This window comes from Diabrotica virgifera, chromosome 7 (genome assembly GCF_917563875.1).
Source record: "Diabrotica virgifera virgifera chromosome 7, PGI_DIABVI_V3a".
NCBI lineage: Eukaryota > Metazoa > Arthropoda > Insecta > Coleoptera > Chrysomelidae > Diabrotica > Diabrotica virgifera.
In genome coordinates, this window is record NC_065449.1 from 209985904 (window position 1) to 210539568 (window position 553665).

Consider the following 553665-nt stretch of genomic DNA (forward strand, 5'->3'; position numbering starts at 1 on the left):
TATACCTATTTATATTCCCACATGATTCCCACTAAAAAAACTTAAAATCAAGTAGCCGCTGTTAGTACTATCTGTCATTGTATGTCATTATTTTTACTTTATTGTTTAAAATTCTGTGTATTTGAAAAATCAAAAGATAAATATATCTTTATTTCTGAAAAGTACGGTCGACGGAAAAGCTTTGTAACGAACTCGTGAATTAAAATGGCCATTAACAATCTCGAACATTAACGTGCTCGCGCCGCTCACGCGCTAAAATATCTCAATTGTTAATCGCCCTTATTAATACACTTGTTGGTTAAATAACTATTATTCACTAGCTTTGGCGGAACATTAAGCACAAGCATTCCTTAACTGTGTCATGAGGTTAGCTTTGTACGTTGTCAAAATTTATCGTAAAATAACATAAACTTATCATCAATTTTCTAACTCCAATATAAAATTAGTTGTGAAAACAACTGTTGTATACTATAAAAAACTTCAAAATGCAAAAATTCGACAAAATAACAGCAAAAAATTCAACAAACTGACAGCCACAAAAGTAAACAAACCAAAACGTCAGAAATTGTACTTAAAATATGTGAAAGTGAAAACATCCCCAATAGGGCTTTTCATCGATTGTCATTTGTTTCGAGCTTGTCATTTGTCACATAACATTAATATATCTAAGTCATACGTCATCTTTGTTTTGTATCATTCTTATATAACGTATGACGTAGATATATTAATATTATGTGACACATGACAGAAGCTCGAAACAAATGACTGTGAATAAAAAGCCCTATAGTCTTTCTTTGTATTCTTTTTCTCATGAGCATCTTTCAGTGCGTCACAGTTTTTCGATTTCTTTCTAACGCATTAAATTGTATGTGACAGAAAAAAAGGCACGTCGGTGATTACAGACATTTATAACATTTATTCTAGTTGTCGATAGATGGCGGTATAATCGAAAAAAATTAATTACGAATTAAATAATATATCTACGAATATAATCTGTACAATTTATAAGACTATACAAATCAAAGAAACCATTTTATAAATGCAATAAACACAATTGATTTGTTTTTATGCCAAATTGCAAATAAAATGTGATAACTGTCAGATTTAACTAAAATGTCATGTTAGAATAAATGTTATAAATGTGTATTATCACGGACTTACCTTTTTTCTATCATTGTGACGCACTGAAAAATGCTCATGAAAAGAATTTACTTTTTCTTTTCAATGCACTGAGTCTAGACCGTTCATAAAAATAACATCTGTTTTTACTTAATAACAGACGGCAACTGGTTTGTCATTAGTTTCATGCGTGGAAGAGAATGATGCTAGATTAAAAGTATGTGTTTTATCTCGCCAGGTATAGGGCTTTTCATTCACAGTCATTTGTTTCGAGCTTCTGTCATGTGTCATCTAATATTAATATATCTACGTCATACGTTATTGGTATTCCCAATGATACAAACCAAAGACGTATGACGTAGCTTAATTAATATTATGTGACACATGGCAGAAGCTCGAAACAAATGACAGTCGATGAAAAGCCCTATTAACGACGCACGGGTAAAGACTCGTGGACTCAACTGTAGATAAATGATGTGCAATGGTATTTTAGATATACTGTACCAACCATAGATGACTATTTTTTCATAGATAATATTGCTAGAATGAAAATTTAATGTATTGATCTAATTTAGAACTGTTCCAGTTTATTAAAAATATATTGAATTAACATTAAAATATCTCAAATTTATATGTTACACATTCTATGTCAGTATAATATTAATATTTTGCATTGCCATCTTTAGGACATTTCTTGCACAAAATAAATAAAAGGTAACTACTGTGTATAACTCCATTGTTTCAAGTACTTGTAATAGATGTCGCCAGCTATTCTAAAAATCAAACTGATCAGATGGCGTTAAAAACAACATCTCCATCTCTGTCTTTAAAATCCAATTTCGCTGCCCGCTGCATTCAACATTTAACAGCCTTCGTCTAAACAGGGTGTCGGTGTTAAAAAAGAACGTGAAAAAAATCGAAAAAGCTGTCTGTCATCTCAGAAATAGTGTCAAAACCCGTCCGAAAATACAAAGAATCTCGCGGAACGATTCCTATAATGTGTTTGTTTGTGATTATTTAGTGCCCAAAGCTGTTATTAAGTCAAAATTCGCCTACAACTTTATAAGGTGAGCTCCTTACTTTTGTTTATTTTTCCACTTAGATTTTTTATCGTGGGAACGTAAATATTTGCTTGTTTGATGAGGTACTCCAAAGTGTTTATTATTTCTTAAGATGAGGATGTTTTACACTTGAAATTGAAAAGAGTACGCGTATAAAAGTAAGTGAACTTTCAATGTTTCAGATTTGGTTGGGAAGCTGAGATTTCTAAAAATACTCCGCTCTCGCTGTTCATTTGAAAAGCATGTACTTATTTTACTCTTTTCAATTTTTATGTGTCTTTGAGGTATTAAAATAGCACAGTGGTTTAAATGAAAATCGTCGAGAAAAAGTGTTCTTTTCACTGATCATTTCACTGCCGAATGGAGAGATCACAATAAGCTGACAGGTAAACAGTGCAATGCAGATCTCTTCTTTTGGTCTTCAATAGATTATTCTGTCGCGAAAATATTTTTTTAGGAATGTTAAAAACTATTGAATATGTGCTGCATATTCTGTATACCTAGATAATTAAGTTGAATTCGTAGATATAATGAGATGCCTCATTCATTACTATACAATTTTTTTTGTTTGTTGATTTTTTTTGTGATTGTTTTCAAATTAATGTTAAAAAATAAAACGGTCTTTTTAGCGCTCTATTTTTGCATATGCTAATTTAATTTGGAACCATATTAAAAACACTCATGAATGTGAAAATGGAATAAACCTTTTTATGTATATTTTTCTAGCTAATGAAAGAAATTAAAAACATTTGTTTGGAGTTGAAATAGGATTCACATAAAATAAATACTAAATAAACATAAATAAAAGTGACTACAAACAGTGCCGTTTTATCCATTGGGCGCTTGGGGCGGGCGCCCAGGGGCCAGGGCCCCGGAGGGGCCCGTAGGGACCCTTCCTTTTATTAATAACAAATTTCGAGGACCATATTTTTTTAAATAGAGAAAAATACTAGGAAATACTTGCGATTTCGATATGGTCTGATTTTAAGACTGTTAAATAAGAACTGTGACAACTTTTAAACCAAAGAGCAATTCCTTAGAAAATTGTAAAAAAATGTATGAAGCTGGAGACAAAGCTTATTATAGAAGATTAAATGAAAGCAACTCTTATAGAGTAAAACCCAATGGAGGCAAAGAAAAGTGTTAAAGCTGTTTATTGTTACCCCTGCAAATTATTTTCAATTGAAAAAAATAGTTTAACTGATTTTGGATATATTTTACCCACTGGAAATATTTGAATAGTTTACTCAAATCTCACGAAGAAAATAAATTTCATCTGAACTGTATGGTTACATTAATAACAAGAGCATCAGTTGGAGTTAGATGGATCATCAGTTAAATTGGAGTTATAGACTCTGGCTTGAAAGGGCAAGATAAACACGAAGCTGACTATTGCGTAAGGTCCTAAGATGAGTTGTTGTCACCATTAAATTACTTGCTTCTCAAGGACTAGCTTTTCGTTGATCCCATGAGAATTTAACGAGTCATCATAAGGGAAATTACTTAAGTTGTCTTGTATACTTTAACAACTTCTTAGCTCAGCATTTACAGCGGAATGCGAATAAAGAAAAAGGTTCAGTTAGCTATCTGTCTGACCAAGCTTGCTATGAATTCCTGGAGGCGATGAAAACAAAACATGTAGAAACTTTTGACACTGAAACTACGGATCCATCAAACATATTTTTCCAGTTAAGCAATAACAGAGGCAAAAAATCAGCAGTTAGAAGTGAAGCCAAGGCATTGCATAATAAAATGGATACCTTTGAGACAGGTTAACTTGGATACTCTATTGACACTGATTCGGGCAAGGATTTTAAAACAAGTGAATGCAACAAGCAAAACGTTAGAAACTGTGGACTTGAACGAGTCAATTGGAGTAGAATTAATGACATTTGAGCTTTGTTGGAGACGTAAGAATTGAATTAAGCGAAATTGAACTATAAGCCAAAAATATTTTTTTGTACAAGGCAATAATCTCAAATATATTCTATAGAATTGGCCTTCAAAAAACAAAGAAAAAACATTTTTCGATGAAGCAGTTGAAAGTGAAACAATTTTAAAGGGGCAAGAGATATTCAGAATTGAAGTACCTATTTAATGTTATATGCCACAATAGTTCTCAAGATCTTTTAAATAGAATATAATGCTACAAAGATGTTACATCAGCTGTTAGATGTTTTTTTACGCTAAATAAAGAAGAAGTCAAAAAGTGAATTAATATTTTATGCGAGGAATATAAAAAAGATGTTGATGAAACCAAAGAGAACTTTCATAATGAAATTATTGATTTTATAAAGGTGTGCCAACATTTGAAAATTTGGTGTCATCCAGGATTCAAAGGCAACTTTTGCCAATTTTTAACTTTACTGCAAGTTTATTTGATGATACCAATTTCTAATGCGTCAGGCGAGCGTTCTTTTTTGGCTTTAAAAAGAATAAAGATACATATCTCTGGCTCCTGTGAATAAGCACATAAGTCAATTTTAGTAAATTTTTCAGGAGAGTCGAAACAATGTTTACGGGATCGTGGAAATCGCAGAATAACGTTTAAACATTTAAAAGCACTTTTTTGACGAGAACAAGAGACTATTATTGGATAAAAATATAACGAGTTACATTAAATTAAATTTTAGAAGAGATTTAATGACTTATCCGGATATTCACGGTTGTACTTTAGGTGTGAATTTGAGGTAACTCAAGATATCTTAAATAGTTATATGTGTTAGGCACATTTAGGTGTGATTTATTTGCTTACATCTAAAATAATTACACAAAATTTTAATCAAAATATTTTATTATAAACCAAAGTAGCACAAAAAATATCTAAATATCAGGATCTACCTCCACTAAATCGGGGTCGATGTCAGGAACATCAGCTACCAACAACTATTGATAAAATGGCCAAAATTGTTTATCTATGAAAGGCAAAAGTTCCATAAGGTTTTTCTTCTTCTCTTTGCTTATCGGAACTGGCCCATCATGCAGCTTTAGTAGTTGAAGCTGGGTTTATTGTTTTCCCCTTCCTCTGTAGTTGACAGACGTAAATTCTTCTTCATTATTAAGTACGACTTGAAATACAGAGTTGTAAAATTATCTGCAGAATAACGTGCCCACTGCAGATCTTTCCAAAGAAACTTTTCGCCACTCTCAGTTACTTTTTTTTGTATCAAATCAGTTTTCAATAATGCTGCAAAATTATGAAAATCGTTGGATTCCATTACTTTTACTATAAAAGAATTCTTTTGTTTACAGCTTCTTATAAGTTGTACCCAATCATACGGATGGTTAATTTTCATTGTAGTTTTCTTCTTCTCCTTTTCAATAACAGAATGATCTGCATCACATTCCATATGTGTATGACCACTTACAAGAAACTTGTGATCAATATACTCTATTGTACTTTTGTTTTTCAAAACGCTCATAAACATTGCTGACAGGTGACTGTTTTTATTCTGGCCCTGGCATGTATCCGAATATAAACATACTCTTTTTATGGTTGATGGAAGATCCATAAGATGTCGGTACAAACATGAGACAATTTGATTTCCTCCTCTGGCTGAAACAGACTCATTCCAAATATAGCAAGTAGCTATACCAGTAACTAAATTGTGGACAGTTAGATTGTAGGTCCAGAGTTGCCGTTTGTAAAATGAAATGGATGTTTTCAAATACGGAGTTGGCAAACATTGTTGCAAATCAAAAGCAAATACTGCAGTTGTCGGATCATTTATGGCTAAAGTTTTATCACTTGACTTTGCGTTATACGCTTCTTGAGCTGCTACGTGACGCTTTTTCTGCTCTAAAATTAAGTTTTCTTTTTCAGTTTCTTCTGCATATGATATTTTAATTGCTAAACTATCGCATTTAGAACACATATCTTTTTGGGGATTTTTAAATTTGAGCCCTAGTTCATGGAATTTTGCAGAGTAGATTGTCATTGAAACACAATTTTTTATTTCAGTGTTCTCTTTATAAAGGCGATACATTTTGGCGATAGTCAAATCAGATTGTAAGTATAATTTAGATGTTGTTTGTCTACAATAATGACTCTCGTATGCAGGAAAGCTTCGGATATGTGCAACAACTTCATTTAAAACTTGTTCTGACCATTTATTTTTCGGTGAATTCAGACCCCTTTGATCGTCTATAACAGCGATACTCAACCTTTTTCTTTCCTGGGCCACATAGTAGCTATTGCCGCAGCTTGCGGGCCACAATCAAGATGAAGTAGTATACAGGGTGTTTCATTGGGAAACGGAAATACTTGAATAGTGAATAGAGGTAAATGAGCCGGTTCTAGACATACTAAATTTATCGATTTTGCCCATTTCTTTCTGGACCCATAACTTTAGAACCACCCTGTATATTTTTTTTGATATTTGGTACACATATGTCAGTCACATTTACAACCCAAACCACCCCACTACTAATCACAAGAAAAATCCAGGTTCGGATTAAACAAAATTATAAGTCCATTGTGACCATGAAACAACATGCTGTATATTGAAATTTTCAAAACCCGTTTGCACATTTGAAAAGAGCTTTAATGGAGCTTCCATTTTTTGCGCAGACAATTCAATGACTTTAATTTTGAAATTACATATGTCGAAATTTTTAAGAACTTGAACTTTCAAAACAAAAATTTCCATATAATTTCAAAATTAATGTCATTAAATTGTCTGTGCAAAAAATTGAAGCGAGCAATTAAACTTAGTTTTTGTGCTCTTTTCAAATGTACAGACGACTTTGTTGCGAAACACATAACGCTGATGTTATGTGTTTTTGATACTACAATTGTACAATTTTGATTGTACAATATGGATTTGAAAGCTGGACACTGAAGCAAGAACACATAAACAAGCTAGTCATTTGAAATGTGGTGTTACACAAGGATGCTTAGAATAGTGTGAACACAGAAAAAAATGACCACAGAGGTATTGCGAGAAATGAGCGAAGAATACGAAATAACAAACACAATAAAAATAAAGTTAAAATATCTGCGGCACGTAATGAGGGGACTGCGATATGAAATGCTCAGTACAAAAATGGAGAGCTTATTGATAATACAGGGAAAGATTAGACAAGGAAGGAATATAGGAATAAGGAGAGAATTTTTCGTGGTTGGAAAATTTAAGGGACTGGTTTAAATGCAGTTTAATAGAACTCTTCAGGGCAGCGCAGCGATAGATAGAGTAAAGATAGTAATGATGATATCCAATCTTCGATTGGGAGACGGTAGTTAAAGAAAAAGGAGGATGGATAGGGACACCTATATTCTTGAGAAGGCCAGGGCCCACACAGGGTTGTAAAGGTATTTGATTCTAGACGATACCTACTAGTAAATTTTCCTCAGCAATCAACATGCTATTATTTGCGAAGAAGCAGAACAAGATAAGTCCCTTTCAATGAACAAGAAATAACAAAGAATTGCATTTATAAAATACCTTGTGAATGCGAACAATTTTATTTAGGTGAAACATCAAGACCATTAAACGTTAAACCATTAAAAATAGAGAATTTGATTGATCTCAAATATGTCAAAACGCATGGGATAATGAACATAGAGTTCAGTGGAGAGATTCAAGTATAGTCCTGAAAGTTTCAGATAGTAAAAAGAGAAAAATCAAAGAAGCGGCTCTAATTATGCTAAATGAAACCAATTGTGTCGCAAATTCCTCGGTAGAATCATTGATTAACAACTACATTGGGTGTGTTTATAATCAATGGTAGAATGTAGTAGGATGTGGTTACCCATACTGAAAGAGTTAGTCAATAGAAAGAAAATACCACGATTAGTAAGTCAATAACATATCGAGTTAGTACATATTTTATATTTTAGTATTACTTATTGTATATTTATGCATTATTAATATTATTTATATTTTAAACATATTAAAGTCAGAATTTGGTATTAGTTTTTGAAAGTAAATTAAATGTAAGACCAAATACTTACGATGTCGGGATAGTATCACGAGGTTTTTTCCTGGTTTCCCTCGTGATTTACTATGGAATCTCTAACGCGACAATTTTACTGTCATCGTTGCATTTGGTTGTCTTTTTAAAAACAGATCACATGCTATGATTTTTTTGTGACGGATATTCTTGAGTTGGGATTGATTTCATGTAATCGAATGAAGTATCTTTTAGTAAAGTCGTCCCAGGAACACAACTCATAAATATTGGCAATATCATGTTAAAGTCTTCTACTTTAGAATGTATAATATACGTCTGAATTGCCAATATAAATGAGTCAGATTAAATAAATTATTAGAAGAATTTTTTTACTTACCAACAACATTTTTGTTTAATCTAGTAGTATTTTGTATTTTGAGAACGACACCCGATTTGGGCGTCGAAACGTTAATAAAATTATTTTTTCAATTTAATTGTGGCTTATTTCCAATCTAAATAGTTAATCATAAGAATGCCACAAGGAAATAGCTTCAGAACAACATTTATGCACGGTTGCACCAACAGATCTTAAGCTTAAGTCGAGAATATCATAAGAATTAATATAATGTAATGATAATATATTACAATAAGAATACCATAATCTAATAATAGATATAATTGATAATAAGGTAAGAATCTAAAATTATGGTGCAACGTAAGTGATACTCAAGGAGGCCCTATCTATATGTAGAGCTTAGCTAAGCTGGAGCTTAAGATCTGTTGGTGCAACCAGGCATTAGTCCCTTTCAGTATAGGAAAATCATTTCCCTTGCTTCGTAGGGGTACGGGTTATCTGAGTTGTTTTATGCACTTGGAATTAAGCACTAAAATTAATTACTGACTTAAAAAACGCTTCGAACAAGCCAATAAATAATAACAAAATCAATTTTGAATTTTTAAAACATGAATATTTTATATTTATGAGCAGTATATTTTTGTAGCGGACACAATAATTGTCAACTAATTAAAATATTTCGTATCGTTAAAACATTATACACTCACCGGCACAAAATTCCGCCACTAAAAATTTGATTAAGTTTGACAATTTATAACTTTATTATTTGTACTCAGATTTTCAAGATTCTTGCATCAGTTTGTAGGTACATGTATTGTTATCGTTTGTTATTCCAGCAACAAAAAAAATTGCTTAGATGGCAATTTACGGGGGTGAATGGAAGCGTTGTATCTTCTCCTAACTTTAAAAAATTCTGTGGAAAAATTGAAGGGCTGATTTTGTTTCATACTCCTTTCGTATTATCTCGGAGGCATCCCCAAGATTTTGTTTTTTGAATTATCCGAATATCTTTTTTCTTGTAGGTAAATAAAAACACTGTTTTGATGGTTTATTTAAATAAAAATATCAAATGCACTAAAATTAGCAACACAAACAAAATTAACAACAGAACAATTCAATAGCGGGTATGTCCACCTCTCGTATCAACGACTGCTCGCAATCTGTTTGGCATCGAATAAATAAGATGTGTTATTCTTGCCTGGGGAATAGCCCGATATTCCCCTACCAGGGTCAAAATTGTACCAAATTTTCTGGAGGCCTAGGATGACGTCGAATAGTTATATTTAATTTATACCATAACTGCTCGATAGGATTGAAATCTGGGCGGCATGCGGACCACTCTATTCTTATAAATCCAACCTCTATTTAAGATATTCATATTTATGAGCCAATCAGTGTTTTTATTCACAAAAAATTGTGCAACTCTTACTAGAAAAGAGATATTCGGATAATTCAAAAAACAAAATCTTAGAGATGCCTCCGGAATAATACAAACGGGCTATGAAACAAAAACAGCTCTTCAATTTTCTCACAGAATTTTTTAAAGTTAGGAGAAAATACAACGCTTCCATTCACTCCCGTATAATGCCATCTAAGCAAAAATTTTTTTTTGCCGGAATAATAACAGATGGTATCAATACATGTACCTACAAATAATAGTATGGTATAGTTAGACCCAAACCCAGACATCCAAAGTGAAAGTTATTCTCCAACACCAAATTGTTCTATATGGTCCACATAATGTTCAGAAAAAAGTCACACCATTTTGAGCGTCGGGTTTGGGGGGGGAGAAATCTGCAAATTCGTAGTTTTTTACGTTTTTCGTCAATATTTCTAAAACTAAGCGGTTTAGCATGAACAACCCTCTACACAAAATTGTTCTATATTAAATTTGAAATAAAAAAGGCCCTATGCATAACCCTTCTAAAATGAACGGTTCCAAAGTTACGGAGGTAGTATAGTATAATTGGTCCAAAAAAAGGCCTAACCCAGACATCCAAAGTAAAAGTTTTCCTTCAACACCAAATTGTTCTATATGGTCCACATATTGTTCAGTAAAAAGTTACACCATTTTGAGCCTCCGGTTTGGGGGCGAGATGGGGGAGAAGTCGGTAAATTGGTAGTTTTTTTACGTTTTTCGTCAATATTTCTAAAACTATGCTTTAGCGTAAGGAATGTTCTATAGAAAAATGTTCTACATAAAATTTAAAACAAAAAAGGTTATATACATAATTGTTATAAAATCAAGGGTTCCAGAGTTACGGAGGGTGAAAAGTGGAGGTTTTCGATACTTTTTATATTTACCGATTTCTCCCCCCTCTCCCCCCCAAACCCGACGCTCAAAATGGTGTGACTTTTTTCTGAACATTATATGGACCATATAGAACAATTTGGTGTTGGAGGATAACTTTCACTTTGGATGTCTGGGTTTTTGGTATAGTTATATCCTAAATATTGCCCAAAAAATATAAAAAGTATCGAAAACATCGACTTTTCACCCTCCGTAACTCTGGAACCGTTGATTTTATAACAATTATGTATAGAACATTTTTTGTTTTAAATTTCATGTAGAACATTTTTGTATATAACATTGTTTACGCTAAAGCATAGTTTTAGAAATATTGACGAAAAACGTAAAAAAACTACTAATTTACCGGCTTCTCTCCCATCTCCCTCCCAAACCGGACGCTCAAAATGGTGTAACTTTTTACTGAACAATATGTGGACCATATAGAACATTTTGGTGTTGGAGGAAAACTTTTACTTTGGATGTTTGGGTTAGGCCTTTTTTTTGACCAGTTATACTATACTACCTCCGTAACTTTGGAACCATTCATTTTAGAAAGATTATACATAGGGCCTTTTTTATTTCAAATTTAATGTAGAACAATTTTGTATAGAGGGTTGTTCATGCTAAACCTCATAGTTTTAGAAATATTGGCGAAAAACTTAAAAAAACTACGAATTTACCGATTTCTCCCCCTCTCCCCCCAAACCCGACGCTCAAAATGGTGTGACTTTTTTCTGGACATTGTGTGGACCATATAGAACAATTTGGTGTTGAAGGATAACTTTCACTTTGGATGTCTGGGTTATGCCATCTTTTGGATCAGCTATACTATACTATAATAAGGTTATAAATTATTGTCAAACTTAAGAGGAAACAGTAGCGATCAACAGGTAGCGAAAACGCGTTCCAAGATTGCGGCTGTAATTTTGAATATTTTTTCGAGATATTTGGCACACGTATTCGTAATATAATAAAGAATGGCGGTGCAGAGCCCAATTTGAGAAATATATTAATATGTGGAAATTACTCTGTAATTAAATACAATATTAAAAAAACGAGCCTGTACCGCCATTAAGAAGAACAAAAAAATACACTTTCTTCAAATAAACTTTTTTATCCGATGCCTAGATTTGGTGTCATTTTGGAACTACTAATGAAATAAAAAATTTTAGTAGTTCCAAAATGACACAAAATCTATACATCGGATAAAAAAGTTTATTTGAAGAAAGTGTATTTTTTTGTTCTTCTTAATGGCGGTACAGGCTCGTTTTTTTAATATTGTATTTAATTACAGAGTAATTTCCACATATTAATATATTTTTCAAATTGGGCTCTGTACCGCCATTCTTTATTATATTACGAATACGTGTGCCAAATATCTCGAAAAAATATTCAAAATTACAGCCGCAATCTTGGAACGCGTTTTGGCTACCTGTTGATCGCTACTGTATCACCTTAATCAAAAATATTTAGTGGCGGAATTTTGTGCCGGTGAGTGTATTAAGGTTTTTGTAATTACAGTGAAAAATAAATCAACATTCTTTTTAAATTAAATTTAACCTATAAAATGTACGCGGCACTTTTGACTTTCCATTAATTAATTTATATACCCACGTACTATTATAAATAATACGACTTACCTTATCATTAAAATTAACACCTACCGCCATTTGCATAACTATTAGCTTACTTCCTTTTGTTAATAACGTATTGATTTAGAAGTGCTTCATTCCACCAAGAGTCTATTTATGACTACTCTACAGGACAAATCGTATGGTTGGTGCATAATTGTATTGGTGGTTCAAATGCATAAACAAGCGAAGATATATACAAAAATATATATGTTACAGTTCAAGTTGATTATCCAGTTGGAGTTGACTTTTCCTAGTTCGAGTCGACTCAAACGGCTGATTTTAGTAAAAGTTGATTATGAATATAAAATGAAGATTTTTTTTCAACATTTACTAGTAAAAGTAGACTCCAACTAGTTAAAGTATACTCTTCCCAATGCCATTTAGTAAAAGTTGATTCACACAAACAACCGATTCTAGAAATTAAATGTTACTGTATATTATGTTCAAATCGTGATATTTATAGTCCAGGCTGTATCGTCGCCCCCGTTAGGTAAATTATTCCAGTTCGATTTTTTTGCACAAACTTACTCAAAAAGAGGTCCTTATAACGAATCCACAGGGTGTCAGGTGGTACCGTAATCGAAAAATTGTTTAAACAATTTTTTTTAAACAAATTCACAAAAAAAAATCTCTTCTGACATTTTTTTTACATCATTAATTTGGGTCATTAGGAGCAAAAGAGGTATTTTGTGATTTTTCTGTAAAATTTATTGTTCTCGAGCTATACGCGATTTAAAATTTGAAAAATGCGAAAATGACCATGTTCAAGGCTTAATAACTCAGTTAAAAATTATTATTATGAAAGTCAGAAAGTCACCAAATCAAATTTTAACGACCCCCCCCCCCCTATAAGGTACTGAAGAAATATTTGTCATTGTATTACTAAGCTGTTATTTTTAATTATTAACAATGAGCGCTAGGAGCGTATTGAGGCGGCTGTCAATGTGAGTGCGACTGAGATGCACCATTGGACGGTCGGAATGGAGGATGTTACTCGCACTCACATTGACGGCCGCCTCAATACGCTTTTAGCGTTCATTGTTGATAATTAAAAATAACAGCTTAGTAATAAAATAATGACAAAAATTTCTTCAGGATCTTGTAGGGGTGGCTTTAAACTTTGATTAGGTGACTTTCTTTCTGACTTTCATAATTATAGTTTTTAATTGAGTTATTAAGCCTTAAAAATGGTCATTTCGCATTTTTCAAATTTTAAATCGCGTATAACTCGAAAACTATCAATTTGAAAGAAAAATCACAGGAGACCTTTTTTGCTCCGAATGACCAAAATGATCTAAAAAAATTTGTCCGGAGTGAAATACTTAGTTATTTATAAAACAGTTCGTGAAGTATGCTTTTTGTGCACGCACGCGATGTTTAGAGCACGAGGGGGCCGAGTGCTATACATCGCCTAAGCGCGCAAAAAGTACTTCACGCACAGTTTCATACAATATTTTATCTACCAAAAAACAAATAAAAAACTGCAACTCTTCGTCACTGGAATACATTCCTATTTTACAATTTTTTAGAACTTTGACATTTAAAAATTCAAACTTCTGTCAAACCACAAAACTGTCAAAACTTTATGTTGCTCACTTTTTATTGCTCACATGTCATCACCATGACAAGGCGAAAGTTAAGGATATTTGATTATATGAAAGTGTGCTAAAAAACAGTGCGAAAAAGTAAATCCCATTTAAAATACATTATTACTTCAGGCACACTTTAAACCCTTCATGTACTGCTATCTATATTTACAATTTTCACACAATAACAACTTATACATAATATGAGGTAGAGTAGATAAGAATTATTTTTGTGAATTTGGTTAACAAAAATTGGTTAAACAATTTTTCGACCGCGGTACCGCTTGACACTGTGTATTTGTTATAAGGATGTATTTGTTTGACTAAGTTTGTGCAAAAAAATCGAATCAGAATAATTTACCTAACGGGGGCGACGTTACAGCCTGGACTAATAAGTAGTTGAAACGGTCAAAACAAAGAGACGCACACTCATCAAAAATGCACGTGAGATTATACTCGAATAAATTGTATAATCTACTTTTACTAACAAGAGTTAGGAAGAGTCAACTTCAACTAGTAACAGTTGATTTAAATTTTTCAAATCAACTTTTACTGCTCGTTTCAGTTGGAGTTGACTCGAACTAGGAAAAGTTAACTCTAACTGAGAATCAACTTGAACTGTAACATATACAAGGGCAACAAAATGCATGCCTGAATAGACGAACAACTGATAGAGGAATTAGACACGGGCACATGTATAAGGCAGGGAGACTCCTTAAGACCTCTACTCTTTAATCTTTATTATCATCATCATTAACGGTTTTGAGTACACTGCTAATCATAGGTCTCCCATAAATAATTCCATTGCATCCGATCTTGACCACCCTGAATCCAGTTGTGATGGATGCGTTTGATGTCGTCCGACCACCTTGGTGGAGGATGTCCCCGTTTACGATAAGCATCGTGTCTAGGTCTCCATTTTAAAATTTTCTTGGTTCATCTCCCATCTTTGAATCTGGCAACGTGTTCCGCCCAGTTCCATTTCAGCGTTATAATTCTTTTAACTGCGTCCGTAACACCAGTTTTCAACATTGACCTCTTCTTTGCTTCCGTGCCGCTTGTATTTTATTGATTATTGGTCTTGTAAGGGTTCCTGCGTAGACGCCGTATTTGTACTGAGACAAATCACAGAAAAGGCCATTGAGTACAATAAGGGAGCGTTCAAGTATTACGTAACGCAGTTTGGGGGGAGGGGGTCTTGTAAAACGTTACGGCGCGTTACATGGGGGGGGGGTTCGAACAGCGCGTTACGTAACATTCTTTTTTAACTTAAATGAAAAAAACTATGGAATTTCTTTTATGTTCTACATAGACCCCTGAATTGTATTATGTTGCACGCTCACGCTCCGCTCATGTTCCGACAACAGGACAATAGTACCTATTCAAGTGAAAAAATCTTAAAATTTGTAACACAGATGAAGCACAGTAACATGTGTTTCCAATAATTAGATGGACCTGTCTCCACAAAAAAAGATTAAAAGATACAGATGTTATTTAAGAGGTTGCAGAGGGAACTACATGTTCATAAATCATGTATGTTTTCTGTAATCGTTTTCTGCAGTAGGTATTGATTAATGTTTTAAATACGCAAATTTTCAAATTATTTAAAAATGTCTTTAAATAAAAAGTATTAAATACAAAACCCACTATTCAATTATACAATTATACAATTCACCTTGCATTATTCATAATAGACCCAACATAATACACATTTTTGAGATGAGGTTGTTAAGCAGCTTCTAAAAACAAAAATATACAGGGTGTTTAATTAAAATTAAAGATAACGGACTATGCTAGACTTGAGTGAATCACCCTGTATATTCAAATTTATGTTTAAATTAATAGTCCATAGTTGAATTTAAAAGTTGACGTATCCTAGCGTTTTTATAATTTTCTAAAATAATGACACAACAACAATTTTATTCCATAAGTGGTTTCCATACATTATAATTTTAAATGATTACCCTGTATTATTCATAAAGACCATGAAATCAGATTGTTAAGTAGCTTTTAAAAATATAAAAATATACAGGGTGTTAAAAAATAAAGCTTATGGACTACGGTAGGCTTGCATGAATCACCCTGTACATTTAAATTTATGTTTAAATAGCACACATTTTTATATATGAAAATCTACGGGTCTCAGCGTTTTTAAAATTGATTAAAACAAGGACAGAAATAATTTTATTCCATAAGTGCCTTCTTATATATACAGGGTGTTTCAGAAAAAGGTAACACGATCTCTAAGATAGGTGAAAAACTGAAAAATAATTGGGGTTTGCTTAGTATAAGATTTTTGTAACGGCATGCGTTTTCACGATACAAGGCGTTGAAGAACAAAAAGTTTTACACATTTTTTTCACTATTTTTCCGAAACTACTGGCAACATCGTATATTACTTGTTATACAAAAATTTTTACTAAGCAAAATAAAATATTGAAATAATAAATATGTTATTTTATTTTAAGTTTTTATTAAAAAAGATAAAATAGAAGAATGCATGAGAAGAACAATAAAGGATGAAGCCAAAAATGTATGTAAGGATGGGGCCAAGCAGGGAAAATGTAAATGTAAAATTAGTAATAAAAGATTATTCTAAGTTTTGGACATATTTCATGTCATGGGACATGAAATTACGATTGGCAGGGATAACCAGACACATGAACTAAAAAGAAAAATCGTTCTTGGGTGGGCAGCATTTGGAAAACTAAGAGAAACTTTTAAAAGTGAGTTGCCCACATGCCTAAAGAGAAAGGTATTTGATCAGTGCGTCCTCTCAGTCTTGACGTACGAATCAGAAACACTTACCTTACCTAAAGCCTCGGCTACCAAACTAAGAGTAACGCAGAGAAGAATGGAGCAGTCAATGTTAGGAATAACTCTGCGAGACAAAATCAAAAACGAAGAAATCAGGAGAAGAACAAAGGTGACTGACGTCATCAAAAGGATAGCCAGGTTGAAGTGGAGATGGGCAGGACACATAGCCAGAATGACAGATGGGCGATGGACAAAAAGGTTATTGGAATGGAGGCCAAGAGAAGACAAGAGAAGCGTCGGTTGACCGCCTACAAGATGGACAGACGACGTAAGAAAGCTAAATAAAAACTGGATGAGAGCGGCGCAGGATAGACGTGGTTGGAAACGAGGCGAGGAGGCCTATGTTCAGCAGTGGATTTTTGAGGCTGGATGATGATTGTAAGTTTTTATTATTACCTCAAATGCGATTAAAATAATAACAAAGTTCTTTTACCGGGTTCCCGGTACTTTTCGTAACCTAGTTTTCCATTTAGGTTCAAATGGTCACTTGGGTGTTACGTAACGTTTATGTAGGGGAGGGGGGTTACATAAAAACGTTACGGTGCGTTACATGGGGGGAGGGGGGGTCAAAAATCTTCAAAAATTGCGTTACGTAATACTTGAACGCTCCCTAAACCAGCATAGTTATCTATGTTTTATAGACCTGACAAAGGCTTTCGATCGCATCCAAGTCGAAGACGTCTTACATTTAGTGTATAGAAGAAACATACCAATCAGTATTATACAAACCATCGAAAGCATCTACATTCATAATCGGATACAGGCAAAGATAAATGGAAAACTAGTACAAAGCGGAGTCAGACAAGGTGACTCGTTAAGTCCACTGCTCTTTAATATAATAATGGACGAAATAATAGAAGCAGTACGTAAAGGTCTTCTTGTTCTTCTTCTACGGCACTACAGCCCAAATTGAGCCTTGGCCTCCTTTATTTTTTGCCTCCACCCTTGCTTGTCTGTGGCTGCTCTTCTCCATACACGGACTCCTAAAAGGTCTTGTGCGTCGCTGTTTACTGTGTCCTCCCAGCGCTTTCTTGGCTTTCCAACCGGTCTCTTTCCCTGCATTCTAGCATTCAGTGCTCTTTTTGGTAGCCTATCGTCTCCCATTCTTATCACATGTCCGGCCCATTGCAATATTTGTATTCTAATGAAGTCTGACAGGGGTGCTTCCTTATAAAGTTGATGAAGTTCGTTGTTTTATCGACTTCTGAAGATTCCGTTTTCCCTCACAGGTCCTAGTATTCTCCTCAGTACTTTCCTTTCGAATGTGTCTAGTTTGTTTTTGGATGTTTCTTTCATCCTGGTCTCCCCACGCAGGGCCGGCGATAACGGGCCTGCAACGGATGCATTGCAGGCGGGCGTCCCTGCTTGGGGGGCGCCAGAATGAGCATTTTTTTCTGCTGGTATTATGTAAAATACTAAAATAAAAAAATTCATTTTTTTAAATGTGGTTTAATTTCGTCATAATACCCTAATCTGTGTTTGTTAGTTTTGCATATCAAATAATATACAAAAATATGCAACGCCGCCCGCATAGAATTCTTACCATGTAGTAATATAATATAATTTATTGGTCAAAGATACCATACTTCAACCAAACAACTTTGCTATGAGAATGCTTTGTTTATGTTCTTCAAATTTCTTGCAAGTTGTTAGTGTTGTATCATCAGTTATGAGAGGAAATGAATAATTTCTAGTAAAGTAAACAAGATTGTGATACTGTTTTCTTGCCGCCCGCGCCTGTCTAATTAATGTACCTGATACCTATTAATCCTATTAAGTTAAGTGTTAATCTCATAAAAACATAATATTTAAAATAAAGATTTTACTTTAAATTTAGTTTAAGAGCTCTTGAGATTTAGTATTATTTCATGTGATTATAATACAGAATAGTTTGTAAGTTGTACTCTGTAGTTAAAGAATCTATTAGCATTCAATTAATATAAAATTATATTTTTTAAGTACTCAGTTATTATTAATCTACGCTTAAGTTATTATTTTTATTTAGTTAAATAAAAATGGATTCAAAAAAATTATCTAGGAATCTAGGGCACAAATCGAAAAAGAAAAAGCCGAAAAATAAAAGATGACACAAAAAAACAATGTCAGTTCTCTGCCAATTTCTTAAAAAAGTTAAAGTGAAGTTGTTGTGTCAGATGATGGGTCCAATAAAACTGTTACCGAACTTTATTTACCGGGAACATTTGCGAATAGCGGGACACCGACTTAAGTCGCTGCCCGGAACACACATTTTTAGGACACAAGTCCAAAATGAAGTCATTAATAGGGAGAAAAGCTCTTCTAGCTACCCCTAAAATCATGGGGTTTAACACATAAAGTAATACAGACGATGTTCCATTACCCAGGGCATCTCTAAGGTAACGTTCAGTACAAAGCCTCCTTATTCGTTATGTACTGCGATGGGGAGGGGTGGTGGTACAGCTTGGGGTCAGGCTACGCAGTGTAACCGGTTTGATCTTCGGACATGTGGGTCTCACTGTTCCATTTGAACACACATAATGTTCCCGAGGCTGGGGTTGTACGAGTATCTGTGTGTGGGTTGAAGGGGGGGGGGGCACCTGTGCTAGTTTTGCAGGCGGGCACCTTATACCCTAGCGCCGGCCCAGCATTCTCCTCCAAGTATCTCTGTCCCTGGCTGCTCTCCCCAGTTGTCCCCTCAATATTTCTTAGCATCGTTTCTTATTTCGTCTCTCCATCTCTTCCTTTGTCTTTCTACTGGCCGACGTCCCATCATAGTTACGCTAAGCGTTTTACTAGGAGCTCTGTCGTTATCCATTCTTATTAGGTGACCTGTCCAGCGCAATCTTTGTATTTTTGCATAATTTGGATCTCTGCTTCTATAGTCTCTAGTTATTTCTATACCTTTTACAGTGGAACCCCGATAAGTCGGCCCGATAATCCAGAAGTCCGGCTAACCCGGACCGATTTTCGTCAGACAAACATTTCAACAATAAAAATGTATGTATATAATATTTGAGAGATAATGTGTGTTTGTGTAATTTGAACTATACGATAGTAAAAATAACTCATGGCACACGGCGCCGGCAGCAGAGCGACGTTATTATCGGAAACAACAAGCACCTGTTATTCCTTTATTTATTTCAAACTGTCTTAGCATTGTTTAAAAAAGACTAAAAGAATAATAAAAAAATTATTTTTTAAACAATGGTTTTATGCTTTCACTGTTCTTAAATAACATAACATCGTTCCGATTGTGACTGTATTGTGTGTAGTACAGGCTTGTATTGTTCGCTTCCGTTTGCTTAGCTTTGTGTTTGCGTGTTTTTCGTAATTTAGATGTGTAGGTACTGTGCATATATTTCATGTTATTTCAATTATAACGGAGTTTATCTGTAAGTATACCGTATTTTAATAATTTTTACCATATTCTCCGGCTAACCCGGATCGGTCGCGGTCCCGATTAATCCGAGTTATCGAGGTTCCATTGTACTTGGTTTTTAAATGTTCTGGTGGAAATAAATGACGAATTTCTTATTGTTAATTATTTGCGGTATTACCATCCGTTAACAAAATCCCTGAACAAATAAATACACAGTACACACTGATAAGGTTACAAAGATCCACCTGCCCAGGATACGTATTTATTGTAGTCGTAGTCTAAACAGCTCATTCAGTGATTGTCGGGTCGGCTTTCGCAACAATGTTTTAAACGTGACGTAAAATAAAAAATGAACGTGCAGCCTCCAGCGTGACACCCGACACTTGACCCCGTAATTAACGCCCATGCAGCAGAGACGTAACATGAGATGCAAACAGGATTAGGTTTAAAACGAAATCTCGGAAACAATGGTTAATTGGGAAAAACTAAATTGAACACCAGAAAAAGTTATGTTGTACAGTACATAAAAGGGGTTATGTTATTATAAAGCTTTATTGAACGTTGATGATACCTGATAAATATTGAAAAAAGCCATTTATTGTCGGTAGTTCTTAGTGTTTATAGTTTCACGTTCACGCTATCCAGCTATTTTGAAAACCCAGCTTTCTGTCAAATATCTGAATACTTTTTTATTAAATTAGACGAATTATGGCGACTTTACATGTTGACTATTTTCCTGCAACTTTTCCTGCACGCTGGATTGGTTATTTTATTACCTTTTTACATCCATCACGTGCTTTAATGATCAATTTGATTTGTGTTTTAACTTGCTGATTTTTTTAAAGTTAATTTGTAAATGTTAAACGGATAATTTAGTTGTATATGATAGGTCTGGATCCCGCGTATGAATAAAAAGTTGATTAATAGCAAGCTGAAAATTTGTTAATAGCTTAAGGGTGTCTAGTCGGACAAACTTTGATATATAGGAACACTGGAACAGGGGAAGGTTAAATTGTGGAACAGGTTAAAAATTTGGAACGGTCAGACCACGAAAACGTCACATTTGTATTTTGTCCGATAGAACTTCCAATTGATTTGTTACCCTTTCATTAAAATCTCATGCAAAAATCAGGCTGCTATTTATCACCAAATGGGAATTATAATGAGTGGAACACGTAGAATATGTCAAATGACAGGAATTATGACACGTGATAAATAGCAGTCTGAGTTTTGCATGAGTTTAATGAAAGGATAACAAATCAATTGGAAGTTCTGTCGGACAAAATACATGTGACGTTTTCGTGGTCTGACCGTTCCAAATTTTTAACCTGTTCCACAATTAAAACTTCCCCTGTTCCAGTGTTCACATATATCCAAGTTTCTCGGATTAGACACCCTTAAGCTATAAATAAATTTTCACCTTGCTATTAATCAACTGTTTTTTCATACGCGGGATCCAGACCTATTATAATTTAGTAGAATGATGTAAGTGTAGTTCTATCAATTTGTTAGTTACTGTTTTTTTTTTAATTTTCGAAGTATTTCAACCGAATTGCATTTACTTTACTGTGAATGAATGATCTAAGAAACGATGCTTTAGGCCCTGGCTAGAAAATAGTAGTTCTAAAATTTTAAATGAATCAAGTGCTGGCGTCTCGGTGATATTCCTCCATAGATCTCCACTGGAAGAGCGGGTGTATGCTAAAAAAACGGAAGAAGTATTTACTTAGTTAATTTTAAATTTTCTATCAATTAACCCCACATATTGGTATTTCGAGAAGACGTTGGACATTATGTGATTTAAGAAACTTCAAACTCACGATGATTACACAAAAGAGGTAAATGAAGCAATTTTGAATTTTGGTGTAAATAAATAGAAAAGAGTTACGAAGAACCTCTTGATGCATTCAATATTGCATGCAGTATTGCAAGCATCAACGCACAGAAAGAGGCACCGTATAAACGCGACATTATTACACCATAACAAGCGTATAATTTGATGTTTGCTATTTTCTATACACATTTAATTTAATCAATTTTTTTATTATTACTCTATTTGGCCTTTGGCCTATGTCATAATGGACTAGTATCTAATACTATAGGAATATTACTGTAACCATTCATAACGATGGTATTTATGGAGAAATATACGACAAATTATCTCAGTCGTGCGTTTTATTGAGTATTTCATGGTTTAATTCTTGTAGACTGACCGTGAGACAGCCAGATTTGTATATCTCGAGATCAATTCCTTTCATTCGGTAAACCTAGTCAGGTGGATTATACTATTGCATAATGGATGATTCGTTTGATTCTTGCATACCGCTCGAATATTGTGTAAAATATTTTGCACATTTTATATTAGTTAAAGTTATCTACAATAAAACACTGAAAACGTTTATTTTTTATACTTCCACACAGACCAATTTCTATCATACAATTAATTCACTTCATAGTAATATTGAGTTTACAATAGAAACAGAACAGAATAAGTCCATAAACTTTCTAAATTTAACAATTACCAGACTACACAACAAACATGAGTTCTCTGTGTATCATAAACCTGCCCATACTGACACAACTATACACAATTCATCATCCCATCTTACACAACACAAATTAGCAGCCTACCATAGCATGATACATAGACTGACAGAAATTCCCATGACAAAAAATAACTTCGAAATAGAACTGAACATCATTAAACAAATGGCAGTAAACAATGGCTATAACGAACAAACAATTAATAAAGTTTTGAACCAAAAACTCCATAAGAAAGCCCTGAAATTAGTCTATCCACCACCACAGAAAGAACCCAGTACCTTCTGCTCTATCACATACATATACTGGCAAGATAACAACAAAAATGGCCAGATACATAAAAAAGAAAGCCCTAAAATTAGTCTATCCACCACCACAGAAAGAACCCAGTACCTTCTGCTCTATCACATATACTGGCAAGATAACAACAAAAATAGCCAGATACATAAAAAAGAAAGGAATAACACCAGCTTTCAGAACTAACAACAACTTAAGCAAATATTAAGAACAATAAGAGCCGAAAGAGAAAACAACTACAGAGTGGTGTCTACAAACTAACTTGTGGTGACTGTCCGAAAACTTACATCGGTCAAACTGGCAGAACCTTTGACAAACGGTTAGCAGAACACAAAAGGGCTTTCAACAATAGAAAAACAGACATTTCTACATACGCACTTCACCTTATAGATCATAATCATTCTTTTAATGAAGGGTTTCAAATTTTGCATATTCAAAAGGCCTTAAGCTATCTTTATTAGAATCTATAGAAATTAATAAATTAAAAAATACAGATAAATATAATTCTGAATGACCAACTCGAGACAAACAGCTCCCCACTCCTCAACCTCTTCAGTTGAAGACTTAAAAAGGCAAACACATTGTAAACTATATCACTTGAGAAAGGCACTCTGCCAAAACAGCTGTAGTCACATAGTTATAATAAATTTTGTGGAAGTATAGAAAACAAACGTTTTTAGTGTTTTATTGTTAGATAAAATGAACTTCCATCAAGTAACGGTCGAATCCATCAATTATATTAAGTTGGTAATCTCGCTCTTGTGCGCAGTTCCACTTTTCAGTATGTATTGTTATGATCTGCTTTTTATTAATTTTATATTAATTATTATTTATCTGATTAATTATTTAATTGTCGCAAATCATACATAAAAATGAATAAAAAATCTCAGGGTGCCTTTTTATACTATTAAAAAAAATCTAAATTATCTCACGTTATATTTATCTTCTCTGGTGGGTTCAGTATCTCTTAGTTGATCCTAATCGGGATAAAATAGGGAAAAGAAATAAAGCAAATTATTATAATAAACATACAGAATTGTCTTTTATTTGTCAAAATCAATACTCTAAAATCTATCAAATCTACAACCTGTGGACACAGATGTCCGAATGAAATCTTTACCACTTAAATTTATTATAGTTAAAAAAAAACAATTTATCGGTTTGTTCCCGATGACTTTGGTAAAACAAACTAAACAAAACAAATTTAGGTATTCGCAAGATTAGCTATACTTCCTATTTACTTTTAGAAATATTGGAATTTTAATTCATATGCCTTTTACTCAAAGTTTTAGTTTCCGAACATAAAAATATCTTTCACATAAGTTGACTGACCTTTTGCTTCACTCACTCTGATGTCTTCTCGTGACCCAAAACAGCTCTCCCACTTTGACTATGTTAAAGGCTACTCATCAAAGCCCTCTCCAAACTCCTACTCGATCCTCCCTACTCGATTCAAACAAAACTCCAAAAATTCTCTGCTCTCCTTCTCACAATAATACAGAATCAAAGAGGTATTTCGTCTCAATTTGATCTGTCTCTCGTTCCACTTTTCAACACTATTCTCCACTATCAAACAACCACTGGTATTTGCTAACTACTTATCCACCAAAACGTCGACCGCTCCTCAGCGCTGCCAAATAACATACTGACTTCTTTTTCAAACTCTCTCAATCATCCAATCCAGTTTTCCCCTTCCAAGTTGCCCAGAATCAGAAACATCGACTTTTCCATTCGACAAACAAACAGTCATTTTCAAAATTATTCCGACCATCCTAATTACTTTCGGGGAAACTCTACAACATTTACTCGTGTTGAACAAAGATATTAAAATTCCAAACTTTCTTTTTAAATCACTTTCCCAGAAAGTGATAATTACATCTACCTGTGGATTCTATAGTTCTCGTAATAAACAATCTATTTTCATTTTAAATCTAAATACATCGTCCTTTTCACTTTAATTATTCACAAAAGTCTTTAATAGTTCATCGGAAAGCTCATTAAAAAGAGAAATCCACTTACATCCAAACTAAATTCTAATAAATATTTACAGCTCAATATACAGGGTGTATCAAATTTATGTGCCCGCGTTATTTAAAAAAATTTAATTTAATTTTCATTTTGCCTTTGATTGATAAACTTGAAAACACAATAGTATATTCAGGAAAACTTGTACATGTAATTATTATAATTATAAATATCATTCGCTATGCTGACGATACACTCATTATCGCTGAAAGTGAGAAAGACCTGCAGGCGCTACTAAACACAATTTGTGATACTGGGGAACAGTTTGGTTTAACAAGAAACATAAAGAAAATAAAAACCACGGTTATATCAGTAAGAGGAGCAACGTCATTACAAGGATCCAGATAAAAAATGAAGATATTGAACAAGTGGACAAAATGAAATACTTAGAAGACTGGATTACGGAAGATCTAAATCCGAGATCAGAAATTCGATCAATAATAGAACAATCAAGAGCAGCCTTTTTGAAGACGAGGAAATTTCTGAGTAACCAAAGACTTAATCTACAAATCCGATATCGGATGGTAAAATGTTATCCACTCTATTTTTCTTTATGGTCTCGAAATCTGGTTTGTTAATGTTGACTTAATGAGAACGCTGGAAGCTTTTGAGATGTGTTTCTTTTTAGTAGAATTTTGAAAATACCATGGACCGATCATATTACGAACGAAATGGTATTGCACAGAATGGGTAGAGACAGATAACACCATTAAAAGGCGAAAGGCAGCATATTTGGGGCACATACTTAGAAATGGTAAGTACGAGTTGTCTGATTATTAAACGTAAATTCGAAGGAAAGAAGAGTCCTGGTAGACGACAAATATCCTGGCTGAAAAAGGTTCGCGACAGAACCGGGTTAAACATACAGACGCTTTTAAGAAAAGCAGAAGATAGAGACGAATTTGCAGTGGTTATAGCCAATCTAAGGTAGTGAACAAGATTCGCATAACTCAGAGGGCTATGGAGCGCCAGATGTTGGGTGTCTCCCTTTGGGACCGAATCCCAAACGAAGAAATACGTCGTAGGACTAAAACAACGGACGCCGTCGAAAGAATCTCGTCGCTGAAATGGAATTGGGCAGGCCACGTCGCCAGATTGTCAGACAACCGATTGACAAAACGTATTGTCGAGTGGAGGCCACGAGAAGAAGCACTACGAAACAGAGGACGACCGCCAACCAGATGGGCTGACGATCTGAAGCGTATTGTCGGTAACTGGATGAAAGCCGCATACAGCAGAGAAAGATGAAAAGAGCTTGGGGAGATGTATGTCCAGCAGTGGACGAGTACGGATTGATAATGATGATAGCCAATCTTCATTAGTGGAGTCGGTATTAGAAGAAGAAGTACATATATAATTATTTATTGTGAAAATTTCAATAATTATTATTTTATCTTACGATGGAACAGTATGGATGGAAACAGGTTTAAAAAATACTTATCCGCGTACGCTACTGAACCATTTGTTAAAAAGTAGGAAGAAGAATTATGTTTGTCATGGTATTGATATAGGTGAAACTTGTTTTGTGTTTATAAGGCATCAGCTGTTCGGATAAAAAACAACTGCATTTGTTAATGTGATGATCTCAACAGCTTAATTGGAAGAAACATGAATTTACATCGCAAGTTTGAATGATAGGAATGGTGAATTCAGTGCGATGGCCTATTTTTGAGAATTGTGAATATTATATACAAGGGGGCTACTACTTACTATGTATATATGTTACAGTTCAAGTTGATTATCCAGTTGGAGTTGACTCCAACTAGTTGGAGTCAACTCTAACGGCTGGTTTCAGTAAAAGTTGATTACAAATATAAAATGAAGATTTATATTCAACATTTACTAGTAAAAGTAGACTCCAACTAGGAAAAGTATACTCTTCCCAATGACATTTAGTAAAAGTTGATTCTGATTCACACAAACAGCCGATTCTAGAAATTAAATGTTACTGAATATGTTCAAATTAGTCTAGGCTGTATCGCCGCCCCCGTTAGGTAAATTATTCCAGTTCGATTTTTTTGCACAAACTTACTCAAAAAGAGGTCCTTAATTTTTTTAAACAAACTCACAAAAAAAATTCATTTACGACAATTTTCTTTACATCATTTGGGCCATTCGGAGCAAAAGAGGTCTTTTGTGATTTTTCTGTAAAATTTATTGTTCTCGAGTTATATGCGATTTAAAATTTGCAAAATACGAAAATGACCATCTTCAAGGCTTAATAACTCAGTTAAAAATTATTATTATGAAAGTCCGAAAGTCACCAAATAAAATTTTAACGACCCCCCTACAAGATACTGAAGAAATTTTTGTTATTATTTTACTAAGCGGTTACATATTTTTAATTATTAACAATGAGCGTATTGACGCAGCTATAAATGTGAGTTCGAGTGAGATGCATCATTGCACCATGTTGACATTTAAAAATTCAAACTTCTGTCAAACCACAAAAGTGTCAAAACTTTTTTGTAATTTATTGCTCACATGTCATCACCCATGACAAGGCGAAAGTTCTTCTTCTTGTGGTGCTTTCTCCTTTAGTGGAGGTTAGCGACTAAACTGGCAAATCTGTCTCTGTCCAATGCAGCTCTAAACAATGATGTTGAATCAAGGCCGGTCCAGTCTCTGATATTTCTAATCCATGATATCTGGCGCCTACCGGGACCCGTTTTCCTTCAATCTTACCCTGGATGATCAGTTGCGTGAGGCGGTACTTTTCGTTTCTCATTATGTGTCCCAGGTAGCTAACTTTTTCGACTTTAATGATTTTTAACAGTTCCCTATCTGTACCTATTCTCCTCAGAACATATTCGTTGGTGGTGGTGTGGGTTGTCCAAGGTATTTTCAAGTCTCTTCTATAAAGCCAGAGTTCAAAGGCGTCCAACTTGTTCATCAGTGTTGTGTTGTGTCCAGGCCTCCGTTCCATACAAAAGTATTGACCACACATAGCAATGCAGAAAACGACATCTAAGGCTGATATTAATGCTACTGTTACAAAATAAGCTTTTCATTTTGATAAACCCCTGTCGGGCTACCTCTATTCTCGCTCTTGACTTCTTGTTTATAATCAAGTTGATTGTTGAACCAGCAACCAAGATATTTGTACTGGCTTACGTATTCAAGCTGTTGGTGTTTCACATATTTATTGGAAGAGGTAAATTTTTGTTCCCTGATATTCTTATAACTTTGGTTTTCGCAGTATTGATCTTCATCCCCATTTTTTCACAACTCTCAATAACCCTATCCCACAGTATCTGCAGCCTATGGTCCGAATCAGTCATTAATACTGTGTCATCTGCATAGCGGATGTTATTTACTCTCTGACCGTTTACCCTGATTCCTTCTGAAGGGTGCGATAAAGAGTTCGCAAATATTACCTCAGAGTAGACGTTAAAAGTATGGGTGATAGCACACAACCCTGTCTAGCACCTCGTTGTATTTCAATTGGTCTTGACGTATTACCATTGGTCTTTATGATTGCTGTCTGATTCCAATAAATAGCCGCTATAATTTTAGAATCTCTTTTGTCGACTCCGATGTCGTTCAATCTTTCTATCAAGGTCTTGTGCTTCACCCTATCGAACGCTTTCTCAAAATCTATGAAACAGATAAAAAGGTCTGCTTGCTGATCTTTGTATCTTTTGTGCCAGAGTTTGAAGACAGAATATTGCTTCTCGTGTCCCCATACCTTTCCTGAAGCCAAATTGTTCTTGACCGGTGACCTCATCACATTTTTTATAATATATTCTGTTCTGTATGATACGCAAGAAAAGCTTCAGAATGTTATTTAATATACTTATAAGGCGGAAGTCCTGGCATAATTTGGCGTTCTTCTTTTTAGGCAGTGGTAGAGATGCATCAAGTCAAACTAGTTTGATTTTATTCAACAAACTTGACTTGACTTGAAAATCAAACTTTTTTTGTAAAAAAGTTTGACTTGACTTGATCTCGATATCTTTAGGTTTGACTTGAAATCAAACTTCTTCAAACAGTTTGAAGTTTGAATATCATATTGGCAACGTAATTATTTCCAATTCTAATTGAGAGCGTACGGATTTTGTTGTGACTTATTTGGATAGGTCTGAATCTGTATTCTGCTACTCCGCAAATTAGTTTGTAGTTCATATTTTTTAGACGTCCATATTTGGCTTGTTTATTACGTTCGTTTTGAAGTGTGTGGCTTTGGAAGATAATATCTGAATTTGGATATTTTTCGGTTCAGAATAAGTACCAGAACAAATTAAAGAAGAAGAAGAAGAAGAAGAAAAAGAAGAAGAAGAAGAAGAAGAAAAAGAAGAAGACAAATTGAGTCTGATATTGAAAGTATTTCCACTGCAAAAATTAAGAGAAACAATCTATAGTCGAAGCAGTATTAATTGAGAAAAATAAATATACTGATTTATTTGATGTTGTGGCAGGTGATTTCAAAGCAATGAAAATTGAAAAGTGCATACATACTTCTATTATATAAAAATAAAGAACAGCGTTATAAAATCACAAACAGTGAACTAATTATTTAAAAGGACAACGTTATGCATAACTCGATCAAGCGCCATTTCTTTAAAATCGAGATAACAGCGGATTCTGGTGACACATAGCTAAAACTATCTTGGAAAAATCCCTGTTATTGTCACGTTAACGGTTACTAAGAAAAACAAAAATAAACCAAGCGACATTCTGTATATTAAGGGATTTTAGTTTTGCATAACAAGACTATATTCATAACTGCCATTCTTAACTGCCATTCATAACTGCCATATCCATAACTGCCATTCATAACAGTTTCGCAATTGTAGACTAATATAAGCGCCCACTTTGGTCTGTTTATGCTAAACTAAGCGTTTGGCCAGAATAACAGTTTTGTCCCTATTAATGTACATTAATTTTGAAGTTTCCGTCAAAAAATGATGGAATTTTTTTAAAGTGAAAATGTTGTGTTTATTTATAATTAAATTGAAAAATACAAATAATCTATATAAAATCTTTATATTATGTCTAACGTGCTATGTACTAAGAATATAGTATAAGTCATAAAATGGACCTTTCGGGATTCTTCTATATTTTGAATTTTGAATGTTTATTAATCATTTCTGTACTAAGAGTATAAATCAATAGCCTGTTTTTCATGTATAAATATTGATTTTATTCCAACAGTACAACTTTTAATTTCAAAAGTCTGCTTTGTAGGTGCAGGTCAACTTATACTGTTAGTACCTACTGCTTTCACTTTACGCAGCTTGACTTTAGTACACACCACATGTTACGATTCTCTGTTAGATTCTGGGGCGTTAGTATTGAAAAAATGTAGATAATTCAAATTTGACCATAAAATTTCAAGGAATTAACATGCTTAAAAAGGGGTTGGTACGAAAACAGATTTTTGAGGTTCTTTGTTTTCTTGCTTTTTAACTTTCCTAAACCTTTTTTTATGACTTTCGTCCTGTCGTTGAAGACGGTGCCGGTGCGGTGTTTATTGTTATGGGTTATAAAAGCAGAAAATTATAAAAATATGTAGCTAGATCCCATTTTAACCAAAAACTGTTCATTTAGTATTTTTTTTATTTAATTTTGTTGTGCGTGCTTAAAATAATTTACTGTGAAAGCGTCAGTGTTCTATTGTACATGATTTTTAAAAATGAGTAGAGGGAAACAAATACTAAAATTATTGGAACTAAAGGATGATTTATATGGCACTCAATGTATTATTAAATTTCTTATCTTAGTTGGCAACTGACATGTCTATCTCAACAAAAAAATATATAAAAAAAATAATAAAATAGAGCTAAATACCCTTTTAAATATACCTTTGTAAAAGGTATATTTAAAAGACCCTAATAATAATTATTTTATTAATTGGACAATGAAGAAAAATGTGGTCTAGATCTTCTTCCTCTCCACACTCACAGTATGGATGTGTTTTAATGTTGATTCGATGTAAATGAGTTCCAAATATACCATGTCCTGTTCTCATTCTTATTATGTTCGTTAAGTGTCTTATATCAATATATGGAAACGTTATCACAAAACAAAACGTTTTCGGATTACCAAGTAATCCATCATCAGTGTTAAGCCAATAACATGCATGCGTGAGCCACCAAAAAGTTATGGGTAAAAACCCTTTAAAAGGTATAGTTTAGACACTATACCTTTTAATATGTGAGGTTCATACCTCTCATATCACATCCACGTGGGTTAGAGTCCTCTGTTGCCCTGGGTAATATTCAGGAATATTTGCAATATCCAACTATTTTAAACATAATATGTAGTATAATATAAGATCTTATACCTTTTAAAGGGTTTTTACCCATAACTTTTTGGTGGCTCACGCATGCATGTTATTGGCTTAACACTGATGATGGATTACTTGTTAATCCCAAAACGTTTTGTTTTGTGATGTAACCCTTATTAGGGTCTTTTAAATATACCTTTTACAAGGGATCCTGTATTTTTTGTGATTTATGGTATACAGCCATCTACAGGAATTTTATTTTCCTCGTGGATTGTTAAAAAAATATATCTACGAAATAAATTATTTTTCAAACTCTTTCAAACTAGTTTGACAAACAGTTTGAATTTTCAAACCTGTGCGATTGACCAGTTTGACTTGACTTGAATTATTTGTCAGAAGGATTGACTTGAGTTTGACTTGAAATTAAGTCAAACTCAAGTCAAGTTCAAACATTCAAGTCAAACTTGTGCAACTCTAGGCAGTGGTATGAAGACTGATCCAAGCCATATTTTAGGGATAGTCCCTGTATTGTAAACATTATTAAATAGTCCAAGAAGAAGGTCTAAGTTTTCCTCGTTGATTAACTTCAATAGCTCAGCTGGTATTTCATCTTTTCCTACAGATTTGTTGTTTTTTAGTTGATATTCCAGTTCGGACTTCAGTATTGGAAGACCTTCGTCGTTTTCGGTATTTAATGTAGGAGGTTCTCTGATGTCATAGAAGAGTTCCTTTATATAGTCTTCTCTCATGTTTATTTGTTCTTCAGGGCTTGAAATCAGTTTGCCTTTTGCTTTGATTAGATTATTTGGTCCTTGTGAGTATGTCGTGCCTGTGAATTCTTTGAGTTTCTTATACAGATGGAAGTCATCATGTTTTTTATATAAGTTTTCGATTTCTTCACATTGTTTTGTTATCCATTTTTCTTTTGCAATTTTTATTTTTTATTTAATGGTTCTATTTAATGCTTTGTACATTGCTTTGTGCTGTTTGTATTTTCTTCTTTCATCCATTAAATCCAATATTTTCTCTGTCATCCATCTTTGCTTCCGTGGTCGCTGTTTTGTGAGCATTTCAGTTGCCGTTGCAAGGGCGTGTCTGATTTCCTCCCAAAGGTGAAAGTTAAGAATGTTTAATTATATGAAAGTGTGCTAAAAAACAGTGCGAAAAAGTAAAACCCATTTAAAATACATTGTTACTTCAGACACACTTTAAACTCTTCATGTACTACTATCTATATTTACAATTTTCACACAATAAAACCTTTACATTTTACATAATATGAGATAGAGTAGATACAAATTATTTTTGTGAATTGGTTAACAAAAATTGGTTAAACAATTTTTCGACTGCGGTACCGCGTGACACCCTGTTTATTTGTTATAAGGATTGTTATACGGATGTATTTCTTTGAGTAAGTTTGTGCAAAAAATCGAATCAGAATAATTTACCTAACGGGGGCGACGTTACAGACTATACTAACAAATAATTGAAACGGTCAAAACAAAGAAACGCACACTCATCAAAAATGCACTTGAGATTCTCGTATAATCAACATTTACTGAATCGATCCAGGAAGAGTCAACTCCAACTAGTAAAAGTTGATTTAAATTTGTAAAATCAACTTTTACTGCTCGTTTCAGTTGGAGTTGACTCCAACTAGTTGGAGTCAACTCTAACTGAGAATCAACTTGAACTGTAACATATACAATGATTAAAGCACCAGCAAACATAATACGTTGTGAAATAAAAAGAGATGAAACTAGTAGAGGTGGGAAAGTATCAATAGAAATCTATAAATTTATATTATATTTATATTTTCCCACCTTTCGACATATCGGAGTAGTATGCCGACTAAAACTGTCATTGTCATTTATCATTTAGTTGTTAGTTACCTTTGACTCGCTTTGCAGCAGTTTCACACCAGTACACTTGAGCGTAGGGAGAAACGTTCAACAGCTTTTCTCTTCTATTTTGTAAATTAAGCAGGAAACCCATTATGAACGCCCGGCACAGCACGGCACGGCACAGGACAGTCCAAATTCATTTGTATAGATTTAAATGTAACGTAACCCATTATGAGCGGTCAGCTCGGTTCGTCACAGTCCAGCACGCAAACGGAACGGCCAAAATTCTCCGAGGAGAATAAAATCCGTTAAGCAAGAAACCCATTATGAACGCCCGGCACGGCACAGCCCGGCACGGCACAGCACAGGCCGGCACGTCCAAAAACCCATTTGTAACGGCCGGAACGGCACGGCACCGGAAAAATGATCATATATTTTAAAAACTATCGTAAAATAAAAGTTATTAAAAGACATAAACTACACAATTTGAATGAATATGCATCATGTTAAAAAAACGAATTCATGGTTAAAAGATACTGTACGTACCTGTCCATTGATCAAAATTTTCGGATATTTGTACCCATGTATTGTCTGTCCTTTTTCTTACTATCATGATAACTTGAGTCCGATGCATCATACAAAAATGGGTATTCTCTGACACTCTCAATGAAAAGCTCTTCCATATTATTTTATTTCAAAAGAAACAACGCGCTTTCAATTAAAAAATCAACAATATATCTGCTTATTACCAACAATTATGACGCACTGGCGCCGACTGGCCGTTCGACTTTAACGGATTTTATTCTCCTCGGAGAATTTTGGCCGTTCCGTTTGCGTGCTGGCCTGTGCCGGGCCGAGGCGGCCGCTCATAATGGGTTACGTTGCATTTAAAACTATACAAAGGATTTTGGACTGTCCTGTGCCGGGCCGGGCTGTGCCGTGCCGGTCGTTCATAATGGGTTTCTTGCTATAAAGTCGAACGGCCAGTGCGTCATAATTGTTGGTAGTAACATACAGGGTGAGTCATGAGGAACTGTACATACTCCTACCTCGTATAGAGGCCCCTATGGAGAATATCAAACGACCATTAAACAGTGTCTGCTCCCATTGTTTAATAATATACAGGGCGAGTTTCGCATTTTGACAGAAATTTATATTCGTCATAATTTTTGAACGGTCAGATCAATGTGTCTCTTATTTTGGTCAATCGTTACACTATTACCACCTAATCAACTGATTTATTCAAACTAGAAAAAAATCAGGTCCGGCTTTAAAAAATTAGTTCGTTTGGGTCTTAGAAAAAATTTGACCCTGTATACGCTCTTTGAAAACTCTAATATTAATTTTACAAATTAGACAAATAGGCAATTAAAATGACATATTTATTTTTTCCCCACACAATTACTTAATTTTTTATATAAAAAGAATCAAAGACAATGAATTAAAAATTTGGTAAAGTGAACCATAGATTTAAAAAAAATTAACTTTTATTACAAAAATTAATTTTTTTAAACAAATATTTGATTTATGTTACCACCCAACCAACTGATTTATTTAAACTAGAAAAAAATCAGATCCGACTTTAAAAAATTAGTTCATTTGGGTCTTAGAAAAAATTTCACCCTGTATACCCTTTTTGAAAACTCTGATATGAATTTTACAAATTAGACAAATAGGCAATTAAAATGGCATAGGTATTTATTTTTTCCCCACACGATTACTTAATGTTTTATTAAAGAATCAAATTTGTCAAAATCGCAATTTTACCATAAAAATAAAAAAAATTAAACAACGTTTTCTTAAAATTAAAAGTTTCACCATTTTTTTTTTCTATAACACGTCTAGATCTAAAACTCCCCATAGCACTTCTCTTTGGACTCTATAGTTTAACATAGACGTGATCAAAGAGATAAATTTTAAATTTTTTCACTTAATTTTTGCGATTTAACTTTGCAAAATTCACGAATCTGCACCTTTTATTTTTTTAAATTCATAACTTTTACGAGAAGAAGACTGAAAGTCTACAGCAATTGTCATAGTCTTCACAATGGTTGTGCTGTAAAAATTTCAGAAAAAATTTTTTTAAATGGAACGTTGTAGCGAGTTGAACCGTGATTTCATCTTTTTTTTTATTTTTAGGTTAAAATTCCGATTTTGACAAATTTGATTTTTTAATAAAAAATTAAATAATCGTATGGGGAAAAATATATATGCCATTTTAATTGCCTATTTGTCTAATTTGTAAAATTCATATTAAAGTTTTCAAAAAGCGTATACAGGGTGAAATTTTTTCTAAGACCAAAACGAAATAATTTTTTAAATCTGGGCCCGATTTTTTTCTAGTTTGAATAAATCAGTTGATTGGGTGGTAACATAAATCAAATATTTGTTAAAAAAAACTAATTTTTGTAATAAAAGTTAATTTTTTTAAATCAATGGTTTACTTTACCAAACTTTTAATGCATAGCCAAATTTGATTTTTTTATAAAAAATTAAGTAATCGTGTGGGGAAAAAAATAAATATGCCATTTTAATTGCCTATTTGTCTAATTTGTAAAATTCATATTTTTCATAGTATTTTCAAGTTTTCAAAAAGCGTATACAGGGTGAAATTTTTTCTAAGACCCAAACGAACTAATTTTTTAAAGCCGGACCTGATTTTTTTCTAGTTTGAATAAATCAGTTGATTAGGTGGTAATAGTGTAACGATTGACCAAAATAAGAGATACATCGATCTGACCGTTCAAAAATTATGACGAATATAAATTTCTGTCAAAATGCGAAACTCGCCCTGTATATTATTAAACAAGGGGAGCAGACACTTTTAATGGTCATGTGTGATTAACCATAGAAGCCTCTATACGAGGTAGGAGTATGTACAGTTCCTCATGACTCACCCTGTATAAGCATACATAAATGTTGATTTTTTAATTGAAGGCGCGTTGTTTGTTTTGAAATATGGGAATATAAAATTTGGTTTGAGGCATTCGAAAATATGTACTTGAGAAATTTTGCATCATCTTTGTGCGGGAAAAGATGATGAAAATCGCCATATTCTCTTCTTTTTTTAATATTTCGTGAACCCAAAACCGATGTTTCCATCGTAATTTTGCATTTTCGTCTGTTTCAATCTCGGCACAAATTTCACTTACTATTATAACCTCTTCTTCCGACGAGGTCTCCATGGCAAATGATCATTTTTCCGATGCCGTGCCGTGCCTGTCCTGTGCCGTGCCTGGCGTCCATAATGGGTTTCCTGCTTTACTCTGCGATTCAAAAACGTATTCCGGTGTGTATCACTTTACGAATTGACAGACAAAAACGAAGACGAAGTTGTTAAAACTTTAAAAGGCGTTTTTTTCTCAAAACTGCTTTTTTCAAAAGCGGTGGACATTGTAACTCAAAAACTGCTTGACCGATCCACCTATTTTCCATAGATTTTCTTTAGACATTTCGTGAAGTAATGCTGTCGAGATATTTTTTTGTTTTTTGCTTATTTTTTTAACAATAATAAATATGTTGATTTTCACTCTTCTTTTACAAAAAAAATCGTTATTTTGACTTCTGAGTCATACCAAAACCTCAAAAATCGTTATAAGTAAAAAAACTTACAACTTTTGTTTCACATAATCCAATAAATTATGATGTCCACCGTATAATAAATTTTTTTGAGGTGTCTGTAAAAATTTGCCACCGTTGGCTTTTGGTTTATTTTTCAATGTTTTGCCTTGAATTTTTTTAATATTCTTTGAATTTTACTGAATATGTTTATTTAATTTAAAAAATAAAATAATTCTAGGTAACATAGTTTAAAAAAATTTCACAAAAATGTGCTTGAAATATTTATATCGAACCATACTCCCTCCCCCTTAACGCATAATTTAAGATGAAAAAATTGTCGGTTAGAAAACAATTTCAAGTATGTTTATTTTTAAATCATACTTCCTTATTATTAAATTTCTATGTATACATACCTCTCATTTTATTATGCATTTATAATTATTATTCCGTGGCACCGCTGACATTGAAAAATAGTAACTATAGCCTACAACATAGTCTTTTTCTGTTTATCAAAACTGAATGAACATGTCTCGTGGGAGAGCATTGTTTCCTTTTTCAGTTACAGTAACGTAATACATATAGGCCAGTAAATGACCGTTTTTGAGTGTAATTTTCTCAGTCACGAGGGATTTTTTTGAAAGTTTGTATACTCAACAGGTTCCTCTTATACTCAGCTTCACTTTTGGACCTGAGCCCAGGATTGCTTTTACTTAGGGGGTGAAAGCCACCCCTTCTGGCTGGGAAAAAACAAGTCCCGAAATGGAGAAACTGACTAATTCTAAGCAACTTTTGTTCTATCTATTCGAATTATTTGTGAGAGAAAACGTTCATTTTTCTACAAAAAAACGTTTTTTTTTTTTAAATAAACTGTCTAGTTTCTCGCAGATATCTGAAAAAGTGAGTATTTTATGGAGAAAAATATTCTTAGCAAAATTGTAGCTTATAAAAAAAGAAAAAGATGGTATCTATGTAAAGTCTGTAGATCCAGTAGAACTAGAGTTGCAGCTCATGAAAAATTCGTCAAATTACAAATCGAATATTTCAACGTGAAATAACCAAAAAATTGAGCACTTTTAAAGTGTCTATTAAAGCTTTATTTTTGTTTTTTTTTTAAGTAAAAGCATAAATAGTCCGTTTTTTGTAAAAAAAAATCGTGAAAATCACCCTCTAACATCCCAAAGGAAATTAATCGTTACCGCTTTACAAGTTACTTTACTTACAGTCGGAAAAAAGAAAGAATACCCATGAACGAACATACATTGTTACATGTACTTGCACTGGACAATTTTCTTTGTGACACGGTGACAGGAAAATACAGCGTGTTTTATATGTTCGTTCATGGGTATTCTTTCATTTTTCCGACTGTATGTATTGTTTATATGTTCTGTAAATTTCACCGGCTTAAAGTGATTATTTTTCGAAAAATTTGGTTTTAAAGTACAAGAAATTTTTTTAAAATTTTGAAAAAGTGTGTTTTTTTCTCTAATAAAATATTAGTGATACCAAAAATCTCGAACAGTAAAAATGTAGGTTTTGCTCTTCTAAATGTTTTGCTGTTTTTCTGTTTTTATGTAACACAAAAATTGGTTAAGATATGACTGTCCACAGTTTGCATATACTCGTGATTTGTGACTCGTTCAAATTCTTTCAACTACAGCCCTTTAAAAAAAAAGCACTTTGAACCGGTGAAACTTACAGATTATAATTACATATAAGTAAAGTAAATTGTAAAGCAATAACGATTAGATCTATTTCGGATGCTAATTAGGGGATGATTTTCACAAATTTTTTTTTGAACGTAACTTAATTTTGATTCTAGAAGCTTTTATAGCAAAACAAAAATAAAGTTTTTTTTAAACACTTTAAAAATAATTTTGATGAGTTTTCCCCGAAAATACTTCATTTTTTGGTTATTTCACGTTGAAATATTCGATTTGTAATTGGGCGAATAAGAACCTATAGGTCATGAGCTATAACTCTGCTTCTACTATTAGGTATACAGACTTCATACATACACCTTTTCCGTTTTTTTATAAACTACATTTTTGCTAATATATTTTTTGATACTTTTCTTAATTTTTGCGTTATTTGCGAAAAACAGTCTAAAAACTTGTTTTTTTTTTTGTTGAAAATAGTTATTTTCCTACCTAGTGCGAAAAGACACTTTCCGCATGAGTTAGGAACAATATTTTTTCTAGGGCTGACGTTTGGAAAATAGCCACAACAAATAGGAGTTATATCCATTTTTATTTAGGAGTGAAAATACACAAATACGTTCTTTGACAAGGTTGTCAAAACCAAACTTTCAATAAAATTGGTTACCATGACGACGATATTGGTTTCCATGACGACGATTCAAAACCATTGTTATTAGGTTTGTTCCAACTCGTCACAAAAACCACTCTTGAACGGTTACGAGTATGCGCAGTAACGAAAAATGTGTTATATACTGCGCATAATTATTCGTTATTGCGCATGCGCGTAACCATTCAAGAACGGTAATATGACGGGTTGGAACAGACCTTATGTCTACTGATTGGACTTTTAAATATTATGTCAAAATAATTCTATTTAAACGAATTATCCCGTTAATTTCATTAAAACATGAACACAATAAGATAAATTTGAAATAAATTAGTAAATAATATCTAAATATTAGTTTATTGCATGTATTATATTATATTCTAAAGCCATATTACAAGGTATTCTACTTTCCCGCACCGGTGCTGAAACATTCGGAAACGAAATGCGTGCGGGAAAGTGGCTGTTTTAGCACGGCCGTAGAAAAATGAATATTTTTACTCGCAAATAACTCAAAAAGTATTGACTCTATAGTACAAATGTTGCTTAGAATTAGTCAGTTTATCCATATCCGGATTTGTTTTTTCACCCTCGAGAAGGGGTGGCTTTCCCCTCCCAAGAAAAAGCAACTAAACAGCACAAGTCCAATAGTGAACTGGAGGGAAAGAGAGACCTAAATCCAAATGTTCATGCAATTCGGTGGTGACACGGAAAATTACACGGTATCGCCGTAATTCACGTTAATTGACTGAGCTAATACTTTCGTTTGCTCAATTAGTGTTGCTTCTCAACGAGTTGTCACTTTACTTTGTTCTGGGGGCTATGATACCTAATTGGATAGGTACTTCCGAAATCACAAGGACGCTTGACATTACTCGAGAGTTTGGCGCAATATGGGTGTTTGGATTTGGAATGTTAAGACAAAAAAAAGTGAAAGTAAGTAAACAATAGACAGATGTTTTAAAGTAAATTAATATGTAAAAGTGTAGTGCCGTTTAACATACTATGTATATTGTATGTACAATGTGTGTGGCAATGTAGCATGACATGTACATGCACTTAATGTTATGTCGCTGGTACCTATGATTAATGTGATTCCTAATACATTTCCAGTGAAAATAATAACTCTTTGATAAGTGTTGGCGATACAATTCTTTTTTTATATGCGTGTCCGCGAAGATTATAACTCCCAAAATATTTATAACGAAAAGATGTAGTTCATAATAGATGCCGACGAAAACAATTATTTCCCTTTCTGTTTCTGTTTCTACCGACGAAACAATTATTTCTGAGAACTTTTTAGTAATTATAATTTTCGTGGACCCAAAAACAGAAATGATGTTTTTTGCTGATACTCCTCAAAAAATAATTTTTTTCGCTAACACTTTATTAGGGATTATAATTTTCACAATCATATAATCGTTATACTTTTCGTAGGCGGCGGCGATGTGAGCTCCACACTCTCGCCGAAGTCGATCGAGGTTCAACAAGTAAGAGAGTGTAGATGGCCACCTTGTGTAACTTTGCCTCACTTCGTTCTACTTCCATTCTCTGTTGGTCTGGCGCGTCCGAGTCAAAGGGATCTTTGTCGGTATCGTACCGCTCTTTGTCGGTATTGCACTTCCTCACGAAGTAGAACGAGTGTGTAGAGACGGTACTTCGGACTTCGGTCAACTTTGGCGAAGTAACTTCGCCGAGAGTGTGGAGCCCGCTTTACGAATATTTGAAAGTTAAACGTATAAAACGGGCTCCACACTCTCGGCGAAGTTACTTCGCCAAAGTTGACCGAAGTCCGAAGTGCCTCTCTACACACTAGTGATGTAACGAATATTCGTATTCGCATTCGCGAATATTCGCATGTTTTTGCATATTCGCATTCGCATCCGCATTCGCGAAATTTGTGCGAATGTTTTGCGAATATGAAAACCAGAAAAAAAAATAATTTTAAGATAATATTAGGTCAAATCAAAATCTATTCACATCTTTTTTTATTAAGAAAAGGTAACTTAACCTCAAACATGCAGCTACTCTCAAATGGAAATATGCAGGACACAACAGCAGACAAAGAGACGGAAGATGGAATGAAGCGATAACTCACTGGAGACCTTTGGACTACAAAAGAGGAAGGGGCAGACCACAGACGAGATGGTCGGATGACCTAAAAAGATACGCAGGGAAGGGGCCAGATCGACAGCATTAACACTGAACCGAGATGAGTGGAAAAATAAGGGGGAAGCCTACGTTCAACTTTGGACAAATGAAGGGCAATAGATAGATAGAACTTAACCTTATATAATCACATTATCAGCCTTCACTTTTTTTTATTATTTGGTATTATGTAATAAAGCTTAAGATTCAGATTGATTTACACTAAATATCAATTAACTTTTCATTATAAATTTAGGAAACATTACAAAAATAGAAACAAATTAAAAAAAACTGAATATTCGCATTCGCATCCGCATTCGCGAATATCGGTAGCAGATATTCGCATTCGTATTCGCGAATGTTCAAAAAATGACATTTGTTACATCACTACTACACACTCGTTCTACTTCGCGAGGAACACATTCAAGCGGTGCGATACCGACAAAGATCCCTTTTGACTCGGACGCGCCAGACCGACAGATTTCGGAAGTAGAACGAAGTTAGGCAAAGTTACACAAGGTGGCCGTCTACACTCTCGTACTTGTTGAACCTCGATCGACTTCGGCGAGAGTGTGGACGGCGTTTAACGATTTGTCGAATGCAGACGACAAGGGCGTGTGCCAAGGTGTGGTCGGTACTGTGGCCTTGCCTTTTCTTGTTGATGCGCCACCCTTTATGTCATTTACATCAGTAGCGCACCCAGAATTTTCCTCTGGGGGGGGGGGGAGGTTTGGCTTGGGACCGAATTTTCTTGTATTATTTGCGAAAGATAAGTTACATTTTCCTACTATTCTTTATATATTTTTTATAGGCCCTAGGAGGGGTTCTAACCCCCAAAACCCTCCCCCTGGGTACGCCACTGATTTACATACGTTTCTTTCATCTTTGTCACAAAAATTACGCTACGCAAACCCAACAAAAATTTCTTCGACGTTGTCTATGTTAATACGAGAGTGTTCCTTTCTCTTGGGAGTCTCACGCCTTGCCAACTGAATGGGATCATCTTCAATGTAGATACCTGAGAAAGAATGTCGTTAAAATATTATTCAGTTAATATTGCTTTTTAAATAAATACATGCCTTCACCATAAGGGGAGTTATGCGTTTTTATATTCACATTATAGACAAACATTCGATAATGTTTCTGTAAGCTATCTTCAGAAGAACTTTTCATACTTTAGTAAAAATAAAGATGGTGAGAAAGTCAACTGTACAATATTGAAATCTTTCACTATAAGAGTTTACACAAATCATTTATTTGTAAAAAGTTCAACAGGAGAAATGACAAGTTCGAAGAAACAGTGAGATTTTATAATTTTTTACGTGGGAAAGAAAATCAACAAAACACACCATCTGGTCCATGTTAAGAAGAGCATGCTGGCCTTACGCAGTAGTATCAGAGAACAACAAACACAATATTTCAACTATGCTTTCCGTACTTCGCTTATCCGATCTCTATTGCATCTACTCTACTCTAGACTAAAACTACATTATTACTGCGGTATTCCAATTTCTCCCCAATTTCTCTTTTAATGCGCTAAGCAATCATCCCATTCAAGAGGTTTCAACGTTTCTCGATACGAAACAACAAATAGCTCGAAGAACTTATGATACAAGCCCTAGTAAAAGCGCCATGGATGCCTTTCGGCATCATATAGATTCTGATCCTTGGACTATCCACTACTTATTCTCAAATTTTCAAGCAAATCGATCCATTCTGTACAAATTGCGAGGTGAAAAGCTTCAGATCCTGGACTATATTGTGTTTGCTTCCATTCGCTGTTATGGCACGATTTAACTACTGTTAAAGTTGTCAGACTTATTATTCTAATTTCAGTCCTACATCTCTTGATTTTTCGTTATTCTTTCTAATAATATTTACATTAGTTCTGTATATTTTTATAACTTGTGTTGTTCCTATCTTTTTATCTCTTCCTCATAAGCTATTCTATTAGGTGGTATGGTAAGTACCCTCCTTGGAAATGAAAAACATATTTTTCCAAAACATTATTTTATTTGATGTAGTATTGTTTAGCTCAATACAATGTTTCCAGCGATTTTCCTTCTTCTATACCCTCGGAGTAATAGGTACTACTCGTATTCTGGAAGCTCTGCAAGATATACGTTTGTTTCATAAACTATCTCTTCATTCAAGCTGAATTTTTTATTTGCGAGCCATCTCTTCAGATTTGGGAGCACATAATAATCGGAGGGTACTAAATCAGGAGAATAAGCCGGATGAGAACGCAATTCGAAGTCTAACTTAAGAATTTTTGAAATTAACGCTCTTATGAAAGAGTTTTGGAAAATAACATATCTCTATATCGTTAAAAAATGCACCCTTTGGAATAAAAATCGACCTGTTTCAGAATTTTCACAAAATTCAATGAATATTACCAAATATCTAAGTCTTTGGAGTGGTCAACCCTGTATACCTGTTAACCCTTGCATCTGTTTTTATTAGATAAAATTATATTCAAGGTATTAATGTATTGACTTTTTCATCTTGTCGTACTATGTTTTCTTATATTGATTGTAGTAATATTGATGAGACAGATGCATTTAATTAAAGTGAACAGAACACTTCCGGAATTAACATGTTCCCCCATAACGAACTTCCAGTGTATTCCCTGAAGATTCTATATAAAAATACTCACTCACAGGTAAACACATAAACTCTTTTTGGAAAAAAATGCAGGTCGTTCAACTGGTCGTTAAGCACAAAGTGGAGAGAGCCAGAAAAGAAGAGAGACCGATGAACATATATATCTATCTTATATGTGCGTGTCGCCAACTTGTACAGCTTTTGCATCGAAAAGTCTATTTATATCGTTTTCTACTATTAGACCTAGGAAGTCGTGTTTAAAGTGATGTGCGATCGTAAATTTAGCAATGGGACTAAACTTGAGTAAACAACATATAATAAAACTTTTATTTGGTGTATATTTGCAATGGAACAAACAATATGTCTTCCAGTAATGATGTCAGTGGTTTTAAAACACATTTCGACTGTATTTTATTGCATATATGAGTATGAAGGATGTCTTGTCCAATTTTACTACTTTTTGATTATTGTGCTTTCTCTCTTTGTATATAGCCCCATTTCAAAAATTCCAATCACTTATAATACATGGCTGCACTTGTTAACTGTACTCAGGAAATCCTCTTTTACTCCAAAAGCTTCGAAGTTTATAAAATATAAAACATTATATCCATAACCTAATTATCGTCAAAAACAAGTATGAGTTACCACAAAAGGTATAGGAAATCGCTTAAATCACAATAGGTGCCCTCTTTTATCTCTCTTTAGTCATTTCCTACCATACGAGTAGTTATCTCTTTCAATCAGCTCCTATCCTGAGATGTTCTTCTAGGCTCAGATAATATGTTGCTTTTTGCACTTGATCTGTCAGTCGAGTGCGTAAGCACTCGTAATCACTCGACTTTCTCTGCCTCTGCGACTTTCAACGGTTCCCGAAATTATTAAAGTCTTAAGATTATCACTACTTCTTGTAATATTGAAACGGTTCAAAAGAACTCAAGTTTTTTGCCTCATCCAGAAACCAAAAATCGTAAATGTATTGTAACACATTTTTGTCCCACACTGTAGACACGAGAATAAATTCAAGGAATTTATTTCTGTTCCGAAAAAACGTGAGAATTTGTAGTTTAGTCCGTTCTTCAACGGTAAAATATTGCAAAACCTCTAAATTTTAAAGAACCGCTTGGATTGACATGAAATTTGGCATACACATAGTTAACAAGTCAAAGAAAAAAAAGTGATATTGTGCCGATATGTGATTTTGCCCTGGGGGCGGTTTTCACCCCCTCTTGGGGGTGAAAAAATATTCGTCCAAAGAAAGTCAGGAAATGGATAAACTGGCTAATTTTAAGAAACTTTTGTTCTATAGAGTTTTTTCACTAAGTTAATACTTTTTGAGTTATTTGGCAGTGAAGATGTTCATTTTTTCAACAAAATAACCACACTTTTAGACGGTTTTTCGCAAATAACACAAATAGTAAGTGCTTTGTCGAAAAAACATTCAAAGCAAAAATATAGCCTGTAAAAAATTTAAAAAATGGTGTATATACCACGTCTCTACACCTAGTAGAAGCAGAGTTATAGCTAATGAAAAATAGGTTCATATTCGTCAATTTCCAAATGGAATACTTTAACGTGAAATAACCAAAAATGAAGCATATTTCGGGGAAAACTCATTACAACTTATTTAAAGTGTTTAAAATGTTTTTGTTTCATTTTTGTTTTATAAAAAAAATTTCTAGCATCAAAATTAAACAAGTTACGCTCAAAATAAAGTTAGTCCCTTTTGGTTTTGGGAAAAAAATCGAGAAAATCACCCCCTAATTAGTATCTGAAATGAACTTAATCGTTACGACTTCACAAGTTTCTTGACTCGTGTATATATTGTTTATATGATCTGTAAGTTTCATCGGTTCAAAGTCCTTATTATTGAAATGGCTGTAGTTAAAAGGGGTTGAACGAGTCACTGATCACGAATGTATGCAAATTTAGAAACACCAAATCTTAATTAATTTTTGTCTGACAGAAAAACAAAAAAAAAAAATACATGATATTGAGAAAAGCAAATCTGACTTTTTTGTTTTTCGAGATTTTTGGTATCTCTAACAATTTTTAAGTTATTTTGAAAAAAAGCATATTTTTCAAAATTTAAATTTTTAAAAATTTTACTTTAAAACCAAATTTTTTCAAAAATAAACACTTTGAATCGATGAAACTTACAGATCATATAAACACAGCATAAGTAAAATAATTTGTGGAGCGGTAACGATTAATTTCGTTTAAGTTGCTAATTAGGGGGTGATCTTCCCGATCTTTTTTTGCAAAAACAAAAGGGACCAACCTTATTTTGAGCGTAACTTCCTTAAATTTAATGCTAGAAACTTTTTGTGAAATCAGAAATAAAGCTTTTTTTAAACACTTTAAAAAAGTTATAATGTGTTTTCCCCAAAAAGTGCTTAATTTTTTGGATATTTCACGTCGAAATATTCTATTTGATATTTGGTGAATATGATTCCATTTTTCATCGGCTATAAGCCTGGTTCTACGAGATCCAGAGACCTAACGCGTCCACCATTTTTTTACTTTTTTATAGGCTATATTTTTGCTAAGAACGTTTTTTTCGACAAAATACTTACTTTTTGAATTATTTGCGAAAAACCGTCTAAAAATGTGGTTATTTTGTTGAAAAATGAACATATTCACTCGCAAATAACTCGAAAAGTGTTGACTTGGCGAAAAAGCTCTATGGAACAAAAGTTACTTAAAATTAGTCAGTTTACCCATTTCCGGACTTATTTTGGTCATATATAAAAGGGGGTGAAAGTCACCCCCAGGGCAAAAGCACACATCGGCACAATATCACTTTTTTTCTTTGACATGTAAGCTATACGTATGCCAAATTTCATGTCAATCCAAGGGGTTCTTTAAAATTTAGAGCAAAAACCGCGAAAGAATGGACTAGTTTATCCGTCTTGTTAAAAAAGACGTTATTATATTTTACAGTCATAAATATCTACATTCGAGTCCCTGTGTTTAATTTCTCGCCCGTTCAGTTTGTGATGTAAAAAAGAGTTACATTGTATTATAATGGTCTTTGGCGCCACGATTTTTGGAGTTTAGATACACATACGTCCTAATATCAGTATCAGAGAGCGCAAGTGTAGGATTGTGGACTCAGCAATATTTTTCTTGAGAACTGTGGAACTGGGAGAGGTTTGCTGACTTTGCGAACTGATTTTTGATGGTTACCTACTAAGTAGGTTGGGCTTAGAATACATTTTGTTTTTCCCTATTGGTCGATAATAAGTGTAGGAAGCTTGGTTATTTTTTTATTAGTCAATGATGAAGGAAGGAAGGATTAAACTTTTTTCTTATTGGATGATTGGATGAGTAGGGTAGAATGAGAGAAGTGGAGTGGGTTTTTGGAAGGAAGCGTTTTGGTTTGAGGAGATTAATTCAAGTTGTGAGATTAAAAATTCAAGTTTGGGCTTTCAAAGAGAGAGGTTTGGTGTAGCCTCGGCAGAAGCCACTTTTGCGGTTTTTAGAGAAAGTTAAGTTCAAAGATTAAGTTCGGACGTAGTTCTTATACAAGTTTTTTTTAAGTTCCTGAAAATGTAGAGTATTAGAAGCAGTACCTATGTAGTGTTAGAAACTGTTCTCCTTTCGTGACTTCCTAGTCACAAGTCACAAGTTAAATGCCGCTGTTAGGCAAAGAGCCAGTTTATTTTAGTGTTTTTAGTTTCTTTTTGTAAGCAGTTATGGATTAAGTGCTAAAGATAATCCTAAATACCTCAAAAGTTATTTGAAAAGTCAGTATGAGCAGATTTGAAAGTTTATTTAATTTTGCTGAAACGTTTCATGGAAATAAACATTTTTGTACTACTCTTTATCTAAATTCAGTGAAAAGTGCGTGCTTTGGACATTCACAACGTGAAGAATAAGGACAGGACTATATAACAAGGTATTGTTTGTAAATTTTTTATCGTTTTTGTGAACAGGATCTAATATTGTACATCTACAAAAGATCCATCATTTGTCTTTTTTATTTTTTTTTATCTTTATTTTCATAAAAATTTTATTCATTTTGCAATTATGTTTTTGATTGATGATATTGTTATCTGGTCCTTTTCTCTTGGTCCTAAATGATATTCAACTGAGAACACTATGGTAAGTCATGTTATAGTTATATTTATGTAAGTGTGTTTGTATCTTGGCTCCGACGCCCCTAAGGAGCATAAGGAGTTTCGAGAAAGAAGTGTTTGTATCTTATGATAACTATATATTTTTATTAACTTTTTACTTGTTATTTTTTTGAAGTATTAAGTATGTTTCGTCTTTCATTTTCTTTTAATTATGGCGCCCCGAGTATTTGAGTTTCTATTCTATTTAAAATGTATTGAGAATCCACACCCCTAGATATCTGAAGACTTAGAGCTACCGAGGTACTTCCTAAAGTTACGTAGCACCAAGTATATTTTTATGTTCGTTTAATTTGTCGAGTTACATATTTTTTTGCCTTTATTCGTGGGGCTGTTATAATATGCCCAAAAAACTTAAAATACACAAACAAAAAAAGACACATGTGAAGCAAATAATAGAGGGTTAAGCTATTGGAGGATTGAGTGATTGGTCTGTGCTCTGTCAATGAAATGCGAAGTATTCTTCTCCAGCACCACATCTCGAAGGCGTCAATTCGTTTCCTATCGCCCGGTTTCATTGTCCATGTTTCCGATTCGTTTCCTATCGCTTGGTTTCATTGTCCATGTTTCCGACCCGTAACTGAATATAGGAAAAATTACCAATTGCCGACCATTTTGGTGTTCTTCGACACAGTCATCTTTTCATAGTTTGGATGATCGACTCATAGCATTTTTGACCATTCCAATTCTCCTATGTCGGTCACGACGCCTCAGTTAGTCGATCGACAAGTTTAGTGGATTTGTGATCGACGGTTCGAGCCTCAGTCAGGTCATTTGAAATTAATAAAAGGTCAACGTCGGTAGTATAAAATTCAATAGAATCTACAACTTGGTCTGGAATAAACTGGTGTCTGATCGGCCTATGGAGGAGCGGTACGGCAAGGGATAAGGGCTTGGTGATACTCCTCCATAGATCCCTACCGAAGGGCGTTGACGCCTAATAACGGTGTGTATATATTTAAGTTGCGCAAGAGCCTGCATTACTAATGTAATATTCAGATATTCGAACTCGTTAATCATTTCAAACTGATCCAAGACTCTGGTTGGTGAGTGAATAATCGACTACTATAATTTTCATGTTTTGTTCATTGATCTTGAGACCACATCTATGGAGTTATTAGAGTTGTATGGTCTGCATATCTAAGGTTTGAGATATTTTTGTCTGCGATATTGATATCGTCATTCTATTTGTCAAGTGCTTTACTCATTATATATTACCCATAGAAGTTGAACAGACTTGGACATCCTTGACGGATTCCCCTACTGACTGTAAAAGGGTTGGACGCACTCTTTCCAATCCTTATTCTGGTTTCATTATTCTGTTATAGACTCCTCACCTGAGCTAACAGGTGGTCAGGAAGTCCCATCTCATGTAGAATTTTCCATAACTTTTTAGTTAACATAGTCAAATGCCTTCTGGAAATCCGGAAAGCAGATGATAGAAATTTTTATTTCTTGAGCTTTTTGAATGAGTGTCATATTGAGAATTTGTTTCCTTTTGCCATTACCCTTAGCGAAGCCTGCTTGTTCTTGTGGTATTTCTCTATCCATGTATGTATGTCTGCACATGACATTTGATGATTCTCAATAGAATTTTACTTAGGTGTGAAATTAGTGAGATGGCTCGGTGGATATTTTATTTTCTTTCAGTACCATCTCCGCGACGGAGGTCGGCAATCGTCGTAGCTATTCGGATTTTAGAGACGGCTGCTCCGAAAAGTTCATTTTATGTACATCCGTACCATTCTCTCAGGTTGCGCAGCCACGATATTCTGCGTCTCCCTACGCTTCTTTTTCCTTGAATCTTTCCCTGCATAATAAATTGGAGCAAGTTTTATCTCTCTCCACGTGTAATTTGTCCGAGATATTCCAATATTCTTATTTTGATGGTATTCAAGATTTCTATTTTTTATTCATCTTTCTCAGAACCTCTTTGTTTGTGACGTGTTCTGTCCACGATATTTTCAGAATTCTTCTGTACACCCACAGCTCGAATGATTCTAGTCTGTTCATTAATGCAGCATTCAAGGTCCAAGCTTCCATTCCATAAAACAAAGTCGAAAAAACGTAACACCTAGCCAACCTAACTCTTAGCTCCAACTTCAAATCTATTGTGCGGAGCATTTTTCTCATTTTGTTAAAATTTTCTCTAGTCTTTTCTATTCTGATTTTGATTTCCTATAAGTAATCACCTGTAGAGTTGATCCTGTGTCACCAACCTGTGCCATCCATACTGGTCGACTCGTTCGACATTGGATTCATTTATGAAGAGATTCTCGTTATTTCTTTACATTTTTATAGATGCTCTTATATTACATTTTTCTCGTTATTTCTTTACATTTTTATAGATGCTCCTCTCTTTTGAATTGGAGTAAATAGAGCAGTACACCAATCACAGGGCCTTTTACTGTTTCTCTATAATATTTTACTCATGTTTTGTAAAAGCTCATCTTTGATCATTGCAACAAGTTGATTTATTTTTTAAAAGGTGTTTTATGGCTTCTTCAATTTCAAACCCTGGGATATCTGGTTCTAGGTTTGTGTGATTTATTGTGCAGTGATATGATTACCCTTTCTTATACTGATGGATAAAATACAAATAATTGTCCTAACATTGGACTATCAGTAGATCTAGGAAATACTCATACAATATTACAAGCAGAATTACTTTTTTTTGCAGTTTTTTTTGCTCAAGCTTATCTGAAAAAACCTTTCAACTTGGCCAAAATATTCATTGCCGTTAACAGTCACGCTCTAAAGACTGAAGTCTACAACTTGTGAGTTCGTAACAATTTGGAACTGCAGACTGTCCTTAAACCCAACAAAGTAACTTGGATATGAGTGTCAGGACATAAAGGAATTATTGGTAATGATAATCTTGCTTAAGAAGAAGCTAGTACTCCTACCATGCTCTCATCTTACCAGAAAGCGACATCACAAAATCACTATTGCATTCAAAAATTATTGGTATCGTGGAACAGGTCTCTTTAGAACATTCTCAGGTATAACAAATTTATCATGGAAACGGATACTAGATTTGATAGAAACCTAACGTTTCTGGACTAAAACAGCTACAAAGCTACATTTGCGACGTATTTTTTGAGGATGCTTCGATGATGTTAAATCCTATATAAAAGAAAGACAACTCTGTATACCGGATAGACTAAATACTGTCTCTGTGTGTTTAACAATCTTTTATGTAACGTATAAATATTTGCACAGAAATTTGGGTCAAGATGGTAGCCGCTAGGGGAATAATGGATTAGTGTTGGAAAATGCAAAAATAAATCTTTAAGCGCCAGAGGAACAATATTAATGCACTTGTATTTCTAATTTCAAATACGTATTACGAATATCAAATAAAAATAAACATGACCGTATTGTATCACATGTTGACAAGATTATTAGTATTTTGCATGTATCTAAGTGACGTGACGGTACGGTGATTTAAGGTCAAAATTATGATCAAATTAAATTTTTTCTATACTTGCAAAATTTGTTGTCACAATTTTTTTGTTCTTTTAATTGTGTTATACACAACTACAGCGACTCGATACAAAATTTACTATTAATAAAGTATTTAAAATTAATTATGTTTTATTACTTTCAACAAAACTCAACATCTGTTATATTTGTAATATATCGAAAAACATGTTGAAAGTTGTTGTGGACTATAAAATAAAAGCAGTGTTGTATGAAATGGTCGATTTTATTAGGACTCGCAAATTATTATTATTAGTGGCAGTGGCCACCGTCTATTATACGAATAATGATTTTTCTTGTTAAATTTATATCTTTAAGCGGATAATTATATTCTTAAGGTTTAGATAATTTCTCATGATACTGATACTATAATAATGATGTTATTTGGTGTTTAAATTTAAAATTAGTGTATAAAAATAATTTTTACTTTTATGCAAAAATCGAATAGCAATATAAATATGTTGCATTCACTTCTTGGCATCTTTCTTTGCCATCAATAACAATATTTGGTTGTTTTGGGTGGGGCAAGGGTTATTTTATCGCATAACTTTTTTGTCTTTTAACTTTTAAGCATTTTGATACTGGATTATTAAGATGTGAGGTATTCTAATACTAAAAGGTACTCTTGCTTTAAGTCGGTAGGACACACCGTTTTCTAGAAAAATCGATACGAAAATTTTTCGTTTCCTGAATTTTAAAAAATATGAAATTTTTTTTCGAAAATAACCGGTATATTTTACAAACTTAAAACAAGAGTAACTTTTAGTACTAGAATACCTCATAATTTAATAATCTAGTGTCAAAAATCCTTATAAATGAAAGACAAAAATGTTATGCGATAAAATAACCGTTGACCTACCCAAAACGGACGCATATGACCAATACTAGAAATTCGTAATTAATGAAATCGATTCATCTCTGGAATATAAATAAACTTACCAGTTTTCGTTTTTCTAAATCGTTTTTTTTTTTAATTTTTTTTTTTTTGATATTCAAAAAACGAAAAATTTTCAAATCGATTTTTCTAGAAAACGGTGTATCCTATCGACTTAAAGTAAGAGTTAATACTATAATACTATAATAATATACTATACTTTAATACTATACTTTAATACTATACTATATTATATAATATACTATATAATACTATACTATAATACCCTACATTTTAATAAGCCCGACTCCGAAATGCTTAAAAAGTAAAAACAAAAAAGTTATGCGATAATATAACTGTTGCCCTACCCAAAACGGACGCCTACGACAGGTACTAGAAATTTGCAATGGATAGAATCGATTTATCTCTGGAAGATAAATATGTGTACCAATTTTCGTTTGTCTAAATAGAAGAGTTCTGGAGATATTTAAGAAAAACTAATTACCAGACGTCATCTTCAAATAGCTCTAGCTCCTTTAGGGAGCATTTTCGGACTAGATGAATTTGGTTAAATTGTCTTAAAATTATCTGAGGAATCTCCTGTCTTCGTTTGTCGGTAGAGTTTCTGGACACCCTGTATATATCGAGATCGTACAAAGAATTATAATTATCGATATGTTACAAAGTCAGTAAGAAGTAATAGTTAAAGTGTAATGACTGTTCAAGTAATCAATTAAATACCTACTATTAAATTTGCACCACCCTTTCTTCTAGTTATTTTAGTTCAAATAAAAAAAGACCAATTCCTTTGTAATACGTTTTTTTGGTAAATTCAATATGTCTGCGGAGGACATCAAAAGGTCTAATTAAGTACCAATTTCAACTATAATTTTATTCAAACTAGCGCCATCGCCACGGCCATTAACTCCATGGTATGCATGTCCTATAATTCTATTATTCTTCTGACATTAGACGAAATTATTCAGCTCGGACAATTTATTATTACTGGAACTATTAAGGTTATTAGTGTTGTTAGAAGAGCCTGCTCATTTGAAAATTAAATTAGATACGATGAGTAACGCCTTCAATTAGAGCAGCTCTGAGGTAATCGAAATTACCGATGTTTATATTCTACCATGAATTCATGTTTTAATAACAATTCAGGTAATTTGTGACTGTTTATGTTTAGAAAAGGTATGTACCCATCATCATAAACACGAATTAGTTTTAAATGCAGTTCAGTACATTACCCAATTTTTAAAATTTCAAAAATCGGCCATTTTAAAATCTGCTAAGAGTCCAGTTAGACAAGGCGAAAACGGTGGGTTCGTTGGAAAAAATATTCCCATGAGATTTTTTTTAATAGTCACATTCGTGAGACACCCCAGAATAAGGTGCAAGAAGTCGCCCACGCGAAAAGTGGTCCAAATTTGTTTAACAATTTTTTTTAATCAAATTGCAAAAATCAGTGTTTTCGGCTTGGACAATTTTTTTTTAGGTTTTAAGTTATCTTGTAATTTGTCTCTAAAGTTGATCGTTTTCGAGTTATAAGCAATTTAAAATTTGAAAAACGCGAATATTGCCATTTTTAAGACTTAAATAACTCGATTAGAAAGTGACTAAATCAAAGTTTAAAGCCCCCCCCCCTATGTGATCCTAAAGAAATTTATGTCATTAATTTATTAGTAAGCTGTTATTTTTAATTATTAACAATGAGCGGTAACATCGTATTGACGTGGCTGTAAATGTGAGTGCGAGTAAGATGCACCATTGACTGCCGGAATGGCATCTCTCTCGCCCTCCCTTTAATGGCCGCCTAATAGGTGCATGGCGCTCATTATTATTACTTAAAAATAACAGCTTAGTAATAAAATAATGACAAAAATTTCTTCAGGATCTTGTAGGGGGGCTTTAAACTGTGATTTAGTTACTTTCTAACTTTCATAATAATAACTTTTATAATAACTTCAATAAACTGAACCCCTAAGGCGGCGTTCATACTCGGACGATAGCCGATAAGCGATATTTTATCGCCACGATTTATTGCTAGGAAGGTTCAAATAGAACGGACGATAAATCGCCGGGACCATGCGATGATGATGCAAGCACAATTCATTTCAGTTAAAATTATGACCTCAAATGACGAAGACGTTGTAGTGGCCTATTGGTTTAGGCATAGAATGAGAAGAAAATGAAAATACTGGGTACATCTTTATAATCTGATCAACGCTCACGCTTACCATAGCTCAGCTGTTGTTTCCAGAGAGCTGTATCAACACGAATTATTGAAGTTCAAAGACCTGTTTCTTTTTATTTCTGATGCAATTTCCCTTCATACAGTGCTCGTCACATCTGTCTTACTGTAAGCATGAAGGGAATGGTTCCAAATGCTTCGCCTAGCTTTCACTAAATTACTGAAAAGAATCACAAAACTGTCAACGTAGAATGAAGTAAACACTTCTGTTGTATGTAGGTATATAATTTATTAAAAAATTCTTAAAATTTATCCACAAGGGAGTGGAAGTACAACAAAACGTTTTCGGTCAAACTGACCATCCTCAGTGTAAACCTGGAAATAAGTGAACCACTTAGATTGAAATGCAAAAGGGTGAAATTTTGACAGTTAAAAAAAAAGAGAAAATGTGGTTACTTACGTCCAGTGTACAAGTAATTGAAACTAGCCACTTGAATAGGTGTAAAACCTCAAAATAACATTATTGCTACATTATGAGCTGTGTAGTAATCGACAATAAGTCGATGTCTTAAGATTAAAAATATATCACATGTGGATGTATGTCATCCTTGCTCGGAATTTACACAAGGTTGTGATCAGGTGAGAGGTTAACAACCAACTGATTAGACAGATTGGTGCCTGAAAATTCATGACAAGATGTCAAAGAAGATAGGTGGATTTCTCAAATGTCAACCGGAAAATTTGACAGAGTGAATTAATATTTAACTTAATTATTAAATTGGGAATATGCCACTATTAAAAATGTTTGTTATGAATTCTAAGTTGTAAATAAAGGTTAATAAGCTGTAATAATATATTCATTAATGCACCGAAAACAAAGGCAAAATTCTACTCATATGCTGTGACGTCATAGACTGTTTGTCAACTGTATAGGACTAAGAATAATTATATTTATTTGAGTAAAGTTATAATGAATGAATATTTGAATATTATTGAAAATTATATAGAAAAAATTTTTTTTTATAGAAATTTTTTTTAAATATGACATCTTAATAGAGTAGCAGCTGTAGAGTTGGAAGAAATGCTAATAGGGAATGGTCGGTTGCATATGTTTCAGGGAACCAACGAATATAATGAGGAAATACCAATCTATAGATCTGTAATGTAAATTGTTGGAGGTATTAAAGGAAATGGTATTAAATGAGGAAGTGGAATTGAAAAAACCTATGTACATATTTTGATCAAGAAATTTTTTTAAAAATTTTTGTTATGACTGAATATAAAAAGTTTGTCGCATATAGAACTATTGAAATTCTAAACGTAGAAAAATTATTAAAACGGGTGATAAGGTAAGTTGACTATGTTCAGTGGACAAATAAATGAAATAAAATTACCGTTTTGAAAATAAATTGTGTGAATTGTTAAATGGATAAAGACTGATATTAAATTAGGAAAATTGCGCTGAAAGAAATGTACATGTTTTGATCAAAAAAAAAAAAAAAAAAAAAAAGAATATGTCACATATATTAAACTATTGAAATTCTAGATTGAATATTGTATTGACCAAAGTTGATATTAAGTAAATTTATTAAATGCTGATAGCTGAGATTTATTTTTTAATTTTAATCTAAATGAAAAAATAGAGTGAATCAATTAAAAATTTTGGAAGTGCAACAAAAATTTTTTTTTTTTGGTTATTGTCTATATTAGATTATTTCAATCTAAGTGGTTCACTTATTTCCAGGTTTACACTGAGGATGGTCAGTTTGACCGAAAACGTTTTGTTGTACTTCCACTCCCTTGTGGATAAATTTTAAGAATTTTTTAATAAATTATATACCTACATACAACAGAAGTGTTTACTTCATTCTACATTGTCTTAACAAAGGTATACAGCCAACTACAGGGTGTACCCTTTTAAAGTTTTACAAAACTGTCTTCTTTTCTTCCCGACATGTTAACAGTTTGGAATATCGTAGGCGTAACAGCGGAGATGAAAACCCTCCGAAAAATCGATGGTAAGACTCTATGAGACAGAGCATACGACGGAGATGTAAGGTGGATAACATTAATAACTGAGTAAGAAACAGAAGAATAGAATGGAATGACCACATAAGCCGAATGACAACAAATAGGGTAGTCAGGACAGCGAGAGACGGTTACCCAATAGGAAGACGATCAGTGGGCAGACCACGAAAACGATGGAACGATAACTTACTAGAGGCAGGTTAAAGGAACAGACACTCATGTCTATACAAAAGAAGAAGAAGAATATTAATCACACTGTAGAAAACTATACACGGCCATCTCTTTGTTATCATAGCATAGAGGCCGAGTAAGCAGCACACATCTTGTCTAAAATATTTTCAGTAGTAATTGCACAAGAGCTCTGAAATTATTGAATTTTTCCCGAGTGACACTTTGACAGTTTTAATTTCACGAGCCGAAGGCGAGTGTAATTATGTCAAAGTGTCACGAGAGCAAAAATTCTATATTAATTTCAGAGGTCGAGTGTAATTTATTTATGTAAGTACCATTAAACACACAGTTTTTATAAATATTTGACGATTGAAAGTCATCACTTTTATAATTTTTAAAACATTAATTGTCATTAATGTCACTGAATGTATTTTTTCGTAGCAACGAAGGGCATCTGACGTAATATACTTAACGACGGGAGATTATCAAAAATTATCGATTTAATTCAGATTTCTGTAGCTTTCTATTGGTCAGAATCTCCTATGAATGAAATAATCAGTAGTAATTGCACAAGAGCTCTGAAATTATTGAATTTTTCCCGAGTGAAATTATGTCAAAGTGTCACGAGAGCAATAATTCTATATTAATTTCAGAGGTCGAGTGCAATTTGTTGCGATTATTTCATGAATAAAACTGTTCAAAACCAAAATTTTATCGTAATTTATTTCTGTAAGTACCATTAAACACACAGTTTTTATAAATATTTGACGATTGAAAGTCATCACTTTTATAATTTTTAAAACATTAATTGTCATTAATGTCACTGAATGTATTTTTTTGTAGCAGCGAAGGGCATCTGACGTAATATACTTAACGACGGGAGATTATCAAAAATTATCGATTTAATTCAGATTTCTGTAGCTTTCTATTGGTCAGAATCTCCTATGAATGAAATCATCATTGTAATCAATCTACAGGGTGATTGATTAGTAGGGTAAAGCTCAATAGCTCCGCTATAGTAATAGATAGCAATAAAAGTTAATAACAAAAATTTTAGCCACATTTGAGCTTCACATTACAAAATTAGTTAGAATGTTACAGGGTGTTCGATAACACAGTGGCAGACCAAACTATGTTTTTTTAAATGGAACACCCTATATTTTATTTTAAATTCGAAATCCTGTTAACTTCTCCATCACAAAAATATAAAGGTTTGTTATGTTATACAGGGTGTTTACAAAGTTATAACCAATTTTATATGAAAATCATAACAAGTTCAACTCCCTGTATAAATAAAAATAAGCAAAACAACAATGGTTTATTAATGCCATATTTTTTAACGTATTGTCAAAATTTTCAAGAATGGTCGATATTGCTAATTTTCTTTATATCAAATACAGGGTGAGTCAAAACGCAAGTACATTATTTTCTCAGTAATTTTAAATGGAACACCCTGTATTTTATATCACTATTGAAAAGTACCATTACCGTACTTTAATTTTTAGATAACATTCCCTATGTCTAAATTTATTAGTTTTCGAGATATTTTCTTTATTCAATGGACCAGTAGCGTGGCCACCCAAATCACCAGAATTTAATAAACTGGACTGATTTTCCTGAATATCCTGGCTGCATAACCTGCGAAAATGGTTTAACTTAACCACTACCGGACTTTTCAGGCAGCAGTCAACAAAGTCAGAATAGCCATGTTAGTGTCCAACATCCGTAACGGATAGGCACCATAAGAAGAAGGACTGATTTTTTTGGGTTTACGTTAATAATGAAGTTTATAAAATACCTCCAACAACAAGGGATGAGATGAAAAATAGAATACAAAGTGTATTTCGATGTGTTAATTTACAAATGCTCCGTAGAGTAAGTAGCTCATTCAATGATCGTTTTTAGGCGTACATAAATGTGTTAGGAGATAATTTTGAACACCTTATGTAATTAAATATTAAAAATATTTTATTAAAAGTAGCTTCTAATTTTTTCAAACATGTTTTTTTTGCAAAATGTATTACTGAAAAATTATGTTTCGTTCTTTATTTGTTACATTGTTACATTTACATACAAAAGTAGTGTTTAATTGTCTTCACAAAATATTGTATTTTGTGTTTGTGTGTTTTTTTGTAAAATTTATTACTAATTTTCTTTGTTTATTTGTTGCATTTACATACAAAGATAGTTTTAATTGTTTCAAAAATGTTGCATGTAGTGGTTGTGTTTTTGTTTGTAAAATGTATTACTAATAAATTATTTTTATTTCTTTATTTGCTACAGTGTTACATTGATTACCGGATTGATAATCGGTAATCTTCAATTGTCAATTCAGTCATGGCTTACTTAAAATTTAGATAAATTTAAACACCTAAAATAATTTGCTCTGAAAAATGAAAATATCTCGAAAACTAATAAATTTGGGCATAGGGAATGTTATATAAAAATTACTTACTGTAATTACGTAAGTACGTTAATGTTACTTTTCAATAATGATATAAAATACAGGGTGTTCCATTTAACATTACTGAGAAAATAATGTACCTACTTGCGTTTTGACTCACCCTGTATTTGATATAAAAAAAATTAGCAATATCAATAATTCTTAAAAATTTTGACAATAAATAAAAAAATATGGCATTAATAAACCATTGCTGTTGTGCTTATTTTTATTTATACAGGGAGTTGAATTTGTTACGATTTTCATACAAAATTGGTTATAAATTTGTAAATACCCTGTATAACATTACAAACCTTTATATTTTTGTGATGGAGAAGTTAACAGGATTTCGAATATAAAATAAAATATAGGGTGTTCCATTTAAAAAACATTAGTTAGGTCTGCCACTGTGTTATCGAACACAATGTAACATTCTAACTAATTTTGTAATGTGAACTCAAAGGTGGCTGAAATTTTTATTATGAACTTTTATTGCTATCTATTACTATAGCGGAGCTATTGAGCTTTACCCTACTAATAAATCACCCTGTATTTTCATAGAAAAAAAGTCAAGAGGATATTAATATCATACTTACATGAAACGGCGCGTGTCGTAAATTTTATACAATATGCTATTAGTTTAGGAACACAACGAATCTCACAAACCTAGAAACTTGATACGCTCGACTGTGTGGTATGAGTGGGGTTACGATCACGTGCTTCTTTGGAAGGTTAATACGTATCAGACATCCCTAGTATAAAGTTTTTTAGAGTAATACTACAATACTCTTTTTCTTCTTCGTGAGTCTTCAGGATGAGAAGGTTAGCTATCCTAAAGTCAATTCTAACTATCGAAGCTGTTGCTTGGAATAATTGAATAGAACTTTACGTGTTGGTTAGTTATTCTGTCCTTTCAGAAGATCTTCAAAATCCTTCGGCACACCCAAATCTCAAATAGATGGTGAAAGTTCCCAACCTCTCATGTCAATTTTTGAATATTTTGTTTTGTTGCCCTAAAATTAAAGAGAAATATGTATTTTGACTGTTTGAAAGCTCCTATGTCGTTAATTCATGTATGGCCATCTATAAGCCAATTAATGAAATAACGACATAGGAGCTGTAAATAGCAAAAATACATATTTTTCTTTAATTTTTTGTAACAAAACAAAATAGCCAAAATAGGAGGTTGGGAACTTTCACCATCGAAATGCTTTTTTGTCGTTCACCATCTACGTCACACAAAAATACTCTAGATCGCAAATCTAGACAGTTGCTAGAGTCCATTTAGAGAAGTTACCTCATGGCCAGCAACTCACATAGTTGGGAGTACTGCGTTCAAACATCACAAATAAAAGTTCAAACATCACATAATATTAACTATAACAATGTAAGATTATAATAAGTTACACCATTTAAAGGGTTTTCATCCAGCTATTTTTCGGCTATTACGTCAGATGCCCTTCGTTGCTACGAAAAAATTAACATTCAGTAACGTTAATGAGAATTAATGTTTTACAACTTATCAAAGAGAATAAGTACCAGGAACAGGTTTAGCAAATATTCAGCCGAAGATATTATTAAAATATTAGTTGAAATGATTTAAAAAACAGTTTTATTTATGAAATAATCTTATCGAATTACACTCCAACTCTTAAAAATTATCGATTTGTTTTGCCCTCGTGACACTTTGACATAATTTCACTCTGCTTCGGGTCGTGAAATTAGAACTGTCAAAGTGACATTCGGGATACAAATCGATAATTTTAGAACTCTCGTGTAATTACTACTGATTATTTCATTCATAGGAGATTCTGACCAATAGAAAGCTACAGAAATCTAAATTAGACTGATAATTTTTGATAATTTCCCGTCGTCAAGTATATTACGTCAGATGCCCTTCGTTGCTACGAAAAAATACATTCAGTGACATTAATGACAATTTTAATGTTTTAAAAATTATAAAAGTGATGACTTTCAACCGTAAAATATTTATAACAACTGTGTGTTTAATTGTACTAATTTGTACTTACATAAATAAATTACAATAAAATTTTGGTGTTGAACAGTTTTATTCATGAAATAATCGCAACAAATTGCACTCGATCTGTAAAATTAATATAGAATGTTTGCCCTCGTGACACTTTGACATAATTTCACTCGCCTTCGGCTCGTGAAATTAAGACTGTCAAAGTGTCACTCGGGAAAAATTCAATAATTTTAGAGCTCTTGTGCAATTACCACTGATAATTTATGGTATACAGCCTACTACAGAAACTTCATTTCCTTGTGGATTTCATACGAAGAAGGCTTAGCTGGTTATTCAGTTATGACTTTTCAATTGATATAGTAGGCTATTGATTATGTACTATAGAAAGGAACTACAACGTTAACGGGGTTTTATTATTTCATATGGACAATGGACATCTATATATGAAAAAACCGCGGAGTGCTACCATTTAAAGGGGTGCGTTTTTGAGAAATGGGTGAATTAGTCCCTGGGCACAGGTTATATTAGGGTGAGTTCTATGCACTTTTGGTACAAACACTTCTACATAAAAATTGTTCCTGGTTAAATTTTCTATCTAAATATAACTTTTTAAAGTCAAAGATACTTTTTTTACAAAAATATATTCAAAAGAAAAAGCACAAAGAAACCCAAAAGAAAGAAATTTTGTTTTTTGTCCCATAACTTTTGTCCACGGGGATATAGGTATAGACATTGCTTCACAGAAAAAAAACTTTCATATTTTATCTTTAAAATGATGTTTGGTAGAGGTCATTAGGATTTACAGTTTTCGAAATATGATTTTTCAAAGTTTGCCACTCACAGCAATTTTGGGCAATTTTCCTTGTTATTTCGCAAATATTGGTCTGTAACTTTTTTCTACGTAACTTTAGACATATGCAATGGTACATGTAAGAGGAATAGAAATCAATTATCTTTAAAATGTTCTACTGCATAATGTTGTACGACTTCTTTTAAAGAGGTTATCTTTTTCGTGGGAACTCTAAGATCACTGAAGCACACTGAGGTGTCAGAGGAAGATATTGAAGCTAATGCTAACGAAGAGATGGACTTTGATTTTGAAAATTTTTTAAATGTCAACGCTTAAATAATTTTAACTAAAGTGATGTTTTCTAATACTAATGTTTATGTAATTTTTGTAAAAGAAATGTGGTAAAAAAATATCAAAGAATCACTAGGTTTCCATTACATATTTAAATATAGATGATACACCATTTTAAAGAACAGAAAGTAAGCTCTCTTTATTGAGCAATATATAGTACCTATATTCATGTAAAAGAAAAAAGTTATAATGAGAAATTTCAAAAATAATCGTAAAAAATGTAAAAAATATTTTTTTTATATTAGGTATGATATAATATATAATATATAATATTATATTATATATACTATATATAATCTAATATTATATTATATATAATATATTATATAGTATTATTTTATTTTTATTATATTATAAAAAATCGTTAAAAGTACAAAACCTTGAAAAACCATAATCTCTTTAAAAAAAGTCGTACAACGTTATACGGTAGACCATTTTAAAGGTAATTGATTTCTATTCCTATTACGTGTACCATTGCATATACCTAAAGTTACGTAGAAAAAAGTTACAGAACAATATTTGCGAAATAACAAGGAAAATTGCCCATAATTGCTGTGAGTGAAATCATATTTCGAAAACTATAAATCCTAATTACCTCTACTAAACAACATTTTAAAGAAGAAATATATAGGTTTTTTTTCTGTAAAGCAATGTCTATACCTATATCCTCGTGGACAAAAGTTATGGGACAAAAAACAAAATTTCTTTCTTTTGGGTTTCTTTGTGCTTTTTCTTTTGAATATATTTTTGTAAAAAAAAGTATCATTGACTTTAAAAAGTGATATTTAGATAGGAAATTTAACCAGGAACAATTTTCATGTAGAAGTGTTTGTACCAAAAGTGCATAGAACTCACCCTAACGTAATCTGTGCCCAGGGACTAATTCACCAATTTCTCAAAAACGCACCCCTTTAAATGGTAGCACTCCGCGGTTTTTTCATATATAGATGTTCATTGACCATATGAAATAATAAAACCCCGTTAACGTTGTAGTTCCTTTTAGCTATCTTATTTTGAATATAATCAATAGCCTATAGCTAAACATTAAACATCACAGAAAGCAAAACTAAAAAAGCGTAAGAAAAGTTAGAAAATCTAGTAGGTATGTAGTTGAAATAAAAAGAGTCCATCCGAAGCTGTTTCAAAATAATTGATAATTAAAAAAGTTAATGTAGATAAAGAAAAATAAGAGTCAACTGTAAAATATTGAAGCAATTGCATTTCTTTTGTTTACAAGCTACACGAGTTAACTTTACGGTCCTAATTTTCTCAGAAAACTCTTGATTTCGGAAACATTTTTAGGCTCTCTGCCAGACTGTATTAAAATGTCAATAAAATGCGGCCAGATTTCTTAATTTTAATGTGACCGATTTATTCAACTGTTTTGTAATTCAGAACACGAGCCTCGCGAACTTTTAACTTTCCTCGGTCAAACTATGGAGTAAATGATACTATGTACTATCATTGATGCAAGTGATAGTACAAAGTTATTAGGTATGCAAATTAATAATGTTTTCATTTTGAATTTCACTATAATACAGACATTTTAATTCTAGACTAGGACAGTAGACGAGTGAAAAGTTTGTTGTTGATATTACCTCATTTTTGTTTACTGGCATGATTGATTTTGTAGTCAGCAGACATACAGACATATTTTTATAAATAAGAAACATCAATCTATTTTAACACGGAAGTCAACAAAAACTAATAGGGCTTTTCATCGAATGTCATTTTTTTCGAGCTCCTGTCATGTGTCGTCTAATACATATTAATATATCTACGTCATACGTTATTGGTATAATATATACCAATGATACAAACCAAAGACGTATGACGTAGATATCTTAATATTATATGACACATGACAGAAGCTCGAGACAAATGACTGTGAATGAAAAGCCCTATAGGCGAGCGGTTTACCCCTAAAAAGAACACTTAGAAACGGAATACCTATGACCTATACCGACTAATTTTTTTGCATTTCTACTTCACCCAAAAGAAATAATTTTTTTCTCTTAATATTTTTTCGAAAAATACTCCTTTTTGAGTTATTTGTAATATTTTTTAATCAACTATTTTTAATAGGAAATAAGCCACAATTTTACTAAAAAATGATTTTATTAACGTTTCGACGTCCAAATCGGATGCCGTTGTTAACAACATACAAAAAATATTTTTTGTATTTTGACAACGGCATCCGATTTGGACGTCGCGGGACGACGCGTCGAAACGTTAATAAAATAATTTTTTTAGTAAAATTGTTGCTTATTTCCCATTAAAAATAGTTAATTACAAAAATGCCACAAGAAAATAGCTTCAGAACAACATTGTAATTTTTTGTTGAAAAAATGCATTAATTATTGATTTTTGGAATTTTTTTCTAAAAAACTACTAAATGAATTGCACTTCTAGAACAAGTTTTATAATCTTTAAACCTCTAAATACAAGTAAACATATTTTGACAAAGATAAGTGGTTTCTATATTAAAAATAGTTTTAAAATTAAACAAAGATTTCTATGCCCCGCGGGCATGTCTCGCCGTACCCGCTGTAAAGTGCAATGCAAATCGTGCAATGATGATTTCTGACTTTTTGGTGCCGAGATACAGGCCTAACTCCTAGTATCGTTAGGTTAGGGGCTAGGTTAACGTTTGCCCACGAAAAGGATAGGACAGAGGAAACACGCAACCCAGACTGCAGGGTTATGCCTGCTACACATACGGGTCTAAAATTGCAGAGTGCACAAATATTCATTACTCTGGTGGAAATTTAAACATTCCACTAAGAGAATAAACCTCTATATTTCAGGCAAAAATGTTTGCAATCTTGCACTGTGCAAGAGAAACATGAGAGCTTTCTGACTAAAGTGGAATAATACATGCACAGATAGACATCAAGTAGCTATGGGAGCTCTCATAAACCGTAAGGTGGACTCTAATATGTTGGTGTGGGAATGACGAGAGTAACTCGATAGGCTGGTGAAACATAACAGCGTTTAACTGGTATGGGTTCCAGGTGACTGAAGATAACACGGCAATGAAAGATCTTCTGCATTTGCCAGAAGAGCATCAGCTACAAAATACTTCGGTTCAGAGCCAACCTTGAGAGTGCCAAAAAGCATCGTCCACGACCGGAAGAAAGCCTCTCAATGGAAAAACATACCCGGTCAAACACACGGCAAAATATATATGGGACGGACATATGCTAATAGGGATGTAGTATTGTCAAAAATAAGACGAAAACGCCTCACGCGTATTACCATATGGTACAAATGTAACAGGGGCCTTAGCACCAAGACCTATGGCATATTCACCATCAGAATGTGTCTTTGATCCATTTCACTTACAAAATCTTAATAAATTTAAGTACGGTACGTATGGTAAGTATAATACTGATGATGGATGGTAAAAATTTATAACATTTAACCTTTAACTATCCGCGCATCAAGTTATAACATAACTACACGCGTGGCGTACTTTATACGCCACAAGAAAATACACTTAAAAACAGCGGATTTGTTTATTATTTTTTTGAAAAAATACACTTAGTTGTTTGTTATAAACCTTATTCGGCACCAGTGAATACTTGGAGTTCCTTCTCAGTAAGCCAATTGGGATTTATAACTGGAATCATGGAATAACTGGATTCTATGATAAATAAAATTAATAATAAAAAATTTTTTGAAATGTGATTTTTTACAGGAGAAAAAGTATTGTTTATAAAGAAAAATATATTTTGTGCCATAATGACTAAAAACCAATTGAAATATGTACTTATATTACTATGTACTTATATTAATAAGGTGACCAACTGTACTCATTTACTGAGATTTGTACTCTTTTTTCGCAAACCGTACTCTTTTCAAATCCTGTACTCTGAAAGTACTCATTTGTATAATTTTATACTCATTGTGAACCGATAGAATGGATAGTGAACTTTAGAGCATTGAATTGTTTGAAATGGACCCTTCTAAACAGTAAAATTGAATGGAAAAAATTTTCTTCAGCAGTCGAATTTGTAATGAAGGAAGTAAAAGATATTGTTATAAATGACCATTTTCTCTTTGAAGAAATTCGAAGAGTAAATTTATATTTAAATGAAGAAAAATTGAAGAAATGGAACAATGAGAAAATATAACTTGAAAAAAGATGGGCAGACATCTTTCGGCATTTTAGAGTAGAACATATCCCACATGATAATTTAAAAGTTTTAATAGAAATTTGCTTATGTTGTCCAGAGTCCAGACCCTAATTAATGCTGCTGTTGAAAGGGTATTTTCACTTATTGGAGCAGTGAGAAGTCGCAACTTTCTGTAAAAACATTATCTGCCGTCTAACAGTCAAATTTAATATGCAAAATAAAAGTTGTTGGGATGTGGCTACATTATTATAGGAACATCCTCATTTAGCAAAAAAGTGCACTCCAAACAAAAATATGTTTTTACAAGAAAATAAAGTTTCTATCCTTTATACAGCCAGTTTCATGGGACACCTAATGTACCTCGTTATAAGCAAAACCTCGTAATATCCGTGTTCGTTATAGAGAGAGTCCACTGTACTTGCAAAATGTACTCTTTTTGAACAAAAAATAGTTGGTCACCTTAATATTAATATAATCGTGGCGTATATTGTCCACCACCGGAAACAACAAATAATAAACTGTAAATTACGATCTTCCCAGAACGCCGATTATAACGAAACTAAAACCAAATTGTAAAGCACATTTCAGTGATAGGTTAGAGAGATAAACAAGGTCAAAAATTAAATTTTTAAATATATTTGCAGTAGAATTCTTATACCTGGCGTACAAAATACGCCAGAGCGTGTAGTTAAAGGTTAAGAAGTATGTATACGTAATTGAACAGGCGATCAAAAAGGTTTAAGTCAAAGATCAAGTCGCAATGTGATTTGGTAGTCGTCTTTACTATTTTTTGCCTGTTTTCACATATATTATAAAACAATAATTGTGTTGTATGTATTTTTAATACTTTTTTTATAATTTTTTTATAGGAATTATCATCTTACTTTCACATAAAACTACCAACGAAACTGAAACTTTAGATATTGCGGTGTTAATTATTTCCGTTCAAAGGTATATATTTCATGTTGAAAACGTCCTTGATTGATGTATACGTCTACCGAACACGCGATATTTACGAAATCCTGTTGAAACGGGTACATTTTGATGTGGGTAATGTAATATTTTGTTAAAAGATGTTAATTTTTATGGTATATCGATTTAATTTCGTAAAGAACAATAGTTAAATGACCACACAGCAAAAATATACAATACAGACCATATTATATTATGTAATTAACAGAGTTCCTTTTTAAATACTTAAATGCCGATGTATAGTAGGCTCGAAAATACCCTAGAAAATTTAAACCGAATATAACAAAATTCAGTTTGGCAACATTGTATGAATCCTCTGATATCAACAGAGCCGTAATTTAATCCGACGAGGGTCGCCGTGAATTCATAACAGTGGATGATGAATTTTTCAAAAATGTAACTTTTTTTAGCAGAATTTATTTGGCATTTAAAGATATATTACAAAATGAGTCCTGTAGTTAGAAATCAAATGTAGTTCTCTAAATTATGCTATTCAAAATAGAGCAAAGCCTTTGAAAATAATAAAAAGTGGAACCAAATTATACTAGAAAAGCTATGAAGAAAAAATAGAAGATCTCAAAGTATTGTCCAATGGAAAAAATGGTACAAAAAATCCAAGCAAATCAATAGTAAGTACAGGTACACAAAGTAGTCAAGGTCAAAAGGAGAATACCTTGCAGCAAGCAACCACCAATACGTCTCTACCACAAGCACAGAACAGATTTAATTGTCAAACTGATGGTAATTTTTCATCTTCTGCTATTAGTAACAATGCAAACGGAGGTTTGACCAAAATGACATCTCAACCGTCAACTTCAAACACGAATGACAAGAAGATGGCTGCGACAGCAGCGAATTTAAAACAAAAACAAACAAGAAATCCTAATAATAATAAGATCGACCCTACAGCAGTAACGATGGCACTTCTGCAGACACACCAAAATAATGTCATGCGTGAAATACAAGCGCTTGGATCAACCAACGACGATAATGTTGGCTGGGAAACAGTTAAACCCAGAAATAAACATCGGAACCGCAGATTCGTTATTGGAAGAAATGAAGTTGATACTGGTATCCAAGTAATTCCTAAGTATGTATCACTTCATGTGTCTCGATTGGCACCTAATACGAGACCTGAAGATTTGAAGCAAATGCTTATAAATGATTTTCCCGAAGTAAATTGCGAGAAACATGAGTCCAAACGACCAGAGATTTATGCATCAATGAAAGTGACAATTAATCAAGAGAATTTCAAAAAAGCATGGCGAAAACAGATATGGCCCAATGGGGCAATTGTATCACGGTTTTTAGCAAAGAAGAGGGTGCCGACAGCACTGGAGGATCCTCAGGTTTAGGTACTACTCTCATATTAAAGAATTATAATCTACAGAAGGAACTGCGTATTTATTATCAAAATGTTCGTGGTCTAAGGACAAAAACTGATACATTATACACAAGCATATTATCTGAAGACTATGATAATATTGCACTATCAGAGACTTGGTTGAATGCAGAATTTTATGACAATGAGCTGTTTGATGGTAGATATAATGTGGTAAGAAGAGATCGTGATTTGAATCGAGGCGGAGGTGTACTGATGGCACTCAAAAAAGAAATACCTTATGAAATAATTGAAGTAAGCTGTGATATTGAATGTATTATTGTCAAGATAGATTTTAGAAGAACCATATTTTATATGTCTGTTGTTTATTTTACACCTAATTGTTGTTTAGATAAGTATGAAACATTTTTAAATCTCTTTGAAGATGTTATCTTAAATCAAAATTCAAATATGTTAATAATGGGGGATTTTAACTTGCCAAGTTTTGAAAATAATAATTATGACTGTGATAAAAACATTCTTTTGCACCAGTTTCTGAATATGGGCAACTTGCAGCAATGTAATGGAGTATATAATCATATGAATAGATTGTTGGATCTCATATTGTCAAACCTTACAGTATCAGATGTTATTAGGTCAGATAGTCCACTGATTGCTGAAGACAAATATCATCCTGCTCTTACTTTCACTATCATTATAGATAAATCAGAGTCTGAAAAGCATTGTATGAAAAGCTATAAATATGATTACTCAAAAGGTGATTTTTTGATATTATATAAGCTACTTGAGCAATGTGATTGGTCTGACCTACTGACATGTGATGATGTGGACAGGTCTTTGGGTCTTTTCTATGCAAAGATGTATCATTTTATGGATGTATCAGTACCAAAATTTGAGGTTAAAATGAATAAATCAGTGGCAAAATTCCCGTCTTGGTTCTCCATTGATCTGGTTAAAAATATTAGGTTAAAAAATCGTCTGCATTGTTTAGTTAAAAAAGGTAAGGCAAATGCAGAAGAGTTGAGTATGTATTTAACACTCAGAAAAAATATAAAATTTCAAACAAAAAATGATTACAAATTATATAAACAAAATATAGAAAAGAACCTAACAAATGATCCCAGTAGTTTTTGGGGATTTTTAAAAGGAAAAGCAGGTCTTAGTGGGGTACCAAAGAAGATGGTATTTGGCACCGAGAGCTACGAGGGTTCTCAGAATATAGCTAACGCTTTTGCACAGTTTTTTCAGTCTGTATATGCAGAAACTGATGACACTGATTATAGTTCAAATAAAGAAAGCTGGGGGCTTTTTAAGTTTCCTAGAGTTGTAGATTCTGATATATTAAATAGTATTAAAAAATTAAAACCAAAAAAGTCCACAGGACCTGATGAGATACCGTCTTATATTTATAAAGGTTGTGCTGAGTTTATAATTAAGCCTTTAGTTTTTATATTTAATTTAGCAATTGAACAAAATCGATTTCCTAGCTATTTAAAAAATGCTGTGATCTCTCCTGTACATAAAAATGGTAAAAAATGTGACATTTGTAATTATAGACCAATTAGTATCTTGAATGGAGTCGCTAAAATTTTTGAAAATATTTTATATTTAAATATATATAATTTTGTAAAAGAATCAATAACAATTTCACAACATGGTTTTCTCCCAGATAAATCTACAGTTACTAATCTTTGCCTATTTTCAGAACATGCGTGTAATGCAATAGTCAATAAAAAACAGCTAGATGTCATATATACAGACTGCGCAAAAGCTTTTGATCGGGTGGACCATGGCATACTCTTAAATAAGTTGGTTGAATATGGTTTCTCTGAGAATGCATATAACTTTATGAAATCTTACCTGCTTCACAGATCACAGATAGTAAAGGTGGGAGGAACATTTTCAGGTCAGTTTAATGCCATGTCAGGTGTTCCACAGGGTAGTAATTTAGGCCCTTTACTATTCCTACTTTTTATCAACGATTTACCAGCATCAGTAACTGTTTCAACCAGCCTACTGTATGCTGATTAAACTTTTTAGAACAATCTCATGTAATGAAGACTGTCATATGTTACAGTCTGATCTAAGTCATGTGGCTGGTTGGTTTAGAGTTAATAAGATGTCACTTAATATTAGCAAATGTTCAGTTGTCACATTTACTCGTAAATTAAATTTCATCATTGAAGATTATCATATAGATGGTGTAGTTATAGACAGGAAAAATGAATTTAGGGATCTGGGGGTCAATTTTGAGCCAAACATGAGCTTTCATAAACATCTTTATAGTATTGTAAATAAGGCATATAAAATATTAGGTTTTATTATACGTAATTCTAGGGACTTTTATATTGACACAATTATAAGGCTCTACAATGCCATTGTAAGACCAAATCTAGAATATGCGTCAGTCATATGGTCCCCAACAACAGCTTTTAAAACGGATTTAATTGAAAAGGTTCAAAAGCGTTTTTTAAGATATCTTTATTTCAGAAAATATAGAGTGTACCCTTATATGATCTCATATTATTCAATGCTAAGGTATTTCAAAGTCGAAAGACTCTCTGCTAGAAGGGATCGGCAGTCTGTGATGTTCATATATAATATTGTAAATAATTTTAAGTATAAAAGCTGTGGAATGGTTAATTTTGTACATTTTAAGATACCAAAGATTAGGCTGAGAATTATAAATAGGAAACCTTTTTTTGTATGGAACAGTTTATCTCCTATCAATAATATGCTCAGAGTTTGTAATGAATTTTTAGACCAACATCCAGAACTGGATTTTTTCGATGCAAGTTGTAAAGATATTCAGAAACTTCTGGTGGGCTGGGATAATTTTCAGGTGCAATTAGAAGTTATATAACATATAGATCTATATCATATATGTGTATATATATATGTATTTTCTTTTGTTATTGTTAGTCTGTTGTTTTGTTTGTTAGTTTGTAAGTTGCCATCACCTGTGATTACCATTGTAACATTTTTTGTTTATTACTGGTGTTTGTGATGTGTACCAATAAATAAAAATAAAATAAATAAGAATGAAACCAATCGGAAAAGGAAGAAAATATAACAAATATTAAAGAAAAAATAAATTACAGGAGATCTGAGGTCAAGAAGGGAGGGTGAGTTTTTAAGGGTAAAAACAGTTTATATTAATTTCCGACAAAACATGTGTTTGCCATCATCTCTTTTCACAACCAGTTTTCTTTTAATAACTGAATAATTGCATAAGTACGGAACGAGGTTCGGTTCGTTGCTTATTTCAAGACCCCGTGCAACAACGTCGCGAACTTCTGTTGATCGCTTCGATGTTCGCGACGAGGTTCGATACGGCATACGCACAAACAAATACTACTCTGGGCTAATTAGCAAAATACAAGGAAAAGTTATTTACCAGCAATTTTATTGCTGGAATCGAATCTTATTATTGTATGCATTAATAATATAGACATGCAAAGTCCGCAGATAGTGTGCTACTTTTTTTATAAACAAAATGGCGCCCGAAAATCGTGTTTTTTTCAATTTTTGCTCTATAACTCCAAAGATTTTAACTTTAGACCAAAAACACCCAAATAAAAATTCACCGCAATTAAATTCTGCATAGAGACGTGTTTTTTCCGATTTACTTCGACGAAAACTTTCTCCGGAAAAAGCGGGTTTTTCCAACAAAATCTTAAAGTTTCAACTAAACTTTTAGATAAGTAGTTGTCAATAAATAATTAAATAACTTGGTAACGTCAAAGCCCTTTCCGTATATATTATAACTCCAGAAGTCTATGGAAATTGAATGAACAGTTTAGCAACAATTAAAATGTTAATTAAAATTTTACGGTCACTATAATAACGACAATAATTATGATGCATAAGAATAACTATGATTTTTTCATAAAAAGACACTATACCTATCTAATGTACTTTACAGAATTGAAATTGGACTGTTGAAGCGGCCTCAGGAATATTTTAAAATTATAAACAATTTTTTGGTTTATAAACAAATAGAATATCTCGGGAAATATTAAACTAAATTAAATTGTGAAAACGGTATTCGAAAGACAGCGGTAGGACGCTTCTTTTAAAAGAAAAAACGTTTAATTATGACGAGTGGTTCCTGAGATACAACCGGTCAAATTTGACCGGAATTTAAGGCAGAGATATAAACAATAGGATCATAATTTTCAAACCATCACCTTTTTATTTTTGTCCTCTTTCTCCACACCAATTTTCATATCTTTAAAATCCTCATAACATATATTATTATAATAAAAACTATCGATAATACGTGTGAAAATTGCCAAAAATAGCAAAATTCCAATCAAAAATTAGGTTGGAGAAAATGTAACCCTCAAAGTTCAAAATCGGTATACGTTAACAAAATGCATTTTCTAGGCTTCCCATGGAGCAATTTCCTTCATTCTTTTTTTGTTCCCTAATAACTCGAGTAGAGCCATCGAACTAACGCATTATTAAATGTCAAACTTGCTTTTGTTTTGTTATAATAGATTAATTTATTTATAAGAACAGAAAATTACATATTTTTTCCAGTTGTAGGCTATTTTTTAGATAAACTTACTACAAGTGTACCTTTTAACGTTAAAAACATAAATATTCTCATTTGAAAGCTGTATAATTATTTAAACAAATTAAAATATTGTGTTATAATAAATAAATTAATTTATTATAACAAAACAAAAGCAAGTTTGACATTTAATAATGCGTTAGTTCGATGGCTCTACTCGAGTTACTTGGGAACAAAAAAAGAATGAAGGAAATTGCTCCATGGGAAGCCGAGAAAATGCATTTTTTTTAACGTATACCGATTTTGAACTTTGAGGGTTACATTTTCTCCAACCTAATTTTTGATTGGAATTTTGCTATTTTTGGCAATTTTCACACGTATTATCGATAGTTTTTATTATAATAATATATGTTATGAGGATTTTAAAGATATGAAAATTGGTGTGGAGAAAGAGGACAAAAATAAAAAGGTGATGGTTTGAAAATTATGATCCTATTGTTTATATCTTTGCCGTAAATTCCGGTCAAATTTGACCGGTTGTATCTCAGGAACCACTCGTCATAATTAAACGTTTTTTCTTTTAAAAGAAGCGTCCTACCGCTGTCTTTCGAATACCGTTTTCACAATTTAATTTAGTTTAATATTTCCCGAGATATTATATTTGTTTATAAACCAAAAAATTGTTTATAATTTTAAAATATTCCTGAGGCCGCTTAAACAGTCCAATTTCAATTCTGTAAAGTACATTAGATAGGTATAGTGTCTTTTTATGAAAAAATCATAGTTATTCTTATGCATCATAATTATTGTCGTTATTATAGCGACCGTAAATTTTTCGTAGTAGCGACTTCTGGAATTATAATATACAGGGTGGTTCATCTTATTCGCCTCGGTCTCTGTACGGAAAACCACTTGATATTTTAAAAAAATTTCTTCACAGAAATATACAGGGCCTTTAATACTACAACCTAAAAATAATGTGAATTATACAGGGTGTTCCAAAAAAGAGTGGTATATCGAAGTTATATTTTTTCTTATGGAATGCCCTATATCTGATGACATTATTGAATTGACCTTAAAAAATAAGCTATACTTTCATAAGGGTTCCCTACAGGGTGTTTTGATTTATTTCGATTTTTATAAAAATGTAAGGTTTTAGAAAAAAATAAATATCTACGAATCTAAGAAGCAGTAACAAACTATTTCTTGGATCTTAATAATAGACTATTTAGCATACTTAAACAGATGCTTATTGCAACAAAATTTCTTACAGGGTGGTCAAAATATGAGATTGTTCTTTTAACAAATTCAAGCTGTAATAACTTACTTATTTTAAATGGAACACCCTGTATCTTACTAGTCTATCGCGTTGAAAATTTGCTTAGCTTTCAATTTGTATTAGGGTTTCCTATACCTATCTTTTTACAGGGTGGTCAAAATATTAGATTGTTCTATTAACAAATTCAAGCTGTAATAACTTACTTATTTTAAATGGAACACCCTGTAGCTTACTAGTCTATCGAGTAGAAAGTTTACTTAGCTTTCAATTCTTATTAGGGTTTCCTATAGCTATCTCCCTTCATTTTTTAAATATTTAAAGATTTCCTAATTTGTAAGCTTTAAAAATTAGAATTACATAAGTACCTATGTCGTGTTTATGTACAACACACCACCAACACCGGCAATATACTTAGACAAGATACTGTCATTAATAATAAAATGTTCATTGTTATCATGTAATCACACATAGTGTTGTATTATTTTAGTTGATTTTGGCCTACATTTGAAATTGAATAATATGTTTATTTTAAACTGCATACCCTATATTAGATGCCGTATTCTGGAAGATATTTAAATTATATTTCATTCCGTATAAGTATTTTCCATATCTTAACCCAACGGTTATTAAGTAAATTTAAGAACGCCACTTTTTGTTTGAATCTTTAAATCGCAATTACAAACAATTAAATGCAATGGCTACTTTGACGAAAACGAGATTATTGTACAAAAATATGTAAAAATGGGTATTTACAGAATAACATGGGAATTTATATTTACAGAATAACATGTGTATTGAGAATGTTACATGGAATTGAAGAGATTTTAAATATCTTCCATTATAAAGAATAGAATATCGAGTATGTCATTTAAAATAAGAACACTCTGTGTGATTAAATGATAAAAATGTGAATTTTATTAATGAAACTATCTTGCCTAAGATATCTAAGTATATTGCCGGTGTTGGTGATGTGTTGTACATAACCACGACATAGGTACTTAATTCTAATTTTTAAAGCTTACAAATTAGGAAATCTTTAAATATTTAAAAAATGAAGGGAGGTATAGGAAACCCTAATAAGAATTGAAAGCTAAGTAAATTTTCTACTCGATAGACTAGTAAGATACAGGGTGTTCCATTTAAAATAAGTAAGTTATTACAGCTTGAATTTGTTAATAGAACAATCTAATATTTTGACCACCCTGTAAAAAGATAGGTATAGGAAACCCTAATACAAATTGAAAGCTAAGTAAATTTTCTACGCGATAGACTAGTAAGATACAGGGTGTTCTATTTAAAATAAGTAAGTTATTACAGCTTGAATTTGTTAATAGAACAATCTCATATTTTGACCACCCTGTAAAAATTTTTGTTGCAATAAGCATCTGTTTAAGTATGCTAAATAGTCTATTATTAAGATCCAAGAAAGAATTTGTTACTGCTTGTTAGATTCGTAGATATTTATTTTTTTCTAAAACCTTACATTTCTATAAAAATCGAAATAAATCAAAACACCCTGTATTTAGGTATAGGGAACCCTTATGAAAGTATAGCTTATTTTTTAAGGTCAATTCAATAATGTCATCAGATATAGGGCATTCCATAAGAAAAAATATAACTTTGATATACCACTCTTTTTTGGAACACCCTGTATAATTCACATTATTTTTAGGTTGTAGTATTAAAGGCCCTGTATATTTCTGTGAAGAAAATTTTTTAAAATATCAAGTGGTTTTCCGTACAGAGACCGAGGCGAATAAGATGAACCACCCTGTATACGGAAAGGGCTTTTACGTTACCAAGTTATTTAATTATTTATTGACAACTACTTATCTAAAAGTTTAGTTGAAACTTAAAGATTTTGTTGGAAAACCCCGCTTTTTCCGGGGAAAGTTTTCGTCGAAGTAAATCGGAAAAAACACGTCTCTATGCAGAATTTAATTGCGGTGAATTTTTATTTGGGTGTTTTTGGTCTAAAGTTAAAATCTTTGGAGTTATAGAGCAAAAATTGAAAAAAACACGATTTTCGGGCGCCATTTTGTTTATAAAAAAAGTAGCACACTATCTGCGGACTTTGCATATCTATATTATTAATATATACAATCATAAGATTCGATTCCAGCAATAAAATTACTGGTAAATAACTTTTCCCAGAAATGGCCTATTCTCCGATAATCAGCCCAGACTATAACTTAAAATCTAAATAGTGACAATAAAAAAGGTTCACTTCCGCGCGATTGCACAACATATCGCAAGTGATATATCGTTCAAAGTGCGATTCGCCCTCGCGATTTGTGGCCTACGATTTCGAGCAATATTTTTGTCCTCTCTGTGGCGGGTCGTGTTTCTGCCGCGTGTGTCATTATTGATATGATATTTTTATTTCTCCATAGTGTCATTCGGGCAACCTGCGGCTCTGTTTGCTCCATTCACTTGATCTTCCACTTCTGTTTCGAGCCTTCCGTAGGTGATGCCTAGATATTTAAACTCCATCACTTGTTCTATTATCTGACCCTCCAGCTCCAATTTACATCTTATTGGATTTGCTGTTATGACCATGCATTTTGTCTTTTTTTGTGGAAATTATCATGTTAAATTTTCTGGCGGTTATGTTAAATTGGTGCAGCATACATTATACATTGTAAGTCATCTTAACTTTGAGATATTAGTATTGCATCGTCTGCATAGCAGATTATTTTAAGTTGTTTTTCTCCCATTTGGTATCCTTTTTAGTTCTTACTTTTTTTTATTATTTCATCCATATCAGGTTGAACAATAAAGGACTCAAGATAATAAATGGTCAGATTCTTTTAAAATAATATATTTTTGTTATGATATTTGTTTTTTTTTGTAAACAAAAATGAAAAATATTAGTTTAAAATATCACAAAAAGACGCACACAGCTTCAAAGAGGTTGAAACATTCAAATATTTGGGAGTATTAGTCAACAGAAGAAATGAAAGTGTAGATATGAAAAGAAGAATTCAAGCAGGAAACAAAGCATTCTACAGAAATAAAAAAATTTTCAAAGATAAGAAGATAAGCCGAAATACAAAAATGAAAATCTACAAAACGACCATAAGACCAATCGTGCTATATGCTTTGGAGACATTCACATTAACAGCAAGAGAAGAAGAGCAGCTGAAAGTTTTTGAGAGAAAAATTATGAGAAAAATACTGGGACCAAAGGAGGAAAACGAAGATGATACAAGGCAATGGATGAACCACGAAATACAAGAATGGATGGGTCAAGAGAACATAGTTAGAGCAATAAAAGCACAGAGAATTAGATGGTATGGACATATAATGAGAAGAGAGAAGAACAATCCGTTAAGAGTTATAACCGAATGGATACCACCAGGTACAAGAACTAGAGGCAGGGCTTAACTCAGATGGAGACAACAAGTGGAAGAAGACTTAAGAAGTCTATGGAAAATCAGAGAGAGAGAAGAATGGGGAAAGGTAGTGGAAACAGCGAAGTCACACCAGCAATTGTAAAACCAAACTCAGAATGGGATGATCCCCCACAAAAAGGATCTTCAAGTGAAAACAGCTTCAGCTTCCTCGGGAGCGTACAGATTGTATAATATATAACAATTGTCTAACAGTCTAACATGTATTTAAAGAAAACATCATTTTTTATAATAAGACGTTTAATTTAGGTACAACTAGCGCCTGCTGAAGAGAAATTAAAGAGCGCGCCTGCTGGAAGGTTAATAATAGTCATTTTACTTTTTCAAAGAACCACTTGCTATTTAAAAAAAATTTAAAACTAGTTCAATAATAAATATATAATATTCACGTCATCTTAACCTAGTAGTTTGCTATCTTGTTGCTATTTACATTAACATAAATTTCCATGCTATGTATATTTAGATAACCACAAAATAGTACATGAAAAAGAAACTAATTCGACATAAACCAGTACCAGTATGGTAAATCCATTGAAATCACTTTATTATTTTGATAATCTGAATAAGTGTCGGTAAAATAGAATTATAAAAACAGATGTAATTGATACCTCCCGCGGAACAACTGTTCACCGCCTACTAAAGATTGAGATTGGTAGTGGCTACAAAACCAACATTGCGTTTCATTTCAAATCACCAAATTTAAAATTAGAATATTTTAATGTTCGTAGAGGTAAAACAAAAGAACATCTATTAATTAATGATTGCACTATTTTTCTCTCTTGAATCGGTGTAAACAAAAACGTTCTAAGTCATTTTTTCCATTTTTGAGATTTTATAGAAAATATAATCATAGGTATATAAGTACATACATCGCGCATTCCAATCTAAACTAAACAACTCAAGATATTAAAATTTTAAAGGAGAGCGAAAACAAAATGTTTGTTTTGATTTTTGTCTAATATATTTTTTATTTTAGTTAGTATGTAATGATAATAACACTATTCAACAAATAAACAAAAAACAGTTGCGACTGATGTTCAAATGGTTGTACCGGGGAGTTTAAAGTGCCCTGGATGCGAATTCACACACTAAAATTTTCCACTACGTATATATTTTGAGTTATTTTCTTCGTAACGTGCCGTGCATTTCTGCGTAGGAGTCTGGGCGTAGGAATTTTGAGTTATAGAATGCATCACATATTGCTGTTTATAATAAAAATTCTTATATGCACTATACACATAAGTTCATAACTAGAAACAAAAACTATAGTAAGTCTTTTGTACACAATTTTGTGCATATCTCAATTTTCCCATAACACTATTTGGATTAACACCAACACACATTTTATCCTGCATAGTAAAAAACTAGGATAGCTCCTGGTTACGGTTCCTAAATATTATAAGTTGTACTGGCTAGTAAATTCCATTAAATAATCCATTATTGTAATCTAGAACCTAGAGTTAAGCATGTCCGTTGGACAAGTGAAGGTCTCAAACTAAATCATGTAATTCGGTTTGTTGGATGCAATAAGGTGCTTTTCCGTCGCTTTCGGTAAAATAAGAATCATTCTTTTTACCCCAGGCTGTGGGTGAAAAAACGTGATATAATTCAGGAATTTTTGAAACCTATCAGGTGTTGTAAAGGACGATGCCAGGAATAACTTCTACTAAAATGTAACCAAAAATATTGTGCGCTTTTTTTTTAATTGCGATTTTCATTTGTTAAATTTGCAATTTTTAATGATTTTTAATTTTGTAGCTTAGGATATTGATTTTAGAGAAAAACTTTTTAATAGAAAGTTGTAGTAAATTAAAAAACCTACAATTTAAGCTATGGTAAGTTTAATTTCGTTAATTGGTTATTGCAAAACAGCCTGCGAAAAGTCCAAAATGGCCGTTTTTTACAATTGCATTATTTATTGTACAAATAATTTTTTTATTTTTTAAAGCTTTAAATTTAAGATCTTTCAATTCCTAACATAAAAAAAAATTGTAAAACCAGATTAACGAATTTGTTGCTTAGATATTATAAATTGTTTATCCCAAGAGGTCAAATGTCGAAGGCTATAACTTTTTGCAAAAAAATCGTAGAGAGTTGGTGAAACATCCAATCTCCTTCTAAAGAGTTATATTTTCATATTCTGATGTAAATAAATGCGTAAAACATTTTTAAACCTCTAATTTTTGGGTTTGAAAATAAGGGGGCAAATCTCGTTACAAACATTTAGAGCTGAAGCGGCCCTGTACATCCTATGAGTTTTTAACTTACAGATTATTGTTGCTGAAGATGAAACGAAGATTTGTAAAAAAATAAAAAATTTAAATAAAAATTATTATAAAATATAATTACATTTAATTATTAAAAATTATTTTTTAAATCGGTGCTTTTGCAAGCGAGCGAATTTTGCAAATCGCCCGGCTGGATTCAAATCCGCGCGCTCGGAAAATTTTTACGTAACTTGTATTAAATTTTGACAGAAAACAATTTAATAATATTACCATTATAATATACAGTGTATTTACCACTGTATTTGTTTTTCTTGATAAACTTTTATATGTGAAATCCAAAAAGAATAGTCACTACAAGAAGAAAAAGTTTTACATTGTATATTATAGTAAGAAGTAACATTATTATTATTATATTTATATAACAATGAAAAAATTAAAAATATATTTCATATATATGTATCATTTTTGTAATATTATTTCTTTATAAATGAAATTTCATATATAAAAGTTTATCAAGAAAAACAAATACAGTGGTAAATAGACTGTATATTATAATGGTAACATTATTTAATTGTTTTCTGTCAAAATTTAATACAAGTTACGTAAAAATTTTCCGATCGCGCGGATTTGAAGCCAGCCGGGCGATTTGCAAAATTCGGCCGCTCGCAAAAGCACCGATTTTAAAAATAATTTTTAAGAATTAAATGTAATTAAATTTTATAATAATTTTTATTTTAAGATAATATAAGTCTTTCTTTAGTCAATGACTGTAAAATAATTTCTTAATTGTTATAAATAAAAGCACTACGACTTAAGACAAAAAAAAACAATTATCTCGGCTTCGGTTGGTTGTAGAAAATTTTTATTTTTTTATAAATATTCGTTTTGTCTTCAGCAACAATAATGTGTAAGTTAGAAACTCATAGGATGTACAGGGCCGCTTCAGCTCTAAATGTTTATAACAAAATTTGCCCCCTTATTTTCAAACCCAAAAATTATCTCGGCTTCAGTTGGTCGTAGAAATTTTTTATTTTTTTATAAATCTTCGTTTCATCTTCAGCAACAATAATCTGTAAGTTAAAAACTCATAGGATGTACAGGGCCGCTTCAGCTCTAAATGTTTATAACGAAATTTGCCCCCTTATTTTCAAACCCATAAATTAGAGGTTTAAAAATGTTTTACGCATTTATTTACATCAGAATATGAAAATATAACTTTTTAGAAGGAGATTGGATGTTTCACCAACTCTCTACGATTTTTTTTCAAAAAATTATAGCCTTCGACATTTGACCTCTTGGGATAAACAATTAATAATATCTAAGCAACGAATTCGTTAATCTGGCTTTACAATTTTTTTTATGTTTGGAATTGAAAGATCTTTATTTAAAGCTTTAAAAAATAAGGAAAAAATTATTTGTACAATAAATAATGCAATTGTAAAAAACGGCCATTTTGGACTTTTCGCAGGCTGTTTTGCAATAACAAATTAACCAAATTAAACTTACTGTACCTCAAATTGTAGGTTTTTTAATTTACTACAACTTTCTATTAAAAAGTTTTTCTCTAAAATCAATATCCTAAGCTGCAAAATTAAAAATCTTTAAAAATTGCAAATTTAACAAATGAAAATCGCAATATAAAAAAAAGCGCACAATATTTTTGGTTACATTTTAGGATAAGTTATTCCTGGCATCGTCCTTTACAACACCTGATAGGTTTCAAAAATTCCTGAATTATATCCTGAAATCGACCTATTTTTCACCCACAGCCTGGGGTATTTCTGATACATTATTGGGTTCACTTTTATCGCCATACATTTCTAAATCTTCCTCCCAATTTGGCGGGGATCCTGGAACTGGTAAATATTTTCCATGGAAAACCGATTTTCTTACTGAGATAATATCTAGATATTCAATTTTATGCTTGCACTTCCTTGAAAACCCAGACACTTTTTATCGTGCAGAAGTAACAGTCGTTAAAACGGCTTAGAACTATATAAGTTTAAATGGCTAGGTTTACTGATTAAGGATTACCTTTGGTTTATTCTTTATTTAAATGGTGTTATTCCTAGACATTAGATATCTCAGTGTTGCCAAATTATGCACAGTTTTTAGGAAAAACGTTAATTTGATAACATCACGAATATTACAAATTACTGTTTTAAACAAATTTTAGTAAAATACTCATAACTCAAAAATTGTAACTCATTTTTTTTAAATAATAACTCAAATATCTTACGTGTTAGGAACTTTTTATCATCATAATCATATTCAGAGAGCAAAAATTAACAAACAACAGTATTTTGCATTCGAGTCGCAAATTGGTTGTAAACTAGTGTAATATGATGCCTGAACTGAAGCCGGCGTTCGGAAAGTCAACCGTAGAGGATCGATGAATTTTTTTGAGTTATAACACTTTTGGGCGGTATGTGCGACATATTACTTTCTTCTTCTTCTTCTTCTTCTTCTTCTTCTTCTTATTCTTCTTCTTCTTCTTCTTCTTCTTCTTCTTCTTCTTCTTCTTCTTCTTCTTCTTCTTTAAGCAATTCTGCTTGTTCATTGGCGGATTGATACCTCTATGGAAGGTTGTCACTCCATCTTTTGCTCGGTCGGCCGATACTTCTTCTACCGATTGGTGATTTATCTCGTGCTATTTTGACCACACGTGTCTCCTCCATTCTGGTTATATGGTTGTTCCATTCTTTTTTTCTATTTAGTGTCCATTCGTTTATACACTGTACGTTACATTCTCTTCTAATATCTTCGCTACTCTTTCGATCTCTCAGTGTATTTCCTGTAATTCTTCTCAGTACTCTCATCTCTGCCGTTTCCAGTATAGTCTTTGTGTTGTGGCTGTATCGGGTCTTGTTTCTGATGCATATGTCATTATTGGTCTTACGCTGGCTTTATAAGTTCTTGACTTCATCTCAGTGTTAATATGTCGGTTTCGCCATATAGTGTTATTAAGGCATCCTGCCATCTACTTGTTTTTTGTACTTGATTTCTCACTTCTTTGTCTAGGTCTCCGTAACTTGACAATGTAATTCCAAGGTATTTTACTTCCATTACTTGTTCACTTGTTTACTGATACCATCAATTTCTATTTTGCATCTGAATTCTGGTTCTTTACTGATTACTATTGTTTTGGTTTTCTGAGATGAAATTGTCATATTGAATTCTTTTGCTCTTATGTTAAATCTGTGGACTAATCTTTGCAGACTGACTTCATCTTGGGCTCTCAATATTGCGTCGTCTGCGTAGCAGAGTATTTCTTCTTTGTTTCTCATTCTATATCCTCTTCCTTTGTTGACGTTTTTGATGATTTGAGTCTTACTCTGTCAAATGCTTTCTTTAAGTCAATCAGACAATTGACATATTACTTTGTACTGCGAAACATCAAACATTCAGTGGTGTAACCAGGATGATCCTTAGGGGGGGAGGGGGGTACAACTACTTGATGGTCTCTGCGGGGTATGGAATAGTAATGGTGTTAAGCGTATAGAGCTCAAAGTACATCCAAAAGGGGGGTTATAACCCCCAAAACCCCCCTGGTTACGCCTATGCAAACATTAGAAAATTATTGTTAGATATAATGAATTTCCATCAAGTAGCGGTCGAATCCATCAATTATCAAACATTACATCTAATACAGATTTATGCAGTGTTTTTTCCAGTTTTTCCGCAAAAATAGTTTTCATGACATTCTCGATGGATCGACAATGCTTTAGTTAGCTTCCTTCGAGATTATGATGCTAGATGAGAAAAAAATGAAGACGTAATCGCTTAGCAAAATATACAGCAAAAACACAATGCCTAAATCTATAAATAAACTTTAATGTATTGATTCTAACCAAATATCAAACAGAAGGTAATGAAATAACTAAACACTAAATCAATTTAAATGTTTAAGTTTCAAATAATTTATTATACTTGGAGCTACCTCAGTTTTACAAACAAACTCTGCATACACACACTCGAGTTTATTTTCTTGAGTCAATAATCTTAGCTATAGTCTTATATTTGAGTGTAAATTTGATTAAATCATTTAAACATAATATAACATAAATAATATTTTCGTATTGTCCTTATATGATACATTTATATTATAGATTTGTTTTTATAGCACAGACAAAAATATTTATATATACAGGGTGTAACGAAAATACAGGTCATAAATTTAATCACATATTCTGGGACCAAAAATAGTTTGATTGAACCTAACTTACCTTAGTACAAATGTGTATATAAAAAAAGTTACAACCCTTTGAAGTTACAAAATAAAAATCGATTTTTTCCAATATATCGACAACTATTAAAGATTTTTTATTGAAAATCGACATATGGCATTCTTATGACAGTAGCATCTGAAGAAAAAATTATAGTGAAATTTGGACACCCTACAACAATTTTATGGGGGTTTAGTTCCCTTAAGCCCCCCAAACGTTTGTGTACGTTCCAATTAAATTATTATTTTAGTACCATTACTTAAACAAAATATTTGTAAAACTTTTTTGGCTCTTAGTACTTTTTCGAAAAGTCAGTTTTTATCGAGATATTTTGAATATTTGTCAAATCCACCACATATTTGTATATGGTTAAGTACATTATGGAGACTTGGTAATAATATGAAAATTTATGTATGATTTACATTTTTAGGTATATTTTGAAACGTATTAAAAAAGAAGTCATATCTCGATAAAAGTTGCCTTCTCGAAAAAATACAGAGGCAAAAAAGTTTTAAAAACATTTTGTTTAACTAATGGTATCGCAGTAATAGTTTAATTGGAGCGTACACAAACATTTGGGGGGTTTAAAGGAACAAAACCCCCATACAATTTTTATGTAAACATATTAAAAAATAGGCCGCAACTCGATAAAAACTGCCTTATCGAAAAAATACTAAGAGCCAAAAAAGTTTTAAACACATTGAATTTAACTAATGGTACCACAATAATAATTTAATTGGAACGTACAGAAAAGTTTGGGGGGGTTTAAGGGAACAAAACCCCCATAAAATTTTTATGGGGAGCACAAATTTCACTATAATTTTTCTTTAATATGCTCCTGCCATAAGAATGCCACATATCCATTTTCAATAAAAAATCTCTAATAGTTTTCGATATATTCGAAAAAATCGATTTTCATTTTGTAACTTCAAAGGGCTATAACTTCTTTTGTGTGCATATTTATACTAAGGTAAGTTAGGTTCATTCGAACTATTTTTGGTCCCGGAATATGTGATTTAATTTATGACCTGTATTTTTGTTACACCCTGTATATACAGTAGAATCCCGATTATCCGTGCTCCTCGGGACCGAAGGGTGGCACGGATAATTGAAAAGCACGGATAATCCGAACATGTATTTCTTATGTATAATACATAATATGTATATGTATACACATGCATATGTACCTACCATAAAAAATAACAGAAAAAAATAAACCTTTCATTATGAGTCTCTCTTTCGTCATATAGTTTCCGTAGAGTGATTTACGATGACGTTATTTTGATAAAACCTCAAAAAAGCAACTTGAGTAATAGAAAATCATAGCACGGATAATCGGGTTCTACTGTATATGCATTTTTTTATGCAGCAATTCTGCAATTGAGTTTGGAGCTGGATTTCTTGCTCGTATACGTCGTTTTAGGATGTTCCATGCATAGTGTGACCAACTGCAATTCAGTCGAACTCGGGACAAAGCTGAAAAAAATATCTGAAATCCGGGACTTTTTAATGAAAATCGGGCCATTTTTTTAAATATAGAACTTTAATATCATCATTTTATTGATTATTTAACATTTTTATGCTGACAATTATATTTTTGTTGGGATTAAGCGACAATTGGTTGTAATGAAAACTACATTTTTCTTAGCTTTTGACGTTTCGATTCCCAATCCGGAAATCGTTCTCAAAAAAGGAAATTTATAATGTGGTACTAGTATTACAAAGAGCACTGAACGCTAAAATGTTGGGAAAAAGACCGGTTGAAAAGCCAAGAAAGCTCTGGGAAAACACAGTAAACAGCGACGCACAAGCACTTTTAGGAGCCCGTTTATGGAGAAGAGCAGCCACAGACAAACAAGTGTGGAGGCAAAAAATAAAGGAGGCCAAGGCTCAATTTGGGCTGTAGTGCCGTAGAAGAAAAAAATTAATATTACATTCTAGAAATTGTCGACCTTTTTGCGTCCCACCAATTCAATTTGATGTGAATTCTTAAAAGAATAACGTATTCAAAATTTCAAAATAAAATTTTACCAAAACGTTGAAAATTCGGATGGCCCAGAAGCCTTGTCCGGGACGCCGGGACACGACTTCGTAATTCGGGCCATGTCCCGGATTTTTCGGGCTAGTTGGTCACACTATCCATGCATGTTCTATGGGATTTGCATCATGACTCATTAGTGGCTATTCTAGTGCCTCAATCCCAACATTCTTAGTAGATTGTATGACTATAACCCCAATAAGTTTCATACGACTCTCCATGCAACTCTCTCAACTAATTATTCTTCTTTAATCATCTTCTATCGAAGATTGGAAATCATCATGGCTATGCGGACCCTGTTGACTGCCGAAATAGTTCCATTATACTATGGGGTCGCCAACTAATGCCTCCCCATAATATAATGGAACCGTCACCAAAGCTAACATTGTGTAAAAGATTACATTCTACAAAACGTTTCCCAGACCTTCTGTATACTCGACCACGTCCATTTGGCTTCCATATGTGTATCCTTGTTTCATATGTGAAAAGAACTCTTCCCATTTATGTTCATTCCAGTTACAATGGATTTTTGCACATGTCAACCGTTGGTTTTTGTACCGTGGGAAAAGCCGTGGAACTCTGGTAGACCATTTTTGATTTAAACCAACCTTTTTGACTTTTACATCTTCTCTTTTCGTCACTGTTTTGACACTTATTAACTTGCCTTGTGATCAGTAAGTTATTTTTGAAATTGGGAGCTGTAATTGGTAGTGCTGTTGAAAAAGTAACTATTCGTTACAAAGTACTCGTTACGTACGAAAACCGAAAGTAACGATTAATATACAGAGAGGCAAATCGTTACTTTGATTACTCTGATTACTTTGTAACAATCGTATTAGAGCGAGTAACGACTATTGTATCTACTTTGATTACTTCGATACTTCGTACCAATCATATCAGAGCGAGTAATGAGTATTGTATCTACTTTGATTACTTTGATTACTCTGATTACTTCGTATCAATCGTATCAGAGCGAGTAACGACTACGACTATTGTAATTGTTATATCGGAATACCTATACAAAATACCTACCTACTGAGAAATACGATTCTCGATATGATTACCGGTACTCAAATACAAAAGTAACAAAAGTAATCATAGTAATCAAATCATTTTTATCTTTTAAACAGATAGGTGAAGGTCGTTGTTATATCGGAATACCTATACAAAATACCTACTGAGAAATACGATTCTGGATATGAGTACCGGTATTCAAATACAAAAGTAATAAAAGTAATCATAGTAATCAAAGTAACGAATACTGTAAAAAATGATTACTTTATACAAAATACCTACCTACTGAGAAATACGATTCTCGATATGATTACCGGTACTCAAATACAAAAGTAACAAAAGTAATCATAGTAATCAAAGTAACGAATACTCGAAAGTAACTATAATCAACATCACTAGTAATTGGGCGATTTCGGAGAGATTGAAGTCTCAAATATTTTGTCAGTTGTTGGCGTTGAACATATTTTTCACCCTTGACCAGGTCTCCGTTTACATTCTCCACGCAATATCTTCTTGTCGGTAATCCTCATTGGCTAAAGCAACAATTTTAACAAAAACTAACTCGTTTAAATGTGGCATATAAGCACGAAAACCGCAGAATCAAAAAAGCTCTCCAACTAACATTCTAATACTAAGAAACAAAACAAGAATCATTGGAAGTCGGCAAAACACAGTTTGCGTAGTACCTATGTAAAGTTTGTTAGTTTGTGATATTATTGCTTCTTGGGCTATAAAGACTATGGAAGCATTCTTTTATCCCTAAAAATTATAATATACGTAAAACATTCCAGCAAAGCACATTCTAGATTCTAGAGTAAAAAATACATAACATTAGATACAGCTATAATTATCTTCCAATCTCCTTTACCAGCTTTTTAAAGCTGGTAAATTACATAATTTAGAAAAAGAAATGGCCAGACCAAAAATCTCACTGTTCAACTGCTAGAATTGTCGAAGATACATCGAAAAACATTTATGTGCAACTTTCCATCAAAATATTGCCTATGCTGTCCAATGAGATACCTAGGGCTTCTACGAAATTTCTTTCAATCAATCACTCGACGCAAAATCCAGATCCCGTAAAAAAATTTTTGTAATTACAGCTTCAATTTACCGTACACTTCTCGCAGACTCTGCCGATAAGGTAGAGTCGTGTTGGGGAAACCTAGTGCCTAGTTGATCGGAAGTGGTCTTTTCTAACTTCATTTAGCTTGTGGTGCAGGGCCGTGTAGTGCTATGATGCGGTGAGGCAGTCGCATCAGGCGGCATTACAAGGGGGCGGCATAATCAGTAAAATCAAAATCAGTAAATTCAATAATTAAAAAATATGTAGGACCAAGTGTCAGCCGAAAGTATAAATATTATATACATACATACAACGCTTATCTTTTTCTATAAGTTCTTTGTTATTCCGACATTGAGGTATACGATTTATGGTTTTATGTTTTTACAGCAATGTTTTGTCTAAGCGAAAAAATAATAAAAAGTTACAGACAACCTGGCTACGACCAAATGAAAATTACTTCAAACGAAATTGCAGAAAATCTTGATCTAAGTTGATGTCTTAATATAAGTTGATTACGAAAAGTCTGTGGATGAGCTCTTAACAGTGGAAGATAAATTTAAAATATATTTTTCTACGACCGTTTAATAACATGCTCATTATTCGCTATTTTTTCATAAATAATAGCACCCATTACTGTACCCGTGAGTAATAATTCATTACTCACGGGCTGAAGTTACTCACGGGTCATTACTCACGGGCTGAAGTAAGATTCAAGTGACGCATGCCACTTTTAATATTAATCGTATATAAACTACAAATAAAGTTATTTAAATTTGTTTATTTAATACAATAAGTATTGTAATTTATATCAATAATTAACTTCAAACATTTTTTAAAGGAATTTTAACTGTAACAATGTCAGTATATTTTTTACGATTAATCTTGTTTACTAAAAATTTTGACGTTTATCATTTATTTTAGTGACAGTGACATTAGCTCATTTTATTTATGTTAATTGGAATTTATAACTAATATTGTGTTTATTTTTCAAGTTATATTGTGTTAAATATGTTATAATATATTATGTATAGTTATATTATTATATTATATATAGTTAAATGTAAATATATGTACATTATAACTATTGAAATACGTCCACCGACAACAGCTATTTCCTATTTATTAGATTAATTGAGAAAAGGTACAAATTTAAACTTATAATTTTTCGGAAACGAATAGAACTTATATTGACTATTTCTAGTTGTATTTTTACAATAAATAATAATTTGGTAATAGTAGGCAACCAATTATTCAGCCACGTACTAGGGGTAAATAACATTTAGGTGTTCTTGTAAATTATTATAATTTAAATCTTGAGTAGTTGATAATTAAATTTTTTACTAATTAAAATAAAAAAAGGTCGTAGAAAAAGTATAGTATTCTACTCGCATGTAATGGCTATTACTCACTCCGATGAATTACGACACTCGCCTACGGCTCGTGTCGCAAACTTCATCATCGTGAGTAATAGCCATCATTACATGCTCGTTGAATAATATACTATTTTTCATCTATATTTTAGACATTGTCATTAATGCTTTGATTGATCGATTTTCGCTTCTAGAAACTCGAACAATTTTTTAAATTGAGGGAAATAGATGATAAAACACTTGAAAAATATTGTATGAATCTTTTTTCAATACTTTCAATAGAAAAAGATAAAGAATCGGATATAGAGGCTATATAGGTGGATATATCTTCTAGAAGAAATTCGTGATATATCCCAAATGATACCAAACTCCATGAAATCTTTAGGGGTTTTGAACTATTTGTGCCAAAATAACCTAATTTCTTTATACCTAAATGTAGTTGTTGTATCACTAAGAATTTTATTAACACTCCCTGTCTCCGTAGCTAGTGGGGAAAAAAGTTTTTCAAAATTAAAAATTATTAAAAATTATTTACGAAGCTCCATAAGACAAACAAAACTAAAAAAATTTAGCACTCATTTCAATCGAGTCTACTCACTGGCTGCTACTTTAGACCACACCAATCTGATTGACTAATTCGGCAAAATTAAAGTCAGAAGAATAAAATTGTAATTTTTGTAAATGTTATTTAATGTTAATACATATTTCATTTAATTTAAAGTATGCTTTGTTTTTAAAATAAGTTTTCGTTCATTTTGTGTAGTTTCATTTAGTAAAAATAAAAGTTAAGTTTCAATAATATTTAATGGCGTAGTCGCAACATTTCGGCTTCAATGCTTTTTAAATGCATTAAGTTTTTTTGAATCATGAGAAAACTAATAAATATTTTTAAAAAATTTAAACGCAGAATGAAAAATTACATTATTACCGAGGGCCGAAAGTCCTTTAGAATAAACAAAAAGTTTCTTTTTAATGAGATATTTCAAAATAAAAATCACACTAAATTTTCTCCTTTTTTTTCATCACTGTGACTTATTAAAATAAACATTATAGAAGTTTTCAGGAACTTTCAGCCCTCGGTAATAACGTAATCTTTCATTCTGTGTTTAAATTCTTCAAAAATATTTATTAATTTTCTCATGACACGAAAAAAATGAATACATTTAAAAAGCACTGGAGCCGAAATTTTGCGCCTACCCGTTAAGGGGCGGCATTCCGAAGACTTGCATCATATTGAAAAGATGTACCGCACGGCTCTGTTGTGGTGTCTTACAGAAAACCTAATTATGGTTGTAATTCCTCCATCTAGAAAAGCAAATTTAAAAAATAATTTTTTTCTACAACCGTGTTAAAAATGCAATTTTTAGCACTCCATACGACCGTTAAAAATGCTACTTTAAGACACTAGTGCTTTAAAATTTTTATGGCACTGCAATTCGTATTGACCGTATAGGCAATTTTGATGTAATGTAAAAAAATATAAAAATGGAATGTCAGTCAAGTTCAAGTAAAAGTTTTTGTAGATATTGTCCTGTAATTACGTTTGTAGAAAAAATATTGTATGATATGCGTGTTAAAAAGTACATTTTTAAGGCACTCATGTGAATTGCAGAACTCGCTATCGCTCATTCTGCAAACTTTCACATGCGTGCCTTAAACGTGTACTTTTAACACTTATATCATAAATAACTATTAGAGGTTAATTAAGTTATAATACAATTAAATTTTATGTTGGTGTTTTTTTTTCTTTTTATTGTTTATCGCATTTAAAATGATTGTTACAGCTGACGTCAAACTTGTGTGGTGTAATAAATGGCCCGACAATGTTTTCTATGTACCTGTCATTTTCTTTATGACAAATATCATCTATTTTTAAGAATTTCTTCGATATAACATCATGTTATACAAGGTGTTGCCTAGTTTGACTGCGCCCATATTTCGGTGTGGCGCTATTTTTAGAATAGTGATGGTCAATTATTACGTAAGGCGACCTCCGTACAAGATTATTGTTCGTACTTTATGGGTTAACAGTTTTTTATTTCATTTCGTTTCATTGTGTTGTAAATAGTGTCCCCACTAAGGAATTAGCATTGTTGAATTGCGACTGGTGTTATGGACTGCGTTGTCGTTTCGCGTTTCGTTCTCCGTTAACCATAACCTTGTGATGGTTGTTTCGGAACACGGAGTATTCATTGTATGCAAGTCTAAATTGATTTAATGTTTTCATTTCCTTCATTAGCTTGTTAAGAGAATTTTATTGTGTTTTTCTTTAAAAAATAATACGAACGTTGTAAAACATTTATACATAACTTGAAAGAAACATAGAAAGTGTCAACTTTGTATGGTCTTTTGTTATACGACTGATCAATTATTTATTATTGCCAAAAAGTGATATATACTAGTAATGTAACGAATATTCGTATTCGCATTCGCGAATATTCGCATGTTTTTGCATATTCGCATTCGCATCCGCATTCGCGAAATTTGTGTGAATGTTTTGCGAATATGAAAACCAGAAAAAAAATGTTTAAATTAATATTAGGTTAATAAAATCAAAATCTATTCACTTCTCATCTTTCTTTATTAAGAAAAGATAACTTAACCTCAAACATGCAGCTATTCTCAAATGGAAATATGCAGGACACAACAGCAGACAAAGAGACGAAAGATGGAATGAAGCGATAACTCACTGGAGTACCGGAGACCTTGGGACTACAAAAGAGGGAGGGACAGACCACAGACGAGATGGTCGGATCACCTAAAAGATACGCAGGGACCAGATCGACAGCATTAGCACTGAACCAAGAAGAGTGGAAAAATAAGGGGGAGGCCTACGCTCAACTTTGGACAAATAAAGGGCAATAGATAGATAGAACTTAACCTTGTATAATCACATTACCAGCCTTCACTTTTTTTATTATTTGGTATTATGTAATATTATGTAAGATATTATGTTTGGTATTATGTAAGATTCAGATTGATTTACACTAAATATCAATTAACTTTTCATTATAAATTTAGGAAACATTACAAAAATAGAAACAATTTAAAAAAAGACTGAACATTCGCATCCGCATTCGCGAATGTCGGTAGCAGATATTATTCGCATTCGTATTCGCGAATGTTCAAAAAATGACATTCGTTATATCACTAATATATACCAATATACCGACACAATTGGTGGAAGATTGTTAAAAAAACAAATGGCTTCTTTATTTTGATAAAGTGGAAATTCGGTATATGTATACATGGTGTCCCGAAAAGATTGGTCATAAATTATACAAGACATTCTGGAGTTAAAAATAGTTCGATTGAACCTAACTTACCTTAGTACAAATGTGCTCCTAAAAAAAGTTACAGCCCTTTGAAGTTACAAAATGAAAATCGATTTTTTTCAATATATCGAAAACTATCAGAGATTTTTTATTGAAAGTGGACATGTATCATTCTCATGGAAGGAGCATCTTAAAACAAAATTATAGTGAAATTTGTCGACCCCATAAAAATTTTATGGTTTTGTTCCCTTAAACCCTCCAAACTTTTGTGTACGTTCCAATTAATTCATTATTGTGGTACCATTAGTTAAACACAACGTTTTTAAAACTTTTTTGCCTCCTAGTATTTTTTCTATAACCGAGTTTTTATCGAGATGCGGCTTCTAATTTTATGGGGGTTTTGTTCCTTTAAACCCCCCAAATGTTTGTGTACGTTCCAATTAAACCATTATTGTGGTACCACTAGTTGAACACAGTGTTTTTAAAACTTTTTTGCCTCCTAGTCTTTTTTTGATGTCACCTTTTATCGAGATGTGGCTTCTTTTTCAAAATATACCCAAAAATGTACATTATAAATAAATTTTCAGATTATAACAGGTCTCTATAATCATACTTAACCATATACAAATATGTGGTGGATTCGACAAATATTCAAAATATCTCGATAAACACTGGCTTATCGAAAAAGTACTAAGAGGCAAAAAAGTTTTAAAAACACTGTGTTTAACTAATGGTACCACAATAATAATTTAATTGGAACGTACACAAAAGTTTGGGGGGTTTAAGGGAACAAAACCCCCATAAAATTTTTATGGGGTGCACAAATTTCACTTTAATTTTTTTTTAAGATGTTGCTACCGTAAGAATGCCACATGTCCATTTTCAATAAAAAATCTAAGAGTTTTCGATATATGAAAAAAAATCGATTTTCATTTTGTAACTTCAAATGGCTGTAACTTTTTTTGTGGGCACTATTGTATATAGGCAAGTGAGGTTCAATCAACCTATTTTTGACCCCAGAATCTGTGGTATAATTTATAACCAATCTTTTCGGGACACCCTGTATAATACAGTGAACTCTCCTTTGAACGGACAGGAGTCGTTCCTCATAAAGTGTCCGTTTAAAGGAGGTGTCCGTTGAAGAGAAAAAAAAATATGTTAACTTAATTTTTTTAAAAATAAGTGCATGTATGTATGTATATATAAAAAGAGATACTGGTTTAATATTACATGACACAAGTTGTGCATGACCACGCAGCATTGTCTATGAACATTGATTATTAAACTTTCCGATTTTCTCTCTGCATTCTTCTATCACAATATCATATTGGTACAAAATAGAATTGTGATCCTATCTTTAAAAGCCTTGCCTCCAATGCACCTTTCTCCTTTCAGGGTATAAGTTTTCTTGGGTTCTCTAAACTCTAAAAAATAATCCCGTCTCATCTGCGTTAATAATAGGTTTGTTCCAACACAACGAAATCCGTCCATGTAACGATCACCGTCCTGCGTAGTAAACAAAATAACCCATGAAACGCAGGATATACAGATACAGAATGTATTATTTTATAGTAACGTGATCGTTACATGATTGTTCTTCATTGTGTTGGAACAAACCTCAACTTCGCTTCAAATTCGCTTGCAACTTCTAATGCCTTTTCTTGAATAATTTTACCAGAAACAGGAATACTTTTAGGCCGCACTTTACAAAACCAATCGAAAACAGTTATTTATAGGTCTAATGCAGTACCATCGGTTTTCAAAAATTTTCTTTTCGCTTCCAGGTTTCCGTTCTCAGAAAACTGATTGATTAAATCACTTTTATGTTTCAAAATTTCACTGGCTTGAGGTTTTCCAATCCCAAATTTTTCAGCTAACTGTCTAACACTTAACTTATTCTTCTCTCCATGATGAACCACATCGACTTTTTCTTTCAAACTTAACAAAAATCTAATAGACACAAAATTCATTATGAAGTTTAATCCGAAAATAATTTTTTTAAGGAAACATTAATAAAAATACGACATCTATTGGAAATGCTTAATCGGATATTCCGGTTAAAATTCTTAAATCCTTGTTCCAGTCAAAACACAATTAACAATTTTCTGGTGTCTCATTTCTTTCACCGACCAACAAAAACATTAAATTTTTATTACTTATGTAGTGTTGATAACGTGAACAGTATCAGAGATATCAGGTCGTGGACATATGTATTGATTTGAAATAATAAATGTATTATATACATATAGTTTTATATTGTAAAATATTTGTTAATGTTATTTTTTTTCATTTGCTGTCCGCATTAACAAATCATTTACTGTCCGCGTCCGTTGTTGAGAGTGTCCGTCGAAGGGAGTTAAAGGGAACAGGTTCACATATGGCCGAATAATTTTTGTTTTAAAAATCGTCCGTATAGCGGAGGTGGCGAAGAGAGGTGTCCGTTAAGAGAGAGTTTACTGTAATAAAATTGAAGAAACGAGTGGAAGAAGGTGTTAAGTAGGAAAATGCAAGATTGGTATAATGAGAAAAATATAAATATTTTTATGATAAATGGGTAACTGATATAACTACAATATTTATTGTAGAAATAGGCAAAAGTAAAATAAACACCTTTGATAACACCTTCTTCTACTACCGTGACGTACACAGGATGCACGTTTGTATAAAATCAATAGTTACATTTAAGGAATACACATCGTTTTTATTAAATAAAATTGAACAAAAAAGGAACCATTGTTTTGATCTATACGCCTACACATATCACCACAAATACTTAAGAGCTTTTGATCTGTGCTCAGTTGCTGATTCTGATTATTTTCTGCAAAAGTACATAAACCGCTTAAGAAATCTCGTTGGCAGTCGATCGTGGAAGAGTGTGCTGAGAACGTAACGAAGGAAGAGGTTTGCTGAAGGAGGCCGGGCTCGAATTCGGCTGTAGAGCCATAGGATGGAGGATGGTACATACCTAACGGAAAATATATGAGGTTTCTGACCCAAATGTTTTAACACTGTATACGAAAATTGGGGGATAAAAGACTACACTATAGGACAAAAATATGAAGTTTGTCAAGAAAACCTTGTAGACCGGGCAGTATCGTCGCCCCCGCTAGCGAAATTATTCCGATTCGATTTTTTTGCACAAACTTACTCAAAAAGAAGTCCTTATAACATATCCACAGGGTGCCGGGCGGTGCCGTGGTCGAAAAATTATTTAAACAATTTTTTTTAAACAAATTCACAAAAATAATTTTTTTATTTCGAACAAAATTTTTTTAGATAAGTTGGCTTATTCTGAGCTAAGAAGGTCTCTTGTCATTTTTTTGTCGAGTTATATGCGATTAAAAATTTGAAAAATGCGAAAATGGCCATTTTCAAGGCTTAATAACTCGATTAAACATTATTATTATGAAATTCAAAAAGTCACCAAATCAAGGTTCAAATCCCTTCTTCAAGGTCCTGAAGAGATTTTTGTCATTATTTTATTAGAAAGCTGTTATTTTTAATTATTAACAATTAGCGCTATAATCCAGGATTTATCGTCGCCCCCGTTAGTGAAATTATTCCGATTCCATTGTTTTGCAGAAACTTACTCAAAATGAGGTACTTATAACATATCCACAGGGTGCCGGGCGGTGACGTGGTCGAAAAATTGTTTAAACAATTTTTTTTAAACAAATTCACAAAAATAATTTTTTCACTTCGAACAATTTTTTTTAGATAATTTGGGATATTCTGAACAAAAAATGTCTCGTGTGATTTTTTTCTAAAATTGATTGTTGTCGAATTATACGCGATTTATAATTTGAAAAATGCGAAAATGGCCATATAACTAGACAACAATCAATTTTAGAGAAAAATCACAAGAGAGCTTTTTTGCTCAGAATAACCCAAATTATCTAAAAAAAAAATCGTTCGCAATAAAGAAAATTTGTGAATTTGTTTAAAAAAAATTGTTTAAACAATTTTTCGACCACGGCACCGCCCGGCACCCTGTGGATATGTTATAAGGACCTTGTTTTGAGTAAGTTTCTGCAAAAAAATGGAATCGGAATAATTTCACTAACGGGGGCGACGGATACATCCTGGACTATAGCGCTAATTGTTAATAATTAAAAATAACAGCTTTGTAATAAAATAATCACAAAGATCTCTTCAGGACCTTGAAGAAGGGGTTTGAAACTTGATTTGGTCACTTTTTGAATTTCAGAATAATAATGTTTACTCGAGTTATTAAGCCTTGAAAATGGCCATTTTCGCATTTTTCAAATTTTTAATCGCATATAACTCGACAACAATCAATTTCAGAAAAAAATGACAAGAGACCTTTTTTGCTCAGAATAAGCCAATTTATCCAAAAAAAATTTGTTCGAAATGAAAAAATTATTTTTGTGAATTTGTTTAAAAAAATTGTTTAAACAATGTTTTGACCACGGCACCGGCCGGCACCCTGTGGATATGTTATAAGGACCTCTTTTTGAGTAAGTTTGTGCAAAAAAATCGAATCAGAATAATTTGGATAGCGAGCGCGACGATACTGCCCGGTCTATTGATAATCTCTAAAATAGCCAATTTGAGTATTTGAAATATAGTATGATGTTTTTTATAGGTATATGTAGAAATATAAGTTCGAACACCTTTTTTGAACTGACGGCCATTTTGACAACTCTCAAGTGATTTATGTTTAGTTTGGTTTGGCATTTCAGCAAGAATATACTGACTCCTGAGCAACGCTTCCAAATTGTGCAAATTTATTTTGAAAATCATGGTTATGTTCGAAATACGTATCGCGCACTACGTCTATTTTATGGTTATGGTCAACATAATCGTCCATCAGAGCAATTAATTAGATTAACCATGGAACGTTTTCGCACCACCTAAACCCTAAAAAATGATAATACGCATCCACAGAGACCTCATATACAGTGCGTACAGAAGTTGTTGCTGCTGTAGAGCGTAGCATAAAGGAATACCCAAATTAGTATATCCACCATCGTGCACACTGTGTCCATCCACTTTATGGAAGATGTTTTGCGTGCTTACAAAATCCAACTCGTGCAAGAATTGAAGCTACACAATCACCTAGAAGTAGAGTCTGTGGCCCAAAACGAGATTGCCGTTGATCCCGATTTTCACAAGCGAATCTTGTATAGATGTGATGCTCACTTTTGGTTGAATGGCTACGTCAATAAACAAAACTGCCGTATTTTGAGTGAAGATAACCCTCTGGTTGGTGGAATAATTGGTCCGTTACAATCAATGGTGACCGCTATAGCGCCATGATTACGACTTTTTCATTCCTCAATTGAACAACCCTGATGTTTGGGCCACAATTGATTTATTAACCCTCGTAAGGCGGTGCGGGGTGCAGCTGCACCCCAGACCTCGTTATTCTCATCTATCTTTTTTAATATTTTTTTTTGATTTTTGTCCATTTTTTTATTCGCATTCAATTCAATTCTAAACGCATTCCACCCATTACAGCATTTAAAACTCGTTGCGTTTACGTGTTTTTTTTTTTAGAAAAATGACTAGATTGCAAATGATGAAAATTTCATATCCTGAATTGGACGTTTCTGATGTTACACATGGAGCTAACAGAGCTAAGGAGCAAGGTCGGTGTTAATTATGTCAGAGAAAAAAGACCGAAAGTCCCGGCATAACTGTATTATGTGAAAAAACTTTAAAATGTCATGTATTTGTCTTGCAACGATAATAATTTTTTTTTAAGATGAAATGAGTACTTTTTTGTAAAATTTTGTTTCTTACTATAATAAATAAGTCCTAATTATCTTTCAAATCAATTTCCTTGACGTTCACATACAAAAAAAAGGGTTATACAGTTGGGGTGCAAATGCACCCCGCACCGTTGTTTACGTAAGAATCTAAGCACCGCCTTACGAGGGTTAAAGAAAACGTTTGGTAACCGTATAGTTTCACGTACGATTTAACACCGCTATAGACTATTTTCTGTGGCGATATGTGAAGTCCCTAGTCTAGCGCTCGTACATATGAGGGCGGTTTGCCAACGTTGACGTCGCGGTTTAGGCCTCGTACAAATGCAGGCGATTACGCCTCGATTTACCAGTTTAAACGCTGGTAAACTCGCGGTTGCATGTGTACGATGTTGAGCGGTTGCATTTGTTTTTATGTTAACTTGAACCGCGGCGGTTGGGTTTTTCAGGTAAACCGCGAAGTCGACGTTTGCAAACCGCCCTTATGTAGACAATTCCTTACCTGAAAAACCCAAATGCCGCGGTTAAGTTACCAAAGAACAAATGCAACCGCAACGTATCGTACACATGAACCGCTCAACATCGTCAAACCGCGGCGGTTATAAATTACTAGGGGAGGAATTTGACCGCCAGTCAAACGCTGTCATGTGTACGATACAAGCGTCGACTAACCGCGGCGTCAACCGCTGGCAAACCGCCCTCATATGTACGAGCGCTAAGCCTGAAACAATTAACCACTTTGAGGACAACATTCGCCGCGTTATTGTCTATATACGGCTACAAATGTTGGAAAAGTCATCGAAAATTGGACCTCCAGATTAGAGTACGTCAGAGCCATACGTGGCGGTCTTATAGTCCAGAGAAATAAGATTTTTCTCGTGACACATCCCCCTCCAGGCCGAAACCAAATTTTTTTAGTAGTATGGACATCTATATTAATAACCTTTATGTTTCCTGCAGCCGATTTTGATGATATACATAGTTATAAACAAATGAAGATCAAAAAACGGTAAATTTTCGCTTTTTTCTTCTATAACCAAAAAGTTAAGTATTTTAAACAAATTTGAGAGTAAGAAACTCATAAATCGTCTAAAAGATTTCAATATGGCGTTCGCTGAATATGTCTATCCTTATTGGTTGCTTAGAAAATTGCAAAATAAATAATAAATTTTGAGTTTTTATAAATATTCATAACTTCTGTAAAAATTAACTTAGAACCTTCTTATCTCACGAATTGCTGAGACTTCTGGTGCTTAAATTATATTTTAAATTTCAAAGTATTTGGTCAAATAGTTTAAAAGTTATTTAATTTGTTTATCCCAAATTAATTTTTTTTGCAACACTATAAGTCAGAAAATTATGAGGTTACAATAAGACTTCTGACAGTTTATGGAAGAAGAACATTTATACTATTGACTTAATTAAAAAAAATGACAAAAAGTAATTTTAAACAGTGTAAAATTATATTGCAAAAACACATTGAATTTTTTATTTACTTATAAACAATTAGAATAACTTTTTAACCGTTACCCGTAGAAAAATTATTTTTTCATATTTGGAAAGAATGAATTTTTATACACATTTAGAAAGGAAAACAATTGTCCTAGCACAATTAGGGACGAAGTTAGCCCCCCCTTTTTTTAATTTACATGTTTTTGCAAAATAATTTTACAGTATTTAGAATTATTTTTTGTCATTTTTTTTAAATTAAATTAATATTATAAATCTTCTTCTTTCATAAACTATCCAAAGTATTAGTGTAACTTCATCATTTTCTGACTTATAGCGTTGCAAAAAAAATTAATTTGGGATAAACAAATTAAATACCTTTTAAACTATTTGACTGTAAACTAGTTGGCCAAAGATGCAATAAAAAAAGGTGAGATACTAACTCACATCTTATCGACAGATGCAATAAATGACGTCAAAGTTAGAATAAATAAAATATGGAAAAAAGAATGGAAAAATATTACAAGCATGTCAAAAAATTTATATTTTTCTTTACATCAAGAACTTCCTCCGCCACCTGAATACATATTTAAATATAACCAGCCAAAGCAAGATATTTCTACTATCGTCAGATTAAAAACTCGACACGGGAAATATGAGGCACATCTGCACAAATTAGGAATAATTAATTCATCAGTATGTTTTTGTGATAATGTTTCGATTAGAGATTTAAACCATATTTTCTTGGAAGGCAAAATTAACGAGAGATATATAAATCAATTATATTACAATTTACGACAAACACAAGTTCATTTTCCAATTAGTATAGAATATCTACTAAGTTGTCATAAAATGGAAATATTTAAATTACTCATAAACTACTTGAAAGAAACAAATATAATCATTTAAGTGAAATCCGTATAAATATAACAAAACTAATAAATTGAGGTAAAAATAAAATAAAAATCTGTGGCTAACGGACTCGCATCCGGCATTTTTACATAAGTTATGAATATATATAAAAACTCAAAATTTATTATTTATTTTGCAATTTCCTAAGCAACCAATAAGGATAGACAGATTCAGCAAACGCCATATTGAAGTTTTTTATACGATTTATGAGTTTCTCACTCTCAAATTTGTTTAAAATACTTAACTTTTTGGATATAGACGAAAAAAGCGAAAATTTACCGTTTTTTGATCTTTATTTGTTTATAACTATGTATATCATCAAAATCGGCTGCAGGAAACATATAGGTTATTAATATAGACGTCTATACTACTCAAAAAATTTGGTTTCGGCCTGGAGGGGGTTGTGTCACCAACATGATATTTTTTTTCCTTATTTCTCTGAACTATTATGTTAGAAATCATATTTAAATTATAATGCTAAAAGATTATCTTTCGAATAAACTAAATTTCATGTTAATTTAAAAAAAATCATATTTGTTTTAAAAGGTAAAGTTTTGAATCCTAATAGCAACATTAATATAATTGAAAAATATTAAAAATATTACTAAAAGATTTTTAAATTGAAAACTTATTGGTTCATTTCCCTGGTAACACCTCCAAGGCTTCTAAAATTTGCAAGCCAGATGGATGCTGCAGTGACGACAAAGGGAGGGAATTCTAAAAAGTTGCAATTCACAACCCCCGTCTGCAGCTTGGTAAAGTTCCAACGGAAAATGGAACTAGTTACTCTATAGGAGTAATACTAATATAAACTAAAATAAAAATGTATACCATTTTTTATTCAGTTGCAATTCAAAGGCAAAACAGTCTTATTTTTCACTTAGAACAGGGAGTGCAGTCCAGCACTCTGAATAGACGATTTTCGACTCTTATTGGACTCATCATCGGAGGGGCGTAGGCCTGCTGCTCTCTGCTCGAAGTGACCAAACCTTGAAAGCTTATCCCCACGTTGCAACTGACGTGTATGGATTAGGTGACTAGCGTCATCTGGCAATTGAAAGGTAAAGTTTTCAATCCTAATAGCAACACTAATAATATTGAAAAATATTAAAAATATTACTAAAAGATTTTTAAATTGAAAATTTATTGGTCCATTTCCCTGGTAACATCTCCAAGGCTTCTAAAATTTGCAAGCCGCAGCATCACTGCAGCATCCATCTGGCTTGCAAATTTTAGAAGCCTTGGAAGTGTTACCAGGGAAATGAACCAATAAGTTTTCAATTTAAAAATCTTTTAGTAATATTTTTCAATATTATTAATGTTGCTATTAGGATTGAAAACTTTACCTTTCAATTGCCAGATGAAGCTAGTCACCCAATCCATACACGTCAGTTGCAATGCGGGGATAAGCTTTCAAGGTTTGGTCACTTCGAGTCGAGCAGAGAGCAGCAGGCCTACGCCTCTCCGATGATGACTCCAATAAGAGTCAAAAATCGTCGATTCACAGTGCTGGACTGCGCTCCCTGTTCTAAGTGAAAAATAAGATTGTTTTGCCTTCTCATTGCAACTGAATAAAAATGGTATACATTTTTATTTTAGCATATTTGTTTTATTCGATATAAAAGTTCTATAGTTCTAAAAAACACACTTTATAAGTAAAATTGTACTGTTCACTATGTAAAACAAGTGCATTCTTCAAGTGTGACTGCCCTGTAAGGTGCATTTGCATGCTTTCTCCGTATTCGCAGTGTTATCATCGGGCATTTGAATCAAAAATGATATATTATGATAATGTTGAAAGATAAAGTAGAAATAGCACCGTACATTGTTCGGTGCAGCTGGGTCATCAACCGGCTTTTGTCTTTGAACTTACTCATTGTAACACGATGTTTTTACGCATTCGGCAAGAATTTTGAGACGATAATTACATCAAATTGTTTATTTGAATTATTAATATTTACGAGCAACCAATTCCTTTGTTAAATTTAAGCAACATAACATACAGTAAACTGTATATACCAGGGGTGGCCAAACTGCGGCTCGCGAGTAGAGATGCATCAAGTCAACCTAGTTTGGTTTTACTCAACAAAGAAAAGAAGAAAGGTCCCAGATATAAAATTCATTATTAAAATAAAATTAAAATAACAAATGATGATTTAAATCTGAAACCTTTCTTGAAACTACTTTCTGGTAACATCCTTTATCTCTGACTTTTACAAATTTATATGCCAAGAGACGACGAATAAAGGAAGCGAAAAGGCTTCTACAATATGCAATCACATTTCGTCTTACTTGTCTTACTAGGATATTAAGTCTATTAAGACTTAATATCCACACTGTATACTCGCGATACGATATATTTTAATTTTTCTTAGCATTTTTCTCTTAAGTTAAATCAATTAAAGGGTGGTTTGTGGGTGAACGGGATGAGCTCAAAAATAGAAATTATGTCACTTCGGAAGCTCATAAATAACTTGTGATTCTGCCCCAAAGATCGATTCAATATCCTTATTTTTAAGTAGTGAGGGGGGGCTGACTCAACCCCCCCACTAAAATATTAAATTCCTGCCTAGTGTATCAAGCTGAAAATTTTTAATTTGCGGAATATGAAAGTTCATAAATCAGTGCTATTTGTTTTTTTAGTTTTTGCAAGTGGGGGGCAGCTCAACACGGGTTTGTTTTTCAATACTTTACACGTGTAAAAAATATAGTAACAATAGTTTATTTAAAAAATTTAAAAACATTTATGAACAAAAATATGTAAATAAAACCGAAAATTGTCTAGGAAAAGGTCCGAAAGATAGTTTCAGTTCTCAAAATCTGAGTAAAGATAAAGATAAAAGATAAACGGGAAGACGTCTATAAAAACAGTCTAGTCCTACTGAAGACGTCTAGTAGACAGAAACAGCTGTCTAGGATGGTGAATATTCTCTGAATCGAAAGGAAACATAAACTGTCGTTCACTTTTATCTTTTATCTTTATCTTTACTCAGATTTTGAGTATTGAAACTATCTTTCGGACCTTTTCCTAGACGAATAAAACGAAATGCGATTGCATATTGTAGAATCCTTTTCGCTTTCTTTATTCGTCGTCTCTAGGCTTATAAATTGTAAAAGTCAGAGATAAAGGATGTTACCAGAAAGTATTTCCAAGAAATGTTTCAGAATTAAATCATTATTTGTTATTTTAATTTTATTTTAATAATGAATTTTGTATCTGCGACTTTTCTTCTTTTCTCTAAGAGATGTCGCTATAGCGTCTTAAAAGTGGATTTTTAATTATTTTTGAAATTCCACTTAAATACGCAGTTTATTTTCGTCTTGGTTCAGAGGTTTTCACGTAGCCCTACTGAAGACGTCTAGATGCAGAAACAGCTGTCTAGGGATGGTGAATATCCTCTGAATCGAAAGGAAACCTAAACTGTCGTTCACTTTTATCTTTTGAGGTTTGACTTGGAATCTTCAAACATTGAAAACTTCTTCAAACAGTTTGAAGTTTGAATGTCATATTGCGCAACACGTTATTTCTAATTCGAATTGAGTTTCAAAATGAAGGTTGAATGCCATATTGCGCAACACGTTATTTCCAATTCGAATTGAGTTTCAAAACATTAACTACAATTTTAGAAGGAAAGAAAAAGACAAAGAGTCATCCCAAACTAAATGTAGTCAGTGTGTCTGATGAAGTTCCGATTTTGATCTAAACTTGTTTGAACTTTTCCAATCATCTCCAAAAACAAATAGAAACGAAAATTCATGGAGATTCGAAAACGGCAAATACGCAGCTGAAGCACGAACTGACAGTACCAAGGATGTACTAAAGTGGTGGAAACTGCACGAAATTGCCTCAGAGATCACAGAAGGGTAATAGGAACAGGTTTCTATTTGATTTCACTTATAGTATGGTATAGTTAGACCCAAACCCAGACATCCAAAGTGAAAGTTATCCTATAACACCAAATTGTTCTATATGGTCCACATAATGTTCAGAAAAAAGTCACACCATTTTGAGCGTCGGGTTTGGGGGGGGGGGGGGGGAGAGGGGGAAGAAATCTGCAAATTCGTAGTTTTTTAAGTTTTTCGTCAATATTTCTAAAACTAAGCGGTTTAGCATGAACAACCCTCTACACAAAATTGTTCTACATTAAATTTGAAATAAAAAAGGCCCTATGCATAACCCTTCTAAAATGAACGGTTCCAAAGTTACGGAGGTAGTATAGTATAATTGGTACAAAAAAAGGCCTAACCCAGACATCCAAAGTAAAAGTTTTCCTTCAACACCAAATTGTTCTATATGGTCCACATATTGTTCAGTAAAAAGTTACACCATTTTGAGAGTCCGGTTTGAGGGGGAGATGGGGGAGAAGTCGGTAAATTAGTAGTTTTTTTTTAAGTTTTTCGTCAATATTTCTAAAACTATGCTTTAGCGTAAGGAATGTTCTATAGAAAAATATTGTACATAAAATTTAAAACAAAAAAGGTTCTATACATAATTGTTATAAAATCAACGGTTCCAGAGTTACAGAGGGTGAAAAGTGGAGGTTTTCGATACTTTTTATATTTACCGATTTCTCTCCCCTCTCCTCCCCAAACCCGACGCTCAAAATGGTGTGACTTTTTTCTGAACATTATGTGGACCATATAGAACAATTTGGTGTTGGAGGATTATTTTCACTTTGGATGTCTGGGTTTTTGGTACAGTTATATCATAAATATTGCCCAAAAAATATAAAAAGTATCGAAAACTTCGACTTTTCACCCTTCTTAACTCTGGAACCGTTGATTTTATAACAATTATGTATAGAACATATTTTGTTTTAAATTTCATGTACAACATTTTTGTATATAACATTGTTTGCGGTAAAGCATAGTTTTAGAAATATTGACGAAAAACGTAAAAAAACTACTAATTTACCGGTTTCTCTCCCATCTCCCTCCCAAACCGGACGCTCAAAATGGTGTAACTTTTTACTGAACAATATGTGGACCATATAGAACATTTTGGTGTTGGAGGAAAACTTTTACTTTGAATGTTTTGGTTAGGCCTTTTTTGGACCAGTTATACCATACTACCTCCGTAACTTTGGAACCATTCATTTTAGAAAGATTATGCATAGGACCTTTTTTATTTCAAATTTAATGTACAATTTTGTATAGAGGGTTGTTCATACTAAACCGCATAGTTTTAGAAATATTGGCGAAAAACTTAAAAAACTACGAATTTACCGATTTCTCCCCCCTCTCCCCCCCAAACCCGACGCTCAAAACGGTGTGACTTTTTTCTGGACATTGTGTGGACCATATAGAACAATTTGGTGTTGAAGGATAACTTTCACTTTGGATGTCTGGGTTATGCCATCTTTTGGATCAACTATACTATACTATTAATTTGGCAGAATTTTCACGAAGGATTTTGATGTGACAAATTCGAATTATTTATTTTAAAAATGTTTAAAATAATGTATTTTATCGCCAACCGTCACTAAAGTCATTCATTATTGTACTCATTTGCCCTCATTTGCGGCAGTAAAGTAACACTTTATTGTACTGAAAGAAGAATTTTACTTTACCTGCCGCGATTAATCGAGATTGAATGTTAGTGGTCGATGGAAGTAATCGATTATTTATTTGAGTTGACTTACAATTTATTTACTTTAAAATAAAAATGTGTGTACCATTTTTATATATTCGGCTGCAATACGAAGGAAAAACAATCTTACTTTTTAATTAGAATAAGGAGTGCAGCCAGTCCCTTTAACTGCAGTTTTCTGCTCTTATTGGAGCGTCATCAGAAGGAACGTAGGCACTGTTCTCCTTAATCCAATCAAATCGCATCGAAATGTTTTTCCAAATATTGCAGCCAAAATGATGGTAATGGGTGGCTAGCGCCATCTGGCCGTAAAAATACGAAGCAAGTTTTCAATCCTAATAGCAAATAATTAATATTGAAAAATATCAAAAATTACTAAAAGATTTTTAAATTGAAAACTTACTGGTACATCCCCATGTATACGCCTCCAAGACTTCTACAATTTGCAAGTCATATGGATGCTGCAGTAAAGACGATAGGGAAGGAATTCTAAACCTTGCAATTCAAATCCCCCGTCTGCAGCTGGCTAGGAACTGAAAGATGCACCATAGTTACTCTACTGAGTAATAAGAAAATAAAATAAAAATGTGTGTACCATTTTTATATATTCGGCTGCAATACGAAGGAAAAACAATCTTACTTTTTAATTAGAATAAGGAGTGCAGCCAGTCCCTTTAACTGCAGTTTTCTGCTCTTATTGGAGCGTCATCAGAAGGAACGTAGGCACTGTTCTCCTTAATCCAATCAAATCGCATCGAAATGTTTTTCCAAATATTGCAGCCAAAATGATGGTAATGGGTGGCTAGCGCCATCTGGCCGTAAAAATACGAAGCAAGTTTTCAATCCTAATAGCAAATAATTAATATTGAAAAATATCAAAAATTACTAAAAGATTTTTAAATTGAAAACTTACTGGTACATCCCCATGTATACGCCTCCAAGACTTCTACAATTTGCAAGTCATATGGATGCTGCAGTAAAGACGATAGGGAAGGAATTCTAAACCTTGCAATTCAAATCCCCCGTCTGCAGCTGGCTAGGAACTGAAAGATGCACCATAGTTACTCTACTGAGTAATAAGAAAATAAAATAAAAATGTGTGTACCATTTTTATATATTCGGCTGCAATACGAAGGAAAAACAATCTTACTTTTTAATTAGAATAAGGAGTGCAGCCAGTCCCTTTAACTGCAGTTTTCTGCTCTTATTGGAGCGTCATCAGAAGGAACGTAGGCACTGTTCTCCTTAATCCAATCAAATCGCATCGAAATGTTTTTCCAAATATTGCAGCCAAAATGATGGTAATGGGTGGCTAGCGCCATCTGGCCGTAAAAATACGAAGCAAGTTTTCAATCCTAATAGCAAATAATTAATATTGAAAAATATCAAAAATTACTAAAAGATTTTTAAATTGAAAACTTACTGGTACATCCCCATGTATACGCCTCCAAGACTTCTACAATTTGCAAGTCATATGGATGCTGCAGTAAAGACGATAGGGAAGGAATTCTAAACCTTGCAATTCAAATCCCCCGTCTGCAGCTGGCTAGGAACTGAAAGATGCACCATAGTTACTCTACTGAGTAATAAGAAAATAAAATAAAAATGTGTGTACCATTTTTATATATTCGGCTGCAATACGAAGGAAAAACAATCTTACCTTTTAATTAGAATAAGGAGTGCAGCCAGTCCCTTTAACTGCAGTTTTCTGCTCTTATTGGAGCGTCATCAGAAGGAACGTAGGCACTGTTCTCCTTAATGGCGCTGATGGCGCTAGCCACCCATTACCATCATTTTGGCTGCAATATTTGGAAAAACATTTCGATGCGATTTGATTGGATTAAGGAGAACAGTGCCTACGTTCCTTCTGATGACGCTCCAATAAGAGCAGAAAACTGCAGTTAAAGGGACTGGCTGCACTCCTTATTCTAATTAAAAAGTAAGATTGTTTTTCCTTCGTATTGCAGCCGAATATATAAAAATGGTACACACATTTTTATTTTATTTTCTTATTACTCAGTAGAGTAACTATGGTGCATCTTTCAGTTCCTAGCCAGCTGCAGACGGGGGATTTGAATTGCAAGGTTTAGAATTCCTTCCCTATCGTCTTTACTGCAGCATCCATATGACTTGCAAATTGTAGAAGTCTTGGAGGCGTATACATGGGGATGTACCAGTAAGTTTTCAATTTAAAAATCTTTTAGTAATTTTTGATATTTTTCAATATTAATTATTTGCTATTAGGATTGAAAACTTGCTTCGTATTTTTACGGCCAGATGGCGCTAGCCACCCATTACCATCATTTTGGCTGCAATATTTGGAAAAACATTTCGATGCGATTTGATTGGATTAAGGAGAACAGTGCCTTCGTTCCTTCTGATGACGCTCCAATAAGAGCAGAAAACTGCAGTTAAAGGGACTGGCTGCACTCCTTATTCTAATTAAAAAGTAAGATTGTTTTTCCTTCGTATTGCAGCCGAATATATAAAAATGGTACACACATTTTTATTTTATTTTCTTATTACTCAGTAGAGTAACTATGGTGCATCTTTCAGTTCCTAGCCAGCTGCAGACGGGGGATTTGAATTGCAAGGTTTAGAATTCCTTCCCTATCGTCTTTACTGCAGCATCCATATGACTTGCAAATTGTAGAAGTCTTGGAGGCGTATACATGGGGATGTACCAGTAAGTTTTCAATTTAAAAATCTTTTAGTAATTTTTGATATTTTTCAATATTAATTATTTGCTATTAGGATTGAAAACTTGCTTCGTATTATTTACTTTAATTATTAAAAATATTGTACAAAATTTACGTTATTATTAATTAAATTTATGTCAAAAAGTGAAATTCTGTAGTGCTTTGTAATTATTATATTCTTATAAATTAAATCAAAACTTTACCGATGTAGTAATTATTCAATATTGATAACTATCGATTAAAAATCGAAAGCGGCCATCATGCAAAAATCATCTGTAATCACTATCATGAAATTATTATTACGTCTAACATTTAAAAAATTCTTAAATTGTAAATAATTGTAAGTAAGTGTTAAACCAATATCAAATTATTGGCGATAAAATTTTGTATGCACCACATCAGTAAAGACTCTTTATCGAACTCGTCTGTTATTCGCCTCGCTCGCTATACTCGCTTTGCTCGCTATTTAAATAAATGTATTAATTTGTTATAGGTACCTACCTACTTACTATATTTAGACCAGGGCGCATCTGTAAAAATATTAGTACATTTGGACGTTGAGAGGTGACTCAATTTTTTTTGCAGATATTGCTTGAAAATAACCCAAATAATAATATTTGAGTTATCCTCCCTCTCAAAAAGGTGCGGAACATTGTTTAAATAATCAAAATGTCAAAAAATAAAGGAAAAATTTGATTTTTTCTTCGTTTTTTGATTATAACTTTAAAAGTATTCATTTTCGAGAAAAGTTGTATTGACATAAAAGTTGTGTAATTAAATTTCCTATAATATAGAATTGGTTAAAAATTTAAAAAATAGTCACCCTTGTTGCAAAATAGCAATAATTGGGAAAAAACCATACAAAAACAAGTATTCGCATTTTACATTTTTCAACCATTTATGCTACACATAGGACCTTCATATTTCATCCAGAAAAACTTTATGATACAGTAAAACAATACTGTACATTTCATTAAGAGCGTTTCAATAGATTTTGCAAAATAAATTTTGCAATCCAGCTTTCGCAAAAAAATTCATTTTTTCAAAATGTTACAGGACTGAAAATAAAGGACAAAGCAACTTGAAATTTTTTTGCGTATAGAAGTGTACTGTACCTTTTATTTGCTATTTGCAAAATTAAAATCGATTAACTACCACGGCGTCAGGAATTTTTTTAAATAAACATTAATTATTGGTGCTACGCGCAGGACAGCGGATAGTTTGCTCTGATTTTTATTTTTATTGCATTTCGATATAAATAAATAAATTTGTTTATTGCAAAATAAAAACACATACTCTATCTTTGAAATAACACTTTTTTAGCAAAAACTTTATTTGCTCATATATTTTAACTTAGAGAATAAAAGTTTATTATTTTTAAACATATGCAATTGTTTAAACAATATTTCACAAACAATAATAAAATTAGTTTGATTTTTGTGGAATTAAAATATTAAAATACAACAAAATATAGAGTAAGAAAATAATATATTAGATAAATATTGGAAGAAAGTTTGGTGGAAATCAACTTTATGTGAATCAAACACCGCTGTCAAAAAAATTCCTGACGCCGTGGTAATTAATCGATTTTAATTTTGGAAATTGCAAATGAAAGGTACCGTACACTTCTATACGCAAAAAAAATTTCAACTTGCTATCTGCTTTATTTTCAGTCCTGTAACATTTTGAAAAAATGAATTGTTTTTGAGAAAGCTGGATTGCAAAATTTATTTTGCAAAATCTGTTGAACCGATCTTAATGAAATTTACCATATTGTTTTACTGTATCATAGAGTTTTTCTGGGTGAAATATGAAGGTCATAAGTGTAGCATAAATGGTTAAAAAACGTAAAAGGCGAATACTTGTTTTTGTATGGTTTTTTCGCAATTATTGCTATTTTGCAATATTGCTATTTTTGCATTTTTTCAATTTTTAACCAATTCTTCATTGTAGGAAATATAATTACGCAACTTTTATGTCAGTACATCTTTTCTCGGAAATGAATACTTTTAAAGTTATAATCAAAAAACGAAGAAAAATATCGAATTTTTGCTTCATTTTTTGACATTTTGATTATTTAAACAATGTTCCGGACCTTTTTGAGAGGGAGGATAACTCAAATATTATTATTTGAGTTATTTTCAAGAAATTTCTGCAAAAAAAAATTTGAGTCACCTCTCAACGTCCATCTCAAAACAGATGGGCCCTGGACTAATTTAACATAAATATTTTACCTATTTTAGGTATATCTACCAAATAAAATATTTTTCAAACTCGTTCAAACTAGTTTGACAAACAATTTTTCAAACCTATAACCATTATCCAGTTTGATTTGACTTGAATTATTTGTCAGAAGGATTGACTTGAGTTTGTCTTAATTACAAGTCAAACTTAAGTAAATTTCAAATTCAAATTAGGTTAGTCAAATATTCAAGGCAAACTTGTGCAACTCTAATATGTAATTGTATATTCCTAATGTATATTCTAATGTCTGCACCACTCGCTGTAAGTTATCTATAATATAGCTTCACAATTACAATTGCAATTACAATTTTTTGTAAATTGCCGAATACTGAGCGATCTCTCAGATAATCGAGTTGATATCTACTTTCTGTGGTATTTCATTATTTTTCTTCTAATTTTAGTTCTGTTTTTCTGATGAATGTTCTAAAATTCTGTTTTTTTTTTCTTTTGGTAATTATAGTAATTTGATGAATATAATAGACATGAACATATCGAGGGGCAAAGCAAAGTGTATGATTTTTCATAATGATCCTTTAGCGGAAATGTCCCGTGAAAATATAACACCTGCAGCTGTGTAGAGACAGTTAAGAAAAATAAATATAATATGTCAAGAGTACCTACAGAAGGTAAGGTATAAATATACAAAATATGGAACGAAGAATTTTGAAATCTATGAAGAATGGCAACATAGATAGTGGACACAACAATGTCGTTTCTGGCTCTATGTAAAATAAGAATGGAAAACAATACAGTCTGTTCCAACGAAAATTTGACCCCCGAGAAACTCAGAAACCAAAAGCTTCTTCAAAATCTAAAAAAACACGTCAATTTATAATGGGAGGGTGACGAATTTTCACGCAAAATTCATGCCCTCGAATGTGACCCCCTACTGCTCCGCATTGACCCCACTTTTTTTTAATAGAAAGTGTGGTCGAATGGTAGATCATTTGAAAGGTAATTTTTTTCTCTAAACGACACTGTATTTTTTTTTTAATTTACGTAATAAGTTTGATGACAATTTTGGACTTCACAAATTTATTATAAACTAGCTGACCCGGTGAACTTCGTTGCACCTTAGATAATGTGTCATAATTAGATAATGTGTCATAATTAGATAATGTGTCATAATTTTAATTCTAGATCAATTGGTCGAACGCAATTGCTAGAGATCAATAACTCAAAATCCACTGCTCGAAAATGAATTGCTCGAATAAAAAAGAAAATTATATGTTCAAATATTTATTCACAATAATGCAAAATTTGTAGGTATATAAGAGAGGTACATTTAATAGGACAAATTATGTGATATTCCACGTATATAATCGCAGATATTAATTTGTGGTTCATAATATGTAATTGTTTATTAAACGCAATAACCTATCAACACTATCTCTATATCTTCTATGACCATTTTGAGGTTGTTTGCCACTTTATGGATACTCGTTCTCAGAGGCATCTTTCAGTGCATCACAGTTTTTCGATTTCTTTCTAACGCATTAAGTTGGAAGTGACAGAAAAAAGGGTACGTTCGTGATCACAGTTTGTTATAACAATTATTCTAATTGTTGATAGATGGCGCTATAATCGAACAAAAAATGATTTACGAATAGAAAAAGAAAATTCCATTTTATAAATGCAATAAACACAATTGATTTGTTTTTATACCAAATTGCAAGTTAAAGGGTTAAACTGCAATACCTTTTTCATATTTGGCTGATTACGATTCTGACAACTGTCACAATTAACTTAAATGTCAGATTATAATAAATGTTATTATCACGGACCTTTTTTGCGGTCACTTGTGACATACTGAAAAATGCCTCTGAGAAGGACCACACTGTTCAATTTTTAGTTCATTTAATTTTTGTTCTTGTTCTAGAGCGGAAATAAATTTCTGCCCTTATTTTCTTATATTTCCAAAGCTCAATCATATTTAAGATTTATAATAAAGATGTTTTCAGCATAAATTAATATACGATTATACACGTGGAATATCATATAATTTGTTCTATTATACTATCTTTCTTATGTCTATATTTTCTACTATTGTGAATAAATATTTTAGATATTCTTTTTTATTCGAGCAATTGACTTCGAGTAAATGTGGCCTTTCGGCAGTTGCTTTTCTCTTTAATAATTGTATAAACTCTAAAAAACGTAGGTGTTCTACAAAATATTTTATAGAAAAATTTTTTGATCAACAATAAATAGCCTTTGATTTTATGCTTCTGTATTTTGGTAAAATTTTAAAAGCATTAAGAAGAGTAAACTGACGGACGGACCTATTGAGACAGAGAGAGAAGTGTTCTTGCGCCAGTTTTTTGCGAATGAATTTTGATTACTATACCAGAGATACGCCTCCACCAAAAGCATCCGCCAAAATTTTGATTATACCAGATATGCGCCTCCGACAAAATTTTGATTATTATACCAGAGACATGGTACTTCGGCAAAATTTTGAAATATTTTTTGTACATTAAAAATAGTAATCGAAAAATTAAAACTTCATAATTTCACGGGTGTTAGTACAATTTTCGCTCATTCTTCTCGTGTGCTTAATGTCGTCTCTCGTGCTCTCGTGTTGTTCTACGGGCTCGTTTTGTTATCTAGGAAACTAATTGAGCTAGAGAGACGATTTATATACCGTTGGATAGCGAATTCAGCAAGGAGTCTAATTGCCAAATTTCATAAAAATCGGCAAAGTAGTTTCGGAGCAGTATGACAACAAACACTGCGAAAGAGAATTTTGTATAATATATAGATGTATAAATATTTAAATGGCTATTAAAAAATAACGGTTGAAGATAAAAAAGTGAAAATTTAGGATTGTATGTACATTTTGGTTCTACATCGTATAAAATTAAGAAAAAAAAATTTGGCCAAATAAATTTAAAAAAAATTCGGGGGGGCAAGCCCCCTTTTCACTTAGGTAGACCGTACCACTTCAGAAACCATCCCGGCTTCATGCACAACAACTTTGATTAAGGTCATCATACGATCAAATGCATAGTTTGCGAGTCTATACGGAACATACATACATACATACATACATACAAACATTCATTTTTATTTATATAGAAGAGGTAATATTTAGACGGCTATTAAAAATTAACGGTTGGAGATAAAAAAGTGAAAATTTAGGATTGTGTGTATCTTTAGCTTCTTCATCATATAAAATTAAGAAAAATCGGTTTGTCGAAAAATAAAAAAAATATGTTAGGGGGGCCAAAGCCCCTTTATCACGTACGGACATGAAATATAGATAACAACCTACTCCCTGTCCAGTCGAGTCTAATTGCCAAATTTCATAAAAATCGGCAAAGTAGTTTCGGAGCAGTATGACAACAAACACTGCGAAAGAGAATTTTGTATATATAGATGTATAAATATTTAAATGGCTATTAAAAAATAACGGTTGAAGATAAAAAAGTGAAAATTTAGGATTGTATGTACATTTTGGTTCTACATCGTATAAAATTAAGAAAAAAAAATTTGGCCAAATAAATTTAAAAAAAATTCGGGGGGGCAAGCCCCCTTTTCACTTAGGTAGACCGTACCACTTCAGAAACCATCCCGGCTTCATGCACAACAACTTTGATTAAGGTCATCATACGATCAAATGCATAGTTTGCGAGTCTATACGGAACATACATACATACATACATACATACAAACATTCATTTTTATTTATATAGAAGAGGTAATATTTAGACGGCTATTAAAAATTAACGGTTGGAGATAAAAAAGTGAAAATTTAGGATTGTGTGTATCTTTAGCTTCTTCATCATATAAAATTAAGAAAAATCGGTTTGTCGAAAAATAAAAAAAATATGTTAGGGGGGCCAAAGCCCCTTTATCACGTACGGACATGAAATATAGATAACAACCTACTCCCTGTCCAGTCGAGTCTAATTGCCAAATTTCATAAAAATCGGCAAAGTAGTTTCGGAGCAGTATGACAACAAACACTGCGAAAGAGAATTTTGTATATATAGATGTATAAATATTTAAATGGCTATTAAAAAATAACGGTTGAAGATAAAAAAGTGAAAATTTAGGATTGTATGTACATTTTGGTTCTACATCGTATAAAATTAAGAAAAAAAAATTTGGCCAAATAAATTTAAAAAAAATTCGGGGGGCAAGCCCCCTTTTCACTTAGGTAGACCGTACCACTTCAGAAACCATCCCGGCTTCATGCACAACAACTTTGATTAAGGTCATCATACGATCAAATGCATAGTTTGCGAGTCTATACGGAACATACATACATACATACATACATACAAACATTCATTTTTATTTATATAGATTAGTTAAATCCAAAATTATATTTAAAGTTATTCAGCAAATTAAAAAAAAATTGAGGGTCATTTAGAGAAAAAAAAATACCTTTCATATGATGTGTCACTCGACTACACTTGCTCATTAAAAAAACTATGGGTTGATGCTGGGCAGTATGGGGTGACATTTGATGGCGTAATTTTGCATAAAAATGTCCCCCTTTCAATACAAATTGACATGTTTTTTTAAATTTTGAAGAAATCTGAGTTTCTGGGGAGGAGGTCAAATTTTCGTTGGAACACTCTGTATATTAGAGCTAAAAGTACTTCATAATTATAATACTTTATAATAAAAATTATAGATGCCCAAACAGTGTTTTTCTGATAACCTTTTACTAGACTAATACTAGAATTGGTAAGTATTTTTGGAGGACTGGGTTGAGGGGCGTCGTAAAAAATGGCAAAGTTTCAAGGGCGTCGCAGTACAAATATGTTTGGGTAGCGCTGGACTAGACCATAGATCTAAAATCTAAATGATGAAAAACTTTTTAAAAAGAAAAAAATTATAAAATACCCAACTTTACTGTTTACTCAAAATACATTTATTACTTAATATAATTTACTTCTCACTGTACGTAAAACTTATTTATAAATTCTTGATTGTTGTCGAGATGTTTAATTCTATAATAAATATTATCTGGTATGTCGGTCGTGTACTGGTTGTTTAATCTACCTACAACCTACTATGAAATCGACATCGACAACAATTCGTTATGTTCGATGTTATTTTTGGTGTTCAATGCCAAGAAGACTTGCCAAAAAATGTTTGCGGCCAAAGGGCAACGACATGTTGGTTGTAAATTCAACGGAAAAGGTGTCATTGCACAACGATATCGGCGAAAATTGATTCGATTGTTAGGCACCGCGATTATAGTTTTGAAATCACGTATGTTGTCCACTGGGTTAAAAGTTCCGTGAGGTTGCAAACGAGAAGAGAAATAAAGTTAGTTTTATAACTAAATGCCTTTTAGCTTTTAAGACTTAATATTGAGAAAATTCTAATCCAAAAGGCCTTTAGTACCAATTCCCGTAGATTTTTTGTTGACATTCCAGAACCATTCTGGAACTCGAACCAGTCCTGTAGGTACTAAATGACTGCAACTCATTTACAAAATCTCCAAATCTCCAATCACAACCATAAGATGAGATCCGCACACAGTATAATGGTTGGACGAACTAGATCTCTGAAGTATTTGAACAGCATATCACCAAAAAGTGCCATCCTGGAACATGATGTTAAGACTCCATTTGTATAACAGGAACAAATATTGATATATTGAATTATTAAAGCTTCCATTCTAGGACTTCTTCACTTGCCTTCTCTGTTTCGAAGTATGGCTATCATCATTGCTATTTCGATCTTGGATACAGCTGCACGGAAGAGTTGATTGGAGTTCCATTCAACTTTGAGTTTCCATCATCCAAACCACTCTCTTAAATTGTGCAGCCAGAGCCAAGACACCTTCATAGAAAAATCTTCATGTCTTTGTCTCTTAACTATTTTATTTTACAAAGGCCTTCCCATGAGCTCTCTCTTCTCTGATTGTCTTGTAAATTAGTGGAATAATATTATTTTCCCAATCTTTTGGGATTTTATTTTGCTTCATGATCCAGAACCAATGTATGGCTTCCTCATTTCTGGTTCTATCCCATCTTCCCCCCCCCCCCCCAGCTTTTCCGTTTTTAAGTTTTTAATTCTTTTTGTTGCTTCCATGACTTCTTCTTGATCTATACTCCATGGCTTGTTCTCTTTTTCCCATAAGCTTGATTTGTCATTTTAGTTCGTGCTTGTGTTTTCGTCTTTAAATTTACAGGTGGCATACTCTTTCCAGAATTTTACCATTTCGTGTCCGTGGTTTATATTGTATCTTGTTATTTCCATCTTTTATATCATATGTTTCTGTTACTTTTTGCCCTCTTAATGTTTTGATCTTATTCCAAAAGGATCTACTGTCATCATTATATCCTGCATTCAAGCTGTTCCCAAATTCTCCCCTTGCTTTTTGTTTCGCATCTCTTACTGCCTTTTTATAAATTTTGTTTTTATTATTGTTTAGTTCCTTGGATCTTCTGTTTGTACGTATCTTTTCTGTTTCTTTTTTCTCATTGATAGCTGCTTTTACTCGGTTTTTCCACCATTTGGTTCGTTTTGGGTTTTTCATTACTTTTCTTAATTCCACGGGATTCTTTTGGTTAGTATATTACTTTTTTTTTATTAATCTAGTGAGCCCTATTTTTTAAACCTTTTGTATTTTATTTTGGTAGATATGCCTTTATATTATCTCTCTTTTGGGCATCACCTTTACAGGTCTGTTCCTTGAGTTTTGCTGGTTTCCAAATACTGTATATTTTTATTCCTATAAATCTTCCTCTCCATTTTTGTTTAGGTTTATTGTATTGGTTATTTCCTTTACTTTGTTCTGTAGAAGTTCGATATTTTCGTTATTATTTTCTTTTATTTCATCAAATATTATATATTTACATATATTATAATATTTTATATATTCTTTTCCTTACTTCGTTTTCCCATTTTCAATTCCTTTCTCTGTGCATTCACTTCTTCATTTCTTTTCTAAAGTTGTAGATTATTATTTGATATTTGATCTAGTTTGTCTTCAACTCTGGAGCTCTTTCTTCCGTTTGTTTTAGACAATGTAGAATGTCCTCCATTTTGAGCTACCATTAGCGATAAAAGTTTTGCCCTAGGTAAACCCTTCTGAGGAATCGTGCTTCTTCCAAGGGACTCGTGTGAGTTTCTTTATTTTATTGAAGTATGTATCTGTATTTTTTAATGTAGAGTTCTCGTTTGGACTATTGATGCAATAGAAGGATAATAAGTTACTCACTGGATGTCATTAACGTAAATTTGAGATAATATTTGGTATAAAAATTGCTTCAATATCTTTGCATAGTATCTTCTTAAAAAAGCTGTAGGTTTTCAAATTCACTCATTTTGTCAGTCTTTACTAATTTTGTTAGGCAATATATATGTATGTTTATTTTTATGTTTAAATATGGAGGAAACTAGTACTTTACAAAAAATAATGTGTAATAATAATGTTATCTGTATCTATTTATATGCACCGGTATATTAGGCGTCACGCACTTCCAGTAGGATCTATAGAGAAGTATCACCAAGCCGCAAGCCCTTATCTCTTGCCCTACTGCTCGTGCAGTAATGCGGATTCGTTTAGAATTTTAAACTACTACGTTAGCCCTTTTTATTTTTCTGTACCAGGCCAGAATACAAACTGTCCAGCTAGGCAATCTGACCGACAATATATCTATCAGATTTATTTTAATAAATTATGGGTATATAAGCATTTTTCTCAAATTTTGTATAATTATTAATATTAAATACATACTAACATAGATGTTTCTTTTGCAGGCTACCTCGAAAAGCATGACAAATTTTCGTCGTGCTTCCTTAACTAAACATCGCAGTTTTCCGGTAAATTTCGGCTGAAACGGATCGGTTCGAAGTTACTAAATTGAAGATCTAATTTTAACTATAAAGTTAAATATGGCAACCACGGCTCGTAGAAGAGACCCTGATGATGATATCGCTGCCATTGCAAAACAGATTTCTGATCAGGCTGAAGCTATTTACCAAAATTGGAAGTCCAGGGGTTTGGGACCGGCTGACCTTTTGACCTGCCATGCTGCTGGAGATACCACAAAGTTGGGGTAAGTGTTCATTTTATTAAGATTTAGTAAGACAAGAAAAAAGTCATATGACAAAACAAATATTTGATGGATTTTTATCCCTTTTCTGCAGTGGAGGTGGTAGTTAGTGTCAAAGTTTTTCCTAAGACCTTCCTTAACCTAGATTGGAAAAATCTACCTTTGTTTCCAGTCGATTTGTTATCATTATTGTGAATATCTTGTAGAAGGGGTTTAACAGGTTTATGGTTCGGTAATTCTCGAGTGTTGCATAGCCCTTTTCATGTAGTAAAATGGTAAGTTCACTGTGCCATCTTGTAGATGTTTCACTGTGGTGCAGACTTAAGTTGAACAGTTCGTTTATATTCTCTAAAATGCTGCTTCCTCTAAATTCTCTGAGTTCTATAACGATATTATCTTCTCCCGGAGCTTTATTTCTTTTCCTTTTCTTCAGTGCGTTCCATTTATTATTTCTTATGTTGATATATCAGGAATCAATTCCAATCCTTTATTGACTATCTTTTTTCTGGATCTTCTAACTTTTCTGTTAGTTGCTGATCATGCTTTGGTTGACTTCTGTATAATCCTGTTAGAAATCCTCGACTACCCTTGGTAAATTCATCTCTGTTGGTGATAATATTTTCACCTTTATTCTTTAATTTCGTTATTTCTTTTTTACCATTTGTTAACTTTCTCCCTAGAACTTTGAGTCTGTTGTTATCTTGAATAGTTTGTTGAATTCATTCAATTTTATGTTTTCGGTTGCCCGTCCTAATAGATTTCTATTACTTTGCATTTTTCTCCTCTCTTCCATTAATGTTTGTGTTTAGGGGCTTATTCTTTTTTTATGTGATTTCTTTTATCAGTGTATCTTCTGACTTTCCTATATAGCTTCCCTTATAATGTCGGTCATTCAGGCTGTTGACATTTAGGTCTGTATTCTTATTACTTTTGAGAATGCTGTTTATGTACTGTCAAATGCATTTAGATTATCAGGCTCTGTCCAGGTAGATGTAGACTTCTTTTTGGTCATGCGGAATCTCTCTTTCCCAAGGTCTATTTCTATCGAGACATATCATTTTGTGGTAGCTACTTGTTGAAAACGGGTTGACTGTAACACCTTTTGTCAGTTGTTAGTGATCATAAAATCGATCTCGATCCTAGTACTGTTTACTTGAAATAGATTTTTTTCCAACAGGAAACTAAGTAGTTTTACGCTCGTTCCTGTTTCCCATAAAAGATTTCTCAGTGATGTTTCTGTATCATCTGCCTTTCTCCCTGTTTTAGCTTTAAAGTTACAACACATGGTATAGTAGGTTATTGTAGGGTTTAGGGCTAGTCTAATGGTATAATTCTTTTATTTCATAAACCGCATGACCACTTGTTGGGGCATATACTTGTACGATTTTTAAAGTATGATAGCGGTTTAGATGGGTAAACTGCTGATGCTTTGATGGAGAGATTCCCAGCATCACCCAATGGATGAATATGCCTCAGGTTCACAGTTTACTTTAATCGTTATCGACACCCACTTCATCTTTCCTCGTCGCTAAAGGCATACGTTGGTAGATTATTTAAATATATTTACCAACCATTCGGCGAGTTTTGATTCAGTTCAGTCTTCTTACAAAGCCTCTTTGATAACGGGTAAACCTAGAAACACGTGTCAAATGATGGTAAGAGACTCGAATTGAATCAAAACGAAACTGTCTAATTTTTATTTGGTTTCTCGGTATACTCGATGCAGAGTACAAAATAATAGCGGTTTAAATGGGTAAACCGCTGATGTTTTAGTGGAATAGATTCCTATCATCGCCCGATGGCATGGATATGCCTCAGATATACAGTTTACTTTAATCGTTATCGACACTTACTTCATCTCTCCTCGTTAGGGGTCGCTAAAGGCATACGTTAATAGAATATTTAAATATATTTACTAACCGGTGTGTTTTGATTCAGTTCAGTCTTCTTACAAAGCCTCTTTGATAACTGGTAAACCCAGAAACACGTGTGAGAGGATGGTAAGAGATTCGAATTGAATCAAGACGAAACCGTCTATTTTTATTTTTAAAGTACATAAAATATTATCCCTCCGAATACCTCTTACTAATTTATAAAATTATATTTATAATGGTTTGACACTTCTAGTTTATTCGTGTCAAATGTTCATTACCACTTCGTATACATACACCGGAAAACACTTTTCTGCTATTAGTTTCTTTATCATAATAATAGCAAAGAATCCTTCGTTAAACCTATACCAGTTCACTTTCCGTACGCTTTGGCTTTCGTTAGTCACCAGAAATGCATTAAAAAGATATTTCCTCAACGTCACTACTTAAAGGGCTGTAGAAAAGTATATAAACTCAATTAAGCTTTAGTTAAGGCCTGAAAAGGGTTCGTTGCTATTTCAAAAGGGTCAAAGGACCTGGGAGGGAGGTGGGTTTTCATTCCTAGAAGTAGCAAATGTGGAGTTATTAAATAACTTTCTGAACCGCAATTTTTATAGGAAACTTTGATGTAGGGGTTTTATTCACTTACACTAATTTTATCTACATATGTATACGAGATTGAAATTTTCGAATAAATTGAAAGCTAGATTTTTCTTAGTAAGTATATATACATATCTTACATATGTGTTTCTTTACGATATTTTGTGGGTTGTTGGTAAGCAGATTTAGGAACTTTGAAATGTGCTTAACATGCTCTTTGATAACTAGATTTTTCTTGTATATATGCTCATTATTATATACATTCTATGAAATTTGTTTTTGTTATCGTGTATATTTAGGCTCCATAATTTGCCGAATATTTGTCTAGCCAACTGTTAAATTTGTGCTCCCTGCTACTAACCAGTATTACTGATATCCGGTACTGCTGATAATTACTTTCGGTCTGTAGTAGTTGACTGTCTTTTATTATATTACGGTTATTTTCTTGTCAAAATGCAAGGATTGTTACATAAATGGTAACGAAGATAAGTAAAAAATCAGACTGTATTATTCAAAATCATTTTGATAAACATTTTAAATTCTCCTTCTTTTTCAAGTGCGGTTTCCATCAGTGGAGGTTAGAAATACTTTCGATGAATTATATACTGAGTGTTATACTGTTCTCAGGAATGTACTTCAATCAGTGTTGACAGACATGTTGACAGTGCTTCTCATGGTGGCATAATTTGTAAGCCGTCCACACTGGCGATAAATTCAGTTCTTTTTCTTCACCATATTTTCTTACCTTAGTAATGAAATCCACCTCTTCTTTTCAACCAGATGCTTTGGAAACCCACAGAATCTAATATCTCTCTTTCATAATAGTGTTTACACTTCGGGGCAAAGCACATTACCATTTTTACAATCATAATATAATAGTTCCTAACTTTTGCTTGGTGAATGTCACAAAAAACTAACACTATACTTAAAGCAGAAACAGCAGCGGAGGAAGCAAAATTTCAACTTTATAGAGATTAAAATAGGCTTGAGATTGGACAAATATTGGCTTTTTAACCTTTGTTTACAAAGTGATAATAACAATATGACAGTCGTGACATCACACTTAGCCTTAAAATCGCTTCGTATTTTTCTATATTTAAACTACTATTTTTATGTATATCAGACATTGTTTAACATATAGAGAATTTATAGAAAATTTCTATATTAATGTATTGATACATGAGCACAAAATTAATAGTAAAATTTTAAATAATCTCTTGTTTTTATAAATCACACTTAAAGCATACACATAAGATCGTCCTCTGCGACGTCAGAATGTACCACGTGACCTATATCATAGTTAACGCTCCCAGCGGATAGAGTCCTGGTCCTGTCCTATCACAGATGTTCTACAGTTAGTCAGTGTTCTTTAGAGCACTGCCTGCTTCCTGGTCCCTGCGGACCTCCAGTTTTCCGTCTATGATTAGTTTTGGGATATATTTGTCTAGTGTCGACAGATATGTCCTAAATATGCGGTCCTTCTCATCTTGATTAAAGTAAATATTCCTTCATTTTTCCCATTCTTCTCAAAACTTAACTTAGACGGTTCATTGTACCTACTACCAAGCCACTATTTTATACAGCATGACAGAGGACATGTATAATTTAAGCCTGGTTGTTATTCTGAGGCTGCACTCGCTTATCAAAGGCTTTATCTTGGGGAAAGTTGCTCTTGCCGTTTCTGCCTGGATCTTATCTTTAGGTGTGAGTCTAGGTTGTACATATTGGCATCCGTAGATAGTTATGGTTTTCTGTAACGATGGTCTTGCTTTTAGTCGTGTTAATTTTCAGGCTGGGATCGCCTTCTCTGGTTAGCCTGTTTAGTTGGAGTTGGAGGTCTTCTGCGTTATCTGTTAAAATCTGCTAAAACCCATTCTTATATAGGTATCGCTTTTTTGATGTATTCTGCGGAGTATGATTTTTAGGTATAATTTTCAGGTTTGGTTCACCAGATTATATTAGTATTAGACTTTGTCGGGAAAGCTATAAAAATCGATTTTAGCTAATCTTTCAGTGTCGCCCCTGCTTACATTATAATACTATTTTTACACTTTGCACTGTCGGATCCATAAAGTGCAAATATTGACTCATCAATAAAAATAATATTAGCCCAGTCGTTAATATCCCAATTGACATCATCATCCAGCCTCAAAAGTCCAGTGCTGAACATAGGCCTCCTCCCCTCGTTTCAACCCCATCTATCCTGCGCCGCTCTCATCCAGTTTTTATTTACCTTTCTTAAGTCGTCAGTCCATCTTGTAGGCGGTCGACCGACGCTTCTCTTGTCTTCTCTTGGCCTCCATTCTAATAACCTCTTCGTCCATCGCCCATCTGTCATTCTGGTTATGTGTCCTGCCCATCTCAACTTCAACCTGGCTATCCTCTCGATGACGTCAGTCACCTTTGTTCTTCTCCTGATTTCTTCGTTTCTGATTTTGTCTCGCAGAGTTATTCCCAACATTGACCGCTCCATTCTTCTCTGCGTGACTCTGTTTGGTAGCCGAGGCTTTAGTTAAGGTAAGTGTTTCTGATCCGTACGTCAAGACTGGGAGGACGCACTGGTCAAATACCTTTCTCTTTCGGCATGTGGGCAACTCACTTTTAAAAGTTTCTCTCAGTTTTCCAAATGCTGCCCATCCAAGACCTATTCTTCTCTTCAGTTCGTGAGTCTGGTTATCCCTGCCAATCGTAATTTCATGTCCCAGGTATTTATATCTATCTACGAGTTCTATTTCCTCCCCAACAATACGGATGTTCTGGTTGGGTACCAAATTTGTCATTATTTTGTTTTGTTTTTTTTTATATTTAAACCTACATTGTCTGTAGCCACAACGACTTCTTGTACCATCTCTCTTGCCATACCTAGATCCTCAGCTACTATGACTATATCATCGGAGAAGCGTAAGTTGTTTAGGTATTCTCCATCTATTTTTATTCCCTTTGTCATCCAATCCAAACTCTTGAAAGCATGTTCTAAGACCGTATTAAAAAGTTTAGGTGACATTGGGTCTCCTTGTCTAACCCCCCGTTCTATTTTTATGCGATTACTGTTATTGTCCTTTTCATGAGCATTTTTCAGTGCGTAACAAATGATAGGAAAAAGGGTTAGTCCGTGATAATACACATTTATGACATTTATTCTAACATGACATTTTAGTTAAATCTGACAGTTGTCACATTTTATTTTCAATTTGGAATAAAAACAAATCAAATGTGTTTCTTGCATTTATAAAATGGTATTTTCTTTGATTTGTATAGTCTTATAAATTATACAGATTATATTTGTAATATTATTATCTAATTAAAAAAAAATTATTTTTTTTATTATGGCGCCATCTATCGACAACTAGAATAACTAGAATAAATGTTATTAAATGTCACCGACGAAATGTAATCACCGACGTGCGTTTTTTCTGTCACATACAATTTAATGCGTTAGAAAGAAATCGAAAAACTGTGACGCACTGAAAGATGATCATGAGAAAAAGAATAGTATGTAATTTGACAGTGGTTGTTGCCTGTAAGTATATTTTGTGTAATAATTTTGTATACCTATAATCTAGCCTGCATTCTTTAAGCGCCTGTAATATTTTGTTAAGCTCTCTGTGTCAAAGGATTTATGAAAATCGATAAAAACTAGAACTAGAGGTTTATTGTATTCCACTATTTTCTCTATTAGGGTTTTTATACTTTGTAGATGGTCATTTGTTCCGTAACTTTTTTGGAATCCTGCCTGTTCTCTTGGTTGATAAGTCTCTAACTTTCTTTCCATTCTCTTAACTATTATTCGCGTAAATAACTTATATAAATGGCTGAGGAGGCTAATCGGTCTGTAATTCTCTAAATTGGCTTTGTCTCCTGCTTTGTGTATTAGAATCATAGTAGCGTTGTTCCAGTCTGTTGGAATATTGGCGTTGTGAAGGCAGGTATTGAAAAGTAGTTTAATTTTTTCAAGTAGTATATTTCCTCCAATTTTTAGTGCTTCTGATACTATTCCATCTTCGCCTGGGGTTCGATTATTTTTCATTTTCTTCAGAGCCTCTTTGATTTCTGATGTTGTTATATCGGGCATTAAATCTGATCCTTGATTTAATACCCCAGTTTTTACTGTAATTGGAGGTTGCATATTGTCATCTTTTTTTCTTGATTTGTATAACTCTGTGTAGAACTCTTCGACTATTGTTAATATTTCATCTCTGTTTGTAGTTTCTTTTCCAGTTCTGTTTCTTAGTTTGTTGATTTCTATTTTTCCTTTTTGTACGCTTTTCTTCAAAACTTTCATGTTCTTATTTTGCTCTATTTCTCGTTTTGTTTTTTTCTACATTGTAGTTTCTTATGTCTTTTCTTATTGCCTTTGTGATCTTATTTATTTGATTTAGCGCTTCTTTTCTGGAACTGGTATCTCCTTTCATCTGTCGTCTTAGTTCTATAAGTGTTTGAGTAGGTTGACTTAGTTTTTCATCTTTTTGGTTTGTTGGACAATACTTACTTAGTTTGAGCCTGTTGTATTGTGATGATTATTTGTTTATTCAATATATTAATGTCTGTGGTTCTGGTGCAAAACTTAAACGTGTTATAATCTTGTGTCTTAAACGTGTCTTAATCTGTTCTTAACCGAATTGGCACTTTACGAACCGAATATTACGGGCCACGGGCTGTGGAATAATCATTTCGCAGTTGTCTAGCTGTAACATGATATGTACGCAAAATCTGCAGATGTAAATAACGTTCATCTGCGGGGTTGGTGCACCTGCGAAGTCCTGGAACTGGTCTTGTTGCGTATCCTCCTTTTTCTCTATAACTTCTTAAAGCACCTGAAACGTTGCATTGGTGGATTCCCATAACACCAGCAAGATATTGTTGCGATCGTCCATCTCCAATTAAACCTACAATTTGGGCTGCTTATTTTGACGCTATATGACTCATTTTTATAAGAACGCACCTCTTTATTGAAAACTCAAGCAAAAAGTGTACAGATCAAATTCTCGGACACAAATGTCCAAAATAAATATTTTCCTTTAACAACGTTTTGTTTACTGTTTTTTTTTTCGGCAAAAACACGCTTCAACTTGAAATGTTATTGGTTTGTAGACACCTAAAGGAGACGATATAACATTCTGCTAAAAATTAAAAATTATTGTTAAACTTTTTTTCTCAAAAATTATGCGATACTTTTTGTGATTAGTGTATTTATCCTATTTTAGATTTTCTATAAACAACTCAAAAATTTTTGTAGTGTTTCTTATTATATACCTAAGTGATTTGAACCAAGATTTTATATCCTACGTACGACTTGATTTAACACTCGTATAAATTTATCTTTATCCCTTAGCTTTGGCCAATATTCTACCAACAACTTCCACCAAGTTCATCTACATGCACGAAAGACAAATATTTTTCGTTTACGTCTTGGAAATACATTTCCATAGTACGAAGCCAACACCCGACGTTTCATACATATGCATTTGTTTCCATTCCAGTTTTCTAGCTTTGCCCGCATACTGTTGTTTCAATTTATGCATCTGCCAACATTTATTTCCCCAAAGACGCTTAAAGCTTCTTTCTAATGTTTACCGACTTAAAATTATTCATAAAGTATCGAGAATATTCCGAATATTCTGGAGCTGTTTCTGTGACCTTAATGCAATTTAGTATTTTTGGTGGGAATAAGCCACAATTTTACTTTAAAATTAAGTTTTGATTTCCACTTCGGAAATCGTGCTCAAAATATAAAACATAATAAATTAAACAAATTTTAGTTTTGTTGCTTAGTACAAAATAATTGAAGACACAAGTGCGTGAAGGGTCTATGTGACAAATTTTTCAAAACATATTTTTTATGTTAAAAGTAAGTTGTTCGAAATTAAAAATATGTCAAACAAGCGAAACACGTTTTAAAATTAATATTTTCTAAGTTACTGGAGCGTAAAGGATCTATGTACATAGTTAATTTTAAAATGTAAGTGCATAAAGGATATATGTACACTTTTTATATATAAAAAATATATAATAAATGTTTTTTTAAGTTTTTTTTAATATTGTTTATAAATATATTAGTTGTAGGACTAGCTATCCTATAAATTTAGTCTACTTAGATCTTATATTAAAAAAGTTCTAGTATAAAAACTTTAACTTCATTTTTCTCAATATCTTGCAAATGTCACATAGACCCTCTATGCACTTGTGTCTTCAATTGTTCTTATAACTTAATTTTATCTGACTCATTTATATTGTCAATAATTCAGACATAGGTATTATAGATTTTAAAGTAGATGACTTTAAAATGATATTGCCAATGTTCACTCCTGTGGTGGATGACCGAAGTTATCTTTAACGTTTGAGTTCAAGTTAAGATAACTCTCAGGGATAACGATGCCCATAACTATTTAGGTAAGGTGTGATGTATCCGTCAGCGTCATGAGATAGTTATTTCTTAAACGTTAAAAAGAGAAATAAGATTTGAGTAACAAAGTTTGAAGTAACAAAGAGAAATGTAGAAATAGTACAAGTTGGAGTGAGTGCGAGAGATTGATCGGAACATGGCACAGGCTTGACAGGATGGGAAGATAATCATAAAAGAAGCGTTGCCAGAGTTGGTACAATTGTATCAATTTGATACCATTAACAACCAAACTTTTGATACTAAAGTATCTTACAGTAAAAACCTCAAATTTTGTGATATAAGAAATTTGCTTCAAATAACATTAAACGACGTTTTTTGTTTTTGTAGTTTTTGTACAAAATGTGTTGGTTTAGTACATTTTGTGTCACTATTTCAGTCATTCCAGTGCATTTACAAAAATTTCTCCAACACTGCATACGTTTATAAATTTCAACTTATATTCAACAATTAATCTTGATTTGATTTTTGTATGATTTTTAAAATTGTATTACCCTTCTATTCTTAAATTGTTAGCTTTACTGTTTATTGTTAATTATTATTGTTTTAAGCTTATTATTACCTACGTGCTTTTAATTGTTATTTGAGGTGTATTTTTTTGATATTTTTAATTTTGTACTGCTTTATATTTGGTATTAAATTAATAACCCGTGTTGAGCTGGCCCCCCCCCACTTGCAAAAATTAAAAAACAAATAGCCCTGATTTATGAGCTATTTATGAGCTCTCATATTCCGCAAACTAAAAATGTTGAGCTCGTTCCACTGAGCAGGAATTTAATACCCTAGTGGGGGGGGGGGCTGAGTCAGCCCCCCCCACTACTTAAAAATAGGAATATTGAATCGGTTTTTGCGGCAGAATTACGAGCTATTTATGAGCTCTTGAAATTATATAGTTTCGATTTTTGAGCTCATCCCCTTCACCCCCAAACAACCCTTTAATTGATTTAACTTAAGAGAAAGATGCTGAGAAAACTTAAAATATATCGTATTGCGAATATAATTCCTATAGCTTATATACTCTAAGCATAAACTATTAAATCAAGAGCATTTCGATTATTGAGCTACAACCCCTTCGCCAGAAAACCACCCTATCTTCCCGGCTTAAGAGAAAGTTGTATTTAAAATGCGTTAAACTAATTATTTGGCGACTACATATCATTTAATAATTTATAAGCTTCCAAATTACGCGCATTTAGATCAGTAAATTGCAATTTATTTTGTATAGTGCAGTCACTGAAGGTAAAAATCAACGATTACCTTCAATTTCGGTGAACCTTCATCGATTTTCACGAAAATTGGTCAGTGGTTAGAGGATACGTCAAGAAACAAAGGTGACATGGTACCACCTTGCGCCTTTACCCTGAGGGTGGATACCGTCCCTTCTCGGGGGTGAAAATTATTTTATAAAAAATAAATGCACAAATCAATAAAAGAACAAATTAAAAGCAAAATTTATTATATAAAGTTAATAAAATAAGTCAATACTTTTTAAGTTATTAAAGATCAAAGATTTTAATTATTTGTGAAAAAAATGCATGTTTTGAAAAGGTTTTTTGTAAATCACTGAAAAACTTTAAGTTTTTACAAAAAAGTTAATAGTAGTTTAATTCGTATAGCTTATATTCTAAGAATAAACTCTTAAATCACGCGTCTTTCGATTATAGAGCTACAACCCCTTCGCAAGAAAACGACCCCATATTCCCGGCTTAAGAGAGAGTTGTTCTTAAAATAATTTAAATTAATTATATGGCGACTACATATCGTTTAATAATTTATGAGCTTGCAAAATATACGCATCTCAATTATTGAATTGCCATTTTCTTTCTATAGTGCAGTCACTGAAGGTAAAAATCAACTAGTACCTTCGATTTCGGTAAATCTCCATTCATTTTCACGAAAATTGGTGAGCGGATTTTGATACTATCAACTTTTTCTGCATCTTATTTTTCATAGGTATTTCTAAGTACTTTGACAAGTATTTAGTACCTAAGTGTTATAAAATGCATCTCTTTCCCGTTATTTAAGCTTGAACCCTTAGATTTTAACAGTCGCGGAAAAAAATATACATTTAATTACCAATAACTTACTTTAAATTAACATTAAAGGGTTTTTCAAGTAAGCAATTTATTATATTTTTTATTAGCTTCAATTTTAGTGATGAAAACTTTTTTGTAAAAACTTACAGTTTTTGAGTCATTTATGAAAAATCGCTCTAAAGCATGCATTTTCTTTCCAAAAATTAAAATATTTGATCTTTAATAACTCAAAAAGTATTGATTTATTTTAATCACATTATATAACAAATTTTGGTTACAATTTGTCCCTCTCTCGATTTGTGGGGTTATTTTTAATAAAGTAATTATCACCCCCGAGAAGGGGTGACATATACCCCAGGCTAAAACCCCAAGTTGTTATTGTCAATTCGTGAAAATAAATGGAGATTTACCGAAATCGAAGGTACTAGTTGATTTTTACCTTCAGTGACTGCACTATAGAAAGAAAATGGCATTTCAATAATTGAGATGCGTATATTTTGCAAGCTCATAAATTATTAAACGATATGTAGTCGCCAAATAATTAATTTAAATTATTTTAAGAACAACTCTCTCTTAAGCCGGGAATATGGGGTCGTTTTCTTGCGAAGGGGTTGTAGCTCTATAATCGAAAGACGCGTGATTTAAGAGTTTATTCTTAGAATATAAGCTATACGAATTAAACTACTATTAACTTTTTTGTAAAAACTTAAAGTTTTTCAGTGATTTACAAAAAACCTTTTCAAAACATGCATTTTTTTCACAATAATTAAAATTTTTGATCTTTAATAACTTAAAAAGTATTGACTTATTTTATTAACTTTATATAATAAATTTTGCTTTTAATTTGTTCTTTTATTGATTTGTGAATTTATTTTTTATAAAATAATTTTCACCCCCGAGAAGGGGCGGTATCCACCCTCAGGGTAAAGGCGCAAGGTGGTACCATGTCACCTTTGTTTCTTGACGTATCCTCTAACTACTGACCAATTTTCGTGAAAATCGATGAAGGTTCACCGAAATTGAAGGTAATCGTTGATTTTTACCTTCAGTGACTGCATTATACAAAATAAATTGCAATCTACTGATCTAAATGCGCGTAATTTGGAAGCTTATAAATTATTAAATGATATGTAGTCGCCAAATAATTAGTTTAATGCATTTTAAGTACAACTTTCTCTTAAGCCGGGAAGATAGGGTGGTTTTCTTGCGAAGGGGTTGTAGCTCAATAATCGAAATGCTCTTGATTTAATAGTTTATTCTTAGAGTATATAAGCTATATGAATTATATCCGCAATACGATATATTTTAAGTTTTCTCAGCATCTTTCTCTTAAGTTAAATCAATTAAAGAGTTGTTTGGGGGTGAAGGGGATGAGCTCAAAAATCGAAACTATATAATTTCAAGAGCTCATAAATAGCTCGTAATTCTGCCGCAAAAACCGATTCAATATTCCAATTTTTAAGTAGTGGGGGGGGACTGACTCAGCCCCCCCCACTAGGGTATTAAATTCCTGCTCAGTGGAACGAGCTCAAAATTTTTAGTTTGCGGAATATGAGAGCTCATAAATCAGGGCTATTTGTTTTTTAATTTTTGCAAGTGGGGGGTGGCCAGCTCAACACGGGTAAATTAATAACATGTTGCACAAAATCCTAGGACAACCTGAAGCAGCGTTCTTTGTTGAATATTCACTTGATTTGGCATACAAATGGCATACAAAACATTAAAACAACATAATGTTATTCTACATACCATCAGACTGAAAACAATGGGTACGTTCTCTGGTTACACCTCCGAGGCTTCTACAATTTGCAAGCCATAACGAATGCTGAGACTAAGGAAGATGAGGGAATTTTAAAATTTATAATTTACGTCCCGTCTGCTTAGAGCGGTAAAGTTCCAACGAGAATGGTTCCCTTCGTACTCCAATCAGAGTAAACATGTAAATCAAAAATGAATAACCATTTTCAATTCCGTTCCAAAACGAAAATACAGCCGCATCATATTCTAGTCCAATCAGAGAGTGCAGCAAGCACCTCTACCGGTTTCGAAACTTAGAAATAGAAATAGAAATAGAAATATGCTTTATTGTCACTGAAAATTTTTACAATTTTATGGACAAAGCTTACATACAGTCAAAAGAAAAATAATATCAACAAGAAATAACAAATAACAACTACAATTCAATAAAATTAGATAAATCGTCAATATACAGTAAATAAGATATAAAACCAAAGACAAAAACAATTGCAAAATTTATATACATTGCAAATTGAAAGTTGAACATACTTACAACAACTAAAATACAACATTAGGAATTGACAGTTTAAGCTACTGCGTATGAAACCCAATTTTCTTAGTTATTCATTAAGAAATTCTTCTATTGAATAATATGGTCTTTCAGATAGATAGGCTTTTGTCAGTTTACGGAATTTTGGGAAAGATGTTGCAGATTTAAGTTGTAAAGGAAGATGGTTGTAAAGTTTTTTTGCGGAATATAATATAGATTTCTTTACTAACTCATTGGATGGGATCGCTAAATAAATATCAAAGATTGACTTTCTGGTGGAGTAAATATGATTGGGCCTTGCTGGAAAGACATGAAGGTGTTTACGAATTAAGCAAACCGTTTCTAGAATATATAAAGATGGAAGTGTTAAAATTCCGTGATTTCTGAAGTAACTTCTGCAATGTGTAGATCTTCTGAGGCCAAACAGATATCTTATTGCTCTTTTTTGCAATTTAAAAATAACATCAAATTGAGCAGCTGTACTAGAACCACAAAAAGGAAGACCATATCGAAGATGAGACTCGAATAATGAAAAATATGTTATTTTAGAAGATGCTAAATTGAGTTCCCTTGAGACAGATCTTATTGCAAAGCAAGCTAAGGTGAGTTTCTTACTTAACGAATCGATATGAAGGGACCATTTGAGGTTGCTGTCTAAAAAAATACCAAGAAATTTTACAGAATCAACGGTACTGATCTGACTGTTATTAAGAGGCAAAGGTTGAAGAGCTCCTTTATAGGATAATGCTACTGTTTTATCTACATTAAAAGAGAGTAAATTAGAGTCAGACCAGGTCTTTATCGTCAGTAGATCCGAAGTTATAGTTTCATGAAGAGATGCTATAGTTGAGTTGCTCCAAGTGATACTGGTATCATCAGCAAAAAGAAAAATTTTCCCATCGATTTTTAAATTAGTGATGCCATTTATAAAGATAAGGAACAGAAGAGGACCCAATACTGAACCTTGCGGTACTCCACATACAATGTTTTTGAGACTAGAGTCAGTATCATTTGCTCTAACTAGTTGTTTCCTATTATTCAAGTAGGATTGGAACCAATTCAAAGAAATACCTCTAATTCCATAGAAATTTAGTTTTTTAATCAAGATGTCGTGATTTACACAATCAAAAGCTTTGGCATAGTCACAGAAAACAGTGGCAGTATAAAAATTATTGTTTAGTGCTTGATAAACCTCATGTAGTACAGAAAACATGGCATCAGTGGTACATTTATTAGTTAAAAAGCCGAATTGATTTTAAGATAAAATGTTGTTATCAACGATAAAAGACATAAGTCGAGTTTTAATAAGTCTCTCAATAATTTTGGAGAGTACCGGTAGTAAGGCAATAGGTCTATAGTTGCAGGCATTAGATTTTTCGCCACCCTTATGAAGAGGAATAATAATGGCTGTCTTTAGGCACTCTGGAAATTGACCTTTTTCGAAGGAATCATTAATTAGTGAGACGAGGATTTCCAACACATCTTCTGTGAGATTAGAGAAAATTTTTATAGATAGTCCATCAGTACTACAGGATGATTTGCTTTTGATACTATTGATTGTTTGGGTCAGTTCAGAGTTATCGACTGGTTTTAAAAAGAATGAATTCGAGACCTTTCTTGAATTAAGGAGATAGGAAATGGGATCTTTTTGCGGCAAAATAGTTGATGTTATATTTTTACTTACATTAACGAAGTAATCGTTTAGACTCTCAGGATTTGGAAGGGAAAATGATTGAGCTGTGTGAGTTTTATTTCGAAGATCGTTTATTATAGACCAGGTTTCTTTTGCAACACTTTTAGAGCTTCCCAGACGATTTTGATAATAGGCTTTTTTAGCTGATTTGACAAGTTTTAGATATGTTGTCCTGTACTTCGTGATATATTCAGTGACAGACACATTGGTAGTAAATTTCTTGATGTATAGAAGTGAACGCATATTCTTGGCTGATATGCGGATACCTTTCGTAACCCAAGGTTTTCGATGTTTTGGCTTAATAGGAATTAAAGGAAAAGCTTTATTGAAGATGCGGATAAGCTTATCTAGAAAAACACTGAAATTATAGTCCACGTCCATAGAAGGAAACTGCCACTCAGAAGTTAAGCATAAATTTTGGAATTTACGAAAATTCTTGGCGGAAAAAATCCTACCTAAACGTCTGGGTTCTGAGGAGGGTTTGCTGAAGATGTTAAACTTCGTATACACTGCTTCATGATCAGATAGTCCCGCATTAATAACTGTAGAGCAGACATCAAGGGGTGAGAAATCTGAGACAATATAATCGATTATGGTAGATGTAGTTTTTGTAATCCTTGTAGGAGAATTAACGTGCATTGAGAGACCATACGATTCAAATATGTTGACCAGGGATACTTGGGTAGCACAAGCAGCAGCATAATTAATGTTAAAGTCACCGCATAGAATTTTTCTGCTTTTATGAGGCAGGTCATCTAACAAATTTAGCAGGTTCTGAAAAAATAGTTCCACGGCAGAGTCAGGTGATCTATAAATGCAAATAATGTAAAGATTAAGATTTTTATTATAAACTAAGGAAAACTCAAAGACGGATTCACTTAACAAAAAGTCGTATTTTGTTACCGGAGAAAAATCATTATTTCTAGAGAGAATTAGGGTGCCTTATTAGTCTCTCATCAGGAGGCACATAATGCTGCTCTCTGATCCAACCAAAACAAACCCCGGCGTGCAGTCACCGATTGCATCGAACGAAATGGCATAGATGCCCTAGCGGCAACTGCTAGCAAAAGACTAAGTTTTCAATCCAATGGCATACAAAACAACATAATGTTATTCTACATCCCATCAGACTGACAACAATGGGAACCTTCTCTGGTTACACCTACCACATTCTCTCAGCATCCGTTATGGCTTGCAAATTGTAGAAGCCTTCGGAGGTGTAACCAGAGAAGGTTCCCATTGTTTTCAGTCTGATGGGATGTAGAATAACATTGTTATTTTGTATGAGATTGGATTGAAAACTTAGTCTTTTACTAGCAGTTGCCGCTAGGGCATCTATGCCATTTCGTTGGTTGCAATCCGTGACTGCGCGCCGAGGTTTGTTTTGGTTGGATCAGAGAGAGCAGCATATCATTACAGAAGAATGGCCTTATTTTTAAAAACGTTGTGCGAGCTATCTCGTTTCTACATTTTATCTCTTTATCTGAATCTAGTTGTTCAGTAATATGGTAACCAAGATATTTAAAACTGGGTACTCTTTGAATTATATGACCATCAACATATAACCGTGAATCTTGATGGGCCAAACTCTCTTCCCACTGTGTCAATGGCATTTAAAAGGTGTTGTAATCCATTCATATCATCACTTAAAATAACTGTATCATCTGCATATCTGATTGTATTTTTCAGAACTCCATTAACTTTTACACCCCATTCCAAATTATGCAGCGCTTCCTTAAATATTATATCTGAATATAAATTGAATAACAATGGGGACAGTATACAACGCTGTCTGACACCTCTTTGTATTTTGCATATTTCTGTTGATTTTCCATTTATGCAAGCTGTCGCTGTTTGACGCCAGTATAATTTTTTTTTCGTATCTTGACTATCAACTCCTTTATCCTCTAATATTTTAATTAATTTGTGATCGTGTACTCGATCAAAGGCCTTCTCATAGTCAATAAATACAACAAAGACGTCTTTCCTTTGATCTCGGCATTTCTGCAATAATACATTTAGTGCAAAGAGTGCGTCCCGGGTTCCCAGTCCATTTCTGTAGCCAAATTGTGTTTCATCCTGGTCCCCTTCACATTTATCTCTGATTCTACTGTGGATGATACGTAGAAAGATTTTCAAAGTGTGGCTCATAAGGCTTATTCTATAATCGCTACAGTTTTTCGGACGTTGTTTTTTTGGTAGGGTTATGAATTCGGACTTAGTGTTCCCCGCGTTATAAATACATAAATATAAAATTTAAGCGGTTATAATATAAGTGCGTATATTTTCCGTACATAAAATGTCCAAGAGACGCAAATGCACCACAAAATTGTCGTCGAGCATAGGTGCTTTTGTCTTCCGCATATTTTGTTCGAATCTGTAGAAAACTACATCATTCGTCAAAAATACACACAGACTATTATTAGACGTATCTACCTATAAAACAAAAATGAAGGAATGCCAACAACTTGCTTCTCATGAATAACGTAAACCAGTGTGTGTGTTTGTGATCAAGGACACTCATCGCGATTTCAATTTACTTCCAATCTAGGTAAAATTAAATTCTTGCGAACAAAGAATTTGCGTAGATTCCCAGCGAAATTTATAAAAGTATAATAGTATCGTTCGCGGTAACGATTCCGTACTTGTCCAGGACAACTTCGCATGCGAACTTTAAAAAAGAGCGTTCTCCTTTTTAAAGTGCGCATGCGATTTTTAAAGTGCGCATGCGAAGTTGTCCTGGACAAGTACGGAATCGTTACCGCGAACGATACTAATATCGTATGGAATTTTTGCCGGGGAGATCCTTTCGGACAGTTCCGGCGCCATTTACATATTTAACCCTGTTTCAAGTAACTAGTGCCGATGTACACTAGCCCAGGGGGATCGACGGCTTTACGTGCTCTCCGAGGCACGGTGAGACGGCTCGTGTCATTGGAAATAAAAATGGTTTGTCTTTGGCAGGGCTCGAACCCACGTGCACTGGCGTATGAGACCAGCGAATATACCGTTACTCCACGGCCGCTCACATTTATGAAAGTAATACCAGTTGTATTGCTGTAAAAACAGATTTTTTAGCCTTGGGGAAAATAATTATTATAATTGTCAAAATCTCGTACATAAATCTATGGAATTAAATACTCAGAATCTCACTATAAGCAATCAGTCAGCGTTATGGTCTTTAGGGGAACCATATATTCGACTGTGACAAAATGACAAAATATTCATCATCATCATCATCGGTGACCGCTGACAGCCCATGGAGGGCCATGGTCGCCCGTTGGGGTTTCTAGGCTCTAAAGTTTTACATGGTGTGGAGGCCAGCCACACGCATAACTCCTCAAAAGTTCTAAACGATGTTTATCTAAAATATTATTTTCTTGTTTCTTTTTTTTTTTGAGGAGGTCTTTTCGGCGTTATGTGTGTTTTGCTTGTTTGACTATATTTGTCCATGTTTTTCTTTCCTTTGCTTGTTTTTCCCATTCTCGTATTCCTAGGTCTTTCAAATCCTGGTTAGTACCATCAATCCATCTCTTTCTAGGCCTACATCTCGGTCTCTTCCCATTTAATTCTTTTCTAAGTACTTTTTTGTATTTCTCTTATGATAGTCGGTAGTGTTGCCCAAAATCGGTCTTGGTCTTGCAGTCTTGGTCTTGTTCTTGCATTTTCGCAAGACCAAGACCAAGACCGCCTAATTTTAGCAAGACCAAGACCAAGACTTGCCCTGCAAGATTTGAGCAAGAACAAGACTAACCCTGCGAGACTCTTGCGTCTTGCAGTTAGAATCGAGTGTCATTTAGGTAGTATAAAGTATAATATTTCGGGTATATGCTTAGATGCATAGAGACTCTTTGAGACGCAAAAAAATAATAATATGTACCTAACAAAAATTTGTAAAATTGGACTTATGCGCACTACGAACAATACAATAAGCATACATAGCGAATCAAAATATCGATTAAAAGAACATTTGCACATTTTATACGTACTCAGAGGTCATAAGTACAATGCAAAAACAAAACATTTTGAGCATTCTGCCCCAGCAGACGATTATTTCTTCACTCTGAAATTAATTGTCCAGATTTTGATAATAGCCGCCACAACATTTTAAAAATATTATGTTATCTCAGCTTAGCTGACAAAAAATTAAAAAATATAATACATATTACAAATTTTATCGGCCTATAGACTAACATTGTTTGTGCTGAGTGTGCAATATCGGTTACACACCAAAATTTGCTGAAAATGCGCGGCTATTTTCGACTAACTATCAATAATCTATTTCTATTATATTTTAACATAATGAACAATAAACAATAAGTTTCTTTCTTTGATATGCATATCCTTCGGCGTTTATGACACCAAAACATGTCTAACAGACACATGTCTGTTAATCGCGAAACAGATTATGTTACCTATTCAGTTTTCGGTATGCTTACGGCTTACCTTTGATAAAGAAATTTAAACTCATTATTCTTTTTAATCGCGCAGCAGACTACAAACAAAAAATTAACAGTTTAAAAGGAATTTCATTGACATTTTCGCATTTTAAACTTACAGATGAAGTCTCTATTTTCATGCTTTTGTAAATTACTTTAATCATTGTAGTATTTGTTATTCAAAAGTAACGAGACAAATTAACAGATAATTCCGGCTACTCTATAAACAAAATACAGAAATATTTAAAGTATTTAACGAAATAACGGTAGGGTATTGGATTATTGGACTAGGGAAAGTAACAATATCCTACTTAGGGTATTGGATAGTAACGAGTATAAAGAATTGTCATCATCATCAATGGCCTTACAACTCTTCGTGAGTCTTTGCCGCGTTTACTATTGCCTTCCATGTTTGTCGGTCCTGTGCCACTAATTCCCATTATCGCAATCCCATTTTCTCTAGATCTTCTATAAAGAATTGTACTTTGTATTAATTCCTGGTCAAAAAAAATTAATATAAAGATAAAGTCTTAGTAACAGTAACATCAAAGCAATTGCGTACTGTTCTGTAATTTAATTTGTATTGTATTTTATTTTTTATTTAAATAAATGGCAAATTGTATGTCTTTTATTCCATCTCATATAAGGTGAGGGTCGATAAATTCCTTTCTAGAGAGATAATGGTCTTTGAAATACAATCAACATTATGCCATTAATTTGGTTTTTTGTATTTTAACCATGCTTTAGTTTTGGCACATGTAAGCTTATTAAATGCAAACGATTATTAAGAAACTGACTCCCGTGGGCCATGGATAGCTCAGTTAGTTAGAGCATTAGCACGGATCGCTTAGATCGTGCCGATCGTGGGATCACACCTTACCCAATGTCAGTTTAGACGTTTATTAATTTTATTGGTCATTACTATGGCTATGTTAATTCAAGATTAAAATGTGCCTACTCTGTTACAGTGTACAGATTCTAAAGGTGCCGGTGGGGGATGGCGTCTATGCGTATTGTTATAGTCGGTGTAAAGAGAGGGCGTATTCGAAATGATGAAATAGCAAATAATATAACATTTGTTATTTCATGATTTCGAATACGTTCTCTCTCTCTTACACCGATTATAATACTGCGAATAAACGCCATCCCCCACCGGCACTTGTAGAATCTGTGAAACGTACGTTGTAACTGCGAGACTTGCAAGACTCTTGCTGCAAGACCAAGACCAAGACCGAGAGTGCAAGACCAAGACCAATACCAGGTGTATTGGCACAAGACCAAGACCAAGACTCTCTAAGTCTCGTCTTGGTCTTGCATTTGGGCAACACTAATAGTCGGCCTGTTAAACACTCTATTTATTTCGTGGTTCATTCTTATACGCCATTCTCCATTCTCCTGTATAGGTCCATATATTTTTCTTGAGATTTTTCTTTCCCATCTAAGATGACAAAATATTTCGTCGGTCAATAAGTCCCAGTCTTAACTAGTAAAACATTTTTTTGAAAAAAGTATCCTTTATTCGTCAAAACAATATCTTATAGCGGAGATACAATCATTCCAACGCTTCTACAATCCTTCAAAATAAGCTTTAATTTCTTCGATTACTGTCTCATTAGGAGTGATATCTCTGGCCTAGGAGCATTTTTTAGACCGATGCCATCGCACCGGTTTTTAGACTGATCGCAGGTGGAGAGAACTGGACTATACTGTCAGTACGGAAGCAATTCAAAGCCCAATTTGTGCATTTGTGCCATCGTTTCGTCGATTTGTGACACTGCGAAAAAAATTCTCTTCATCAAATGTCTTTTCTTTATGACGTTGCTCTTCAAATGTCTCAATAAACCAATACAGTAGCCAATATTGATTGTTTCTCCAAGTTTCAAATAGTCAATGAAAATTATTCCGTGCGGGTCCCAGAATGCAGAAGCTATAACCTTTCTGGCGGTTTGTTGCGTCATTGGTCGCTTAAGTGCGATGGCACATTATGCGTTTTGACCGGATGCGTTTCCACCGCATCCTGTCAAAACGCTTAGTGTGACAGGTCGGTTCGGTTGCGTTGGAAACGGATGTGTTTTGAGCCATCGCGCATCGTTACGCGCTTACAGAATGTACCAGACTAAACGCGTAGTGTGACAGGTCGGTGCGGTTGCGTTGGAAACGGATGCGTTTCCACCGCATCTGGTGAAAACGCATAATGTCATATCGCACTTAGACGGCTTTCTCCGGCTACTGTCTATTAAGATTACTGCCGATTTGATTTCGGAGTGAAGTGATGGATCCATGTTTCATCCACTGCGACATAACGAAGCAAAAACTCAGACCTATTCTGATATGTCCAAGCAGCGCCGAGATTCAGCAACTATTCTTTGTTGTTATTGCTCTGGTGGGAGAAAAGACGGCACCCATTTCTAAAGCACGTTTCTCATATCCAAATTTTCGTGTATAACAGTGAAAATGCTACCTTTTGATAACTTTAGAGTGTCAGCTATTATATCTCTTGCCACTTCACTTTTCAGTTTTCATCATAATTTTCAGAGTTTTTCGATGTTTTCGGGATTCACTGCATAAATATTGTCTACATATGTAGACAATATCTGGAACATGTTATTTTAGCTATTTTTGAGCCTGATTGGGTACTGATTAGATGTGCTAAACTAACAACAAACAGGCTTTCTTATAAGTCTAATACCTGTTGGATTGAATATTATGTAGGTAAAGCAGTTACAAAAGATCTTAAAAAGAATAGCAGTGTGGAAAACTCTACGAGGCCAGTCGAGTTCTTTTCATTCTACAATCTACAGAAAAATAGAACAAAGATTTGCTCATAATACAGGGTGTAACAAAAATACAGGTCATAAATTGTACCACATATTCTGGGACCAATTATAGTTCGATTGAACCTAACTTACCTTAGTACAAATGTGCACATAAAAAAAGTTACAGCTCTTTGAAGTTACCAAATGAAAATCGATTTTTTCCAATATATCGAAAACTGTTCGAGATTTTTTTCTGAAAATGCACATGTGGTATTCTTATGGTAGAAAAATCTTTAAAAAAATTATATTGAAATTTGTGCACCCCATAAAAATTTTATGGGGTTTTGTTCCCTCAAACCCCACCCAACTTTTGTGTACGTTCCAATTAAATTAATATTGTGGTACCATTAGTTAAACACAATGTTTTTAAAACTTTTTTGCCTCTTAGTACTTTTTCGAAAAGCCAGTTTTTATCGAGATATTTTGAAAATTTGTCAAATCCACCACATTTTTGTATATGGTTACGTATATATACGACTATAGAGACCTGGTAATATGCTTCTTTTCATGAGCATTTTTCTGTGCGTCACAAATGATAGAAAAAAAGGTAAGTTCGTGATAATATACATTTATAACATTTATTCTAACATGACATTTTAGTTAAATCTGACAGTTGTCACATTTTATTTGCAACTTGGCATAAAAACAAATCAATTTTGTTTATTGCATTTATAAAATGGTATTTTCTTTTATTTGTATACCTAGTCTTATAAATTGTACAAATTATATTCGTAGATATATTATAATAATTCGTAAATATTTTTTTCGATTATAGCGCCATCTATTGACAACTAGAATAAATGTTATAAATGTTCGTAATCACAGACGTGCCTTTTTTCTGTCACATACAATTTAATGCGTTAGAAAGAAATCGAAAAACTGTGACGCACTGAAAGATGTCTATGAGAGAAAGAATAACATGAAAATTTACATTTTTAGGTATGTTTTGATTTGAACCAATTTAAGAAACAAGCCACATCTCGATAAAAGATGCCTTATTTAAAAAATAGTAAGAGGCAAAAAAGTTTTAAAAAAACTGTGTTTAACTAATGGTATCGCATCAATAGTCCAATTGGAATGTATACAAATATGTGGGGAGTTTAAAGGAACAAAACTCCCATAAGATTTTTATGTAAACATATTAAAAAAGAAGCCGCATCTCTATAAAAACTAGATTGTCGAAAAAATACTAAGAGGCAAAAAAGTTTTTAAAATATTGTGTTTAACTAATGGTACCACAATAATAATTTAATTGGAACGTACGCAAAAGTTTGGGAGGTGGGGTTTAAGGGAACAAAACCCCCATAAAATTTTTATGGAGTGCACAAATTTCACAATAATTTTTTTAAGATTTTCCTGCCATAAGAATGCCACTTTTCAATAAAAAATCTCTAAGAGTTTTCGATATATGGCAAAAAATCGATTTTCATTTTGTAACTTCAAAGGGCTGTAACTTTTTTTATGTGCACATTTGTACTAAGGCAAGTTAGTTAGCAATCTATCTATTTTTAGTCCCAGAATATGTGATTTAAATTTATGACATGCATCTTTGTTACACCCTGTATAATACCTATGTAAGGTTAATAAGTAATGAGGAGAAATTAACTATGCATTAGTCAAGATAACTTTAAAATAATTTTTTATCGCTCCTGTAAGCCCCTGTTTGGAGATAAGGAATATTAGTATTTAGTAACGGGGTCAAAATAACCAAAAAAATTTTGCAATATTTAGGCTCTTTATATTATGTCGTTATAGATATCTCTTTATAAATAAATCATAAACGTAATTTTGTTATCGTTGCGTTGACGGTGAATTCAACGATTTACTTGTATTGAGGTTACCACTGTACAATTAATATTAAATGCATGTGTGTACGAAGCAGGAAGCAGATTACAGTAACATTTCCACGGGAATTATAAATTATAATAATGGAAACTATTATATTTATAACAAAACTGATAATTCAATTGTTAGTGCTGTATTCACATGCTCAGAGTACAGCGCACAAAATTATTGGTTACCGGTTTAGTCTGTAATATTTTGTAATAAAACCATAAAACATGATAATTTCAATATTACCACGAAAAACTTAATTTTATATTTTTTCTACAGAATTTGGATTCAATATAATCAAAAAAGTTTTCGGAAATAACAAAAATGGATTTGTTCGGCAGCTAGTCCTATTTACTGCACACTGATATACTATTATTAAATCCGATTAGAAAAGAGTGTCTTCTTCTTTACATTTCATCCTCTATTGAAGCTTGGAACTCATCATGGTTTAGTTGATCCTATTGAACGCCGCTCTAATAGTTGTACACTACTGCATTCAAACCATTCCCTCAAGTTCTTAAGATAGTCTTCGTCTTCTCACATTTTGCTTTTCTCGATTTTTGCCTTGCATATTAAGTAGTAATACTGAGTAGTATTTTTGCCCCCTCATCACATGTAAGTACACAAGTTTTCATCTTTTGATAGTTAATATTATCTCCGCTTTATTTGCTATTCTTCTGTAACACTAATGGCGGCCAACTAATTTATAGGCACTTCTTTTAGTGTCCACACTTCCAAGCCATAAAGAAGATTAGAGAGCAAGTAACACTAAAGCGTCCTTATGGGTAGTTCTAACCTTATATCCCGACAACAAAGAAACTTTTTAAGTTTAATGAGTGATGCTTCTATTTCAATACGTGTCTTAATTTCTATGGTTTGGCCTGTTTTGGCCAACATAAATAAACCTATTTTGGAAACATAAATAACCTAACCCTGGTTTGGTTATTTATGTTTCTGTTGTTGATTCTATTAGACATTATTTCTTCGAGATTTTTTGTCGACTTAATCGCATTAATCGCCGAGACGGAAGCCGATCTCCAAAGATTAACACACATATTCAATACAACAGCTAAGAAATACAATATGATAATATCAGCCGAAAAAACCAAATGTATGACAACATCTAAATACCCACTACGATGTAAAATCGAAATTGATGGGAAAATAATAAAGAGGGAAGCAAGGTTTAGATATCTGGGAATAGATATAACCATTTACGGAGATGTTAAAGAGGAAGTACGACAACAAAGCTTAAAAGCAAGTAAGCGGCGGGATCTCTTAATGACACAATCTGGAAGAACAAACACCTAAGACAAGACACGAAAGCAAGAATCTAGAAAGCAGCAATTAGACCTATATTGACATACACGGCGGATACAAGACCTGACACATCTAGAACGAGACGACTACTAGAAACAACAGAGATGAAAATACTTCGACGAATATCAGGGAAAAGTCTGTTGGATAGGGAGAGAAGCGAAAACATAAGAAGATCATGCAATGTAGAAGACATAAATGGATGAGTGACAAAACGGAGACATTAGGGGCCGTCCATTAATCACGTGATGTTTTTTTTGGCATTTTTTTAACCCCCCTCCCTCTTGGTGATACATTTTGAGGTTTAAGACACCCTATATCACGTGCATTTGGACATTTCGTGATTTTTTGTGGACCCCTCCCCCCCCCCCCTTTCGAGCCTCACGTGATTAATGGACAGCCCCTTAGTGGAACGAACACATTAGTAGAATGGCAGAGGATAGGATAGTACGAATAGCACGAGATAAGTTACCAAATGGACGAAGAAGTATTGGCAGACGAAGAAAAAGATGGTGGGATAATTTAAACAATTTAGGAGGCGAATAATATTAAAAAAGAAACAGGCTTTAAAGCCTACATACAAGAAGGAAGAAGAGATTTTTTGGTCGTGTGCCATTTTTTGTATACCATAGTTTTTTTTCCCTTGATTTGGATCCTCTGTATTTCCCTCGTTGCTCGTTTGTATGCTGCGCATTCATTGTCGAGCCTGATTCATTAACTTTAAGATTCTCTCGTATGTGGCATTTGTCGTCAAGTCAGTTCTTTCAAAGTCTCTTTCATCCTTAATCTGGTGTTTTCTATTAGATCAATATCGTCTGCAAATAATGACAACAGTAAGTTTGGCCCTTCTCGATGAAATACTGTAGTCGGTTTTTCGATTCTTGCACTTTTTTTCATTTTTTATAATGGGAATATAAACGCAATGTGGGAAATAACTAAAAATTCAATTTCTCATTGAATCCGAACTTCAGCAGGAAAAAGAAAGAACGGATCGAGAAGGAAGCAGAGAAGATGGGACTCCTAATCAATGAAAGTAAAACTAAATATATGTGTACTATGAGCCGCATTAACCAAAAAAGAGATAAAGTTGGACATAGATCACCATCGATGACTTTAGCTTTGAGCGCATTAGAGAATTTAAATATCTTGGAACAACAATAACTAAAGACAATAACAGATCACAAGAAATAAACAATAGGATACAAGCCCGCAATAGATGTCTTTATGCCCTTCAAAACCTTATAAAATCGAAACAACTAACAAGACATACGACGAGATAACTGTAGAAAACAATCGACGACCCATAGTGATGTATGGTAGTGAAACGTGGACGATATCAAAGGTAAACGAAGAGAGACTACGTGTTTGAGAAAGAAAAATCCTAAGAAAGATCTTTGAGCCTGTGCTTGATAAAGCAGTACAAAGGATAAGAATTAACAACGTGAAAAACTATACACAGACGCTTCTTCTTCTTAAAGTGCCGTCTCCTTAATGGAGGTTGGCTACTACAATTGCAAACTCTTCTCTGTCTTCAGCTGTTCTTATTAGCTGTTCAAAATTGTTCAAAATTTCAAAAAAATTTTTTGTTCAAAAAATTTTTGTATACAAAGATTTTTGTATACATACACATTTTTTATACACATTTTTTTTACTAACATAATATAAGAAAATAAAGTCCAGATTAAATAAATAAAGACTTCAGTGGACAGGACACTTCATTAGACATTCTGACGAAAGAGCAGTAAGGCTGGAAGAAGATCACGTGAACCGTCTCGACTCCGGTGGCGAGATAATATAGCAGAAGACCGTAAAGCTATGGGCGTGGAGAATTGATCGAAATTGCTCAAGACATTGAGGAATGCTGTCCAGTCGGCTAAAACCTATGAAGGGTTCTAACGCCACGAAGTAACAGTAAATACGTATTGTGTTTATTGTGCTTTTAAAAGTCTCTATATTCCATATCGGAGTTGTTACCATTTTTGAAGTTATACTTCTTTAGGCGCGATTGAGATTGAGGGTGAATTTATATTGATCTGCGCGCATGCGCACACCGACAGTTTGGTATTAGTCTTTATACGGTCTCTGATTGGGTGTTGAAATGATCTGTCAATAATTGTTCAATATGGAGGTTATCGGTAAACAAAAATGTTGTATAATATATTAGTTTTTATTGTTGTGAGGACAGAAATAAAATCAAATTTATAATTATAGTGACTTTTTAAATAGTTTTGAAAAGCCACAGGTACGTAATTCTAAATGTTTCAGTTGTATTCCAATAAAAAATTATCTTCATACCTATTTGGAAAATGTAAAAAAAATAATGTACTTACCTAGTACTTGCTATGATATACCCCTAGTAGGCAATGCTTTAATTTACATAATCTGATTACGAACAAACTTTCTACAAATTTTCATCTAAGGTATCGTTTTCTTACTCTATATATTGTTGTATTTTAATTCGACAAAAATCAAACTAATAAAAATTCATATAAACAAAATGTCAAAAAGTTGTTCAGTTTGTGTATATTCCCACATGACGTATACGCGAAGGTGGTGCAGTTTGAAATCGCTTCGACTCTCGTACGGCGGGATACACGGGAAGTAGGTTCAAGCCCAATGCAAGTTATATCATTTTTTTATTTTTTTTATAGATTTTATGAGTGTAAGTATATTATTACATAATTTTTTTTAGAAAATACGTATTTAATTAAAATTTTTGGCAACAATTATTCTTCAGAAATCATTTGTGGCATTTTTCAATGTGTTTGTGTGTGTTTTATTCTTTCATTTTTTTAATTTTTGGTATTGTTTTAATAAAAATTTTTGGAAAGTAGTAGAGAAACTGTTTAAAGTATATTGATTTCGTTGAAATCATATAATAGAAGTATAACTTCTTACGTGCGTACAAAGTACACACATTCTTTTTTTTTTGTATAAACATTTTGTACCCCAATTTACATGGACTTCTGGCAAAGTGGGAAATGCAACTTCCCCTACGTGACCAGCTATAAAAATAGTCTTAAAATCAATAGAATAATAATAATACATGAAAGCATGTCGGTTTACTAAAGGAAGTTTTCTTGAAAGTGTTTTTTGAGTATTCATAAAAAGTGCTAAACTTTCATATTTCGACACAGTTACGATCAGATCGAGTTTTCAGTTTCCAAACTCGATCGTGTTGGTGCTTTTCTTGTCTGGATCGTTGGCATCTCGCCAACTTCTTACAATGTTACAGGAAAGCAGCGACGGAGATCAGGAAGGAAGTTTCTTATAAATTTAAAATTAAATATAGACTAATGGAGGTGAGGTAGGTTGTAAGTAAATATGGAAACATTTCAAAAAATAAATACCTAAGGTAGACTAAATAAAGTGGCAGTGACCCATCATAATGTTTTTTTAAGGAACAATATGACAATAAGAATAGAACAATAGAATATGACAATAAGAACAAAAAATGAACACTGGGAACAGTTTACAAAAAAGGTGGAAAGCGACTTCTACGGAACACAAAAACAAATATGGAGATTCATAAGAAACCAACGGAAAGAAATGGCAGAATTGAAGGAATACAATAAAATACCAGCAAACGAATGGAAAAGATACTTGACGGAACTGTTCAAAGGAAAAGAAAATAATAATCAAAACAATAACCTCCCTGAATTAAGACACTAAATAGAAATCAGTTTTCAGGAAAAAGAGATAGCCATAAATTCACTCAAAAACAGAAAGACACCAGGACCAGACGGAATAAACAACGAGCTTCTAAAATACGGAAGAGAAAGTATAACCCTAGAGATGACAAAACTTATACAAAAACTAATATTACACTGCAAGATACCAGACACATTGAGAAACAGCATAATGATACCAATGTTCAAGAAAGGAGACAAAGAAGACCCCAACAATTATAGAGGTATAAATTTACTGAACACCGCACTTAAGCTAACCACAAAACCAACAAAATCAATAAACTAACAACTTTATCAGATGAACAACAAGGATTCAGATCCGAAGACAAATCACAGAAAAGGCCATTGAGTACAATAAACCAGCATATCTATGTTTTATAGACCTGACAAAGGCTTTCGATCGCATCCAAGTCGAAGACGTCTTACATTTACTGTATAGATAGAAGAAACATACCAATCAATATTATACAAACCATCGAAAACATCTATTTTCATAATCGAATACAGGCAAAGATAAATGGAAAACTAACGTAGTTTATACCAGTACAAAGCGGAGTCAGACAAGGTGACTCATTAAGCCCACTACTTTTTAATATAATAATGGACGAAACAATAGAAGCAGTACGTAAAGGTCATGGTTACAGAATGGGGAATAAAGAAATCCAAATATTATGTTATGCAGACGCCGCGACGCCGCAACAAACGCCGAGACAGAAGACGATCTCCAAAGATTAAAGCACATCTTCAATACAACAGCCAAGAAATACAATATGACAATATCAGCAGAAAAAACCAAATGTATGACAACATCTAAATACCCACTACGATGTAAAATCGAAATTGATGGGAAAATAATAAAGCAAGAAGCAAGGTTTAGATATCTGGGAATAGATATAACCAGTTACGAAGATGTTGAAGAGGAAGTACGACAACAAAGCTTAAAAGCAAGTAAAGCGGCGGGGTCCCTTAATGACACAATCTGGAAGAACAAACACATAAGACAAGACACAAAAGCAAGAATCTATAAAGCAGCAATTAGACCTATATTGATATACACGGCGGAGACAAGACCGGACACATCTAAAACGAGACGACTACTAAAAACAACAGAGATGAAAATACTTCGACGAATATCAGGGAAAAGTCTGTTGGATAGGGAGAGAAGCGAAAACATAAGAAGATGTAGAAGAATGTAGACATAAATGGATGGGTGACAAAACGGAAACAGGAGTGAAACGAACACATTAGTAGAATGGCAGAGGATAGGATAGTAAGAATAGCACGAGATAAGTCACCAAATGGACGAAGAAGTATTGGCAGACCAAGAAAAAGATGGTGCGATATTTTAAACAATTTAGGAGGCTAATATTGAAGAAGAAACAGGCTTTAAAGCCTACATGCAAGAAGGAAGAAGAAGAAGGTAACAAGTTAAAAATAAAATTTATCTACCAGTATATACATAGAAAGAACAATGTAGCAACAAACATCAGGAAATATGTAGCAAAAAGCTAAGCTTGCAGCTTAAGAAACGCAGTGTCATTATTATATTGGCTCTGCCTTATGGCATGAATTTTATCAGATATTTCAGATATCAGATATCAGATTGGCAACTAAGAAAACATAAGCGTTCCCGGATTAAGAAATAGCAAACTCGGACAGCTGGTTACAGTATACAGTAAAAAGTTGGTAGTACAGCTCTGGAAAAGCTAACATTAAATATGTATTTAATATTTGATTTTCCAACGTGCTTAATTGTTATTGTATCCATCCAAGCATTTATTTTGATGACTATTGACGGTGTCGTTATTAAATGGGAGGTTTGGTTATGATCGACCTTTATAATTTAATTTAATGTACATATCTGGAATGTACAATGTACAGGATGGTACAAATTCAAGTTTTAAAATAGTGAATATACAGAAATACAAAAAGTTTCGACAATATCTATACTTTCAGGAGCATATTTTAAAAATATTTGATAAATTGGGTGGGAAAACATCAACAGAGAATTTGCGGTGAATAAAACGATATATCAAAAAATCCGTCTAAAAACCCTGATCCGTTATATTTCTCGGATCCGTCTAAATGTGAACAGTGTCATATATTATATTGTACTGCCTCTGTCATATCCATCTCTTTAGACGGATTGAGAATATAGACGACAGACGGTCTGATTGTGTGAGAATTGGCTCTTATTGCTCCACTACACTGGCTCCGCGATTGCCAGTATGAATCCAACAGTATGAGCATTTACATAAATGAGAACATTGTGTTAAGCATGTGTATTAGGAGAAAATACAGCCAGATAAATAAAAAAATACCATTGTCAAACATCACAGTGAGGATGCGAATTGCCTATACCTATGTCTTCCAATGTTGAAGAACATATTTATTATGTGTTTAAAACTTCAAAAATGTAATATATATTTTCCGCTTCTCTAGACGAAAGCACCGACATAACAGACATAGCACAGCTAATTCTGTTTGTACCATTTGATTATCATATACAAGTTATATTATAAGTAGTTTCTATGTCTGATTGACTTAAAGAAAGCATTTGACAGAGTAAGACTCAAAGATGTAATCAAATTATAACTCTTTTATTTTTAATTTGACGAAGAAAAGTTATTATTCATAAAAAGCTCTTCATGGTCTAAGATTTATGATGCAACCATCATATATAAAATTTTATTAATTTTATACGAGGTATATAAAAAATATGAATTTCGATCAAGAGTAAACTACCTTTATAGTTCATAACATTTAAATTAGAATGATATAATTGCACATTAAAACAATTTTTAATTCTAAACAACTTTTCATAATAGCAATTTTCCAAATTATGAATTAAAATACGTAAATAAACAAAGTTTTCGTTATGATAATGCTTGTTTATATCTTTTTTTTGTTATTTTTTTTGTTAATTTTTTTTGTTTCGGTTTTTTTTGTTTTTTTTTTGTTTTTTTTTTTTCATTACGGTAAGACTAAAACCCGATTCAACATCTCGGAGGTTATTCGTCTTCTTAATGGTTCATGTTTTTTTTTCTTTTTTAATACTTATTACAATGTTTTTACATTTTTTTTACAATATTTATATGCTTCTAAATACAGATAGTTGACCATAGCTACTCATATTTTCAGTTTAATATTTTTAATATGCTCACATAATAAAATGACCACTTGTGGATTATTACTTTGATTTAATAAGAACTTTAAATTAATTGGATGTATGACATCCTTTAACTTATAAATTTTGTCTAAAAAGACTTTCACTTAAGCTTGTATTAGAGAGCAATTTAATATTTGATGCTCTGTCTGCGTCTCCTATTTCTCCACAATTTCAATATGGATCGGTTTTTAAACGAATTTTAAATAGAAATTTGGGAATTCAGAATGACTTACAAAAAGGAAGAAGAAGAATAATCTCTATTCTACCATCAGTACAAAGTTATATTTAAAATATTTTTAAATAAAATTTCAAAAGTCTTTATTTGATTGGGCAATTCTTACTTTTCCTTTATGTGGTAATGTTCCTATCGATCAAATATTTCTGAAACCCGCACACTACGGGTGTGTGTCATCCCAGTGGGAGGTGGAAAACGAATAACGAGACCTTCTTGTGTTAACGATATGATAAATTGTGATGGATGATAGTGTAGATTGTCTGATTTGTCAAAAACGTCAGGTGGTATTTTCACAACGAATGTGACACAATATTCAATTTTCCTTATTGAATTATTTCTATGTTCACTCAATGCTGCCAATAATCAAAATATATGTCCTTTCCTATATAAATTGATGGTTCAATCAAATAATCGCTTTACAAATTATAAGAGACATGATTCCTAAAGTTGATAGTACTGATAACTGTTTATAGGGGAGTGCATATAGATTTTCACTTCGGAAAAAATCAAACAAGATAGAACTTTGTGTAACATCATTAAGAAATGTTTAATAAACAACATATTAAAAAGTTCTACTCGAGAAGTGGGTGCTTCATTTTTTATTAAACAAATGAACTACGAAATTAGATGTTTTTTAAATAACTGCGAAAATATTTAGAAAAAAACTGACTTGACCATTGAAAAATTCAGAAAATTTTACAAAAAAACCTTATATAAAGAATTTTCTAAAATGAAATCTGTATCTTCTATAATTTTTTATTTATAACGCTAAAGTCAGCCTTCTCACAAACATTGGCGCACTGTAAACTAACGTACGGCGAAGTGCACGGTTGAGTTATTTTAATGTAATTCTTTAACTAATTGATCAAATAAAATTTTACAAATTGATCATGAAAGAAGAATAATTAAGCTATCTTATGGTTATAATAGAAAGAAAAAAAAATGTATGGGCATAAGTACGGTGTGGGCGGAAAGTGAGCCTTACATGAATTTTGTTTAAAAATGATTTAAAAATGTGTAACTAATACAATTTTTCTTATAAAACTCTCAATTTTGTTCAACTTACCTTTCAAGCATCTTACTAAATGATGTCTCAAAAATTGTAATTTATGAAATCTTCGTAGTTTTATAGAATTACCACCACTTTAAGACGGTATTACTCAAGTTTGAACAGATCTATTAAAGTTTTATAAGTTTTTTTTAAAGCTTAGGATGTAATATTTAAAATGCACTAAATTATTTTACTTTAGAAATGAAATAAACTATTTATTTTTAAGAAAATTAAGAAATATAACAAAAATGTAATACAAAAACCGAAAATTACCAGCTAAAAAAATGTTTATACAAAGTGATCAAAACTTTTTTCTGTAAAACTTACCCAAAATACATTTAATAATAAGCTTCAACAATAATAAATGTTCAGCAAAAAAATTTTTTTAGCTCTTATACAGTATGTCTGCGTAACTTGGAACCTATTGATAACTTTTTTATTATCAGTTTTACGAAAAAAATATATTCTTTATAAAATACTCTATAATGTAAGATGCAATCATCAAATGTCAAATTTAATTAATGTTATACGAGGTATGTCAAAAAATATGAATTTCACTCAAGAGTAAAGTACCTTTATATTTCACAATATCGAAAATTGTTACTAAGAAAAGTTGTTTGGAATTAAAAAATTTGTTTTAGTTTTCAATTACATCCTTCTAATTAAAATATTGTGAATAATAAAGGCACTTAACTCTTAAGAAAAATTCATATTTTTTACATACCTCGTATAAAATTAAAAAAGTTTGATATCTGATGATTGTATCTTAGATTTTAGACAAGGGAGAGCATTTTATGAAGAATAACCTTTTTTCGTAAAAGTGATAATAAAATAGTTATCATAATTGTAATAAAATGATGATGAGTATCCGTAATTTGAGAAAAAATTGAATTTTTTTTCGGTTAGAATGATGTAATTTTATATTTAGACATAGTTTCTAATTTCAAACAACTTTTTATAATAGCGTTTTTTGATATTCTGGAATATAAAGGTACTTTACTCTTTAACGAAATTCATATTTTTGACATAACTCGAATAAAATTGATAAAATTTTATAACTGATGGTTGAGTTTTAGATTTTTGACTATCCAGAGCATTTTATTAAGAATAACTTTTTTTCGTAAAATTGATAATAAAAAAGTTTTCCATGTGGTTCCTAGCTACGCAGACACACTGTATAAGAGCTTCTATATAAGAATTTTTAAATTGCAATACCATATTCAGATTCAGCATAATCAAAAACAAAATAGAAACATATTTGATCAAAGTAAAATAATGAATTTATCGATATTTTTAAAATTATTTATACAAAACAATTGTTATTGTTTAAACAATTAATAAACAATTAGCGGCCAAATCTGCGAGTAGAACTTTTTACTTTAACATGTATATAAACTAACAAAAAAAGTTTTAGAAAAATATTAGCTTGTTTGAATTTTTCCGAAACAATGCATGTTTTCGTTCTAATTGCACTCCCCTATTAGTGATAACAGGCTCGACAGATTTAGACAACGTTATATTAAATGCTTTGCAGGTATACGTATCTATATTAAAATTTGGTAATGAAGACAAATACATAAAAATTTATGTAGACTTATCAATATTACTTCATTTGTCTAGTTTTTAGTGAAAATTATGCTTTTACATAATAATATCAGCGTTATTCAGTTGTTATTTGCAATGTTATCAGCGTATCCTAGTCGTTTTTTTTGGACAGATTTTTGAGATCATCTACCAAAGTTGCCCAAAGTAAATGTGACAGAACTCCTCCTTGTGGGCAGCTTCCACTTGCTCTTGCTTTGAAGGTTGCTTTACTCAGAATGGATATTACTGTCCTGTTCTCCATGGATGCCCTTATTTCAACGAATGATTTTAATAGTAGATGATCTGACTCGCTCTCAGCCCCTCTCCAAACAATATAGTCAATAATTATCTTTTGTGTTTTGGGTCTATGCATTGTTGTATAATTTTTTGGGGAAAAATTTAGTAAATAAATTTATATCAGAGTCCACGAAATTATAGATTTTCATCGCCCTGTATATGACCAAAAATTGTAATAGGATTATTTAGTTGGTAATAAGTGTTTTCGCGGAAAAGTGAAATCGTTAAGGTGGTTTTCTTAATGGGTTTTTGAACGAACTTAAACAATGGTGCGGTCAGATTAGACAATACCGTTTATTTCGCTTTGCAATGGACAATAAGACATTTTATAAAAAATTCGAAGAAGGTTAAGCGGTAAACAAATTTATTGAGTTTAGAATGTAAGGCTTTTTGTTTGGCAACGAAAGTAATTTGATGTCTCCGAGAATTTAACAAAATGAAAAGTTGTATACAAATTAAATTGGTTCTTGAGAAATGATAATATGGGTAGTGGGTAGAAACGATGTTTTGTGATTGGTGTAAAATGATGGATGGAAGGGATGAGAGTGTTGAGCCTGATTTTGAAGAGAAAAAAGATAGGCAATGTGTAATGAATATCTGGAGACAGTAGTCCAGTTTTTGAAAAGTGAGAAGTCAGTGTAAAGTGGTGAAGTTGGCCTTTGCGAGCACAATCAAGTTGAAACGAAATCGTTGACCGAGTTTAGAAGTTAATTTTCCTGGGACCGAGGAAGATTCCTGTTTCTGTCTAGAACGAGTAGCCGATTGGTTTCTATTTGCACAAGATATCGAGCAGAAAGAAAACTGAGTCGAGAATTCGAGCGAGTCCTGTTTGTTTGTTTGAGAAGTAGTTTGGACGAGAGGGAGCTTTCGCAACATCCTACGAGTACGTGTGGGAGAATCGAGGACGACGCAATCCGGGAAAAGAAGTAGAGAAGAAACAAAAAGGTTAGTCAAATCATTTGTGAAACGGAGATAGTTTGTTTTTATCCACACCATATTTGAATATTTTTTGTATTGAACGGTTCTATAATACAATTAGTCATTCCAAATTTTAAAGAAGAAATAAGTAATCAATTCAAAAGGAGAAAAGGAAATTTTATTAAATTTTGTAAGAATAAAAAATACCGAATTGTTTAAATAAATTTTTTTGTTAAAACAGAGGAGATATCAGAATTAAAGCTTTATTTTAGTAGATGAGAAATAGTTGCAAAAAATCTAAAATTTTAGCATATTTTAAAATGTTATGTTTATGGTATATTGGATAAATAAATAATATTTTTTAACATTTATATGACATTGAGTGTGTTTAATTTCCCTCTTTTGTCCTGGATGGAGTAAGCAACTAGAGATACCAGAAGCCACAAACCAAAGGTAAAGCATCAAAAATAAAATAGCCCTGAGAATAAAGTTTATTAGAAAATTTAATTTAAATTTGGTTTTGTTTTACATAAGCAATAATTAAAATATTTGAGTAATTAATTAAATTAAGAATTTGCTCATCAGTCTCATAAAAGAGAGAAATACAGAGCATAACAGTACATATATTTGTGTATGTCTTTATACTGGAAATAACCATTTGGGATTCTTAGCGAGTGTATCTCCTAGAGTTCTATCCATCTTGTTCTATTTAAATTGACTACGTCATCCCCATTTTATCCAATCATTTTGCTATCAAGAGCTTTATCCACTCTTCCGTTCAAGTCATCTGACAGGATTATGTTTTGTCTATGTGTCGTCCTATATATTACTCTACTATTTAATTCTTTTCCTGTTGTTTTTATGTCAACTGTTATGATGCTTTTGTCTAATAGGTTCCAGTGAGTGATATTTTTTTGACCATTTTTACTGCAACAGCTATACCATCTTTGGTCCGTTATTTGTGTTTCTACTCCTGTCCAAAAGTATATGTACTCATCCTTCTAGCTGTGTCTTTGTATTTTCTTTTCTATTTCGCTGAGTATGTCAACGTCGTATGGGTAGTGTTTCCTAAATATCTGGTTTTCTTTTGTATTTATTCCTTGTATGTTCCAGCATCTATTCGTTATCGTTGCTTTTGTCGCTTTCCATGTAATTTATCGAAATTACGAGGCTGTTGCGCGGAATGTTTAGCAATATTTCTTTTTCCACGAGGCACCGAGCCAACCTATCGACGTAATCGTCCTACTTTATCCGGGCTTGAAACCGTCACTGGAAGTTACTGAGCTGCTGGACCCACCCAGTCCCTACCAGAGGAGGAGTTCTTAATTTTGCTCTCTTTACCAGTAGTTTCTTTCATAATTATTGATGTATCTGTTCATTGGACTTTGTGTTCATTCCCCAAGCATGTTACATATCTAAAATTAATTGTGCAACAAACACATCAATATATATAATGCAGCAAGATATCTGCCGATACTGGAATAAGAAGTTACCAGTTATAATTTAATAACACTAATGCGCTAATAGCAGGTCAGAGACACATAATCTATAATCAACTATAACATAAAACAAAAGAACAGAAAGGTAAGAATTTGATATCAACCGAGGTTACGACAGCACCTCTCAAAACTTTTAACATCAAAAGTGCAATCATCACTGATACCTATAAGATCGAGGCCAAGTAAGTTAACTGTCAAATTTATATTGTTTCCAACCAGCCTTTATAAACAACATTTGGACGGGATTCTGCAGAAAGGAAACAATCCACACTTTGTTAAAACCGAGATATTAGCCAAAAACTTTACGATAAAATTTAAAATACCCTATTAAAAATAGTTAGTGTTTAACATTAGAATCCGTATAATATTAACGAATCTAATGTTAGACCATAATTATTTTAATAGAGAATTTCAAATTTTATCGTAGAGTTTTTGGCTAATATTTCAGTTTTAACAAAGCGTGGATTAGATCCTTTCTACAGAATCCCGTCATAGGTTATAAATTAATTTTCACAATTTGATTTGAGAATTTTTTGAAAACTACTTCCGGATTGGCAGTCCACACGCAAACAGAAAATAAAAACTGTAATTTTTATTTCATTTAATTGTGATTTAATTCCATCTAAAAAATATATCAGTTAGACCTGGATCCCGCGTACCAAAAAAAAGTTGGTTGATGGGAAGCTGAAAATTTGTTAAAAGCTTAACGGTGTGTTAAGCTTAAGGACAAACTTTGATGAATGGGAACACTGGAACAGTGAAAGTTTTAATTGTGGAACAGGTTACAAATTTGGAACGTCAGACTACGAAAACGTTCCATGTATTTTGTCGGACAGAACTTGAAATTGATTTGTTACCATTTCATTAAACTCTCATGCAAAAATCAGACTGGTGTTTATCACCAACTGGGCATTTTAATGAGTGGAACACGAAGAACCTGTCAAATGACAGGAATCATGTTGGTTATTAATAGCAGTCTGATTTTTGCATGAGAGTTTAATGAAAGGGTAACCAATCAATTGGTTGTTCTGTCCGACAAAATACATGGGACGTTTTCGTAATCTGACGTTCCAAATTTTTAAACTGTTCCACAATTAAAACTTCCCCTGTTCCAGTGTTCCCGTACATCAAAGTCTGTCCGACTAGACACCGTTAAGCTATGAACAAATTTTCAGCTTGCTATTAATCAACTTTTTTTTGGTACGCGGGATCCAGGCCTAAGTGTAAAACATGGCAAAAGGAAATAGTTTCAAAACCATTTTATACAAATCATTGCCTTAATTATTTATAGTCTCTTTCCAATGCAGATAGACTGCGTATAATATTTACTTTAGTATACTTTTGGCTCGTCTAACAACCAATACTCTTATGATCAACAAATGGAAATACTTCTAAATGGAAATTTTGAAGGATCGAACGATATATCACGGCTGGTTACATTCCTTAACCGCTTCTTCCAAAACATGCACGGAACATACATATATTGACATCGATATTCTCCAATATTCCAGGAATGAGTTTTATCCGAGTTTGGTGGATAGAATTTTACGGCTGGTGTGTACAAGAAATGTAAAGCTCTTTGAAGGTCAAAGTTATATCGACATCATAATCGAGGACATGCAAAGGAAAAGTGTGGGAAAGTTTGGTATTTGAACATATGATCCGGAAAAGTGTGTTTGTCATTGAGTAGGGTTTATTTGTGCATCTAAAGAATTGAATGTTTGGTATTGTTTTTTACATACTCTCTCTCAATCTCAACATCAAGTGACATATGCCAATAGAGGGCATGAGTTTGTTAGATGGATAAATTTTTTGTAAACATAGGCTGCGACAAAGAATGCATATGTGTTTTCCTTCGATTTTGCCCTGAATGATCAACCTTTCTCATCTGAACCTTTCTCATTTTTATGACGTTAATTTATGACAACTAAAGATGGTAAAGCTGTAGAGCCTGACCAGTTTTATGTAGAATTCCTATAACTTATGGATGAACAAGGAATAAAATGGATAACAACTGTATTCAACAAAATATACGTAACTGGAAAAATACCCCAAAGCTGGTTAAAGTCGACCTTCGTAACTTTACCCAAAAAAGTAAATGCCAAAACATGTGAAGACTACAGAACAATTAGCCTAATGAGCCACTTACTCAAAACGTTTCTGAAAGTGATACACGGCAGAATATATAAAAAAAAATGCGAAGAACAGGTATCATGGACGCAGTTTGGATTCCGCGATGTCTTAGGCATCCGAGAGGCTCTATTCGCTGTCCAAGTGCTTATGCAAAGACGCAGGGATGTTGACTGTGACGTGTATATTTGTTTTATCGACTACAAAAAGGCGTTTGATAGAGTGAAACATGATACACTCATAAACAGCTTGAAAGAAGCGGGAGTAGATGATAGAGACTTGAGAATCATATATAATTTGTATTACAACCAAACTGCCAATATTAAAGTGGATGACCAATTGACAGAGGCAGTCTCCATAGATAGAGGAGTGAGGCAAGTATGCATCCTGTCCCCGGTGCTGTTTAATATATACTCTGAATGTATCTTCGAGCAAGCGCTGGGAGAACTACAAAAAGGCGTATTAGTCAATGGAGTGCGTCTGAACAACATTAGATATGCCGACGACGCTGTAGTTTTTGCAAACACAGTTTTAGAGAGTCATGATGGTTTGCAAAGAATAATGTCGCGCATATCAGATATAAGTAAAGAATACGGACTTAATCTCAATACGAAAAAAACAAAGTACATGGTAGTCAGTAAGCGCGAAATATTAAATACACAGCTTTTGGTTAACCAACAACTAATTGGCAGGGTCGACAGCTACACATACCTTGGTACCAACATAAACAGCCAGTGGGACCAGTCAAGTGAAATAAAACAACGCATAGGAAAAGCGAGATCAGCGTTCATAATGATGAAGTCTCTTTTCAGAAGTCACGATTTACCTCTTGCTACCAAAATCTCTATCATCAGATGCTATGTATTTTCTACGTTATTATACGGAGTAGAGGCCTGGACACTTTCCGAGGCTTCTTTGAGAAAACTCGAGGCATTCGAGATGTGGTGTTACCAGGGCACAAAATTATCATGATATTTATATAAATATCAAAATATCGGATATATATGATATATATCCGATATATATCCAGAATGTGATATTTATATGATATTTATGATATTTTGGAAAACATTTCAATATAGAAACTAAATTGACCAAAATAAATAAGAAATATTATCTACAATAATATCTACAATATTATCTACAATAAATGTAGAATGTAACAGTATAAAAAATATATTTTTACTTAAATAAAAAATACAAAAATATAAACGTACGTATGGTAGTATGTTACATAAACGGAAAACAAAATGATACGAGTATCCAAGTAACAACTAAATTAAGTAAAAATATTGAAAACATTAATTTAAACATATAGGTATTTCTATTTTTCCAAAATAACTTTAAATTCTGAACATTTAAAAAATAAAATCGAAATTTGGAAAATTAGTTAAAATGATGGTTTAACATCGTAAGTGTCTGAATCAAAACCAGTAAAGCACAAGCCTTAATTCTGCTAAACTCTTCATTTTCCCTTCTTTCAGTTTCTTGTTCAGGCCAAATCCATTCCAAATTGTCATGTTTTTGGTATGAAGAACTGTTTAAATATTTAAACATGAATATTTAGCAGCCTTTTCGGTTCCTAAATTATTTCGTAATTTGGAATGCACAAGTCCAAAGCTTGAAAAGCACCGTTCAATGCCTGCCGTTGAGGCTACTGCTGTAAGTAATTGGTTAATTCGTTCGATAAATATGTTTTTATCAGGCCAAGCAGATTCAGCGATTGGAACAGACTTACGCCATAATAATGGAGATGTTTTTTTGAAATTTGGACCATACATGAAAGACGGAAAAGGTTGAGACTTCGAAGTTAGAGCCATTACAAACGGAACAAAATCTGTGTTGGTTGTAAAATATTCATAAGCCTGTTCTTTTTGTTCGGCAGGAAGTCTTTCTCCCAAAAAGCGATGGTCCAGTAAGTTTGCCAAAAAATGAGGCAAACCTAGAGCCATATTCCTCCTTTTGTCATAAAAGTTCTTAATTTGAATTGGTTGATCACTCAGATCTTTTTCCAGTTGAATAAAAATTTCTACGACGATAGCAATTGTCGTTTGTTTTAACCTTCTTATGTAAAAATTAGTACGAAATAAAGTACTGATATATATCACGATATAATAATATATAATTTAAATATCATGATATATATCACGATATATATCGTGATATATATCAGTGGATATATATCCTCGCTCCCTGGGTGTTACAGGCGCATTTTAAGAATTCCGTGGGTGGATCGTGTGACTAATGTTGAGGTTCTACGTAGAATAAGCAAGGAATACGAGATTATTAACACAATCAAAGAGCGCAAACTAAAATATCTTGCCCATGTTATGAGGAATGAACAGAGATGTGGCTTGTTGCAACTAATTCTTCAAGACAAGGTATTTGGAAAGAGGGGACCAGGGAGAAGAAGAATATATTGGCTTCAAAGCCTGAGAAAGTGGTTTAATACATCGACAACCGGACTATTCAGAATAGCAGCAAGCAAAGTTAGGATAGCCATGCTGATCGCCAACATCCGAAACGGATAGGCACCTTAAGAAGAAGATGACGTTAATCAATTCTCGCTCTTTGTGCATGTTCTCCAGCACACGTTCGTTGGATATGTGTGCTGTCCATGGGATTCTGAGTATGCGACGGTAACAACACAACTCTTCTAATTTGTTGAGATTCTTCACTTTTGTTGTCCAAGTTTCACATCCATAGAACAAAACGGACCAGGCGTAGCACTTCAATACTCTTAGACGTATGATCAATGACAGACTTCTACTGCACAATACAGAACGCCAGGTAATAAAACTTTTTCGTGCAAGTTCTATTCTGGTCGAAATTTTCTCATCACTTTGAACCCTGCAGTAAATCCAGCTACCCAGATATCTAAAGTGTTTTACCCTTTCCAGGATTTTGTTATCTAATTTTAGTACCGAGTCTTCGATATTAATTTTTCCGACCACCAATCCTTTGCATATCTGTTACAAATGACAAATAGTCCAGGGTAATAAGGTTTTTTCCATGACACTTGAACAGCCAGGGTACTGAAGCGTTTTTTCGACAGGTAATACCTATAAGAGCAAGTTGTAACTATTTCCTGCTTAGGATCTGGCGGCCATTTTTATTTATAAACAATTAAGTGTTAAAAATGGCATTTTTCACTTTTTTTTTCAAATCAACGGAAAACAGGGAAACCTATGGTTTTTTTAGTACAAATATCTTCGAGATTATGGAAAAAGCTTTAAAATGACGTATTACAAAGTTTGATATACTCATTTATTGTTAATATAATTGCGAAAAAAGGTCGGAATTGCAAAAAAAAAATATTTTCGCATTAAATGTTGTAAAAATTAGTGTACAACTTTGAAATTTTTGTCAAATAAGGGTTCTTTGGTGTTTAATATGTGATAAAAATTTCAAAGCGATTTATTCGATTGTTTAAATTTTATTCAAATTGTTTATCCCAGAAAGCATTTTTTGCAATAACAAGTCAGAAAAAAATGACGTTAGAACCATTCCACAGGTGTCAAATGAAAGAGCATGAGCTACATTTTCAACATGGTTTAAAAAAGTGAATAAAAAATGCATTTATTAGTAATAAATAATTATGCAAAAGTATCGTAAATCTTTCCTTATAAATTTTTTATTTTGTTATAAGAAATTATATATATATTTATTACACTTTTTTATCAATTATGATATAAATCACATTACTTGGTAGTTGTCCACTTAAAACAGGGTAAAAAAGTTACTTTTTTTGGAAAAAGTTATTCGTAAAGTTTATAATGAAAAATTGACTATACTTTTGCATAATTATTTATTACTAATAAATTTATTTTTTATTCACTTTTTTAAACCATGTTGAAAATGTAGCTCATGCTCTTTCATTTGACACCTGTGGAATGGTTCTAACGTCATTTTTTTCTGACTTATGTTATTGCAAAAAAAAAATACTTTCTGGGATAAACAATTTGAATAAAATTTAAACAATTGAATGAATCGCTTTGAAATTTTCATCACATATTAAGCACCAAAGAACTCTTAGGTCTGGATCCCGCGTATGAAAAAAAAGTTGATTAATAGCAAGCTGAAAATTTGTTAATAGCTTAAGAGTATCTAGTCATTTAAACTTTGATATATGGGAACACTAGAACAGGGGTAGTTGTAATTGTGGAACAGGTTAAAAATTTGGAACGGTCAGACCACGAAAACGGCACATTTATTTTGTCCGACAGAATAGACTTAAACTCTCCGAACAGAGATTAAATTCTCATGCAAAAATCAGACTGCTATTTATCATCTGTCATAATTCCTGTCATTTGACATATTCTACATGTTCCACTCATTAAAACGCCCATTTGGTGATAAATAGCAGTCTGATTTTTGCATGAGAGTTTAATCCCTGTTCGGAGAGTTTAAGTCTGTTCTGTCGGACAAAATACATGTGCCGTTTTCGTGGTCTGACCGTTCCAAATTTTGAAACTGTTCCACAATTAAAACTTCCCCTGTTCCAGTGTTCCCATATATCAAAATTTGTCCGACTAGACACCCTTAAGCTATTTACAAATTTTCAGCTTGCTATTAATCAACTTTTTTTTCATACGCGGGATCCAGACCTATCTCTTTTGACAAAAATTTCAAAGCTGTACACTAATGTTTACAACAATTATTGCGAAAATAATGTTTTTCGCAATTCCGACCATTTTTCGCAATTATATTAACAATAAATGAGTATATCAAACTTTGTAATACGTCATTTTAAAGCTTTTTCCATAATCTCGAAGATATTTGTACTAACAAAAACATAAGTTTCAGTGTTTTCCGTTGATTTAAAAAAGAAGGGAAAAATGCCATTTTTTGACAGTTAATTGTTTATAAATAAAAATGGCCGCCAGATCCTACGCAGGAGATAGTTACAATGTGTTCCTATAGGTATTACTTGTCGAAAAAACGCTTCAGTACCCTGGCTGCTGAAGTGTCACGAACAGGGTATATTTTTGTCTTATTACCCTGGCCTAAAAATAAAGTGGTATTCTAGACGGTTTTTTTCAGAAAAATGCTACTTAACGGAGATATTTTTAGGTTTTCAATCCAAACGTTCACACTGTAAATTGTCACTCTTCACTAACAACACAAATGTCACACTTTAAAAAAAATTGTTATCACCTGATAGAAAAATGTACAAATTTTGGTACACCGATAAATGCCAAATGAGATCATTCTTTAGAGATCAGATTGATGTAGAATAGAAAAGCCAATATCGTCCTTTTGGAATATGTCGAAAAAAATTATTACAGTTATGACATTAAAATAAAAATGCAATTTCAGCTACTTGAAATTTATGTTTTTTCAGTAGGTACTTATCTCCGGTGTCAAAATTTAACTTTTTCTGATCCACAAAAAAATTGAAGGCCGTTGAAGTGTGGCTATATAGAAGTATATACAGTCGAACCCGCTTATTAGAATACCTCTTAAAGGAATATCCCGGTTTAAGGAATATAAATTTGAGGTCCCGAAACATTTATAGTAGCAACCGATGATCGGTTATTAGAATATCCCGGTTATAGGAATATTTTTACTTGTCACAAAGGCTATTCCAATAAGCGGGTCCGACTGTACTCAGAATTCCCTGAAAGAACCGTTTATCGAATGAAGAAGTATTAAGAAGACTAGATAAAGTCTAGTGAGCCGGCAACATTGTCTCTAACAGGTGAATTACATGGTCTAAATTTTTGATTTGTTTCTTTGATTTATCTCCCAGAGTTCTGCGCCGTACAAACCCAATACTTTCTATTATTGGTTTATAAATTCTTTTTTCGTTTTCTTCTGTTATTTTATTTTTCCACAATAGTCCGTGTAACTATCTAATAGTGGCTGATCTTGCTTGGCCAATCCTGAAATGTATTTCTTCGTTACTTCCTGCTTTTGATGTTATTTGTACTCCCCAAGTATTTGGGATCAATTACAAATAACTAACAAATGTGAATCGTAAATTTAACATTTTGCGTTTCAGCTGATGATCCCATTTTATAGAACAGAAGGATCTATTATCAAAAAAATATTTATACAGGGTGTTTGGTAAAGAATGGGTCATAGCTTAACCTCAGAATCCTGAGGTTAAAGTAGGTAGATTTGAGCTAACTTACCTTAGTACAAAAGTTAATAATAAACGAAATACAGGGTGTCAAAGTTAAACTTTTATTTTATTTATTTTCGAATATTTCCTGACGGGCATGGGACAACAACACGAAATTTGGTAATAAGTGGTGCTGGTACTGTACACCCTACTAAATTATGTTAAACCAACATTCCTGGCTACTACCAGAGGCTTACGACGGGGGAACGTGAATGGTTGACCCTTCCCAAATTCTACGCCACTGGCGGAATTTCTATTTTAGTGCAATTTTTTGATTCTCCAATACTTTCTATGTAAAATATATACTCTTCATTCGTAACGATAAAGCCATTAGTTTTCGAGATATTTGAAGCTAAAAACGAAGGAGCATAATACATTAATCAAAATAAGTGTGCCTTTTCATTTTTAACTTCAAATATCTCGAAAACTAATGACTTTATCGTTTCGAATGAAGAGTATATTATTTGCATAGAAAGTATTGGAGAATCTAAAAATTATGCTAAAATAGCAGTTTCATCAGTGGAGTAAAATTTGGGAAGGGTCAACTATTCACTTTCCCCTGTCGTACGCCTCTGGTATTAATCATAAACGATTATTTAACATAATTTAGAAAGGTGTACAGTACCTACACTTTCTGCCAAGTGCCATAAGGATATGTCGAATAGTTTTATAGTACTGGGCACACATAGTTCTTAAAGTTTTAAATAAAGAATAAATTATTTAAAAAAAAAAGAATACTTTAAAATAATTTTGACATATCAGTGTGATATTTGGCGGAAAGTGTAGGAACTGTACACCCTACTAAATTATGTTAAATATTCGTTTCTGGCTACTACCAGAGGCGTACGACAGGGGAAAGTGAATGGTTGACCCTTCCCAAATTCTACGCCACTGATGAAACTGCTATTTTAACATAATTTTTAGATTCTTTAATACTTTCTATACAAATAATATACTCTTCATTCGTAACGATAAATTCATTAGTTTTCGAGATATTTGAAGTTAAAAATGAAAAACACTTATTTTGATTAATGTATTATGCTCCTTCGTTTTTAGCTTAAAATAGCTCGAAAACTAATCGCTTAAGCGTTACGAATGAAGAGTATGTTTTTTACATAGAAAGTATTGGAGAATCAAAAAATTGCACTGAAATAGCATTTCCGCCAGTGGCGTAGAATTTGGGAAGGGTCAACCATTGACGTTCCCCCGTCGTACGCCTCTGGTAGCAGCCAGAAACGTTTGTTTAATATAATTTAGTAGATTATACAATACCAGCACCACTTACCAAATTTCGTGTTGTTGTTCCATGCCTGTCAGGAGATATTCATAAATAAAATCAAAGTTTAACTTTGACACCCTGTATTTCGGTTATTATCAACTTTTGTACTTAGGTAAGTTAGCTTAAATCGACCTATTTTAACCTCAGGAATCTAAGGTTAAGCCATTCTTTACCAAACACCTGTATATGATCTATGTCTCTTCAGTGTATCTTCAATCTGGTAAATTATTCAAATGTCATGATTTATCATGAAGATTCTTCGGAAGTTTAAGAAACAGGTAGTGTTTAAGATGCCAAACGATCTGGTAGCTGGTAGACCAACAATTAGTGATGACAAAAAATTATCATAATTTGAGAAATGGTAGTGAACCACGCTTATTCAATACACCAAGTTGAGGCCATCTGTGGAATCAGGCAATGGACAGTACACTGAGTGTTAACTAAAAACAAATTTCATCCATAAAAATTTAAAATTGTGCACCAATTTTCAGATGATAATGTTCGAATGTCGAAGATTAGAATTCTGTGAAAATATGACCAATCAAATTAACCAACAGCCAGATTACATAAAAACAATTTCTTTTAGTGACGAAAGTACTTTTTCCTTCAATGGAAATGTTATACAGGGTGTCCCGAAAATATTGGTCATAAATTATACCACAGATTCTGGGGTCAAAAATAGGTTGATTGAACCTCACTTACCTATATACAATAGTGCACACAAAAAAAGTTAGAGCCCTTTGAAGTTACAAAATGAAAATCGATTTTTTTTCATATATCGAAAACTCCTAGAGTTTTTTTATTGAAAATGTACATGAGGAATTATTATCGCAGCAACATCTCAAAAAAAAATTATAGTGAAATTTGTGCACCCCATACAAATTTTATGGGGGTTTTGTTCCCTTAAACCCCCCAAACTTTTATGCACGTTCCAATTAAATTATTATTGTGGCACCATTAGTTAAACACAATATTTTTAAAACTTTTTTGCCTCTTAGTACTTTTTTGATAAGCCAGTGTTTATCGACAAATTTTGAATATTTGTCGAATCCACGACATATTTGTATATGGTTAAGTATGATTATAGAAACCTGTTAATAATCTGAAAATTTATTTATAACTTAAATTTTTTGGTATATTTTGAAAAAGAAGCCACATCTCGATAAAAGTTTACTTATCAAAAAAAGACTAAGAAGCAAAAAAGTTTTAAAAACACTGTGTTTAACTATTGGTACTACAATAATAGTTTAATTGGAACGTTCACAAACATTTGGGGTGTTTAAAGGAACAAAACCCCCATAAATTTTTTATGTAAATATAGTAAAAAAGAAGCCGCATCTCGATAAAAACTGGCTTATCGAAAAAATACTAAGAGGCAATAAAGTTTTAAAAACGTTGTGTTTAACTAATGGTACCACAATAATGAATTAATTGGAACGTACACAAAAGTTTGGGGGGTTTAAGGGAACAGAATCCCCATAAATTTTTTATGGGGAGGACAAATTTCACTATAATTTTGTTTTAAGGTTGTCCTGCCATAAGAATGATACATGCCCGTTTTCAATAAAAAATCTCTGAGAGTTTTCGATATATTGAAAAAAATCGATTTTCATTTTGTAACTTCAAAGGGCTGTAACTTTTTTTATGAGCACATTTGTACTAAGGTAAGTTAGGTTCAACCGAATTATTTTTGACCCCAGAATGTGTGGTATAATTTATGACCATTCTTTTCGGGACACCCTGTATACATACAATGTGAGGTATTGGAATGACACAAATCCTCACGTTTTTCGTGAAAACATTTCTCAATTTCCAGAAAAAGTAAATGTTTAGGCAGGTATTTTGGGAAACCACATAGTTGGGCATTTTTATTTCAATGCTAACTTAACCGGTAAAGTGTATGTGGAGATGTTACAAAACGCAATTGAGCCCTTAATTCTTGAAATTCTGGAAGATAATCCAGATGAATTCGGCAACTTCGAAATAACGTTTCAACTTGCTGGTGTTTCCGCACACCATTATGGCGCAGTAAGACATTACCTAGATGAGGAATATAGTGGTAGATGGATTGGACGACGAGGTTCGATAGAATGACCAGCTCAGTTCCTAGACCTCGCACCATTAGATTTTTTCTGTAGGGGTACTTGAAATCTAAGGTTCACGCTATAACACCCAACAGTATTGACACTTTGACATAGGTAACGAATTGTTGAAGGATGCAGGGCAATTTCCCACGACACATTTGAACGAGTACGACAAAAGATTGGCAATAGGAAGCAATTAGTTATTTTATTATGGTCAGGAAGTAGATGGAGCAGATTTTGCACACTTCATGTAAATACTGGTTCTGAAATCTTTATTAATTAAATGCGAAACGATAATTTTAGTATTTGTTTAATTTATTCATCAAACTCGGCTGAAACCCAAACAGAATTAGTATTAATTGAGTAGGTATTTTTAATAGGGTAAGGAAAGGTATATTGGTGATAAAAACGAAAAATACCAATAATATAGGAATTTGACAACTAAGCAAGAAATAAGTTTTGCTTTACTATGTTACTTATTATTTTAAGTAAATGTTTTGAAGAGTTAATGTAACCGTCTCTCACATTCAATAAGAAATAGCTTCACTGTCGACTGTCGCACAACGCAACGGTCAAAATAGTATGTTTACTAAAAGCGGGTGCGCGCATTGCAAAATCATAATAATATGTTTGTCCTGCTTACACTCGTAACAACTTACTAGCGCTGTGTCATGAATGTGCTTGCATAGGGAACTGTGTGGTAATCTGATTAAAAATGATCACCAAATTACTTGTATCACCAATGTACCTTTCCTTAGCCTATCTTTCGAACGAGATATCACTTGCTATAAAGTCTCATTTAAAATTATCGGTCACAGTAACGTCTGTAACGTCATCAGTCATCATTCACTATTACGTCACCTGTTATGACTAGCTCAGAAGCCTCCGTCCGTTTATTTGCTACCTCCAATTTCGCTATTATACATATAACCCTTCAAAATATACGAGGGGGAGGTGATTTTTGGCTAGCACTGTATACTAGGATACTATTCCTATAAAACCGTTAAAAAATAATCATCTATACACATGAATTTCACCACTGCAACAACAAATAATTCATTCAAACGCATCCGGATCTCACGCTTTGACTGACATCTATTTTTTCGAATGCTAGCCCACGTACTATTTTCATAACACTAACGATAACCCACATGTTTTATTTTAGTTCCAAACCATCCTGAATCGACGGCCTCACCGTTTCCTAGTCACGTCACCTCTTCCAGAGTACATCTTCTATCTATTCGTTACGACACGAGACAAATTTCTCTCCGCGGCGAAGTTTTCCACGGTTTTTCCGATGATTTGGTCAATTTTCCGCGATTTTTTTACCTGTTACGACGCCCGTGTCGCATGTAGAAGGAGCAATTCGGTATAAAAATAGTCTCTGGTTATTGTGGAATAAGTGTTTGACTCTTGAGAGTTAATGTGTTACTAAATTAGAAAGTGTAAGCCGGTCATAACCTCACTTTGTCAAATTGAAAGACACTGCGGATGTATTTATCCTTACCAAGGATTTAAAATGGAGAGGAAAATGGTGGGTTTTAATGTTTAATCCGTACTGATATTAGTCTGTTTCAAATTTGTAATTTAACAGCGAGCGAGAAGCAATGATCTGTTTTATTTTTGTCTCGGGAACCTATTGAACTATAAAACTATCCTACAGAGTGAACGACGAGTATTTTTCGCTTGAATTAAAATATCAGATTTGATTTTTGTCCACGAGGAAGCTGTCAGTTAATTAGAATTATGTTACACAATATAGTTTCCTGGTATTTATTTATAGCATTTCTTGCTCCATTTGGTCATTTTATTTTGATGTGAGTGTGTTTTGATTTTGCACTACTTGTTCTGTTTTCGTTTACAGTACGAACTACGAAATGATATGTTTTGTCTTCGTGAAAACATCACGTAGAACCAGAATCCAAGACAAACTGGAAAAGAGAAAGACAGATACTTAAGTAAGTATTTGTCTCTCCTAGTCTGTTTTCTATTTTGCCTCCACTGGGGCAGGTGAGTTCTCAATAAAGACGAAACATGTAATGTCTTAGTTGTGCACTCTTCTCAGAAGAGTGACAGTAATTACAGGATTTGATAAACAAAAAATGAAGACCTAAGACAGGAATTAAATATTTAATCAATCAATTAGAGAGTAAAAAATATAACAATATGAGAGCAATGTATAAACAGGAGTAACACTGTATTACATATAAGAATGTGGGGACACCATCAATTTTTTATATACAGGGTGGGCCAAAGGAGTCCCCCTCGATATTTGGCAGTAATTATTAGATTTTTAGGAGTTGCCGAAACAGGTCGATTTTTATTTTTATATTGCAATTTTTTGGTATATATTTCATACTAGTAACGTCATACATTTGAGCGTGATGACGTAATCGATGTTTTTTAATGGGAATAGGGGTCGTGTCGTAGCTTATTTGAAAGGGTGTTCAATTCCCTATTCAGTAATATAATCATTAATATCATTATGTATACAGGGTGACCAAAAAAATATTTTTTGAATTAAATTAATTGACGCAAAAAGAAGAATGTATATAATTTATGTAACTCAAAATACATTGTCATTGTACTGCTGTCAGAAAATAGAAAAAGGTTTATTTTACAAATAAACATTTCTTTTCGCTTATATTAAATCACAAGCAACCTCCCACTTACTTCTTGACAGTTGGAAGATTTAATTTAATCGAAAAGCAATGTTTATTTGCTTTATTTGTATAAATAAACATTTTTTCTCCATTTTCTGACAGCAATAGAATGTATTTTGAGTTAAATAAATTACATACATTCTTCTTTTTGCGTCAATTAATTTAATTCATAAATTATTTTTTTGCCCACCCTGTATAAATAATGCTATTATTGTTTATATTACTGAATAGATAATTGAACATCCTTTCAAAATGAGCTACTACACGACCCCTATTTCCATTTAAACAAATCATCGATTACGTCATCACGCCCAGATGGATGTCACTAGTATGAAATATATATAAAAAAATTGTAATTTAAAAATAAAAATCTACCTGTTTTGGCATTTCCTTAAAATCTAATAACTACTACCAAATATCGAGGTAGACTCTTTTCTTTGACCCACCCTGTATATTTTTTACAATTTCCTTCAACCCTCCTCTGTCGTTGTGCACCACATGCAAAGATTCATGGATGGAGCGGCTTCTGCTGCTTCCAGAATTTCACTATCTATCTCTTCCTTCCTGACCCACAACTTTTCTTCAGACCTCTTCCATGCATAGCAAGATTTACTCAGTTATGATCCTCTTTTTCTACTTTTCGATGGGAATACGTTCCTATTATTATTGTAAAGACTATTCTATTCTAAAGACCTCGCTTATAGTTCAGTCTTGTTAAATGTCCAAAGTTTGTAGCTGTCTTCCTTTCCTCATATTTATTCCTGTCTGTTCGTATTGATTTAAGTTTCCTTAGCATTGTATTAACATTTTCTTCGTGATCTGCTACATGCTATATTTTATAGGTTTTGGCTTTCCATGCAGCAGTTAATAAAAATATCTCCTAGAATTTCTAACAGTAGGTCCATGTCCGCAGACCCTGGAGCTTTACTGTTTTTTGTCTCTCTTAATTCTTTGTTAATTTCGTTTTTACTTGTTACCTGTACCTCCTTTTCGTTATTAATATTAATTTTGTAGATTTCTCCTAAAAAGTCGGTTATGTTTTTTGTCAGCAGTTGCTGACACTTTTCCTGATCGATATTCTGATATATTTCTGATTCTTATTCTGAATCACATTTATACTTCCAGTTTCTCTCCTTTGTTTTCTTATATTTTTGGTAAAATTTCCAGGATTCTATCTTCAGATTCTCGTTGCCAGAGTTTGTGTTTCTTTGTTGGTGCCATTCTTTTGGTTTTTCTTTGAGGTACATAATTTTTCCTATCTTTTGGGTCATATGTTTTTAACCAAGGCTTATATGCCATTTTCTTTCGATTAGTAGTTTCATTTCGGATTTTCTTTTCTACTTTCGTCCCAATATCCTAAAGCCTCCTCTGTTACTTGCTGACTGCATATTTTTACTAATTGATACTGTTTTTCTGCTGTTTTATCTAGAGTTCTCAACTTTACAGCCAGTCTTTTCTAACAGAGAAACAGTATAGATTTGCTCACGAGAATAAGATAATCTTATTTCCACTCTGCAGACCAATTTAGTAATTGCCGCTTTTATAAGTCTTATTTTGTGGGGGACACTAAGCTAACCGATGGCTTTATATAGTTTATATCGTAGCTTGCTAGTATACTCTCTCTCTCTCTCTCCAATGACACTACAGCTCAAATTGAGCCTTGGCCTCCTCCAAACTGTGCCTACACTTGCCGGTCCCGCGCCAATCTCCAGGTTCTGCTCTCACGTCAAGCAAAATACAAAATTTGCGCGTCCACTGCCACTTCATCATCCCACCTTCTCCATGGCCTTCCTTTTGGTCTTGCGCTCTGTATTTTACTATCTAGTACTCTTTTCGGTAATCTTTCGGTCTCCATTCCCACTACATGACCAGCCCATCGAATTTTCTGAAGTTTAATTCTCTGGAATACGTTGATTTAAAATCTACAAAATACCGGAAATTATTCTTCTTCTTCACGTGCCATATCAGAATTATCCGACGTTGACGATCACCATTGGGAAGACTTCTCAATCTTCTGCAATATGGAATAATAATTGTCCTGCATTTGATATCTGAGTCCATTCACGAATATTTTTTAACCAAGAAACTTGTTTTCTTCCTACACCTCTATGGTCCTCTATTTTGCCTTTAAGGATCAGTTGTAATATTTTGTATCGACTTCCCCTCACTATATGTCCCAGATAAGACATTTTTCGATATTTAACAGTCTTTAGCAGTTCTCTATCTTTGTTGACCCTCCTTAGTACTTCTTCATTAGTTTTTCTTGCTGTCCAGGGTATCTTCAGCATCCGTATATGAATCCACATTTCCAATGCTTCAATTCTGTTGATGATCGATACGTTTAGCGTCCACACTTCTGCACTATACAAAAGTACGGACCAAACATAGCACTTAACCATTCTTTGTCTTAGTTCTAAACCGGAAATTATTATCAATATTAAATTTGTTGACATATTAACCCCTATATGAAAAAGATTAAATAACCACAGAAAAGATATATAACTCCAAGCAAGCATAGTGATTTAACCCAGCCTGAGAGACTTGCTCACCCCTAGAGAATGACGTTCGGGTGATACAATTCATTGGGGCGAGGAGGATTAACTCCCGTAAGCAGGAATCACTTCAATGCTCCAGACCATCCACTTACCCCAGGATAGCACTCTGATGCGCTATAGGGGCTCTCAATCAGCAAAGTGCTTATCATATGGAAGTCTTGGGTACACGGACTCCCGTATGAAATCGTACCCCGATCAATGCAGGCCAGCTTGAGGCGCTCTATTCCCGCTATCTCTAGTGACTTATCTTCGATCTGTTTTGCTTGCTCGGGCGCCGAGTCCCCGCTCTGGGCTATGTCCAGTTCGGTGACTCGGCACTCGAGGATGTGGGCCCCTCATGCCCGTTTTTTGGGTTTTGTTACTAATATTTTTTTGTGGCTTTCGCCTATTGTTAATATTTTATTAATTTTTTAATGGCTGAAGCCGTTTTTAAGTTTTTTGTATATTTTTTTTGAGGGATGTCTGAAACGTATAAAAATCAACATTAATAAATATAATGAGATGCCAAAGGTGAGCAAGTTGTCTTCTTTTGATAGAGCAACGATTATCTAGCCTTTATTATATATTTACTAATATTTGCTGTTTGGGTCTCCTGTGTTTCCATCTATGATATACAGGGTGTCCCGAAAAGATTGGTCATAAATTATACCACAGATTCTGGGGTCAAAAATAGGTTGATTGAACCTCACTTACCTATATACAATAGTGCACACAAAAAAAGTTACAGCCCTTTGAAGTTACAAAATGAAAATCGATTTTTTTTCATATATCGAAAACTCTCAGAGATTTTTTATTGAAAATTGACATGTGGCATTTTTACGACAGCAATATCTTAAAAAAAAAATTAAGTAAAATTTGTGCACCCCATACAAATTTTATGGGGGTTTTGTTCCCTTAAACCCCTCCCCCCCCAAACTTTTGTGTACGTTCCAATTAAATTATTATTGTGGCACTATTAGTTAAACACATTATTTTTAAAACTTTTTTGCCTCTTAGTACTTTTTCGATAAGCCAGTGTTTATCGAGATATTTTGAATATTTGTCGAATCCACCACATATTTGTATATGGTTAAGTACGGTTATAGAGACCTGTTAATAATCTGAAAATTTATTTATAATTTACATTTTTAGGTATATTTTGAAAAAGAAGCTACATCTCGATAAAAGGTGACTTATGAACAAAAGACTAAGAGACAAAAGTTTTAAAAACACTGTGTTTAACTAATGGTACCACAATAATAGTTTAATTGGAACGTACACAAACATTAGGGGGGTTTAAAGGAACAAAACCCCCATAAAATTTTTACGTAAATATATTGAAAAAGAAGCCGCATCTCAATAAAAACTGGCTTATCGAAAAAATACTAAGAGGCAAAAAAGTTTTAAAAACGTTGTGTTTAACTAATGGTACCACAATAATGAATTAATTGGAACGTACACAAAAGTTTGGGGGGGTTTAAGGAAACATAATCCCCATAAATTTTTTATGGGGTGGACAAATTTCACTATAATTTTGTTTTAAGATGTTCCTGACATAAGAATTATACATGTCCATTTTCAATAAAAAATCTCTAATAGTTTTCGATATATTGAAAAAAATCGATTTTCATTTTGTAACTTCAAAGGGCTGTAACTTTTTTTGTGAGCACATTTGTACTAAGGTAAGTTAGGTTCAATCGAACTATTTTCGACCCCAGAATGTGTGGTATAATTTATGACCATTCTTTTCGGGACACCCTGTATAACTCCAAATATCTCTCAAGCTCGGCCAATCAAATCAATTTTATGATTGTACCTACTCCAGTTATCGAACACACCAAAAGTTAGCAACCTCTATTCATCTAGAATCTAGACCCTAGATCTAGATGAATAACTGAATAAAAAAGTCTCATGAGAGAGGTAATAATTTTTTTAATGGCGGGCCCAGGACTATTAATTTCACTTGTTGCAGTTGTTGTATTTTTGTTTCAAATGCATTTATATCTAACTTTTCGTTCCCTTTCTCGTTTTTTTTTAGATTGGTGTAATAAAGGTAGTGTTAATGTAACGAATGCCACTTGAAACCAAAATAAAATGTAAAGGTCCAAATAATTAATGACCGAAAGGTGCTATATAAATCTCCAATAAAAGAACAACTTCCGGAATAAATTAGATACTTTGTGTTTACTGGTGTGACAGGACAACTCCGTTTTTATTTCGCAGCCCGCCGAAGCCATTATACCAACCGACGACACGACGCGACGTCAAGAAGTTAAAATAGAATCAAATGTTTACACTAAGAAAAATACTTTTAGAAAATATCTTTGCTTTATACCAGTTTGATGATCTAAAATATTGCCATATAAGAGGCACAAGATCGAAACAGATGAAACATTATAAGCAGGGCCGCGCCGTCCATAAGGGCGAAGAGGGGCGGTGCCCTCCGGCGCCGTATTAAAAAGGCGCCGGTAGGTGCCGAACAAAATTTTTTTGACAATGCCGAAATTACCAGATTTTTTTTTATTACCAGAAACAATAATCAAAAGTAATGACATTGACTAAGGGGCCGTTCAACGTAACGTAGGTTGGGGGGAGAGGGGTCAAAAATCTTCAAAAATTGCGTTACGTAGTACTTGAACGCCCCCTAATAGGACAAGAAGGATTTTACCCACTGGTAAAATAAAATCAGAAATTTAGCAATATTTTATTGTAAAATTGAAAACTTACCAATCGTAGGTAAATTAAAAAAGCAGCTAGTATTAATTTTATCCCATAAGTGTACGAAACCTTATTCATCTCATTAATCTGAACTATATGTTTGTTCTCTGATACTGTAATCGTTGTTTTTTGTAAATAACGAAGAAGTGATTCAAGCACTTCAAGAATAAAGAAAGGAAAAGCAGTTGGAAAAGATAATATTTCTGGGGAATTGTGGAGAACATTACGAGAGACAGGAATAAGATGGCTAACAGGTTTATTTAATAAAATTAGAGAAGTTGGACAAATGCCAGACGAATGGAGAAACAGTATATTAGTACATGTTTACAAAAACAAGGGAGACGTGCAACAATGTACAAACTACAGGACTATAAAACTACTTAGTCACACCATGAAAATATGGGGGAGAGTAATAATTGATAGACTGATACGTGTAGAAACCGAAATATGCGATAATCAGTTTGGGTTTATGCAAGGCAGATCAACAACAGATGCAATTTTCATTATAAGGCAGCTGGTGGAAAAATACAGGAATAAAGAAACAAACGCTTATATGGTAGATCTTGAGAAAGCTATGATGATAGAATTCCTCGAAAGATTCTGTGGTGGGTATTCAATAACAAAGGAGTTCCGGATGAATATGTAAATATTGTGAGGCATATAATATGAGGGAGCAACAACTAGTGTTAAGGCAGGTGTGGAAGAGATTGATAGATTTCATATGAAAGTAGGATTGCACGTGTACCAAGACTCAGTACTTAGTCTTGTTAGTTTTGGATCAGATAACAGCGAAGCTACAGGGTAAAATTCCATGGTTCTTAATGTAATGTATGCTGTTGGTTGTAGTGTTAGTATGAAATAGTAAAAGCAACTCAATATCCAGTTGCACCAACACATAAACGATTAATTTGGATTGCCCGTTTATTTTAAAATATAATTGTCAAAAAACTGTCAAATTATAAACAGAAATTTTAACGATTCTCCCAAAAAATATTAAATTTTAACATTCGAAACAAAAGAAAAGTGTTCTGTTATTAAATTTGATGGCAAACAATTTAATATTTTTCGGGAGAATCGTTAACGTGTCTGTTTTTAATTGACAGTTTTTTGACAATTATTAAATTTTAAAATAAACGGGCAATCTAAATCAAAAAATCAATCGTTTATTTGTTGGTGCAACTGGACATTAGAACAAAAACTGGAACAGTGGAGACAAGCTCTTGAGGAAAAGGGTTTAAAACTTTTTGAAAAGTAATAGTTTTAACTACCTACGCTCGGTATTACAGAGTAATGGGGAAATATATGGAGATGCATGTATTGGAATTAGAGTCGGATGGATGATGGATGAAGTGGAATGAAGCAAGTGGTTTGTTGAGTGAGAGAATATTCTATTAAACAGCTATAAGGCCAGCTATGATGTACGGAACTGAATGTTGGAAAGTTAAAAAGAAAGAAGAACGACGAATGCATGTAGCGGAAATGAGAATGCTTAGATGGATGACTGGAGTGACAAAGAAGGATAAGATTGGGAATGAGTATATTAAGGGAAGTCTAGAGGTGACACCAATAGGTGCCAAAATGACAGAGTATAGGTTAAGATGGTTTGATCATGTTCAACGTCGAGACAAGTCACAAAATACGAAGAATTCTTGAACTGCAGGTTCCTGGAAGAAGTAGGAGAGGAAGATGAAAGAAGACCTGGGGTGAGACGCTTAGGCAGGACATGTCAGTAAAGGGGATTAATATCGATATGATCCAATACAGAAACTTATGGAGAAATGCAATTAGGGAAGCTGAGCCCGTATGGAGATCAGAGCAAAGAGAATGATGATGAAACAAATAGTTTGCAGGTTTTCGCTTTGTGCATGACTGACGCGACACCTAGCGCCTTCATCTGACATTTTTGGATCTCACAATTTGACGTTTAGCATATGATAAATAGGTAACAGTTATATACCATCTTTGACAAAACTTTTTATACAAACAATGACAATGACATTACAAAGATAGCTCCAATATTGCCATATTTAGCCACTACTCACATTGGCATCGTTTCAAGGTACCTCCACCATAGTCAAGCACGCAGCGAATATGGTATACCGATTCATTAAGTTGCAAAAAACTACTTATAAATGGAGGAGTAAAGGGGCGCCTAAAATTTCTTGCCCCTGGGCGCTTAAAAGCCTTGGCGCGGCCCTGATTATAAGAGAGATCTATGTCCAGCAGTGGGCAAGCGAAGATTGAATAATAATACCAGTTTGGTGGATCATTTTTTACAGAAAGTTTTGTTTGGAATTTACCAGAATATTTGTGAGCTTTAAACATCTTTTTTGAAGTTATACTTCTTTAGGCACGAGGGTGAATTTTTACATTCCATGACGCATGCGTACATCGACAGTATGGTATTAATAGTCGCTACGTCTTTTAAGTTATGTAGCTCAAATAAGGTGTGCGTGAAAAGAATATATTATTAGTGTTTTTAGTAAATATATGTTTATTATAATTTTTATGTCTGTGGATTTGTCTTCCTCCTAATAAGTATTACTGAAAATGTTCATTTTCAATTAATGTATCTGTCACCGTGATTGTAATTATGTCCTAGAAATGATCGACTGAATACAAAAGCGGTGGTAGCTGATCGGTAGAACATTCGCCCAGGGATCAAGAGGTCCCCTGTTCGAATCCGGACGAAGTCATAATCTTTTTTTTTATTTTTGGTATTCTTTTTGTTCTTTCTAAAATTAGTTTAATATTTAAATACAATACAAAAAAACTGTTTAAAGTAGATAGGTATATAGTATATTCTTTCACGATTTTTGCTCTAAATTTTAAAGAACCGCTTGGATTGACATGAAATTTGGCATACGTATAGCTTACATGTCAAAGAAAAAAAGTGATATTGTGCTGATGTGTGCTTTTGCCCTGGGGGTGACTTTCACCCCCTCTTGGGGGTGAAAAAATATATGTCCAAAATAAGTCCGGAAATGGGTAAACTGACTAATTTTAAGTAACTTTTATTCTATAGAGCTTTTTCGCCAAGTCAACACTTCGAGTTATTTGCGAGTGAATATGTTCATTTTTCAACAGAATAACCACATTTTTAGACGGTTTTTCGGACTACTTTTAAGTAACTTTTATTCTATAGAGCTTTTTCGCCAAGTCAACACTTCGAGTTATTTGCGAGTGAATATGTTCATTTTTCAACAGAATAACCACATTTTTAGACGGTTTTTCGCAAATAACTCAAAAAGTAAGTATTTTGTCGAAAAAAAACGTTCTAAGCAAAAATATAGCCTATAAAAAGTAAAAAAAAATGGTGTACGCGTTAGGTATCTGGATCTCGTAGAACAAGAGTTATAGCCAATGAAAAATAGATTCATATTCACCAAATTTCAATTAGAATATTTCGACGTGAAATATCCAAAAAATTAAGCACTTTTTGGGGAAACCCCATTATAACTTTTTTAAAGCGTTTTAAAAAAGCATTATTTCTGTTTTTACAGAAAGTTTCTAGCATTAAATTTAAGCAGGTTACGCTCAAAATAAAGTTGGTCCCTTTTGTTTTGGCAAAAAAAAAATCGGGAAGACCGCCCCCTAACTAGAAACTTAAATGAAATTAATCGTTAACGCTCCACAAATTATTTTACTTATGTTGTGTTTATACGATCTGTAAGTTTCATCGATTCAAAGTGCTTATTTTTGAAAAAAATTGGTTTCCAAGTAAAATTTTTAAAAATTTTAATTTTGAAAATATTCTTTTTTTCAAAATAACTTAAAAATTGTTAGAGATACCAAAAATCTCGAAAAACAAAAAAAGTCAGCATTGCTTTTCTGAATCTCATGTATTTTTTTGTTTTTCTGTTAGATAAAAATTGATTCAGATTTGGTGTTTCTAAATTTGCATACATTCGTGATCAGTGACTCGTTCAACCCCTTTTAACTACAGCCCTTTCAATAATAAGGACTTTGAACCGATGAAACTTACAGATCATATAAACAATACATACATGAGTCAAGAAACTTGTGAAGTCGTAACGATTAAGTTCATTTAAGATACTAATTAGGGGGTGATTTTCTCGATTTTTTTACCAAAACAAAAAGGGATTAACTTTATTTTGAGCGTAACTTGTTTACTTTTGATGGTAGAACATTTTCTTATAAAACAAAAATGAAGCTTTTTTAAACACTTTAAATAAGTTGTAATGAGTTTTCCCCGAAATGTGCTTCCTTTTTGGTTATTTCACGTTAAAGTATTCCATTTGGAATTTGACGAATATGAACCTATTTTTCATTAGCTATAACTCTGCTTCTACTAGGTATAGAGACGTGAAATATACAGCATTTTTTAAAAATTTTTACAGGCTATATTTTTCTTAAAAATATTTTTTCGACAAAATACTTACTATTTAAGTTATTTGCGAAAAACCGCTAAAAGCGTGTTTATTTTGTTGAAAAAATGAACATATTCACTGCCAAATAAATCGAAAAGTATTGACTTAGTGAAAAAAACTCTATAGTACAAAAGTTACTTAAAATTAGCCAGTTTAGCCATTTCCTGACTTACTTTGGACGAATATTTTTTCACCCCCAAGAGGGGGTGAAAACCACCCCCAGGGCACATATCGGCACAATATCACTTTTTTTCTTTGACTTGTTAGCTATGTGTATGCCAAATTTCATGTCAATCCAAGCGGTTCTTTAAAATTCAGAGGTTTTGCAATATTTTACCGTTAAAGAACGGACTAATATTGATTTTGTTGAAATCATAATATGAAGTTAGATTATATTATAATAGAAGTATAACTTCTTACGTGCGTACAAAGTACACACATTCTTGTTTTTTTTTGTTACATCATGAAATTAACGGATACTGAACTTGAGGATTGTACCCAAATACTTACGGTAATAGTAGTACATAAAACCTTTGATTCAATTACAAAGTTAGCAAACAGCCAAGATAGCTCAACTACTAAATAAACTACCAAAAAGTCTATATATTAGAGCATGCATTGGCACTTCTAATATTCTAATGATCGATTAGTGTGTATTGCCTGGTTGCACCAACAGATCTTAAGCTCCAGCTTAGCGCAGCTTAGCTTATACTGTAAGGCCGATGCCACATTATGCGTTTTGACCGGATGCGGTGAAAACGCATCCGTTTCCAACGCAACCGGACCGACCTGTCACACTATGCGTTTAGTCTGGTGCAGTTTGTAAGCGCGTACCGATGACTCAAAACGCATCCGTTTCCAACGCAACCGGACCGATCTGTCACACTATGTGTTTCACCGGATGCGGTGGAAACGCATCCGGTCAAAACGCATAATGTGGCATCGGCCTAAGGATTTATGCCTGGTTGCACCAACAAATCTTAAGCTCCAGCTTAGCACAGATCAGCTTATAGATAGGACCGCTTTAAGTCTCACTTACGTTGCACCATAACTTTCGATTCTTGTCTAAGCACCTCTTAACTGAGACGAAGTTTAAGATGCAATCCACGTGGTAATCCTTGTGGCAAGCTGAAATTTGATCTAAGACTCAATGGTGCAATGCGTATGTTTCGTAAGCTGAGCTTAAGGCATGTCTTCAGCTTAAGATGTGTTTTTGATATTTAAATGTTTAAATTTTGATCGTGTGTGACTATGCATATAACGAAATCGTACAATATTACCGCAGACAGACGACTGGCCTGTCTGCTTGAGTCGCCGGCTTAAGATCTGTTGGTGCAACCACGCATAGATGACTTTCAGTACCAGTTGCTTACTTAAGTTGCCGAAGTATCGTATAGAGCTTTTTTATCTAATGAGTCACATTGTTACCAATAAAAAATAAATTATCCTTTTTTATTAACTTCTAGTAACTCGGGACTAAATCTAGTATTTTTCAGTAGTTCCATTTTTTAGTATGGTATAGTTAGACCAAAACCCAGACATCCAAAGTGAAAGTTATCCTCCAACACCAAATTGTTCTATATGGTCCACATAATGTTCAGAAAAAAGTCACACCATTTTGAGCGTCGGGTTTGGGGGGAGAGGGGGGAGAAATCTGCAAATTCGTAGTTTTTTACGTTTATCGTCAATATTTCTAAAACTAAGCGGTTTAGCATGAACAACCCTCTACACAAAATTGTTCTACATTAAATTTGAAATAAAAAAGGCCCTGCATAACCCTTCTAAAATGAACGGTTCCAAAGTTACGAAGGTAGTATAGTATAATTGGTCCAAAAAAAGGCCTAACCCAGACATCCAAAGTAAAAGTTTTCCTTCAACACCAAATTGTTCTATATGGTCCACATATTGTTCAGTAAAAAGTTACACCATTTTGAGCGTCCGGTTTGGGGGGTAGATGGGACAGAAGTCGGCAAATTAGTAGTTTTTTTACGTTTTTCGTCAATATTTCTAAAACTATGCTTCAGCGTAAGGAATATTCTATAGAAAAATGTTCTACATAAAATTTAAAACAAAAAAGGTTCAATACATATTTGTTATAAAATCAACGGTTCCAGAGTTACGGAGGGAGAAAAGTGGAGGTTTTCGATACTTTTTATATTTACCGATTTCTCCCCCCTCTCCCCCCCCCCCAAACCCGACGCTCAAAAAAATGGTGTGACTTTTTTCTGAACATTATGTGGACCATATAGAACAATTTGGTGTTGGAGGATAACTTTCACTTTGGATGTCTGGGTTTTTGGTATAGTTATATCATAAATATTGCCCAAAAAATATAAAAAGTATCGATAACCTCGACTTTTCACCCTCCGTAACTCTGGAACCGTTGATTTTATAACAATTATGTATAGAACATTTTTTGTTTTAAATTTCATGTAGAACATTTTTGTATGTAACACTGTTTACGCTAAAGCATAGTTTTAGAAATATTGACGAAAAACGTAAAAAAACTACTAATTTACCGGCTTCTCTCCCATCTCCCTCCCAAACCGGACGCTCAAAATGGTGTAACTTTTTACTGAACAATATGTGGACCATATAGAATATTTTGGTTTTGGAGGATAACTTTTACTTTGGATGTTTGGGTTAGGCCTTTTTTTTGGACCAGTTATACTATACTACCTCCGTAACTTTGGAACCATTCATTTTAGAAAGATTATGCATAGAGCCTTTTTTATTTCAAATTTAATGTAGAACAATTTTGTATAGAAGGTTGTTCATGCTAAACCGCATATTTTAAGAATTATTGGCGATAAACTTAAAAAACTACGAATTTACCGATTTCTCCCGCCTCTCCCCCCCAAACCCGACGATCAAAATGGTGTGACTTTTTTCTGGACATTGTGTGGACCATATAGAACAATTTGGTGTTGAAGGATAACTTTTACTTTGGATGTTTGGGTTAGGCCTTTTTTTTGGACCAGTTATACTATACTACCTCCGTAACTTTGGAACCATTCATTTTAGAAAGATTATGCATAGAGCCTTTTTTATTTCAAAGTTAATGTAGAACAATTTTGTATAGAAGGTTGTTCATGCTAAACTGCATAGTTTTAGAAATATTGGCGAAAAACTTAAAAACCTACGAATTTACCGATTTCTCCCCCCTCTCCCCCCATACCCGACGCTCAAAATGGTGTGACTTTTTTCTGGACATTGTGTAGATCATACAGAACAATTTGGTGTTAAAGGATAACTTTCACTTTGGATGTCTGGGTTATGCCATCTTTTGGATCAACTATACTATACTATTTATGATCTTCCAGCTTCCAGCTGTTATGATGAGGTCTGTTTCTAGCATTCTTTCAGTAATATTTTGTATTTTGACAACGGCACCCGATTTGGGCGTCGAAACGTTAATGAAATTATTTTTTTCATTTTAATTGTGGCTTATTTCCCATATAAATAATTAATCTAGCATTCTTTTTGTTCTTTCTGTCAGGTTGCGTTTCTGCCAGTTTCTACCATTTCTTTTTCTATGTTTTTATTTCTTCATATTGTTTCATTCAGGCATCCTGCGGTTCTGTTTGCTTTGTTCACTTGATCATCCACTTCTGTTTCGATCTTTCCGTAGCTAGATAGTGTGATGCCTAGATATTTAAACTCCATCACTTGTTCTATTATCTGACCTTCCAGCTCCAATTTACAGGGTGCGCCAAACCTCTGGTTTTCTTTGATTACGGCTAAACTATGAGATATACAAAAAAATGTTTATAACAAAACTAATGTGTATGAAAGAGGTCTATAATTTAAAATTATTTTCAATTATACAGGGTGAGTCAGAACGACGGTATGAACCAAAGTTGTATTTTTTTAAATGGAACACCCTGTATATTAAATCATTTTTGAATATATTATTTAAAAATATGAAAAATTTGTATAAGGTCTTATAGGTTTAAAGTTAATAATTTTCGAAATATTTACATTTTTATTGAGAAAAATGGTAATATTTATAGGGTTGTGGATTATGTTTCCAAGGAAATAAAAATTTAGGTGATAGGTCAAAGTTTTTAAAATATAGTGTTATTTTTAAATAATTTAATATTTTTTACTTTTAGCCATAAAATATACAGTGTGGTCACTATTTGCAAATACAAAATTTTCTCATTTTTTTTAAATGGGACACCCTGTATATTGGTTTTGCGTTCGGTAGTAAATATTACAACCTTTCTTTTGGTATAAGGTTGTATGTACCTAGCATGTTTCGTTTTGTAGATGTTTTAAAAAAACTATAGATTTTACGTTTTTGCGGATTTTTTATTTAAAAATTTTTTTGCAAAAAAAATAATTATAATCTGGTTTTAGAAACATACACTAAAATATAAAATATGAAAATAAAAACGTAATTAAAGATTAAAATAAATCGTATGCTAGTACAATTCAATTGAATTTAATAACTTTAAATTATTTTACAAAAAATATTTTACCATATTAATGAATGCATAAATTAGTTACTAAATTAAATAAACAACCAAATTTTAAATCAACCGTAGTAATTTTTCTACTACAGCAACTTTCCTGTACCAAATTAATTGTTAGTTAAATTGTATTTAGTTAAACTTTTAATTTACCTTTTAAATTTACTTACATACATCTTGAGAATATAAAAATTATTATAAAGTATGCTTTGAAACAAATGAATGTTAAATGTATCATCCAAATTATTTATTAATATACATAGTATTTACTGGTGTCACAAAAACTGGGAATACTTTTGTAGTTGAAATTTTTGTAACAATTTTTTTTATTTTAAATTTTAATTTTTTAACCGAAACATTTTTGGATATAACATTTGTTTTGGGCGAAACCATTAGAAATTATTACCAGATTTTGTGATACGAGTAGGTACATAGATACTATTTACTTCTTAATATACTTCCATAACGTTCATTTGTTTCAAAGCATACTTTATACGTTCTCAAGATGTAGGTAAATTAAAAAGTTATTAACTGATCTTACTCGTAAATACAATATAACTAACAATTAATTTGGTATAGGAAAGTTGCTGCGGTAGAAGAATTACTACGATTGATTTAAAATTTGGTTGTTTATTTAATTTAGTAACTAATTTATGTATTCATTAATATGGCAAAATATTTTTTGTAAAATAATTTAAAGTTATTAAATTCAATTGAATTGTACTAGCATACGATTTATTTTAATCTTTAATTACGTTTTTATTTTCATTTTCATATTTTATATTTTAGTGTATGTTTCTAAAACCAGATTATAATTATTTTTTTTGCAAAAAAATTTTTAAATAAAAAATCCGCAAAAACGTAAAATCTATAGTTTTTTTAAAACATCTACAAAACGAAACATGCTAGGTACATACAACCTTATACCAAAAGAAAGGTTGTAATATTTACTACCAAACGCAAAACCAATATACAGGGTGTCCCATTTAAAAAAAATGAGAAAATTTTGTATTTGCAAATAGTGATCACACTGTATATTTTATGGCTAAAAGTAAAAAATATTAAATTATTTAAAAATAACACTATATTTTAAAAACTTTGACCTATCACCTAAATTTTTATTTCCTTGGAAATATAATCCACAACCCTATAAATATTACCATTTTTCTCAATAAAAATGTAAATATTTCGAAAATTATTAACTTTAGGCCTATAAGACCTTATACAAATTTTTCATATTTTTAAATAATATATTCAAAAATGATTTAATATACAGGGTGTTCCATTTAAAAAAATACAACTTTGGTTCATACCGTCATTCTGACTCACCCTGTATAATTGAAAATAATTTTAAATTATAGATCTCTTTGATACACATTAGTTTTGTTATAAACATTTTTTTGTATATCTCATAGTTTAGCCGTAATCAAAGAAGACCAGAGGTTTGGCGCACCCTGTATATTTTAGTAGATTTGCTGTTGTAACCATGCATTCTGTCTTTTTTGAAGAAATTAATATGTTAAATTTTTTGGCGGTTATATTAAATTAGTGCAGCCTACGTTGTAAATCATCTTTACTTTGACAGATTAGTATTGCATCGTCTGAATAGCAGATTATTTTAAGTTGTTTTTGATCAGGTTGATAAATAGAGGACTCAGCAAACACCCCCTGTCTTATCCCATTGCCAGCTGGAATTGGATCAGTTAGTTCTATTTTTACTCTTATTGTGTTGTTCTGGTAGGTATTTAGATCGTTTTTATTATTCCTAGAAGTATGTATCTCTCTTGTGGACAATAAGTGGATAACGTCCTTTAAATTTGACCCTGGCAAAGACCTTGTTGTTCATCTGCTAGTGTTGTCAGATTCTTTTATTTTTTCACTTTGGTGGTCAATTTTAAAATAATTGTATTTACAAGACTTCTGGGTTAGAAGGATTCTGCTTACATCCTGTCTTTAACATAGGCACTGCTATACTTAACCTCCATCTATTTGATTATAAGATCTGCTGGTACATACAGATTTTCCTTGGAGGTACTAATACTTAAGGCATACAATACACCATACATTAATATTTTCTATCGGCTTTTTTTTACCAATGCTATTATCATAGGATATTTCAAAATGTATTTATATTTATTATACCGTAGTTATCAATTTACAGATTTCCCTTATCATTTGTGGTCTAAACCATGAACATGAAATTGGTATTTTATTATTTTTAGTTTAGTTCGTGTCCCTTATGTTGACACTCGTCATTAAGTGAAGTGAGTAAGTGAAGTGAGATATGTACCTACTATATATAGATTTATAATTGCAATTTTTAAAATGTATGTGTGCAAAAGTGCGAATAGATTATCTAATATGTAATTGAAAACAATGTTGGATTTAGTGCGTGAGTCATCATATCAACGGGGGTTTTTTAGGCTGCAACCAACTTTTGTAAACTAGTAAACTTCATTGATTTTTAGTTTTATTACGCTTTTTAATAATTTTAAACTTAATTTTTTTTGTGATTTCAAGCTTCAAGATTTATTAAACCATTTACTTATACAGGGTGAGTCATGAGGAAGTGTACATACTCCTACCTCGTATAGAGGCTTCTATGGGGAATAACAAATGACCATTAAAAAGTGTCTGCTCCCATTGTTTAATAATATACAGGGCGAGTTTCGCATTTTGACAGAAATTTGTATTTGTCATAATTTTTGAACGGTCAGATCGATGTGTCTCTTATTTTGGTCAATCGTTACACTATTACCACTCAATCAACTGATTTATTCAAACTAGAAAAAAATCAGGTCCGGCTTTAAAAAATTAGTTCGTTTGGGTCTTACAAAAAATTTCACTCTGTATACGCTTTTTGAAAACTCTAATATGAATTTTACAAATTAGACAAATAGGCAATTAAAATGGCTTATTTATTTTTTCCCCACACGATTACTTAATTTTTTATAAAAAAAATAAAATTTGATTATAAATTAAAAGTTTGGTAAAGTGAACTATAGATTTAACAAAATTAACTTTTATTACAAAGATTTAATTTTTTTAAAACAAAAATTTAATTTATGTTACCACCCAATCAACTGATTTCAAACTAGAAAAAAATCAGGTCCGGCTTTAAAAAATTAGTTCGTTTGGGTCTTAGAAAAAATTTTACCCTGTATACGCTTTTTGAAAATTCTAATATGAATTTTACAAATTAGACAAATAGGCAATTAAAATTGCATATTTATTTTTCCCCACACGATTACTTAATTTTTTAAAAGAAAATAATCAAATTTGATTATAAATAATTAAAAGTTTGGTAAAGTAAACCATAGATTTGAAAAAATTAACTTTTATTTCAAAAATTATTTTTTTTAACAAATATTTAATTTATGTTACCACCTAATCAACTGATTTATTCAAACTAGAAAAAAATCAGGCCCGGATTTAAAAAATTAGTTTGTTTTGGTCTTAGAACAAATTTCACCCTGTATATGCTTTTTGAAAACTCTAATATGAATTTTACAAATTAGACAAATAGGCAATTAAAATGGCATACTTATTTTTTTCCCACACGATTACTTAATTTTTTAATAAAAAATCAAATTTGTCAAAATCGGAATTTTAACCTAAAAATGAAAAAAAAAATGAAATCACGGTTTTAACTCGCTACAACTCTGTTCCATTTTAATATTTTTTTTCTGAAATTTTTACAGCACATATATCTCTTACCATTGTGAAGACTATGAAAATTGTTGTAGACTTTCAGTCTTCTTCTCGTAAAACTTATGAATTTTTAAAAATAAAATGTTAAACTGTAGATTCCAAAGAGAAGTGTTATGGAGGGTTTTAGATCTAGATGTGTTATAGGAAAAAAAGGTGAAGCTTTTAATTTTAAGAATAACGTTGTTTAATTTTTTTTTGAAGTTATACTTCTTTAGGCGCGATTGAGAGTAAAATTTCATAATTCTGCGCGCATGCGCACACAAACAGTATGTACTTAGTTGCAATGAATCGTTCAGAATTAAAAAACGACTCCGAACTCTGGAGAGGAAACAGATAAGAGGTAGAGCATTGGACTAGAGATCGAGAGGTCGCGGGTTCAAATGCCGGACGATTCACGTTTTTTTTTTTAATTTTTGGTAGTTTTAATAAAAAAATTTTTGAAAGTGGTAGGTAAGAAAGCTAGTTTAATATTTAAATAAAATGCAAATATAAACAGTTAAGTATATTTATTTCGTTGAAATTATATAATAGAAGTATAACTTCTTACGTGCGTACAAAGTACACACACATTCTTTTTTATTTTTATTGTAAAATTGCGATTTTGACAAATTTGATTTTTTAATAAAAAATTTAGTAATCGTGTGGGGGAAAAAATAAATATGCCATTTTAATTGCCTATTTGTCTAATTTGTAAAATTCATATCAGAGTTTTCAAAAAGCGTATACAGGGTGAAATTTGTTCTAAGACCCAAACGAACTAATTTTTTAACCCGCCAGTGGTCGCTATATGAGATTTTCTCTCACGGTTTCAGAAAATTGCGCACAACTTTTTTTCTGGGAAATTATACGCGCTGTAGTTCCTTCTAGTCTCCTAACTATCCTCCCTCTACAATATAATAGACCCTTCCGCTCAGATAGTGACTCAGTTTTCTTAGAATCACCATATTGTTGAGTCAGTGCGCTTCATGTGAGAGATTCTCTCATCAAGCGACCACCGGCGTCACCAACTCTGTATAAAAATTAATTTCATTTTTCCCCTTAAAACCTAAAATAATATCGTTTTATGATGTAATAATAGGCGCCGTGGATGTGGTCGATGATATGAAAATCCTATATTCTATTTCACGGGTTAGTTGTAAATGGTCACTTACCATATATTTTTCAATGTTAAATATTAGCAGCATCAATAGTCACATTTTCTATAAAGATAATAATAATAAAACAGAAAAACGTCGTGTCTTTTTAAAGCTAATGGCTCTATCGTTGATGAAACCTCATCTTTTTTGTAAAATTTTGTAAAGGAAGGCAAAAGTTGGATATGTGAGAGAAAATCTCACGCGCGACCACTCGCGTAACAACCTACCTAGCGACCAATGCCGGGTTAAAGCCGGACCTGATAGTTTGAATAAATCAGTTGATTGGTTGGTAATATAAATTAAATATTTGTTAAAAAAAATTAATTTTTGTAATAAAAGTTAATTTTTTTAAATCTATGGTTCACTTTACCAAACTTTTAATTCATAGTCAAATTTGATTTTTTTATAAAAAATTAAGTAATCGTGTGGGGAAAAAAGTAAGTCTGCCATTTTAATTGCCTGTTTGTCTAATTTGTAAAATTGATATTAGAGTTTTTTTCTAAGACCCAAACGAACAAATTTTTTAAAGTCGGACCTGATTTTTTTCTAGTTTGAATAAATCAGTTGATTGGGTGGTAATAGTGTAACGATTGACCAAAATAAGAGACACATCGATCTGACCGTTCAAAAATTATGACGAATACAAATTTCTGTCAAAATGCGAAACTCGCCCTGTATGTTAAACGATGGGAGCAGACACGTTTTAATGGTCATTTGTTATTCCCCATAGGGCCCTCTATACGAGGTAGGAGTATGTACAGTTCCTCATGACTCACCCTGTATATCCCATTTTCAATGTTTGAAAATTATTTATTTGTGACTGTTACATATACCATACTGTTACATATTTATTTGTAAAGCATGTACAGGTGTATTTGTGGCTTGATAATACTTTCATTATAAGGTGACTAATGGAAGAACATAGGAATAAATAAATTATCACTAATATGGTATTTCCAGTGAGTACGTGAATATTGCTTTGTTTGAGGGAGTAACAAGTAGTGTTAGGACAGGTGTGTCCTAACAAGACAAGAAGCTGATAGATTTCATGTGAAAGTCGAACAGCGTTAGTGCTCAGTTCCAAGCTCTTATTTATTCTAATTAGTGTTGGATCACATAACAGGGAAACTACTGGGTTGGGATTTCTCTAAAAACTGCAGGAAACTAACCTAGAGTTTAATGTATGCCGATGATGTGATAATAATTAATTCTTTCTTTCAGCTTTCTTAAAACTGTAGAGATGTGGTCTAGTAGAGCCTGTTTAAAGTAAATCCTTTAAAAAATTCAGTCGATCTTCATTTGCACGAGAATGAGGGATCGTTGGCATGCCAATATCCTCCTCCGTATTTCTTGAGCCTTCGTCAGGCCTCAGTGACACTCTTAATTCTAAAATTGTTAGCTTGCTGTCTTCATTGGCTGCAATCATGTACCAGATGAACAGCTTCATGCAGGGGGATTTTCCCACCAGAGTCTTCGTTTGGTCTGTTCATCGTATCGGAGATCTTTCTCATGGTCTTCGGTCTTCTACCCTTCCTTCTTCTACCAATACATAGTTCCCGTTGTTCTCGCTATGTGGCCGACGTAATTAAGGTATGCTCGGTTCCCTTTTTTAATAGTCTGCCTTTTATGTTAAGTTCTTCCAGAATTGACAGCTTAGACACGAATGAATGCTGTTTGGTACAAGCTTGAACAACATAGTAAAGTTTGTTAAGCAGTAAATGGTTGACTTCAATGGTCAATACTTGTACTGGTACTTCAATAGTATAAAAGGCTCGGTTTCAGGTAAAATTTAAATATGTTTGAATGTTTGTTTTTCTATAATCTTAGCGATTAAAATAGATTTAATTTATTTTAAAACTCATTTGAAAACATTAATTTCGGGTATAAAAGGCAAAACAATATATTTTACATCCGTTTTTTTGTTTTTGTCGTCGTAATTATTGTAAATTTTGTGGATCCTTTGCTTTGTTATAGGAGTACCGTCTAGTCAGTGTTAATTGTCAAAAGAACAACTCTGTCCACCTCGATTGCTCATTGCTCTGGACCGGTCTTAACAATGGGCCAAGTCAGATAAATTTAATAATATTTACGACCGCACTAATTGAAGTCAACCATTTACTGCTAAACAAACTACAGAAAATTAAATATGCAATATTTCTGTCTGTAAGTGTATGACTGTGTTTGTATAATAATATCCATGTCATATCCGTTTAACAATAAACAAAAAATGTCATGTACAAAATATAAATGATTTATAGTTTCTCATCATTTATATATTTTTATGCAAAAATGAAAATAGACTACATATCATTTTATTTTTGAGTATTATATCATTTCTTTATTAAAATTAATTGTGACGACGCTTGGAAGCTTGTAGCAGTTCTACTATATTACAAATGCAAATATGTATACAGATAATACTTATATTAATATTTGCACAGCTAAATTTGTACAAGCATTCATTCATATTATCCGTCTAAACCTTGTATTTTGATAATGCATGTTATGTTATATACAGTGCGCTGGAATAAGTGTTACCCTCCTTATTAACTTATTTATTTTTAGCACATAAGCAAAATGCTCGGACAGGTCGATTTTTAAAATAATCCTAGTATATTATAGCATCAATGCTTCGAACTTTACGCGACCCCTCTTCAGGTGACAGACATAACTTTCATTTTTTTAAATGGGAATGTACATAATTTGATACCTCATTTAAAAGCTTCTGAAATACTGATTACAAAAATGTATAACACTTCAAACCTTTTTGAGAGCGTAGGCGCAAAATTTCGGTCGAATTATTTTTAAACGCTGTCATTTTTTTCGAATCCTGAGAAAAGTAATAAGTATTTGTAAAAAATTTAAACGCAGAATGAAAGATTATATTATTACCAAGGACAGAAAATCATTTAGAATAAACAAAATCGTTCTTTTGAATGATATATTTGAAATTAAAAATCAGACTAAATTTTCTCTTTTTTCACCCATGTGACTTATTATTTATTATTAATATTTTATTCTGCGTTTAAATTTTTCAGAAATACTTATTAGTTTTCTCAGGATTCGAAAACACTGAATGCATTTAAAACAATTCGACCGAAATTTTGCGCCTACGCTCTCAAAAGAGATTAAAGTGTTATACATTGTTGGAATCAGCATTTCAGAAGCTTTTAAATGAGGTGTCACATGATGTACTTTCCCATTTAAAAAAAAAGAATGTGTGTGTACGTTGTACGCACGTAAGAAGTTATACTTCTACTAAATATTATGTGATTTTTAAGACAATACCAAAAATTAAAAAAAAATAAAAGAATAAAACGCACACAAACACATTGAAAAATGCCACAAAGAAAAAATGATTTCTGAACGATAATAATTGTTGGCAAAAATTTTAAATACGCATTTTCTGAAAAAAAAAAATATATAACAAATATACTTACAATCATAAAATGCATAAAAAAATAAAAACTTGCATCGGGAATCGAACCCGTGAATTTCGGGGCGCTTTGATTCGTAATCGAAGCCTAGACTCACTCGTCCAATTCCACATTATTTGTCATGTGGAAAAATAGGGTAACTGAACGTTTTACTGTTTGACAGTTGTTTTGAATATAATTAAATTATGTAGTTTAAATTTTGTGGAAGATAATATTAAAATATAACAAAAGAGTAAGAAAACAATATATTAGATGAAGATTGGTAGAACTTTTGTTGGCAATCAAATTAAGTATGTAAATCAAAGCATTACATACCTACTAGATAAATAAATCTACGCCAAAAAATCATAATTTAAAAATAAAAATCGGACCTAATTTGAGATTTCTCTCTAAAATCCCCATTCTTGAGAAAATAAATGTACAGTAGAGCGTCGATTATCCGAACGTCGATCAACCGAACGACCGCTTATTCGAACTATCGACTCCCGCGTCCCGCACTCGAATACCGAGCAAGCGTTAGTAATTGACGCTTAAAATATCTTCAATTTTCTTCAATATTGTATCCAAAAATAATTATGTTGTTGCAAAGACTGCACTTTTTTGTTTAGTTGCTAGTTGTCATTATCAAGATATAAATAAATATGTAGGTAGGTATATAAATATGGCTTTTATTCACTTGTGGATAAATATGTATGACTATAAATATGTATCAATATATTGTAGTTCGATTATCCGAACAAATCGGTTTTCCGAACACCTATGTCCCCCAATTAGTTCGGATAATCGACGCTCTACTGTATTTCAACCTAATCCAAATGTATAATTACAATTACATGATTATAATAAAAACTACTTACCAAATTAGAATGAGTTTTCCTTGTCCAAAATAGTCCAAAAGTCCAAAAATATAGGTATATGAAAACTATTTAAAAAGGCAGTATAACTATTAACTAACTTTTGTTTGTTGTTTCTTTTCACACAAATTTTAAAACGCAACAACCATAAATAATCTAACTACAGCTGTGCCACAGCCGCCATACAGGGTGTCCAGAAACTCTACCGACAAACGAAGACAGGAGATTCTTCAGATAATTTTAAGATAATTTAACCCAATTCACTTAGTCCGAAAATGCTTCCTAAGCCCGGCCGCACATCAAAGAAACATGAAACGTAAATTACGTTTCATGGAAATAAACCACTGCTAAACAAATATATATCCGGCCATTTATGAGACTCTCCGAAAATAAAAATGTGTCATGAGCATGAATCACACTCGTTTCATTAGTAGGCGGACTTTGAGATTCTTTTAGCAGTGTTTTCTTTTCATGAAACATGTTTTTCGTTTCATGTTTCATGTTTTTCGTTTCATGTTTCTTTGGTGTGCGGCTTGGCTAAGGGAGCTAGAGCTCTTTGAAGATGGCGTCTTGTAATTAGTTTTTCTTAAATAAATCCAGAACGCTTCTATTTAGAACAACAAAAATTGGTACGCGTATTTATCTACAAGATATAAATCTAATCCATCCATTGCAAATTTCTAGTACCGATTATAGGCGTCCGTTTTGGGTAGGGCAACGGTTATTTTATTGCATAACTTTTTTATCTTTAACTTTTATGCATTTCTGACACTGGATTATGAAATTGTGAAGTATTCTAGTACTAAAAGGTACTCCTGTTTTAAATCGATAGGACACACCGTTTTCTAGAAAAATCGATTTGAAAATTTTTCGCTTTTTAAATTAAAAAAAAAATTCAAAAAAAAACTGTTTAGAAAGACGAAAACTGGTACATTTATTTATATTCCAGAGATAAATTGATTTCATTAATTGCGAATTTCTAGTACTGGTCATAGGCGTCCGTTTTGGGTAGGTCAACAGTTATTTTATAGCATAACTTTTTTGTCTTGAATTTTTGAGGATTTTTAACACTAGATTATTAAATTATGAGGTATTCGAGTACTAAAAGTTACTGTTACTTTATGTTGGTAAAATACTTCGTTTTTGTTGAAAAGTTCTTTAAATTTTTTTTCAAATTCCAAAAACGAAAAACTTTCAAATCGATTTTTCTAGAAAACGGTGTGTCCTACCGACTTAAAGCAAGAGTACCTTTTAGTACTAGAATACCTCACAATTTAATAATCCGGTGTCAAAAATGCATACAAGTTAAGGACAAAAAAGTTATACGATAAAATATCGGTTGCTCTACCCAAAACGGACGCCTATGACGGGTACTAGAAATTTGCAATGGATGGAATCGATGCATCTCTGAAAAGTAAATGTGCATACTAATTTTCGATTTTCTAAATAGAAGCGTTCTGGAGCTATTTAAGAAAAACTCACTTCATGGGGCCATCTTCAAAGAGCTCTAGCTCCCTTAAGAAGCATTTTCGGACTAGGTGAATTGGGTTAAATTGTCTTAAAATTATCTGAGGAATCTCCTGTCTTCGTTTGTCGGTAGAGTTTCTGGACACCCTGTATTGAATAATTTTTGACATGTCATTTTAACATCCAATCATAACAAAGTTATAATGCGCATGCGCCGGGATCATAGGTTTTAACATATAAAAATTCACCCTCATATCGCCGGTAAAGAAGTATAACTTCAAAAATCAAAGTTATGCTTGTCACCTGAAGAGGGATCGCGTAAAGTTAGAAACACTGATGCTATAATATACTATGATTATTTTAAAAATCGACCTATCCGAGCATTTTGCTTATGTGCTTAAAATAAATAAGTTAATAAGGGGGGGTAACACTTATTTCAGCGCACTGTATATATAGACTCTTACTTATTGGACATATACTTACAAATTCGAGACATTGGAGACCTTACAAAGGTTGACGACCAAGAGGAAGACACAGAAGATATGGGTAGATAATATACCATCAAAAAATAACCTGAACAAATTGGAAGTATATTGCTTACGATACATGGAAGGAGTCGGGAGAGGCATCTGTCTAAAAAATGGATGATAGAAGGCTAAGGATACTTATTTTTCTAATAAAATCTTCATTATCAAAGTTACTTCACTGCTAGTGCTAGTGCTACTAGTACATATTTTCTTCTTACTGCACCATTTCCCTTTGAAGGTTGCAAATCCAATTTGCTACAGCTCCGCACACAACAGCGGCTATGAAGCTCTCAGTCAATGTGTTGCCGAGCCAACGTCGCAGGTCCTTGAACCAAGAATTTTGTCTTCTTCCTATTGACCTTTTCCCAATATTTTTTCCTTCAATAATCAACCCAAGTTCAACTCTTTGTCGCAGGTGTTTGGATCCATAGACATTCATAGGGAAGTCAAGTTTAAAATATATAAAACCATCAAACGGCCAATAGCAACATATGGTGTAGAAACGTGGATCATGACTGAAAAGACAATAAACCTTACTAATACTTTTGAAAGAAAGATATTAAGGAGGATATTGAGACCCATTTGCGACAATGCTATATTATGGAGAATAAGGTTCAACCACGAGCTATACCGAGATTACAAAGAACTCTCTATAGGAAATTATGCAAGAATACAAAGATTGCGCTGGGCAGGTCACCTTAAGAATGGATAAAGACAGGACACCTAGTAGAACGTTTAGCGGAACTACATATAGTGGGACGTCAGTAAGTAGGAAGACCAAGGAAGAGGTGGATAGACGAAGTGAGAACCGATGCTAAAGAGATATTGAAGTGGACAACTGGAGGAGAGCAGCCAGAGACAGAGATACTTGGAGGCGGATGCTGGGGTAGGCCAGGGCCCAACTTGGGCTGTAGCCCCATAGGAGAGAGAGAGAGAGAGAGAGAGAGAGAGAGAGAGAGAGAGAGAGAGAGAGAGAGAGAGAGAGAGAGAGAGAGAGAGAGACAGACAGAGAGAGAGACAGAGAGAGAGACAGAGAGAGAGAGAGAGAAAGAAAGAGAGAGAGAGAGAGAATCACCCCAATTATTTAGTGTTTGCCTCCCATTAGTACATGCCCAATTTACGTTAGTTGACGCTATTTGGGTGAGAGAAATTCATTTACTGGAGCTTCAAATAAATTACTCTTAGATCTGAAAGCTGAAATGACAGGTTTTTAACATAAAGTTTTCCTACTGTCTAGGGGAGTGCATTTAGATTTTCACTTTGGAAAAAATCAAACAAGATAGAACTTTTTGTAATTTCATTAAGAAATGTTTAATAAACAACATATCAAAAAGTTCTACTCGAGAAGTGGGTGCTTCATTTTTTATTAAACATATGAACTACGAAGTTTGATGTTTTTTTAAATAACTCCGAAAATATCAATTTTAGAACAAAATTGACTTGACCATTGAAAAATTCAGAAAATTTTACAAAAAAAAACCTTATATAAAGAATTTTCTAAAATTAAATCTGTATCTTCTATAATTTTTTATTTATAACGCTAAAGTCACCCTTCTCACAAACATTGGCGCACTGTAAACTAGCGTACGGCGAAGTGCACGGTTGAGTTATTTTAATGTAATTCTTTAACTAATGGATCAAATGAAATTTTACAAATTGAACCTAAAAGAAGAATAATTAAGCTATCGTATGGTTATAATAAAAAGAAATAAAATGTATATGGGCATAAGTACGGTGAGGGCGGAAAGTGAGCATTACATGAATTTTGTTTAAAAATGATTTAAAAATGTGTAAGTAATACAATTTTTGTTATAAAACCCTCAATTTTGCACAACTTACCTTTCAAGCATCGTACTAAATGATGTTTCCTTCAAAAAAAATCTCAACAATTTAATTCAAATGATATGACGTCTTAAAAAATGTAATTTTTGAAATCTTCGTAGTTTTATAGAATTACCACCATTTTAACTCAAGTTATTACTCAAGTTTGAACAGATCTATTACAGCTTTATAAGTGCTTTTTTAAAGCTTAGGATGTAATCTTTAAAATGCACTAAATTATTTTACTTTAGAAATGAAATAGACTATTTCTTTTTGAGAAAATTAAGAAAGATTACAAAAATGTAATACAAAAACCGAAAATTACCAGCTAAAAATATGTTTATATAAAGTGATAAAAACTTTTTTCTGGAAAACTTACCTAAAATACATTTAATAATAAACTTCAACAATAATAAATGTTCAGCAAAAAAAATTTTTTTAGCTCTTATACAGCTTATACAGTATGTCTGCGTAACTTGAAACCTATTGATAACTTTTTTATTATCAGTTTTACGAAAAAAAGTTATTCTTTATAAAATACTCTCCATCGTATATAATCTAAGATGCAATCATCAAATATCAAATTTAATGAATTTTATACGAGGTATGTCAAAAAATATGAATTTCACTCAAGAGTAAAGTATCATTAAATTTCACACTATCGAAAATTGTTATTAAGAAAAGTTGTTTGGAATTAAAAAATTTGTTTTAGTGTTCAATTACATCCTTCTAATTAAAATATTGTGAATAATAAAGGCACTTAACTCTTAAGAAAATTCATCTTTTTTACATACCTCGTATAAAATTTAAAAAAATTAATGTCTGATGGTTGTATCTTAGATTTTAAACCAGGGAGAGCATTTTATGAACAATAACTTTTTTCGTAAAAGTGATAATAAAATAGTTATCATAATTGTAATAAAATGATGATAAGTATCCGTAATTTGAGAAAAAATTGAAAAAAAAATTCGATTAGAATAATGTAATTGTATATTTAAACGTAGTTTTTAATTTCAAACAACTTTTCATAATAGCATTTTTTTATATTCTGAAATATAAAGGTACTTTACTCTTTAACGAAATTCAGAGCTAGACTATCCAGAGCATTTTATGAAGAATAATTTTTTTTCGTAAAATTGATAATAAAAAAGTTTTCTATGTCTTTCCTAGCTACGCAGACATACTGTATAAGAGCTTCTGTATAAGAATTTTCAAATTGCAATGCCATATTCGGATTCAGTCAAAAACAAAATAGAAACATATTTGATCAAAGTAAAATGATGAATTTAACGATATTTTTAAAATTATTAATACAAAACAATTGTTATTGTTTAAACAATTAATAAACAATTAGCGGCTAAATCCGCGAGTAGAACTTTTTACTTTAACATGTATATAAACTAACAAAAAAAGTTTTAGAAAAATATAAGCTTGTTTGAATTTTTCCGAAACAATGCATGTTTTTATTCTAATTGCACTCCCCTAGTCATTCCTTATATCCACACATAACAAATTAAGTGTTACGAATGCCTTTTCCATTGTTACTTTTTACATTTTACTTTTTATTGATATCTAAACTTCATTTGGTATTTTAAAAGTGTAATAAATCATGTTAGAATTTTATTTCATGCATACTTCTGTTGAGCGACATATCGTTAATTAATCATTTGACTCAAAGGCACACGTATGTCTGCCCTTAAAAACATACAAAATTAATTATATTTGACTTTTTATGGGGTGAGAAACCCACATAAAGAAACATCGGTCGAATTTGCAATGTAAATCTTTACAGAAAATATTTTGCAGATTGCAGAACTGTTTTGCATACAGAATTTAAGTTAAGACCTTCCTCCGAATAACAAATAAAGTATAGATAGTGTTTCTAATAACACGTTTTCGTTTTGCTGCAACAGTGTATATTTAACAAATAAATTAAAGAGGATTTTACTTCTATTAGATATAAATTTTTTGCTCGCAAAGGGAGGCATATACAGTAGAACCCCGCAAATCCGAACCCCGCAAATCCGAACTTTCGGCAAATCCGAACCAACGGAAAGTGACAAAAAAATTTTAAAAATTCAAAATAAAAATTTAAAAACATGTTTATTATGTGAGAAAATAATTACGTAAGATGCTAGCTACGTTATTAAACACTGGAACACTAATGGGTGAATAAAAGCGTCGAGTTAGACTAAACACAATCAATAAAGGAATGTGCATAATACATATTTTCCATGGTATACTATGAACGAAAACGTTGAAAAAGATAAGAAACATGAGAAACATAGTGTAATCAATATCCAGATTACAAATTAAATGAATCATTTACATGGCCGAATTCCCATATCCCGTGACGAAACAAAACTACTGGCGTTAGCGATTTAATATTTCAGTAATCTAAATATTTTTCAGCTTTAGAATATTGGAGGCATAAACGTGCGGATAGAGTTCCATAAAGGGATCGGTGGCAGTCCATATCTTTTAAAAATCATCTTCGTTAGCTTCTTAGGCTAACTTTCGGATAATCCGAACTTTTCGGAATCCGAACAGGCTGTCCCCCCAATTAGTTCGGATTTGCGGGGTTCTACTGTACATATAAGTATGTTGTTTTACTTCTTATTGTGATTTCTTTTGTGTAGCCATTATTTACATTAACGGATGTTCCCAAATAATTAAATCACTTAATCTAATTAACATAGTAATTGTGGATTTACATGACCAACGTCCTTTATAACTGAGTTTTAAGGAGATCTTTTTAACTGATCTCACTAATTTGGTTACTAATTATGTTTATGAGCTAAGTTTATGCGTAAAGCTGCTAAAGAAAAACAAACTGATTGTTTGTATTCTCTTAATAGTTTATCTGTACATAGCTACATACACACACCCAAACTTCCAAACTGGAATCACCATGTATTTCAAAGTAATATTAATTTCTTTTGAAAGAACTTGTTATTGTTGCGAATAATAAATGTTTTTATTGAAAATAAACAAATATATAAGATAATCGGATAATAAAGTTCTTACGATGTCAGTTGGACCAGTATAAAAACAAAATTCGACACCGAATGTCGGCGCCGTTTGTAAAACATAGGCGGCGCAATAGAAATTAATGAGTAAACTTTTATTTTTAAATTATGGTTCAATATTTGTTAAATAGTAATAATGTTGTTAATTGTTCACATTTCTTTATGAAATTGACACCAAAGATAATTAAAAATAAATAATACAAATGAAATTTAACGTGCTTATTAATTGGAGAACTAAAGAAATAAGACTACATTTTGAATATACACATAAAATACATGAAAACGAACAATTCGTCTTCCAGTCGAATTGTCTTAATTCATGACTAATGGAGAGTTCACTTTTACTACTGTACATGGGACATATTTTTGACAAGTTGAAATATATCACTATCCGTGTGTTCAGAACTTGATTCGACACTTGTTGTGTTTATAACTACCACACCAATATTGGAAAAGAAGTGAAAGGCGCAATTTACACAACAGTTATCAGACCAATAATGACATAAATACGCGGCAGAAACACGACTTGATACAGAAAGGACAGAAAGAATGCTAGAAACAGCAGAGATGAAAATACTTTGAAAAATCGATGGGATATGGGAAGAGCTAGAAGTGCAGATATACGACAGATATGCAAGGTGGACAACATTAATAACTGGGTAAAAAGCAGAAGAGTATAATGGAACAACTACATGAGCCAAATGACAAAAAACAAAGTAGTAAGGACGGCGAGAGACGGTTCCCCAATAGGAAGACGATCAGTTAGGTCTGTATCCCGCGTATGAAAAAAAAGTTGATTAATAGTAAGCTGAAAATTTGTTAATAGCTTAAACGGTGTCTAGTCGGATAAACTGTGATATATGAGAACACTGTAACAGGGGCAGTTTTAATTGTGGAACAGGTTAAAAATTTGGAACGGTCAGACTTAAACTCTCCCAACAGAGAGTAAACTCTCGTGCAAAAATCAGACTGCTATTTATCACCTCTCATAATTCCTATCATTTGACATATTCTACATGTTCCACTCATTAAAACGCCCATTTGGTGATAAATATTAGGCTGATTTTTGCATGAGGGTTTAATCTCTGTTCGGAGAGTTTAAGTCTGTTCTGTAGGACAAAATACATGTGCCGTTTTCGTGGTCTGGCCGTTCCAAATTTTTAACCTGTTACACAATTAAAACTTCCCCTGTTCCAGTGTTCCCATATATCTAAGTTTCTCCAACTAGACACCCTTAAGCTATTAAAAAAAATTCAGCTTGCTATTAATCAACTTTTTTTTCATACGCGGGATCCAAACCTAAGTGGGAAGACCACGAAAACGATGGAATGACAACTTACTGGAGGCACATTGAAAAACAGACAGTCATGTCTACACAAGAAGAAGAAGAAGGAAAAGAAGAAGAAGACATTAATATTGGTGACAATGCAAGATAATATTTTTTTTTACTTGAACATGAGCTACACAATTTTTCCAAATGTCACAAATGACTTGTAAGTATATATATTGTATTAAAACAGAAAATAGTGAAGAATTACAAAGAATGATGGAAGCACTAGATAGTGAAACGACAAAGATGGGACTGAACATCGCTTACAGTAAAACAAAAGCCATGACCAATCAACAAGGAGAACCAATAATTACAGTGGCACAAACAAGCATAAAGCAAGTAAAAGAGATATTCTAGGACAAATCACTAAATGAAATAAAAAAAATCAGACCGAAGAAATAAAAAAAATAATAGGATTGGCCTGGGCATCACTCGGAAAACTGTCTTTTATTCTAAAGAAAAAAAAATACCCCCAATACCTAAAATCAAGAGTCTTCAATCAATGTACACTCCCTCTCCTCATATATGGCTCTTAGACATGGACACATACAAAGGAAAATATGGAAAAAATAAAAATATGAAACATGAAAAATTCCATTAATTACATTATCCAATCAGCGGACTGAGCAAATTGACGTCATTAAATCTCGCATAATATATGGGGCATCCTGTATAAACAATACAGTTATTAAAATTTAAAATTGATCATTAAAAGTATATAATACTTACAAATGCAATTTAATGTGCTTATTCATTTTTTAAGTACTAAAGAAATGAGACAAAAAATGTATTATAAAAATAACATAATTGTAAGTTATGACGACGACACTGTTTATATAGTGTTTATATTGCTTGCCGCCTTTGAAACATGAGAAGGTATTTTGACCAGATAACGATATGATTTGAGCCTAAGCACTTCCGAACAATTTGACCAATTACTCTTTAGTATTGCCCAATAAGATACGTTAGAAAGTAATAAGCCACACCCGCGTCCATGTGGACTAATACAAGGAGTGATCAATTTTGAAGCAAGCAAATGTTTATATGGTTTATCTTTATTTCTATGCTCTTCGTAGAATTACTGACCGGACCCCAAAAATGATTCTGGCCCAACTGACATCGTAAGAACTGTACAGCTCGGTACGGTATAGGTTATTTGCTTGAGTTGCAAATTGAACGAAAAGAAATAAACTAACTTGTGCGTCCAAAAACGAAAATATGCCTGATGTGGGGTTATAGAACTTACAACGAGGAAAGATTATTGGTCTTGTGGAGAAAGTAATGTTCTCAGAGGGACATAGCTGTGGGGCTAGGCGTAATACAGGGCGTTTTGTCCAAAACCTATGCTAGGTAACAGGAACTAGGAAAGCTCAAAAATCAAGCAAGGTAAAGTCGCCAAAATTAATAACGGCTCTCCAAGATCGTTTAATTGTCCAATAAGCTGAAAGACACCCAATCATTTCTCACCTGCAGCTCCAAAGGCAGCTTTTGGAAGCTGCAGGTGTAACTGTTTCAGTTGAAACGATAAGAAGAAGAGTTCGTACCAAGAAGTATACAGCAGGAGACAGTTATGGGTTCCCGAGTTATCCAGGAAGCACAAGATTGATCGCCTAAATTGGTGTCTTCACCACCAAAACTGGAACATTGGGAATTGACAAAATGGGCTATTTTCAAAAAAAGTCAGGAGATGTGTAAAATCAGATGACCCATGAAATCGCGTACTTAGAGGTCGAGGAAGACAAGCACGAACGAATACTGTCAGATCTGTTTACAAATATACAAGGGGAAGTGTAATGTTCTGGAGAGGAATTGTGATCCGTAAAAAAACTCCTTTAATTTTCATCCAATCAACTTTAGCTGCTCACAGGTATGTTGATAACTTGTAGTCAGGCTTTGGAGAGGTGCAACAAGAGAAAATTTAATTTTATTGCATGGTAATGGACCTCTACATACCATTAGAGCTCGCCGGGATAATCCACAAAACACCGCACGGCTAGTACAAGCTGCTCTTAATATAAAGGATGGAGCAACCTACCACAACAAAATGTTGATAATTTGATAGGAGCGTGCCCACGCAAACTGAAGCTTGCATAAGGACTACAGGTGATAACACTGACTACCACAAAATACAAAAAAAAATAAATACAATTTAAACAGTATTCGTTGTACATTGAAATTTTGTATGCTATTGACTTTAATACTGTATGTACTTTAATACTTTCAATTTGTTTGTTAAATACTTTATTGTTTTATTTAATTGTTATGTATTTGTTATTAAATTGCTTTAAAATAAATATTGTTTGACTTCGTGTGTTTGTTTTTTAAATTCGCACGAAATAGTAAGAAATATCAGAATGATTCCATATAAGTTTGGGTGTGTGGTGTGTGTATTTGAAAGTTCGAAAAGGTATATGAAGGGTAGCTTATGTATGACTTATGACAAATCCGTTAAGGCCATCGGTACATAATTCACTTACTGTCACTTGCTGTTGCGTTTAGTAAATTTCAATTTCCGACTTATCATCGACTTATTTCGTATGCTTTAAATGATGACGCTCGGGTAAAAATTCCCGGACTCAACTGTATATGATTTCCACCATAATATTTTTTTCTCGATATCGATATTTTCAATAATATCGAGGCAAGCGTATCGACAATACAAGAGTATTGTATTGATTTCACATAATGAGTATCGTATCGACATTATTATTGCTAAGGTATGTATTGTATCGGTATCGTATTATTTTCGATACGATATCAATACAATATCGATATTTTTATCGAATATCGTGAAGCTTTAGGAAAAATCGAGAAAATATCCATAGGTTGTCGTTCTATCTATATAAGGATTTTTACAGCTGTCGCCGCCTTCCTTCTTTCAACCAACTTCTCTAGTCGTTTCTGTTCTGCCATTCTCCGTCTCTAAGGTCTCGTCTTTCCATGGCCTCGTCCACTTCATACCTCCATGATCTTCGGGGTCTACCTCTTCTTCTCTTTCCCACTGGGTTCCAATCCGAAATCTTGGATATCCACCTTGTACGATCTGCTATTTCACATGTCCATACCAAATTAAACGTTTTTTTCATGTAGCTAGTAGTAGATTTATTACTAGTCAAAGCTATATTATAGTCAAGTTGGTCCCTTAAGAAAATTGGTCATTTGGTTAATTTGTAGTTTATTTCAAAATTAGATAAGAGACCCACTCTATGGGAAAAGTTTCAGGATAATATTAAGGGTACTTTTTGTTGCAGGTCCATGTTAAAACCGCAGCCACCATCCAAGCCAGCCTCTCTGGACATTCTGGCGCAAGCTCCGACAATGGACAACAACAGGCTGGAGAAGCTGGTCAAAAATTTTGTAGATGAAGACAAAGCTCGAATCGCAGCGGCCAGAAACAAATCGCAGTCGCCTGTGACGTCACCGGTCAACAAAATGCCTTCCAGCATCCAGTACGCGTTGCAAAAGTTCGAAAAAGGTTCTAGTCAAACGGACAGTGCGAACGGGGTCGGGGTGAGAGACGGGGGGAGCGGGGCGGGTAGTTATTTGCGGAAAACGGCTACGTTGCCCAATAGAAAAGTCGGTGTGGGTAGTGGGGGTTTGAGTGGGTTAAGTGGTGGGGGTAATAGTGATTCGGGTGTGGGGGTGAATAGTTATAATTCATCGAGTACAACGAATTTCGTGCAGGTGAGTTGTTATTAGTTGCATAATGTATTTATTGCATTTACATACATTAAAACAATGAAATTAAACAGTAAATTATGTCATAACTGATAGACTAGAGAGGAAAATTTTGATCAATCATACGCGTATCTGTTAGAACGATTTTAGAACATGAGATATCGTATTGATATACAGGTTGTCCAGAAACTCTACCGACAAATGCAGACAGTAGATTCCTCAGATAATTTTAAAACAATTTAACCCAATTCACCTAGTCCGAAAGTGCTTCTTAAGGGAGCTAGAGCTCTTTGAAGATGGCGTCATGAAATTAGTTTTTCTTAAATACCTCCAGAACGCTTCTATTTAGAAAAACGAAAATTGGTATGCATATTTACTTTTCAGAGATGAATCGATTCCATCCATTGCAAATTTCTAGTACCGGTCATAGGCGTGCGTTTTGGGTAGAGCAACGGGTATTTTATCGCATAACTTTTTTGTCCTTAACTTTTATGCATTTTTGACACCGGATTATTAAATTTTGAGGTATTCTAGTACTAAAAGTTACTCTTGATTTAAGTCGGTAGGACACACCGTTTTCTAGAAAAATCGATTTAAAAGTTTCTCGTTTTTGGAATTTGAAAAAAAATTGAAAGAATTTTTCAACAAAAAATAAAGTATTTTATCAACATAAAATAAGAGTAACTTTTAGTACTCGAATACCTCATAATTTAATAATCTAGTGTCAAAAATGCTCAAAAATTCAAGACAAAAAAGTTATGCTATAAAATAACTGTTGACCTACCCAAAACGGACGCCTATGACCAGTACTAGAAATTCGCAATTAATGAAATCGATTTATCTCTGGAATATAAATAAATGTACCAGTTTTCGTCTTTCTAAACAGTTTTTTTTTTAATTCAAAAAGCGATAAGTTTTCAAATCGATTTTTCTAGAAAACGGTGTGTTCTACCGATTTAAAACAAGAGTACCTTTTAGTACTAAAATACTTCCCAATTTAATAATCCAGTATCAGAAATGCATAAAAGTAAAAGATTAAAAGTTATGCGATAAAATAACCGTTGCCCTACCCAAAACGGACGCCTATGATCGGTACTAGAAATTTGCAATGGATGGATTAGGTTTATATCTTGAAGATAAATACGCGTACCAATTTTTGTTTTTCTAAATAGAAGCGTTCTGGAGGTATTTAAGAAAAACTAATTACAAGACGCCATCTTCAAAGAGCTCTAGTTCCCTTAGGAAGCATTTTCGGACCAAGTTAATTTTGTTAAATGATCTTAAAATTATCTGAAGAATCTGTCAAATCTGAAGAATCAAACCTGTCTTCGTTTGTCGGTAGAGTTTCTGGACACCCTGTATAAGCATTCGATTATTATACACTTGAGCTATTTTCTTTGGCCTGGGTAGTCACAACTTGGTCATCAAGTTAGTGTGTATGAGACATCGTTGACAGGCATTCTCGTACCTTGAAATTTCTTTTTGCATGGTTTTGTTCCAGAATGATTTTGAAGAGGGCCGGAGATGTAGAACATCATTGTAGTAAGCCTTTTGGGACCTTAAATTCCTTTGAGTACGTATTGCCCGTATCAATCTTTACCACATTGTTGTCATAGATTTTTTACAGTTTCTGTCAATCTTTAGTCTTCCCACCACCACAGAAAAAATTCAGTACCTTCTGCTGTATCACATATATACAGGCAAGATATCAACAAAAATAACCATACACATAAAAAAAGCAAGGAATAACACTAGCTTTCAGAACAAACAACAACTTAGGCAAATATGTAAGAACAATAAGAGCCAAAAGAAAAAGCAATTTGCAAACTGGTTTTATTTTATTTAGCGTATGGCTACATCACAGGTTCATATATATACATATATATATATATATATATATATATATATATATATATATATATATATATGAAAGGAAACGGCAATTGCATTTTATTTCACTTCGACTACCACCGATATTCTACACGACGTGTTTCGAGCTCATGTCAAGCTCTCGTCAGGAACATCTAGGTGGATGGTCGAGGTGCAAGAAAATGCTTTTGGCCTTTCTGGTAATAATAAAATAACCAGACTTCAGTACACTTGGTACGACATCTATATTAATTAAACGAAAAGATTTCTCTGGTATACAGAAGAAATCTTTTCCGTAGCGGACGCGAAAATGTAAATTTCAAAGTCTTCATAAAAGACGATGAACGACAAAAGACACCTCTTTGTGTCACAGATTTGTCTACAAAGCCACGTTATTCGCTACACATTCGTCAATAACGGAGAAGAACCGTGATATGAAAGGAAACGGCAATTGCATTTTATTTCACTTCGACCACCACCGATATTCTACACGACGTGTTTCGAGCTCATGTCAAGCTCTCGTCAGGAACATCTAGGTGGATGGTCGAGGTGCAAGAAAATGCTTTTGGCCTTTCTGGTAATAATAAAATAACCAGACTTCAGTACACTTGGTACGACATCTATATTAATTAAACGAAAAGATTTCTCTGGTATACAGAAGAAATCTTTTCCGTAGCGGACGCGAAAATGTAAATTTCAAAGTCTTCATAAAAGACGATGAACGACAAAAGACACCTCTTTGTGTCACAGATTTGTCTACAAAGCCACGTTATTCGCTACACATTCGTCAATAACGGAGAAGAACCGTGATATGAAAGGAAACGGCAATTGCATTTTATTTCACTTCGACCACCACCGATATTCTACACGACGTGTTTCGAGCTCATGTCAAGCTCTCGTCAGGAACATCTAGGTGGATGGTCGAGGTGCAAGAAAATGCTTTTGGCCTTTCTGGTAATAATAAAATAACCAGACTTCAGTACACTTGGTACGACATCTATATTAATTAAACGAAAAGATTTCTCTGGTATACAGAAGAAATCTTTTCCGTAGCGGACGCGAAAATGTAAATTTCAAAGTCTTCATAAAAGACGATGAACGACAAAAGACACCTCTTTGTGTCACAGATTTGTCTACAAAGCCACGTTATTCGCTACACATTCGTCAATAACGGAGAAGAACCGTGATATGAAAGGAAACGGCAATTGCATTTTATTTCACTTCGACCACCACCGATATTCTACACGACGTGTTTCGAGCTCATGTCAAGCTCTCGTCAGGAACATCTAGGTGGATGGTCGAGGTGCAAGAAAATGCTTTTGGCCTTTCTGGTAATAATAAAATAACCAGACTTCAGTACACTTGGTACGACATCTATATTAATTAAACGAAAAGATTTCTCTGGTATACAGAAGAAATCTTTTCCGTAGCGGACGCGAAAATGTAAATTTCAAAGTCTTCATAAAAGACGATGAACGACAAAAGACACCTCTTTGTGTCACAGATTTGTCTACAAAGCCACGTTATTCGCTACACATTCGTCAATAACGGAGAAGAACCGTGATATGAAAGGAAACGGCAATTGCATTTTATTTCACTTCGACCACCACCGATATTCTACACGACGTGTTTCGAGCTCATGTCAAGCTCTCGTCAGGAACATCTAGGTGGATGGTCGAGGTGCAAGAAAATGCTTTTGGCCTTTCTGGTAATAATAAAATAACCAGACTTCAGTACACTTGGTACGACATCTATATTAATTAAACGAAAAGATTTCTCTGGTATACAGAAGAAATCTTTTCCGTAGCGGACGCGAAAATGTAAATTTCAAAGTCTTCATAAAAGACGATGAACGACAAAAGACACCTCTTTGTGTCACAGATTTGTCTACAAAGCCACGTTATTCGCTACACATTCGTCAATAACGGAGAAGAACCGTGATATGAAAGGAAACGGCAATTGCATTTTATTTCACTTCGACCACCACCGATATTCTACACGACGTGTTTCGAGCTCATGTCAAGCTCTCGTCAGGAACATCTAGGTGGATGGTCGAGGTGCAAGAAAATGCTTTTGGCCTTTCTGGTAATAATAAAATAACCAGACTTCAGTACACTTGGTACGACATCTATATTAATTAAACGAAAAGATTTCTCTGGTATACAGAAGAAATCTTTTCCGTAGCGGACGCGAAAATGTAAATTTCAAAGTCTTCATAAAAGACGATGAACGACAAAAGACACCTCTTTGTGTCACAGATTTGTCTACAAAGCCACGTTATTCGCTACACATTCGTCAATAACGGAGAAGAACCGTGATATGAAAGGAAACGGCAATTGCATTTTATTTCACTTCGACCACCACCGATATTCTACACGACGTGTTTCGAGCTCATGTCAAGCTCTCATCAGGAACATCTAGGTGGATGGTCGAGGTGCAAGAAAATGCTTTTGGCCTTTCTGGTAATAATAAAATAACCAGACTTCAGTACACTTGGTACGACATCTATATTAATTAAACGAAAAGATTTCTCTGGTATACAGAAGAAATCTTTTCCGTAGCGGACGCGAAAATGTAAATTTCAAAGTCTTCATAAAAGACGATGAACGACAAAAGACACCTCTTTGTGTCACAGATTTGTCTACAAAGCCACGTTATTCGCTACACATTCGTCAATAACGGAGAAGAACCGTGATATGAAAGGAAACGGCAATTGCATTTTATTTCACTTCGACCACCACCGATATTCTACACGACGTGTTTCGAGCTCATGTCAAGCTCTCGTCAGGAACATCTAGGTGGATGGTCGAGGTGCAAGAAAATGCTTTTGGCCTTTCTGGTAATAATAAAATAACCAGACTTCAGTACACTTGGTACGACATCTATATTAATTAAACGAAAAGATTTCTCTGGTATACAGAAGAAATCTTTTCGTTTAATTAATATAGATGTCGTACCAAGTGTACTGAAGTCTGGTTATTTTATTATTACCAGAAAGGCCAAAAGCATTTTCTTGCACCTCGACCATCCACCTAGATGTTCCTGACGAGAGCTTGACATGAGCTCGAAACACGTCGTGTAGAATATCGGTGGTGGTCGAAGTGAAATAAAATGCAATTGCCGTTTCCTTTCATATCACGGTTCTTCTCCGTTATTGACGAATGTGTAGCGAATAACGTGGCTTTGTAGACAAATCTGTGACACAAAGAGGTGTCTTTTGTCGTTCATCGTCTTTTATGAAGACTTTGAAATTTACATTTTCGCGTCCGCTACGGAAAAGATTTCTTCTGTATACCAGAGAAATCTTTTCGTTTAATTAATATAGATGTCGTACCAAGTGTACTGAAGTCTGGTTATTTTATTATTACCAGAAAGGCCAAAAGCATTTTCTTGCACCTCGACCATCCACCTAGATGTTCCTGACGAGAGCTTGACATGAGCTCGAAACACGTCGTGTAGAATATCGGTGGTGGTCGAAGTGAAATAAAATGCAATTGCCGTTTCCTTTCATATCACGGTTCTTCTCCGTTATTGACGAATGTGTAGCGAATAACGTGGCTTTGTAGACAAATCTGTGACACAAAGAGGTGTCTTTTGTCGTTCATCGTCTTTTATGAAGACTTTGAAATTTACATTTTCGCGTCCGCTACGGAAAAGATTTCTTCTGTATACCAGAGAAATCTTTTCGTTTAATTAATATAGATGTCGTACCAAGTGTACTGAAGTCTGGTTATTTTATTATTACCAGAAAGGCCAAAAGCATTTTCTTGCACCTCGACCATCCACCTAGATGTTCCTGACGAGAGCTTGACATGAGCTCGAAACACGTCGTGTAGAATATCGGTGGTGGTCGAAGTGAAATAAAATGCAATTGCCGTTTCCTTTCATATCACGGTTCTTCTCCGTTATTGACGAATGTGTAGCGAATAACGTGGCTTTGTAGACAAATCTGTGACACAAAGAGGTGTCTTTTGTCGTTCATCGTCTTTTATGAAGACTTTGAAATTTACATTTTCGCGTCCGCTACGGAAAAGATTTCTTCTGTATACCAGAGAAATCTTTTCGTTTAATTAATATAGATGTCGTACCAAGTGTACTGAAGTCTGGTTATTTTATTATTACCAGAAAGGCCAAAAGCATTTTCTTGCACCTCGACCATCCACCTAGATGTTCCTGACGAGAGCTTGACATGAGCTCGAAACACGTCGTGTAGAATATCGGTGGTGGTCGAAGTGAAATAAAATGCAATTGCCGTTTCCTTTCATATCACGGTTCTTCTCCGTTATTGACGAATGTGTAGCGAATAACGTGGCTTTGTAGACAAATCTGTGACACAAAGAGGTGTCTTTTGTCGTTCATCGTCTTTTATGAAGACTTTGAAATTTACATTTTCGCGTCCGCTACGGAAAAGATTTCTTCTGTATACCAGAGAAATCTTTTCGTTTAATTAATATAGATGTCGTACCAAGTGTACTGAAGTCTGGTTATTTTATTATTACCAGAAAGGCCAAAAGCATTTTCTTGCACCTCGACCATCCACCTAGATGTTCCTGACGAGAGCTTGACATGAGCTCGAAACACGTCGTGTAGAATATCGGTGGTGGTCGAAGTGAAATAAAATGCAATTGCCGTTTCCTTTCATATCACGGTTCTTCTCCGTTATTGACGAATGTGTAGCGAATAACGTGGCTTTGTAGACAAATCTGTGACACAAAGAGGTGTCTTTTGTCGTTCATCGTCTTTTATGAAGACTTTGAAATTTACATTTTCGCGTCCGCTACGGAAAAGATTTCTTCTGTATACCAGAGAAATCTTTTCGTTTAATTAATATAGATGTCGTACCAAGTGTACTGAAGTCTGGTTATTTTATTATTACCAGAAAGGCCAAAAGCATTTTCTTGCACCTCGACCATCCACCTAGATGTTCCTGACGAGAGCTTGACATGAGCTCGAAACACGTCGTGTAGAATATCGGTGGTGGTCGAAGTGAAATAAAATGCAATTGCCGTTTCCTTTCATATCACGGTTCTTCTCCGTTATTGACGAATGTGTAGCGAATAACGTGGCTTTGTAGACAAATCTGTGACACAAAGAGGTGTCTTTTGTCGTTCATCGTCTTTTATGAAGACTTTGAAATTTACATTTTCGCGTCCGCTACGGAAAAGATTTCTTCTGTATACCAGAGAAATCTTTTCGTTTAATTAATATATATATATATATATATATATATATATATATATATATATAAATTACAAACAACAGTAAATACAAAAATATTCTACAAACAAACATCTAGATTATAAATATATTCGATTGACTCTTTTGTAGCAACCAGGAAATCCGAAGGGTTGCCGTTATAGGATCTAATCGGGCATTCCTCTACCATGTGTTTTACTGTTTGCCTTTCGGCGCCGCAGTCGCAATTTGGTGATTGTATTTTTCCCCATCTGAAAAGTGAGTCGGAACATCTGCCACAGTTCGTCCTTATTCTATTGAGTGTGGTCAAAATTCGTCTCGGTTGGTTGAAGCCCTCAGGTTTGCTTGTAATACATGGCATGTTCCAGTTAGCTGGTGCAGCGTTATTCTCCCATTGTTCTCTCCACCGTTCAGTTACATTAAAGTTTTGATCTACTAGCCTTTTTGCTGTTTTTAGAGGCGGGTGTCTTGAACGGAGCCTATTTATGTCTCTGGCGGAAGTTCCGACATGGGAGCGGAGCTCAGGATCAGTATTGATTTTTGTAAATTCTCTGACTAGGGCATGTTCCCGGCGGATGGGTGGTGGAGCTATATGACTCAAAGCTGGTAACCAGTAAGTGGGCGTGGCCTTGATTGTGCCCGATATAGTTCGCATCGCTTGGTTTAGTTGGACATCAACACGGTGAGTATGTGGACTGTTTATCCATACTGGTGCACAGTATTCCGCTACGGGGTATACCAGTCCTAATGCTGTCGATCTAAGTGTGGGTGCTGAGGAGCCCCATGTAGTGCCGCAGAGCTTTTGCAGGATGTTGTTACGAGTTCGGAGTTTTGCAGCAGTCTTAGTAAGATGCTCTTTAAAGTTTAGCGTTCTGTCAAGTGTAACACCCAAGTATTTTGGGTGTTTATTATAGTTAAGGAGTCCGTCCTCAAAATGGATTTGAGGTTGATAGTTAGCCATCTTGTTGTTCAAATGGAAGCAGGACACTTCTGTCTTAATTGGATTGGGTTGCAATCTCCATTTGCGGAAATAATTCCCTAGGGCATTTAAATCGTTTGTTAGAATGCGTTCAGTGACCTCGAATTCTTTATGACTTGCGGCAAGCGTCCAGTCGTCTGCGTATCCAAAATTTTTTGATGTGGTTTCTGGCATGTCTGCTATGTAGAGGCTGAAAAGCATGGGAGCCAGCACGGATCCTTGTGGAAGTCCATTATTCAGTTTTCTTTGGGTACTAGTCTTGTCTCCCAATATAACTTTAAAACATCTGTTGGATAGCATGGCGTTAATAACCTCAGTGGTCTTTCCAGTGGTCTCTCAGTGGTGCAAACTGGTGTAACTGTCCGAAAACTTACATCGGTCAAACTGGCAGAACCTTTGACAAACGTATAGCAGAACACAAAAGGGCTTTCAATATTAGAAAAACAGATTCTACGTACGCACTTCACCTTCTAGATCATAATTACCCTTTTAATGAACAGTCTAAAACTCTCCGCAGTGCTAGAGGAAATCCCTCGGGAAGAGTTAATACTGATCGGGGATTTTAATGCGAAAGTAGGAACAGAAAATACAGGATTTGAGGACATAATGGGTAAAGAAGGAATGGGCATATGGAATGAGAATGGTGAACTGATGCAGGAACTATGTGGTATGTACCAATTGAAAATAGGAGGAACGTTATTTACGCATACAGACTGCCATAAAATCACATGGACATCCCCAGATGGTAAAACTGTAAGCCAGATAGATCACATATGTATAAGTAAAAAATTTAGTAAATTAATGATAGACGTGCGTAATAAAAGAGGAGCAGAAGTGGGATCAAACCACTACCTCCTATTGGCTAAAATACGACTAAATATACAGAAGGAAAAAAGAATTTACATACCCAACCACAAACTAGACTTCACCAAATTAAAAAGTAGAAACACAAGGAAGAAATTTTCCCAAATCCTAAAACGAAAGCAAGAAAGAATAAACTACACGAAATCGGTCCAAGAAGTGTGGGAGCAGTGTAAAGAAATATTCACAGGGACAGGACACGAGGTGCTCGCTAATAAAACAAATGGAAGGAAAAAATGGATTAGTGGTGAAACTTGGAAGAAGATAGAGGAAAGAAAGACTATCAAACAGAAAATACTAGGCACCCAAATTGCAGACAAAAAAATTATATTTCAAATGAACTATCAGAGATCATCCAACGAGATCAAGAAAAGTGTTAGGAAAGATAAACAAACATACATCGAGGATGTAACAAAAGAAGCACAAGTAGCAGCAGAGATGGGGAATAGCAAAGTACTCTATAGTAAAATTAGATAATTAAGTGAAAATAGAAGAACATGCAACATTATAAAGAGTAGAGAACAACAAATACTAACAACAGAAGAAGAACAAACAGAGAGATGGGCAGAATACTTTAAAGAATTGCTAAACATACAAAGAGAAGAAATCATAATAGCGCCAGAGAAAGAGAATATTTTGGAATTAAATATAAACACAGATCCACCAAACAAAAAGGAATTAATGGAAGCAATAGAGAGTCTTAAAAACAGCAAATTACCAGGCATATACCAAATCACAGGGGAACTATTGCTAGCGGACGTGAACGTGACAACAGAAACATTACTACCCCTATTTGAGAAGATATGGAAGGAAGAGAAATTTCCGAAGGACTGGCAGACAGGTGTAATAGTTAAAATACCAAAAAAAGGAGATCTAAAGTTGTGCAATAATTGGACAGGAATTACATTACTCAGCACAGTGAATAAACTGTTTTCTAAAATAATTCTTAACAGGATCGTAAACACAATCGATGATGGAATAAGGAAAAAACAAAATGGGTTTAGAAGAGGGCGGTCATGCATAGATTTAATAAATACATTACGAATAATTACAGAACAAGCAACAGAACAACAATCATTATTATATCTGGTATTCATAGATTTCGAAAAAGCTTTCGATTCAATTAGTAGAGAAAATATATGGATATCGCTTAAAAATAGAGGCATCCCGATAAAATTAATAAACCTAATCAAAGAAGGTTATAATAATTATAAAAGTGTAGTACAGCACCAAGGCAAACTATCTAGAAAATTTGAAACATAAACAGGGGTTAAACAAGGATGTATACTATCACCACTATTGTTCTTCATACTATTAGATGGCGTAATGAGGAAAGCATTAAACAACAAGAAGAGAGGAATACAACGGGGATTAACCGAAAACCTTGAAGATCTAGATTTTGAAGATAATATATGCTTACTCTCGCAGAACCGGCAACATATGCAGGAAAAGACAGAAGCGTTAGAAACAGAGGCAAGAATACGACACAAAATATACAACTAAGAGTAAGAGAAGGAATTATAGAAGAAATAGACGAGTTTAACTACCTAATTAGGAAGTACTATGTCGAAAAAGAATGGAGTACCCAGAAACGTCGACAAAAAAATAAATAAGCCCAGGAGCACTTTCGCAAGATTAAACAAGATATGGCGTACAAGTACCCTAACAACCCATACAAAAATAAAAGTTTTTAAATCAATGGTTAAACCAGTCTTACTCTATGGGGCAGAATCGTGGACCATTACTAAAACAATAAAGAATAAACTCCAGGTTTTCATAAATAGATGTTTAAGAAGAATATTTAAGATACGGTGGCCCGAAGTTATAAGCAACCGAGAGCTATAGGCCCGAGCAGAAGAAGAGGAAATTGGAAAACAAATACGCAAACGGAAGTTTGGATGGCTGGGACATACTTTAAGAAAAAGCGAAAACGAAATTCCAAAGAATGTCTTACATTGGAACCCACAAGGAAGAAGAAAACAAGGACGGCCAAAGGAAACTTGGATTAGAAGTACCCAAGCAGAAGCCAATAGGACCTTTAGACAGATGAGTTACATCGCGAAGAACAGGCAGGAATGGAAAAATTTTTTCAGTACCCTATGCCCACAAGAGGGATAATGGGTTACATACATACATACATAAAATTCTTCATATTCAGAATAAAGGCCTTACGCTATCTTCATTAGAATCTATGGAAATTAATAAATTGAAAAATACAGATATAATTCTGAATGACCAACTTGAGACGAGCAGCTCCCCACTCCTCAACCTATTAAGTTAGAGAACTTTAAAGTGCAGACACATAGTACATCACTTGAGAAAGACACTGTGCCGAAAGAGCTGCAGTGACATTAAATTGTAATAAAGTTTGAGGAAGTATTGAAAACAAAAGTTTTCCGTGTTTTATTGTTAGATTTCTTCAGATATAATTTCATGGTCACACAGATTCTTCTGGAAATTCTTGCCTTTTTTCTTCAGAAGTTGTTTGTTTTTTTTTATTATTTTTGTCCTATTACCAGAGAACGGCAGTTCTCGCCAGTGGCGCACACCAACACCCCCCTACACGCGACACTAAATATACACGAAATTTTCGATTTTCTAAATCTGACTGATTTGAAAGATAGGCCAAGTCCCATCTTAAAGTTCAGAAAAAGACTCACCCATTCATATGTCAACCATCCATTTTGGTCCAAGGGTTTGGATTTTACGGCCCTTTCTATTTAGGGTCTGTTTTTTGTTCTCGTCCCCAAAACTCCCAAAAACTTCAAAATTTTAAGTCCGACCTTTGCGGCTTCTAATAGTACTGATCATTACCTTTCCAACGCATGTCTAATTTTGAAAATCGGTTATACCATTCAAAAGTTACCGAGCTCAGAAGTATGACTCAATTTTTATTTAAAAAAGGGAAAATGTTTGTGGATATGTATGTATGTGTGTTTAAAAGTTAAACCGATTTGAATTTTTTTTCTGTGTTTGAAGAGGGGGTCTGGGCCGATTCAGAACCGGTGTAATTTGTGACTTTTGACCACCCATAAGCCAGCTAGAGGACTTGTAGGTACAAAACGGCATATTTTTTGGGGGTATATATCTTCGGATCAGGAAGAGACAGGAGAACCGCAAATACACCAAATCAATAGTGTTGAGTTAAGCTTTCAAATGGTGTCTAAGCCGTCAGGATCAGACATACACACGGCTCAGTATAACCAAAAAACTGAAAAATTATACTTTGAAAATTTTGATTTTTCGACAATTACTCAAAATTTTAACCTACGAATTGCGCCAATAACTGAGCGTTTATAGAAAGACTCTAGACGAATCTAACGGTGTATACGTCATATCCGGGAATATTCGAATTTAAGTTATAGGCTTCATAAGTATGATCAAATCTATTTTCTACGGGAAAAACGGTTTCTCAAGCTCAATAATTCCTGTAATAGCTTCAGTTATCATACTTGACCTTAGATCCATCAGATACTACTGGTAAATACGTTTCAAACTCATGTTTACTGATCAAAATCGGTTAAGCCTTTTAGAAGTTATTAAGCTACAAAAGTATAATCCAATTAACGATTATTCCCGAAATAGTTTATGTAGTTGTAGTGATTACGACGCTAAATTTGATCTGGCAACGGGCAATCCGACTTCATTTACCGGTCATCTCAATATTTTTTTTCAATCTATTTCGAATAGAAAAATATCTAGTGTACATTCGATGGACACTAGATCATTTGGGAGATAATGCAACAAAGGTGACCATTTATAAAGCTTAACGAGTAATAGAGGAACATTGCATTCAACTTCATACATTTAATTTATAAATTACTTTGAAAAACTCTTGATACAAGAATAAAAAAACCGCTAAATGCCTTAAAAATGAGTGGCGCATACAATATTCCAGCTACAAAAGATCTGATATGAATATTACGTGGCGCGAAAATGTATTTTCATTTTGATGTAAAACAAAATTCTAGTTTTATTTTAAGAGATTTTTCCATAATATTTGCTAAATTTGAAGTAAACGCGCCACAAAAGAGTTTCAAAGTTCAAACTGTATCCAAGTTACTCTTTTGTGGCGCGTTTACTTCAAATTTAGCAAATATTATGGAAAATCTTTTAAAATAAAACTAGAATTTTGTTTTACATCAAATAGTCCATTCTTTCACGGTTTTTGCTCTAAATTTTAAAGAACCGCTTGGATTGACATGAAATTTTTCATACGCATAGCTTATATGTCAAAGGAAAAAAATGATATTAAGCCGATGTGTGCTTTTGTCCTGGGGGTGAATTTCACCCCCTTTTGGGGGTGAAAAAATATAAGTCTAAAATAAGTCCAGAAATGGATAAACTGACTAATTTTAAGTAAGTTTTGTTCTATAGAGCTTTTTCGCCAAGTCAACACTTTTTGAGTTATTTGCGAGTGAATATGTTCATTTTTCAACAAAATAACTTCATTTTTAGACGGTTTTTCGCAAATAACTCAAAAAGTAAGTATTTTGTCGAAAAAAACGTTCTTAGCAAAAATATAGCCTGTAAAAAAGTAAAAAAATGGTGTACGCGTTAGGTCTCTGGACGTCGTAAAACCAGAGTTATAGCCAATGAAAAATAGATTCATATTCACCAAATTTCAAATAGAATAATTCGAAGTGTAATATCCAAAAAATTAAGCACTTTTAGGGAAAAATCCGTTATAACTTCTTTAAAGAGTTTAAAAAAGCTTTATTTTTGTTTTTATAAAAAGTTTCTAGCATTAAATTTAAGCAAGTTACGCTCAAAATAAAGTTGGTCGCTTTTGTTTTGGCAAAAAAAAATCGGGAAGACCACTCCCTAATTAGCAACTTAAATGAAATTAATCGTTACCGCTCCATAAATTATTTTACTTATGTTGTGTTTATATGATCTGTAAGTTTCATCGATTCAAAGTGCTTATTTTGGAAAAAATTTGGTTTTAAATAAAATTTTTAAAAATTTTAATTTTGAAAAATATGCTTTTTTTCAAAATAACTTAAAAATTGGTAGAGATAGGTACCAAAAATCTCGAAAAACAAAAAAAGTCAGCATTGCTTTTCTGAATATAATGTATTTTTTTGTTTTTCTGTTAGACAAAAATTGATTGAGATTTGGTGTTTCTAAATTTTCATACATTCGTGATGAGTGACTCGTTCAACCCCTTTTAACTACAGCCCTTTCAAAAATATGGGCTTTAAACTGATGAAACTTACAGATCATATAAACAATACATACACGGGTCAAGAAACTTGTAAAGTCGTAACGATTAAGTTCATTTGAGATACTAATTAGGGGGTGATTTTCCCGATTTTTTACCAAAAAAAAAGGGACTAACTTTATTTTGAGCGTAACTTGTTTACTTTTGATGCTAGAAATTTTTTTTATTAAACAAAAATGAAGCTTTTTTTAAACACTTTAAATAAGTTGTAACAAGTTTTCCCCGAAATGTGCTTCATTTTTGGTTATTTAACGTTAAAATATTCCATTTGGAATTTGACGAATATGAACCTATTTTTAATTAGCTATAACTCTGCTTCTACTAGGCATAGAAACGTGATATGTACACCATTTTTTTTAATTTTTTACAGGCTATATTTTTGCTAGGAATGTTTTTTCGACAAAATACGTACTATTTGAGATATTTGCAAAAAACCGTCTAAAAGTGTGGTTATTTTGTTGAAAAAATGAACATATTCACTGGCAAATAACTCGAAAAGTATTGACTTAGTGAAAAAACTCTATAGAACAAAAGTTACTCAAAATTAGTGTGTTTATCAATTTCCGGACTTACTTTGGACGAATATTTTTTCACCCCCAAGAGGGGGTGAAAAGCACCCCCGGGGCAAAAGCACATATCGGCACAATATCACTTTTTTTCTTTGACTTGTTAGCTACGTGTATGCCAAATTTCATGTCAATCCAAGCGGTTCTTTAAAATTTACAGGTTTTGCAATATTTTACCGTTAAAGAACGGACTAAAAATGAAAATACATTTTCGCGCCACGTAATATTCATATCAGATCTTTTGTAGCTGGAAGATTGTATGCGCCACTCATTTTTAAGGCGTTTAGCAGTTTTTTATTCTTGTTTTTCTATACAACGATGTTTCAAATGGATTTTTTATTTTTCGAGTTTATAATTATAAATAACTCGTACTGGGGTTAATATCAGGATCGAATGAAACGGTGAAATTTAGCCGCCAGTTAGAATATAACCTAATAAATATATTATAAATGCTTTAATATATTATATTAAAATATTTTTAATTTATATAATTAACATTCACGCAACCTGTATGCATTTCACAAAGTTTTGTTATAATTTTGTTACGGAGTTATTAACAAAAATGAACTTCATTCAAAAGTTTATCTATATTGTGTTATAATAACCCAATTAATGATTATATTTAATAATTTAGTTAAAAAATTTTGAACATGTTGTTTGTATTATATTAAAATAATTGAATTAATTACCTATCTGTTAGCAAATAAACAAATTTTTGCTATAACTTTGTTTTCGGGTTTTACTTCAAATTTAGCAATATTATAGAAATATCTTTTAAAATAACAAAACTTTTATTTTTCATCAAAATTAAAACACATTTTTGGGCCACGAGCTCTTTTGTATATTGTGTGCGCCTTGTGTATTTTGACATTAAAAGTAGTCTCCTTTCTCACTCACTTTGCATTTTAATTATTTTTTTATTATTATATTATTAAAAACATTTAAAACTATTTTCGGTTAACGATCCTCTCGTCAATATAACTTAATTTATTAAGACTATACTATTATAGTATTATTTGATGTCGTTTTCTTCTTATTCCGCATTTCACAGTTCGTTAACTCGCTGGCCTTACTTGGCATTTTAAACCTAATAAACGGCTTATATCCTCATTTAATTATAGCTTCAATAACTTATAATAATTGAGTGAATAACAAGAGTCAAAGGTCGGTTACCTATAAATTGGAATGTGTGCCGTCGCTCGTTGATGCGCTCGAAAAGTTACTATCCTATCACGAGCGCAATAAATTAATATCAGACATAATACTGAAACAATATAATTAACGAAATTTCTCCAGTGCTTAAATTTGTTCAATATTAGGTAAACTCTACGTTTAAAAAACTTATGTCATGATTTTTCTATACGATTATTCTTTGACGATTATGCGCTGAAGAAGAGGAATGGCTTCTTGAGGATAAATGCGTTTCTTGAAATATGTGATCAATTTTTTTTTAAATTGATTAACTCTTCCAAGGGGATACTTTCTGGTTTCTGTTCTGAATATTACTAGCCCAATAAATGACCGTTTTGGAGTGTAATTTTCAGGGGCAACTCCGAATTGCATGAAAATTTGGATTTAGGTTCTACTTACGCTCCACTTCAAAGTTGAATTTGTGCCGTTGGTTGCTTTTACTTGGGGGGGTGACAGTCGCCCCTTCTCGGGGGGTGAAAAATGCGTGTTTAAAATAAGCCCGGAAATGGATAAATCGATAGAATATAAGTAACTTTCGTTCTATAATGTTTTTTACGTAAGTCAATACTTTTCGAGTTATTCGCGATTGAAGATGTTGATTTTTCGACAAAAAAAACTACATTTTCATACCGTTTTCCGCAAATAACTCAAAAAGTAAATATTTTATCGAAAAAATAAAAATCTAGCTTATAAAAAAATGGAAAAAAATGATGTATCAGTAAAGTCTGTAAATTGAGTAAACGCAAAGTTGTAGCTAATGAAAAAATACGTTGTTATTCGTCTAATTCCAAATCGAATAATTCAACGCGAAATCACCGAAAAATTAAGCACTTTTCGGGAAAAGCTTAATAACATTTTTAAAGTATCTAAAAAAAGCTTTATATTTGTTTATTACAAAAGTATCTGGCGTCAAAAATAAACGAGTTACACTGAAAAAAAAAAGTTGGCCCCTTTTTTTGTAAAAGAATTCGAGAAAACCTCCTTCTATTTAGCACCCTAAATAAAATTAATCGTTACCGCTTTACCATTTATTTTAACTGTATGTGTATTGTTTATATGATCTGTAAGTTTGATTGGTTTGAAGCGCCTATTTCTGAAAAAATTGGTTTTATAGTAAAAAAAAATTTCTAAAAATTTTTCAAAAATTTCCTTTTTTCAAAATAACTTAAAAAATATTAATGATAAGAAAAATCTTAAAGAGTAAAAAATGTAGGTTTTGCTATTATAAATATGCTAGTTTCATTTTGTTTTTCCGTAAGACAAAATTTTTTTTTTTTGGCCCTTGGGAGCTATGCCTATTTAGCCAGCACCAAATTATAAACTAAAAATTATCTAATCCTAACAAGCAGCGAGACAAAAATTGGTTAAGATATGACTTTTCAAAATTTGCATACACTCGTGATTAGTGACCCGTTCAAGCTTTTACAACTATAACCCTTTCAAAAATAAGCACTTTAAACCGGTGAGACTGACAGATCATATAAAAAATAGATAACTAAGTAAATTGTTTGTAAAGCGGTAGCGATTAATTTCATTTGGGGAGCTAAACACGGGGAGTTTTTCATGATTTTTTTACCAAAAAAAAAAGAAGGGCAACTTTATTTTGAGCGTAATTCGCTTATTTTTAATGCTAGAAACTATTATAAACAATTAAAATAAAGCTTTTTATAAACACTTTAAAAAAGTTTAAATGGGATTTTCCCGAAAAGTGCCTAATTTTTCGGTGATTTCACTCTGAAATGTTCGATTTGGAATTAAACGAATAAGAACGTATTTTTCATGAGCTACAACTTTGTTTTTACTCGATTGATAGCTTTTACTGAAACACCATTTTTTTCGGTTTTTTATAAGCTACACTTTTGCTAAGGATATTTTTTTCAATGAAATATTTACTTTTTGAGTTTTTTGCGAAAAACCGTCTGAAAACGTAGTTTTCTTGTCGAAAAATAAACATTTTTAATCGCAAATAACTCGATAAGTATTGACTTACATAAAAACCTCTATAGAACAAAAGTTGCTTAAAATCAGTCAATTTATCCATTTCCGGTCTGATCTTGAACGTATGTTTTTTCACCCCCGAGAAGGGGTGACTGTATCACCCCAAGAAAAAGCAACCAACGGCAAAATTTTAACTTTGAAGTGGAGGGTAAGTAGAACCTAAATCCAAATTTTCCTGCAATTTGGAGTTGCCCCTAAAAATTACACGGTATCGCCGTATTTCCCGTTCATTTACTGAACTATACGTGCGCCAAGGAATTACCTAAAGTTTCTGTATTTGTTTACCTAAGGACCCCGCAACACTCCTTGTGGAAAAATGGCTCCGGTCAAATTTAACGAAAGTTCAGTCAATAATAGTTCTCAGTGAATGAGGTTAAAAAAGTCCATGGGACCTAGGTCTGGAATACTATTATTTTGAAGCTACAACCTTCTGAAGTTCTTAAATTCAGGTGCTTGGTACGTTAAGTGCACTAAACTCATTTTTTTCACGCATATTTGCGTGTTGCATATAAATTCATGGTCAAAAATAGATGCATCGTATTTTAGTCTTGAGAAACCCTCCGAAAATCCTCAAAAAACTGAAGAAGTGCGATAGAAAATGTGCTGCTAGAGCGACGTAAGAATTATCATGTTTTCATGAATGTTTCACACTTATCTAATACCAGCATAGCTGCAAATCCGCCTAATCTTTGGAAAATTACTGAACAGTTGCAGATCTACGGGGGGATATAGGAATTCCCCCCGTAACACGGTCCAGAAATAAGGTAAGAATTGTTGAAACATGAAAAATACATTAGCTGAGATGAAACTCAAACTACAGACAGATAAATTCAACCCAATAAACTCGATAGTTAGGAAAATTAAGGGAACTTATTGAAAGTTATTATCTATGTCTCTTATAATGTAGTTTGGGTTTATCTATTGTATGTATTTTGCTTTGTGTTTTATTGGAAGTCCCCCCTCCCCAAGACAAATGTTCCGCCACCGCTACCGAAGCGCCATCACAAAACTGAGAAACAACCACAACAAGTGCTGCTAGAGCAGCATAAGTACTCGAACACAGTGTACTTTTAAACGTTTTCAAAATGAATGCACGTCTTTAAATGTACACGAACATAGTCAAAGCAGGTTCGCGCAGGCCAACCATAGGCGTAACCAGGGGGGGGTTTTGGGGGTTGTAACCCCCCCCATTGGGATGTACTTTGAGCTCTATACGCTTAACACCATAGCCCTCAGAGACCTTCCAGTAGTTGTAACCCCCCCCTTTCAGGTAGTTGTAACCCCCCCCCTTAGGATCATCCTGGTTACGCCTATGCGGCCAACCGCTTTAACACGCCTGACCGGCCATTAATTGCTGCCGTTTTTGAAAGATTACCTATTTGGGACACGAGGGAGAACTATATTTCACTTTCTTTCATTATCTTATTTTAAGTTTTGAAATAAATGATGATATTCTCCTTAAATGATTCTTTCGCGATTAAGAAAATGTACGGTTTTGTACGGTACAAAATGTTTGGTTAAGAATCGGCCATAGCTTAACCTCAGGTTCCTGAGGTTAAAATAGGTCGATTTAAGCTAACTTACCTTAGTACAAAGTTTGTAATATTCAAGATACAGGGTGTCAAAGTTAAACTTTTTTTTATTTATTATTGAATATTTCCTAACAGGCATGAGATATCAACACGAAATTTGGTATGTGGGGGTTTTTTGCGACGAGAAAACTAAATTCCCTACCAAAAATTATGTGTTGCCCAGAGGGCGCCACATACGCCTTTCAGCACTCATTTAATACGTTCAATTTTTTTTATCCGTCACTCCGTATAATTTTGACATTTAAATTTTTATTCGCCTATTAGTTTTACTTAAAAAAGGTATACCTCTTTAATCTCCCTAAACTCAACCGTTTTCGAGATAAACGTATTTTAAATCTGCGGTGCAACATAATTTTTAGCATAATATCATTGCAGTTACACCAGAAAAATAACTTAAGACCATAAAATTATCCAAAAATGTATCACAAATTTCTTCAAATGGAATTTGCGATGCAATGACATAAATTTGAGAATTGGCACAATTATTATGGTTTTAAGTTATTTTTCGGGTGTAACTACAATGATATTATGCTAAAAATGATGGTGTATCGGAGATTTAAAATGCGTTTATCTCTAAAACGGTTGAGTTTAGGGAGATGAAAGAAGTATACCTTTTTTAAGTAAAACTAATAGGAGAATAAAGATTTTAATGTCAAAATTATACAGAGTGAGGGATAAAAAAAATTGAACGTAATAAATAAGTGCTGAAAGGCGTATGTGGCGCCCTCTGGGCAATACATAATTTTTGGTAGGGAATTTAGTTTTCTCGACCCAAAAAACCCCCACATACCAAATTTCATGTTGTTATCTCATACCTGTCAGGAAATATTCAATAATAAATAAAACAAAAGTTTAACTTTGACACCCTGTATCTCGGTTATTATAAACTTTATACTAAGGTAAGTTAGCTTAAATCGGCCTATTTTAACCTCAGGAACCTGAGGTTAAGCTATGGCCCATTCTTTACCAAACACCCTGTATACCAACTTTGTTTCTTTTTAGTTTAGTCAAAACAGAATCAAAAGCAATCATATCGTCATCAGAAGACGAAATTATGCTAGATAAGTTATAGACGCAACTGACAAATTTGAACCATTTTTATCGCTTTTGCCCGTCTTCACTGTGTTACCACTCACGCGCGCGACAACCGCTCAGATTCGCGCGGTTTTCCCGTAAGCGGTAATCGCTTTCACTATGTTTGTCCCCTAGGACTGGATTGCATATACATACCTTAACAGGCTTATTTGTATTTGAGCAGACGACACGTCACAAAATAGATTATAGTTGCTGCAAACAAATTGTAGCCATCCCACATTAGAAAACACGAATAATAAGGAGCACACAAGATTCTACACAACGTGTTCAGAATTTTTCACATGTTCAGCATTAGTAAGCATATCTCTGAATATAAGTTCATAAATCAGTTATAACATAGATAAGTTATAAAAACATATATTCATTAAAAACTGAAACACAATAGATCCAGCTATTCAAAATATAATCCTGAAGTTTCAAACACACGTCATTTAACGTCAACTGAAATGTGCTAGGCTAATATCGAAAATTGGCCCTCAGCCAAACATGCGAAACTCTTTATTATTTTAAGAGTTAATTAATTAAAGACATTAAAAGATTAATTTAAGTCACTCCCGAGAAAATTCGCAACTACGACCTATCATCAACTAATCACGGTAACCAATCCTCTTATAAGACTAATGAAGATGGACGTTAAATGTCAAATTTTAATCCTATTTTTCGCAGGCAGCATATATATTATTATTAGGTTCATGCAGCTTACAAGAGATATTTTATAGTTTATTGTACCTATCTGAATTAAATTGGTAGAAACTCACCACAGTGTTGCAACTGGCATTGCTATTATAGTATTTGTTAGTTTGGCATAAATATATTAGAGTTCTCTTTGCTGTGTCTGCATGGCCGCTGCGCTACAATAGAGCTTCACACAGGATTAATACATTATATTAAACTTTGGAGCAGGATTAATGGCATAATAACGAGGGCTACTCTTTACATGCAGCCCGGCGGTAAACCTCTAGGCCTAGAAAATTAAAATCTTTCTATATTTTATGATCAAACGACAGCAATAGAAAAGACTCGCAAAAGTGAGAATTTTCGCCACCAAACTGTATTTAAAAGATTATTTACTTAACGTCGGCAGCCATTGCAACGCCAAACTAAAAATGAATCAAATCCTGGCATCCGAGTATTTTATACTCTAAAGCCAAATAACTTATAAAATGTTAATATAATCATTTTTAAGAGGTACTTTTAGAAAGAACTTGCATCTTTGTTCATAATACTAATAAATCGGTTATACGGCAAAACGGTGGGCACGGATCCACGAATGTATCGAGATGCCACTCTCTTCAATGAGAATCGGGTGATAGCAGGGCAGAAAGATGTTAACAGGCGGTTTTATCCTGCTGCCTGGAGTGACAGACGAGAGGTTTTAGAATATTTTCCCTTCATTTTGACTTTTAGGGCCCCTTATTTAATTGTAATTTATTAAAAAAATCATTTAGCAACTAATAAGATTTATGGAACTATGACAAAGATTGGTTTCGGGTACTGAATAGTTTTCGAACAACTGTATAAACTGATAACAGCGAATATCAACTCTGTTCCAGCCATGACAGTCTTTAACTTTTCACAAATAATAAAATGTCGTACCCTTCATTTAATTCATTAATTTCGTCGTTTCTCCTTATTCTCCATGTGCCGTTTTCCTATTGCACCGGGCCGTATATTTTTCTCCGTGCCTTTCTCTCGAAAGTCTTGAATTGCGGTTCATCTTTTTTTTTTCATTGCCCAGTAGGGTGGATCGATTATCGCAATATTTTAAAAAAATTAACACATTGATTTGGAATACCCACCAAAAGTTTCCTTTAGTAACGACAATAAAAAAGTGTTATTACAACTTTTTGATAAAATTACAGCTTCTGCCCTCTACCGGCCTTTGAAAAACGAAAAAAAAATTTTGGAGTAATAATAACAAAATAAAAAAAATTGATAAATTGAATTGGAATACCCACCAAAATTTACCTTTAGTAACGACAATAAGAAAGTATTATTACGACTTTTGGATAAAATTACATCTTCTGTCCTCTACAGGCTTTTGAAAAACGAAAAAAACAATTTTTTGGCATTATTAACAGAAGCCCGGTCCTGGCAACCCTGGTTTGTTTAGTCTATTTTAGTTTAGTCCCATCTTCGGGATGCAGGGGTGCTGCGCCTTTGGACTTTCAAAAAACAAACTGAGAAGAACAAGAGATCAATCAAGAAAAGGTTTTATACAAAACTCCCCCGAAACTTTGAAGGCCATATATTTTGACGGAAGGAAAAATAAAACCTTCGTTATCGAAAATATTGAAGGCAAGCCCCCACAGAAGAACTGCACTTGAAGAGCACGTTTCATTAGTTCAAGAGCCAGGCTTCATATTTTTAGGTCACACAGTACCTCTTTCTGGATCGGCTCTAAGATTTTGTCAAAGTATTGTGAACTTAGAGTTATAGGTAAAATCTGGAAGAACTAGTGGTAGTAGGATAAGACGGAACTGTGGTAAATACGTGAAGAAAAAATGGTATAATTTCTCAACTAGAGTTGAAAGTTAGGACGCCGTTTACAAAGATTTATCTGTCAGCTTCACGCTAGTGAATTGCTTTTACGGCATCTTTTCCAAAAGTTTGACGGTCAAAGTCCAAGAGCTTTTGCAGGAACTATAGGAAATCAAATAGTGCGTTGCGAAAATATGCCGGACTGTGAGTTACCAGAAGTAGATTTAATTGATTTAAGTACCGATCAGAAATATTTGTTTCAAATTTGTGTCGCAATTTCTACAGGGGAATGTTCTGTGGATTTATTAAACCAAAGCCCTGGAAAGTTAAGTCATTCTCGATGGCTAACGTTGGCGAATCGAATTATACGTCTTTATGTTAGCACTGAAAATCCAACATTAGATAGAATTAAAGTAACTGACCAAATTTATTGTCACGGTTTATGCTCCTTTATGGTTTCAGATCAAATGCAATTCATAATGTGTGAATGGTGCAAAGCATGTTTTACAAACAATTAAGCGTAGTTGATACGACACTCGCCCGCATATAAGAGAGCTTGCACTTCGTCGCATTCTCAATGCAAAAACTAAGGCCAATAATAATTCATCTAACATCCGACCTTTTATTATTCCACAAATTAATTTTGAAGCAGATGACTATATTGATTTTATTGATTGACAAAACAATAAAATAACTTTCCCTCCATTGCTTCAACGTTTGAAACTAGAGGATTTGAAAAATATTATTTCTGGATCTCCTGAGAAAATCATTGACATCGCTACATTTCCCTGTCAAATCTGTAGAGAGAATCGTGAAGCTCGTAACTGAAGCATCTTCGTCGGTTATTGGGTCACAAAAAAGAGACAATTTTATCAAGGCAAATATTGATTCACGCAAAGATATGCCAAAATTTGAGTCCAAAAGAGACTAGATAGTCATTTTGGTTCTTTTATCTAATAATTTTGATGTTATCAATCTTTTATTAGGATAGTACGTGCGATTTCCACTGGAAATACGTGCATTAATTTCGCTACTTACGGGATTCCTTTGATAGTTCAGAGAAGTAAGGAGAAAGAAAAAATTCCTATTGGTGACACGATCCCCTCCAGGCCGAATCCAAATTTTTTGAGTAGTTTGGACATCTTTAATAATAACCTATATGTTTCCTGCAGCCGATTTTGATGATATAGGTACATCGTTATCAACAAGTGAAGATTAAAAAACGGTTTTTCGCTTTTTTCGTCTATTACCAAAAAGTTAAGCATTTTAAACAAATTTGAGAGTAAGAAAAACTTCAATAAGGCGTTCGCTGAATATGTCTATTCTTATTGGTTGCTTAGAAAATTGCAAAATAAATCATAAATTTTGAGTTTTTATAAATATTCACAACTAATGTAAAAATTAACTTAGAACCTTCTTATTACATGGAATGCTGAGACTTCTGGTGCTTAAATTATACCCTAAATTTCAAAGCAATTGGTCAAATAGTTTAAAAGTTATTTAATTTGTTTATCCCAAATTAATTTTTTTTGCATCACTATAAGTCAGAAAATGATGAAGTTACAGTAATACTTTGGATAGTTTATGAAAGAAGAAGATTTACACTATTAATTTAATTTAAAAAAATGACAAAAAATAATTCTAAATATTGCAAAATTATTTTGCAAGAACATCTGAATTAAAAAAACGAGGGGGCTAACTTCGTCCCTAATTGTCCTAGGTAATTTGTTTTTCTTTCTAAATATGTACCTATAAAAACTCAGTCTTTCTAAACATGAAAAAATAATTTTTTTACGAGTAACGGTTAAACAGTTACTCTAATTGTTTATAAGTAAGCAAAAAATCGACATGTTTTTGCAAAATAATTTTACACTGTTTAAAATTACTTTTTGTCATTTTTTTTTTAATTAAGTTAATAGTATGAATGTTCTTCTTTCATAAACTGTCCGAAGTATTACTGTAACCTCATAATTTTCTGACTTATAGTGTTGCTAAAAAATGAATTTGGGATAAACAAATTAAATAACTTTTAAACCATTTGACCAATTGCTTTAAAATTTAAAATATAATTTAAGCACGAGAAGTCTCAGCATTCCGTGTAATAAGAAGGTTCTAACTTAATTTTTACATTTATAAGTTATGAACATTTATAAAATCTCAAAATTTATGACTTATTTTGCAATTTTCTAAGCAACAAATAAGGATAGACATATTCAGCGAACGCCATATTTATATGTAATATTTATGTAATGATATTTATAGGAATAAGGACAGCTGTGTTGCTCTAGAATAAAGTATTTTATTAAAACATGTTTTAATACAACATTTACAATATTTACCTAGAATAAAGAAACGACATTTAATGTCAATATTCCCAATCTATGATTATTTCTACAAATAAGTGAAAATAAAAGTTTCATAAATGCTTGACATTTCATAAATGACGACGTCTGTCAATCCAATCTCTTCTCAGCTAGTGACGGTTCGGCAGGCCAGGAGTGTGTTCCGAATTTCTAACGTTGGCTGACTGCGTTCCAATTTGAAATTCCAATTTGAGATGACATCTTGGAGCACAGCAATATTAAAATGATGAAAGTATAATATGTAGTTTCATTACATTTATATGTAAGTTTTTTATATGATTTATGAGTTTATTATTCTCAAATTTAGTAATAGACGAAAAAAGCGAAAATTTACCGTTTTTTTATCTTTATTTGTTTATAACTATGTATATCATCAAAATCGGCTGTAGGAAAAATATAGGTTATTAATATAGATGTCCATACTACTAAAAAAATTTGGTTTCGGCCTGGAGGGGGATATGTCACGAGAAAAATCTTATTTCTCTGGACTAAACCGCTCTGGACTATGATTAATTTCTGTGCCCAGATATGTGAAAGTATCCACACGTTCGATGTTAATAGTTGTCTATTGCGAGATTATTTTCATTGTCAGGTGTTCATTTGACAGTCGTAAATTTGTTTTTGTTTCGTTTAGTCGTTACTTTTTCCTACTAATGACAGCTACATCGTCTGCTTGTGTAGTAAGTTTGTACTGTTTTGGTATTTATATGGCCGGCTACATTGGTTTTTCTGATGACTTCCACAAGGACTAGGTTGACCAGCATGGTTGATACTGTTGATAGTGCGTCTCCCTCACTCTCAAATTGATGGCAAATAGAGGAGTCAACTTTTCAAAAACTCGTTTAGCAACTAATAAGATTAATGAAACTATGACAAATATTGGTCTCAGCAGCGAATACCAACCCTGTAACTATGTGATCGTTAAGTCATTAATTAATACCCCCTTAAAATAACTCAACAGATTAGCGGCGTGATTACAGATCGGACGCAGTGTCTAATAACTAGAACGCTTTTAACTAATATTAAATATTGAACCTCACTCATCAATCTTCATTGCATTTTCGAAAATTAGGTTAATGAACGTTGCGATAAGAACTCCATATCTCGGAAACTATTAAACTTTTTACCGATTAAACAGTTATGCACTGTTTAAAAACATTTTTGCAAAAATAATAGCGTACGCGATAAAATCTTAAAGTTATTATGGAAATAATAAAACAAACATAAACTGAAAATTTATGAAAACGTAAATCTACCATTAACGAGAATTGTTGGCCTAGTTTAAGTACATAAAGATACAGTTAGGCTACCACCAATACTCATATTATTCATTGACGACATGGTTAATGCTACTAAATTTAAAACTATATAAGACTTATTATGCTTGCTTATAAACATTCTGCTTCTTTAGAACGTTTTATGATTTGATGTGTTGTGCAGTTACTTGGAAAATTGTCTTTTACGAAATAGTGAAATTAACTTGTAAATAACACACTCTCTCCAAGATGAACCACATATCAATTTATTAAAAACATATATGTCAACAGTCAACAGTCTAAGCTTCAGATTCTTATGAATTTTACTCTGAAGCGTTAGCCTTTGGTTCACCGGACTGGCGATTGAACTCGCATTCATCACAGCGAGGTGATGTGCGGCCAACCGCTCGTCCCGCTGAGCTATCTAATCGACTCATAAACTATCGATTAAAAACAACAATAACAAGTTTAACACACTTTAGACGCGTTTCTACCCAACATGAGCATCATCGGGACAAGATGGATTCTCCACAAGAGTACTACTTCCTTAAATAATTTTCCCATCACTATGGGAACACAACACATGAAGTAGCAATATTTTTAAAACATGTTTAATGTTTGTGATGTATTTTAACTAGACCGATCCAACTGATTCTTTCTCCTACCTGTTTGGTTTGTTGTTACCTGTTGTTGCTGATCTGATGATGGATCGTGTTTGGCCGAAACGCGTCCAAAGTGTTTTAATTCGTAATGTTTTTAATACATTGATTTTTGGTTCGTCTTGGAGAAAGTGTATTATTACCTCTAGACGACTCTCCACATTTGTGAAGAATGGATGCGTCTTTTCTTAACTCGTAAACATTTTCGCACAATGAGGTATTATGGATTTTCTAAGTTGCTTTTATGGCAGGAATGTATCGATCAACTTATTCATAACTGTTAACCAACTTTGGCGATGAAGATCCGTATTATCTTCTTATTCTCGCAGCACTTCAACCCAGGGTGTATCCTGCAGTCAGCCTCGCTTCCATCTCGAACGGTCGTCCATGATAGTTGGGTCAGTGGGTAGCCCCATTGTTCTTAGATATGACCATATAATATTATCTCTTCATCGCATTCGTGGGCGTCCGAAGGCCCTTCTTCCTGTCTGGACTTCCACCCAGATTAACTTAGCAAGGCGGTTGTTAGGGAGTCTATGGACACGGCCAGCCTATCTTAGACGTTGGGATTTAATCTCTTGGACTACGTCGCTAGCATACATCTATTTGACCTCGGCATTTGTTCTCATTCGGTATTGGTTACTATTTGGGTCGGGATATGCTCCAAAGATTCTTCTCTTCTCTCAGGATCCCAGGATTTTTCTCTCAAAACATCTGTTTTCTTTCAATTACTTTTGTCAGCGTCCAAGTCTCACACCCATACATCAGCACCGGTATAATAACTGTTTTATATCTTCTGATTTTTGACTTTCGTTAGGCTCTTAGATTTAATAGTGTTGTGGAGGCTATATCTGTTTGCCGCCTGAATTAACCCTTTTACCTCTTACGTGATATCGTTATCTGGGCGATGTGTATTTGATTTTCTCTTCATTTACCCTCAAACCAGTGTTTTATGACTCTACGTCAATTTTATTGAAAGTCTCCTCCATATTCGTAACTGTATTTCCCAGAGGGTAATTTGGTTCAGAGGTCATCACCATCCGTTTACGTACGTTTCTTCTTCTAGGAGTCGTCAGAACGGGTTTATGGTGAACTCTGAATCAAACTAAATCCAGCTGTATAGTAAGCAAAATAATACGAAATTATTTTCTAATAGACGAAATAACGACATCTATTTAAACAAAGAACTCTAAAGTATAGAAGCACTATAGATCTCTTGCGACGGAAAGCAAAATTCTGGTCACAACCTAAAATCCGAACCTTCCACAATTTGCAAGGCAAACATACCGATAAATAAGGATATTGTGGAATGCAATTGTATAATCCCTTATCATCATTTATCGGTCCGCTTGCCTTGAAAATTGTAGAAGGCTCGGACTTTAGGTTGTTATCAAAATTTTGTTTTCGGTCGTATAATCCAATCAAATTGTGTTTTGGCGAGGAAAGTTTTGGGGTAGTTCTGATTTCTTCCTTTATATATGTATTTTCGGCTGCTGAATCCGAATATGAGGTTTGCGGACAAAATTTCTTGACGAAACATTGAAAAAATCGCGGTAAAAGCGTAAAATTTCTGCTTTTTCTCTCTCTCTTTTGCTTAAATCTCGAAAACTATTAACTTTCAGTGAATGGTCTGTTAACAAAAATTAAAGTACTTAAAATTCTCTACAAATATCACTATTTACTTTTTTTTCAGACGAACCGTTTGGTCTAAAATGCAAGTTGAAAATTGCCAATTTTTAATAGTCTCGGCAAGACCCACTTTTTACATTCCAAAACTTTATTTTTTATTAGAATGCTGTCATTTGATAAATTTCTCCTAGTTTTCTGCGCAAATAATAAATGTTAGTTCATTTGGTATGTAAAAAATCCACAATGAAAAAGTTTTCCTGTAGTTGGCTGTATACCATATAATACAAAAAACAGTAAAATCCTGTATAAAAGGTTTATTTAAAATCCCTCAAAAGGGCCACATCAAAATCACATAACTAGTTTTCGACTGGTTTACCAGTCATCATCAGTGCTTACGTGCAATGAGCATGTACATTGCACGTAAGCACTGATGATGACTGGTAAACCAGTCGAAAACTAGTTATGTGATTTTGATGTGGCCCTTTTGAGGGATTTTAAATATACCTTTTATACAGGATTTTACTGTTATTTGGTATGTCTCTTGTGACAGCTTCCATGAATCCATTCCATCTAAAGAGGTCGGGAATGCCTCTGCTTTTCAGGCACAGATGGAGTCACAGTTTCAGTTGGTGTGAACATTTCCTTCGGATCTGTTATCTTGATTTCTGATAAACCTTGAGATTTTGTTCTTTTAAAATGAATTACTTGAACAGCTTCCTGACTTCCATAAACCTCAGGCGCGGGTTTCGTTTTTAACCGAGGAATGGATTCGTTAGGAGCTACTGCATATTTTGGTGCAAATACAAGAAATTCCACCTATGACGTGAAAAGTGTGGTATCCGTCGATTGTATGTACGTTAAAATCAGCGTTATCGTACACCTGCTGTGTAAAGCACGGCAGGTCAATTTTCTGCGGATCGCCTGCGAATGCTGACACTTCCAGACGAACAGCTTCTGTATAGGATGAACAAAACCTCAAAGAGGAAACTACATCAACCTATTTTCTTGAGCCGTACTTTTTGTAGAGAAAACGGCCAACCCTGCAAGGAATGGTGAGACGAATTATCTGGGCCTTAAGCCTGTGTTTCCTCGAAAGCGGCACCGACAAACAGCGATCGTAGCACTGCGATGAATTACGTCAGATTACGGTGAAAAATTCAAGGTACTTCACTGGGGCAATGGAATGTGCAAGCTCAGCAAGCGGTGGCTTCCAACGCATTCTTGGAAACCAACGCTATTATTTTGCATGGTACAGTTTTTTATGATGTCATTCATCGCAGTGTTACGATCGGAGGTTGTCGGCACCGCTTTCGAGGAAACCAGCGCTTTACTGCCCCTACAAGACTTTGAGCAAGCGCGTTACTGGTCTGGAAGTGTCGCAATCGCAGGCGATCCGCGGAAAATTGACCAGCCGTGCTTTACACAACAGGTGTACGATAACGCTGATTTTAACATACATACAATCGACGGATACCACACTTTTCACGTCATGGGTGGCATTTCTTATATTGCACCAAAACTTGCAGTAGCTCCTAACCAGTCCATTCCTCGATTAAAAACTAAACCCGCGCTTGAGGTTTATGGAAGTCAGGAAGTTGTTCAAGTAATTCATTTTAAAAGGACAAAACCTCAAGGTTTATCAGAAATCAAGATAACATATCATCTGTGCCTGATCTTCTGTGGCTCTAAGGAAAAAGCAGAGACATCCCCGGCCTCTTAGGATGGAATGGATTCATGGAAACTGTCACAAGAGACATACCATATTCATTATTATGAACTAACATTTATTATTTGTACAGAAAACTAGGAGAAATTTATCAAATAACAGCATTCTAATAAAAAATAAGGTTTTGGAATGTAAAAAGTGGGTTTTGCCGAGACTGTTAAAAATTGGCAATTGTCAACTTGCACTTAAGACCAAACGGTTCGTCTGAAAAAAAAAGTAAACAGTGATATTTGTAGAGAATTTTAAGTACTTTAATTTCAGTTAACAGACCATTTACTAAAAGTTAATAGTTCTAGAGATTTTAGCAAAAAAGCGGAAAAAAGCAGAAATTTTTCGCTTTTTTCGTGATTTTTTTTTATGTTCCGTCAAGAAATTTTGTCCGCAAACCTCATATTCGGATTCAGTAGTCCAAAATACATAAATGGACCATTCCACCAACATACGCCTGTTTTGGATTACTTCGACAACGAATATTTTACTGTACAACATAGGAAGTACGAAAGTAAATGGCGCTAATAATTATTTCAATAAACAGCAATGTAATTTGCAATTTACTTTCGTTCTTCTTATTTTGCACAGTAAAATATTCGTTGTCGAAGTAATCCAAAACAGGCGTATGTTCGTGGAATATATAATGAAAGAAATCAGAACTACCCCAAAACTTTCCCACTAGGGAGCTCGTAGAGTACAAATCGACTGAATTAGTAAGGTTGTGCTCACTACGGAGAGCAATGGATTGTATCCTCGCTCCGACCCTTGCTCCCTGGTATTTATATTCGTGAATTCTCGCATTTAAAATAATGTATTTATTTTACATAGCGATCGATAATATAGTTTCGATCGCTATGTAAAATAAATACATTATTTTAAATGCGAGAATTCACGAATATAAATACCAGGGAGCAAGGGTCGGAGCGAGGATACAATCCATTGCTCTCCGTAGTGAGCAAACCCTTAGAGATCTATAGTATAGTGCTTTTGTATTATAGATTTCTCGATGTTTTGAAATAGAATAATACATCGCTCATAAACTTTCTGCAGTCTCATCTGATTTAAAGGCCTCTTGTTTTGATTAAAATTTTATCAGAAAATGAAAATTGCTCAGCGGGTTACGAGAGAATTAATTGTGTTTCAAGTTTTATTGGCCAACCTCAACTTTCTTTCTCGTAAACGTAGAAATCGCGTGTTTCTCCACCGTTTCGCGTATACAAATGCGAATTAACCAAATATCCAGGAATATCCAGGGTTGTTTTATCTAGTTGGAAGTTGTAATGGTGCTACTTTACGGTTATTAACTGATTCACGAGATACGGTGTGTGTACAAGCGAATTCTTTGTCTAGAAATAGCTCTTTGCCTTGGTACCTACACGCTTATGGTTAATTTCGTTTATATATTAGTATCTAATTATATATTAAGAGTATGAACACTTTGTATTATCAAACGTTAACCAAAATGTTTTTCAAAAAATCCCCTTTCTGTTTTTCATAAAAAAACGTTTAGATCAGAAAGAGAAAATGACTGGCAACAATAAAATGTTAAATAATCTCGGGCTGTAGTGACGTTAAAGCAGTTAAATAAGAGAACAAACAATGTTGACATTGATGCTAAATCGAGAATATACAAAGCTGCCTTACACTATAATGACATATATACCGAGAAGACTAGACAAGAAACGTCGAAAACCATAAGACTACATGAATCAAAAGATATGAAGATTGGTTACGGCTTTCTCATATATAACCGTGCACAGTGTAGTCTTGGGCAAAGATGCAGACTTCCTTATATATTTTTAATCTTTAAACATCGATTTATTGTCGCATCTGATCCAAATGTCTTGATTAAAATTTGTAATTTAAAGGTTATGTCACCAATTTATGTCGTTAGTTTCAACTACAATGATTGCATCCCAACCTGATGATGGTCTGCTAATACCGAAAACGTTCGTTAATCTGTGATGTACTTTTAGTCCAATTTGGATCTTCTTTAAGAAATTTTTAATAAAAATTTATATACCAGTTACAAAACGAAGTATTTTTTACTTCTTCAGCATTTTTACTATGGTATACAACCAATTAGATAGATTACTCTTTTTATGTCAAAAATACTATTAATATTTTTATGCCAAAATACCAAATATTTAATAAGTAAAAGAAGATAACTGACGGAAAATACGACTCCAACTACACAACACTGAAGAAATTAAATAAAGATATCCACCGATCAATCTGAAAAGACATAAGAGAAAACAATACAAGAGAAATAACTCAAATAATTCAAGAAAACAAAAGTTTAAAAGTTTTGCGGCGAAATACGAATAACATTGGCAACAAAAATATGTACAGAATAAGAAACAAAGACAACAACATTGCTACGGATAGAGCCGAAATCCTTAAGGTTGTCGAATTGTTTTATCGCGAAATGTATGAGAGCACCAACGCAAGGCAAGATCAGCCACTGCCCAAAATCACAAACCAGGGATCAGAATTAATGCCAGAAGTAACACCATACGAAGTTAAAAAGACACTTTCAGAAATGAAAAATAATAAATCCCCTGGCGATGATGGAGTAGTGATCGAGGCAATCAAACAAGGTGGAAATAAAATTATCCAGGTTTTGGCCAAACTTTTCACCGAATGAATTTACCAAGGAAAAACCCCTTCTCAATGGAACAATGCAGTCATTGTTTTATTGCACAAGAAAGGTGACATACTTCTTAACAGATCTAAAAAACTACCGGCCTATCAGTCTGCTATCACACATATATAAACTTTTCACAAAAATTATCAAAAAAAGACTGGAGGCTAAGTTAGACTTCTATCAGCCTAGAGAACAAGCTGAGTTTAGATCCGGATATAGCACTAACGACCACTTACTGGTAATAAAAAACTTGATAGAGAAGTCGACGGAATACAACAAACCATTGGCACTGATATTCGTGGACTACGAGAAAGTGTTTGATACCATAAACCAGCAGAAAATGTTAAAAGCATTGACAGAATGCCGAATAGACCATCGCTACACTAACATGATAAAATATATCTACCACAATGCAACGGCTAGCCGGCTAGCGTAAGACTCTCTCTGATCAACAAACTAATAAATTCTGTATGCAGCGAGGAGTACGGCAAGGAGACACCATCTCACCAAAGCTGTTAACAACCCTTTTAGAACACACTTTTAAGAAGGCAGATCTGAACGAATATGGTATCAATATAAATGGAGAGAAGCTCAGTCATTTGAGATTCGCAGATGACATCGTCCTTATAGCCGATCGTATGGATGATGCAATAATAATGTTGAACAAGTTATATCACGCTTCCTTAGAGGTCGGACTAAAGATTAATATCAACAAGACGCAAATAATGACTAATCTGGTGCTAAATCGTAATATTGTTACGATAACCAGACGTGCGAGCTCCCATGTCGCATAGGATTAGCCTGGGCAGCGTTTGGTAAACTGAGCTATGTATTTAAATCGGACTTACCCATATGCCTGAAAAGGAAAATCTTTGACCAGTGTGTATTGCCTGTACTCACTTATGGAGCGGAAACATTAACACTCGCAAGAAAGGTAGTGAACAAGATTCGCATAACTCAGAGGGCTATGGAGCGCCAGATGTTGGGTGTCTCCCTGAGGGACCGAATCCCAAACGAAGAAATACGTCGTAGAACAAAAACAACGGACACGTCGCCAGATTGTCAGACAACCGATGGAGTGGAGGCCACGAGAAGAAGCACTACGGAGCAGAGGACGACCACCAACCAGATGGGCTGACGATCTGAAGCGTATTGTCGGCAACTGGATGCAAGCCGCACAAAACAGAGAAAGATGGAAAGAGCTGAGGGAGACCTATGTCCAGCAGTGGACGAGTACGGGTTGATGATGATGTTGATGATGATAAAACGTACTTTTAGGCCTGGATCTAGGCGTACCAAAAAAAGTTTATTAATAGCAAGCTGAAAATTTGTTAATAGCTTAACGGAGTCTAGTCGGATAAACTTTGATGGATGGGAACACTGGAACAGGGGAAGTTTTAATTGTGGAACGTGATTTTATTTGTGGAAGGCATCATTCTGATAAGTTTATGATTTCGAAAACTAGCAGGTTGTTTTTAAGTTTATTCAATAGCAAACTATATATATATATATATATATATATATATATATATATATATATATATATATATATATATATATATATAATATATGAAAAAATATTTGTTCTCAAATATGTTGGGCATTTTAATAAGTCCGACACGTAGAACTGAGAAGATGGATAGACTGCGAGTATCGGAGTTTGGATTATTTCCTGACGCAGATACTAAGACGTCGGTTGTTTCAGGCCATGCCTTTACAGATTTGGAAGACAGAAAGTGACAAACGCTTGAACTATGGGATGACGGACACTGTCTCACACACTGCTGGCATGCAATCTGATGGATAGTCGAGAGGAGCCTGCTTGGGAGAGATCTAGGAAGTAGGATGCAATCAGTCATGGAGCTGGTGGAGGAGATGCTTAGGTCGCAAAGCGGTGGAGAGCAGTTCAGAGATATGTAAAGAGAACGTTGGAGATAAAGAAACAGGAAGAAAAGCGGCCAGAAGGGGGAATGAAGGATGCCCAGGAGAAAGCAAGAAGATAAGGTTGAACGATAGGTGATAGGTGGCAAGATTGAACATGGACAGGGGCGAACAGATTAAGCAGTCGTAGTGAGAATATGGAAATTGTGCGTGAATGAGTGATCGGGTGAATGCCGTGCCGATGTTGCATCCCAATGTGGGATGCAGTTGTATCAATCGTCATGGTTGAAAAGGGTGTTTTTTAGCAGGTAGATCTCTGGCATTGACGGCGATGGTATCCGAACAAACCTTGCATGCGGTATCGGGATGTCATCGTGGCCACGCCGAAGTAATTCTGACTCATTGAGGCTGGAAGAGGGTTCTGCCTCCAATCTAGGGTCGAGGTATTTTCGAACATTTTGATCATTCATAAAAACCGAAGAAAGACAGGTAAACAAGTGAAAACATACATGAAGGAATACATGTAGGGTAGACGATATTAACAGTTGCTTGCTTAACAGAAAAAAGAACGGAATGAAGATATTAGCTCCACCTAATAAGGTGGAGCGACAATCTGAACGTTGATGCGCGTATATGAAGTTGACAAGTTGTGCGTGACGTGACAACATTACTGAAAGTAACGCTTTTAGGTTATAATAACTTCAAATTTGGACAGTTGTGGCAAACATCTTTGACTCTTTAAGAAATAAATACAGTTAGTTTAAGATTTTGCTGCTGCCTTCAACACTAAAGACGCGCTTTGGAGAAGCATCACAGAAAACTGGTATATTTAAGTTATTTTTTCTCTCCATTTCTTGCCATTCATTCATTCCTGTTGTGTGTGAGGCGTTTCCACATTGGTCCTGCGACTCTTTTGATGTCATCGCTCCAGCGCATTTGAGGTCTTCCTCTTGGTCTCTTCGCTTCGTGTGGTCGCCAGTTTCCAACTTCTTTGCTCCATCTACCATTTTCGAGACGTTCGTTGTATCCAGCTCATTTCCATTTTAATTTAGCTGCTTGTTCCACGGCATCTCTTACTTTTGTTTTGTTTAGGGTTGCTTCGTTTGTTTGCCGATCTATGAGTAAGATACAAAGCATCTGTCGTTTCATGACTCTTTGAGTTTTTCTAATCTTGTCCGTGTTCATTTTTGAGAATGTCCAGGTTTGAGCTTCGTAAGTGAGAACGGAAAGGATACAAGAATCGAACACATTGGTTCGAAGGTTTTGTGGTATCTTTTCGTCTTTCAGTATGTATGAGAGTTTTCCGAATGTAGCCCATCCCATACTTACTCGTCTGCTTATTTTAGGTCTGGATCCCGCGTATGAAAAAAAGTTGATTAATAGCAAGCTGAAAATTTGTGAATATCTTAAGGGTGTCTAGTCGGATAAACTTTGATATATGGGACCACTGGAACAGGGGCAGTTTTAATTGTGGAACAGGTTAAAAATTTGGAACGGTCAGACCACAAAAACGGCACATTTATTTTGTCCGACAGAATAGACTTAAACTCTCCGAACAGAGATTAAACTCTCATGCAATAATCAAACTGCTATTTATCACCTGTCATAATTCCTGTCATTTGACATATTCTACATGTTCCACTCATTAAAACGCCCATTTGGTGATAAATAGCAGTCTGATTTTTGCATGAGAGTTTAATCTCTGTTCGGAGCGTTTAACTCTGTTCTGTCGGACAAAATACATGTGCCGTTTTCGTGGTCTGACCGTTCCAAATTTTTAATCTGTTCCACAATTAAAACTTCCCCTGTTACAGTGTTCCCATATATCAAAGTTTGTCCGACTAGACACCCTTATAAGCTATTAACAAATTTTCAGCTTGCTATTAATCAACTTTTTTTTCATACGCGGGATCCAGACCTATTTCGGTAGTTTGGTTTTCTTTGTTTACCTTGATATTCTGATTCAGATATATACAGTGATGAGCGCGCTAATCGGCAAAATAGCGCAAAAGATGGATAACGTATTAAATTGTAAGATAAAACGAGATGAAACTAGTGGAGGTGTTAAATTTAGCGATAGTAACTTATAGATTGACATTATATTGATTGTTTCCCACCTTTAGAGGTATCAGAGGAGTATTTCAACTAAAACTGTCACTGTGACAGTGGCATTTCTCAAGCTCGTCCGATACGTCTAAAGGTGGGAAACAATCAATATAATGTCAATCTATAAGTTACTATCGCTAAATTTAACACCTCCACTAGGTTCATCTCGTTTTATCTCACAATTTAATATGTTGTTCTGAAGCTATTTCCTTGTGGCATTTTTATAATTAAGTATTTTCTATGGGAAATAAGCCACAATTTTATTAAAAAATGAATTTATTAACGTTTCGAAGCCCGAATCGGGTTTCGTTGTCAAAATACAAAATACTATTAAAATAAATAAAAATGTTGTTGCTAAGTAAAAAAATTCTTCTAATAATATATTTAATCTGACTCATTTATATTGGCAATTCAGACGTATATTGTACATTTTAAAGTAGAAGACTTTAAAATGATATCGCCAATATTTATGAGTTGCGTTCCTGGGACGACTTTACTAAAAGATAGTTCATTCGATTACATGAAATCAATCCCAACTCAAGAATATCCGTCGCAAAAAAATCATAGCATGTGATCTGTCTTTAAAAAGACAACCAAATGCAACGATGACAGTAAAATTCTCGCGTTAGAGATTCATATGTATGGGATAATGAACATAGAGTTCAGTGGAGAGATTCAAGTATAGTCCTGAAAGAATCAGATAGTAAAAAGAGAAAAATCAAAGAAGCAGCTCTAATTATGCTAAATGAAACCAATTGTGTCGCAAATTCCTCGGTAGAATGCAGTAGGATGTGGTTACCCATACTGAAAGAGGAAGTCAATAGAAAGAAAATACCACGATTAGTAAGTCAATAACATATCGAGTTAGTACAAATTTTATATTTTAGTATTACTTATTGTATATCTATGTATTATTGATATTATTTATAATTTAAACATATTAAGGTCAGAATTTGGTATTAGTTTTTTGAAGGTAAATTAAATGTAAGACCAAATACTTACGATGTCGGGATAGTATCACGAGGTTTTTTCCTGGTTTTCCCTCGTGATTTACTATGGAATCTCTAACGCGAGAATTTTACTGTCATCGTTGCATTTGGTTGTCTTTTTAAAGACAGATCACATGCTATGCTTTTTTTGCGACGGATATTCTTGAGTTGGGATTGATTTCATGTAATCGAATGAACTATCTTTTAGTAAAGTCGTCCCAGGAACGCAACTCATAAATATTGGCGATATCATTTTAAAGTCTTCTACTTTAAAATGTATAATATACGTCTGAATTACCAATATGAATGAGTCAGATTAAATATATTATTAGAAGAATTTTTTTACTTATCAACAACATTTTTGTTTATTTTAATAGTATTTTGTATTTTGACAACGAAACCCGATTTGGGCTTCGAAACGTTCATAAATTCATTTTTTAGTAAAATTGTGGCTTATTTCCCATAGAAAATACTTAATTTAATATGTTTTCCATCTTTTGCGCTATTTTGCCGGTTATTAGCGCGCTCATCACTGTATATTCTTTTACATGTTCCACTTTTGTTCCTTGGATGGTTATCGTTGGTTGATCATCTTTGTTCGACATTAGCTTAGTTTTGCGCAAATTCATTTTCAGTCCTTCTTTAAGGATTCTCTATGAAGCTCATCGATCATCGTCTTCAGTTCTTTCCAGCTGTCGGCTATTAGTACCACGTCATCTGCATATTTATACTCTGCATATTTTTAAGCTATACTAGTAATAAATTCTTTAAATAAATAAAAGCACACGTCATATAAAATTGCAATCGCAAATAATTATTAACAAATCAGCAAATCATAAAAAAAATTACATCTATAAAAACTTTTATGGAAACATAAAAATCGATAATAATTTTCCTCAATATAAAATATTACCTTTATAACAATCATTATTTATAAATGTTTTAATTACTTACAGTCGGAAAAATGAAAGAATACAAATGAACGATCACATCAATCACTTATTTTGTATTTGCTGTCTTTTTCTATAAATAACAAACGTTTGTTATAGAAAAAGACAACAAATGCAAAATAAGTGATTGATGTGATCGTTCATGGGTATTCTTTCATTTTTCCGACTGTATCTATTGTTAAAATCAATTATGGAAATGCATTTCTGACGACTTTTTCTTTCGTTTCAGCACCAACAACCAGTGAAGCCGGCGATAGGTCAGAAGCCTCAGATTTCACCGAAACCTCGTCTGAGCGACACCATCGAAATGACGCTACCGCCGGACGTCGTGACAGGCGCAGGCTTACAAACGTGGCCGCTCAAAAACCGTGTCATAGGCACAGATAACGTCAAAAAATCGGCAGGAACTACCGGAGAAAATCACATAGGAACCGGGTACCTTTCGACGAAGAAGACTTCTGCGGGCGGAGAAAATCACGTCGTTGGAGGGTACCAGGGTATAAAGAAACTAAACGGTGATGGAGAAAATCACATTGGTAGCGGTTATCACAAATCACAGCCGTCTTCCGTAACAATCGACCAAGTAGCGCTAGAAGAAAAAAGGCTCATCAATGCGCTTAAAAACGGTGAAGTCGTCAGTGATGAACCTGTTAGGACGATAGGGAAACTCAGTAGAGATATTACGGTAAGGGGATAATGATCAATAGGGCAGCCAATGAGGGTATTTGGCTCCGAATTCCATCCTACTACATCGATTTACTTGATATTTTCAGTACACAGTAAGTAGGGAATAGCTCAAGAAACAAAGTCTACACTATGCCGATGTGCGCTTTTATCTTGGGGGTGGTTACCAGCCCTTCTCGGAGGTGAAAAATGTTTTGGTTAAAATAGCCACGGAAGAGGCTAGAGAACCTAATTTTAAGCAAAAACTGTTCTATAATTATTTTTTGAAAACTCAATATGTACTTTTTGAGTTATTCGTGGTTGAAAATTGGCAATTTTCATTAAAAAATGACACCTTTTCGGACGGATTTTTGCGAATATCTTAAAAACTATGCATCTAAAAAAAAACTATATAAAATATTTCTGTAGGTTATAAAAAAACAAAGAGATTCGTTCCTTCATAAATCTTCTAGTTAAAATACAAATAGGGATATGGTAGGTAAGAAGAGTTTGTTTTTTGCAGCATGCTCAAATCGGTGTATTCAACTTGAAATAACAGAGAAACTCTCAATTTTAGGTGTATAATGATACTAATATCTTTTGTAGTGCTGGAAAAGACCTGTAAAATGAGCGACACTAAATGTCGATTACATTCAAACTAAGCGAGATATTCTGCAAATAAGTTGATGACTAATGTATTTTAAGAAGAAATGAGAGGTATGTTGAACCCCTCATCTATCAGAATTTAAATACATCGTTTTCCTTCTACAATACTTTTTATTATAGTGTTATTTCTATGTTCAAAAAGTTGGACTGGATTAAAATGAATACTTAGTTTTTGAAAAAAATAAGATAAAATTATAGAGCGCATTTTTAAATTTTCTTAAAAATCTTCCTTTTCCTCCATGTAACTCGAAAAAGATAAAAGATACGAAAAAAAGATACCACACAAAAATGTAGGGCTTTTTCAGGTAAAAATTTCCTTTTTATTTTTCATTACTGTATCTCTTATAATTTCAAGTTACATGAAGAAAAAGGAAGATTTTTAAGAAAATTTAAAAATGCTCTCTATAATTTGATCTTTTTTTTTCAAAAACCATTCATTTTAAACCCTTCCAACTTTTTAACCATATAAATAACACTATAATAAAAGGTATTGTGTGAGAACGACGATGCATTTACATTTTGGTGGATGGGGGTTAAAATTACTTCTCATTTTTTCTTAAAATACATTAGTTATCAGTTTTGTTTGCAGCATATCTCGCTTAGTTTTAATGTAATGGACCTTTAATATAGCTCATTTTAAAGGCCTTTTCAAGTACTACAAAAGGTATTAGTAGCATTATACACCTAAAATCGACCGTTTCTCTGTTATTTCATGTTGAATACACCAATTTGAGAATGTACCAAAAAACAAACTATTTTCACCTACCATACCAGAGACGTACATCTATTCAATATGATGCAAGTCTTCGAAATGCCGCTTCTAAAGTGAATAGGCGCAAAATTTCGGCTCCAATGCTTTTTAAATGCATTTATTTTTTCGAATCCTGAGAAAACTATTTTGAAAAATTTAAACGCAGAATGAAATATTACATTATTGCTGGGGACCGAAAGTCCGTGAAAACTTCTATACGTTTATTTTATTAAGTTACAGGGGTTACAAAAAAAGAGAAAATTGTGTGAAAATTACGTGTCATTTTTAATTTCAATTATCTGATTCAAAAGAAACTTTTTGTTTATTCTAAGGGACTTTCGGCCTTCGGTAATAATGTAATCTTTCATTCTGCGTTTAAATTTTTCAAAAATATTTATTGGTTTTCTCAGGATTCGAAAAAAAATTGAATGCATTTAAAAAGCATTGGAGCCGAAACGTTGCGCCTACGGCCTACGCCCTTAAATATTATTGAAACTTAACTTTTATTTTTATTAAATGAAACACAAAATGAACCAAAACTTTTACAAAAAACAACATTTACAAAAATTACAATTTTACCCTTCTGGGGTGAGAGCACGCCAAATAGAATTCTATTTTGCTGACGTCACAAAATCGAATTTCACAATGGGAGAATCGAAGGTTGCGAGGCAACGTGACGTCACTAAAATAGAATTCTATTTGGCGTGCTCTCACCCCTGACTTTAATTTTGGCAAACTCGTCAATCATATTGGTGTAGTCGTAGTCTAATGTAGCAGCTACTGATAACTCTATTGAAATGAGTACTAAATTTTTTAGTTTTGTTTGCCTTATGGAGCTTCGTAAACAGTTTTTATTAATTTTTAATTTTGAAAAACTTCTTTCCCCACTAGCTACCGAGACAGGGAGTGTTACTTAAATTCTTATTGATACAACTACATTTAGGTATAAAGAAATGACGTTATTTTGGCAAAAATACATAGTTCATAACTTCCAAAGATTTCATGGAGTATTGGGATATATCACGAAATTCTTCTAGAAGATCATTTGACTCTATATCTGATTCTTTTTCTGTTGAAAGTATGAAGAATGAAGATTCATACATTTTTCTAGTGTTGTATCATCTATTTGCCTCAATTTAAAACTATAATAAAATAGTTTCTAAATAGAGTTTCTAGAAGCGAAAATAGATCAATCAAAACATTAAGATGATGTCTAAAATATAGATGCAAAAATTTATTAAATTTATCTTCCACTGTTTCCAGCCTTTTCATAATCAACTTGAATCAAGATATCAACTTATATCAAGATTTTCTGCAATTTCATTTGCGGTAATTTTCATTTGGTCATAGCCAGATTGTCTGCAACTTTTCATTTTTTCGCTTAGACAAAACATGGCTGTAAAAACATAAATCCATAAATCGAATACCTCAATGTCGGAATAACAAAGAACTTATAGAAAAATATAAGCGTTGTATGTAAATAATATTTACACTTTCGGCTGACACTTAGCAATATGGTTCAATTTGTATTTTGTTTTTACTGATTTCGCCGCCCCCTTGTGATGCCGCCTGATGCGACTGCCTCACCGCGTCATAGCACGGCACGGCCCTGTACCATACTTATCTCTTTTTGTATTATAACTAGAAGATTTATGAAGGCAAGTGTCTCTTTGTTTTTTTATAAGCTACAAAAATGTTTAATATAGATTTTTTAGTTAGATGCATTGGTTTTAAGGTATTCGCAAAAAACCGTTCGAAAAGGTATTATGTTTCAATGAAACTGGCCAATTTTCAACCACGAATATCTCAAAAAGTATTGAGTTTTCAAAAAAAAAATTATAGAACAGTTTTTGCATAGAATTAGGTTCTCTAGCGAATCCCGTGGTAATTTTAACCAAAAAATTTTCCACTCCTAAGAAGGGGTGGGAACCACCCCCAAGATAAAAGCACATATCGGCATAGGGTAGACTTTGAATTAGAAGATAAGTAGAGGCTAGGCCCAAAATTTCATTAAAATCCATGCAGTAGGATAGAATTCGGATGTAATATCCTATTCTTGCTCCCATTGACTGGCGTACAAATTATGTTTCGAATTTTCATTATAAGACTTTATCAGAGTATACTTATTATCATAACAGAGGCATTATCAGGAACTACGACAAAATTTTGGAAAATGTCAATTTCTGATTAAATAGGGACACATTTTTCCGGTATTTCGATTATTTTACTTTAACCCCGAGTTAGAAAGTTATTTTTTTAGAAAGCGAGTACTAAAATGTTATGTATTGTCTGTTCTTTTGTATGGTATGGAGACGTGGACCCTTAATAAATAATGTCTCAATAGATTGGAAGCATTTGAAATGTGGACATATCGAAGAATGCTGAGAATCTCCTGGACAGACAGAATAACCAATGAGGAAGTACTAATAAGAATACAGAAAAGCAGGGAGATACTGGATTCCATCAAAATAAGAAAACTTCAATACTTGGGTCATATAAAAGTGGTGACAGATATGAACTCCTAAAATTAATTATGCAGGGAAAGATTCAAGGAAGGCGCAGCATAGGTAGGAGAAAAATGTCCTGGCTGAGAAATCTCAGAGAATGGTTTGGATGCAGCTCAACTGAACTCTTTCGGGCTGTAGTGTCAAACGTAAGAATAGCAATGATGATTGCCAACCTTCGTCGCGGAGATGGCACGTAAAGAAGAAGACTTTAACCCCTAAGCCAGGGTGAGAATCACCCCAACATGTTTTAATGGAAATGGGGGTCATATAAGATATTATTGTTTGAAAGTTCTTGCAATTCCCTATACATTTGTCTTTAAAGATTTAAATTCGGTCCAATACTTTATTTATTTATTAAAAAAAATGCATTTTAAAATTAATATTTTTGGTGGAAAATGGTAAAACTGATTACCTCCGGTGTCCATACAATGATAAAAGTTTGTTCGAAACGTTTTTTCACATTCCAAAGCATTTGCAGAGTGGTTCATAGGCATTCATTGACAATTTGTTGACGTAAATCTTCTTAAGATACGGGTGGTGTTCTATAGACTTTATTTTTAGGTGTCCCCACAAAAAAATCAGGGAGACAAATCTGGCCACCGAGGAGGCCATTCTTCGATGTTGCCTCCCCTCCCAATAGAATAATGCCGTGGAAAATTTTGGTCTAAATATTACCGAGAAAGTAAAACATAATGGGGAGGAACACCGTCCTGTTGAAAAGTCAAATTGTTGATCATTTTCAATAATATCAGGCAAGGCAGGATTAGTTCCACAAGTATCACCAGGCGATCACAAAAATACCGGCCCATACGTTTAATTTTTGTGGTTGCTGTGTATGCACCTAAGAAGTGAGGAAATCAGACGCATATGTGGGGTAGACAATCTGGGTAAGGAACAGATAAGAAGAGTGGAATGAACACATAAGCAGGATGTCTGAATCAAGGATAGTAAGAATAGCCAGGGACAAGTCACCGTTAGGCAGAAGAAGTATAGGACGCCCAAGGATGACAACTTAGGGGCAGAATGAAAGGCACCGTTGAAGAAAAACAGGCAGTACTGCCTATATAAAAGAAGAAGAAGAAGAAGAATAACGACTTATTGTGACCATTTACAGTTCCATTTAAGAAAAAACGTGCATTTACCGAAGAGAAAAATGTTAAAGGCCAAACTATCGATCGGTCACTGATTAGTTCACAAAGCTGTAAACGGCAATCATAATTATCCTCATTTATCAGTTTCTCACAAGTTCCACCAATTCCATGAATAGTTTTTTTTTCCTTTCTGAGATATTTAAAAAAATTTATCGCATCTTCATATTTATTCCTATATTCTTCCTTTCTCCATACGCCTTTCTCCAATGCCAATTATGATCGTTTAGTTCCTCTCTTCATGTCGTGGGCTCATCTTGATAATGTTGTGAACTTATAATATGGCTGAGCATAGGCTACTCCTCTAGTTGGACCTAAAAAGGTAATCATGACTCGTATTTCTATTTCGTTAAAATAACAATAATATTTTTTATTATAAGTAGAATTTTTATTTTATTTGCAGCCAATAAAACAGCCACCTACAACCAAAGAACCTCCTCCTCCCGAAAAACTTATAGATCCAGCGGTACCAACCACAACCCCAATAAACTCTTCCAAATGGGGCCTGCGCAGTACTCCACGGCGACCAGAACAACAAGTACCTCATCCAGGTAAGCAACCCAGTTCTTTTAATTATAACATAAAATATTTATCGAACAATTTCCATTCAAAATTTAAAATATTGTCTAACAACACCTAAAACTTCCAAGTTATCAAAAAAAAACATTAAAAGTACTCCACCAGAGTCCACCAAATACAAATCTCCTTTTTGTATTTCAGAACTGACCACATCCCAAAGACAACACCTCCGACAATCAGCTGCTTCCAATCCGGTACGACCTTTTCTAACGAGAGGCTCTGTCGCTGAGAGAGTTCTAATATTCGAGAGGTGTCCAAGCGACTTACTTTTGGATAAGAGAGTGAGAGCGCCTGTACCACAAATTACGAAAACACAGGTAAGCCATTTTATAATTTGAATTATTGTAACGGGTTAGCTCTTTTGGACAACGGACTCAGAAAAACGCAGATTTAATTAAAATTAAAATATATTCTCTTTATTTCAATACAAAATATGTAAAAGCAAAGTAACATCATCATCATCTTTCTCTTTGCCTTATCCCTATGCGGGATCGGCTTCCCTAATTGCATTTCTCCACACAATTCTATCTTGGGCCATATCAATGTCAATCCCCTTTACCAACATGTCCTGCCTTATCGTCTCCCCTTAGGTCTTCTTTGGTCTTCCTCTCCTACTCCTTCCAGGAATCTGCACTTATACTCAATATACTTATTTCTAATTTTATCCTTCTTTGTCACTCCACTCATCCATCTAAGCATTCTCATTTCCGCCACATGCATTCGTTGTTCCTCTTTCTTCTTCACTGCCCAACATTCAGTTCCGTACATCATAGCCGGTCTTATGGCTGTTTAATAGAATTTTCCCTTCAGCTTCATTGGAATTTTTTTGTCACACAATGTAAAAATATTAGTACATTTGGACGTTGAGAGGTGACTCAAATTTTTTTGCAGAAATTGCTTGCCAATAACTCAAATAATAATATTTGAGTTATCCTCCCTCTCAAAAAGGTCCGGAACATTGTTTAAATAATCAAAATGTCAAAAAATGAAGGAAAATTTCGATTTTTTTCTTCGTTTTTTGATTATAACTTTAAAAGTATTCATTTCCGAGAAAACTTGTACTGACATAAAAGTTGCGTAATTAAATTTCCAACAATATAGAATTGGTTAAAAATTTAAAAAATAGTGACCCTTGTTGCAAAATAGCAATTATTGCGAAAAAACCATACAAAAACAAGTATTCGAATTTTACGTTTTTCAACCATTTATACTACACTTAGGACCTTCATATTTCATTCACAGAAACTTTATGATGCAGTAAAACAATACTGTAAATTTAATTAAGATTGGTTAAATAGATTTTGCAAAATAAATTTTGCAATCCAGCTTTCGCAAAAAAATTCATTTTTTCAAAATGATACAGGACTGAAAATAAAGCAGATAGCAAGTTGAAATTTTTTTTGCTTATAGAAGTGTACTGTACCTTTCATTTGCAATTTGCAAAACTAAAATCGATTAACTACCACGGCGTCAGGAATTTTTTTAAATAAACCTTAATTATTGGTGCTACGCGCAGGACAGCGGATAGTTTGCTCTGATTGCGCATTCCAATGACCTTTGATAATGATTGATACATTTTAATTTTTATTACATTTCGATATAAATAAATAAATTTGTTTATTGCAAATGAAAAACACATACTCTATCCTTTGAAATAACACTTTTTTTAGCAAAAACTTTCTTTGTTGATATATTTTAACTTAGAGAATAAAAGTTTATTATTTTTAAACATATACAATTGTTTAAACAATATTTCACAAACAATAATAAAATTAGTTTGATTTTTGTGAAATTAAAATATTAAAATACAACAAAATATAGAGTAAGAAAATAATATATTAGATAAAGATTGGAAGAAATCAACTTGTTTGAATTCTACACCGCTGTCCTGCGCGTAGCACCAAAAATTAATGTTTATTTAAAAAATTTCCTAACGCCGTGGTAATTAATCGATTTTAATTTTGCAAATTGCAAAGGAAAGGTACAGTACACTTCTATAAGCAAAAAAAAATTCAACTTGCTATCTGCTTTATTTTCAGTCCTGCAACATTTTTAAAAAATGAATTTTTTTTGCGAAAGCTGGATTGCAAAATTTATTTTGCAAAATCTATTAAACCGATCTTAATGAAATTTACAGTGCTGTTTTACTATATCATAAAGTTTTTCTGGGTAAAATATGAAGGTCCTAAATGTAGCATAAATGGTTGAAAAACGTAAAATGCGAATACTTGTTTTTGTATGTTTTTTTTCGCAATTATTGCTATTTTGCAACAAGGGTGACTATTTTTTAAATTTTCAACCAATTCTATATTGTAGGAAATTTAATTACACAACTTTTATGTCAGTACAACTTTTCTCAGAAATGAATAGTTTTAAACTTATAATCAAAAAACCAATAAAAAAATCGAATTTTTCCTTTCATATTTTGACATTTTAATTATTTAAACAATGTTCCGGACCATTTTGAGTGGGAGGATAACTTAAATATTATTATTTGAGCTATTTTCAAGCAATTTCTGCAAAAAAATTTGAGTCACCTCTCAACGTCCATCTCAAAACAGATCCGCCCTGGACTATTGCTTCTTTCCACTTTATCATTAAATGGACAGAGGGAAAAATTTTTAGCAAAAAATATGTTATATCAAGTCATCAAAATAAATCAATGCTTTTTGAGTTACTAAAGATTAAAGATTTTGTTTTTTTTTGTGAAAAAAAAATACATGTTTTAAATCGGTTTTAAAGTTATTATTACCAAAATTGAAGCTAATAAAAAATACAATAAATTCCTTAATATATGGATGTGTTACATATATTTTTACATTATTTGTATATTTTACTTATAAACATAAATATGATTAAACTGCCCTCTAATACAAATAAATATAAATATCAATTTAACTTTAAAACAAATTAATATTATAGAATTAATGCAATAATTGTTTAAAGAACATATTATGAAAAATATGAAAATCAAATTGTAAATTAATTAACGTCGTGATAGGAGTAAGAGTGTATCTTAGTATATAAGCGGAACTATGTATGTTTTTTCGTAATGTCTCTCCACTGACCAGTGGTCAATCCTTAAATAAATTAAGTAGGATACGGAATATTAAGTATAGGAAAATATATTTTAAAATAAATGAGTAAAATTGGTGTATCGGCGAGTCTTAAAGGGCCCGTATTCAACTCCAAGAAAGAAAATTATAAAGAAACTTTTCTGAGTTTCATAGAAACAAAACTACCTGGAATATCCTCAAAATCCAAATTTTCGAGCACATCATTCTCAATAGCCATAATTGATAGACATGTTAGTCTATTTTGTGCCATTGTCGAACAGTGACAGTTTCTAATAATTTTCATTTTTGAAAATGACCGTTTGCCTGTTACATTGGTAATCATTAGCGTAAGATAAATCCTAAAAGCTACTAATACATTTGGGAACGTCGATTCGAGTTTGTTGTCATAAATAACCCGAAATGATTGTGAAGCAGGAATAAATTGGAATAGACCTGTCGTTGCATGTTCTTTCGTCTTCTTCAGTTACGGAAGCAATGTTTCTTTCAGCTATTTGTATTTCATCATTTGCATTTTCATTGGTTGCAGCTTCACTAGCTGTGGATTTTCGTGTGAAACCGAGTTTAAATAGGTTTTGATTTTGCTTTAGTTCTTCCTTGAGAATCTTTTCTCTCTCCTGTCTTTTCTTGCGTTTTTCTGCTCCACTCTCGAATCTTTTCTTCTTAGTTTCATCGGGTTTAAAGATTGCTTGAGTTTGACCTAAAAAGTTCAAATAAAATAAGACTTAAGAACGATTCCTCACAGTGGCGGCCATATCGAGCCCGCAGGGTCCGGGGTGCTGCGGGTATAAAATACTGTAGATAAAAATGTAATTGTAAATGTAAATGATAAAAATATAATTTATTCTATAAAAAAATAAAAAGTTTATAAGGATACTTTGGCATAATTATTTATTACTTTTTTTTTTTTCTTTTTTTTCTTCCGGAAGCCGTCCGTGCATGCACCCCGGTGGCACTGCAGCTTTTCAGCTTATTGTGCTTCCTTCCATTTGTTCTCATGACACCCAATCCAATAATGCAGTGCCCTTTACTAGTCTGTAAAGGTCCATTGGGTTAGTGCCATACACTGTCTGACTTGGTTTGCAGTCTCCATATATTGCTTGTCTCTTACGATCCAGCGCCTCGCAATCGCACAATAAATGTCTGACTGTCTCGGTCTCTCTATTGCATAGTCTGCAGCTGAGATCTCCGTTATATAGTCCTATCGTGTGTAGGTGTCCTTTTACTGGAAAGTGTCCAGTTAAGAAACCTGTAATAATTTTGAGCTGATTCCTGTTCATTTTGAACAGTTCTTCAGCTCTTTTTGTGCATGTCTGAGGTATAAATCTCTTCGCATGCTTTTGCGTGGGAATTTCTTCCCAGTATTCTTTGTGCTGTCTTCGTATCCAGCCTCTTAATCGGTCTCTGATTGTGCTTTTGGGCACTCCCAGTGCCGGTTCTGGACCGAAGTATCCTGTTGCTGATCCTCGTCTAGCAAGTTCGTCAGCTTTTTAATTACCAGCGATCCCTTGATGTCCAGGCACCCAAATGAGTTTTACCTCATTATGTTCCGCCAGGGTGTCAAGTTCTTCGCGGCATTCCCATACAAGCCTTGAGGTTATCCTTGGGTTCTTTAAAGCCCTCAAGGCCGCTTGGCTGTCTGGACAGATATTGATTCTCTTATTAGTATAAGTCCTCAATCTGTTTATCCGTGCACAGTGCAGGATTGCATATACCTCCGACTGAAATACAGAGGTATATTCTCCTAGTGGGATGGAACCGTTATAGTTCCTATCCTCACTATATACTCCTGATCCCGAACCCGAAGATTATTTATTACTAATAAATGAATTTTTTATTTACTTTTTTAAACCAAGTTGAAAATATAGCTCATGCCCTTTCATTGTGGATTGGTTCTAACATCATTTTTTTTCTGACATGTTATTGCAAAAAAATGCTCTCTGGGATAAACAATTTGAATAAAATTTAAACAATTGAATGAATCGCTTTGAAATTTTTGTCACATATTAACCACCAAAGAACCCTCATTTGACAATAATTTCAAAGGTGTACATTCATTTTTACAATAGTTATGCGAAATTAATTTTTTTGCAATTTTGACCTTTTTCGCAATTATATTAACCTTTGTAATAATCCATTATTATATCAAACTTTGAGTATATCAAACTTTGTAATAATCCATTTCAAAGCTTTTTCCATACTCTCGAAGATGTTTGTAGTAAAAACCCATAAGTTTCACTGTTTTCAATTGATTTGAAAAAAAAAGGAAAAATGCCGTTTTTTGACACTAAGGGTCGGTTGTTCGAACGCTAATCAACAATGATCATTATCAAATAATTAATTACTGTCAATGTCAACTTTGTTTGGGTTGTTAAAAAGTCTGTGGAGTCTATAATCAATTAATATAACAATAATTATTAACATAATTAATAATAAATCTCATAATTGTAATTAATTATGTTTTCAGCAACCCAAACAAAGTTGACATTGACAGTTTTGGTGACAGTAATTAAATATTTGATAATGATCATTGTTGATTAGCGTTCGAACAACCGGCCCTTAGTTTATAAATAAAAATGGACGCCATATCCTACGCAGGAAATAATTACAATTTGCTCTTATACGAGGCATTACTTGTCGAAAAAACGCTTCAGTGTCCTTGCTCTTGAAGTGTCATGGAAAAAACCTTAGGTATTACCCTGGACTATGTACATTTTATTGAAAATAACTTACCTGGTTTAAATATTGTAGTGATCAAAACAAATGCTTAAATTCCAATATTATACCAAGCACAACAGATAAATGCACTAAGTCAAAAATTAAGGTGTCTGGCGATCACTTAAAAGTGCTCTCCTTGGCACTGCTTTAAAATGAAGAGTTATTAGAATAAAATATTAATCAGTCTGATGTGCATATTTATAAAATCAACTATTGCACCTAACTACACGATCACAATTATTCTCTTCCAAAGAACAAAATCAAACTAAGAAAAGATGACTTCGATATAAATATTAGATTGAAAGAACCATCGATAAAACCACCCAACGCCAATAATATTAAGTTTTAATATACAATAGAATTATAAAACTTCATAGAATGTACGTGACAAAATGTCCAAATTCAAATAAATCGAGAGTTATCAAGTAACTCTATTAGAATACGGTAACGTTATAAATAACATGTAAAGTATACAGTAAAATAGCGTTACCGTATTCTCCTAGGGTTACTTGATAACTCTCTAATTTATTATGGTTGATAAAATCTTGTATTTACTAGGTTACCTGAAATGTTTTTCAACAGTTTAGGTATAAAAATATTTTAGTAGGTATTATTCAAAACAGATACAACTCGTAGAAACATATTGTTTAGATTATATTGTTTTATTTTGGCAAATTTTTATATTTTAACAATTTTATAGTTTTCGTTTTGGGCCCTGCGAGGGCTGCGAGGCCCCCTTTGGGGTCGAGGCCCCCTAGGCAACTGCCTACTTTGCCTAATGGTTAATCCGGCACTGCTTCTAAGGTCCTTTTGTATTCAGTTGGACATTGAACTTTAATATGTGAGGTTTTAATCCTCAAATTCCAACCACGTTGAAATCCTGTGTTGCCCTGGGTAATATACAGGTATATTTGCAACATCATTAAGTATTTTATTAATATGTAGTATAACTACGGTGACCATATGTACTTATTTAAGTAGGGCAGTACTTATTTTTAAATATTGTCCTAATGTACTTTAAAACCTTTCTAAGGACACGCGAATGTACTTATTTTTTTTTAAAAATGAATATTTTTATCTTTTACTACTTTTAAACAAATTTCTTTGTATACTGTTCCAGGTATTGCAGCTTTTGTGTTTTGATTGTTTCCAATATTTCCATTCTTTTGTTGACTCTTCTCATGACTTCGTTGTTTGTTACAGGCTCGGTCCATGCTATCTTCAGGTACCTTCACCCACAGTTCAAATGCTTCCAACTTTTTAGTATTCGACGCGTTAATTGACCATGCTTCTATTCCGTAAAGCAGAGTCGAGAAAATATAACACCTTGCCAGCCTAACTCTCGAGTCTTAATTATTTCAGTTCTCTTGCACAAACTACCTTTCTCATTTTATTGAAGTTGGTTCTTGCCTTCTCTATTCGAACTTTAATTTCTTTGGAGTAATCGTTTGTGTGATTAATTATTGTGCCAAGATAGTTGTAGTTTTCAACTTGTTCTAAAGTCAGGCTTTTATCATTATTTTGGGTTTTTGATATCCTCATAAATTTAGTTTTCTTGATGTTTACTGATAATCCATATTGTTCTCCATACTCAACTATCTTGTTCATTAGCTTTTGGAGGTCTTCGAGGTTGTCCGCTATTATGATAGTGTCGTCCGCATATCTAATGTTGTTAATTGGCGTTCCATTTAGGTACCTTTATTCCTGCTGTTTCTTCCTCAAGAACTTTTTTCATAATTTCTTCAGAGTATGCATTTAATAGTAGTAGTGACAATACACACCCCTGTCGCACTCCTCTTTTAATTTTGAACTCTTCTGATGTGTGTTCGTTAATGCGTATGTGTGCCTGCTGTTTATAATATAGATTTGTTATAATTCAAAGGTCATTGTATTGTAATTGTTTTGCTTTGAGGACGTCCATTAGCTCTTTGTGGCGGACTTTATCGAAAGCCTTGTTGTAATCTATGAAACAGACGTACATATCCTGGTTCACATCCAAGCATCTCTGGATTAGTAATGTAAATCCAAAGTGGGTTTCTTCAATATTCATATCAAGTGTGGTAAATGCGTTTATGAATGATCTTTAAAAACATTTTAAGTGTGTGAGACATCAGGCTTATGGTGCGGTGGTCGTACACAAAACTTCACTGCACAAGTGAAACATTTTTACACAAAATGTGTAACCTATCTAGAAAACTGGAGTACAAATTTTCATGAATTTAAACTATTCAAAAGCATAGATCTAAAGTGGGCTCCACACTCTCGGCGAAGTTACTTCGCCAAAGTTGACCGAAGTCCGAAGTACCCTCTCTACACACTAGTTCTACTTCGCGAGGAAGTGCGATACCGACAAAGATCCCTTTGACCAGACCGACAGAAAATGGAAGTAGAACGAAGTGAGGCAAAGTTACACAAGGTGGCCGTCTACACTTTCGTACTTGTTGAACCTCGATCGACTTCGGCGAGAGTGTGGAGCTCGCATAAGAAGTGAAATAACATGGAACGATGTTTGTTATTCTCTCGAAGCTTTTAAATTGTATATCAAGGCAACCATGTTGAACGAAGATCAACTCTTTGACGAACTGGGAATTTTGAAAGACGTGGCTACAAGTGAAAAAATTGCTGAGTGGAACAGAAAAGAAAAAAATAGTCAGGATCGATGGCTTAAAGTTTTTAAGTGTGTAGATCAATTCAAACTGAAAAACTTACAAATATTATGCGAATTTATTTTTTCCCTTCCGGGTACTAGTGCGGCTATCGAGTGCTTATTTTCTGTAATAAATAATTATTATTGGACGTCGGAAAAGTCACAAATATCCATATCCACTCTCAAGGCAGCGATGCTGGTGTACGCAAATTTTGATGAGACTTGTATGAAATGTTTCATTTACTTCAGTCGAAGCCGGACCTTCTTAAATTAATTTTAAGTTCAGAAAAATATGAATGATGCAAAAAACCGGAAGAAGATGAGGCTATTCCAGGTCTCTCATCTAAAAACTCTTAATTACAGGCTTGTAACTTTTTCAAAGTGAATGTAATGTGTTATATTTAGTTTAATTGATATAATTTTTTATGTTTAGCTACATAGTTCATTTATTTTTATGCCAAATGCCAAAAATTATGTTTGTCCCATAACAAGATACATTTTGCGTTTTTAATACATTTTTTTTTGTACTTTTTTTTCTTTAAAAAGATATGGTCACCGTAAGTATAACACAACAATTGTCAACATTTAAAGGGTTTTTACCCAAAACATTTTGGTGGCTCAGGCATGCTATTTTTTGACCTCTTGCATTTTTTACCCTTAGTCAACTTTTTAAATCATTTTTCTTAACTAATTAGGTTATACTTATTTTAGGGCTTTTAGTAACACTGATGATGGATTTTTCAATCCGAAAACGGTCTGTGATTTAATGTAACCTTTATTTAGGGAATTTTAAATATACCTTTTACAAAATGATCTCGTATTTTTTAAATATCTTTTACTTGTTCTAGGGATTTTTATTTAATTTTCTTAGGGAAACTGTATTCTGAGTATGTATATAAAAGGATGAGATTTGTAGAATTATATTAACATATTAATGAAATGGTTAATTTTTCATAAATGTCATTAATTTAAATGTTTGCTATATGCGATAGCACCTGTATGAGCTGTTTTAGCCTTGAATTTTAATATATACTATTTTCGTAAATATTTTTTTATTTTGATTACACCAAAAAAAGCATAAACTTCGCAATTTAATAGATTTAAATGTCACATAAAATTTACGATTATGTAATTTGCCATTTTACGGTAAATTACTAAACTGCCTTACTTAACATTATTAATTCGACATTTTTATAAAAGCGTAGTAATAAAAATACTTTTGAAGTTTCATAAGACTGCGTGCAGACGTTACGAAGTCGAGGTTGATTGAAATTCCTCGTTAATAAGCAGGCAGAAGGTTCACTTTAAATTAATAAGTTAATTAAAAAGTGAAGTTTGTGTCAGTAATTAGTTATTTAGGTTCTTGCTCAGGGAATTTGTAATTTGCTGTGTGCTTAATAAAAAGGGGACACTTGTTAGTGTATTAACACGTTGGCGGACAGTGCGTCAAATGTATAAGCAAGTGCCACAGTATAAAGAGGGACAGTAAAACCTTTTCCATGTCGGCACTTTGATCTCAAGAAGTAATACCGACAGTACGCAATTGGTAATTCACCAGTGGTGGATGCGGGTTTTCCCTGTTAAAACCCGTACGTTTCTATGCGACTAGCAATGCGAGAATGGGGCAAAAGCGACTGGGAACATTGCGCGGTCGCCATGCGCGACTCAAGATTTTACTTCCAATTTTTCGGAGAGTGGTTCTACTGTCCCTCTCTATACTGTGACTATGCAAGTGCTGTGACACTATATGTATTTTGCAAAGTAGAATAGGGGAAAATGCAACGTCTATAGACGTTGTGTCACATTACTTCAATGGAAATTAGACGTCTATAGACGTTCTGTCCGTCAACGTGTTAAATACCTCACGTATATTTCTTTTTATCAAAAATACTTTTTCTGGTATTCTCTTGAACACTTTGACTTCTGTATGTACCAGAATTTTTTTTGAATGTATGGTAGAATTATTTGAATTCTAAATTAAATAACCATTTTCAATACAATTCATAAAATATTCAAAAAAAATTCAAGGAAAAATATAGAAAAATAAGCCAACGGCGGCAAATTTTTATACACCTCAAAAAACAATGTATTTTGCGGTGGACATCAAAACTCATGATCATGTTATACAAAAAATTCAAAAAGATTTTATTAGCTTATGAGTTTTTCGCAGTAGCGATGTCAATTTTTTTTAGTTTAACGATTTTTCACTTTTTGGTATCACTCAGAAGTCAAAACAACGCGTTTTTTTTGCAAAAATAGGGGTGAAAATCAACATATTTATTATTGTTAAACAAAAAATATCTCGACAGCGTTACCTCACGAAATGTCTAACGAAAACATACAAAATTCCAGGTGAGTCGGTCAAGTAGTTTTTGAGTTACAACGACCACCTTTCAAAAAAAAAACAATTTTGAGAAAAACAAAAAAGTTTTTTCAACTTTTATTTTCAATGTCTTTTTTGTCTATCAAATCGTAAAGTGATGCACACCGGGATATGTTTTTGAATCACAGAGTAATTTACAGAAACGAATGAGAACAGCTGTTGAACGTTTCTCGCTCCGCTAAAGCGCGCTGGCGCGAACCTGCCGCAAAGATAGGGACGCGCTGGTGCGAGTCGAAGATAGAGATATTCAAATCATTGCGTTTGTTATTAATATTAATTATTTAATATCATTTAAGATTCTTGAATACTCTTTATTTTGATTTATAATAATTTGATTGGTAAACAGATCGGTGCGGACACCTACATTTGCTTAACCGTTTACACTGCTTGTCCGGTAGCCATGGACGTTAACACGTAAGCAATAGCTCATGGACCTATTTTATATGTTGTAAACTGTTAGTTTCAATAAAATTTGATTGGTAAACAAATGGGTGAAACTTGCTAAATTTTAATTAAGGGGGGCTTTGAAAATTTTAAAATCTTTGATTTCTTCTATTATTTTAAATAAAAGTAAATAACCTCAAGATTACTCTCTGAAAATTTCAAATTCATTGGACTAAAATTACCAAAATACAGCATGTTGAATACTCCTACCTTCGACTCACTCTGCAGCAGGTTCGCGCCAGCGCGCTTGAACGTAGTAAGCAACGGTCAACAGCTGTTTCCATTCTCTTTTGTAAAAATTACTTCGCAATTCAAGAACATATTAAGGTGTGCATCACTTTGTGATTTGACAGACATAAAATAAATTGAAAATAAAATTTGACAATACTTTAAACGCGTTTTTCTCAAAACTGCTTTTTGCAATTGACCGATCCACCTGGAATTTTGAATATATTTTCTTTAGATATTTCGTGATATAACGCTGTCGAGATATTTTTTGTTTTATGCTTATTTTTTGTTTAACAATAATAAATATGTTGATATTCACCCTTTTTTGCAAAAAAAATTCATTGTTTTGAATTCTAAGTGATACCAAAAAGTCAAAAATCGATAAAACTAAAAAAACTTACATCGTTACCTCGAGAAACTCATAACTTACTTCTTTACGCAGTTGTTTATATTCCTTCTCTGGTTGTCGTGTTCTATGCCCCTGTTGCATCCGTAAATATACTCTGTTTTTCTTTCTGTTTCTGAAATTCTTCGACGTTTATCTCGTTTTTCAATTTATCGTTCGTTCATTTGCTAGAACTTCTATTAAAAACATCTTTTTGTTGTTCGTACATGGTACCTATTGCTCATCCAAATTTTGGACACATTGCGAAAAACTGATTTACCAACAAGGAAATTGATTGTCATGGTCTTTGCGGTGAGCCGTGATATTATGTTAGTGGGGGATAGCAAAGAAATGCTGGAGGAGAAATTGGAGAGTTGGAAACAGTAGCGGATCTACGGTTGGAATGGGGAAATCCTCACCAATAATAAATTAAAATTGATTGGTTTTAAGATAATAATCTTCCTTTCCTGAAATAATGAATTTATTTCGTACTTTTGCATCATACTGTATATTCGTCTGCTCGCAAGTACAAATCGTGTGTAATTCAACACTAATTTGTATTCGGAGAACTAACATTTTCTCCTGTTGATTTCTTTGGAAGAAATCTCGGTGTTAAAAAAATGTCTAGTTTTTTGTTCTCTTATCCGCTCTAACACATTCGGAATTACAACGTAATGATCATTACTCTCTTTCTAAATTGCCGTGAAAATTACATGCCGGCTTTCACTAGCCGGTTACATATATCACAGCTATAATACCACATACTCTTTTTATCTAACCAATTATTTGGCTTCTGTTTTTTTCTAGTTAACGTTGTGCCGACTTGTAATTTACACATTAAAAAACGAACAAGTTATCGTTTGCGGTGACCTTGTAATTTCAAACACTATGTCATAATTTATAATTTTATTTTCGAATCATTATAACCGCATTATGTAGGATTTTTTATTTGCATGTCGAGGGCAGGTCTGGACTGGCCCAATCATCTAGTTTTAGACCGTCATTTCAATACGAAGTTCAACCACAAAAATTTCATGAGATAAGCAAAAAGAAAACGAAATTTAGAGAGGGAAAAGGAAACTAAAAGGAAATTTAGAGTTGAACCGGGTTCATTTTTCAGAAAATCGAATTTTTATATTTTCCGCAACTTAATGACTTTTTTGCAGATTTCTTATCGCAAAAACTTACAAACTTTCAAGTGGCCTGAAGGAGAGAATCACGGACACTGACTTAAAACCATTACATGTTTAGGTCATAATTAATACCCTTAAGGCACCAGTAACCTTTATGCCAAAATTTGTAAATACAGAATCAATACAACACGACATGCAATTTTCTTTACAAAAGAAAATTCAATTTTATTTACAAAAGAAAATTCAATTTTCACGCAGAATTATCAGTAGTAATTGCACAAGAGCTCTGAAATTCTATATTAATTTCAGAGGTCGAGTGCAATTTGTTGCGATTATTTCATGAATAAAACTGTTCAAAACCAAAATTTTATTGTAATTTATTTATGTAAGTACCATTAAACACACAGTTTTTATAAATATTTGACGATTGAAAGTCATCACTTTTATAATTTTTAAAACATTAATGGTCATTAATGTCACTGAATGTATTTTTTCGTAGCAACGAAGGGCATCTGACGTAATATACTTAACGACGGGAGATTATCAAAAATTATCGATTTAATTCAGATTTCTGTAGCTTTCTATTGGTCAGAATCTCATATGAATGAAATAATCTAGGAAATCACAGTTTTTACATATTTTAATGTATTGATTTAATATTTCAGTAAACTCAAAGACATAAGGGATAAAATCGTTACTGAACTGCTATTAAAATCCGACGGTCGATTTTGTGAAAATATGTATTTTTTTTTTATTTAGTTTTTATAATCTGATCAACAGTCTCCTACTAATGCGTTACAGTCTCCGGAAATAATCTTTTACCAAAAAGTCGTTCTAAAGTTTGAATTCAGGTTTTGCTTGTTTTTCTTTTTAAGTTGCTTAAAAGAATCTGGAATAAGATTTGCTTTAAAATTGAAGAAACGTCAAAACTGGCGATTATGTTGTTGATATTACGTCCACTATATCCTACACTTATTTTGAATGTTTTTCAAATTTTGGCAGAATGATTACACCATTTACGAATAGTGTTGAGGAGCGAATTTTTAAAAAAATTTAGTCGCGTTTCATGCATTTTTACTTATCATTGACAGAGTGGGGTAAAAATCACACCTTTTGCCTGATAAAGAAAAAGATATACATGTTAAAATTTGAGCGTCCAAATTAGGAGCTACCCTCGACGCAAGGTGAACTTGTTGTAGTCCAATTTTAGGTGCGTGTTTAATAGCAAACGCTTTACTATCATGCAATGGATAAACGGCTTGTGAATCATGCCCGTGAGTGGTATCATGTTTAAAATGTTGCGATATAATATGTTACTGCAGTGAATTATGTAATAATATTGAAATAAGTCGATAATTTGACATTAATTTCGTATTTGTCTTCTAACCTAACATAAACATTTTTATTATAAAATTTACTAAACATGTGTGTAATGTAATTTTGATACATTAACGACCGAAGGATCATACATGCATCTTAAGCCAGTCAATAGAAAAGTTCACCTTGCATTGAATACACTCATCTACATTGGACGCTCAAATTTTAACTCATATTAATTTTTTTTCGATCAAACATGAGCTGAAATTTTGCAAAAATCTTCCTTAACCGTCACATTTTAATGCCTAATAGTTTGCTTTTCTGCAAGCCGACTTTAGTAATTGAAATGTTCAACGAATTAAACACGTTCCAAAATTTTGCAAAAATAAAATACATTTTCCAGCGTATTATTAGTCCAATCGTTAGATATTGATATTGATATAATGATAATTTTGGGACCCCAAAAAAATGAGCTTTACGTGAATGAGTGGCACTCCTACCCCGGGCTTCCGCCCTAAAACCGCCCACGAGAGGGGGGGCGAAAAACATCGATTTAGCAATAATCTACATGCCGTACAAAAAAAATTTACAAATTCAAACAAGAGATATAGCTGAGATAATTTTGACCAAAAATGTTTATTAACACTTTTCTGTACCGTTCTCTCTGAAACAACGCCAGAAGCGACTGGTGATTTGAAACGTCATTTACGCACTCGAATTTTTTTAAATAAAATGTGTATTTACTCGACGGTAAAAAATCGATTTGATTCGATATCTTTTGATTCGATTGTCCTATCGACAAAAATCAAAATGCATTTTAGAGGTGAAAAGAGCATCAGATTACGGTGAAAAATTCAAGGTTCTTCACTGCGGCAATGGAATGTGCAAACTCAGCAAGCGGTGGCTTCCAACGCATCCTTGGAAACCACCGCTATTAGTTTGCGTGGTACAGTTTTTTATGACGTCATTCATCGCAGTGTTACGCTCTCAGTTTGTCGGTGCCGCTTTCGAGGAAACCGAGGCTTTAGAGAATATTCTGTCATAAACTTAGGGAATATTCTGTCATAATTTGAAAAAAAAAATCTAAACAATTATTCAAGATAATAATAATAGTCTCCCGTTTTATATCGCTCATGTGGCTTTGGGAGTATAGCAGGGTAGTCTGCTATATCTAGGGCCTACGGTATACAAGGAAGGTAACAGGGCCAGTGCTACGCTTCAACCGCCTATTATTACCCCTGGTTTTACCCAAGGTACTCATTTTATTCAGGCTGAGTCGACCTGGGGCCTGTAAACATTTAAAAATGTCTAGTTGTTCTTGTCGGCGGTAGGATTTGAACTCCGGACCACCGGTACGCTAACCTAGCACACTACCACTCGGCTACGCCGGCCCTTACAATTATTCAAGATACAGGCCTTAATCTTTCACATTTTTGACAATGTTCACCCAATTTTCAGGAAAAAATAATTCCAGATTATTTTTCAGTTCAGAAATATAAAAAAATCTAGATTCAGATATAAAACCCCGCGGTCGCGGTTGTGTTGTATTAGGGGTTTGCTTTGTTTAAGTGTTAGGTTTCACTTCGTTGTTTTTCCATTTAGAATTTTTCACCATTCGGCATTGTCCATATCTAGAATATAATTAATCCGATTATTACCAACTATCATCATTCTCATTGCCATTATCCTTATGCGGGGTCGGCTTCCAATTGAATTTCTCCATGAGTTTCTATCTTGGGTCATACCATCATCAATCTCCTGCCCTGCCTAAGTGTCTTCCCTAGATATTCTTTCGTCTTTCTCTTCTACTTCTTCCAGGAACCCGCAGTTCAGCAATTCTTCGTATTGGGTGATTAATATTAACATGCCTCGACGTTGAACATGATCAAACCATCTTAACTTATGCTCCCTCATTTTGGCATCAATTTATGTCACCCCTAGACTTCCACTAAAATTCTTATTCCTAATTTTATCCTTTTTTGTTACCCCACTCATCCATCTAAGCATTTTCATTTCTGCCACATGCATTCGTTGTTTCTCTTTCTTTTTAACTAACATGCAGTTCTGTACATCAATGCCGGTCTTATGGCAATATAGAATGTTCCTTTCAGTTTCATTGGAATTTTTCGGTCACACAAAATACATCACGTGCTTCCTTCCATTTCATCCGATTATCAACTATATTTCGTATTCATCGAAATTATTCTTCCTTAACAAATCATGTGGATCCTGAGTACGTCTCTGTTTTAATTTAAATTCCAATCATTTCAAAACATAGTTCCTCCCACGGGTGTTTAAATATGATCTTAGCTAGAATTGTGTAATTTCTCTAACAGAATTTGTTTTTTAGACATGTTTGGACGCATTTGTTTATTCAGACGTCCAGTAGTCAATGAAAAATACCTGTAGTGATTTCGATTTTAATAGAATTCCTCTAACGAAAGGTGAAGTGAAGGATATTGCGCAATGTTTATGTTAATTTAAATATTGTTTTTTTATCGTTTACTTTAATGAGATTCTTATATAAGTTTCAATAAGAAGATTATCTAGGTTTGTCCATTATGTTATTTATAATCATATATTTACATACATACCGTGCATACATACTACTTAAATTTTGCGATTTAAAGCGTTTGTTTTAGTCTAAGATACGGTATAAGGTCGATTTGCACCGATCTGTTTAATGGATAAAAAATATTGCTATTACAAAAAACAAGGGTTGCCCGATCTAATCTTGTTCCAACTATAATTAATTAATAATTAAAAAATTTAATTTTTTTACAAATTTAAAAAAAAAATTAAAGTTGATAGTTTTCTAGTTATAAACAATTTAAAACTGAAAAAAGAGCGAAAGATGACGATTTTCAAGGCTCAAAAATATAAGTATAAAACATCATTTTTGAAATTACGAAATACCTAAATTCAAGTTCAAACCTTATTCTATCGGTTCTTGGTAAGTCTTTTAGACTTATTTCATTCTGAAACATTGTTTTTTAGTTGTTAATGCCCGTCTCCCCATAAGAAGCCTTCCCCATTAACAACTAAAAATATATGTTTTAGAATAAAACATGGCTAAAATTCTTATCGAGACCTGATAGGAAAAGGTTTGAACTTGAATTTATGTACTTGATGATTACAAAAATGATATTTTTTACTTTAGAATAAATGACCGTTTTGGAGTGTAATTTTCAGGGGCAATTCCGAATTGCATGAAAATTTGGATTTAGATTCTACTTACCCTCCACTTCAAAGTTGAATTTGTGCCGTTGGTTGCTTTTACTTGGGGGGTGACATTTACCCCTTCTCGGGGGGTGAAAAACGCGTGTTTAAATTAAGGCCGGAAATAGATAAATTGACTTATTTTAAGCACCTTTTGTTCTATAAAGTTTTTTACGTAAGTCAATACTTTTTGAGTTATTCGCGATTTAAAATGTTGATTTTTCGACAAAAAAACTACGTTTTCAGACCGTTTTTCCCAAATAACTCAAAAAGTAAATATTTTATCGAAAAAATATTTTTAGCAAAAGTGTAGCCTATAAAAAAACGAAAAACATGGTGTACCAGTAAAGTCTACAAATTGAGTAGAAGCAAAGTTGTAGCTCATGAAAAATACGTTCTTATTCGTCTAATTCCAAATCGAATAATTCAACGCGAAATCACCGAAGAAAGAAGCGTTTTTCGGGAAAACCTTATTAACATTTTTAAAGTATCGAAAAGAAGCTAATTACTTGTTTTTTACAAAAGTTTGCAGCATCAAAAATAAACGAGTTACACTGAAAAAAAATTTGGCCCCTTTTTTATGGTAAAAAAAAAACGTGAAAACCTCTCTCTATTTAGCACCCTAAATGAAATTAATCGTTTGGCATTACCATCTATTTTAACTGTTTGTGTATTGTTTATATGATCTGTAAGTTTGATTGGTTTGAAGTGCTTATTTTTGAAAACATTTGGTTTTATTGTAAAAATAAATTTTCTAAAAATTTTTGAAAAATTTCATTTTTTCAAAATAACTTAAAAATTATTAGTGATAAGAAAAACCTTAAAGAGTAAAAAATGTAGGTTTTGCTATTATAAATATGTTAGTTTCAATTTGTTTCTCCGTAAGACAAAAATTGGTTAAGATATGGCTCTTCAAAATTTGCATACACTCGTGATTAGTGGCCCATTCAAGCTTTCTCAATTATAACCCTTTCAAAAATAAACACTTTAAACCGGTGAGACTGGCCGATCATATAAAAAATGTTAAATAAAAAATGGTAAATAAATTGTTTGTAAAGCGGTAGCGATGAATTTCATTTGGGGAGCTAAACACGGCGAGATTTTCATGATTTTTTACAAAAAAAAAAGAGGGCTAATTTTATTTTGAGCGTAACTCGTTTATTTTTAATGCTAAAACTTTTGTTAACAATTAAAACAAAGCTTTTTATAAACACTTTAAAAAAGTTTAAATGGGTTCTTCCCGAAAAGTGCTTAATTTTTCAGTGATTTCACCTTGAAATATTCGATTTGGAATTAGACGAATAAGAACGTATTTTACATGAGCTACAACTTTGTTTTTATTTGATTCATAGACTTTTCTGATACACCATTTTTTTGGGTTTTTTATAAGCTACACTTTTGCTAGGGATATTTTTTTCGATAAAATATTTACTTTTTGAGTTATTTGCGAAAAACCGTCTGAAAACGTAGTTTTTTGTCGAAAAATCAAAATTTTCAATGACAAATAACTCGAAAAGTATTGACTTACGTAAAAAACTCTATAGAAGAAAAGTTGCTTAAAATAAGTCAATTTATCCATTTCCGGTCTTATCTTGAACGTATGTTTTTTCACCCCCGAGAAGGGGTGACTGTCACCCTCCAAGTAAAAGCAACCAACGGCACAATTTCAACTTTGAAGTGGAGAGTAATTAGAACCTAAATCCAAATTTTCATGCAATTCGGAGTTGCCCCTGAAAATTACACGGTATCGCCGAATTTCCCGTTCATTTACTGGGCTACTTGTGTTTTTGAGCCTTGAAAATTGTCATCTTTCTGAATGATCCAAAAAATCTGATATAATATCTGCCTGGGTCGAAATTTTTTTTTTAAATTCATAAAAAATGTCATTTTTTAATTATTAATTAATTATAGTTAGAACAAGATTAGATCTTGCAACCCTTGTTTTTTGTAATTGTTAACATGCTAAATTACATATCCAATAATTTTTATCCATTAAACAGATCGGTGCTTATATCGGATGCAAGTCGACCTTATATCGGATCCTCTACTATTTGGTGTTACTCATGTACAATAAAACAAATTGTAGTGCATCATTCAAAATTATTATATGGAAAGTGTATGCGCGGTATTTCCGAAGAAACCTTGCTTCAATAAGTTATTTTATCTGGATAGAGAAAGATTTGTCAAAATTATGTATGGCCAACCGTCAGAAAAACCCTGCTAAAAATCATCCATAATAGAATACACGCTAAGCTGGAGCTAGATATAGACAGGGCGCATCTGTAAAAATATTAGTACATTTGGACGTTGAGAGGTGACTCAAATTTTTTTGCAGAAATTGCTTGAAAATAACTCAGATAATAATATTTAAGTTATCCTCCCTCTCAAAAAGGTCCGGAACATTGTTTAAATAATCAAAATGTCAAAAAATGAAGGAAAAATTCGATTGTTTTCTTCGTTTTTTGATTATAACTTTAAAAGTATTCATTTCCGAGAAAAGTTGTACTGACATAAAAGTTGCATAATTAAATTTTATACAATATAGAATTATTTAAAAATTTAAAAAATAGTCACCCTTGTTGCAAAATAGCAATAATTGCGAAAAAAAAACATACAAAAACAAGTATTCGCATTTTACGTTTTTCAACAATTTATGCTACACTTAGGACCTTCATATTTCACCTAGAAAAACTTTATGATACGGTAAAACAATACTGTAAATTTCATTAAGATCGGTGTAAGAGATTTTGCAAAATAAATTTAGCAATCCAGCTTTCGCAAGAAAATTCATTTTTTCAAAATGTTACAGGACTGAAAATAAAGCAGATAGCAAGTTCAATTTTTTTTGCTTATAGAAGTGTACTGCACCTTTCATTTGCAATTTGCAAAACTAAAATCGATTAACTACCACGGCGTCAGGAATTTTTTTAAATAAACATTAATTATTGGTGCTACGCGCAGGACAGCGGATAGTTTGCTCTGATTGGGCATTCCAATGACCTTTGATAATGATTGATACATTTTAATTTTTATTACATTTCGATATAAATAAATAAATTTGTTTATTTCAAAATAAAAACACATACTCTATCCTTTGAAATAACACTTCTTTAGCAAAAACTTTCTTTGTTCAAATATTTTAACTTAGAGAATAAAAGTTTATTATTTTTAAACATATGCAATTGTTTAAACAATATTTCACAAACAATAATAAAATTAGCTTGATTTTTGTGGAATTAAAATATTAAATTACAACAAAATATAAAGTAAGAAAATAATATATTAGATAATGATTGGAAGAAATTTTGGTGGAAATCAACTTGTGTGAATCGAACACAGCTGTCCTGCGCGTAGCACCAAAAATTAATGTTTATTTAAAAAATTTCCTGACGCCGTGGTAATTAATCGATTTTAAAAGACTAAGTTTTCACTTTAATGGCATATAACATATCCCACCAGAATGAAAACAATGGGAACCTTCTCTGGTTACACCTCCGAGGCTTCTACAATTTGCAAGCCATACGGATGCTGAGACTAAGGAAGATGAGGGAATTCTACAATTTACAATTCACGTCACATCTGCTCAGCGCGGTAAAGTTCCAACGAGACTGGTTCCCTTCATACTCCACACAGAGTAAATGTAAATCAAAAATGAATAACCATTTTCAATTTCGTTGCAAAACGAAAATACAGCCGAACCATATTCCAGTCCAATCAGAGAGTGCTGCAAGCACCTCTACTGGTTTCGAAACTTATTAGTCTCTCATCAGGAGGCACATATGCTGCTCTCCCTGATCCAACCAAAACAAACCCCAGCGTGCAGTCCCGAATTGCAACGAACGAAATGGCATTATATGCCATTAAAGTGAAAACTTAGTCTTTTGCTAGCAGTTGCCGCTAGGGCATCTATGCCATTTCGTTCGTTGCAATTCGGGACTGCACGCTGGGGTTTGTTTTGGTTGGATCAGGGAGAGCAGCATATGTGCCTCCTGATGAGAGACTAATAAGTTTCGAAACCGGTAGAGGTGCTTGCAGCACTCTCTGATTGGACTGGAATATGGTTCGGCTGTATTTTCGTTTTGCAACGAAATTGAAAATGGTTATTCATTTTTAATCGATTTTAATTTTGCAAATTGCAAATGAAAGATGCAGTACACTTCTATAAGCAAAAAAGATTCAACTTGCTATCTGCTTTATTTTCAGTCCTGCAACATTTAAAAAAAATGAATTTTTTTTGCGAAAGCTGGATTGCAAAATTTATTTTGCAAAATCTGTTAAACCGATGTTAATGAAATTTAAAGTGTTGTTTAACTATATCATAAAGTTTTTCTGGGTAAAATATGAAGGTCCTAAGTGTAGCATAAATGGTTGAAAAACGTAAAAGGCGTATACTTGTTTTTGTATGTTTTTTTTTCGCAATTATTGCTATTTTGCAACAAGGATGACTATTTTTTAAATTCTTAACCAATTGTATATTGTAGGAAATTTAATTACGCAACTTTTATGTCAGTACAACTTTTCTCAGAAATGAATAGTTTTAAAGTTATAATCAAAAAACCAATAAAAAAATCGAATTTTTCCTTTATATTTTGATATTTTGATTATTTAAACAATGTTCCGGACCATTTTGAGTGGGAGGATAACTCAAATATTATTATTTGAGTTATTTTCAAGCAATTTCTGCAAAAAAATTTGAGTCAACTCTCAGCGTCCATCTCAAAACAGATGCGCCCTGGACTAATATTAGTAATTTCAGTTTGGATTTCGGAATAGAGATTGGAGTGGGCACAAGAGAGGCACTATGTATTTCTTTTCAAGTGCTGGCCCAAAGATGCTTAGATGTTTACCGAGATCTAGATCTTTATGTATGCTTCATAGACTATCAATCTATCAAATCTACATATATTTAAAGCATTCGATAAGGTAAAACATGACCGTACTAGAAGTACTCAAACCCAAGAGTCTGGATGTTGGACTCATTGATATCAAATTTATACTATAGTCAACGATCGAATGTGAAAATTGGAAGAGAAATGTCAGAAGAAATGGAAATAAGGAGAGGGGTCAGGCAAGGTTGCATACTGTCGCCGTTATTGTTTAATGCTTATTCTGAAGAAATAATACAATAGCTTTGGTAAACGAGACAGTCAGAATATATAGGCCGACGTCACAGCCATAATAGACGACAACTTGGAAGACGGAAAGAATAATGCAAAAAATATTAAGATATAGTGGAGAATATGGTCTCAACATCAAAAAAACAAAAGTTGAAAAAGCACGTGCCAACTTCGTGAAAATGAAAAAGATTTTATGCAGCGAAGATGTGACATTGGCCCTCAGAATAACGCTAATTAAATGTTATGTACATAGTGTGCTTTACTATGGAGCAGAATCATGGACATTAAATCGAAATGCAATAAATCGACTTAACGCGTTTGGAATGTGGACATTTAGAAGAATGTTAAGGATTTCATGGGTAGATATACAGAGTCACGAATATAGAAGTGCTAAGGAGAATAGGCAGAAAGAGGGAAATGGAAAACACAATAAAAGAAATGAAATTGCAATGTGATTAGAGGAGAAAGAGACTTGGTTGCAGCTCAAGGCAATTGTTCAGAGCAGCTGCGCCAAAGATCAGAATCGCCATGATGATTGACAACCTTCGTCGCGGAGATGGCACTTAAAGAAGAAGATAAAAGATAAAAAACAGAAAAAATAAAAAGAAGAATAATTCTTTCCTTCTTTCTACTCTTCCTTTTACCCTTTCGGAGGTCGGATTTAGGTTTAGTTGGTTACGTTACTTATTCACCCATCTCTTCCATTCTTTCCTGCCTTGTGCCAATATTTTCATTTCTTCACGGGTTTTTCTATTAGTCCTTCCCGTCTCTATAATTTGTTGTTTTTTTTTATTTATTTAAAAGTATTTTGCGATCTGTTGAGTGTCAACAATAAACAAAAGTAATGACATTGACTAAGGACAAGAAGGATTTTACCCACTGGTAAAATCAAAGTACAGTAAAACCTCGAAAGAACGGACCTCTATTTAACGGACAAGAAATCAGATCAAATGTAAAAAAAATTGGATGCAAAAAAATATGAAAAATCGAATTCTACAAGGAAAAACAAAAAGGAAACATCTCAGCACTTCTTTGTGCTAACGCCGATGGATCGCATGGATTGACTACTATAATAATACTTATTGTTGGTAAATCTCGTAAACCTAGTGTTGTCAAAGATATTATAATTATCAAAAGGCATCATCTGCCCGCTTCATATTATAGCTCTAATAGGGCAAGGTTCACCAGAGGTATTTTCAAAAATTGGTTTTAAAGGATTTGTACATGCAGTGAGAAAATTTCAAGAGAAGAAACTGGTAATACCGCCTAAAGAGGTGAAATGTTTACTGATTTTAGAAAAATCTCCTGCTAATCCCTCTGAAAATATTCTAAATTCAGAAGATCATTATCATCATCGACATCATCTTGGTGCTGCAGCCCTTGGAGGGCCTCGACCTTTTCAAGCTTTCTACGCCATTGCTTGCATTTTCCAGTTGCCGACTCCGATCTTCACGGCATCTTGTGTTACCCCGTCCATCCACCTCAGCTTTGGTCTACTCCGTCTTCTCATTTCCACGGGTTGTGCTCTTAGAATATTTTTCAGCAAAAAATTCAGAAGATGGCAACTTTAATAAATTATACGTTTTGCCAAAAAAATCATCGTTTATTCAACCCATGAATCAGTGAATAATTTTGTCAACCAAATGAGTATATTGCAGAAAGTTTTTAGATGAAGTAGGAAAGTAAGAAAGTAGCGAACAAAACTTTATTCCTCTTTTTCAAAACTTACAGATTTGTACACTGTATCTAAATACAATACCTACATAATTTCAAAAAAAAAATTGATTTTAAACCTATTTTTATACAACGGACTTTCGGCTTAAACGGACATCCCATCCCCCCAATTAGTCCGTTATATCGAGGTTTTACTGTATATACAATTTTTATAAAGTTGTATAGCAAATAATTACATTTTATAACTACTATCTAATTAGTTCACAAGTTTACTCTAAATGGTAAGTCCAGTGGTTTGAACCTCTTTAACCTACGCTGTTCTTGGGAATTGTCTAGGAAGTGCAAACTGGTTTTCATGATCCTCCAACTTGGCAATATATGCAGCGCTACGTTTTTTGATGACTTCTTGTACCATATCCATTTTAAGGCCTCGATGAATAATTCTTTTGTTGATATACCAAGGTGCATTAATGATGGTTCTGAGGGTTTTTGATTGGAAGCGTTGGATGATTTCGATGTTCGAGTGACAGACTGTTCCCCATAGTTCCAACTCATAACCCATATGTCCAGATTGGCATAAGTATTGCCTTAAAGAGCAGCAATTTATTATCCAGAGATAGTCGTGATGAACGGAATTAACCTATACCTATGTCTGAAACAATATTCTGAAACGACAATAAATATCGTTCCTATACCACCAGATTGACAACAGGTGGAATACTTTCTTTGGTTTATGCAGCTGCTGCATTTTCGTGTTGCAAAGAAATTGAAAATGTCTATACATTTTTACATATTTCTGAATTGGAGACCTAGTTGCTTTCTCTTGGTCCAGATATGTTTCCTCCATGTGAGACGTCTGTACAAATGAATACCAAGATATTTTTCCTCGTTGGCTGATGGTAATTGATGATTGTTTAAAGTCACAGGAGGACAGGTACCTCTTCGTGTTGTAAATGTAACATGAATACATTTTCTTTCATTGACTTTAATTTTCCATTTCAAAAACCAATCTTGTATTCTGTCTAGATACGTTTGAAGGAGATGCGAGGCATAAATAGGGTCAGTATGTGAGGCTAGGATTGCAGTATCGTCGGCAAATGTTCCTAGCATCATTTCTTCTGTAGGTGGTCTCTCCTCTAGTGGTCCCTGAAGAGTTGGAGGTATATCTGCGGTAATTTGTTGTATCCATTTTTTCCTTGGTCTGCCTCTTTTCTTTTTTGGTATACATATTCCTTGTTTCATGAATTTTTCTTGTTAATCTAGTGGGATGCATTCTCATCACGTGTCCATACCAGTTCAATTGTCTCTTCTTTATTGAAGCAAAATATCATTATTGATAAAATTGAGAGGTTTAATCTGCAATAACTAGTCAGTCAGAGTAGAATGTTTAGATCAACTCTTCCATATTAGCTCGAAAAAATTATTTTTACGCTTCACAATTGAAAAAAAAAATACATATTGGATAAATTTTTACAGATATGAAATTGACTGTAAACATGTTAACATTGAAAACCAAAATTAAATATATCTAAGCTAAATTTAAAACCAAAGAGTTTATAATCGACATTCACGGATATTAAACGCGAATTCGTATTCATGTTTATTTACCTACATATTTACCATGAACTAAAAACATGTTTTTGTATATATGTATATGTAGATACCTACCTGCATTTTGAATTAGTTTAAATTACGGAACATCAACATGCTACTATAGAATCACGTAACTGTCCTCGAAATCTGCCGCAATCTCACCCACTATGACGTCACAACTACGCGAAGATATTCCTAAAGTACGTGATAATTTATTTAAATTAGGATATGTCTATTCAACCGAGGTACGGTGTAACTTACATAGAACAAAATAAGGCAATCTCTTAGATTCCGTTAGTCTTAGATTCTGTATATTCTCGGACAAATAAGGCATCTTGTGGTTCATAATCCAATTGTTTTATTTGTATTTTGAGAACGTTTTCTGAAGTGAGAACTGGAACGTTATTTTCAAATATTTCATTGTATTTGATTGTATTTTGTTGTCAATATATCCAAAGGAGAGTTGAACGCAACAGAGAACCTGATTTTCTCAAAAGATCTAAAATTATGCTGTAAAATGCCCATCAGTTACTAAACTAGACAATATTAATGCAGTTGGAAGAGTCTATTAAGAACTACCTATAAGCGGAAAGGTAGAATATAGGGTACTGTGCAAAGAGGAACTGCAGAAAAGTGTAAAATCAAAAGCAAATGTAGTAAAAGAAGAACTCGAAACCGTCAAAGCTGTAAAAGAAGATGAGTCCAGAATTATTACCAGCTGATAAGGTCAACGCAACTATAATTATGGACAAAAGTCAATACGACGAGATATCCAGGAATTGGTCACAACTGGACCTTACAACCAAATTACTGGAAAATAAATATATACAGTGCGGTGGAATAAGTGTTGCCCCCCCCCCTGTTAACTTGTTTATTTTAAAAATATAAGCAAAACGCTCGGACAGGTCGATTTTTAAACTAAACATTGTATATTATAGCATCAACGTTTCGAACTTTACGCGATCCCTCTTCAGGTGACAGCCATAATTTTGATTTTTTTAAATGGTAAAATACATCATGTGATACCTCATTTGACAGCTTTTGAAATACTGATTTCAAAAATGTATAATACTTTAATCCTTTTTGAAATCGTAGGCGCAAAATTTCGGTCGAACTCTTTTTAAACGCATTAATTTTTTTCGAATTCTGAGGAAACTGATAAATATTTTTGAAAAATTTAAACGCAGAATGAAAGATTAGATTATTACCGAGGGCTGACAATCCCTTAGAATAAACAAAAAGTTTCTTTTAAATGATATATTTGAAATTAAAAATCACACTAAATTTTCTCTTTTTTTCACCACTGTGACTTACTAAAATAAACATTATAGGAGTTCTCAGGGACTTTGGACCATCGAGAATACTGTAATATTTCATTCTGCGTTTAAATTTTTCAAAAATATTCATTAGTTTTTTCAGGATTCGAAAAAAATGATAGCATTTAGAAAGAATTCGACCGAAATTTTGCGCATACGCTCTCAAACAGGAAAAAGTATTATACGTTTTTGAAATCAGTATTTTAAGAGCTTTTAAATGAGGTGTCACATGATGTACTTTCCCATTTAAAAAAATCAAAATTATGGCTGTCACCTGAAGAGGGATGGCGTAAAGTTCGCAACGTTGATGCTATAATATACTATGGTTAGTTTAAAAATCGACCTGTCCAAGTGTTTTGCTTATATTCTTAAAATAAACAAGTTAACAGGGGGGGCAACACTTATTCCACCGCACTGTATATAAAACACTGCACAAATTGTAGATAGGTACCTATATGTAGACACCTGACAGACTACCAATAGTGCACGTGGTTTCCGATTCAAAAAATTTCTGATTCGGTTTCTTTGTGGAATCCTATTCATATCCTTTAAACAAATCTGAAGGATGCCGGGCGGAATTTTTGGGCAGAAATTGTTTAAACAATCTTTTTAAACAAATACAAAAGATCACGGTTTTTTTGCTCTGGAACATATATTTTTAGGTTTTTGGGTCATTCTAAACAAGGAAGGTATCTTGTAACTTTTCTTAAAAATTGATAGTTTTCGGGTTATAGGCGATTTAAAATCTGAAACATGCAAAAATACGCATTTTCGAGGCCTAAAAACTCATATTTAAATTAATATTTTTGAGGTTGCCAGATACTTAAATTGAAGATTAAACATTCAGCTTCAAGATTCTTAAGAGTGATCGCGTCTAACCCTAATTTATACCGTTGTTTTTTAATTGTTAAATATGCGTGTTTATCCGATTTTTTGCCGGTGCGGCCCGCTCTATTTAAAAAATCTCCATTTTCCTCCGAGAAATATTTTTTCTAGATTCTTTGCGGTATTCTAAATAAAATAAGTTTCTTGACATTTTTCTCAAAAGTTAATAGTTTTAAAGTTATAAACGATTTAAAATCCGAAAAATGCCAAAAAACGCATTTTTGGATTTTAAATCGCTTATAACTTTAAAACTGCTAACTTTTGAGAAAAATGTCAAGAAACTTATTTTATTTAGAATGTCCCAAAGAATCTAGAAAAAATATTTGAAGAGGAAAATTGGAGATTTTTGAAATAGAGCGCGCCGCACCGGCAAAAAAATTGGATGGACATGCATATTTAACAATTAAAAAACAATGGTTTAGTTTAAGGTTAGACGCAATCACTCTTCAGAATCTTGAAGCTGAATGTTAAAACTTCAATTTAACTACCTGGCAACCTCAAAAATACTAATTTAAATATGAGTTTTTAGGCCTCGAAAATGCGTATTTTCGCATTTTTCAAATTTTAAATCGCCTATAACTGGAAAACTATCAATTTTTGAGAAAATTTACAAGATATTTTTCTTGTTTAGAATGACCCACAAAACTTGAAAATATATATGTTCCAGAGCAAAAGAAAGTGATCTTTTGTATTTGTTTAAAAAATGGTGTGACTTTTTTCTGAACATTATGTGGACCATATAGAACAATTTGGTGTTGGAGGATAACTTTCACTTTGGGAGCGTTCAAGTATTGCGTAACGCGATTTTTGACCCCTCCCCCCCCTACGTAACGCACTCGAATGGGCGTTTAACTATTGCGTAACGCAATTTTTGAAGATTTTTGACCCCCCCCCAACCTGCGTTACGTAATACTTGAATGCTCCCTTTGGATGTCTGGGTTATGCCATTATTTGGATCAATTGTATCATACTATTATGCAGAAAACATATTTATACAACACAAAATACTTAAACATTAATACAACGCATAATACAAGAGAATAATAGACAAACACACAAAAAATCAGAATTTGATAAAACCCTGAGGGTAAAACCACCATCCTTGGAATTTTCAACTGGAAACATGCCTATTTTTGTCTACAAGATCGAGGCCAAAGTAAGTCACCCTTCAAGTTTGAAATACATAAAAAACTTTCGGTTATAATAACACCTCGCCATTTTTTTTAAATAATCTGTTTTGAAGAGGATTTCTGGAATGGAAATTGAAACGTCAAACAGCGGTTTAAATATGTAATTTTAATTACAATCAATTGTGGCTTAATCCCATATAAACAAAATATGTAGTTAACTTTGACATGCCACAACAAAACAGTTTCGAAACCTTTTTAAAAAAGAATTTGTATTGAGTATAGTTATACAGGGTGTCCCGAAAAGATTGGTCATAAATTATACCACAGATTCTGGGGTCAAAAATAGGTTGATTGAACCTCACTTATCTATATACAATAGTGCACACAAAAAACGTTACAGCCCTTTGAAGTTACAAAATGAAAATCTTTTTTTTTTCATATATCGAAAACTCTTAGAGGTTTTTCATTGAAAATTGACATGTGGCATTCTTATGGCAGCAGCATCTTAAATAAAAATTAAAGTAAAATTTGTGTACCCCATAAAAGTTTTATGGGGGTTTTGTTCCCTTAAACCCCCCAAACTTTTGTGTACGTTCCAATTTAATTATTAGTGTGACACCATTAGTTAAACACACTGTTTTTAAAACATTTTTGCCTCTTAGGACTTTTTCGATAAGCCAGTGTCTATCGAGATATTTTGAATATTTATCGAATCCACCACATATTTGTATATAGTTTACGATTATAGAGACCTGTTAATAATCTGAAAATGTATTTATAATTTACATTTTTAGGTCTATTTTGAAAAAGAAGCCACATCTAAATAAAAGGTGACTTATCAAAAAAAGACTAAGAGGCAAAAAAGTTTTAAAAACACTGTGTTTAACTAATGGTACCACATTAATAGTTTAATTGGAACGTACACAAACATTTGGTGGGTTTAAAAGAACAAAACTCCCATAAAATTTTTATGTAAATATATTAAAAAAGAAGCCGCATCTCGATAAAAACTCGCTTATCGAAAAAATACTAAGAGGCAAAAAAGTTTTATAAATATTTTGTGTTTAACTAATGGTACCACAATAATGAATTAATTGAAACGTACACAAAAGTTTGGGGGGTTTCAGAGATCAAAACCCCCATACAATTTTTATGGGGTGGACAAATAATGTCACTATAATTTTGTTTTAAGATGATCCTGCCATAAGAATGATACGTGTCCATTTTCAATAAAAAATCTTTAATAGTTTTCGATATATTGAAAAAGATCGATTTTCATTTTGTAACTTCAAAGGGCTGCAACTTTTTTTATGAGCACATTTGTACTAAGGTAAGTTAGGTTCAATCGAACTATTTTTGACTCCAGAATGTGTGGTATAATTTATGACCAATATTTTCGGGACACCCTGTATATAGGTATATGTAGTACCAGCACCCATATATTTGATGTTGCCCGCATAGGATGTAAGTATATGAAATTACATACATTCTTGTATTATTAGCCACTCCATTCTTTATTCTTCAACTCTAATCTATAGTAATGACAATGGCATGGCATACCATTATGCAAACTCACCCACGCACGTGCGACTCGATCGTTTGTTGGTTGAACCGACATCAAATTGCAAGATCACGGTACTCCATGCTTTGCATACTTTAGAATAGATCGTTATAAAACGAAACAAGCATTATCGAGCATTGTGACACGTAGATCAAATAAAGCTATTAACTTAATATCCATCGGGGCAGCTCTTTAAAAAATATGTAGGCCGAATTACATCCATGGGTTGCTATTATACAACTATGTAGGTTAAAGTAAATTATTGACATAGTAAACAAATAGGTGTTTACTGTGAAACGGTAAACATAATGAGAACAAAAAATGATATATTACGATCATTATGTCCTAACCAAGGCGAAAACAAGGACGCTTTTTTAAACCCTTCAGTGACTGTATATATTTTATCTGTATATTTAAAACTGTAGAAAGATATTGGTATTTTTCGTAGCGTACAGCGCGACAAACAGACATTGATCTGAGAATGGTAGAACGTCATTTATTTACAATCTGTTGGAAAACCTGTCAAGGTTACCAGGTGCACCTACACCGGTAAAAATAAACCGAGTCCGCAATCGAAATCTGAGCCATTGCACCTGATCCCTTGATGGAACTGAGTTTGTCATCTCTACTTCAGTCTTTTTATAGGCAACTAACGAAAACTTAATACCAACAAGACATTTAGCGAACATAGGACATTACCAGAATGATAGGAATAGGAATATGTCATACCTCCTAAAGAATTAGCGTTAAATGAAGGTCGAATCAATTTAAGTATGTTTTATAGGTACTAATCTTCACTTTTTTATTGAGACTATAAACTTCCTACACTTTAGGTATATTATTTAATTTTATGCGACAGCTAATTTCCATCCAAGTGATGTGCTGGTGATGAGTATGTATATCAAATTCACGCGTTGATTTTGTCAAAGTTCATTTATGCCCGGTTGCACCAACAGATCTTAAGCTTAAGTCGAGAATATCATAAGAATTAATATAATATAATTATAATATATAACCATAAGAATACCATAATATAATAATAGATATAATTGATAATAAGGTAAGAATCTAAAATTATGATGCAACGTAAGTGATACTCAAGGAGGCCCTATCTATAAGTAGAGCTTAGCTAAGCTGGAGCTTAAGATATGTTGGTGCAACCAGGCATTAATGATTTATTATGTATTAACTAAAGTCATTAGTCAGAGTGAAGACGGTAATACTGGGAGATTTTAACGCTCGAATAGGCAAGCAAGTAATCTCTGGAATTAAGCAAAACCATAACGAGAATGTTAAAACGACCGAAAAAAGCCAGGAATAGCCAGGGCCAAATGGGATAAAAACATCTTAAAACATGTGCAATTTCATGAAGATAACAACAAAACTGCTTGTTAACAAACTAGATAACTACCAATCTTGAGAACAAACTGAGTTCCACTGCAGATACGGAACAAATGATCATCTAAAAAAATGAAAAGACACATTTCATGAAGACACCAAAAAGTTCCGGATATAACGTGGAATTAGGCCGGGTACTATCTCTCCGAAACTTCACAGCTGTGCTCGAATATAATACGTTCAAGGGAATAGAAAGAGAGGATTATGTGGAAATTTATATAACTGGAGAGATTAACATAGATCTGAACCACCTGATGATATTGTCTTAATATCTTATAGTGTTGATAAAGTATAAAAATGCTGAAACCACTATGAAGCGTCACTAACAATTAATCTTAGAATGACAAAGAAGGATAGTTAGTTCTCTACTTTTGGCAGTTTAGTCCAACAACAATTTTCAGTCCAACATTTTAGTATATTTGGAAAGAAGGGTTTCTAACCAATGCAATGTGTTTTACCCGTTCACACATAATATGCTGCAGAAACAGAAATAATGTTTCACGAATCATATGAAAAAAGAAATGTATACAGAGAACAGAGAGAAGTGTGCAACATGCCAAGAAACCTGTTAACGAATGTGTATAGACAAAATCAATATCGATAGATACTTGGGAATATTATTATACAGTATGTCCCTATTGGGAAAACTATTTTATTATTAATTTTACGAAAAAAAGTTATTCTTCATAAAAAGCCCTGCATGGTCCAAAACCTAAGATTTAACCATCAAATATCAAATTTTTTGAATACTATACGAGGTATGTCAATAAGTTTGAATTTCACTCAAGAGTAAAGTAGCTTTATTTTTCACAATATGTACTGAAAATTGCTATTAAGAAAAGTTGTCTGGAATTAAAAAATATATTCTAGTATGCAATTACATCCTTCTAATTGAATTTTTTTTTAATTATCGATAACTAACAATATTTTCAGTTATTTCAATTCAGATAACTCTTTTATTATTAATTTTACGAAAAAAAGTGATTCTTAATAAAAAGTTCTGCATGGTCTAAAACCGTGAAAATCGTGAAGATACAACCATCTTATGTTAAATTTTATCAATTTTATACGATGATGTCAAAAAATATGAATTTCGCTCAAGAGTAAAATACGTTTGTTTTTCACAATATCGAAAATTTTTATTACGAAAAGTTATTTAGAATTAAAAACTATGTTTCAGTATGTAATTACATCCTTCTAATTGAAAAATTCTGAACTATAAAGGTACTTTACTTTTGATCTAAATTTATCTTTTTTGACATACCTCGTATAAAAGTGATAAAATTTTATATAAGATGGTTGTATTTTAGGTTTTAGACCATCCAGAACTTTTTATTAAGAATCACTTTTTTCGTAAAATAATAATAAAAGAGTTATCAGAATTAAAATAACTGAAAATATAATGTTAGTTGTCCATAATTTTTCAAAAAAAAAATTCCGTTAGAAGGATGTAATTGCATATTAGAATATAGTTTTTCATTCCAAACAACTTTTCGTAATAGCAATTTTCAATATTGTGAAAAATAAAGCTACTTTACTCTTGAGTGAAATTTAAACTTTTTGACATACCTCGTATAACATTCATAAAATTTGATATCTGATGGTTGAATCTTAGGTTTTGGACCATGCAGAACTTTTTATAAAGAATAACTTTTTTTCGTAAAATTAATAATAAAAAAGTTTTCCATATGGATACAACTTAACAGGGACATACTGTATAAGTATACTACTATAAATGGACAAAGTTAAAAAACAAAAGTTCTTAGTATACCTAACGACCTGTTAAAATAGAGCGGACAAGAACTTACTGAAAAATTGTGAAAAATGCAATTCAACGAAATCATACAATTGTCAGTAGTCCCTGATGACTGGCATAAAAGTATCACTATATCTCTCTATCTCTCACAATCAAAAAACAAACTGAAAATTATAGAACGATAAAATAAATATGTAAAAATCAGTGTTGGGCATTACCATCAAATATAAAGTACCAAACCTAGAAATAAGAGGAAGAAGAGGAGTTATAGATGCAGTTAAAAGAATCCAGGGCCAAATAGAGTTGAACTGGGCATGCTGATAGACTAACGGATGATAGATGGACTAGAAAGATTTTGGAATGGCAACCAAGATAATAGGCATATCGAAGCAAAGAAGCTGTAACACAATTAAAATTAAAAAAGGTGATCAAAAATAAGTCTCGCAAAAATATTTATACAGCCCAACTACAAGACGAGAAAGTTACGGAATCAGTTCAAAGACAACTGAACGAAAATTTAATTTGGGAAAATATTGGTGAAAATGTCGATGAGGGCTTAAATAAAATCGTAACAACAGTAAAAGAAATCTGTGTGAGAAATTTACAAGGCAGGTCAAAGCTAAATAAGCAGGCTTGGATGACAGATGACATATTGGATTTGATGGAACAACGGCGACTAGCGAAAAACAACGAAACACTTTATAACACCATACAAAAAGAAATTCGACGTAAAATACGAGAAGCAAAGAGTCAACATCTAGCCAAACAGTGTCATGACATTGAAGAACTTGAAAACAGATACGACACGTTTAACATGTATAAAAAAGTGAAAGAAGCGGCTGGTATCTTCAATAAGAAACAAACTGTATTGCTACAGGATGAACATGGTATAGTAATATTTGAAGTAGAGGACAAACTTAAAGAATGGGAAAATTACGTTACGAACCTATTCGAAGACGATAGGAGTAGTTCACATCCCGATATTGCTAACTGCGACGGACCCCTAATATCACGCTCTGAGGTTATAAAAGCCATACAATCATCAAAAGATGTCAGAGAGACTTGTCCTGATGAAATTCCAACTGAAATATACAAGCTTATAAATGATAGCAATGTTTTAGAGGCTATAACTTCGTTTTTCAATACCATTTATACCAGCGGACAACTACCTAATGGTTGGTCTAAGTCACTATTTATAGCTCTACCTAAGAAGACAACAGCAAAAACCTGCGCTGATTATAGAACCATCAGTTTGTTAAACCACTTATTGAAAATGTTTCTGAAGGTAATACATGGTCGTATCTACAATAAATGCGAGGAATACCTGGATGACACACAGTTTGGTTTCCGTAACGGGTTTGGAACGAGAGAGACACTGTTTGGAATGAACGTACTTGCTCAAAGATGTCGAGATACATCAGTAGACATATCGTCGGCTTAGGGACACAAAAATGTAACTACGTTTTTTCCTGTTTTGAGATATTTACACCATTGAACTTACCTTATTGAGTTCTTTTGAGTGACACAAAATTATGTCTCTCCGAACACCTTAAACCTTAGTAAGGAGTTTTCGTAACTACATTTCTTAGCAATCTTTGAGTGTCACAGAAATGTAAGTGGTCTTACATTTCTGTGATACTATGTTTTGACTGATGATATTGAGTTACATTTTTGTGTCATAAATTTTATTGCACTGATGGTGGTTGCAGGTAGCAACAGTGGATTTAATAATTTGTTTCGTATATTTGGCAGCGTGGTCTCTTGCATTTCTAGTTCTGTTACAACTGTGAAGGCGTAAACACGTGAATAAGTTGATAGTCCAGAGAAATAAGGTTTTTCTCGTGACACATCCCCCTCCAGGCCGAAACCAAATTTTTTGAGTAGTATGCACATATATATTATTAACCTATATGTTTCCTGCAGCCGATTTTGATGATATACATAGTTATAAACAAATGAAGATCGAAAAACGGTAAATTATCGCTTTTTTCGTCTATTAGCAAAAAGTTAAGCACTTTAAACAAATTTGAGAATAAGAAACTCATAAATCGTATAAAAAACTTCAATATGGCATTCGCTGAATATGTCCAACCTTATTGGTTGCTTAGAAAATTGCAAAATAAGTCATAAATATTGAGTTTTTATAAATATTCGTAACTTAGGTAAAAATTAACTTAGAATCTTCTTATTACGCGGAATGCCGAGACTTCTTGTACTTAAATTATATTTTAAATTTCAAAGCAATTGGTTAAATAGTTTAAAAGTTATTTAATTTATTTTTCCCAAATTCATTTTTTTTGCAACACTATAAGTCAGAAAATTATGAGGTTACAATAATACTTCGGACAGTTTGTGAAAGAAGAACATTTATACTATTACCTTAATTAAAAATAAATGACAAAAAATAATTTTAAACAGTGTAAAATTATTTTGCAAAAACATGTCCATTTTTTGCTTACTTATAAACAATTAGAATAACTTTTTAACCGTTACCCGTAGAAAAATTATTTTTTCATATTTAGAAAGACTGAATTTTTATACACATTTAGAAAGAAAAACAACTGTTCTAGGACATTTAGGGACAAAGTTAGCCCCCCCATTTTTTTAATTCACATGTTTTTGCAAAATTATTTTGCAATATCTATAATTATTTTTTGTCATTTTTTTTAAATTAAATTAATACTGTAAATTTTCTTCTTTCATAAACTATCCAAAATATTACTGTAACTTCATCATTTTCTGACTTACAGTGTTGCAAAAAAAATTAATTTTGGATAAACAAATTAAATAACTTTTAAACTATTTGACCAATTGCTTTGAAATTTAGGGTGTAATTTAAGCACCATAAGTCTCAGCATTCCATGTAATAAGAAGGTTCTAAGTTAATTTTTACATAAGTTATGAATATTTATAAAAACTCAAAATTTATGATCTATTTGGCAATTTTATAAGTAACCAATAAGGATAGACATATTCAGCGAACGCCATATTGAAGTTTTTTATACGGTTTATGAGTTTATTACTCTCAAATTTGTTTAAAATGCCCAATTTTTTAGTAAGAGACGAAAAAAGCAAAAATTTACCGTTTTTTGATCTTCATTTGTTTATAACTATGTATATCATCAAAATCGGCTGCAGGAAACATATAGGTTATTATTATAGATGACCATATTACTCGAAAAATTTGGTTTCAGCCTGGAGGGGGATGTGTCACCAACACGATATTTTTTTTCCTTATTTCTCTGAACTATGATAATTTCATCGGCTTAGTGACTCAAAATTGTATCTCAGAAATGACTACTCTTCAGCAGAGCATACCACAGTCGATCAGGTGTGCAAAGTGATTGACATAATAATTAATGTTTGAAAATGTGTTCAAAGTTTATGTTTACTAAAAAAAATAAATAAAAAACTGTTTATCGATTCTATCGATATATAAAGTCAATTGCTTTTATTTTGTGATTTTAAATAAAGTTATAAAATGAATTACGGTTACAACTTTTATTATTATTATTAGAAAACTGGGTAACCCTCAGTTGTAAAATTAGATGATAATGCTATAGCAACAAATAATTCCAAATAAATTACTGATCCCAACAGTAAGTCTCTATAATAATAGACATTTCATTTAGGGACACAAAAATGTATCTCCACCACTTTTTATCTAAATGTTGTTATTTTGAGAACACAATTTATCCATTGTTGCGTATGATTGTATTACCATAAAGTAAATATTTCTAAGATTAATAATTCGGAACAAAAAATTTGAGAATAAACTACAGATCATTACAAAATGCAAATCACTTTTTTAAAAACCTTAAAGAAGCTCTGCTGAAAAGTAGTCATTTCTGAGATACAATTTTGTGTCCCTAAGCCGAAGATATACTGTTGTTTTATTGACTTCCAAAAGGCATTTGATGGTGTTAAGCACTCTATGTTGATCGAAGCTCTAAAAGACATTGGCTTGGACGGCAGAGATGTTCGAATAATTGCAAATTTATATTGGAATCAAACAACATCAGTTTTAGGAGATGGTGTGGAATCACAGGCTTTTAATATTAAATGAGAAGTACGGCAGGGATGCCTCTTGTCACCCCTGCTTTTCAACGTTTACTCCGAAAGAATCTTCAGAAAAGCACTTTCTGAAAAACCAGAAGGAATACTTGTGAAGGGTGAAGTCATCAATAATTTGCGATATGCGGACGATACAGTACTCCTAGCTTCTAGTTAAGAAGATCTGCAAACACTACTTGATAGTGTCGTTGAGAGTTGTCGGGAGGCAGGTCTGGATCTGAACATACGGAAAACCAAAATACTCGTAATAAGTAAACAACAGCATATAAAACCGTCTATATATGTAAATAATACCAAACTTGAGCAAGTTGATAAAATCGTTTACCTTGGACAGCAATTAAATTGTAACGCAGAAAGTCACGGCGAAATTAGATCTAGGATAGAGCAGGCTAGAGCCGCTTTTAGAAGGATGTCCAAGGTGTTATGTAACAGAGACCTAAAATTGGCATTGAGGATCCGCCTACTTCGCTGCGACGTGTTCTCGGTCTTACTTTATGGTGTCGAGACTTGGACTGTGAATAAAATCGATCTACTTACCTAAATCGCCTTGAGGCTTTCGAAATGTGGTTCTATAGAGGAATTTTAAAAGTATCTTGGGTGAAGAAGATTCGAAACTCCACAATACTAGAACGTCTCAGCAAGACTACTGAGATCATAAAAAGCATCAGGCAGAGAAAGCTAAGCTTATCACTCACAGGAAGCCAAGATATAAACATTGTATTGGGGGATTTCAATGCCAAGGTTGGAAGAGGTAGTGAAGAAGATGTCGTTGGCAAGTTTGGTTTAGGAACGAGAAACGACCGTGGAGATAGAAATGATTAGATTTTGTGTAGAAAAACAATTAGTAATATCCAACACTTTTTTTGACTTGCCTAAGCGACGACTTTACACCTGGAAATCTCCTATGGACACTTGTGGAAGAATAGTAAGAAATCAAATTGATTATATCTGTATATCAAAAAGATATAGAAATGCTATCTTGTCCTCCAAAACATATCCAGGAGCGGATGTACCCTCCAACCACAACTTACTAGCAGCTAAAGTATTACTTAAATTTAAAAAGCTTAAAAAACCCAAAATATCTCCTAGGATCAGCAAAGATAAACTTTCAAATGCGGAAGTGAAAGAAATAGTAACCGATAAATTAGAAGATCAGTTTCAGAAATTGGGAAATAAAAATTCAGAAGAACAATTATGGGAGTCATGCAAAGAAACATTGGAAAAAGTCCAAGAAGACCATCTAATGGAAAATCAGCGTAGGAATAAGCAACAGTGGATGACAGAAGAGATATTGAATTTAATGGATGTAAGAAGAAAATATAAGAATGCTAATCTGACAGAATACAAAAAGCTAAACAGCATGATTCGAAGAAAAATAAGATCAGCTAAATCAGAGTGGCATAAACAACAATGTAAAGAAATTGAGAACTACGAGCGTATCTATGACGCATTCAATATGCACAAAAAACTGAAAGAAGTTGCAGGACTGAATAAAAAATGTAATCCTCCACTAATCGAAGATAAAAACGGAAAAATTATAATCGATATCGAAGGTCAACTAATACGATGGACAGAATATATAAAAGAATTATTCGATGATGAAAGAAGCGAACTAGAAACGCTAAATGACATAAGCGCTCCTCCAATAACTAAGGAAGAAGTGCAATACGCTATAAAGAACGCAAAAAACGTCAAGGCGATCGGACCAGATGGAATTTACGTAGAAACACTAAAGCTTTTAGGTGCCGAGGGCATTAAGATACTTACGAAATTGTTCAACTTAATCTACGAAAGCGGAAAAATTCCTAAAGATTGGCTTAAATCCTCATTTGTTGTACTACCAAAAAAACACAGAGCCACAAAATGCAGCGACTATCGCACCATCAGCCTAATGAGTCATGTATTGAAAACGTTTCTCAGAATAATTCATCAAAGAACATATAGAAGAATTGAGGAAAGAATCTCAAGTACTCAATTCGGTTTTCGCTGTGGCCTTGGAACGCGTGATGCACTATTCGCAACTCAAGTTTTAATTCAAAGATGCAGAGATGTAAATCATGACGTTTTCATGTGCGCGATTGATTTTGAAAAGGCCTTTGATAAAGTTCGCCATGAAAAAATGCTACATATTCTCAAAACTACCGGTCTGGACGGTAGGGACATTAGAATAATCGCAAATTTGTATTGGGGCCAGGCTGCATGTATTAGGGTTGCGAATCAGTGCTCTGAAGAAGTAAAAATCAAGCGCGGAGTTCGACAAGGCTGTATATTGTCACCAATGTTGTTTAATCTTTACGCTGAAACAATCTTAAATGAAGTGTTGGAAAACGCAAAAGAGGGAATACTCATTAATGGTATGCTTATGAACAATATCAGATACGCAGATGACACCTTGTTGCTGACTGGATCAATTGAACATCTTCAAGCGTTATTGAACCGAATGGTGGCATTCTGCGCGATATATGGACTCAAACTCAACGCAAGAAAAACAAAGTTTATAGTTATTAGTAAACAGGCAGCCGTAAATAATAATAACTATAACGTAACAATCGGTAATGACTCAATTGAACGAGTAAGTAATCTTGTATATCTGGGTACTCATATTAATGAAAGCTGGAACCCTAGTACAGAAATAAAAAGTAGAATTGCCAAAGCAAGAACAAGTCTTATGAAATTTAAGAAAATCCTGTGCAGTCATGATCTAAATTTGGAACTTCGCATAAGAATGGTCCGATGTTATATATTCCCAGTACTACTTTACGGGGTCGAAGCATGGACACTGACAGAATCGCTTTTAACAAACCTAGAAGCATTTGAAATGTGGGTCTACCGCCGTATCCTGAAGATCAGTTGGGTAGAAAGAGTCACAAACGAAAGGGTTTTGCAACGTTTGAATAAAAGTTGCGAAGTAGTGAACACGGTTAAAAGGCGCAAATTGGAATACTTTGGTCATATAATGCGTCACCCAGAAAAATATGACATACTTCACCTTGTCATGCAAGGTAAAATAATGGGAAAAAGAAGTGTGGGCCGCCGTACAACTTCTTGGCTTAAAAACCTACGCCAATGGTTTGGGAAAACTAGCACTGAACTATTTCGTGCGGCTGTAAATAAGACAATGATTGTTAATATGCTGGGCAACATGAGAGCCAACGATCGACAAGCGGTCTCGGCACCTTAAGAAGAAGAAGAAGAGAAAGCTGGAGTATTTCGGACATGTAATAAGAGGTCCCAAATATAGGTTGCTACAAAATATCATGCAAGGAAAAATAACAGGCAAACGCAGTCCAGGACGAAGAAGAACCTCATGGTTGAAGAACTTGCGAGATTGGTATGGTGTTGATACAAGCATGCTATTTAGGGTGGCAGTGAATAAAATTAAGATAGCTATGATGGTAACCAACGTTCTGAAAGGACATGGTTTTATACATGAAGAAGAAGAAGCAAAGAACGCTCTCGTCCTTTGCATGTGCATGTTGGAAGATCTTTGCCAGAGACCAGAGAAGCGGCGGAGTCTCTTCGAGTGGTATGGTCGAGCGTAGAGGAAGCAATATGAATTAAAATTTCAATTGAACACTAAATACTGATAAATTCATACCGATTCAAACACCGTTCAATCTTTGGAAGAGATAAAAATAATAATTACTCGTGAAAATTTTATGAGTTGTTGGATATTATTAATATAAATATTATTCAACTTTAGCGAAATTTCAAAGTTATCGTTCTTAAATCTTTTTCGACACAATTTATTTCTTACGTAACATTTTCCTGGAGAACTTCTTTCGTTGTTTTTTGTTAAATACTTGCGGAACATTCTTTGACATAGTTATGTCAAGATAAAAAAGGCCTGTATCTGAACTTTAGCAATATACTTTGTCTACTCGGTTGTCTTTGGTCTTCTAAGAGTGCTCCAAATTTTACAATTTAATTTTGTATTTTCCAGCTGCCAGAGTTTTTGCAGAAAATTCTATCGAAAGGAAATAAAAACAGTTGCGGAATTTTCAAGAGATAAGAGAGTTTGTCTTTCAGAAATTCATAAGTTTTTTTATTAGTTTTAGATGTCAGTAGCGTTACCAATAAAGTCCACTTACGGTCAGCCATAATTTATTACAAAAACGGTCAACAACTCATACGACATACACGAACATAGACTCAACTAAACCGTGATATGCTTATGATAACAGGCACAATTAAGCCCACCCCTACAACACTGGCGAAGCGTCCATGTAACCACTGTTACCATTGGTAACAGTTAAAAATCTTGCAAATAAATATGTATTTTATGACGATGAATAATTCCATTTATTATTTTATTTTATTTTTACCAATAGAAATATATTATTATATCATGTGTTAATAGTACCTAATTCAGTAAATAGCCAGACACACGAAAATATTGGCGAGTTTATGTGACTCAGTTGCACTTTATTATATTCTGTTACCAGTCTCATTTGTGGTGACAATGAATGGTTATCTCGCTGTCGCTCGGGCGGCTCGGGACCGGCTAGTGTGAAAATTTTGAAGGAGCGATGGGCGTAAGCGCGCTGTGTATATCAGTAGGGCTGTCACCAGATTTAAATTTGCTAACAGTACCTATAATAAAAAGTGTACGTGCAGTTCACCATGGATGAGTGTCGCTGCGTAATCGATCAACTACTTGAAAAGTAATTCTGATTGAAAAATAAAATGAGATTATTGAAAATGAAAGACCTATTTTAAACAATTTAAAAAAGGAATTTAAAAAATTAGCTCGATATTTTAAATTTAGTTAGTACAGTGAAAGTCCTTGGTTATGTGGTTGCAAGAAAAATAGACTGTATTGTTGGCCATGTCTTCTGGTTTTTACAGAAAGATGGGTGGACCAGGTTCACGATTTAAATAGTTTTAGAGTTTTAAAAAAGAGACATGAAATTTCTCCGTTACCTACATGTAAGATGTATACCCAATTTGATTCAGTTTGGCAAAACAAAAATCAAAAGTTCTCTTAACCAAGCATTTAAAGCAAATATTGCTAAACATAATGAGTTTGTTAAAAAAATAGATAGGTACTCGTATATCCTTAGCTCACTTAGAATAGATATGTACCGTATGTTTTTTGGCCGAACAAGAATTAGCGTTTCGTGGTCATTTTGAGGGCGACGGCTCTGACATTCGAGGCAATCACAGGGAATTGTTAACATTAATTGCCAAAAAAGATCAAAAATTTTGCCAACATCTAGAAACATCAACTGTTTTTTCGAGAGTTTCAAGTGATATACAAAATGATATTATTGAAGCTATATGTATATACATTTAGCCATATCTTCATTTTTTTAAATAAGATTTTTTGCATCTGGTTTTGGTAACACTTTAGAAAAAGTCACGCGTCGCCACTGCCCTACAATGTGTCTACCTACCCTTAGTAATATAGCACCACCCAACCTACGCCGCGAACATGCATTGGTTAAAGAATATAACAAAATAATGGACAGTCGCCAGCTTCTAGTCCACAACGACATTCCCGATATTCGTGGAAACCGTCTCTGATCCAGGTTGCCCCCTCTAAAATCTGCTCAAGCGCTGCAGCAATCCAATTTTGACTTAAATACCCGATGGAGAGAAGATTGAGAAAGTAAGACAAATCTGCATTACCATAGTCTACCGGATGTCATAGAAAGACCTAGAAAATTTGAACGTCCCTGTAAGATTTGGGCAGCTCTTAATCGAATTAAAACAAACTGTGGAAGATGCGCCGACTCCCTCTACAGATGGGGTAAACTTCCCTCGCCTTCTTGTGACTGCGGCGCTGCAAGACAGACGATCAGTCACATTGTTCAGGACTGCCCACGCAGAGCATACACAGGCGACCCTATAGACTTTGTAATGGCAACCGAAGGGTCAATCGAATATATAAAAAAACTGGACATCTGTTTGTGATGCATTGTATAATGCATAAATCTAAGTACATAATTACCTATTCTGTGATATAGGCCATACTCTAAATAAAATAAAATAGGAACATAACATAGTCTTAAAATTAAATGACGAATCGCTGACAACAGTAATTCAGATTTTATTTATGTACTTTGAAAACGTCCTTTATATGTACAAATAACCAAAAAGTGGTTCTTCTTCTTCATGTGGCGTTTCCAACATTGGAGGTTAGCGATTATGGAGGCAAATATTTCTCTTTCTTGAGCCGTACGCATAAGTTCTTTACTATTCTCTAATATTACGCATCCAGGAAAATTTTTTTCCTCTCTAGTTTACCTTTAAGAGGATGGGTACGAACTTTCGGCTTGAATGCTATTTAAATGGGATTCATTTTTTTCGAATCCTGAGAAAACTAATAAGTTTCTTTGAAAAATTTAAACGCAGAATGAAAGATTACGTTATTACCGAGGGCCGAAAGTCGCTGAAAACTTCTATAATGTTTATTTTAATAAGTTACAAGGGTGAAGAACTAAGAGAAAATGTAGTGTGATTTTTAATTTCAAATACCTCATTTAAAAGAAACTTTTTATTCATTCTAAGGTACTTTCGGCCCTCGGTAATAAAGTAATCTTTCATTCTGCGTTTAAATTTTTCTAAAATACTTATTAGTTTTCTCAGCATTCGAAAAAAATGATTACATTTAAAATACATTGAAAATTTTGACAGACGTCAAAATTTTGCATTTTGTTCCTTTCCCCTTAATGATCAATTGAGGAATGCAATACTTTTTCGTTGCCTAGCAAATGACCTAAATAACTGTTTTTTCTTATCTGAGTTGTTGTTTTTCTACATATATAATCTACTTAGAGAACTACATACTTCGTTCGCTTTTTGGAACCTTGGAGTCCTTGCAGTGAACGGAATTTTTAAAATTCTCCCGTACACACAAAATTCAAATGCCTCTAATTTATTCAGAGTATCTGTGTTTCAACTGCATAGAAAACAAAAGACTAAACAAAACATTTTACAAGCTTCAATCTTAATTTGCTATCGGTATGTGCATGTGCATCGCAGAGTAAACCACGCATCTTGAGGAAACTATCTATAGCTTGAGCAATTCTTGCATTAATTACTTGTTCTGGACTAAGCGGAGATGACCCAGAACTCAATTCTTATCAAAAGTTGACTAATAAGACTAATTAGAAAGAAAAATTCCCAAAAACCATGTTATTACATATTCAAACTAGGTACATATATCAAAATCCACAAAGAAAAAGAAATGTTTTTCCTGTAGTTGGCTGTATAACATCAATCACAAGATTGGAAAAAAATCCTTTGTAAAAGGTATAAAATTTTTTATTAAAAATCCCTTTAAAGGGCTACATCACAACAAAACGTTTTCGATTTTTTATAAAATCATCATCAGTGTTAAGATAAACTTGATGCTAGCTGAGCCACAAAAGAAAAATATTAGGGTAAACACCCTTTAAATATCACATTGATGCGTTATAAGTGCATACTTTGAAAAATTGCCTTGTGATGGTTACATGGCAACTGGGATAATGCCCTAAGGTAATGTATATCCCAACACGTGGGATCCAAAATTTACTTGTTCACATACCGATGACTTAATGGCAAAAATGATCATCGGTATGTAAACAAGTAAATTTTGGATCCCACGTGTTGGGATATACATTACCTTAGGGCATTATCCCAGTTGCCATGTAACTGATCACAAGGCAATTTTTCAAAGTATGCACTTATAACGCATCAATGTGATATTTAAAGGGTGTTTACCCTAATATTTTTCTTTTGTGGCTCAGCTAGCATCAAGTTTATCTTAACACTGATGATGATTTTATAAAAAATCGAAAACGTTTTGTTGTGATGTAGCCCTTTAAAGGGATTTTTAATAAAAAATTTTATACCTTTTACAAAGGATTTTTTTCCAATTTTGTACATATGTTTTGTTGTGATGTAGCCCTTTAAAGGGATTTTTAATAAAAAATTTTATACCTTTTACAAAGGATTTTTTTCCAATTTTGTACATATATCAATTTTTTGCATAGCCAAAAAATAGCTATTTGTATAACAAGGGAGGAAAGTGCTACTTTTCCTCCCGAGAATGAAGTTTACTGCCCGCCGCGTAGCGGAGGGCAGTAATCATTCAAGGGAGAAGGCACTTTACTCCCATGTTATACATATGGTTTTTCCACCTTCCTCAAATTAATAACAAGTCATTTTTTCATTTTTACTTAATTTATTTATGTAACTAACCAACAAAATTTATTAGAACTAAAACTAACAAGTAGGTACAATATAACTGTCAACTCTCAAATATAAGTCAAATTATTAATGTAAACATTGTTAAATCAAAATAACAATTTACTGTTTTTTACCATTCTGCAAAATACAGGGTGTTTTATAAATAAACGTTAAAATGTATAGATACTTACGTAATAGAAATTAGATATTGTACAGGGCGTCAATAAGTTATATTTCATAAATGAAACACCATGACGTCACTTTTACTTTTCCTCCCTAGGGAGGAAAAATATTTTCCTCCCTAGGGAGGAAAAGTACAGATTTGCTCCCTACAATCAGGTCCGGAAAAGTACACTTTCGGTATACTTTTCCGAATAATATACCTCTACCGAAAGTATACTTTTCCGGACCTGATTGTAGGGAGCAAAGTTGTACTTTTCCTCCCTAGGGAGGAAAATATTTTTCCTCCCTAGGGAGGAAAAGTAAAAGTGACGTCATGGTATTTCATTCATGAAATGTAACTTATTGACGCCCTGTACAATATCTATTTTCTATTACGTAAGTTTCTATACATTATAACGTTTATTTATAAAACACTCTGTATTTTGCAGAATGGTAAAAAACAGTAAATTGTTATTTTGATTTAACAATGTTTACATTATTAATTTGACTTATATTTGACAGTTGACAGTTATATTGTACGTACTTGTTAGTTTTAGTTCTAATAAATTTTGTTGGTTAGTTACATAAATAAATTAAGTAAAAATGAAAAAATGACTTGTTATTTGAGGACCATATGTAAAACCATATGTATAACATGGGAGTAAAGTGCCTTTTCCTCCCTTGAATGATTACTGCCCTCCGCTACGCGTCGGGCAGTAAACTTCATTCTCGGGAGGAAAAGTAGCACTTTCCTCACTTGTTATACAAATAGCTATTACTTGGTAGGTACGTATGTGGCTCTAAATCCTCCTCTTTTCTATTTTATTAACGAAGGAAAAAATACACCCTTTTGCGTTGCGTTTAGAAATTGTGTTTCCTAGAGTAAATTTAGAAGGTTCACTTTTACGAGTAAAAAACCTTCAACGCAAGCTTTCTACAAGATTAAAACTGTTTGTGGGAAATTGTCTAATAAATTGATCCTTTTCTTTTGGATTAAACTACGGTAGGTGATATTTTATCTTGGATTGCGTTGTGTAGGCCTTAATTTTTTTATAATAATTTATCGACCACAGGCTTTACACTGTTAGTCATAACTTTTCATTATTTAAGCTTTTTTTTAAGAGATTATCTAATAAAAAAGCACTAAATTATATCATTTCTTGGTAACAGTGAACATAATTAAATATTGTTTTATATGGGATTAAAGCTGAATGGATTTTAATAAGAATTACATTCTATATATGTTTTGACGTTTCGATTTTCACTGCGGAAATTCTCTGAAGACTAAGTCTTGTCATATTAATGTAAGTTAACTAAAAAATGCGTTCCGAAATAACGTGTTTGTTTCATCTACTCCGATAAGGCATTCGACGGAGCACAACATGATACACTTTTCGATTGCCTGTGGGCAGCAGAACTTGATCACTACGATAATAATATAAGACTGCTAAACTACCTATACTACAATCGAGTAGCCTCTATCCAAATTCGAGATATAGTGGAGTCAATGAAGGTGGATATGAGTTATTACCTCAGATTTCGTTGAACCTCCATCGATTTTCATAAAAATTGGTGAGTGATTAAAGGATACCTCAAGGAACAAAGGTGAAATAGTGCCAACTTGCGCTTTTTGCATTTTAGGGGTGAAATACACCCCTTTTTTAAAAATTATTTTTTAGATTTCTGAAAGTGCAGTCACTGTAAGTTTTCACTTCCTATTTCGTTGAACCTTCATAGATTTTCATGAAAATCGGTAAGTAGTTAGAGGATACCTCAAGCAATAAAAGTTATATAGCATCAACTTGCGCTTTTGCATTTTAGGGGTGCAATACACCCCTACTTTTTAAATTGTAAAAAATGCAGATTTCCGCATTATGGCGCAAGTAATCTTTAATTAAGAAAAATAAATATTTGTTTTATAATTATGTGCATGAATTACATTTTTTTTTAATTTTTCAAACCTTATAGTAACCAAAAATCCGAAAATTAACAAGTCGAAAATCACGAAAACCATATTCTTCTATATTTCTGAAAGTGTAGTCACTGAATGTTTTCACCCACGATTTCTTTGAACCTTCATCGATTTTTATGAAAATTGTTGATTAGTTAGAGGATACCTCAAAAAACTAAAGTGATATGGCACCAAGTTGAGCTTTCTGCATTTTAGGGGTGAAATCCACCTTTTTTTTTAATGATAAAAATGCAGATTTCAGCATTCTGGCTCAAGCAATCTTGTTTAATTAAGTAAAATAAATATTTTTTTACATTTATGTGCATGATCTATAATTTTTATTAATTTTTCAAACCTTATAGCAACCAAAAATCAGAAAATTAGCAAATCGACAATCACGAAAAAAATTATTCTTTTATATTTCCAAAAAGGCAGTCACTGAAGGTATTCACCCCTGATTTCGTTGAACCTTCATCAATTTTCATGAAAATTGGTAAGTAGTTAGAGGATACTTCAAGAAACAAAAATGATGTGGTACCAACTTGCGCTTTTATCCTGGGGGTGGATGTTACCCCTTCTCATGGGTGAACACTATTTTATTAAAAATAACCCCATAATTAGATAGAGGAGTACATTCTAAGCAAACTTTCTTTTATCAAGTTTATAAATTTTTTATTTAAATAATATTTCATAATTTAATAAAATATTATTGGTACAATAAAACCTGCCAATAACGGCCACTAAAAATAGAAAACAATTGGCCGTTATAGAAATGTGGCCGCTAATGCTAGGTTTCCTTTTCCACAAATACATAAAATATAATTGAAAATTTATTTATTTTAGTAATTAAAGCAAATCTAAATATAATTCTACAAACAAACGGAACATACTAAAACTAAATTCAATTTACTACAATATAAAACAATATCTATACGAAAAAACAACTACAAGAAAAACAGAATTTTTGTTTGTTTTACATTTTTTTAGATAAACGAAACATACTAAAACTAATTTAATATAGGTAATACATAATATAAACAACATACTATAGCTACTACGAAAAATACGCCTATCACTAAAGTATCGTCGTGCTTTCATGCCATATTCAACAAAACCAACTTGGTACGGCCTTTAATTAGATATCGCAAATCACTTTGGCTGATTTTGTCTGCATATATATTATGTTTGAAGAATCCCTTTTTTTTTGTGAGACTGGATATAGGACATTTCTCAAGTATGAATTCACATTCATGGTATATCGTTGCTATACAGGGATAATAATCTGTGCCATGTTATGGTACAGGCTACGTTAAATATGAAGTAAATGTGGAAGATATACACTGGTTATTCATTTCAATTTAATTTGATTGTTTTTTAATCGTTTACAAATTTAAAATAATTAAAGATATAAAGTTAGGGATTTCAAAAATAAATTCAGTTCTCATTGGCAGGGTGGGAAATAATAAAGTGCCATACAATAGCATTTCATTATAATGCTCATTACAGGCATTACAGGCTGCTCCGTTTGAGAGAACTCATACTCTCAAACTTTGAGAAAACACTCAGTTTCGACCAACCCTGTATTAGCTAAAATTAAACGTTTTGCTAGATTAATAATTTTTAACAATAATAGACTATATTAAAAATCACTTGAACATAAATTGATTTTCTGATGTCAAATCACTACAATTATACAGGGGGTGAATATTGCTATGAAATTTGAAAAAAAAACGTAATTATCTTTTAAACTACTTCGTATAACATCACAAAACCTGATATTTTAAGAAATAAAACATAGAGGAGAATCCAAAAATGTAAAAATATACAGGGTGTTCCATTAAACAAAAGATAATTTTGTTTCACCCTGTCAATATGGGTGGCCCTGTATATTTGGAAATGTATTTAAATTATGATATTATCTATGCCCCAATCTCACCTAAATAAACTTTTTTCGTATCTCCTACAACAAACGACTAATTGGACTTCCCACAACCTGTATACATACAAAATCTCCGCTATAAAATTTTATCCACTAAATTTCTCCGCTAAAGAAAATGTTATTGGTTTTTTTTAAAATAACTCAGTTAATTTTTGAAATATGAGATTTATCCAAAAACCATTACAGAGCTAGGTAAACGGTCTATAACACTGTATTAAACATAATTTTCTAAATCCTTTATTTTTTTTAAATACAAGGTGAAATGGCCCCGGTTACATGGTTCTCGCAGTAAAATTTAGGTTTTAAATGTTTCTATCTCGGTTATTTTTTGTCGTAAAAAATATTAAAAAAAGAAAAAGCTTAAATAAAGTTAAAACTAAAGTTTTGTTTTCTACCATTTTTTAAGTATATCGAGTATTTTTGGAGTTATTATCAAAAGAAAATGAAATTCACGAAAATTTGAAAAATTCTAATTTTTTTTAATCGTATTTTTTTTCAAAAATATGCATTCTAAACCGGTCAAAATTGTTGAAGTTATTGCTCATGTTAAAATAAATAAAGTTTTAAATGGGTTACTATAAATTTTAATTTTTGTGGAAATGACGTATGTTTCATTTTTCATTCTTCCCTAAAAAATCTGAAAGGGTCCTCTTATTTCCATCATAACTTGCTTAATTTTGATGCTATCGACTTCTTATATAGCTTTTTGATAGTTACCTTTAAGTACTTTATTAAAATGTTTAATATCTATATTTAACAAAGTGCATCGTTTTCCTGTTATTTAAGCTTGAATACTAAGATTTGAGTACTCGCGGAAAAAAAATATACATTCAATTGCATATAACTCACTTTGTATATGTAATAAAGGATTTTTCGAATAAGGAGCTTATTTATTTTTATATTATCTTCGATTTTGGTAATAACAACTTTTTTAAAGAAACTTATGGTTTTTGAGTTATTTATGAAAAACTGCTTTAAAACATGGATTTTTTTCAGGAAAAATCAAAACTTTTGATCTTTAATAACTCAAAAACTATTGATTTATTGGAATAACTTTATATAACAAATTTTACTTATAATTTGTCCCTCTATCGATTACTGGTATTATTTTTAATAAAATAATTTCCACCCCCGAGAAGGGGTGGCATCCCCCCCCCCCCCAGGGTAAAAGCGCAAGTTGGCACCATGTCACCTTTGATTCTTGATGTATCCTCTACATACTTACCAATTTTCATGAAAATCCATGGAGGTTCAACGAAATCGGAGGTGAAAACCTTCATTGACTCCACTAATAGTCGTACTGAAAAACTACGCATCAAACGTGGAGTTTGATGCTGGACAAGGATTTGTTTTGTGACCCGGTCTTTTTAATCTGTATTCTGTATCTTTAAGGATACCTTGGATGAAAGAACAGAGGGAGTAAGACTAGGCGGAGAAGTTTAAAAAATATCAGATACGCTGACAATACAGCCATTCTTGCATAAAATTTACAAAATCTCCAGATATTAGTAAATTCCAGTCAGTAAAGCAAGTTAGGAGAGGCCTTAAAATCAATATTTAAGAGACAAAGTGGATGGCAGTTGGAAAGATTAATGTAGATAGGTATATATCAAGGTCTGCTTTCTCGCAGTGGAGAGGAGATAGAACTGGTAAACCAAGTGAAATACCTTGGCAGCTCGTTAAAATATAAATTGTGACTCTAATAAGGAGATAATAACCAGGATCGAAATATCACGTCGTACCTAAGGCTTTTATGACCTAGAAACCAGTTTTATGTAACAGAAACCTGTCGATGAATATTCGCAAGAAGGTCCTGGAATGTTATGTGTGGTCTGTCCTATTGTATGGTTGTGAGACATGGACGTTAAAAATCACAATGCTAAACAACTAAACAAATTAAAAGCATTCGAATCGTGGTGCTATCGACGGATCTTAAAGATATCGTGGGTTTCGCTCACTTCCAATGAAGATGTTGTTCGAATGATGAATTCAGACTGTCTGCTCATAAACATAAAGAGAAAAAAAAGAATGTGTGTGTACTTTGTACGCACGTAAGAAGTTATACTTCTATTATATCATTTTACCGAAGTAATTGTATTCTATTTAAATATTAAACTAACTTTCTTATCTACCACTTTCAAAAAATTTTTATTAAAACAACTAAAAAAAAAAATTAATCGTAGAGGATTGGAACCCGGGACGTTTCGAACTCTGACCGAACGCTCAACAACTAGACCACCGAGGTCATGTGATTGACACGTACGTTTCGGATATAATTATGAGTGCAGCTGATCTCACTACTACCAACTTTGTTAAATTTCGAAACAGTAATTTCACTTTTATTTAATAATGGTACGGTAAACAATCCTCATTTTTTAATATGTTATTCCTTACAAAAATACCTTTAATTTAAGCACAAATAATTAAAAATCGTAAATTTGGGTCAAAAGTTATTAACTTTTTAAGAATTCCCATAAGAGCCCATGTTAAAACTTAACTTTGACCCTTAATAGTAATTAAACGGCACGGTAAAACATTTTTAAAAAAATCAAGTCTTAGTTTTTTGAAGTAAACTATAACATACTAAAATTTCATGCAAATCCTTAATTCTTTGCCGAAGGTGTAGAACGTCATTAAACTTGTGATATTTTGAAAATTGATCAAATTATTTTAATTTTGAATTGAAATGATTTAAGTGCACTTTACATCAACAATAAATTGAACAAGAAATTGACAAAGTTATTCAAGGCCAAATTTGACGAGTACAAAATGTATGGTTTGTAAAAGAAAATTAAGGAATTTGATGAAATAGAACAATTGGATATGTTTTATTTTGTCAAATTTCTTTATTTTCTTTTTATTCACGGCAAAATTGGATGTAGAATTGTGTTTTGTATAAGCCAAATTTGACCTTGAATAACTTGTTGTCAATTTCTTATTCAATTATTGTTGATGTAAAGTGGACTTTAGAATTGAAAAAAAAATACAACAAAACATATAAACAATATATTAGGTGAATATTGATGGTAATCAAATTACATAAATAAAAGTATTACATTATTACATACTATGTATTTTGGCAGATCAAACAGGTAGGTTTATAGCCATGATACATTAACAATTATTACGTACCTGTTGCTTTTAAAAACTATTTAAAAGTCACTACAATATTATAAACTGTTTTGTTTCTGTCCTCACAACAATAAAACTAATATATTATACATTTGTTTACCTTTACCTTTTCCTCCAAACCACAGCTGTCCTACAGCTGCCATATTGGATAATTTTTGACATGTCATTTGAACATCCAATCAGAACAAAGTTATAATGCGCGTATGCGCCTGGGTGATGCGTATGCGCCTGGGTGATGCGTATGCGCCTGGTTTTAACATATAAAAATTCACCCTCATCGCGCGTAAAGAAGTATAACTTCAAAAAACAAAATACTTGGGCCCTATAGTTAGAGGACCTAAATACCATCTACTTCGCCTTATAACACCTACAAGGAAAAGTGAAAGAGATGGATTGGTCGAAAGAAAGCTGGCTGCGTAATATTAGACAATGGTGTAGTTCCAGAGTAGAAGAATTATTTCGCGCAGCAGCCGATAGAGAATGGTTTCAGGAAATTGTTAACATTATGACGGTTAACGTCTGAATAGGGACAGGGATCCTAAAGAAGAAGAATTAAAAATATTAAAAAAACATGCTACAGTTATTCAGTTTTTAGAATCTAGGGCACTTTTATTTTCTTTTGTACTTTTGCAAGACTTTCTCTTTTATATACTGATTTTTTTATCAGTACCTACATAATATAAAAATATTTTTAACATCGCTTCAAAAGATCGAATACCTGTTCAGATATTATCAGGTATAATTCAGACTATAATCTAACGGATGTTTAGTGATGCGTAAAAAATTCAATAATAACTTGCGATATATTTATCCCCGTTGAAACTTTGTTTCCACAAAACCTCAGGAATTTGAAATACATTTAAAATCAGTGGCGGTGGTAAATATGTTCGTATATGAAGTAATAAGGTTTTTAACTCTATACAGGTAGTATGTACGCCAATAGAGCATGTTTTCAATTACTCGTAATCTTTTTCAATTCAAAATTTACGAATATGAGCAGAGGGTGTGAACTAAATTCGAATTAAAAAGCAAGTAAATCTTAAGTAAATCTGAAGACGACAACATAGAAAATCAACTGAAAACATACCTCATCAAGTGCACATTGAAGAATGAACAAGAGAAGAAGTATCAAAACCTTAAATTCATCCAACAACTAAGAGTAATATAGCCCCAGAGATCGACTAAAGCATCTTTTGAAAGTATCCATAAACTGATTGTATTGACTTGATAGAACGGATTGATACCAGAGGAGTGGCTAAATGGGAATAATATGCCCGCTGCATAAAAAGGGCGATGAACTTGATTTCAAGAACTACAGAGCCATTAGTCTGTTATTATAAACCTATCTGCTTATAAAATATTCGTTAACGTACTTTTTAGAAAGTATACTCTTTACAAAGGATAGTATTGGACAATATTACCAATGCGGATTTACTGCCGGAAAATCAACTATACGCCAAATACAAGCACATAGGCAAATTTTAGAAAAGTCACTAGAATATAATATAGATATATTCCGGTAGGTGTGAGTTGACGGAATTAATTAAAAAATAATAATAATAAGTTAACGACGAACAGTAAAATCTTAATTTATTTTGGTAACAAAAAGGTGTTTTGCTTAGGTCTCGAAGTGGGTCGATTGTTAGCGAGAGTGCGGCTTGTTCGCATGCTGTAAAGAGACTGGAAAAAAGCCACAGACGCTAATCTGTTTGTATTTCTACCCTCTGACCAGATGGGCAATAAATTATTTAGATCTGGCGTATAAAAACAGAAACATTTCTGCAGTTTTAAAAACGATTGCATGTCCAAAGTGAGTTGTTGACATAATGGTCTGATATGATAATTAATTTATGGGGAATTCAGTTTGTTACACTGAACACACCAAAAACATATGGTTAGGGATGCATTTCGTTTTGTAAAACCATGTCTTTCTTAGCATCTGGTTTGTATATTAACTGTGACTTATATATGGCCCATATTATTTCGTTTTGAGAAAAAATTATAAAAATTAAAATTAGCAAAAATAGTAATTAAAACGTATCGCTATAGATACCTACACAAAATAGCTTCGTCGACTTCAAAGCAGCCCTTGATAGTGTTAAAAGAACTGTACTTTGGTAGACTTTGGGATCCCATCTAAGATATTTAAATTAGTAGAGGACGACCACTTAGGAGATGTATTGATGATGTGAAAGAAGGCCTTAAGGTTGTAAGGGTCATAAGATGGAGGGAAGTTGCTTGGAATCGACAGGAGTGGAAGCCGAGATCCACAGAGGATGTTCGAGCCTGCTATGATGGTGATTCGTGCTCTCATGCTCGCTATGAATGCCCATGACGTGAAACCGTGAAAATATATTTAAATGATTCACCATTATTCGTTTCAAACAAAATTTTATATTTTACAATTTATTAAATAAGAAATTTCGAAAAATTCACTCGAGAATATATGAATTTCGCCCACGGCATTTCGCGATAGGTGTTTCCCAAGATGTTTCAGCCGAGAATTCACAGTTTATTTACAAGATTCGTGTTCTACACTATAATACACAAACGAAAATATCTGGCATTCATCCAGGATACGCAAATAAATTATTTTAATGTGAAGTATCACGTTTACGGAGAGAGACTCGGCGGCTTCTCTTGTTTTATGTTTTTTACGAAAGCATTCACTTTTATAGATCGTCGATACATATTTCGAAATAGGGTCGAGATACATTAAAATTTTTAGTACTGATCTTTACTACCTATAACTTTTAGCACATTGTTTCGATTATCGTTTTCGGGAAGTTGAATGGTTCTTTTTTAAATTTTAGTATCTTATATGACACAATTTACGGCAAAGGGGAAAGAAAAACTAAGCGCTAACACAGACGGGGCGGCGTACGTCGACTGAACCCCCGCTGAGATGTCGAAAGCGACGCATCCCTTACTATACTTTGATGCAGTGACACACACCAGGCGCTCTTAAAATTTTCGTTGCATCGGCGTTTCCGCGACCCATCCTAGAATCCATATGTCATATGTCGCCAGTCGGTTTTACCACTTCGACGGCATATTTTATATGCGTGTATCGTGGTACAACACAGACGTTTGAGCTGTTTTCTAGCGAATTTTGTTGTGAGTGTTGCCAAATCTTGTTTAATGATGGAAATTACAGACTCGAACTATATTTTTACTTGAATTTTTTACTCCCATATCAAATTATTTTATGTGGGACTCATTGTATTTTTTTATTTTTTTATCTTATAGCTTAAAGGGCATCTTAATTAGGTACATTTCTATCTGAAAAAAAAGTAATCTACTAAATAAATAATTTTTCAAACTCTTTGAAACTAATTTCACAGTCAAACAGAATCAAATCTGTAACCATTGGCTAGTTTGACTTGACTTGAGTTAGTCAGAAGGATTGACTTTAATAAAAATAAAATTATTGACTCCATAAATATAAATATACATAATAAAAAGTTATCTTACCTTATTTATTATTGTATTTATTATGCTATACAGGCCTTGTATTTACAATTTTACATATAATACAGTTTATACTAATAACTGTATATATAATTTTATTTGATGTCTATGTAAACATTGCTGAACTATGGTTCTCCACTATATCCTATTTTTCGCTATTTTTCCTCTTTCCAGTGTATAATTTCCATCGATACTATATATTCCTGAAACTTTCTTGGAGTCTTTTTCTTGGTCTACCTCGTCTCCTAGTCCCAACTGGTCTTCTTAGCAGTACCATCTTTGACATTCTTTCCTTATCCACCCCCTCGACATGGCCTGCCCACCTGATTCTTTATGACTTTGTGTATCTTGTTATACTTGATTTCTTGTAAAGCATCCTTAATTCTTGATTGGTGCTTCTATGCCAGCCGTCTTCTGTCTGTATCTGTATTCTTTCCCGTGAAAATAGCTCTCAGTGCGTTCTCAACTCTCTATCATTTCTTCTTCTGTTTTATTTAGCACCCATGTCTCACATCCGTAGGTGACTGTTGCTCTTATTACGGTTTTGTATATTATGGTTTTCGTCTTTCTCGATACGTACTTTGGCTTTAATTTGAATATTTTTTTTGTTAATATTAATTTGTGAAACATCACTGTTTCCCAATTAATGGGGTATAATAGAGGGGCATTAATTTAACACCTGTATTTGCTCAGTGGCGTACCATAGAATGGACAGTCTCTTAGTTATAAATAGTTTTTCTTAGGTGATATGCTTTCCCTCATAACGGTGTTATTTCTTGAACATGGCTCTTTAATAATAACTCCTGAAAATATTCTTTAGACATTCTTGTAAAATTAAAAAACTTTTCTGGGTCGTTATTATATTAATTTCGTTATATAGTGTGTAAAAAAATTCCTTATACTTTCGTTCCTTTATGATAGGATGTATCCAATATCTGCGTTTCGTTTTTTCTTTAATCTAAGATAAATAAAAATGCATTTATTCGTACAGCATCGTATCGTACAACAGCCAACACGCGACTAAATTTGGCCGCAACGAAATGCAAATACTTTAAATCGTAGCATAGCTGCCGCTGTTACACCGCGCCATGTGTTTTAAGCTGCCTCGACGTCGACTCGTCGCGCGCCGCCTGGTGTGTCCTTGCTCTTAACCCTTTAATATTGTCCTGTTCATACCGTAAAGTGCCTTCCAATTCCCAGTCTCCATCAAGGGCGTAACCAGGATGATCCTAAGAGGGGTTACAACTACTGGAGGGTTTCTGGGGGGCCTGGAATACCGACAATTTGAGTTTAAGTACATCCCAATGGAAGGGGTTATATCCCCCACAATCCCCCCGATTACACCGCTGGTCACGATTCACGTCTCTCGGCCCAGTCTCCTGGTCGTAGAGTCTCTTTCTAACATTGCTTTTTGGACTCATCAGGATGTTGTTTTTGCTCTTCCTCGTTTTTTTGGCTCAGGTAGTTGCCCGTCTAATATTAATTTTAGTAGGCTGTCAGATTCCGTACATATCCATACTAAATAAGCTGTTTTTGCTGTCTATGTAGTGGTTATTCTGTTTATCATTCTGGATTTACATTCTGATCTGCACCAAGAATCCATCTATAGAACAAGGAGTATTTGTTCCGTTGTCTTAATAAGTTGCCAGGTTTCTCATCCATAAATTACAACGCTTTTAGAAATACTGTTATATAGCTGTATATTTTTCTGTTCAGAGGTATTTTCAGACTAGAGTTCAGTGCATCTATTATTTTTTTCTTTTGTAATTTTTGTTCTTCGATTTCTGTTTCAGTACATCCAGTTCTTTCCATATTTTCCCATAACATGCTGAAATAGCCTTTGGCTTTAATTTTCTTGTATTCGTTGCTTTGTGATTACTGTAGATCTTCCTGGTCTTATGAGATGTGCGTACCCTTTCCAGAACATTATCTTCACCATTTCTTCAGTGCTTCATTCAAGTAGATTTTGAATAGTGTTGGAATTAGACTGCAGCCTTGCCTTAGTATCTTATTTACCACAAAATTCTCGAATATCTAGTTATTAGTCTTTATTTTTTAGTGAAGATCGTTTCAGAATATTTGTATTGCTTTCACAAGTGTTATATTAATAAATGGACTTTCCAGTACTTACCATAATCTACAAAGGGCATTGTATCATAAGATATCGTCAAGTCCACAAATATTAGATGATTTGGTCTATCCCTAGCCACTATTTTTTCATTTAGTTGAGTTAAAGTGTATGTATGGTGTATGGTCAATGCAAGATTGTCCAACTCGAAATTCTATTCATGTTCCAGGTCCAATGGTTCGTATTCTTTCCGAGTAGGGTTTTCAAAACCTTTCCATAAAATCTACTGATAGTACTGGTATCTGATATGCAGTGGCAGTTCTTGTAGTCTGCCTTGTCCATTTTTTATGGATCGGAGAAATTTATCCTTCCTTCCAGCTTTCAGATAATATATATCCGTTTAAGTATTTATTTAAAAGTTACGTCAGCATATTGACAAGATTTATTGTTGAGTTTTTCAGAAGTCCACCAGGGTCCATAGACTCTTTTATTTTCCATTATTTTTTAAGTTTGGCAGTTAGGTCGTCTTCGACTAAATACTTTCAATAGGAACATAATAAACAACATAGTAGGGCCAAAATCTTAAAGCAAAACAAAGAGCTCAAACACGAGTTCTCCTTCTATTTCTTGACATTGTAATTTCTTAGATCCTCCCGCGCAATGTCTAATCGTTGTTTTTCTTGGTCTCCTCTTTTTTTGTAATTGGAGCTTTGAGTCGGATCATTTTAGGTATCCTGCCATTATCCATACTATCCATAGACGTATTCTAGCCATCTTTGTATTTAGTTTCTTAGTGTTATTGCCGATTACTTATATAGCTCTAATTCTTTGTTTGTTTAAAAAATCTAAGCAGTGAGCTCTACGAGTATGTACAAGAATTGTGGCGATGCCGTGCTACAGATATGGTATAAATAACCTACGATGCCCTGCTACAATAAGGCATTTCTTGGCTGGCAAAATAAGACCATGTCCTTTGAATGAAGATAATGTAGATAAAATACCCTCAAAATTGTAAAACAAAACTCGAATACAAAAAGTTCCTGTAATTTAAATGTAAATCTTGCTGAATTTTAAAAATGTACACAGGCAATGTAATAAAGTACGTCACAAAAGCTGCACACATAAAATTAATGGAAATAACAATTTCGTAATGGATGGTCCATAATTAATCTTGAAGAATTGTCAGGAAATGCCAAACAAGAAAACGAAAAGGATCTAAAGACATTATTATTTTAAAACAAAGCTGTTGCATGCAATAGTAATCAGACACCTGTCTAATAAAAAGTACTGATATAAAGGACAATATGAAATATATCAAAAGAGGACAATTAGATACCTCACTAATCGAATTGTTAAAACTTATTATGGGAGTTAGATAAGAAAGCAATTAAATTTCACTAATTGTTTTGTCATTAACATTAATAGAGGAAGTTAAAACTGTTACGTTTCGGTGTGTATTATGATGTAAGAATACATGATTTCCGCAAATCGGAAAAAAATTAAATTTGGAATCGTTGCCTTTCTATATCTTTCGAATCAATATTATTGTTAAAACTACACAAAAAACAAAAATAATAATGATACAGACGAGAAGAAATATAGCCCCACAAAACATTATACATGAAGATGGCATTGAAACGGTTGGAAATTTTACATACCTGGGAGTAGAAATATATGCCGACGCATCAGAAGATGGATAAATACGGAAGAGAATAAAGCAGGCAAACAGAGCTTATTTTGCCCTCTCCCATATATTTTGGTCTAAAAGTGTCCACAGAAATACAAAGATGGGAATCTATAAAACCTTAATTCGACCAAGAGCATGCTATGGCAGTGAAGCATGGGTCCTGAAAGAAACATCCAAAAACAAACTCGACACATTCGAAAGGAAAGTACTGAGCAGAATACTAGGACCTGTAAGACAAAACGGAATCTTCAGAATTCGGTACAACAACGAGCTTTATGAAAAAGGGCCCCAGGACGAAGAAGAATATCCTGACTTGCTAACCTGTTCGCATGGTATAGAAATACCTCTACACAACTATTCCGTATAGTAACCAACATCAAGTCATCATAGCCTCATTGATCGCCAACGTTCGGAACGGACAGGCACCCTAAGAAGAAGAACGAGCTTTATCAACTTTATAAGAAAACACCCCTGCCAGACTTCATTAGAATACAAAGATTGCAATGGGCCGGACATGTGATAAGAATGGAAGACGATAGGCTACCAAAAAGAGCACTGAACGCTAGAATGCAGAGAAAGAGACCGGTTGGAACGCCAAGAAAGCGCAGGGAAGACACATGAAGCAGCGACGCACAAGCACTTTTAGGGAGTCCGTGAATGGAGAAGAGCAGCCACAGATAAACAAGGGTGGAGGCAAAAAATAAAGGAGGTTAAGGCTCAATTTGGGCTGTCTGTAGTGCCGTAGAAGAAGAAGAATTATTGTTGAAACTACATATTGAATACAACCGAAAGGTTGCGATGTTATAAATCTTGTTATTCGACATGTTAAGTTCATTCATGGCTTCATATAGTCTTAGAATGCAGTCATACACTTATTTAAAATCTACAAAGAGATTGAAGAGATGAAAAATATGAAAAGTGAATTATTTAGTTTTTTAGTAATACATATTTTGTGTAGCACGAAGATTTTGTGAGTTCAAATCATCATGTTAAATCCTTTTGCTCTTGTATTAAATCCGTGAAGTGGTCTTTGAAGGATATCTTTATTTTGGTCTATCAATATTGCATCGTCTCCGTAACAAGAGAATTTTAATTTCAGTATTCCCCATTATGTAACGTCTTCCTTTATTGTACCTCCATCTTCAATATGTACCAGACATAGAAGTAGTACCGGCAATTAATTTTTGTCTGTTTGTCCTTTGTCTAGTGTATGTTATTTGTTAATTTTGCCACCCCAAATTGGATAAATGTTTATGACTTTCAAGGATACCTTCCTTTTTTGATGAAATCCCCTGAAGATCCTCTAGATGGCGAAAGTATACTTGGGCAAGATTTATTAAACTCAGTGCTCAATATCTGCCTTTTATTTCCGTAAATTTCTTCCTTTATTGACTCTCTTTATCTGACTGTCCATGATTAGATTGGATAGTATTAGGCTTTATAGTCTTAGGGCCGGTTGTTCGAACGCTAATCAACAATGATCATTATCAAATATTTAATTACTTTCACCAACTGTCAATGTCAACTTTGTTTGGGCTGCTGAAACATAATTGATTACAATTATGAAATTACTTAATCAATTATGTTAATAATTGTTATGTTAATTGATTAACTAATCTCATAATTTTAATCAATTATGTTTTCAGCAACCCAATAAAAGTTGACATTGACAGTTTTGGTGACAGTAATTAAATATTTGATAGTGATCATTGTTGATTAGCGTTCGAACAACCGGCCCTAAGTCTAAGTAATGAAGCTTAAAACAGGACAAAGCCTCGCAATTTTTACAGAATGGATCGATTTGCTTGAAAATTTGAGAATAAGTAGTGGATAGTCCAAGGATCATGGGGCTGGTTGCCACCCCATCTCGGGGGTGGAAATTTTTTATTATATTTTAATTACAAAACTTGGTAAAAACATTCATTCTAAGCAAAACACGTTCTATACATTTTTTTTGATAAAATTGACAGTTTTCGATTTATTTGCTATCGAAAGTGTTAGTTTTATATTGAAAAAATCAATGTTTTTAATCAGTTTTCTGCTAACTCCAAATAAAAGGTTTTCGTTTTATCAAAACAACTTTACTTAACAAAAATGTACCTTTTGAAAAAATAAACAAAACTGTTTTTTTAAATTTTCTTTAAGACCCATAGTAATCGAGCTATACTTTCATTATATGTCGGCTCTTCTTCGTCAAGTGCTAAATTTTGTAGTTTCAATGTCAAAAGACGGGAAAACTTTGTATTTTTCGAGGACAACTTGTTCTAACTAATTTAAAGTACTTATTTAAAAATATCTATCTCCAGAAAAAAGTCTCTAGGTCAATAATTAAGTGACTTATAAAGAAAAGAATAGCAGTCCCTATTTTTTTCAGCGAAAAAGTGTTCGGAAGCTACCCCCTAATCACCACCCTAATCCCTGGTCTTTTTTATTTATGTATTATTAATAGGTTCTAGCAGTTTGACCGGCTTAGGGCCGGTACTTTATGTCCCGGTTAAACCTCGGTTAGCTAACCGGGGTTTAATCGGGACAGAAAAGTACCTCATAGGGCCTCTTGCGTTGTAATAAAAGCAATTATAATTATTATTATAATTATTTATGAATATAATAATAAGTATAATTGCGTTTATGTCTATGTTATGCATATATTTCTGTCCCGATTAAACCCCGGTTAACTAACCGGCTGTTAACGGAGACATAAAGTACCGGCCCTTAGAATGATTAGTTTTAAAAAAATGGACTTAAAAGCGAATAACGAATTTTTGTAGTTTGAAAAAAATGGCCTTTTCTTCAGAATAGCAATATTAGCATCAGATATACGAAAAAATGTTTCAATATGAAATTGTAGCTTATTTAGTTCCCAAGAACTTGGTTTGCAAAAATTTTTTCTACGGCAAAAATTGAGTGAGCTATTGACTGTTAAAACTTGTAGTAACATGCAAAAACCACCTTTACCAACCCTTTCATCAAAGTCACCTCTTTTTGCGACTGAGGATTTTAAAAAGATATAATATTAATATACTTATAGATCTTGTAAAAACCTACAAAATTCTTTTTTACCAAACTTTCTAAAGTAAAAAATAAAAAAGTTACGGTTAAAAAGCAATACATTTTTTTTGAAAAACAAAAAGGGGGAAACCAATTGGAAGCATAATAATGTAAGTTAGCGGTGTTTTTAGTCATTGGCCTTATTCATTCTTATTTATTTATGTATTATTAATAGATTCTAGAAGTTTGACTGGCTTAGAATGATAGATTTAAAAAAACTGGAGTTAAAAGCGAATAACGAATTTTTGTAGTTTGGTAAAAATGCCATTTTCTTCAGAATAGAAAGATTAGCATCAGAGATACCAAGATACGAAAAAATGTTTCAAAATAAAATTGTAGGTTATTTAATTCTCAAGAACTTAGGTTGAAAAAATTTTTTCTACGGCAAAAATTGAGTGAATCGTAAATGAGTATATCGAAAAACATTGATTTTTTCGATATAAAACTAACACTTTCGATAGCGAATAAATCGAAAACTATTAATTTTATCAAAAAATGTATAGAACATTTTTTGCTTAGAATGAATGTTTTATCAACTTTTGCGGTCAAAATATAATAAAAAATTTCCATCCCCCAGATGGGGTTGCAACCACCCCCATGGTAAAAGCGCCTTTCTTTATCATATAGATTTTTATCCTTGGATTATCCACTACTTATTCTCGAATTTTCAAGCAAATAGATGCATTCTGTAAAAATTGCGGGGTGAAAAGCTTCGGTTCCTGGCCTATTATGAACACTCTTTCTTATTGCCTGTATTTATCGGTTCCATAAATAGTCCATCTTTTTGTTATGATAGTCGCCTTTAAAGGGCGATAAGAATTGCAATAATTATAGAGGAATTACCCTGCTTAGCAGCTTAGCAGTTACGAAAAAATAGAAAAGAAACTGATATGTATAATATAACCACCACTAGATGAATCTCAAGTGGTTTTAGACCAGGTAGATGTACACAGTATTATATTTTTATCATCAATGAGTTAATCAACAAAAGACTTCCGAGAGGACAAAAGAGATACCTAGGTTTTCTATATATGGGAAAAGCATTTTTGATAAAGTCGCAAGGTCAGATGTATAGGAAAGTCTTAAAAGGAGATACATCTCAAAAGGTATACACCATATAAAATGATAAGAGTTGTTCAATCATTGTATGTAGAAAACACCAAAAATGGCAGTAAGTAAAAATATGATATCAGATTTCACATATTTGATACAAGAGTTCACAAATTTGAAAAGGGAATTGAGCCCAACATTCCTATTCATTTCTTCTTATTTATACCTGCATTTCATTTCAGGTTAAGTTAGTACTAACCTGTTCAACTTCGATTACCGAAACCCCCTGTCCCCTTTATTCCATTTTTATTCCTCAAAGACTTTTTGTTGTTATATTAAATTTAATATTTAAATTTGCGTTGAAAGGGAATGGTATTAACTTAAAACTGCTCACTAGAGGTGAATAATTCCGAACGTAATAAAATACTACTTAATGCTAATTGGCAATTAATAATAAGAAAACTCAAGCATTTTACATAAATGTTTAAATATCATACCGCATTGTTACTGGTATAACACTGATTATTTTACTCTTGCCGACCTCAAACTAATAAAATCCATTCAAATGCACTTTTCCAAAGATAAAATGTGAATACGAGAGTTACTATTTATAAAACCCTGATTCGTTTGATTTGAAACATTTATAGCCAGCACTTTTAACTTCTTATCACTAACCTTTTGCGTGTGTTTTAATTAATTTCACAATATTTTATTTAGTCTCGGTTCGAAACTCACCAAATTCGGTCTTGTTTTATTGAACAATTGATATTATTTCGATTTCGTCAGTGTTTTTGGTGGTGTGATAATGGTTGTTCTTTGTTGTTCACAGCCTTTACCGAAACAGCCACCACTTCAACATACTACTCTTCAGAGGCATGTCAGAGCGCATAGAAATGTTAACATACCGAGGTTTCACTTTCCTAGTGGCAAACCAGTTCCACCGGGACATTTGGACATCATCAAAACTAAGGTAAGTGTCGTATTTTTTTTATTAGAGGAAGAAAAAAATTCGAAAGATGTATGTAAAACTAAAAGTTATTACATATAAGTATGTACTCATAGTTTATATACATGTAGACGGGCTGGCGTCGGCATAAAAGTGACCCGATTTGTCTTATTATCTCATCTTGTTTCTCAACACTAATGTTCAATGTAGAAATTATACCTATTTTCATAGAAGTACGAAACAAAAAGGATGCATTACAACAATACATTAAGATATTATCTACAACTTAAATTTTATTTCTGGATTTATTTGCAGTTTGTCTTTATATACAGTTGAGTCCGCGAGTCTTTACCCGTGCGTCATTAACCCTTAAACGCCCAACCTTTTTTAGGTTCCATGTACGCCCAAGGGTGGGTAAAAAATGTCCACCTTGAAAATAGCTAATATATTTATTGAGAGTTGTTGGAAATGGAATAAACTTAAGAATCTTATGCTTAATAAACACAGCATCTTCTAAAATATTAAGATAATCAATTTACAAACCCTACAACATTACAATGTACATCAAAATTAACATACCAGTACAAGCCAGTAATTCAGATTTGTCGATTTTCTTCACATTCTTCTTTCAGTCTCCTCATTGGTGGATAATTATGTCGATTATGTAATTATTCGTCAATAATTATATGGATTATGTTCCTACCAACGAGAAATTATATAGAAACCTTTAGTAACAAGTTTTACCAAGGGTGTACTTTTTATGCCCACCCATATTCAACTCAAGATATTACTTTTATTTTCAAAAATATCGGTAGAACCAATTTAAAGCGTCGTTTAAACACAACGATAAGTCACAGCAACTAGTTGTGATGACAAGTTGAAACGCTGTTTAGACGCTGCGATTCAATGCGATACCACCTTCAACCCAACTCCAACTTTGATAAGTTGTGCGATGCACCGTTTACACACAATGATAAGTTGCAACAACTCGATTGACCTTGATAAGTTGTTTGATTTATCGCTGTGTTTAAACGACCCTTAACATTCGATAAAAAGCTGTCTCTTTAACAACAAATAATTTTTGAAAAATTTGTAAACACATAATAAATATGTTACAAGGGAATACGCATTAGGTGGACATTTTTTACCCACCCTTGGGCGTTTAAGGGTTAATACCTTTTATTTAGCATCATTCTCTTGCACGCATGAAATTAATGACAAACCACCTGCCGCTTGTTATTTAAGTAAAAACACATGTTATTTTTATGAACGATTAAGACTCAGTGTATTGAAAAGAGATAGGTACAAAGAAAGACGATTGGGGATGTCTTCACATATTTTAAGTACAATTTCTGACGTTTTGGTTTGTTTACTTTTGTGGCTGTCAGTTTGTTGAATTTTTTGCTGTTATTGTTATTTTGTCGAGTCTTTGCATTTTGAAGTTTTTTTTATAGTATACAAACAGTTGTTTTCACAACTAATTTTATATTGGAGTTAGAAATTTTGTGATAAGTTTATGTTATTTTAAGATAAATTTTGACGACGTACAAAGCTAACCTCATTGTTGACACAGTTTAATGCTTGTGTTTAAGGTTCCGCCAAAGTGAATAAAATAACAAAAAGAAAATATGTTATTGAATTTTTTTATAAATTGTTTATTTATTTATTAATCAATGATAATAAAATAATTTATTAAGCTACTTCAAATGTAGCTGTAATGATGCACCAAAATTTTAAAGCAAAACTTAAATTTGACATTCTATTTATTTGATAACGTCAAATTTTATAATAACCCGTGATCGGAATAATATCTATTTGCCGTTGCGTTAAGTAAATTTCCGACTTATTTCGTATGCTTTAAATGATGACGCACGGGTAAAGACTCGCGGACTCAACTGTACATACTCAATTTTGAAATGCATAATAGCACAGTTTTCATGGCAGAAGATTGAAACGCTCTTTATACCGTATTCTTTTAGGCCGCTTACAAACGAACCACTTTTTTTATTTGATACACTGCATTTTTACAATCTACTCTATATAAAAAGTAATAAGTAAATGGTATGTAAGTCAATTAACATGAGTTAGGTACGGTCCAGTGACGGTTCTCTAAGCATTATTGGGGTAGGTCGTCTGGCCACATTCTCTTTAGTCTTCTTTCAGCAAGTTGTTGGGTGAATTATCAATTCGTTGGTGTGATCAGTGGTGCGATTTTTATATTTTATTTTGAACGATTTTTTATTAAGTCCTTGATTAGTGGGATGTCCAGATCATTGTGAAGTGTCTGGTTGGATACGTACCATGGAGCTGTACTTATCATACGGAGTATTTTGGACTGGAATGTTTGGAGTATCTTCGTATTTGAAGGTTTACTGCAGCCCCATAGTTCTATTCCGTATGACCAAACTGGTATATAGCTTTGTAAGTAATATAGCTTTGTAAGTAATATAGCTTTGTAAGTATATAGCTTTGTACAGAAGCAGTTTATTTTCAAGAGATAACTGAGACCTCTTGTTAAATAGCCAGTTCATATTTTTTAGTTTAAGGTCTAATTGTTTACGTTTAGTTTTTGTGCGTTTTCCATATGAGTTTTTCATCCAGATGCAATCCCAAGTATTTGACAACTGGTTTGATGGGAATCGGTGTATTATTTATAGAAACTTGAGGACATGTAGATTTTCTGGTTGTAAAAGTAATTTGTACTGATTTGCTGGCATTAACATTTATTTTCCATCGCTTGAGCCCGTTTTGTAATTGGTCTAAATGATTTTGTACTTTGTGTGATGCTAACATTAGATGATGTGGTAATTTATGTGGTAATTTGAGAAGTTGTCTTCAATTTTGACTTGGAAGTATCGGTCAGTAAGATACGATTTTAGAATAAAGTATAGTTGGTTTGTTAGGTGTAATTTCAGTTTATAGAGTAGACCTTGATGCCATACCCTATCAAATGCCTGTTGTATATCGAGAAACACTCCAGCGCAAAACTTTTTCTCTTCAAGAGTTGTTTTAATTATATTTACTATTCTATGGCATTGTTGGATGGTTGAGTGTTCACGTCTAAATCCGAATTTGTGTTGTGGTATAATTTCGTTTATGGGGACAACTTGCTCGATTTTATGTAATAGTAGCCGTTATAACACTTTCGACATTATTGGGAGTAGGCTTATAGGGCGATATGAAGTTGCTTGTGTTGCGGGTTTACCAGGTTTCGGAATCATAGGTCTTGGCTAATTTCCATTGTATTGGAAAGTAACGAAGACGTAGTATTCTGTTGTATATTACAGTTAATAACACCACTGCTTTTCTCGGTAGCTTCTGAAGTAATTCTCCTGTTATCAAATCATAGCCAGGAGATTTCTGAGGATTTAGCATTTTTATTTGTTGTCGAACTTCTGCCGGACGCCGCCGGAGTAAATGTTGTCAGAGGAAGAAATAGTTGACATGGCGTTTCGAGGTACCTTTTTATATCGTCATCTTCATCGTCATTATTTTCTGATGCTGAGAATACAGTTGCACGATGCTCTACGAATACTGTGTTTGAAGTCGAAGTCGCCAGCAAAAAGTCGAGCGTTTGTGGTTGTCAACATTCCTTAGCTGCAAGTGCAAATATTAAAACTGAGCTTCGCTACAACTAAAAGAACGAATGAGAAGGCATTAACAAACATGAGAAAACTCAAAAATACATATAGAGATATATGTATAGAGATAAGAGAAACATATATAGAAGACTGGACCTATGGATGATCGGATGATGTTGAAGAGTAAAATGTATGAAAATTATTTGATGATGTGAACAACACTTTTCTTTTCCAAAATAAAACAACCACCAAGAATAAGTCGGTGACAACTACCACTTCTCTAAAATAAAACATCTACCAAGAAATATTAGAGATGATGGAACAACTCAAGCAGTATAAGATCAGCTAACCTAACAAAATTCGTAAGGAAATTATAGAACTATAGCGGCGAATGAGATCTGGATGACTGCATGTTGCACCGAATGTGAAAACCTATATTGGCGACAGCTTCACTGTACACAAGAAAATTAAGGATATTGCTGGGATCTTCAACAAAAAATTGGTATACATTGGTATACATAATGACCAGGATGAACTAATAATGCACCCTCCCGATATACTTAATACCTGAAAATTGTACACAGCTACAGTTGAGTCCAGGAATCTTTACCCGTGCGTCATCATTTAAAGCATACGAAATAAGTCGATGATAAGTCGGAAATTGAAATTTACTAAACGCAACAGCAAGTGACAGTAAGTAGCTGTTGTGTTTAGTAAATTTCAATTTCCGACATATATCATCGACTTATTTCGTATGCTTTAAGGGGGAAGACTACTGTGACAAGGGAAAAAACAGGCCGATTTTCCGGATTTTTTTTTCTAACAAAATATAACTCGTACATTAAATTAAATTAAACCGTCAGCTTTATTATTTCAAGTATTTGTAAAAAAAATTTCAGTCAAAGTCGAAATATTCAAAATTGCCGTTGTGGCACTCCTTCAAGCGCAGGTCCGTTTTTTTTAGGTGCCCAAACGGTGTACATGAAATCTCACGTCTGGGTGATCTCAAACAAAAAACAAAATATGGTTATCATCTACATAGTACTGACACTCGTCTGACGGAGGATTTTGTCGATTAAAAATTTTGACGCAGAAAAAAAAATTCTTGAAATTTTTTTCTATTTTTTTGCCCAAATTTTATGTTATTATTGTATATAACAATTAAACAAAAAACGATATCAAAAAAATTCTCCGTCAGACGAGAGTCAATACAATGTAGATGATATAGTCCTGTCGCCAGTGGGGGTACAACGGCCTCCTTAATTCAGATGGACTTACCCAAGTTCTTTTTATGTATTTTGACTCGTAGAACACGAATTTTTTGAGTAACAGTTGATCCGGATGTCGATAAGAACTTGAGGAATCACATAACAGCGATTTTTCTCAAAACAAAACATTTTTTTTGTATTTTCTTGGTCATTCTAAGCAAAAAATATTTTTACAAGTTTTTTCGTAGGATGCATAGTTTTCAAAACTTGCAATTTTTGAACCCAAATAACTTTTGATTGAAAAATAAAATAGCAATTCTGCTTACCGCATTTGAACGTTCAAGTCAAATTCTATCGGTTTTGATTATATTCATTGCTAAAAATTAATTTTTTTATTGCTTAACAAAGCTATAATCACATAGTGCTTGAATGATGTTTTCAATGCATTTTTCATTTGAAATCGAACGAGTACATTAAAACGCATGCATTGGGCACGGGAAACACTATGTGTTTATAGCTTTGTTTAACAATAAAAAAATTAATTTTTAGCAATGCAAATGATTAAAACCGATAGAATTTTACTTGAACTTTCAAATGCAGTAAGCAGAATTGCTATTGTATTTTTTAATCATAAGTTATTCGGGTTCAAAAATTGCACTTTTTCGAGTTTTTGAAAGTTCAACCGCGTTTATCTCAAAAAATATGCATCTTACGAAAAAACTTGTAGGAACATTTTTGGCTGAGAATCACCCAAAAATACAAAAAAATGTTTTGTTTTGCGAAAAATCGCTGTTTTGTAATTTCTCAAGTTCTTTGTTTATAACAATCTTATCGACATCCGAATCAACTGTTACCCAAAAAATTCGTGTTCTACGGGTCAAAATACATAAAAAAAAACTTGGGTAAGTCCATCTGAATTAAGGAGGCCGTTGTACCCCCCTTCTGGCGACAGGACTAATAACCATATTTTGTTTTTTGTTTCATATCACCCAGACGTGAGATTTCATGTACACCGTTTGGGCACCTAAAACAACGGGCCTGTGCTTGAAGGAGTGCCACGACGGCAATTTTGAATATTTCGACTTGAAATTTGTTTTACAAATACTTATATATATTAAAGATGGCGGTTTACATTAATTTAATGTACGAGTCATATTTTGTTAGAAAAAAAATCCGGAAAATCGGCCTGTTTTTTCCCTTGTCACAGTAGACTTCCCCTTAAAGATGACGCACGGGTAAAGATTCCCGGATTCAACTGTAATTTACAGGTAAAACCAGTTCAAAGATTACAGAACACAAAAGCTACCACAATTCTATTAAAAAGTAACACAGCCCCAGGACCAGATGATATGTATGCAGAAACAATCATGATACTTATGAAGAAATTCTAGACATTATTGTGAAACTCTTTAACTATATCTACGATACGGGCCAGGTTATAAAAGATTCGCTTCGCTCTACATTTATCGTCCTACCCAAAACTTCACGTGCGAAATTCTCCAAGAACCACCAGCTGATGACCCTAATGAGCCACATTTTAAAGCTTTCTTTGAGAATACACACAAAAATATTTAAGACATGTGAAGAGGTCAGTGATTATACTTAATGACTTATAGGTAGAAATGCAACACTATATGAGGCCATGAGAGTCAGAGTGGTCTAACTGATTTCAACATTACTTTACATAATCAAAGAAAATGATCAGTAGCTAACAATGTCCGATTGTTTTAGTAGTTTTATTTTGACCAAGAATCATTATTGGTCAACAGCAATTACTAAAACAATCGGACATTGGTAGCTTCTGCTCATTTTCTTTGATTATGTAAAGTAATGTTACAATCAGTTAGGCTACTCTGGCTATCATGGCCTCATATGTAGCTGGGTAAGAAATCGAGCAAATCAGGCAGTTTAAATACTTGTGCTTGTGTGCTAAAAGATAGTTGGGACCCTAAGATTTAAATAAAGAGCAGACTAGAACAAGGCAGAAATGCTTCATTGAAACTTTGAAAATTTCGAAAACTTCGAAATGAAACATGTAATGAAAATACATATCATCAACATGTCATGAGTCCTCTTTAGACTTTCGCCTCTTCAAGGTAGGCATTCTCCCTTTATTTGTTGTGGAAGCGTTGAGTGAGGACGAGCAAGAGTAATTGCTAGATGAAGTAGCGAAACTTGAAGTAGCGGAGGGCTTGAAGGTGGATGAGCTATGAAGCTAAGAGAAGGATGTTAGGTGAAAAAAGTCGTGATACAACCAACCGCGAATGAAAGGTAACTCTGATGTTACCAACCTACATGGGAACGGATTTTGATCTGCGTTTTTGGCTTTCAGCTTGCATTATCTGCGATATCTTAGGGAGCTTTCTCGCTACAATATCATCTTAGACCAGGAAGGATCTGTTTTTAGGTGGATGTGAGAGGTGGCATTCGGATTTTTGCGGATAAAGTTAGGTGATAACTTCGTTAATAATTATTGACTTATGCTCCTTCTCAAATATGCCCGGAACATTAATAAAAAAAAATAAAATATTTAAAAATTTTAAAAAATTCCGTTTTTTTCTACTTTTTTTGCTTATAACTTTAAAACGATTCATTTTGGAACAAAGTCGTATAGGAATATAACAAAGATAATTAAATTTTCTATCAGATACGATTGGTTAAAAGTGTCTTAATTTAACACCCTTGCTGCAAAATAGCAATAAATATAAAATAAAGGGGGAAAACAAGCCTGTCCTTATTCAATGTTTTTCCATCAGTTAGGTTAGGTACACTTGGAATCTTCCTAATTCGCTTAGAAAATTTTTGTAATGTGCTAAAACCGTCCACCAAATTTCATTAAAATTGACTTACTAGATTTTGCATAATAATTTTGCAATCTAAACTTTTTTTAAAAAATTGAAATTTTTTAAAATCTTGCACAACAAAAACTAGAACATACAAAGATTTGTCAATTTTTTTACATATAAAGAAGCACTCCACCTATCTAATGCACTTTACAGAATTGAAATCGGATTATTTAAGCAGCCTCAGCACTTTTAAAGTTATAAACAATTTTTTGGCTTATAAACAAATTAGTGCTGTGTCCAGGAGGGGGTGCTACGGGCTCCTTTAATTAGATGGACTTACCCAAGTTTTTTATGTATTTTGACCCGTAGAACACGAATTTTTTGGGTAACAGTTGATCCGGATGTCGATAAGATTGTTATAAACAAAGAACTTGGAATTACATAACATCGACTTTCCGCAAAATAAAACATTTTTTGTATTTCTTGGGCAATTCTAAGCAAAAAATGTTCTTACAAGTTTTTTCGTAGGATGCATAGTTTTCGAGATAAACGCGGTGGAACATTCAAAAAATCGAAAAATTGCAATTTTTTAACGAGAATAATTTTTGATTAAAAGATTAAAAAATAAAATAGCAATTCTGCTGACAGCATTTGAAAGTTTAAGTCAAACTATACCGGTTTTAATTATTTGCATTGCTAAAAATTAATTTTTTTATTATTAAACAAAACTATTTGTTTATAAGCCAAAAAATTGTTTATAATTTTAATAACATTGCTGAGTCCCCTTAAATAATCCGATTTTAATTCTGTAAAGTATATTAGATAGGTAGAGCACCTCTTTATATGTAAAAAAATTAGTCAACTTCTAAATGGTCTACCTACTTTTTGTTCAGAAAGATTTTAAAAAATTTGAACTTTTTTAAAACCATTTACATTGCAAATTTATTATGCAAAATCTATTATGTCGATTTTAATGAAATTTGGTAGACCATTTAAGTAAGTTATAACAATTTTCTAAGCGAATTACTAAGGTTCTAAGTCACACCAAAGTGGTTAAGAAACATTGAATAACAACAGGCGTATTTTGCCCCCTTATTTTGTATTTATTGCTATATTGCAGAAAAGGTTATACCTTAAGACATTTTTGACCAGTCGTATATCATACAAAATTCAATTATTTTTATTTTATTTCTATACGACTTTGTTCCAAAACGACTCGTTTTAAAGTTATAAGCAAAGAAAGCAGAAAAAAATCGATGTTTTTCGAAATTTTTAAATATTTTAATTTTTTTATTAATGTTCCGGGCATATTTGAGAAGGAGCATAAGTCAATTATTATTATTGAAGGTGTCACCTAACTTTATCTGCAAAAGTCTATCAGCGATTGCGAGAATTTGTGTCGATCTATTGTATTAATAAACATTTTAGATATTAAACTTAAATTGTAATTGTAAAATATAGAGTAACTATTTCTTGTAAATTGTTATACATTAAAAGAAAATAAAAAGGAAAAAAATTTAATAAAAAAATAAAAAAAGGAAACAATATAAAAAAGTATATACAAAAAAATATATAAAAAAAAAATATGTAGATAAAAATAAACGACGAACTTGGACAGTCCATAGAAAAAAGCTTTCGAATTAAGTAGGTAGAGGGCTAAAGAAATAATGTTGCAGTTTTTGCTGTGGAACTCTGAGAACATCATTTAAAAAAAATATATTATAAAAATTTATTAAAAAAAATATAAAAATAATTATTGATTAGTAGAATTGTTTATTAGAGATTAATATTAGTATTAGTTTTAGGATAAGATACGAAAAAATGACTAATAAAATAAAAAATAGTAAAATTGGCGAATGAATTTAGTGTCCGCAGTCATATAAACCCAAATAAACAACAATTTGTGTCGATTTATTGAAGATAGTTCCATTCAATCTAATATTTGTCTCAATCAAAAAATCAAACACCTTTTTTAATTAACTTTTTAATTCTTTAGCAAATTATCATTAAAAATCAATATTTGTAATTAATCATTTGGCAGCTTATTCTTTAAAAATCATATTCTCAAAAATTTTTTCTTAATTTATTTTCCATCTTCGAGACACCCATAGTACACCTAATGAAATTAAAACTTCACCATCAAGTAGGGTGGCCATAAATGGCTCAGACCGGGACATCGTAGTTACCGGGGGGGGGGGGGTCCCCCCGGTGAAGTTAATCCATGGAAATGGGTTGGTTTGTGAAACAAAACTAACATTATGTTTCTTCTTATTTATTACCTACAAGGTTAAAAACTTATAAATCATAGCAAATTCGTGTTTCTTCTTACACTAACAAAAAATGGCCCACTTCCACTTTAAACTTATTTTTAGTTTGAGGGTCCTGCCTGTTCATCAGATTCTTTTTCTTTTTCATACCAAAAGTATTTTTGGGAACTACTTATTTTTCTCAATGCGTCTTTGTTTTTCAAGAGCATCTCGTAAAATTGGTCGCAGGTGTATTTAAAGTTCACTCGAACCATCAACATTGAACTCATTGTTGTTATATGACGTCGTGATTTCTCATTTGACCACAAGTTGTTCATGATGAAAAATACTCTTTCTACGGGAGCACTAGTTCCTGGCAAACACATAGCAAATTCGACCACTTTCAAAATAGTATCGTATGCAATATCCTTACTATAAAGCCTTGCGAATATTTGCTTCCATCGCTCTTCAACAGGAGTTTTTACTTTAGTTTTGTCCACTCTGTTCCATTCCGTTAAGTTTTCAGACACAATCTCCTTTACACACTGCCACTGGTCAAAGAGTTTGGTTTCTTCTTCTTCATCCTCAGATATTTTCTTGATCTGTGTGACATTAAAATTAGGTAGGCTGGTCTGGATATCACTCCATGACGGAACTGTTTGTAGCAAAATCCACTGCAAGTTATGTACGCCTCCGAAGCTCAGTTCCCATTTTTCTAAATATGTAGTCAACACAAGTTTTGTAAAACTTTTTCACTGTTTCTGTAAAGTCCTGGACATTTAGTTCTCCTTCTTCCTGTAAGTTTAATATAAGTGTTTTTACATTAGTAGGAATAAATCCCTCTTCCGCTCTAGATTTCAACACACTTTTGAGCGAGTTTATGCGCCAAGCAACTTCAGTAGCGGAGATATTGTCTTTCTCTATCTTCAAAACTGTGTCTTCAAAAGTTGAAATCTGGGATGTCGCAAACATCAGCCATGGCTTAAAACATGGATTTTCAAAAAGTTGGCTTAGAAAGTAAGGGCATTTATCCTGAGAAAGAAAGTAGGACTTCAGGCCTTCAAATATCTTCAGAATCAGTGTAATAGCTGGGCCAAGAGACAGAAAACGAGTGTTTCCGTGCTCTAATAACTTTGAATATTCCACCCCGGCGAAATCACAAAATTCTTTCAGTTCTTCAGTTCTGACAGTATAAATGTGGAAGTATTTATATACTTTAACTGCGAAACATTCAATATCAAACGGCAGACAATCTACGGATGTTTGAATGCAGTTGTGGACTATGTGGGCACCACATCCTACTCCGATTATTTCTTTCCCTAAACTATGTTGAAGATGTCGCCACAAATTATTTTTCCCTTTTCTAGCGGCCCCACCAAAATTTGTATTAGTGTTGTCAGCACACATAGCTATTATCTTTGTTAGTAAAAATATACATTTTTTTATTTTTGCGTGAAACCGGGACATTTTAGGGAATTTTCTGAAACCGACGGGACGCCCTCAAAAGCGGTCAAAACCGGGACTATCCCGGCCAAACCGGGACGTATGGCCACCCTACCTTCAAGTTTCTTTACATCCGGTACTAATTTTTTAAAAAATATTTGAGTTCAGTTTTTGAAGGATAACTTGTCAACTGATTTATCTTGGACCTTAAGTCTTTTCTCAATATGTATTTCATTATAATTTTTAAAAACTAGATTTATGTAACTACAGACTTTGTTGAAAAGTTGTTCAATTCGATTACAAAAATGCCATACGTGAACTGTCACTTGATATGAAAAAAAGTGAAAGCACCTTAACGAGCACACCGTTGTCTATGTCGGCTGTCATTAAAAGCCTCCATGTCACATGCCGCCATTCTACTTACTTGTCCTTACCAAGATCAAATATTCGTTATATGTAATGTAATTTTTCGTGTGAAAGTCCTTTGTGCTTGTAGTAGATGTTTTAACTTTTCTAACCTCTAAAATAAAAACATAGTTGAGCATTTTTTCAACAGTCAGACAAGGTTTTTTCCATAAAATAAAAAAACTGCATAAGAAATAGAAGCATTTTATATCATACATGGGATCCATCTCTCTTCATAGTGGTATTTTGAACCTTTTGACGTAAGTTAAACTTTGAATTCTAAAATCAATTATTCATTAGAGACCTTTTTATTGTAGCATAGCTCTGAAGATCGCTTGGTAAGCCGAAAGCGCTCAGCTAGGAATTATTTATTTTACACACTTCAAAAATACACTTCTCCCTATTTACCTGCCACCTAATATTTGTCTGCGTGACTGCGTTTTCCAAGGCTATATTAAAGAGGAAGCCCGCCAGCGCGTCTCTATATTTTAGATCATTATTAATTTCAAAAACAAAGAGTGAAAATCCTACGAAAGATAATGAACCAAGCGCTAAGAAACAAAATAAGAAGGAAACTAGTAACGAGATATAGGAAAGAAGAAATATAGTTTTCTAGTTTACCAAAAAAGAAAATAGAATGTAATCAATATACAGAAAGACAAGCAGACAAAAGGTCCGTCAAAATAGCAAGATAAAGGAGAAGGAATAGAATGCTCAAAAAAGGTAGTCAGACAGTATCAGTTCAGGCTAAAACGGGCATTAAAACAAACACAAAGCTATTAAAATAGTAGAGATGAATAATACCGACATATTTTGTTATCTCGGCCAGATATTATTATCATTCGCAGTTTTAATTTTTGCCTCGGCTTCTATATAAGTATTCCGTTTTAAATTTTATAGGAATGTTGGTTTCATATGGGTTTGTAATAGTTGAATTATAAAGGTGGTGTATTTTAAACACAAAGAATAATAGTCTTTATTACTTTTCACTAAACAAAGAAAAGAAACGGCGTTTACCAATGGAAAATGTACTGCTACACACTTATTACAGACTTACAAACTGCATAGAAGAAAAGGAAGATGTTCTAAACTGGGTATCATCGAAATAATTTCTCTTTTAATCTACATTATTCTAAAAACGACTAAAAAAACTCCACATTTTTGTGGAGTTTTGTTCCACATATCTGAGTTAAAAATGAAAATATCGAATTGTTATTATTTTAACTTTCATTTTCATTATGATATATAAAAATAACTAAATAAAATTTAATTCATTTTAGGTCACAGCTGCCTTTGCAAAAATTGGCGAAAGAGCTTCAAGGGAGCATTTTGGTGCTCTTACTCAGGCTACACAATTACCTCTTTATTGGAAAACACCTTTATATTTAGCGGCTTGTGCAGATAAGGGTAGCTGTACTTTGGAGCAGTTTATGACATTCTTTCAAAGGTAAGAATTACACCCACTTTTGATTTGGCGATTTATAAATATGTGTTATTTTGATGTGAATGTTTGTTACGTTGATTTTGAAAAAGTATTTGATAAAGTAAAACATAAAAAGTTAGTGCAAATGCTAAAGACAAAAAGCAGAGGCAAAAGAGAGTTAAGAATAATAACAAACCTTTACTGGAATCAAAGAGCACAAATTGTAATAGATAGCGAACTCAGTTCAGCAATTGAAATCATCAGAGGAGTGAGACAGGGATGTATTCTGTATCTTCGCAATCTTCGGGAATCCATTTTTGAAGAAGCATTACTATCTGAAAGTGAAGGAATAATAATTAACGGAATAACTACTAACAACATAAGATATGCAGATGACATCATGATTATGACACAAGCTTTGCTGAACAACTTCAACTTCCACTAAACAAGACAAGCAGTTTCTGTGAAAAATATGGACTAAACGTGAATATAAAAAAGTCTAAATATAATATGATAATAACAAAGAAAACAAATGTACAAAGTCCACAAGGAAAAAAAAAAGAATTTTTCTTGTAGCTGGTTGTATACCATCAATCACACAGAAAGTTTTCGATTTTTAATAAAATCATCATCAGTGTTTAGAACTGGTTGATCACAAGCTGAGCCACCAAAGAAATACCAGGGTATGAACCCTTTAAATGGTATAAAGGTTTGTTATAATAGCATATTTGCTTAAAATTCCACAGGATGGATAAAATTTATAAAGAAATGGGCCATTGGGCACGTGGGCTGCTAAACGGTAGGTATGTCTCTACATGAAGACTGTTAGATGGCAACAGTTGCCAACAGTTTTTCGTTTTGGTTTGCAAATTTTAGAAGCCACGAAAGTGTTATTAGAAAAATGGTCCCAATAAAGTTTTAGTTTGATGGTTTCCCTTAAATAGGCAGATTGTTTATATTCCTTTCAGAGTTGTGACTGCATAGCTTCACTAAGGAGGCATGAGGATGCTGAAATAGCTATATGGAGATGGTGGTCCAACTCTGAATCGAATATAAACAAAAACTGCATTTATCTTTTCCATTTTTACTCAGTTTTGAGTATTTAGAAACTGTCTTAGAATAGAATAGAAATATGCTTTATTGTCACTGAAAATACAAATTTTATGGACAAAGCTTAATTAAAGTCAGAAAAAATAAATAAATAATATCTAACAATAACAATAACAAATACAATTTTCTGAAATTTGATAAATCGTCAATATAAAAAAAATATACATAAATACAAAATATTGTTAATAAAGTAAAAGTAATAAAGTAAAGAACAAAAAAAAACAAAATCGATATATTTGCAACAATTTATAGAAATTGCAACGTGAATATACAACAAAGTAAAATATTTATAGACATAGGAACTAATAAGTTTAAGCTGCTGCATGTGACACCCAAATATAGATAAGTTTGGTTACTTGTACATTACTGTAATTTCTTAGTTAGTCATTAAGAAACTCTTCTACTGAATAATATGGTCTTTTAGATAGATGAACTTTTGTCATTTTACGGAACTTGGGGAAAGATGTTGCAGATTTGAGTTGTAAAGGAAGATGGTTGTATAGTTTTTTTGCGGAATATAATATAGATTTCTTTACTAACTCAGAGGACGGGATCGGTAAATAGACATCAAAATTTGAATTTCTGGTGGAGTAGTCATGACGAGGCCTTGCTGGAAAGACATGCATGTGTTTACGAAGTAAGCAAACAGTTTCTAAAATATATAAAGATGTAAGGGTTAAAATGCCGTGATCTTTGAAGTAACTTCTGCAATGTGTTGTTCTTCTGAGGCCAAACAGATACCTTATTGCTCTTTTTTGTAATTTAAAAATAACATCTAACTGGGCAGCTGTACTAGAACCCCAAAAAGGAAGACCATATCGAAGATGAGACTCGAACAAAGAAAAATATGTTAGTTTAGAAGATGCTAAATTGAGTTCTTTCGAAACAGATCTTATAGCATAGCAGGCTGAGGCGAGTTTCTTACTTAACACATCGATATGAAGGGACCATTTGAGGTTGCTGTCTAAAAAAATACCAAGAAATTTTACAGAATCAACGGTAGAGATCTGGCTGTTATTAACAAGCAGGGGTTGAAGAGCACTTTTATAGGATAATGCTACTGTCTTATCCACGTTAAAAGAGAGTAAATTAGAGTCAGACCAGGTTTTTATCGTAAGCAAATCAGAAGTTATAGTTGCATGAAGAGATGCAATAGTTGAGTTGCTCCAAGTGATACTGGTATCATCAGCAAAAAGAAAAATTTTTCCATCGATTTTTAAGTTAGTGATGTCATTTATAAAGATAAGGAACAGTAGAGGACCCAATACTGAACCTTGTGGTACTCCACATACAATGTTTTTGAGACTAGAGTCAGTATCATTTGCTCTAACTATTTGTTTCCTATTATTCAAGTAAGATTAGAACCAATTCAAAGAACTACCTCGAATCCCATAGAAATTTAGTTTTTTAATCAAAATGTCGTGATTTACACAATCAAAAGCTTTGGCATAGTCACAGAAAACAGTGGCAGTATAAAGATTATTGTTTAGTGCTTGGTAAACCTCATGAAACACAGAAAACAAGGCATCAGTGGTACATTTATTAGTTAAAAAGCCGAACTGATTTTGGGATAAGATGTTGTTTATCAATGAGAAAGGACATGAGACGGGTTTTTATGAGTCTCTCAATAATTTTTGAGAGTACCGGTAGTAAGGCAATAGGTCTATAGTTGCAAGCATTAGATTTTTCACCACCCTTATGAAGGGGAATAATAATGGCTATCTTTAGGCACTCTGGGAATTTGCCTCTTTCAAAGGAATCATTAATTAGTGAGACGAGGTTTTCCAACACATTTTCTGTGAGATTTGAGAAGATTTTTATGGATAGTCCATCAGTACTACAGGATGATCCTTTTCCTAGACGAAGAGAAGGTAAATGCTTGGCCTAAGTGTCCTCTATTTGCTTTCTCCTATTTTCGTCGTCTCTGTGATTATATATTGTAAAATCCGGATATACGGGATGCAGCCAGAAAGCAGTTTATTAACGAAAAGTCTTGGATTTAAAATATTGTCTATTATATTTTTATTTCAATTATTCTAATTGTTTAAAAAGTAGTAAACTTTGTATGTAGGGCTTTTCGTTGTTTTCCTCGTAATACGAGAGATGTCGCTAGATTGCGTCTCAAAAGGTGGAATCATTGTGTCGCGATGGTTTCCCTTAAATAGGCAGATTGTTTATATTCCTTTCAGAGTTGTGACTGCATAGCTTCACTGAGGAGGCATGAGGATGCTGAAATAGCTATATGGAGATGGTGGTCCAACTCTGAATCGAATATAAACAAAAACTGCCTTTATCTTTTCCATTTTTACTCAGTTTTGAGTATTTAGAAACTGTCTTTCGGTCCTTTTCCTAGACGAAGAGAAGGTAAATGCGTGGCCTAAGTGTCCTCTATTTGCTTTCTCCTATTTTCGTCGTCTCTGTGATTATACATATATTTTAAAATCCGGAGATACGGGATGCAGCCAGAAAGCAGTTTATTAACGAAAAGTCTTGGATTTAAAATATTGTCTATTATATTTTTATTTCAATTATTCTAATTGTTTAAAAAGTAGTAAACTTTGTATGTAGGGCTTTTCGTTGTTTTCCTCGTAATACGAGAGATGTCGCTAGATTGCGTCTCAAAAGGTGGAATCATTGTATCGCGATGCTTTCCCTTAAATAGGCAGATTGTTTATATTCCTTTCAGAGTTGTGACTGCATAGCTTCACTGAGGAGGCATGAGGATGCTGAAATAGCTATATGGAGATGGTGGTCCAACTCTGAATCGAATATAAACAAAAACTGCCTTTATCTTTTTAGTTTGATATTATTTTATATTTTATTAAATTAAAACTTTTGCTTGCTTTTAGCAGATGTCGCTACGACACCCATACCACGTTATTTTGTTGCGATTCGATACTAACAGTCCGATATGCTTTAGTTGCCTCAGAGAAAGTCATACATACAGGGTTGCGAAAAAGTCTGGCAACACGGTAATTTCTCGGAAACCGGTAAAACGATTTTTTATAAATTTTGGTGGATAGGGGTCTTTTAATGCGGCCGATATGATAGTGGTAATTACATTGTTGTCAGATATTCCGTTGTTCTGGAAATTTAATGAACTTTCTTATTTCAAATAGAACATCCTGTATATTTTTTGGGTTTTGAAGTCCTTAACAAATACTGACTATTTTTCATGTTATATTGCCTATACCTAAATGCCATAATTTCGGAGTTATTGCTACTTTATTAAAAAAAAATTTAAACAAATTATAAAAATCAATTTTTTTCGGCTCGTGTAGACATTATTTTAGGTTCGCTGGATCATTGGGAACAAAAAAGGTCTGTGGTAGTTTTTCTCTAAAATTTATCGTTTCCGAGTTATAAACAATTTAAAACTGAAAGAAAATCGAAAAATGACGATTTTCTAGGTTCAAAAACACAAGTAAAAAATATTACTTTTGGAATAGTCTTGGAATTTTGGAAGTGTCTGAATTCAAGTTCAAACCTTATTTTATTAGCTACCGATAAGTAATTTGGTTTTATTTCATTTTAAAATATTGTTCTTTAGTAGTTGTTAATGCAGCCCGATCGCCCGTACTCTCATATGCGCTTCATTATTAAAAAAAAAACAATTGCAATCAGGCTTTATCAAGTGCATGCTAGCGCTGTTGATAAAGCCTGAAATGGTGGAAACAGCTGTCCAGCGATTGTGCATCCCTCTGAATCAAAAACAAGCAAAACCATCTTTTACTTTTCTATCTTTACTCAAATTTGAGTACTAGGAAGTTCCTCTTCTGTCCTTTTCCTAGACGAATGAAAACGGAATGTGATTGCAAGGAGTCCTTTTTGTTTTCTATATTCATCGTCTGCGGTCTTATAAATTGTTAAAGTCGCAGATTAAGGATGTACCAGAAATAACTTTCCCCACGAAAAGTCTCAGATTTAAATAACTATTTACCATTTTAATTTTATTATAGTGGTGAATTCTGCATCTGAGACTCTTTAATTTGAAAAAAAACAATGTTTTATAATAAAACCTGCCAAAAATTCTTACAGGAAGCTCATAGAAGAAATATTGAGCTTGAATTTAGATACTTCGTGGTTTCAAAAATAATATATCTTACTTGTGTTTTTGAACCTAAAAAATCGTCATTTTTCGATTTTTTTCAGTTTTAAATTGTTTATAACTCGGAAACGATTAACTTTAGAGGAAAATTACAAAAGACTTTTTTTGTTCCCAACGATCCAAAGAACCTAAAATAGTGTCTACCCAAGCCGAAAAAAATTTGTTTTTAATATTTTTGTTTAAACATTTTTTTTTTTAATATGGCAATAACTCCGAAATTATGGCATTTAGGTATAGGGAATATAACATGAAAAATAATCAGTATTCCTTAAGGACTTCAAAACTTAAAAAATATACAGGATGTGCTATTTGAAATAACAAAGTTCGTTAGATTTCCAGGAAAATGGAAGACTTGACAACAATGTAATTACCACTATAATATCGGCCGCATTTAATGCCATACTTAGCGAAAAGGGGGTATCTGCAATTTTCATTTTTCGGATACTCATTTATATATTGTCTCATATATGAATGAGTTCAAAGATTCTATATATTTTTGTATTACTGTATGGTCCAAATTAATTATGAGGTATATAGTTTCACAGTTTCTATGTGGGTTTGGAGCATGTATGAAGGTGTATTTAATGACTAAACAGTAGTACCTCATTTTTTTATAAAATGGAGATACCCCTTTTCGCTTAGTAGGGCAGATTAGAAGACCCTTACCCACCAAAATCTATAAAAATCGTTCTAGCGGTTTCCGAGAAATTACTGTGTTGCCAGACTTTTTCGCAACCCTGTATATACATTCTCTGATGATAACCTGGTTGGTTAGAGTGTTTATGACGCTCTCTGAAATAACTGAAATATAAGACGGCTTTTGGTGTCTTTTTGTCGAAATAATTATTTATTTTTATGTAGATATTTGTATTGAAATTGAAAATACAACTACTGATAAAACAAATCTTCGAGGCGTGGAGATATAAAAGGAAACAAAACTACTCAATATCCGCTTGTAATATATAATTAGATCGTCATTAAAAGTAACCCGACGACCTTTTGAAAAATGCTTTAAAGATAAATTGAATAACCCCAATTGGTATTTAGCGATTACACTTAATTTCGTACAATTGGATAAAGCGATTTAGACTTAGTGCTGAAAGGTTTCTTAGCACAATGAAAGAAAATAGGCCGACGCCTTTACAGGTTTCTTTTAATAGCAGAAGCAGTATATCTATATGGTACATTGCGCTAAATATAATATACAAAATTCTTTCTGGTATTATCTACAATAGATGGTTAGAATACTCCGAAAATATAATTGATGATTTATCAAAATGGATTCAGACCAAATAGAGCCACTACAGACAATAATGGTCATACTAAGAAGGATACAAGAAAAAGCTTATGAATACAACATAGAACTACATAATATCATTGTTTAAAAAAGAATAGTTGGTCAACGCAATGAATAAATTTGTTTGATTCTAATTGAGACAATCACCAGATGTCACCACCATTTCTGTGAGGGTTGCAATGTCACTCGTAACTAAGATACATCCAAAATGCATAGACACCAAGTTGGATACGACCCTATTCATAACATAACAACTCGCATACATATTAAGAAAAATAAATATATATGGAAGAATATATTTAGAAATTGAATTAATGATGTCATGCTATTATATGTATAACAATTACTAGCGCATAAATTATTAACGGCGCAGAAGTTATCTGTGCCGTTTTAACTTTTACAAAAAAAAACAAAATACACAATCTGAATGATTATGGAAAAACTTAAAAAAGACGTTTGTACGAACCATAGAACCAGAGATTTTTTTTTAAATCACAGCGCAATTGTTTAATAACATTAAGTGATGAAATTAGGATAGTTTATCAATAAATCTTCAGGTTTTTATTCAAAATTTATGCTTTTTCGATTGTTAAGTGCTTCGTTTATGGGGTAAAACGAAATATCAAATTACACCCATCTAATCGTTTTTCCTTTTTTTTTTCAATTTAATATTCACTTCCTTTTTTTTTTCAGTATGTCTTCACATTGCCACGATGGAGCCAGTCGTTTTATATATATTCTCACACGAGGACGTCGCAGTTGGCTAGCTCCCGAAGACTTTATTCCTTTGGTACAAGACGTCGTCGAAACACATCCAGGCCTAACTTTCTTAAAGGAAGCAACCGAATTTCACTCAAGATACGTACATACGGTTATAGCCAGGATCTATTACTGTGTCAATAGGTAAGTTCTGTAAGTTTTCTGCTAAAGAAACTGTTACGTAAATTTACTGGGGTTACTACTCCAGGGGCCAAAAAATGCGAAGAATACCATACGATAAGCCTCATGAGTCATCTTTTAAAATTGTTCCTATAACTATAGATAACACAGGCCTACAGAAAAAAAAATTTGTTTTGGTGCCGTGAATCTTTAAGCTGATTTTTACTATATTAGTAGCGATAAATGGAAATTGGATTCCGTTTTTTTTGTATCAGCTCTAGTTTTATGGATATGGCACATTCCGAAATTAGTAGTTTTAATATTAGAGATAATGAAGAATATGCTATTCAAAGAAATATACGTTGTTAATTAAACTTCTTCCTCAGTATATTTGTTGTTCTCACTGTATTCTGCCTTATTTATGCAAGATATGATGTCGTTACATTACTATTTTATAAGGAAATAAAACAGCTTGAGAAGTATTTTTAAACTTTTAAAACTCCTCCGTATTAAGCTAGGCCTAATGAAGCAATTCGTTAAGGCACTTGCTTCTAATGTTTTGCCTACATAGGAAGGAAGCTGCCCCAGATAAGTACGGAAAAACTCAAAGCTGGAATCTTTGATATACCACAGATCTGACTTCTTACAGAGGATCTGGCTTTTGTGTGGTCAATTAATGCGGTAGAGAAAAAAGCTTGGCTTTCATTTGTGGACATTATGAAAAATTTTCTGGGAAAGCTCAAAAGTAAAACTATGCCGAGCTGGTAAACCGTTTGCTGAATAACTTCCAATTACTTGGATGTAATATGAGCATCAAAGTCCATTATCTTCACGGCCACCTGGACCGTTTCCCTGAAAACTCAAGTGACACAAGTGAGGTACAAAATGAGAGATTTCATGGAGGACCGCTACCAAGGAAGATGGGACACCCATATGATGGCTGATTTTTAAAGAGAGACTGTTTAAAAGTTCACTCCAGGAAATCACGCAAGCGAAGCTTTCGTTACGTCAAGTTTTTTTTTCTATTTTGTTAGTTTTTTCTCAAAACTAATTGTATATCTGTTTCATTGTACAAAGAGTTTTATTGTATCTAGCTAAATGGCTTAAAATATACGTATTTTCTAATTGTGTGATATTCATTTCAATTTAGTATATCCATATCGGCATATTCGTATTTTAATGCATAAGAGCTGGCATGGCCTACGTTATCTTGAAAACTAGAGCTGATTTGGCAAAACTAAAGCCATATTCGGAATCAGCACCCCAAATATCTAAAATCAGCTCTAAACACTTTGGCACCAAAAACACTGTAGGCCTGTGAATCCATAAGAGAATTTACTAGCTCTGTAAAAGTCAAATTTCTGCCAACCAGTTTTGGTTCATAAATGCTGTTGTAACGAGAGAGGCTTTGTTCTCAATACAAGTCTTATTTCTTATTCCAGAGATGCAGAGATGGCAATTGCTACGTGTACGCATGTCTGGTTGATTACGAAAAAACTTTTGATCGAGTACAACACGCCAAGATGATGCGAATACTAAAAGAAGGAGGAATTAAAAACCATGATCTGAAATTATTAAAAACCTTTACTGAAATCAGACCACAAATCTCAAAGTGGAAGGTGAATACACCGAATATGCGAAGATCATTCGTGAAGTGAAACGAGGATGCATTTTGTCTCCTCTAATTTTTAATCTCTACTCTGAAAGAATATTTATCGAAGCTTTGCACCAAACTGAAAAAGGTATTCTACTAAACGGGTACCGCCTAAATCACATCAAGTATGCTGATGAGACCATAGTATTTGCGGCTAACCTAGAAGACATTCAAGTCCTTATGAACAAAATCGCGTATTACAGTCAACAATATGGACTCAGTATAAACGTAAAGAAGACAAAGCTTATGATCATTAGCAAGAAAAAGATAACAGAAGGTCAACTCTACATCAACTAAACACCTGGAGAAAGAGTGAAGCACTACAACTACCTCGCATTACAACTAAGCTCCATAATAAATGAAGAATGGACCAACAATCAAGAGATAAGAGCGCGCGCGCATCGGAAACGCTAGATCCACTTTTAACTGGATGTGGCTTTCTTCAAGAGCCACAACCTCTCTCTTGTTATAAAAGTAAGAATGCTACATGTTCTCTCTGCTTTTTTATGATGTTGAATCGTGAACCTTGAACAAAGGTATGAGCAGAAAATTGGAAGCGTTTGAGGTGTTGCTATATCGGAGAATACTTAAATTCCCGTGGACTGACCGAGTCACAAATGAGGAGGGCCTCGGAAGAATAAAGATGAACCGAGAGGTGCTGAACGCCATCAAATCTTGAAAGTTACAATACTTCGGACACATTCTGCGTAATGAATTCAGATATGCCCACTTACAAGCCATCCTGTAAAGAAAAATATTTGGAAGGCGGGGTCCAAGAAGAAGAACATCCTGGTTGAAGAATCTCAGAACCTGGTTCAACACAACATCTGTGTAGCTTTTGCACGCTTCTGCAGATAAGATCAAGATTGCCATGATGATCGCGAACATTATTCACGGATAGGCACATCAACAAGAAATAGAAGCACTACTCGTTTAATTATTTATTGTATTAAATTATCTTCATCTTAAAATGTTCTATCCTCTATGGTTGTTGACTATAATGTTGGACCACATTACATTTAGTACGTTCTTTAACGGTAAAATATTGCAAAATCTCTACATTTTAAAGAACCGCTTGGATTGACATGAAATTTGGCGTACACGTAGTTAACAAGTCAAAGAAAAAAAGTGATATTGTGCCGATGTGTGCTTTTGACATAGGGGTAAGTTTCACCCCCTTTTGGGGGTGAAAAATATATGTTCGAAATAAGTCCGGAAATGGATAAAATGACTAATTGTAAGTAACTTTTGTTCTATAGAGTTTTTTCATTAAGTCAATATTTTTTGAGTTATTTGCCAGTGAATATGTTAATTTTTTCAACAAAATAACCACGCTTTGAGTTTCGCAAATAACTCAAAAAGTAAGTATTTTGTCGAAAAAAATATTCCTAGCAAAAATATAGCCTGTAAAATTTTTTAAAAAATTGTGTATATATTATCACGTCTCTATACCTAGTAGAAGCAGAGTTATAACTAATGAAAAATAGGTTCATATTCGTCAAATTCCAAATATGAATACTTTAACGTGAAATAACCAAAAATGAAGCACATTTCGGGGAAAACTCATTACAACTTATTTAAAGTGTTTAAAAGAAGCTTCATTTTTGTTTTATAAAAAAAAATTTTAGCATCAAAAGTAAACAAGTTACGCTTAAAATAAAGTTAGTCCCTTTTTTTCTTGTAAAAAGATCGGGAAAATCACCTCCTAATTAGTATCTCAAATGAACTTAATCGTTACGACTTCACAGGTTTCTTGACTCGTGTATGTATTGTTTATATAATCTGTAAGTTTCATCGGTTCAAAGTCCATATTTTTGAAAGGGCTGTAGTTAAAAGGGGTTGAACGAGTCACTGATCACGAATATATGCAAATTTAGAAACACCAAATCTTAATCAATTTTTGTCTTACAGAAAAGCAAAAGAATACAGGATATTCAGAAAAGCAATGCTGACTTTTTTTGTTTTTTGAGATTTTTGGTATCTCTAACAATTTTTAAGTTATTTTAAAAAAAAAGCATATTTTTCAAAATTAAAAGTTTTTAAAATTATACTTTGAAACCAATTTTTTTCATAAATAAGCACTTTGAATCGATGAAACTTACAGATCATATTATAAACACAACATTAGTAAAATAATTTGTGGAGCGGTAACGACTAATTTCATTTAAGTTGCTAATTAGGGGATGGTCTTCCCGATTTTTTTTGCCAAAACAAAAGGGACCAACTTTATTTTGAGCGTAACTTGCTTAAATTTGATGCTAGAAACTTTTTATCTTCTCTTCTTCTTTCTCGAAACTCCTTATGCCCCTCAGGGGCGTCGGAGGTTTTATTCATCTTCTATCCATCTCTTCCATTTCTTGCGGTCCTTTGCTAACTCTTTCATTTGTTGATGTGTTTTTCCTTTTTCCTGTCCAATTTCTATAATCTGATCGATCCATCTCTTCCTTGGCCTCCCTTTCCTTCTTTTACCATATCTTTTCGATTCCATCACCTGCTTTGGTAGTCTTCCCTGGTCCATTCTGTTAATGTGTCCATACCATTTTAATTTTCTTTTTTGTATCTTGGTTATTATCGATTCCTGTTTCAGTCTTTGTCTAATATCTTCATTTCTTATTCTGTCCAATTTCGTTTTTCCTGCTATTTTTCTTAGCTGCTTCATCTCCGCTGCGTTTATTGTACTGTCTATTTTTGCATTGTTTACCCATGTCTCACTTGCATACATTAAAGTTGGCACAGAGATTGCGTTGTATACCTTCAGTTTTGTTTCTTTATCTATTTCTTCCTTTCCAAATATTGTTTTATTTAGTGCATAGTAGATCTTATTTGCTTTTTTCGCTCTGTATGAGATTTCTTGATCTATCTTTCCATCCTCGGATATTATTACTCCAAGGTATTCAAACGTCGAGACTGTTTCTATTATTTCGTTTTTGCACCTAAATATCGTTTGGTTTATTTCTTCCCTTTTCTTTTGGGTTACTATCATGGTCTTCGTTTTCTTTACATTTACCTCCATTTTCAAATTTTCTATTTCCTCCACCCATATATTGATTAATTTTTGCATTTTCTCTTTATTGTCTGCTATTATTACTAAGTCATCTACATATAGTAATCCCTCCATTCTCACTGGTACTAAATTCCTGTACCCTATTATTGACTGTAATTGCCTTGACCTTCTTTTAGCGCTCTTCATTACTCTATCCATTACTAATATAAACAAAACTGGGCTGAGACTGTCCCCTTGTTTTATTCCTCTCCTTAGGTTTATTATTGGCGATCTGTTTCCATTTATTTGTACTTTAGCAAGTACGTTTCTATACGTACTTTTTACCACGCTTACTATCTTTTGCGGGATTTGCAGATCTTCCATTACTGACCATATTACTTCTCTATTTATAGAATCAAAAGCAGCTTTAATATCTATAAACGTAACATATAAGTCTTCTCCTATTTCGTTTTTCCTTTCAATTATATTTCTCAGTATGTATATATTATCTGTTGTTCCTCTTTCCTTCCTAAAAGCCGCTTGTTCTTCTTCTAGTTTTCCTTCCAGTTCTTTCCTGAGCTTCCTTTCTATTATCCCGGTGTAGACTTTATATGCCACTGATGATAAGCATATAGCCCTATAGTTATCACATTCCGCTTCATCTCCTTTCTTGTGTATTGGTATCAATAAATTTTCTTCCCAGTCTTCCGGTATCTTTTCTGTTCTCCATGCATCCCTCATTATTTCCAGCAGCCAAAACTTGCCTCGTTCTCCCACGTACTTCATCATCTCCGGATCTATGTCATCGGCACCTCCCGCTTTTCCAATCTTTATTCTTGCCAATCCTTCTTCAATATCTTTGATATGAATTTCGTCTACTCGATTGTCCCTATCCACTTCTCTTGCCTGCTGTCCTCTCTCCTCATCTTGTTGGTTACTTGCCTCGAATTTTTCTTTATAGTGCTTATTCCATATGGTTAGTATGTCTTGTATGTTTGTTTTCAATTCATTTCGCTCATTTCTAATTCCTCTTATTTGTTTCCTTTTTGTTCCTTTCATGCTTCTTATTTTATTCCAAAACTGTTTATTGTTATTCCCAAAACCTTCGTTCAATTCTTCACCTAATTCCTTCCAGCTCTTCTTCTTCGCATCTTTTACTAGTTCTTTCACTATATTTCTCTGTCTTCTGTATTCGTCTCTGTCTTGCTCTTGATTTGTGTTTATGTATCGCTTCCACATTTCTTTCTTCCTTTTTACAGCTTGCTTTATTTCCTTATTCCACCATCCAGTTCTTTTATTATTCTTACCATTCTTTCTTATTCCACATACTTGTTTTGCAGTGTTCCGTAACGTGTCTCTTTATTTTTTCCATCTCTCTTCCATATTCCATATTTCCTCATTGTTTTCAAACTGTTCCAGTATTTTATCTGTCTCTCTTTGGTATAACTTCCTCATTTCCATATTTTTCATCTTATGTATTGCTATTCTTGTATATTGAGGACTCTCTATTATTTCCATTAGTTTCATGTTTATCTCTGCTGTCACTAGTCTGTGTTGGGTACTGAGTTCGGCTTCGTTTCTCTGGTTTTATATTTCTCTATCTTTTTATATCTCTAACAATTTTTAAGTTATTTAAAAAAAAAAGCATATTTTTCAAAATTAAAAGTTTTTAAAATTATACTTTGAAACCAATTTTTTTCATAAATAAGCACTTTGAATCGATGAAACTTACAGATCATATTATAAACACAACATTAGTAAAATAATTTGTGGAGCGGTAACGACTAATTTCATTTAAGTTGCTAATTAGGGGGTGGTCTTCCCGATTTTTTTTGCCAAAACAAAAGGGACCAACTTTATTTTGAGCGTAACTTGCTTAAATTTGATGCTAGAAACTTTTTATAAAAACAGAAATTATTTTTTTTTAAACACTTTAAAAAAGTTATAATGGGTTTTCCCCAAAAAGTGCTTAATTTTTTGGATATTTAACTTCGAAATATTCTATTTGAAATTTGGCGAATATGAACCTATTTTTCATTGGCTATAACTCTGGTACGAGGTACAGAGACCTCACGCGTACACCATTTTTTTTTTTACTTTTTTACAGGCTATATTTTTGCTAAGAACGTTTTTTTCGGCAAAATACTTACTTTTTGAGTTATTTGCGAAAACCGTCTAAAAATGTGGTTATTTTGTTGAAAAATGAGCATATTCACTCGAAAATAACTCGAAAAGTGTTGACTTGGCGAAAAAGCTCTATAGAACAAAAGTTACTTAAAATTAGTACATTTCCGGACTTATTTTGGACATATACTTTTTTACCCCCAAGAGGGGTGAAATTCACCCCCAAGGCAAAAGCACACATCGGCACAATATCACTTTTTTTCTTTGACATGTAAGGTATGCGTATGCCAAATTTCATGTCATTTCGAGCGGTTGTTTAAAATTTAGAGGAGAAACCGTGAAAGAATGTACTATCTATCTATTACCACTCTGAAAAAACCTGTTGATGTCATTGTCACGATTTTTATCAGCGTCCTGCTGACCTTAGACCTTCTCTTTTCCCGAGCAGAATAAGCTGCAGCAATAAACGACAAAGACATCTTTACGTTGATCTTGACGTTTCTGTAGCGAAACATTCAGTGCAAAACGTGCATATCTAGTTCCTAATCCATCTCTAAATCCAAACTGCGTTTCATCTTGATTTCTTCACACTTATTCCTTATTCTACTGGGAATGTCACGTAGGAATAACTTCAAAGTGTGACTCATGAGATTTATAAGTCTATAGTCGCTACAGTGTTTGATTAACTTATATACGATACCTATGCTAATTCAAGACCGAGAGAGGTGTTAGACAAGGATGCGTGTTGTCACCTGACTTATTTAACATTTATGGTGAAATATCATGAGGATGGTTTTAGAAGGATGGTCCGGTGGAGTAACAGTAGCTGGTAGGAAAATATCCAATTTAAGATTTGCTGATGACACTACACTTATATCAGCAAATGAGCAAGAAATGTTTGATCTCCTGCGACGAGTTGAGTACGAAAGCAATAAAGTTGGTCTAAAAATCAATAAAGCTAAGACAAAAATAATGGTGGTCGACAGATTCGACACTATTCAACTGACTAACATGTTACAAGAATACCAGATAGTAAACACCTTTGTCTATCTCGGGTCTAGTATAACTAAAGATGGTAACTGTGAAGCAGAATTTCGGAGACGTATTGGTATGGCAAAAAATGCGATGAGTCGCCTAATTAAAGTTTGGAAAGACAGATCTATCTCACAAAATATCAAGATGAGACTGATGAATGCCCTTGTATTCTCAATATTTCTATACGGAGCAGAAACTTACACTCTTCGCGCATGCGAGCGCCAAAAAATTTATGCTTTTGAGATGTGGTGCTGGAGAAGAATGCTGCGCATACCTTGGACAGCTCATAGGACAAACATTTCCATTCTAAACCAACTCAAGATTAAAAAAAGGCTGTCCACAATATGTCTGCAACGAATACTGCAATTTTTTGGTCACGTGGTTCGCAGAGGTGACGACAGTTTGGAGAGATTAATTGTTTCTGGAAACGTTCCGGGGAGAATATCAAGAGGACGATCACCAACTAGATGGTCCGACCAAATAAAGAATTCAGCTGGAAACTCATTCTGCGAAGCTCTTAGAGCAGCTGAAGACAGAGACCAATGGAGAAACATTGTTAGGAATATTGGAAGGAATCACGATCCTCGGTAATTAGGAAACGACAAGAGAGATACCTATGCTAAGTAAGGGAATGGTTTAGTCTGAGCTCTAACCAACTATTTAGAGCTGCTGTAACTAAAATAAGAATTGCCATATCCAACCTTCGATAGAAGATGGAACCTTAAGAAGAAGATACCTATGGGCATGGGCATATCAAAATTGCGGCTGCATAAAAATGGAATAACATAAGAATATATTTTAAAAATTTTATTGCATGACTTATTTTCATTTTATTTTTAGGTCTTGGTCGGGTAAAATAACAACGTCAGAATTGAGACGCTCCAATTTGCTCAACATAATCCAATTGTTAGAGGACGAAGAAGACATCAATCAGATCACTCAATTCTTCAGCTACGAGCACTTCTATGTGATTTATTGTAAATTCTGGGAACTCGACAGAGATCATGATCTATTTATCGATAAGCACGATCTCACCAGACATAACGATCACGGTAAGTTTAAGGTAAAGTTCTAATATGTATTATACCTATTATACAAGGGTCTCCTTAGGGTTGGCAGCTTTGCAAAGCAAATATTTGATCATACATGTTACTGCAAACGAGTAATAGGAAACCACAATGCATGGACTACCTCCAAATACTATTGTCTGTAATACATCCAACTCTCACAGAAATCTGGAAGCACGTTGCCACTAGCGCCACTGTCGGCTTGAGTTGAACTACGTTTTGACAACGTAAAATTTGACGTAAACATTCAAATTTAATTTTATAAATTTTTGCATAACGAACTAATTTTGCTAAATTAAATTAAAATAAAAATAGTTCAAATACTTATACAACAACAATAATACATAGAGGTATACATTAACATAGAGTGAGCCTACACTCCGCGCTTCCTGACGACAAGATCTCTTCGACTGGTTTGCGGTATCTCTTTCTAGCACATTGTATCGAGAATCTATGATGACATTCAGTGTGAGAATAGGCACGGAAGGGGAGGACTCCTGTCGCAGCTTTACTATGCGTAAGAGTGAAACAGCACTGAGCCAAATAAAAAAGATGGTGTCATAACTTCGCTCTGAATGACACTCCGTCTATTATTATTTAAATCTATGTAATAATATAGCAATTTTATAAATGTAAGGTTAGATTGCTCTGGTTATCCTACTCATACGGCTAGATGGCGCTATTTTTTTGCTTCCTCAAAATTAATGGGAAATGTCAAGAGTTGTATGTATTACAAGTATATAGTATTTTCTACCTCAATGAATAGAATATCAGGAGTATGCATATTTATAGAAAAATATCCAAATGGTCTAACATAGACTCCATCTAACGAGACAATCTCTCGATGGTTCTTCTTGAGGGATTATCTTCTATATCTGCCAATAAAAGAACTATCGATACTTTTAGCCAAAACAGTGTTTAGGTAAATAACGAGAAAAGGAAACAATAAGATTCAAACAGCAGTCACTTTTTAAAAAGGTTTTATTGAAGGTTTATTACAATAAACTGTGGATAAACAAAATTACAAAATGGTGTCGGATACGAAAAAGGAAAAGAAGAATACCTCGCACTTGTTTAGACATGGAATAGAATGCAATGCAAAGAAGATACTCGCAAGATTGGGATTGGCAGAATAGAAAGAGCTGGAGGCAACAATTGAGAAATGGAATATGAATACTGATACTTGAAATTCTTAGTAGTAACATAATAAACAAAAAAAATTAAAATACCTCAAGATACTCTGTTTCCACTCAGAACTAACATAATATATCAACATTAGTAAATGGTAGTGCAAAACATATTTTTAGATATTCCTAAATAAACTGCGCGTCACACAAAACCGGCCACCCACAAAATTTAAGAATTTTTTTTATTTTTTTCTTATTTATATCAAATTAAATCTATTGTGTCATAATCTGTGTCGTAATCTATTCAGTCAGCTACTTTTATAGCACATAATCCGACATTATTATTAGTAATAAATAGAAAACAAGGAGAAATTTGAGAAAATAATAAATGTATTGAAAATTTCGATGTACCCTTATTGGAACCGTGCAAGTTCGGAAGAGCGACACCTGGTTTCATAGCTCAGCAACATTTTTAGCCCTTTTAATTATATTGCCCAATTATATTAGTCCTGGTTACTGGATAATTGTCAAGGCTATAGCCCAAAAAAGAATAAGAAGAAAAAGTAAGATTGAGGTTATGTTATTAAAAGGTAAACAGTGTACTACAATCAAAATTATATTAATTAAATTCACTTTAATAATTGCATATCACACCAATATTGTGGAGCAGCATATAATTTTTACAATTTATAACACATCATTTGCGAAATCCCATTTTCTTCAATGACAGTAGGTATAAAATATACGTCAATTTGACAATTTCAATTAACAATATTAATTATTTAGGAAATATATGTTAAGAAAGTTGCAAGATTTGTCGGCTATGCGCGCACGATCGTTTTTCGTATCCCCTCCAAGTACTTGCACACAGCGAATAGTTACAGTTATAGCAGTAATTGAATTATAGAGTCAAGAAAAGACAAGTATCACTCGTTTCAACAGTGTGTTGCCACCACGATTCTGGATACCACTCATCGTTCGATTTGGCATACAACTGATCATGTTTTCGATGTCCCTTCGGGGAAAAGTGGTCCATTCTTCAATGAGAGCCATTCGAAGCTCTTCTCATGTTGGAGCAGGTATACGACGTCTTACACGCCTATTGAGAAGGTTCGATATTTGCTCAATAGGATTAATGTCTGGACATTGAGCAGGTCAGTCCATTTTTGAAATATGCACCATCTTCAAGATACTGTGTTACAATCCTTGCCGTGTGATCTCTCATTATGTTGCATTAGCAGAAAACCATTACCAATTAGGATCTTCGTTTTGTATCGGTGTGCTGTTAAGGTGCCCCTCTCAATCAAGACGAGATCCGTGTGTGTATCAAAAAAAATCACTGCCCAAAACACATTACTGAGCCACTACCAAAAACAACCCGGTGTGACCGAGTACAGGTAGCATAATGTTCTCAATATTTTTTCCAATTGTCTATTGTCCAATTGACGTGTTCAGGGGCAAATGTAAGTCTGCGTCTTTTGTGAGCAGTAGTACGTAATGACCCCATTGCTGTATTGCAAGCTATCATTCAAGCCCTGTTCTGTTAACCTTTGTCGAACAGTAGAAACGTTGATTGTCTTTGGACTATCTCGATATAGCTTTGAAGCATTTTAGCACTTTGCATTCAGTTTCGCAAGGCAAAAATAGTGAGACTGTGATCTTTTATGATTGTTATGTTCTAACAATAAAACACTGAGAACGTTTGTTTTCTATACTTCCACAAAATTTATTATAACTATGTGACTACAGCTGTTTCGGCAGAGTGCCTTTCTCAAGTGATTTAAATTACTATGTGTTTGCCTTTTTAAAGTCTTTAACTGAAGAGGTTGGGGAATGGGGAGCTGTTTGTTTCGAGTTGGTCATTCAGAATTATATCTGTATTCTAATAAAGATAGCTTAAGGCCTTTATTTTGAATATGCAAAATTTGAAACTCTTCATTAAAAGAATTATTATGATCTAGAAGGTGAAGTGCGTATGTAGAAGTGTCTGTTTTTCTATTGTTGAAAGCCCTTTTGTGTTCTGTTATCCGTTTGTCAAAGATTCTGCCAGTTTGACCGATGTAAGTTTTCGGACAGTCACCACAAGTTAGTTTGTAGACACTACTCTGTAGTTGTTTTCTCTTTCGGCTGTTATTGTTCTTAATATATTTGCTTAAGTTGTTGTTAGTTCTGAAAGCTGGTGTTATTCCTTTCTCTTTTATGTATCTGGCTATTTTTGTTGTTATCTTGCCAGTATATGTGAGAGAGCACAAGGTACTGGGTTCTTTCTGTGGTGGTGGATAGACTAATTTCAGGGCTTTCTTATGGAGTTTTTGGTTTAAAATTTTATTAATTGTTTCTTCGTTATAGCCATTGTTTACTGCTATTTGTTTAATGATGTTCAGTTCTATTTCGAAGATATTTTTTGACATGGGAATTTATAATTTCACAACACAAATTAGTAGCCTACCATAGCATGATACATAGACTGACAGAAATTCCCATGTCAAAACATAACTTCGAAATAGAACTGAACATCATTAAACGAATAGCAGTAAACAATGGCTATAACGAACAAACAATTAATAAAATTTTAAACCAAAAACTCCATAAGAAAGCCCTGAAATTAGTCTATCCACCACCACAGAAAGAACCCAGTACCTTCTGCTCTATCACATATACTGGCAAGATAATAACAAAAATAGCCAGATATGTACATAAAAAAGAATGGAATAACACCAGCTTTCAGAACTAACAACAACTAAGCAAATATAAATACTAAGAACAATAAGAGCCGAAAGATAAAACAACTACAGAGTGGTGTCTACAAACTAACTTGTGGTGACTGTCCGAAAACTTACATAGGTCAAACTGGCAGAACCTTTGACAAACGGATAGCAGAACACAAAAGGGCTTTCAACAATAGAAAAACAGACACTTCTACATACGCACTTCACCTTCTAGATCATAATCATTCTTTTAATGAAGAGTTTCAAATTTTGCATATTCAAAATAAAGGCCTTAAGCTATCTTTATTAGAATCTATGGAAATTAATAAATTAAAAAATACAGATATAATTCTGAATGACCAACTCGAGACAAACAGCTCCCCACTCATCAACCTCTTCAGTTAAAGACTTTAAAAAGGCAAACACATAGTAAACGAAATCACTTGAGAAAGGCACTCGGCCGAAACAGCTGTAGTCACATATGTAGTTATAATAAATTTTGTGGAAGTATAGAAAACAAACGTTTCCAGTATTTTATTGTTAGATAAAATGAACTTCCATCAAGTAACGGTCGAATCCATCAACTGTTATGTTTCTTTTTGCACCCGGGCCGAGTCGCCGTTGATGAGATTCAGTCTCAAGAGATCGTTGGTAAGTTGTTTGCACAATTGGACGACTATCATTCAATTGTCTTGTTACATCCCTTTGGCTTGTTCCTTTTTCCAGCAATGTGACAATCTGAACAGACTTTCGATATTTTTCCATCATTATTTTAATAAGCAATAAAATTCACTGCAAAGAGGCCAGTGTAACAGTAAGATATCTCAGAAACTCTTTATAACACTACAATAGTTCACAGTTCTCAAAATAATCAATTTCGCGAAGCTTCGTTGATTCGTAAATAATGAGTTCTGAGAATTTTATGATTTAATAGGTTTTGCAAATTTATTTATTATGTTTGAAGGCTCCGTCTAGCTTCTCAGTACACGCAATAATTCATTTAATTTAATGAACATAAAACAAATTAAAGAAATATGGAAAAATATAAAATTTCCCAAATTTTGTGGTTGGCCCGTTTTCTCTGACGCGCAGTGTAGTTTCCACAATTTTATTTACCACTTTTTCTACATTTCAGCCTTATCCACTCGCATAATCGACCGTATTTTCTCGGGTTGCGTCACAAGAGGCCATAAAAAACACCAGGACGAGCGCATGTCGTACACGGACTTCGTTTGGTTCCTCCTAAGCGAGGAGGACAAACTTCATCCGACGGCTATCGAATATTGGTTCCGGTGTATGGATCTGGATGGCGACGGATATCTGTCAATGTACGAATTGGAATATTTTTATGATGAGCAGATGCATAGGATGGAATCGATCGGAATCGAAACGTTGCCTTTTCAAGTAAGTCCATAGCGTTAGTTTTTAAAATAGTTGTATTATTGGTTCGACAAGTATTGAACACAATTTAATGTCTTCACTTGTCTGTTGTGGTTGCAATATTTAACCACTTTTCTTATTCTCTATTTTCCTAGTTATAGTCTTGCGCCACTCAATTAAATTCCCTTTAATTTTCTTTCTGTTTGTCATAGCCACACTATATAGCATGCAAAGCATCTCTATTCCAGATAGTAGATAAAGTGTTTTTGTCCATTTGGCATCATATATCTGTCCAACTGGGAGTATATTTTTGGCATTCGGATATTTATAGTCCTTGTTCAAAAACTACGTAAACCTTTTTCTCACCGCGCCGATAATGCCAGCTCACTGAATCTTATTCTATCTTTGCGGAGCTTCCACGCAGTTTAGCTATCTGTTTAAATATTTAATTTTCGCAAATATGGCAATATGATCCTGTTATACAGGGTGCCCCGAAAAGATTGGTCATAAATTATACCACACATTCTGGGGTCAAAAATACTTCGATTGAACCTAACTTACCTTAGTACAAATGTGCTCATAAAAAAAGTTACAGCCCTTTGAAGTTACAAAAGGAAAATCGATTTTTTTCAATATATCGAAAACTATTAGAGATTTTTTATTGAAAATGGACATGTATCATTCTTATGTCAGGATAAAACAAAATTATAGTGAAATTTGTCCACCCTCTAAAAATTTTATGGGGGGTTTGTTCCCTCAAACCCCCCCAAACTTTTCTGTACGTTCCAATTAATTCATTATTGTGGTACCATTAGTTAAACACAACGTTTTTAAAACTTTTTTGCCTCTTAGTATTTTTTTGATAATCCAGTTTTTATCGAGATGCGGCTTTTTTAATATATTTACATAAAAAGTTTATGGGGGTTTTGTTCCTTTAAACCCCCCAAATGTTTGTGTACGTTCCAATTAAACTATTGTTGCGGTACCATTAGTTAAACACAGTGTTTTTAAAACTTTTTTGCATCCTAGTCTTTTTTTTGATGTCACCTTTTATCGAGATGTGGCTTCTTTTTCAAAATATACCTAAAAATGTAAATAATAAATAAATTTTCAGATTATTAACAGGTTTCTATAATCGTACTTACCATGTAAAAATATGTGGTGGATTCGACAAATATTCAAAATATCTCGATAAACAGTGTCTTATCGAAAAAGTACGAAGATGCAAAAAAGTTTTAAAAATATTGGGTTTAACTAATGGTGCCACAATAATAATTTAATTGGAACGTACACAAAAGTTGGGGGGGGGGGTTTAAGGGAACAAAACCCCCATAAAATGTTTATGGGGTGCACAAATTTCACTTTAATTTTTTTTTGCTGCCATAAGAACGCCACATGTCCGTTTTCAACAAATAATCTAAGAGTTTTCAATATATGAAAAAAAAATTGATTTTCATTTTGTTACTTCAAAGGGCTGTAACTATTTTTGTGTGCACTATTGTATATAGGTAAATCAAGTTCAATCAACCTATTTTTGACCCCAGAATCTGTGGTATAATTTATGACCAATCTTTTCGGGACACCCTGTATAGTTTCCGAATAGCTTCTTTATCTGCCATATCTAATTTTGAGCGTATGTAGCCCCTTTGCATATATCTGTATTGTGTGTATTTAAGTATACACAGCTATCTGGGACCATAATTTAACAACATCGTCTCTGTACTGTTCATTTCTGTCTAAGAGGAATTGATTTCGTAGAAAGATGGTCCCATTTTTCACATTTTGTGGTTTATTCGATATAAGTTTGTACAAGGTTTACGCCAATATAATACAGGAACATTGACATAAGACACTTTCTATTATATTCTATTATCCACTAGGATTAACATGGGCCCAGAGTCTGTCGGAGGCGTCTAATCACTTGTTGCTTTACATAATGCCAAAAGCTTGTTGAAAGGTATCTCCTTCACGTGACTCGGCTGGACTATCGTCGAACCAAGGTCTTACCACCTCTGGCAGGCCAGAGTTGATCACTTACAGAGGGCATGAGGGGAGATTTCCTCATAGTCTTTAAAGGCACCTTGGGTTATCTTCTACTCCAAGTAAATGTCTGTGTCTACAGTGGCTGGTGGGCATAACAAAAAGTGGCCTACGCCTATTGTTGAGTAGGTAGAGTTGAGTTGCGAGACTCTTATCAGGCCTTGCCACCTGGAGCATAGCCTGTTTCATACCTCTGTCACTAGCCCAAAAGTCAGTTTGGGAAAGGGCAAGGGTCCCGTCTTACTAGGATATCGGCCCGCTTGTTCCCCTCTATACCCGAGTGTCATGGAGTATAAGAAGATAGGAGACTTCTTATCGATGAGAATTTGGGTGAACGGCGAATCTTTCTGGAAGCTGTAGGACGATATTAGGAATATGTAACCAGTTTGGGGTTACATTTTATTCTGACAATACATCTACAATTTACCCTTGCAAAACACCATCACTTGCAATCTTTACGTAGAGTAAAGACGTTGACATGAAAGTAGATGATGCATTTCTTTTCAATTCGAATTCCACCATTCTTCTAGGCGTGTTTCGAGTTTTCACCTTTCTTCACGGATACTTATGAAAACTGGAGTTGAACTGAAATGATCTATACGGCTGTTATGATAACTGTGTACGCTATATGAAGATATAAGAAGTCAAGAGACTTCTCATCTAGCTGTGTACTAAGCGACAACCTATTGACTAATGTCATTTTAAAGATCATCATCATTCAGTCTTTAAGACCCTATATGGGTCCTAGTCTCCTCAAGAATTTCTTTCCAGTCGTTGCTATCCATATTCCATAGCATTCCTCCGCTAAGCACTTACTCCCATATTTCTGTTATTTGCACTGATGTTATCAATGAACCTTGTTCTGGGTCTTCATCTTCTTCTCTGACCAATAAATCTATCAAGAAGCGTTTTTCTAGCTGGATTAAATTGTTTCATGCTCATTATATGCTCTACCACCTCAGATGTCTTTTCTTAATGATATTTTCGGTATCGTCTTTCTTTGATTTAATTATTATTTAAATTGTAAAATCTTCGTGCAAGGTCTTGTTCTTTTCATATATAATCGGTTCTACGACGTCGTGTGATGCCCAATCGCCATTGCTCTCTATGGTAACACATGTCTTCGTTCAAGCCTTTTTCTCCAATTTCCCTATGAATTCCCTCTATACAGCTTTTCCTAGGTCTTCCTCTTGTACGCCGTCCTTTTGGTGCCCATTGTAGTACTTGCTTGGATAATCCCGGTAATCTTTCGTCTTCCATACGTTGTAAGTGGCCCAACCATCTTAGCTGCTTTGTTTTTATATCGTCAATTATAGTATGCTTTACATCCATTATCTCCAATATTCTTGTAGTTCTGATTTTATCTTTCTTGATATACCAGCAGCTTTTCTCCAGAAGTCCATTTCAGTTGTTCTGAGCATGGTTCCGGATTTTTCTTCGCTGACCAAAGTGACTGACCAAAGTAGCGGCAAAGCGAAGTGGCTAAACTTTGCTGCTATAGGTATGTTATAATGCTCTTAGCAATGCTGTGATAGATGTTATGTTTATTTTCTTTTGAGATACTTTGGTCCCATAGAATTGTGTTCAGTAATGTTCTTTTCATATTCATCAAATTAAAAATTGATCTAATCGTCCATTGTTTGATCCGTACATATTTTTGATGTGCTATTATTCTTTAAATGTTCATTATATTTTAGGACTGCCTTTGTCAGATGCTGGACATGGTCAAGCCCAAGATACCTGGTAAAATAGCCTTAAGTGATTTAAAGAAATGTAGAATGACATCAATATTTTATGATACGTTCTTCAATTTAGAGAAATATTTGGATCATGAACAAAGGGATCCGTTCGCATCACAGAGAGATCACGACATCGACGGTCAAGAGGTAAGTAAATTAAACATAATTATATTAAACTAAACTTAATTAAACATATTTAAATAATTGATGCATTACATTTTACTAATATGTACTTGTCACCTGGTTGTTAAGCGTCGATTCAATTCAGTTCTCTCACAAAGTCTTCCCTGATGAAAGGTAAAAAAACGCATGTAGGAGAATAATAGTGAGAGACTGAAATGAATCGAAACCCAACCGTCTATATTTATTTTTGTATTTAAATTATTCTGATTGTTGTAGATGTCCGACTGGGATAGATATGCAGCTGAAGAATACGAACTATTGGTTGCCGAAGAAGGAGGAAACGACCAACCAGATAGTTTGTAAGTAGTTGTATTTATTTAACATAAAATAGATTATGTCCTGCCACAAATATATAGATGAATAAAATGCTTATACGATATTTTTTGCAAAGAGTAGTAAGAAAAATTACCTTTTTGTGGTTAATATACATCAAATGGAAGGTGCTGCGCAATTGCCTATTACCTTTTACCTTACACATAATTGTTTGGATATTTGCTAGTTCGAATATTGCTGGCTCATGGAGTTTGCTAATAAAGAGATTCTGGTGTCCGTTGGGTCGGTACATGTTCCAGGTATTGTTGGGACATAATAAACGCCCTTTGGGAGACCATACCGACCTTACATAGTAACTAAACATTTACTCAATACACAAACTAAATAAAAGCACTGATCCAGTCACTTGAAAAGGCATTAAGGGATTAAGAACAAAGTAAGAATGAAATGAATAGGATTCAGAACAGCAATTAGCATTAGGAACAAAGTAAGAATGAAATGAATAAAGAATGCACAATTTTAGTGCACAAACTGTAACGAAGACTCTTATTAAGTTTGGTACATTGGAAAAGTCTTGAATTCAGTCCGGCTTTTCTGTCTTGAGATTTCGGGATGGATAGGTTTTTACGGGATGAAGGAGTAAGCCTCATAGAATAGAAATATGCTTTATTGTCACTAAAATTTTTACAATTTTATGGATAAAGCATCCATAGAGTCAAAAAAAATAACAATAAATACAATTTCCTGAAATTAGATAAATCGTCAATAGTAAGAAAAATACAAGTTAATAAAGTAAAGCAAACATGCTCATGCCCAACCCCCAACCTGGAGGGACAGTGACACTCTGTTAGGATACCATTCCTTACTGCAGTGGGCAGGACATATAGCCCTGGCCCCAAAATTGAACATGATAAAAAAGTAAAAAAAAAATGAGTAACCATTTTCAATTTCGTTGCAACACGAAACTACAGCCGCATCATTATTCTAGTCCAATCAGAGTGTGCAGCAAGCACCTCTACCGATTTCGAAACTTATTAGTCTCTCATCAGGAGGCACATATGTTGCTCTCTCTGACCCAACTAGGACAAACTTCGGCGTGCAGTCACGGATTGCAACGAACGAAATGACAGGGATGCCCTAGCGGTAACTGCTAGCAAAAACTAAGTTTTCAATCTAATAGCACATAAAAGAACATCAAACGATGCTACTCTACATCCTACCAGATTGAATGAAAACAATGGGAACCTTCTCTGGTAACACCTCCGAGGCTTCTAAAATTTGCAAGCCATAACGGATGCTGAGACTAAGGAAGATGAGGGAATTATAAATTGTAGGATTGTTTTATGTGCTATTAGATTGAAAACTTAGTTTATGATAAAAAAGATTTAACAGCGTAACCGGTGAGAATGAGAAGACGGGGTAGACCCAAGCTGAGGTGAATAGACGGGGTAACACAGGATTCTGAGAATATCACTGTTGCCAACTAGAACATCCAAGCAAGGGACAGAGCAGAATGACGCAGAAAGCTTGAGAAAGTCGAGACCCTTTAAGGGCTGTGTAGCACCATGATAGATGATAATGATGACATTGGAAAAGTATTAGTAAATATACTAATAAAATAAAAGAAATGAAATGAAAATACAGTTTTGGATGTCCAAACGATCTAAGCATTTTATTTAATATATCCGCATTAAAGATATACAGGGTGTTTCATTGGGAAACTGAAATACTTGAATAGTGAATAGAGGCCAGTTTGGCGGTTCTAGATATACCATATTTATTGCCTCACCGATTTTTATAACCGAGTTACAGGGTGTTTTATCGATTTTGCCCATTTCTTTCTGGACCCATAACTTTAGAACCACCCTATATATTTTTTTGATATGTGGTACACATATGTCTCATTTACAACACAACCCATCCAACTACTAATCACAAAAAAAAATCCAGGTCCGGACTAAAAAAAAATTATAAATTCTTTGTAACTTTAAAACAACACCCCGTATATTGAAATTTTTGCATTTTAAAATCCATTTACATATTTGAAAAGAGCACAAAAAACTAAGTTTAATGGTTCGCTTAAATTTTTCGGCCACACAATTAATGACTTTAATTTTGAAATCATATTTAAGTTTTTTAGAACTCTGAGATTAAAAAGCAGGTATCACTAACTGTTAATAATAAATGAATAAAGTTAATGACTAAATACTTATTTTAAAAATAATTAATACTTATTTACTACATTTGAACGACCTACATACTAATCACAACAAAAATCCCGGTCCGGATTAACAAAAAAAAATATAAAGCAATAGTGACCTTGAAAAAACACCCTGTATATAGAAATTTTCAAAGTCCGTTTGAACATTTGAAAAGAGCACAAAAAACTAAGTTTAATGGTTCGCTTCCGTTTTTTGAGCAGACAATTGAATGATTTTAATTTTGAAATTATGACGAAATTTTTAAGAACACTGAGAACTCATAACAAAAATTTCGATATAATTTCAAAAGTAATTTCATTAAATTGTCTGCGCAAAAAATTAAAGCGAGCCATTAAACTTAGTTTTTGTGCTCGTTTCAAATGTTTAAACCAATTTTGAAAAATTCAATATACAGGGTGTTTTTTCAAGGTGACTATTACATTATATTTTTTTGTATACGGACCTGGATTTTTCTTGTGATTAGTAAATGAGTCGTTCTAATGTAGTAAATGATTAATGATTACGTATAAAATGAGCATTTATTAGTCATTAAGGCTATGGGTACATAATTCGCAAATATTTTACGTGTATCCCTACTTTTTCTGTCTTTACACGGCAAATTACGTGTAGTAAAATTCACACTGGTATGGATATGTAAACATTACTAGAATGTCATTCTACTTGAAAATGTCATCATTAATTTAAAGAGATGGGTTTTGAATGTTCTTGGATAACTGTTATTTTTATAATTGGAAATTATTAATTCAGTTAATAAATGTGATAATTTTTTCACTAACTATGTATTCAGTGATTGTAATAATTTATTTGTACAACAAAGACTAATACTCAATCGAGAAAAGAAGAAAAGTGTTAAAGTGATTTTTTAATAATATATTGTTATGGAACGCTTACAATTTTGAACATATTTAACAACAAAATACATGGATCACAGAATATATTATCCTTTTGTATTCTCTGCTTGGATCTTCCACAAATAATACACAATAAATAACTTTTTATTAAATTCACGTCTTAAATCAATTATTTATCAAATACACTATATTTCAATAATATTTAATCAATAACTCAACATATTCCCGATGCAATGTCAAATATTTAAAATTGTCACTGATTGTCAGTGTCTGACTGACAATATATTCTGACAATATTATATTCGGCTGAGTGCGTTGTAAGACAAAGATAGATTTAGAAAATATTACCACGGCATTGTGTTTATTTTTTTCAAATCCTGAAAAAACCAATAAATATTTTTGAAAAATTTAAACGCAGAATGAAAGACTAAATTATTACCGAGGGCCGAAAGTCCCTTAGAATAAATAAAAAGTTTATTTTGAATGATATATTTGAAATTAAAAATCACACTAAATTTTCTCTTAGTTTTTCACCCCTGTAACTTATTAAAATAAACATTATAGAAGTTCTCAGGGACTTTCGGCCCTCGCTAATAACGTGATCTTTCATTCTGCGTTTAAATTTTTCAAAAATACTTATTCGTTTTCTCAGGATTCGAAAAAAATGAATCCCCATTTGAATAGCATTGCAGCCGAAAATACGTACCGATCCTCTTAACGTATTATTAAAAGTTACTAATACCTGATCTTTACTCATGAGTTATAAAAAATTTCAATAGATTTAATTTCAAAAATAAAGTTATTAAATTTTCTGTGCAAAAAATTAAAGCGGACCTATAAACTTTTGTGCTCTTTTCAAATGTGCAAACCAATTTGGAAAATTTCAATATACAGAGTGTTGTTTCAAGGACAACACTGTGTGTATTTTTTTTCGGACCTGGATTTTTCTTGTGATTAGTAAATGGGTCGTTCTAATGTAGTAAATAAGTATTGATTATTTTTAAAATGAGTATTTGTTCATTAACTTTAATACTTTATTATTCTTCTTCTTAAAGTTCCATCTCCTAGCGGAGGTTGAATATCATAATGGCTATGGTCACTTTGTTGGTTGCTGCTCTGAACAGTTGTAATGAACTACAGTTAAACCATTCTTTAAGGTTCCTCAGCCAGGAGATGCGTCTTCTTCCTATGCTTCTTTTTCCTTGGATCCTTGCTTGCATAATAACTCTCAGCAACTCATATTTCTCTCCTCTGGTAATGTGACCCAAATATTCTAGTTTTCTTGTTTTTATACTGTTCATAATTTCTAACTCCTTATTTAAACGTCGTAGCACTTCAACATTGGTAATCCTTTGAACCCACTGAATTTTCAACATTCTTCTGTAACACCACATTTCGAACGCTACTATTTTTCTTATATGTTGCCTTTTCAATGTCCAAGCTTCCATTCCGTATAGTAATATAGAAAATATGTAGCATCTTAGAGCCCTCAATCTGAGAGGCAACTGAAGGTCTTTGTTTGTAAGCAGTGTCTTCATTTTTATAAATGCTTGCCTTGCAGTTTCAATTCGGACTTTAATTTCTTTGCTTTGGTCATTTTTGTCATCAACCCAGGTTCCCAGATATTTGTATGTCTTTACTTTTTCTATTTGGGTTTGCTCTAGTATTAACCTTTCATTTCCATGTTGTGTTTTTGAGACAATCATAAATTTAGTTTTTTTCTTGTTTATTTTGAGTCCATATCGAATGCAATAATCGTTAATTCTATTTAACAATTCTTGTAGCGACTCAAGGGTGTCTGCCATTATAACGGTGTCATCAGCGAATCTTATGTTATTTACTGTTCTTCAGTATTTGTACTTGTATTATGTTTAATAATTTATTATTAAAAGTTAATAATACCAGCTTTTTAATCTAAGAGTTTTAAAAAACTTCATAATTTCAAAATTAAAGTCATTAAATTGTCTGGCCGAAAAATTTAAGGAAACCATTAAACTTAGTTTTTGTGTTCTTTTCAAATATGTAAACGGATTTTAAAAATTTCAATATACAGGGTGTTATTTCAAGGTCACAAAGAATTTATAATTTTTTTTTAGTCCGGACCTGGATTTTTCTTGTGCGTAGTCGTTGGATAGTTTGTGTTTTAAATGAGACATATGTGTACCAAATATCACAAAAATATACAGGGTGATTCTAAAGTTATGGGTCCAGAAATAAATTGGCAAAATCGATAAAACACCCTGTAACTTGGTTATAAAAATCGGTAAGGCAATAAATGTGCTATATATCTAGAACCACCTCAGTGACCTCTATCCACCATTCAAGTATTTCCGTTTCCCAATGAAACACCCTGTATATTTTAGATCTTTTTGTTATTACTTTATTTATCCTTATAATAACCTACTTTGTACATATTTATATGTATTTAATTATTGGTGTTGGAAACTTTTCATTCCTTCTTGTTACTTTAATCATTTGTATTCTTCTTTCTGTCGGTAGTGGTTTATTAATATTTTATGATTATGTTTAGGGAATACGATTGTGGCTTTGATAGGGTAAGAATAGCATGTGTTTGATTTTGATGGAAGTAAATAACCCGTATTAACTCAATTTACAAATGAACGTTTTGTTGAGAATGACACTAACATCAATTAACCGATAATATCGTAATAGAGAAAGTTATTATCGTTAACAACTTAAGACAAATTAACTTGTTTATCCTTAAAGAATATTTCGTAATAAATGTAAACTTGATATGGTTTGTAGATGATACAGTTATTTTAGGAGATGGAAATGTCTTCAGACCATTATTATTCTTTCTAGGAAACAGGGTTGTTGAATACAATGTATAGTATCGCATAAATAATGTATAAAATACCCTGCGAATGCAACAATTATTTATATGTGAGAGAAGCTGCAAGACCATTAAACATCAGGATAAATGAGGATGATGAGGATGAAACATACATCAAAAACAGGAATTTCGGCAACTCACAGATATGCAAAACATGTCTGGGACAATGAACACAGAGTACAGTGGAAAGATGTATCAATAATCATGAAGTAAACTGATACCAAAAAGTGAAAAATCAAAGAAGCAGCCCTTATCTTACCAAATGAAAAAAATATGTAGCAAAACCCATCAACAGCTTGTAAAGGCTTTGATTCCCAATCCTAAAATAAAAAGTGAATAACAAGAATATACTAACAATAGCGATAAGAAAATGTGGGACACACGTTTTCAATCATACCTCATACCCAATACATATGCAACACACAATATATAAACACAATACGCACACTCAGACACACATAATAATCAGAATTTAATGTACCACAGGGCATTAAACATCCACCGTCAAATCTTTTCAGCCAAAGTATGACTGTTGCCTACAACACCATGGTCTATTATGTCAACCTCAATTTTGAAAAACATAACCTCCTCAAGACCTTGGCGGTTATACACTCTTACTCAAAAACCAAAATCACCAACGAACTTGTTACCGAAGTTAATTGTTAACGAATTTTTTTTAGCGTAGTGCAACTCTACAGGGTGATTGATTAGTGGGGTAAAGCTCCTTAGATCCTTTATAGTAATAGATAGCGATAATAACAAGAATTGTAACCAACTTTGAGCTTCACATTACAAAATTAGTTAGAATGTTACAGGGTGTTCGATAACATAGTGGCAGACCAAATATGTTTTTTTAAATGGAACACCCTGTATTTTATTTTATATTCGAAATCTTCTTAACTTCTCCATTACAAAAATATAAAGGTTTAGTATGTTATACAGGGTATTTACAAAGTTATAACCAATTTTATACGAAAATCGTAACAAGTTCAACTCACTGTATAAATAAAAATAAACACAAAAGAAATGGATTATTGATGCCATATTTTTTATTTATTGTCAAAATTTTCATAAATGATTGATATTGCTAATTTTCTTTATATTGAATACAAGGTGAGTCAAAACGCAACTACATTATTTTCTCAGTAATTTTAAATGGAACACCCTGTATTTTATATCACTATCGAAAAGTACCATTACCGTACAACATTCCCTATGTCTAAATTTATTAGTTTTCGAGATATTTTCATTTTTACATTTACCAGTAGCGTGGCCACCCAGATTACCAGAATTTAATAAATTGAATAAACTGGACCGATTTTTTTGGTTACTTTAAGAATGAAGGTTATAAAATGCCTCCAACAACAAGAGATGAGATGAAAAATAGAATACAAAGTGTATTTTGAAGTGTTAATTTACAAATGCTTAGTAGTGTAAGTAACTCATTGAATGACCGTTTTTAGGCATGCATAAATGTGTTACGAGGTCATTTTGAACAACTGTGTAATTAAATATTTAAAATATTTTATTAAAAGTAACTTTTTATTTTTTCAAAAATGTTGTATTTTGTGTTCCATGTTTTTTTTTTGTAAAATTTTTTACTGATAAATTATTTTTCATTCTTTATTTGTTACATTGTTGCACTTACATACAAAAGTAGTTTTTAATTGTTTCAAAAATGTTACATGTTGTGGTTGTGTTTTTTTTTGTAAAATTTATTACTAATAAATTATATTTCTTTCTTTATTTGCTACATTGTTACATTTATTACCAGATTGATAATCAGTAATCGCAAATTGTCAGTTTTAGACAATTCAGTCATGGCCATGGCTTACTTAAAATTTGGAAAGATTTAGACCCGTAATTAATAATTTGCTCTGAAAAATGAAAATATCTCGAAAACTAATAACTTTAGACATAGTGAATGTTCAGGGTGTTCATTAGAAAAAATACAGGGTGTTCCATTTAAAATTGCTGAGAAAATAATGTACTTGCGTTTTGACTCACCCTGTATTCAATATAAAGAAAAAAATATCAATCATTTATGAAAATTTTGACAATAAATAAAAAAATATGGCATCAACAATCCATTGCTTTTGTACTTATTTTTATTTATACAGTGAGTTGAACTTGTTACGATTTTCATATAAAATTGGTTATAACTTTGTAAATACCATGCATAACATAACAAACCTTTATATTTTTGTAGAGAAGTTATGAAGATTTCGAATATAAAATAAAATACAGGGTGTTCCATTTAAAAAACATAAGTTTGGTCTGCCACTATGTTATCAAACACCCTGTAACATTCTAATTAGTTTTCAAATGTGAAGCTCAAAGTTGGCTACAATTTTTGTTATTAACTTTTATTGCTATCTATTACTATAACGGATCTACGGAGCTTTACCCCACTAATCAATCACCCTGTATAGACAACAATGCAATGAGAGGTTTCTACGATAAAGTGATGATGATAAAATTTATCGATGCATTCCACCCGTAACCGTGACATTCGCGAGGATGGTACGCAGATAAACGTCACGAATCCGTGACGTCAGCATGGAACGTATTAAGAGCGGCTGTCACTAATCAGAATTGTATTGATATTTAAATATAATGATAACGTTTTCAGCTTCTTCGTACTAACTGCACCACACTCGTTAATATAAGACTGTCAGCTTAATAAATTATTATGTTGCAGCTCATTCGATGAAGGAAACGAAGACGACCTTCTTTCTCATCATCTAGATGGCGCGTTGGATGATGACGATGACGATGAAGACGAGCCCGCTGAGTTGTCGGAAGATAGCGATTGTAGTATTTAGCATAATTGGAGCTACGTCTAAATTTTCCAAAATGTTCAATTAGTTCCCCTAAGCAATACGCCCCTCGACAACGATATTTAATTTGAAAAAATTTTATTTTTTGAATTTTTTACCAGTGTTATACACTGATCTCGGAAACAACATACTAGAGCCTGAGTTAATTACTTAAAACGTTTAATTTAAGAAATTAACATAAAATCGAATCATAATTAGAAAAAGGAAAATAACAGAAACATATTTCTGATGAAGTATTGGAATAAAATTGTGGGGAATAGGAGATATTACTTGTAATAAAGACTGAAAATACCGACGTTGATATTAAAATCATTGAACTAAGAATAAAAAAGCGGTTTCATATTTTGCTACAGTAAAAGTAAGTGTTTTCTTTGTCATAACAGTTTTAAGCCCTAGAATTTTACCACCGTACGTATTTTTCTTTAATTTATTGTTACGGCTACGTAATCGCATAAAAATTGTTTAACGAATACATAACAAAATTAATAATAGATACAATTTTAGTTTTACAATTCAATTACAATTTCTTTAAAATGCAAATATAATCTTGACTGGCATACTTTAACACAGTATATATACTTGACTGTCCACAGCCTTTAACCGTAGTTTCAGCAGGTTTTCCGAGCAGGTTTATATTCTTATGTATCTGCATCTTGTGTTGATTTTCTGTTAAGCTTTAAAATCTCTAACTTCATTATCCTTTAGTCATTGTCGTAACCTACAACTTTCATATTAAACTTTCAGGAATATTTACTTACTTTCTTTCGGGAGTATTTATTTAGAGTCCAAGAGGCAGCGCTGAAAAATCTCTTTGAATTTACTAAAGCTAGATTTTTCACAGTTAATTACTGTGATTGTGTAGAGAAACATACTGCGGTCGGTCAAGCGAAACGTAGAACAGGGGATACTAAGAGAGTATCAAAGTTGCTTTCCTACAAAGGTAATTAAATCCATTTACTAAGGCTGAAAATCAGTACACACATTCTAAATTAAATATAAATAAAAGTTATTATAGTCGGTCAGCTGTATGACGGGACAGAGCCGGCCGGTCCCTTATAAACTGCTTTATTTAGAGAATTAGAAAAAAATGTAAAATACAAAAGTTATTCGATTTTTAAATTATGATTTTTTGACATATATCGTACTAGTGACGTCATCCATTTGGGCGTGATGACGTAATCGACTATTTTTTTAAATGGAAATAGGGGTCGAGTGCTAGCTCATTTGAAAGGTTATTCAATTCCCTGTTCAGTAATATAAACATTAACATGATTACAATACAGGGTGTCCAAAATTTTTTTTAAATTAAATTAATTGTTTAATTATTAATTCAAAAAATTTATTTGGACACCCTGTATAAATAATGATCTTAGTGTTTATAGTACTGTATAGAGAATTGAATAACCTTTCGAATAAGCTAGCACACGACTCCTATCCTCATTTAAAAAAACAGTCGATTACGTCATCACGTCCAGATGGATGAGGTCACTAGTACGATATATATGTCAAAATATCATAATTAAAAAATCGAATAACTTTTGTATTTTACATTTTTTTCTAATTCTGTAAATAAAGCAGTTTACAAGGGGGTCAAAATATAGTGAATAACCCTGTACATTCATTGGGGCCGACCGACCGGCTCTGTCCCGTCATACAGCTGACCGACTATAATAACTTTTATTTATATTAAATTTAGAATGTGTGTACTGATTTTCAGCCTTAGTAAATGGATTTAATTACCTTCGTAGGAAAGCAACTTTGATACCCTCTCAGTAACCCCTGTTCTACGTTTCGCTTGACCGACCGCACTATGTTTCTCTACACAATCACAGTAATCAACTGTGAAAAATTTAGCTTTAGTAAATTCAAAGAAATTTTTCAGCGCTGCCTCTCCGTCTATTGTTTCTGTGTCCGTAGGAACATGTAACAAAGTGACATACCGTTAATTGTTTTATTAACTCAATAGTGTAAATTACTTCTTTTAGTTAATCTTTCTCGAATGGAGCAAACCACTTATCAGTACAGCAAACATCACTTTTTGCTGCTTCTACAGGATCCATTTTAGCGCCATTTTTTAAGTAAATCGTACCCATGAAACACTGGAGATACCTTTTTCATTACAGCTATTGTCCTTTTCATGATCATTTTTCAGTGCGTAACAAATGATAGGAAAAAGGGTAAATCCGTGATAATACACATTTATGACATTTACTCTAACATTACATTTTAGTTAAATCTGACAGTTGTCACATTTTATTTTCAATTTGGAATAAAAACAAATCAAATGTGTTTCTTGCATTTATAAAATGGTATTTTCTTTGATTTGTATAGTCTTATAAATTATACAGATTATATTTGTAATATTATGATCTAATTAAAAAAAAATTATTTTTTATTATGGCGCCATCTATCGACAACTAGAATAACTAGAAGAAATGTTATAAAAATGGCACCGACGAGATGTAATCACCGACGTGCCTTTTTTCTGTCTTAGAAAGAAATCGAAAAACTGTGACGCACTGAAAGATGATCATGAGAAATACTGTACCTCCATTTTTCCCGAATCCTCTTTACATGCCACACTTCAAAGCCGTACATTAACCCAAGCCTCTCCACACTCTTGTACATCTTTCTTTTCAGCCTTTTCCTCATTTTTGGATCACAGGGTACCCCGCTCATTCACTTCGATAGTCATTCGAGTTATCCTTCATTCGAGGATATCGCAATTCGATATAACCAAACAGTCCTGTCTCTCTCAATCACGTACACTTGAGGTAACAAGATTAAAACAGGTAGGAACTTGTGAAGAGCCTTACTTTGATGTACTCTTTCTGATACATATCCTTCACGTGCCTTACGTACTTCTCAGGAACCTGTTTCTCTCTCATACATATCCATAGCTTTTGCTTAGGAATTATGTTGTAAGCCTTCTTAAGATCCATAGATACCAAATGTATCTCTCTTCGCTTTTGTATTCGTATTTCTCTATCAACTGTCCCAAAGCAAACAAGGCATCCTTTGTCCTCCTTCCTGGCATAATCCCAAACTGTTATTCTCCTATCGATGTCTCCCTCCTTAGCATTTGCTCTACAGTCATCTTCCAAATTTTCATTATGTACGACATTAACTTTATCCCTCTATAAACAGTCCTGAATCTCACCTTTATCTTCATACAGTGATACCTCACGCTGTCCCTCCATTCATTGGGTATCCTTTCTTTCTCATATATCCTTCTCATCATGTGCCACAATAAAATTAACCAATTCCTCTCCTAAAGCCTTCCAAACCTTCACAGGTATTTCATCAGATCAGATGAAATACCTGTGAAGGTTTGAAAGGTTAGTGCCTTACCATTCTTCATCCTAGTTAAAGCCTCGACAGCCTTACCTCTCGTTATCTCCGGTATTGCATTCCCATTTGGAGTCCCGCATCCTCTGTCTATCCTCTAGTATTCTTCCTTTAGCAGCTTTTTAAAGTACTCATTCCACCTTTGATTTATTTCAACATCGGATCTTGACACTCTACCATCCGACACTCTTAATCTGTCGCACATTAATCAAGTCCTTTGATGACATTCCTTGCTTTTGCAATGATCTGCTCGTTTAAACTTTTCATCTCCTCTGGTGTTCCCAACTTTTCATACAGCTTTGGAGACGATCTTTTCTTAGCAGTAGCTATAGCTATAGTAGCTATTCTTTGCTATCTTGTATGTATCATTTATGGGATCATTAGATGTTCTTAGAGAGGGAATATAGTATCATGCCTTAACGTTCGCACTTGACCACAGTGATACAACACTTTCCCTCAGAAACTAGCCCATCCAAAGATTTATGACTTCGCAGAAAGCCACAGGCTTCCTTAATAGTGTACATGGTCGTCATGGTGTAAATCGGCTGCTAAATAGTCTTATAATTCGTTACAACAATTTACAATCTAGTTCGATAAGCTTACTTACTTACTCCGTGGCGTTACAACCCTTCGTAAGTTTTAGCCGACTCGACAACATGCCTCCACTCATCTCTGTCTTGAGCAATCTCCATCCAGTTCTCCACGCCCATAGCTTTCAGGTATCCTGTACTATTATCTCTCCACCGGAGTCTAGGGCGTCTACGTGGTCTCCATGTTTCATATTTAATTTATTTGTTCCACTGGACACGCTGCACTGGTGCGATAGCCAGCGGTAAAGGGATTACAGTCGAACAAATCAATTAATTTTAAACCATCGCGACGTTATATTGAAATTTACACTGGTTAATTGCAAATCAGAGATCTCAGTTCAGTACAGCGTATCCAGTGGAACAAATGAATTACATATGAAACATAGCGACGTTGTGTTGAAATTTACACTGGTTAATTGCAAATCAAGAATCTAACTTACTGCATTGAAAGTCCTATGTTCCGAAAATAAATTTCCGTACTTACCTGTATATGAATAAGCTGGGGAATAAAAATTATATTCGCTTTGAGAGATATAACTTTAACATTTGGCCAAACTTGCTTGAAAACTTCTTTTTAATACTGTTAAGCACACTCCGTACAACAGAACCTGTGTTGGATTTTTCAAATTAAATATCAACTGTTCGAACTTTAACAAATGTACAATCAATCATCTAAATGCTTGTCTTATCATCGGTTTTTGTAGTCACCAGTGAAGTGCTGTTATATATTCTAAAAATACCTACTACATAGCATTAGTTTTTGACATTCGAAACTAGCACAAAAAAGGAATTGCGCCTGCGCCTGCTTAGATGACCACCGAACCGTGTTTGATGTATCCGTGCCTTTGCGGTACGTGTTTAATGTTCTCAATGTATTCATAAAAGTCAGATATTTTTAAATTCTATTTTTAAAAATCATTTAACGAATACTTGATGGAATCCGTTGTACAACAGCTGCAAATGTATTTGTATCTGCAGTAGGTGTGTCGTGAAAATTTATTTTATTAAACAAATATTTTATTAAATAATTCATTGAAAACTGCTATTCCCTTAATATGTACAAAATGTATTAATGTCATATCAAAAGAATCGATAGGGATACCAAGAATAAAATGATATCAAATAAATGATGTAGGCAGAGAAAGAAACAAATTACTAGAAGAAATGCAAAATGGAAGAAGTGAGTAAAGGAGAGACCAGAATTTCAATCCGGCACCGGAAAAGGCACAAGCATATGAGAAGAAAAAATAATTGTTTACTAATTCATCTTTTTATTTGTTATAATTATAGGCTCTGTACCTGTTTTTACTTCGGTTCTACGCTCCTATGTACTGTATATCAAATTATTGTTGGTCTGCTAACATTCCTTTCGACTTTGGGTCTTGTCTGAGGTATCCAGCATAAGAATTATTTTGAACTTCTTTATCATTCACGAATATTATATTCTAAAGTTTTGGGCGGTTCCAAGAAAATTAAAAACATATTTGCTGATGGGTAGAGCAATTTTGATAACGGATTAAGAGGCTATCCTAGTGTGAAAGTGCAAAATTCATATACTTTTTTTTTGGGAGTATTTGAAATAGAAATATTTGAAATATTAAAAAAAGAGCAAATCTGCATGAGCATTTATTGTAAAAAGAAAACTCAAAACAATTTTCATAACAAAATATTGAACATTAAACGATTTATGCGCCATCTACTGGCACTGTGATTGGAGTAATAGAGATCCTGAAACATAAAATTTCAAAGTGATTATTGAAATATAAGTTATTTCCTATACCATCAACTAGGATATTTGAAAAATATTAAAATTTGGAAAAATGACGAAGTATTAAATTTATTTTTTAAATTACCTAAAACATTTTCTGTTTCAAAAACCACCAAATTGACATTTTTTATCCGATCAAAAAAACCCCTAGTTCATAGTATAGAAAATAACTTATATTTCAATAATAACTTTGAAATTTTATGTTTCAGGATCTCTATTAGTCCCAATCTTGGCAGCAGTGGAGCTATGTTTTTATTTTCACGGTGCCAGTAGATGGCGCATAAATCATTTAATTTTCAATAATCTTTAATGAAAATTGTTTTACATGTATTTTTTTTTATAATAAATGCTCATGCAAATTTTCAAAACAATTGGTAGAGTATTTTTTGAAGATATTCTTCTTTAGGCGCGATTCGATTGAGAGTAAAATTGTACATAAATCTGCGCGCCTGCGCACACAGACAGTATGTAGTCCCTTGCTAATCTTTCAAGATAGGTATTTATGTATCTGTATCCGTACAAATAAGTCATTAAAAGAATATATTAGTGTTTTTAGTAAATGTATTATTTATTATAATTCTTGTGTTTTTGGATTTGTGTTTCTCTGTAGTAAAATAATAAAATATTATGTAAGCATAACATTTTTACACTATTTGTCGCCGTGTTGTGTAATTATATCCGAAACTTACATGTCAATTAGAAGGACCTCGCTGGTGTAGTTGGTAGGGCGTTAGCTCCGAGATTGGAATGACGCGGGTTCGAATCCTGGGCGATTCATATTTTTTTTTTATTTTTGGTTGTTTTAATAAAAGTTTTTTGAAAGTGGTAGATAAGAAAGTTAGTTTAATTTTTAAATAAAATACAAATAACTTGTTAAGTATATTTACTTCGTTGAAATTACCTATATAATAGAAGAATATCTTCTTACGTGTGTACAAAGTACACACACATTCATTTTATTTTAGAAATTCCCAAAAAAGTATATGAATTTCGTACTTTTACACTAGAAGAGTCCCTTAATTATTTGCGGAAAAGTTATATGCAGTATTTTACTTTCAATAACTTTTTTTATGCAGAAATTATATACGAGTATAAAAATAAATTAGCGTATATGTTGAACGAGGTATTTAGTTCGACCCATACACGTTTTTAAAGTTAAGAGCGTAGGACAAAATTTTGGGCCAAATGCTTTTTAAATATTTTTTTTCGAATCCTGGATAAACTAATAAATATTTTTGAAAAATTTAAACGCAGAATGAAAGATTACATTATAACCGAGGGTCGAAGGTCCCTGAAAACTTCTATAATGTTTATTTTTAATAAGTTACAGAGAAGGGTTTTAAGGTGTTTAAGGGTGAAAAAGAAAAGAAAATTGAGTGTCATTTTTAATTTCAAATATCTCATTCAAAAGAAACTTTTTGTTTATTCTAAGGGACTTTCGGCCGTCGGTAATAATGTTATCTTTCATTCTGCGTTTAAATTTTTAAAAAATATTTAGATATTAGTTTACTCAGGATTCGAAAAAAATGAATGCTCACGCTCTTAATGTGGTCGATGCTTTAATTTGTTTTTGTTAAAATATATAATTTGAATTTAAAAGTATCTGACGCAACGATACAGTAAAAAGTGTAATTTTACTCAAGGGTTGTCTTACTCGAATCGCAGCATGTGATTTTTATACAAGAAGCAAAGTATTTTGTACGTAAAGAGAATTTGTTGGTTAGTATTAGTGTAGGCAAAAGTGAATGTTGTTTGTTAAACATAATATAGTCCGATGTTTAAATTTGCGTAGATATGTTGTTTTAATTGTGGACTACAATTTTATCCTAAGACTAATTATTAGAATATTTTGAATCTCGGTTACATGGTACTCGATTTGTTAGTTAACTTGCTGTTTTATTTGTTTAATGCTTAGCCAGATGCAGCTTTTTATCGTTGTGTTAGAAGTCTGGAAAGTAAATTGATACTCATTTATAATCTTTGCTACATGGAAAAGTCTTTTTATAACCTAAATGAAGATTATTGATGATAACTACAAAAAACAGCGTTGTCGAATTCCCCACTATAATATGGGTTGGATATAATTCATGCGAAAAAGTAAAACCAGTCCTGGCTAAAATTTAAAAATTATTTATTTATTGTACTCAGAAAATGACAAACAGGGTGGACCAAAGAAGACAGTCTACCTCCATATTTGGCAGTAGTTATTAGATTTTAAGGAAATGACGGAACAGGTCGATTTTTGTTCTAAGGGGGACAGATTTTTACGATACATACATCTGTCATTTGCCAACCACCTCCCTTCCACTTCCCCAGCATCTTATTTTTAAATAGGGAATATACCATGTGCGGAACATCATTAGAAAGGCATTTAGATGGAGTATACAGATATAACGACTGTCTACAGACATAACTGTTAATTCATTTGAAGTACAACACCTCTTAAAAATGAAACATAACGCCTATGGTTTGCTAATATTTGATTTTTTCTGTCACATCCATAGACTTGTATATTATCATAGACAGAGTGTCATTCAGAGCGAAGTGACGACACCATATTTTTCTCTTGGCTCAGTGCTGTTTCACTCTTACGCATAGTAAAACTGCGACAGTAGTCCTCGCATTCCGTGCCTATATTCACACTTAATGTAATCTTAGTTCCTCGATACAATGTGCTAGAAAGAGATACCGCAAACCAGTCCAAAAGATCTTGTCGTCAGGAAGCGCGGAAGTTAGGCTCACTCTATGTTAATATACAGTGCTAGTCAAAAGTCCGTACCCCCCCTCTTATCTTTTGAACGGTTATACGTACAAAAGTGAAATTTGGAGGGAGGAAATAAACGGACATAAGCTCCTTAACTAGTCATGACAGGTGACGTACTAGTGACAGATGACGTTACAGAGCCACTGTGACCGATAATTTTAAATGGGACCTTATGGCAAGTGATACCTCGTTTGAAAGGTATTTAAAATACCTATTCAGCCATACTAATTTTTTTGGGTGTAGGTGGATTTTTATTTTGGTGAATAAATTAAATAAATATAATATTGTAGTTTCTCATTTAATTAACAAAAATTCAAATGTCCGCCTATGGTTTCTTTGTCAAAAAATTTGACGTTTTTCAATTTTCTAGTAGTTTTTACGTAAACTTCAACCCTTTTGACAAGTAATCATAGGCAGAATTTTGAATTTTTATTAATTAAATGCGAAACTACAATTTTATATTTATTTCATTTTTTCATCAAAATTAGCTTAAACTCAAACAAAATTAGTATAAATGAATAGGTATTTTCAATACCTTTCAAACGAGGTATCACTTGCCATAAGGTCCCATTTAAAATTATCTGTCACAGTGGCGCTGTAAAGTCATCTGTCACTATTACGTCATCTGTCATGACTAGTTAAGAAGCTTACGTCCGTTTATTTCCTCCCTCCAAATTTCACTATTATAGGTATAACCGTTCAAAAGATACGAGGGGAGGGTACGGACTTTTGACTAGCACTGTATACCTCTATGGTCACATCAAAAGTAAATGTGACGTGACAGTAAAAATTACATGTTAGCAAACCATAGACGTTACGTTACCTTTTTAATAGGTGTTGTACTTCAAATGAATTGACAGTTTTTCTGTAAAGACGGTGCAAATATCGAAAAAAAAATCGTGAACGATTGTTATGTCTGAGTACTCCATCTAATGCCTTTCTAATGATGTGCCGTACCTGGTATATTCCCTATTTAAAGATAAGGTGATGGGGGAGTGGAAAGGAGGGGGTTGAAAAATGTATGTATCGTAAAAGTGTATCTCCCTTAGAATAAAAATCGATCTCTGTTTCGTCATTTCCTTAAAATCTAATAACTACTGCTAGGGATGGTCTCCAGGCAAGCCGAGCTCGAGATCGAAGCTCGGCTTGAACTTCGAGCTGCAAGTTGAGCTCGGGTCGGCTCGGCTCGTGGCCCGTTCATAACATAATAATGAATATAAAATGTAACACTCGTAGTAATTTACGGACACACTGTATATTGAAAATACATATTTGTAGTATGAATTACTTATTCTCAAACAAAAGTATCAGTCATAGCAGAAATAAATTAATTAGAAAAAGTATTAGAGCATTAGCTAAAATATTGACAAGTTTGCTAAAGAAAGCTCGGCTCGTTTCGAATTCAGTTCGGTTCGGCTCGCAAGAATGAAACTGAGCTAAGCTCGAGCTTGTGACCATCCGTAACTACTGCCAAATATCGAGGTGGACTGTTTTCTTTGGCCCACCCTGTATATTAACAATAAAGGTGTAATCGAATAGATGAATGTAGAAACGAATGAAGTAACATTTGTCAAGTTTTTAGATATTTTGCAATATTGTATTAGAAAGACAAGCGGATAGAACTAGAATGTATGATTTTGGAAATATTCTGAATGATAAAAAATAGCAAGAGATAAATCACCAATCGGTAGAAGTATCGGCCGAACGCGAAAGAATGGAATAACAACCTTCCATAGAGGTATTAATCCGCCCATGAACAAGCAGAATTACTTATAAAGAGGAAGAAGAAGATAAAAAATGTATGTTTTCTGTTAAAATTTTTGTGGTTTAAGTTCTTCTTGTCTTTCATTGCCTCGTCTCATAGGCGTAACCAGGATGATCCTAAGGGGGGGGTTACAACTACCTGAAAGGGGGGGTTACAACTACTGGAAGGTCTCTGAGGGCTATGGTGTTAAGCGTAGAGAGCTCAAAGTACATCCTAATGGGGGGGGGGGGTTACAACCCCCAAAACCCCCCCTGGTTACGCCTATGCCTCGTCTACTTCATTCCTCTACGAACTCCTGAATCTGCCTTTTTTTCTCGTCCCCATGGGACTCAAATCTGTTCTTTTGAATATCCACTTATTTATATCTGTTCTTTTAACGTGCCCATACCAATTTATTTTTTCTTCTATATATTCCGGCACTTTCTTAGTTGTCCCCATTCTGCTTTTAATTGCTATACTATAGAGTATAGAGTATTGAGTGGAAAATGTTTGTTTTTATGTTCTTTGTGATGTGGCTGTTCTATAGCACCGGATTTAACGGGAATGGGACGTTTCATCGCCGCCGTTTCGATGCCGCCGGTTCATCGCCAGTCCATTTCATCGCCGTCCGTTTCATCGCCAGTTAGTCAGTTTATTTTGTATTATGGGAGATGACACGACACGACGTTAAATTCAGTTCAAAACTTTTGACAATTAAAAAGATAAAAAATATTATTTACTGTTCTACTTCCCCTAAATTTTTGTACAGAAATGTTGAGTTCTTTTCGAATTTAAGAAACAGTTTCTCTTGGTTTTAATTGTTGACCGTGAAATTTAAAAGATTATCATTATAATATATTTTATATTATAAAAGTTTAAAAGTCTATTAAAAGATTAAGTATGGCAACGGACATGGTCATTTCCTAGAATTCCTGATTAATACTAAAAATAAATAATAAATATAACTGTCCAAAATTCGGAAATATATCAGATAGCGATTAACTCACTGTCGATGAATCGGCCGGCGATGAATGGGCCGGCGATGAATCGGCCGGCGATGAACTGGCGGCATCGAAACGGCGCGCGGCGATGAACTGGCGGCGATGAAACGTCCTAGACCCGGATTTAACAGCTTGATACACGTTCTTGTTTGACCCAGTCGATTTTTTTTCTTCTTCGGTTGTTTCGTTCTTTGAAACTAAGACTCCTAAGTAAAATTTGTTTGTGCCTTTTATTTGTACGATGTTCGTTTAAAATGTCCTTCTTTGAGTACCGAACTCAAATTTTCGTTGTGGGTAGCTTCCTTGACAATTTATCGATGTCGTCCTCGATGTTGCGCGGCTTGTAGCGCAATTCATCTGCTGATAAGCCAATTCATTGACAAAGGTTTCGGATCCATGAATAGTTCTTCCTACCAATTCCTCTTTTTCCGTTGAGTATTAACTGCAGTATCCAGTATCTGTTACCTCTCATTATATGCCCCAGATATTCAAGTTTTCTCTTTTTATGATCTTCATCAAGTCACTTTCGCATTGTTGACCTACTCTGTTTAAGATTTCTCTGTTTGAAATGCGTTAAACCCATGATATTATGAGCATTCTACGATATGACCACATCTCGAAGGCTTTTAATTTGTTCATCTTATTAACCTTCATGATCCAGGTTTCACACCCATAAGGAACTAGTACACTTTAGAAGACCAAAAATAATCATTTTTTTCTAGAATTTTTTTCTCAGAACCTTTATTAAAAATGAAAACAAAACTTTTTACATATTAATATCTAACTCTTAGAGAGTACAAAAAATATATCTTTTTTCATTTATTCTCGTACACTAATTTTGTAGAGGGAACAAAAGTCGAGGCTCGAAAAATGATGGCGGACAGTTAATCTCAGGATTGGGATATCTGAAATAAAAAAATCGTACTGCATTTGAAAAAGGAAGGTTTCGTACGTGACAATTTACCACAATTTGGCCAAAAAATAAAAAAAAATTTTTACCATGAAAAAACTGAAGAAAAGCGGGCGATTTTTTCACAAAAAATTTTCAAATTTCCTTAAAATCTTTTTTTTGCCGAATTTTTCACTAACGGTGGTAATTTGTCACGTAAGAAACCTTCCTTTTTCAAATGCCGTACAATTTTTTTGTTTCAAAGATTCCAGCCCTGAGAGTAACTGTCCGCCATCGAAACTACTTTTTGTCGAGGCCTCGACTTTGGCGCCCTCTACAACATTAGTGTACATGTATAAATGAAAAGAGATATATTTTTTGTATTCTCTAAGGCAAGCCGCACACCAACGAAACATGAAACGAAAAACATGAAACGTAAAACACGTTTCATGAAAATTAAACACGGCTAAACAAATCTTGAAGTCAGCCTACCAATAAAACGAGTGTGATTCATGCTCATAACACGTTTTTATTTTCGGAAAGTTTCATAAATGGCCGGACGTCTATTTGTTTAGCAGTGTTTTATTTCCATGAAACGTGATTTACGTTTCATGTTTCTTTGATGTGCCTGCCTGCCTAAGCCAAGCCGCACACCAAAGAAACATGAAACATGAAACGAAAAACATGTTTCATTAAACTAAAACACTGCTAAACAAATCTCAAAATCCGCCTACCAATGAAACGAGTGTGATTCATGCTCATGACACATTTTTATTTTCGGGGAGTTTCATAAATGGCCGGACGTATATTTGTTTAGCAGTGGTTTATTTCCATGAAACGTAATTTACGTTTCATGTTTCTTTAATGTGCGGTTGGGCTAAGAGTTAGATATTCATATGTAAAAAGTTTTATGTTCATTTTTATTAAAGGTTCTGAGAAAGATAATCTTGAAAATACATATGCATATTTTTGGTCTTATAAAGTGTACTAGTACCTTAAAGTATTACAGGATACACATAACATTTCAGGAACTTTATTCTTAGTTGTAAGTTCAGCTGAGAATAGATCTAAATTTCATAAATGCTCCTCTTGCAATTTATGTACGAGTTTTAATTTTTTCATCAGGATTTAGTGTGTCGTTTATTCAACATCCTAGGTATTTAAAATGGTTAACTTTTGTTATCGGTTAATTACTGACAATTAGTTGCATAGAGCCGGCGCGCGACGTCTTGTTTGCTATGATGTTAACTCTTGTTTAAAATGATGTTACAAAATGTCATAAAAACAATGAACAGATGTCTTCGCTTCCACAAGAATTTATTAAGTTTTATAGTTCAGAAAATATGTTAGGGGTGATACTTTAGACCTAAATACTAGATTTATTGTAAAAGGTATGTTTTATATTAATATACCCTAAAAAAGGGTCACAAGACAAAACGTTTTCGGATTAAGAAATCCATCATCAGTGTTCTAAAAGCCAAAAAATAGCATGCCTGAGCCACCAAAATGTGTTGGGCAAAAACCCTTTAAATGTAAAAGATTATGTTATGTTACATATTTGAATAAAATGTTAATGATGTTCTAGATATGCCTGAATGTTACCCAGGGCAACACAGGACTCTTCCCACGCGGTTGGAATTTTTTTTGGAGAAAACCTCACATATTGGATTTCAATGGCCAACTGGTAACATCCAGGCATATCTAGAACATCATTAACATTTTATTCAAATATGTAACATAACATAATCTTTTACATTTAAAGGGTTTTTACCCAACTCACTTTGGTGGCTCAGGCATGCTATTTTTTGGCTTTTAGAACACGTTTCTTAATCCGAAAACGTTTTGTCTTGTGACCCCTTTTTAGGGTATTTTAAAATATACCTTTTACAATAAATCTAGTATTTTTGTGATTTATGCTATACAGCTAGCTACAGGAAATTTATTTTCTTCGTGGACTTTAGACATATGTACTTTGTATTAAAATTCAGATACGTCAGTAAACGATGGTACAATTAGAAATGTCGTCCATATTTAAGTTTTCTCACAACGGTTTCCTATTGCTAAGATTCTTAGTTAAAACTATGATTTTAACTTTTATTACAGTAATTTAAAAAAGTTTTACTTGTTCAAATTATAATCGTTAAAAAGATGCATCTGGCTGCACTCGTTTATCGAAAGAAATGTTTTTATTTAACGGCGATTATAGCTTTAGTATAAATGATATTAAAAGTTTGTATTTTGGTGATTTTTTTTCACTGTTTTACGCAGCTAATTGTTGGATTTTGTATAGTATAGTTTATTTTAACAATAATATTTAACTTTTTCAATAGTATGATTTTTACTAGTCATTTTTATTATATTATTATTAATATTTCATATTGTATTTATCGAATATTGTGTAATGTTGTATAAAAATTGTTTTATTATTGTAGATGAACTTAATATATTGGTTTTCTCTTATTTGCTTGTAGTTTTATTTAATAACGCAGTAAAAAAACAGATACTGAAGATTACCATGGTTTGTTTTTAAACCAGGAGGAGTAAACTAAAAAGACAGACTCACAGCCAAGAAAGTCACTAGGAAAATCACCAAATACATCTTCTTTTTTGGTTGATCATGTCGGCCTTCGACAGTAATCCATAAATATTATATTTAACTAATACGTCGCTTCTTCTTCTTTAGTTCCACCTTCTATCGAAGGTTGGAAATCATCATGGCAATGCGGACCCTGTTGACTGCCGCTCTACATAGCTCTGCAATACTACATTCGAACCATTAACTTAAGGTCTTAAGCCAGGATGTTCTTCGTCTTCCCACATTTCGCTTTCCTCGGATTTTGCCTTGCATAATAAGTTGTAATAATGAGTATTTTTGCCCTCTCATCACATGTCCCAAGTACTCAAGTTTTCGTCTTTTGATAGTTAGTATTATTATTGGTTTGTTTCATATCCTTCTAGTTACTTCCACGTTTGACATTCTTTAAATCCATGATATTCGTAGGATTCTTCTGTAACACCAAAATTCAAAGGCGGCCAACTTATTCAGATGGACTTGTTTTAATGTACACGCTTCCAAGCCATAAAGAAGAGTAGAGAACACTACGAAGCATCCTTAGGCGTAGTTCTAACCTTATATCCCGACAACAAAGAAACTTTTTAAGTTTAATGAATAATGCACGTGCTATTTCAATACGTGTCTTAATTTCCTTGGTTTGGTCTACATTTGTAGTAGTTGTAGATGGTTGTAGTAACCACACTCTCGATTACAGTACCTTCAATAGTCAATTGGACGTTTGCATGTGCTGATACGAGGCTAAAGAGTTGTAAAAACAACTGTTTTTTTTATATAAAAGCAGACTAAAAATCTAAAACTTGAAAGAACAACGCAGAAAACACAGAAAATCGCCGATATAATTTAATTAACTTATGAAATGCCATAGTGCAGCCGATATGTGAAACAATTGTGCATTTAATGATAGAAGTATATAATTTGGACCACATATACTGCACATATAAAGGTTCAAATTTAGATATGAGGCCATCTCAGATTTTGCATTTTATAAAACTGGCGAGAGAGTACAGAAAATATGCTACCTGGGCTGCAACATTAAGGATACTTGGGATCATAGCTACGAAATAAAAACTCGTATTGAAAAAGCCAGAAGCTCTGCAACTTGTCTTTAAGTATCAATATACGCATAAGAATTCTTAGATGTTACGTCTTTAGTGTCCTCCTATACGGAGTTGAAAGCTGGAGTCTGACAGAAGATGCCATAAAACGGTTAGAGGCGTTTGAAATGTGGTGCTACCGACGTATGTTGAGGGTCTCATATATACACCACACAACTAATATAACTATTCTCCGGAGGCTAGGAAAAGACAAAGAAATAATTAACACCGTAAAGAACAGAAAATTGGCTTACTTCGGCCACATTATGCGTAATGAAAAATACCGACTGCTGCAGTTGATTCTACAAGGCAAGATTGAGAGCAGGAGAGGCCCTGGACGTAGACGTATATCCTGGCTGGCCAATCTTAGGAAGTGGACTGGTCTAACGTCAACTGATCTATTTCGAGCTGCCGTAAATAGAATAAGATGGGTCAATGTGGTCGCCAACATCTCCAGAAGATAGGCACTTTTAGAAGAAGATAAAAATGGCGGGGATTCAAAATGGTGACTATACATTGTGACTAATAGCACGATAACTTTTGAACGAGACTTCAGATTTCAACCAAATTTGGTATATAGGTTCTTTTTTTGATGTATAAAATCGAGGTCTTGAACCAGACGAATCGGTTTACCAGAAGTTGTGTTTTTCCTGGTTTTTATGTAAAATATGCTGTTTTTTTAATTCTTTAAAGTTTTCAATCTAATAGCACATAAAACAACATCCAAAAATGTCATTCTACATCCTACCAGACTGAAAACAATGGGAAACTTTCTCTTGTAACACCTCGGAGGCTTCTACAATTTGCAAGCCATAACGGATGCTGAGACTAAGGAAGATGAGGGAATTTTACAATTTATAATTCACGTCCCATCTGCTCAGCGCGGTAAAGTTCCAACGAGAATGGTTCCCTTCGTACTCCAATGGGAGTAAACATAAATCAAAAATGAATAACCATTTTCAATTTCGTTGCAATACGAAACTACAGCCGCATCATTATTCCAGTTCAATCAGAAAGTGCAGCAAGCACCTCTACCGGTTTCGAAACTTATTAGTCTCTCATCAGGAGGCACATATTTATGCTGCTCTCTCTGACCCAACCAGGACAAACCCTGGCGTGCAGTCACGGATTGCAACGAACGAAATGGCAGGGATGCTCTAGCGGCAACTGCTATAAAAAAAACTAAGTTTTCAATCTAATAGCACATAAAACAACATCCAAAAATGTCATTCTACATCCTACCAGACTGAAAACAATGGGAACCTTCTCTGGTAACACCTACGAGGCTTCTACAATTTGCAAGCCATAACGGATGCTGAGACTAAGGAAGATGAGGGAATTTTATAAATTGTAAAATTCTTTACAATAAAAAAACAATAATTCTTTTCAACGCCGGTTTCACCTTTTTGAAAAATTAATATATACAGGGTGAAAGAATTGAAAAAGAAACAACATATTTTTACATAAAAGAAAAACAGTAAAAACACAAATTCTGGTAAACCGATTCTTCCGGTTCAAGACCTCGATATTACTCATCAAAAAAGAACCTATGTACCAAATTTGGTTAAAATCTGACATCTCGTTCAAAAGTTATCGTGCTATTAGTCGCCATTTTAAATACACGCCATTTTTGTAAAAGAAACAAAAACTGAGATGGCCTAGTATCTAAATTTGAACCTCTATAGGTGCAGTATATGTGGTCCAAATTATATGCTTCTACCATTAAACTCACAATAATTCTTATAATATTTGCACGAATCTGCCGCATATAGGTACATGTGAAGATACGTTTTGCACTTAATAAATGGTAATTAACATAACTAAAAAGTGAAAAATATTTCCTAAAAAATATTTTTACGCTCTTTTTAATGGTCGTATTAACTATTTGAAAAATTAATACATACAGGGTGAAATAATTGAAAAAAAAACAGCAAACTTTTACATAAAAACCAGGAAAAACACAACTTCTGGTAAACCGATTCTTCCGGTTCAAGACTTCGATTTTATACATCAAAAGAAGAACCTATATACCAAATTTGGTTGAAATCTGAAGTCTCGTTCAAAAGTTGTCGTGCTATTAGTCACATTGTATAGTCGCCATTTTGAATCCCAGCCATTGTTGTAAAAGGCAAAATCTGAGATGGCCTTCTATCTCATTTTGAACCTTTATATGTGTAGTATATGTGGTCCAAATTATATGCTTCTATCATTAAATGCACAATTCTTATAATATTTGCACGAATCTGCCGCACTACCAGTATTGTACAAAATTTCATAAATGTCATTAGTGCCAAAATTTATTTCATAACAGTGGAGTAACTTGCCTGAGGTTGGACCAATTACAAACAAGCATTACGGCGCGGTAAATTTTAATTACTCCTCCTGGTTTAAAAACAGACCATAGAAATATAAAAGATATTAAAGCCAATCAGACACATAGATATAGTAACACAATAGATTAGGCCAGTTTCGAAAAATAGCGTAACGCGGAGCAGTTCGGGTCGGTGGTCTATCTATCTCTCTCTAGCATATGATGGCTGCCGCCGCTGTGTCACTGTCGTTCCATAACTCCCACCTCTTGGTAGACACGCTCACACTCGTACGACAGACAAAGATAGCTAGACCACCGTACTTGATATTGGCGTTACACCCCGATGCATTGAGTGGCATATCCCTACTGATCTATTGTTGACATATCTCTGATCAGACCAGAGATATGTTAAGAATAGATCTTACCGAGATATGTCAAGATAATACCGAGGCAGTTTAATATCAAATTTTGACAGTCTAAATATTAAAAATTAGATAATATCAAGAGACTACTTGACCCGACTCCTCCACCAAACTTAAAAATTCCGGTTGCGCTTCCGCCAGTATTTAGACTGTCAATATTAATTTATTATTTTTCATTATCTTTTTATTTTCGTATTTCTATCGGACATCTCACATTAAGTAACATCGTTGTTTAATATCTCTCTGTCTATATTATACCCAAAATTTTCATATTTCATTTTTTTTTATTTAAAACAAAGCCGCATCCTCCCGAGGATATTAGCGACATAACGGTTACAATTTACAATAGATACAAATATCAGTAATATCTAGTACTTACATGATTAAATTCTGTACAACATATTGATACAAGATAAATACCCTATTAGTATTCTGTAATCAAAGTTATTTCCCAGTAACGTTTCTAAGCTGCTCGGAATGCCATATAGATGATCCCAATCAATTGAAGAAATGATCTATACTGTCTACTACGTTACAAACGGAACACTTTGGAGCTTCGCTGTTTGTGAATATAGGTGTGCGTGTGTATACCTACTCTGGCCCAGTCTCAGTGCTATTTAATTCTTGCTAAATTGCTTTCTCCTCGATAGAGATTGGCTACTACAATTTGAAAACTCTTCTGTCTTCATCTGCTCTTATTAACTGTTCAAAATTGTCTCTGTCCATTGTCGGATGTTTTTTTAGCCACGATAGTCTTTTCCATCCTAATCTCTTTCCCTCAATCTTTCCTTTCACACTATTAATTGAGCATATTGGTACTTATTATTTCTCAATATGTAGCCTAGTTATGATGTTTTTCTAACTTTCACTGTGTTGAAAAGTTCTGGTTCTTTGTCTATTCAACGCAGCACTTCTTCCACTTCTTAATTGGCAGGTCCATATTACAACGTCCAGTAGTTTATTTACAGTTGATGTTTTAAGGATTCACGTTTCAACGGCATAGAGAGGAGTTGACCAGACGTAGCATTTTGATAAACGTAGTCGAATTTTGAGTTTTATTCGATAATTATTTTGAAAGATTTTCTGGCCGTTTTATTCTCGATCTTATTTTTTTTGTTTTTGTCCTTAGTTTAGAACCTTTAGCCACGCAGTTTATAATTATGGGTATTCTTTCATACAGGATAAATGTAGTCGAATTTTGAGTTTTATTCGATAATTATTGAAGTTATACTTCTTTACGATCGAGAGTGAAATTTTATAATGACGGGCGCATGCGCACGCAGACAGTATGTATTTCGTTGCTAATCTTTCAAAATATGTATGTATCAGCGCAAATAGGTCATATTATATCATTTTTTTTATTGGCTTTAGGATTAGACCATATGCGGCCAGAAACAAAGTAAATAGTACATACATAAACATAATATACATCTTATCTAAACTATCTAATTACTAATCTAAGTTAAGGTTATCTAAGTCTCACCGACCTTTTTGTTAAGAATAGATATAATAAACATTTTATTTTCAAAGTGAATTTTTGCTAAATTAATCTTAATAAAAATTATGGGATAAGGACAAGGGTCACACTTTTCTAATTCAAGGGTTTTTCTTTTTTCTTAATAATTATTGATTACCTATATACCCACCCCACACGGTAAGGCAGGCATGTAGGCAATCAAAAGGAAAGTCATTTAAGGTTACAAGCCTAATCTAGTCATTCTATAACTTAATTTTACAGTCATATAGGAAAAACAAAATAAAATCAAAAATACGTTTATCACTCAGTGCCAAAAGATACATAACATTATAGGGACCGTAAACGTTTAAACTTCTTAAATTTTTTGTAAGAATGTCCGACTGATGTGTGTACTTCTTACAATTAAAAAATATATGATCCAAGTCCGCCGTTTCATTGCAAATATCACAAAGATTGTTAACAGTTATTTTTATTTTGTATAAATGTGCCGGATAGCAAGCATGTCCAAATTTCATCCGAGATATGGTTGTTATGGAACTTCTCGGATAATCGTAATTTTTAAACCAGTAATTTTTTCGAATATCGGGTTCTAGCAATGTATATCTTGTGCCTTTTGTCAAAATAAAATGTTTATATTGTTTAGACCATTTTTTATATAAATTATCCTTAGCAATATTTATTCTCTCATCTAATGTTAATAAGGGTGTAACATCTTCTCCCAACTGTATGCTTTCTTTAGCCGCTTTATCAACTTGTTCATTGAATGTGATACCTGAGTGTGCTTTCACCCACACAAAAATAAATTTTCTAGTTTTTTGCATTTGAGAGAGCAAAGTTTTATATTATATCATATAAAAGGATATATTAGTGTTCTTAGTAAATGTATTATTTATTATAATTTTTGTGTCTTTTGATTTGTCTTCCTCGGGAATAAGATATTTTATAATAATAGTAAGTATATTTAAAGTATTTGTGTACACTTCACTTGGTCTATTAAATTTGTGAGTATGTATGAGAAATCTTGTAACCTGTCAAAACAAAAGGTATATAGCTCAGTGGTAGAGCGTGTGACCGGAGATCAAGAGGTCCCGGGTTCAAATCCCGGACGATTCATATTCTTTTTTTTTATATTTTTGTTATCGTTTTAATTAAACATTTTTAAAAGTGGTAGAAAAAAAAAAGTTAGTTTAATATTTAAATAAAATACAAATAACCTGTTAAGTATATTAATTTCGTTGAAATCATAATAATAGAAGTATAACTTCTTACGCGCGTACAAAGTACACACACATTCTTTTTTTGTTTTTGCCCTTAGTTTGGAACCTTAAGCCACGTAGTTACATAATTATGAGTATTTCATACAGGATTATACAGGGAAGACACTTTTCACGCTCAGGGATTTATCATAGCGACTTTATTAAAACACACAAGAGAAACCAGGGATGGATAGACGGACAACATATTATAGGTTCACATACAAAGGAAATATCCATTCAAACTATCAATTTTTTATTGGCGCCTTTAATTTAGTTAGTTTCAACATTTTTCGTATTATCTTATTTCTAGATCAGAAATACATCAGGATACATTTTGGTGTTTTTAGATTCATATCACTTTGGCATTCTTAAGTTTATTTTTACTTTCGTACTAAATTGTCCACATACCGAGTTGGTCCTGTCGATAAGTATTTGTAGACCCAAGTCAGACTTCACACTCAGCAACGTATAATCGACGTATCTGATATTGTTGATATTTACGTTATTCACCTTCCATCCTTGGAATCCTCCTTTAAAGAAACTCAGAATTAAGATTAAATAGCAGGGGTGTCAAAACATATCCCCGTCTAACCTCTCTCCTAATTTATATTTTGTGGACATACAATCTTCGATCTTAACTCTGGCGTTTTGTTTATAAAAAAAGAATGTGTGTGTACTTTGTACGCACGTAAGAAGTTATACTTCTATTATATGATTTCAACGAAATTAATATACTTTAAACAGTTTATTTATATTTTATTTAAATATTAAACTAATTTTAATACTTACTACTTTTCAAAAATTTTTATTAAAACAATTAGTTCAGAGAAATAAGGAAAAAAATAGCCTGTTGGTGACACAACCCCCTCCAGGCCGAAACCAAATTTTTTGAGTAGTGTGGACATCTATAATAATCACCTATATGTTTCCTGCAGCCGATTTTGATGATATACATAGTTATAAACAATTGAAGATAAAAAAACGCTAACTTTTCGCTTTTTTCGTTTATTGCAAAATGGCTAAGCATTTTAAACAAATTTGGAAGAAAGAAACTCATAAACCATATAAAAAACTTCAATATGGCTTCCGCTGAATATGTCTATCCTTATTGGTTGCTTAGAAAATTGCAAAATAATTCATAAATTTTGAGTTTTTATAAATATTCATAACTTATGTAAAAATGAACTTAGAATCTTCTTATTACAAGGATTGCTGATACTTCTGGTGCTTAAATTATACACTAAATTTCATAATAATTGGTCAAATAGTTTAAAAGTTATTTAATTTGTTTATCCCAAATTAATTTTTTTTGTAACACTATAAGTAAGAAAATAATGAAGTTACAGTAATACTTTGGATAGTTTATGAAAGAAGAAGATTCATACTAATAACTTAATTAAAAAAGAATGACAAAAAATAATTCTAAGTATCGCAAAATTATTTTGCAAGAACATGTTGATTTTTTGCTTATAAACAATTAGAATAACTTTTTAACCATTACCCGTAGAAAAATTATTTTTTCACATTTAGAAAGACTGAATTTGTATACAAATTTAAAAAAAGAAAAAATTGTCCTAGGACAATTAGGGACGAAGTTGCCGCCCCCCATTTTTTAATTCACAGCAGCTTGCTTTATAACAATTACGAAATCAAATCAGTCACATTGGAAAGAACATACTTCAGAGTTTTAATGTACCAAATATAAAAAATATATACTTTCAAACAAATCGTCCACAAAGCTTCAAAATGTGACCCTTAAAATCGGCCGGCCTCGAAACTTGGGAGATCGATGAGAAGGGGGAAGGAAATTCTCCTAGCTAGCTGTATTCTCCTAGAAGGAAAAATAGCTGTATCTCTTGTTCTCTCCTATGAATTTCGACGTTTCTTTTTTTAATTTGTATGTACTTTTTGCGTACAGTACGAGTATGCATTATTTAAATAAATTAATTTTTATGTACACCATCAAATTTGTTTAAACAATTTTTTTTCAATTTTTTTTAATAAAATTTGAAGTAATTTTAATCACAAAACATACATATTTATGAATAATATAATAATACATAGTTTTTATTAAACTTAGTAATAATTTAAAGTATGGAAAAACAAATTATCCCATTCGATGGTTTCTAAAAATAGTATTGTCTATGGAAATCAGAAAATCTCAAATAAACTAGGTTTTATTTTTTTAGTAAACATGCTATTAGATGAATGACAAACTGAAGTTACAGAACCACCAAAAAAGAGATAAACGTAATTGATTGGAGTTGGAAATTAAGCTAAGAACCGTTAGTGCCGATCCGATCAACAGATCTTCTTTATATCAGATATTTTATTAAAATAAACTATCTGCTCTTGCAAAACTGGTTGCACCGAGTACTTGTTAGTACAGAGATATAAATAGTTTATGGACTTCGATTATCAAAACCTCAATCTTTCTCTATTATCTATTTTGGAGTTTCTTTTTTTAATCTGTATGTAGTCTTTGCGTACGTTACGGATATGTTTTTTGTTAATAAAGTGGTTATTTAATTAACTATGTAAATTGTGTAAACAATTTTTGGAAATTCTTTTACGATATTTTTAGGATGACTTTGTTGGCAATTATAGGAGTGGATCATATGCACTTGACTTTACAAAAACTTATAATAAATGGGTAACTGATAATTGTTACGTTTTTCATAAAAATACAAGTATTCTTAGATAAACCTCCTTTAATTTTATTTTAATAGTCTTGCTATCATACCAAAATGTATGAAATATCTTAATTTTTGTTTTTTTGCAATCTTAAAATTATAACTTTCAATGTTGTAAGATACAATTATTACAATATTGTAGAAAATTTCTGAAAATAATTTTGTTCTTTTTATCCTCTCTCTAATTTTGTAGCATGTTTATCAAGAAATAAATCCTAGTTTATTTGAGATTTTTTATTTTCAATTTAATATTATAAGCCAATTTTAGATTTAGGAATAATTGAATAGGATTAGTAATATAATAATTACAGGGTGTAACAAAAATACAGGTCATAAATTTAATCGCATATTCTGGGACCAAAAATAGTTCGATTGAACCTAACTTACCTTAGTATAAATATGCACATAAAAAAGTTACAGCCCTTTGAATTTACAAAATGAAAATGGATTTGGTCCAATATATAGAAGATATTTTTTATTGAAAATAGACATGTGGTATTTTTATGGCAGGAGCATCTTACAAAAAAATTATAGTAAAATTTTGACACCCCATAAAAATTTTATGGGGGTTTTGTTCCTTTAAACTCCCCCAAACTTTTGTGTTCGTTCCAATTAAATTATTAAGGTAGTACTATTAGTTAAACACAATGTTTTTAAAATTTTTTGCCTCTTAGTACTTTTTCGAAAAGTCAGTTTTTATCGAGATATTTTAAATATTCGTCAAATCCACCACATATTTGTGGTTAAGTACGATTATGAAGACTTGGTAATCGTATGAAAATTTATTATTTATAATTTACATTTTTAGGCATATTTTGAACCATATTAAAAAAGAAGCCACATCTTGATAAAAGGTGCCTTATCAAAAAAATACTAAGAGACAAAAAAGTTTTAGAAACATTGTGTTTAACTAATGGTACCGCAGTAATAGTTCAATTGGAACGTACACAAACATTTGAGGGGTGTAAAGGAACAAACCCCCATAAAATTTTTATGTAAACATATTAAAAAAGAAGCCGCAACTCGATAAAAACTGCCTAATCGAAAAAATACTAAGAGGCAAAAAAGTTTTAAAACCAGTGAGTTTAACTAATGGTACCACAATAATAATTTAATTGGGTTGTACACAAAATTTTGGGGGGTTTAAGGGAACAAAACCCCCATAAAATTTGTATGGGATGCAAAAATTTCACTATAATTTTTCTTTAAGATGTTCCTGTCATAAGAATGTCCATTTTCAATAAAAAATCTCTAATAGTTTTCGATATATTGGAAAAATCGATTTTCATTTTGTAACTTCAAAGGGCTATAACTTTTTTTATGTGCACATTTGTATTAAGGTAAGTTAGGACCAATCGATATATTTTTGGTCCCAGAATATGTGATTTAATTTATGACCTGTATTTTTGTTACTGTATACCTGTATAACTAATATGTACTTTTTACAATAAAAGTTACATCAAATATTATTAAAAAAATTGAAAATAAATTGTTTAAACAAATTTGATATTGTATATAACAATTAGTTTATTTAAATAACGCATATTCGTAATTGTACGTAAAAAGTACATACAAATTAAAAAAAGAAACAACGAAATAAATAATCGAGAACCAGAGATACAGTTAATAGCTCTTTCCCCCCTCTCATCGCTATCCCAAGTTTCAACGCCGGCCGATTTTAAGGGCCACATTTTTAAGCTTTGTGGACGATTTCCTTGAAAGCAAATCTTTTGTATACTTGGTATGTTAAAACTTTGAAGTATGTTCTTTCAAATGCGGCTAATTTTATTTCTTAATTGTTATAAACAAAGCTGCCGTGAATTAAAAAAAGAAGGGGGCTAATTTTATCCCTAATTGTCGTAGGACAATTGTTTTTCTTTCTAAATGTGTATAAAAATTTAGTCTTTCTAAATATGGAAAAATAATTTTTCTACGGGTAACGGTTAAAAAGTTATTCTAATTGTTTATAAGCAAAAAATCGACATGATGTTGCAAAATAATTTTACACTATTTATATTTATTTTTTGTCATTTTTTTTTTAAATTAAGTTAATAGCATAAATCTTCTTCTTTCATAAACTGTCCGAAGTATTACTGTAACCTCATCGTTTTCTGACTTATAGTGTTGCAAAAAAAATTAATTTGGGATAAACAAATTAAATAACTTTTAAACTATTTGACCAATTGCTTTTAAATTTAGAGTATAATTTAAGCACCAGAAGTCTCAGCATTTCGTGTAATAAGAAAGTTCTAACTTAATTTTTACATAAGTTATGAACATTTATAAAATCTCAAAATTTATGATTTATTTTGCAATTTTCTAAGCAACAAATAAGGATAGACATATGCAGTGAACGTCATATTGAAGTTTTTTATATGATTTATCAGTTTCCTACTCTCAAATTTGTTTAAAATGCTTCACTTTTTAGTAATAGACGAAAAAAGCGAAAATTTAGCGTTTTTTGATCTTCATTTGTTTATAGCTATGTATATCATCAACATCGGCTGCAGGAAACATATAGGTTATTAATATAGATGTCCATACTACTCAAAAAATTTGGTTTCGGCCTGGAGGGGGATGTGTCACGAGAAAAATCTTATTTTTCTGGACTAAATACCAAAAATTAAAAAAATAAAAGAATAAAACACACACAAACACATTGAAAAATGTCACAAATGATTTCTGAACAATAATTGTCGGAAAATGTTTTAACTAAATAAAATATACTTACAAGGATTTGGCAACGTGGCATTAGATAGAAAACAAAGTGTTTTAATTTTCGCCTGCATTTTACCCGATTTTCGCGTGGTGCAGCGAACATTGAATGCTGAGTGAGTGAAAAAGGAAAGGTATAAACTGTGCCCTACCTAATGCAAGAATAATATAAGTAAAAACGGTAAAAAATAGTATAAAATACTAAACGGACAAATAAAAGTGAGGTTAACAGCTAACAGATAAGCTTATATACACTGGCGAACGCTGGTCAAATTTCAAGCGGTGTTGCCGGATTTAAAAAAAATAGAAACACCTGCCGAAAAACAAAAGCAATTTTGGTGCGTGGATAATTGGGCATACCTCCGCGTGGTTGAAACGGGTGTGCCCAGTTAACGCTACGTACAAAATGGCTGAGAACGAGTATAGTGTGGACGAAAAGACAAGAAAAAGAGGAGATGAATCGGAAGATGAGGCAGACGATAGCAGAAGTAAAAAAGTACATCGGTCGCCTGGGAATGATAGGCAACTAGAAAAAATATTGGAGAGCCTAAATATTATCACAATGGAAATAAAGGAACTAAGAGAAGAACAAAAAGAGTACAGAGCGGAAATGAAGGAACTCAGACAAGAAAATGAAAAGCTGAAACAGGAAAACAGAGAAACCCAACAAAAAGTGGAAGAATTGGAAAATAAAATAGACAGAATGGAAAAGGACAAAAGACGAAATAATATAATACTGCAGGGAGTAGATATGGATACCTACGATCAAAACATAACAAAAGATAACGTCCAAGATTTTTTATGCAATGCACTAAAAGTTGAGACAAAAATAAAAAGCGCAAGAAAAATTGGAAGTAAATCCTGCTTGATTGAGCTCGAAAATGCAACGGACAAAGAAGAAATTATGAAAAATAAAGGCAAATTGAGAGACATAAAGGGAAAAGAAATATATATTAATGACGACATGGACAAAAATGAACGGATGATACAGGGTAAAATCAGAACGAAGGCAAAAGAGGCTAAATTGGAAGGAAAAAACGTCAAGGTAGGATTTCAAAAAATAAAAATAAATGAGGAGGTATGGACATGGAATAAACATCAGCAACAACTCTTAAAAATAGAAAACCAAAACAGAAACCAAAAAAACTAAACGACGTAAATGAAACGGTAGCAACAGCGGCAATGGACAAGGAGACGATTGGGATTAAAAACAAGAAAATGAAAACTAATTTGGGAACATGGAACGTAAGAGGCACTTATGAAACGGGAAAACTTAAAGAATTAATTAGAGAAACAAAAAGATATGAAATAGATATATTAGCTTTACAAGAAACAAAACAATTAGACACAGAAATAGTAGAAATAGATGATATAGTATTTTTTAAAAGTGGGGGGAATAACAGATTGCTAGGAACAGGCTTTATCATACAGAAAAGATGGAAAACCAGAGTGATGAATTTCAAGCCGATATCAGATAGAATGTGCACAATCAGGTTAAAAGGGAATCAACGAAACATAAGCATAATAAATGTACATGCACCAATAGAAGACGCCACCGAAGAAGACAAAGATGCATACTATGAGCAACTAGAGAGAGAATATGACAGATTACCAGCATTTGATATCAAAATAGTAATGGGAGACTGCAATGCTAAAGTGGGAAAAGAGGATATATATGAAAATATAACAGGAAAATACAGTAAACACGATGTATCAAATGATAATGGTCAACGAATTATAGGTTTTGCCACAGAAAGACAAATGGTAATAAAAAGCACATACCAACGCAGAAAAGATATACATAAAGGAACGTGGATTTCCCCTGACAAAAGGACAATAAATCAAATAGACCACATATTAATAGAGAAGAAGCACGCCCATAATATAATAAATATAAAAAGTATGAGAGGAGCGGAATGTGACTCAGACCACTTTTTGGTAAGAGCAGCCTATAGAATAAATGCTAATATAAAGAAAGACAATCAAAGGGACAAAGAAATCAAAAAACAATTCAACACAGCAATACTAAAAGATAATATGACACAGAAGAAGTACGAACAACAAATAACCAGCAGACTAAACGAAGAACCAGAAACACTAGACCCGGAAGAAAAGTGGGAAAGCATAAAAGAAGCAGTTTTAAACACCAGTAAAGAAATATTAATTAAAGGTAATAGAAAACAAAAAGCAAAAGAATGGTATGATGAGGAATGTCAAAAAATAGCAGAAGAAATTAGAAAAATAAGAATAAAAAACTTAAGAAATAATAGTGACATTAGCACACAAGAATATAGAGAATTGAAGAGAATTATGAAGAGAACATGCAGAAATAAAAAAAGAAAATACAACGAAGAAAAACTCAAAGTGATAGAGGAAAAATTCCAAAAAAAGGAAATAAGATCCTTTTACCAGGAAACAAGAAAAATGGAAAGGGGATATCAGAAACATAACCCATATATGAAAAATGAGGAAGGAATATTAATAAATGAACCCGGGGAAATAATGAGAAATTGGCAAACTTATTTTACACAACTTTTAAACAAAAACGAAGAAGAAAGGGGAACAATCCAGGAAATTGAAGATGACCATATAGTAATAGAAACACCTACGAGGGAAGAAATAGAAAATGAAATAAGAGGGCTAAAAAACAATAAAAGCCCAGGAATAACGGAAATATCGGCGGAAATGATAAAGGCAGGAGGTAAAAGACTACACAAGGAGATACATAGCCTGATAAAAAGTATATGGGAAACAGAAAGAATGCCAGGAGAATGGACCAGGGCAAGGATATGCCCCATACATAAAAAAGGTGATAAAATGAGATGTGAAAATTATAGAGGTATCGCGTTGCTAGAAGTCGTGTACAAAATATTGACAAACATCTTAAGAAAAAAGCTGAATCAATACACGGAAAAGATATTGGGCGAATATCAGGCAGGATTCAGAAGTAATAGGTCGACGACAGACCAAATATTTGCGTTAAAAGAAATCCAAACTACGTGCTACGAACATAAAATAGCAGTATACGTCCTGTTCGTCGACTTTAAACAGGCCTATGATACGGTAAAGCGGCAACAGATGTACGCACTAATGAAAGAAATGGGCATACCAAGTAAAATCGTCAGGATGGTAAAGATGACTATGGATAACTCCACAAACGAAATAGCATGGAAGGGACATAAATCAAATAATTTTGAAACAAAGGAAGGATTAAGACAAGGAGACCCACTATCAACGACTCTTTTTAATGTAATACTGGAAGGAATAATCAGGAAAAGTAAAATAAGCACACAGGAAACGATTTTTAAAAATGGCCACCAATGTATTGCATTCGCAGATGATCTAACATTATTATCGACAAGTAAGAAAGAGCTAACAAAATTAATGAGCAATATAATAAAACAAGCCAAACCATTTGGTCTTCTCATAAATAAGGAAAAGACAAAATACATGATAATGGGAGAAACAGATAAAGAAAATGAAGACAATTTCACATTGGAGATAGAAGGAGAAAATGTATGCGCATTTAAAAGAGTTTCAGAATTTACATACCTGGGTGTAAAAGTAGATGAAAAGGGACATGGGGAAGGGTAAATAAAAGCAAGAATAGCAAAAGCAAACAAAAAGTATGGAGCATTGCGTCCATTAATGAAATCCAAAGATGTGTCAAGAAAAACAAAAATAAGAATCTACAAAACAGTTATCAGACCTACAGCTACATATGCATGTGAAACATGGGTGCTTAAAAAATCAGAAATAGACCTTTTAGAAAGATGGGAGAGGAAAATACAACGAGCAATATATGGAGGCGTGAAAATAGACGGTCAATGGAGAAGAAGAAATAATAAGGAACTTGAAGAACTATATAATGAACCAAAAATAACGACGGCAATCAAAGCACAGAGAATCCGATACTTAGGACACATAGAAAGAATGGGAAAGGCGAGAATGCCAAAAATGGTTCTATTACGTAACCAATACAAAAAAGAAGAATAGGAAGACCAAGAAGGAGATGGAAGGACAGCGTATATGAAGACTTAAAACAAAGTAATATTGTAAACTGGAAAGAAAAAGCTTTGGACAGAAAACAATGGAAGGAAGTGGTGAAGAAATGTATGGAAAGACTATAATGTTAAGTGTAGTATTAAGTGTTTTATACAAACAAATGTAATATTGTATATATTATAGTAGTATAGGATATAGCATTATATATAAATATGTAATAGTAATTGTAAGGAAAAATTAAATCTTTCAGCCCTAGGCCTTCACGGCCTGTTGAGCTTAATAAATAATAATCCGACAAAATACATGGGACGTTTTCGTAGTCTGACGTTCGAAACCTGTAACCTGTTCCACGATTAAAACTTCCCCTTTTCCAGTGTTCCCGTACATCAAAGTTTGTCCGACTAGACACCGTTAAGCTATTAACAAATTTTCTGCTTGCTATTACTAAACTTTTTTTGGTACGCGGGATCCTGGCCTATTTCTGGAATAGTTTGAAAGTCTCTCAAGAGGAGGAGAGCCCTTCATTCATAGGAAGAGTCTGTTAAGGGTGGAATGTGCATACAGAACAATCTCTGAAGAGGCGCTTGGTGCTAATACTGGATGTATTTCGATGCATGTGAAGTAAAGGGAAAGAGGCAGAGTATACGAAACGAAAGTAGGAATGAAGACACAGCAAGAGAACGTTTAAAAAAGAAGGGAGAGATCCATTATGGTATGGCAAGAGCAAGGGACGAGATAAGGAGTGTGGCGTAGTGGACGAAGTCGCTGATTCCTAATCTGAGAAGATGGATAGACTGCGAGTATCGGAGTTTTTATTATTTCCTGATGCAGATACTAGTGTTGCCCAAAATCGGTCTTGGTCTTGCAGTATTGGTCTTCTTCTTGCGTTTTCGCAAGACCAAGACCAAGACCGCCTAATTTTAGCAAGACCAAGACTTACCGTGCAAGGCTTGAGCAAGAACAAGACTAAGCCTGCGAGACTCTTGCGTCTTGCAGTTAGAACTGAGGGTCGTTTTAGGGAGGTTACTCTATGAGAAACAAAAAAAAATGTAACAAAAATTTTGAAAATTGGACTTATGCGCATTACGAACAATACCATAAACATAGAGGTCAAACCAGAAGTCATTATTATAATGTGAAAATAAAATTTTTTAGTACATTCTTTCTCAGCAGCTGACTTCTTTGCTCTGAAATTAATTGTCCTGGTTTTGAGAATAGTCGTCTTCTAATCATATTCATATAACTCAACATTCCTGCGTTGCGACGCCTACAGTCTGCAGTAATATCGAATATCGTTTCCAAACTTTTTAAAAATATGTCACCTTAGCACATATATAAATTTACATAAATAATTTTTTTTCATTATTAGTTTTCTAACAATCTAAACACCAGAAATCTTATCAGTATGCATTAATATAGTAAGACTATTATGTATTGTTTCTGCTGACTGTTTCTGTTATGAGGTCACTCGGCTAAACAAAATTTGCCGAATCAGCGCGGCTATTATTTATAAGTATCATAACCAGACAAAAGTATAGAGATATTAATGCCGGATATCGTGTAAACATAATACCGAAATATTATTTTAACGATATACACTTCTCCAAGAAATTAACACACCACCTTAAAAACGAAAGAAAGAATGGGAAAGGCGAGAATGCCAAAAATGGTTCTATTACGTAAGCCAATACAAAAAAGAAGAATAGGAAGACCAAGAAGGAGATGGAAGGACAGCGTATATGAAGACTTAAAACAAAGTAATATTGTAAACTGGAAAGAAAAAGCTTTGGACAGAAAACAATGGAAGGAAGTGGTGAAGAAATGTATGGAAAGACTATAATGTTAAGTGTAGTATTAAGTGTTTTATACAAACAAATGTAATATTGTATATATTATAGTAGTATAGGATATAGCATTATATATAAATATGTAATAGTAATTGTAAGGAAAAATTAAATCTTTCAGCCCTAGGCCTTCACGGCCTGTTGAGCTTAATAAATAAATAAATAAAAATATACTTACAATCATAAAATGTATAAAAAAATAATAAAAGTTTCTATTGGGGTTTGAACCCGCTTATGTTAGCGCAGTTAGTATTGAAATTCATTCATTTTACACTTTTATCCACGGAGACACCTGCATCATGTGGGAAGATCGACGAACTAAACGGTTTAAACTTTTGACAGTTCTGAATTTAACCAAATTATTTTGATTTTTGAAGAATTGAAATAATAAAATACAACAAAACATAGAGTAAGAAAACAATATATTAGGTGAATATTGATAGAAATTTTGATGGTAAATTTGTTTATCCATAATCTCCACATTGAACAATTATTGACAGATGTTTTTAACACCCAATCAGATCCCGTATAATGTTTGAGCGACTAATACCACTGTCGGTGTCGGTGTGCGCATGCGCCCAGGAAAATAAAAATTCACCCTCGTGCCTAAAGAAGTATAACTTCAAAAATGTTTTAGTCGTTGGATGTCTTTCCCATTTAAACTTCCTTTTTGTAAATGTTCTAATAGTAGGTCATGTCCTACTCTATTAATGATTTTCGAAGTCTATGAAGCATATAAATATGTCTTTCTGTTGGTTGTAGTATTTTTGAGGCAGAAAAACTCGTTATCTCCAAAATAACTTAAAAAAGTTCTATAAGAAAATTAAAAAGATTCTCGATTTAGTTTGTATGATCCAGAAGATACACCCTTTTCTAGGTAAAATAAATTTACGTAGAAAGAAAATTTGAAAACGGTACATATTCTTATAATACTTTTGCGCCTAGTCCAATTTTGACGTTGACATTTTCGCATAGATAAGGATATTATTACTCTGAATTAATCTGTTCAGATATGCGTGGTACCGGTACTACTGGTACTTGACTTGATTTTTAATGACGGTAAAAGTAAAAACAATAATTATAGGTTACTCTTGTGTAAAATTGACTTTACTCCAATTAATTAAAAAAAAAGCAGGCAGGCAAAAACAGTCTTATACCGGGTGGAGAATCGTAAAACGGGCCATAGGAAACTCAATGTAAAATTCTAAACTGTTGAATTCCTGCTTCCCTAATTATCAAAAGTCATGAGAGAATATTTGTAGAGAATTGAAATCTGTATTAAAATCAAAAGTTAAAATTGTTCTACGATTTAAACGCATTCCAAAATTTTGAAAAATATAATACATTTGCCACAGTAGGTATGTGTGTAAAAGTTAGGCCACACGTTACTATTTAACTGACAGTGCTCACACCATTGACTAAATAAAAAATCTTTATTATTAATACTTTCTCCGCAACTAAGGGTATCTTATCAACTGTATTGTTTTTAAAAAAAGAATGTGTGTGTACTTTGTACGCACGTAAGAAGATATTCTTCTATTATATAGGTAATTTCAACGAAGTAAATGTACTTAACAGGTTATTTGTATTTTATTTAAAAATTAAACTAACTTTCTTATCTACCACTTTCAAACATTTTTTATTAAAACAACCAAAAATAAAAAAAATATGAATCGCCCAGGATTCGAACCCGCGTCATTCCAATCTCGGAGCTAACGCCCTAGCAACTACACCAGCGAGGTCCTTCTAATTGACATGTAAGTTTCGGATATAATTACACAACACGGCGACAAATAGTGTAAATATTTTATTATTTTACTACAGAGAAACACAAATCCAAAAACACAAGAATTATAATAAATAATACATTTACTAAAAACACTAATATATTCTTTTAATGACTTATTTGCACGGATACAGATACATAAACACATATCCTGAAAGATTAGCAAGGAACTACATACTGTCTGTGTGCGCAGGCGCGCAGATTTATGTACAATTTTACCCTCAATCGAATCGCGCCTAAAGAAGAATATCTTCAACAATAAATGATGATTCCCTCATCTTCCTTAGTCTCAGCATCCGTTATGGCTTGCAAATTATAGAAGCCTCGGAGGTGTTACCAGAGAAGGTTCCCGTTGTTTTCAGTCTGGTAGGATGTAGAATGACATTTTTGGATGTTTTTTTTATGTGCTATTAGATTGAAAACTTAGTTTTTTGATAGCAGTTGCCGCTAGGGCATCTCTGCCATTTCGTTCGTTGCAATCCGTGACTGCACGCCGGGGTTTGTCCCAGTTGGGTCAGAGAGAGCAGCATATGTGCCTCCTGATGAGAGACTAATAAGTTTCTAAACCGGTAGAGGTGCTTGCTGCACTTTCTGATTGAACTGGAATAATGATGCGGCTGTAGTTTCGTGTTGCAACGAAATTGAAAATGGTTATTCATTTTTAATAAATGATAAAATAAAAATATTGACAGTTCAAAAATGTGGAAATACCAACTTCATTGGGACACATTATTGCACTATGTGTGGCCTAATTTTGGGCTGAGAAACTGAAAAATGTATTACATTTTTACAAAATTTTGGAATATGTTTAATTCGTAGAACAATTTTAACAGTTGTTTTCAATACAGATTTCAATCCTCTACAAATAGTTTCTAATGTGTTTTGATGTAAAATAATTAGGGAAGCAGGAATTCGACAGTTTAGAATTTTACATTGAGTTTTCTATGGCCCATTTTACGATTCACCACCCGGTAGAAGATGCATGAGTTGCAAACCTAAAAAATGGGGACGGTAAAAAACAAACACATAAAATTGCTTAAACATTTATTTATCCCACAGTCCAATCTCCTTCATTTTAGTTTGAAAATACTGTTTTAGGTTTTCGGCACATTGATAGTATTCCGTTTCTGGGGAATTGTAGAACTTACAGTTTGTAAAAATTCGCATCATATCTGCGATAAATAGTCGCCTTGATACATAATACTTAGCTTTCAGTCTCTCTGCCATCGTTTTTAAATCTAAAACAAATATGACAATTACAGGGTGTTTCATTAATAATTGTCCATATAGTAACTGGAGAAACCTTAGCACAAAATACGACGATTTAACCTAAAACACTTAAATAAAATGTGGTTCTTTACTGAGTTACAGGGTGTTTTATCTAAAAATTTAAAAACTATGTTTGCTCAGCATTTTAAAACTATTCGACGTATCCTTTTCATACTTGGCAGAAAGTGTAGGTACAGTACACCCTACTAAATTAAGATAAATAAACGTTTCTAGCTACTACCAGAGGCGTACGACAGGGAATAGTGACTGGTTGACCCTTTTCAAATTCTACGCCACTGACGAAATTGCTATTTTAGTGTAAATTTTTGACTTTTCAATACTTCTTATGTAAATAATATACTCTTCATTCGTAACGACAAAATGATTAGTTTTCGAGATATTTGAAATTAAAAATGAAGCGACAGAATACATTAATCAAAATAACCGTGTCGTTTCATTTTTAACTTCAAAGATCTCGAAAACTAATGACTTTATCGTTACGAATGAAGAGTATATTATTTTCATAGAAAGTATTGGAGAATCCAAAAATTTAACTAAAATAGCAATTCCGCCAGTGGCGTAGAATTTGGAAAGGGTCAACCATTCACTTTCCCCCGTCGTACGCCTCTGGTAATAGACAGAAACGTTTGTTTAACATAATTTAGTAGTTTGTACAGTACCTATACTTCCTGCCAAGTATGAAAGGGATACGTCGAATGGTTTTAAAATGCTGAGCAAAAATAGTTTTTAAATATTTAGATAAAACACCCTGTAACTCAGTAAGGAACCACATTTTATTTGCGCTGTACTTAAACTGCCGTCAAACGGTCTTGCACTATAATGCCGTTAACAGCTATGACGTCATTCGTATGATGCGTTTGACGGCATTTTCTTCGGCTGCCGTTCGCTTTCACTTGAAGTTCAGCATATATTTATACACGTGGTGAGTTAATGCACGAGTTGACGATTCTCTTATAGTTAATAAGTTTGAATTTGGAAAACTTGAATGACTTAGGTAAGTGTCATGTTATTTGAGCAAAGGTTTAATCTATTAAGAAAACTCAAAACACTGGGAACCAATGATACTGCTGTTCTACTTACACCTATAGATGTTACAGACGAAAATGACACGCAAGTTATTATTGATAGTAATGATGAAGTTGTATTTGAAAATGACACGCAAGTTATTATTGAAAGTAATGATAAAGTTGTATTTGCGCAGATTTATGTACAATTTTACCCTCAATCGAATCGCGCCTAAAGAAGAATATCTTCAACAATAAATGATGATTCCCTCATCTTCCTTAGTCTCAGCATCCGTTATGGCTTGCAAATTATAGAAGCCTCGGAGGTGTTACCAGAGAAGGTTCCCGTTGTTTTCAGTCTGGTAGGATGTAGAATGACATTTTTGGATGTTTTTTTTATGTGCTATTAGATTGAAAACTTAGTTTTTTGATAGCAGTTGCCGCTAGGGCATCTCTGCCATTTCGTTCGTTGCAATCCGTGACTGCACGCCGGGGTTTGTCCCAGTTGGGTCAGAGAGAGCAGCATATGTGCCTCCTGATGAGAGACTAATAAGTTTCTAAACCGGTAGAGGTGCTTGCTGCACTTTCTGATTGAACTGGAATAATGATGCGGCTGTAGTTTCGTGTTGCAACGAAATTGAAAATGGTTATTCATTTTTAATAAATGATAAAATAAAAATATTGACAGTTCAAAAATGTGGAAATACCAACTTCATTGGGACACATTATTGCACTATGTGTGGCCTAATTTTGGGCTGAGAAACTGAAAAATGTATTACATTTTTACAAAATTTTGGAATATGTTTAATTCGTAGAACAATTTTAACAGTTGTTTTCAATACAGATTTCAATCCTCTACAAATAGTTTCTAATGTGTTTTGATGTAAAATAATTAGGGAAGCAGGAATTCGACAGTTTAGAATTTTACATTGAGTTTTCTATGGCCCATTTTACGATTCACCACCCGGTAGAAGATGCATGAGTTGCAAACCTAAAAAATGGGGACGGTAAAAAACAAACACATAAAATTGCTTAAACATTTATTTATCCCACAGTCCAATCTCCTTCATTTTAGTTTGAAAATACTGTTTTAGGTTTTCGGCACATTGATAGTATTCCGTTTCTGGGGAATTGTAGAACTTACAGTTTGTAAAAATTCGCATCATATCTGCGATAAATAGTCGCCTTGATACATAATACTTAGCTTTCAGTCTCTCTGCCATCGTTTTTAAATCTAAAACAAATATGACAATTACAGGGTGTTTCATTAATAATTGTCCATATAGTAACTGGAGAAACCTTAGCACAAAATACGACGATTTAACCTAAAACACTTAAATAAAATGTGGTTCTTTACTGAGTTACAGGGTGTTTTATCTAAAAATTTAAAAACTATGTTTGCTCAGCATTTTAAAACTATTCGACGTATCCTTTTCATACTTGGCAGAAAGTGTAGGTACAGTACACCCTACTAAATTAAGATAAATAAACGTTTCTAGCTACTACCAGAGGCGTACGACAGGGAATAGTGACTGGTTGACCCTTTTCAAATTCTACGCCACTGACGAAATTGCTATTTTAGTGTAAATTTTTGACTTTTCAATACTTCTTATGTAAATAATATACTCTTCATTCGTAACGACAAAATGATTAGTTTTCGAGATATTTGAAATTAAAAATGAAGCGACAGAATACATTAATCAAAATAACCGTGTCGTTTCATTTTTAACTTCAAAGATCTCGAAAACTAATGACTTTATCGTTACGAATGAAGAGTATATTATTTTCATAGAAAGTATTGGAGAATCCAAAAATTTAACTAAAATAGCAATTCCGCCAGTGGCGTAGAATTTGGAAAGGGTCAACCATTCACTTTCCCCCGTCGTACGCCTCTGGTAATAGACAGAAACGTTTGTTTAACATAATTTAGTAGTTTGTACAGTACCTATACTTCCTGCCAAGTATGAAAGGGATACGTCGAATGGTTTTAAAATGCTGAGCAAAAATAGTTTTTAAATATTTAGATAAAACACCCTGTAACTCAGTAAGGAACCACATTTTATTTGCGCTGTACTTAAACTGCCGTCAAACGGTCTTGCACTATAATGCCGTTAACAGCTATGACGTCATTCGTATGATGCGTTTGACGGCATTTTCTTCGGCTGCCGTTCGCTTTCACTTGAAGTTCAGCATATATTTATACACGTGGTGAGTTAATGCACGAGTTGACGATTCTCTTATAGTTAATAAGTTTGAATTTGGAAAACTTGAATGACTTAGGTAAGTGTCATGTTATTTGAGCAAAGGTTTAATCTATTAAGAAAACTCAAAACACTGGGAACCAATGATACTGCTGTTCTACTTACACCTATAGATGTTACAGACGAAAATGACACGCAAGTTATTATTGATAGTAATGATGAAGTTGTATTTGAAAATGACACGCAAGTTATTATTGAAAGTAATGATAAAGTTGTATTTGCGCAGATTTATGTACAATTTTACCCTCAATCGAATCGCGCCTAAAGAAGAATATCTTCAACAATAAATGATGATTCCCTCATCTTCCTTAGTCTCAGCATCCGTTATGGCTTGCAAATTATAGAAGCCTCGGAGGTGTTACCAGAGAAGGTTCCCGTTGTTTTCAGTCTGGTAGGATGTAGAATGACATTTTTGGATGTTTTTTTTATGTGCTATTAGATTGAAAACTTAGTTTTTTGATAGCAGTTGCCGCTAGGGCATCTCTGCCATTTCGTTCGTTGCAATCCGTGACTGCACGCCGGGGTTTGTCCCAGTTGGGTCAGAGAGAGCAGCATATGTGCCTCCTGATGAGAGACTAATAAGTTTCTAAACCGGTAGAGGTGCTTGCTGCACTTTCTGATTGAACTGGAATAATGATGCGGCTGTAGTTTCGTGTTGCAACGAAATTGAAAATGGTTATTCATTTTTAATAAATGATAAAATAAAAATATTGACAGTTCAAAAATGTGGAAATAACAACTTCATTGGGACACATTATTGCACTATGTGTGGCCTAATTTTGGGCTGAGAAACTGAAAAATGTATTACATTTTTACAAAATTTTGGAATATGTTTAATTCGTAGAACAATTTTAACAGTTGTTTTCAATACAGATTTCAATCCTCTACAAATAGTTTCTAATGTGTTTTGATGTAAAATAATTAGGGAAGCAGGAATTCGACAGTTTAGAATTTTACATTGAGTTTTCTATGGCCCATTTTACGATTCACCACCCGGTAGAAGATGCATGAGTTGCAAACCTAAAAAATGGGGACGGTAAAAAACAAACACATAAAATTGCTTAAACATTTATTTATCCCACAGTCCAATCTCCTTCATTTTAGTTTGAAAATACTGTTTTAGGTTTTCGGCACATTGATAGTATTCCGTTTCTGGGGAATTGTAGAACTTACAGTTTGTAAAAATTCGCATCATATCTGCGATAAATAGTCGCCTTGATACATAATACTTAGCTTTCAGTCTCTCTGCCATCGTTTTTAAATCTAAAACAAATATGACAATTACAGGGTGTTTCATTAATAATTGTCCATATAGTAACTGGAGAAACCTTAGCACAAAATACGACGATTTAACCTAAAACACTTAAATAAAATGTGGTTCTTTACTGAGTTACAGGGTGTTTTATCTAAAAATTTAAAAACTATGTTTGCTCAGCATTTTAAAACTATTCGACGTATCCTTTTCATACTTGGCAGAAAGTGTAGGTACAGTACACCCTACTAAATTAAGATAAATAAACGTTTCTAGCTACTACCAGAGGCGTACGACAGGGAATAGTGACTGGTTGACCCTTTTCAAATTCTACGCCACTGACGAAATTGCTATTTTAGTGTAAATTTTTGACTTTTCAATACTTCTTATGTAAATAATATACTCTTCATTCGTAACGACAAAATGATTAGTTTTCGAGATATTTGAAATTAAAAATGAAGCGACAGAATACATTAATCAAAATAACCGTGTCGTTTCATTTTTAACTTCAAAGATCTCGAAAACTAATGACTTTATCGTTACGAATGAAGAGTATATTATTTTCATAGAAAGTATTGGAGAATCCAAAAATTTAACTAAAATAGCAATTCCGCCAGTGGCGTAGAATTTGGAAAGGGTCAACCATTCACTTTCCCCCGTCGTACGCCTCTGGTAATAGACAGAAACGTTTGTTTAACATAATTTAGTAGTTTGTACAGTACCTATACTTCCTGCCAAGTATGAAAGGGATACGTCGAATGGTTTTAAAATGCTGAGCAAAAATAGTTTTTAAATATTTAGATAAAACACCCTGTAACTCAGTAAGGAACCACATTTTATTTGCGCTGTACTTAAACTGCCGTCAAACGGTCTTGCACTATAATGCCGTTAACAGCTATGACGTCATTCGTATGATGCGTTCAGCATATATTTATACACGTGGTGAGTTAATGCACGAGTTGACGATTCTCTTATAGTTAATAAGTTTGAATTTGGAAAACTTGAATGACTTAGGTAAGTGTCATGTTATTTGAGCAAAGGTTTAATCTATTAAGAAAACTCAAAACACTGGGAACCAATGATACTGCTGTTCTACTTACACCTATAGATGTTACAGACGAAAATGACACGCAAGTTATTATTGGTAGTAATGATGAAGTTGTATTTGAAAATGACACGCAAGTTATTATTGAAAGTAATGATAAAGTTGTATTTGAAAATGACACGCAAGTTATTATTGAAAGTAATGATGAAGTTGTATTTGAAAGTGAAAATAAGCTGTGTGGTCAGGTGGTTCGTCAAGAGATAAGTAGGGTAGATAACGTGGAGGGGAATATACAAGAGAAAATGAACTTCCTATTACTCACCAAACTCTTCAAGTGAACGATGTTGCTTTATCGACAATTAAAATGCCAGTGGCAGAAAACAAACGAGAACGCCCAAAAGGACAAGGCCTAACAGCAATAGGACTACCAAAGAAAAAGAAAAGGAACCCCAAAACATTTCCAAATAAATCCAGGGTTCCATTCCAAAGAAAGGATTAAATTTCTATAATAATTTTTTTTTCTTAGTTGACAACAGGTTTTACAATAAATAAAGACTAATTTAATTATGTATTTATCATTACCCATAATTAAAATACGTTTTAATACCTCAATTTCTTTTCTTTTTCGTTTATAAGAAAATCTTCTAATTAAGTATTTTCTATGGGAAATAAGCCACAATTTTACTAAAAAATGAATTTATTAACGTTTCGAAGCCCAAATCGGGTTTCGTTGTCAAAATACAAAATATTATTAAAATAAACAAAAATGTTGTTGCGAAGTAAAAAAATTCTTCTAATAATTTATTTAATCTGACTCATTTATATTGGCAATTCAGACGTATATTATACATTTTAAAGTAGAAGACTTTAAAATGATATCGCCAATATATATATGACCAAATACTTACGATGTCGGGATAGTATCACGAGGTTTTTTCCTGGTTTTCCCTCGTGATTTACTATGGAATCTCTAACGCGAGAATTTTACTGTCATCGTTGCATTTGGTTGTCTTTTTAAAGACAGATCACATGCTATGATTTTTTTGTGATGGATATTCTTGAGTTAGGATTGATTTCATGTAATCGAATGAACTATCTTTTAGTAAAGTCGTCCCAGGAACGCAACTCATAAATATTGGCGATATCATTTTAAAGTCTTCTACTTTAAAATGTATAATATACGTCTGAATTACCAATATAAATGAGTCAGATTAAATAAATTATTAGAAGAATTTTTTTACTTAGCAACAACATTTTTGTTTATTTTAATAATATTTTGTATTTTGACAACGAAACCCGATTTGAGCTTCGAAACGTTAATAAATTCATTTTTTTAGTAAAATTGTGGCTTATTTCCCATAGAAAATACTTAAATATAAAAATGCCACAAGGAAATAGCTTCAGAACAAAATCTTCTAATATTAATAAATTCTTTATCAGAAATTGATACTAAGATGGCCAGCCTCCAAGCGAACGGCAGCCGAAGAAAATGCCGTCAAACGCATCATAAGAATGACGCCATAGCTGTTAACGGCATTATAGTGCACGACCGTTTGACGGCAGTTTAAGTACAGCGTTTTATTTGGGTAAGTGCTTTAGGTTAAATCTTCGTATTTTGTGCTAAGGTTTCTCCAGTTACTATATGGACAATTATTAATGAAACACCCTGTATACAGGATATATTTATTCCTCAAACAGTAAATGGAGGAATGTCTGACGATAGATAAAAGTTTCACAATAAATAATATTTTAAAGCTGGTCTTACCCATGGGATATTTAATATGGTCATAATAATCAGTCACAGCATGTCTATCTACGGGATGTCTAAATGGCCACGAATCTTCATGAATACGCACCTAAAAATTTAATAAAGTAGCACAAAGAATAAAATTTATAATAAATATAAATAGTACATTTAGACATAAATAATACATTTAGTAAGAGAGGTTTAGGACGTAAAAAGATGGCATAGCAATCCACAGCTATTAAATGCTTCGCAATACTGTTAAAAATAGAATAATTGAATCCTGTCTATCTAACATCTTACCTGACAAGACAATGTACTAGGCCTGGATCCCGCGCACCAAAAAAAGTTGATTAATAGCTAACTGAAAATTTGTTAATAGCTTAACGGTGTCTAGTCGGACAAACTTTGATGTACGGGAACATTGGAACACGGGAAGTTTTAATTGTGGAACAGGTTTAAAAATTTGGAACGTCAGATTACGAAAACGTCCCATGTATTTTGTCGGACAAAACATCCAATTGATTTGTTACCCTTTCATTAAATTCTCATGCAAAAATCAGAGTGCTATTACTAACCAACATGATTCCTGTCATTTAACATATTCTTCGTGTTCCATTCATTAAAATGCCCAGTTGGTGATAAACACCAGTCTGATTTTTGCATGAGAGTTTAATAAAATGGTAACAAATCAATTGGAAGTTCAGGCCGACAAAATACATGGAACATTTTCGTAGTCTGACGTTCCAAATTTTTAACCTGTTCCACAACTAAAACTTCCCCTGTTCCAGTGTTCCCGTACATCAAAGTTTGTCTGACTAGACACTGTCCAGCTATTAACAAATTTTCAGCTTGCTATTGATCAACTTTTTTTTGGTACGCGGGATCCAGGTCTATACGGTGGACGCCTACACAGGAACGCACGTCACCTTAGGAAGAAGAAGAAGAAGAACATTTATATAACAGAATAAGAAACCATGAAAAGGTTTTGACACAGACACAGGCTGTACCAATGTACAGTGTGATAAATTTTGTACCCGTTAGACACGTCGTTACTTTGCTAAGACACAATATATTAGCACTATACAGTGATGAGTGCGCTAATAACCGGCAAAATAATCGAAAGAGTGACTGCCACTGTGAGAGGAGAATTTTATACAATTCTCCTGTGACAGTTTGACTCCGATACGTCTAAAGGTGTGAAACTATCAATATAATGTAAATTTATAGGTTTCTATTCATAATTTTACACCTCTACAAGTTTCATCTCTTTTTATATTTCACAACGTATTATTTTTTCCGTTATTTTGCCGGTTATTAGCGCACTCATCATTGTACTACAAACATAGAAACAAAACGTTTTCGCTCTGTAACAACAGCATCATCAGTGTTACAAGAACATGGTGAGCCACCCAAAAATACAAAGGTTGAAACCTTCTAAAAGATTAAAAGTCTCATATAAATATAAACATCGTAAAATCCAAAGGATGGATAAAATTCCGATGGATGTGGCTTTAGGGCAACATATGACTCCCACACGTGGTAAGTGGGTTAATTAATTAGGTCATTATCTTATAAGAGGTGACAGGCAACTGACACCTTATAACATAATGACCTAATTAATTAACCCACTTACCACGTGTGGGAGTCATATGTTGCCCTAAAGCCACATCCATAGGAATTTTATCCATCCTTTGGATTTTACGATGTTTATATTTATATGAGACTTTTAATCTTTTAGAAGGTTTCAACCTTTGTATTTTTGGGTGGCTCACCATGTTCTTGTAACACTGATGATGCTCTTGTTACAGAGCGAAAACGTTTTATTTCTATGTTTGTAGCGCTATAGGGGCTTTTTAAACTAATATACCTTTTACCAGGACAAAAATTTTTTATTAAATTTTACATGTAATTAACGGTATACAGGAAATTCTTCCTTGTGGATTTTTACACAAAAAATAAATCTTATGAAATATTTTCTAATAAACTTAAAAAGTAATTATTAAAGAAAAAATTGTTTTTATTTTATTTAATGCAAAAAAATATTTTTTGAATTGTTATTATACAGTGTGACAAAAAATATACCTACCTGATACCGATTTTTACTCTGTAATGAAACTGATACTCAGCTGAAATGATACACTACAGAAATTCCACTAGAAATAAACATTAAAAAGACAAAAAAACTGTAGCACAAGGGGAAATAGAAGTCAAATTAGATAAAGGTGGATTAAATAATAGTATCCTGGAGTGAAATCAATTACAGAGGGAAGAAAGGAAGTAAAAGTTTAAATAGATATAATAGGGAACTTGCATATTTTTTTATTACATAATAATGTTCAGTTTTGTATAAAAATAAGATTTCCAAAATTTCACGCTTCAAAAACTCATATTAACTTAGAAGTACAAATTTAAAGTCTTCTGTATTTTAAAATAGTTCAAACGACCCGTGACGTCACATAGTTTAACTCTTAGACAAGGAAAGAGAGAGGACGAGTAATCTTATGACCAAAAGTGAAGCCAAACCGACACCAGAGATTTTGATCATCGACGTATCTTTGGGGTATTGTTATGCATTGAGTATTTAAAATAAAAACATGAAATGTATTTAAAATGAAGAATTTGTGTACGGTAAATGTTTTATTAAGTTGCTCATATTACGTACATATGTTTCAATACATACATATGTTTTTATTACGAATTTTAGATGATGATTTACTTTATTTTTTATGAAATTTTAACCTTCAACGAACACCCACCACTGGCAACCCATTGTTATTTTTGACGTGACCGCCATGTTTCTGGTGACAAACAAACCAAAAACTGGCTTCACTTTTGGAACGTGTGTTTTAAATGAGTGTTACCCGTCCTCTCTTTTTTCCTTGTCTAAGGTTTAACTATATGGTTCCGTTTATGGTTATATTTAGGTATATTCTTCTGCTTCTTCTTTAGTTTATTGGCCTCCACCTACTTGGGTATTTGGCCAGCTCGTCGTCGGGGAATAAAGAAAAAATATTTATATTCTAATGACATTTATCGTATGTCATTGTAATAATATATACCAGTTTGTTGAGATTGGAGTTTGATACAGTTTTGGAAGGAAATGAAAAAAGGTTTACTATGGAAAATAAAACCATTTTGTAAAAGTACAAATTTTCTATGAATAGGTCAAATGATCAAAAACACTTGTAACGTCACATAACTGCATTTTCTACTGACGTTTATAATGTCTAATTTAAAATTATATACAATTTTGTTTACTTTGTTGGTTCAGAATGTAAGCATATAGCCCGATGACGTCACGACGCGTTTTGGGCGGGCTGGTATAATTTGAATTTTTGATCGTCTTTAGGGGCCAAACGGAACACAAAAACAACTTTTTTTTTATCTTTGATACATGTTTTAAATTATGTTCTGTTGTGATTTATAACATTTTTTTCGAATTTAAAATTTTATGCAAGTTCCCTATTCCGATTGTTTCTTATTCTATGTTTATACTTACTGCAGTCAATACGCTTTTCAAAAGACCTAATAAAATGTCTGCATCTTGAGATTCCTCCAATAGCTGTCCTCTAGTAGTTCGAGCTGCCGGTTTCCACCCAGTCTCTTCTATTCCCGGGATTGATTCGATTGGTATACTTCTAACACCTACAACATAGTGTATTCTTTATAAGGAGTGTTTGCTTCAGTTAGTCGATGTTTTGTAATGAAGCCCTGTTCTGAAATTGTGTCATTATCTAGCTCAGTTAACATTGTTTTTGATAATGTATGTCGCAGTAAGTCCGGAAGAAATAATACCTAGGTCTATAAACTCGCAGAATAATGTAATTATTTACTTGGCTTATTGCTAAGAAATGGAAAAATCTGAATTTGAGCGACTTATTTAACCTTCGGATGACCAAGGGGGGTAAATTTGGACCCCAGCGTATGTTTTTCTTTAATAAATTTAAAGGTATTTTCAATTTTTAACTCATTATTTTTTTATTTGACTTTAATATCATTCTAGATATCCTCATAAAATTGAAATAAAAAAAAATTCCATATATTTTACGAATTAAAAATATATTCTGAAGTTGATGTTTAGTAAAATGGGTCTAGGACATTTCGCCGTCGCCGTTTCGCCGTCGCCATTTCGCCGTTTCGCCGTCGAGCCATTTCGCCGTCGCCATTTCGCCGTCGAGCCATTTCGCCGTCGCCATTTCGTTGTTAGCATTCGTACTTATAATTTCGGGATGATCATTATTTGTATATAAGTTTTGAATGGTTTTCGAACGATTATATACTATCACTTTTGCAGAATGAAGTTTTTTATTTTTGATATAGTAAAAACAATTGAAATTGAAATCCCTTTTCTCAATATTGTTTATTTCCGTGAATCTGATAATAGTCATATTTATCTATTTAATGATGTATTCTATTTATACTCTTGTTTATTGTGCTTAATTTCCTAAAAATAATAGGTTAAACTTAAAATTACAAACAATAGGTCACTATTAAAGGTTGACAGGTACATCAGGTACCGTTAACAGATTATTATCTACTGAATGATGTATTCTAATTATACTCTTATTTATATAGAATATCTTAGAGGACTTGCCCATAATTATGAAATGTAACTTTTTAAATATTTTTAATATTTTATTTTATAGACGAAAACAATGTATAGTTAAATACGAAAATATAACTTGGTTTTTTTAGCAACACTAGTTGACATTTAGTATAAAAAAAGTTAGTATGTTATCTATCACGTTCTTGCTACATTTAGTATAAAAAAAGTTAGTATGTTATCAAGTTCTTGTAAACTTAACCAATGCCGGGTTGGCGACGGCGAACTGGCTCGACGGCGAAACGGCCGACGGCGAAGTGGCTCGACGGCGAAAAGGCGACGGCGAAAAGGCGACGGCGAAATGGCGACGGCGAAACGGCGACGGCGAAACGTCCCAGTCCGTAGTAAAATACCGTCTATTATGTGGAATTCCAAGTAGTTTTACACTCCGCGTTATCAAAATCTATTTTTAGAATGTGGTGCCTATTATGTACGACTCATGACATTCCTGTCTGCTACAGTTAGTTATTATTATTATTTCCTGGCGTATATTATTATAGTTTCTTAGTATTTTGTGTACATATAAAATATGACCTGCAAATATCTTACTGAGGCTGAGTTACAGGAAATTGTTACTGCTAGCGATTTTTATGATGATATAGAAGATGAAATAGTATCAGAAAACGAGGATGTATTGTTAGATGAAGATTTAAATGCTGAAAACATTCATTCCAGGTCATTTTTGACCTGGGGTCATTTTTTACCCCCGTTGATCATCCATGTAACAAAAAAAGTTGGTCATCGGAAGGTTAAACTGTTTTTTTATGTAAATATCCATTTCACTATAAAACCAAAATTATTATTTCAAATGTTACAAAAATTAAAAAAGGACTGAAAAACTTTGAAAGCTACATTGTAATTGTTTCTATTTAAACAAATTACCTTTTTCTTTATTTTGAAAAGTTTTTTTAAGATGGTTTTTTAGAAGAATTACCTTATTATGTAATTATTTGTAAGTAAATAGTAAACAAATGTACATGTTTACGAACTATATTGTTTTGCCTCAAACTAGCAAAATTGGAGACGAAAAATTCTTTTACCTATCACGTACAATAGTATGAGAATTATTAATAACCGGTTGACCTACAAAATGGATAATTACCAATGGACAGTTTGAACAGGTTGGTTTCCGCAAAGGATTTGGACATCAGACCATCTGCTGACAATGAGAACATTGATAGAGAAGGCAAATGAATACCAACTACCCGTATCACTTGCCTTCGTAGACTATGAAAAGGCGTTTGATAGGATCGAGATTTGTGCCATAAGAACAAGTTGTTAAAAATAAATTGTAGAATAGATTCGAGATATAGGTAACTAATACATAATATGTATATTATGAAAATGCAACTATGATAGTACAACTAGATTAAAATAAAAATCCCATCTCCATTAAGAGAGGAGTGAGACAAGGAGACGTAATATCGCCAAAGCTTTTCAACCTAGCCCTAGAAGACGTCTTCAAAACTACAAATTGGTCAACCAATGACATAAACGTTAATGGCAACAAGTTAAACCACCTCAAGTCTGTCCGGTGGTTTTGTATTCGTACACATGACTGAGTTTCATCCATTGTGGCTTTAATGAGTCTAATTAGCTTGTGTGATATTGCCAATTCTGCCAATATATAGTATAGTTTGTTCCTTTTGACTGAGTCGTATGCCTGTTTGAAGTCTACAAACACGTTGTAAACATCAATATCGTGTTCCCATGATAAATTTTGCCACCAGTAAAAACATGGTTATAAGTTCCACATGCTTCCCACATAAAGACATACATACAATGACATGGATTTCACCAGATGGAACCACAACAAATCAAATTGACCATGTGCTGAGAGACAAAAGGGCAGCCAATAGTATCTCCGATGTGAGAACACGACGAGGAGCATGCTGTGTGTGGATCAGACCTACTTTTACTACAAACCAAATTTAGATGCAGAGTTAACAGGTAAAGAAACGAAAGACAACAAAAGACAAACAAACTGGACCTGGAAAAACTGAAGATCCAGGAATGTAAAGAGAAGTTCGAACAAGAAGTCGCAAATGAGTTAAGGACGCTAGAACTGCACTCCATAGAGGGCAAATGGAGTAATATCAAAACAGCAGTACTGACAGCAGCAGCGTCCACCCTGGGGAACAAGAAAAAGGAGAGAAGAGGAGCATGGTTTGATAACGAGTGCAGACAAGCAATAGAGGAAAGAAATGAAGCACACAAAATGTACATAACAAGAAGAACACGGAAAAGACGAACATTATTTGAAGTCGCAAGACGGAAAGCAGACAAGATATGTAGAAAGAAAAAGAGAGCCCATGAAAATAGACAAATAGAAAAAATGGAAGAAAATTTCAAAAACAACGAAATTAGAGGGGCATACGAATACCTAAAAAAGATAAGAAGTGGGTATAAACCTCAAACAAGTCTATGTAAAGATGAAAGTGGGCAAATAATCAGTGGCCAACAGAAAGTCACAGAAACCTGGAAGGATTATTTCCAGACACTACTTGGAACTCAAGTAGACATGGAAGATGAAATGGGTATGATCTACGTAGAAGAGAATGGAGTAGAAGCTCCAACCATAGAGGAAGTTCTCGAAGCCATTAAGGCCCAGAAAAACAATAAAGCTCCGGGAGTTGACGAAATACCGGCAGAACTGTATAAGGTAGGTGGCGACCACCTAACAAGTCACATCCACGTGCTCATCAAAGACATATGGCAAGAAGAGAAAATACCCGACGACTGGAAGAAAAGTATAGTATGCCCGATCTATAAAAAAGGAGACAAACTCCAGTGCAAAAACTACCGTGAAATCTCTCTACTATGTACACCATATAAAATCCTCACGTATATTACAGGGTGTTTCATTGGGAAACGGAAATACTTTAATAGTGAATAGAGGTCACCGAGCCGGTTCTAGATATAGTACATTTTTTGCCCTACCGACTTTCATAACCGAGTTACAGGGTGTTTTATCGATTTTGCCCATTTCTTTCCTAAGCCATAACTTTAGAACCACCCAGTATATTTTTTTGATATTTGGTACACATATGTCTCATTCAAAACCCAAACGACCGACATACTAACCATAAGAAAAATCCAGGTCCGGATTAACAAAAAATTATAAAGTAATTGTGACCTTAAAACAACACCCTGTATATTGAAATTTTGAAAATCTGTTTGCATATTTGAAAAAGCGCAAAAAAGTAAGTTTAATGCTTCGCTTCAATTTTTCGGCCAGACAATTTTATGACTTTCATTCTGAAATTATATTGAATTTTTTAAGAACTTTGACATTAAAAAGCAGATATTATTAACTTTTAGTTATAAATTATTAAACTTAATGAAAAATACTCATTTTAAAAATAATCAATACTTATTTACCACATTGGAACGACCCAATTACTAATGACAAGAAAAATCCAGGTCCGGATTAAGAAAAAAATATAAAGTAATTGTGACCTTGAAACAACACCCTGTATATTGAAATTTTGAAAATTTGTTTGTGTATTTTAAAAGAGCCTAAAAAACTGCGTTAAAAGGTGCATGCCAAATTTTTGCGCATATAATTTAATTACGGCAATTTTGAAATCATATTGATTAATTCTGTCAAGATCACACGAAGCTACCAGAAAAATGAAGAACTATCCCAATTTACTTAGAAAATCGATTCGAAATATTTTAAAACGAGCAAGGAAATGCATCGAACAAAATGGCGGACATTTTGAGCAACTGTTATAGTTCAAATATTTTTAATTGATGTTAAATTTTTGAATTGTAACGAATTATTGTTTTATTGGATATAGCAGTTTTATTAATTCTTTACTAAATCATTAAAATATCCCAATTCTCGCAATTCTAATTTTTAATGATGTGCTTATAGCTACAAATCCAGAGAATATATGAAGCCATCGTAGTAAATAAGTATTAAGTATTTTTAAAATAAGTATTGATTCATTAACATTAAATTATTATCAAAAGTTAACAATACCTGGTTTTTAATCTCAGAGTTCTTTAAAATTTTAATATAATTTCAAATTGATGTAATTAAATCAACGGCGAAAAAATTAAAATAAGCCTCTAATCACAGTTTTTCATGCTCTTTTAAAATGCGCAGACAAATTTTTAAAATTTCAATATACAGGGTGTTGGTTCAAAGTCACTTTGTATTTTTTTCTTAATCCGGACCTGGATTTTTCTTGTCATTAGTAATTGGGTCGTTCCAATGTGGTAAATAAGTATTGATTATTTTTAAAATGAGTATTTATTCATTAACTTTAATAATTTATAACTTAAAGTTAATAATATCTGCTTTTTAATGTCAAAGTTCTTAAAAAATTCAATATAATTTCAAAATTAAAGTCATAAAATTGTCTGGATGAAAAATTGAAGCAAACCATTAAACTTACTTTTTTGTGCTCTTTTCAAATATGCAAACAGATTTTCAAAATTTCAATATACAGAGTGTTGTTTTAAGGTCACAATTACTTTATAATTTTTTGTTAATCCGGACCTGGATTTTTCTTATGGTTAGTATGTCGGTCGTTTGGGTTTTGAATGAGACATGTGTGTACCAAATATCAAAAAAATATACAGGGTGGTTCTAAAGTTATGGCTTAGGAAAAAAATGGGCAAAATCGATAAAACACCCGGTAACTCGGTTGTGAAAGTCGGTAGGGCAAACAATGTATTATATCTAGAACCAGCTCGGTGGCCTCTATTCACCATTAAAGTATTTCCGTTTCCCAATGAAACACCCTGAACCAGCGGCTCCAACCACTAGCAGAAAATATTATTGGAGAGTATCAGACGGGCTTCTGACCGGGAAGATCGACGCTGGATCAAATATTTACAGTCAAACAGATCTTGAGCAAATCGCAGGCCACACTGCTAGACAAAAAGACCAACGTTGGAACGCAACAATACAACATTAGAGACCTTACCAAAGTAAACGACCGAGAGGAAGACCACAGATGAGATGGGTTGATGATATTAAAAGAGGAGCCGGAACAAACTGGAAATATGTTGCTCAGGATAGAGACCGATGGAAGGAGTTGGGAGAAGCGTATGTCCAAACATGGACGATATAAAGCTAAGAAGAAGAAGTACAATAATATAGTTTTTAATTAACTAATTAATTATATGCGTATCACTAAATTTCTAATTACACCAACCTTCTTTGAAGAATGTCACTCCGGAATAAATTTTCGAAACCGTTTTTTGCTGTTGATAAATCAATTGCTGCACAAATTTCTTTTGTTTTTGTACCATACTCGTAAACTCAGTATAGACTATCTTTGGATTCAGTTCGCAATGCATAAGCGTGGCTCCTTCATAGTCTTTAATGTACCCTTGATAAGCTGCCCTGTTCATTTTGATATCTTTAGAAAAACCTTGCCTTTCGAAGTAACCTAAAACAGAGAATAAGAGAAATTGTAATAGAGAAATAGAGCCAATAGGGAATTGTAGCCCAAATATATTTTTTTATGTGAATTTTATGGCCTTGACCGAGCCAATTAGCCAGGCATTTGTTATTTTAAAAACAAACAAATTTGTTTTTCAATCAGAGGAATTTTTTCTGTATTTCTAACTCTAAATACATAACAAACTAACATATTACAATTATTATCTAAATAATACACCGTTTTGGTTGTAAATATTTTTTTTGTACATACTTATTTTTTTTGTATTTTTTTATATCTTTAATTTGTTTTTTTTTAATTGTTTTTTTACTGCGCTAAGACATAAACCCGATTCAACATCTCGGAGGTTTACATCTTCTTAGTTTTTTCTCTTTTTTTTTTGCTTTTTCTTTTCTCTTTTTTTTGCTTTTTCTTTTCTTTTTTCAATTATAATATACAATAATTACTTAAATCTACAGGGTTTAAAAAAAATAACAACAAAACAAACATGTTTGTTTTGTTTTAACAAACATGCCTGCTTTGTTTTAACAAAATTAATTAAATACAGGGTAAATTTTATTGCTACAATCTATATTTACAGTTTTACACATATCGTTTTATACATATTTATAACTTACCAATGGCATTTTGATCGGCAAACGTCAAAAAATGAAGAATACCTTTGGATATGTGATAATCTTTTAAATGGTTCATCAGATGAGTTCCATAACCCTTTATCTGTTCCCTCGACGTTACAGCGCAAAATACAATTTCAGTAAAACCTTGCGTTTGGAACGGTCGAAAACAAATTCCTCCGATTGGGCGATCTTCTTTTACCAAAGCTATCGTACGATGCTTGCTAGAATTAAGAATGACTGAACTTCAGTAACAACTTAACTGATTTTAAAAAAAGAAATTAATTGATATCACCAATGGTGTAGTGTAACGGAAGAAAGTAAGTAAGCAATAAAATCTGTACATCTGATAATGGCATCATCATCATCTGTCAACCTCTTGTATCCACTATTTGACATAGTAGACCAGGACGGATCTGTTTTGAGGTGGATGTGAGAGGTGGCATTCGGATTTTTGCAGATAAAGTTAGGTGACAACTTCAATAATTATAATTGACTTATGCTCCTTCTCATATATGCCCGGAACATTAATAAAAAATTTAAATATTTAAAAATTTCGAAAAATATCGATTTTTTTTCTACTTTCATTGCATATAATTTTAAAACGATTCATTTTGGAACAAAGTCGTAGGGAAAGAAAATAAAAATAATTGAATTTTGTTTAATATACGATTGGTTTAAAATGTCTTAAATTATTACCCTTTCTTCAAAATAGCAATAAATAGAAAATAAGGGGGCAAAAAAGACAGTTTTTATTCAATGTTTTTCAACCACTTTGGTTGCACTTAGAACCTTCATAATTGACTTAAAAAATTCTTACAGCATGCTTAAACCGTCCAACAAATTTCATTAAAATCGACCTAATAGATTTTGCATAATAATTTTGCAATCTAAATTTTTTTAAAAAAAGTTCAAATTTTTTAAAAACTTTCTGAACAAAAAGTAGACCATTTAGAAGATTGCTAATTTTTTTACATATAAAGAGGTTCTCTACCTATCTAATACACTTTACAGAATTAAAATCGGATTATTTAAGCGGCCTCAGCACTGTTTTAAAGTTATAAACAATATTTTGGCTTATAAACAAATACAGTGAGGACGTTTGAGTTGGAATAAATTCATTTTCTTGAGAATGGGAGACAAATCCCGAAACAGATCGACTTTTATTTTTAAATTATAATTTTTTGGCATAAATATCATACTAGTGACGTCATCCATCTGGGTGTGATGACGTAATCTAAATATTGGAACTAATTTAATTCAAACCCTGTATAAATAGTTACGTTAATGTTTATATTAGTGAATACAAAATTGAATAGCCTTTCGATTGAGCTATCACACGGCACCTATTCTCATTTAAAAAAAATCATCGATGATTACGTCATCACGCCCAGATGAATGACTTCACTAGTATGATATATATACCAAAAAATTAGAATTTAAAAATAAAAATCTACCTTTTTCGGGATTTATCTCCAGAGACGCCTATTCTCGAGAAAATGAATTTATGCCAACTCAAACGTTCTCACTGTATTTGTTTATAAGCCAAAAAATTGTTTATAACTTTAAAACAGTGTTGAGGCCGCGTAAATAATCCGATTTTAATTCTGTAAAGTGTATTAGATAGGTAGAGAACTTCTTTATACAGGGTGAGTCATGAGGAACTGTACATACTCCTACCTCGTATAGAGGCTCCTATGGGGAATAACAAATGACCATTAAAAAGTGTCTGCTCCCATTGTTTAATAATATACAGGGCGACAGAAATTTGTATTCGTCATAATTTTTGAATGGTCACATCGATGTGTCTCTTATTTTGGCCAATCGTTACACTATTACCACCTAATCAACTAATTTATTCAAACTAGAAAAAAATCAGGTCCGGCTTTAAAAAAATTAGTTCGTTTGGGTCTTAGAAAAAATTTCACCCTGTATACGCTTTTTGAAAACTCTAATACGAATTTTACAAATTAGACAAATAGGCAATTCAAATGACATATTTATTTTTTTCCGCACACGATTACTTAATTTTTTATAAAAAAATCAAATTTTGCTTTGAATTAAAAGTTTGGTAAAGTGAACCATAGATTTAAAAAAAATAACTTTTATTACAAAAATTAATTTTTTTTGCACAAATAAGTAATTTATGTTACCATCCAATCAACTGATTTATTCAAACTAGAGAAAAATCAGGTCCGGATTTAAAAAATTAGTTCGTTTTGGTCTTAGAAAAAATTTCACCCTGTATACGCTTTTTGAAAACTCTAATATGAATTTTACAAATAAGACAAATAGGCAATTAAAATGGCATATTTATTTTTTTCCCCACACGATTACTTAATTTTTTATTAAAAAATCAAATTTGTCAAAATCGGAATTTTAACCTAAAAATGAAAAAAAAAATGAACTCACGGTTTAGTCCTGTCGCCAGGGGGGGTACAACGGCCTTCTTAATTCAGATGGACTTACCCAAGTTTTTTTTATGTATTTTGACCCGTAGAACACGAATTTTTTGGGTAACAGTTGATCCGGATGTCGATAAGATTGTTATAAACAAAGAAGTTGAGGAATTACATAACAGCGATTTCTCGCAAAACAAAACATTTTTTTGTATTTTTTGGGTCATTCTAACCAAAAAATGTTCCTACAAGTTTTTTCGTAGGATGCATAGTTTTCGAGATAAACGCGGTTGAACTTTCAAAAAATGGAAAAATTGCAATTTTTGAACCCGAATAACGTTTGAATAAAAAATAAAATAGCAATTCTGCTTACCGCCTTTAAAAGTTTAAGTCAAATTATATCTGTTTTGAATATTTGCATTGCTACAAATTTATTTTTTGATTGTTAAAAAAAGCTATAAACACATACTGTTTCCCGTGCCTAATACATGCGTTTTAATGCATGCTACTTACAAATAGCCCCGCTTGCACTTTTACCTCCTCTACGTACTCGTTCGATTTTAAATGAGAAATCATTGAAACATCACTCAAGCACTAGGTGTTTATAGCTTTGTTTTAACAATAAAATAATATATTTTTGGCCATACAAATAATTAAAACCGATATAATTTGACTTGAACTTTCAAATGCGGTAAGCAGAATTGCTATTTTATTTTTTAATCAAAAGTTTTTCGGGTTCAAAAATTCCAATTTTTCGATTTTTTGAAAGTTCAACCGCGTTTATCTCGAAAACTATGCATCCTACGAAAAAATTTTTAGGAACATTTTTTGGTTAAAATGGCCCAAAAAATACAAAAAAATGTTTTGTTTTGCGAGAAATCGCTGTTATGTGATTCCTCAACTTCTTGGTTTATAACAATCTTATCGACATCCGGATCAACTGTTACCCAAAAAATTCGTGTTCTACAGGTCAAAATACATAAAAAAAACTTGGGTAAGTCCATCTGAATACAGGAGGCCGTTGTACCCCCCCTGGCGACAGGACTAGTTTAACTCGCTACAACTCTGTTCCATTTTAATATTTTTTTTCTGAAATTTTTACAGCACATACCTCTTACCATTGTGAAGACTCTGAAAATTGTTGTAGACTTTCAGTCTTCTTCTTGTAAAAGTTGCAAACTTGTAAATCGCAAAAATTAGGTGGAAACATTTAAAATTTAATAATTTGATCACGTCTATGTTAAACTATAGAGTCCAAAAGAAGTGTTATGGGAAGTTTTAGATCTAGACGTGTTATAGAAAAAAAAATGGTAAAACTTTTAATTTTAAGAAAAACGTTGTTTTTGTAAATTAATTTTTGTAAAAAAAGTTAATTTTTTTAAATCTATGCAAAAACTTTGCCAAACTTTTTATGCATAGTCAAATTTGATATTTTAATAAAAAAATAAGTAATCGTGTGGGGAAAAAATAAATACGCCATTTTAATTGCCTATTTGTCTTATTTGTAAAATTCATATTGGAGTTTTCAAAAAACTCTAAAAAAGGTGAAATTTTTTCTAAGACCCAAACAAACTAATTTTTTAAATCCGGGCCTGATTTTTTTCTAGTTTGAATAAATCAGTTGATTGGGTGATAACATAAATTAAATATTTGTTCAAAAAAAATTCATTTTTGTAATAAAAGTTATTTTTTTTTTCAAATCTATGGTTCACTTTACCAAACTTTTAATTATTCATAGTCAAATTTGATATTTTTTTTATAAAAAATTAAGTAATCGTGTGGGGAAAAAAATAAATATGCCATTTTAATTGCCTATTTGTCTAATTTGTAAAAATCATATTAGAGTTTTCAAAAAGCGTATACAGGGTGAAATTTTTTCTAAGACCAAAACGAACTTATTTTTTAAATCCGGGCCTGATTTTTTTCTTGTTTGAATAAATCAGTTGATTGGGTGGTAACATAAATTAAATATTTGTTCAAAAAAAAAATAATTTTGGTAATAAAAGTTAATTTTGTTAAATATATGGTTCACTTTACCAAACTTTTAATTCATAATCAAAATTGATTTTTTTATAAAAAATTAAGCAATCGTGTGCGGAAAAAAATAAATATGTTATTTTAATTGCCTATTTGTCTAATTTGTAAAATTCATATTAGAGTTTTCAAAAAGCTTATACAGGGTGAAATTTTTTTTAAGACCCAAACGAACCAATTTTTTTAAAGCCGGACCTGATTTTTTTCTAGTTTGAATAAATCAGTTGATTAGGTGACAATAGTGTAACGATTGACCAAAATAAGAGACACATCGATCTGACCGTTCAAAAATTATGACGAATACAAATTTCTGTCAAAATGCGAAACTCGCCCTGTATATTATTAAACAATGAGAGCAGACACTTTTTAATGGTCATTTGTTATTCCCCATAGGGGCCTCTATACGAGGTAGGAGTATGTACAGTTCCTCATGACTCACCCTGTATGTAAAAAAATTAGCAAACTTCTAAATGGTCTACTTTTTCTTCAGAAAGTTTTTAAAAAATTTGAACTTAAAAAAATAGATTGTAAAATGATTCTGCAAAATCTATCAGGTCGATTTTAATGAAATTTAAGCGAATTTTTTAAGCGAATTACGAAAGTTCTAAGTGCAACCAAAGTGGTTGAAAAACATTGAATAAAAACAGGCTTATTTTGCCCCCTTATTTTGTATTTATTGCTATTTTGCAGAAAGGGTAATAATTTAAGACATTTTTAACCAGTCGTTTATCATACAAAATTCAATTATCTTTATTTTATTTCGCTACGACTTTGTTCCAAAATGAATCTAACTAGTTACCTAACTTTATCTGCAAAAATCCGAATGCCACCTCGAACATCAAAAAATAGACCTTTTTTCACATATCCGCCCTGGTCTATAGGTCTCCTACATCCCCTTCCACTGTTCTCCATCCTGAGCTTTCTGCATCCAATTTCCTGCTATTTTTTCTCGAGACGTCCATCCTATCGGTGGTTTACCTCGGTGTCTCTTTATTTCTCTAGGTCTCCATTCTATGGGTCTTTTAGTTCAATTTTTATCATTTAAACTATGTGGCGAGCCCATCCATTTGCCTTGTGCAAACATTTCTATGACAACTGTTGTTCTAGTCCTGTCTCTTACCATTATATTTTTTACCATACCTCTTGTTGATATCTCCAGCGTTTCTCTTTCCATTGATCTTTGAGTTACTGACAGATCTTTTAGTCAATGTTAATGTTTAGGAACCATATGTCATTACCGGCAGTATATATTGGTTTTGTCTTTTGGTGGACAACTTTTGTCTTTAAGAAAATTTTACAATATGTCGAATCTTACTAAATGAGTAAACGACTACATTCGACATACATCGAGGGCTGAGAACAATAAGGTTCCAAGCGCCATTTCATAAATTTTTCAGGAGACAAATTTCTAATTTTAAACTATCATAACTTCGGTATTTGAGGGACTATAAATCTTAAAATTATTTTATACTACAGTGTGGTAAATTGTGATAACGCCTCACGTTAGATAATGTCATAAGTAAGATTCTAATGTGCAATTTTGTAACATATTTACTGACGTCTGCAGTGTACTTGGAACCTTATTGCACTACAACCCTTTTACTTGGAACCTTATGGAATTATAAGATAAATATTTCACAAAAATTTGTTAGCGCAATTGGTGAAATTAAGGTATAAATTTCAAAATAAAACGAATATTTATTTTTAAATAGAAAATCATAACACAAAACATATTTTTCCTAAATTTATTTTAAACAACAGAACTTAAAATGAAAATAAAAAAAATACTTATACATTATGGAAAAACCTAACTGAATTTATCTTTTTTTTGTATTCAGAAATGAATGCCCTCATATATTCCTGATCCTGGTTTGGCATCCACTAATAACCACAGGTTCAAATTTCGGGTGACCTCTGTTCTTTTATTTTTTTAATTTTTGTTATTGGTTTAATAAAAATTTTTGGAAAGTAGTAAGTATAAAAATTAGTTTAATATTTCAACAAAATACAAATAAACTGTTAAAAGTATATTTATTTCGTTAAAATCATATAATACAACTATAACTTCTTATGTGCGTACAAAATACACATTCTTTTTTTTATTTTTGTTTTTATAAAATTTTTTAGAAAGTAGTAAGTATAAAATTAGTTGATATTTAAATAAAATACAAATAAACTGTTACAGTGGTGCACCTAGTAGAATTTTCCTATTGGGGGGGTTGGCTTGGGCACCAAAATTTTGTTTGTGAAAGACATGTTACATTTTCCTACTACTCTTTAAATATTTTTTATAAGCGCTGAGGGGAGGGGGGAGACAAACCCCGTGGGTAAGCCACTGAAAGTATATTTGAAATCATATAATAGAAGTATAACTTCTTACATGGGTACATTCTAAACTTCACCACGCTGAGTGAAAGGTTTTAAAGACAGCTGTTGATTAACTAAAAACCAATGGAACACATTACTTACGGATCGAATAAAAGCTGCGTTATATATTCGATAGGCATCCGAGGTAGTTGATAGGAAAACACGTTTTGTAATCCAATTAACCACAGCATTGTCTGCTTAGAGACCGGTGTAGTTAAGCAGTTTGCAACAACGTGAAGCTGAATTATATTTCTTTGCTCCTCGAATTTTGGCACTTCGTCAGTGGCCGGTGCGTTTTCAGAGAACACCATCTAAAAGAAATTTAATAGGTTAATTGATTATTTATATTTCGCACCTGGAATAAATATCAACCGAAAAAAATCATAAACAGATTAGTAAAGTAAAACAAAATATAGTTATAACAATATGTTATATTTTCTTTTGATACAACCAATATTTTCTTTTTACATGCATTTTCAACATTCCATTTGTTTTTAGATTTTCCCATGTTTTAGTATTTTCTTCTAAAAATAGATGGCAAAAATTGTTCACGGATTCTTTCCTTTAAACATTGCACCATTTCCTATCCTGTTTCTTTTGAAAACATTTTTTTTTCTGTTAATCAATACCCTCTCTTCCTATTATTATGATTACTTATATTAAGAGCCTCTTATATCATTTCTGTGCTTGACTGTTCTGCCGTTTTGCTTGTTTGAAACAAACGGCGGTTTATTTCTTGCTGTCTTGACTACCCTATCGTCTGTCACTCTGCCTCGTCATACGAGATCATCTTGTCTACCTACATTTCCTCATAAGTTTCTATCTTAAGTCATACTAACATCAATCCCCTTTACCGGCATGTCCTATCTAAGCGTTTCAGGTCTTCCCAGATAATATTTGGCCTTTCTCTCCTACTCCTTCCAGGAACTTCATCATCATCATGCAACCTCTTTCGTCCACTACTGGACACAGGCCTCTCCCAGGAACTTACCAATTAGCATTCAGCAGCAATAGTCGTAACGTAATTGTGGTAACCATAGTTTTACTTAGGTTGTTATTTGTCAACTTGACAGTATTTAACTATTTATTTAAATTTAATACGCCCTAGGTCATTATATCATACTTAACTGACTTCGAAATCATGTCATTATTTTTCAAATAATATACCAGTCGGACATTAAATAAAATAACACTTACATCTGGACCAGTCATGTAATTCGGATCATCGATTGTGGCAATAATTTGAGCAACGATCTCTTTTGGCATGTCTTCGAATTGTTCATCCTGAGCGATTTTTTTTCTTTTCGCTTCTCTACTTGGCATTTCTATTGATCGAATCGTCTTTCCTGGAGTAAGGACGGAAGTTGTAAAACCCTCCCGTTCGGTTTGCCCTAAAACTACTTTTTCGAATTCTGGTTTTTTAGAACTACTGGCCCCGGCTAAAATGAATAATAGCACATTAAGTTAATTTATATTATTTTCACAGTACATTTATTAAAATATATATAATATAGGCTGTTCAAGTTTTGCGGATAAGGGCTGCTAAATACGATTCCACAGCTGTTACATATGAGATATCATTTGATGAGAAACGCTTTCCGCGCATGAATTTTTAGGTTTTCTCCAACAATTCATGGATTTTAGCCATTGTTAAAATGCCATATGACACGGTGCCATATATCCTGATGAAAAAGGAGTTTTTCTTCTGCAAACCGTCACCTTTTCATGAATTTTTCCTTCAGCTGGTCTAAAAGGTTACAATAATAATCAGAATTTATTGTTTTACTAGTTTGCAAGTAATCCATAAACAAAGTTCCTCTCTTATCCTAAAAAACTGATGCTAACTCCTTCTTGGACGATTTCTGGACACGAACTCATTTCGGAGTCAAAGAACCAGGTTCACACTAATCTTTAGTTTCTTGTTTTGATTCAGGATCATGGTGATAGAAGCAAGTCCTATCCATAGTGATGAACGATGACAAAATCCACTTTATCCTTTCGAAAACGCTCTAAATATTGCTTAGAAAGTCGCATTCGAATGTGTTTTGTACCACTGTTTGGTAGCGCTGTAGAGAAGCAGTCTGCAAGTAATCTACAATCAAAATTCCTTTCGCATTCCAAAAAGCTGATGCTAACAACTTCTTCCAATTTCTGGACACGAACTCGTTTTGGAGCCGAAGAACTAGGTTCATACCACTCTTTAGCCTCTTGTTTTGATTCACGATCATGGTGATAGACCAAGTCTCATACATTGTGGTGATCGACGCACAAAATCCATTTTATCCTTTCGAAAACGCTCTAAATATTGCTTCGAAAGTCACATTCGAATGTGTTTTTGTTCCACTGTTAGCGAATGAGATACCCATTGTGAACACAGCTTTCTGAAACCTAATATTTCAGTCAATATATTGCATATGTTACAGTCCAAGTTGTCCAGTTGGAGTTGCCTATTCCTAGTTCGAGTCAACTCAAACGGCTGGTTTTAGTAAAAGTTGATTATAAATATAAAATGAAGATTTTTATTCAACATTTACTAGTAAAAGTAGACTCCAACTAGAAAAAGTATACTCTTCCCAATGCCATTTAGTAAGAGTTGATTCACACAAACAACCTATTTTAGAAATTAAATGTTACGGTCAAAACCAAGAGACGCACACTCATAAAAAAAGCACGTGAGATTATACTCGTATAATCTACATTTACTGAATCGATCCAGGAATGGTCAACTCAAACTAAGTAATAGTTGATTCTATTTTTCCCACGATCTACTTTTACTAATATTCCGGTGGTGTGTGTTACGGAATTAATTAAAAATAAGTGTAACAACGAACAGTAATATATTTATTTATTTTGGGTAAACAGGCGTGGTGTTTTGCTTATATCTTGAAAGGGTATTGTTAGCGAGAGCGAGGGTGTGTCTGAATCGTTGGCATGCTGTGTACAGACTGACTGGCCGGACCACCAACTATTATGTCAACTGGTTTGCGGTTTTGCGATAATGGCCAGAAGGGCCATAAATTACTGCATCTGCCTTTTAAAAGATGAGAACCTTTTTGTATTTTAAGAAGTTGACATGAACAATGTGGCAATCTGGCATCGTTATGAATTAGTGTTTCCTTGAAAAAAACATTAATTTTATACAATCTGTTTAGGGATACATTTTCGTTTCTCGAAATCAACGGCCCTTGTTGGCATATGGTTTGTGTATTACATGTGAATTTTAAATGACTAATGTTGTTTCGTTTTGAGAAAATTATTAAACATTAAGAAAATAAAATTAGCAAAAATAGTAATTAAAGCGTATCGCTATACTAACAATGGTTAGGAAGAGTCTACTTCAACTAGTAAAAGTTGAATTAAGTTTTTCAAATCAACTCTTACTGCTCGTTTTAGTTGAAGTTGACTCGAACTAGGAATAGTCAACTCTAACTGAGAATCAACTTGAACTGTAACACTTACACTACCCAATGAGATGCCTAGGACTTCTATTAAATCTCTTTCAGTCACTCGACGATTTTCCAATAAGATATCCTGTATCTTATCTACGATTTCTGGTATGGTTTTTGGACGTCCTTGACGTGGGTGGCCTTGAAGGCTTGTACGACCAAGTTTAAATTCAGCAACTCATCTTTCTGCTGTGTTAATTAGTTAATTGAAGGCAATAGTCTAACATTTCTGAAAATTTTCGCTGATTGTCTGACAGTTAATGTTAAATTAAACTACTTTTAAACTTTAAAGTATGGTAAAAAGCATTACTAATTTTATTGATTTACGCCGTCCCGGAAGAACATTGACGTAACTTCAAAAAGCAAAATTGTTCAGGGGAACAAAAAAACATTTTTTTTAATATTTAAAATAGTGATTAAATAAAAACTAATCGTCCACGAGCATCAATATGGCGTTTATCCTTGATAACACTGGCTTTTATTTTTATCCCTATTTGTTTAAATTTCGTTATCTTAGTTCAATTCCCTATTTTCAACCCTATCTACAGTTGCGTCATTGTTTATCTTAAAATTTTTCTTTACCATAGATACATCTACAGGCCGACCGGAATAGGAATGGACGTGAGCATACTTTCTTTGTCTTCTTTATGGTCAAAGGACCCCGCAGAAACCTTATGGGAAATGGCTCTCTGTCAAATGCTCTGAAACTTTGGGTTCTGGTAGTCGTTGATGTGTAAAACAAAAGACTCAATGGGCGCGTAGCTCCAAAAAATCATGGTTTTAAGATATAAGCCTCTGAAGTTATAGGTACAGTGAAGACGTTTGAGTTGGAATAAATTCATTTCCTCGAGAAAGGGCGACTCTGGACATAAATTACAAATCAGGTCGATTTTTATTTTTAAATTATAATTTTTTGGCATATATATCATACTAGTGACGTCATTCATCTGGGCGTGATGACGCAATCGATGATTTTTTTAAATAAGAACAGGGGTCGTGTGGTAGCTCATTTAAAAGGTTATTAAATTATCTATTCAATAATATAAACATTAACAATATTATTATTTTTTTGAATTAAATTAATTGAGACAAAAAGAAGAATGTATATAATGTATTTAATTCGAAATACATTTTACTGTTGTCCGAAACCAGGACAAAATGTTTATTTGATAAATAAATATTGTTTTTCGCTTAAATTCAATATTAAAGCTGCCACCCACCTGCCTCTTAGCAGTTTGAACATTTAATTTAAGCGAAAAGGGTCGTGTGATAGCTCATTTAAAAGGTTGTTTAATTCTCTATTCACTAACATAAACATTAACATAATTATTTATACAGCGTGCCCAAATTTTTTTTTGAATTAAAATAATTGAGACAAAAAGTAGAATGTATATAATTTATTTATTGTCAGAAAACAAGAAAAAATGTTAATTTGAAAAATAAACATTGCTTTTCGCTTAAATTAAATGTTCAAACTGCTAAGACGCAGGTGGGTGGCAGCTACATTGAATTTAAGCAAAAAACAATATTTATTTATTAAATAAACATTTTTTCCTGTTTTCAGACAACAGTAAAATGTATTTCGAATTAAATAAATTATATACATTCTTCTTTTTGTGTCCATTACTTAAATTCAAAAAAAGTTTTGGGCACCCTGTATAAATAATTATGTTAATGTTTATATTATTGAATATATAATTGAATAACCTTTCAAATGAGCTATCACACGACCCCTATTCTTATTTAAAAAAATCATCAATTGCACCATCACGCCCAGATGGATGACGTCATTAGTATGATATACAGTATGTCCCTGTAAGTTGTATCCATATGGAAAACTTTTTTATTATTAATTTTACTAAAAAAGTTATTCTTTATAAAAAGCTCTGCATGGTCCAAAACCTAAAAATTAACCATCAAATATTAAATTTTTTGAATATTATACGAGGTATGTCAAAAAGTTTGAATTTCACTCAAGAGTAAAGTAGCTTTATTTTTCGTAATATTGGAAATTGCTATTATGAAAAGTTGTTTGGAATTAAAAACTATATTCTAATATGCAATTACATCCTTCTAATTGGAATTTTTTTTTTGAAAAATTATGGATAACTATCATTATTTTTTCAGTTATTTCAATTCTGATAACTCTTTTATTATTAATTTTACGAAAAAAAGTGATTCTTAATAAAAAGTTCTGGATGGTCTAAAACTTAAAATATAACCATCTTATATCAAATTTTAACAATTTTATAAGAGGTATGTCAAAAAAGATAAATTTAGATCAAAAGTAAAGTACAGTAGAGCGTCGATTATCCGAACGTCGATCAACCGAACAACCGGTTATCCGAACTCCCAACTCCCCGAGACTCGCACTCGAGTACCGAGTATTTTCTTCAATATTGTATCCAAAAATATGTTGTTGCAAAGACTGCATTTTTTTGTTTAATTGCTATTTGTCATTATTAAGATATAAATAAATAAGTAGGTATGTAAATATGGCTTTTATTCACTTGTGGATAAATATGTATAACTATATCAATATAGTTCGATTATCCGAACAAATCGGTTTTCCGAACACCCATGTCCCCCAATTAGTTCGGATAATCGACGCTGTACTGTACCTTTATAGTTCAGAATATTTCAATTAGAAGGATGTAATTACATACTGTAACATAGTTTTTAATTCTAAATAACTTTTCTTAATAACAATTTTCGATATTGTGAAAAATAAACGTATTTTACTCTTGAGCGAAATTCATATTTTTTGACATACCTCGTATAAAATTGATAAAATTTGACAAAAGATGGTTGTATTTTAGATTTTAGATCATGCAGAACTTTTTATTAAGAATCACTTTTTTTCGTAAAATTAATAATAAAAGAGTAATCTGAATTAAAATAACTGAAAATAATGTTAGTTATCCATAATTTTTCAAAAAAAAAATTTTTCAATTAGGATGTAATTACATACTAGAATACAGTTTTTAATTCCAAACAACTTTTCATAATAGCAATTTTCAATATTGTGAAAAATAGAGCTACTTTACTCTTGAGTGAAATTCAAACTTTTTGACATACCTCGTATAATATTAAAAAAATTTGATATTTGATGGTTAAATCTTAGGTATTGGACCATGCGGAGCTTTTTATAAAGAATAACTTTTTTTCGTAAAATTAATAATAAAAAAGTTTTCCATATGGATACAACTTACAGGGACATACTGTATATGCCAAAAATTATAATTTAAGAATAAAAATCAACCTGATTTCAGAGTCGCCCATTCTCGAGAAAATGAATTTATTCCAACTCAAATGTCCTCAATGTACCTATAACTTCAGAGGCTTATATCTTAAAGCCATGATTTTTTGGAGCTATGCACCCATTGAATATTTTGTTCTACACATCAAGGACTAGCAGAACCCAAAGTTTCAGAGCATTTGACAGAGAGCCATTTCCCATAAGGTTTCTGCGGGGTCCTTTTTCAACAAATTTCTTACGAATTTTATTATATGTATTATAACGGAAGAATTATAATTATATTATAACTGAAAAACAAGTGCCCAATTTACATAAAATTCGTAAGAGATGTGTTGAAAAAATTGACTATAAAGGAGGCAAATAAAGTATGCTCAGGGCCGCGCCGTCCACGTGTGCAATGCACACAGGCGTCAGCAATTAAGGGGCGCCACTAGTTACAGTTGTGTCGTGGTTGTATCATCTGCCCATGGTATTTTAGTCGTTAAGGACGCCATAAACACGAATTAAAAAAAAAAATGTAGTTACGTCATTGTTTTTCCGAGACGGCGTATGTTAATTTATTTTTTCTACGACCGTTTAATAGCATGCTCATTATTCGCTATTTTTTCATAGATAATAGCACCCATTACTGTACCCGTGAGTAATAATTCATTACTCACGGGCTGAAGTACCTCACGGGTCATTACTCACGGGCTGAAGTTAGATTCAAGTGGCGCATGCCACTTTTAATATTAATCGTATATAAACTGCAAATAAAATTACTTAAACTTGTTTATTTAATACAATAATTATTGTAATTTATACCAATAATTAACTTCGAAAAATTTTTAAACGAATTTTAACTGTAACAATTTCAGTATATTTTTTACGTTTATAATACACTCGCGATCATAAAAAGCGGGTCACTCGATGAGTTATGCAAGTTAAATATCTCGAATATTCTAAACGTGTTGTCTGATTTGAGTGATTTTTTTAGTATGTTATAGCCTTATTCTTTAGCAATATCGCTATAATAATATTGTTGCTAGACCGGTAAATTGTCATTGTATACCGGGTGTGACAATCACACTGTGTTTATTCCTAAAAGTTCGGAACATCCTGTGGAATGTTTTAGCATAGATAAAATATTGAAATTAAAACTCAATTGTAGCCTTAGGTTCTCTTAACATTTTCTTTTTTGATTTATTTGTTTATGTTGGATAATAAAAACGTTAAGCACGTTAATAACTAGCCATGTTCTTCATCAATACGGGGTGTTTCTAAATAAGTGCGACAAACTTTAAGGGGTAATTCTGTATGAAAAAATAATGACAGTTTGCTTTATAAATATATGTCCGCAAATGCTTCGTTTCGAGATACGGGATGTTGAAATTTTTCTTACAAACTGACGATTTATTTATTGCTCTAAAACCAATAGAGATATGCAAATGAAATTTGGTAGGTTTTAAGAGGCATTGTGGATTTTTTGACATACAATTAATAATTCTATATTCATCATTGGCGTGCATACGGGTATAAATATTTTAGATACATCCCGTATGCACGCCAATGGTGAATATAAAATTCTTAATTGTATGTCAAAAAATGCGCTATAACTACCTTTTAACATCTACCAAATTTCATTTGCATATCTCAACCGGTTTTAGAGCAATAAAAAATCGTCAGTTTGTAAGAAAAAATTCAACATCCCGTATCTCGAAACCGAAGAATTTGCGGTCGTACGTTTATAAAGCAAACGGTCATTATTTTTTCATGCAGAATTGCCCCTTAAAGTTTTTCGCATTTATTTAGAAACACCTTGTATTGATGAAGAACATGGTTAGTTGTTAAGGTGCCTAACTTTTTTATTATTTATCCAACATAAACAAATAAATCAAAAAAGAAAATGTTAAGAAAGCCTAAGGCTACAATCGAGTTTTAATTTCAATATTTTATCTATGCTAAAACATTCCACGGGGTGTTTCGAACTTTGAGGAATAAACACAGTATGATTGTTTCACCCGGTATACAATAACAATTTACCGGTCTAGCAACAATGTTATTATGGCGATATTGTTAAAGAATAAGGCTATAACATACTAAAAAAATCACTCAAATCGGACAACAGGTTTAGAAAATTCGAGACATCTAACTTGAATAATTTATCGAGTGACCCGCTTTTGATGATCGCAAGTGTATCTTGTTTACTAAAAATTTTGACGTTTATCATTTAATTTAGTGACAGTGACATTAGCGCATTTTTTTTATGTTAATTGGAATTTATAACTAATATTGTGTTTGTTATTCAAATTATATTGTGCTAAATATGTTATAACATATTATGTATAGTTATATTATTATATTATATATAGTTAAATGTAAATATACATTATAACTACCTATATATATATATATGAAATACGTAAACCGACAACAGTCATTTCCTATTTATTAGATTCACTGACAGTAGGTACAAATTTAAGCTTATAATTTTTCGGAAACGAATAGAACTTATATTGACTATTTCTAGTTGTATTTTTACAATAAATAAGAATTAAGTAATAGTAGGCAACCAGTTATTCAGCCACGTAGTATTATATTTAAATTATTATAATTTAAATCTCGAGTAGTTGATAATTAAATTTTTTACTAAATAAAAAAAAGGTCGTAGAAAAAGTATAGTATTCTACTCGCATGTAATGGCTATTAATCACTCTGATGAATTACGCAAACTTCATCATCGTGAGTAATAGCCATCATTACATGCTCGTTAAATAATATACTATTATTGACTACCTATACGATTAATAACAACTGTAATATAATTTACCTCTTAATCTGGAGTCTAAAAGAGATTGGAAATGCAACGACGTGGCCTTAAATTCGGGATCCCAAATAGGCGAATTCGAAGCATAAATCTCTTCATCCAGGTGATTTAAAAACGGCGGAAAATTAGTAAGCAAGAGCTGCCTTCTGTCAGGAGGCATGGTGTCTCTTTCTCTATAGAATTGATCCATGATTTGTTTCCGGATATATTTGAACACAGCTCGCAGAAGGGTCCTTCCGAAGACCATTGTAGTATCGAAGTGAGGCAACGAGTCGCAAAATGTAGGGACGTAACAAAATACCAGCCACCTAAGATAAAAAAATATTTATTAATTGTGATTCAAAAAATGTTAATGTTTAAACACTTCATTAAATTTAATAACACAAGGTCTGGATTTTTTTAAAGCTGTTTCAATAATTTTAACTGATTTGTAATATGGTACGCTCAAACCAAAAATGAACTTCGTTTAGCTATAATCATGCCTATTCTGTAACTCATTTCGATGATAGAAGTAAGGAAAATCGAATAGAAGTGGCCAAGTCGAATAGAAATAGTCAAAATCGGTATTCCATAACTCCCTCGGAATCTCTACAATAGGAATAGTGAATAGAAATGACTTCGATACCATTTACCATGTCGAAATTAGATTTCGATATCGGAATTGTGCTTGATGCAAGACGCAAGCGCATTGTATTTTGTTTTGACATTTATATTTTATATCTACTAAAAATAATTTAGTACTATGTATATACTTTATAATAATTATTATAATTTAGTACTATATATATTTATCATTATTTATAGTATTTTTACCTTTTGTATCTGCTTAATTTTTAGTCTGTGGTGGTATTTACTTAGAGAATTGTATATTTAATTTAGACATGTTGTACGAGTATGTAATGAACCTAACCTTAAAATGTATTTGGCATCTGAATGCTAAATGTTTACCAGTCACAGTGTTGCCAAACTTTTTTTGTTTATTTCTTGTACAATTTAAATCAATGACATAATGTACAAGAATAGATTGTGCAAGAACGTTTAAAATATAAAGATAGACTTATAGCGTTGATTGATAAATATATTATACCAGTTTACTTGCATTTGTATCAATCAACGCTTATAAAAAAAATAATTATAGAAAAGACGCCGTTTTTGGGATAAGTTGTTTATCAGTTATTTTAGCTGGAATCATGATTTAAAACCATTTATCATCTTTTGAGCTTTTTGTGTCCAATATTTACACTAATATTTTATTGTTTACTTTTCAAATCTTTTCTTTTTTGGCATTTCAAAACTATTTTTTGAATGCAACTGTATGTCATGTGATAGTATGAAAAATTGAAGATATGGCAACGGTGTTGTATTTCAAATTTAGAACCAGTAATAAACAGATCACAGAACACTAATTTCGCTTGACTAACTAACTAATATCTCATTCAAAAGAAACTTTTTATTTATTCTAACGGACTTTCGGCCCTCGATAATAATGTAGTCTTTCATTCTGCGTTTAAATTTTTTTAAAATATTTATTAGATTTTTCATGATTCGAAAAAAATGGACCGTGGTGATATTCTCAAAATCGAACATTCGCTATCTTTGTCATACAACGCACTAAGTCAAATAGAATATGATGATAAGGCAGTGACAGTTTTAAATATTTGACATGGCATGGGGAATATTTTGAGTTGTTGATTAAATAATATTGATAGTGTATTTGATAAATAATTGATTTAAGACGTGAACTTAATAAAAAGTTATTTATTGTTTATTATTTATGGAAGATCCAAGCAGACAATACATCAGGATATATTCTGTGATCCAAGTATTTTTTTGTTAAAGATGTTCAAAATTGTAAGCGTTCCATAGTAACAATATATTATTAAAAAATCACTTTAACACTTTTCCTCTTTTCTCGATTGAGTATTAGTTTTTGTTGTACATATAAATTATTTCAATCACTGAATACATAGTTAGTGAAAAAATTATCACATTTATTAACTGAATTAATAATTTGCAATTATACAAATAACAGTTATCCAGAACATTCAAAAGCCATCTATTTAAAGTTAATGATGACATTGTCAAGTAGAATGACATTCTAGTAATGTTTACATATACATACCAGTGTGAATTTTACTACACGTAATTTGCCGTGTAAAGACAGAAAAAGTACGGATAGCCGTAAAATATTTGCGAATTATGTACCGATTACCGATGGCGTTAAATAAATTATTTATTAAATACATTATCGATATTATTTAATAAACAACTCAAAATATTCCCGAAGCCGTGTCAAATATTTAAAATTGTCACTGTCTGATTGACAATATGTTGACAATATTACCACGTACATTGTGTTCATTTTTTTCGAATCCTGAAAAAAACCAATAAATATTTTTGAAAAATTTAAACGCAGAATTAAAGACTAAATTATTACCGAGGGCCGAAAGTCCCTTAGAACAAATAAAAAGTTTATTTTGAATGAGATATTTGAAATTAAAAATCACACTAAATTCTCTCTTAGTTTTTCATCCCTGTAACTTATTAAAATAAACATTATAGAAGATTTCAGGGACTTTCGGCCCTCGCTAATAACGTAATATTTCATTCTGCGAGGTTCATTTCATAACGTAATTTTTCAAAAATACTTATTCGTTTTCTCGGGATTCGAAAAAAAATGAATCCCATTTGAATAGCATTGGAGCAGAAACTATGTACCGATCCCCTTAAGTTTTAATTCCAAAGAAATTACCTGGTATACTCTATTTTATATTTCATAGCCTCCTCTTGGCTCACGATATGCTTTTGGCTACTCGGACAAGGAAAATCCCAAGTGTTCAAACAATGAAACAAAATCTTCACCAATTCATACATCGTCTTCAGTTCTTGCTGACTTATGTGTGAGAATTTATAAATCAACAAATTGGTTACGGCTTTGTGTATGCTTGGTTTTTGAAAAGGCGGTTGACCCAAAGGACCTTCCACAAGGGGTTTATCGAGGGTTACAATACATTTCCTCAATAACTAAAATAAAAATAAATTGTACGTCTAAACATCTAAATATTATAAACTTCTCCAAGAAATTAACGCACCACCTTAAAAATTGGTCATTTTTAATGTCTCGAATTTCCTAAACCTGTTGTCCGATTTAAGTGATTTTTTAACCTCTTATAGACTTATTATTTAACAATATCCCTGTAATAATATTGTTGCTAGACAGGTAAATTGTCATTGCATACCGGGTGTACCAATCAAAATCAATTTTTGAAGTTAGACTTCTTTAGGCGCGATTGAGAGTAAAATTTCATAATTCTGCGCGCATGCGCACACAGACAATATGGCGTTTAGTTGCTAAAATCTTTCTAGTTATGTATAAATATATCAGTGCAAGAAAAGGTGTGAAAAGAATATTCTAGTGTTTTTAGTAAATATATTTATTATAATTTTTGTGTCTTTGGATTTGTCTTCCTCAGGAGTAAGACGAGTATTATTAAAACATTTTATTGTATATTTATTCACCTTGTCTGTTTGTTACCGTGAATTGTCATTAGGTACGTCCGAACCGATACAGACACAGTCCTCGTAGCGTATTTGGTATAGCATTTAGTCGAGGCATTGAAGGATTGAAGTGTCGATTTTTCGAATGTTTTGTATAAATGTACCTATTTACAAATGTTTCTTCTAAAATTTAGGAATATATTAATTTTATAATACATTTAAGTATGTAGTAATTTTCTTTACAATGTTTACTTACCTATTAGTTTTTGTTTATACCTAATATCGCCTGTGTCTAGCAAGTGTCTGCGTAGGCTAGCGGTATGTGTATCTAGTTACGGACGTGTTAGTACTTGGTTCGATTCCCCATAAGGAAAAATTTTTTGTTTATTATTAATGGTTATTGACATCTTAGACTATTATATGGACTTAAAAATGATTAAAAATAATTAAAATAATTAATCGGGATGTTGCCTAACTATTTACCGAGTTGCAAATTTATAATAATTGCCTATTTCAAAATGCACTTTTGAAATGCATTTTTCTTATGCACAAATGCAATTTCAGATTTCTTATTCATTACATTAGTTCACAAAATTTCCTGACATTCTCACGAATCCAACGCACCAAACTGCAATAAAATCCGTCTTACTGCGTCAAAAATCGACAGTAAGGCCTTTTTTGTGCTTCAATGCCTCGACTAATTCGGCCAGAGATCGAAAAGTCTTGAGTTCGAATCCAGTGCAATCCTATACTTTTTTTTTTATTTTTTTGAAAGCGGTAAGCACAAAATTAGTTTGATGTTTAAAAAAAATTAAAACAAACTGTTTAAAATATATTTATTTTTAAGAAATCATATAATAGAAGTGTAACTTCTTACGTGCGTACAAAGTACACACACATTCTTTTTTTTTTCAAAAGTTCGCGTCACCCTGTGGAATATTCTAGCCTTTATAAAATACAGAAATTAAAACCCGACTATAGTCTCATGTTTTCTTAACATTCTGTTTTTTATTCATTCGCCATGTTGGATAATAAAAAAGTTAGGTACTTTTACAACTAGCCTTGTTTTTCATCAATGCAGGATGTTTTTAAAGAAGTACGGCAAATCTTACAAAGTATGTAATTCTGCATGAAAAATAAGAACAGTTTGCTTTATAAACATATGTCGGCAAATGCTTCGTTTCCGAGATAGGAGGTGTCGAAATTTTTCTTACAAACTGACGATTTATTTATTGCCCTAAAACCGGTTGAGACATGCAAATGAAACTTGGTGGGTTTTAAGAGGTAGTTATTGTGCATTTTTTGACATCCTATATTTTATGTTCACCATTGGCGCACATAAGGGTCTTATTACCCGTATGCGCGCCAATGATGAATATTAAATTCCTTATTGTATATCAAAATATGTGCAATAACTACCTCTTAAAACCCACCAAATTTCATTGGCATATCTTAACCGGCTTTAGACCAATAAATAAATCGTCAGTTTGTAAGAAAAATTTCAACACCCCCTATCTCGAAAATGAAGCATTTGAGGACATACGTTTATACTTGTCATTATTTTATATACTTACTGTCATACTTATTTAAAAACACCCTGTATTGACAAAAAACAAGGCCAGTTGTTAAAGAAGTTAACTTTTTTATTATCCAACATAAGCGAATGAATCAAAAAACAGAATGTTAAGAAAACATGTGGCTATAGTTGGGTTTTAATTTCAGTATTTTATAAATGCTAGAATATTCCACGGGGTCACACCCGGGGGGTTGATTGGTCCAGCCGGTATATATTGACAATTTACCTGTCTAGCAACAATATTATTACAGCGATATTGTTAAAGGATAAGGCCATAACATATTAAAAAAATGTCTTAAATCGGACAATAGGTTTAGGAAATTCGAGACATCAAAAATGACCCATTTTCAAGGCGGTGCGTTAATTTCTTGAAGAAGTGTATTTCGGACTTACCCTGAATAAATAGAGATAAACTTTCTGTGTTTCTTGATTTTTCTCCCTACTCATAGCTGTATACATGTTTTCAACATCTTCAACCATATTTAATAATCTATTCAGTTCTTGCTCTGGTTTACCAATCAAATGAGATATATGCATTTCTAGAAATAGAGTGGCATGTTAATACTTAAGCGTCAAATTTCAAAAATATCATTTTATAATACATATAAATACTTGCGACGAAACCAATTTTACTCAATATATGAAATTTGTTTGGTATATAATAATTAAATATCTGCTTGAAGTAATGGCAAAGAGAAAGAACACAGAATCTAATCTGGGGAATCTAAAATCTTTTTATTGGGGAGTTACAGGAACTGCAGAATTAGAATCACACTAAAATGGATAGACCCTTATCTGACTCAGATGAATAGATAAAATTGGCTTCTTCTTCACTAATTAAAGAAATACTTCCACAATGGATAGACATGAAAATTTTTAAAACAAAATACCAAATCAAAAAACTTAAAACAAATCACAATAGCTTCAAACAGAAAGATCAGACAGTGTTACAGTGAAAAGTGAAAAAATATTGAAAAAAGATTTAAAAAATGTTGGACTTTCTTTTTTTTTTTTCTTAATATTTTGTTTGATGTCATTTTAAATTCAAGATTAAGCAGTAATGAGCAAGCAGCAACAAACAATTTACAAGTTTTCCAATGACCATGTGAAAAAAGTCAATTTAAGGGAACCGGCATATGTTGATAAACCATGCCCGTGCTGCTATATTACAGTAAAACCAGAACTGAAATGACTGGATACTAAGATAAAAGAATAAACAAATTATTACCTAGATGATGTTCACATCTGCAAGGATCTGTAAAGGTGGGATTCTGCTGATTGACATCAGTTCTTTTCCATCCAATGCAATCACATTTTTCACCCTAAAAAACACATAATATACAGGGTGAGTCACCACTAACGGGACGAAAGATTACAGCGAAATGGTAAAAGATTTAAAAAAAATTTTAAATTAGTAGTTTGTAAGTTGATAAAATCTACATTTTAAAATTATTTTGAAATATACAGGGTGTCCCAATAAATGTCGGCGTATCAAAGTTTTATTTTTTCTTACGGAACACCCTATATTTTATTGCATTTTTTAATTGTCCGCAAAAAAGAAGGTATAGTTTCATGAGACTTCCCTTTACCTATGTACAGAGTGTTCTGAGTTATAGTGACTTTTCTTAAAATGTAAAGTTTTAAAAGAAGGCTTATTTTCAAGTTATTTAAGAAATTATGAAAAAAATACTTTTACATCTAAATAGTTGGATATTGGTTGAATGTATTCCATGATTAATTATTACACAATTATTTACAGGGTGTTCAACATTTACAGTTTCATTATTGGATTATTCAATGTGTCATATGATGTTTATTTTAAACAGAACACCATGTATATTAATAAATAATTATACTAAACAATTTTACCTCTTTCGAATGGTATATGGATGTCCTATACCTAGGTCTCATAGTTTTCGCTTAATTTACAATTATTTAAATTCTTAATCTGTAAATCGATTTTAAAACAAAAGATGTAGTTATTAATGGCATTGTATGACATTGTCACGTTATGACAGTACGGTCTGGTAATTATTTTATAATTAATGTATTCCATGATTGATGATTGCACATTTATTTACAGGGTGTTCAAAATTTACAGTTTCATTATTGAATTATTTAATGGGTCATATGATACTTATTTTAAATAGAACACCATGTATATTAATAAATTATTATACTAAACACAGGTTCCTCTTTCGAATGGTATAGGGATGTTCTATAACCAGGAGACATAGTTTTTGCGTAATTTACAATTTTCTTAAACGGTAAATTGATTTTAAAAATAATATTTATAGTCACTCTCGATTTTTAAACAGTACGAAATAAATGTTTGTTTACTGTATCATAATGAAATGAAAGTTATGTCTATTTACTAGACCATTATTATGAAAAGTAGGTATATTGGTCTGTATAAAATGCATTAAAAAAAATCAGGATCTTCTATAAAGTCTAAAGTCCATAAACGATAAGTTAAATATTTATCATAATCCTGTTTAGTCTAATACTGGTGTAGTTGAGTATTATACGGATAATAGTGGTTTCTCTTAAGGATTCTAACAGTAGTTTGACTGATTTACAATTTACCCGAAATTTTTTCTTTACTAGTATTTGGGTTTTCCGTAACAGAAAGTAGGACATCAAGCTCCTTGACGTCATCACAAATGACTGGTTTATTTTTATTTAACTTTCCGTATTCAACATTACCAGTCGCACGGAATCTATTGAAATCTCTCAAAAACGTCGTTTTTTGGATGTCTTCTATCAGGATACTTTTGAGCGTAAACTTAAGAAGGTAAGATACAATTTTGCAAACACTCCCCAATGCAAAGTACCATGTCTACTCTTTCGTAGATAACGTGATTATTCATTTTTAGGAACAATTAAATTTGAATATCATACACGGATGTTTATATTTTTGATAATTACCAGACCGTACTGTCATAAAATGACGATGTCATACAATGAGATACATCTTTTGTTTTAAACTCGATTTACAGATTAAGAATTTAAATAATTGTAAATTACGCAAAAACTATTAGACCTAGGTATAGGACATCCATATACCATTCGAAAGAGGTTACTCCGTTTAGTATAACGGTGTATTAATATACATGGTGTTCTATTTAAAATAAGCATCATATGACACATTGAATAATCCAATAATGAAACTATAAATTTGAACACCCTGTAAATAATTGTGTAATAATTAATCATGGAATATATTCAACCAATATCCAACTATTTAGATGTAAAAGTATTTTTTTCATAATTTCTTAAATACCTTGAGAATAAGCCTTTTTTTAAAACTTTACATTTTAAGAAAAGTCACCATAACTCAGAACACTCTGTAGATAGGTATGAAGGTAGATAGGTAGGTCTTATGAAACTATACCTTATTTTTTGCGGAAAATTAAAAAATGCAATAAAATACAGGGTGTTCCATAAGAAAAAATATAACTTTGATACGTCGCCATTTATTGGGACACCCTGTATATTTCAAAATAATTTTAAAATGTAGATTTTATCAACGTACAAACTACTAATTTAAAATTTTTTTCAAATCTTTTACCATTTCGCTGTAATCTTCCGTCCCGTTAGAGGTGACTCACCCTGTATACATATACCTATTACCTTTGACATTAATACAATATTGTTATTTTGCTTATTTTCCTTAGCCAACTTTCACAATTAGGATTTGTTTAGTCCATCCATGGAAACATATATACATTACTTGAAAAGCACAAATCAATTTTTCTCGAAAAAGGTGCCTCTTATGTACTTCAGATTAGAGCATCTTTTTATAAAAAAGCGAAATTTGTTAAATGTTATGAAATTTTGGAAGACAAAAAGTTAAGAATAAAAATGTTGAATACCTGTTGAAAACAAGTTGTATTTATGATTGTGATTAAAAAAACCAAGCCAAACGATTAAGTACCTACATTCCACTAAATATATACAGGGTGAGGCAGATAAAGGGCCTATTAGAAATATCTCGAGAACTAAAGGTAAGAAAATCATGAAAATTGTTATACAGGGGTTTTGAGGTGTGAGCTATTTAATGAAAATATTTTGGTCTCTTTGCTACTTCCGGTTATACCGGAAGTCTTCGTTTTTTTAAATGGGACACCCTGTATATTTTTACATTTTTGGATTCTCCTCGATTTCTTCTTTCTTTAAATATAAGGTTTTGTAATATTATACAGGGTAGGTTAAAAGATAATTACGTTTTCTTATTAATTTCGTAGCAACATTCACACCACCTGTCAATTTAAACGAAATTCTTTTTCCAAAAAATAAGCAGACGTTACAATGTCTTTACGAATATGTAACGTCCTGTAAATTTAAATTTTAAATAGGCTTAGATAATAAAATTATAAAATTGTAAAAATATCACACAAAATTGAAAAATGTATCCATTAATATAGTATAACACTCTGTAAATTTAGATAATAAGTAGGCTTAGATATTAACTTAAAATTTTTATTGTAATACCATACAAAAAAACACAAATAGTCTGGCTAATTGGCTCTGTCAAAGCCATTAATAAAAAAAAAACAAAAAAAAACATTCACACCCTGTAGGCTTGTAGTAGTTTGACATAATAAACTCTATTTATCTTCAAATGATTTTTAATATAGTCTTCTATTGTTAACAATTATTAGTATAGCTAAATTTTTCGTTTTAGTGTACAGGGTTGGTCGAAACACGGAATGAGTATTTTCTGAGTTTTCTTAAATGGAACACCCTGTATTTTAGTATTGTAATGAAATGTTGTTTTATGGTACATTTTAATTACTTAAGCACTCCCTATACCTAACTGATTTAATTTGTGAGTTATTGGTGATTCAAGCAAAACATTAATTGCAACACAAAATATGTGAAATTGTATTAGGTTGGCCGTGAAAATATTCAATCACAAATAATTTTTTGGAAATAAATACATATTAATCTAGACTGATACTTAAAATTGCCAATAATGAATTGAACTGTCAAAATACAATCGAAGTTAAGATTGTTGGTGCGATTAACAATTAAGCACAAATTAAAGCAGTTAGGTATAGGGAATGCTTAAGAAGTAAAAAAGTACCTTGAAATATCATTTCATTACAATACTAAAATATAGGGTGTTCCATTTAAGAAAACTCAGAAAATACTCATTCCGAGTTTAGACCCACCCTGTATACTAAAATTAAAAATTTAGCTATACTAATAATTGCTAACAATAGTAGACTATATTGAAAATCATTTGAACATAAATAGAGTTTACTATGTCAAACTACTACAATCCTACAGGGTGTGAATATTGCTACGAAATTAATAAGAAAACGTAATTATCTTTTAACCTACCCTGTATAATGTTACAAAACATTATATTTTAAGAAAGAAGAAATCGAGGAGAATCCAAAAATGTCAAAATATACAGGGTGTCCCATTTAAAAAAACGAAGTTATAAGCAACTTCCGGGATAACCGGAAGTACCAAGTAGATGAAAATATTTTCATTGAATAGATCAGTCTTCAAAACCCCATTATTCCAATTTTAATAATTCAGTTACCTTTAGTTCTCGAGATATTTCTAATAGGCCCTTTATCTGCCTCACCCTATATACTGAATCATGTTACTTAAAAGGAAAACCGTTTTGAAGACATTTGAATTAAATTAATGTTAGGGTGCCATCTTTAAAGAGCTGCAGCTCCCTTAGGAAGCATTTTTCAATAAGTGATTTACCAGCTTCGCTGGTAGCGCTAACTAGCGGATTACTAATGCAACTTTCGCCGGAAATTTTTATAACTACTAGTTCAATGTAGTTCAATGTAGACCTATTCAAGAGCATCATGTACCTAGTACTAATCCGTTGGCATCCAATGTAAGCCAAATTGTTGAACAAATTTCACCATGTAGTTAGAACATACATCTTGACCAGTGTTTGGCATTGTGGCTATTTAGCAAGGACAGAGAGTTCACTGATGATGGACTGATAAGTCCGAAAACGTTTTGAACGTAATCCGTTTGGATTTTTAAAAAATTTTTAGAATTTTTATTAAATATACCAACTACACTAGGGAGTTTTACTTCATGTTAATTTTATTTAACTAGATGGTATACAGCCAACCTTCGGGTATTATCCCGTTTTATTTTTTATTAAATTGTATGTGATAGAAAAAAAGGCACGTCTGTGATTACAGAAAGATTTTATTTATAACATTTATTCTAGTTGTCGATAAGTGGCGCTATATTCGAAAAAAATATTTATGAATTATATAATATATCTACGAATATAATCTGTACAATTTATAAGACTATACAAATCAAAGAAAATACCATTTTATAAATGCAATAAACACAATTGATTTGTTTTTATGTCAAATTGCAAATAACATGTGACAACTGTCGGATTTAACTAAAATGTGATGTCAGAATAAATATTATAAATATGTATTTATCACGGACTTACCTTTTTTTTATCATTTGTGACACACTGAAAAATGCTCATGAAAAGGACTTTAATATTTTTTCCTATTAATGTTTTTAATTTCAATGTTTTAAATTAATCACTTTGACATTTATGTCAAATTTCCAACATTAGTTCACTAACTTGTCACTACTGGCGCTCATGAACTTTTAAATATCCTCTCTATACGTAAGGGCTCACAGTGTATACAATAAAAAATCTGAGAGTTCTTATCACATAGGGCTTTTCATTCACAGTCATTTGTTTCGAGCTACTGTCATTTGTTGTATAATCGGTGTATAATATTAATATACACGGATTATACGACATATGACGGAAGCTCGAAACAAATGACAATCGATGAAAAGCCCTATTGACGGACAGTGCGTCAAATGTGTAAGCAAGTGTTGTGACACTATATTTATATATTTTGCAAAGTAGAATACGGAAATTGCTGAATTTCTTTTAGTGCTTATATGGAAACAATGAGTTTTTTAACAGCTTATGTAAACATGTGGACGACGACCATGGACATCGTATCACATTTAATATGCATCTGTATATGCAGTGCTGTTTTTGTGACGGTACGCGCTGGTACGCTGTCTTGGGAAAAAAAATAAAAAAAAACAAAATTATAGACAAATTCCTTAATTTTTTCCTTACTCCCAAATAGCTTTAAAACACCCTTATTGAGGCTAAATTTAAAAAGTTTTCTCGGGGTCAGACCCCCTTATGAACACCCCAAGACCCCCCGGAACATTGCGTACCAGAATCTCTATTGTTACAAAAACAGCACTGTGTATATGTAATGATTTTTTGTCACAATTCGTTATTTTAAAAATGTCGTCTATAGACGTTGTGTCACATTACATTAATGGAAATTAGAGACGTTCTGTCTGTCAACGTGTTAATTAAAATTAATAGATTTTTTGAAATTCTGACCATTTCAGATAATCCCACATTTATAATAATCCTACAGATTTTAATAGTAAGATCTCCGGTAGATCCACATTTGCATCCATGTCTCAACTGCATAGAGAAGAGTCAACCAGTTGTACCATTTTGATAAACAGTTGAATTTTTAGTTTTAATCGAGAATCACAAAGCAATTTTTTGATTTTTTTGAAACATTTTCTGGCATGTTCTATTCTTGATCTTATTTCTAGATCAGGATTTAGGCTGCTATCGATCCAACATCCCAGGTACTTAAATCTATTGACCTGTTCTAAAATTGTGGTTAATGTCATTTTAATGTTTAACTTAATGTTTATTTGATTTTAAATTTTCATAAAAACGAAGGACATATGCAGTGCTACTCGAGGACAGGAAAATATCAAACCATATTAGAGGGAGGGAAATTATGTCAACATGTCAGGAAGGCAATACAAATCAGTAATTTTTACAAGCTAGGTGTAATTCGGTAAGATTATTTCATGAATAAAACTGTACATTTAAATCATTTTAACTAATATTTTAACATTACCTTATTGTTTTTAATGTCACTGAATGTATATTTAATTTTAAAGTTGTGAAGGGAAATGAAGGGCATCTGACCTGCTACTTGATTCATTTTTATTCTTGTAGGTTTTTATTGGTCAGAATTTCTATGAATGAAATAATCAAATAAAACAAATATTTTCACTTACTTGGCATTTAGAATACACTGCCAACTTCAATAATTTTTCGTTGTATGGCAAAGAAAGCACTGCCTGCTTTTTATGTTGTATTCTTTGTAAATTATTTAATCTTGATGCATATTGCTCTGATTTTGCTTGGTTATTTGTACTTTTCTGTCCAATAGTTGGGTGCTCATTCGAATTTATTGCAGATCCTTCTGAGGATTCCACCGATGTCTCTGACATGGCTAAGTTGATTTATTATAATTATATTCTTCAGTTCTTATTCATTGTTATTAAAATGTTTATGGAGTTTGTATGTTTTTGTTATTAATCAGCTGCTGAATCAAAACATAACCTAAAATGGAATAAAATCTTAATTATTTACTCTAATTGTAATAGTCATCGAACTCACCCATAAGTATAATCTGTATATTATTCGGTAATTAAGGGATGTTAATTTAATCCGCTAATTACAACTACAACGGACTAAAGCCATTTTAGCTTGGGTGGTTACGCGTATGTTGGGTTGCATTTTCGAATATCTATTTACGCCTCTGCATGCAACACAATATACATGACAGATTTAAAACAAAATTATTTCAGTAAAAAGCAAATTTTTTTAATAGGAATTAAAACCTCCTTATAAAATGAAACATCAAGAATATTATTCGAGTGAATCTTGGTGCTTTACACAAGTACTCATCAATTTCTACTATATTAAACCCACGAATGGCAAAGAAAATTTTGAGTAGGTAGGTACCTATTGTGCATTTACAAAACTTTTCAATGTATTTTCATTTTCCCATTCTTATTGCGATTATCATTTACTACATCAATTTTTTATTTTTAGTGTTTTTTACGCTTTTGGTTTTTCCTTCTCATTAACCCTTTGTGAAGGTTTTGGAGCACTAACTTTATTTGTCCTTCAATTTCTCAACATTTATATTTTTTTTGGCTAAATGCCATCCACGGTAGTTTGCAGGATGATTTTCACCACAATGGATGGATGCATCATGATTCCTCTTTTAGTGGTTTCTCAGAATCTTTTGTAAGGTGCTTATCGATACATTTGACACATCTTTGTTTCTTAGTACAATATTTCCATGTAGGACCATAGGCCTGGCATCTTTCGCACTGTGGTACCAGCCTTAATTTCCTTAGTGGCTGGATTTCAACCCTCATATGTGTTCAATATATAAGTTATTCCAAAGCTTTTATTAATATCTTCATCTTGTCTGAACGTCAGGATAAACATATATAGAGGTTTTTTAGTTCTTCACTTGAATGTCAGCTTGAAATAATTATTATGTGAGATACTGTGCCACAAATATCTGTATGGTCGGAAGATTCTTTTAACAAAATACGCAACTCTGAAATTGTTTATATAATTTATATATCCCAGACAGTCAGATGGCACAATTTTACACTGTCGTCATTGAATATGGAATGGTCGTCACAAAAATGTAAGAACATGTATCACACGCCATATATCTATTGGTTCTTTTTTTAATGGAAGCCGTCTTTTATTGGCTTATTGTACATCTTTCATTCCCTCGTGATACTTATTTCAGGATTGTGGAGCCCTGTACTAGCTTATACAGGTCCAGTGGGTACTTACTCCGTGGCGTTACAACCCTTCGTGGATTTTAGTGCACTCGACAACGTGCCTCTATTTATCTCTGTCTTGCGCAATCTCCATCCAATTATCTCGCCACCAAAGCCAAGGGCGTCCACGTGGTCTTCTACAATGGGACTTCGTCTCATACCAGCCTTACTGTTTTTTCGTCAAAATGTCTTAGGTGACCTACCTATTGGAGTTTTCTACATTTTATTTCTTTTATGTTAGCGTCTGGGTATAGTTCTTCGAGCTCTTTGTTATTTATCCTATATTGTCCTGCTGCTTTATCAAGAACAGGCCCAAAGATCTTCCTTAGGATTTTTCTTTTCCAAACATGCAGTCCCTCTTCGTCTGCATTTCGTCCACGTTTCGCTACCATACTTCACTAAGGGCCGGTTGTTCGAACGCTAATCAAAAATGGAATCAACTGATCATTATCAAATATTTAATACTGTCACCAACTGTCAATGTCAACTTTGTTTGGGTTGCTGAAAACATAATTGATTAAAATTATGAGATTTATTAATCAAATATGTTAATAATTGTTACGTTAATTAATCAATCAATTATGTTAATTATCATAATGATCATTAACATAATTTATTACAATTAACTGATTGACGTACGAATGAGGGGTATTGGCATTTGATGGTTGTTAAGGGGACTTATAATTATAATCAACTTCTTGATTAGCGTTCTAACAACCGGCCCTTAGGGTCGTATGATTGTTTTATATAGTTGTATCTTTGTATGTTTTGTTGGTTTTGGTTTTATAAGGTTTTGAAGGGCATAAAGACATCTTTTTCCGGCTTGTATCCTATCCCAGGTCCAGTGGGTGGGTACCATATCTTTTTGGAGGCATTTAGTTGTTTCAAAAAGTATTTGCCACTTGCAATCTAAGAGAATGGTTCAGTCACGTAAAAAGAATGGAGGAGCACAGACTACCAAAAGGTTGGAGAGATAGCTGGCAGTCTACCTCTCAAGAAATACTTGAACGTCGGAATTAACAGATCGACAGATTTAAGTACAACAAGTAATATAAGAAGAAGAAGAAGAATTTACAAACAAATGAATTATATGAGTATATGGAAAACTGGAAAATAAGTTGACCTGTTCCATAGTTTACTATAAAAGATGAAAACTATGAAATTATTAGCAGCAGTTTTGAAATTTCGCTGCAGAATCGTACAAAAATATGAAATCGTGAACATTATGAATCGTGAACATTATATGTTTCCATTTAAAATTGTTTTACAAAATAGGAGGCGATTTTTTTTAAAATCGCACTGCGTACACGTTTTATTTTATTTTTTTTATTAGTAAATAAATATTTATAAAAATAAACCAAAATAGGTGAAAATTTTATTAAAAGCGTGTATTTTGGATTTTTCATTTAAATATAAAATTTAAATTTTAAACTATTGATATTTCTAGAATAAAAAATCCTCTAGAATAAAAAATAAAAAAACTTTATATACTCTCATTAGAATTCAAAATATTCTTACGTAAATATACTTACCCCTTACCCATAATTAAAACTCACAATTAACAATAATCTATTTTTTTCAAATAGTCCAACAACTTAGTTCTATTACACAAAAATATAATAAATTAATTATAAAATAAACACTACTTCCCTATGGATCAACACTAACGAATTCTTAAAATAATACACTACTGCACTGAACAGATATCGATACAGAAAACAAAACAGGTAAGAGAATTGTGCTATTACACTTAGAAATCTTACGTAGGTGAAGGGGTGCCGGTTATCAATACCCCTTCAGGGAGAGTCTTGAATAGATATCAGTGTCTCTTTCAGCGGTTTTCACTTGCAGTAAGTTCAATGTGCCGCTAGCCTTCGATTGCTCAGTGAACTGGTTATTTAAATAAAACACTTGCTATTTTGTTATGACTGTAATGGAATTTGTAAGGGCAAGAAATAGAACATTACATGAACAGTTGAGTAAACAGCTACCATAAAACGCCACAACACGACTTTTTACACATTGCCGGCTTTATTTGCAACGTGCAACGTGGAGAAAAAATGCTCTCCGAAAAAGCCTAGAAAAAGATTATTTGCGTGTTTTCGTAACAAGTGCCGATAGCTGACTGCCGACTCCCGCTCACCCCATACCCCGCTAACTACTAGTCCCTCGCATGGTAGGCGGGAAGTCAACAAGTTCTTGGAACTTGATCTACAGACACTGCGTAATAAAATTATTTGTTTTTGTCAGAGGCGTCGCGGTATAAATATTATTGGTGAAATAGAATTATTTGTTTGGAGACTATGGTTCTCCAACAGTAGGTTCAATAAATTTTTAGTAATTCCAATATGACACAAAATCTAGGCATGGGATAAAAAAGTTTATTTGAAGAAAGTGTATTTTTTTCTGCTTAATGGCGGTACGGGCTCGTTTTTTTAATATTGTATTTAGTCATAGAGTCATTTCCACATACTAATATATTTCTCAAGTTGGGCTCGGTACCGTCATTCTTTACTAAATTACGAATATGTGTGCCAAATATCTCAACAACATATTCAAAATTAAAGCTGCAATCTTGGAACGCGTTTTCCGTTTTGATGACGCACTACTGTAGCCTCTTAATCATCTATTATCTTTTGGAGGCCTTACACATAATGCCTATGCAAAATTGTTGTGGTTTAATAGGATTATTATTATATAAAAAAGCCCAATAAATTTGAAAAGTATTTATTTATCCCATAAACCAATTTCCTTCATTTTGGTTTGAAAATACTGCTGGAGATGCTCGGCACATTGGTAGTACTCTGTTTCTGGGGAATTGTAAAACTTGCAGTTAGTGAATATTCTCATCATATCAGCTACAAATAGTCGCCTAGACACGTAGTACCTTGATTTCAATCGTTCCGCCATGGTTTTCAAATCTGAAAAGTAACTTACTTGTACACAAAGTAATAAAAAATGTTACACAAGAAAAAAACATTTAAAAATAACATTTATTAAATATGCATTGGATATAAAGAAGTATACAGACTGTTTAATTTTAAATTAGATATACGCACTATAAATGGCAACACTGCCCACCTAACGCACCAGATTTGCGCCGATTCATTCAGTCATTCGTCATTCAACAGTGGCAATGCAACTCATTCTCATAAGCAATGTTGCTGATTTTAGCGCTTCCTTCATTGGGGTACATCTAATCAAACACTAAACAGTCCGTATGAGAAAATATATATATTAAATATTAAACTCGATTAAACGTGAATTTGTTGACAAACATAGTGGACAGTGTCGCGCTGGTTATTCAAATATAATCGTGTTTGTATATTTCTAACTGGTGGATTTTAGAAAGGTGTAATGCGAACTCTACTCTCCCCATATGTAACTGTAAACCTTCGATTCCTTTCTCGAAGGTTTGTACCTGCGTTTCGAACGGGTCCCAGCTGTCCCAAGACAGGCGCCTCTAGACTTCAATCGAAAATTCCAGATCAGGGAAGGCATGGATATAAATAAGAGAATTTGTATTGTAAATTCAGTCATGATTCTGATGTGAAGTGCGCGTTTTAATATTGTCGAAAATAAATTGTAAATAATAATTGTAGATATAAATGATATATTTTAAAATATAAAGGAAAAGATTCCTCTCATTGGCTGTATACCATAATAAAAACTTACTAATGAAGTAAAAACCTCACATGTAGGTAGGTGGTATATAATTTATTAAAAAATTTTTTCTAAAAATGATCCAAGATGGATAAAATCACAAACGTTTTCGGACCAATCAGTCCATCATCAGGTGGTAGAAACTTCAGATCCAAAGTAGTTGGAACTAGCTACATATTTAGGTCAAAAGACCTTAATGTAATAATAATTATGCCATTTAGGCTACAAAAATGTCGACAATAAGTCGATGTCACAAGAAATTAAATTGCAACGGTATTACAAAGTGGTCTTCATCTTGGCCTCAAACTGACTCAGTTTGAGGCCAAGATGAAGACCACTTTGTAATACCGTTGCAATTTAATTTCTTGTGACATCGACTTATTGTCGACATTTTTGTAGCCTAAATGGCATAATTATTATTACATTAAGGTCTTTTGACCTAAATATGTAGCTAGTTCCAACTACTTTGGATCTGAAGTTTCTACCACCTGATGATGGACTGATTGGTCCGAAAACGTTTGTGATTTTATCCATCTTGGATCATTTTTAGAAAAATTTTTTTAATAAATTATATACCACCTACCTACATGTGAGGTTTTTACTTCATTAGTAAGTGATATATTTTAGTATAAATAGTTAATGTAATGAATTAAAATACAGACTAATAAATTAAGTAAGATCGTAAAAAAGGTCTTCCAAAATCGGCTGTTAAGCTGCTAAATCCAAACTAAAAGTACAAATTTCTGAAGATGTATGGGGCATGCAGAAAAATGACTATATCAAATTAGTGTGCCATTTTATGACAATAATTATTGATGCCACTTTGATTAAGAAATGCCGGATACTTTTTGGAAAATTTATATTTTTAATGTTTTTTTAGTCTCCTGAAAAATTTCAAAAAACAGATCTAGCAAGTTTTGATTCTATAGGCCTTAAATAATACTTAAACCCTTCCGAACTTACCCATTGGATATTTAATATGATCATAATAATCCGGTACAACGTGTCTATCAACTGGTTGTCTAAAAGGCCAGGAATCTTCGTGTATCTTAACCTTAAAAAAATATATGTAAAATAAGAAATAATCGCAAGAATGTATATTATTACTTACAGCACTTAATACGCTTTTAAGATGACCTGCTAAAGTGTCTGCATCCTGTGTTTCTTCAAGCAACTGGCCTCTGGTGGTTCTAGATGCCGGTTTCCACCCAGTTTCTTCTATTCCTGGAATAGACTCTATTGGAATACTCCTAACACCTAAAATATTTAATAGTGAGTACAAAAAAGTTTATTTAAAACATCTAAAAAAGATCATTCATGTTTGTTCAACACTTGGGCCGGATAGCTCAGGCGGTAAGATGTCTAACTTCCGGGTAGGTACAGTCGGAAAAATGAAATAATACCCATGAACGATCATATCAAGCAAATATTTTGGATTTGCTGCCTTTTTCTATAAATAACAAACGAGAGAGACAGATTATTAAGTGTTGTCTACTAAGCAAAAACGTTATCCAAGACATACGCAGTTACATATTTATAATTGACAGAGTGAGACGCCGATACAATTGTTCAACGTAGTTATATTAATTTAGTAGAAAATTTAAACTCACACTTGACTATTTCTGTACGTCTAATGTCAAAAACATTCAACATCAGTAGAGATAATGATTGTATAAACTACTATTCGAGTAATCGTGCTGGTCAACTATAATCTGACTGATTCGATTTCTGTCACTTTGACAGTGAAACTGGGTTAGGTTCGGTAGAGTTTATAAATTTTAATAATCAGTCGTATTTACTTGAATAAATTCAAATCTTTTAAGAGCTATTTTGATATTATATTGTATTTCTGGTTTGGTAAGTATTTATTTAATTAAAATACGTCAATAAAATTTGTAAGTAATCATCTGTCAATATGGTTAACTTTTGTGTATGAGTTCGCCAAACGTGTACATATTACTCTGACTTTTCAATCATAGTGTATGAAGTTACAGATTAGTATATTTTTACGAATGTACATTTATTTGCAGATAATGTCTGGAAAATGATCTGGATACCTAATGATCTGAATTCATTAAGTTTACTTTCATTTTAATTACTTAATGCAGCTGACATAAACAACATTTTTTAATTTCCTGTTACTATTTACGTCCACTGGCAACTTTATCATGGAGAAATTCATAATACTATATTTGCTTACTCATTATTTTTTGTATTATTAATCAATATCAAATAATTAATTACGGTAGTAATAGTAACATTTATCACCAATAAATATATATTATCAGAAAAAAAATAGCATCACAAAAATTTTTTGACACATTCTTACGTAGCGAAAAATCGTACGGCGAGGTAGTAGTCACATCCGTTTATTTTCAGTATTAACTTAGTTTAGACTTTGTTTTGACTAGAAATTTTTGATTTGATTCGTATGCATATCATCGATGACGCATGGGTATTCTTTCATTTTTCCGACTGTAGGTAGGCCGGAGATCGAATCCCAGCGCCGGCGCCGGCGGGAACATATTAGTGCAGGCACTGAAGGTTTTCACCTACGATTTCGTGGAACCTCCATCGATTTTCATGAAAATTGGTGAGTAGTTAAAGGATACCTCAAGGAACAAAGGTGATATGATGCCAACTTGCGCTTTTACCATGGGGGTGGATGCCACCCCTTCTCGGGGGTAAAAATTATTTTATTAAAAATAATACAATAAATCGATACAGGGATAAATTCTAAGCAAAATTTGTTATATAAAGTTAATAAAATAAATCAATATTTTTTAACTTATTAAAGATCAAAAATTTTATTTTTTCGCAAAAAAATGCATGTTTTAAAGACGTTTTTCACGTATAACTCAAAACTATGAGCTTTTACAAAAAAGTTATTATTATCAAAATTGAAGATAATAAAAAAAATTAAAGCACTCATGGGAGTGCCGACAGAAGTGAAAACTTCTTATAGTATATAAATTACGAGCTCAATGCTTTTTCCCCATCCAAAAGTGCTATACCTATATTATATACGCGTTTACGTACGAAATTTAGTTCGGCAAGTGATGAGGGTCACAAACTCAATACTTTTTCCCCATATAAAAACTGCACAACGTCCCTAAAGAAGTTTTCACCTCAAAAATTTATTTCGTCGAAGCAATAACGGTCGCTATTTCAATACTTCTTCCCCATCCAAAAAGTGCACAACGTCCCTAAAGAAGTTTTTATTTCAAAAATTTATTACGCCGAAGCGATGACGGTCGCTAATTCAATTCAATACTTTTTTTCCATCTAAAAAGGGCACAAGGTCCCTAAAGAAATTTTCACTTCAAAAATTATTTCGTCGAAGCAATGACGGTCGCTAATTTAATACTTTTCCCCATCGAAAAAGTACAAAACGTCCCTAAAGAAGTTTTCACTTCAAAAATTTATTTTGCCGAAGCGATGACGGGTCGCTAATTCAATACTTTTTCCCCATCTAAAAAGGGCACGAGGTCCCTAAAGAAGTTTTCATTCCAAAAATTTATTTCGCCGAAGCGATGACGGTCGCTAATTCAATTCAATACTTTTTTTCCATCTAAAAAGGGCACAACGTCCCTAAAGAAGTTTTCACGTCAAAAATTTATTTCGTTAAAGCAATGACGGTCGCTAATTTAATACTTTTCCCCATCGAAAAAGTACAAAACGTCCCTAAAGAAGTTTTCACTTCAAAAATTTATTTTGCCGAAGTGATGACGGTCGCTAATTCAATACTTTCCCCATCTAAAAAGGGTAAAACGTCCCTAAAGAAGTTTTCACTTATAAATTATTTCGTCGAAGCAATGACGGTCGGGATGACGGTCACTAATTCATTACTTTTTCTCCATCTAAAAAGGGCACGTCACTAAAGAAGTTTTCACTTCAAAATTATTTTCGTCGAAACAATGACGGTCGCTAATTCAATAATTTTTCCCCATCTTAAAAGTGCACAACCTCCCCAAAGAAGTTTTCACTTCAAAACATTATTTCGTCGAAGCAATGACGGTCGCGATGATGGTCGCTAATTTAATACTTTTTTCCCATCTAAAAAATGCACAACGTCCCTAAAGAAGTTTTAACTTCAAAAAATGAAATCACCGCTTACTTAAAAAACTAAGCTAATGTTAACTAAAAGTGAGTTTTGGGTAATTGAATGTATATTTTTTTCGACGAGTACTCAAATCTAAGTATTCAATCTTAAATAACGGGAAAACGATGCATTTTATAAAATATACCTGCTAAACACTTGTCGAAGTACTTCGAAATACCTATCAAATGAGCTCCAGAAGAAGTTAATAGCATCAAAATTAAGTAAGTTATGATGAAAATAAGAGAACCCTTTCGAATTTTTTAGGAAAAGTGAAAAATAAAACATACGCCATTTCCACAAAAATTAAAATTTATGGTAGTCCTTACAAGAATTTATTTAGTATAAGCAAGTATAAGTAATGATTTCAACAATTTTGACTGATTTACAATGCATATTTTTGAAAATAAGATATAATTTAAAAAATCAGAATTTTTAAAATAATTGTAATTTTCATTTTCTTTTGATAATAACTCCAAAAATACTCAATATAAGTAAAAAATGATATTTAACCAAGTTTTAGTTTGTTCTATATCAAATATTTTACCTTTTTAATACATCTGTATGGTAAAAAATAACCGAGATAGAAACGTTTAAAGCTTAAAATTTTAGTAAATAAAAGTTAAATTAAATGTAAGGGGTTTAAAAGATTAATTTCAACGTGGTTTAATAGGCCTTAGAATTAAATTTCAAATGGTTTTAAGGTGAACCTGATATCGTAAAAATTAACGGAGTTATTAAAAAAACAATAACATTTTTTGGAAAAAACTTAAAAGATAAATTTTGAAAAAATTTTGGTGCAAAAATTTTAATGCTATCAACTTGATCAAGAGTTTCTTTGATAGATATTTCTAAGTACTTTGACAAATAATGTTTAACAAGTTTATGCTATAAAATGCATCATTTTCCCGTTATATAAGCTTGAATACTTAAATTTGGGTACTCGGCGAAAAAAATATACTTTCAATTACCTATAACTCACTTTTAGTTAACACTAAAGGGTTTTTCTAATAAGGAATTTATTTCATTTTTTATTAGCTTCAATTTTGGTAATAAGAACTTATATTTTTTGAGGTATTTATGAAAAATCGGTTAAAAACATGCATTTTTCTCACGAAAAATTAAAGTCTTTATCTTTAGTAACTCAAAAAGTTTTGATTTATTTTAATAACTTTGTAAAACAAATTTTGCTTAAAATTTGTCCTTTCATCGAATTGTGATGTTATTTTTAATAAAATAATTTTCACCCACGGGAAGGGGTGGCATCCACTTCCAGGGTAAAAGCGCAAGTTGGTACCATGTCACCTTTATTTCTTGAAATATCCTCTAACCACTCACCAATTTTCATACAAATCGATGGAGGTTCAACGAAATCGGAGGTAATAGCTCATATCCACCTTCAGTGACTGCACTAGATAGACATTTTTAAAAATGTCTATAGACCCAAATCGACTCAGACTGAATATGAGTACTTTGGGTAAAACCAGGGATATCGTAGGCCCTAGAGATAGCAGACTACCCTACTACCAAAGCCGCGTTAGCTGTATAAAACGGGAGAGACTATTACTATTTGCTCAACCACAGGACGATCAAATTCAGATTTTGTATTTAGTTTGAAACGAATGTGCCAACAAAACAGTGATCTTATTGGTAACATTACCAACTATGGGATGATTTAACAACTTTTTAGTCTAACGTCCCTCAATTTGTAATTTGAAAGTTTAAAATTGAGCAGAACATCAACTACGTGCTATCAAAAGCTCTAAGAAATATTGTATAGCTATAGAAACTATGCACATATATTGTAAAAATAAATTACCTTCTTTGAAAAATGTTACTCCTGGATGCACCTTCGATACAGTTTTTTGCTGTTGATAGATCAATTGTTTTACAAATTTCTTTTGTTTCCTCACCATACTCGTAAACTCAGTGTAAACTATTTTAGGATTGAGTTCGCAATGCATGAGTGTAGCACCTTCGTAATCTTTAATGTATCCTTGGTAAGCGGCTCTGTTCATCTTTATATCCTTTGAAAAACCTTGTCTTTCAAAATATCCTACAATTATATTAACATTAGTACTATATAAACTTACGTGCATAGAAATCGGCCCACCTAAAAATTTGGTCATTTTTGAAGTCTCGTATTTCCTAAACCTGTTGGCCGATTTAAGTGATTTTTTTACTTTGTTATAGTCTTATTCTTCAACAATATCGCTGTAATAATATTATTGCTAGACAGGTAAGTGTTATTTTATACCGGATGTAACAATGATAGTGTGTTTTCTCGGTTAGGAACACCCTGTGGAATATTCTAGCGTATATAAAATATTGAAATTAAAACTCTACTGTAGCCTTAGGCTTTCGTAACATTTTTCTTTTTGATTCATTCGCTTATGTTGGATAATAAAAAAGTTAGGTATTTTAACAACTAGCAACGTTCTTCATCAATACAGGGTGTTTCTAAATAAGTGCGACAAACTTTAAGGGGTAATTCTGCATGAAAAAATAATGACCGTTAGGTTTATAATCATATGTTCGCAAAAACTACCTCTTAAAACCAATCAAATTTCATTTGCATATCTCAACCGATTTTAGAGCAGTAAATAAATCGTCAGTTTGTAAAAAAAATTCAACATCCCGTATCTCGAAAACGAAGCGGACATATGTTTATAAATGAAACGGTCATTATTTTTCATGCAGAATTTCCCCTTAAAGTTTGTCGCACTTATTTTGAAACACCCTGTATTGATGAAGAACGTTGCTAGTTGTTAAAATACCTAACTTTTTTATTATCCAACATAAGCGAATGAATCAAAAAGCAAAATGTTAAGCCTAAGGCTACAGTTGAGTTTTAATTACAATATTTTATATACGCTGGAATATTCCACAGCGAGTTCCGAACTTTGAGGAAAAAACACACTAACACTGTTACACCCAGTATAAAATAACACTTACCTATTTAGCAATAATATTATTACAGCAATATTGTTGAAGAATATGGCTATAACATATTAAAAAAATCAATTAAATCGGCCAACAGGTTTAGGAAACACGAAACTTCAAAAATAACCAAATTTTTAGGTGGGCCGATTTCTATGCACGTAAGTTTAGTAAAGAACACGATGAAATAACTAACTGTAAAATGATTAGGATTTTAAGTGGAGATAAGGGACTGTGAAACAACTAGACTGGAATAACTGGGATATTAACATAAACGGACAATATCTGAATCACAATACGCTGATAATATTGTATTAATACCAGAAAAAAGTGAAGAATTACAAAGAATGATGAAAGAACTAGATATTGACATAAACAATTGACAAAGATGAAGATGAATTACAGTAAAATAAAAACCATGACCAATCAACAAGAAGAACTAATAATTAAAGTGGCTAAAACAAGAATAGAAAAGTATATTATTATAATATCTAACAAAGTATCACTAGATAATAATTTGACCGAGGAAATAAAGAGAAGAATAAAATTGGCCTGGGCATCATTCCGAAAACTGTCATGTATTCTAAAGAATCTAAAGAACAGAAAATATCCCCAATACCTAAAAACAAGAGTCTACAATCAATGTTTACTCCCTGTCCTTAGACGGCTCTTAGACCTGGACGTTTACAAAGGAAAATATGGAAAGTATAGCAAAGACAGAAAGATCCATGGAAAGAAAAATGCTTAACATTAAACTAACAAACAGGAAAATAAACGAATGGATCCGTAAAAAAAGAGAGAGATGTTTCAACCAAAGTAGCAAAGCTTAAATGGTTGAAGCTAAAAGATGGACTAAGATGATATACATTGGAGACCGTAAAATCACAAACGAAAAAGGGAAAGGCTACAAAAGCGATGGTTAGATAATCTGAAGAAACACGCCGGGACAAAATGGTAGAGAGGCATGGAAGAATGAAAAGGATGCTTATGTCCAAGGATGGATGTTTGGAGCTGATTAGATAGACAGAAAAAAGTGTCAATCAAGAAGTATATCCTTTTTTTGAAATCTCAGGATGTACAGCGTGTCGCCTATATAATCAGTATACTTTTAGTCTTAAAATTAGTATGTATTTATATTTTAAGAAGTAATTCTATAAGTAAACAATCTTTTTTAAATAAACAGTACATATCAAAATGACAAGCCCCGGGCGAAGACGGCGTAGTGATAGAGACTCTTAAATTTGGAGGAGAAACACTATTAAAATGGACTTATAACTTGAAAATGGAATAATCCCATCTCAGTGGAACAACCCCACAACAATGCTTCTTCATAAAAAGGTGATATCCCCGAGCTTGAGAACTACCAAACGATAAGCCTTCTTTGCCACTTGTATGAGCTATTCACCAAAATCACTACCAAACGCTTCGAATTTATACTGGACTTCTATCAATCAAGAGAACAAGCAGGTTTCAGGAATCTTTAAGCAATGTCCTGATAAAAAACTATGTGGAATATAATAGACCCTTAGCCTTGATCTTCACCAATTTCCAAAAAGCATTTGAGACGGTAGAACTAACATCCACAATACCAGTACGGAAACAATGTAGAATAGATTACAGGGGACACAGTACGGATAGGGATTAGACGGGATCCGTACAAATAATCCCCAGACAAATAATCCGACAAAAAATCCCCACAAATTATCCCCGGACAAAAAATCCCCACAAAAAATCCCGGACAGGTAATCCCCACAAATTTTTTCGGACAAAATATCCCGACAAAAAATTCCGGACAAAAAATCCCAAGAAATATTTTTGCCGAATAAAGTTGTCGAATGAAAGTTTATAATTCAAGGATGGTACTAAAGATGATAAATTTGGCCTAGGCTGTCTGTCCGTCCGACAGCGAATATTCCTCCGTCACTATACCAGTTAGAATGACAAATGATGTGTCGAATGAAAGCTTATAATCCAAGGATGGCACTAAAGGATGAGAAATTTGATCAAGGCTGTCTGTCCGTCGGTCCGTCCGACGATTAGACAAGGGGATACCATTTCCCCAACACTTTTATAACTGTCCTCAAATACGGAATGAGCTCACCTTAGATTCGTAGATGACAAACACAGACAACATCGGTGATACAAAACAGACGCTTGATGAATTAAGACATCATTGGAAGTTGGCATCTGAATAAATGAAAGCAAAACCCAAATAATGACAAATCTAGTGCTCACACAAAACATCAGAATAGGCGACGTTGACATAAAAGAAACACATGTGTACCTTGTACAAATTGGAAAGAACAACCAAGCGCATGAGATAGTTCTTTTATTTTTTGTTAAATGTTTTTCTTTTATAGAGATATGTGGCGACACGCTTTAATTACTATTTTTGCTAATTTTAATTTTTAATAACTTTTCTCAAAACGAAATATTATGGATCATATAAAATTCACATTTAATATACAAACCAGATACTAAGAAGGGTCCGTTAAGTTTTACGAAACGAAATGTATCCCTAACCAGATGTTTTTGGTGTGTTCAGTTTAACAAACTGAATCTATTAGCCTTGCGACATCCAATATTGGACATAGGCCTCCCCTTCGCTCCTCCATCTTTCTCTATCCTGAGCCATGTGCATCCATTTTGAGCCTGCTTGGTGTTTTAGGTCATCTACCCATCTCATCTGTGGTCTTCCTCTCTTTCGTTTATATGTCCATGGTCTCCACTCTGTAATAATTTTATTCCATCTTTCGTCTTTTTGTCTAATCGTATGACCGGCAAATTTCCCTTTTAGTTTAGCTGTTTGACGAGTAGCATCTTTAACTTTTGTGATATTTCTTACCCAGGAATTCCTTTTTTTATCTGACAGTCTTACGTTGATCATTTGTCTTTCCATTGCTCTTTGTGTTTTCGCAATTCTGTCCATATTCGCTTTTGTGAACGTTCATGTTTGACATCCATATGTAAGGACCGGAAGAATACATTGGTCGTAGATTTTCGTTTTTACATATTGAGGGTATTTTTTATTCTTCAATATGAAGCTGAGCTTACCAAACGAGGCCCACGCTAACTTCGTTCGTCTCTTTATTTCTGCTGTTTGGTTGTCTCTATTCAATTTTATCATTTGTCCCAAGTATATGTATTCATGCACTTCCTCTATTTGGTTTTGTTTAACTACGATTTTTAACTCATCCTCTTGATTTGTTATCACTTTTGTTTTGCTGTAGTTCATATTTAATCCAACTTTACTGGCTTCGTGGTCTAGTTGTTGTATCATTATTTGTAGTTGTTCCTTGTCTGTAGCGATAATGACGATAGCGTCAGCGTATCTTAGGTGATTTAAGTATTGGCCGTTAATGATGATTCCATATTCTTCCCATTGTAATCTCTTGAAAATGTCTTCTAGAGCTTGGTTGAAGAGTTTCGGCGAAATCGTATCTCCCTGTCTAACGCCCCTTTTGATAGGTATGGGGTGTGTATTCTGTTCAAGTTGGATCGTAGTTGTGGCCTTACTGTATATATTAGAGATTAGTTCTGTATACCTGTAATCTACTCTGCTATTGTGTAGTGATTGTTTCACTGCCCAGTGTTCTATGAAGTCGAATGCCTTTTCAAAATCTATAAATGCCATATATATGGGTATTTGGTACTAATTTACTTTCTCAATAAGTAACTTCAATGTCAGTAGGAACATGTACTGTAGCCTTTTCTGAATCCTGACTGTTCTTTGGTCTGATAATTGTCGAATTTAGGGGTTAGTCTGTTGGTTAATATTTTAGTTAACAATTTATACATAACATTAAGCAAGGTAATCGGTCTATAATTTTTCAGATCTTTTTTGTCTCCTTTTTTAAACAATAATAGGGTGATTGCTTCATTCCAATTACTGGGTATGTTTCGTGAACTGAATTCCCCATAAATTAATTACCTTACCAGACCTTATGTCAATAACTCACTTTGGAAATGCATTCGAAGACGTTTCTTAAAACTGCAGAAATGTTTCAACTTTTAAACGCCAGATCTAAATAATTTATCGCCTTTCTGACCAGATGGTAGAAACACATAGCGTTTGTGGTTTTTTTCAGCCACAGCAGTCGATACACAACCACGAGTCGATTCACAACCTCCCATCGGCAGTCACACCCCAGCGGGCGTCGGGATAGGTCAACAACACACCCTTACGAGATATAAGCAAAACATGTATTTTTACTGATTAAAATAAATATAAGTTTGTTGTGTTTACATTTATTTTAATTTCATTTAATTGATTCCGTAACCCACCAACGGAACAGATATAAAGTGTTATGTGTTAGTGAATCATACTCACCAATGGCATTCTGGTCAGCAAACGTCAAGAAATGTAGAATTCCTTTAGAGATGTGATAATCTTTTAAATGGTTCATCAAATGAGTACCGTAGCCTTTAATTTGTTCTCTTGAAGTAACAGCACAAAAAACTATTTCTGTAAATCCTTGCGTTTGAAACGGCCGAAAACAAATTCCTCCGATAGGCCGATTTTCTTTGACTAAAGCTATAGTTCGATGTTTTCTGAAACAAAGTTATCTATTACGTTTTGATTATCATATTTAAATAGATTGGTTCATTCAAATAGTAACTACACCTGTAATCTAATAAAAGGATAGGACGGCACGTCAAACGGAAACGCAGTTTGTCCGAGACGATAACTTCTAGTGCCACCTAGAAAATAAATCTGAACTACCAACTGACATGTACATACTATATACAGCGCGCAGCGTGTCTGCGTAACTTGGAACCATATGGGAAACTTTTTTAATATCAATTTTACGAAAAAAATTTATTCTTTATAAAGTGCTCTGCATAGTCTAAAACCTAAGACGCAATCATCAGATATCAAATTTTATCAACAGTATACGAGGTATGTCAAAAAATATGAATTTCACTCAGGAGTAAAGTGCCTTTATATTTTAAAATTTCGAAAACTGCCATTGAGAAAAGTTGGTTGTAATTAAAAATTATGTTTATGCATTTACACTCTTCTAAGTAAAAATTTTTTTTTTTTTGAAAATTTAAAATTTTCAAGAAAGTTAAAAAAACTTTTGAAAAAAGTTATTTTTTATAAAACGTTCTGCTTAGTCTAAAAACTAAGATAAAATTATAATATATTAAATTTTGTCAATTTTATACGAGATATGTCAAAAAATATGAATTTCGCTGAAGAATAAAGTACCTTTATTTTTCACAATATTGAAATTTGTTATTATAAAAAGTTGATCGGAATTAAAAACTTTGTTTCAATATGCAATTTCATCCTTCTAGTTGAAATATTGTGAACTATACAGGTATTTTACTCTTGAGCGAAATTCATATTTTTTGACATACCTCGTACAAAATTAAAATAAAATTGATATCTTATGATTGCAACTTAGTTTTTTGACTATTTAGAAATTTTTATAAAGAATAACTTTTTTTCGCAAAATTAATAATAACGGAGTTATCTTAAATAAAAGTGATGAGTATCCGTAATTTGACGAAAATTTTCAAAAAAAAATTTTCAATTAGAAGAGTGTAAATGCATATTATAACATAATTTTTAATTACAAACAACTTTTCTTAATAACAATTTTTGATATTGTGAAATATAAAGACACATTACTCTTGAGCGAAATTCATATTTTTGGACATACCTCGTATAAGATTGATAAAATTTGATATCTGATGATTGCATCTTAGGTTTTAGACTATGCCGAGCACTTTATGAAGAATAACTTTTTTTCGTAAAATTGATATTAAAAAAAGTTTCCCATATGGTTCCAAGTTACGCAGACACACTGTATACTTAGGGAGAGAGAGCCACGATAAAATAGGGGGGAGACAGGAAAACTTAGATAGAGTCAGGAACAATTAGAGGGAGTCAGAAAACACTAGAGAGAGTTATGAAAAATTAGAGAAAAAATTAAAGGGAATATAGAAAAATTAGAGGGAGCCTGGAAAAATTGGAGGGAGACACGACAAAACTGGAGGGAGTCAGAAAAAATTGGAGTAAGATGCGATAAAATAGGAGCAAGTAAGAAAAAATTAAGTGGAGTGACTGTAGATGGTAATTGGTTGGATCTACTCGGCTGCCCCAAGTAGAAACACTGTAGCGCCAATTCGAAAAATGTTCACCAGAGTAGAAAACGTAAAGGACTCAACTTTTCAAATTTCTATTTTGTTTGAAATAAAAGTGAACACACATTAATTTAGTAAAAAATACTCCTGTTTTTCAGTAAATATTTTTATGTCTGAATTTTATTTCCTGACTAGGTTTTGAACACATACAGTGTTTTTATTTGGGAAACCTGAAAATATAGTATAAAATTTCCCACTTTTTAAAGACATTAAGTACCACAAATGATACTTTATTCAAGTTCATTTAACACATATATAACAAATTGCAACAATTTAATGGTCAGTGGCTGGGTCATGTAATTGCTGTCATCCAGGGTTATGGAAAAGCTTGTCCACTAATGTCTCTGAGACTGACCAAGTACTCCAAAACGATCATCCGTTTTCAGGCGCCAAAGAAATAAGTGTCTATTATTTCTTCATAGCTACATATTTATACAAATTATATTAAATTCTCTATATAAACAAATTATATTATGCAGTTTTTAATAAAAAATTTTCGTTTATTGTTATAACTTTGTATATATAATATTTATATTAAGGTTTAGTTTTACAGCGTGTAGTTTTTTTTATTAATTTGGGCTATTATAAAGTTATCTTACTCAAAATTCATCCGACTTACAAGTGAAAAATCGACTAAATTTTGTAATTTTGCAATGTTTTTGCAGCATCTGTGTTTCTAATTATTGGTCGAGGTTTACCAAAAATTATTTTGTAGATTTTTTTAAGAACAAAATTCATGTTGTAAAGACTATTTATATTTGTTAGTTTACGAATTATAATAACTTAAACAATTAAATTGTTTATAATAAATTCTAGTCACTTCCGGCGCAAAAGAAAGTTATAAATTCGAATTCAGCAGGTCAAAATATTATTTGATTTTTATTCATATTTGATAATTAATAGGTAACACCCAGTTTAATTTTAAAAATATATTTTAAATAAATAATACAATAAACTTAAATATTTTATACACGACAAATTTCTACTGCACTTATCACAATAACCATCAATAACTAACAAATAACTAAGAATTGCCTTGGAAATATCAATGCTCTTGGCGAATGTAAAATGTAGATCATGCGATTCTCACGGTAAATCACTGTAAATCCCAAAAACCAAATAAAAACACTGTATATCCAGTATTTCCAGTGTTATACTTGGGGATATGGATATAATGTGTTTTAAATTGGTGAAGTGAAGATGGAATGTGATATAATGTGTTTCATAGCAATGTTAAATTGTGGTTCGACTAATTTTTAATTTTTTTTCCTTGGTAGTTGGTAGATAACAACACCCTAAATCCAAAAATGCAATAAAAGTGATTTTGAAAAAAATGGATATACAGTGTTTCTACTTGGGGCAGCCGTACTGTCGCAGGACGATAATGACTAGTTTAGCCAAATTTGTCTTATACCGAAAATATGAAAGATATTGGGAACTAATGATTTTTTTTAATTACTTAATTAGTCATATTGTCATACATATTCATTAATATATATAAAATAATACTTACGGGTCAAATAAGAGTTGCGTAATATACTCAATAGGCATCCGAGGTAGTTGGTGAGAAAATACATTTTGTAAACCTATTAACCATAACATTGTTTGCTTTGAAACTGGCGTAGTAAGGCTATTGCCCACCACATGCAACTGAATAATATTTCTTTGTTCTTCTAGTTTAGGAGCTTCGTCGGTTGCGGGAGCATTTTCAGAGAAAACCATCTAAAAATTTTTAAGCATACTAAATGTTTTGATGGTACATCGGAGATGTATCATCAATATCAAAAACATGTACCGGGTGTCCCAATAAGAATGGCTCTCGGCCATATCTCAGGAACCGTTTATAGTAGAGTTTTGAAATAAAAAATGTTATAACAAAAGTTACCTCAGGAAAAGCCTGGAAATTATTTTCATAATTGTGGGACCACCGCTAGAGGGCTTAATTGAATATCAAAAATTAAAAAATCTAAATTTTACAAAATTTTCCTAATGAAGGGGCACTGGAAATCCGTTCGTCGTATTCTTCATAAAATTCTACGCATATTTGATTTGACAAGTTTGGGTCTACCTTTGGAAATAAGAGGTGGGGGTGAGTGGGAACCTTGTTATGAAAAACTGGCTGTGAGTCCGGTTCTGCTTAATCAAATTTTGCAAACTTGGTCTTGTTGAAGACAGATCTTTTTCGTCAATGTAAAAGTTATGATTTCGAACCAACTTACTTAGTAATATGCCAGCTAGAAGAAGTTGTTTAATTTTTTTCAGAAATCTAGTGTTCCTAGGAAAATATTAAATACAAACATGCATTTTTAATACCATATTACAAAATTAGCAACAGAATAGCGAAAACCCCATGTTAATACCTTTTTTCTATCTCGACATATCTTACAAAACGTGTAAATTTAAAAACATAACTGTTACTGTTACCGGTAAACGAAATTCATTAAAAGTAGTGTGCTATGGAAACAACAAAGAAACATTTTCCAGCTGTCAACGTATATTAGGTCTTTTCAACGCTTCTCATTTGTTTCGAGCCTCGTTCATATCTCGTATATTAATATTATACACGGATTATACAGCATATTATTCGACATATAAATTCGACATAAGGCTATTAAAAGACCAAAACACAGAACAGAGTGTAAAACGGTATATACAGAACAACTTGAATACCGTTATTCAATCGGATGTAATGGACCAGGAGATAGAAAAGTTGCATACAGTTTCACAAGACATACGTGAGAAATTCCTCAAACCACCAAAAATAAAGAAGAAATCGTGGATGACAAACGAGATTTTAGATATGATGGAAGAGAGGCGAAAGTCCAAAGATCAGGACATGTCATTATACAAAAGAATAGATAAAGATATCAAAAAAGCAATTAGAATAGCTAAGGATACACGACTAAGAGAACAGTGTGCGGAAATCCAGCAATTGCAACATAAACACGATTCATTCAATATGCACAAAAAAGTTAAAGAAGCTGCAGGCTTATACAAACCTAGAAGAGTTGGGTGTTTGGCAGATAACCAAGGCAAACCACTGTTAAGTGTGGAAGAAAAACTAGACACGTGGAAGAAATATGTGGAAGTAACTTTTGCAGATGAAAGGCAGAATACCATTGAAGACATTGAATGCCAAACAGGACCCCCGATTACCATTGAAGAAGTCACGTCAGCTATTAAAACAACTAAAGATGGTAAAGCTGTAGGGCCTGACCAGTTTTATGTAGAATTCCTAAAACTTATGGATGAACAAGGAATAAAATGGATAACAACCGTATTCAACAAAATATACGTAACTGGAAAAATACCCCAAAGCTGGTTAAAGTCGACCTTCGTAACTTTACCCAAAAAAGTAAATGCCAAAACATGTGAAGACTACAGAACAATTAGCCTAATGAGCCACTTACTCAAAACGTTTCTGAAGGTGATACATGGCAGAATATATAAAAAATGCGAACAACAGATATCATGGACGCAGTTTGGATTCCGCGATGCCTTAGGCACCCGAGAGGCTCTATTCGCTGTCCAAGTGCTTATGCAAAGATGCAGGGATGTTGACTGTGAAGTGTATATTTGTTTTATCGACTACAAAAAGGCGTTTGATAGAGTAAAACATGATAAACTCATAAACATCTTGAAAGAAGCGGGAGTAGATGATAGAGACTTGAGAATCATATATAATTTGTATTACAACCAAACTGCCAATATTAAAGTGGAAGACCAATTAACAGAGGCAGTCTCCATAGATAGAGGAGTGAGGCAAGGATGCATCCTGTCCCCGGTGCTGTTTAATATATACTCTGAATGTATCTTCGAGCAAGCGCTGGGAGAACTACAGGAAGGCGTATTAGTCAACGGAGTGCGTCTGAACAACATTAGATATGCCGACGACGCTGTAGTTTTTGCAGACAGTCTAGATGGTTTGCAAAGAATAATGTCGCGCATATCAGATATAAGTAGAGAATACGGACTTGATCTCAATACGAAAAAAACAAAGTATATGGTAGTCAGTAAGCGCGAAATATTAAATACACAGCTTTTGGTTAACCAACAACTAATTGACAGGGTCGACAGCTACGCATACCTTGGTACCAACATAAATAGCCAGTGGGACCACTCAAGTGAAATAAAACAACGCATAGGAAAAGCGAGATCAGCGTTCATATTGATGAAGTCTCTTTTCAGAAGCCACGATTTACCTCTTGCTACCAAAATCTCTATCATCAGATGCTATGTATTTTCTACGTTATTATACGGAGTAGAGGCCTGGACACTTTCCGAGGCTTCTTTGAGAAAACTCGAGGCATTTGAGATGTGGTGTTACAGGCGCATTTTGAGAATTTCGTGGGTGGATCGTGTGACTAATATTGAGGTTCTACGTAGAATAGGCAAGGAATGCGAGATTATTAACATAATCAAAGAGCGCAAACTAGAATATCTTGGCCATGTTATGAGGAATGAACAGAGATATGGCTTGTTGCAACTCATTCTTCAAGGCAAGGTATTTGGAAAGAGAGGACCAGGGAGAAGAAGAATATCTTGGCTTCAAAACCTGAGAAAGTGGTTTAATACATCGACAACCGGACTATTCAGAATAGCAGCAAGCAAAGTTAGGATAGCCATGCTGGTCGCCAACATCCGGAACGGATAGGCACCTTAAGAAGAAGAAGATACAGCATATTACAGAGGCTCGAAACAAATGAGAAGCGTTGAAAAGCCCTAATACAAAGAAATAAAAACAACTATTTAGTGATTACATAAACTTTCAAATTTTTGCCCATCATTTTCGTTGCAAACATTTACTCTTTCAAGAGTAGATTGAACAGCAGTCTCAATTTCTGCTCTCGATATGCTTTGAATGGCGTTTAGTATTCTCTGGATAATGTATTCTGGAGTCGTGTATGATGGGCAACAATTTGAATATTTAGGTCGTCACTAAGTAGTTCTTTTTGTTCTGTGTTATATTTAATTTTAATAGTATTGTTTCTCTTTATATTGTTGTTTTAATTAATTATATTTTTATACGTTGACATCTGGAAAATGTTATTTTGTTTTTTTCCACAGCACACTACTTTTCATTAACTTAGTTTACCGGTGATAGTAACAGTTATGTATAAAATTTACACGTTTCTTGAGATATCTTGAGATATAAAAGAGGTATCGACATGCGGTTTTCGCTATTATATTGCTAATTTAATCTAATTTTATAAAATATGATTAAAAATGCATACTTGTATTTAATATTTTCCAAAGAAAACTAGATTTCTGAAAAAAATTAAATAACGCCTCCCAGCTGGCTTATTACTTATTAGGATGGTTCAAAATTATCACGCTTACATTGAAGAAAAAGATCTGTCTTCAACAAGACCCAGTTTTCAAAATTTGATTTAGCAGAACCGGACTTACAGCCATTTTTTCATAACAAGGTTCCCACTTACCCCCACCTCTTATTTGCAAACGTAGAGTTAAACCTGTTAAATCAAATATGCGCAGAATTTGATGAAGCATACAATAATCGGATTTCCAGTGCCCCTTCATTAGGAGAATTTTGTAAAATTTAGATTTTTTTATTTTTGATATTCAATTACGCCCTCTAGCGGTGGACCCACAATTATGAAAATAATTTCCAGGTTTTTCCTGAGGCAACTTTTGTTATAAAATTTTTTATTTCAAAGCTCTACTATAAACGGTTCCTGAGATATGGCCGAGAGCCATTTTTATTGGGACACCCGGTACATAAAACAATTATAAGACGATCGTCTTACTTGACGTTGAATGTTAGAACACAATCCTAGTTTATGTAAGGCTTTGCCTTGGTAAGAAGATATTTCTCATTTTTCATCATTTTCAAATTTTTTTGTTTTTTTCCTATTTTTTATATTTTTCATCTTTTACATTTTTCATATAGGTATCTAAAATTTTTCATTTTTATATTTCTCAGATTATTTCTTATATCTTTCCAATTTTATATTTTTTGTATTTTTCAATTTTTTGTATTTTTATTACTTTAACATTTTTCATAATTTTTGTAGCATATCATATGGAAAGTACTGGCAACAAAATATATTAGAAAATTTGGTATACAGAGATGTAACAAGAAAAAGAGGCAAAGCTAGGCATAATAGTACAAATATCTAAACGAGAAAGAATTACTTAAAGAATTAATCCTGACACATTAATGATTGTAAGTGACAACATTAAATATCAAACAAAAACTGAGGCTTTGTAAGGCTTTTTTCTTGTAAGAAAGCGTACAAATGTATAGTTATAAATTTTGTATAAATCATTTCTTATATTCGCTCCGTGCGTGACCATGGTGGGGATACATGAAACTATGCCAGCGCCCGTAGCGGCGAAATATGACAACTTTGGCGAATAGTGATTGAATAATAATTTTTTTCAATAGATATTTCGCTTACCTTATTATTGCCGTTTTGATTTTTATTATTTATATTTTCATACTGACTTTCTTTCCTTCCCCGATCTGGTGGTATATTCCTATCGTCATCTATTTCCATTGTGTGATACATACACACTAGTGATGTAACGAATATTCGTATTCGCATTCGTATTCGCGAATATTCGCATGTTTTTGCATATTCGCATTCGCATCCGCATTCGCGAAATTTGTGCGAATATTTTGCGAATATGAAAACCAGAAAAAAAAGATAATATTAGGTTAATAAAATCAAAATATATTCACTTCTCATCTTTTTTTATTAAGAAAAGGTAACTTAACCTCAAACATGCAGCTACTCTTAAATGGAAATATGCGGGACACAACAGCAGACAAAGAAACGGAAGATGGAATGAAGCGATAACTCACTGAAGACCTTAGGACTACAAAAGAGGAAGGGGCAGACCACAGACGAGATGGTCGGATGACCTAAAAAGATACACAGGGACCAGATCGACAGCATTATCACTGAACCGAGAAGAGTGGAAAAATAAGGGGGAGGCCTACGTTCAACTTTGGACAAATGAAGGGCAATAGATAGATAGAACTTAACCTTGTATAATCACATTATCAGCCTTCATTTTTTTATTATTTGGTATTATCTAATAAAGTTTAAGATTCAGATTGATTTACACTAAATATCAATTAACTTTTCATTACAAATTTAGAAAACATTACAAAAATAGAAACAAATTTAAAAAACTGAATATTCGCATTCGCATCCGCATTCGCGAATGTTGGTAGCAGATATTCGCATTCGTATTCGCGAATGTTCAAAAACTGACATTCGTTACATCACTAATACACACAACAAAATTAATAGTTCAATAGACCCAGCTAATGTTAAAATCTGGTAATAATAATTCACACTGCCTAATTGCTTTCGATGTACACTTAATTAATGTTAACACCGACAACTAAACTATAACGAAAAAGTGAAGAAAAACCCTTAAAATTGATATTTTCTTCAGAGAACTTCTAAATATCCGCTTCTTAATTTGACGTTTATTTGACACTCGAATTTATTGTTCGTATAATAAATTTGATCAAAAATAGTAAATAGAATATTACATTAACGTCAAATATGTCATATGTGTATCATATGTTTAACGTCAAAGGACCCCGCACAAACCTTATGGAAAATAGGTCTCAGTGGATTTCGTTCATACTTTGGGAAAATACTCTTTGAAGCATCCTGATAAAAAGTTCTCATGGGCACAACTCAATCGTATGAAGGATTTTCAAGATATAGAGGTCCAAACTCGGAAAATTATAAGATTTACGGTGTATTCCAATTCCGTGAGTTACTGGTTATTTGGCAACATGTAGAAGTTTGGATCAAGGAAAAGTACTAGTAGTCTAGGATTTTTTTCCTGGCTATCCAATGGCGACCTTTACTTTGACCTTGACCTTCAACGGACGTCATCTTCTAGAGTTTCGAGGGTTTTAGGCATTAAATTGATGTAAACAGATTACTCATGCGTTTTGGGATCGCAAAACACGAATATGCCATCAGAATTGCCCTCCGGATGACGTGGTGGCCAGGCCAGGCCACTGCAAGGGACGTCATCTTCTAGAGTTTCGATGGTTTTCGGCATTTAATTGATGCAAATGAATTACTGGAGGGTTTTTTGAGATCACCAAACACGAATATGCCACCAGAGCCGACTCCCGGAGCGCCTGGTTTCCAAGGTCAATGAAAGGGGCTCCATGAGTTTCGAGGGTCTTTGGTACTACATTGATGCAAACGGATTAATTATAGGTTTTTGGGGTTGCTGAACACGAATACGTGATCACATTGTGCCATAGGCACCGTGTGATTCGTGGGTCGGATCTGATAGTGTATGCATGTTCAGCAACCCAAAAAACCTAAGAGTAATCCATTTGATTCCTCCGAAACTTAAGAAGATAACGTGTCTTAGGCACCAGGTGCTCCTGTGTCTGTGCTGATCACGTATTCGTGTTCAGCAACCCCCAAAACCTATAACTAATCCGTTTGCATTAATGTAGCATCTAAGACCCTCGAAACTCCAGGAGCCCCTTTCATTGACCTTGGAAATCAGGTGCTCCGGGAGTCGGTTCTGGTGGCATATTCGTGTTTAGCGACCCAAAAAACCCTCCAGTAATTCATTTGCATCAATTAAATGCCGAAAACCATCGAAACTCTAGAAGATGACGTTCCTTGCAGTGGCCCCGGCCACCACATCATCCGGAGGGCAATCCTGATGGCATATTCGTGTTTTGAGATCCCAAAAACCCATGAGTAATCTGTTTATATATCAATTTAATGCCGAAAACCCTTGAAACTCTAGAATATGACGTCCGTTGAAGGTCAAGGTCAAAGTAAAGGTCGCCATTGGATAGCCTGGAAAAAATCATAGACTACTAGTACTTTTCCTTAATCCAAACTTCTACATGTTGCCAAATAACCAGTAACTCACGGAATTGGAATGCCCCGTAAATCTTATAATTTTCCGAGTTTGGGCCTCTGTATCTTGAAAATCCTTCCTACGATTGAGTTGTGCCCATGAGAACTTTTTATCAGGATGCTTCAAAGAGTATTTTATTAAAGTATGAACGAAATCCACTGGGACCTATTTTTCATAAGGTTTGTGCGGGGTCCTTTTGTTCGCCAAAAATTTCAGGCGACTATGCTAGGTGTCGCGTCAGTCATGCACGGAGCGAATAAAACATAAAGAATACAATTTTGTATTTTTTTGCAATTTTTATATTTTTCAAACTATTTGTTTTTTATATTTTTCATATTTTTACATTTGTTGTATTTTTATATTTTCCATACTTTTTGTATCTTTCATATTTTTCGCATTTCTCATTTTTACATTTTTCATCTTCACATTTTTTGAGTTTATCATATTTTGTCATATGTCTCACTATTTGTGATATATTTTTCATATTTCTCATTTTTCGTCATATCATTATTTTATATTAACTTTTAAATTTTTCATACAAGTTTCATACAAATTTGTTTTATATTTTTCCTAATTTTATTTCTTGTATCTTTCACATGTTTAGTATTTTTTGTATTTTTATATTTTTATCTTTCATATTTCTCATTTTTCATTTTTTATATTTTTTGTATTTTTATATTTTTCATTTTTCATATTTTTGTAATTCTTGTATATTTTATATCTTATAAATGAGAAAGAATTAGAGAATTGTAAGAGACAATTTAATGATCGAACCAATGTGATTGATAGACAAGTATTTTTTAATAAATGGGCTTAATTATACTTACATCTGGGCCGGTCATATAATTAGGATCATCTATGGTGGCAACTATTTGTGCAACGGTTTCTTTAGGCATATCTTCGAATTTTTCATCTTGAGCGATTTTTCTTCTCTTAACTTCTCTACTTGGCATCTCTGTAGCTCTAATCGATTTTCCAGGTGCGAGTGGTATTGTCGTAAAACCTTCTCTATCCGATTTTCCCAAGGAGACCTTTTCAAATTCTCCTTTTTTAGAACTACTAGGGCCAGCTAAAAGAAATTGTCAATTATTAAATAATTAATTGTGAAGACTTGACAAATTAACATATAAAAAGGGTGAAATTTGCATTTTTAATAAAAAAAAATTTTAAATATAAAATTTTGACATATGTAACAACGTATCTCTAAACATATCAGGCAATTTTAACCAATATGGTAAAAATATGTCACATCCAAACTTATCAGCTCTTCTCTTAGATATCTCTTAGTCTGCTACTATATCTAATTTGAACGTTGTCGGTTACACAACAAATGAAATTTAATAAATAACCTAAAATAATAAATAAAACTCTACAATAAATATAAATAAAACCGATATAAATAAATAAATAACATCGCTTTTTTATTCCATAAAACAAACGATCTCTTCTAATAAATGGTTTGTTGGCTTTTAATTACCACCTTCCTCTCAAGACCACCATTCCAGCCAATTCCAGACTAATTTCCACCTTCCAGCCAACTTATTTGTTAATCGATGCAGTTAAATCCATCCTTATCATCAGCTCCGTATTAACAATAACTAAGCAAAAAGTATGATAGTGCTTCATTTAGTACCGGCATTATTTAATTTAGGTACTGTTACCGAGACATGATGATGCTGTGCATATTATAGACAGCGAAACCAGTCGTCCGGAGTAGATAATAAATTGATTGTGAGAACGTTTTTGATTTCATTTCTTAAAAAAAAAAGAGTTCGACAGGGCTGTGTGTTGTCACATATGTCATTTAATTTGTACTCAGAACTTATATTCAAAAAAGCTCTTCACGAAAATAGAGAGAGTATAAAAGGGTATACTTAATGCGAAAAAATAAAAACAAATGTATACATATGATGACTTAGTACTTACCTTTTAATCTAGAGTCAAGAAGTGACTGAAAATGCACAGAAGTAGATTTAAATTCTGGATCCCAGATAGGCGAATGTGCTGCATAGATCTCTTCATCTAATTGGTTTAAAAAAGGAGGAAAGTTAGTGAGTAAAAGTTGCCTCCTTTCAGGAGGCATTGTGTCTCTTTCCTTGTAAAACTGGTCCATTATTTGTTTGCGTATGTATTTGAACACTGCTCGCAATAATGTTCTTCCAAATACCATTGTAGTATCAAAATGTTGTAACGAATCACAGAAGGTGGGAACATAACAAAAAACTAACCACCTAAAAAGCATGGAATTTTTTTCATTACAAAGTGGTTGATGTTTCAATACCCGCAATAAAGTACTCTTTCTGTGTAAAACCAAATATTCAAATATTGCGAATAAAAATGTCTAAATATATGACAAAAACAGAATAATTGCAAAAAAACTGATATGTTTTATAGACACTTACGAAAAATAATGAACTAAAAAGAAAAGTATGCACATACTTTCAAAGTGTGTAAAGCATTTTAATTCCAGCTAAGGGCTTTCGTCTTACAAGCCTTAAGGTGGCCACCTTCAGAGCTATAGTCAAATTTAAAAAAATATCACTACAAAAGAGGGAAGCCATCAGTCAAAAAGAAAACAAATTTTTTCATCAAAATTTAAAAACCTTTTTAAAGGTACGATTCCGACATCGACGGCAGACGGCAACTGCAAACGGCAGTTAGAGTTGTCACCATAACGACGTCATTACTTTGCACTATTAATTTGTATATTTCTTAGCAACTGCTGTCTGGTAATAAATATACAAATGTAAGTTGCTAATAAATATACAAATTGATAGTGCAAAGTAATGACGTCGTTATGGTGACAACTCTAACTGCCGTTTGCAGTTGCCGTCTGCCGCCTGCCGTCGATGTCGGAATCGTACCTTTAAAGTAATTAAAAATAGCCCAAAAATACATTAAAAGCCTAGGTGAAAGCACCCTTCAATCTGTAGATAGCTAGAGAGGTGAGAGATATGTAGAGGCGACAGGCAATCTGACCAACAAGCAGAATTGATGTTTTAAATGAAGTCTTGATGTGACATCAATTGATACCAGAATAAAAGAGTATAAAGCAATGAAGACGTTTAAGAAATGTTTAACATCAAAATTATAGTCAGAAGTGCTGAGTATCAAGTAGCTTGAAAGAGTAGGCAGAGAGACCTATGAAGACATAGTGATATACAACACATGTCTTGTCTGTGAAAGGTATTAATCAGCCCTATTCTGCAACTTTTAACAAATCGAATAGAAATGAGTAAGTCGAATCGTAATTACCCGAAATCGGAATGTTGGATATCTATCGCGTCGTTTTCGTGTTTGGATTGGTATTCCGTATCTCACATCGTACTCATTGTAAACTGAAAACTCCAACTTCTATTTGACGCGTTCAGGAGGTGGCAACACCGCACTGCAAAGTGAAATAAGTGTTTTGCGCGAAGAATTCATTAAAAAGGAAGAAATTTTGATTTGTTTTAGATGGTTTTATTTAAGTTTGACAAATTCAACACAACAAGAATAAAAAATGGCAAGTGGAACACCGATTGGGAACACGAACACCAAAGAAAAAAATATCTGCTGAGCAATTTAAATTACATAGTAGACTTTATCTCTGAACATAAAATATTATAGCATGGTAAAAGTAAGTTGTTTCTCTAAGAAAATTTTTGGTTTTTCGTTTGAAACACACTAGATACGTTCAAATCTGCACATTCTACCAGTAAATTAATTAGAGTAGCATTCTTAAAACGTTCAATGATTTCTATTAACCTTGATGCTGTATGATTATTGGTATATAAAATTAAATATACAATAATTATCTAAATAAATAACAACACAGACTAAAATCGTTAATTAATTTAACAAATAAACGCCAACAACAATAATAATGCCAATGCGCAAGTGTCATGCGCAAATGTGATCTCGACAAGGCTTGTGTGGTCGAAATCAATTTCTATCCAACGCGTCGAGATGAGTTACAGAATACCAATTCCTACAAATTCCGATGCGACTTGATGACCTATTCGATTTGACTATTTCTATTCGATTTGTAGTTACAGAATCGGCCTGAATATTACTGACTCGAGAGATATGGAGTTGTGTAATGGAGAAAAGTAATTCACAAGCCAAATTACGAAGAAATTTAATTCAGAAAACAACACCACATAGACATCAAGGAAATCACGATGATATGGTAATATTTTCCTTGTTACATATCAACGTAAGTGGTACTAAACAGAAAACAATATCTACGCATCAATTCTAAAAAAAGTTCTATTAATACTTTACTATTACCAATATACTCTATATAGATACATTCAATGAAATAGTTTTTTGCCTATTCCGGTGCGACCTTTTCAGATCTATTGTGGTTCTCTAGCCCTAGATTCATGGGTGCCCATATAAAAAATTTTAGGGGCAGGGCAGACGTGAAGATGTTGCACATTACAGATTATATTTTGTATACTTTGGATGACAATATATAGTTTAAAACACCCCAAGAGCTAGGGTGGGGCACGACCCCCCTGCCCATAGGTATGGGAGCTTATGGCTAGATTACATTCTCTAGTCTGACCCTTTTAAAAGGTCTAATAACTTCGAGACCAATATACTCAACAGTTGCATCCATTCTTACTGTAAAGGTGATAAATACACGAAACCAAAACGTTTTCAACATCAAAACAACTTATTACATATTTTTTCTACAACCGTGTTAAAAATGCAATTTTTAGCACTCCATAGAAGCGTTAAAAATGCTACTTTAAAGCACTAGTGCTTTAAAAATTTTAAGGCACTGCAGTTAAAAGTGAATTGTCAAATTGTGAAACGTCAAAATATTTATATTTCATTTATTAACATTAATATTAATACATAGTACAACTTGCGCAATTTGAAAAAGGTGGTTTAAAAGGTTTTTTAAAATTTAATTTAAACTGTATTATTGCATTTTTAACACGTCTGTAGAAAAAAACTATTAAAATTTGTTAGAATATTCAAGAATAAAAGTAACATGTTATTCTATAGTTGTTATGATTTACGTATTGACAGTATAGGCAGTTTTGATGTAATGTCAAGAAAAATATAAAAATGGAATATCAGTCAAGTTCAAGTAAAAGTTTTTGTAGATATTGTCCTGTAATTGAGAATGAATAAATTATAATTGTTGATATATAAGACGTTTGTAGAAAAAATATTGTATGATATACGTGTTAAAAAGTACATTTTTAAGGCACTCATGTGAATTGCAGAATTCGCTTCGCTCATTCTGCAAACTTTCACATGCGTGCCTTAAACGTGTACTTTTAACACTTATATCATAAATAACTATTAAATGAATTAATATATTTCACAAGCAAGTTAGTGTCTGAAAGTAATCGCAGAAACACCAAAATCTCAACTGTGCTTCCCTCTGCCTTTCAAAATCACTGTAGTCACTTCAAATCATCCAGTATAAAAATTAAATATACTGCATAAATTTTTGTGACATTATGACTGCCATTGCAGCGTTGCGCGGTACAAATTAAATAAATTAAATGTCAAATATATGAAATAGAATATAAAAAAATCAGTAATAATAACAAAAAATTTAAAAATACCTTGAAAATACCATGAATAAATCAAATGGGACATATGGACATATTTTGATAAACTTTGACTTTTAAATTAACAGATGTTCAAGAGATAATACACAACAAGTTAAATGAAATCACGCCAGAGATATGGGCAAATACTTGCAAGCATGCTGAAAAAACTAAAGAAGTCCGCATTCTATTATATACATAATGCAGAATTCGAACGTAAAATTTGCAGTTCATGTGAGCTGTACTTAACACTACCTTCAGATCCGACTGAACAGAAACTGCATCTATAAAATACCTTGTGAATGCAACAATTTCTACATGGGAGAAAATGCAAGATTCGTACAGATAAACAAAAATGAAACATACATCAAGATAAGAGACTTCAAGAAATCCCAGATCGCAAATATATTTGGGACAATGAGCATATAGTGCAATGGAAAGACGTATCAATAATCATGAAAGAAACAGACATTAAAAAGGGAAAAGTCAAAGAAGCGACCCTCATCCTACTTAACGAAAAAAAAAAATGAATGTGTGTGTACTTTGTATGCACGTAAGAAGTTATACTTCTATCATACGATTTCAACGAAATAAATATACTTTAAACAGTTTATTTTTATTTTATTTAAATATCAAACTAATTTTAATGCCACTTTCCAAAAATAAAAAATAAAAAAATAGGAAATAGAAATAATGAACCCAAGACTTCTTGATCTCTAGCCGAATGCTATACTCTCTGTATATGTAGTCTCGGACATAATGACAATTCACGGTAACAAACATACGAAGTGAAGTATGTACATATAATAAATATAAATGTTTAAATAATACTTATCTTACTCCCGAGGAAGACAAATCCAAAGAAACAAAAATTATAATAAATATATTTACTAAAAACACTAATATATTCTTTTCACACCTTTTTTTGCACAGATATATTTACACATAACTTTTAGCAACTAACACCATACTGTCTGTATGCGCATGCGCGCAGAATAATAAAAATTCACTCCCAATCGCGCCTAAAGAAGTATAACTTCAAAACAAGCCCATCAGCAGAATTTGGTTGCCAATACTAAAAGAAAAAGTCAACAACTAGAATATACCAACAATAGCGAAATAAAGGGAGTAGGAGAACTAGTATTTAACATACAATCTCATACACAATACATAAACAAAAATCTATGTTACAAAAGTTAAGTTACAACCTCACATCTACGATATACCTGTGGTTTGATGCTAAAAGAGCCAATGTCAATTTTTTGCGGTTTTGTTTTGTCAATATTGAATTAAAAAAAGGTTATACAAAACAGCAAAAAATTGCCATTGGCCAGTCACCGTGTCCTTTTTAATTCTGATGGACAAACTCAACGGTTTCTTATGGATTTTTGGCTGCTGATCACGAATTTCGAAGGTGGATTTCGATCCGAGTGGTCAAAAAATTGTTATAAACAATTTAATTGTTTATAAGGCTCTGGCTCATAAACTAAAAGAGATAAAAACATGTTTCAAATAAAATTTGTTGCCTAATAAAAAACGAAGAAAAGACCTTTACTTAACTTAAATCCAGCAATTAGAACTCGAGATATTGTAAAATTAGTGCACAATGCTAATTGCAAAATAAGTATTTTTCGAAGCTTTATCGATCGTAACTCGGCTTCTACGCATGCAAATGAGCCTTAGAAGGTCTCATTTTAAAGCTTAATTAATAGGCTTCTAAACAAAGTTTGTTAAATTATTTTATCATCATTTGTTTTAAAGGTATACCCGTTTGAAGTTATAATTTTTTTTTTAAATGTACATTAATTTGTTTATAAGGGTTTCAAGCAAATTTGAGCTATACACATTTATACTTTAATTAACAATAATGATAGAAGAACTCAAAAAGAACATTTTGAGCTTACGAAAATGTTCGTAAGTTTGTTTTTGGCCAAGATTTATGGCAACAGATCGGCTCACAGCGTAAAGTTTCACGCGCTAACTTCTCGATGCAAATTATAATTTCTCTGTATACAGCGTGTCTACTTAAGTTGGAAACATATGGGAAACTTTTTTGTTATTCATTTTACGAAAAAAAGTTATTCTTTATAAAAAGTTCTGCATGCTCTAGAACCTAAGATTCAATCATCAGATATCAAATTTTGTCAATATTATACGAGGTATGTCAAAAAATATGAACTTCGTTCAAGAGTAAAGTACCTTTATTTCTCTCAATATCGAAAATTCTTATTATGAAAAGTTGTTTGGAAATAAAAACTAAGATCAAATATGCAATTACATGCTTCTAATTGGAAAAAATATTTTCCAAATTTTTCTCAAATTTATTGATACTAACTTCGTTTTTATTTATTACACATACGATAACTCTTTTATTATTACTTTTACGAAAAAAAAGGTATTCTTATAAAAAGCTCTGTATGTCCTAAGACCGAAGATGCAACCATCAGATATCACATTTTATTAATTTTATACGAGGTATGTCAAAAACTATGAATTTCACTCAAGACCTTTATTTACCTTTATTTTTCACAATATTGAAAACGGTTATTAAAAAAGTTGTTTAGAATTAAAAACTATGTTTCAATATGCAATTACATCCTTCTAATTGAAATATAAAGGTACTATAATCTTGAGCGAATTTCACATTTTTTGACACACCTCGTACAAAATTAATAAAAATTGATATATCATGGTTGTGTCTTAGATTTTAGACCATGAAAAGTTTTTTATGAAGAATAACTTTTTTTCGTAAAATGAATAATAAACGAGTTATCATATTTGTAATAATTAAAAACGATATTGGGCATCCATAAATTTGAGAATTTTTTTTTCAATTAGAAGCATGTAATTGCATATTTGATCTTAGTTTTTAATTCCAAACAACTTTTTATCATAAGAATTTTCGATATTGAGAGAAATAAAGGTACTTTACCCTTGACCGAAATTCATATTTTTTGACATACCTCGTATAATATTGAGAAACTTTTATATCTGATGATTGAATCTTAGGTTTTGGGGCATGCAGAACTTTTTATAAAGAATAACTTCTTTTCGTAAAATTAATAATAAAAAAGTTTCCCATATGTTTCCAACTTAAGTAGACACGCTGTATATACGTTATCTTCATTTTTCGTTTTTCAAGATCTTAATAAAATTTTATCATATAAATCTTATAATTAAATCATCATACTGTACCACGTATCACCCTTCATTCTATTTACTTTGTCTTTTATCTTTTGTACTAAATGAGAAAAAAAACATTAGAAACTAATATTTCAGAAATATAACTAAAAAGTAAGTTGATATTATTTATTAATACTATTTTCTAACATTTTCTTTTATGCATCTGCATCGAGATATACAGGGAATCTTAGCTTTTATCTTGCGCCTCATAGCGCGCCATTAAAATATCGATATCTTGGTCAAAAATAAACTTACGAACATTTTCATAAACACAAATTGTTCCTTTTGAGTTCGTCTATCATTACTGTTAATTAAAGTATAAATGTTTATAGCTCAAATTTGTTTGAAACCCTTATGAACAAATTAATGTACAATTTTTTTAAGAAAATTATTACTTCAAACGGATATACCTTTAAAACAAATGATGATAAAATAATTCAACAAACTTTGTTTAGAAGCCTATTAATTAAGCTTTAAAATGAGACCTTCTAGGGCTCATTTACATGAGTAGAAGACGAGTTACGATCGATAAAGCTTTGAAAAATACTTATTCTGCAATTTGCAATTTGTATTGTGCACTAATTTTACAATATCCTGAGTTCTAATTGTTGGATTAAGTTTAGTAAACGTTTTTTTCTTCGTAATTTATTAAGGAACACATTTTATTTGAAACATTTTTTTTATCTCTTTTAGTTTATGAGCCAGAACAATTAAATTGTTTATAACAATGTTTTGATCACTCAGATCGAAATCCACCCTCGAAATTCGTAATCAGCAGCCAAAAATCCATAAGAAACCGTTGTTTGTCCATCAGAATTGAAAAGGACACGGTGACCCCTCTGGCGCCAGAACCAAGCCACAGATTACATAAACAAATTAACACACAAAACAGTCAGAATTTGATATCTCCAGGGTAATAACATCACCCCATGGGCATGGGGAGGGCGTGGCACCTTTTCGGGTGCTTTAAACTATATATGGTTATCCAAAGTATACAAAATATAATGTAATTTCATCTTCACGTCTGCCCCCCCCTAAAATTTTTTATATGGGCGCCCGTGCATCACCCTCAATTTTTTTTCAACCATACACATGCTGTGGCCTACAAGATCTAGGCCAAGTACATCAGTTTCGAAAAGATATGACCTAACAAAACTAGGTTATACATCTTCCCAGAATTTTTAAAATAATCTTTTTTGAAAACGATTTCAAAAACGAGTGGAAATCGAAATGTCAAGTATTAGTTATTTAAAATTGTAATTTTCATTACACCAATAATGATGGCTTAACCCCATATAAACATAATACTAATAATTTTATCAAATCATTAAAACATATACCTTGTATATTCTATTTTGTACTTCATAGCTTCTTCCTGATTAACAATATGCTTCTGGCTGCTTGGACTAGGAAAATCCCAAGTATTTAAGCAGTGAAACAGAATTTTTACCAATTCGTACATCGTCTTTAATTCCTGCTGACCAATATGTGAAAACTTATATATCAATAAATTTGTTACTGCTTTGTGAATGCTAGGTTTTTGGAAAGGCGGTTGGCCCAAAGGTCCCTCTACAACGGGCTTGTCTAAGGTTAATACACATTTTCGTAAAAGCTAAAAAAACGTTTTTTTTAATTTACATAAAAATCACTTTATAAAATGAAGTACATAATTTAATAAGGAAACAAGGTTTAAAATATACAAGTTGTAGAGATTTGCTGTAAAGATCTACATCACAGCAGGTCACAAAAGTTCTAATTCATGTGCCATACACTTTTTTATCATGGAAACCGTTTGTCATAAACCATATAAACCGGGCGTAATGTTGCCAGTTGACTTATTGTACCAGCTTATATGCATAGGTCTAATAGTCTAATGGATGGGTATGGCGATGGCTCATAAAATTTTTAGACATTGAAGTATGCTTTTAAATACCAACTTTAATTTATTTTTATTTTCTACTAAGAACATCTTCTTTCGAGTTTCTTTGAAAATTACCTTTTATTTTCTTTCTCTATTTTTTTTCAATAAATACCTTGTTCAGGCATACAACTGTCGTCCATATCCTTCAAATTAATATGCCTTCTCGTAAATGGGTGGCCCTTTAAGTGCAATAAACTCAGACTTCAACCATTCTGTTGGTATTTCTCCAGAGTTGTATATAGTGTTGAATATCTTTGTGATTCTTGCTATTGATTTGGTGTCCATTATTTTGAGTAGTTCTGCTTGTATATTATCGCGACCATCCTCTAGGTGTATTATTGCAGAATAAACTTTCTGCTCTAATATTCTTGGTCCATCATTTACCGCTTCTTCTAGCTCAAAGGTGTTATCTGTTTGGTTTCCAAATAGTTTTTCTAGGTATTCTTTCCACGTTCTTATTTTACTCTGTTTGTCTAAGATGATGTTTCCGTCAGAATCCGTTAGATTTCCTTTCTGTCTCCGTCTTAGTCCTCCTGTGAGTTTTTTTAACTTTCTTATGTACATTGTGACTATCGTACTTTGACTGTAGAGTCTCAATTTCCTTGGCATCTCTCCACTGCTAGTTTTTCTTTTGCTTATCTGCTTTTCCTTCTTATTGATATATTTACTGTTTTATATTTGTCTCGGTCATTTTTGACATTTCTTCTTTCGTCCATTAGTTTCAGGATCTTATTTGTCATCCATGATTTCTTCTTGTTTAATTTATCTGCCTTTAAGTGTTTATTTTTGATCATCAACGTGTTTGATCAGTTGTTCTTCGTTCAACTCATCTCTAATTAGGTACAGTCACTTGCTCGTTTAACATGGCTTTAACCCTCATTTTCGTATTAGGATCTTTTAGCATACGTAGATCATATGATTGTGATTTCTTTTTGTGTTCTATTTTGAGTTTGCACACCAGTGGAACGTAGTCCGTCTCCAAGTTTGCTCCTGGATAAGTCTTGATAAATGTAAAGCTGTTTCGGACTCTTTTATTTACTAAAATGTACTCTAATTGATTTGTAAATGTAATCCATTTCACCCGGGTTGTCTTGAGGGGATTCCAAGTGTACAGCTTTCGAGGTGGTAATTGAAAAAATGTGTTGGTGACAATAAGTTCTGAGTCATCTGCAAATTTTTCTAGCAGGTCTCCTCTCTCGTTTCTGACTCCAAGTCCATGTGCGCCGATGTACTGTGTCTTATGTCCAACTCCAACCTTGGCATTAAAACCTCCCACAACGATAAGAACTTCCTGTCGTGGAATTTTCTGTATAATTCTGTTGATTTTCTCATAAAACTCGATATCTTCTTGCTCTTCTTTGTCTACAGTGGGAGCATAGACTTGGATGATATTTATATTGACGGGGCTGGCTTGTACTTGTAGTAACATCACTCGCTGATGTCTGATATTGGCATAAAGTTAGTAACGCATTTGGCAATTTTTGGTGATATGATAAATCCGACTCCATATTCATGTAATCCATCACTATTTCCCGAGTAGTGTACATTCTGATTTTCCACTTGTATTTCTCCAGAATCTGGTCATCTTATTTCTGCTATTCCCATGTAGAATACTAAATATTAAACACTTAAAAAGAAAGAACAACAAATGCTCTATGGCAGCATATTTATTATACTTCCAATACTTTTCTATTTCTTGTATAACTGTACTTGCTACAATAGCACATGTTGTAGATCTACCCAGTATAAAATATTTTCGAATATTCTTACAACGTATTTTTATACTTACCCTAAATAAATATAAATATACTTTGTTAGTTTCTGGATTTTTTTCTGTGCTCATGGCTGTGTACATATTGTCCATGTCCACAGCCATACTCAGAAGTCTATTTAATTCTTGCTCTGGTTTATCAACTAAATGGGAAATGTGCATTTCTAAAAAAAGTAAAAAGGTAAGGGTGTTATTGAAGATAACAAAAAATAATAGATATAATTATTAAATACAGAGAAACACCAACATACTACCCATTGAATAAATTCTGTATTATAAGAAAGCAATGATATTAGAATAGAGATAACAATATATCCAATCACAATACATTCAATCAAAGTACATTCAAGGAAATGCTTTCTGCGTAAATTCTGGACTGAGACAGGGTGATCCGTTGTCCCCATTGTTGTTTAAACTGGACTAAGAATATGTCATGCGAAAAATTTATCCAAAAATCAAACCAGACATAAATGCTCGGAGAGCAAAAATCATACTCGCCTTTGCCGATAACGTAGACGCAGTAGCACAATATACATTAGAAGTTAAGGATATTTTCTCGAGGTTTGAAGAAGCTGCATTAAACATCGGTCTAAAAATAAATGAAGACAAAACAAAATACATGGTCGTCTCAAAACAAGAACGACGGCGAATAAGGCAAAATATTACTATAAACGATCATAACTTCGAAGTGGTTAAAGAATTTAAATATCTAGGAGCAACAATCACAAATGGCAACAAAATAGAGCGAGAAATTGAAACGCGTATAATGGCAGGAAACAGATCTTTCTTTGAAATGCAACATCTAATGAAGTCAAAACTTCTTTCACGAGGTGCAAAAACCCAGATATATAAGACCATAATACGACCAGCAGTCGCGTATGGAAGCGAAAAATGGACGCTAACAAAAAGAGAAGTAAATAAATTGCTGCTGTGGGAACGTAAAATTCTTCGAATGATATATGGCCCTTGCAGAGACAGCGTGACAAACGAATGGAGGCGCAGATACAATAATGAGTTAGAGTTTCTATTTTGAAAGGAAAATCTAGTCAGATATATAAGGCAGTGGCGGCCCGTGAGGTAGTGCCATAGAGCCATGGCACTACCTTGCTAACTATCCATAAACATATTTTTTATCTTCAAAACTTTTTAATTCCTATTAATTTTTTTGTGTGTATTTCTTTTGATCTTCATAAATTATATAAAATATGGCAACTATGGGCGCAATACAATCCCTGCCGACAGCGGAGAGTATTCGACAGGAGAATCTCCTTCGCGCCGAAGTCAGTACTGGCACGAGTAAAGAGAGAAAGATTTTACGAGCATTATATGTAAGTGACAGAGAAAGAGCGATATTGGACTATTAGTATACCTTAACATTAGAATCTCTGTGCCAGGCACGAGGGTATGAAGCCAGGTCTATTTATTTTGAGTTTCTTTACGTGCTGGTTTGTCGCTTTTATTATGTATATTTTCTGTTAAAAAGTTTTTGTATTTATAATTAAACTTTTGGTGCATCATGATCGTGGGTAGTTTGATAATATTTTGATTATTTCTTAAGTTTAATTTATTAATTGACAATAAAGATTAGTATTTTAAAAATTTTTTTGGTGGTTTTTCGCTAGAAAAAAAAACTACAAATGTTACAAGGTGTTGTGGAGCTTTCGAGTTAGCTTTAAGAGGTCACGACGAAAAAGAAAATTCAGAAAATAGAGGCATATTTAAGGAGCTGGTCAATTTTAGCGCCGAATTAGATAACGACTTAAAGGTTCATATTATTCAAAGTACCAGATCTTTCAAAGGTCTACCTTCTCCGGACATTTAGTTGCTTCTAATTTATTTATGTCGGAGAAGTTTTCTGCTTATAAGCATCAGTTCTCCTAATCATTTCTTAATGAACCATGGAGACAATTTTAATTTTTAAGCAAAACTCGGTTTAAAACTGAATTAGAAGTAGGTACTGTATTAGCGAGACGAATTAAGTACTACCTCTGGGGCTGTTTCGCTATCGGTTTTATTGTAGAGGGAAGGTTCAAAAAGCACATTTGAAGAAACTATTAAACTTTTAAGTATTTTAGTTACCATTCCTATATCAACATCTGAAGCAGAACGCTGTTTTTCGATGTTTACATCGAAACCTAGTGCTTTAGGTATGCTATCTGCAGAAAAGCATTTTGTAAATTGTATTGATAATTTTAATTATAAAGTCATTGAAAACTTTGCAACCAAAAAATAGAAGAATGAACTTCATATATCGTAAACTTTAAAAGTGACATTACAAAAATTTGTGCATGTGTGTGAATAATGAAATAGTATTATTTTTATAAATTGGTAAATAGAGACTAAATCGTAATAACAATTTTCAAGCACTATCAGCAGTAAATGCTGGTGGTAGGTTAAGAGGTTTTTATTATTAATTAATTTACGGAACTGTTTTGATCAATGTTGGACAATTGCTTGGCACCTCAGATCAATAAACTTAAGATATGTACATAAGATAAAAGTATCCGCGCATATTTTTTTTAGTTTTTGTTGTCAGTATACCTTTTTTTGACAATATCGTGAATCCGTCACTAAAAATTTTGGCGGCTGCCCGAGTTGTGGCACTACCTTCTTAAAGTGGTACGAGCCGCCACTGATATAAGGGCCAATAGACTCAGATGGGCAGGACATGTGATACGCAGTAACGACAATCGCCTTATAAACAATGTGTTCTGGGAGAGGCCAGATGGAAGAAGGTCTGTAGGACGGCCTAGAAAAAGGTGAAAAGACGCAGTCAAAGAAGATCTAGAGAAAATGGAAGTGATACAATGGGAATTAGTGGCACAGGACCGACAAACATGGAAGGCAAAGGTAAACGCAGCAAAGACTCACGAAGAGTTGTAACGCCATTGATGATGATGATGACAGTACATTCAATCGCAGTACATCCCACAATGTTTTTAAAATAGGTACTAAAGACTATTTGGATTTTATTTACTTGTACAAAATAATTACCTAGTAGGTGCTCACATCTACAGGGATCTGTAAAAGTGGGATTTTGTTGATTACTTTCAACTCTCTTCCATCCTATACAATCACATTTTTCTGCCTAAAATTTATAAATTTGTTTTAGTTTCAACAGTGATTTAACAATAAATGCGATTCAGCAAAATACTTTCTCTACAATTTTAACAAAAGTACTTGGTTTTGTAACATGGTTAAAAAAATTATGAAGATAGGATGTGTATTTTCTTAGTTAGCCAAAACTTGATGAACAGGTCTAAAAAAGGTCTATTACCTTAAAATATATACACTTCAACGCATATCTAATAGCACCGTTCAAGTTGAATTTGGCGGTTTTTAATTTGGAATGCCATTGGATAAAGTTACTTCTCCCGCGTAAAACTGCATTACAATTTTTGTGATATTTCACCCCTATCGTTATTATTTAATAATATTATCTTATTTTGGATTCATCAACACCATCATTAGCCGTTTTAAGTCCACTGCTGAACATAAGCCTTCCATAAATACACATAATCTTGAACACCCTGAATCCAGTTGTGTTAGATGCACTTGATGCCGTCCGAACACCTTGTTGGGGGAGGTCCTTGATTACAATACGCGTTTCTTGGCTCCATTCCAAAATTATCTTGGTCCATTTTCCATCTTTCAATCTGGCAACATGTACCGCCCAGTTCCATTTTAGCATCGTAATTTTTTAACTGCATCTATAACACCAGTTTCTCTTCTAACCGTTTGATTTTAAACTCTGTCTTTAAGGGATATATTCAATATTGACCTCTCCATTGCTCTCTGTGCCACTAAGCATTATATTTAGCGTTAGTCAAAATAAGACATGAATGAAATAAAAAAAATATGAATATTACCATTGAGTATTACTTTCAATCTATTAAATGAGAGCTTTAAATAAAAATTACAAACTTTCAAATATAATAAAATTATGCAGTTTTTTCCCTCTGCTATAAAATTAATCAAAATAACTTGGGCGGTGTCTTAGATAAGCAACGATTTTTAAATGATGAAAAATAAAGAAGATTGTATATTTGACAGCTGTCATTTGACCTACTAGACTGTAGCCTGGTATATTCTGAAATATATTTTATCTACATCAGTCTCACTCAAAAGAAATCTGGGATTCTAAGGAACCTAGTATCTTTTCAAGATCCTTGAACCCCCCAAAAAAAATTTCTGGATCCGCCACTGATGGGTATAAGGTTATATTTGTATAACGTTATATAAAATATTTAATATTAACAACTATTCTACCAAGCAGTTTTATACAGGGTGTAACAAAAATGCAGGTCATAAATAAAATCACATATTCTGTGACCAAAAATAGTTCGAGTGAACCTAACTTACCTTAGTACCAATGTGCACATAACAAAAGTTACAACCTTTTGAAGTTACAAAATGAAAATCAATTTTTTTCAATAATATCGAAAACTATTATAGACTTTTTATTGAAAATTAACATGTAGCATTCTTGTGGTAAGGACATCTCAAAAAAATAATAACAGTGAAATTTGTACACCCCATAAAAATTTTATGAGGGTTTTGTTCCCTTAAACCCCCCCCCCAAACTTTTTTGTACGTTCCAATTAAATTATTACTGCCGTACCATTAGTTAAACACAATGTTTTAAAACTTTTTTGCCTCTTTGTATTTTTTCGATAAACGTTTTTTTATCGAGACATTAATATATTTTAAAATATAAATATGTACTATTGTGTTTGCATTTTATCAATCAAAAGCAAAATAAAAATTAAATTAAATTTTTTTTAATAACGCGGGCACATAAATTTGATTTACCCTGTATATTGAGCTGTTTTAAAATTTATTAGAATTTAGTTAGGATGTAAATAGATTTCTCTTTTAACGAGCTTTCCGAGGAACCATTAAAGACTTTTGTGAATAATTAAAGTGAAAAGAACTATGTATTTAGATTTAAAATGGAAAAAAATTGTTTACTGTAGAGGTAATTATCAATTTCTCGAAATTGATAATTGAAAAGAAAGTTGGAATTTTAATATCTTCATTTCAATACGAGTATATGTGGGAGAGTTTCTCCGAAAGTAATTAGGATTGTCGGAACAAATGTGAGGGTGACTGTTGTTTGTCAAATGGAAAAGTCAATGTTCTGATTCTTGGAATGTGGAAGGGGAAAAGATGGATTGGATGATTGAGAGAGGTTGAAAAATTTTTCATTTATGTTGTTGGCAGCAAGAACGAGCGGTTCGACGTATTTTAAGTGGAGAGATAGTTAGCATATATCAGTGCTTGGTTGATAGTGGAGAATAGTGTTGAAAAGTGGAACGAGAGACAGATCAAATCGAGACGAAATACCTCTTTGATTCTGTAGTATTGTGAGAAGGAGAGCAGAGAATTTTTGGAGTTTTGTTTGAATCGAGAACGTGTCAAAGAAACACGGTTTGTTGGAGAATTAGTGCTGGTATGCTGACAGTTTTGAAGCTGGACAACGGAGAGAGGCTTTGATGAGTAGCCTTTAACATAATCAACGAGGGAGAGCTGTTTGGGGTCACGAGAAGACATCCGAGTGAGGGAAGCAAAAGGTCAGTCAATTTATGTGAAAGAGATTTTTATGTTCGGGAAATAAATTTTTGAGTAAAAAGCATATGAATTAAAGTTCCAATATTTCAAAATATAAATAGTAAATATAGGTAACCTTGCGAAGACATAAATTTGTTTGGTTTAGTTTGTTTTACCAAAGTCATCGGGAACAAACCGATAAATTGTTTTTTTGTAAAGATAATAATTTTAACTGGTATAAATTTCATTCGGACATCTGTGTCCACAGGTTTTTTAGATTCGATAGTTTTCAGAGTATTAATTTGATAAATAAAAGACAATTCTGTATTTTTATTTTAATAGTTTGCTTTATTTCTTTTCCCTATTTTATCCCGATTAGGATCAACTCAGAGATACTGAACCCACGAGAGAAGATAAATATAACGTAAGATAATTTGTTTTTTTTTCTTTTTTTTATATATTAAAAGGCACCCTGAGATTTTTTATTCAATTTTGATATATGATTTGCGGCAATTAAATGATTAATTAAATAAATAATAATCAATATAAAATTAATAAGAAGCAGATCACAACAACATGGCGAGCCAACGTTAGGGCATTAAAGTATCTCTGGTTGTGAATTTGAAGGGAATACTAAACGGAAAAACAGGTGAAGGAAAATTTATTTGCCCGTCGGAAAAAGTTGATATATTTAAAATTTTTGAAATATTTGTTTGACTTAATTTTTTTATCTAGGTACAGTTTTTACATATTTATTTTATTTTTGATTGATTTGAGATTTGAAATATTTAAAAATTTGTGGGATAAATTGATTATATTTGGGGAGAGAAAAATTTTCGTCTCGACAGCATACAAGGTATTTTCGAATTTCATATTAGGCGGGGATAAATTTTAACTACATGTCGATAACAACCAGAAGCAAAAGCAAAGAAAACAAAAAACAAGAAGAACATTTGGAACAAGAAGAACTTATAGAACAAGAAGACATTTTCGAAACAACAGTCATGGCATCAGAAAATCAGGAATTATCAGGAATAGATAAATTATTACAACTGATGCAACTCCAGTCACAAAAAATGGATGAAACACAACAAAAACTGGATGACAATCAAAGAGAAACAAAACAAGCAATGGATGAAGCAAAAAGGACAATGGATAAAAATCAGGAAGAAACATCAAAGAAAATGGATAAAGTGGATCAAAAAATGGATGAAACACAACAAAAAATGGATGAAACACAACAAAAAATGGATGAAACACAACAAAAATTGGATCAAAAAATGGATGAAACACAACAAAAAATGAAACAAGCAATAGAAGAGAACAACAAGAAAATGGAGGAACGCATAGAAAAGTATGAAAAGGAAGTAAAAGGATGTTTGACAATGATCAAGAACGAGATGGGAGAACAAGAGATACTGAACCCACGAGAGAAGATAAGTATAACGTGAGATAATTTGGATTTTTTTTAATAGTATAAAAAAGCACCCTGAGATTTTTTATTCAATTTTGATGTATGATTTGCGACAATTAAATAATTAATCAAATAAATAATAATTAATATAAATTAAATAAGAAGCAGATCACAACAGTACATATATGTACCTAAAAAATGTAAATTCACACTAAATTTTCATATTATTCCCTGGTCTCTATATTCTTACTTACCATGTAAAAATTTGTGTTAGATTTTAAAAATGTTCAAAATATCTAGATAAAAATTGGCTTATCGAAAAATTACAAAGAGACAAAAAAGTTTTAAAAATATTTTGTTTAACTAATGGTACCATAATAATAATTTAACTGGAACGTACACAAATATTTGGCGGGATTTAAGGGAACAAAACCCTCAAAATTTGTATGGGGTGCACAAATTTCAACTCTTATTTTTTAAAGATGTTCCTGTCATAAGAATGCCAAATGTTCATTTTCAATAAAAAATCTCTAATAATTTTCAATATATTTAAAAAAATCGATTTTTATTTTGTAACTTCAAGGGGCTATAACTTTTTTTATGTGCACATTGGTACTAAGGTAAGTTAGGTTCAATCGAACTATTTTTGGTCACAGAATATGTGATTTTATTTATGACCTGTATTTTTGTTACACTCTGTATAACTAAATAAATTACCTGACATTTAGAATACACAGCCAACTTTAATAATTTCTTATTGTAAGGCAAAGAAACTACTGCTTGCTTCTTCTGTTGGATTCTCTGAAGGTTGTTTAATGGGGAAGCATTCGTCTCTGACTTTGTTTGATTTGTAGTACTTTTTTGTCCATGAGTTGCATGCTCACTTGAATTGCTTGCAGATCCATCTATATTTTCAACAGACTGCTCTGACATGTTGCTTCTTTTTAAAATACTATATAGTCAGGATGGTAAATGTCCTACGGGATGATGGAAATGTTAACATATGTGCCATCAAAGAAAGCTATGCAATAAACTGTACTATTAATTTAAAATAAAAGAATTAGGGGAGTTGAATTTAATATGATTACAGTGGATGTTCTAAATGCATTACGAGGGTTGTGTTTTTAGTTTTGCATATAGTCATAAAGAAAAAAAATATATAGACTTAAAGTACTTTATTGTTTTTCAAAATATGTCCCACCAAGATCGATACACGCATACATTCAAACTGATTGGTAATAAAACAATTATTCCAGTCTTCAGTCGACACCTGCAAAATCGCTGTTTTAAAGGCATTGCACCTACTGGAATTACTACCCACGCATTGAATTCTTGATTTTTAGGAACGTGAAGAACTCGATTACTCGAAGAACTCGTGAACGTTAGGTCAGGGCTATACAGTGGATGGATGAACAATTCGATGTTTTGAAGCACTAAAAATGCTATCGTCTTTTGGGCAGTGTGAGCACTTGCATTGTCCTGATGTACTTAATAGGATGATTCAACGTTGTGTGTTGCTTTGTAGGACTTTTGCGGTGAACAAACAGTTATATACCAATCAGAAGTAACCCTTCTTCAATCTTCTAAAGCAATTGTTACCACATGACCAGAGTTTGACACAAAAGTTGCGACCATTTTCTTCGACACCTTTTGTTCCATCCGAGAACGGATCACTTTTTTTGGTTTTTCCTCATCATGAAATACTCACACAGCGGATTGGCGTTTATTTTCCGGTTAGTAGGAGTAAATCCAAGTTTGGTCACCACTGCCAATACTATAAACATTTTTTGAGCTTCCTTTGTTGAACTGTTCAATGTTTTTTTCAACACCAATTGACGCAGGAACTGTTTTTTGCTCTTCTGTGAGCAAATGAGGGATCCAACAGGAAACCAACTTCTTAACACCCATCTACTACATCATGTAGGATCTTTTGGATCGAGGTCTTTAAAATGACCAAAGATGCCTCTATCTCCTGGTATGTTACATGGTGGTCATCCTTAATTAGCTGACGAACTGAATTTGCTGTTTTGCTGTGTGACTGCTGTTTTGGGTGTACCTAGACTGGACTCGACACTGAGACTGGAGCGACCAAGTTAAAATTCGCAATATAAGTGGGAAATAGTTGACTGTTGTGATGCTTCATTCCCAAACACAAAAACCATTTCAGCGAGTCATTCATACAGCCAATCCTCGTGGAAAAGCAGTTAATACCCAACCACCAGTTTGGATTTAGACAACAACAGGCTACCACCGAGCAAATTCAGAGTCTGCAACTCCATAAACAAAGCCTTAGAAGAGAAGCAATACTGTTCTGCAGCCTTTTTGGATGTCTCGCAGACTTTTGACAAAGTCTGGCACACTGGCCTGCTATACAAAATAAGAAAAATCCTTCCTCTCAACTACTTTCTAATCCTCAAGTCCTATCTCTCCGACCTCCATTTCTTTGTAAAAGTAAAAGATCAGTGCACTAAGTTCTATCCAATCAAAGCTGGAGTACCTCAGGGTAGTGTCCTTGGACCAGTTCTCTACCTACTCTACACAGCAGATCTTCCTACAAGCCAAAACATCATCACAGCCACATATGCAGATGACACAGCAATCATTGCAGCTCACTCAAACCCGTACATCGCCTTGCAACTGCTCCAGACAAATCTCGATAGAATAAAGATCTGGTTACAAACATGGCGAATTAAAGTAAACGAAAGCAAGTCAGTACATATAACGTTCACTAATCGAAAAGATAAGTGCCCAACCATCTCATTAAATAATCAAGTACTACAACAAAGGGATGATGTAAAATACTTAGGTATGCACTTGGACCGTAGATTAACGTGGAAAAAACACATATTCACGAAAAGAAAACAGTTGGGTCTAGAGTTGCACAAGTTTGACTTGAATGTTTGAACTTGACTTGAGTTTGACTTAATTTCAAGTCAAACTCAAGTCAATCCTTCTGACAAATAATTCAAGTCAAGTCAAACTGGTCAATCGCACAGGTTTGAAAATTCAAACTGTTTGTCAAACTAGTTTGAAAGAGTTTGAAAAATAATTTATTTCGTAGATATATTTTTTTAACAATCCACGAGGAAAATAAAATTCCTGTAGATGGCTGTATACCATAAATCACAAAAAATACAGGATCCCTTGTAAAAAGTATATTTAAAAGACCCTAATAAGGGTTACATCACAAAACAAAACGTTTTGGGATTAACAAGTAATCCATCATCAGTGTTAAGCCAATAACATGCATGCTGAGCCACCAAAAAGTTATGGGTAAAAACCTTTTAAAAGGTATAAGATCTTATATTATACTACATATTATGTTTAAAATAGTTGGATATTGCAAATATTCCTGAATATTACCCAGGGCAACAGAGGACTCTAACCCACGTGGATGTGATATGAGAGGTATGAACCTCACATATTAAAAGGTATAGTGTCTAAACTATACCTTTTAAAGGGTTTTTACCCATAACTTTTTGGTGGCTCACGCATGCATGTTATTGGCTTAACACTGATGATGGATTACTTGGTAATCCGAAAAGGTTTTGTTTTGTGATGTAACATGGATACACCATGGTTTAAAAAGTTTCCATATATTGATAAAAGACACTTAACGAACATAATAAGAACGAGAACAGGACATGGTATATTTGGAACTCATTTACATCGAATCAACATTAAAACACATCCACATTTTTCTTCATTGTCCAATTAATAAAGTAATTATTATTAGGGTCTTTTAAATATACCTTTTACAAAGGTATATTTAAAAGGGTATTTACCTCTATTTTATTATTTTTTTATATATTTTTTTGTTGAGATAGACATGTCAGTTGCCAACTAAGATAAGAAATTTAATAATACATTGAGTGCCATATAAATCATCCTTTAGTTCCAATAATTTTAGTATTTGTTTCCCTCTACTCATTTTTAAAAATCATGTACAATAGAACACTGACAATTTCACAGTAAATTATTTTAAGCACGCACAACAAAATTAAATAAAAAAAAATACTAAATGAACAGTTTTTGGTTAAAATGGGATCTAGCTACATATTTTTATAATTTTCTGCTTTTATAACCCATAACAATAAACACCCCACCGGCACCGTCTTCAACGACAGGACGAAAGTCATAAACAAAGGTTTAGGAAAGTTAAAAAGCAAGAAAACAAAGAACCTCAAAAATCTGTTTTCGTACCAACCCCTTAATAAGCATGTTAATTCCTTGAAATTTTATGGTCAAATTTGGATTATCTACATTTTTTCAATACTAACGCCCCAGAATCTAACAGAGAATCGTAACATGACAATGTGGTGTGTACTAAAGTCAAGCTGCGTAAAGTGAAAGCAGTAGGTAGGTACTAACAGTATAAGTTGACCTGCACCTACAAAGCAGACTTTTGAAATTAAAAGTTGTACTGTTGGAATAAAATCAATATTTATACATGAAAAACAGGCTATTGATTTATACTCTTAGTACAGAAATGATTAATAAACATTCAAAATTCAAAATATAGAAGAATCCCGAAAGGTCCATTTTATGACTTATACTATATTCTTAGTACATAGCACGTTAGACATAATATAAAGATTTTATATAGATTATTTGTATTTTTCAATTTAATTATAAATAAACACAACATTTTCACTTTAAAAAAATTCCATCATTTTTTGACGGAAACTTCAAAATTAATGTACATTAATAGGGACAAAACTGTTATTCTGGCCAAACGCTTAGTTTAGCATAAACAGACCAAAGTGGGCGCTTATATTAGTCTACAATTGCGAAACTGTTATGAATGGCAGTTATGGATATGGCAGTTATGAATGGCAGTTAAGAATGGCAGTTATGAATATAGTCTTGTTATGCAAAACTAAAATCCCTTAATATACAGAATGTCGCTTGGTTTATTTTTGTTTTTCTTAGTAACCGTTAACGTGACAATAACAGGGATTTTTCCAAGATAGTTTTAGCTATGTGTCACCAGAATCCGCTGTTATCTCGATTTTAAAGAAATGGCGCTTGATCGAGTTATGCATAACGTTGTCCTTTTAAATAATTAGTTCACTGTTTGTGATTTTATAACGCTGTTCTTTATTTTTATATAATAGAAGTATGTATGCACTTTTCAATTTTCATTGCTTTGAAATCACCTGCCACAACATCAAATAAATCAGTATATTTATTTTTCTTAATTAATACTGCTTCGACTATAGATTGTTTCTCTTAATTTTTGCAGTGGAAATACTTTGAATATCAGACTCAATTTGTCTTCTTCTTTTTCTTCTTCTTCTTCTTCTTCTTCTTCTTTTTCTTCTTCTTCTTCTTCTTTAATTTGTTCTGGTACTTATTCTGAATAAGCCACACACTTCAAAACGAACGTAATAAACAAGCCAAATATGGACGTCTAAAAAATATGAACTACAAACTAATTTGCGGAGTAGCAGAATACAGATTCAGACCTATCCAAATAAGTCACAACAAAATCCGTACGCTCTCAATTAGAATTGGAAATAATTACGTTGCCAATATGATATTCAAACTTCAAACTGTTTGAAGAAGTTTGATTTCAAGTCAAACCTAAAGATATCGAAATCAAGTCAAGTCAAACTTTTTTACAAAAAAAGTTTGATTTTCAAGTCAAGTCAAGTTTGTTGAATAAAATCAAACTAGTTTGACTTGATGCATCTCTAGTTGGGTCTGAAACTCAATAAAATGTAGGTACTGGCTGATAGGAAAGAGGTCACAACTGAGTTTGTACAATAAAATTTTAGTATACAAGGCAGTGATTAAGCCAATATGGAGCTATGGTATCCAACTTTGGGGATCTGCTTCGGGATCCAATATCGACATCCTGGAGAGATTTCAATCGAAGACCTTCAGCATTATCACAAATGCACCGTGGTACATGCCCAATGAATTCATCAATCGTGATCTTCAAATTAATACTGTCAAAAAAGAAATTGCCAGTTACGCCCAAAAATACGACATGCAATTACAAAACCACCCCAACAAGCTAGCGAAGAACCTAATGAGACCCCAGGCAAACAGAAGGCTAAAGCGTTACACTCCAAGCAACCTACCAGCAAGATTTTAAATTTTCAAAAATATTTTATTTATTAGAGTTTTATTTATAGGGTTTTATTTATTATTAGAGTCACAAATAATTTTTGTTAAGTACTAAAATTATAATTCCATAGGATATTGTCACTGGACAGTCTCCTGCTAGTCTCTTTTAATTTTTAAATAATTTACTTATTGTAATCATTACAAATTGTAAATAAATCTGATGTTAAAAAAAATGTTCTCAGCTAATATCCATTTTTCGGCCGACTTGCTAATTTTAAAAAATTCACTGTATCTACACAACTTGTTGTCGTACCGCAATGAAACCCTATATTTATGTCAACAAAAGATTGCGGTTACATTTGTGTTGGAAGGTTTTATTGGTGGTACCCTCTAAGAAAAGTGGGGGGTACCTACATAATGTGGGGCTTCAGCTTCAATATATTTAGAAAACAAACCATTTATCCAGATTCTACCAACAACCTTTTATAGGTTTAATAACAATAATTCTGCCGTGCTTAGCAAAAACGCCGTATCTGCAGAGACATCACATTCCAGTAAAATCGATTTTAGTTTAAGAATTCGTATACACAGGATACAGCATAAGACGCGGTGTGTTTAATGTGTTTTGGCTTAACTTACACCATTTTTAGTAAGCAAATAAGATAGATATGCACATTTGGGTTAGACAAAAGTAAAAATTTCATTTTTTCAGATTTTTGCAGATACAGTGTTTTTGCTAAGCACGGCAGAATTAGCGTGTGGAGCCTAGTAGGTTCATGCCATATTGGCCTCTAGTAGCACGTTTTCCACGAGACTAAAAAGAATAGATGAAAATGCCTTGCCTTACTCGTTCATTTACTAGGAAACTGTCTGATGTTTCATTATTTACTTTTACTTGGTTTTCAGTTCTTCTTATGTTGATTTTTTAACCAAGAGGAGTAAACTAAAAAGACAGATTCACACCCAAGAAAGTTACTAGAAAAGTCACCAAATTCATCTTCTTTTTTTGTTGATCATATCAGCTTTCAATGATAATCCATACGTTTTATATTATACTAACACATTGCTAAAGAGTTCTAAAAACAACTGTTTTTATGTATTTTTAGACTAAAAATCTAAAAATTAAAGGAATAATGCAGAAAACACAAAAAATTGCTGATATACTTAATTAACCTATAAAATGACAGAAGTGCCAAAATTTCATAAATGTCATTAGTGTCAAAATTTAATAACAGTGGAGTAAACTTGCCTGCGGTTGGACCAATTAGAAACAAGCATTACGGTGCGGTAAATTTGAATCACTCCTCTTGGTTAAAAAACAAACAATAGTGTTGTTGTATATTCTAATAATGTTTCTGCTTATTTCTAGTTCTTCAAGTGATTTATATAATTCCTTCCTTTTATCTTTTTCAAATGCTTGTTTAAAGTCTATAAATAATATCATCGTCAGTATTTGATATTGATAGCTTTCCTTTAGTATCTCTTTCTGCAAGAAAATCTATTCTCTTGTGTTTCTTCCTTGTCCTCCTGGTATTCACCAATTATATCTTCCATTTTTTAGTATATTCTTTATATTCTCTTTTGTAGATTTATGTCCAGTTGCACCAACAAATAAACGAGCGATTTGGATTGACAGTTTATTTTAAAATGTAATTGTCAAAAACTGTCACATTAAAAACAGAAATTTTAACGATTCTCCCAAAAAATATTAAATTTTAACCTTTTTCGAAAGAAAAGAAAAGTGTTCTGTTATTACATTTGTTGGTAAAAAATTTAATATTTTTCGGGAGAATCGTTAAAATTTCTGTTTTTAAATGACAGTTTTTTAACAATTATTATATTTTAAAATAAACGGGCAATCCAAATCAAAAATCAATCGTTTATTTGTTGGTGCAACTGCACATATACATATACTGTGGCTTAAATTAAAGAAGACTCTAGATACCAACAAGATCTTTAAAGTATTAGGAAGAAGCCAAGAAGGAATACTTCTTCAAAGTAAAAATATATTCATAGTGCGTTTCTAGATAGCCATCAAACTGGGACTTCTCCAATAGCCATCAAAATGGGCTTCTCCAAACAAACCCTCTCCCATATTATCAATACACTGCAGAGAGTATGCTTGAGAATGACAATTACAAGCTATACTGGGACCGCACTGTGCTCACAGACCAAACAGTGGCACATAATAGACCAGATCTCGTATTAGTTAATAAATTAACAAGACAAACAATACTCATTGATACGGTGCTACCTAACAACAATAACCTGCGTTCTAAATACACTGAAAAGATCACCAAGTACAGAGATCTGGAAATTCAAATACGAAAACAATGGAGATGCAAGATTCATGCCAAAGAACCTCCTAGTATATATAAAAAAAGTTTGGTCTGAGATATGAAAACCATGCAGAAAGCTGTAGTACTCTCGATGGCCAGATGTGTACGAAAATTTTTGGGAGATACCTACTCCAGCAGGCACGTAGCCAGGAAATGTGCTTGAGGGGGTCCAAACACAACTCAAATTTTGGCGCTCTCTGAACTAACTAAAATAAGACTGCTCTTGTTTCGATTCACAACGAAATGATTATTTGTTATTTTTATTAGTTCTACTCCTATTCTGAGGAACTAATCTTTGTTTGAATTTTGCCGTGCTGGACAGGCGGGTAGTGAGATGCAACTTGATAGATCTCCCTCTTTACTATAGATACTCCTACGATTCGTTGGCTTGCAAATTTTAGAAGCCACGAATGGTGTAAGCAGAAGATTAGTTCTGATAAAGTTTTATTTTTAATATTGTTAATATTAGAAGTAAAACTTTCGTTCTTCTTTAGCAAATGCGACCACGGCATCCATATCATCATAATCTTTCATGTCTGGGTAGAGGCTGACAGCCAAAATTTTAGTGCTTCAGAGAGAATCAAATATGTGTTCTCTGAAGAGACTCTAACAAGAGTCGAAACTAGTTAGAGCACTTTTGGCGCTCTCTGAACTAACTAAAATAAGACTGCTCTTGTTTCGATTCACAACGAAATGATTATTTACTACAACTCAAATTTTTTGTTAAATTAGACGGTAAAATTTTTCAAATTTCACCTAATTTCACCATTGTATCTTTAATATCATTTTAGCGTCTCTGATGATGGTAGTCATCACATATAACAGGGTTAAAGTGGAGATTTGCGGGTCACAATGCGAGACAGGAAGATAAAAGATTGAATGCTACAATACAAAACTGGAGGCCGTGATAGGAAGAAGAGGAAGAGGAAGACCTCAGATGGGTTAGGGGACGATATTGTATAAGCTACAGGAATTCACTGGAAAAGCGCAGCCAAGGACAGATTATATGGAAAGATTTTGTGAAGACCTATGTTCAAAGCTGGATAGAAATGGGCTAAAGAAGAAGATGATGATGTTAGAGACTACTATGTAACGAAATATAGGGTTCCATAGAAAAGAGTACATCTGGTCTTCTATTCAGTTGTCGACCCAGTAATTTTTGGTTATTTGATAAAAAATATACTTGGCTTTAACTCAACATTCCAATGAATGGACCAAAGAGCCAATAAAATAAGTCTTTCGCTTTCGTTTCCTATCTTGTTTCCAGGTGAAGTTTTTACTCAATTCATTGTTGAGAACGAACGTTTTACACTGGCCGTTGTGACAGGGATAGTTGCCAAAATTGTAAGGAATTTGTAAATTTTTGGAATAAATCTTTATTATAATGTTCATTACGCAGAGACTGTCGGTATTTGGTTCCAAAGATGATATTGTGTTACAGTTATACCATAACATATATTCAGCTTTTATTGCTGTAAGAGAAATGTCATGGGAGTAATAAGCAGACAAATTTTCTAGCAATTTTGCCTTTTCTGTAGAGGCATATCCAGGTAAAAGAATTTAAAATGTTTACAGAATACTTTTCCTCGTGGTAAATCTGATTTTTAAACTGGATATATGTTGAAACGTACACTGAATAAAAACAAATAATCCTAGTAAAAAATAATAATAATTTCAAATATGTTTTTGAAGAAAATTATAAAAGGTCGCAAAACGAACAGACTCTATTTAATGCTTGGAAAGCTGCCGAGAGCCACAAAACCAAATTGTGTGATACAGTAAGCATACTTGAAAGAGAACTAGCACAGTTAAAATCTCAATATACAGAGTTGGCAACAAAAGTTAATTTAACTGAAAAAGAAAATGAAATAGAATATTTAACAGATGAAGAAGAGCTCGCTAAGGAGACAGAGTGGATTAGGGTTCAATCAAGAGCCAGTAAGAAACGCAAGATGGATACTTCACCATACATCTCACCACAAAAACATAGCTCCAAAGAAACTGCAGTTAGGAAAGCCAAAATGCCTCCACCTGTGGTAGTGGAAGGCTTCAAAGAATATGAAGTCCTATATAACTTCCTTAAATCGAAGATAACAAACTTTACTACTAAACTGGTGAATAGTGAAGTGATAAAAGTTAATGTACAAGACGGTGAAGAGTACAGAAAATTAATAAAAGCTTTAAGAGAGGAAAATATCCAATATCACTCATACGAAAACAAACAAGAAAGACCGATAAAAGTTATAGTAAAGAGATTACATCACACTTGCTCGTCCCAAAAAATTGTTGAAGATCTGCAAAAAAGAGGCTATAAAGCCATAGACGCAGTTAAAAAGCTAAAATGGCAAACCAAACAGCCATTAGACATGTTTATGTTAACCTTCAAACCAGACGAAGATATCAACAAAATATATGGGATAACGGACATCCTAGGAACAAAAGTCGAAATTCAGCCTTTTAAAAATTCCAAACTAATACCGCAATGCAAACGATGTCAAGCATATGGTCACACATGGAAGTTCTGTGCTAGAGGGCCAAGGTGTGTTAAATGCACAAAAAAACATCTTACTAAAGATTGCGACAAACCTGAAAATGTTAAACCAAAATGTGTCCATTGTGGCGAAAACCCTCCTGCCAACTACCGAGGATGTATCGTCGCAAAGGAAATGCAGAAAATAAAAAACAGAGGTCTGAAAAAGACGAATTTGTCACACCCTCCAGACAGAAGGTCAACTGAAACCAAGTCAAATGCTGGTGAAAGAAAACAAGCACAGAAAGTTACTAGTAATAAGACATATAGTGCGGTAACAAAAGGTCACAATGAAAATTATCAGAATGATAAATACCAAAAAACAACAGAGATTGAAAAAGAAACAGAACAAACCCTACAAATGATATTACAGGAGTTAAAAAAATTAAATGAAAGGGTCACTTCCCTGGAATATAGAGCTCAAGGTGCTATTCCAAAGGTAAGAAATGGCTAATGATCTTAGAATTGTCGCATGGAATGCCAACGGGTTGCTTAATCATCAACAAGAACTACAAGCAATCCTTGACATCGAAAAAATTGATTTGTTTCTTGTCTCTGAAACGCATTTCACAAATCAATCCTACATCAAATTTAAAGGATATAAGGTATATCATACAATACACCCTGACAATGCGGCCAAAGGAGGCAGTGCAATCATCATAAAGGATAATATATGTCATCATGAAGAGTTGGAATATAAAACTGAACATATTCAAGCCACTACAGTACACATAAAAACTAAAAGTTTTAAAATAAATATAAGTTCAATATACTGCCCACCTAAACATTCCATTAAAAAAGAGCAGTATAATGAATTCTTGAAAAGCTTAGGGGAAAGGTTCATTATTGGAGGTGACTTCAATGCAAAGAACACACACTGGGGCTCTAGAATCACTACTACTAAGGGAAAGGAGCTTTTGTTAGCCATTAAAGAACAGAGGTGTGAAGCACTATCAACTGGTAGACCAACCTACTGGCCTACGGATAGAAACAAGACCCCTGATTTAATAGACTTCTTTATTATTAAGAATATTTCAACTAATTTCATAGACATTGATGACTGTTGGGACTTAAATTCTGATCATTCCCCTATAGTACTAACCATGAGTGACAGGATTATTAAAAAACAAAGTAACCCCACATTAACAAATAAATGGACGGATTGGGATAGTTTTAAGCTAAGCCTTGAAGAGAGAATAAATCTAAGTGTACCAATACAAAACGCAGAGCAATTAGATAAAGAAGCAGAATTGTTGGTGAACAATATCCAGCAAGCAGCATGGGAAAACACTCCTACGCTGAAACCTAGGCTAAAAGGAAATAATTATCCAAAGGAAATAAGGAACATGATAATTGAAAAAAGAAAACTGAGAAGAATCTGGCAACAAACAAGGTCTCCTCAAGATAAGACTAAACTAAATCGTGCAAGTCAACAACTCAAAAGAACTATCCTACAATTAAAGAATGACTCGATTAATTCTTACTTACAGGAGCTAACAGATGACGGTAGTACAGATTATTCCTTATGGAAAGCTACTAAAAGACTGAAAAGACCTATTATGCACTCTCCTCCTATTAAACTAGAAAATGGTAACTGGGCCAGAAGTAGTGCACAAAAAGCAGAGCTATTTGCCATACATCTTGAAAATACATTCAAACCAAATGAACCTCAAGGGGATGAAGAAAGATGGGAGGAACCTGTTCAATTAGAGGAAGAAATTCGGCTAACTACACCAAAAGAAGTACTTGAAGAAATAAGGGAAAATATTAATCCGAAGAAAGCTCCGGGCTATGATCTAATTACGGGTGAGCTGTTGAAAAATCTTCCCCGAAGAGCTATCGTAAAATTAACAAACCTCTTTAACGGTGCATTCAGATTAAAATATGTACCAATGATATGGAAGATGGCGGAAGTCATTATGATTCCTAAACCAGGAAAACCAGCACATGAGGTTTCGTCATACAGACCGATATCTCTGCTTCCTGTAATATCGAAGCTGTTTGAGAAACTGCTCCTTAAGCGAATAAAACCAATTATCGAAGCAAGGAATTTGATACCGACACATCAATTCGGATTTAGAAATAAGCATTCAACAATTGACCAGGTGCACAGAATCACAAATATTATCGAAAGATCCCTAGAAGAAAAGAAAGTCTGTTCAACTGTATTCCTTGATGCTGCACAGGCTTTTGATAAAGTCTGGCATGAAGGTTTAACATACAAACTAAAATGTTTTTTACCTATACAGTACTCAAAACTTTTACGGTCATACATAAAAGAACGACATTTTAGAATTAAGCAAGAAGACTGTTTTTCAGACTTAAAAGAAATTAGAGCAGGTGTTCCACAAGGCAGTGTGTTGGGTCCGGTCCTATACCTAGTATACACGTGTGATATACCTGTACTGGAAAACAACACAGTTGCCACCTTTGCTGATGATACAGCTATTCAAGCAGTAGGGACGACAAGTGAAGAGGCGACCAACAAGGTCCAAATAGCAGTTAACCAAATCTATAAGTGGACACAAAAATGGAGAATCAGGCTAAATGAAGCTAAATCTGTCCATGTTAATTTCACCAACAAAAAAATACAATATATACCAGTTATAATCAACAATATCCAAGTACCATATGCAGATACTGCTAAGTATTTGGGTATAACATTAAATGCAAAACTACGCTGGAAGGTGCACGTTAAGAAAAAAAGGGAAGAACTAAATATAAGATATAAAAAAATGTATTGGCTAATTGGAAGAAACTCCACACTGTCGATGCATAATAAGTTACTAATTTACAAACAAATATTGAGACCTGTATGGACTTATGGATGCCCACTATGGGGGTGTACTAGACCAAGTAATATAACAGTAATACAAAGATTCCAGAACAAAATCCTAAGAAATATTGTAGATGCTCCTTGGTATGTTACAAACAGTGATCTCCATAAGGACCTAGGAATGGAAACTGTGGATATAATCATCAAGAAGATGGCAGGAAGTCACGAGCAACGACTTCACATGCACGAGAATATTGAGGCAATCCAGCTCCTCGATACTACTGGGCAAGTTAGAAGACTGAAGAGGACAAAACCTTATGAACTAGTTTAAGTGATAGGTGATAGTGAAAAGCAGAGCATAGTGCTTGTGCGCGTTAGTGTGTATGCTAGAATAGTGCACTATCTTGTTAGGTTAGATAAGAGACGCTATGGGGCAAGCTCTTAATTTTAAGGAACAGTAATAATTTAGGTTAGATTAAAATTGCTCATTGGTCAAGTATGACCAGATTGTAATTGTAATAATCATCATCGTAGTGGTGATTATGGGAAAAAAAAATGTCTAATTTCGATTCAAAGCATCATTACAAGCTCTCCTGAGGAGAACAAAAGTTCGAAATGGTCCATAGAGAGATGGTAATGATCTCTGAGTCGAAATTAAATATAAAATGCCTTTATCTACCTACGTTTTTACTCACGTATGGAGTACTAGGAAACAGATTTGTTGATCTTTGCCTCGTTGAATTGATGTGTTGTGGAGTGCAACTATATAGACTCCCCATGTCTCTGCATTCATCACCCTTTATTCCTTGCAAATTTTAGAAGGATGGGTAATAGGTATAAGAGAGAATCTGTTTCCGAATTAAGAAATCCAAAGATTTTATTTTTAAATATTTATTTGTTTGAAAATGAAGACTTTTGGGTTTCGTCGTTTCTTTAATAGAGGTCGCGAGTGCGTCTAAATGTTGATTATTTCTTTGTAATTGGCATACTTGGCGAATATGTCTAATTTCGTTTCAGAGCATCATTAGGAGAACAAAAGTTCGAAAAGGTCCATATAGAGATGGTAATGAGTCGAAATTAAATATACAATGCCTTTATCTAATAATAATTTCGTTTACTTTTTCAAAAATAATAATAATAACTTGGGGATAAACTTGCTGCTTTGGTACCAAACCCGAGACAGTTTTGGGAGGGGTCCGGACCCCATGGACCCCCCTTTGGCTACGTGCCTGTACTCCAGCATACCAAGATTACCAAATTACCTAATAGGGCTCGATAACATAATAACATGGAAAGAGTCCCACTGGGGCTCAATCCTTTTGATACCGTAGGTATCTGGGATTAGTGAATTTCCCCCTTAAAGGGTGTGCGAGCTGTATGGCTAAATCTGAAGAGTTTCTACACGTTGGGTTAGTACCCACAGTCAGTGTAAAGACAAAATATATCAGTACCTAGTCTTTCAGAAAAATGTTCCCTATTAATAAAAATAATAAATAAGACATAATAAAGTGATTATAAGATTCAAATAGACAGTATATTAACATAAAGAAAACATAATATTTTGATCTCTCACAAGTTTCTAAGATCAATAAACAAATAAAAATGTTTGATTTACCTTCAGAATATGATTATCAGCTGCTAAACGAAAACATAACCTAAAACAATATATTATTCTTCCCGATTAGAATAAAAAAATATTAATCTCGTACAACGTATTCTAAATGTAACAACTTTATAAATAATATTAAAATAAATAAAACTTTATATTACATTTAACAACTTTTTCATTTCATGTGGGTCGATGTGTCAAACTAGTTAAGTGAAATCTTGTACTAGAGATGTAATTTTTAAGCTTCTTTGGGAATCGTTACTGTGATTTTTCAGAATGCGTTTTAAAATATGGATAGTTGATCAATAAGAGGTTTCTAATTTGATTTAGTGAAGATTTATGCATCCACTTGTCTAGAAGTATAAGTATGAACGTCGCATATATTATAAATATATAAATACTCTTTAAGTCTATTAAGGCTGTATGACACTATGCATTTTCTTGTATCATATCTAATATCGTTTCTGATATCGTTTCTTGTATACATTTTCTTGTATCATTTCTTGTACGTACATTTGTGCCCTGTATGACACTATGCAAGTTCTTGTATCGAAAATTGTATGAAATTCGGCACGTGATTGGTCGATATTTTGTTTGCCACCCCCTGTCACGTTATGGTAGTACTGCATCTACATCTACAGTTGATTTTAAGGATTTTATAAAATTTATAAACTTTTAATTAACATTTTAATGTTAACCAGAATTTTACGTTGACTGTTTGAGGTTGATTATTTGTGTTTTGATATATTTGTGCTAAAATATTTGCATTAGAATTATCTTCAGTTTGATCCAAATTAGGAGCTATTGTATTTTGTAAAAAATTATGCACCATGAAACCTAAATTTATAGTTTGAACTTTACTAGGAGCTAAATATATGGTTATTATATTAGTAGAACAGTAGTCCATACCAAACGGTATATTAAGTATCAATATAAGATTTATGAATAATACCTACAAAAATACAAATAAATTCATCAATACATGATCCCATTTTCATTTCAGCCGCCATTATGAGTAAGTAATTATGACCAATTATGACATTTTAGATGTTTTGCCAGCAGGTTTTACGTTTTTGCTCTTTGCGCAGAAATTGGCGCAGTTCTTGTACAAGAATCTGTGTCTGACTCAAATTCTTGTATCGTTTCTGATATCGTTTCTTGTATATGTGTATGACACTATGCATTTTTTTGTCCTATCAGAAAGGATATTAGAAATGATACAAGAAAATGTATATAGTGTCATACAGCCTTTAGTAAAAATTGTCTATTAGTAAATTTAGTACCTACATAATTAATTTTATGCTATCTGTGTCAAATTTTGAATTCTACAGGAAGTTGCTGGAACAACAAAGGTTATAACAAGGAACCAAGCACACGTGCCCATGCACAATATTAATTGTAACTTAAATGTAATAAAGATAATCACATGCCGTTCCCTCCAGTTTTTCCTGCACATCATTCCACCAACTAGGCTTTGGCTTACCTATCGGTCTCCTTCCTACCGGCTGTGTCATAATGATTTGTATAGGACGGTTGTTCTGTTGCAATCTTGCTGGATATCTTGCTCATCTTAGTCTTTCTATTTTTATAACAGATATCACGTCTTTATCACCAGATATCTATTTGTATTTGTGTATCTCCTCCTCCAATTATTATTTTCACAGTTGCCACCGAATATTCCCCAGGATTCTTCGTTCAAATATTAGCAAGAGGTTTTCATCTGACTAGGCTAGGAGATGGTACATGTTTGGCGATATTTGGTTTACCATACATCCTTGTTATTTCTTCCATGTGTACGTCTTGTCCAAATCTCTCTGCCATCTGTACTTCTCCGAAAAATTTTTTGAGTACCTAACTTTCTTTTCCATATTCCCACTTTCTTTTCTTCCTGTTGGTTCATAATCCACATTTCTCTGGCATATTATTACTGTGGGTCTTTGTTATTGTTGTCTCGTAGTTTCGCTGTGCTTGACACAGGATTTAATAATTATAGTAGGTATAAATTTTAATTTAGAGATTAGCGATTCACGTTAAGTCTTTCAAATATTCAACTTTTGCAGAGAATATTAATCTGTTCAAACCAGAACCACCAGACCAGAATCCAGCCAGAACGTTATGAAACCTTGTTAGGCTTTCGGTCTGTCGAACCTGTGTTTGAGTTTATTCGTCTGTCACGTCGTTGGCGAATTATTGTGCACAGTGCAGAGCTGTGTTGAGAATAGTGGATAAGAAATAGATTTCCTCCCAATTTATACCCTCGGGATATCTTCAGCTTTCTACTACTTTGAGAATTTTTCTGACCAATAGCAGTAGGGACATGCAGTATGGTTTTGAAAAAAATTGGTCTTCGTCAAATATGTAGTTTTTATGAAAACTATAAGATTATTTTACATACACTGAGATTCATAGCGAAAGCAAGAGTAAAATGCATCGATTCGAGTAAGTCGAATTAAATGAAATCGAATTGTGTAAAATAGAAAGCTAATAAATTATTATTACCTACTTACTAACAAGTTTGTCATAGGTAATTAACTTTCAATTAAAGAAACTGATTTTAGTTCATCATAGTTTCCTTGTCAAACATATTAGTACGTACTAAAACGTGATTTCTTTTTTTTTGTGAATCTAGCGATCAAATAAAAAATGCTTCTATTTCAAATTTAAAGATACATATGTACATGCGAATTGCGAATACCATCACGGCGCGGCGCGCGTATTGTTGATCTCTCCCATCTCTAGTGTTTCGCATCTTTGCATTAGTGGTTGTCTAAATTTAAGTGTGCAGTTTTCTGCATGTGGTACAAATTTTTCATTAAAATTTAACATTAACAATATTTTTTATTACTAGTTACTGAATGATCATAGGTACAGGTATTTTTCATTACAAGAAATATTAGAAAATCATTCTGTTACGTTTTTTGGATGAGTATTATATGATGGATAGTGATGGAAGGATGTGCATTATGTGCAACCAAAAGACAAAAGGAATTATTAGTAGATAGACCAAAGATGGCACCACTACCAATATTTTTATGAATAAAAAGTGTTAAATCCTTGAATGATAACTTGCCTAATTTTATTAATCAACGAACGCCTAAATGTTGACAATAAATAATATTATCATTACCAATAAAAACTCATTCAGAAAGATTCAAAGACATGTAAAAGTATTCAATATATTATTTAGATAGTTCTGAAGCTACTTCCTATATTTTTTATAAGTAAGTACCTACATATGTATACATATTTACTATTTCTACTGGGAATCCTGCTTTATGGGCCTCTTCGTGACGACCCTGACGAATGTTGGTGATCATCATGGCAATCTTTATCTTATCTGCAGCAGCGCGGAAACGCTTCACAGATGTGTTGAATTAGGTTCTAAGGTTCTGTAACCAGAATGTTCTTCCTGGCGGCCCTCGCTTTCTAAATATTTTTCCTTACAGGATTGCTTGTATGAGGGCATATCTGGATTCACTTCGCATTATGTGTGCGAAGCATTATAACTTTCGAGATTTGATGGTGGTTTGTGCCTCTCCGTTCTCCTTTATTCTTCTGAGGACCTCCTCATTTGTGACCTTCTCAGTCCATGGGATTATGGGATTTTAAGAATTCTCCGATAAAGCTAAATCCCAAATACTTTCAATTTTCTGCACATATTATCTTCGTTCAAGGTCCACGATTCAATACCATAAAAAATAACAGAGAATACGTACCATCGCGGGGTTCAAAGGAGTAGTGATGCGCAATACAAGGTGTCGCTTCCTGTTAACACCTCTAGCCACTCCTACTCAATTCCTATCCTCACCTCCGAGAAGTGTGATCCGGATCACAGGGGTGGACCCCGGTAAACCTGAGCAACCCTGCTGGAGACTGGGTAACCAACCCCAGTGGAAGGTGGGGTCAGGGCTGACGAGTAAGGGAGAAATGGTCCTCCGAAAAGGGGGTTGGGCAGTGGGTTAACACCCCACTCCCGTAAAAAATTTTTACGTTTCGGAAAATTCACAACAATCAGCTGGACGGTCTTTTTGTCGACGACTTGGCAAACGAAATAAGGCTAATGATATTGGATTATTTACTTGGAACGTTCGTACGCTTTATAGCGCAGGGAAGCTAAGATGTCTATTAAAAACGCTAAATGAATACTCAGCAGACATCATTGCACTACAAGAAGTTAGGTGGACAGGTAGTGGCAGCCTGGAGAAAAAGGACTACGCTCTCTACTACAGCGGACATGAAAGCAATCACACTTTTGGCGTACGGTTCATACTAAACAAACGTGTAAAATCAACGGTCATAGCTTTCGACCCAATAAGCCCAAGAATATGTAGATTGCGAATAAGGGGCAGGATCTTTAACTACAGCATTATCAATGTTCATGCTCCAACTGAAGACAAATAAGACGAGGAAAAAGACCTATTTTATGAGAAAGTGGAGAGCACTTATAGGAAATGTTATATAGGACAATGACATAAAAATTATTATCGGCGATCTTAATGCTAAAGTTGGTCAAGAAACAATCTTGTCTCCATACGGTCAGTAACCAAAATGGTTTACGGCTGATTGAATTCGCGGCATCGTTAGGAATGGTGGTAGTAAGTACGTGCTTTCCACACAAAAACATCCACAAAGCCACGTAGCAATCACCAGGCGGCCAGACCAAGAATCAAATTGACCGCGTACTTATAGATAGTCGACATTTCTCTGATGTACTGGACGTAAGAGCATGTAGAGGTGTTAATATAGACTCCGACCACTACCTTATAAAATCAAAGCTCAGAGCACGCATATCTAACGCAAAAAAAGGTCACAGCACAAAATTCACAAAATATAATACTGAGGTGCTAAAATCTGAAACTGCTAGAGCTAATTACATGAAAATCTTAGACGAAACATTACCAAACATCGGTGAAAATTTAAGTATAGAAGAGCATTGGACTAAATGTAAAGAAGCCATGCACACAGCGGCTGACACTATATTAAAACCTATCAAGACCAGAAAAAATGAGGATTGGTTCGACGAAGAGTGTAGACATAAGAGACTCCAGCAGCGCAGAACGAGATCAACTCTCGAAGATTATGAAAATCTTAGAAGGGAAGGAAAGAGAATGGTGAGAAGAAAAAAGAAAGAACAATACGAACACGCTCTAAACGAAATTGTTAACTACCACAATGGAAAAGACATACGAAAATTCTACCAACAGATAAATAGCTGCAGAAAAGACTTTAAACCCAGAATAATAGCCTGTAAAGATAGGGACGGCTCTATAATTAGTAACAAGGAACAGATACTAAACAGATGGACGCAACATTTTGAAGAACTGCTTAATGGCAATTATGATGATGGCGAGATGGAGCATCCCATGCTTCAAATTAATGAAGATGATCGGCAGCCACTCCCCACCGAAGAAGAAATTAGAGAAGCCATCTTAACACTTAAAAATAACAAAGCCCCCGGTTCGGATAATCTCCCTGCTGAACTCTTCAAAAACGGCGGCGACACCCTCTTGAAACACATGCATAAACTGATAACTGCAATTTGGCAACAGAAAGAAACACCCACAGACTGGAAGTTGGGTGTACTGTGTCCTCTACACAAAAAGGAAGACATGATGGTGTGTGATAATTATAGAGGCATCACTCTACTCAATATGGCATATAAAGTGTTGTCCAACGTATTGTACAAAAGACTTCTCCCCTACGCTGAAGAAATAGTAGGAGGATATCAGTGCGGTTTCCGTCCTAATAAATCAACAACGGACCAGATATTTACAGTGAGGCAGATCCTTGAAAAAACCCTAGAGTTCGGCGTCGACACCCACCACATATTCGTGGACTTCAAAGCCGCATACGACTCAGTTAATAGGGGTAAACTTCTACTTGCTATGGTAGAATTTAAAATACCGCTTCATCTTGTCCAATTAACTGAACTTACGCTCACAGGAGCAGAGAGCGTGGTAAAGATTCAGAACGATTTCTCAAGACCCTTCCATGGCAAAAATGGACTAAGACAGGGTGATGGACTATCGTGTCTCTTATTTAACCTGGCATTAGAAAAAATAATTCGAGAGTCCCAAATTAATACGAATGGTACTATCTTTAACAAATCAGTACAAATTGTCGGATACGCAGATGACATAGACATCATAGGTAGATCTAAAGAATCTCTGACTGAAGCATTTCGGTCGTTAAGAGCATCTGCACAGAGAATGAGGCTAAATATAAATGTTCAAAAGACCAAATATATGTGTTGCACTAGGTCAAGCAACCCGACACCTACAAGAATAATAATTGACGACCTAGAACTAGAAGGTGTCGACACTTTCATATACTTAGGCTCGCTGCTAACTAAAGATAACAATGTCAGTGAAGAAATTAAAAGAAGAATAGTGCTCGCTAATAAGTGCTACTATGGCTTAAGAAGACAGATGGCCTCAAAAATACCTAGAAAAATTAAATTGACTGTCTACAAAACACTAATAAGACCAGTGCTAACATATGGCTCAGAAACTTGGTCACTTACTCAGAATGACCAAGAACTGCTCAAACGTTTTGAGCGAAAAATTTTAAGACGAATATATGGTGGCATAAAAGAACAAGGTTTGTGGCGCAGGCGTTACAACTTGAGTTGTATAGAAATTTTGGAGAACCTGACGTTGTACAATTCATTAAGTTAGCACGCCTTAGATGGATAGGTCATGTAATCAGGCGAGAGGAAGATGCCATAGTCAGAAAAGTTTTTCACCGAAGAGGGCTGATAGGACAACGAACAAGAGGAAGACCATTACTTAGATACCAAGACAACCTAGAAAATGATTTGAAATCTATTGGAATTAGAGCATGGAGAAGAGCTGCCAGAGACAGGGGCGAATGGAGGATTGTTCTGAAGAAGGCTTTGGCTCATAAAGAGCTGTAACGCCACTTATGATGATGATGATGATGACGTACAATCGCAGCATTCTTAGTTTTATGCCAAGAGAGAGGTTGTGGCTTGAAGAAGGCGCCCGTCCGGTTGAAGATGCATCTAGTTTTTCTGAAGCGCGCTCTTATCTATTGGATGTTGTTCCATTCTTCATTTATTATGGTGCCGAGGTAGTTTTAGTGCGTCACTTTTTATACAGGGGTTTGTTTGATGTAAAGTTGACCTGTTATCTTGTAAAAAAATTGAGGTTAAAGCAAAAAGCAAGGATAAAACATATTAAAACATAGGTACATTTTCATTTTGTAACTTCAAAGGGCTGTAACTTTTTTTGTGTGTACTATTGTATATAGGTAAGCGAGGTTCAATCAACCTATTTTTTACCCGAGAATCTTGTGGTATAATTTATGACCAATCTTTTCGGGACCCCCTGTATAATGTGATAATTAATTAACTTAGGATAGATGTGGGCTGGTTGTTCGAACGTTAATCAACATTGATCACAATCAAATATTTAATTACTGTCACAACTGTCAATGTCAACTTTGGTTGGGTTGCTGAAAACATAGTTATTTATAATTATGAGATTAGTTAGTCAATTAACGTAACAATTATTAACATAATTGATTAACTAATTTCATAATTGTCATCAATAATTATGTTTTCGGCAACCCAACCAAAGTTGACATTGACAGTTGTGACAGTAATTAAGTATTTGATAGTGATCAATGTTGATTAGCGTTCGAACAACCGGCCCATAACCTAATACACCACTTAAACATAACCGCAGAAAATGATTTATTTTTATCTCTTCAGTACCTACTCTGGTTGGTATTTTTTATACAGATAGGTAGATGTAAATTGTTTTTTATAAATATGTAATATTAGCAGGTTCTTGTTGTGATGACTTTCCTGTTGTGAATTTAACTCCTTTCGATCATTCTCTACAATCTATGGTATGACAAATTTATGGTATATTTCAAAATTTTAAGTTTATGGAATTATGAATTAGTGCTGTTAATACATTGATCTTGTTCTGATTATTTAAATTTCTTGGTACCTCAACAATATTGTGTGAACAGGTATGTACATCCAACTGTCTCAGTATTTTCAAACTTTTTTAAAATCCTTTGAAAAGTTTAAATGATTTGAAATTGGTATATTGGGATATCTTATGCCACTTAACACATTTAAGGCTTTTCATTCAGTCATTTGTTTCGATCTTCTGTCATGTGTCGTCTAGGTAATATTAATATATCTACGTCATACGTTATTGGTATTGCCAATGATACAAACCAAAGACGTATGACGTAGATATATTAATATTATGTGACACATAACAGAGGCTCGAAACAAATGACAATCAATGAAAAGCCCTATAGCCTATAGGGCTTTTCATTCACATTTCGAGCTTCTGTCACATGTTGTATAATTCGTATATAACGTGTGATCCAAAATTATTGTCACCATAGGTGGCTCTGAACGACAGAGATAGCTATACAGTGCATGTCTATTCTTAATTCAGATATACTTTTCCGTTTACGTCAACTTTGCAGTGTACGTCAACTTAACAAGAAAAGTTAGGTTATGTAGAGATGTTTGGTGGTGGACATATACAGAATCTTGTTTGATTTTATTTATTATTGTTACTTATAATTTTGTTAATTCTTTTTATTTTTGATTAAAGTTCTGTGTTAAAGGTTTTGACTGATTTTTTATGTTTTATAATATTGATCAAAATTAATTGATAAACCAATGATATAGTATTTTTACTACAAAAACGTTATTACGTAGGTCAAAATTTTTGACGTAAGAGAACTGTCAAAACATTAGAATGGGACTTTTCATTATTACCATATATATAATAAACATGGCAATAATGAAAATCACATTCTAATGTTTTGACAGTTCTCTTACGTCAAAAATTTTGACCTACGTAATAACGTTTTTGTAGTAAAAATACTATATAAATTCAGATTAAAACAAGACATACGTATTTTTTTGAACGGCTAGCTTTGATCCCAATAATTGTGGATCGCTCGTTATTAATATTATACACGGATTATACGAAATTTGACAGGAGCTCGAAACAAATGACAATCGATGAAAAGCCCTATAAGTGTGATCTGCTGACAACAACCAGCACATCGTGCCAGCAGCGAAGCTACGCCCGAAAATAAGGCCGCGGGCTGTGCGCAAACCAGATGCACGAACTATTCCCGCCGAGTCGACTGTGCCTTCGGGGTGTTTGGTGCTTATGCTAACTATACAGGGTGTCCAGAAACTCTACCGACAAACGAAGACAGGAGATTTCTCAGATAATTTTAAGTCAATTTAACCCAATTTACCTAGTCCGAAAATGCTTCCTAAGGGAGCTAGAGCTCTTTGAAGATGGCGTCATGTAATTAGTTTTTCTTAAATACCTCCAGAACGCTTCTATTTAGAAAAAGGAAAATTGGTATACCTATTTACTTTTCAGAGATGAATCGATTCCATCCATTGCAAATTTCTAGTACCGGTCATAGGCGTCCGTCTTGGGTAGAGCAACGGGTATTTTATCGCATAACTTTTTTGTCCTTAAATTTTATGCATTTTTGACACCGGATTATTAAATTGTAAGGTATTCTAGTCCTAAAAGGGACTCTTGCTTTAAGTCGGTAGGACACACCGTTTTCTAGAAAAATCGATTTGAAAGTTTTTCATTTTTGGAATTTGAACAAAAATTGAAAGAACTTTTCAACAAAAAACGAAGTATTTTACCAACATAAAGTAAAAGTAACTTTTAGTACTCGAATACCTCATAATTTAATAATCTAGTGTCAAAAATGTTCAAAAATTCAAGACAAAAAAGTTATGCAATAAAATAACTGTTGACCTACCCAAAACGGACGCCCATGACCAGTACTAGAAATTCACAATTAATGAAATCGATTTATTTCTGGAATATAAATAATTGTACCAGTTTTCGTCTTTCTAAACTGTTTTTTTTTGAAATTTTTTTTTTAATTTAAAAAGCCAAAAATTTTCAAATCGATTTTTCTAGAAAACGGTGTGTTCTACCGATTTAAAACAAGAGTATCTTTTAGTGCTAGAATACTTTACAATTTAATAATCCAGTATCAGGAATGCATAAAAGTTAAAGATAAAAAAATTATGCGATAAAATAACCGTCGCCCTACCCAAAACGGACGCCTATGATCGGTACTAGAAATTTTCAATGGATGGATTAGATTTATATCTTGAAGATAAATACGCGTACCAATTTTTGTTTTTCTAAATAGAAGCGTTCTGGGGATATTTAAGAAAAACTAATTACAAGACGCCATCTTCAAAGAGCTCTAGCTCCCTTAGGAGGCATTTTCGAACTAAGTGAATTGGGTTAAATTATCTTAAAATTATCTGAATAATCTCCTGTCTTCGTTTGTCGGTAGAGTTTCTGGACACCCTGTATAAGAAATGACAGGTCAACATCTTCATTATTGTTTTTCTCCTCAACTCAGTACAATTTTTAAACTTTATTGTTTTTTAAAGAAGGAATCATAAAATAAAAAATAGTGACAATTCAAAATATTGTTAAACATCTAACTTCATTATAATCAAACCCAACGTAAATACAGTCGAGTCCGCGAGTCTTTACCATAGATATAACAGAATAGATTAGGCCAGTTCGAAAAATAGCGTAACGCGGAACAGTTCGGGTCGGTGGTCTATCTATCTCTCTCTACCGGCGCTTAGCTTTCTCTCTCTAGCATATGATGGCCGCCGCCTGTGTGTCACTGTCGTTCCGTTATTCCCACCTCTTGGTAGATACGCTCACACTCACACGACAGACAAAGATAGCTAGACCACCGTACTTGATATCGGCGTTACATCCCGATGCATAGGGCTTTTCATTCACAGTCATTTGTTTCGAGCTTCTGTCACATGTCGTATAATCTGTATATATTAATATTATACACAGATTATACAACATATGACAGAAGCTCGAAACAAATGACAATCGATGAAAAGCCCTATTGAGTGGCATATGACTAGCCTGATCTATTTTCTTTACATATCTCTGGTCTTTACCCGTGCGTCATCATTTAAAGCATACGAAATAAGTCGTAAATTTACTAAACGCAACGGCAAGTGGATATTATTCCGATCACGGGTTATAGTATAAAATTTGACGTTATCAAATAAATAGAATGTCAAATTTAAGTTTTGCTTTAAAATTTTGGTGCATAATTACAGCTACATTTGAAGTAGCTTAATAAATTATTTTATTATCATTGATTAATAAATAAATAAACAATTTATAAAAGAATTCAATAACATATTTACTTTTTGTTATTTTATTCACTTTGGCGGAACCTTAAACACAAGCATTCAACTGTGTCAACAATGAGGTTAGCTTTGTACGTTGTCAAAATTTATCGTAAAATAACATAAACTTATTACAAAATTTCTAACTCCAATATAAAATTAGTTGTGAAAACAACTGTTTGTATACGCTGTGAGCTCGTACGTAGAGGGGATATTTATAAATTTGTGAGCGCCAGTAGTGACAAATCTATAAACGTTTACCGGAAATTTGACATAAATGTCAAAGTGATTAATTTAAAATTAAAATTAAAAACATTAATTTTAAAAAATATTAGTTGATCAAAGCTGTGGTATATATTGTAGCGTGATTAGTGTAATTACTTCTAATTACAATAAAACTAGCGGTTCGTAATTTATATACGACTTTATTTATATAAGTTACAGACGAATTTATCTTATACACTAAACTTATTCACAAAATATGCCCGTATTTATACCCAGTTGTTATTCTGGAACAATCGACTCCCATCTCGAGCTATCGGCTTGTTCCGCCTACGTGACGTACCTTCCAGAATTCTCCGGCGAGGCCTAGCACATCCGATTACGTCATTCTCGAGGTGTTTACTGTTATACGGGGATCGGCCAAGATTTCTCTTCCGCTACACTGCTCCCCTCTTAAGATCTGAGCGTCTCGATCAGCAACTCTAAATGAAGGCCCAGGATGGCGGAATCTACACGACTCTCCAGCTCTGCATACACCCTTCAAGAAGAAATAACAGTCTACTGTCTTTGAAGGGTACGACATCTTCGGGTTCATGCAACACACAGTGATTTGTACACCAGTTCCTCTGAAGACCACTTCAAGCATGCTTCTCACAATCTTCCAATCCAGATTTTCTACTGCATGGCCTATTTTTGGTAAAGCCAAATTTTTGATGTCATAATTACACACGATTTTCTTCAAATTAGTTAGAGCACGCCATATGTTCTCGTAGCTTGGCGTGTCCGTATAAGACTTTCTGGTCACCATATACAGCAAAGATCGAGGACCATCTTCCAATCGCAGTACTCTTCCAGTTTTAGGCTGCTGATTTCTTAACTCGTCCAGGCGGCCGAACTTTCTATTGAATACGGACGATATTCCTTTAGTCATCTCGAGGTCTTGGGCAACACAGTGGGCCAGAGAGACGTTTTCTGGAACACCAAACAGATCTTGCTGAACTTCTGTGGTCACGCCGAATCTAGCACTCTTTCTCGCTGCGTAATTTGACATAAATTGATTAAAACTTGGCTGTGCGACATCTTTCATCTCCTGTTGGAGGACTCGTGCTTCTTCTGTTTCATTTGAGCCAGCATATGGTGCAAGACGATTTATGTGAATAACTTTTGGTTTACCGTTTGGCAACTTCTTAATTCTATATATTACGTCATTTATTTTCTTCTTAACTTCATACGGACCTTCCCATTGTCTTTGCAGTTTAGGACACAAGCCTCGACGACGTTGCGGATTATAAAGCCAGACAAGATCACCTACTTCGAAGCTTTCATTCTTGCATCGAGAATCATATTGATCTTTCATTCTGTCACTGGCTATCTGGATGTGTTGTCGGGCAAGTTCATGAATGTTGTTCATTCGTAATTTCAGGCGGTCAACGTAGTCTTCGCCTGCAACATGTTCCTCGGAAGGTCCGCAGCCAAACTCTAGGTCGCAGGGCAACCGAACTTCACGACCCAACATCAGGCAGGTTGGTGTTTGACCTGTAGTTTCATTTACGGCCGAGCGGTAGGCCATCAGGAATAAATGAATGTGTTGGTCCCAATCTCGCTGATGTTCAGATACAACTTTGGACAAGTGTTTACCCATCGTTCGGTTCATCCTCTCGACCATCCCATCTGATTGAGGATGCAGGGGTGTTGTTCTGGTCTTATTGGCACCAATCAATTTACAAACGTTTTGGAAAAGAGCTGACTCAAAGTTTCGCCCTTGGTCGGAGTGGATCTCCAAGGGAACACCAAATCGGCTAAAGAATTCTTTAACAAGTACCTCTGCAACGGTAGCAGCTTCTTGATTTGGTAATGCATAGGCCTCAGTCCATTTTGTAAAATAATCCATGGCTACCAGGATGTATTTATTTCCAGCATCGGTTTCTGGAAATGGACCTGCAATGTCGATAGCTACTCTTTCCATAGGACTTCCAACATTGTACTGTCTCATGGGTGCTCTCTTTTTACCAACCGGACCATTACCGGATGCACACGGTTCACATTTTCGGCACCATCTTCTTACATCATCTTTACAGTTCACCCAATAGAACCGTTCTCGAACCTTTTGCAGAGTCTTCGTAACACCAAAGTGTCCACCTGATGTACCGTCATGCAACTGACGCAATACTTCTGACACTTTACTTTTAGGTACAATCAACTGAAGCTTTGATTCTGTACCATCATCGTTCTCAAAGGTTCTGTACAGAAGATTATCTTTTAGTACCAGGCAATTCCATTGGCTCCAGTAGGCCTTGACTTCTGGACTACATGCACTAATGTTCTGCCAACTAGGTCTCTCACCTTGCCGCATCCAATCCAATACTCTTTTTATACATGGGTCATCTTCTTGGGCGTCTTGTAACTGTTCGGGCTGCCATTGCTCATTAACGACGGTGGTTCGTCTCACAGGGCAAAGCTGCTCCTCTACTTTAAGCCGGTGATTACAACTTTCACCGCATGGCCGTATTGAGGAAGCATCTGTATTTGAACCAACTCTTCCAGCCCTCTTCACGCGTCTCTTCGGGATCGTGTCACGAATCACCCTCCGTACCATTTCCACCAAACGTTCATCTATTCTCTTATCGCCTTTTTCCACGGTTATTACTCGATTGTTTCGTGAAGCTTGGCTAGCTGCTTCGTGTTCCAAGGCAATAGCAAGTGCTTCATCTAAAACTTTCGGTCTTGCTAGTCGTAAAGCTTTCTGTAGTTCACTATCTTTCAGCCCATTGACGAAGGTATCTACCGCAATTTCTTCTAAAACGCTGTCTGGCACCTCTGGATAAGCCAACCGCACCACACGAGCCACATCTGCTTCAAATTCTTGCAGATTCTCACTTGCTCGTTGACTTCTACTTCTCAGTTGTGCTTTGTATACTTGTTGTAGATGAGCATCTCCATAGCGTTTTTCTAGACGAGTGAACAAGGTCTGGTAACATTTTTCTTGACCCTTAGGAATTGATCTTAATATATCTGCAGCATCACCTCGCAAAGCAGCAGTCAAGGAAACAGCCTTTTCTTGTTCGGTCCAATGGTTGGCGGTCGCAATAGCTTCAAACTGTCTAAGATATATGGACCAAGAGGACTTTCCATCAAATGGTGGTAATTTGAATCTCATATTATGCGACGTTTCGTCTCTCGGTAGTTCATCTTTCACTAAAGGATCTAACGCTGCTGCATTAACTGATGGTTGTACTTTTGTATCGGTTATCCTGCTCTCTAGCTGTTTGATCTTTTCTTCTACGGTCTCTACACTTTTCTGCATCTTATCGAATGTTCTAGAAACTTCTTCAAATTTCTCATTGTTCTGTTTACAAACTTCTTCTAGTTTTTCGTTGTTTTGCCTACAGACCTCTTTAATTATTTGAGAAGTCTCATCGAATCTTTTAGCAACATTTTCGAATTTCTCGTCGCTTTTTCTACTAACTTCTTCAAGTTTCTCGTTGTTATGTCTAGAAGTTTCATCGATCTTTTGAGAAACACTTTCAAATTTCTCGTTGCTTATCTTAGAAGTATCATCAATCGTTTCAGAAACAGTTTTTAATTTCGATAAGATTGCTTGTTCTGCTGACTGGAAGTGGAACGTCTCTGGATCATCTCCGTTCTTCGTTAGGACTTCCTCGAGTCGTTCTTGTAGGACTATCTTGAGCCCACTGCTGTCCAGATCCCGTTCCTCTAGCTGTTCACGGAGCTGTTTTACTGTAAGTTCTCGTAGCAACATCTTTGGTCGGCACACACGTACTTTCCAAAATGTCTTTTAAAAGTCTTTCCGAATACCGAACAATCAACGCACTTTAACTATTCCCGACGAATAGAGTCCAAAAGTCTTTTAAAGTCTTTCCGAATACCGAACAATTAACGCACTCCGGTTATTCCCGACGAATAAAGTTCAAAAGTCTTTTAAAGTCTTTCCGAATATCGAACAATTAACGCACTCCGGTTATTCCCGACGAATAAAGTTCAAAAGTCTTTTAAAGTCTCTCTGTAATTCACTTATTTATATCGCACTAAGTTAACCCCACACCTGACACCAACTGTAGCGTGATTAGTGTAATTACTTCTAATTACAATAAAACTAGCGGTTCGTAATTTATATACGACTTTATTTATATAAGTTACAGACGAATTTATCTTATACACTAAACTTATTCACAAAATATGCCCGTATTTATACCCAGTTGTTATTCTGGAACAATCGACTCCCATCTCGAGCTATCGGCTTGTTCCGCCTACGTGACGTACCTTCCAGAATTCTCCGGCGAGGCCTAGCACATCCGATTACGTCATTCTCGAGGTGTTTACTGTTATACGGGGATCGGCCAAGATTTCTCTTCCGCTACAATATTTTTACCTTAAATATACTATATACTTACGTTTTAAATACTGAATTTGCGTTTTTTAATGTTCTGTAATATGTAATTATAAATTAATCTTGGCGCCATCTACATGATAATTGTGAAAGTAACCGAACTAAGAAACTAATATTTCATCAATAGAACGTCAAAATGATTAGCAAAATCTTAAAAAAATCTATTACAATTTAATAGGGCTTTTCATCGATTGTCATTTGTTTCGAGCTTCTGTCATGTGTCACATAATATTAATAGGGGAGTGCATTTAGATTTTCACTTCGGAAAAAATCAAACAAGATAAAACTTTTTGTAATTTCATTAAGAAATGTTTAATAAACAACATATCAAAAAGTTCTACTCGAGAAGTGGGTGCTTCATTTTTTATTAAACAAATGAACAGCGAAGTTAGATGTTTTTTTAAATAACTCCGAAAATATAATTTTTAGAAAAAAACTGACTTGACCATTGAAAAATTCAGAAAATTTTACAAAAAAAACCTTATACAGGGTGTCCCGAAAAGAATGGTCATACATTATACCACAGATTCTGGGGTCAAAAATATGTTGATTGAACCTCACTTACCTATATACAATAGTGCACACAAAAAAAGTTACAGCCCTTTGAAATTACAAAATGAAAATCGATTTTTTTCATATATCGAAAACCCTTCGAGATTTTTCACTGAAAATGGACATGTGGCATAATTATGGCAGTAACATCTTAAAAAAAAGTTAAAGTGAAATTTGTGCACCCCTTAAAATTTTTAAGGGGGTTTTGTTCCTTTAAACCCCCCCAAACTTTTGTGTACGTTCCAATTAAATTATTATTGTGACACCATTAGGTAAACAAAATATTTTTAAAACTTTTTTGCCTCCTAGTACTTTTTTGATAAGCCAGTGTTTATCGAGCTATTTTGAATATTTGTCAAATCCACCATATATTTGTACATGGTTAAGTACGATGTGCAAGTACTTGGAAGGGAAACGAGAAACGACCGTGCGCGAGTCGCGGAGAAATATTGCAACTATCTTAAATAATTCATATTGTCAATTGAAATTGTCAAATTTACGTATATTTCATACCTTCTGTCATTGAAGCAGAAAAATTATATATTGCTCCACAATATTGATATGATATGCAATTATTATATAAAGGTAAATTTAATTAACTGTATTTTGCTTGCAGTACTGCATTTTAATAACTAATTTTATTTACTACATACAATTGTTTACGTTTGCATAACATAACCAGCATCTCATTTTTTCTTCTTATTATTTTTTTGGACTATGGCCTTGACAATTATCCAGCAACCAGGACTAATATAATTGGCCAATATAATTAAAAGTGCGAATAAAAGTACAGAGCGTAGAAATAGAGGTCGCTTTGCCGAACTTGCACGGTCCCAATAATCTGAAAATGTATTTATAATTTACATTTTTAGGTATATTTTGAAAAAGAAGCCATATCTCGATAAATGGTGATTTGTCAAAAAAAGACTAAGAGGCAAAAAAGTTTTAAAAACACTGTGTTTAACTAATGGTATCACAATAATAGTGTAATTGGAACGTACACAAACATTTGGGGGATTTTAAGGAACAAAAGCCCCATAAAATTTTTATGTAAATATATTAAAAAAGAAGCCGCATCTCGATAAAAACTTGCTTATTGAAAAAATACTAAGAGGCAAAAAAGTTTTAAAAACGTTGTGTTTAACTAATGATACCACAATAATGAATTAAATATAACGTATACAAAAGTACGGGGGGGGGGGGGGTTTAAGGGAGCAAAACCCCCATAAAATTTTTATGGGGTGGACAAACTTCAGTATAATTTTGTTTTAAGATGTTACTGCCATAAGAATGATATATGTCAATTTTCAATAAAAAATCTCTAATAGTTTTCGATATATTGAAAAAAATCGATTTTCATTTTGTAACTTCAAAGGGCTGTAACTTTTTTTATGAGCACATTTGTACTAAGGTAAGTTAGGTTCAATCGAACTATTTTTGACCTTAGAATGTGTGGTATAATTTATGACCAATCTTTTCGGGACACCCTGTATAAAGATTTTTCTAAAATTAAATCTCTAGCTTCTGTAATTTTTTATTTATAACGCTAAAGTCACCCTTCTCACACACATTGGCGCAATGTAAACTAGCGTTGGAAGAAGTGCACGGTTGAGTTTTTTAATGTAATTCTTTAACTAATGGATCAAAAGAAATTTTACAAATTGGACATGAAAGAAGATAAAATAAGCTATCTTATGGTTGTAATAAAAAGAAATAAAACGTATGGACATAAGTACGGTGTGGGCGGAAAGTGAGACTTACATGAATTTTGTTTAAAAATGATTTAAAAATGTGTAACTAATACAATTTTACTTACAAAGCTCTAAAATTTGCACAACTTACCTCTCAATCATCTTACTAAACGATGTTTTATTAAAAAAAAATCTCAAAAATTTAATTCAAATAATACGCTGTCTCAAAAAATGTAATTTTTGAAAACTTCGTAGTTCTACAGAATTCCCACCACTTTAAGACGGTATTACTCAAGTTTGAATAAATCTAATACAATTTTTTTAATATTTTTTTAAAGCCTAGGATGTAATCTTTAAAAAACACTGAATTATTTTAGATTAAAAATGAAATAAACAATTTCTTTTTGAGAAAACTAAGAAAGATAACAAAAATGTAATACAAAAACCGAAAATTACCAGCTGAAAAAATGTATATACAGAGTGATCAAAACTTTTTTCTGTAAAACTTACCTAAAATTAATTTAATAATAAGCTTCAAAAATAATAAATGTTCAACAAAAAAATTTGTTTTTAGCTCTTATACAGTATGTCTGCGTAACTTGGAACCTATTGATAACTTTTTTAATATCAGTTTTACGAAAAAAAGTTATTCTTTATAAAATACTCTGCATCGTATATAACATAAGATGCAACCATCAAATATCAAATTTTGTTAATTTTGTACGAGGTATGTCAAAAAATATGAATTTCACTCAAGAGTAAAGTACCTTTATATTTCACAATATCGAAAATTTTTATAAAGAAAAGTTGTTTGGAATTAAAAACTATGTTCCAATATGTAATTATATCCTTCTAATCGAAAATTTGTTTTTTTTAATATTGTTTCAAATTAATTATACCAAACATCATTAAATTTTCACTTATTATTTATGATAACTGATTTATTATTAATTTTATGAAGAAAGTTATTCGTCATAAATAGCTGTGCATGGTCTAACACTTAATATGCAAATATAAAATATTATATTTTATCAATATTATACGAGGTATTATGTAAAAAAACTGCATAAAAGTGTAATTGCATATTGACACATCGTTTTTAATTCTGAACAACTTTCCATAATAACAATTTTCAGTATTATGAAAAATATATGTATTTTACTCCTAACTGAAATTTTTATTTATTGACATATCTTGTACAAAATTGATAAAAATTGATATGTTATGATTGCATTTAAAGTTTTAGAATATGCAGAGCTTTTACTAAGAATAACTTTTTATTTATGATTCCATTGCAACAATTTTTTGAATATTGAAGAGATAGATTTTGAATAATTGGTTCTTCTTTCTAATACATTTTAATTTTTAATATTTTTGTGAAAATTATTTGTTTATCTTTTTTTTTAAGAATGAAATTCCATATTTGTTTGATTGGATTCTACTTGTTTTTCATTTAAATATCCGCCATTTTGGATCCGCCATTTTGAAATTTAAATTTTTAATCTTTAATTCAGATTCAACAACCTGTTAAAAATAAAGACAATAAATGTTTTAGGAAAATGTTCTTTTTTATGTTCTTTTTAGAAAATCCGCATTTTGGATCCGCCATTTTATAGTTTATAATGTTAACATTTAAGTTAGGTTTATCAAAGCTCTCAAAAATAAATATATGTAGAAATAAATACATTTTGTAAAGAAATTATGATTTTACAACTATTTTTTAAGTTATCCGCCATTTTGGATCTGCCATTTTATAATTTAAATTATCAAAATTTGATTCAGGTTCAGCAACCTCTCAAAAATATCCACATATATGTAAACAAACACGTTTTATAAAAAAAATTCGGATTTTACAACTGCTTTTTAAGGAATTTTAGGAAAAAATCCGCCATTTTGAATCCGCCATTTTGAATTTGCAAATTGTAATGTCAGATTCGGGTTCAGGATAATCAAAACTATAATAAAAACATTTTTTATCAAAATAAAATGTTGAGTTCACTCATATTCTTAACATTATTCATACAAAACAATTGTTATTGTTTAAACAATTAATAAACAATTAGCGGCGAAATTTGTGAGTAGAACTTTTTACTTTAACATATTTATAAACTAACAAAAAAAGTTTTAGAAAAATATAACCTTGTTTGATTTTTTCCGAAACATTGTATCTTCTCGTTCTAATTGCACTCCCCTATAATATATCTACGCCATACGTCTTTGGTTTGTATCATTGTAAATACCAATAACGTATGACGTAGATATATTAATATTATGTGACACATGACAGAATCTCGAAACAAATGACTGTGAATGAAAAGCCCTATTACTTTTTTGCGTTGTAAATATTAAGCGATAACAATTAAATAATAAATTTAAAAATTACCGGTGAAAATTGAATTAGTAACCGCTAGGAGCGACACCAGCGAAGCTCAGAGCGTATACTATAGAAAAACTTCAAAATGCAAAAATTCGACAAAATCACAGCAAAATATTCAACAAACTGACAGCCACAAAAGTAAACAAACCAAAACGTCAGAAATTGTTCTTAAAATATGTGAAGACATCCCCAATCGTCTTTCTTTGTACCTATCTCTTTTTAATGCACTGAGTCTAAATCGTTCATAAAAATAACATGTGTTTTTACTTAATAACAGACGGCAGCTGGTTTGTCATTAATTTCATGCGTGGAAGAGAATGATGCTAAATAAAAAGTATGTGTTTTATCTCGCCAGGTATTAATGACGCACGGGTAAAGACTCGCGGACTCAACTTAGTTTTGTAACAAAATTGGTGTTACTTTTCAAAGTAAGTAGGTAACTGTCAAACTGTGTGTCTTTTTAAGGTTCTCTCGGAAATATTTAATTTTGGGCGGTTTTTGTTGTAGCTAGTGTGAATTTGAATTAAATAATCAGTTAACCTTTTTCTGATTCGAAGAGTTTGGTGTGATTACTGGTAAACAAATAAAACTTTGTCTCATAAGTAAATAACGTTAATATCAAAAACGGTTAATAACCCTATTATTTTTAAGAACAACTACTTTCCCAAATTATCGACAAAAACCTTTTTTAAGGAATTTAGATACGCATTTTTCCGAATAATAGATATTTTGAAAATTATTGATAAAGATATTAATCTTTCATGTGTAAACAGTTAAATAGTTATTATTCAATTCATATCGGATTGTATGATTTACCCCCTAAACAGTCAAATTAACTTATGCAATTTTGTTGTAGATTATGTAGATTTTATTTACTTTCTGTTGTGTACAGGGCTTTTCATTCACAGTCATTTGTTTCGAGCTTCTGTCATGTGTCACATAATATTAATATATCTACGACATACGTTATTGATATAACCAATGATACAAATTAAAGACGTATGACGTAGATATATTAATATTATGTGACACATGACAGAAGCTCGAAACAAATGACAATCGATGAAAAGCCCTATTCTTTACGGAGATGATTTACGTTATGGAGATCCTGGAAAACAATGTAAAGGTAAGTCATCCCAATATATAAGTTATATAAGAACTACTAATTATATTGTTACATATTATAACAACTATTGATATTATTTAGCTTGAAACTAACGAAAAGATCAGCTTATTTTTTTAAGGTGATCCTTCGCCAAAATCAACTGTCGCTCCCACCATTTTTTCAATCACTCTAGCTGTCACTTGAATGTCGACAGGACAGACATTTAAGTGAGATTGCTTTTAATCTGAGAGAATTTAATTAACAATAACAATTTAAGAACAACTTATATAACCATTTTACAGTATTGATAACAATAGTTATTAAAATATAATAATTTTTGTTAAACCCCTACAGAAAGCCACGCCACATTTTGTATTGCTTCTTCTTCTTTTATTTCTTGGAGATCTTTCGATCTGTTTAATAGGGAACTTGCACATTTTTTTTATTACATAATAATGTTCAGTTTTGTATAAAAATGAGATTTCCAAAATTTCACGCTTCAAAAACTCATAATAACTTAGAAGTACAAATTTAAAGTCTTCTGTATTTTAAAATAGTTCAAACGACCCGTGACGTCACATAGTTTAACTATATGGTTCCGTTTATGGTTATATTTAGGTATATTCTTCTTCTTCTTCTTTAGTTTATTGGCCTCCACCTACTTGGGTATTTGGCTAGCTCGTCGTCGCGAAATAAAGGAAAAATATTTTTTTCTACGACCGTTTAATAACATGCTCATTATTCGCTATTTTTTCATAGATAATAGCACCCATTACTGTACCAGTGAGTAATAATTCATTACTCACATGCTGAAGTTACTCACGGGTCATTACTCACGGACTGAAGTTAGATTCAAGTGACGCATGCCACTTTTAATAGTAATCGTATATAAACTGCAAATAAAATTACTTAAAGTTGTTTATTTAATACAATAATTATTGTAATTTATATCAATAATTAGCTTCGAAAAATTTTTAAAGGAATTTTAACTGTAACAATGTCAGTATATTTTTACGTTTATATCTTTGACGTTTATCATTAATTTTAGTGACAGTGACATTAGCTCATTTTGTTTATGTTAATTGGAATTTATAACTAATATTCATAGAGTTAAATATTAGCATAGAGAGAGTGTCATTCAGAGCGAAGTGACGACACCATCTTTTTTATTTGGATTAGTGCTGTTTCACTCTTACGCATAGTAAAGCTGCTACAGTTGTCCTCCTCTTCCGTGCCTATATTCACACTGAATGTCATTATAGATTCACCCGTGTTGAGCTGCCCCCCCCCCACTTACAAAAATCAAAAAACAAATAGCCCTGATTTATGAGCTATTTATGAGCTCTCATATTCCGCAAACTAAAAATTTTGAGCTCGTTCCACTGAGCAGGAATTTGATACTTAAGTGGGGGGGCTGAGTCAGCCCCCCCCACTACTTAAAAATAGGAATAATGAATCGGTTTTTGCGGCAGAATTACGAGCTATTTATGAGCTCTTGAAATTATATAGTTTCGATTTTTGAGCTCATCCCCTTCACCCCCAAACAACCCTTTAATTGATTTAACTTACGAGAAAAATGCTGAGAAAACTTAAAATATATCGTATTGCGGATATAATTCCTATAGCGTATATACTCTAAGAATAAACTATTAAATCGCGTGTATTTCGATTATTGAGCTACAACCCCTTCGCAAGAAAACCACCCTATCTTCCCGGCTTAAGAGAAAGTTGTACTTGAAATGCATTAAATTAATTATTTGGCGACTACATATCATTTAATAATTTATAAGGTTCCAAATTACGCGCATTTAAATCAGTAAATTGCAATTTATTTTGTATAGTGCAGTCACTGAAAGTAAAAATCAACGATTACCTTCAATTTCGGTGAACCTTCATGGATTTTTACGAAAATTGGTCAGTGGTTAGAGGATACCTCAATAAACAAAGGTGACATGGTACCACCTTGCGCCTTTACCCTGAGGGTGGATACCGCCCCTTCTCGGGGGTGAAAATTATTGCATAAAAAATAACTGCACAAATCTATAAAAGAACAAATTATAAGCAAAATTTATTATATAAAGTTATTAAAATAAGTCAATACTTTTTAAGTTATTAAAGATAAAAATTTTTAATTATTCGTGAAAAAAATTCATGCTTTGAAGCGGCTTTTCGTAAATCACTGAAAAACTGTAAGTTTTTACAAAAAAGTTAATAGTAGTTTTATTCGTATAGCTTATATTCTAAGAATAAACTCTTAAATCACGCGCCTTTCGATTATTGAGCTACAACCCTTTCGCAAGAAAACCATCCCATATTCCCGGCTTAAGAGAGAGTTGTACTTAAAATAATTTAAATTAATTATTTGGCGACTATATATCGTTTAATAATTTATGAGCTCGCTAAATATACGCATCTCAATTATTGAATTGCCATTTTCTTTCTATAGTGCAGTCACTGAAGGTAAAAATCAACTATGACCTTCGATTTCGGTAAATCTCCATTCATTTTCACGAAAATTGGTGAGCGGATTTTGATGCTATTAACTTTTTCCAGAGCTCATTTTTGATAGGTATTTCTAAGTACTTTGACAAGTATTTAGTACCTAAGTGTTATAAAATGCATCTCTTTCCCGTTATTTAAGCTTGAATCCTTAGATTTGAAGAGTCACATAAAAAATATACATTTAATTACCAATAACTAACTTTAAATTAACATTAAAGGGTTTTCAAGTAAGCAATTTATTATATTTTTTATTAGCTTCAATTTTAGTGATAAACACTTTTTTGTAAAAACTTACAGTTTTTGAGTTATTTATGAAAAATCGCTTTAAAGCATGCATTTTCTTTCACAAAAATTAAAATATTTGGTCTTTAATAACTCAAAAAGTATTGATTTATTTTAATCACAATATATAACAAATTTTGCTTACAATTTGTCCCTCTCTCGATTTGTGGGGTTATTTTTAATAAAGTAATTTTCACCCCCGAGAAGGGGTGACATATACCCCAGGTTAAAACCTCAAATTGTTATTGTTAATTCGTGAAAATTAATGGAGATTTACCGAAATCGAAGGTCATAGTTGATTTTTATCTTCAGTGACTGCACTATAGAAAGAAAATGGCAATTCAATAATTGAGATGCGTATATTTTGCAAGCTCATAAATTATTAAACGATATGTATTCGCCAAATAATTAATTTAAATTATTTTAAGTAAAACTCTCTCTTAAGCCGGGAATATGGGGTGGTTTTCTTGCGAAGGGGTTGTAGCTCTATAATCGAAAGGCGCGTGATTTAAGAGTTTATTCTTAGAATATAAGCTATACGAATTAAACTACTATTAACTTTTTTGTCAAAAGTTACAGTTTTTCAGTGATTTACGAAAAATCGCTTCATAACATGCATTTTTTTCACGAATAATTAAAATCTTTAATCTTTAACCCGCCGTTACACGCGTCTTCTATTCGGACGTGGTTGCACGCGTATGAGCGTCGCCCTCACCTACATAAGTTCGACTTATTTCGAAGAAGAATGAATGTCAACATGTATAAATATAAAATGGGTTGTACTCACATATTATAGAAAGTCTCGTATACCAACTTTTTTTTATTAATTTAACAAAACAAAAGTAAAAATAATATACATAGATCAAAAGCAAGTTTTCTTAATTTTCAATTTCAGCAAGCCACTGAAGAAATTAACGTTCTTTACGCGAATTAATTTTACTAAAAATACAAATTAAAATTAACAACTGTTCTGAAGCTATTTCTTTGTGGTATTTATGTAATTAACTATTAATATTTTGTATTTTGATAACGACGTCCGAGGTGGAATTCGAAACGTCAATAAAATCAATTTTTCAAGTTAAATTGTGGCTTATTTCCCAATTAGAATAGGTAAATTTAAAAATGGATTCTTAACCAGTGGCGCACCTACAATTTTCCTCTGGGGGAAGGGGGGTTTATCTTGGGCACCGAAAGTTTTTTGTATTATTTGTGAAAGACAAGTTACATTTTCCTACTTTCTTTTATATATATTTCTATATGCTCTGGCTGGGCTTTTAACCCCTAAACCCCCCACTCGGTGTGCCACTGTTCCTAACCTAATCCAAACAATAATATTTTAATTAAACCTACCTAAATATTAAATAAAAACCTAAAAGTTTCTTTGAGATAACAGAAACGTGATTTCACCGTGAGTGCACGCGCAGTGAGGAATTCCCTCACTTGAAGAGGGATGTCTCTTCTTTCAACTATCACACAGCACACTGACCGCCAGAAATATTGTATAACTTTTTCATACCCTCTCATGAACCATGCTGAAGGCATTCCTGGGTGCTTAAGGTTATCGTATTAGTTTACACAATTTCATTGGTTATAAACAAATATGGTGAGGGATTCCCTCATAGCGCGTGTAATGGCGGGTTAATAACTTAAAAAGTATTGACTTATTTTATTAACTTTATATAATAAATTTTACTTTTAATTTGTTCTTTTATTGATTTGTGGAGTTATTTTTTATAAAATAATTTTCACCCCCGAGAAGGGGCGGTAGGCACCCTCAGGGTAAAGGCGCAAGGTAGTATTATGTCACCTTTGTTTCTTGACGTATCCTCTAACCACTGACCAATTTTCGTGAAAATCGATAAAGGTTCACCGAAATTGAAGGTAATCGTTGATTTTTACTTTCAGTGACTGCACTATACAAAATAAATTGCAATTTACTGATCTAAATGCGCGTAATTTGGAAGCTTATAAATTATTCAATGATATGTTGTCGCCAAATAATTAGTTTAATGCATTTTAAGTACAACTTTCTCTTAAGCCGGGAAGATAGGGTGGTTTTCTTGCGAAGGGGTTGTAGCTCAATAATCGAAATGCACGTGATTTAATAGTTTATTCTGAGAGTATATAAGCTATAGGAATTATATCCGCAATACGATATATTTTAAGTTATCTCAGCATTTTTCTCTTAAGTTAAATCAATTAAAGGGTTGTTTGGGGGTGAAGGGGATGAGCTCAAAAATCGAAACTATATAATTTCAAGAGCTCATAAATAGCTCGTAATTCTGCCGCAAAAACCGCTTCAATATTCCTATTTTTAAGTAGTGGGGGGCTGACTCAGCCCCCCCCCCACTAAAGTATCAAATTCCTGCTCAGTGGAACGAGCTCAAAATTTTTAGTTTGCGGAATATGAGAGCTCATAAATAGCTCATAAATCAGGGCTATTTGTTTTTTGATTTTTGTAAGTGGGGGGGGGGGGGGGGCAGCTCAACACGGGTTATAGATTCTCGATACAATGTGTTAGAAGGAGATGCAGCAAACCAGTCCCTGAGATCTTGTCGTCAGGAAGCGCGGAAGGTAGGCTCCCTCTATGTTAATATATACCTCTATGCTAATATTGTGTTTATTTTTCCAGTTATATTGTGTTAAATATGTTATCACATATTATGTACAGTAGTATAGTTATATTATTATATTATATACAGTTAAATGTAAATCTACATTATAACTATTGAAATACGTCCACCGACAACAGCCATTTCCTATTTATTAGATTAATTGACAGTAGGTACAAATTTAAGCTTATAATTTTTCGGAAACGAATAGAACTTATATTGACTATTTCTAGTTGTATTTTTAAAATAATTAATAATTTGGTAATAGTAGGCAACCAATTATTCAGCCACGTACTAAGGGTAAATAGCATTTAGGTATTCTTGTAAATTATTATAATTTAAATCTCGAGTAGTTGATAATTAAAGTTTTTACTAATTAAAATAAAAAAGGTCGTAGAAAAAGTATAGTATTCTACTCGCATGTAATGACTATTACTCACTCTGATGAATTACGATACTCGCCTACGGCTCGTGTCGCAAACTTCATCATCGTGAGTAATAGCCATCATTACATGCTCGTTGAATAATATACTAATATTCTAATGACATTTATCGTATGTCATTGTAATAATATATACCAGTTTGTTGAGATTGGTGTTTGATATACTTATTGAAGGAAAGGAAAGAAGGTTTACTATGGAAAATAAAACCATTTTGTAAAAGTACCTACAAATTTTTTATGAATAGTTCAAACGATCAAAAACACTTGTAACGTCAGATAACTGTATTTTCTACTGACGTTTATAATGTCTAATTTAAAATTATATACAATTTTGTTTACTTTGTTAGTGGAGAATGTAAACATATAACCCGATGACGTCACGACGCGTTTTGGGCTGGCTGGTATAATTTGAATGTTTAATCGTCTTTAGGGGCCAAACGAAAGCCAAACGATTATAACATTTTTTTCGAATTTAAAATTTTATGCAAGTTTCCTATTCTGAAGCTGCCTCTGGTTAATTTCCTGGGAGGTAGATTGCCAACTATCCCTCCATCTTTTAGGTGGTCTTGAACCGGACGGGTTGTTTTCTAGTGCAATTTTTGAGAGTCTATTCTCATCCATTCGTCTTACATAGTTGTACCACATTTATTTATAGATACATTCGTATCTAATATTTTCACATAAAAATAATAACAAATAACACATACCGGGTGTCCACTTATATTTTCCCCCATTTTAACTGCCTATAACTTCTAAACGGCTCAAGATAGAAATATGCGGTTTTCGCTGAAAGGTTTTATTTTAGTAAAAGTTTTGTTTGAATGGATTGAATTTTTTATATCGCTTAGAAAATGGCAGATTTTTTAAAAAAACCTTGTTGACTTTTTTTTAATGAAACACACAGTATATTTTTTTGTAAATTGAAAGAACGGTCATTCACTTATCCAGTGATATAAAGTTTTTTAAAATCGGTTGTCAAATGACTGAGTAATTAATTTTTAAAATGAGAGATGCAACGTGAAAATCACATAACTAAATAACATTATTAAAATAACTAGATAAGCAAATTAATATTCTGTTATGTGATTTCCACGTTGCATCTCTCATTTTAAAAATTAACTAGATAATCAGTCATTTGACAACCGATTTTTAAAAACTTTATATCGCTAGATAGGTGAATGACCGTTCTTTCAATTTACAAAAAAATATACTGGGTGTTCCATTAAAAAAAGTCGACAACGTTTTTTTTCAAAAATCCGCCATTTTCTTTCGTAATTGAAAGCGATATAAAAAATTCAATCCATTCAAACAAAACTTTTACTAAAATTAAACATTTCAGCGAAAACAGCATATTTCTATCTTGAACCGTTTAGAAGTTATAGGCAGTTAAAATGGGGGAACTATAAGTGGACACCTGCTACCTATATAGTCCAGAAAGCCACTGCGCATCCGCTAGGAAAAATATTCTAATTCGGATTTTTTGCACAATCTTACTCAAAAAGGACTCCTTTTAACAAATTTGCATGTTGCCAGGACCAAAAGGTGGTCAAAAATTTTTTAAACGTTTTTTTTTGTTTTTCTCCTAGAATTATTTTTTTTGCATGGAACAAAGTTTTTTTAGGTTTTTTGGATCATTCCAAACAGAAAAGGTCTTTAGTGATTTTTCTCTAAAAATGATAGTTTTTGACATATAAGCGATTAAAAATTGAAAAATTGCGAAATCGGCCATTTTTAACGCTCAAAAACTATGTGAAAAACTGAAAATTTGAATGTTGCCAAGGTAGGTAGATATTCTTTAAACATCGATTGATGAAATCCCGAAGAGTTTTTTGCAATATAATATTCAAAACTCCTTTGTTTTTAATTTCTAATCACGCGTGCGCGACACTGTTTTCCACCGTTGTATGTGTATACAGTATGGTGCAAATGAAAGGAATAAATTCGTTACTTCGTAAACCGGCTACTTTAAGAAAATAACCCGAAACAGGTCGATTTTTATTTTTAAGTTATGATATTGTGGCATATATGGTATACTAGTGACGTCATCCGTCTGGGCGTGATGACGTAATCGATTATTTTTTTAAATCAGAATAGGGGTCGTGCGGTTGCTCATTTGAAAGGTTCTTCAATTCTCTATTCAGTAATGTAAACATTTACATAATTATTTATACAGGTTGTCCAAAAAATTTTTATTAAATTAAATTATTTGACAAAAAAGAATTAGAAGGACACCCTGTATAAATAATTATATAAATGTTTATATTACTAAATAGAGAATTGAAGAACCTTTCAAATGAGCTAGCACACGACCTCAATTCTCCTTTAAAAAATCATCGATTACGTCATCACGGCCAGATGGATGACGTCACTAGTATATCATATATGCCATAATATCATAACTTAAAAATACAAATCGACCTGTTTCGGGATTTTTCCTTAAAGTCGCCGGTTTACGAAATAACGAATTTATTCCTTTTATTTGCACCATACTGTCGGTGGAAAATAGTGTCGCGCACGCTTGATTATCAATTAAAAAACAAAGGAGTTTTGAATATTGTATTGCAAAAAACTCTTCGGGATTTCATGAAACGATGTTTAAAGAATATCTACTTACTTTGGCAACATTCAAATTTTAACTTTTTCACATAGTTTTTGAGGGTTAAAAATGGCCGATTTCGCAATTTTTCAATTTTTAATCGCTTATATGTCAAAAACTATCATTTTTAAAGAAAAGTCACTAAAGACCTTTTCTGTTTGGAATGATCCAAAAAATCTAAAAAAACTTTGTTCCATGCAAAAAAAAATAATTTTAGGAAAAAAACAAAAAAAAAATCGTTTAAAAAATTTTTGACCACCTTTTGGCCCTGGCAACATGCAAATTTGTTAAAAGGAGTCCTTTTTGAGTAAGATTGTGCAAAAAATCCGAATTAGAATATTTTTCCTAGCGGATGCGCAGTGGCTTTCTGGACTAATAATAAATAGACATATAGTTGTAGATAGCATTCATTACATTGAGTATAAATTTCCCAACCGTTCTCCCATCAAACTTTGGACATTCTTCTTAGCTAATAAAATTTTACTAATATCTTACAAATGCATAGATGGCTTCGTCTTGTTCATGTGCCATCTCCTCTAAGAGATTCAAGGAAAAAGAAGCATAGGAAGACATAGAATATCTACTATCTAGGTGGCTGCGCAACCTGAGTGAATCGTACGGATGTACGTCAAATGAACTTTTCAGAGCAGCCGTCTCTAAAGTCAGAATACCTATGATGACTGCCGACCTCCTTCGCGAAGATGGCATTTGAAGAAAACGCTCTAGAGAAGCTTGGAGAAGAGATCAGCAGACACGCAATTAAACCACGACTCCGTCTACCGTGTATTCTTTGTTTTCGAGATTGTTCTCGAGATGTTTCTAATAGGCAGGCCCTTTATTTGCCTCACCCTGTATAAGCGATTTTTTGTATTTTCTGCGTTATTCCTTTAATTTTTAAATTTTTTGTCTGTTTTTATATAAAAAACAGTTGTTTTTAAAATTCTTTAGCGACGGACGTATTAGTATAATATAATATTTATGGATTACTGTCAAAGGCCGATATGATCAACCAAAAAGAAGATGTATTTGATGGTATTTCTAGTCTTTCTTCTGTGTGAATCTGTCTTTTTAGTTTACTCCTCTTGGTTTAAAAACAAAGATTAGTAATAGTATACCCCTTCATAATTATATTACAACTTAAGCTGGGGTGACTGTTTATTAGCATGATGCATAACCGCCTGTCCTATGCACATTCGTTTGTTCTCAGTCGTTTCCTCCATTAGATTTTGTATTAGTGGAGGTCTTCTTCACCATGGGGTGTTAATGGAATCGTGATACGCAAATTATAGACCCTCAAGTAAAATTTTTAACCTTACCCCGTGTCCATAACGAGCTTGGTACACCCTTTACAAACAAAAGAGGCACTGACTACCGGATATACCCGGTGTAAACCCTAATCGTGTTCGTATTCTGCTTTATTAAAAAAATACTTTTGTATCTATCAGGAAGGAATTATACAGGGTAATACAGGGTAGTACAGAAATTATAATTTCATTATCTAATAATTGGTTAGTTATTTTATCGAATAACTTTCTTGTCTTTAACTTTTAAGTATTTTTGACACTGGATTATTAAATTGTGAATTGTGAGGTATTCCAGTACTAAAAGGTACTCTTGCTTTAATACATATCCGGTAGGATACACCGTTTACTAGAAAAATCCATTTGAAAATTTTTGGTTTTTTGAATTTGAACAAAATTTGTTTAAAAAAATCGGTGTATTTTACAGACTTAAAGCAATGCTTAAAGCAAGAGTAACTTTTAGTAAATACTAGAATACCTCATAATTTAATAATCTATACTAAATTTACATCCAAGATGCAGTAGAAATAAACAAACCAAGACACGTTAAATGCTACTAGGAGCACTCCTGAATCATAATTTACAATGTATAAACTTTGGAAATCATGATTTGGGATTTACAATGTATGTGAACATGTTTGTGAAGAAGTTTTTTGGAAAATTTTAAGTCAAAATATGCAACAGGAAAAAAGTTGTGACTTTATAGACGAGCGGCACACCCCAAAGAGTGGCACACCCCAAAAAATGCTTATTTCTTGAGATACTGTGTGGTGTTATAACCACGGTGTGGTAAATGGCTAATTTTGGTCATAATGTATGTTTTTGATGGTGCTGAATACGAAAATTAGGTTTATTTTGAATTTTACGTGGGGGAACACTGGTAAATCGCAATTTTGCCCAAAAAATAAAAAAAAAATGAAATCACATTTTTCTGCGCTTAACTCGCTACAACTCTGTTACATTTTAATATTTTTTTTAATCTTTTACTGTATATATTTCTTACCTTTCTAAAGACAATGGACCTATTTCAATCTTTCTGTCTTAAGGTACGGTTCCGACGTCGATGGCAGTCGGCAGAGGGCAACTGCAGGTGGCAGTTAGAGTTGTCACTAGAGGTGTACAAGTTTGATTTGAATGTTTGAACTTGACTTGAGTTTGACTTAATTTCAAGTCAAACTCAAGTCAATCCTTCTGAAAAATAATTTAAGTCATATCAAGCTGGTCAATCGTACAGGTTTGAAAATTCAAACTGTTTGTCAAACTAGTTTGAAAGAGTTTGAAAGATAATTTATTTAGTAGATATAGTTTTTTGTCAAGATTGACATGCTAGTTGCCAATTAAGATAAGAAAATTAATAATACAATGAGTGCCACATAAAAGTATCTTGTACTAGTAAAAGTACTAGATTAAAACAAAGAATTCGTTGGATAGCTTTTATCATACCAAGTGTAAATTAATCTACTTTGGAAGCTTTCAAGTATTACGTAATGCAAGTTGGGGGAGGGGGGTTATGTAAAACGTTACGGCGCGCTATACGGGGGAGAGGGGGGTTCGAACAGCGCGTTACGTAACATTGTCTCTTAATTTAAATAAAAAACTACGGAATCACAATCTCTCAACTTTTCAACTTTCGTTTATATTTTACATAGAACCTCTGGGTTGTATTATATTGCCCCCTCACGCTTCGCTCAAATAGGACAAAATAGTATTCAAGTGAAAAAATCTTAAAATTTGTATTAACCAGATCAAGCACAGTAACACGTGTTTGCAATAAATAGCTGGACCTTTCTTCACAACAAAAGGTGAAAAGACACAGATGGGATAAAGAGGTTGCAAGAGCTTCAAAAATTGTGTTTCGTAATACTTGAACAAAAATTTATGAAGAAATAACAAAATATTATATTTTTGATAGAGTAGGTTTAATGAATTTTTTGCGACTTTGTAATGTCGTCTTAAAGAATAAGTTCACTATTTGTCATTTTATAACGCTGTTCTTTATTTTTACATGATACAAGTATGCACTTTTCAATTTTCATTGTTTTAGAAATCACCTGCGGCAATATCAAATAAATCAGTATATTTATTTTTCTTAATTAATTCTGCTTCGACTACAGATATTTTTCTCTTAATTTTTGCAGTGGAAATACCTTCAAAATCAGACTCAATTTGATCTGGTACTTATTCTGAGCCGAAAAATATTCAGGTTCAGATATTATTTCACAAAGCACACACTTCAAAACGAACGTAATAAACAAGCCAAGCATATACTTCTTAATATGAACTACAAACTAATTTGCGGAGTAGCAGAGTACAGATTCATACCTATCCAAATAAGTCAAAACAAAATTTGGTACGCTCTCAATTAGAATTGGAAATAAACACGTTGATCAATATGATATTCAAACTTCAAAGTGTTTGAAGAAGTTTGATTTCAAGTCAAACCTAAGGATATCGAAATCAAGCCAAATCAAACTATTTTACAAAAAAAGTTTGGTTTTTAAGTCAAGTCAAGTTTGTTGAATAAAATCAAACTAGTTTGACTTGATGCATCTCTAGTTGTCACCATGACGACGTCATTACTTTGCACTATCAATTTGTATATTTATTAGCAACTTACATTTGTATATTTATTACCAGACAGCAGTTGCTAAGAAATATACAAATTAATAGTGCAAAGTAATGACGTCGTTATTGTGACAACTCTAACTGTCGCCTGAAGTTGCCGTCTGCCGCCTGCCGTCGATGTCGGAATCGTACCTTTGTTGTAATAAAAGTTATGAATTGTTTTAAGGAAAAGGTACAGCTTCCTGAATTGCAAATTTTCATTGCAAAAGTTGAGTGACAAAGAATAAAGTATTTGAGGCGGTCAGAGCAACAGTGGCCTAACCCACATCCCACAATTTTACCAAAACGCTTTTATTACATTATAGTCCTGTCGCCAGGGGGGTACAACGGCCTCCTTAATTCAGATGGACTTACCCAAGTTTTTTTATGTATTTTGACCCGTAGAACACGAATTTTTTGGGTAACAGTTGATCCGGATGTCGATAAATTTGTTATAAACAAAGAACTTGAGGAATTACATAACAGCTATTTTTCGCAAAACAAAACATTTTTTTTGTATTTTTTTGTTTGATTCTCAGCAAAAAATGGTTTTACAAGTTTTTTCGTAGGATGCATAGTTTTAGAGATAAACGCGGTCAAACTTTCAAAAAATCGAAAAAGTGCAATTTTTGAACCCTAATAACTTTTGATTAAAAAATAAAATAGCAATTCTGCTGACAGCATTTGAAAGTTCAAGTCAAATTCTATCGGTTTTGATTATTTGCATTGCTAAAAATTAAGTTTTTATTTGTTAAACAAATCCATAAACACATAGTGTTTCCCGTGGCTGTACGTAATATACGTATAAATTGTCTGTATGCGCGCCTACTCGTTCGATTTCAAATGGGAAATGCATTGAAAACATCATTCAATCACTATGTGTTTATAGCTTTGTATAAGAATAAAAAAATTAATTTTTAGCAATGAAAGTAATCAAAACCGATAGAATTTGACTTGAACTTTCAAATGCGGTAAGCAGAATTGCTATTGTATTTTTCAATCAAAAGTTATTTGGGTTCAAAAATTGCAATTTTTCGATTTTTTGAAAGTTCAACCGCGTTTATGTCGAAAACTATGCATCCTACGAAAAAACTTGTAAAAACATTTTTTGATTAGAATGACCCAAAAAATACAAAACAATGTTTTGTTTTGCGAAAAATCGCTGTTATGTGATTCCTCAAGTTCTTTGTTTATAACAATCTTATCGACATCCGGATCGACTGTTACCCAAAAAATTCGTATTCTACGGGTCAAAATACATAAAAAAAACTTGGGCAAGTCCATCTGAATTAAGGAGGCCGTTGTACCCCCACTGGCGACAGGACTATTAAAGTTAAGCATTACTTAAGTATTTTCAGACGCAGAGTGGCTCAAGCAATCATTGCTTGTGCTACTCTGCATCTAAACTTTTTTCCTGTTGCATGTTTTGACTTAAAATTTTCCATAAAACTTCTTCATGAATTATATTGCTGTGTTGGTTAAAATTATAAACTAAAAAGTTGGTCACTCAACTTTTTTAAGTAAACATGAAACTAACGAAATCTGACGACAAAATGTTTAAAAATTAAAAACTCCTCTTTTAATTTGTTTCAACATTTTGGACAAAGCTCATTGTTATCTAAATACATACTTCAAACATGGGCGTCCGCAGGATCAAAACTAGGGGGGCAGATTGGAGAATTAAAAAAATTGGTTAGATCAGCAGTAATAAATATAGACGTAAATTGAGAGTCTTTACTGAGAGGGGGAGAGAGAAGGGGTTTCCCTCAGAAAAGTTTTGAAAATATTGTTTTGGAGTTACAATTATAACTCAATGAATTCATACAAAAATGAAGCAAACTAAATATAATGTAAATATTTAAAAACTTTTTTAATGCTTTTTACAAAAACGTGATGCAAATTTAACAAGTTTATTTCCTCCTGGATAAGCCTTCGATTTGTGAAGCAAGATAAATTGTCTGTTCCTAAACACTATTATTTAAACAACAATTTACGCGGATCAATTGTAAATTCTTGTAAAACTTTCTCTACAAACTTTCTTTTTTGGTAATATTTGTTTTCGAAGACTGCTGAACGACATCTCAACTGTACACGTAGTGCAAGGCAAAGTTACGAGAATTTCCAGCAATTTTTTTGTTAACGGATAAAAAGTAGTGGACGCTCGAACCAGTTCGAAAATTTCAAGGGTGTTTAAGCTGTCTAACTCATTATTTAGGCGTTTTATATTCCAATTTAAATAAATTTTTGAAAAATGCTTGGGATGCAAAAGACTCAGAGCAACGGCTGGAGTATTTTCTTCGGAAAACCGTGTCTCTAGAGAAGATATGATAGAATCCAGATACGGAAGAATCATGGATCGCCTCCAGTATTCACTAGGTGTATCAGCTGGTTGATTGTTTCTGTGCTGTTGATTGTTTACAGTTCTAGGGGTAGATAATTCAAAACTGCATTTTTCGGCTATCTTATTGGCTTTATGCAATAAAGTGTTTGTTACGTTCTCTGCGTTACGTCTGTGTTTTTTAAAAATATCCATGATTTGACGAATATGTTCCGCTACCTTTAAAACATTAGTTTGCGCAGATTGTACGCGGTTGACTATATAGGCTCTAGCGGCTCTAGGTATTCAGAATATTTTGCAATCAAAATGACAGCGACGATAAACTCTGACTAGCATGCCGCAAAATGCAACTGACAAGATGTTTTTCTAGTGACCAAATTTCCTTCAACGGATAGGATTTGCAAGGCCTGTACAATTTCAATGAAATTTTTTCGAAAAACCCTAATTACCTTGAATTTCTCGGACCACCGTGATTCGCAGAGGTTAGGGATATTTGCTATCATATTCCTTCTTAATACTGATTCACAGAAAAAATTGGTTATATCTTTAATAGTGGCAATAGTATTTCGCACTTCATTTAAACGATTCAAATCGTTCACAACTAAATTTAATCTGTGTGACGCACAGTGGAAAAAAAGATTCAAATAGAAAGAAAATACGAATTCAGGGGTGGTTGCTGTTGCTTTCAGATTTAAAAAATATTAGGTAAATAAAATAATAGCAGATTTCAAATTTTCATTAAAGTTTGGTTAAGTTGAATGTATGTGGTTTTTGCGTCCCAGCTAGAATGTAGAAACAGTGGTTGCAGGTTGCATTCAAATTCAAGATTAAGTTACAACTTTGTATTTTTCTATATTGCTTATTCACCAATTTTACACTCGTATCGTCCTCTCTAGAGGGAGGCAGCTGTCCCCTGCCCCTCCCTGTGGACGCCCATGACTTCAAAAATGACACAGTAAACTTCTCAAAAGGAAATATTTACCGTGACCTAAGATACAGCGAGGTAGATATGAAAAATCATCTAAATTGATTTTTCGCATTTTTGCATAAAATTTGATTTTTGAATATGTTCCGCCAATTCTAGATAAAAATAAACTTCATATTCGGATTCAGCAACCTCGAACATATAAGAAGTGACCAAAATTTGCCATTCACCTATCATGGTCGCTTTTTCGATTTCTAAGCCTCAAATTAGGGGTGTGCCGCTCGCCTAATAAGGTCATACTCGAGATAAAACTATGAGAGGGAATACAGGCAACTGCTTATACAGACGAACTCGTCACACTAGCGGAGCACTTCGAGAATGTGATCATAATGGATTAAATGGATAGGGCAAAGACAGAACTTCAACTAGTTAGGATGTGGCTAGAGGACAGAGGATTGACACTAGTGACACAGAAGACGTGGCCCATAATTTTCAAGGGCCCAAGAGCGAGAGAGTGTACTCCTTCATTTTGGAAGGAGAAAGTTTCCTACCTGTTAAGAAAGTCAATTATCTGGACACCAAACAGAGCTTCGGTAAATACGTAACATATGCCGCGAAAAAAGCTGGTCAAAGAACAGCAGCGCTAATAAATGTCAAACATGGGAGGTCTAGAAACAGGTAAAAGGAGAATTTTAATGGAAGTAGTCCCTTTCACCATAATATACGCAGCACCAGTATGGCAGTGGGTAACTTCAACAAAAATACAGGAAAATTCTAGAGACCCTGTTGACTTTTTATTTATGTATTTAATTTGGCTCACGAAATATTTCAAATTTTGAAAAATGGCTCTGGCTATTAAGGAGCTTGGCCATCCCTGGCATATATCTAAGTTAGGAAAATAAAAGAAAATTTTCCTTATGGATATCTAAGTTATTATGTATGTCATTTATGTAGTTTAGGTTTATCTTTTTATTTATTTTTTTTTTGGTTGGTGCTTCAATGTTCAATGGAAGTTCCCTTCCTCCAGGTCCATCTTTAGATCCGCCACTGTGAGTTGCTGGACCGGGACGTGATCTCCAACCAAACGGACCTTAGGTAGCAACTGAGATCTATTTGGTCCGATTGAGGACCAGTAAAACTCATGTGGGAGTTTACGTGGCCATGAAATAAATCTACTTAAAAATATTAACATCCTGTAAAATTAGCGGCAATTATGTAATCCAATAATCCTCCAAGCCATAACGAATCAAATTGCGGAAGAAACCATCAACAACATCGGATATGCAGATGACACAGCGCTTATGGCTGAAAGTATCGAAGATCTTCAATTCCTTATAGATCGAGTCACTAGAAAATGCTCCAATTACGGACTTGGCATAAATACATCAAAGACAAAGTTACTGGTGGTTAGTAAACAAGACGTCGGCCCTAGGCAACTAAATGCCAACGATAAACTGATTACGAAAGTTAACCATTTTAAACACCTAGGATGTTGGACAGGGAGTCAAGGAAATGTGATCCCTACAACTCACCAACCCGCCTGGCCAGCGTGGTGTTTTATGGCTATTTTTCCCCAAACTAATAATGTCGAACTTACAACAAAGCGGAAATGGACCCCAGGTGGGTAGGAGAAATCCGGAGTCCCACATCGGGAAACAGATCTGCCTCATGGATTCTGGGGGAGGCAAAAGCTCGACAAGAACGAATCAGAGAAAACGGAAAAAGAAGGAATGCAACAGAATACACATAGCGACATATAATATCAGATCCATGACTCAAGATGAAAAGCTTTACGAACTCGAAGAGGAATTAACTAAAATCAAATGGGACATTTTAGGATTGTCAGAGGTCAAAAGAAGAGGAGAAATGTGTATAGAACTAGAATCAGGAAATCGCCTCTATTACAAAGGAAAGGAGGACGAAACATATGGAGGAATATGATTTTTGATTAAAGAGAAAATTAAACAAAACGTAATCGAGTATAAGAGCATATCAGATAGAGTAGGATATATCATACTAGAAATTAACAGGAAGACAAGAATGAAACTAATACAAGTATATGCTCCAACAACAACACATGATGAGGAAGAAATTGATAACTTTTATGATGACATCACCACAGCAATGTAAGACAAAAATATAAAAACATCAATCGTTATGGGAGATTTTAACGCAAAAATCGGAAAGAAAATGGAAGATTCAGAAAACAAAATAGGAAACTGCGGACTTGGATCAAGGAATATTAGGGGTGAAAGACTACTAGAATATTTGGAACAACCAAACCTTTATGCAATAAATACATACTTTAATAAGAAGCCAAACCGAAAATGGACATGGGTCTCCCCAAATGAGGTGACAAAAAATGAAATAGACTACTTCCTCTGCCAAAATAAACAAATCTTCGAAGACGTAACTGCACTTAATAAATTCTCAACTGGCAGCGATCACCGCATACTACGAGCCAAAATAGAAATAAGCAAACTAGAGACGCAGAAATCTAGAAGAAAACCAACGGCTATTGACCATAGCAGAATAAGACAAAACGCAGAAGAATATAGACAGACTTTAAGGGAAAACTATAAACAACAAGTAGCAAAGGAAGAGTCAGAAATTAATAAGATTAATGAAGAAATGAAAGAAAAACTCTTGGAAACGGGAATGAAAACTGCCAAAAAACTAACAACAAAAGAAAATAGATTAAGTAGCGGGACAGTTAAATTAATGGAAAGTAGACGAAAACTAATAAGCGAAAACAAAAGAAACACAGTAGAATACGTAGAACTGAACAAACTTATTAGGAGAAAAACCAGAGAGGATCTAAGAAAACACACTGAAAATGAAATCGAGAAAGTAATTGAGAGAAATAAGGGCCTAAAATGCTTACGACCAAATTTAGGGAAACCACTACTCATTTCAATAAAGGATGAAACAGGACGGGAAGAGAGGAGAAAAGATAAGATATCAGAAGAAGTAGAAAGGTTTTATAAAGAACTATACACCTCAAAGAAAGACGCAGACTTCAACACTCAGGAATATATCAAGAAAACAATCACGAATGTAAACTCAGAAACATTACCAAAAATAGAAAATTATGAAATAGAAGCAGCACTATCACAATTAAAGAACAACAAAGCACCAGGACCAGATGGAATCCTTGCTGAAATGTTGAAAGAAGGGAAAGAAGAAATCTTACAAACACTAAGAAATCTGTTTAATCAGTGTCTACATAAAGGAGAAATACCCGACGAATGGAACGAAAGTCTTACAATCCTGCTATTTAAGAAAGGCGACAGAAAGGACATAAAAAATTACAGACCCATCTCACTGCTGTCGCAAACGTATAAACTATTCATGAGGATTATCAACAATAGGCTACTCAATTGGACAGGCAACAAATAAGGCAACAAATTGGACTCGTATCAACCAGTAGAGCAGGCAGGATTCCGAAAGGGATATAGCACCACTGAGCATCTCCTAACAATTAGGACACTAATAGAAAAAGCTAACGAATACCATATAGATCTGCACTTAGCGTTCGTTGACTACGAAAAAGCATTTGACAGCGTGGAAATGTGGGCAATAGAAAAAGCTATAAACAACTGTAGAATAGATTCCAGATACAGAATGCTAATACATAATATATACAGGAAAGCAACAATGACAGTACAATTGGAAGAAACCACAAAACCCATACCAATTAACAGAGGAGTGCGACAGGGGGATGTTATTTCTCCTAAACTATTTACATTAGCACTGGAAGATGTTTTCAAAACAATGGAATGGACAAACATGGGAATAAACATAAATGGAAAGAAACTAAACCACCTAAGATATGCAGACGATGTAGTAGTCATAGCATCAAGTTTTGAAGAATTACAAACCATGCTAACCGAACTAGCAAATGAATCCGAACAAATAGGTCTAAAAATGAATTTTGCCAAAACAAAAACAATGACAAACACACAAGACAATAGAAACGTAATACTAAACGACACCACAATAGAAGCGGTTAATGATTATATATATTTGGGACAGATGATAAAAATAAATAAGGAAAACCAAAAAGCGGAGGTAATAAGAAGGGTCAGATTGGCCTGGGCAGGATTTGGAAAATTAAAATGGGTCCTAAAGAATAAAAAAATACAACAATACTTAAAAACAAGAGTGTTTGACCAGTGCATACTCCCAATTCTCACATACGCATGCCAAACATGGACCTTGACCAAGGCAAACATGGATAAAATAATGAAGACACAAAGAGCCATGGAGAGAGCAATGTTAGGAGTAAAATTGACAGACAAAAAGCAAAACAACCGGGTCAGAAATAGAACAAAAGTCAAAGACGCAGGCCAACATATAGCCAGGCTAAAATGGAGCTTCGCAGGTCATAACGCTAGACAAACGGACAATAGGTGGAAGAGCACGATACAACAATGGAGACCATGGACAGGAAAGAGAGCAAGAGGACGACCCCTGATGAGATGGGGAGACGACATTAAAAGTATAGCAGGAACGCACTGGAAACAGAAAGCACTAAACAGAAGCGAATGGAGGAAACTGGGGGAAGCCTATGTTCAAAATTGGACGAATTAAAGGGCAAAAGAAGAAGAAGAAGAAGAAGAAGAAGAAGGATGTTGGATAAACGAGACACTAAATCCGGATGAAGAAATTAAAACTCAGAAAGAAATTGTAAGAGGAGCATATAGAAACTTAGATCTATACTGAGCAATTCTCAGTTAAACTTACAACTTGTAGCACATTAAAGGATTAGAAAGAAGAAGAGCTCGATACGTTAAATGCCAAATTAAACAAAATATAAAAATATACTTAATGCTACTTAACTTTTTGATGTACCTCGGTAGCTCTAAGTCTTCAGCACCTAACTAGGGGTGTGGATTCTTAATATATGTTAAATAAAATTGAAACTAAATTGCTCGGGGGGCGCCATAATTAAAAAAAGAAAATATAATATATTATGCTTATTTATAAAAAAATATATAAAACTAAGAATGTCGGTTATTTGAAATATCTGTACTTACCGTAGGTTACTTTCATGCGTGATTACTTTATAAGAAGGATAGAAATTGGTAAAGAAAATCTAATATTTAAACACAATTCTTACTTTATTGAAACAAATAAAAATTTAGCAAAGTTGTAAAAAAAATTTTTAATAATTTTACTAATTGGCGAGGAAACGTAAGAATTCAACAATTAAAAATATCGCAAGTACCTTGTTGTGTTCTTTATCCGTGGGTGATCCATAGTCCATCCATGCGGCAGTTAGGGTGTTAAACATTGTCCTGATGTTACAGCACATTTGTTGTCACGGCACATAACGACACTCATTTTGAGAGATAAAGTACAGCTATTAATTATATTAGAGATGAAATTCCATTGTTCCTTTATTGTATGCAACACTTGTATACTATTATTATTGATTAAATTTATTAAAAAAAAAACGAAAAACTTTTCGACAAAAGAAAACCAATGGATCTGTTTAATCTATCACTAGAAACCCAAAATACGGTCGAGAATTTACACTCTACGACTACAGCAGCCACTTAAGCCTACTCCGGCTCTGGAACAAAAACTGAACTGAACTAAATACAAACAACTATCTCCATTCAACTATTATCAACAATTTTCTCCGTCATCAAGGCAAAGAGCCTGCTGACGGAAAGGCACCAGCTTCTTACTCTAGACTACCAGAACTGATCTCTCTTCTAGACTACCTCGAATTGATCACGAATCTACCTCGAACTCTTTCACAACCCAAAACTCATTCCATCTCCCCATTTTTCCATCCTAGTCAACCACGTCCGGTTTTACCAACCAAAAAATT

General features: G+C 33.0%; 3 protein-coding genes and 1 long non-coding RNA gene across 10 annotated transcripts; 2 read left to right on the forward strand and 2 right to left on the reverse strand.

The window, feature by feature from the left end:
• Positions 1–1967: 1967 nt before the first annotated feature.
• LOC114339183 (serine/threonine-protein phosphatase 2A regulatory subunit B'' subunit alpha-like) lies at positions 1968–366466 on the forward strand. 5 transcript variants are annotated; one of them, XM_050655881.1, is made up of 16 exons: positions 1975–2186; positions 6142–6189; positions 119355–119653; positions 206349–206781; positions 246254–246709; positions 252163–252310; positions 252480–252655; positions 317906–318046; positions 330972–331138; positions 338323–338532; positions 347145–347356; positions 352342–352610; positions 356324–356512; positions 356765–356847; positions 362425–362449; positions 365450–366466. In XM_050655881.1, exons 3-16 carry the CDS (start codon positions 119490–119492, stop codon positions 365459–365461), a joined length of 2685 nt encoding a protein of 894 aa, XP_050511838.1. In that variant the 5' UTR covers positions 1975–2186; positions 6142–6189; positions 119355–119489; the 3' UTR covers positions 365462–366466. The 5 variants fall into 5 exon arrangements, with proteins under 5 accessions (XP_050511836.1, XP_050511838.1, XP_050511835.1 ...); XM_050655878.1 differs by lacking the exon at positions 362425–362449; XM_050655879.1 differs by lacking the exons at positions 6142–6189; positions 362425–362449 and having other exon boundaries at positions 1968–2186.
• A 74-nt stretch (positions 366467–366540) lies between these two features.
• Positions 366541–380152, forward strand: LOC126887939 (uncharacterized). The gene is made up of 2 exons (XR_007699304.1): positions 366541–369464; positions 369526–380152. It is a non-coding gene; the product is annotated as an uncharacterized LOC126887939 (long non-coding RNA).
• A 20749-nt stretch (positions 380153–400901) lies between these two features.
• Positions 400902–449106, reverse strand: LOC114340609 (histone acetyltransferase KAT2A). 3 transcript variants are annotated; one of them, XM_028291386.2, is made up of 13 exons: positions 448977–449106; positions 448592–448919; positions 441720–441813; positions 440885–441030; positions 438170–438441; positions 435421–435725; positions 427104–427345; positions 426009–426217; positions 419110–419330; positions 418244–418480; positions 411969–412114; positions 408488–408578; positions 400902–401108 (listed from the first exon to the last, which is right to left on the reverse strand). In XM_028291386.2, exons 2-13 carry the CDS (start codon positions 448805–448807, stop codon positions 400915–400917), a joined length of 2373 nt encoding a protein of 790 aa, XP_028147187.1. In that variant the 5' UTR covers positions 448808–448919; positions 448977–449106; the 3' UTR covers positions 400902–400914. The 3 variants fall into 3 exon arrangements, with proteins under 3 accessions (XP_028147187.1, XP_050511840.1, XP_050511839.1); XM_050655883.1 differs by lacking the exon at positions 400902–401108 and adding an exon at positions 403192–403398; XM_050655882.1 differs by lacking the exon at positions 400902–401108 and adding an exon at positions 405482–405688.
• Positions 449107–452880: 3774 nt separating this feature from the next.
• Positions 452881–510860, reverse strand: LOC114340604 (histone acetyltransferase KAT2A). Its single transcript, XM_028291373.2, has 13 exons — positions 510646–510860; positions 496028–496287; positions 491341–491434; positions 488365–488510; positions 485995–486266; positions 477840–478144; positions 476741–476982; positions 468538–468746; positions 465202–465422; positions 459751–459987; positions 454944–455089; positions 454796–454886; positions 452881–453090 (listed from the first exon to the last, which is right to left on the reverse strand). The coding sequence occupies exons 2-13, from the start codon at positions 496241–496243 to the stop codon at positions 452897–452899; spliced, it is 2373 nt and encodes a 790-aa protein (XP_028147174.1). The 5' UTR covers positions 496244–496287; positions 510646–510860; the 3' UTR covers positions 452881–452896.
• Positions 510861–553665: the final 42805 nt, after the last annotated feature.

What these genes read in the sequence shown, in the direction of transcription:
- LOC114339183 (XM_050655879.1), top strand. Translation starts at nt 119,490, where the DNA reads ATGGCAACCACGGCTCGTAGAAGAGACCCTGATGATGATATCGCTGCC. An exon ending in GTACAACGAATTTCGTGCAG is followed by an intron (nt 206,782 to 246,253) that starts GTGAGTTGTTAT and finishes CTTTCGTTTCAG; the next exon opens with CACCAACAACCAGTGAAGCC. An exon ending in ACGACATCGACGGTCAAGAG is followed by an intron (nt 356,513 to 356,764) that starts GTAAGTAAATTA and finishes TGATTGTTGTAG; the next exon opens with ATGTCCGACTGGGATAGATA.
- LOC114340609 (XM_028291386.2), bottom strand. Translation starts at nt 448,807, where the DNA reads ATGTCAGAGACATCGGTGGAATCCTCAGAAGGATCTGCAATAAATTCG. An exon ending in CAGTGTATTCTAAATGCCAA is followed by an intron (nt 441,814 to 448,591) that starts GTAAGTGAAAAT and finishes TGTGTTTTTTAG; the next exon opens with GGTGAAAAATGTGATTGCAT. An exon ending in ACGCAGCTTTTATTCGATCC is followed by an intron (nt 419,331 to 426,008) that starts GTAAGTAATGTG and finishes TCTTAATTCTAG; the next exon opens with CAAGCATCGTACGATAGCTT.
- LOC114340604 (XM_028291373.2), bottom strand. Translation starts at nt 496,243, where the DNA reads ATGTCAGAGCAGTCTGTTGAAAATATAGATGGATCTGCAAGCAATTCA. An exon ending in ACGCAACTCTTATTTGACCC is followed by an intron (nt 465,423 to 468,537) that starts GTAAGTATTATT and finishes ACTTTGTTTCAG; the next exon opens with AAAACATCGAACTATAGCTT. An exon ending in TCATATTAAATATCCAATGG is followed by an intron (nt 453,091 to 454,795) that starts GTAAGTTCGGAA and finishes GTTACTTTTCAG; the next exon opens with ATTTGAAAACCATGGCGGAA.